Source organism: Natrix helvetica (assembly GCF_964273705.1).
Source record: "Natrix helvetica genome assembly, chromosome: 5".
In the NCBI taxonomy this organism is placed as follows: domain Eukaryota; kingdom Metazoa; phylum Chordata; class Lepidosauria; order Squamata; family Natricidae; genus Natrix; species Natrix helvetica.
Window position 1 is genome coordinate 98,873,072 of NC_138551.1, and position 576,716 is coordinate 99,449,787.

The window sequence follows — 576,716 nt, forward strand, 5'->3', positions numbered from 1 at the left end:
TAAAAGAAATGCAAGCCTACAAAAATGTCAAAAGAGAATACATTGTATTATTTATTTAACATCCTAGATTTTTGTAACATATTTTGCATAAATTATTTGCTATTCAAAATACTTTATTTGTCATTTTTAAGACTCATCCTAACTTCATTTCTTCGGTTTCTAATTTCTCCAGACATTGTCACGTACAATCCTTGGAATTCTTTCTGGCCACTACTAGAAATTGGGGAAAGAGTTCAGGGGTGGTATTCACTTACTTTCCCTACCTGTTCACAAATGTGATCATGTGTGCATGTGCTCGGCCTTCTGTGCATGCACTTTTATTGTGCACATGGCCTGCATGCATGTGCATGGCTTTAAACCATGCCTAAATAGGACAGCATAGAGGCGGGGCGGGTGGGTGGACCCACCTGCGATTTCCACTACAGGTTCGGGCAAACTAGTTCAAACCAGCTGAATACCACCTCTGGCATAGTACCTATCAACTAATGTCAGGAAGCTTAGGAAAACAAGGAAGTGTTTTCTAGGAGAAGTGTGGAAGATTGTTGAAATCAAAGAAGCCAGCTGCTGCGAAAAAGAAAATCTCCTCACTTTTCTTCATTGAGAACTCCAAGAGAAAATCTATGTGATCAGCAGAGGTGGTATTCAGCCAGTTTGGACCGGTTCTGGCGTACCGGTAGTAGAAATTGTGAGTAGTTTGGAGAACCAGCAAATACTATCTCTGGCTGGCCCTGCCCTCCCACCCCCACCGTTCCCTGTCCTATATTCCCTTGTTTTCTAGCTCAGCTAATCTGCGCGGCAGAGCAGATTGCTGTGCCTCAGCTGAGCTAAAAAACAGCTCAGCTCACCAGCGCTGACATCCAGGGCGGTCTTTGAGTGCTGCACACGCACAAAATGCTCTCTCATGGAACCAGTAGGAAAAGATTTGAAATCCCACCACTGGTGATCAATAACAATCAACAACTTGATGGCCCATAATTAATCACAAGGAGAATATTGTTCCACATAAAATAATGGCCATATGAAGAAGCAAGGTTTTCAACATCTATTCATCCATCCATCATTGTAAGGTTTTAAGAAGAAACTGGACAGCTGTTTGTCCTGAATGATACACGGTAGAGTCTCCTGCTTGAGCAGGGGTTGGATGACCATGTGGCAGCCGTGGCGAGGGGGGCGTTCCACCAGGTTCGCCTGGTGCGCCAATTGCACCCCCTATTGGACCGGGATGCCTTACGCACAGTCACTCATGCGCTGGTGACGTCTCGTCTGGACTACTGCAATGCTCTCTACATGGGGCTCCCCTTGAGATGTACCCGAAGACTACAGCTAGTTCAGAATGCGGCCGCGCGGGCCATCATGGGGAGTACTAGGTACTCCCACATAACACCTTTCCTGCGCGAGCTGCACTGGCTGCCTGTGGTTTTTCGGGTGCGTTTCAAGGTGTTGATTACCATCTTCAAAGCGCTCCATGGCACAGGGCCTAGTTACCTGCGGGATCGCATTCTACCACATACATCCCTGCGACCAATTCGCTCACACAGGGAGAGCCTCCTCCGGGTGCCGTCCACCAAGCAATGCCAACGGGCGGCGCCTAGGAGTAGAGCCTTCTCTGTGATGGGCCCAACCCTCTGGAATGACCTCCCCCCCGATATTAGAACTACTACCGACTTCCGCTCCTTCCGACAAAAACTTAAGACTCACCTGTTCCGACTAGCCGGCCTGGCCCACTTATAGTTCTACTCTTACCTCCTGGCAGATATTTTATTTGGGATAGCTTTTAAGGTTAATGTTTTTAACTTTTTTAAATTTTCTAAAATTTTTAATCTAACTTAACTAAATTGTACAGGGAATTTCTACTACCTCCTCCAGTCCTATGTTTAATTTATTTATTGTATACCTATAACATGTATATTTATTGTCTAACTATTTTAATATGACTGTACACCGCCCCGAGTCTCTTTTGAGAGAGGGGCGGTCTAGAAATCCAATAAAGTTAAGTTAAGTTAAGGATAGAAGACCTCCAAGTTGCCTTCCAACTTTGTTATTCTACTATTTCTGTCTATAAGTACATAATTTTTCAATGTTTATCAACTTTTTTGGCCACAGCTTATAGATATCACTACTTATATTAGCACTTTTAGCATTTAGACTTATATACTGCTTCATAGTGCTGTTACAGCCCTCTCTATGTGGTTTATAGAGTCAGCATATTGCCCCCAACAGTCTGGGTCCTCAGAATTGAACAGACCAAACACTGCAAATGTTACCGCGTGGATTTCTGCACACACATAGCATGGCAAGATAACCAAGGCCCTTGCAAGAACACAGCAGGAAACAAAAGCCAATGCATCACAATTGCACTTAGAAAAATAGAACCCTAAATCTATCTGGTCTTTGATCAAATAAATGTATGGCTTGCATGTAAGAAGCAGCAGTGAAGAGCAGGTGGTTATTGCCCTTTCAGATTTGCTCTCATGTTTTGTTTTGTTTTTCATTTTCAACCTAGCATGCAAAAAGGGAGCCTGAGCATCTACTCTATAGTTATGGTGCTTCTCATTCATAATGTAACATCTGTTTTCATTGAATGCTGCACCACAGGCATAGAAATAGAAGCACAGATCACTGCACTCCATTCCAATACACGTTTGTGTGTGTGTGTGTGTGTGTGTGTGTGTGTGTGTGTATACTTAAGAATGCTTAATGCTTCATTCATCAAACATATGCTTTAATTACATTTGTTTTTCCAAGGCATTAAGTTGGCTGCATAAAATTTTCAAAAACTGTAGAGCAGTGTCTTTCAAACTGGGCAACTCAGGGTTGCTTAAGACTTTAAGATTTCAATTCCCAGAATTTCCCAAACAGCAAACTTGCCTAAAATACGGATGTCAAGAAAATATTATTTTATTGCTCAAAATCAAGGAGGAAAAATTTGTCCTCTTTTTCAACTGTACTTATATGGAATATAAATTAAGAAAGAGTGTAAAGTAAATATATATATATATATATATATATATATATATATATATATATATATATATATATATATATATATATATATATATATATATATATATATATATATATATATATATATATATATATATATATATATATATATATATATATATATATATATATATATATATATATATATATATATATATATAATTGAATTTATTTACATATAAAACATACTTATTTTTATTATACAACTTTCCATATAGGGTGGGATAGCTAAGACCCTAAGGCAGTGTTTGACAACTTTAGCAACATTAAGGTGTGTGGACTCCAACAAGTCGAAGTTCCCAAATCTTAGGATTGAGAAACACTGCTGTAGAAGTCAGAATTAAAATTCTAAACTATCTAGATAAATTGGATAAATGGGCAGAAAGTAATAGATTGAAATTTAACAGCCAAGTTCTTCCATTAGAACAAAATGATACACAAGAATAGGATGGATATAGGATAAGGTGACCAGATGTCCCGCTTTTGGGGGACAGTCCCAATTTTTAATAATTTGTCCCACGGCATTTTTTAAAAGTCCTGATTTTTGGTATGGTGCGCGGCCACGCACGTGGGAAGAAAACACCGCACAGCAGTTTGCAACTGCCACGCAGTGATTTCTACTGTCACAGGCTCCGGAAGCAGGGGAGGTCCTTTGCAGGCGGCTAGAATTGGCCGCCCGCAAAGGACCTCCCGGGATTTGTTTTGATGAGCGCGAGGCAACTGAGGTAGTTTGCACCGGCTGTGCCTGCTCAAACTATTGTCAGTCGCCTTTTATAATACCTCCTATTAGAAATGAATCCTATTAGAAAATGAAGAAGGGGCCCTGCTCCATCCAGGATGAAGACCCTGAGAAGAGGGAGTGGGAAGAAGCAGAGCCCCAGCCTCTGCTGCCTCTGGTGTCCCAGGACATGGTTGCCCCCCGCATGGCCCAGGAGAAGGCCCTGAAGTGGCAGTTGGAGGAGGAGCAAAAACTCAAGCAGCAGCAGCAACAGGCTCGCCCGCTGCCCCCCTCCCCATGCTGAGGAATTGGTGGACCTCCCGGAAGACATGCCTGAAGCTGAGACCTCCACCATCTTCATCAGCATCCAGGAGGAAGAGGAGAGTTTTTTGGGGGGAGAGCTCCCTGCTGGATTCCAGCTTAGAAGGACTGTGGCCAGGGGTGGGTTCTGGATTATTTTACTTCCAGTTCGCTCAGGCATGCACTTCAGGAGCGTTTGATGCATGCTACATGCACATGCGCTGGAGCAAAAAACAAGATGGTGCCATCTATGGCGCCGCCAATAGAACTGGGCCAAACCGGGAGGAACCGGGCCAAACTGGGAGGAACTCACTTCTGACCCTGGCCCACCAAGGAGCTGATTAGCAAGGAAGGGGCAGTGGCAGTTGCTCAAATGAGGGGTCCTCCAGCAAGACCCCTGCCACAGCCCAGCCCAGCCCCAGAAGAGCCAGCCAAGGACAGCCAAGCAGCAGAGGCTGGCTCAGCCAGCCCTTCAGAGGAGCCTTCGGCAGCACTGGCAGTGCCATCCAAGTCTGGCACTGAGAAAGAGGAGAAGATGGAGAGCTGATGGGGGGGCAATGGCTGGTGGGAGTGGGAAAACAGGAAGTAGGGGTCTCTCCCTTCTCAATAAAGTATCTCAGCTATCAAAAAGAAAGAAAGAGAGGGAGGGAGGGAGGGAGGGAAGGAAGGAAGGAAGGAAGGAAGGAAGGAAGGAAGGAAGGAAGGAAGGAAGGAATTCGTGTGGGGAAGAACCGGTGGTCGTTTCCGGATCCTGTTCCAACCGGTACGGTTGGAACGGACCCGGCAGCATCCACATGGATGCGTGCAGCGCGAGCATGTGTCTTAGCACCTCCGCGAGCCTCCGTGATGCTCCAGCTGCTCAGCAGAGCATTGCGCAGGTGCTGTATGCGCCATGCATGTATGCGGAAACCCCAAAGATTTAAAAGACCGGTAAGGAGCTCAGGCAGGCAGGTGGGCCCTCCGGAGCACCGTACCACAATGGTATCCGGTGCTCCGGGCAGGCTCCGGTACGCCTGTACCGGGGCGGACCACCTGCAACCCACCACTGGGATGAACACATTTGGGTCATTTTACTGCATGTCAGTGTTTCCTAACCTCAGCAACTTAACCTCTGAAGTTCAACTCTCAGCATGTGGCTGGGAGTTGGGCATCCTAAAGTTGCTGAAGCTGAGCAAGTTGGTTGCAAATGAACGCTGTACCTGAGAAATGTTTTGTAGCTATGGAATGAATACCATAATCATCACCCTTGTGGGTGAAGACTTTTAGGCCACAGTGAAATTTAAGGCTCAAGATATAACAAATCAGGGGGTTGAAACAAGCTGTTTCAGTGTCGAGTGGAAGATCAGACCATTGCTAGTAAGGTTATTCCAACATAAGGACACTTCCAGACCGGTCAGAAAAGAGCAGGACATTTTGGGGTCAGGGTTTTTCAAGTACAAAATAATTGGCACATTTCCACCTACAAAACCACTAATGTTGGGCTTTGTAAATTGCTCCCTTGGACCTCTTTGCAATCCAAATCAAGGACTTAATCACATAGAGGAATTTTATGAACTATGGAGGAGCATGCAAACTGCTTATTTTTTAAACACCAAAATACTATAGAAATCTCGAGAACCGTAAAGCCTACAAACGTTAAATTTGGCACGTATGTTCCTCCTGGCTTCTAGGTGCTCGCTAAGAAAGGATTTTTCGAAATAAGCATCAGATCATTAGTATTTCTTATACAGTAATTAACACACTCTGATGCTAAGGGGTTCTATTCCCCCTCCCCACCTGAAAAGAAATCTGTTCCAACTGCCATTTGCCTCACATTCCATTCAGTTCAAACTGGCAGATGTTCCACCCCTTCACTCAGGAGCAGTCTGGGGCTCATTACAGTAATAAACATCAATACGTCACCAAAATATCTACACCTTCCACCTATGGAACTGCTTCCGGACTCAAGGCAGCAGGAGCATTATTTCCTTATGTGTTTCAATCACCAACCAGCACTGAGCCAATGGATTGAACCGGAGTGAACCAGATTTCTCTTGCATAGCCCAATCACATAGTTTTGTCGTGAAGCAAGGGGATCCAGCATATATATAAATATATACATATACTCACATACATACATACACACATACATACATACACATACACACATCCTGAAAGATAGATGTATGTATGTATGTATGTATGTATGTATGTATGTATGTATGTATGTATGTATATATCAGGATAAAACTCTCTATTGAGAAAAATATCTTTTTAAATATTTATTATTGTTATATGTGCACAATACGATTTCTAGTACATCTCTGCTTATATATTTTCCATATGTTAATTCCTTGGCTGCAGTAATCAACTTGCTACAAATCACTGCCACACCTTAATATTTGTAAATAGAATTTATGAGCAGCAGAAAACACAAGAACAAAGAAAACTTCCTTTCTTTTTTAGATCAAAGCATCTGATATAGTCTCAAAGTTGCCTATTTTTGTTGGTTGTAGTTCTTTTGTTATTAAATTCCTCCCACACACTATTTCTAAATTTAAATGCTGCATAATATAGAAAAAATAGGTCAATACATATATACTTTTTCTTCTGGCTAATTACAGGCATTTATTTTAATTAGATTTCATAACAAATAGTTAATCTTGATGAATTATACTGTCTTAATGTTGTTTTAATGAATATCAAAACAATTAGTATATTTTAGTGTTTGCCACTAGAACATTAGAGGATTTTGAGTAATCTGAAAATACAGTGAACTAAATGATGAAAATTTTCATGACAGGGAACTCGCAGTCTACTCTATCACCCTCTATCTTGCAATAAGAATTTCATTATAACTACTGTTTATTTCAAAGCTCTAATGTAGGCACAGTGGTGACTATTTCCAAGTGTCATCTAATTTTATGCTACCTCTGTGAGAGCGATAATCTACAAATAAGTATTAATTAAAAAGCCTTACTACTTAATTACTTTGGAGATATATTGCATCTTTATTACTGCCAAATGGTCTCTGAATGAAGTAAAGTAAGATCCCAGGGAGACAGGAAAAGCAGCTTTTCAGAACTTCCTAGAACTAAACAGTTGCTCCTAACAGTAATAGAAATATGATTATTGTGAAGCATTTGCCCTGATAGCAAGTTGCTGGCTCAAAAATGTGAATCAACATATTCTCCCAGGTAGTACAAGTACAAGACATTTCATGAGTACTCGTCCCTTCCACTCCCAGCCCATTGTAAATGCATTCTCCATCCATATTGTCCAGCTTCAGTTCAGAATATTTGTAGCTCAGGGTTGAAATGACGGGTCCTTGGTGCTCTCTGAGCTTGGTTGTTTTCTTGTTTTCACTGTTAGCACTGATGATGTTACCTAGTTTGGGTAATGAAATATCTGCAGTTTGGGTAATGAAATATCTGCAGTTTGGGTAATGAAATATCTGCAAGAAAACAACCAAGCTCGGAGAGCACCAAGAACCCATCAGCTTCAATTCAGAATTGCTGTTTTCTGAGAGGTTTTAAAGTACTGTTGGTCTTCAGGCCTTCACTGCAGCCCTAGTTCTGATTGGGCTCCAATGCTGGCATCTTCCCTTCCCTCAGTCACTGCTCACTATCCTGAGCAGCCATTTAATTCTGGGCTGCTGGTCTATTAAGTTCTCCACTGGTCAGCAGTTGAACTGTTTTCCTTTGGTGCTGGGTGTTTCTGTTGTTGTTGTTGTTGTTGTTGTTGTTGTTGTTGTTCTTTACAATCTTGCAGTTTGTCTGCAGCAGCTCTTAAATTAGAAGGAAACATTTCAAACCTGCTGCAGTGATCTATCTATTCTGAAGCTGTTTTCAAGGATTTTTAAGAAGAGTGTGGTAGTGGTCTAAATTTTAATAAACAAATAGTATGCAGATAATATTGTACTATTAATAAATAACAAGTGAGGTTTGCAGATTTAACTCAAACAACTATATGAATTGAATGCGTGAGATGTGCTCAGTAGGAATCAGGGGGAAAATGGTGAAACAAAATCCCAGAAATGTATATGGAATGAGATGTTCCTCTAAAGCACTGTTGGAAACAACTATAATCTTTCTGACAGTTGAAGGCCACATGGCTTAAAGTTGCCAAGTTTGAGAAGCACTACTCTAAAGAATAGACAAAGATATGGAAATGGATATTATCATCAATAAAAGAATAATTCAAAACACCTACTACAATTAACATACAAAGAATGATTCAAGGGGAATACAGTGTAGAGACAACATATCATCAGAAAATGTGTATATGTAGCCTAGAAAAATATCATGTTTTAAACAGTCATATCAAAAGAACAAAAAGAACTGAAGGATGCCAGCACCTCCACTAGAACTACAATGTAGATAGGAGAACAAAAATCAGTACAAGATCTGAAAATACAAAGAATAGAAGAAATTACTGAGCGAAAAATAGAACTCAAACCAGAAGCATTCTTATTAGGACTACTGGATCAAAAAATGGACAAACAATCTCAATACATAATCATACATATACTCACTGCAGCCAGGATTGCCTTTGCACAAAACTGGAAAAAAATCAATACACCCTCAGATGAAACTACAATCAGGAAAATACTCGAATGCGCAGAAATGGATAAAACGACAATAGAACTAAAAGAAAGAGAAGAATCAGACTTCTATAAAGTATGGAATAAAATGCACAAGTGGCTAAAAAACAGAAGCCAAGACAGAAAATAGAGAATACAAATAGATGGAGATATAAATAATGAATACTATTATAAGTGTTAATACTATGTTTGTTAAATTATAGGACAAGATTATAGTGAGAGGAAGGCAATGCAGAAGGGAGAATTATAAAAGCTAAGAAGGAAAGCCGATAGAGAAAGCTGTAAAATTACTGTATATTGTTATGTATGTTCTGTGTTTTGTATTGTCTTATTGTGTTTTTTTTTCTTTGCTGTGTCTTCCCTATTGTTTTTAAAACATTTAATAAAAATTATTTATTAAAAAAAATAGAACTACAATGTAGAGGTGACGGCAGTATGTGCAACTTACACATGGAAAGAATATGTTCTGGGTTAAGTGTTACTAGATTGGGTGTACTGATTCCTTACCGGATAGAAGGGATATTTTTCCTGCATGGATCTGGAAGTCTCCACTTTTTGTACAGGACTAAAATGTGCGTAAGGCTAAAATGCTTAACATTCAATTTCATTATAGCAACCAAATTAATGCATCTACGTCTCTAAAATTTGCAACCTCTCTTGTCCACCAATTTCCCAATGTTATAAATCATTTTCATATAAATTCAGAAAATAATATGATGAATTCTATAACAGTTACAGAGGTAATGTCTCTTCATTGCGTTTAATATATTAGGAGAAAAATCTGCAGGAACATTAGTGAAATAAAAAACCTTATTTCATCAGAAGAGGGGGAATGTAGAGTTCCTTGACTTACAACCATTTATTTAGTGACCGTTCAAAGTTACAACAGCACTGAAAAAAAGTGAATTATGACTGTTTTTCGCACTACCGTTATCCTCGTAGTCGCGTTGATCACAATTCGGATGCTTGGCAACTGGGTCATAATTATGATGGTTGTAATGTCCATGAGATCAAAGGTCATAAGATAACCTTTTGTGACTTCCTATCAAGCAAAATTAATGGGGAAGCCAGATTCACATAAGACCCATGTTACTAATTAAATAACCACAATGATTCACTTAACAACTGTGGCAAGAAAGATCGTAAAATGAGGCAAAACTCACTGAACAACACTCACTCAGCAACAGAAATTTTGGGCTCAGTTGTGGTCATAAATCAAGAACTATCTGTATCTCAAGAACATATAGATGTGATCTTGAAATCTAGATGGACACCTGGTGCTAAATTAATTTTCCTGAATTAAGTAATGAGAATGTAAGTTGGTTGCCCAACTTGTCTCCTATTTTTATTAAACTATTCTTGAGACTGATTTTTGGTCAGGGACACTAACAGTTCCAGTCCATAAAAGGGTGTAAAATTTATTTGTTCCAGCTACAGACTAATAAATCTGTTTTTTTTATTACTAAATTTGTGCAACGGGTTAAGATTAGGAAAAAATGTATTTTGAATAGACAGGAGAAGCTACTACATTGTAGATCACTGTCTTATATTTACCACAGCTAGCAGGAAGAAAAATCTGTACCTGCCAACGAGAAGCTATTTGTAGTCTCTGTAGCCCTTAAATCACCCTTGGATCTGATACCTACAATGTGGTTCTGCAATAAACTAAGACAACCAATAAAAGCTTGCTTTATCTAACAAAGTACTTCTATTCAGAGATGATCACGTAATTAAATTCATTAAGAAATTATATTATGGCTTTTGGTGTAGCAAAACTAGCAGAGAAAGTCTATAAAGTTTTGGCACCTAAGACAAGAAATGCAAATGATATCCCCAATTCTCCTTCAATTTGGACCAAAACTTTGAAAGATCTGTCCTCTTTCTGTTTCACTTTTCCCATAGTATTGGTCTGCTGTTGTTAGTTGTGAAGTCGTGTCCGACCCATCGCGACCCCATGAACAACGTTCCTCCAGGCCTTCCTGTTCTCTACCATCCCCCAGAGTCCATTTAAGGTCACACCTACTGCTTCCATGACTCCATCCAGCCACCTCATTCTCTGTCGTCCCCTTCTTCTTTGGCCATCAATCTTTCCCAGCATTAGGCTCTTCTCCAGTGAGTCCTTCCTTCTCATTAGGTGGCCTGCTACTTACCTCAGTAAAAGAACTGCTTAAAATGCCTTGTTTGAAATCTTAAATAATTTTCTAAACCTTAAACAGTCAATGTAACTTTTCTTGCATGCAAAATAATTGTTGCTACCTGAAAGTCCATAATCTGGGCCAGCTCGGATTCTAATAAAATAAGTGAAAGGATGACCAGTTCCTCCCATGTCCTTATGGAGATGTTTTTCATAAATTGGAGAAGGCATATCCTCGAGTGGCAATTGCTACAAAAAGAGTTAGAACTATAAAATTATTAAGGAAAGAAGGTACCGTATTTTTCGGAGTATAAGACACACCTTTTTTCCTCAAAAAAGAGGCTGAAAATCTGGGTGCATCTTATACACTGAATACAGAATTTTTTGCCTCCCAAAATCCTGCCCCCTTCATCAAAATGGCCATGCATAGCCTTTAGGAAACTTAAAGAGTTCTCCTGGGGGCTGGGGAAGGCAGAAATCAGTGAAAAATGGGCCTCTTTCGCCCCCCGGTCCCCAGGAGCACTCTATAGGCCCCCTAAAGGCTATGCATGCCCTTTTTTGACATAAAATGGGCCCGTTTTTGCAAACAACGACTGGTTTTTCTCATTTTTCCCCCGCCCCTCCCAAGAGCACTCTACAAGCCTCCTAAAGGCTATTCATGCCCTTTTTTTTGGAAAAATAATGGTCCCATTTTCATGAAAAACAGGCCGTTTTGGGGAGGTCTGCAGAGTGCAAAAACCTTTTTTTTTTTAAATTTTCCTCTTCAAAATCTTGGTGTGTCTTAAACTCCAGTGCATCTTATACTCTGAAAAATACGGTAGTCGTCATATACAGTGGGGCAAAAACGTATTTAGTCAGCCACCAATTATGCAAGTTCTCCCACATAAAAAGATGAGAGAGGCCTGTAATTGTCATCATAGGTAGACCTCAACTATGAGAGGCAAAATGAGAAAACAAATCCAGACAATCACATTGGATGATTTGGAAAGAATTTATTTGCAAATTATGGTGGAAAATAAGTATTTGGTCACCTACAAACAAGCAAGATTTCTGGCTCTCACAGACCTGTATCTTCTTCTTTAAGAGGCTCCTCTGTCCTGCACTCATTATCTGTATCAATAGCACCTGTTTGAACTTGTTATCAGTATAAAAGACACCTGTCCACAACCTCAAACAGTCACACTCCAAACTCCACTATGGTGAAAACCAAAGAGCTGTCGAAGGACACCAGAAACAAAATTGTAGACCTGCACCAGGTTGGGGAAGACTGAATCTGCACTAGGCAAGCAGCTTGGTGTGAACAAATCAACTGTGGGAGCAATTAGAAAATGGAAGACATACAAGACCACTGATAATCTCCATCGATCTGGGGCTCCACGCAAGATCTCATCCCGTGGGGTCAAAATGATCACAAGAACGATGAGCAAAAATCCCAGGACCACACGGGGGACCTAGTGAATGACCTGCAGAGAGCTGGGACCAACGTAACAAAGGCTACCATCAGTAACACACTACGCTGCCAGGGACTCAGATCCTGCAGTGCCAGATGTGTCCCCCTGCTTAAGCCAGTACGTGTCCTGGCCCATCTGAAGTTTGCTAGAGAGATGATCCAGAAGAGGATTGGGAGAATGTCATATGGTCAGATGAAACCAAAATAGAACTGTTTGGTAGAAACACAACTCGTCATGTTTGGAGGAGAGAGAATGCTGAATTGCATCCAAAGAACACCATACCTACTGTGAAGCATGGGGGTGGCAACATCATGCTTTGGGACTGTTTCTCTGCAAAGGGACCAGGACGACTGATCCGTGTACAGGACAGAATGAATGGGGCCATGTATCGTGAGATTTTGAGTGCAAACCTCCTTCCATCAGCAAGGGCTTTGAAGAGGAAACGTGGCTGGGTCTTTCAACATGACAATGATCCCAAACATACCGCCCGGGCAACAAAGGAGTGGCTTCGTAAGAAGCATTTCAAGGTCCTGGAGTGGCCTAGCCAGTCTCCAGATCTCAAACCCATAGAAAACCTTTGGAAGGAGTTGAAAGTCCGTGTTGCCCAGCGACAGCCCCAAAACATCACTGCTCTAGAGGAGATCTGCATGGAGGAATGGGCCAACATACCAGCAACAGTGTGTGCCAACCTTGTGAAGACTTACAGGAAACATTTGACCTCTGTCATTGCCAGCAAAGGATATATAACAAAGTATTGAGGTGAACGTTTGATATTGACCAAATACTTATTTTCCACCATAATTTGCAAATCAATTCTTTCCAAATCAGCCAATGTGATTGTCTAGATTTGTTTTCTCATTTTATCTCTCATAGTTGAGGTCTACTTATGATGCCAATTACAGGCCTCTCTCATCTTTTTAAGTGGGAGAACTTGCACAATTGGTGGCTGACTAAATACTTTTTTGCCCCACTGCATATGATGTAAAACTTCAGGTGAAAAGTTCTAGAACAGTGAATATGTATGCAGATTAGGCAGAGATTCAGTCCCACTGAAGGTCGAGGAGAGATTGCAAGAGAAGATGGTCTATTTTAGCCCAAAATTAGGAAGAGTCTGGTAACACCTCTCCAAACTAACAAATTTTATTAAAGGACATAATTTTTAATGCACTACATCTCGTGAGCCAATGTATAAGCTCACAAGCTAAGTTATAGCTCATGAACATTTATGCCTTTTTATTTCATTTGAAAACATGCTACCAGGGGGAGGATTAAAAAAACATTTCTTTGAATAGAACCCTTTAATATCTGTATGAAGCCACTAGGACAGGTCATCTGCCAGCACAGGGTGAGGTATTTTTAATAAGCCAATTATACTTAGCTATATATTTTTGCCATGGGCAAAAGGGAAATGCAATGAAAATCCTAAATGAATGCTTGGGGGTTGTCAGGACCTGGATGGAGAGAAAGAGGCTCAGACTCAACCCAAGCAAATTGAATTGTTTATTGCTTTAGAAGCCAACTGATGTTTGGATGATAGCAGATTTGGCTCTTGATGGGGCTGAACCTCTCCTGAAAGTGCAGAATTGCAATCAGGGAACCCTACTGGACTCATGGCTCCTGCAGGAGGATCTAGGACAGTGATGGCGAACCTTTTAGGCACAGAGAAACCAGAAGGCCTGTGCATGTGCATGTGTGTGCATGTGTGTGCTAGAGCACAGGAAAACCAACAACCAGCTGGCTGGCATGCATGCATGCCTCAGAAACTCAATGACCAGCTGGCCGGCCCACATGTGCATCTCAGAAATCCGATGACCAGCTGGCTGAGCTGGGGTGATGGCACACGTGCCCACAGAGAGGGCACCCGTCCTATAGGTTCGTCATCACAGGTCTAGGACAACCCGCCACAGTTAAACATTGTATTAATCGCTTTATTCCGTTACTTTTATTACTGGTGACCACATTTTCACTGAAATTATTGTAACTCTTGTATTTCTGGATTGACTTTATTTTACTATTATTGGACCCAATTCCATTGAAACTAATGTAACTTTTGTATTGTTGAATTATCCTGCAGCAAGTTGACAATGGTGCGTTGTCCCGCAGGGAGTTGCCCATGCCAAATTGGCTGTGGGGAGTTGGCCATGGTGATTTGTCCCATGCTGCCTGCAGGAAGAGCAGATGGAGTTGTATTTTGCTCATGAACCATGTGTGGCCTTATCTATATGCTCTAAATATGGTTTCTCAGGCATTTGCCATTGGATTAGTTCAATTTGCTCTACTTGGGGCTACCCCAAAGACTACCTGAAAACATCAACTGATACAGAAAGTAGCTGTCCATGTGTTTATTGGACAATTGAAAACTTGTCACTTAAAACTACTGCTGCAGAAACTGCACTGATTACCAGTCCTGTTTTGGAGAGCAAGTCAAGATTTGGTTATTATCTATAAAGCCCGATGTGACTTGTGCCCTGATTGTGGTATAAATTGCCTATTATAAATAAACTCTTGCCATCTGACTTGTGTGAACAGGCAGTGCTTGCTGAAGGTTCCCTCCTATCGGAAGGCATGACAGGAGGAGAGAGAAATGCTGGTATTCTGGGGGACTATTTCCATCTTTGGAGTAGCTCACTTCCTGAGACCAGGATAGTCACTGTATTTATGGCCTTCTGAAAAAAGAATTAAATCCTGTTAGTTTCCAGCTGGCCATAAGTGCAAATAGTTATTCTTCTGATTAGCTGCTAGAGGAAGAACCACAACTTGAAATATTCTTTAGCTAAAAGTGTCATATCATTTAGCACAGTGATGGCTAACCCTTTTGGCGCCTAGTGCCAAAAGCACGTACGCCTAAAAGCGTGTGCACACACACCCATAATGCAATGCGCATGCAGGCCCTCCATGTGCTCCACCCCCGTGAATGTGCACACGACCCCCGCATGCACCCCACCCCATGCACGTGCACAAATCCCCATGTGCACCCCGCCCCTGCACACGCAACCCTCCCCCCGCTCATGCACGTGCATCTCCCGCATGCACTCTCCCCCCACGCATGCACAGCAGAGACCCAAAAATCAGCTGGCCAGTGGGAGGTGCAAGCGCATGTGCGGCAGAACTGAGCTGGGGTGACGGCCCACATACCAGCAGAGAAGACGCTGCATGCAACCTGTGGCACACATGCCATAGGTTCACCATCACGGATTTAATACATAGTTTAATATTCATCTCTGAATTGTTCTTGTTTAGTTCTTATAATCAAAACTATCCTCTACCTTTAATGGCTCTTGTACTCTCGAATAAATGGAAAATAGCTTTAGAATGAAATTCGTCTGTCAACTTCTTTGATCTCCTTGGAATATTTTGAAATTCCTCATTTACATGGTAAGCCTGCAGATATGTATCTTGTCTATTCTCCATTTTTCCAGATATATCATGATCAATAGGTTGGACTCTCACATTAATGATATTCATGCTACCAGAGCCGCCCACACAGAGTTTTGAAATTATGCTTCCTTTCCCCTTTGTCATTATTCATTCATGAACAGTTCTTGTCAAAGTGTTATTCTCCATAGTGACAACTATGGCATCATCTATCTTCCCAATTGATCACTTCCTCTAAGTTTTCCCATTATGTGCACTCAGTGGTTGAGTATCGGTTATGAATATTTCCCAAATCTTGTTTCAAAACTTTCCATTGATGCAAAGAAAAACACATAATTTTCAGTTACATATTAAAATCACTTGACTACCAAATTCAATGTACAAGTGTTGGAAGAAATGCCCATCTGGGTTCAGCTCCAAGTGGGGAGAAAGACACTGGAAACATGGTGGCTGTTTGGAAAGATGGTTTTAATGGTGGACATGACCACATGGTTTGAGGTCCTGGGGAAAAAGGGGGATCACGTTCCTTGCAGATCTTGAAGTAAAAAAGGGGAGAGATGCTGAGAGTCCCTGGGTTTTATGCTCTCTCTGGGCTATTGAATTTGAGCTTGTATTCTGGTTGGTTGTCAGACTCCCATGGGGCCATGCAGGGGCAATCTCTGTGGGTTGTCTTTTAAGTCCCAAGACTGGTTGAGCTGTTACTGGGCGATGATGTAATGAAAGGGCTTTGGGATTCCTATTATGGTTCTGCCTGAAGGAGGTAGATCTTTGTTATGTAGAATAGACTGGCTCAGGCCTTAATGGCCCATTGATAAAGGTTGGGGGGGGGGACTGAGTTTCTGCCTCCCTTTTAGGGGAAATATTCTGTCCTTTTTAATATTTCCTAAAATATTTCATTTTCTAGGAGAGGGCTGGGTTTTAACTTCCTACGCAAGGATTACATGTGGTAAAGAAAGCTGGAGGGATTAAGCTTTATCTCTGCACTTTCCTTCTTTCGTGTTGACCCTGTTACTTTAGCCCTCATCTCTCATGACAATTGCTACAATTTTAAAAAGCAAATTTTCCACAGCAGTTCCTGAAAGTACGGTACGGCAGTCACCACTGCAAGGACGTTTTCACCAGGTTCTGAAAATGATGAAAAACACACTATTAAAACTATTTGTTCTGTATGGCTAATGCCATGTGTGAGGTTCTGACCCTTGCTGACAATTTTGTGTTTGATTTTTATTACCAGGCCTGTTTTCCAAGGTAGTGGTATAGGTCAGTTTCTTCCATCATGACATTTCTTAGAACGTAACAACGGACTCAGACATTAGTTCCACAACACGGAAGAAGTTTCTATTATTGGAACATACAGCTGATCGGAAAAGCCATCCTGTATTAGGTAGCAACCATTCCCATAATAGCAGTGAAAATTCTTCAGAATATTTACTGGTAAAGAAACATATGCAATTTGTCCATCCATATTCCTTCTAGGTACAGAATATTTTCTGGTGATTTGCTGTTCTTCTGAGGGCTTCCTACATTTCTAGCTGATTTTTTCCAGTTCTATAAATAGGTATAATATGATTGCAACTCAACCTGGAAGACATTGCAATAATGCAATATTGCAATATGGACATTTCTGAGTTTTTAAGAACAAAAACTTACAAAAACTTTCCACTTTTCAACTTTAATTTATATTATCTTCCTCCTGAAACATGGAGATTTTTGTTTGCAGTATTCTATACAGTATGAGTATATAATTGAAGTAGGTCTACAGTCCTGGATCATATGGACAAGTGATTTATGACCATGGCAACTTTAAGACCTGTTGACTTCCACTCCCAGAATGCCCCAGCCAGCATTCACACATTCTTTTATAAACTGTACCCAATTAGATCAACCTACTCAAAAGAGACACAATGGCATTGGACCCCAGACAGTTTTTTTGTCTCCCTATAAGTACTGGGGAGAGGTTTTCTTTTGATAAAAGCATGATTTAAAAGTGAAATGTGAAACATACAAATCTATACGTGAGTGCTTTCTATTGTCTCTAATCTATATTCTATTACTAGCCAATAACCTGGCATTGCCCGGGTATTTATTTATAGGGGTAAAATGTCCAGACCAAATGTAATCTCTAATGCTGGATTTTCCACCTTACCAGAGAGAGCCCCCTTATGGAGTACTATGAAGCCGTTACCATGGCAACTCCACTGAGTTGTACAGTGGAAGCCATTTTGCGGCAGTACAGTAGAAGCCATTTAAGGCACAACAGGCAGTATCTTAACGGAACACACACACACACACACACACACACACCAAGGGATGTTTAGGGGTATTTTACCCACACAGTATTTTTTTCCAGAGTAATCAGTAATCAGTGTACCAAGTTTGGTTGAAATTGCTTGAGACGTTCCAGAGTTATGCTGGAACATACACACACACACACACACACACACACACACACACACAGAGCCATTTATAGATAGATAGATGATAGATAGATAGATAGATAGATAGATAGATAGATAGATAGATAGATAGATAGACAGACAGACAGACAGACGAAGAAAGAATAGAATAGAATAGAATAGAATAGAATGAATAAATAGATAGATAAGTTATTGCTACTAATACTAGTTTACCATGCTAATTACTATTACTAGAACAATTACCATATTCAATTACAATATTCAATTGCTATTAGAATAGTAATAGAGACGACCAGTTTAGACAAGTGATTAAGGCACCAGGTGGAAATCAGGAGATGGTGAGTTATAGCCCTGCGGTTAGGCATGAAAATTCTGCTGGGAGACTTTGGGCCAGTCAGTCTCTCTCAGCCCAATCTGCCTCACAATGTTGTTCGCCTGGGGAAAATAGGAGCAGGAGGAAGAAGCATTAGGTGTGTTAACCCCTTGAGTTATTTATAAAAATCATAAAAGGCAGCATAAAAATAAGTATTTCTGCTATACTATCTTCTATAGTATAACTATTCTGTTATTATAACATCATTTCCTCTTTACTGTTTTCCTACACTCTACAGCAGGGGTGTCAAACTCATGTCGTCATGGTAGCGTCACGCGATGTGTATCAGGACTTTTTCCCCCTTTGCTCAACCGGGTGTGGGCATGACCAGCACATGATGCATCCACCCCTTGTTTTACTTTTCCTTCAGACCATCCATCTCTTTGAAAGAAAAACAACCTTCTTTTATTCACCTGCTTTTCAGTCTGCTGGTGGCCACAGAGCATTCAAGCACACCTCTCCTCTCACAGCACACCCTTGATTGGCAAGTGTGTCTGGTGACACTGGGGAAAAAACTCAGATGGGAAGAGATGGTCCTTGCAATTTTTCTAAGTAGCCTGTGTCAGGTCTGGAAGCCATCTTTTGCATTGGGCCTTCCGCCCTGCCACATATAATGCTGTGGGAAATTGGGAGAGGGGATTATATGGAGTATGGGAGACATATAGTCAAAATAACATTCCTTTCTCAGAGAGTCAAGGATGCCTTGCCCTGCACCTTGAGGGGTGTGACTAAGAGGCATCTCCAGTTGGGCCAGGCTTGCCCCACAGAAACCTCTCCTGTCCTAGCTCCTTCTCTCCCTCAGACATGCCACACAGAGGCCTCTCCCATCTTATCCCCTTCTCTCCCTCAGGCTCCTCTCCAAAATGGGAGGGGGGATTGTATAGAGTATGGGTAATATATAGTCAAAATAATATTCTTTTCTCAGAGAGTGGCCTGGTTGGACCATGTGATGGACATGTGGGTGCTGGGCAGGGACTTGAACTTTCTTTTGGGTGACGAAAACCTGGAAACTTTCAGGTTCGGGTTTTCCCAGATGTGCCAATATGACATCTCTAATAAAGTGTAACTTTGAGGAACTTCAAGTCTCGGAGTCTTCTTTCATTGAGGCTGTTACTTAGAACCCTGCAAGCTTGTTCTCTTCTACACTTGGTTTGTACATAGTGGCAAGAAACAGTAGTGGCAAGAAACTGACAAGGCCAGTTGGGAAGTTCTGGGTGTTGAAGTCCACAGTTCTTAAAGTTCTTAAAGTTGCCAAGGTTGGTCATCCCTGGATTATAATATTCTAGTTTCAAATAGTTTACATGAGAGCAGCCATTTCGTGTAATTAATGTTGAAAACATCCTTGAAACCAAGTGGTTTCATAATAAAGGAATATGGGAAGAAAGCTCTTAATGATGACATGGATAGGGAGGTAAATATGAACTATTTTAATACATCACATATTAAAAATAATGAAAAATACAATTATCGTTAACAGCCCTGCCGATTAGACTCCCCACAGATATGATTACAGTGCAGTTGCTATCTCTTGAAATGAATAAATCACCATGATTCTTTTCTTTCTTGCATAGAGAGTATGAAAATAATATTGAAAAGATTCTGCTACACTTTCAATAGTTGCAGCTATATTGACTTTTCATAAACTATTTTTTACCACCTAATTGGGGAAAACACTCAGACATATTAGACAGGGTTCATAAAACTGATTTTTAATCCTGAAAACAGAGAACTCATCACCATGTAGGCTTAAAATAAAAGGGTTGATTTATGAGCCATACAATGAGGATTGATTTCAAAGATAAATTCTTACTTTGTATGCAAATCTCTAGTTTAATCAACTCTTTTAACACTCCTTGGAGAAGCAAAAGGATGTGGAAAACGTGCCTAAATAAATGACATACATGTGCCTTGAATATGCAATGGGGCAGAATCATCCGACCTCCAGAAATGCCTTCTCTGCTTCAACTGCATTGTTCCAACTCCCTGTAATATTACAAAATAAAGAAACTGATACTATACAATGAATAAAAATACAACCCCTTAATCTGTAGCCACTTCATTAAAAGGCAATAATTTAATTTTTAAAAGTGTTAAAAGTAGATTGATAGGATGCCCTCTCTAGACCAAGGGTGTCAAACTTGCATCGTTATGGTGACGTTATGTGACGTATTGTGACTTCCCCCCCCCCAAACCACGCGTGGGTGTGGCCAGCGCATGATGCATCCGGTCTGCAGGCCACGAGTTTACTATTGCTATTCGTTTGATTTTTTTTATTTGGAATAACAGAGTTGGAAGGTACCTTGAAGGTCTTCTATTCCAACCCCCTGCTCAGATAGGAAACTCTGCACCACTTCAGACAAATAGTTATCCAACATCTTAAAAACTTCCAGTGTGGGAGCATCCACAACTTCTGGAGGCAAGTTGTTCCACTGATTATTTGTTCTAACTGTCAGGAAATTTCTCCTTAGTTCTAAGTTGCTTCTCTGCTTGATTAGTTTCAATCCATTGCTTCTTGTCCTGCCTTCAGGTGCTTTGGAGAATAGCTTGACTTCCTCTTCTTTGTGTCAGCCCCTGAGATATTGGAACACTGCTATCATGTCTCCCCTAGTCCTTCCTTTCATTAAGCTAGTTTGACGAGTTTGACAGCCCTGCTCTAGAAGAATCTTAACACTGAAGGGAATGGGCAGTCCCCTCTCAAACCCAGACAATCATGAAGGATTTGTGCCTGGATTATTATTCATAGTTGATTGGATACTTTACTAATCTATAATTTCCTAACTCTTTTCTTCAGATAATTATTATTTCTAGCATGTCTTCATTTCCATGGAGCCTAGCACAACACTGTTTCCCAGAACAAGTTAAAAGACTTAAGGATGATTTCATAAATGGGCTGTATTTTCAGATTAAATAAGAAAAATTTTTAGCCACCTTGGAAAAAGTGAATTGTGGTTAGAGCCATGTTGTAGGAAACACATCAAGTATCTACTAATCTCAACAAAAATTTAAAAATAATGGCCACATTGTATCTCCAGGAAAAATATTTTTATATTTATATGTTACAAAAACACAATCTTTTCAAGAAACAGCTGTAAAAAATGTATGGTAATCAGAGGTGATATTTAGCCGGTTCTCTCCAGTTCGGGCAAACTAGTAGCAGTGGCTGCAGGAGGCTCTGTCCACCCGCCCCAATGCAATGCGCAAGCACTGCGTGCGTAGAAGGGTGTGCGCATGCACAGATGCAGCCTGTGCGAGTGAGGTGTGCGAGCAAGCGCACTCACATTTGCTAACCAGTAGGGAAGGTAAGTAAATCCCACCGCTGATGGTAATATATTTTAGTTGCAAGGACTTACAAGGACTTTCCTGATAAATTCAGGCTGAACATTTGATAGGATGAGAGGATGAAAGTTTCAAATGTGATAATTTGAAATCTACAAGACACTATTTTTATTGCCAGGATTGCCTGGAAAGAGATTTTGTCAGGGGTGATTAATAGTAGTAGTATTAATTGTCCGTCCTTCAGAACATATATTGGATGACTCAGATTTTATATCCATGGAATCTGTCTCTTTATTCACTGCCACAGCAGCTTTGATGAGACAGACTGCTATCTCAATCAATCTCGGATAAATTATGACATAAGATGATTGTGCGTCATCAAACTGGGGTTGATTTTTAGCAACCACACAGATTGATTTTCTCCAGGACAACCTGTCCCTAACTTGTTCCTTCAGATCTTCTAACAGCACATTGTCACTGTAACTGAGTGCATTCACCTTGCTGCTGGTCCTTTTCTTCTTCTTTTTCCTTTCACTTTTCCCAGAATGAGCACCTTCTCCAAAGAGCTACGACTTTATATATGTCCTAAGTTCTCACTAGAGGGACAAAGCCTCAAATGTTCCTGCTTCAGGGAATACCACTAAGGGCCTGGATACAAAAACATATGAAGAACTGTTGCAGGAATTGGGTATGGCCAATCTAGAGAAAAGAAGGACTAGGAGGGGGACATGATAGCAATATCCCAGTATTTGAGGGACTGCCACAAAGAAGAAGGGGGTCAACTTATTTTCCAAAGCACCAGAAAGCAAGACAAGAGACAATGGATGGAAACTAATCAAGGGGAGAAGCAACCTGAAATTAAGCAGAAACATCCTAACAGTGAGAACAATTAACCAGTGGAACAGCTTGCCTTCAGAAGTTGTAGGTGCTTCACCATTGGAGGTTTTTAAGAAAAGACTGGACAGCCACCTATCTGAAATAGTATAGTATCTCCTGCTTGAGCTAGAAAATATCCAAAGTCCCTTCCAGTTCTATTCTGATTGATTGATTGATTTGACTGATTGCTCACCCTATTCTGATTTTTGTAGCTATAGACACATCATGGCATTTGAATGGCTCTTCCAAGGCCTTCGTAGTTGCTCTACAAAGTACAAGTCTCAGGCATATTTCTAGACTGCTTGTTCCTTTAGTGTTGATGATTAATCCCAAAAGACAGATGGCATCTACTTCATTGTCATTTCTAAACCTGGTTTGCCATTAGTTTGACCTTCTCTATATTCTCTATTTTTTTCATCATTTTCCATATGTTTATTACTAGAGAACGATAGTAAAATTATTTTCTGCAAAACCTAATGCCAGAAACATACACTAAAAGTGGATTCTTTAAATCATTTACTGGACTCTCAGTACATAACCTATTATCTTATGTAGATAACATAGATCTGTGATAGCAAACCTATGGCACACGTGCCCAAAGTGGCACACAAAGCCATGTCAGCTGGCACATGCGGCATCATCCATTCCTCTTCCGGGTTATGCGGGCATGCGGGCACAATGATCAGCTGGCCTTTGTGCGTGCGGCAGTGCTAGAAACCGGAAGACCTGGTCTTGTTTTTTGACATGAGCATGTGTACTGGTCAGCTGATCATCGCATGCACATGCATGCCAGTTACCAAAAGGCTAGCTGGCCAGTGCGCATACATGCGCCGGAATCCAGAAGTTCATTCTCTGGCACGTGCATGCGCCCTGGGCAACTCCTCTTCCGGGTAGCAACCCTGATGAGCATGGGTAGGCACGCTCCCTTTTCGGCATCCATAGACATAGGTTGTGCATTACATCCAGCACATTAAATAAGCAAAACTGTAAGTATTTTCCCATAATAGATTGATATGGTTCTCTCTCTGGAGAGAGTGGTAAGGCTCTTAGTAAGACATGGGAAACACGTTTTACTATTTAATTTATGCACAAGCCATTGATCTAATCTGCAGCAAACAACCTAAGGTGCGTGTGCTTAATGATAAGGAGTAGGGACAATTTTGTGTCTGTGTAAGTAACACCCACTCTTCTTTGGACAGATAGCTTATCAAGAATCATTAATCATGCACAGCCATCCAATCAATGTCTGCTACAGCTTCAGGAAGTCAAGCTACCTTTTAGGAGCCACTAGAAGCCTTGAATTACAAGGTACAGAGACAGACATCGATTTTGACTTCTGCTTATTTATTTCCTAGAGCTATACAGTGACAAACTACCATTAATTTTATTCCATAAATCTTTAATATTTCTATTTACAGTGTGCTTGCTAAACTATAATTTTAAAGCTTAATGGTGCTTCACTTACAGCATTTCAGCTAAGCATGGATGTGTGTCTCCCCCCCCCCCCCCAAGTGTAGTGAATTTTGTGTTTTGTTTGGGGTAAATAACAGCCGCTGCTGGAAGCTCAGTCAAACGTACAGGTCAATACAAGTAAAATGGGAAATCCGCCTATGAAGATTATTTTTTTCATAGACTGCCAAAATGCATTTTAGTATAATCAGCATCTGACCTGAAACGGTACACTATATTTTGCATATGATTTTCTTTTCCTAGTACAGCCTCTCATCTCTGAGGAACTAAATGGTTTATTGGCCCAATATTGATAATATGACTGGGGTTATTAAATGTGTTTTCTGCCCACCCAAAGCCATATTCCTAAAGGTATTCTGTTGGAAGTAAATGCATTTATATAGTACTGAACACATATGCCAAACACAAGCTGTAAATATGTTTAATAATAATCATGTATATTATATTTCTGCAGAGCTGAGAGCAGTGGCTTTAAACCAAAATTCTACTACTAACCAGCATCTACCCCAAGTGAACTTGGTCTTCTGGAAGATCTGCAATTGGTGAAGGCTACCCTGTGGTGCGCCAGAACCCGTGAGAGAAAAGCTGTATGGTGCGCATGTGCACAGTGGCCAGCCACTCTTCTGGGTTCCATTAAGTGCATGCACACCAGACAGCTGACTCAGCATGCATGCACACCAGACAGCTGGTCAGAACCAGGGGTGGGTTGCTACCGGCATTACTGCCAGTTCAGCGTGCAAAAAATGTGTGTGTGCGCATTTGCAGCTAGAAAGGTCTGCACATGCATAGAACATTAGAAAAGGGAAAAAAACCTTAAATGTTTGCAATAAAGATTGTTCTGCGCATGTGCAGAACCAAAAATAAAGATAGCGGCGCCAACAATAGAACTGGTTCGGGGGCGCGGCAGGCCAAATTACTACCTTCTCATCCGAACCGGTCCGAACGGGTAAGAACCCACCTCTGGTCAGAACTCAAAAGAGAGCAGCTGGCCGGTGCACATGTGAGTGACAGAACTCGGAAGAGCAGCTGGTGATGGCGCCTGTGCCCAGAGAGAGAGGTCTATGTGTTACCTCTGCCATGCGTACCATACGTTCGCCATCACGGGTATAAGATCTAGATAAGACTAGAAGACCTCCAAGGTCCCTTCCAATCCTATTATTCTATGTTCTCTGATTAGAAAAAGGATTCGGTTTTCAGCTTCATGATTGGATAATCAAATGCCTAAAAAGAGCAGGAATCAGTAGAAAAATCAGAAGCTTTGTGCAAAGTTTAATGGCAGAATAGAACACAGTTGCTGGTCAGTGATGATAGACTGAGAGAGGTTAATATCAAAAGAGCAATCTTTCAGGGAGACTCACTATCATTACTAGTAATTATCATTGCACTGATTACTGTCAACAATACAAGCAATTGGGATCATCATCAAAAGGCAGCTTTACTTGGAAGGGTTTTCATCCTGTGATAATACCTTTTACACCCTCAAGCAACAATATCTCCCTATCCCAGGTCCTTGGGAAGGACTCAATAGGTAGACAAAAATGCCTATCAGTGCAAAAGGATCCGATAGGTGAACAAAGATGCTAAATCCCATCTAAACGTCTGGTTCACTGTACACCCAACCATAACAACAATGCAATATATTTTTAAATGTTCAGTTGACTGAGTTTCATGCTTAATGAATAAAAGATAATTTTATGTAATTAATTAATTAATTTTGTCAAGCATTTATAAGATAACAAATATAAGTATAATCATGATTATGAATACAGGAAATGGATACGAATAAGTGGGGATATACCCCTTACAGACCTCTTAAGAATGGGGTGAGGTCAACAGTAGACAGTCTAAGGTAGTGGTTCCCAATGTGGGGCCTATGCCCCATAGGGGGGCAATTTGATTTTTAATGGGGGTAATTTGAACCTTGTTTAAACCAAGTTAATGGCCTTTTCGGCTTACTCAGCCAGTAGTAGTGTTCACTTTTTGAGTAAAGTGAGAATTATAGGGGGGGGGGCGGGCATCAGGATTTTAAAGATGCTTAGGTGGGGCATGGCCAAAAAAAGTTGGGGAACCACTGGTCTAAGGTTAAAGTTTTGAGGGTTTGGGGATGAAACCACAGAGTTGGGTAGAACATTCCAGGCATTGATCACGTTGTTGCTGAAGTCTTATTTTCTGCAATTGAGTTTGTTGTGGTTTACATTAAGTTTATATCTATTGTGAGCACATGTGTGATAATAATGGTAATAATAATTGGAGTAAATGTAATTGCCCCAGCTGGGAGAAAGGGAAGGAAACACGGATAGGAAGGAATTGATAAGAAAGGTGGATGGGTGGAAAGCAACAATGAAGCAGATATTTAAAACTAATATTTTAATAAGCGGAGCCATTAAGGGGGGGGAGTAGCGATATTCCAGAAGTCTTTTCATTCCAACGGTCGTGGGGAGGGGCAGGTGCGAGGGTAGACAGAGATCGCATCACCGGTTGGGAGATGGGTTCGGCCGGTCATATGTCCCAACCCCCGCAATCTAGGTGGTCAGGACCTACAGAGCCAGGGCCTGAGGCTGATGCTATGCAATGACAGGTCCGTTGTCAACAAAGCTCCCCTCATTAACGACCTGGTGTCGGAAGGGGAGCCGGACCTGGCAGGAATTACGGAGACCTGGCTGGGCCACGAGGGAGGCCTCCCTCTCGTGGAAATGTGCCCACCAGGTTACCGCGCATTTCATCAGCCACGGGCACTAGGCAGGGGTAGTGGGGTAGCAGTCATTGTGAGGGAAGGTCTTGAGCCGAGACAGACCACTGTGCCACAGATAACCGGTTGTGAGTCCCTGTGTGTGAAGTGGGGCCCAGGGAAGCAGTTGGGCTTGCTAATTGTATACCTGGCTCCTTGCTATGCATTAGCAGCCCTGCCCGAGGTCCTTGGGGTGATCGCCGAGATGGCAGTTGAAACGCCTAGACTGTTGGTCATGGGTGACTTCAACTTGCCATCGGTAGGGGAGGCATCCGAAGCAGCTCGGGAGTTCATGGCTTCCATGACAGCCATGGACCTGACCCAAATAATTCAGGGCCCCACACATGAGGGAGGACACACACTGGATTTTATTTTTGTCTCTGGCCAATGGAGGAGTGATCTGGGAGTAGGGGATTTAGCTATCACTCCCCTGTCATGGTCTGATCACTCACTGCTCCAGCTCGACTTTCCAGCCGCTACTCCCCACCGCGGGGAGGTGGAACCAGATTGCCCAAGATGGTTCCGCCCCAGGCGCCTGATGGAACCTGACAGGTTCCAGACGGAGCTCGGGCCATTTCCTGTAGCCCTGACCCACACCCAATCGGAGGACCTAGTGGCTGCATGGAATAGTGCGGCCGCGGGGGCCTTGGACCGGGTGGCGCCTTTGTGGCCTCTCTTGCGGCAGCGAACCACCCAGGCCCCTTGGTTCATCGAGGGGCTGAGGGTGATGAAGCGCCACAAGAGACGCCTAGAGAGCAGATTGAGATCATCACGCTCTGAATCTGACTGAACTCAGGCGAGAGCCCATTTACGGACTTACCTTGTGGCGTTAAGAGTGGCCAAGCATCAGTATTGTGCCACTCTTATTGCGTCCGCAGATAACCGCCCTGCCGCCTGTTTGGGGTGACCCACTCCCTCCTCCAACAGAGGCCGTGGGAAGCTCCTCTGCAGGGCAGAGCAGAGGAATTTGGGGAGTATCTGCAGGACAAAATCGCTCAGATTCGAAGCGAGTTGGTCCCTACTAGTGGTCTGGAAGGGACGTCGGAGGCGGGTCCTGAGGTCCCATTCTGGGAGGAGTTTGACTCTGTTGCTTCCGAAGATATGGACAGGTTGCGTAGGCGACTGCGAGCCACCACATGTTTATTGGACCCGTGTCCCCCCTGGCTTGTACTGGCATCCTGGGAGGTCACACAAGGCTGGCTCCAGGAGTTAGTCAACGCTTCCTTGAGTGAGGGGTTTCTGCCGGCCGCCCTGAAAGAGGCGGTGGTGAGGCCCCTCCTCAAGAAGCCTTCCCTGGACCCAGCTCTGTTAGCCAACTACCGTCCCGTCTCCAACCTTTGCTTTCTGGCGAAGGTTGTAGAGAGTGTGGTGGCACAACAGTTTCTGCGCCACTTGGAGGAAAATGATTATCTGGACCCGCGCCAGTCCGGTTTCCAGCCCGGCCACAGCACGGAGACGGCATTGGTCACGTTGGTGGATGATCTCTGGAGGGCCAGAGATGGGGGTTGTTCCTCCATCCTGGTCCTATTAGACCTCTCGGCGGCTTTCGATACCATCGACCATGGTATCCTATTGCATTGATTGGAGGGGTTGGGGGTGAGGGGCACCGTTTTGCGGTGGTTCTCCTCCTACCTCTCTGGCCGAGTGCAATTTGTATTGGCAGGGGGGCAGAGGTCGACATCGAGGCCGCTCTCTTGTGGGGTGCCACAAGGGTCGGTCCTCTCGCCTCTCCTGTTCAATACATATATGAAGCCGCTGGCCGAGATCATTCGTGGGTTTGGGGTAGATTACCATCTGTACGCGGATGATACCCAGCTGTACATCTCTACCCCAAACCACCCCAACGATGCTATCGAAGTGAGGTCCTGGTGTCTGGAAGCCGTACGGATCTGGATGGGAAGTAACAGACTCAAGCTCAACCCGTCCAAGACTGAGTGGCTGTGGCTACCGGTGCCCTGGTTCAACCAGCTTACTCCATCACTGGCCATTGGGGGCGAACGTCTGGCCCCCGTGGATCGGGTACGCAATTTGGGCGTCCTTCTGGATACCCGGCTGTCCATGGATGACCATGTGACAGCCGTGGCCAGGGGGGCGTTCCACCAGGTTCGCCTGGTGCGCCAATTGCATCCCCTATTGGACCAGAGCACCCTTCGCACAGTCACTCATGCACTTGTGACGTCCCGGCTAGACTACTGTAACGCTCTCTACATGGGGCTCCCCTTGAGATGCACCCGAAGGCTGCAGCTGGTTCAGAATGCGGCTGCGCGGGCAGTCTCGGGAGTCTCTGGCTACTCCCACGTAACACCTCTCCTGCGCGGGCTACACTGGCTGCCTGTGGCTTTTCGGGTGCGTTTCAAGGTGTTGACCATCATTTTTAAGGTGCTCCATGGCACAGGACCTAGTTATTTGCGGGATCGTATCCTGCCCCATACATCCCTTCAGCCGATTCGCTCACACAGAGAGGGACTCCTCCGGGTGACGTCCACTAGGCTGTGCCAGCGGGCGACGCCTAGGGGAAGGGCCTTCTCTGTGATGGGCCCGACCCTCTGGAATGACCTTCCCCCCGACATTAGAATGACTACTGATCTCCGCTCCTTCCGTCAGAAACTTAAAACCCACCTATTCCAGCTAGCCGGCTTGGCCTAATTCCATCTTTCCCACCTCAGTTTTATTTCTAAATTTTTTAGGATTGGTTTTAGGATCTGTTTTTAATGTTTTTAATTTTTATAAATTCATACAGGGGTTGTTTAATTTGATTTTTAGCTATGTATATGATTGTTTGTATGTTTTTAAATTTATTCCTGTACACCGCCCCGAGTCCCTCCGGGGAGAGGGGGCGGTCTAGAAATTTAATAAATTATTATTATAATTATTATTATTAATAATTTTAAGAATCAGGAATCAGCAATCTGCATAATTAAACAAGATCAGAGGAAATAATCAGAACCCTGTTGAACTTCATTAAACCCAAACTGGCTGTATGGAGAGAAAGGCAGAGGTTCCTTTCATTTCATCTGTTTGAATGAGGATGGCTGGAAATAGTAGGGCTAATTCTTGATGTTCCTTGACAACCAGACAAGAGTTAAGAAATCCAGCCTCCAAAGAAAAAAATCCCACAGTTACAGACTTTTTAAATTTAAAATAGGAGAAAAAACTGCAAACAAAAATAGAAAAGCTACAGAAAATAAAAGAGAAGCTTGTTAAAAGGCTTTTTTAAAAAACATTCACTGGTATCTATGCATTCATCAGCTTTTCTGTGGAAAGCTTACAGAAGCAAGCTGTTCTGACATTAAGAAAAAGTGCAAGGTGTAGATAACAGTGGGAAGGAAATTGCAGGTATATTTCTGCATATGTCTCCAAACGTATGCACCTATGCTTGCAATTTTACCCTAATTAATATACACACTTTCATTTGGCACAGTATAATTCTTTTTGTGCACTGTTTTATGGTTGCTGAACTCCATGGGACAAAAAGTAGTACTGAACTTCAAAATACAGCAACCAAGATTTTTATAGGATGACTGACTTACATTGGTTACTAATTCACTTCCAAGCCAGATTCAAAATGTCAATTTTTATTTGTAATGCTTTACCTTTAGGACTTCTCTCATATTAATCCAGCTGAACATTAAAATCTGAATGAATGCTAAGTTTTCCAGGTAGGTCTTTTCAATGTTCCATTATTGGCAAGATTTTTTTTTAAATACTTTCTTTCTGGTGATGTCCTGCTTATAAAGCTCACCTAATACCCTTTGTGTATCTTTCAACTTTTAAGTTAAATACTTTCATTTTGTCAGGCATGTAATAGTCTTTATGTATTATATTGGAAGGATGTTGTAAATCATTTTTATAGATCATTGTAAATCCTGGAAATGTTTAATATTGAATAGCTTATTGATTTAAGTAGTTTTATTGAATTTTACATTGTTCTGTTGCCATATGCACTGTGTATCATCTCAGAATAAACATTACAAATGACACATATGGATAAATCTTTTCTAATCAAAGGGATTCATAACCAATTGTTTAATATGTGTTTCCAACAATAGTCTATGTTTTAATTAGCATCTGACCTCAAACAGATAGCGACTCGACTCAAAGTCTAATCAGCAAAGACACAAGGACATGAACTAGTTTTATTACAAAACCTAGAGTAATCATAAGCAAAAGAGAAAAACAATTGCTAACTATGTTCAAGTGGACAGATAGGTGTGTCCCCAGTTCCAAATCCTAATGGATTGAGTACGGAATCTCACAGGAAGGATTGGTACCTCCGCATTAGTCTCAGTGCTTGTAACTCTCACATTTAGTCTATTAATATATGCACCTAAAGTCTGCATGAGCATAAAACTGCCTATCTTTGGATCAGAGACTTCAGATTCTCAACAAGCAGTTATTTTTACTATATTTTTTATATTTTTTGGGACCACTAAGGGATGTTATGGCTCAATAGCTAAGATGCTGAGCTTATCGCTCAGAAAGATTGGCAGTTCAGAGGTTCGAATCCCAAGCACCGTGTAATGGAGTGAGCTCCCGTTACTTGTCCTAGCTTCTGCTAACCTAACAGTTCAAAAGCATGTAAAAATGCAAGTTGAAAAATAGGAACCACCTTTGGTGGGAAGGTAACAGCGTTTCATGTGCCTTCAGCATTTAGAGCAGCTCTGCTTGAATCACTGTAGACCACGGACGTGCGGTCAGGGGAGGCAGGGGAGGCAGAGCCTCACCGCTCTCATCATGAAAATAAAAAAAAGGGAAAAGGGAAAAGGCGTTGAGGAGCCTTCTGCACATGTGGTCCAGGAATGGGACCACGTGTGCAGGATGCTCCTCTAGCCTCAGCCTCCCTCCTGCACACATGGTCCCATTCCCCGCCTTCCTGAGTCAACATGAAGGGGACCGCGGAGCGTGAGCTGCGGTCCCGCGGAACGCGCTCCGTGGTCCCCTTCATGTTGACTCAGGAGTCAGGAAGGCGGGGAATGGGACCACGTGTGCAGGAGGCTGAGGCAGCTTCAGCCTCCTGCACATGTAGTTCCATTCCCCGCCTTCCCCTTCATGTTGACTCAGGAAGGCGGGGAATGGGACCACGTGTGCAGGAGGCTGAAGCTGCCTCAGCCTCCTGCACATGTGGTCCCATTCCCCGCCTTCCTGAGTCATCATGAAGAGGACCGCGTCTCGCGCTGATGACATCACCAGCCTCACCAGCCATAAACCTCACCGCACATCACTGCTGTAGACTGAACTGAAGCAGCCACAGCCTGCTTCCCCCGGGCGCCCAACGTTTATGCTGCTTGCACCCTCCCACATCCTATTCCCCATCAAAGGGGAGGTGGAAACACTTTCCTGGGGAAGGAAAAAGAAGAGAATAAGGGACTCAGTCAGGAGCAGGAGGGGATGGTAAGAAATAAAGCTAGCTATTATTTCCCACTTGGCTGATGAGGCTGGTAACCAACAATTTTTTCTGTGGAAAGGGAAAAGAACAAGACTCATAGTGTACTCATATGACTTCAATATATAGTCAGAGAGAGTAAAAAAATCAATTTAAAGATTAAATGTGAACCATTGGTAAGGATCATGATAATAATACAGCTGTGGCAAGAGGTAATCCTCAATTTACAACCACAATTGAGCCTAAAGTTTCTGTTGCTAAGCAAGGCAGTTATTAAGTGAATTTGGCACCATTTAACAACCTGTCTTGCCCCAGCTGTTAAACGAAGTTAAGTTAATAACATGGTTGTTAAATGAATCTGGTTTCCCCATTGACTTTGCTTGTCAGAAAGTCGTAAAAAGGGATCACATGACTCCGGGACAGTGCAACCGTCATAAATATGAATCAGTGGCCCAGCATCTGGATTTGGATCATGTGACCATAGGGATGCTGCAATGGTTGTAAGTGTGAAAAACGGTCATGTCACTTTATTCAGTAATTTTGGTCTACCTGTGTTAATTAATGCTGTTACTGTGACTTTTAGTATCACTTTTGAAGACATTTTATTTACAAGATGGCATGGCCTCAGGAAGTTGCTTTTCTGCAAACTTCATTAACTTTCAAACCATTCAGACATAATCCCAATCTTTGCAAAAAAATAATAATAATCCTGCAATGATAACAGCACAGTCATGAAAGAGAAATCTCCTTCATTGAGGATTCAAGGATTGAAGGATACCTAGAAGTCATTCAAACATTTTAGGTCTTAGTTACTACTATAAAGAGAGAGGCGGTGCAAAAAAAAACCCCCACCAAAAACCCACCCTCAACACAGCTGATAATAGCAATCAATGCAAGTCATCGCGCCAAGTGTTGGCATTTAGCTGCAAGAGGATTAAAAACTCCCCACGGGTCTCCTGGAGTGTTATATCCCAGCAACAATCTGGCAAGCTTGATTTGGAGAGGAGAATTTACAAAATTGTGATAATGATTTAGGGCAAGGATGGGCAACTCTGGCAACTTTACCACCTGCGGATTTCAACTATCAAACTTGCTGTGCCAGCCATGCATGGCTGGCTCAGTAATTCTGGGAGTTGAAGTGCACAGGTGGTAAAGTTACCAGAGTTGCCTAGCCTGATTTAGGGGAACAACCTCTGCTGAAGTGACCGCCAATGTCAGATGCTGAAGTATATTAACTAATCAGGCAATTAAACCCCAGAAAAATGCTGCACTGGGACTCAGCCATAATTGCCCCACATCCTATCTTATCCCCTTCTCTCTCTCAGGCTTGCCCCACAGAGGCCTCTCCTATCTTATCCCCTTCTCTCCCTCAGTCTAACTCGATGCAGGCTGGATGAATCATGCACTGGCCACACCCATGCCCAAGTGGCAGTTGGAACAGATTTCTTTTCAGGTGGGGAGGGAGAGTAGAATGTCTAACTCCTTAGCATCAGATCGTGCTAATAATAATATAAGAAATACTAATAATCTAATGGTCATTTTGAAAAATCCTTTCTTAGCGAGCACCTAGAAGCCAAGAGGAACATACATGCCAAATTTCAAGTTTGTAGGCTTTACGGTTCTGGAGATTTTGTGATATTGCATGAGTGGCATTTTGCTTTTATATATATAGATTAGGCAATTAAAACCCAGAAAAATGCTTTACTGGGGCTCAGCCATAATTATCTGGAAGAAGGGAAAGATAGTCCACCAGCCAATAAGCACCCAATGAGCCTGCTTATCACAATTAATTGGAATAATTAATGCGATCTATGCTAAATACCTTTATTGGAAACTTTTGGACTGGCTAAAAACACAGAACCTGTTGGCGGAGGAACAGTGAAGACTTTTGGGCAGGCTGCTCTGTGTCATATCCAAGATGATCTGATTGAAAAATATATTCAACCACCTCAATCAGCCCTTTCTGATCCATTTGTAGAGCTCAAGCAGATTTTTGACTCCATCTGTAGAAAAATCCCTTGGAACACACTCAAGGTATCTATAATTGATACTTTCCCTTTAGCACTTGCACATCACAAGAACGCTAATTTGGGAATGGGAAGCACTAAAGCCAGGCACCTCTTATACGCCGTGCCAACCCACAAACGAAATTGTAGTTTGGCCCCACGGTTTTTTAAATTACTATATTAATGAAACGGCAAATGCCTTAAGGAAGAATTTCATCTGCCAAAAGTGGCTAACAGACCTAGCCTGCTTTATGGAAATGATGCTGCCAGACACCACGCAGGCATTGGTATGCTTCAGAAGAGCCGTGAGTCCTCTTCTCCCTATCTGGAGGGAAAACCCATCGCAGATTAACTACAAGAACACAAAGGTCCTGCGTTTTGCAAAGGACTTTTTTTTAATCTGCTGAATCCTCAAAGGACACATAACTGAGTAGGTCTCTTTTTTGGTCTTTTTACAGTCCCCCAGTTTTTGTGCTATGTAATTCAGAGAAATGATACGCTAACAACTCCCACGCTGTTTTGAATGGTCAGCTTTTCAGTAGCAAAATGTGTGACTATAATGCTGCTGTTACATTTGGAGCAGAGGTGTTATTCAGCAGGTTCTGACCACTTCTGGAAAACCGGTAGCGAATATTTTGAGTAGTTCGGAGAACCGGTAAATACCACCTCTGACTGGCCCTGCCCCCATCTATTCTCTGCCTCCCGAGTCCCAGTTGATCGGGAGGAAATGGGGATTTTGCAGTAACCTTCAGCCAAACCGGTCCAAACTGATAGGAACCCACCTCTGGTCAAAATTGAAAAGAGAGCAGCTGGCCAGTGCACATGCGTGTGACAGAACCCGGAAGTGCAAATGGCGATGGCGCACGTGCCCACAGGGAGGGGTCTATATGCTACCTCTGCCATGCGTGCCATAGGTTCGCCATCACGGGTATGAGATCTCCTGCCATGGGCAGGAGATTGGACTAGAAGACCTCCAAGGTCCCTTCCAATCCATTCTATGTTCTATGATTAGAAAAAGGGTTCAATTCTCAGCCTCATGATTGGATAATCAAATGCCTAAAAATAGCAGGAATCGGTAGAAAAATCAGAAGCTTTGTGCAAAGTTTAATGGCAGAATAGAACACAGAGTTGCTGGTCAGTGATGATAGACTGAGAGAGGTTAATATCAAAAGAGAAATCTTTCAGAGAGACTCACTATCATTACTACTAATTATCATTGCACTGATTACTGTCAACAATACAAGCCATTGGGATCATCATCAAAAGGCAGCTTTACTTGGAAGGGTTTTCATTCTGTGATAATACCTTTAACACCCTCAAGCAACAATATCTCCCTATCCCAGGTCCTTGGGAAGGACTTAATAGTTAGACAAAAATGCTAAATCCAGTCTAAACATCCAACTGATTGTGTGACCATCCATAATAAAAAACATCTGGAGCATCATTTCAACACCATTGGCATTGACAAAATCACTGTCAGTCAATTGCAAAAGGACAATAGGTGAACAAAAATGCTAAATCCCATCTAAACACCTGGCTCACTGTGCACCCAACCATAACAATACTGATTTGGAGGGAGGGTTTATGAAAAAAAGTGAAGCACGGACGGTTATGGCTATGTGCATTCCGATATTTGCATATCCCCAAGGTATGGTACATCTTATCTTGTGTGGTAAACTTTACTCCTTTTAGAAATGCCAAATAAGTGGCCAACTACAGGTAGTTCTTGTTTAGTGACTGCTTCATTTAGCGACCATATGCAGTTACTATGGTTATGAAAAGCAACTTTGCAACCAGTTCTCACATTTAAAACCTTCAAAGGTCTGTAAACCAAATGAAAGCTGAAATAAGGTCATTAGCACAGATTTCATTTAGTATCAACTGCACCAACCCCAATTGTGATTGCTAAACAAGAACTACCTATGCATAAATTGGAATTATCAGGTGAGATGCTTGTGTTCCTGGGACAAGGACATGCAATGCTAGCTCTTAAACAAGGAATCCCTAACACAGAATTACAAACAGAGTATACCAAAGTGTAACTTGTTATTTATTAGTATCCCTCTTCTTAGCTCCTTTCAGGTTGAGCAGAAGAATCCTATGTGCAGCTTCCTTGGACAAATAAAGACCTCAAGATAATTCCTGGTGTTGCAAGGTTTGCATTTGTAACCTGTTGTTGGCAGCAAAGTAGATTATGCACAACTACAGGCCTTCTTTACTGTGAATGTCTCAGTGCCTATTGCACAGTTTGGTTTGCTCTTTAATGAAATTTGGGTCAGTGACCCAAAATAAACCTGGACTAACATTTTTACTCTTCATCTATACTTGAAAAGTATTGGTGGGACGTGGTGGCTCAGTGGCTAAGGCGCTGAGCTTGTTGATCAGAAAGGTCAGCAGTTCAGTGGTTCGAATCCCTAGCACCGCATAACGGAGTGAGCTCCGGTTACTTGTCCCAGCTTCTGCCAACCTAGCAGTTCGAAAGCATGTAAAAATGTAAGTAGAAAAATAGGAACCACCTTTGGTGTAAAAGTAACAGCGTTCCGTGCGCCTTCAGCATTTAGTCATGCTAGCCACATGACCATGGAGACATCTTTGGACAGCACTGGTTCTTCGGCTTTGAAACGGAGATGAGCACCGCCCTCTAAAATCGGGAACGACTAGCACATATGTGCGAGGGGAATGTTTCTAATTATTTCTAAAAATTACTGTGACTATTTTATATTTGCCTCCACTGTCAATAATCTATTAATTATTTATCTATTTATAAATAACATTACTTTTATGCCAGTAAATAAACATCATTAAAACCAACATACAGAATTCAAAATCAGAAAGCACATTTCCCACTGGATATTGTACAAAAATATACAATGCTTTTAGGAAGCATAGAGGTATTCATTGAATACAAAAAAAGATATTTAACTAATACTATAAAATGTATTACCTCATTTCAAATTCATTTTTATTCATTAACAGCCATGTTACATATTTCATATATTCAACATATGCTTATCTATTATAAAAATAATTTATAATCTTCCGTTTGTGGAATAATTTATTTGCATAATTTTCTAAAATGTATACCATACCATACTCCACTGGTTTTTTACAAATAAATCTTTATTTGTTTGCAAAATATAAGCAGAATACTAAGATATGTGGAAATAACAAAATTAAATGAAACAATCCTTAATAACAATCCGTGAACTAAGTGTCACGATGTTAAAAGGTTTGCTAGGCATGAACTGACTAAACTGACATTCAAGAGTTAAACTAAGAAAGCTTTATTGCGCAGGTCATAAAACAAAATGTTATCTGAAAGTGATTTATTGCGCATGCTTCACACATTCCAGAACTCATTCCTTTGTTCTTTGTCCGATTGCCAGGGAGCTGGCAACCGGAGCTTTTATTATCAAAATGTAACCAATTAGTTAGTTCTGTTTTATTTACTTTTATTATTTTATTATTAAAGTTTGTTTATTAATTAGAATATACTTCTCAAAGACTCTTATTTTATTTTCTTAATATCTCAAAAGATATGCTGAAGGGAATCAGCCCGGTCCATTGATCTCATATTTTCTCCAGGGTGTTTTTTCCCCTGACAACTTGGTATGCAGAGGTTGGTCGATGATACAAGCTGAGATGGCTACATTTTATGGCTGTATTTTCCCTTCGTGCTATCTTAAGATAACCGACTAAAGCTAATTAGCCATGTCGAAGAAGAGAAAGAAAAGAAAAAAACGCGGACATGGAAAGCGCTTGAAAGAATCTATTTCCTCAGACACAGAGAAACAAGAACCTTCAAACGTATTCCAGGAGCAACAAAGTGCCGAGCCAGATGTGGGGGAAGGAGCTACAGAAGGCAAGATCTACGGACTGAGGTCAGTAAATCTTCCTCATTATCAAGATACAATTAATGAACGGCAAAAGTCTAAACGGCAACTGCCGGCAGAGAAAAAACACTCCCACGCAGAAAGCAAACTTTATGAATCCTTCCCAGATACTGAGGAAGAAATGCAAAGCTATCTTGATAAATTAAAGCGTTTTGAAAAATATGCTAGGGAGGCGAGAGAATGCTTTAACGAAATGAAGAGAAGTAGGAGGAGCTCCCCCACTCCCAAAATGTCTGAGGACGCCATCTTTTCTTCAAAACAACAGCCTAAGACACACCCCACAGAGTTCATTGGTCAATCAGAACAAAGAGATATGTACACGTCACCGAGGTCACGTGATCCCTTTGAGTCCACTGAACTTCCGCACATGTATAGAAAGGTGAGGCAGCCAAAAAGTGAGGCTGCACTGCCATCTGCTGGCGGAGAAAAATTATTAGAGCAAAAGATGAAACAGCTACAAGAAAGTTTTAAAGATTTAGCTATGAGTCCTTTTGAAGCCAAAACTTTGCCTCCAAAGGTTAAGTCTTCAACACCCCCTGGTGGTGCTGAATCCTCCCTAGATGGAAAAAGGCAAAGCCAAAGGCGAATTCGAGGAAGCCAATTTGATGTTGCCACGCAAAGGCCAATGATGCAACCCCAGCATCCCCTGGTTCAACAACCAGCTTTGCAACCTGCACAACAAATTGTTCCAATGCACATTCCTCAGCAGGTATTCACAGTCACCCCCTTGACTGGTGAGTCCAAATTAAAGGAGTCAGGAGAGAATTATAAAGCCTGGGTCAGTGAAATTGCGCTCTTGCTTCGAAGAGAAGGCACACATTGCATGATTTTTAACCCTCCTCCTCAGCCATGGACACCTGCGATGAGAGACCTGGAAAACAGAGCAATCACGACTTTGCTCATGTCAATGGAAATTGAGATCCAGGGTATCTTTCCACCTGATGCAACTGCTCAACAAATTTGGGCTATTTTGGAAGATTGCTACAGGCCCGTTTCAATTGAATCTTCATGTTTGCTCATGTCTGAGTTCCATGGTTCGAAGTTGAAACCTGGTGAACGAATTGGTGGACATTTGACCAAACTGAAAAGAATGAGAAGTGAATTGAGACAAAATGGCCATGTAATCGATGATATCCAAATGATTAGCATCATCATTAACTCATTGAATTATGAATGGAAAGATGCTGTTGCAAAGATTAACTACGTGCCTATTGCTCAACGCACAGTTAACCAAGTTTGCAGAATTTTAGTGGAAGAGGAAGCTATCAAGTTAGCTACACCACATCTGCAACGACCCCCAGCATCGAAGGCTCCAGCCAGACGTCCCTTCCGAGGAAGAGGCTACGCTCCAAGGATGCCAAAATGCTACACCTGCAACCGTGTGGGACATGACACCCGGGATTGTCCCCAACGAGTTCCAGCTCCCGCCACGTACCAGCCCAGAGGAACAGACTCCAGAGGCAGAGGTAGAGGCGGAAGACAAGGTCGTCGTGGTCCAAGGCGTGATCCACAAGCTCCACTTGTAACACTGGCCATAACCAATGTTCCACAACCTGATCCAAAGTTCGACAGACGTCTTTTGTGGACTTTAGACAGTGGAGCAGCTGTGCACGTTACCCACAGAAGGGAACTTTTCACAGAGATGGGCGAACCAGAGCTCGAGTATCGAGAACTGTATTCCTTCACCAACCACACTTGCAAGGTTATGGGAAAAGGAACTATTTACATTGAAGAGCTTGATACACACATCCCTGATGTTTATTACATACCTTCAGCAACCAGTAATTTGCTTAGCCAAAGTCACTTGTCTAGAGAGTTAAAGTTCCAGGTTCACCACCTCGAAAAAGCAAGTTACTTAGTTAAAGATGGAGATATTGTTGCTGAAACCATGCTGATTGGTGGTGTTTATTACTTAAAGCCAAAGCCTAAAGGGCAAGCACAGGCAAGTATGTAAACTCCAAAAAGGCACAACGCAGACCCAGAGAGAGTTGCCCCAGAGAGAGAAAACGTTACTGTGCCAAAGGCTCCTAAAGCCAACAAACAGAGAAAACAAAAACAGATTGCTCAGAGCAAGCCTGAGGGTCCTCGTGAAACTGTTAATGTTGAGAATTCACTAACTGGTAAACCTTTGCATTCCAGGTGTATTCACAAGTGGCACAGACGATTGGGACATGCCAGTTTCCGTGTTCTTAGAAAGATGCCGGAGTTCGCAAAAGGTTTGGATCTAAAGGGGTGTAAGGTGTTTTTGGATTGTGCGGTTTGCAAAAAGGCTAAATCTACAGCACCCACTTGATGAACTTGGCCCTGTCCAATTATGTTATACACGAGGCTAGACCTGCTACAGCTACGAGAGTCCCCCCTCTCGCAGTTATGGCCTCCAGCCCTTTCGAGGGCCCACCTTGAGGACGGGTTCATTAACCCAGAGAGGTGGAGGAAGCGCTCGTTGAGGGGTTTTTTAATTAATTGTTTTTTAAAAATTGTAAGGGGTTACAGGGATGGGGGGGGGAACAAGACAGGAGGGATGGGAGAGCCAGGCACCTTGGTGTGGTCGAAGGAGGAGGGAGCGGAGTGGGGGAGGAGAGGGAAGATAGCATTTCTGTGCAGGGCTCTTTGATACCAACGGTCGTGGGGAGGGGCAGGTGCGAGGACAGATTAAGAGCTCGTAGTCGGTTGGGAGACCGGGGTTTTTGGTCATTCCCGGTCGTTTGTACCAACCCCTGCATACTAGGTGGTCAGGATCTACAGACCCAAGGCCTGAGACTGCTGTTATGCAACGCGAGGTCCGTTGTTAATAAGGCCCCCCTCATTCACGATCTAATTTTGGAGGGGGAGCCGGACCTCGCAGGAATAACCGAGACCTGGTTGGGCCACGAGGGAGGTTTACCCCTCGTGGAAATGTGCCCGCCAGGTTATCGAGCATTTCACCAGCCTCGGGCCCAGGGAAGGGGCGGCGGGGTAGCAGTGATTATCCGGGAAGACTTAGAGCCGAGAGAGTTCACCGTGCCACAGACATCCGGGTGTGAGTCCCTTGTCGTGAGATGGGGCCCAGGGAGGCAGTTGGGCCTGCTGATAGTATACCTGGCTCCTCGCTATACGTCAGCGGCCCTGCCTGAACTCCTTGAGCTGATCTCATCGGTGGCGGTTGAGACCCCCAAACTTTTAGTGATGGGGGATTTTAATCTGCCGTCGATGGGAGAAGCGTCTGAGGGGGTTCGGGAGTTCATGGCTTCCATGACAGCCATGGACCTGACCCAGTTAATTCAGGGCCCTACTCACGAGGGAGGCCACACGCTGGACCTTGTCTTTGTCTCTGGCCAGTGGATGAGTGATCTGGGAATAGGGGATCCAGCCATTATTCCCCTGTCATGGTCGGATCACTCACTTCTCCGGCTTGACTTCCCTGGTGCTACCCCCCGCCGCGAGGAGGCGGAACCGGAAGGTATTAGATGGTTCCGCCCCAAGCGCCTGATGGAACCAGATAGGTTCCAGACGGAGCTTGGGCCACCTCCTGTGGACCTGACCCGCCCCCAAGTGGAGGACCTGGTAGACGCATGGAATAGTGCGACTACCGGGGCCCTAGACCGGGTGGCGCCTTTGCGGCCTCTCCTGCGGCGACGAACCACCCTGGCCCCTTGGTTTACCGAGGAGCTAAGGGTGATGAAACGCCACAAGAGATGCCTAGAGAGTCGTTGGAGATCCTCCCGTTCCGAATTTGACCGAGCACAGGCACGAGCCTATTTGAGGACGTACCTTGTGGCATTAAGAGCGGCCAAACGTCAACATTGCGCCGCTCTTATTGCATCCGCAGATAACCGCCCTGCCGCCCTGTTTCGGGTGACTTGCTCCCTCTTGTTTGAGAGACCGCGGGAAGCCCCTTTACAGGGCAGAGCAGAGGAGTTTGGGAAATATCTACAGGACAAAGTCGCTCAAATCCGGATGGGATGGGCCCCTTTCAGTGGTCCAGTAGAGACGCCCGTGGCAAGTCTTGAGGGACCGCTTTGGGAGGAGTTTGACTCGGTTGCCATTGAGTATTTGGACAGGTTGCATGGACGTCTGCGACCCACCACATGTTTATTGGACCCGTGTCCCTCCTGGCTTGTACTGGCATCCTGGGAGGTTACGCGCGACTGGCTCCTGGGCCTAGTGAACGCCTCGTTGGGTGAGGGGTCTCTACCGGCCGCCTTGAAAGAGGCGGTGGTGAGGCCCCTGCTCAAGAAGCCTTCCCTGGACCCAAAGGACTTAGTCAATTATCGTCCAGTCTCCAACCTTCCTTTTTTAGCGAAGGTTGTAGAGAGTGTGGTGGCACAGCAGTTCCCACGTCACCTGGAGGAAAATGATTATCTAGACCCGCGCCAGTCCGGCTTCCGACCCAGGCACAGCACGGAGACGGCCTTGGTCGCATTGGTTGATGATCTCTGGAGGGCCAGAGATAGGGGTTGCTCTTCTATCCTGGTCCTATTAGATCTCTCGGCGGCGTTCAATACCATCGACCATGGTATCCTGTTGCACCGGCTAGAGGGGCTGGGAGTCAGGGGCACCGTTTTACGGTGGTTTGGCTCCTACCTCTCTGACCGGACGCAACGTGTGTTGGCAGGGGAGCAGAGATCGACCCGGAGGCCACTCACATGTGGAGTGCCACAGGGATCGGTGCTCTCGCCTCTCCTGTTCAACACATACATGAAACCGCTGGGAGAGATCATCTGTGGTTTTGGGGTGGGATATCATCTGTATGCTGATGATACTCAGCTATACATTTCCACCCCGAACCACCCCAATGAGGCCGTCGAAATGATGTCCCGGTGTTTGGAGGCCGTACGGGTCTGGATGGATGGCAACCGACTAAAACTCAACCCTTCCAAGACGGAGTGGCTGTGGCTTCCGGCCTCCCGGTTCAACCAGGTGCTTCCATCTCTGGCCATCGGGGGCGTGCAACTAGCCCCCATGGAACAGGTGCGCAATTTGGGCGTCCTCCTAGATGCCCGGCTGTCCATGGATGACCATGTAACAGCCGTGGCAAGGGGGGCGTTCCATCAGGTTCGCCTGATGCACCAATTGAGCCCCTTATTGGACCGGGATGCCCTACGCACAGTCACCCATGCGCTAGTGACGTCTCGCCTGGACTACTGCAATGCTCTCTACATGGGGCTTCCCTTGAGATGCACTCGGAGACTACAGTTGGTCCAGAACGCGGCCGCGCGGGTGATTATGGGGAGGACTAGATACTCCCCTGTAACACCTCTCCTGCGCGAGCTGCACTGGCTTCCTGTGGTCTACCGAGTGCGTTTCAAGGTTTTGATTATGATCTTTAAAGCGCTTCATGGCACAGGACCTAGTTACATGCAGGATCGCATCCTGCCCCACACATCCCTACGACCAATTCGCTCACACAGAGAGGGACTTCTCCGGGTGCCATCCGCCAAACAGTGTCGGGGGGCGACACCCAGGAGCAGAGCCTTCTCTGTGATGGGCCCAGCCCTGTGGAATGACCTCCCCCGTGACATCAGGATTACTTCCGATCTCCGCTCCTTCTGTGTACAGCTGAAGACCCACCTCTTTCAATTATCTGGCCTAGCTCAATCGTAATTTTTCTTACTCCTCCTGACTGTCTTTTTAAATTTTAAATTTTAATTGTACATTGGGTTTCTTACAATTGGGGTATTTTAATGGTGATTTTTAACTGTCTAAATGTTGTAATTTGTTACCTCCTCCGTGCATGTGTGTCTTTGTATATATGTATGTTTATGTGTTTGTACACATGTTTTATGTTCTATATGCTCCATTGTACGCCGCCTCGAGTCCTGTCTGGAAAGGGAGCGGCTAATAAATTCAAATTATTAAATTATTATTATTAAGGCGGCTTCAATTCCAAAACACGCTACACGCCGGTCAACACGCATTTTTGATTTGGTACACACTGACATAGTGGGTCCTTTCCCACCAACACTTGGTGGCAGAAAGTATTTTTTAACAATTGTAGATAATCATTCTAGATATGGATTTGTATATCCTATGAGAGAGAAATCTGAGACCTTTCAGATCTTTAAAGACTTTGCAGCTTTTGTTTCTACACAATACCAAGTTCGCATCGCCAGAATCCAGAGTGACCGTGGTGCAGAATTCATGTCTCAGCGTTTCCAGGACTGGATGCGTAAGAATGGAATTCTTCATCAGACATCTGCTCCATATACACCGGCTCATAACGGAGTCGTAGAAAGAAGACAAGGGGTTCTACAAACCATGATGCGTTGTCTTCTAGAAGATGCCAATCTCAGTAACACATACTGGGGTGAAGCAATCAAATATGCAAATTACATTGTCAACCGTACTTGGAGCAGTGTAATCAATCAAACTCCTTTCTACATGCTGTATGGCTACAAGCCTGATCTCAAGAACCTCCACATTTTTGGTTCATAAGCTATGGTGAACACTCCCTTAAGCCAAAGAAGAAAGGGAGGTACAGTAGCAAAGAGACTGAGATTTATGGGTATTGATGATAACTCAAAATGGTTCAAATTCATTGATACTAAACATGTGATTGTCATTTCACAATCTGCTAATTTTGAGGAAGACATTGACTGGTCCAGGATTCATTCCAATGATCCTGAAGTTTATTTTCTTAGAGATGGTGTTCCAGATGCCAAGCAGCCTGATGACAATTCGCAGGCAGATGTTCCTTCTACCAGTTCTTCACAACCTGATGTTCCATCTTCGCAAGCCGCGGATGCTGATGCTAGCGACGAACGTGAGGACGAGGATGATGATGATGAAGAAGAAGAAGACTGGACTGATGCTCCTAGACGTTCCAAGAGAGCCACAAAAGGAATCCCTCCACAACGTTATTCATGGCAACTGACAAAGTCACCATTACCTTTGATTTGCAATGTTACTCTTCCTCCAGAGACATTCACACAAATCAAACAGCTTCCTGATTCAGAACAAGATAAATGGTATGATGCAATGCAGGATGAAATGGACAGTTTAAAGAAACTTAATGTATTCACACCTGCAAAACCTCCAGCAAACAAGAAAGTCATTGGCACTCGATGGGTCTACAGAATCAAGAAGAAACCAAATGGTGAGTCTTTATACAAAGCCAGACTTGTAGCTCAGGGTTTCGCTCAACGTTATCCTGAGGACTACACAAACACTTACTCACCAACAGTCAGAACTGAAAGTGTAAAAATTGCTTTAACCACTGCAACTATTCTTGGTTTAGAAGTTTTCCAATTTGATGTGGACACAGCTTATCTACATGCAGACCTAGATGAAGAGATCTACGTGAGAAGCCCTCCAGGATTCCGAAAGCAAGAAGGGGATACCTGGTTCCTGAACAAAAGTCTTTATGGTCTGAAACAGTCAGGTTTAATGTGGTATTTATGTCTTACTGACAAACTAAATTCAATGGGCTTTATTAAGTCCGAAACTGATGAATGCGTGTTCACAAAAAGATCTAACAATGCATATGAGATAATTCTTGTTTATGTTGATGATATTGTTTATATTGGTCCAAATAAGAAAATGAGTGAGATTTTTGCCAAAAGTTTGCAGAGATACTTCACACTGAAATCTTTAGGACACATTAGCACTTATTTAGGTGTTCAAATTGAAAAGACACAGAAGGGGTTTAGTCTTTCACAAGAGGAGAAAATTGACCACATTCTACATCATTGCAACATGAAAGATGCTAGCACAACAAAGACACCCATGCAAACAGATTTTCACAACTTAACACATGAACCAAGTCCTGAGTTCGAGGACCAAACACTTTATCGTTCAGTCATTGGTTCACTATTATACATTAGTAGTTGGACCAGACCTGACATCGCACTTAGTGTTAATCTTTTATCACGACACGTAGGTAAGGCAACACAATTTCATTGGTCATGCATTAAGAAGTTGTTGAAATACCTGAAACACACTAAACACATGAAGTTATTGCTAGAACCAACACACACTGATCATCCACAGTTGATTTGTTATTCTGATTCTGACTGGGCGAGTGACAAGAAGTCATGCAAAAGCACTTCTGGTTACATGATGTTCCTGAATGGATGTCCTGTTTACTGGCAAGTGAGAAAACAGAGTTTTGTTTCATGTTAATCTACTGAAGCTGAATATGCTTGTGTTTCAGATGCTTGTAATTCTCTAACGTGGTTTGATGCTTTGATCACAGATATCTGGACACGTCCGATTCGACCAATCACCATGATGGAAGATAATGTACCTGTTGTTTATATTTCTGAGTCACATTTCACAGGTTCTAGGTCCAGACACATTGACATTCGTTATCAAAACACAAAGCAATTAGTTAAGCAAGGTTTTGTTAAATTGCAATATGTTTCTACACATGATCAGATTGCAGACATGCTTAACAAACCACTCGCCGCAAATCAACACGAGTATCTGCGAAAGAAGATGTGCCTTAATTGATGATTTGATGACGTCAGCCCAGACTAGCAAAAGAAGGGGTGTCACGATGTTAAAAGGTTTGCTAGGCATGAACTGACTAAACTGACATTCAAGAGTTAAACTAAGAAAGCTTTATTGCGCAGGTCATAAAACAAAATGTTATCTGAAAGTGATTTATTGCGCATGCTTCACACATTCCAGAACTCATTCCTTTGTTCTTTGTCCGATTGCCAGGGAGCTGGCAACCGGAGCTTTTATTATCAAAATGTAACCAATTAGTTAGTTCTGTTTTATTTACTTTTATTATTTTATTATTAAAGTTTGTTTATTAATTAGAATATACTTCTCAAAGACTCTTATTTTATTTTCTTAATATCTCAAAAGATATGCTGAAGGGAATCAGCCCGGTCCATTGATCTCATATTTTCTCCAGGGTGTTTTTTCCCCTGACACTAAGAAAGATAGAAGCCAAAAAAGAAAGAAAAACAGACAACAAAGAAATCCACCTAAGGGTTTTTACTACATGATCAGAAGTGGTATTCAGCAGATTCTGACCAATTCTGGAGAACCAGTAGTGGAAATTTTGAGTAGTCCAGAGAACCGGTAAATACCACCTCTGTCTGACCCCGCCCCCATCTAGTCTCTGCCTCCCAAGTCCCAACTGATCAGGAGGGAAGAGGGGGTTTGCAGTAACCTTCCTCTGGAGTGGGGAGGGAATGGAGATTTAATAGTATCCTTCCCCTGTCATGCCCACCAAGCCATGCCCACAGAACCGATACTAAAATGTTTTGAAGCCCACCATTGTACATGATGTTAAAAGTTGGATCACTAGAGGATAGCCTACCATCCATTTTCCCTCCTTTTTCCAAGGTTTTTTTTTAAAGAACACTGTTGTTTTGTGCTTAGCACACTGGGTCTTCATTTTACCGACAGATACCGACACTAACAGATAGATAATATTGCTTTCTTTTCAGTCCCTTCAGCGCTGTTTAAGCTTAATAATGGGTTGGGTGAAGCTGAAACAAAATCTTAACACGATGGAGTGCTTTTTCAGGAAGCGAAAACTGGACTTGAGGGTCAGGTTGCAGCCTGCAGTGGACGGGATGGCTGTTGTGCAATTTGAGAGGGCAGCTTGATTTCCAGCTGTCAGAATGAAAGTTGCAGTTATGGCAAAGAGTACAATCACACAATTACTTTAAATGTGCCAGCTGCAATCGTTCCTGAACTGGTCAGATTTAGGAAAGAGTTATCACATCTTGATTAAATCTCAAACTGACTAATGCCACATGCTCTAAAGGGACCTACTACAGTTTCCAGAAGCTGTTACAAAACAAAGCCGCCAAACCTTTGTTGCCCAATATTTTCCAGGCTCTATTTAAGTATTTAGTTTTTATACCAGTAAATTAAAGGCTGATTATCTCAGGGAGTCCCTCTGTTGCTACAAATCCATCTGGCCTTTAAGATCTGCCGGAGAGATTTCATTGGCACCACTTGCAAATTATAACATCCGGTCCCAAAGAAATCATGTTTAATCACTGCTCTCTCTCTGCCTTTACAACAGTATAAAAATGTATCGTTCATCAGACCTTCAATTTTAATTGTTATTAACATTATTTTTAGTTTTTGTTGTTATATTTTAGCTGCTGATAGGCACTTTTGGTGCTCAAGAGGAGAGAACGAAGGATATAAATAAAATTAAAAAATGAAATGGGTTTATCATTGCAAGGCATTTTATTTAGAGTTTAGCTTCAGCGATGATATTATCTGCAGTGCAGTAACTCAACTGTAGTTCAAACTATTTTGTTGGAACAAATTCTGCTAAGCAAGCTCTAGTTAACTGAGGGGAACAGAAGAAATATTCCTAAATGAATCATTAAGGTATATCTTGTGATTATGTAGCTAAATGTTCTCCTTTGTAATGTTCAGAATTGTATCTTAGGAATTTCTAACGGGCGATTTCTTCAGCTTCTATATAACCCCAGAAATGAATTCACAAGATTTTCACTATTTAGATATTAAATTCCCATATCTGTAGAAAGCTTTTCAGGAAGAATGATGGTCTTCTTGGATATAACAGGAGATGTCATTCCATATTTATTTATAACTAACTGATTACCCGGTGTTGTCTGGGTATTTATTTATAGGGGGAAAATGTCCAGACCAAACGTAATTTCTAATGTTGGATTTTCCCCCTTAACAGAGGGAACCCCTTGTGGAGTACCATGAAGCAGTTACCATGGCAACTCCACTGCGCTGTACAGTAGAAGTCATTTTAAGGCACAACAGGCTGTATGTTAACACAACACACAACTCAAGGGGTGTTAGAGGTGTCTTACCCCCACAATATTTGTTTCCAGAGAGTAAGTAATCTGTGTACCAAGTTTGGTTGAAATTGCTGGAGGCGTTCCAGAGTTTTGCTGGAACACACACACACACACACACACACACACACAGCCATTTTTGTATATATAGATATATAGCTTTTTTTAAATTTGCTTGTTGTATAGAGAGTGCTAAGAGGGGCAAAAGGAACACATTTTCTTGTTTTAAATAAAAATAGATAACAGAAACAAAAAAATGGAACATGGTTGAGGTATTAAATCATGAAAAGCTAAGTCTCTGTCCTAGTGACATCCAATGAACGTAATTGTTATCATTTTGTATGGGGATGTCTAATATTATTTCTAAAAATGCAAAAGTAGATTGAATATTTTCAACACTATTTATTTATTCAATGTATACAGCTGCCCATCTCACAATTAAGTTTCTCTGGGTGGCATAAAACACAACTAAAACAATAAATGGATTGAAAAGTATAAAAAACCAAATTAAAACAAAGATAATAGACAAAGGTTTATTAAAAATAATAGTGCCACCTTACTAGTTCACTCATCCCCCGGGGTCCACAGGTTTGCCAGTATAACCTGGTCTAAGGAGACCTCCGGAAGCTCAACAGTGTTGAAGCCAACCCCAATCCAAGGGAGAGAAGATTCCTTAGAGTAGAGACCACAGCAGAAAAGCCCACTGCTATATTGCCCTTTGTTAGGAAATGTGTTATGTGAGCCCACATGAAAATAGAAATTAGATCAACCATGAAATGTTGCAGGGAGATAACCCTAAAATAACTGTATGATGTCTTCTTAGTATTTACCTAGCTATGTCCATTTATGATTCTGTCACTTTTTGTACAAATAGTATCTAAATATACATTTGTTGTTAACCATTTAGTCATGTCCAGCTCTTGGCAACTTTATAGGCAAGTGCTCTCTGTGCTTCCCTGTCAAGTACACTTCTTTCAACTCTTGTATGTTCAACTTTGCATCAGATTTGATGTTATCAACCAAGTGTGTTCTTCGCATCTTCTTTGTCCACTAACCATATCTAGCATCATTGCCTTTTCCAATGAAATGTATGTTAGTTATAATTTAAAGCAGATCACTTGTATGCTGTCAGACAATCCATAACCATGGAACCATTATACTAATTCAGAAGAACATTTTAGGGCTAATGCACTTGAATTTTGGGTGTGCATCAATATAATCCAAAGTACAATGCAATTTTTCACCTGGGTTGCATAAAACTTGATTTGTGTAGCTTTTACTCTGTGATGAGCTCATTGCTCATTGCTATAAATAAATATCATTGAATAAATGAATAACACATTTAATACTTTAAATAAAGTAAATGGCATTAGACTAGGTTGCATTAAGTAGCATGGGAATATGAGAGATGAATTTTGTAGTATCTGAAAACAACATTACAGGAATTTCTATAACTACATCAGATACACTAAACCCACAATGTCATATTTTTAACCTACCAAATCTCTGTTTTGATAAGAATTTGCCTATGTGAAGAAACAAACCAAATAGATTGTTAATTCTTACTTAATTTTCCATCTACCATTTCTCATAAGTAAACATTTGAGTAAAATTTTAGGAAATACAAAGTATTTGTACACTATTAAAGTAAACAATCAGTGCCTATGAAATTCACTTGTGTTAATAAATCCCATCATCTCTGAATACAAAGAGCAGCACATGGGAGTACATAGTGAATATGATTTTTAACAAGAAATATATTTCATTAATGTGCACAAACATAGTGGGTAAGTAGAGCACTATACCCTGAAACTGACAAAAAGGTCCTATGATGAGAGAATCCTACTATAGTCACCAATAAAACCAAGAAGAGTCATATCCCACTTTGGCAAAGGTTGCTTACTGAAAATCAATTACAAAAAAACCTCTTTAATTCCCAGAATTCCTAACCAGCATGCTAGAAGTACCGAATACATCTCAGTTTTCTTCAATGTTTTAAGGGCAAACTGTTGGCCCAGCTTCCAAATGTACAAATTAATTTCTTACAAAATAAATTCTTCCAAATAGCAAAATACATGCCTAACATAGCTTTATGTTATACTGAGTGTTGAGAAAAAGGCCTGGCTAGATATTTTCAAAGACTGGCTAAAAATTAATATTCAGCACCATGGCTGGTTCTCGCTTATATTTTGCTAGACAAATTCCTCTCCACCCAGAAACAGCAAATGGGAGACCAAGTTCAGCATGTTAGTTTTGCATCGGAAGCTTTTCTGACACAAGTTCAAGTTATGACAGTTCTTAGACAAAAGATCCTTAATATACAACTGCAAATCAAATATACCAAACTACCAGCTAGAATACATCAGGGACCTAGTTAAAAATCTGTTTCAAACCAACCCAGGATCTCAATCAGCTCGCAATAAATAAATTCCACGGAGCCTTGACATTGTTCTACCATTAGTGTTTTGGAGAACAAGTTTCAGAATCCACTGTATATGCATGGAGAACTTGCCCCTATCAATTTGACAACAGTGAATCATTGGACCCTGTGTTGCTTATATTGTCACTTCTAAGAAGACAGGTGCTATAAACTTCTAATCAATTCTTAGGCCATTTTCTGGGTGACCAGATTTTTTTTTACGGAAAACTCCTGGCAAATAACAACCTGAAAGCAAAACCTGCTGTTACTAAGTTGGCATTTGAAGCCTGCAGAATTTCATACTTTTCAAGTAGAAAATCAATTTGGATTCTGGTTGTATTGTGTAGACTAGACTATTGCACAAAGCATTAGAATGCTGCATTATTCTTACCTTGTTTTACTCTAAATGAAAAATGTTGCCTAGAACACTACAGGGACATATCCATATACTTGCCAGGAGTCAAGACTGACTCGAAGGAAAAAAAATAAAAATAATGTCAGAGACCTTCATTATATCTTTTAATAAAACTGGAAGGCTAAAATAAAAATGATTTGTGTTCAGTTCTGCTGGCTAATTGTCGTAAAGTGATTGTCAAGGGATTACAGAAATTATTTCAAACTAAAGAGACTTCGGGCATTTTCAGATCTGAAGGACTACACAGAGAATAAGTAACCAGGAAGGATAGCATTAAAGTGACTAATCTGCTCCAATGGTCATCTGTCCTTTGGACTGTCAAAACAGCGCCCCAAACCTATAGCTCTACACGTAGGGCACCTATGGATAATGGATGAATTCTGCCACTGTCCTCTTATACAAGCTCTCTAAGCACAAATTCCTATCTAACTAATAACTCCTCCATTAGATGGTGGGAATAGAAATGTTTCCTGTTCTGCATCACCTTCCTTGAAATGTATTTGGATCCATATTCCAATAATAATCTGGATGAAAGGTAAAAATGGGAAAAAATGATCCCTATCATGGTTTTTTGCACCTACATATGTTACTGTACTTTGTATTATACCAGATTCAAAACATTTTCTTCTCCCATTTATAAAAGTTGCATAATCGAAATAAAAGAAAGATAGCATAACAGGACCTTTCAAATCATTTGCCAACTTTCCATGTGTACAAAATGACAAGAATTGTTTGAAAACCAGTACAAAATAAAGGATGCCAATAACTATTGGGTTAACTTTACTTTGGAGACAAAGTAGAAAATACACAGATTATAAAACAACAACAATGGAACAACAACTGACTTACATTATTCATGTACTCTGAAAGAAGGTCTTGAAGAGCTTGGCGGATGGCATTACACTCAGTGATGATGCGTTCACGGTGAAGATCACGAGTGCAGGAGGAATCTGCTAATAAAGCAGCCCCACTGATAATTCCCTCCAAACGTTTTTCAAGGGATGGCCTTATTTGCTCTTCACTTACAGTGATAGAATCCAAGGCAACCAAACTCTAGGAAAAGAATTAAAAAAAATATCAGGGAAGCTTAGATTAAACTCTAGGAAGACATTGAAAATGTCCATCCATAAACATCTGGGCTATCTAGAAGCATCAATTTTAATGAATAGAATAGAATAGAATAGAATAGAACTGAACTGAACTGAACTGAATTCTTTATTGGCCAAGTGTGATTGGACACACAAGCAATTTGTCTTTGGTAAATATGCTCTCGGTGTATATTAAAAAATACATTCATCAAGAATCATAAGATACATCATTTAGTGATAGTCATAGGATATTAAATAAGCAATCAAATCATACTAGGAAACTAAATAAAACAATATAAATCGTAAAGATACAAGCAACAAGGTTATAGTCATAAGTGGGAGGAGATAAGTAATAGGAAGGATGAGAATAGTAATACAGTCTTAGTAAATAGTTTGACAGTGTTATACGCTAGCTTCATATAACACTGAGCTTCTTTAACAGAAGCAAGACAGTTACTTCAGGGTCCTTTTGAATTGATGTTTCTTGCTGGAACAGCAGGTAGAACCTTTGCCCAGCTTAGATTAGTGCCCAGGTTCAGCTGAACCTTGGTGTGGAGTCCTGGTTATGGTGACTCATGCCCTTATCGTTTTGCAGATTGACTACTACAACATACTCTCTATGGGGTGCCCTTGAAGATGCCCTGAAATCTACAATGGGTACAAAGTATAGTAGCCAGGGTGCTCATAGCACAGTATAGCACTGATTCAGTTGTTTCACTAGCTACTCATAGGCTTCCAAATCCAATTTAAAGTACGGTTATTACATTCAAGTCCATTTCTATTAGTGTTTGGGGGTGTACTGTCTTCTCCAGAATTATTCTGAACATTTTGTTAGGTCCTCTGCTGTTTTGTTATGGCCCATCAAATCAACCAGATTCCTAGTCACTGTATGAACAAGTCCATGCAGTTTTCTCGGGCAACATTTTTAGACCTAAGTTGTCAGGACTTTATTCCTAGGACTGAGAGAGAGTGACAAACCAAAGGCTAGCTAATGTGCTTAAGGCAGGACTAGAACTCAAATAATCTCCCAGTTTCAATCCAATGCTTTTAACCACTACATCAAATTGACTCTGTTAGATCATCTTTTTTTTAAAGCCTTCCCAGCGTTTTGCCTTTACAGAAGAAGAGGTGATTATAGACCGTAAGACAGGCCTTCTCTAATGTAGCCTTAACTTTTGGGAACAACGTAACCTCTTCCTCTCACTTTTAAGGTGCAGCTGGCATCCTTTTTACTGACATTTCATAATGTTGTGAAAAAAACTCAGCTTTCAAAGATTGACTATGACTGGGCAGCTTCTGTTCCTTGCTTTACATATGTTTGAGATTTATCCTCCATATGGTTGCAATATTATATTTTGACTGTGGGCACCTTTTATTACTTTTAGTTGTTTTCTTTTTTAAAAATATAACTTTTTCTATTTATGTACGTCATTTAGGATATGGTGGTATGGACCGTTAAAAATACTATTAATAAGGAATAAAACCATAGTTTGATTTTTTTCATACAAACAGCTGAGCCTTTTCTGCAATCTAACAATGGAAATGCTGCTTTCTTACGTAGATCATTCTAGCTGCATATTTATTATAACTGAGATCATATACTATAATTTATATATTTACCACTATGTGGAGTTCACATTTTTAACTTTGTCTAATCATTTATGAATGAGCCAGTTTTTTGTTTATATCTTTGCTATTTATTCATAATGTTACTATGCTTTCTTGCTACTTTTATTTTAATATTTAATTTCACTTCAAATAATAAAAGGAGAAAGTACAAAATTCACATAAAGATATTCATGCCAACAAATTCATGCCAGCCTTACTCATGTTTGTATGTTTCCCCTGCTTTTGGATCTCTTTAGCCTTCATTTTAAAAAAAATCAGTAACAACAAAAATCAAGTAAAATTGAACATTCTTATTCAGATGGCATTAAATTAGTCATTTCAGACCAACAGAAAAACATAATTTTGCACAAAATAAAAAAGATGAATCAGTTTCAGGAATATCTACTTCATGTTAATGGCATTATGCAGTGACAACTAGAATAGAAGTTTGGATTTCATCTGAAGTCTTTTACATCTACGTCACAAGTGCCCACATGAACTCCAGAGCCTCACACGTTCCCCTTTCAAACCAAACTGGATATTTTAAATCCAACTGAAGCTTAAGGAATCCATTTTGCTTCTTAAATTTACACAAATCAGACCAACTTTATTTCTGTTCCTGAATTGTAGCCCTCAATATGCTTGGCAAGCCTTCATGTCTACCAAGTTGCATACAGTACTTTGCTCTAATTTATCCTAGACTACAATACCCTTTATTCTTAATAATAATAAACTTTTTTACGGTCACAGACCAGCAATAGACAGAATTATCTGTTTACAACAGTGTTAAAAGACATTACTACTAATAATAAGTAACACGTCCGCAATAATAAAGTGCATGGTATCAAACACTATGGCTCTTGCCCTCGGTTACATGATGGGGGAGTGGATAAGTATGTATGTAAATATAGATTCTCCAAAAATTGTTAGAGATATTTACAAGACGTTGGTGCAGTAAACATCTTTAATTCTGTAACTGACTCTTCCTTGTGGTCATTGCAGCTGCACAGAATTTTGCTACTGCACGTGTGATAGCCGAATTTGAGTGCTGGAGGAGATAGTCTTCATAAAAATTGTCTGCCCTCCCTGGCAATCTCTCTAATAAGGGGAGAATATGCCTTGACCTAAAATATCTGTATAACTCAGTGCAATAAAACATGTGTGATATCTTCAACTTCTCCTTTACCACATATACATACTCGTTCCACTAATGGGATCTTGTTATATCTGCCTTGGTGAAGTGCTGAGGGGAGGATGTTAAATCTGGCTCTGATGAATGCTATTCTGTGTTTCGGGAAGATCAGGTCCTCTAAATATCTTGATGGTTCCCACACCCCTCTGTTCCTACTATGGAGAGGCAACCTACTTATTTCTGAACAGAACTCCATGTCCTTCATTCTATTAATGACTACTTGCTTAGCTTGGCCAAACCCTAGGGATATTAAAAATGCCAGGGACAGCCCATAAGTGGCCAGCTTGTAGTCTTAACGCCTGTTTTCAGGGGGAGGGGAAGTTATCTGTCAACACTAAAGGAGTTGGTTCCTCTTGGAAGAAATGATTGTTTAGCAAATAAATAATCATAAGGTTCCAGGCTCTTACCTGAATCTGAGGCATACCTGTCTCGCATACCTAACCCTAACCCTTTATTCTTGATCTTTGGCCGTTCTATCTCGAGCTATTGGGCACTGAAGTTCAAAACACTGTAAAGGAATCAAGGTTGGGAGATGGTAGTCTAAATGGAAATAATAGAACATAATAGGCTTTCCTCAGCTATTTTCATAATCTTATTTCACTACTGGTTATCACTATCATCCACCAACGTCAACATAGTTGGAGGCAGGAGTGGGGGATTGCAAGTATTGAGAGTGGTTATTCCAACACCAAGCTAAGTAAAGTTAATTTATTCTAACATTCAAGGTAAGAAATTTTCAAGTTATTGATAGGAAGCAGAAACAATGTTAAGCAAGGCTCTTTCATTCTCTTTGTATATTAAAAGAAAGTCTGAAAATCGTTTTGGACAATGTATGGGTAAATAACTTCACATTAAAGTTCTCCTCTGCTGTCAATAATTTTGCACTGTACACTCATAGGAACAAAGTTATACCGGTGCTATATTGCATGCTTTCAATGTCAAGTGATAATTCTTTATTCAGACTTTTAAAATATTCAAATAATATTTAAATCTATTGGATTGCAATTATATTGGATGAGATCACTTAATTCCTGTTTTTGGGTTTAACTTGATAGGCTTAGACAGAAAACAGGAAAAAAAATAGATGGTAACGTACTACCATTCCTCTCTCCAGAAAAATCTAGTGCTTATAAATTATCCCAGGAATGTTATTTTTGAAAGTAGCATCACATATATCCCTAAAATAATAAAAAACAAGTCTCATGGAAGTTCCTGAATCAATGGATCTTTGATGGGAAATGATTTTGTAAGTTTAAGAATCATGCTGCATCGAATAATCTTAGGTGTACTTTTTCCAGAGGAATAGTTCATTTCAATTTCTACAAACATCAGCTCTTTTCTAATTTTCTTTCATGTGATTGCGTTCTTGTTATTAAAAATGCAGCCTCTTATCTTTCAAACTATAACTTAATGTAAATTTTAGACACCTTTGTCCATACATTCTCCCATTTATCTAGCATTATGTTATGCACAACTTTTTTTTGGCGCATTTTACCATACACTCTTTAACATATTCCTCTACGTGGTGATGGCTGCGAGGATTGTTACTTGCCAAGCACTGGAAAGATATGCCGACTGTTGAAGAGTGGATTTTGAAATTGACTGAATTAGCAGAGATGGTGAAATTAACTGCTTTGATTAGAGATAATGGGCTAAAAAGCTATATAAGAGACTGGAAACCATTTGTGGACTTTCTAAGTGCTAAATATAATAAATACAATGTATATATGTATCTATGTAAAAGAGGAGGAGAATTTATTGCTTTTTCTTTTCTTTCAGCACCCAGCCAGGGTGGATCCTACATGTTAAACGTTAGATTGAATTGACCACTTTTTCCTCCTTGTTTGTAAACTATTTTTTTCTGTTTTGTTGTTGTTGTTAGGGTTGAATGTAAGTTTATGTTTTCTTTCATTTTGTTTGTTTGTTTTACTGCTTTGTACTTAATTTTCTATGATAAAACAATAAATATAAAGAAAAAATGCAGCCTCTTATAATAGGGATTCACAAATTCAGAACTATGACTGCCTGCGTAGCAGAATTATTAGAATATGGCAGGATATATGAATACACAGATAAATAGCAGGACTGTACAGTTCAGTTACTTCCAAATGCCCAGGGCCACTAATCAAATTCCCATCTAAACTCTTTAAGGCAACTGTATCTTTTCCAAGGATCACACAGCTGAGAAAAGCAACCAGGGAAAAGACGCAGCTGCTTTAAACAGATGCAGACAGGTGCTACAGTTACACTGCTACAACCCTTTTTGAAACTAAATCCAAAGCATCACACAGTTCTGACATTTTGTCATTTTGTGAGTTTCATTAATTCAGCTAGCATTTTAGCTACTGGAATATTTTGTTCAACAACATGTTTTATTATTTCGATATTTCTCTTTGTTGTTCACTCTTGTGTATCTGTATGTATGTATCAGTGGTGGGATTCAAATAATTTAACAACCGGTTCTCTGCCCTAATGACCAGCTGTGTAGGCATGGCTCGGTGGTCATGTGACTGTGTGGGCGTGGCCAACTCAACATCATTCAAGTCGATGGACGCCTCACCTTAGCTGTTACAATGTAATAAGGGTTAAGCGGAGAGGCGGTTTCTGTAAGCAGGGCAATAAAGATTAATCTGGAAACAACACCAGAATGTTTCCTTTCTACTTTCCTTACAGGATTAGCCCTGTAAAGTGGAGAAAAACCAAAGGAGATTTCTTCCCGCTACCGGTTCTCCAAACTACTTAGAAAGTTAACAACCGGTTCTCCCGAATAGGTGCGAACTGGCTGAATCCCACCACTGGTACGTATGTGTGTGTTAAATTTGCTAAATTCTGTTTCTTCCAAAATGAAACAAGATAGCTTTTTTAACAAAGCAAAACAAAAAAACAATATGAACCATATAATGTGCAAATTAAAGAGAGCAGCTCCTAATTCATGAAAATTGCAAGAGGCATTATAAATTCATAAAGTTATTAACATTCCTTCATCGTGTTTTTTTTTCTCTTGGAACTTCTCACAGCAGGGTGAGTATGGTTGATTGCAAGGGGGAACTTTAGCATTAGAAAGCAAGACTCTATTGGGAGTCTTTTCCAATTACAATGGAAATGCTTGAGAATTAGTAATATTTAGTTAAAGAAGAAATATCTTTTGCTGCTGATTCTTTCACAAAAGATGATCAAACCCTAGTACAACAGTTTAAACTTAATATAGGACAGGGAAATAATTTTGAAAATTAAGCCAGTGTTTCTCAAGCTTGACAACTTTAAGGCATGTGGACTTCAATCAGGGGTGGTATTCACTTACACTATATTGCCAAAAGTATTCGCTCACCTGCTTTTACTCGCATATGAACTTACTGTAAGTGACATTCCATTCCTAATCCATAGGGTTCAATATGACTTTGTTCCATGCTTTGCAGCTATAACAACTTCAACTCTTCTGGGAAGGCTGTCCACAAGGTTTAGGAGTGTGTTTATGGGAATTTTTGACCATTCTTCCAGAAGCGCATTTGTGAGGTCACACACTGATGTTGGACGAGTTTACGTGGCCTACCACTTCGTGGCTGAGTTGCTGTCGTTCCCAAACACTTCCACATTTGTATAATGCAGCTGACAGTTGACTGTGGAACATTTAGGAGCGAGGAAATTTCACGACTGGATTTGTTGCACAGGTGGCATCCTATCACAGTTCCACGCTGGAATTCACTGAGCTCCTGAGAGCGACCCATTCTTTCACAAATGTCTGTAAAAACAGTCTGCATGCCTAGGTACTTGATTTTATACACCTGTGGCCATGGAAGTGATTGGAACACCTGATTCTGATTATTTGGATGGGTGAGCGAATATTTTTGGCAATATAGTGTACCTTCCCTACTGGTTTGTAAATGTGAGCGTACGCGCCCCATCTGAACATGCGCTCAGCCTGGCTTGAAAACATACCTAAATGGGATGGCATAGAGCCTGGGAGGATGGGCCCATGATTTTCACTACCGGTTCGGGGAACTAGTCCGAACCAGCAGAATACCACCTCTGACTTCAATGCCCAGAATTCTGGAAGTTGAAATCCGTAAGTCTTAAAAGTTGTCAAGCTTGAGAAATACTGAATTAGACTGCACAGTTGTGCTATAATATCAGAACAAATAAATTCAATTCCAAATGTCTCACTGCTGGGGGATTTACTCTGGCCCAAGCACAGGATTGTCACACACACTTTCAAGCTAAATCATGTGGTCAAACTCAAGGCCCAGGGCCCGGATGCGGCCTGCAGGTTGCTTAGATCTGGCCTGCTAGCCCGCCCTGGAAACAGCGAAATATTGGCCCACAGTGTCTCTGCCAGGGAAAACAGAGCTCGGGAGGGCTACATGTGGCCCTCTCAAGCTCCGTTTTCACTGGCAGAGGATTGCAGAAGGCTGTTGCAGCCGAAAACAGAGCTCAGGAGCCTGTTTTCACTGGCAGAGCACTCAGTCCACCACAGGCACCTCTGACACAGTGGTGGGCTGCTGCCGATTTGGATTGGTTCGGGCGAACCGGTAGTTTTGACAATCAGCTGGCCCTGCCCATCCACCCTGCCCCATCCTGTCCTGTATTTCCTTCTTTCTGGCTCAGCTGATTCACACAGCACAGATGATTTACACGCCTCTGCTGTTCTACTTACCGGGGCTGTCTTAGAAGGTAAGCAGCTGAGCTTCAAATTGCTGAATTTTGAATGCTGCGTGCAAGCGAGTTAGACGCATGTGCAAAGTGCATGCACAGCACGCAATCACCAAATTGGTTTTTAAACCCGTTGCAGCCCACCCCTGCCCCGAGTGATGTCGAGCTGGCCACACCCACCCTGGCCACGTCTACTTCAGTACCACAAGTTCAAACACAACCCTGATGCAGCTCTCAATGAAATCTAGTTTGACAACCCTGAGCTCAATGATCTGAGCAGAGAGAGTTTCTAGGGAGGAAAAGTCCCATCCTGATCCAGAGACTCACTCACATTTCACCTCTAAATTGAAACTCAGGGCTGCTTCCACAGTATAGGACAGGTCAGAAAGACACTGCAAAGGTCTATTCTAAACCTGAACTCTGTCATCAATTTTATTTTAGCATGTCTAGAAGCCAATGGGTACTTGAAGGTAAGTGGCTCACAGAGGGAGAGCCAGTTACTAGGTTGATAAATATTCAGGTGACATACACTACCTACGTTAATATTTCTAAAACCTCTCAACCAGTCCATAACATTTCAAAGCTTGTCATGTTTAGGAACTGACACTGCAGTTTAATTTAATGCAAGTACCACTTTACAGTTAAAAACTCTTGGTGACATTTGTTAAGCTTACTCAGGCAGTGCTATCACTGATGTCCCAAGTCTCCTTAATTTTCTTTATAGTTTATTTGTGTGCTGGAAAAGAAAAGATAAATCCTATGGAGAAAGACAATGAAAACCTCAGACAAGATCACAGAGATAGGGTCATTTCAATGCCTGAAATCCAAAATGTTAAAAGCTATCGTTTTTTTCTGTTGGTAAAAGCACAGATGTGAAAGCTGAACACTGAGAAAAAGCAAGAGTAAGCAAATAGATTTATTTCATTTTTTTTTATTAAAAACATCACAGACTGCAAGAAAAATAATCAAGGACTAAATATAGGTGATAAACAGAATCCAATAGTCCTCCACTTACAAGACTTCATATAGTGACCATTCAAAGTTAAAATGGCACTGAAAAATGTGACCTGTGAATGTTTTTCAAAGTTACAACTGGTTCATACTTATGACCACTGCTGTGTCCCAAGGTCATGTAATCCCCTTTTGCCATCTTCTGATGAGCAAAGTCAATGGGGAAGCCAGATTCACTTAACAACTGTTTTACTACCTTATCAGCTGCAGCGATTCACTTAACAACTGTGTGGCAAGAAAGTTCATAAAATGGAGCAAAAATAACTTAACACATGTCTCACTTAACAACATTAATTTTGGGCTCAATTGGGGTCATAAGTCAAAGACTACCCGTAATTTGGGCAAGTAATATAAATGGGTGAAGGACTAGAAAACAATAATGTGTGGCAAGCAAAATTAGAAGATAATGCATAAAATAGATGAAAAGAATATATGTCAATAATGTCCTTGGAAGAGGTATACATTTTTATTAGGATAAATCCAAAATGCAAACATTTATCCCTGCAATAGCCTGACTTGATAGTATTTATCCTTTATGCCAAAGGAAGTACAATAAATAATAGCAAGAAAGACCATGATAATTGATCTGCTTAGAACTATGTGGGTAGAACTGGTTAATTACAGGACTGGATAATACACAGAGTGAAAAACAAAAGAAATTTTAATGAGAAATGAAAGCATGTACTCAAATATATTTTTATGTCCTTTATGGAACTTATCTTGTATTCTAAATAGTTACTTCTAACTATAGATTGCATTTTCAAGGAGAATGTTCCAGAGGTGCTCTTCCAGTCTGTTAAGGAGTGACCCAGATCCCAGTTTTCTCAATAAGTAGCTAAGGCATATGATGAATATGTTCATGCCAGTAGTGGGATACTGCCAATTTAAAAACTGGTTTGGTGATTGCGTGCACAGTTTTAATAAAACTTACCTTCCAGGTTACCTCTGTGGAGTAACACAGCTGAGGCGCAGCAATACGCTCTACCATGAGAATCAGCTGAGTGGATATAGGTAAGTAAAGCATAGGGGCAGGCGGATGGGCTCATCTGATCGTCGGAGCTACCTATTTGCCAGAACCAGTCCAAACCGGCTGAATCCCTTAACTTATAAGGGACTCAAAAGACCACTGTCTTGCAATCCCTCAGATAATTACAATCTCTCTATTTCTTTGCCACCTTAAAAAGAATGGTGGTGAGGAACTTGCTTAAGAAGCTATTTTTGCAGCTGATTGATTTTAACAACTATTGGCAGATGTCCAGTACTCCATATTAAGCAAGCTGGATAGAGACACTGGCACTGCAGCTCTAGAAACTCTTAGATGAAAAAGACTATTTTTCCAGGATTTGGAAGAATAAACAGAAGCTGAACTCGGACACAATGGTATTAGTACTGTATTGATTCTGGGGTCTCCTCATCCGGATTTAGCAAATATATCAGATCTGAATGAGAATTGCCCTCCACTAACGAAAGAATTAGAATCCAGGAATCCTCTGGAACAGTTGCCACTAGGAGAGCCTTTTATCAAGTCTGAATTAATGCAACATGTCCTTCATGGAACAACTCATGAAGATGCCCTATGGACTTCTCCATAGGCTTCCCATTATTTTAATGTTAAAATAGCTTCACTGATTACCAGTAGTATTCTGAAGTGTCATTTTTTTAAAAATCATTTAAGGTACTTAAATGACTGCCCATCTTATGTGCCATAGTTCTGAGTAGCGTATGCCAACAATGATAAAACATAAAAGAGTAGAAAAGAGTATCCAAAAAAGCCAACTCCACTGCTCTAAAACAACTGCCCATAATAATAAGTTATTTTTAAGGTCTTCTGGAAAGTTAGAAATGGGGTGTGTGTATGTGTTTCTGAATCACTGGGAGAAGGGCAGAGGCCACTATTGACAAGACATATTTTCTGGGTCCTGCTAGATGACAACATGTAAGATAACGGTCTAGAATAAGGGTGTCAAACTCAATATCATTGAGGGTCACATCAGGGTTGTGTTTGACCTGGGGGGGGGGGCAGAGTGGGTCTGGCCAGGGTGGGTCTGGCCATTTTGACATCATTCATGTCGGGGCTGCCTATGGTGACCCAAATGCTCTGCCAACTAAAACAGGCTCCTGAGCTTCATTTTCGGCTGCAATGGCCTCCTGCAGCCATCTGTCAGCGAAAACAAGAGTCGGGGCAGACCATGTGTGGACCCCAAGCTCCATTTTCACTGGCAGAGGCACCACGGGCCAGTCCTTCACTGTTTCCAGGGAAGCCCTGTGGGCCAGATCTAATCACCCCCTAGGTCAGATCCGCCCCTCCACCCGGGCCTTGAGTATGAAAACTCTGGCCTAGAATGTGCTCACCTATCTGACTTGGTGAAGCAGACAAAGAATCCCAGGGAAGGGCAGTTCTGCAGATACAGTAACTTGGCCCTGTGCCATGCAGGGCTTTAGTGATAACCAACACCTTAAATTGCCTCCAGAAAAAAAAAAACGGAATTCACTGCAGCTCATTCATCAGTATAACACAGTCTAAGCAAACAAAGGAGTGCATGAATGTGTGTGCATGCCACTGTCGTCTGGTTCAGTTGTAATTTCAGGATGGTATGGAAAACCCAAAGCCATTCTGTCTTGCTAGAGTCAAATTGGAGGTGGTTCCTCTCTATCCAGACTCTCACACCTTCCCGGCCCTCGTTCAGCATTTGGATGGCATCACCTGCCCAGCCAGGGTTGAAGATCTATGCTGAAGATAGTTTCCCCATGCCACCAAATAACCTCACCAAACAAATTATACCTGGATGTTAAAGAAGCAACTCATCCAAGAGGAATCTAAGGCTGGGTCTCTCCACCACCCCTCGTGTCACCTGCAGCCAGTCATAGAGGAAGCAGCAGAATCTCCACAAAAATAACATACACACACACACACACACACACACACACACACACGTTTATTCAATCCCCTCCCCCCCTTTAAATATTGGAAAGGACTACATCAAAATATTCAGAAAATCCTAAAAATAAAATGTGTACTGAAATTCCAAATATTCTCATTAGATATAATTCCAGAAAATGTAAATGAAAAACACTACAATTTACTAATATTAACAGCCATGGGGACAAAGAACTTTGCTGACTATCAGATTGGGAGACCAAAATTGGAAAAGATGCCTCAATGGCAAAATTGACAGTACAATATATATCCATAACACACATTCAATCAAATTTAAGCAAGAATGGCTCTTATACATTACACAGCAGGGCAAATGTAGAGGCATTTGGAAAGTGGTTTTGAGGGACAAAGTTATGGGCTAATGAAAAATAATACATGAAAGGATTCAAAAAGATACTAGCAATAATATTTAGTGTTTAAGGTAAAGCACACAGTACATATCTAAGTTGTGGCTGGCAATTGGAGAAATAAACAAAAGGGAAAGAAAAATACGTAACTAGAAAGTTTTCACATTATGTTTTATGTTTTATTCATGCTTAGATGTTCTTGATTTGTTATTCAGCTGTTACTATGCAATGTAGACTGTTTTCCTTTGAATTATTTTTATTATATTATCTGTATATTGCTTTTTACTATTTTTATTATTAAAATAAATATATATATATTAAAAACCCAAACACAACTCTGTTCTTTTCCAGCCATGTACTTGTATTATGCACACTACTCATGCTATTGCTGACTATTCATTTTTCCTGCTAGAAGCCAACCACCTGGCTGAGACCGCATCCAACATCTACACACCATCTCTCAGAGCCTTAATGGGACACCTGTATGTTTGACAATGGCAATCAATTCTACTTCTCCATAGCAGACACTTAATATGGAATAAAGTGCCACTGGAATTAAAATCTGCTCACTCTTTGCTAGAGGCTCACACACACAGGCATTGTTTACCTAGGCCTTTAAATGCTGTTGCTTTGTTCATGGTTTTACTCATCATGTTTTAAATACTATTTTCATGTCTATTTTTACCGCATCTTTGTAAATAGCCAAAAACTGTTAGAGAAATAGGTAGCAGGTAGATTTCTATAGGAATTCTAAACATATCCTGTCTCTGATCTTCCTTACTGATAGAAAATCTGAAGAGAGCCAGAATTCCACATAGTGATTTATGAATTGGTGTGCACTCTCCAAGTGTTACATTTTGGAGTGGCAGTCTTGAGCTATTTCTTTTATAACACTAACACTGAATTAGAAATTCAGCCAGAGGTGGTATTCAGCCAGTTCTGACTGGTTCTGGTGAATCGGTAACGGAAATTTTGAGTAGTTCGGACAATCCCGGGAACCTGGAGAACCTGGAGAATGTTCCTATAATTTTTGAGAGCTTCACCCAAATTGCAATAATTACTGAGGCGCCGGATGGGGACCAAGATGAATGTGTTGGGGAACCAGAAGTGAGGAGAGGAACTAAAATAACGGCTGGGGATGGCCTAGAACTTCAGAGGCCACTGGAGGCGCGTTTCAGGGCTATGGATGGGCCTGACTGATTGCCTAGATCAAAAACAGCTGGGCTCAGAATGCCCCCCCCCCACCCACTAAGGTTCCCACATCTGAAATTATATCTATCCTCAACCACCTTAGACTGCTTCCCATTTTTATGACATCTCTGCCTTGCTCCACTTTGGGAATATTTGAACATTTCCCCCCTCCGCCCTCTTTCCAAGTACTATCTGGATACTAAAGCCTCCAGCTTTAGTATCCCATTAAGACCTTAGCCCTCTGGCTATTGACTTTTACTACCTGCACCCTTACCCAATTGGGCTTTTATATTCTATCAATTTATTCAAGGTTAGACCTGCTCCGCCTGCGGGAGGCCCCTCTCTCGCAGGTATGGCCCTTGGCTCTTACAAGGGCCTGCCTTGATGACGGGTTTGTGAACCCCGAGAGGTGGAAGAAACGGAAGCTGAGGGGATTTTTAGTCAAATGTTTTACATTGTTTTTAGGGGGTCCCAGGGAGGGGGGGTGGGTGGGTCAGACCAGGAGCGATGTGAGAGCCGGGCCTCCAGGTGTGGTCACGAGCAGAAGGGGCAGAAGGGAGGAGGAGGGGGAGGACACCATTCCTATACAGGGCTCTTTAATTCCAACGGTCGCAGGGAGGGGCAGATACGAGGACAGCTTAAGAACTTATAGTCGGTTGGGAGACCGTGGTTGCTGGTTACACCCGGTCGCTTGTACCAACCCCCGCGTTCTAGGTGGTCAAGAGTTACAGACCCAAGGCCTGAGGCTGTTGTTATGCAATGCGAGGTCCGTTGTTAACAAGGCCCCCCTCATTCACGATCTAATTTTAGAGGGGGAGCCGGACCTCGCAGGAATAACAGAGACCTGGTTGGGCCACGAGGGAGGTCTTCCCCTCGTCGAAATGTGCCCACCAGGCTACCGAGCATTTCACCAGCCCCGGGCCCAGGGAAGGGGCGGTGGGGTGGCAGTAATTATTCGGGAGGACTTAGAGCCGAGGGAGTCTACTGTGCCACAGACGTCCGGATGTGAATCCCTTGTTGTGAAATGGGGGCCTGGGGGACAGTCGGGCCTGCTGATAGTATACCTGGCTCCTCGCTATACATCAGCGGCCCTGCCCGAACTCCTCGAGCTGATCGCATCGGTGGCGGTTGAGACCCCCAAACTTTTAGTGATGGGGGATTTTAACCTGCCTTCGATGGGAGAAGCATCAGAGGGGGTTCGGGAGTTCATGGCTTCCATGACAGCCATGGACCTGACTCAAATGATCCAGGGCCCGACACACGAGGGAGGACACACTCTGGACCTTGTTTTTGTCTCTGGCCAGTGGTTGAGTGATCTGGGAGGAGGGGACTTAACCATCACTCCCCTGTCATGGTCAGATCACTCACTCCTTCGTCTTGACTTCCCTGGTGCTACCTCCCGCTGCGGGGAGGCGGAACCGGAAAGCTCCAGATGGTTCCGCCCCAGGCGCCTGATGGAACCTGATAGGTTCCAGACAGAGCTTGGGCCACCTCCTGTAACCTTGACCCGCCCCCGGGTAGAGGACCTGGTAGTTGCGTGGAATAATGCAACTACCGGGGCCTTGAACCGGGTGGCGCCTTTGCGGCCTCTCTGGCGGCAACGATCCACCCTAGCCCCTTGGTTTACCGAGGAGCTAAGGGTGATGAAGTGCCGCAAGAGACGTCTAGAGAGTCGTTGGAGATCCTCTCGCTCCGAATTTGATCGAGCACAGGCACGAGCCCATTTAAGGACGTACCTTGTGGCATTGAGAGTGGCCAAACGCCAATATTGTGCCACTCTCATTGCATCCGCGGAGAACCGCCCTGCCACCCTGTTTCGGGTGTCCCGCTCCCTCTTGTTTCAGAGGCCGCGGGAGGCCCCCCTACAGGGCAGGGCAGAGGAATTTGGTAAATATCTGCAGGATAAAATTGCTCAAATCCGGAAAGATTGGGTTCCTGTCAGTGATCCAATGGAGACGTCCATGGCGAGTCTTGAGGTATCGATCTGGGAGGAGTTTGACTTGGTTGCCATCGAGGATTTGGACAGATTGCGTGGACGACTGCGACCCACCACATGTTTATTGGACCCGTGCCCCTCCTGGCTTGTACTGGCATCCTGGGAGGTCACACGAGACTGGCTCCTGGGCCTAGTGAATGCTTCGCTGAGCGAGGGGTCTCTCCCGGCCGCCTTGAAAGAGGCGGTGGTGAGACCCTTGCTCAAGAAGCCTTCCCTGGACCCTTTGGAGCTGGCCAATTATCGTCCCGTCTCCAACCTTCCCTTTTTGGCGAAGGTTGTAGAGAGTGTGGTGGCCTACCAGTTTCCACGACATCTGGAGGAAAATGATTATCTAGACCCGCGCCAGTCCGGCTTCCGCCCCGGTCACAGCACGGAGACGGCCTTGGTCGCGTTGGTGGATGATCTCTGGAAGGCCAGAGACAGAGGTTGTTCCTCTATCCTGGTCCTATTAGACCTCTCGGCGGCTTTTGATACCATCGACCATGGTATCCTGCTGCGCCGGCTGGAGGGGTTGGGGGTCCGGGGCACCGTTTTGCGGTGGTTCGGCTCCTACCTTTCTGACCGGACGCAGCGTGTGTTGGCAGGAGAAGAGAGGTCGACCCTACGCCCCCTTACTTGTGGGGTGCCACAGGGGTCGGTCCTCTCTCCACTCCTGTTCAACGCATATATGAAGCCGCTGGGTGAGATCATCCGTGGTTTCGGGGTGGGATACCATCTGTACGCTGATGATACTCAGCTGTACTTTTCCACCCCGAACCACCCCAACGAGGCCATCGAAGTGATGTCCCGGTGTGTGGAAGCCGTACGGATCTGGATGGATGACAACCGACTCAAGCTCAACCCCTCCAAGACGGAGTGGCTGTGGGTACCAGCTCCCCGGTTCAGCCAATTAATTCCATCATTGGCCATTGGGGGCATTCAACTTGCCCCCGTGGAGCGGGCGCGCAATTTGGGCGTCCTCCTGGATGCCCGGCTGTCCATGGATGACCATGTGACAGCCATGGCAAGGGGGGCGTTCCACCAGGTTCGCCTGGTGCGCCAATTGCACCCCCTACTGGACCGGGACGCCTTACGGACAGTCACTCATGCGCTGGTGACGTCCCGCTTGGACTACTGTAACGCTCTCTACATGGGGCTTCCCTTGAAATGCACCCGGAGGCTACAGTTGGTCCAGAACGCAGCCGCGCGGGTAATTATGGGGAGTACTAGGTACTCCCATGTGACACCGTTCCTGCGCGAGCTGCACTGGCTTTCTGTGGTCTATCGGGTGCGTTTCAAGGTTTTGATAATAATCTTTAAAGCGCTCCATGGCTCAGGACCTAGTTACTTGCGGGATCGTATTCTGCCCCATACATCCCTGCGACCAATCCGCTCGCACAGAGAGGGCCTCCTCCAGGTGCCGTCCATTAGACAGTGTCGGGGGGCGGCGCCTAGGAGTAGAGCCTTCTCTGTGGCGGGCCCAGCCCTGTGGAATGACCTCCCTCCGGATATTAGGAATACCTCTGACCTCCGCTCCGTTCGTATTAAGCTTAAGACCCACCTATTCCAAGCAGCTGGCCTGGCTTAACTTTGATTTAACCATATCGCTCCTGACGGGTTTTTATTGGGTATTTTAATTATATTTAATTATCTAGGGGTTTTTAAATACTGTATTTTAATTGTTTTATTTGTCAGCCGACCTCCTCCTTGTGTATGTCTCGGTATATGTCTCTGTTATATGTTTGTTTTGTCCACATATTTATTTCATATGTTTCGTTGTACGCCGCCCCGAGTCCTTCGGGAGAGGGTGCGGCTAAGAAATAAATATTTATTATTATTATAATCAGCAAATACCACCTCTGGCTGGCTCCGCCCCCATCTATTCGCTGTCTCCCGAATCCCAGCTGATCGGTGTCCCAGTTGATCGGCTGGGTCTTCCCATGTTCCCATGCACAGGAGAACGGAGCTGGAAAGCAAGTTAGTGGGATGGGGAGGGAATGGAGATTTAACAGTATCCTTGCCCTGGAGTGGGATGGAAATGGAGATTTTACAGTATTCTTCCCCCAGGAGTAGGGAGGGAATGGGGATTTTGCAGCATACTTCCCTTGCCACTCCCACCAAGTCATGCCCCACCCACAGAACAAGTAGTAAAAAAATTTGAATCCCACCACTGAACTCAGCCCATAGATGCTCACTACATACTATTATGTGTCAAGGTTCAAAACATTCACTTTCCAAAGGGATGGCTCCAATGGGGTCAGTGGTTCAAGTGAAATGTCTCCTAACATCCTATCCTTCAGATGTGTTGAAATACAACTCTCAGAATCTCCAATGAGCAAAACAATGCCGACTGGGAATCATGGGTGGTCTAGTTCATCACATCTAAAATGCATTAAACATGGCAAAATCCTGGGAAGATTTCCATGTTTTTTTTAAAATACCCAATAGCACCAAATGCTGCTATATTGTGTAAATTCTTTCAATTAAATATTCAATTCAGACAGGGAACTTGATAGCAATTTCTGTGAAAAGTTCATTCTTCCTTTCCTAAATGAATTAACAGTTTGAGGGAGATAGAAAATAAAGATCCATCTTAGCTTATCAATAGGAATCTGCGTTGTTTTGGGCACCTCGGCACTGATCAGCTCCAAGACGCCGCAAGGTAATCAATACCAATAAGTGAGCATTTCCCGCAGACAGATCTGATTAAACAGATTTTCTAATGTCCCTGCCTGAGTAATTCGTGCTTCTCACTCCAACAGAATTAATGTCTCCTAAGAGGCTTAGAACATTTAAACTGAATGTTTAGGTAAAACAAAAATTAAACTAATTTTCCAGGTTTATACAACAAGATAAATAAATGCAACTACAGTCTAATCTTCAATTCAGGATAAAGAAATGTCAATTAAGTTTTGGTGAACCAATATCCCAACAATATTCTGGGGACAGATTTTTAAAGCCCATTCCAACTATTTTAATCTGAAATTCTAAATGGAAGAGAGATACTGTTTTGCTCCCTGCAGATCCCTCCCGACCACCACTGCCTACATACTCATGTGGTTATTTTTCTTTATTTGCTTAAATGAGAGGAGGAAATATTACAGAAGCTGAACTGGATAGTAAGAAAGGCCAATAATAGTAAAAGGCTAAACAGGTAGGTTGTCAGGCCTGGAAGTCATTTTTTGTATTGCGCCTTCCAGCCTGCCACATTCAAGGCTGTGGGAAAATGGGAGGGGGGATTTTATGGAGTTTGGGAAATATATAGTCAAAACATTCCTTTTTCAAAGAGTCAAGGACATTTTGCCCTGCACTTGGAGGGATGAGACTTGAAAACAATCTCCAGTTGGGATGGTGCCTGATTGGGCCATGTGATGGACATGTAGGTGCTGGGTAGGGACTTGGACTTTCACTTGGGTGGGGAAAACCTGCGAGCTTTCAGATTTGGGTTTTCCCAGATGTGCCAAATGGCCTCTCCAATAAAATGGACCTTTAAGGAACTTCAGGCCTCGGAGTCTTCTTTCACTGGGGGTGTTACTTGGAACCCTGACATAGGCCTCGATGAAGCAGTTAACACAGTCAAGGTTTCAGGAGTGTCAATAGGACATGGTCAAAAAAAGTAGCTATGGGGGATCTCAACTTAAGCTCTGCCTTTTCTATCTGCAGACCTTCAATCAACGCTTTGACTTTTCTGATCATGCCATCGAAGCACCCTTGCAATGTTTCCTGTTTCATGGACCGAAACTGCAAAGGTATTTTCTCTCATCTCCATCAACTACAGAAAAAAGGTATCTGTTAGAGTTTGCAATGTGTGTAGGCTGATATGGGAAGAGGCCAATTCTAATATAGCTGAACTTTACCAAACTTTTAAAAGAAATAATGGCATTTCCACAAATAATATGTAAGTAAAAACAAAATGCAAAATAAAAGCACCATATAGACTGACTAACCTTTTGATCAAGGTATACCAACAGCGGGGGGAGTATGCACACATAACCAAACCCATAATGCAATGCCCTCCTCCCACGCATGCCTGCACAACCCCCCCCCTGCGCATGCGCACAGACCTCAATGAAGCCTCCGAACTTCCGGTGGGCCTTTTTTCCGCCATTTTTCACCCTACCCAGGCTTCAGGGAAGCTTCCTGAAGCCTGGGGAGTGCAAAAAACAGCCCAACACGCAAACCAGAAGTCCGTTCCTGAACGGTAGGATTTGCCCATTGGGCGGTTTTTCACCCTCCAGAAGCTTCAGGGAAGCCTCCGGGGAGCGGGGGGAGGAATCAAGGCTGAAAATCAGTGTGCATGCGGGCTGGAGCTGACAGGATGCCTCACATGCCCTCAGAAATGGCTCCATGTGCTACCTGTGGCAGGCGTGCCATAGGTTTGCCATCATGGGACTAGGCAGCTGAAGGCAGGCTTAGCAGCAATACCCTCCACTTAGGAAATGTTTCCCACAGTGATTATATAATCATACATACCGTATGGGATCCTAATTAGCCTGCACAGAGCAAGACTTGCTCAGAGACATATTTCTACTAGTTTCAAGATAGAGGTTTGGCATCAAAACTATTTGACTTCGTTCACTTTAAAGGAAATATGAATATACATGATGCTTAAATATAATAACATGCCGTGATCTCCATACCCTAGAAAGCAAATTTCAGAATACATTTCAATGATGTTTTTAACAATTCAATGCTTTCCATTGCTCTATCTCGTTCCTGATAAAATGATGACAACAATTTACTGTCATTAAAATATTCATTATACACCTGCAAACGTATAGGAGCCAACAGGCCTACAAATACCATTCTACCATTCCATTGAAGAGTAATTTGGGCCAGGAGCTTTTCCATTTTGCAACAAATGAATAGTAGAATCCTAACCTGAGTTCTAAACCCAACACCCCTATAATCTGAATAAAACTGCAGACTGCATCTGAAACTTTTGCTCAAACTTTAAAAATGAGAAATGTACGCAATGTCCAAACCATCAACAAAGATTTGTGATAAATTGAAGAGGCTGATTAAAATATATTGCAAGAATTTTAAAAGCATGCTGAAGGGCCTATGTGATATAATCCACACTACAATAACTTAACAAAGCTTTATAAATTGTTATTTACACTTGCAACATTATGATTTTTACTACTGACACAATGAAATGATTAAAATGTGCTGGGTTACATTTTTGGCAGTTTTCAGATTTACTTCTGATTTTGCCCAGCTATAAATTCTAGGTTAGTAGCATGAAATATATTAAGGGAGCTTTTAGATGGTGCACTTTATTTGCACTGCACAAACAACATAGAGCAAAGGTTATTTCAGGCTCTTACCTAATGCCATTTTTTCCATAAATAACGAAAAATGAAACACTTTTAAAGGATTAAATAGTTAATCAATTTTGCTTTATCTATTCAGCCTGCTTTAGGTATGATTTACATTATAGGGGGGGGGGGAACAAGATAGAAAAGGCTAGGAATAAAGGTGATTTAACAATATGGGCCAAGAAGGAACACATATAATTTATATTTGTACATATAAAAAATTGTTATTCTTCGGTCTGAAGTAGCAGCCCATCTGGCATATGCTGCTGGAACCGAATTGCCACATACGAGCAGCATGAGAGTTTTCACAAACTTTAGTATACACACACATACATCCATACAAACAAATCATACAACGGGTGAACCTACAGACCTACAGCTTCTATCATACCCAACAAGCCCATCCTATGATAAGGAATTTTTGGAACTGCAGTCCAACAAAAAGTAAAATGGAAATCTAAGCAACATCTGTACCACTACCGCTTAGAGGTTAATACATCTGCCTAATATGCAAGCAGCCCAGGTTCGAATCCCAGAAGGGTATGGCTAACTGATGAGAGCTAAATAGCTTGAAATAGATCTATACTTGTCTCCCTTTATTTCTTTGTCAGTAAAATATAAATTTAACACAAAATAGTTTGTCATGAAAGTGACTGCCTGCGCAGCTTCCTGGATTGGAGATGAAAGGTGAAAGGGAAGCAGTATGCTCCTTCCCATATTTGGATAGACCAGGTTGCCTTGATAGAAAAAGACCTTAATCTCTCCCCTGGTACAGCTGACAAAGCAAGGAGAACCTGTGGTTTAGAGATTAATACATCTACCTAATATGCAAACAGCCCAGGTTCAAATCCCAGAAGGGTATTGCTGGCTGATGATAGCAAGTTTGAAATAGATCTATACTTTATACTTTACTTTATTTCTTTGTCAGTAAAATATAAATTTTATACATCTGGTTTCTTATTTTTGTTTTAATATAGACATTTTTAGGCAAATAAAATAAAATAAAAAACAAAATAAATCTGAACATGTATGTCTTGCGCTAAATAAATGAATTAATGTGTGATATAGAGAAAGGAGACAAAAGAGAGAAGAGGAGAATATAAGTTATGAGCAGGACTATATAAATTTCCAGCTATGGATTGTTGATGTTTATTAATAAAATAAACAAATGTAAGATGTGCTATCAATATTTGAGTTAGCGTTGTTTGTGAACAAAAGAGCAAAAAGATGAATTCTTAGCAATATAAGTAACATTTTTGGAGATTTTCAATTTGTAACATAACTTCCTTCTCCCTCTCCTTTCCTTTTTGATTTTTTTTATTACTATGCTAATTTTAATGTTGTCTGTGTACACACATTAGTTACATAATAAAATAAAATATAAAAAGTAGAATTAAAAATGAGTTTCTGAAGAAAACAGGCTTGAGAAGAGGTTGATACTATTGCTCAATTTTCCCTTTTTACATTTTTTTGGTAGGACTGTGATTTTGTTACTTTGTCGATTGTTTATCGGTTTGATATGAGGCCCAGCAAAAGCATCTAGCTGTGCTAAGTCCAAATTCCAAAAGTAACTGAGTACAATATGTACAATAAAAACCATTGCGCTCAGGGGTGGGATCCTACCGGTTTAACAACCGGTTCGCTGAGCACACGCTTCACTCTGCCACACTAATCAGCTGGGCTAAAAAACAAGGAAATATAGATGAATATAATCCGGGGGTGGGTGGGCACAACTGAAGGTCGGAGCAAACAGGTTCGCTCTCAGCTGATCTTCAGAGCTACAGGTTTACCCAAACCGGTAGAATCACCCCTTTTAGTATCCATGCTCATCCCTAATTTTCAGGGGGCAAAGAAAACAAACCTTCCCACAAAAATGAGGAAAGCATGGATGCTATTCACCAAAAATAATAATCTAGGGGAGAAGAGAGTTTAAAAAAATATTACAGGGCAAAAAACCTCAACAAAATGGGATTTCTATACTAATAAACTCAAGTCTTTAAAATAAACTACGTTACTGAAAGATAATGTGATTGTCCTACCACAAGTTCGTCGAGAGCACTTCCAAGAGAGGCTGACTGTGGCACCTGTTGGACTTTTGGATGTTCAATTCCTTGGGAGGCCTTGGAGATGACATCAAGAGCATTTTGTATTTCCTGACAAACAGAGTCCTTGCTGGCTGTGAGAGAGGCAACATCAGAGTGTTCCAAGGAAGCAGAGCAAACTGAATGCAGAAGAGGTGAAGACTCCTTCAGAGAAGCCCGTGCTGCTGCAATCTCATCTCGGTGACTGTTAGATTTTAAGTCCTATCAGGAAAGACAAGATGATTATTTTTAATATTATTCACATAAAGCTTTCAAAAATTATTCAGGATAAGATATTCTAGAACAAGCATGAAAACTCTGCTGTCTTTTAAGCTCCTGCTCAAGCACGGAAGGAAGCATGGTTGCTTCAAGAGGTTGTCAGGATCCAGGTAACACCCCCAATGAAAGAAGACTTTGAGGTTTGAGCTTACTCAAAGTTCCAGTTTATTAGAGATGTCATATTGGCACATCTGGGAAAACCCGAACCTGAAAGTTTCCAGGTTTTCCCCACCCAAAAGAAAGTTCAAGTCCCTGCCCAACACCCACATGTTCATCACATGATCCAATCGGACACCATCCAAAACTGGAGTTGCCACCCAGTCACCTCATCATAACTGCAGGGCAAGGCATCCTTGACTCTCTGAGAAAAGAATGTTATTTTGACTATATATCTTCCATACTCCATATAACCCCCCCTCCCATTTTCCCACAGCCTTGAATGTGGCAGGCCTGAAGGCCCAATGTAAAAGATGGCTTCAAGGTCTGACAGAGGTTGACTTTTACAAGTTTCTCAGGGCTTAAAACAGACTCTTTCCATATAATTTTTGAAACATGCACAGTCGTGATCATTTTTTTCAAACATTTCAAAGCAGACAAGTAATTTGTAACAAATTATTTCAATTTGTTCAACCTTTTTTCACTAATAAATTAATTAAGAAGTGTTCATTTAACTAATTTGTTCCTTTCTAGAACATGGTACTCCTAGCTTGTAACAAGCCTTGGATGAAAAGAAAGAACTTTGCAAATGGCGTAGGAAGAGATTTGTCTTTCGTTTTTTGAAATGCCCATTGAAAGTGTCCATTCCTCAAGAAAACACCTCCCTGGATCAGCCAAATCAAGGCTTTCTCTAGCTAGATTCATCTGGAATCCCATAAACAGATTATGATAGAAATAGGAAAAATAGGAAAGCAGCTATTTAAAATAGGAACACGGTGGCTAAGTGGCTAAGACGCTGAGCTTGTCAATCAGAAAGGTCGGCAGTTTGGCAGTTCGAATCCCTAGCGACATGTAACGGAGTGAGCTCCTATTACTTATCCCAGCTTCTACCAGCCTAGCAGTTCGAAAGCATGCAAAAATGCAAGTAGAAAAATAGGAACCACCTTTGGTGGGAAGGTAAGAGCGTTCTGTGTGCCTTCGACATTTAGTCATGCCGGCCAATGACCATGCAGACGTCTTTGGACAGCCCTGGCTCTTCGGCTTTGAAACGGAGATGAGCACCGACCCCTAGAGTCGGAATGACTAGCACATATGTGCGAGGGGAACCTTTACCTTTAGCTATTTAAAATGTGTGATAATCCTCTTCTTTTCATAGGAATGAATCCCCATCCTTAAATCACATAGAAATTTATAGTTTCCTTACCCACTGAACTCTCTAACAATCCAGGCGCTGACGCTTCACTCTCAGAGTCAGACACATTCAATAAGAATTTAGTTCATGACACATAGATTAAAAAACAAAATTTCCACACACGTATAGATATTTACACACAAATACTTGCATAATCTTGCCCTTGCCAGATGAGATGTGGATAATGCATTTGGATTTTTTCCCCTCAGTTCTGAATTTTCTCATAGAAATGCAATTTAATTCTGCATAAACATTTAAAGCATCAGTGATGAGGAAAAAATCCCCAGAAATACATTAAATCTCCCTCCTCAATAGCTGATGCACAATATAGAAGGAGCAATCTTCAAAAAAAAAGTTAGTTTCAAAGTCACTAATAATATGACTTAGTGAAGGCACTAAATTACCCAGTGGAGCACCAGAAACTGTTTTCAAGAAATGCAGAAACCGGAATCCCTAAAGCCAATAAATATAACTGAGGAGAACTACGATACTGGATTGCCAGGAGGAAAAGAAAGAGAATTTCTCCCAAATCGTTTGACATATTGCTCTGCTAACCAGCCAATTTACATTAAGAAACATAAAACCTCTAAACTGCCCTCCTGCTTGTTCATAAACCAGATTCTGTGGCTGTGCAACTCAGTGCCTTAAAGTAAGTCAATATTTTTGCTCTGTATTGCAGAGAGGAGCACTTGTCTAATCCCCTTAACAAGTGCACAACTGAGGTGATTGTTAGAACATGAAGTAAAACAGTAGAATCATGGTAGCCAGGTGTCAAATTGGTATGAGGATTAGGGCAAAGAAGCAAGGGGGGAAATGGTTATCTACAGAACACATCTTGTTAGAGCAGAAACACAACTCAATATAAATTTTAAAAGATTTCCGGAGTTGTTAGAACAGAAACGCAACTCAATATAATTTTTAAAAGATTTCCAGAGAAACAAAGATCTCAAGGCAAGTATTTATGGTTCCATAATATATCCTGGGGTATATTGTATTAACTATAGCATGCTGGCATCTGCTTCATAGATAAAAAGCTGTAAAAATGCAGCATCTAATTTTTCCTAACCACACATGCATAAATGAATTCCCTCAGCTTATTCCTGCTTCGTACCTCCATATATTTTAGTCACTATGCAATATAACCAAAATTAAGAAAAGAATTGTCTTTCCCTTGTAAAAATATCATTTTCAAAATTACTATCTGGATTCTTAAATGTACCTTTCTATCTTCAGCTATGAAACCTCTGCAGTTTAATTACTGTCTAAAAATACTATTAAATTTAATGATACTTGCACATGCCCAAAGATTTGTTTCTCTCTCCCCCCCTCCCCTTCCTCCCCCTCTCCTTTTTCCCCCTTTTCATAAAACTGCTTAACTCACACTTCAATGCAATTTGTTTTAGGGAGTATATAAATACAAACTAAGGCAATTAGCACCTCCATCAGGCTTCTAGTGCTGGTTTTCCTCTGGGAAACTCATAATTTTCTTTCCCCAAATACCTATCTATTAATGCATAATATCCTAATTGTTCTGAGTTTCTGCTCCTTTACAAACTGCTTTTTCAGACCACTTTCTTTATTTGATTCCCCATTAGGAATCATTTTTCCTCCATCCTAGCTAAGATCTTTTCCTGTTTTGTCCACATCTAATCCAAGAACATTTACTACACCTTCAACATATGTGTCAGTGTTCCAAGTAATGTACCCATTGAAAACAGAACTCCGAGGCAGGTAAATTCCTCAAAGAACAGGTTTATTGGATACATCATATTGGCACCAATATTGGTGAAAACCAACTCTGAAAGTTAGTTGGTTTTAATTAGTTTTCACCTAATTAAAAAGTGAACATTCTTCCTTCCCCCCATGTCATCAGTCACAATGTCCAACAGAGGTGCTGGCAGGTTGTGTGGTTACTCCACTCCTCCTCTCTCAGCCACCTATTGGAATGACCTTGGTTCCCACAGGAAAACTTAGTTTTGGCAGCAAAGCTGAGCTATCTATTTCCCCTTCCCCTCCTCTGCCTAGTGGCAAGCCGCAAAGATGGTTTCAGCCAGGTTTGCTTCAGAGTTGACAATATGACTGGAAAAATCTTCCATACTGAAAATAAGATAAGGGAAAAGACAGCTGGAGGAAATAGTAGGATAGAGAGCAGCTCCAATAGTTGATACCAGATCAAATCATGAAAAGTAGTCTCAAGGTTGCATGGACTGAACCCTACTAAGAAATATGGGGGGCAAAGGAGTTTCAAAGAGGATTTATGCATTAGCAAAGCTCGAAATCTTTTGTCCCATAAATTCTTTGCCAAAATGGGGAGAAAAATGACCCAAATGTTTAGCCCCATCTATTTTGAGTGACTCTGAAGGCCACAAAGTTAATGTTTTAGGACTGCATGCAAATCCAGTACATACTTTCTGCACCTTTCAGAAATTACTAGTAATTTGACTTATAACATTCCATAGGATTGATCATGTTTCTAAAACAGGTTGGGAGAAAAAAAATCTTTACAGAGCATCATCAGGTTGCTACTGACATATGTCTGTCTCATTTCCACTCAATCCACTCCATAGAGATAGTATATAGTATAGCCTTTATTGTCATTGTACATCATGTATACAACAAAATTGGTTTTAGCCTCACTGGTGCAATCCAGTGGTGTGATTCAAATTTTTTTTACTACTGGTTCTGTGGCCGTGGCTTGGTGAGCATGGCAGGGGAAGGATACTGTAAAATCTCCATTCCCTCCCCACTCCAGGGGAAGGTTACTGCAAAATCCACATTTCCTCCCAATCAGCTGGGACTCGGGAGGCAGAGAATAGATGGGGGTGGGGCCAGTCAGAGATTATATTTACCGGTTCTCTGAACTACTCCAAATTTTCGCGACTGGTCAGAACCTGCTGAATATCACTCTGGTGCAATCCATGACAAAAAATACAAACAACATAAATAGTGTAAAGAATAATCCCTATGCAAGTAATTAGGAAAAAGAAAGACAAAGAAAAACTAGTCATACGTTTCTGCTTGTGCATGGAGTGATTGTGGTTGTGTTTAAGAGTCCGACAGCCCAAGGACAGAAACTATTTTTAAACCTATTTGTTCGGCTGGCTATGCTTCAATGTCTTCTGCCTGATGGTAGAAGTGCAAAGAGACACTGACCAGGGTGTGAATCATCTCCAAGTATCTTCCTCACTCTGCTAAAGCAGTGAGACCTGGCGATGTCATCCTGTGGAGTTAGAGGGCACCTAATGGTTTAGTCTACTAAATCACTAATGAACTAATCACTCTCTGTAGTGCCTTCTTGTCCACAGCAGTTAAACCAGCGTACCATACTGTAATGGAGTGTGTGAGGATTCTTTCTATGGTCGTCAGCCATTGTTCCACCTGATTTTTTCGCAGGATTCTAAAGAAATGAAGTCTCTGTTGGGCCTTGCCAATCACCAGGGACATGTTGTATTTCCAGGTAAGATCTTGACCAATAAGCACTCCCAAGAATTTAAAAGAGAAAACTCTCTCCACACAGCCCACTTCGATATACAGTGGGGCAGGTTCCTTTCTGTGCTTCCAGAAATCTAGCACCATCCCCTAGTATTTAGATGTAAGTTGTTTTTCGAGCACCATGCAGATACCTTCTGGACTTCTTCACTGTATGCTGATTCATCCCCTCCAGTTATGAGACCCAGCACCATTGTGTCATCACAACAACAAGATGGCAGAAGTCCTGAAGTTATAAAAAGATTGCACGAGCTAGCAAAATAAAATCATGACAAAATGAAAGCTAGAGTCAATGAAGAGATCTGTTCCAGGATTAAGCATATAACCTGCAGGCGCCTTTCCTTAAGGGAGAGCGTTCACTGGTGAATTTTTGAGTCATCGGTATTTGCCTTATATTGATATTGGGTACAGTGTTCCCAATGAAGTTAATATTCTTCACATAGATCAGCTTTGAATAATTTTTGGAGTCTACAACAGTACCAAATAGAAATGTCAGAGTGTGATCAATCCTCAGAATATCTCTCTCTTCTATAATAAACTACCTATCTACTCCAATCCCAGGATGAGAATGCCAGGATTAATATTTTAAAAGCTTGCAAGTCTTAAGGACCAAACTCCTGATTTATTTACTTTCTGATGTAAGACACTTATGTGCCAGCTTTCAGCTTGAATGATTCACAGAACGTCTTACAAAATCATAAAACAAGATCGTACCTGCTCTCTGGTTAACAAATGTAAAAGTCATGAGATAAGAAGTGAGAGGAGGAAAACAAAACAACCCCCCTCCCAATCCAGCATTGTAACTAGGTTGATGGAAATCTATTTCTGATGACCCAGAGACTCCTAAGGCAGATGGTTCTGTTGCTTGTCCTTGTGGAGGATATTCAACCCAATGACTTTTTAAGGAGAGAGAATAGACCAAGACTGTTCAATCTTGATATCAGAAATAAAACTCTGAAATTGCTACAGAGGCACATATTGGCTAGCTTGGTCACTCAACAGTGAGACATTGATGAAGCGGACTCGGCAGTATCTACATTTTCTGCGTCGCATGAGAAAAGTTCATCTTCTTTCCCCAGTCCTTACCACTTTCCATAGAGAGACAATCAAGAGCATCGTGTCATATTGCATTATTGTCTGGTTTGGAAGCATTACTGCTTCAGACAGGAAGACGGTGCAGAGAGTGGTGAGGATGGCAGAAAAGATCATTGGCCATTCACTTCCTTCTATCTACGACATAGCAGAGAAGCGATGCTTGAGCAGGCTCCGCAGGACTGTCTGTGATGCTGCACATCCTCTTCACAACCTGTTTTCCTTGTTACCTTTTGGGAGGAGGCTTCATGGTATCCAAGTTATGAAGGTTGCAAATGGCGATCATGTGACTGCAGAATGCTGCAACTATTGTAAGAGTGGGATAGCTGCCAAGCACCAGAATCATGATCACATCACTGTGGGGAAACTGCTATGGTCATAAGCACGGGTCATTTTTTAAAAGAGACATTGTTACTTTGAACCGTCGCTGAACAAATGGTAATTAAGCAAGGACTACCTGCACTGCAACGAGAGAAATAGGATTTTTTTTTTTAAAAAATCATAGCAATGCAGAAAACACAAAAGAGCCCCTTTAAATATGTCCTTACTAAATTATAGTATAGATATGCTTTGTGTAGGCAGCAAGTATTTACAGGCTAGGAGACCATGAAATAAAATAAAAAAACCGAGCCCTGTACAGTACTGAATGTTAATACATTTGTACGTGATGGATTTAATACAGAAACCAAGGAGAAATGACTTTCAGCAGCTGCACACTCTACCTATAAATTGCTCTTGCTACTGCAAAATCCATACTAAGAACAGCTGTATAATTTACAACATCAGCATTTGTCAAGAAAAGCAACAAATGGGTTCTTTTTCAGCTAAGAAGGGGGCCCTGCTTTAGAAAATTAGAAACCATCTTTGTGAAAGCTTTCAGATATAAAACATTCCGTTTTCAGATGTGCATTTCAAAAATGCAGCTTCTTCGTTAAATCTCAGAAGATTTAAGTAAAATTCAAAGAGCATAAACACCAGTTTTAAGGTACAATTAAAGAATGCATCAAATGAATTACTATTGGCAGGATTGTGCCCTAATAAAATAAGAAAGCTTTGTAAATTCACAAGCCTTAAAACAAGGACCTAACAGGCAGGGGTGGGTTCCAGCAGTCACTACTGCTGGTTCGCTTGTGGGCATGCCGTGCATGCACGCTTGATACGCAGTGTGCGTGCATGCACAGTACAATAAAAATTGTTCTGCGCATGCACAGCAGCAAAAAACAAGATAGCGGTGCCTACAGCACCCACAAGAGAACCAGTTCGGGGGCATGGGAGGCCTGGGTCACTGTCAGTTCCAGCAACCCAGGCCGCCAAACCACTATCGGTTCAGCCAAACCGGTCCGAACCGATAGAAACCCACCAGTGCTAACAGGTAAGCATGGAAGTTTTCTTGCAACCTATTGCCTATGTATGACTTCAGGGTGAAAGCAAATCTGGCCCCAGGATCTGCCTCCGTTTACCTTCCCAATATGCAACTGAGTCAGAAGATCATTTAAAAAGAGTTTATTCGGGTACCCTGATAAAGTGGGATCTCTCTGTGAAAAAGGAGAGAGAGCCCTGAGCTCCACGTTTCACTCTTTTTTAGAGTTAACATAACAAAGAAAATGCAAGAGGAAAGTTGATTGGACAGAATAAAAGTAACTGCTCCTTTACATAGGAAATCAGTTGCATGTAGTCAAATATACTATATATTTGCATCTCATAATATCAAACATGTTAGTTAAAATGAGGTGTGACATGAGAAAGGGGTGGAATTGTAAGGAACAGGGGTGTTTGGAGTTCACAAAAGAGATGAACCAGACCTCAATTTGTACTAACAAACGTTTTCTTATCTCCAGTTTATCAGATTAGGAATGTTAAAAGCTAATATACCTGAACATCATTTTAAAAGAGAGAAAATAAAATTAAAATACAAAGTAACTATGTTACTTAACAAATTACAAAACCCATGGCATTTGCCTCTCAAGAGTCAGGACTATATCAAGGTCATGTCCGACCCATGGACAACGTTCCTCCAGGCCTTCCTGTTCTCTACAATCCTCTGGAGTCCATTTAAGCTCACACCAACTGCTTCGGTGACTCCATCCAGCCACCTCATTCTCTGTTGTCCCCTTCTTCTTTTGCCCTCAATCTTTCCCAGCATTAGGCTCTTCTCCAGGGAGTCCTTCTTTCTCATTAGGTGGCCAAAGTATTTGAGTTTCCTCTTCAGGATCTTGCCTTCTAAAGAGCAGTCAAGGTGGATCTCCTCTAGGACTGACCGTTTTGATCATCTTCCAGTCCAAGGGACTTGCAGGAGTCTTCTCCAGCACCATAATTCAAAGGCCTCAATTCTTTGGTGCTCAGCCTTCTTCAGTTCCGTCCAACTTTCACAGCTATACATTGCAACTAGGAAAACCATAGCCTTGACTAAATGCACTTTTGTTGGCAGGGTGATGTTTCTGCTTTTTAGTATGCTCTCTAGTATGCTGCTTTTTAGTATGCTCTTTAAATTGTCATAGGTTTCCTTCCCAGGAGCAAGCGCCTTTTAATTTCTTTATATATATATATATATTATTTTTGAATAAACACAAACAAACAAGACACAACAAACACCATAAAAACATATTCCATTACAAATTATAAAAAGTGTGCCAATTGGTTACAAAGAACCTTCGTGCATCCCTTCCACAGTCATCACCTATAATCCATATCAAATTATATATTTTACATCAAATATATTCATATATATTACTATCATCATACCTCATCCTTCATATGACTATAGTTGTTTTAACATCCCTTTATAACAAATATTCCAAAATTCAAAGCAAAACCACATAATGGCATTCCATTGTCTATTTTCAATATCATCCAATAACATTCTACCTTTGCGAAACGTTCTAAATAAAAATTAATTATGTTTGATAACAAAGTTTCTAAACCTCCTTTCTTAATCATTGTTCACAATTTATATCCAATTTCAATACTATAGGCTTTCATACATAACTGCGGTGGGGGATAGTGTTGTGACCCAGCAGGAGCCGTTGGAGCTGTAACCAGACTCTGACGATGGGGGGTCTGATGAGTCGGCTCTGGAAGATGTGGAGGACCCTAGACAGGGTTCTGACTCCGAGCAGGGATCAGAGAGGCTGGTTGGCCACCAGGAGGCACCTGAGGCATGGAGCAGTGGTGAAAGCCAAAGGGAGTATCATGCCTTGGAGCAGTGGGGAGGAGACAAGGGAGTTGGTTTTGGATGCTGGGCAATGGAGGGCTGATAGACATAGAGAACAACTACGCAGATACAGAAGATAATTGGACCCAGGTGGTTGTAACTAGGCTCCTCTCAAGATACTATTTAAGCAGGGACTTTCCTGGAGGCTGGTTGCAGAGTTTAACTTATCTACCAACACTGGACAATCGTTCTCATGCCTGTGTCTTATCTTGGAAGTCTGGATTGCTGCCAAGGTCTAGTCAGTGTGTTAATTTACTGTGAATAAATTGTCTAGCAGTATTCTTGTCTTGGAGTGCTTTGGTCTGTCCTTTCATGGTCACCATTTAAAATTTATACCAAATTTCCTCTTGTCAAACCAATATATATGTATACATTATATCATTATCAATTATTTATCTAACTATATCCATGATCAATCCAATTTCAATATTATAGGCTTTCATACATAACAAAATTTCTAAACTTCCTTTCATGGTCACCATTTAAAAATGTATACCAATTTTTTCTCTTGTCAAACCAATACCTATGTATATGTTATATCATTATCAATTATCTATCTAGCTATATCCATTATCACTTCATTTTTAACATAATGCTCTAATTTTAACTATTTAATTAGTATTTTGTTAATAGTTTTCATATCTCAACCTGTGTCTTTCCAGTAGTAGTACAGTCTTATTTCTTTTGGCTTATGTGGGATTAATCTTCTGGTTATTTCCTTAATCAACTTTGTGTGGACTTCTCTTCGCACCTTGTTGCTTGTTGCATGTCTTATAAATTCTCGAAACCCTCCATCAGCTTCTTTAACCAGCTTATCTGGTTATCAGTAGTGCTTTTATCAAAGTTCCTCTCCTTAAATCCATCAATTCTTCTCTTTTTTTCTCCTTCTATACCTTGAAATCTGGGATAGAGCTCCTTTCCATCTCTCTTCCCTTTCCATGTTCCATTCTTTCCATTTCCAACCATACTCAGATCACTATCAATATCCACAGTTATCTTGCCTCTTTGTTCATTTTTCCCTTGGGTTTTTGAGACTCTAACCTCCACTTTTTCCATTAGCTGACACACTTTCTCTTTCCGCTTTCCTCTGGTTGCGGAGCTGTCCCGACTTCAGCAGCTTGGGGCTGTGTTCTATTGCCGGCTAGAAGAGATTATTTTGGATCAAACAGAGACTATGCGATGTCCCTGAGATCAGCAAGACGTACTCTTCCCTGTCACCGTCTCTTCGGGATGGTTTAGGTCCAGATGGACCACCCAGCGGAAAAAGTATCGGCTGTGATCTCGGAGCTCCGAGATCGCATGTCCGTATCGTCGCAATGTCAGCTCCTTCTCGCGCCTTTTAATTTCTTGACTGCAGTCTCCCATCTGTGGTGATCTTGGAGCCCAATACAATAAAATACATTGCAACTGGAAAAAGAAATATGTATAGCCTTGACTATACATACTTTTATTGGCAGGGCGATGTCTCAACGTTTAACAATCCCAAATAACAACAGATTATTATATATAAAATATATAACTGTTGTACCAGACACTTAAAACAATAATGCCTCCATTTACAGCATTTTCTGCTCTGCTGATTGTATTATCTGCCCTGCCTGCCCTTTTTTTCTACTAACCATTTTGGATGCAGAAATTCAATAGAGGAATGGTTCATACACACAGGTGTGAATTTATTGTTTGATTTGTCATTGTTACGCATTGTTACTATTATCTATGCACTCTCATATCATCATTTATAAAAAGATCATCAAGAACTATTTGCATTTAAAATATGTAGAAAATATAAAAATTACAGGGCTTTGCACACAAACACACATCCAGGAGCAGCTTATGAGGAAACCCCATCAATCTGGAAAAAAATGATATTGTAAATCAATTCACTACAAAGCTTCATTCTTACTCCTGTTCACAATTCCAATTGTACATTGATCCTCACTTTCAGTAGTCCTCACTCTGTTTATGCACAAAGACCTCTGTCATAAATACTTATCTCTTTATGCACATACACACACACACACAAATATAAACACCTCCAAGTACAGAGAATATGACTTGTTCTGCTCTTGCAGTAATGATAATTAAAGAGTCTCAGAGTCTGGACAATAATTACAGACAGGGGTAGTCTTCAAAAATTTTAGCTAGGGGTTCTCTGCCTTGGGCATGGCCTAGGCAACCTCCTGCACCACAGAGAGGGGGGAGTTTTCCCTCCCCGGGCTGGGAAGGTTTTTCTTGAGCCTCCGGGATGGTGAAAACAGCCTCCCCAAGCTCTGGAGGCCCAAAATGGGCCCGTTTCCAGCCTTCCCAAACTTCCAGTAGGCCTGTTTTTCACCCTCCCTGAGCCTCCACACGGGCCCTGCACTAACCTGCATCCAAAACGGGCCACACGGGCACTCCTGGGAAGGGAGAGGTGGGCAGGGCCAGCCAGGAGTGGGATTTGGGGGTTCTCCGAACTGCACAGAATCTTAGCTAGAGATTCTCCCAAACTCCTGAGAACCACCAGCAGCCCATCCCTGGCTTGATTCTTCTGCAACAGCCACAGTTTATTTCTATTTCTTTTCCTTGATACAGAACTTTAACCCACCCTTGTCCCTAGAGCTTGAAAAGAAGTTACTACACCAATTTTGTGGTGATTTGTTGGCTGAGCTGTAGTGTTCACTGGGATTGTGCAGTGGAGCATGTTGAAGAAGGCGAGTTGATTGAAGAAAAGGTTTAGTGTTTGGGTTGGAGGTGCTTAGTGGCTTGGTATAAATAGCAGATCTGTTCATAGTAGAAGGCCCTCTAGGGTAATGTTTAGTCTGTATAGTTTAATGGCTTTTGATATAGTGTTGTTGCTATTTATGGATAGAGTGTCTGCTGAGTGTACCTAAGAACATGAATCTGAGAGCTCAGCACAAAATGGTTTTGGTGAGGGTTTTTGTTACTTGATGAGCGTTTTTTGTTTTGCACATGGGAAGTTCATCATTGCGAAGTGAATAATTCATAGAATAAACATGGTGGAAAGCATTGTTGTCATTGGTGTTATTATTAAGGCCTATGGACTGATATGGGAGTTGATGATGGTATCTCTGGAAATAAAATCCAGAGAAGCAAAACATACCTTGCTTTTTCAAGTCTTGTTCGTTTCCTATGTTGGGAATAAATAAACTTGTCTGTAGGAATAAAAGCGTTTGGAAAAAAAGAATGGGTGGCTGTACCGAAAAGATTAATGTTGGTTCACTTAGTCCTATTGTTGTTATTATCAGTCTGAGCTGACCTGTTGATGGTGCAATGATTTTTTAAATATGTTGTCGGGTAATGGCTGAAGTGGCTACAAATATTGTTGTGTCCCCCCAAGAAGAGACACACTGCCATTATGGTTTTATTATTTTGAATAATGGAGTGTAGGTGGATTACTAGGAAGATGCCTGTACTAGTATTGTACTTGATTGTAGTAGAGCTGATATTGGTATGGGACCCTCTAATAGCTGCAGCTATTAGGCCAATTAGTATTATATGAAACACTGTATATGTGGATGATGAATTACTCTGTGGTGGTTATAATGAGGTTGATATCGCTGATTCAACTGTAGATAATGGCTGGTAAGGCTGCAATGTTGCCATTGGGTTGGCTATATCAACTTCCAGTTAATACGAAAGACATAATGCCTAATAAATAGTCGAAGTATGTTGTTTGCTGTGATAATCATGACTATGGTGACGAGGAAGGTGAAGAGGGGTTTGATAATAGCTCTTAATATTGGGGTCAGTTTATATGTATAATATTGAGAACTTTATGATTTTTCTATTTTAATAATGACCTTTTTTTTTGTAAACCTTTTACTATATCACGTGGAACTCTTAATGTACAGTACATTGATTTTGTATTAGCATTCTTCCATTGTACATTCAGCTATATAAAAACTTGCTAAATATTACCCTTCTATAATCTCTCTAACCTAATATTTACTAAATAATTCATGTCTCCTATTTGACAGACAGTTATGAGCAAATAATCTGTATCAACACCATTTTCTCCCATGGTGTAAAATATGATTGTGTCAAACATCTTTATCAATGTACACATTTTTGAAGCAAAATTTATAAAGGTTAATCACAGTCTGGAGACCCTGCGTTGCCTCTTCTTTGAAAGCTTCCTGTTACTTTCTGGAGGTCTGACTGATACCTAAGTAATTTATGACTTCAATACCCTACATTTCTGTTCTGGCTAGCTCTGAGTTCCACAGATACACTATCACTACATGGCAGCCTAATCACAACTCTTACAGTATGTAGAGCTCCAAACACCTGATGTAATTCATGGAAAAAATGATTTATCTGAAAATTCACCAACTATTATCAATCTTCATCTGTATTTCTAATCTCCAAGCTTCACTTTTTTGTTCCTAGTCTGCTGATTTCAAGCAAAGGTTTTGCTCCTGTGCAGGAATAGAACAATTCAGAAAAGGCCATAACAACTGGCCCAAGAAAGATTCTAAAACATTTTCAATTTATTTTCTGCCAAATAAATGGATGGCTGCACAATATATTATGCTGTTGCACTGTCCTCCACACAGGTGATTCTTCTACAATATAAAATGACAGGATTTTAACGATAAAGCAGTAAAAGTTTTACATTGAGCTACAGTAGACACAGCTGGGTTTAGGAACTTGTAGGACTTGTTCTATTTTACCCCTTGAAATTATAAATGCAGCTTTACAAAATTATAAAGAGACAGTGTTTCATTATTTTAAAGTGACAACTATTATCCATATTCTTGATTTCATTCCCTGATAATGGAATTTCATCAGTGAGTTTGCTTATGAATGGATGTACTTTATGTCCTCAGATGCCCTTGTAGCCTATTCATCCATGGGCAGACAAACATTTTATAGTTACAGTCTGTAACAAAATGTAGAACCTTACTGGTGTGAGAATAATCCATTTATAGATGTAAAACTCAGTTTCTGGGTAGCAAATGCAAGACACCAATGGATAGAAAATGTTTCCATGGTTTTCTGACTTGTGAAACGAATTGAATTATCACAAGTACTGTTTGTTTGTTTGTTTGCTTGCTTGCTTGCTTGTTTGCTTGTTTGTACATTTATATAGCTGCCCATCTTCAGATCCCCTCTGGACTGCCCTCAATCAAAAGTTAAAATAATATATAAAATCATATTAAAACTATAAAACTAAGATTAAACATTAAAAACAAGGAAGAACAGGCAACAAGTCAATCTTTTAATGTGCAATTATCCAATCTTATTCCAGAACTGGGGGGGGGGGTGAGGGGGGCAAGTCTTCAAAGCTTTATGGAAGGCTAAGGGAGCCAAGACAAACTGATCTTTAGGGGCCAGAGGGTTGCATAGGGCAGGGGCTGGCATGGAAAAAGCATACTTCCTACCTTCCATCAGACGGCAATATGTAGGGGAAGGGACTGGGAGAGTGCCAACCTGATAGGATGAGTAGATGTCCTTTGGGGAAAGTGGTCATGCAAATAACTTGACACTGTGCCATATGGGGCTTTAAAGGTGATGACCAGCATGATGAATTGCACCTAGAAAGAAACTGGAAACAGGTGCACCTTGCACTACAAAGGTGTTACAATGGGCAAACCTAGAGCCCCCCCCCCAATTACTATGTGCACTGCTGCACTCTGGACCAGTGTAAGTTTCTGGGTGGCCTTCATGGACAGCCTCAAATAGTCCACCTAAAATGTATTTAAATTGTACATTTCAACTTCCACTGTAAGGATTGCCAATTCTCTCATCAACAAATCCAATTTCATTTGAATTTGAATATATAATATTAAGACTATATATAAGCTCTCAGATACCCGGGTGTGAGTCCCTTGGTGTGAACTGGGGCCCAGGGAGGCAGTGGGGCTTGCTGATTGTATACTTGGCTCCTCGCTATGCATCAGCAGCCCTGCCCGAGCTCCTCGAGCTAATCTCAACGACGGCAGTTGAGACTCCCAGACTTTTGGTCATGGGGGACTTCAACTTGCCGTCAACGGGAGCGGCTTCCGAGGTGGCTCGGGAGTTCATGGCTTCCATGACGGCCATGGACCTGACCCAATTAGTGCAGGGCCCCACTCACGAAGGGGGCCACACACTGGACCTCATTTTTGTATCTGAACAGTGGACGAGTAATCTGGGAATAGGGGATTTAGTCATCACGCCCCTGTCATGGTCAGACCACTCATCCCTCCAGCTGGACTTCCCTGGCGCTATCCCCCACCGCGAGGAGGTGGAACCAGACTCTATAAACTGGTACCGCCCCAGGCACCTGATGGAATCTGATAGATTCCAGACGGAGCTTGGGCCAATACCTGTAGCCTTGTCCCGCTCCCGCTCCGAGGACCTAGTGACTGCCTGGAATAGGGCGACGACTGGGGCCTTGGACCGGGTTGCGCCTTTGCGACCTCTCCTGCGGCATCGACCCACCCGGGCTCCTTGGTTTACTGAGGAGCTTAGGGTGATGAAGCGCCACAGGAGACGTCTAGAGAGCAGGTGGAGGTCCTCACGCTCCGAATCTGACCGAACACAGGTAAGAGCCTATTTGCGGACTTACCTTGTGGCAATAAGAGCGGCCAAACGTAGACATTGTGCTGCTCTTATTGCGTCCGCGGATAACCGCCCTGCTGCCCTGTTTAGGGTGACCCGCTCCCTTTTATCGCAGGGGACGCGGGAGACACCCTTACAGGGTAGAGCAGAGGAGTTTGGGGAATATCTTCAGGACAAAATCGATCAGATCCGGAGCGGGTGGACCTCCGTCAGTGGACCAGACGAGCCGCCAACAGCAAGTCTTGAGAGACCATTCTGGGAGGAGTTTGATTCTGTTGCCCCCGAGGATTTGGACAGGTTGCGTGGACGGCTGCGACCCACCACATGTTTAACGGACCCGTGCCCCTCCTGGCTGGTACTGGCAGCCTGGGAGGTGACACGAGGCTGGCTCCTGGGCCTGGTGAACGCCTCATTGGGTGAGGGATACTTACCAACCACCTTGAAAGAGGCGGTGGTGAGACCCTTGCTCAAGAGACCTTCGCTCGACCCAATGGAGCTAGCTAATTATCGTCCAGTCTCCAACCTCCCCTTCTTGGCGAAGGTTGTTGAGAATGTGGTGGCGCAGCAATTTCCACGACACCTAGACGAATCCGACTATCTAGACCCACGCCAGTCCGGCTTCCGACCCGGGCACAGCACTGAGACAGCCTTGGTCGCGTTGGTTGATGATCTCTGGAGGGCCAGAGATAGGGGTTGTTCCTCTATCCTGGTCCTATTAGACCTCTCGGCGGCTTTTGATACCATCGACCATGGTATCCTATTGCGCCGGTTGGAGGGGATGGGAGTCGGAGGCACCGTTTTGCGGTGGTTCGGCTCCTACCTCTCCGACCGGAAGCAATGTGTGTTGACAGGGGGGCAGAGGTCGTCCCTGAGGCCACTCACTTGTGGGGTGCCACAGGGGTCGGTCCTCTCACCTCTCCTGTTCAACGCATATGTGAAGCCGCTGGGTGAGATCATCCGTGGTTTTGGGGTTGAGTACCACCTGTACGCTGATGATACTCAGCTGTACATTTCAACCCCAAACCACCCCAACGAGGCTGTCGAAGTGATGTCCCGGTGTTTGGAAGCCGTCGGGGTCTGGATGGGGGACAACAGACTCAAACTCAACCCCTCCAAGACCGAGTGGCTGTGGGTACCGGCACCTCGGTTCAGCCAGCTGACCCCATCGCTGGCCATAGGGGGCGAACAACTGTCCCCCGTGGAGCGGGCGCGCAATTTGGGCGTCCTCCTCGATGCCCGGCTGTCAATGGAGGACCATGTGGCAGCCGTGGCAAGGGGGGCGTTCCACCAGGTCCGCCTGGTGCACCAATTGCGCCCCCTACTGGACCGGAGTGCCCTGTGCACGGTCACTCATGCGCTGGTGACGTCTCGCCTGGACTACTGCAATGCCCTCTACATGGGGCTTCCCTTGGGACACATCCGGAGACTGCAGCTAGTTCAGAACGCAGCCGCGCGGGTTATTATGGGAAGTACACATTACTCCCACGTAACACCTCTCCTGCGCGAGCTGCACTGGCTACCTGTGGCCTTTCGGGTGCTTTTCAAGGTATTGATCACCATCTTTAAAGCGCTCCATGGCATAGGACCTAGTTATCTGCAGGATCGCATCCTACCACACACGTCCCTGCGACCTATCCGCTCACACAGGGAGGGGCTCCTCCTGGTGCCGTCTGCTAGGCAATGCCAGCGGGCGACACCTAGGAGTAGATCCTTCTCTGTGATGGGCCCAACCCTCTGGAATGACCTCCCCCCAGACATTCTAACTACCACCGACCTCCGTTCCTTCCGGCAAAAGTTAAAGACTCACCTATTTCAATCAGCTGGCCTGGCACTTTCTTAGTTTTACCTCCCGGGGATTTATTTTATTTTAATTCGGTTTGGGGTTTTAATTGGGATGTTTTTAGGATTAGAATATATTTATTTCTTAGTACAGCCTATCTCCCCCTCCAAATGTATCTTAAATGTATTTTATTATTATGACTGATTTTATTTGTATTGACTGTACACCGCCCCGAGTCCCTTTCTGGGAGAGGGGCGGTCTAAAAATCTAAGAAATAAATAAATAAATAAATAAATAAATCTCCATTAAAGTTTTTAAAATATATGATGTTCACTCAAAGATAATATGCATTTAGTATTCTGCTAGCAAATATTGTCCACAAATGATTAAAATCGACAGAAATCAAATGAATTCTTTATTTAGGGCAGGTCTATTAGGCAAACAATAACATCATGATTTATTCTGATAGAAAACTCACTACTGTTAAAACAGCAGTAAAAATATACATACTGTATACTTATAGCAATTACTGACATTAATTGCTAGATACTCTGTTTTAAAAAGAATACACATACGGTAGAGATATATATTTCAATTGGTATGAATCAAGGTAATAAAGAAGGAACAGATCCTGATTACTATCCAACATTCTTTTTGAAACATTACTAGAAATAATAACCAACAACATGCCTGAAAAATCACTGGCATTACATATAACACAAATATAATTCTTGGAACTTATTTAAAAGATATGGATTAGCTTTTTTAAAAGTTCAATTTTCTTTTATAGTTCTAAAATCAGTAAATAATGAAAATTACATTTATCTTGAGTTCTATATCCAATGAAGATTGTATCATTTAATTTCCTTTCTTTCTAACACTAATGTACAATTGATATTAATGAAGCTTCACTGATTCAACAGAAGTTCTTCATAAATACTTAAGACAATGTGTCTCTGAAATTCATTAACAAACAAAAGATCATTCTTTTGTATTTTATATTGGCTAAAAGAGTTTCAGTAGACATTTTTTCAAGTAATAAAATATTGGCATATCTGATCTGTTGTCAATATGGTCAAATTAAGAGAGAAAGAGATTTGTCTTCAGCTTTTTGCTTTTTGTGGAAAAGCAATTAAATGTTGCTAGAGAGGGGCAGCACCTAACCCATTTTCACCAATTTTTAGAAGCAAAGCAGCATTAGGAATGGTGAAGAATTGGATTGAGAAATGGAGGGGAAATAATTCAAAAGACAGCAATAGCAAATCTTTGATGAAATCCCCAAGAGTGGTGCTCGACTCAAGGGAGATATTTAATTGTTTCCAATTATTTGCACCTTTCCTGCCCCCCAAAAAGAGGCTGAAAATTTGGGTGTGTCTTATACACCGAATGTAGCCCCACCCACGCCCACCAGAGGCCAAAAAAGCAGGCATGGATAGTGTGGCAATCCCTGCAGCCTGGAACAGCTGATTGGGGGTATTCCAGCAGTCCAATCCACCTGCCTATCAGACTGCAATAAATGCTGAAGCTGACCTGGCTGGTCAGAGTTTGCAGCAGCAATCACATTCAGAAAGCACAGTAACTGATTCAGCAGGATTCAAAATAATAATAATATACAAAATGCAGTAAATATAAGCAGAACACAAACAGTTTCACTTTCAGTTCTCAGCTAAGCCAGGCTCCTTCCTGTCTCCTTGTTGCTCACACAGCAAATTTCAGAGTCCAAATAGCCCTCATTGGCTGACTTGGTTGTTATGTCTATTCATTGGCTGACCTTGTTACCATGTCTCAGCTGAATACCATGGATGCTGGTAGGCAGAGGCAGATTTTTTCTTATTATTATTTTCTTCCCCCAAAACTAAGGTGCGTCTTATACTCCAGAGCATCTTATACTCCAAAAATATGGTACATGTTGGGGAAAATATTTTATAGCTCATAGAATCGTAGACATCTTTTTTAACATAGAAAGCAAACTGACAATTTTCCTATAATATCATTGAGGCGCAATGGCTCAGTGGCTTAATGATGCTGGAGAAGGTCGGTACTCTGATGGTTCAAGTCCTCTCATCACTTGCCTCTGCTTCTGCCAGCCTAGCAGTTCGAAAACATATTACATGCCAGTAGATAAATAGGTATCATTTTGGTGGGGAAAAATGGTGCAACAGCAGCAGTATGAATTCAACTGGTGCCGGATCTGCCCGAATGCAATGCCCAAATTGCATTGGTGATGGGAAAAGCCCCAGATGCTGCTGCAAAATGCCTTTGGCCATTTTGAGTGCAGAGCTAGCTTCCCCCTTGTAGTGCATTCTGGGTAGCTACAAGCAATCAAACAACTACTTTGAATTAGTACTGTAGTCTCCTGACTAATATGATATTGCCACATGCTAAATAATAATAATCCTAAGTACAGTGGCAAACCTTTTCGGCACCGAGTGCCGAAAAGGGAGCATGCACACACTCATCTGGGAGGCAACCTGGAAAAGGAGCTGTCCAGAGGGCCTGTGCACACTGGAAAATGAATTTCCAGTTTCCGGCACACTAGTCTTCCAGTTACTGGCACACATGCGTGAGCGACAATCAGCCAGCATGCATGCTCGTACCGGAAAATGGAAGACCAGCTCTTCCAGTTTCTGGCACTGCCGCACAAACGAAGACCAGCTGATTGTCGCATGTGCATGCCGGCCAGAAACCCGTAAGAGGAACGGGTGACATCATGCGTGCCAGATGACATGGCTCCGTGTGCCACTTCAGGCACATGTGCCACAGGTTCACCATCACGGCTATAGTACTTTCTCAATTCCATTCCACCGTACTTTACTTCAGAAAACATAACCCTGAATCATTTAGCAATTTTTAAAAAGAATGATGGGAATATTTTTTTGCAAGGGCGGGAAGCAATAAATGGTAGAGAGTTACTCAGCCTTTGTTCCTTCTGACCACTGCAAAGTGCCTCTTCCTTTGTAATGGATTGCATACTGTCAATCTATGATTATTGCTGCAAGATAACTGACAAAGTGTCTCAAGAGGGACATGATAATTACTTTATAAATATTTACCACAAAATCTGCCCCAAATGCCTCACACATCAACAAAGGCAAGTGATGAAGTAAAGCATATGAAAGTTAAGGAACCAAAACCAGCAGTCTCAAAATAATAGAAAGCCCCAACATAGCAGTTAAATTAAGCAAGAGTGGTACTTCTGCTTGATTGAAGAGGGCCATTTTCCTTGCCATCACCTTTCTATCCCTTTGTTTAATTTTACAATAGAAGAATTCTGTGTCTGCATGCTTGATTCTCCATATGAGACCAGCAGGCAAATTACAAGCATCACACTAATGCGTCCTAGGGGCTGTGGCAAGGTTTCACGGCTCTGCTATTTGCTTCCTTGTAAACCAATGACAAACGCTGTTTACCTACAGCTTTTATTGGCCCTGTACCTCTGCGGTGCAGTGGAGTAGTCCAAGGGATGTAATTGCCCGGAAATATCCTCCTATTCATGATACTTAAGGAATATTAATGGCAAATGTTTATTTATTCAATCATCTTCACTACAATGAGCTCACATTTCTCTGGGCTTTCTCTCCTAAAGCAGGCCTGCGGAAGGAGAGAATAAATAAAGAGCAATGCACCAGTCATCTTTCTTCAAATAACAGCCCACTCCTGTGCTTATGTGCTGAAAAGTGGCTTATTCTTTGCCGTTTTCAAAATACTCCTCCAAAAAAGCTGCCATAAATCCCTGGCAGAGCTGAGGTGTCTCATTGCTGAACTGATGTTGGATTGTCTTATAACATCATTAAGCACAGGATAGAGAGAGTAACCGGAAAACATGATGTTCCTCCCTGGCCAAACACAACAAAAGTAAAACGGTTTCTATATCAAAGGTTGATAACCTGTGAACAGCCTGTTGAGACTTTGAAGTCTCCTCTGGCCACAATTACATAGAACTGGGCAGAGTTTCTCATTATTTACATATGGGAAACCCATGAAAATGTTAGCTTTTTTAGATCCAAGTATCTGTGAGCTGAAGAAGTTACTTCACCTTTGCTGATAAAACTAGAAGCAGCTATTGAAAGAAGAAGGTACTGAGGGAGCAGTGAATGTGGGCACCTTTGCAGCAAAGCCTGGGGAATTTAGTCTGAGGGGAATCTGCTTCCCTAATCAAGGTTTTTTTTTTTTTTGCCTTTGCCTTCTTTTTATTTTTTATTTATTTATTTAGTTTGACAAACATGCACAAGACAACAGGTATAAATATAAACAATGATATGAACAAAGGAAATGAGTACAAATAAATGGGGACAGTAAGACAGGAACAGTAGGCATGCTGGTGCGCTTATGCAAGCCCCATTTACGGACCTCTTAAGAATGGGGTGAGGTCCATGGTGCACAGTTTGAGATTGAAGCTGTGGGGGTTAGAGGATATAACAACAGATCAGGTAGAGCGCTCCAGGCATTGACCACTTTGTTGCCGAAGTCGTATTTTCTGCAATCAAGTTTGGAGCAGTTTACCTTGAGTTTGTATCTATTGTTTGCCTATGTATTATTGAGGTTGAAGCTGAAGTAGATGTTGACAGGTAGGACATTTTAGCAGACAATTTTGTGTACTATGCTTAAGTCAGACCGTAGGCGGCGTACTTCTAGGTTGTCCAAGCCCAAAATTTCGAGCCTGGTGGCATAAAGGATTCTATTGTGAGCAGAGGCGTGGAGGACTCTTCTGGTGAAATATGTCTGGACCCACTCAATTGTATCAATGTCTGATAAACAGTGTGGATTCCAGGCAGATGAGCTGTATTCGAGAATTGGTCTGGCAAAGGTTTTGTATGCCCTAGTTAGCAGTACAATGTTACAGGAGAAGAAGCTTCGCAAAATTAGGTTAACAACTCTTAATGCCTTTTTGGCAATGCTGTTACAGTGACCTCTGGGTCTTAGATCATTTGAGATGAGTACTCCTAGGTCCTTGACAGAGTGAGTGTGGTCTAACCCTTTCAAATAAATGGTTAACCCTAAGTTTAACCCTTTCTTTGAGATGCAAACAGGATTTTTCTTCTTTTTCTTTCTGTGTACAGTTACTTGGTACCTCTCAACACATCTCCATCTAAATTTGTTTGCCCATCCCTCCTATCCTTCTCATATAATTTCCCAGGGGCAAATAGCTTCTGCACAGCAGCCACAAGTTCTGGTGACTATTTTTTAATGAGTCACACAAAGGCTGTATTTATCTCCTTATGAATTTCAAAGCATCTCTTCCCAAACAAGGCGGTGTATTGCACAACCCTAATATATAAATCCATACCTATACACACACAACAAAGGGCCATGCACACCTGTGTTGTGGACAGGAACTCCCCAGATGGGCATCAGCTGAAGTTGCCCACTTAGGTTGACAAGGTGGGAAGGCAACTATGGAGTTTGCTTTAATGATGAAAGCATCTGGCTAGAAACTGGAGGATGGTAAGTTTTCATCCTGCATTAGATGTGAAAACCAGTTGGATGACTTTGGGCCAGTCCCTCTCTCTCTACCCAACCTACCTCATGGCATGATTTTTGTGGGGAAAATAGGAGGAGGAAGGGATATTTGGTATGTTTGCCACTTTGAGCGATTTATAAAAAAATAATAAAGGTGGAATACCAATAAATAAATAGACAGACAGCACCGGATTCCTTCTACATTTTTACCTGCCTAGTCTTCCCTTGGAGGGGAAGAAGTTTCCTTCCATTCGGGGCCTTCCCCTCCATGGAAGTCAGACTGACTCCATCTTTGATAACCTTTCCAAAGCTCTTGAAGACCACACTGTTTCAGTAGTTTTTGTCCACATGTGACTATGGTCCAGAAGTGGTATTCTACTGGATCGGACCAGTTCGCCCAAACCAATAGTGGAAATTGCGGGCCCCCATCCACCCCTCCTGGATCAATTTTGTCCTATTTAGGGACGTTTTTTGTGCAAAGAGCATGCACGGAAGGCCAGGTGCATGCGTAGATGTGGCAGTGTGAGTGAAGCAAGCACACATGCATGCACATACACATTTGCAAACCAGTAGGGAAGGTAAGTGAAAACCACCCCCTGCTACTATTTGCTCAATTGTTGTTGATCTTCTCCGGAGCATATATCTTATGTGTTTGTTTTTGTATTTTTTTAGTAGTTCTTTTATTCTTACTGCAGAAGAATTACCTTGTATTTCTGTTACGTAAGCTACTGAACCTTCATTAATTGTGGTGGCATAGAAAAGGGTGTAGTAAATACATACATTTGAGTCAAATGCAACTTCTATATGCCAGCAGCCTTATTCTTTTTGCTACCATCTGTAAAGTCTCACAAACTATTTAAACATGTAAGTAGATACATGTGTTCATGCCAAAAAGATTGCACCATGAACTAAGATTTGTCACTTGTAATCAATCCTGCGTGAGGAGACAGACTGGGAGAATGGTGGATGCTGTTAGGTTCTCACCCTTACTTACAAATTTAATCCTTGTAAGCTACTGTATAGTAATGTTATGTGGGAACGACTTTGGAAAACAAGGAAAGGCATGCTGCCTCGCGAACTATGAGATAAAAGGGGAAGGAGCCCCAGCTGAATAATGGATAAAGAAAGAAACTTAGACAAGTTCCACTTTAAAAGAGGAGCAATAGCACTTAGACTTATATACTGCTTCACAGTGCTTTACAGCCCTCTCTAAGTGGTTTACAGAGTCAGCCTATTGCCCCCCACAATTTGGATCCTCATTTTACTCATCTCAGAAGGATAGAAGTCTGAGTCAACCTTGAGCCTGGTGAGATTTGAACTGCCAAATTGCAGACAGCTGGCAGTCAGCCTAAGTAGCCTGCAGTACTGCACTCTAACCACTGCGCCACCATGGCTCATAAAAAGTAAAAAGAGTAAAAAGAGAAGGGAGGAGATTTGTATTTTCAGACTTGAAAGATTTTGTTAATGTAGTCTTACAATAAAGTAGAATTCGTTCATCTTGTCATTAACCTAATCCCATAAAGTCAGTGGTAGGATTCAGCCAGTTCGCACCTATATTCAGGAGAACCAGTGTTAACTTTCTAAGCAGTATAGAGAACCGGTTGTTGAAATAAATTTTTACAGAGTCACTATGTGTGTGTTGGACAGCTATATAAATTTGTTTAATAAAAAATAAATTAAATAAATATTAGCGACTATTGTGCCAAAATATTAGTGGTACAGTACCATTCTTTTGATCCCTTTGTTTCACTCTGGCAACAAAGAGCCCTTACTCAAAATAGGCCTAAAAACTACAAGAATTATCCTAATTTATATTACTGTCCACTTTCCCTAGATTAAAAATAAAGTAGAAAATTGGCTAAACTAGCAGAGTTTATTAGCTGTTTAACTTCATAATCAAGAGGTCTATGCATAAAATATTATTGTTAATGTTCTGAAAAAAAGGGAACAGCATAAAATGACCCCTCCCAAAGGTATTTTTAAATGGTCTTGCCTTGTATTGCATATTTTATACACTTTTCTCAAATTATTGCATTGCATGTATTTATTTATGTTACTGCAATTGTATACACTTTTCTCCAAGGACCTAAAAAACTAGAGAACACTCTCTCCCCTCCTTTTTATCACCATAAGCAAGACATGTTGGATTAATGGGGGCAGGGATGAAAATCTCCTTTTGTTAGAGATAAAATGAAATCAACAGCTGTTAATTATTTAGTACATTATATTTATGTTATTGTGTTTGAATCCTGATGTTTCTATTCTGCTCCCCTCATTTTATCCCCACAACTGCAACAACAATGGAAAATGAGTGGACTAAGAGTCATATAAATGAGCTTTATACAGGGAATTTAGTACTGAGAAAGCGAGAGAGAAATAAAATACTTCTATGCTTAACTCACATTGTGATAATAAATACCAACATATTCTGTAAAAAACTGAAAGTCCAAGTCACATATGGAAATTAAAAACATGTATTTTACAAAACTGCTTGTGTTGACCTAGTGAAGACCATGCTTTTCAGTGGCTACTTGCTCATCATATATCACTGCCACTGAGACAGATATTTTTATAAATAATTGGGGCCATAACAAAAAGAAAACTCTGTCTGTTGGATAGTGCACAAACCATGACTATCCATGTGGAGGCTAACAAAACTGTATGTATGTATGTATGTATGTATGTATGTATGTATGTATGTATGTATACCCACACACACAACGTGTGCCATTTCTAGGGATTACAAACACCATTATTTTAAAAAATGTTGAAAGATGTACTGGTGTACTGGGTGTATTCGGGAGCAGTGCCTCAGAGGTGCATTCAGTCGGTTCTTTCTGGTTTGGGGGAACCGGTGGAGGTGGCTGAGGGTGGCTCCGCCCACCCGTCCTGACATAATGTGTGAGCACTGCGCATACACAGAAGGGGGTGCACATGCACAGACGAGAAGGCGGTGCACATGTGCAGACACAGAATGTGGTGCACATGCGCGCACACTCACATTTGAGAACCGGTAGAGGAGGTAAGTGAATCCCAACTCTGCAATGCCTGTGTATGTAGCCTCAACTCCAACATTTTCCTTATTTGGGCAAATGCAAGCTATTATTTACGGGCAAGTGGTTGCATAGACATTGAAAAAAGAGAGCCAGGCCAGACTTCAAGCATCCATTTTATACTGTGTGTTGTGTAAATTGGGAAGTATCAGATGCTCCCCAGCAACCATTCAATGGCAGAAGAGTAATTTATTTTCATAGAGTTTCCAGGGCATCCCATAGGGTCTTCTGGCTATTGTAATAAAGGGCTGTGACACAGTTTGCTGCTCTGAAATGAGTGCCAGGAAGGAAAGCATGCATTTTCATGCTGTTCTTCATAATGGGAAAGAAAGGAGCTATTTACCACCCATGCCTGATAGAGGGACAACTGGCAGTGGACTCCACTCCATCAGTAGCAGACATCAAATGCGGAGAAAAACTGACTTCTATTTCAAGGTACTTGCATAACTCCTTTTTGTTCTTTCTTTGAAGGGCCACAAACTATCAAAATCAAGTGTGTGACAAGTGCTTGCCCATGCTTCTCTAGATTTCGGGGCTAGGTGGGTAAGTTGCATTGCTTTTTGTTGCTTTGTTTTTTCATATAATCTTGACTCAAAAGGACCAACCCATCTAAATTCCTCAACAGAGATTAAGATGTTTAATTATTTATATATCACCCTCACATTTTATAGAATGTTGTGACTCATGGCAGTTTACAATGCCAAACATAAAAGCCAAACTGCAATTAGAATGATAAATAAAATACTAGAGCAAAAATAATTAAGATAAAAACACTGAGCCAGACTACAATTAGAATGATAAATAATGTAGCATAGCAAAAATAATTAAGATATCTAAATAGCCACATAATAACACAGCGTTTGATGACATCAATGTTCAAATGCTTGTGGAACAACAAATTTACAAAAGATGCCTACGTTGCTGCCAATCTAGCCTCTTCTGGACAATATTCCATGGGGTCAACGATAAATGCCCCTCCAAGTCCCCATGAATCTCATACAAGGAGAGAGATTGGCCAGAACTGTTGCCAGCTTCCCCTATTCTTGTCGGTATGGCGCTACAACTGTACACCAGCCAAAGTGTTCTTCCTCACATCTAGAACTAGCTGTAAAATAAGGCATCCATATCATGGATCTGCTCGACAGGTGTACAACTGGAACCGGAAAAATGATGCTTTTGGACAGATAGTTAATTTATCTTATCAGGTTCAATTTCAGCTTGTTTCATCCCATCTATGCCCCCACAGATTCCAAGAATTGGGCCAGGCCATCTTTGGCATCTCCAGCCTAACCTCAGAAGTCTCATGGAATCTGGAATCTGTCTGGATAGATAGATAGATAGATAGATAGATAGATAGATAGATAGATAGATAGATAGATAGATAGATAGATAGATAGATAGATAGATAGATGATAGATAGATAGATGATAGATAGATAGATAGATAGATAGATAGATAGATAGATAGATAGATGATAGATAGATAGATGATAGATAGATAGATGATAGATAGATAGGTGGCTGTGTGTGTGCGTATGTTCCAGCATAACTCTGGATCACCTGGAGTAATTTCAACCAAACTTGGTACACAGATGACTTACTCTCTGGAGACAAATACTGTGGGGGTAAGACACACCAACACCCCTCGATGTGTGTGTGTTTTGTTAAGATGCAGACTGTTGTGTCTTTAAATGGCTTCTACTGTACGGTGCAGTGGAGTTGCCATAGTAATGGCTTCACAATACTCCACAAGGGGACTCCCTCTGGTAAGGAGGAAAATCCAACATTAGAAATTACCTTTGATCCGGACATTTTCCCCTATAAATAAATACCCCGGCAACACCAGGTTATCGGCCAGTTATTGAATATAATAAGGGAGCAAACCATTCCATATGGTATTCCATAAGAGAGTGCCACCTGGCTAACCTCTTGTCTCCACCCACCCTTACTGGAATAATGCAATGCCATAGGGAAGGAGGGAGGGAGGGAGGGAAGGAGGAAGGAAGGAAGGAAGGAAGGAAGGAAGGAAGGAAGGAAGGAAGGAAGGAAGGAAGGAAGGAAGGAAGGAAGGAAGTTAGTTATGATTAAGAACAGGAAAGAAGGAAGCTAGGAGTTGGAAATAAGAGAGTGGGATTATTACAGTAAATTGCAACCAATAAATCCACTGCACTGTGGGGAAGAAATTAGCAGGTTTAGAAACTACCGTCTATGAATGTTTGAGAAAAATCTCTGCCTCAAACAATCACAGAAACCTGGCATTTTAATATTTTAACCAGAATACTAACATGGCTGAAGCAAATTCTATTTGCCATTGTTTGGAGGAATCAAAGAAATTCGCTTTGGGAGATGAATTACAGTTCCAATGGATTACATTTAATTAACGGGATTAGACCGTAGAATAAGACTGCTTTGCAGTCCAACATGTGAGGAAACATTAAACTGTTACAAATATTGCTGACTTTCAGCTGAAAAGCTCTGGATGAAAGCATTCATTTTTTCTTTATCTCTCATCTCTTGCTCTAACAGTAACTCATCCAAACATTTTCAAGAGTATCTCCATTATCTGCTGAGAGTTCCATCTTGAGAATGGTGCTTCGTACATGACACTTCCAATCTACAAATCTTTATAAAGCCTCTTCAGCTATGTCAGTCAAGAAGCTCATGAAAGCCATTCTTCCTGCAATGGCATAACTCCACAGACAAAAACCCATAGAGCAGGAAAATGTACTCAATAATTAGGTGATTTAAATGCATTTTTATAACTGTGCTTTTTTTTAGCCACAATTTTATGTAGCATTTTTGTTAATGAAGCTTATAAACAACAAATACAATAAGTACAGTAAAATGTAGAATAAAATGGTAAAATAATAAAAACACTAAAACCAACCATTTAAATAATAAACGAACAATAATTAGCTTATGGCTAAACGCCAAAGGTGCACGGAATACTGTTACCTTCCCACCAAAGTGGTCCCTATTTTTCTACTTGCATTTTTACATGATTTCGAACTGCTAGATTGGCAGAAGCTAGGTTGGGACAAATTGCGGGAGCTCACTCCATTACGCAGTACTAGAGATTTGAACTGCCAAACTGCCGATCTTTCTGATTGACAAGCTCAGCATCTTAGCCACTGAGCCACTGCGTCCCTTATAGCAAAACTCTACACTGGGGCTAATTTAATCTAAACTTTCCATACAAGATAAATCCATTATAGAGAATAGAATTAATATTACTATTAGCAAGGTAACAGAAGACATCCTTTCCCTAGTCCAGGAGTCAGCAACTTGTGGCTCTGGAGCCGCATGTGGCTCTTCCATCCCTCTGCTGCGGCTCCCTGTTGCCAGTCGGCTCCACAATTGATAGGGCTTTTGGTTAGACAAGTAAAGGGGAAAAAATACCACGCTAGGAGAAGACTTTATGGTAGGAGAACTGGACTTCTGGTTGGCTCTAGAATTGAACAGGGGCTTTCCGGTTAGGACCTTTGTGGCTCTTTGAGTGTTTAGGGTTGCTGACCCCTGCCCTAGTCAAAGGCCTCTATAGAAGATAATTTCTTTCAAGACATCTATATCGCTCATTGATCAACAAGAAATGAAATATTTATAATTAAAATGCTTTACTCCTTTATGATTAATACAAAGTGAAGCCACAATACAGTGTTTCCATGTACATCAGTCCAAGTTTCCATAACAATTTATACCATGTAAGTAGTACCATATTTACACAAATATACTATTCTAAATTGTATTATTTTCTGTCAATGTACACCTGTTAAGGCAAATATTTGTGTTATCTGTGTCATGATATGATGCAAAAGATCTAAATCACTGCAAAGATATATTTTTGCAGTCAAGAATAACAAAATTGCTTCAATTAGTTCATTAAAATTAGGTTTCTCTTTGTTTATTGCTAGGAAATAGGTAGTGACAATGATGTAATAGAATTCTTTATTGGCCAAGTGTGTTTGGACACACATGGAATTTGTCTTTGGTGCATAAGCTCTCATTGTACATAAAAGCTATAAGTGATAAATTGTAAGTGATAATAACAATACATCTTACAATTTACTCATTGTTTCCATTTTATATTTCCAGGATAAACTAGTAAATAGTTTACTGGCAATAGTTTCAGCTAGAGTCTGCCCAAAACTTCCTTTGTTTTTGTATCATTTTACTTTATTTATTTTTTTATTTTTGCTTTATTTTTTTAAAATACTGGGGTTTATTATAGATCTCAGAGAGATTTAGCTTGGAATTCACATATATTGATTTATATCGAAACCACTGTTAGTCTGCCATGGGATACAAATTCAGCACATCATGTATCAAGTTTAAGGAACCATGTGAGACCACCAAATGTCAGGGTTTTTTCACACTCTTGAAGCATTTCCTAAAACTAAAAGGCTTCATTTCTTATATGTCTCTACCTAATAACATCTGGGGACACTCATGAATAGGAGTCTGCACATGTAAGAATGTATAGATATCGTAGTTAATATATGATTCCAACCAGAGGTGGTATTCAGCATGTTCTGATAGGTTCTGGAGAACCTGTAGTGGAAATTTTAAGTAATTCAGAGAACCTGCAAATAGGCCTGCCCCACCCCTGCTGCCTCCCACCCTCCCTGCTGATCTTCTTTTGTTGCCCTGAACAGGAGAAAGGAGCTGGAAAGCAGGTTAGTGGGGTGGGGAGGGAATGGGGATTTTGCAGTATTCTTCCCCTGCCATGTCCACAAAGCCATGCCCACAAAGCCACGCAATGCCCACAACGCCACACCCACAGAACCGGCAGTAAAAAAAATTGAATCCCACTACTGATTCCAACCTTGCTGGCAGCATTGATTTTACATTCTGACTAATGTTCCTTCTAAAAGAAGATATGTAAATTTCTTTCACTTTTATAAGTCTTGCAGTCTATAATGAGATGAAGAAGAGATAACCAATAATTTCCTTCTTTTACCATCATTCAATTATAGTCTTCCGAACAAGTCTTGGTTTTTTCCCCCCCACTACTGAATAATTCACTCTTATACAGTATGTCATCATTCTGCTACAATACATTACTAAATTTCACCTCCGCTTTCTTCTTTCAAACCGATATTTCCCCCCTTTTTCAGCTCACTTGTTTGAAACATAATTGTAATATCCAAATAATGAACTGGTGTTGTTTGATTTCTTATTTCCAAGTGCAATAAACTGCAAACGAAATCATTTTACAGTAAACCTGTTGTATATGGTTCCTGTCAACTGGGAAGAAAACATAGTGTTTCTAATCAGTCACCAACAAAATTACATTCTATCTAGTTTAAGATCAACTACAGATACAGAGATGCAACGCGGTGGCACAGTGGCTAAGATGCTGAGCTTGTCGATCAGAATGGTTGGCAGTTCGGCAGCTCAAATCCCTATGCTGCATAACAGTGAGTTCCCGTTACTTGTCCCAGCTTCTGCCAACCTAGCAGTTCAAAAGCACATAAAATGCAAGTAGAAACTTCCCATTTTGGTGGGAAAGTAATAGTGTTCCATGCTCCTTTGGCATTTAGTCATGCCAGCCACATGACCAGGGAGACGTCTTTGGACTGGCTCTTTGGCTTTGAAACGGAGATGATCACCGCCCCCTAGAGTCGGTAATGACTTGCACATATGTGCGAGGGGAACCTTTACCTTTACCTTACAGATACAGACACAAGGACGAAATACTAAGAAATGATTAATGCTACTACAGATAGTCCTCAACTTACAACCACAACTAAGCACAAAATTTCCACTGCTAAGCAAGACAGTTGTTAAGTTGGTAACACAATTGTTCAAGGAATCTGCTTTTCCATTGACTTTGCTTGTCAAGAAGATCACAAAAGGTGATCACATGACCCCAGGACACTGCAACCATAAAAGTCATAAATATGAGTCAATTGCCAAGCATCTGAATCTTGATCACGTGGCCACGAAGATGTTGTAACAGTCACAAACAGTCATAAATCACTTTTTTCAGTGCTGTTGTAATTTTGAATGGTTCATAAACAAATTATTGTAAGTCAAGAACTATCTGAATTTAGCAACAGGATTCTTTTCATTCAGAAATTCAATATGAGCATTTTTTGCAGCATATTAGACAGCACCATAGGTAAAGGTTCCCCTCGCACATATATGCTAGTTGTTCCCGACTCTAGGGGGCACTGCTCATCTCCATTTCAAAGCTGAAATGGACAGAGCTGTCCGAAGATGTCTCCATGGTGATGTGGCCAGCACGACTAAATTCCAAAGGTGCACGGAACATTATTACCTTCCCACCAAAGTGGTCCCTATTTTTCTACTTGTATTTTTACGTGCTTTCAAACTGCTAGGCCGGCAGAATCTGGGACAAGTAGCGGAAGCTCACCCGGTTACACAGAACTAGGGATTCAAATCGCCAAACTGCTGATCTTTCTGATCGACAAGCTCAGTGCCTTAGCCACTGACCCACCGCATTCCAGACAGCACCATAAGGAATTATAAAAATTTCAAATGCCTACATATGCCTTCTATGAATACATATACCTACAATATATTCACATTTTCCCTGTTCAAATCACATCTGTAGGCTTAGGAACAAAACTGACATGGAAATGAAGTAATATAATCATCAGATTTTTCCAATAGGTTGCTCAAATAAGGTATGTCTTTACACACAAAGAGAGGAACAAAAGAACATATGCAGCAATTAATATTTGAGAATATTAGGTTTGATGTTATTGCTTTAGGAGAAATGTAAGAATGATTGCATTCTAATCAGAATTAAAACTTAATTTTAAGACTTAATTTTCATTAATGTTTAGAGGTGGCAATCCCATATGCATTAATTGCATAATCCTATCCATACCTATTACCTATCCAAAAGGAAGCTTCATTTATTAAAATAAGATTTCCAAAACCCTACAGAAACTCCATCTGGCAGACCCTTCCCATGAGAAACTTCCCATGAGAAGTTCTACTGACATGGGACAAGGGAAGCAAAAGACCCACCTCTTGTTCCTCAGTCACTGCCAAGCCATATGGAATATCCCTTGGAATTCCCTCTTAATGCCCTCAATTGTTTTTTAAAGATGAAATTTTGCAAAGCTTGTGGGATTTAGTTAATTGTCATTTTAAAAAAAAATCAGTTGAACTCTGTCATTCTATTTTTCTTTTGTACATAGTGGTATTGTTTATTTTCCCCTTATGATTGTTCTATATTGCTTACACTCTTGATTTTAATTAAGACTTACATAGATGTTTTCATAGGTTCACCGGATTGCTGTAAATGATGTGATATATTTTCTTAAAGAAGTGAATTAAAGTATATAGTAATCTATAACAACTTAGACAATAAATAATAATTTAATTGTGCACATAAAATATGTCAACCTTTATTCTCAATCCTTAGAGAAAACAAGTCATAAAGGTGGAAAATAGGACTGCTTCACAATATGTTTATTATATGTTATTATGGCATATAATTTGTTATATATAGGATCAAAATTCTCTCTTTTCATTTAATATTAATTTAAAGTTCTAAAGCAGGGGTGTCAAACTCGATTTCATTGAGGGCTGAATCAGGGTTGTGTTTGACCTCAGGGGGCTGGAGTGGGCATGGCCAGGGTAGGCGTGGCCAGCTCAACGTCTCTCGTGTCAGGGGTGCCTGTGGTGGCCCAAGCGCTCTGTCAGAGAAAATGGGCTCCCATTTATTTATTTTATTTATTTTATTAGACTTGTTAGCCGCTTCCTCCCAAGCTCTGTTTTCAGCTGCGACAGTCTCCTGCAACCCTCTTCCAACAAAAACGGAGCTCCACTTGAAAGCACCCTTAGCTCATAAAAGATGGGAGTACTTTAAATGCTGTAGACTTCTTTCCCTGCTTTTAAAGTCATTCAGTGGAAATACCTATTTTAACATGAATAACTGAAAAAGCAAACAAAAGCAAAACTCAAAAAACCCACAACTTCAAAACTATTCGTTGTATAATTTATGCAGAACTGCTGATCCTCTATATGGCGAACCTATGGCATGCGTGCCACAGGTGGCATGCAGAGCCATTTTTGGGGCATGCAAGTTGTTGCCCTGTCAGCTGCATTACGCATGCATGCACTGGTCAGCTAACTTTGGCCTTCTTTTAAGGCCGTTTTTCACCCTCCAGAGGCTCCCCTGAAGCCTCTGGAGGGCGAAAAATAACCCAATGTGCAATCTGGAAGTTCGAGAATGGACTTCCAGTTTGCACGTTGGGCTGTTTTTCGTGCTCAGGAGCCTTCAGGAGTGCGAAAAATGGCCTTACAGGCAAACCGGAAATCACTTCTGGTTTGGACATAGGGCCGTTTTTCACGCTCCAGAGGCTTCAAGGAAGCTTTCTGAGGGCCTCCCAGGCGGGCTGTTTTTGCTCTCCCCAAGCTCCTAGAAAGCCTCTGGAGCCTGGGGAGGGCAAAAAACGGGTCCATTGCGTGCCAAAAGCAGGGGGGAGGGTGGGGGCCACACACGCATGCACATGGGGATCACACACATAGCATTATGGCTGTGGGCATGCCAACGCATGACCCCCCTGCACTCCCCCCGCTTTTGCCATGTGTTAGGAAAAAGATTAGCCATCACTGCTATATATCACATTGTAATATTTAGATTAAATTGTGATATACAGTATATTTTTTACTGCATTTTATTTCCTTTATAGTTTCCTGGCCAGATTCTTGAAGTGTTAACTATTCTGACATAGCCCCAAGCTTTTTGGCTCATTTAATCTGGACAAACACACTTAAAAAATTCGGGAGAGAAAGAGAAGTTCCCCAAGGATGGGCTCTAGCATGAATCCAAAAGCTTAGAAGACTAAAACACAGGTCCAGGTGACCGACCCAGATTGGAACCTGTACAGTTCAAAAACTATTCAAATGTGTAAAACAGTCAACCAAACTTTGAAAATTAAAAAAAATTAAGAACAAATAGGGCAACTTAGAATGAAAGCACATTTAAAGAATACTTGTTTGCTGCTATATAAACTGTTTAGCCAAATTTGCCGTGTTATACTTCGAAGGACCATAAACCCAGGATGAACCAAAATATTGGCTTGCACTATCCAAAAGCTTTAGGGTGGTGTCCATCTACAAATCTTGAATAATATAAAAATTACTTAATAAAGACTGTTTATCTATCATACATTGGGGGGGGGGAGTCACACATCTTATTTTGTTTGTTCTTTGGTTACCTAATTAAATTGGGGATATTTCTCCAAATTGCGATTCTGCTCACTTTCGAACTCTCCAATAAACTTCAATTCTTTTTCTATCCTATTCTTGTTCTATTCTCCACAGTCCAAAGTTAATTAAGATATGAAACATAGATGAAGCAGTTAAGATTTTAGCATCTTACCTGCAACAAAACCTGCACAGGACTTAAAGAAGTAGCTTTATTCTATTTTTACAAGTTATCTTTATTCTGCACATAAAGCATCTTTATTTTTTCTTCTGACAGCAGCATATGGAACCAAAGGATTATAAAAGGAATTTCAATCTGTTGAAAATGAAGTATAGACTCATATTTGTTCTTGTTCTTTTTCCAGAATTATTAGTAGTGCCACTTAGGAAAAAGTACTGGTTGTACCAAAAGAGCTAAGAAAATATAATTATTATTCTTCATTTGTTGTGCTCCATTTGCTTCACTGTTTATAGCCAGGACTTGGCACAATCACTTCCATTAAATTAGACTCACAATGTACAGTTAATCACAAGGCTCATTATATTGCATCTTGCCATCACCATAGATTTTAATATATGTGGGAATCAATATCTAAGATTTGATTTTTCTGCTAAATGCCATTAAATTTTGTTCCTATCATATCAAACTCTCTTCCAATCCATTCTAGAAATATCTTTTTTTTACGCAAGCATAAGGCTCTAACTGTCAGTAACATATGTCAAATAGAAACTACTTTAGCTAAATCTGAAAAACATTATAGAGTGGGAGAGGACCTTGGAGGTGTTCTTGTCCAACCTCCTTCTCAAGCAGGAAACCCTATGCCATTTCACGCAAGTGGCTGTCCAATCTCTTCTTAAAACCCTCCTGTGGTGGAACACCCACAACTTCTGAAGGCAAGCTGTTTAATTTTTCTCACTGTTAGAAAATTTCTCATTTGTTCTAAGTTGCTTCTCTCCTTGATTAGTTTCCATCCATTGTTTCTTGTCTTGCCTTCTGATGCTTTGAAAAATAGGTTGACACCCACCCCCTTATTTGTGGCAGCCCTCAGATATTGGAACACTACTATCACAAATATGACTAGGGGGCTGGAGGCTAAAATGTGTGAAGACTGGTTGCAGTTAAGAGTTAAGGAAAATGAATATAAAGTAATATGGAGATGGTAACTAACACCATGTAAATTAAATCAAATAGATGATACATATACAAATATTTGTTGTAGGTGCAAGAAAGAGGCTGGAACCAGTGGTGGGTTCCTAACTGGTTTTTCTCCTGGTTTGCTGAAAGAGGGCATTTTGTGCATGCTCAAAATTTTGGTGGGGGTGGTGTGGCTTGGTGGGCATGGCTTGGTGGGCATGGCAGGGAAAGGATACTATAAAATCTCCATTCCCTCCTCACTCCAGGGGAAGGTTACTGCAAAATCCCCATTTCCTCCCAATCAGCTGGGACTCGGGAGGCAGAGAATAGATGGGGGCGGGGCCAGTCAGAGGTGGCATTTACCGGTTGTACGAACCACACAAAATTTCCACTACCGGTTCTCCAGAATTGGTCAGAACCTGCTGAATACCACCTCAGGAACATGTCAGGAGGGCATCATCACTTTTATTTCTGCACAGAAACCAAAGATAAATCAAACAAAAATATTGCTGTTGGGATAAAGACACCAGATTATCTTAGTAAGCATTCTCTTCATTGTCCTTTAAGCTGTTTTTCTAAAAGCAGGCATATCAATTTCAAAAGCATTTGTTTTACCAGATTTAGGGATCTTCAGAGACCAAATCTGCCTTTTATACCTTTTATACTTACAATTTATGTAGCATAGAGATGAGATTCACCATTGTAAATATTGTGTCCTAGCAAAACATTGGCCAGGCATTAATGTTTTTTATTCCAACGACTATAAAAGATTTTAGAAATAAAGACGTCATCAAATGAAAACCAATCAGTGTTTTTGACTGATGGCCAAAATTGTATTTCTTTACAGACTTCGTTATTTCAGTTTCTGTGGTAAGGCTCTAAAAAACTTTTGATGTGCATGTGTGAGTGAGTGAGTGAGTGAGTGTGTGTGTGTGTGTGTGTGTGTGTGTGTCAACAGCTTCTATCAATCTTACAAATTCAATTGTAAAGACACATCAGTTTGATAGACATTTTTGTGATAGAAAACAATTGAGGAATTATCTAATGCTTTCAGTTGAGAAAGCAATCCAATAACATTGTGCATATCTATGTAAAATTAACTGAATTAAAATACAGAGTTATATTAATCTATGGTGCACATTTTGTAAGATTAAAACACATTGGTATAAAACGCGTGCATTTCTTGTTAAAGATTCTAAGAGATTCATGAACAGTGTCGTGAATATTACAGGGCGTATAAAGTCGTCGTTTTGCATAATCTTTCTTTGCCATTATTAAGTTCAATTTTTGTTCTTTACAATTTGCATCTTCAAAACTCAGGGTATGCAAGAAAAAATAGCAAATAATATTGTTTTCTCATCCATGATTGTTGTATTCTGGGGAGGGGGGGGAGTCCATCCACTGACTTTCCCTCATCTTGGAGAAAAGTGGGTAAATCTTCTGTTTCTAAATGAAATCCTTCTAGCCCTCTTAAGGGTCCCTAAACTAATCAGGTTGCTGTCAGTATATTTTGTGGATGTAATATCCTAATTTCTATTTCCTTTCAGATGTCAACAAGGCACATCTTATTTACATAGCAGCAATAGTCATATGAATGAGATTGTCAGGTTTAAAAGAGTCTTTGCGGTTGATTTCATACTTCCAATTCCAGAAATACACAGTGTTAAAAATGTCAAGCAATAGCAGAGTGTAGTAAAGGAACATACATACACAGAGTACATAAGAAAGACTTAATTGTATAGTAATTACACAATTTTATATGGAGGAGACTATTCCATAAAGCAGTCCCATGACAGAAGAGGAACATATCTGTCCCGCAGGCAATTTGGCTTCACTGAGAAGACCTGGAATATGGGCATTCAACTGGGTTTGGTGGGGTGGGCAGTTACCACCAGGAGTGGGATTCAGCTGGTTTGGACCGGTTCAGGTGAATCTGATGCTAATGTTACATCTGGTTTGCCGAACCAGTAGTTGCAAGGATTGGCTGGCTCCGCCTGCCCCTCCCAGGAGTCTTCACATAGCCCATTTTGGATGCCAGGTACGTGCAGGGCCCGCACAGAGGCTCTGGGAGGGTAAAATATGGGCCTTGCGGAAGTTCCATGGAAGTGAGCCCTTTCCAGCCTCCAGAGGGCCTCCAGAGATAGCCGGAGGCCCTTTTCATCTTTCCAGAGGCTCAAGAAAAGCCTCCAAAGCCTGGGAAGGGAGAAAAATGTGCCTCCTTGAAGTCCGGAAACCGGCCCGTTTCTGGCCTCTGGAGCCCAGGGGAGGACATTTTTGCCCTCCGGGAGGCTCAAAGAAAGCCTTGTAGCCTAGGGAGGGTGAAAATTCCCGCCCCCGTGATGCGGGAGGCCAGGTAGGCCACACCCACCATGGTCATGCCTACCCAGCAACCAGGCAGAGAACCCATTGCTGTAATTTTTGAAGCCCACCCCCGGTTACCACTGGGGATAAATGATTTCTATTTGAAACAAACCATGCTTAATAGTTACCAGCAGCCCTTTTTCTGCATCCTTGGTAGAACTCTTCTGCTTAAAGAATGCTATAGAATAAATTTGTTGGTAGGATTCCATATCTTACTTAAGTATAGAACTTTCACGTATGTCTTACATGTACCCAGAAAAGGGGGTTCTCTCTTGGAGTCCTATAAACAAGATCTTTGAATAGAAGAAAATCTTTATTCAAGCAGAGTTTGAAGTGCACAATTGGGATATCATCTGTGATTAGGCTTGCAACCAACTTGAACCAAACTCCCTAGCTCGATTTTTGTACATGTTTTTAAGCTGCATGGCTTGAGTGAAGAGCTATTTTTCTCCACTGATCCACTATAAGCGGCTGTACCAGCTCCAGCTCCACCTTGGGAACCACAAGGTTCTTTCAAGCATTGACAATGCCATTAAATTACCATGTGATTAATGTTATATTTCAAGAACTGAGTATGCTATCAATAGCTGGGAAATTTCATTCTTCCTCTCCTCACATATTTTGGTATTACTTGATACAAAAAAATATATTATAGTAAATCAATGAATTTTAAGCTTTCGTTTCATAATTTTATTAAAAGTTTTAATTACAACGATAAAAGATAAATATAAACTAAAAAGGAAAAGAAAAATAGAGAGAATAAAAGCAGCAAGAAAACAAATCAGAAAAAAAAGGGAGGGAGGGACACAGTGGTGGGAGTCAACCAGTGCAACAACCTGTTTGTTGAGTGTGTACTTTGTGCATGAGCAGTTCATTTCAAAACAGCTCTAAAACTTACCTTCTTCTGCAGCCCTGGTGAGTAAAACAACCGAGGAGTGGCAATCCGCTCTGCCACACTTATCAGCTGGGCTTCAAACAAAGGAAATAATGCAGGGGCGGATGGGCGGGGCCAACTGATCACCGAAAGTACTTGGTTCACGTGAACCAGTCCGAACCGGCTGAATCCTACCCCTGGAGGGAAACCCTAAGAAAGCAACTTCTCACTCTCATCATGGCAAGTACAGGCAGTCTTTTGACTTATGATCACAGCTGGGACCAGAATTTCTATGGCAAAGCAAAGCAGCTGCCAAATGAGTCGCAATCAATTTTACAACCTTTTTTTGTCGCAGTTGTTAGCTGAATCACTGTAGTTGTTAAGTGAATCACATGGCTGTTAAGCAAATCTGCCTTCCCCTGCTGAATTTCCTTGTTAGCATCTGGCTGGGAAGTTCACAAGTGACGATCAAGTGACCCCAGGACTCTGCAACCATCATGATTACAGGCCAGTTAGTCAAGCACTCAAATTTGGATCATGTGACCCTGGGGATGCTACAACATCATAAATGCAAAGACTAGTAGTAAGTCACTCTTTTCAGTGCCATTGTAACTTTGAATGGTTGTAAGTTGACTACCTGTACAAATAATTTCACTATCTTTTCATCTCCCATTAATGAACAAATATAAAACTCTTCATTCCATAACTCAACTCTTTTAACTGCATGCAAATGCAAAAAGTAAAGTCTTCTCCAAACCAGATGTCAGCAAAAAGTCTCAACAGAGCCCTAAAACAATAATATTAGCAAATACAAAACTCATCATTCCATATCTCAACTCTTAACTGTAAAACAAATCCACAATCCCATAAAGTGGTCCCAGTACTATAATGTGAACAGACTTAACTTTAACATGATAAAGAGGGACAATTTCTCCTTTAAAAAGAACAAGCTCACAAAAATCCCTTACTTTAAGTGAAAAGACAGTTAGATAGCAAGCCAGAATAGTTAGATATCAGATTAGGATACAGAAAGAAACTGTAGAGAAAAAAACTAAAATGTAAATGTTAACATGTTGACTGTAAGCAAATCCAATGCACAATATTTTTCCAGTCTAGATGTAAGCAAATCCAAAGAACACAATCCAAAACAACATGTCCCATTTTAACTCTTTTAACAAACCAAGTTTGTTTTCTGTCTTTTGGGTTAAACAATCACACTCTTTAATCCATTCAGATGATTATTGATCCTTGTTTCAAATTTCTTCCAAGCTTTAAAAAGTCTTTTTGGTAAGTCCAGCAAAAAGAAATCATTCCAATTGCTCTCTGTAATTGACGTTTTTATTTCCTTCCTAATTTTTGAAGCCTCATCCAATATTGGTTTTTATGCCTAATAACAAATTCTTGTTCACATTCTCAGTTGGAATTTGTTGTATATCTTTTTCTGTAACAGTTTCTTCTGGGAACAGGCTGTTCTTAAGAAGACACAACATAGTTGACATTACTGATTCAAAGTCCCAGTGCAATTCCTCACAAATCTTTGCATACGCCGTGTTAAGTTGTTTGTCTTGTTATGTCTCCAATATCAAAAATATGTCTTCTTTCCCATAAAATTGTACTTATTCTTCCAAATTAATTTCAGTCTTGATATTCAAAATCAACTATTCCAATATTTTCTGAGCCCTTAATCAATTTTAAAATGTATGTAGCCAAAACTTTTGTTTTTTGCTGTTTACTTTAAATCCTCAAAAGTTATAAGATATAGCTTTATATTAAGGATGGCACCAGAGGTGGGCTTCACAAATTTTAGCGAGGGGTTCTCTGGCCGGTTTCCGCAAGCCTCCAGGAGGGCAAAAATGGCCTCCCCAGGCTCCAGAGGCCCTCTGGAGGCCGAAAACGGGCTCGTTTCCTGCCCTCCCTGAGCCTCCGCACATGCCCTGCACTTACCTGCACCCAAAATGGGCCGCGTGGGGACTCTTGGGAGTGGCGGGGTGGCCAGGACCAACCAGGAGTGGGATTTGAGGGTTCTCCGAACTGCACAGAATCTTAACTAGAGGTTCTCCCAAACCCCTGTGTACCCCTAGCACAGTGATGGCGAACCTATGGCACGCATGCCACAGGTGGCACGTGGAGCCATTTGTCAGGGCACGTGAGGCGCTGCCCTGTTAGCTGGCCAGCGTGCATACGCGCGCTGGCCAACTGAGTTCACCGTTTTTAAAAGCCATTTTTTTCGCCCTCCCCAGGCTCCAGAGGCTTTATGGGAGCCTGGGGAGGGCAAAAAGAGCCTCCCCGCCCCCCGGAGGTCCTCCGGAGGCTTCAGAGAAGCCTCCGGAACGCTTAAAATGACCCTCCGAGCAAACCGGAAATGACTTCCGGTTTGCTCGGAGGGTCGTTTTAAGTGTTCCGAAGGCGTCAGGGAAGCCTCCGGACCATCCCTGAAGCCTTCGGAATGCTTAAAACGACTCTCCAAGCAAACCGGAAGTGACTTCTGGTTTTCTCAGAGGGTCATTTTAAATGCTCCGAAGGTGTCAGGGAAGCCTCTGGACCATCCCTGAAGCCTTTGGAGCGCTCAAAATGACCCTCCGAGCAAACCGGAAGTGACTTCCGGTTTGCTCGGAGGGTCATTTTGAGCACTCCGAAGGCATCAGGGAAGCCTCCGGACAGTCCCTGAAGCCTTCGGAACGCTTAAAACAACCCTCCGAGCAAACCGGAAGTCACTTCTGGTTTGCTCGCAGGGTCATTTTAAGCATTCCGAAGGCTTCAGGGAAGCCTCCGGATGGTCCCTGAAGCCTCCGGAGGGCCTCCGGGGGGGGCTCTTTTTGCCCTCCCCAGGCTCCTATAAAGACTCTGGAGCCTGGGGAGGGTGAAAAAACATGTAAAAATGGGGGGTCGCACCTGTTGTGTACGCATGCGAACTGGGGGGTCATGCATTGCATTATGGGTGCGGCACGCCCGCACATGACCCCCCTGCACTCCCCCCACTTGTGGCACACGAGCCAAAAAAGGTTCGCCATCACTGCCCTAGCAGCACACCCTGGATGGCACTCAACTGCCATTTTGAAGGTGTCTTGAAAGCAATTTTTAGCAATTTCCAAAAGGAAAGGAAGTGTGAACTGAATGTCCTTTGGAAGGTTCCAATTGCAGCTGGAGCAACATGGCAAATTCCCTTAGCTCCTGGTTCTTTCACCACTGCTTTGCAGTCCTTATGAGAAGCAGACAGAACACAGCTTGGGTGATCTTATGTCTTCACTTGGTCCAGAGAGAGAAAAAAGGGCCTTCCAGTTTTTAGACACATTCATTGGTCTCCCACAATAACAATTCTGGTTACCCATCCCAGAAGAAATGAATAGTGTTGGCAACGCCACAAAATATTATTCCAAGATATTGAGAAATATTTATTACTGGACATAGAAGTACAATATTAATCAAGAATTGAGTAGTATACATTCATGTTATTGAAAGATTTATAAATTCACCATATACAAATGTTACTATGCTGTTCTTTGTTTATTCATGATTTTGATTCTATTTTGTAACACTCGTGCAAGAGATAATTAGATATAAACAATCTTTTAAGTAAGAGATTTTTTTATTTTATTTCCGTCCCTCCTCTCTTGTCATGCTGTCAGCTGACTTGCCTCTTTATAGAAATAATCATATGTAATTTGCATCAACTTTAATGAGCACTTACGTCGCAGAAGAGCTTTTCTTACAGAGTAATTCATACCTTTAAAAAATTCTGCATACAAAAATGAGCAAATTTAGGAGAATGCATTGCAGCAGATTAGAACGACTCCAATGTATATTTTAAGGCTTGATTTGCTCCTTTATGACTCAACCCTGACTTAAAAACCCAACAAAAAATTTGAAGGCAAATTTGTATCCTTGATTTCAACAGCCCTTATTGTAGGTAGTTTTATTATTAAAATCCATACTTCTAAAAATGTTCAAATTAAAAAGATATGCCATACAAGAATGAGAGACTCACCAAAATCTAAAGAACATTTTAGAAAAGTTCCTGCTTTTATAATACCTGTGCTCAGGCACTGAGCTTTCTTTCAAAAGGATCTCAATATCTAAAATCAATCTAAAAATTCAACATGTATATTATAGTATGTATTGTTTGTACCCAACTAGTAGTGAATTTGGCAATATCCATAATTTTGTGTTGAAGTTTTATTGAACGTTCTGACTGAATAGACCAGTGATGGTAAACCTTTTCGGCATCAAATGGCTAAACTGGAAGGTGCATGCATGTGTGCGCAGCAGAGCACCGAAAACCCAAAGGTCAGCTGGACGGTGCACATACATGTGCTGGCCAGGTTGTGTTTGGCTTTATGGCATGTGCATGTGCGGTAGACAGCTGGTCATTGCATGCGTCGGAGCACCGAAAACCTGAAGACCAGCTGGCTGGAGCACAAATGTCTGTTTTTGGGTCATTTTCAAGCTGTTTTGGGGGCCATTTTTATGCTGTTTTTCAGGCTGTTTTCAGGGCATTTTTCAGGGCTTATTCGGGCCATTTTCAGGCCAATTTTTGGGCTGCTTTCACGTCATTTTTTGGGCTTTTTTGGGGCTGTTTTTAGGCCTTTTTCTGGCGCTCTGGCTCCCACAAAGACCAGCTGGCACATCGGAAAACAAAAGAGTAACTGGCAACGGTGCGTGTGCCCACAGAGAGGGATCAGCATGCTACCTCTGGCACACGTGCCATAGGTTCGCCATCATGGGAATAGACAATTGCAAATTTCAGTTTTCTTTACCTAATAGAAAATAGAAACAGAATCATCTCAAAACCTGACAGTCTGCACTGCCCTGTCTCAGCCAATCACACTCATTCGTCATCTCTCTCTTTCCGATTGTCTGTTTCTCCCTCAATTCTCTGCCCAAATTCTTTACCTGCCAATGTTCAATCTACACTGCAGTGCCAGGGGGGGGGGGGGGAATTTGTGATTAGTTCTTTGCCTAAAGTTGCTTGAGTTTTTGTTCTCTCTCTCTCTCTCTCTCTCTCTCTCTCTCTCTCTCTCTTCTTTTTTTTTTACTGACAGATACTGTCATGTTGACAACATGAGAATGAGCATTGAGTGAATTGAACTTGTTATATTTAGTACTCAAAATGTACTCCTTTTAAGTACCTAGCAACCATATTTAAATTATATTCAAACCTCCAATTCTAGGAGATGCCATTATTTACCTAAAAAAAATATATTCCATTAATTCAGACTAGCAAACATGGTTCCCAAAGGTGGCATTCAGCTGGTTCGGACCAGTTCACCCGAACTGTTAGCAGAAATCACAGGTGGACCAGCCTACCCACCCCTGGCATAGAGCAGGGACAGGCCCATTTTTCACATATGCCATCCCATTTAAGCACATTTTTTAGGCCGGTCACATGTGCAAAAGGCATGTGTGTAAGCAAAGCACATGTGAAGAAGACCGGGCACATGAACAGAAGGGGCATGTGCGGGAAGTGAGCGCATGGCGAACTGGTGGTAACAAAATGTAAAACCCATCACTGATGGTTCCCGGGCATGCAGCAAAGCTAATGAAGGAGCTGAAGGCTTCACCCCGATTTAGCCAGAGCAATCTATTTTCTGAGGTTGTTTCCTCTGAGAGATTGCAAAGAACATGTTAAGTATTTAAGTACTTTGAATATGTTAAGTACTTGAATGCATGTAGTTTCCACCAAGGTCCTCTGCTACCAGCAGGAACTCATTTAAACCTGATTGGCTGAAGGCCCTGCCGGAGCCCTATAAAAGGGCTGCTGCCGGACAGGACCTTCACTGGACTGTAGAGAGCAGTCACTGAATAAAGAGCTGTTGTTACTGAGCCTGAGTCTGCCTCCTCCGTTCATCTGATCTAACACTGGCAACGAGGATGGGATTGAAGGTAACTAGGCACCGAAGAGCAGAAACAATCCAGCAAGTAATCCATCCCAGAGAGAAGTGGGGCAGCGAGCAGCCATCTCAAGCAGCAAATTTGAATCAACTTCAACCTAGACAAGATGACTACCCAAGCCCCACCAGCTCCATATGACCCAGCCGCCAAACACTGGGAATCCTACATGATGAGGTTTGACTGCTTCCTTGAAGCCAATGATCTCCTGGGCCTGTCCAAAGGCCAAAAAAAGGCGATGTTTCTAAGCTACTGCGGACCAGAGGTGTTTGAAACGGTGAAGAATTTATCTGAGCCAACTCCACTCCAATTGGTCGCTTGGTCAGTGCTACAACAGACGCTTCAAACACACTACGCTTCCAGACTGTCTAAATACGTGCAGAGGCACGAATTCAACCTCCGAAACCAGAAGGAAGGTGAAACAATCAACCAATATGTTGCTGCCCTTCGAAAGGCTGCTGCATACTACGAGTTCAGAGACCTGGACAAGCTCCTCCTAGACCGCATTATATGTGGTGTTTGGGACGTTAACTTACAGAGGAGGCTGCTGGCCAAAACCAACCTTACTCTCCAGATCGCCCTAGACAAAGCCAGGTCTACCAAGTCCTTGACCAAATCGATGGAAACATTGCCGAGACAAAGCAGCCTGAAGAGCGTGCGAAAAACCACAGGCATGCATCATGAAACCACGGAGCCAGAAGTGTCAGATAGCGATGACAACGTCTGCCGCATGCGCACTGACCACAAGGAATCGGCACGGAAATTCAAATCGCATTCTCCGCCCTGCGCCAGCTGTGGAGGAAACCACCAGAGGTCGGCTTGCTGTTTCCGGGATGCCATCTGCCAGTGTTGTGAGGGAAAGTGACACATCCCTAGAGCCTGCAGGAGCAAGTTTCCCATAGCGACCAGACAGCCAAGAAGCCAACCGGCATACCCAAAACCACCAAGAAGAGGAACATGGCAACTGCGACCAAGACAGCTGGAGGGAGCCACCGGAGCAATGTTCCAGACAACCATCAGCCAAACCTGCATAACGAGCTGAAAAGCTGAGAGTCACAGTCCTCCTTGAGGGATCCCCATGTTCCACGGAGATAGACACGGGGTCATCATTGACCATCATGTCCTAGACTATGCTTAAGAAGATCATCCCCAACTTGAAGAGGCACAAGCTGCGGATTCCAGACATCCGCCTAAGCGACTACCAGGGGAACCAATTCCCGGTTCTCGGACAAGGCAATTTTTGAGTGCAATACAAACCTTTCAACAGGCTGCTTCCTGTGACAGTAGTAAGTGGCACCCTGCAAAGCCTCCTAGGGCTGCACTGGATCAAACCCCTGGGCCTTGAGGTGACCGGAATCAACGCCATCCGTGACAACAGCACTGAAGAACTCCTTAAGGAGTTCAAGGACATCTTTGGCATCGGCCTTGGTAAGTATGTGGGGACCCCCATATCTTTTAACTTGGACCCCAGCTTAGCCCTGATTAGGATGAAACCCAGGAGAGTGCCTTTCGCTCTCCAACCAAAAATTGAACTGGAATTGGACAAGCTAATTGGCCAGGGAATCCTAGAGCCGGTTGATCATGCACGCTCGGAGACCCCCATAGTGACTCCAGTCAAGCCGAACAGGTCAGTCCGCATATGCATGGACTATAAGTGTACAATAAATAAAGCCTTACAACAAAGTGCTTACCCTGTACCCATTGTACAGCACTTACTGCATTCACTAGGCCCTGGAAAAGTTTTCGCTAAATTGGACATGGCGCAGGCATACCAGCAGTTGCCTGTAGATGGCGCTATGGCAGAGGCCCAAACCATTGTGATGCATAGGGGTGCCTTTAAATGCACCCAGCTACAATTCGGCGTTAGTATTGCCCCTGGACTGTTCCAAAGCATCATGGAATGACTTTTGAAGGGGATACCGGGAGTTGTCCCCTATTTTGACGACATCTTGATATCAGCTGCAAACAAGGATCAACTTTCTAAACAACTTAGGGCTGTTTTGACCAGAATTAGTGACAAGGGTCTCCGCCTTAAAAAAGAGAAATGCCAAATCAATGTGCGAAGGGTCAAATTCCTAGGGTACCTCATTGACGGCTCAGGGATTCCTCCACAAACAAAAAAATTAAAGCCATCCAGGACGCTTTAACACCTCGCAACCAGACCAAGCTCCAGGCGTTCCTCGGATTCCTTAACTTCTACAGCGTCTTTCTTAAACAAAAGGACACAGTTGCTGAACCTTTGCAACGGCTCCTCGGCAAGAAGGCAACATGGACTTGGGGCAGAGCTGAGGCTCTTTGCTGTGGTGAAAAAACTACTGTCAACGGACACGTTCCTGGTCCTGGTCCAGTACAACCAGACTCTGCCACTTTTGCTGACTTGTGACGCCTCACTTTTCGGCATCGGAGCCATCCTCAGCCACTGCATGCCCAATGGAACTGAGGCACCCATTGCATATTACTCAAGGACTCTGTCAGCGGCCAAGAGGAACTACAGCCAACTGGACCATGAGGCTCTGGCTGCGGTAGCTGGTGTCAAACGGTTCTATGAATACATATATGACCGTGATTTAGAAATCATCATGGACCATAAACCACTTCTGGGACTACTGGCTGGGGACCGATCTACACCTGTTTCACTGTCACTGCAGATGACCCGTTGGACTATTTTCCTTGCAGCATACAGTTACCACCTTATTCACAGACCAGGCACCATGTTGTGGCATGCTGACGCCCTCAGCCTGTGCCCCCTACCAGAACTGCTTGCTGATCTGACTCCCAAGACAACAGTTCTACTCATAGACTGCCTGGAGGCTGGTACTGTCTCCTCCAGCGAAGTCGCCAACCACTCAGCTAAAGACCGGACTCTGAAACAGATTTTGAACTGGATGTGGAGGGGGTGGCCAGAGTTTAAAATGTTTTTTGTTAAAAGGGATGAACTGTCCATTGTTAATGGTTGTTAACTGTGGGAGGACTGGGTCGTTATTCCAGCCAAGCTGCGAGTTGCAGTATTAGAGGCATTGCACATAGGGCATCCGTGAATTGTCAGGATGAAATCTTTGGCCAAGAGTTATGTATGGTGGTCTAACATGGACAAGGAGATTGAGGAATGGGTAGCTACCTGCACACCATGCCAGGAGTCCAGACCAGCCCCCCCAGAGGCACCCGCTAAAGAGTGGGAGCAATCTCAAGCACCATGGTCTAGGGTGCACATTGATTTTGCCGGACCAGTTTATGGTCAAACATTCATGGTAGTTGTGGATGCATACTTGAAATGGCTAGAGGTAGTCCTTATGACCTCCACCACAGCAGAAGCAGTCATCAAGGCACTACAGAGACTTTTCTCCACTCACGGCCTACCCAATGTCTTGGTCTCTGACAATGGGCCCCAATTTGCAGCCATGCAATTCGAGACCTTCCTAGCAGCACAGGGAATCAGGCATGCCCTGGTCCCCCCATTCCATCCAGCAGTAATGGACAGGCAGAGAGAATGGTGCAATCCGCTAAAGAAGCCCTATCCAGGATGGGGCCAGAGGATTGGCAAACATGGGTTATCAATTTCTATTAATTCAACACATCACACCGAGTGCTACCACCAGGAGAAGCCCTTCCAAGCTTCTAATGGGTCATCGGCTAAGGTCGCACCTAGACCAGTTACACCCAAACTACTCTGCCGTAATGCCACCTGATTCAAACAGCAAGGTTACACATTTTAGCGTAGGGGATCGAGTTTATGCCCACAACTACTCTGGGGGGTTGTTCTGGGTTCCTGCCATGGTCACAGGTATTACCAGACCTCGTTCATACCAAGTGGAGCTCGAGGACGGTCGAACTTGGACGAGGCACACTGACCAACTCCGTAGCTGCCTCTCCGAATCCAAGCTCAGGAAGTCAGAGGTAATTCCTGCACAAGTTAGCCAAAGCCCTACCCAAATGGAGCACGACTTTACTCCATCCACAGACATCTCAAACCTGAAGGTACCGGGGGACTTATCTGTTGAGGGTGCAGGGTCGCAGTGAGTTCCGAGCGACTTGACTCTAGAAACTCCAGCCATGCCCTATGAAAAGTTCCAGGAGTTTCCACCTGGCGAAGTAACAGAAGCAACAAGTCCATCTGATCTGAATGAAAATCCAGCACCAACTGAACTGCGCAGGTCTGGGCAAAGAACCAAAAAATCTGCCTACCTGCGTGACTACATCACAAGCTGGACAAACCCAACCAAGAGGGGAGGGGAGTTAAATACTTAAGTACTTTGAATATGTTAAGTACCTTGAATGCATGTAGTTTCCACGAAGGTCCTCTGCTACCAGCTCATTTAAATCTAATTGGCCAAAGGCTCTGCCGGAGCCCTATAAAAAGGCTGTTGCCAGACAGGACCTTCGTTGGATTGTAGAGAGCAGTCACTGAGCTGTTGTTACTGAGCCTGAGTCTGCCTCCTCCATTCACCCGATCTAACAGAACAGTTTTCCATTTGTAAATAAACTCTGTTGGAAAAACTGTCCAGTCCACCCAGTTTAATCCATGATACAAAAGGAGAATAAAGCTCTCAAACTTCCCTCACAGCTGGTAGTGTCAACAGAGGATGTCCAAAAAAACCACGAGTTCTTTGCAAATTTGTTCTCCTTGGGTCCTCATGATGATGTGGAAATCTAGATTGCATTTCAAGAAAACTAATACTGCTTATTATCTTCTCCCTGAACTCTGCAGAGTTAGTCCCAGAATCTTGCTGGATAGGAACCAGGAGCAGGGAGCAGGGAGATGGTGGGTTCTAGTCCTCCTTGAGACATCCTGAGTGATTCTGAGACAATAATTCTCTCTCAACCCAACCTACCTTGCAGAGTTGTTTTGGGGAAAACTGGAAGTGAGAAGATTATGAATGAAGCCTTGAGTCGTAGAAAATAAAGGTGATGGATGGATAGATGGATGGATAGATGGATGGATGGATACTGCAGATGATGGATAGATAGATGATAGATGGATGGATGGATACTGTAGATGATGGATAGATAGATAGATAAACTTTCCATCATTTTTACTTTTGTTGTAACACGGTAGCTGCCTTCAATCATAATCAGATCAAAGATGATGAAAACTTCAGTCCTAAAAAAATGTGGAGGGCTACAGACATGCACACAAAAGGAGTGGAACATGCATTGCAACACGCAATACTCATTTTATCACTTGACATTGCTGCAGAGACCACTAACAGTAATCTTAGGAGGGGCTGGGCCAGGAAAGCTTTCCTGCATTTTCAACAGAATCTGGACTGTCAATCATACAGAACACAGATAAAAGTGTGTTTGTGTGTGTGTGTGTGTATACGTGTGCGTTCATGCATGCATGCATGCATGTATGCATGCAGGGGTGGGCTGCTATAGGTTCATCTGAGTTCAGGAGAACCCGTAGTTACTGTTATGGCCGGTTCGGAGAACCTCGCCATGGTACAGCTCCCCGCTATGGTGCAGGCTGACTAGACCACACCCACCATGGCCACGCCCACCCAGCAACTGGGCAGAGAACCCATTGCTGAAATTTTTGAAGCCTACCCCTGTATGTATGTACCGTATTTTTCGCACCAGAGTATAAGACGCACCAAGTATAAGACGCACCAAGATTTCGAAGAGGTAAGTAAGAAAAAAAGGGTTTTGCCCTCCCCAGCCCCCAGGAGCACTCTTCAGGCTTCAGCAGAGTTCAGGGAAGACAAAAACAGGGGCATTTGCCTTCTCCCAGCCCTGCTGAAGCCTGCAGAGTGCTCCTGGGGGCTGGGGGAAGGCAAAAATGCCTCTGTTTTTGTGAAAAAGGCCCGTTTTTCGCCCATTTTTTGCAAAAATGGGATGTGTGGGTGGGGCTTCAGGAGGCCAAAAATGTCTGTATTTGGTGTATAAGGTGCACCAACATTTCCATGCTCTTTTAGGGGAGAAAAGGTGCATCTTATACTCCAAAAATACAGTATGTATATGCATACTATATACCCGTGATGGCGAACCTATGGCACGCGTGCCACAAGTGGCACGCGGAGTCATTTGTCAGGGCACGCGAGGCGCTGCCCTGTCAGCTGGCCAGCGCGCATGCGTGCACTGGCCAGCTGAGTTCACCTTTTTAAAAGCTATTTTTCGCCTTCCCCAGCCTCCAGAGGCTTTATTAGGAGCCTGGGGAGGGCGAAAAAGAGCCTCCCCCGCCCCCCCGGAGGCTTCAGGGACCTTCAGGGAAGTCACTTCTGGTTTGCTCGGAGGGTGGTTTTAAGCGTTCCGAAGGCTTCATGGACCGTCCGAGGCTTCCTTGATGCCTTCGGAGCGCTTAAAACGACCCTCCAAGCAACCCGGAAGTCACTTCCGGTTTGCTCGGAGGGTGGTTTTAAGCACTCCGAAGGCTTCAGGGAAGCCTCTGGACAGTCCCTGAAGCCTTCGGAGGGTCTCCGGGGGGTCGGGGGAGGCTCTTTTCGCCCTCCCCAGGCTCCTATAAAGCCCCTGGAGCATGGGGAGGGCAAAAAAACCATGTAAAAATGGGGGTGTCGCGTGTTTTGCGCGCATGCGCACTGGGGGTGTCGCGCGTTGCATTATGGGTGCGGCACGCCCGCACTCGACCCCCCTGCGCTCCCCCCACTTGTGGCACGCGAGCCAAAAAAGGTTCGCCATCACTGCTATATACTAAGAATTTATATATTCTTCCTTTGATAAGCAGAGTATTTCTTAAACTTGGTAAATTAAGTCTCCCTGGCTGGAGACTTTGGGAAGTTGAAGTGTACACATCCTAAAGTTGCCAAGATTAAGAAACTCTGCTTTGGATCAATGTCTAATTATCAGACATACATGGCCCCTTATGATGCTAGAAGTGCCTCTTTTTTCTTTCTGCATTTAACACATTAAAGGAGCATTAAAGGAGCTTTTAAGTCATCTATGCAGACAGAATGAGGTGATAGAATTTTGATCAAGTGATCAAGAGTGCCTGAGAATAGATCTTTCTGCAAATGGAGACGGCTACTACTTTTAATTAGATTTCCCTCCAGAAAGAAGAAATAAAAACCTAATGCATCATGTTAAGGATTAGCTGGGATAAAATGCTACTCTCACAAATCATTCGCAGTCATGCTTGTTTTCTGATCACAGACAAGCATTGTTACAGGAGAACACTTAAAAAACTGGGGTCTATTCAACAGCTCACAATAGAGAATACTGTTCTGTAATCATTCACTCTCTTTGACCCCAGCTAATCTTACAGTATCTAGCCACACAGACACATCACTATGTCTACACAGAAATACGTTTGCAATGCCACCATCAAATACAAGATGTACTGTAAAATGTGTTAATTTGTTCTTCTTCATGGTAAAGGCCTTGCCAAGGGACCATGCTAATCTTCTCTATATCATTCTCGTCTTAGCATATTTGCTGCCACCCAACCATGTAATGGATGTAACGCTTGACTGAACTGAATCTGCCTTCATTACTGGAGTACAAGCCTCCGCTCTGCCCTTTGGAGTGGGCTCACCTCTGTGTTGATCTTCAACAGGATCCATGACTAAGCAATGTTTTGGCTACAGGGCCCTGGACCACCCTGGAAAGCACCTATCATTTTTGCTGTTTTATTTAAATCCCTCAGAACAGTTAACAGCAATCTGTCGGGTCACAACAATAACAACAACAACCTACAGTATTTTTCTGTCCCATTCAGTATGACAAATGCTGGTGATATAAGCTGTCACATGCCCCCCCCCCAAAAAATTAGATTTTCAGACATCTTACAGATTTTACTGACAACATCCTGCATTTCAAAGACAGATGCACAGACAGAATTTTCAATATGCAAACATTTATCAAAGGAAAGGTAATTCCCTTTGCTGTGAGTACTAGAAACCTAGGAAAAAGCAAAGCACTGTGTAATAGAATTAATATTCATGAAGAAATTTCTGAAGTAGCGCGCCAGGATATTTTAGTGAATTCTGCATTCTAAGACGATACAAGGTGAAATGTTAAAGAAATTACAGTGGAAATGAATGACGAAAATTCATTCTTTAGGCAACTGCTTTAAAGCAGCAGGGTGAAAATTAAGGCTAAATGAGTAAAAATTCAACTTTGCTTATGGTTTACATTGTTGGGAAGGCACACGTTTGCTGTGTATTTTATATAAAAAGTGGTATTCTAATTCAAATATTGAACAAAAGCTAGAAACCAGCAGCATACTTATTCTTTCTCTGTCTTTTGGTATGCAGAAATCATTGAACACCATTAGTAATTTCCAAAGTAACACAGCAGCTGAAAATACCAAGTTTCTAACATCTGGTCATTGGCTTCATTATGAGAATATACTGGGAATTTTCCCAATATGTTGTTACACAATTATACCAAGAGCCTAGTCAAACTGTACAATAGAGATTGACTGGAGGGCATAATGAGAGATTAGATTAGATCAGATTAGATTAACAGAGTTGGAAGGTACCTTGTAGGTCATCTAGTCCAGCCTTGCCCAAGCAGGAGATCCTACATCAGGGGTTTCAAACTCAACACCCAGGGGCTGGATTTGGACCGCAGGGTGCTTAGATCTGGCCCACAGGGCCACCTGAAAACAGTGAAGGACCGGTTGGCCACTTCTGCCAGCAAAAATATAGCTTGGAGGCAATGTTCCCTCTAAGCTGCGCAGCTGCGCGGCCGCTCACGTGACAAGAAAACGCCACGCAGCAGTTTCCAACTGCCGCGCAGTGATTTTTAATGTTACAGGCACCGTGTGATGTACATTTGATGGAAACGGCTTCCATTCCCATGTTTTCTTATTAGCCCGTGCAAGAAAGGCTGTGATTCAGCAACCCAAATATTAAGGAGCAGAAGTGCCACACCTTAAAAAATGATTCCTTCTTCTCCCCCTTTTGCAAAATGGGGGAGCGGGAATGCAGCGAGCCTGATTTCTTTCCATGCCCCAAGGGAGCTGCGTGTCCCAGGCTTGGGCTGGGCCGGCCGGGTGCTGGCAGGGAAGGAGCGGCTTGTCATGCGGCCCTTTGTCTGGGGCAACCACCTCTGCAGCCCCGGAAATGAGGGCAGCCCCAGGGCACCTGTGTGGCTTCAGGAGCGTGTGCTGCTGACCCAGCGCGAGCTCAGCTTGGCCTTTGGGGAGGTCCTTGCTGGAGCCTTGGCGGGTTCAGGGCCAGCCGGCCTGCAGCTTCTTTTCCAGCACCAGCCCCAGTAGTCTGGAGAGTAGCTGGGCTGGGGAAGGCCAGCGCAAATACAGGAAATGGGGGAACCGATGGATGCTCTCTTATGGCCCCCTCCTTCCATCCCTTCTCAGGCTCTCCATTACCTTTGTTTCCCCAAACACAAGGTTTTCCCTCTGGGGAGGAGGTTGTGGGGAAGCCCTTCCCTCCGAAAATGTGCCACTCAACACTATACTTTTCCACACACACTGAAAAAAATTAGAAGGAACATTGCTTGGGGGGACTGCACACGGCCTTTCCAAGCTCTGTTTTCGCTGGCAGAGAGATGCAGGAGGATCGCCCACAAAGGTGCCCCCAACATGATTGATATTGAGTTGGCCACACCCACTCTGGCCATCCTAACCGTCAACCCCAAGATCAAACACAATCCTGATGAAATCGAGTTTGACACCCCTGCCTTACACCATTTCTGACAAATGGCAGTCCAATCTCTTCTTGAAATCCTCCTGTGATGAAACTTCCACAACTTTCAAAGGAAAGCTGTTCCATTGGTTGATTGTTCTCACTGTCAGAAATGTTCTCCTTATTTCTAGGTTGAATCTCTCCTTGTTCAGTTTCCATCCATTATTCCTTCACTGGCCTTCAGGTGCTTTGGAAAATAGCATGACCCCCTCCTCTCTGTGGCAGCCCCTCAAATACTGGAAGACTGCTATCATGTCTCCCCTGATCCTTCTCTTCAGTAGACTAGCCATGCCCAGTTCCTGCAACCATATATTGTATGTTTTAGCCTCCAGTCCCTTAATCATCCTGATTGCTCTTCTCTACACTTTTTCTTTGACACCCCTGTCATAGACTGGGCAAATCCCTGCAGTTTTCTTGGCTAGATTTTTCAGAAGTGGTTCACCATTTCCTCCTTCGTAGGGCTGAAAGAAATCATACACCTGGCTTCATGCCTACAGCAGGACTAGAACTCACAATGATCTCCTGGTTTCTAGCCTGATGCCTTAACTACTACTACACCAAAATGGCTCTCGTGGGAAATCTTAATGCCATGTAAATACAGCATGAGATATTGGGGGGCATTTCAAATAGATGTGATCCTGTGAAAAAGTAGGAGGGTGGGTTTCTTTTTTTGGCTGGTCTCCACATTTATTTCGTGGGGTATGTGACTGCAAAAGCTTCAGAAACAATGAGAGTGAAAGCTTATTAGATTTCTTAAAGTCCCCCAGCAAACTCTTGTTAGCTCCCTTTGTTCAGTCAGTGAGCTCTGACTTCAAAGCCTACCTGTCTTTTATTCCTCATATAGTCTTTTGCTTCCTCAGCAGGATGTGACTAATCAATCACCTACAATGAGCAATCACCAGCTCTCCAGACACACCAACTGCAATCAAGAATTCTTGAGGAAAGAGCCTTTCCACCCCTCCTAATTCACCCCACGTTCCCTCAGATCAGTCAGCCTCCTTGGTCATTTCCCTTTCTTCCTGGGGAATTCCAATGGGAACCTGCCCCTTTCGATAAGCCAATGTTTAGGGCATGGGTCGGCAACCTTAAACACTCAAAGAGTCACAAAGGTCCTAACCAGAAGCCCCCCATTCAATTCTGGAGCCAATCAGAAGTCGAGTTCCCCCACCATACAGTCTCCTCCTGGTGCACCATGCTTCTCCCCCCCAACCAGAAGCTCCTCTCAAAACTGTAGCGCCGACTGGTGACAAGAAGCCATAGGAGAGAGATGAAAGAGCCACATGTTGCTCCACAGCCGTGGGTTGCCGACCCCGGGTTTAGGGGTACCTTTCAGCCATTTTAATACTTCATGTGACTTTTGCCTACCCTTTGAGAAAATTTCACACAGTAATATGCACGATTCTCATTGCATATAACTGCAAACTGTCTACCCACCCAAAGTGATAAATGTAGAAATAAAACCACTATGTTGCTCTGGCGTCTAAGTAAGCCCGCCTTGACTGTCTGTGGGACAGGAAAGCTGGTACAAGAAGATGATAACAAGCAGGGGTGAAAAACAACAGACTTGACTGATTTAAGCTTGCTTTTTTTGCTGGCCACATGGTACTTATCAGATCTGAGAAATGCTTAATAGGGAGACATCTGCTTGTTTTGTTAACCTCTAAGAGCATATGATGCTTGCTTGAGACCATAAATATAAAGCTGTTGGGACTTGATGGGGGCGGGGGGCATAGATCCTGGACATGGGCTTCAAATGTATTCCTCTTGTCAAGCCACTCCCGAACAACAAACAACATCAGAAGTGTCTTACCTGGGCTAAAGAAAAACAGACCTGGTCTGTTGCTCAGTGGTCCAAAGTCCTCTTTTCTGATGAGAGCAACTTTTGCATCTCATTTAGAAACCAAGGACCCAGAGTATGGAGGAAGAATGGAGAGGCACACACTGCAAGATGCTTGAAGTCCAATGTGAAGTTTCCACAGTCAATGTTGATTTGGGGAGCCATGTCATCTGCTGGTGTTAGTCCACTGTGCTTCATTAAGTCCAGGGTCAATGCAGCCGTCTACTAGGAGATTTTGGAGCACTTCATGCTTCCTTCCGCAGACGAGCTTTATGGGGATGCTGACTTCATTTTCCATCAGGACTTTGGCACCTGCCCACACTGCTAAAAGCACCAAAACCTGGTTCAATGACAGTGGGATTATTGTGCTTGATTGGCCAGCAAATTCGCCTTACCTGAACCTCATGGAGAATCTATGGGGCATTGCCAAGAGAAAGATGAGAGACATGAGACCGAACAATGCAGAAGAGCTGAAGGCTGCTATTGAAGCATCCTGGTCTTCCATAACACCTCAGCAGTGCCACAGGCTGATAGCTTCCATGCCACGCCGCATTGAGGCAGTAATTGCTGCAAAAGGGGCCCAAACCAAGTACTGAGTACATATGCATGCTTATACTTTTCAGAGATCCAATATTGTTGTATGTACAATCCTTGTTTTATTGATTGCATGTAATATTCTAATTTTCTGAGATTGTGGATTTGAGGTTTTCATGAGCTGTAAGCCATAATCATCACAATTATGACAAATCACGGCTTGAACTATCTTGCTTTGCATGTAATGAGTCTATCTCATATATTAGTTTCACTTTTTAAGTTGCATTACTGAAATAAATGAACTTTTGCACAATATTCTAATTTTTCGAGTTTCACCTGTACTCTCCAAAATGCTGGCTCTGTATGCTCTTTGGTTGTTCCACCCTGAAAAATTCCATCTCCATTATTACTGAAGAAAGACCCAAAGTTCTACCTGGCCTCTGTCAGGTCTTCCATCACTTCTACTCATCTTAATACACATTAAGGAAGTTCTTCTTGCTTACTCCCTAAATAGATAAGTTATATAACTAAGGTCTATAAGCATGTGTGCATTTATTGAAGCTAGTGTTCAAGTATCCATCTATGTTCCAAGGTCTCTATTATTAATCCTATCTATAAAGTAATGCCAAGCAGTAATCAATATAGAAGGCTCAACAGTACCTCTAAACAGTGGAGTACAAAGGCATAAATATTCTGTCTATTACAATAGTCCTATCTCAAAGGTGAGTTCTGCATTTGGAAAGGTAACAAGCCATTTAGGACACAGAATAATAGACTTGGAAGGGACCTTGGAGGTCTTTTAGTCCAATCCCGTGCCCATGCCAGGAGATCCTATATCATTCTGGACAAAACTCAGATGGTATGACAAACATGCCTTTCTGGTTTTCCTACTTCCACTCAAGTTGGGCTGTGGATTTGACCACAATGAACATGAAGGCAGTTAAAACATAGAGTTATTTGCGATATTTCCTTGTACCTTCTGAATTGCATAAAGAAGCAAGTTTCACAATTCCCAATGAATGTAAATGAAATAAAAATCATCCAAAGATAGCAAAAACAGGTCATCTGCTCAAACATCTACCCTTTAATAATCCAATTCAGATTTTTAGATATTTTTGAAAAAAAACATAATATTTGTTTTATTTCAGTTGAATTGCAGTTGCTGTACCTTATGGAGGAAGACCAAGGAGCTTCTAAGGCCTGTGATAGAATCATTCCAATAGATAGATGATAGGGGAGGGGGGGAGGGGGGAGGAAAAGGAGGAGGAGGAGGAGGAGGAGGAGGAGGAGGAGGAGGAGGAGGAGGAGGAAGAAGAAGAAGAAGAAGAAGAAGAAGAAGAAGAAGAAGAAGAAGAAGAAGAAGAAGAAGAAGAAGAAGAAGAAGAAGAAGAAGAAACAACTACTAACCTGCCTAGACTATTCAGTGGGTGAAATTATCTTTGTCAGATCGACCATGCCATTTAGAAAGAAAGTGATTAATAGCGGGGCAATAATGTAGCCTTGTTTAATTCCTCTTAACAGAGACCAAATCAGAAAACTGCCTGGCAGTTTCCATCTTACAATATGATTAGTGCTTTCGTACATCTTGGAGATAAGATTAAGCAGCTATTAATCAAGTATCTCTCTGAACCTCTCTCATAATATATTTCTAGAGATATTATCAAGGACCTCCTTAAAACGAATGCATTGAATGAATAACAGAATGAGAAGGAACCTTGGAGGTCTTCTAGTCCTAAAACTATATCATTTCAGGCAAATGGTTGTCCAATTTCTTCTTAAAAACTCCAGTGTTGGAGCACCCAACAATTTCTGGAGGCAAGTTCTCCCATTTACTAACTGCCAGGGTGCTTCTCTTTAGTTCTAGGTTGGTTCTCTCCTTGATTAGTTTCCATCCATTGCTTCTTGTCCTACCTTCAGGTGTTTTGGAGAATAGGGGGTCCACCTATTTTCACCACTGAATTTCATTTTGTTAGATAGGGCCCGGTGCTCAATACTGTCAATATCCTTCTATATCTTGAGCCTATCTTCTGGAGTGTTGACTATTCCTGCTAACTTGGTGTTGTATGCAAGTTCCCCTTCTGTCCCATCATCTAAATCATTGATATTGAAGAGTACTGGGGAAACTGGGAGAGGGAATATCAAGGAGTCAGTGGAGAATTAGCCTTTCTCCCAGGACACTCAGCCTGCACCTGGATGGGACGGACTGGGGGTTGTGTCCAGTTCGGACAATGAGATGATTGGGCCATGTGATAAACTTGTGGGTACAGGGGAATGGATCTTTGACTTTCTTTTGGGTGGGGGAAAACCTGGAACTCTCAGATTCGGGTTTTCTCAGATGTGCTAATGTAACTTCTCTAATAAAATGGAACTAGGAATTACCAGCCTCGGAGTCTTCTTTTGTTGGGGATGTTACTTGGAATGCTGACATTTGGAATTCCCCATTGCATACTTCCCCCCATGTAGATGCAATTCCATGAAGGATTCTACATTGAGTACAGTTGGTCAGCCAGTTACAAATATATCTGATAGTGATAATGTCCAACTCACATTTTTCTATTAAGAAATTGTGGTCTACTTTTTCAAATGTCTTACTGAAGACCAAGTAAATTATATCTGCAGCATTTCTCTGGTCCAGTAATTTTGTCACTTTATCAAAGAATGCAATAAGCTTTGTCTGGCATGATCTGTTTTTGACCCATATCAAACCTATGTCAAACCCATGTTGGCTTCTGATTATGACTTGATTAGCCTCTAGGTGTTCTCAGATTCATTGTGTGATTATCTTTTCCAGAATCATCTGAGGTATTGATGTTAGGCTGATATGTCTGTAGTTTCCTAGCTCCTGTTTTTTCCTTTTTTGAATACGGGAACTATGTTAGCCGTCTTCCAGTCATCTGATAGTTGCCTGGTGCTCCACAATCTTTGAACAATATTCAGTGGTTCTGAGATCATGTCTGCCAGTTCTTTCAGAACCTTGGGATGTAATACATCTGGTCCTGGTGATTTGAACTTATCTAGAGTAAATAGATGTTCTCTTATCATTTTCTTGCTTATTTTGACTTGTACTATTAATCTGCATTTTACAATGGTGTTCGTTTTTTAAAAAAAATAAATTAGACTATTTTTCCTTTTGTGTAAAGACAGGTGCAAAAAATGAAGCATTTCTACTTTCTCTTTACGGCATTTTTTTCCCATTAATGGACCAAACACTTCCTTGACTTTTTCCTTTTATACATGTTGAAAGAAACATTTTTTGTTATCTTTTACTTTTTGTCGACCCTGAAGCTGAGATATACGTAGCCATGTTTTATTGTAGTCATTTCCTATTCTTTTTCTAAACTTTCTCTAGGTATTCTTTTGTTGCAATCCTTAGTTTATTTTCAGCCTTAGTTTTCCTGACTACATCTGCGCAGATTTGGGCTATTTGCTGATATTCTGCTTTATTTATGTGCCCTCTTTCCACTTTTTATATTTATCTTTTTTGGCTTTCAGTTTATCAGACAGTTCTTTCTGCAGACATGCACCTGGTTTCTTTTGAGATCTCTTATTTTTCTTTTTCATTGGAATTGTGCTAGACTGGGCTTTTACAATCTCACTCTTGAAAGTTTCCCAAGTTTCTGGGGTTGTTTTTCCCTTGATGATTCTCATCCATGGAATCCTTCTCAAGGTTCCTCTATGTTTATTGAAATCAGCTCTCTTGAAATCCAAAATTCTAGTTTGACTTTGTTCTATTGCTTGTGCTTGCATAATGTTGAATTCCAATATTGCATGGTCATCCCACTTCACCCCCAAGGTTTCTGTAACTTCAACGCCTTTTATTATTTCATCTGTGTTGATGAGAATTAAATCCAGTATAGCTGACTGTCCTGCTGCAGCTCACATGGACACACCCATGGAGAATTCAAGGCATTTATTGAAACTTTCCAAGCCTTCCAAGTGTCTTCCCTAGAAAATCCCCAGTTCAGTGATAAGGCAACTCCACCCCCAAACAAGTTCCCAATTCTGGAATGACTCCAGCACAAATCCACGAAGCTGGAGCAATCCACAAGATAAGACAAAATAGAATCAAGGCAAGGTACAAAGTCCAAGGTCCACCATCCAGGGCCTTGAGAACAGGGTTCAAGACAAAGGCAAGTCCAAGAGTCAAGTCGAAGAGTCAAGGCAGGATCCAGGGTCTAAAATCCACAGTCAGTGTCAGGAAGCTCAACTTTGAGACTGACAAATGTTAGGCACCAAAACGGAGACATTGTTCCCAGCAGCAACCACTGTGCTAAAGAGCCAGCGCCCACTGCAGCCCATCACGAGGGGTGAAGCTGTGAAACATGTCTTCTGCTAAACCACATTTTATGCTTCTTATGAAATATGTAAGTTAGAACATTGACATTTACACTTTCAACAACTTGAACTTCCTAAAGATCTCCACCTCCATGACAAGTATTTCCAAGACCCAAGACACATTCACTCATGGATTCTCCAACTCAGCAACATTCATACTCCATTTCATAATCCCCAACCAGCCCATCATTGTATTTCAATATGAATGAAAAACTTGCCTCATTTCTCGTTTCATATATCATAGAAAAAGAGAGCTAGGTCTTTCTCATTCTGACAACCTATAGCAGTTTTATAACAATAGAGAACAATACTGGACAACAGGTGCTACTGTAGACACTTGTGATACTCTAGACACAACTGTCATAATGTTCAAACATACTTACCCAGTGTCACCTGTTGTGATTGACAGCTGGCCTAAATTAAACTATCTCAGAGCATAGATGGATGACTGTTGATCACCAAATACATTAAGTGCATGCCCTAAAGGGAACATATTGCAGTCTAGAAAACACCCTTGAGTAGTATTAAAGGCTGCCTGAAGTACAATTTGATCATATAAGTGGTTTGATGGGAATTCACAGCAGGTAAATAAGCTGTGTATGAAGGAAAATCAGAGTAGCAAGCTTTTCATCAGAATAAGGGAGAGGAAATAGTAGCACAAGCATTTAAAGAAGCTTCACAGACTAAAATAAGTTTGGCAAATAATGGTAATTATCACAGGAACTAGTACAGATGGAATGCAGCTGTGGAATGCAGCGCACACAAAAGATAAACAATCCTGCAGGTATCTCAATCAAGATACATTATAGCAAATGAAAAACTATAGTTTTAAAAGGGGGTGGGTAAATTTAATTCAATGTGTGCACTTTTTATCCCATTCAATTGTTATTTTATGAAGAGCCCTGTTTAGTGCACCACCAAACACAACAAATGAGTGAATTCAGATAGTCCTTATCTATTCAAAATACATGTTATTCTAATATTAACCCATTGCACAAATTTGGTAATAATAAAAACAGATTTATTGGTGTATAGCTGGAAAAAATAAATTTTATACTTTAATAAGAGTAGGAGGCAAATCAGGCAACCAACTAATATTCTCATGACTTAATTCAGGAAAACTAGTTTAGCACCAGGTGTTGATCTAGATTTCAAGATCAGATCTTGATAGTCCTTGACTTATGACCACAATTGACCCCAAAATTTCTGTTGCTTAGTGATTCAGTTGTTAAGTGAGTTTTGTCCCATTTTATGTCCTTTCTTGCCATAGTTGTTAAGTGAATTGTTTCAGTTGTTAAACTAGTATCATGGTTGTTAAGTGGATCTGGCTTCCCCATTGACTTTGCTTGTCAGAAGGTCACAAAAGGTGATCACATGACCCCAGGATGCTGCAACCATTATAAATACGAGTCAGTTGCCAAATGTCAGAATGTAGGTCATGTGACCGTGGGGATGCTACAATGGTCATGTGAAAAATGGTCATAAGTCACTTTTTTAACTTTGAACAGTTACTAAACCAATAGTTGTAAGTCAGTTGTAAGTCACTATCTGTATAGTGTAGTATAAAAATATACAAATTGATTAAAATACTAATTACAGTTGGAATTCTTGGAAGTAGTCACCAATTCTTTAGAAATGTTAGACTTGATACACTTAATTTTTACAGCATTTATTTTATGTTGACATTCCAAGACATTTATGTCCTTGGCCAGAAGCAAATATCTGGAGTAAACCCCCAACTGATTACATTGTGCTCCTTCTTTCAACATATGTCTGGTACACCATACCCAGAACATGTCTGCTCTTTGCATGGACCACTAACTTCCTGTACTGCTAAGTGAAGTTTTATTTCAATACTCAAAAGATCTGCACACCGTGGAATGTTAATCCAATTCAAAACCACATTGTGTGGTCTACACAGGAATGCTGAGATAAGAACGTACAACTTCAAAAGACACGTTCAGGTAAGGACCAACATTTTTTCACACGTTAGCAGTGACATAAACATGAATGAGTGGGTGTATATCAACCATGTCCAACGAGCTTTAGCCAGATGAGAAAGAACATCAATGAGTACAGAATGTCATTCACTACTTGTTGATTATGCCCCTGACTCAGTAGCAGAACAAGAATCTATCTTTTAAAGTGGTACCACTATTTTTTTTAAATGAACCCATATATTTCAGATGCTATTGGAAGTATGGAAGTGTGCTGTTGGTATAGGGAGATTTTGTGAAAATTCATTTATACAATGCTATTTACTGTGGAAGTCACTGGTTCTCTATAATTATGTTTTGAGCTGCAGAGAACATTTCCTTCAAACTACCCTATAGGATTAGCCTCTCTTGTCAGTAAATAGTCTTTCTTGAAAGCTGGAGGGCAGTGAGCCTAACCTATTTGATAACTGAATCAATTCTGAAACAAAGAAGAAAGCTATAGACCAGATATTTTAACATTGGCCTCAGGGAAAACTGAGGAACTATCAATAGGGAGCACATGGAAAGCAGTTTGATTGAAGACAAAAAACATGATTGAAGACAGGAAGATCATTGTTAGCTGACCTAAGAGTTATCTAATAATATGAATGCTGTAATACAGTGTTTCTTAATCTTTACAATTGGAAGACGTGGTCTTCAACACACCAAAAATTTTTTTGCTGGTTGCAATGCTGGCGGGAGATTTCTGGGAATTGAAGCCTCCACCTCTTAAAATTGCCAAAGTTGAGAAAGACTGCTGTAATATATCAGAAAACAATAGGTGATTATCAGATTACTAATCATCAATGAAGCTTGTCAGAGTTTGTTGCAGAAATCACATTCAGAAAGCACACTCAGATAACTGATTCAGCAGGATTCATTAACTTCTCTTTATATATAAAATAATACATGAAGTAAATATACAATACCAACAGCTGGTTCACAGGTAGAGGAAAGAACAGTTTTGTTTCAGTTCAGAGTTGCAGACAGACTAATTTTGTTTCCTTTCAGATATGAGCACAGAGCTAAGCCACGCCCAGATTCCTTGCTTAAGTTTCTGTTTTCCAAACAAGCCCCATTGGCTGATCTGTTACCATGCGTATTCATTGACTGACCTTGTTACCATGTCTCTACCAGTTCATGAATATTCTGACAAAGCTATCACATATCTTTGACATAAGTTTAACGCTTAGAAGAAAACAAGTATTGCAGTGCTAAATCAGGCAAATTCCTATCAATGCCAGAGTTCCTTTCTGACAGCAGCCATCCCAGATGTCTACAAGAAACCCATGAGCCAGCATTCTCTCACTGGAGGACAGCTTTATCCTCCCCCAGGGATTCCAGAACTTGAACACTCACCACATCAAATGATGTCACTTAAGCAAATGGCACATATTCATTGCAACTGTTGACTATCAGACAGCTTTGAACACTTATAGGATTATATTGCAGAGATATCCATACTAAGCATGAACGTATCTGCTGAAAATGACTCCATTAGAGCAACTTCAAGCATCATATCTGGATGCTCTGGATAATATACTGCAGCAGCTGAGCAGGGAGACTGAAGGAGATGATCTTAAAATCTTGAGCAAGCAGAATTAAGAAGTTTCTCATAGAAGTGACAATACATGTCACCACTGTCCAAGATGGGCAATGTTTTTCAACCTGGGCATTGCTCAGCTCATTTCTGTCTTGCCCAAGGACACCAAAGAGGGCCCAGCATTGAGATATTTTGCTAACATTTATTTATTTGTGATGGTTTGTTCAGTTTAAGAAATCAAATTGGATTTTTAAGAACCCAATTTTACCTTTTTATACTGTATTTCCTGTCCATGGAAACATCCTTAAGATTAACTGAGTTTAAGAGATAGGCTGAGTGCATTAAGCTCCTGCAAGCTCATTGGATGTTATCATCTATGTAAAACTCATCCCCAATTTAAAAAAAATTCAAAATGGGTCAACAGTGTGGCTCTGTCCACTCTGATGGGTTCTCAGTGCCATCTATGGATACAGAGGATTGTTGTGGGTAGCCATAAGATAAAGGTTCCCCTCGCACATATGTGCTTGTTATTCCTGACTCTAGGGGGTGGTGCTCACCTCCGTTTCAAACCCGAAGAGCCAGCACTGTCTGAAGACGTCTCCGTGGTCATGTGGCTGGTGTGACTAAACGCCAAAGGCGCATGGAACACTGTTACCTTTCCACCAAATGTTGCCCCTATTTTTACATGCTTTCAAACTCCAAGGTTGGCAGAAGCTGGGACAAGTAACGGGAGCTCAATCCGTTACACGTCACTAGGGATTCAAACCTGATCAAGCTCAGCATCTTAGCCACTGAGTTACTGAGTCCCTGTGGGTAGCCATACAAATCTTATAAATACATAAAAAGGTCCACCTGTTAGCCACACAGTCTTATATAGAGCTTTATGGCTAATGAGGGAACCCAGAACCCAGAAAAAGCAGACTAGATACTATGAGGTCCTATAAGTCTACATTGCTTTAAAAAGATTGCTGATGTTGATACTAGTCAAAGGAATCTGGAGTATGTGTATGTTTATTAAATGTTTCATAATAGTTTCAATCTCTTTTACATCTTTTCTAGCTATTATTAGCATAACTCTGAACACAGTTATATAAACATAATTTGACTTCCATTAATTGACTTTTACAAAATGAAACGTTTCACCTGTTCCTCTTCTGGAGGAGAAAGTGCTCTACGTTGACATTGTGTTTGTGTGTCTCTGGGGACATAGATGTGTAAAGATCTAGACCTGTAACAATATCGATATTACCATGACACACATCTCCAGTATAGCACATTTATTTCCAGTTGAACTATTATTTGAGGGCTTCCAAGAGAGTCTCCAAATCAAAGCTCCTAGCTTGTCTAGATCAGCATGAATATACTTGGGGTAAAATTTGTTTTGTTGTGCCTAGCCAAAATGCACTCTGACTGAAGATCAATATATGATCTGGCCCCACTGGTTTATCATTATTTTTATTCATTTACTAGCTGTACCCGGCCATGCGTTGTTGTGGCCCAGTCTGTTTAAATGGAAAAGAAAGAAAAGAGAAAGTGCAGGTCTCCTGGCAGAGGTGGCCCCCGCATGGAAGTGAGCCACGGTGGCCCCTGCAAGAGCCGCCATGGAGGATGCTCCCACAGCCCAGGCCTGGCCGAGCTGAGGAGGAGAGGAGGAGGACGCTGCCCCCAACCCGGCTTTCCTCAGCGGTGGTGGCGAGAGGGGGCATCCTGCTCCTCAGGAGGAGGAGGAGGAGGAGGGAGGAGTGGCCCCTGGCGACATGGACGCAAGGCAGCCCCTGCTGGCCATGGCCCCATCCAAAGATGCCATCGCCGCTGCAGTCGCCGCCTCATGGGGCACCCAGCGGCTGCCCCAGCCCCGCTGCGCCTCAGGCTGACACCACTGCCGCCCTCTCAGAGCTGCCTTGGCGAGGCTGTAGCTGGCTCCCTGTGACGGGGGTGGAGAGCACGCGCAGCCGGCTGGGCTGAGGAGACGCCCCACGTCCACCTTCTTTGGAACTCCACTGGGCTGGGCAGGGGGTGGCCGCCTTAAGGGTGGGAGGAGGAGGCTGAGGATGGGGCAGGCGCTGCCCCGCCGCAGACAGCAAAGGCTTGGTGGGAGGGGAGGAGAGAGAGGGGAAGGGAAGGCCAAAAGCCTTCGGCTCCCTTTGGTGGAAATGGAGAAGCTGGTCGGAGGAGGGGCGGAAAGGGGAAAGGGTGCAGCCGCAGCCCAATCACACATATAAAGGGACCGTCGGGACGAAGCTGGAGAGAGGCCAAACTATTCCGAATATACTATACTCAAGAAATGCACGCTATGCTATAGCGTGTGTTGCTTTTATGTCCAGCAGATGGTGCTGGTTTTCAAAAAAGCATGTTTTTACAAAAAAGCATGTTTTTGCCTGTCACAGGTGTGACATCTATATAATAAACATATATAAAAACATGCGCGTAGTCGAATGCAACGTTGTGTCAAAATTTCAAAGCAATTCGTGAAGAATTTTTGGAGATTTGAGATTTTGAACAAACAAACATTACATTTTTATTTATATAGATTCATTGGTTAGGGTTTATTCACCAGGATGATTAGGGGACTGGAGGCTAAAACATAAAAGAGCAGTTACAGGAACTTGGTATGGCTAGTCTAGTGAAGAGATGGACCAGGGGAGACATGATAGCAGTGTTCCAATATTTGAGGGGCTGCCACAGAGAGGAGGGGGTCAAGCTATTTTCCAAGGCACCTGAAGGCCAGACGAGGAATAATGGATGGAATCTGATCAAGGAGATATTCAACCTTGAAATAAGGAGCAACTTTCTGACAATGAGAACAATCAACCAATGGGACAGCTTCCCTTCAGAAGTTGTGGGAGCTTCATCACTGATGCTTTCAAGAAGAGACTGGTCTAACACCTGTCAGAAATGGTGTAGGGTCTCCTGCTTGGGGAGGGAGGGGAGTTGGACCAGATGACCTACAAAGTCCCTTCTAACTCTGTGAATCTGTATCTGCTGCCCTAATTCATGGAGATGCACAAAACCCTCTTCTTCAAAAGGATTAAAAATACATCACCTGTACGTACATGCAGAACTACTAATTACCATTGCAATAAACCTTGCACCAAAGTAATAAACATCAGCACATATACAGCAGGGGATTCCCACTTCGCAACAGTTCCAACCCCTTGAGAATAGCCAATGCTTAAAAGCTTTCCAGGATGGTAATGGAGAGGGAGCTACTCTCTCCTTGGGGTGCTATTTGTCAGACAGAGGGGAATGCTGCTTCTCAAATCAAATGAAATAACTTTATTAACCAGCAGAAGGCTATTTCAAGAAGGATGTGTATTTATTCAGTGTATCGCAAAAATGTTAAAAAGCACATCGCAACTACTTTCTTTTTTTTAATAAAAAGTTTTTTTTAATTTTCAAAACAAACACATCCTCCTTTACATACTGTAGAAAGTGTATCAGTTGGTTACAAAAAGGCTTACATGCATCTCTTCCACAGCGAACAAACATAATTCATATTACTCAAGTATTTTAACTCAGATATTTATACATGTTACCATCATCGTACCTCCATTTTCATTTGACTATAAATGTTTAAATGTCCATCATAAAATATACCAAGATTTAATACATAACCACATACTGGCATTTCATTTACTATTTCTAAAATCCTCCAATAACACTGAATCCTTATACCCTATTCTAGCTAAACATCCATAATATTTAATAACAAAGTTTTCTAATCCTTCTTTCCAAATCATTGTTTACAATTTACATCCAAATTCCTTAAGTTGTACCCATACCTATATATACGTTGTTATCATTATACCTCCTTTATGTAACTGTATCCTGTATCATAACATTTTCCCCCTAATATTCAAAACTTAACTTTATCTAACTTAGTTCTTTTTTATTAACCTTTATATATAATCCAAAAGAATTTCTAATCTTCCTTTCATGGGTACAATTCAATATTCATATCCCATTATTGCTTATCATAACACTACACATTGTATACATTATTATCATTATCAATTATTTATTTAACTATATCTATTATCACTAAATTTCACTAAGTTTAATTAGCTTTAAATTATACTCTTCCATCTATCAACCTGTATCTTTCCAATAGCAAAACAGTCTCATATCTTCTGCCATTTGTGGTGTCAGTCCTCTAATCATCTCCTTAATCAACTTTGTATGGACTCCTCTTAGCAACTCTTTGCTTATAAAATCTCTCATGTAATTTCGATGCCCTTCTTCTGTTTCCTTAATCAGCTTATCTTTGATTGTTGGTGGTGTTATCAAAAAAATTGCTAATAAGATTTCTCTCTTTAAATCCATAAATTCTTTTATTTTTTTCTTCTTCTGTATCTTGCCATCTGGGGTAGGTTTCCCCTCCATTTAATTCCTCTTTCAGTATTCCACTCTTTCCATTTTTAGAAACAAACCAATCACCATAAATATCAGCAATTTTAATTTCTTTGTATTCATTTTCCTCTTCGATTTTTTGGATTATAGCCTCCATTTTTTCCATTTGATGAACATCTTCAACTTCAATGTCATATTTTGCTGTTAAATGCACTAAGTCATCAAACTTCTTCTCTATCCTCTCACATGTATTTGATAATTTCTGTATTTCTGAGAATATCTTTTGCAGACTTAAAACTTCTTTCTGCTGTTGAAATTGTGCCATTATCTCCAGCTAACAAACACTGCTGTTCTAGCTTAGAAGGTTTTAACAAAGATTAAGCATCAATTCACAGTAATCATTTCATTTTCACCTTTCTCTGGTTAAAAATATACTTCAAAGGAACATCTGTGTGCTTTTCTTCTTATCACTCTCTATAAACAAACAGTAAGACCTTGAAGTGCCAAGCCAGGATAATCAGTGAGAGAAAATAAAAGTGTTTCGCTTCCAATACACAAACTTCTAGCCTCCAAGCAGCAGTGTTATTATTACAATGTTGCAATTTTCTTTTTGTATCTTTTCTGTATTTCAAGTTTTAAAAAATCCAATTCTTAAATGAGTTAGAAAAACACTCACAGTAATGAAAGAGGAGAATTTTAGTCCATAGATTACAGAAAATAGTAAAAGAAGAAAAAAAAATAGAAGGAAACTTAATCCATTCGTTTTAAAAAGCTTGCATAAATTCCATCCATGAAGATAACATTTAAAAAGTAAGATAACACACTGTCCAAAACCAGTCCAAATTTAATTCCGCTGCTTATTTCTTCTGTTCTCCAGTTTAAATTAAATTTAAGCATTTTTTTTCAGGCAGTCACTTTTAAAACAATAAAAATTCCTCACAGCTGGAAACACTTTCTCTTTCCATATCCTTCCATTTTGGAGCCACCCCGATTTCATCAGCCAAATGGCTGGATTTTTTGTCACCGGCTTGAAGAACTTCTCTTGGATCAATCAGGGACTTTACGATGTCCCTGAGATCAGCAAGATGCATTTTTCCTGTTCACTGTCTCTTTGGGACGGTTTAGTCCATTTGGACCACCCAGTGGCAAAAGTGTCAACTGCGATCTCAGAGCATTGACATCACACGTCGTATGGTCGTGATTTCGGCTCCTCCCCCTTGCAACTACATTCTTGATGAACTAATATGAAAGTGTTTACTCTGTTTACAAATTCAAAGGTAAACTATTTATATAATCAATACATGATGGAGTTGAGCATAGAAGGTCTCTGGGGTTTCCGTGATATGCACTCAAGAGTCCACTGTTTCTAAGAAGGGTGTTCTCACCTAAGCTTCACCAAATCAGGAAGCAGACTCTTTATCTGGACAAAACCCCTTTTCATTAAGCTAATGTGAATTTCTCTCATTTACATCCAGCAAAGTCCCGGCAAACAGTCTTTCAAGGGTGAATTTAAAAACCACAGACCTTATCAGGCTTGGAGAGCTGCCAGGTCAATATCTTCCAAACGTAACGCTTTGCAAGAAAATACTTGGCAAGGAGACTCTGAGAGTCACGAACAAATCTTCAAACTAATTAAGCAAACTAATTGTCTCCTGCAAACTCCACTCCCCTTTGGCTCCTCTTTATTCCCTATGGGAGTGGCCATTCACCGTCCACCTGTGCCTTTACTCCCAAGTTGGTCCTTGTTCCCTTCTCTTGGCAGCTCTGCACATGTGTACATCGGGAACAGATTCCAACTGTTCTTCTGCTCCACTGATCTCCAACTCCAAAGGCAGCTGATAACTGTCGGATGGCCCTGGCCCCATCTCTGCCTCTGACGCAGAGCCCTCTTCAGAGCCTTCCCCAGATTCCAGGACTGGCCCATGTTTCTCCCCAACCTCCTCACTGTCTGAGTCTGACACAAGTTCTGCTGGTTGCTGGTGGGCTACAACAGAAGAGTGTTTTTGACTAAGAAAGCTCACTCCCAGAATTCGTGAAGTTGAGATTATCCTAAAGAGTAAATTATGCAATATTATTTTAATTTGGAATATAAAAGAAGGAAATGGTAAAGAGCGTAAATAAACCAGAGATACTTTAATTGTAATTGGGAAAATTTCTTTTGCTAAGCAAAATGATTGTAAAGCATAAAGTCACAAAACATTTAGGCACTTTTGATCACCTTCATTAAGCAAATCCTGCTATGTCAATAAGCACAATGTTACGTAGTTGCCACACAAGACCTCCTGCTGGCTTCCCCATTGATTTTGCTTGTCAGAAGCAGGCAGTGAAGATCACAAATGGTGATCATATGACTGCAGGATGTATGACTGGTGTAAGTACAAGTTTGGTAATAAGAACCACTTGTTCAGTGCTATAGTTAGTCTGAACTATCCCTTAACAAATGGTCCTTAAGCAAGAACCACCTGTGTAATGTTGTGAATCTGTGAACAAAGAAAGGGGGAGGATGTAATAGATGCATGAAAGAAACTGAACAGCTAAAATGCATGTCAGAAAGGATAACTAGGTATCAACTAGACTGTTATCGGTGACATATCATACTAGCAATCTGTAGACATGGTGACAGCTAGAAGAACCAGGAATGACCCTTGGGAACAGTTGCACACATTTGAAATTAATGTAATTGAAGGGTAAAATGGTGACAAGGTGAAAGGTACAGAAAAAGTGATTGGACTATTGAGAAACTCAAGAATGAATGAGTATGGTGATTCATATGTAGAGGTGTACACCTCTACATTTGAGGTAGAGGTGTACCTGCTCTGTTTGAGGTAGAGGTGTACCTGCTCTGCCTGCTCTGTAGCTCTTTTAAGAGCTTTTTCAAAACTTGTACAGAGACAACAAAATGTGCAATTTAAGTTGAAGAGGTGATTGACAAGTGCTGTTCTTTAACAATATGAGAGGCCCATATCATATCAGAAGCATTCTTTGCCCATTTACAATGTGAACACACCACACCTCATTTTAAAGGTAAAAAGGACTGAATTATAAGATAACTAAACCAGTCAATTGGTATGGAATCTAATATTGATTATTTATAATCCTAATAATCAATTTATTCTAAGATCAGAAATCCCAGTGTGGGTGCCCAGAGTCTTTCCCATTATTATAATAGACAGGTGCCAGTCTAATTCTATGCATAGGTATTCATGGATTGGTTAAATTAATGTTTAAATTAAATGAATTTAGAGGGAATGTGCCCAAGTAAACCAATTTAGTGGGGAGGAGTTATGCCAGGTAAATGTGCAAGTACTGCAGTCAAGATGTGCCACAATCCATTAGTCACGTATGTAACCTTATTTCAAAGCAAGATACAGCATTACTTTATGTACATTGAGTTTTTGCTCTTAATGCATCTACAGTATCTGTATACTTCTTTATGCCCATTGTACTAGAATGCATTAAGAAGGGAGACAAATTATAAGTCACTCTGCAAGGTAAATGTAGTCATCTTATTCTGCATTCACTTCTTAGAATAGAGGATAGGAAAAGGAAATATCTTAAACTGAAAAGGAAAATGTACTGCAAAGGAAAACTAGATACTTTATTGTATTTATATTATTATACCTACCGTGCATTGCTTGACATAATAGTCAATTATGCAGGAAGTGTACTCAAACAAATGCACCACAGATCAAATAATATAATGGAAATTCAGGGAACATTACAGTACCTTCTAGAGAATTACTGTTTCCACCTGTACAACTTTCAAGAAAAGAAAATACTTTGAATCAAGCCTTCCAAGACTGTTTCATTCTGTAATCTTAATTATTTTTTCTCTGTCTCAGCACCTTACCTATATACGAAGGCTGCAGCTCTAAGCCCACTGACTCAGATAGTGAAACCCTACAAAGAAGCTGCAATAGATTCCTGTAGGTGTCCCCACCGAAATAAGGTCGAATGATTTGTTCCAAGAGAGCTTGCTCCCAGGAAGAAGAGAGTGGACCTGGGATAGAGGTGACGCCTTAGAACAGGGGTGTCAGACTCAATTTCATTGGAGACCACAGCAGGGTTGTGTTTGAACACTTGGGGGCCAGGTTGGGCGTGGCTAACTCAATGTCACTCGTGTTGGGGGTGTCTGGTCTTTCAAGGGAGGATTTACAGTCACAGCCCTTATCTGGCTTGGAGAGCTGACAGGCCAATATCTGCAAAACTAGGCAAGGAGTCTCGGAGAGTCACGAACCAAGTAAGCGAATTAATGGTCTCCTGCAAATTCCACTACCCTTTCGCTCCTTTTTATTTCCTCTGGGAGGGGCCATTCTTCATCCACATGTGGCCTTACTCCCAAGTCAATCCCTGTTCTTCAGCTGTTCCCTTCATCTGGCAACTCTACGTGTGCGCACACTGGGAACAGGTTCCAGCTGTTCGTCTGCCTCACTGATGTCTGATTCTGAAGGCAGCTGATAATTGGTATATGGTTCTGCCCACTCTCTGCCTCCAACACAGAGCTCTTGTCAGAGCCTTCCCCAGACTCCTGGACTGGCCCATGTTCCTCCCCAACCATCTCACTGTCCGAATCTGCTGCCAACTCCGCTGGCCGCTGGCGGGACACAACAACAGACCAGATATGGCCCACGGGTCTTTGACACCCCTGCCTTAGAATGTTTACTGAACAATAAACCTCCCTGGTATCCTTTGGAGTGTTATCAATTGCACTGTCGGTTGTTTTTAATTCTCTTATGTGAATGCTTTTCTTGCTATTATTATGAGTAACAATCAGATAGACTAGAGGGAAGAAAGTAGAGGAAGAAGAAATGTAATTTACTTAGTATTCAACTTACATTTGGGACTGCTTTCAAAGGGTTAGCCTCGTGGATTTGCAATTTAAAATACCAGCAAATGACTTCTTATGAAGATAAGCAAGCCACCTCAGCTATCTCAGTGTGCCAACAGCCAACAAGCAGCAGCTTGACTTAAATGATTATTTTTGGCTGGCAAAGCTAGAATCAGCATCATTGTTGCCTGAATTTTCACAAATTATATCCAAATGATTCTTAAACAAAAATCAATCTGTGTGGCACATGAGTAAAAAATGGAATATCAGCAGAAGTAAACAAACAAAAGTTTGATACTGGAAATAAGATGGCTGAGCATACTGTTCAATCAAATAATAATAATAATATTCATGTGGTAGCATTGAAGTTGAGCAGAAGGGGGAATTCCACGAGTGACATTTCTCTCAACAATATAATGCTCTGGTTAAAACAGCAGCAGCAGCGTAATTGTATTCCCTTTTATGAAACCCTCCCAGGATCCTTTCAAAATACAGGTTTTGTTTGCTTATTTAAAATATTTATATCTCCCATTTCAAAACGCAACTCCTCTGAAAGCCGCCAAAGTCCTCTTCATGGCTGCAAAAATAATAATGTGTTTGGGGTCTATTCATTAAACAATGCCATCAATTGGGATCTCAGATATATGACTTGTCTGCTGTTGCACCTGCCCCCAGAATAATATCCGCTCAAAGATCTATAGATGCTTCTCACCCGGATGATGGCACCAGCCTTTGAACACTTGGCTATTTGCCCAGGCCTTTCCATTGTTCTGGTTTTTATTATGTACAGTGCCCAAAGTCATCTGGAGGCAGGTGTTTTTAAATCTATGCAAATAATTAATTGACATGAGAAGACCTGGGATTGTTTTCACATGACAATTGATTAAAATGGATGGTTAATGGGAGGAAGAGGGCCAGTAAGAGCAGCTTTTTATAAAAACTTTAAGCTGCCTTCTTCCCTTCTCTTTTCAGGAATAACAAATGCATTCTGTGCCATATGTGCAAAAACCATCACTAAATTAGTCTTCCACAGCAAGATATTCACTGATCTTATAGCATATGGTGGGGCAGTATTACAGTAACGTGCTCTGTACTTTTTTCTGCAATAATAATGCCAGGATACAGAATTAAAATAGGAATCTTTTATTTGATCTGTCATGTTTTTGAAAGGCTTGAGGAACGGAAAACAAAATCAGAGCACCAAATATTGTGGGAGGGGAAGGGAAAACATTCATGTAGGACAACAGCACAATAATTGTTAAATAAGATTAAAGCTTGCTTTACGGTAATGCATAACAATGACAATCTAATCACTGCCTCACTAACTGGTTGGATTTTGTCAATTTTTTCCTGCAAATTATAATGAATGTAAGGATTGTTCCCGGCTGTTAGAATGATGCATCCATATATAAAAGAAGTACTGAATACATTTTCTCCCTGTTCCATCACACCTACACTGATGAGAAAATAAGGTTCATTTTATCCAAAGATTTATTGGCAAGGTAACCAAAATGTTTAGCTATATAAGCAAATATATTTTGTTTGAATGCTTGATTTCTCTTGAAGTACTGAAATGGTATTACAAAATTTTCCTACACTGTAAAAAGGTTGTATCTGAAATGTTCTTCACATAATAGTAACAGTGATTTCGGTGCTGTAACAATATGAATTGAGTCCGATCAGTACACCGAAAATATATTAGGTAAAGGTAAAGGTTCCCTTCGCACATATGTGCTAGCCGTTCCCGACCCTAGGGGTCGGTGCTCATCTCCGTTTCAAAGCTGAAGAGCCAGCGCTGTCCAAAGACATTTTCGTGGTCATGTGGCCGGCATGACTAAACGCTGAAGGGGCACAGAATGGAACACTGTTATCTTCCCACCAAAGATGGTTCCTATTTTTCTACTTGCATTTTTACATGCTTTCGAATTGCTAGGTTGGCGGAAGCTGGGACAAGTTAACAGGAAGTCACTCAGTTGCTAGGGATTCGAACTGCTGAACTACTGATCTTCTGATCGACAAGCTCAGCATCATTTTGAGAAAGGCAGACTTATTTGCAGCAAATGCAGAAGTCATAGGACATGTGAAAAGTTTAACTTATTCATTATGTCCAACATAGAATACATTCAGATGCTTGAAATTTTGCCTTCAACCCAACAAGTGTACATGCACATAGAGAGGTAAGAATTATAAGCATGAAGATCTTTAAAAAGTAAAATATATTCCTGGGATAATTCAATTACAGCTCTAGGCATTGTAAAATGAGTACCATCATCCTGACCTTGATTTGCAACACTGATTTTATCTATTTTAAGATAACCCACATCTTCAGAGATAAGAAAGTTGAAATGAGGTTAGTTGATCTGAGCAAGAATTCCCCATGTCTCAAAATATATAAATTCATCATACAAAACTGCATCCTTAATGGACAAAAAAGTCATCCCCTCCCCCCCTCCCCCCCATTTAGGAACCAAAATCTTTCCTTTTCAGCCAGGCATTTTCAGTCCCAACTATTTTAAAATGATTTTAACTATTTGATGAGACTTCTTTTTTTATTGTGAGCTCCTTTAATTGCCTTATGGGCAAAAGTTCAAGTTATTAACTGAACAAGCTACTACGACTACTACAATGATATAAATTTATTCAATGTTCTAACTGAATTTCTGCAAGCATAAATGAATAACATATACACTTCTGACTCCATTTAGACATAATTATCCTGGTCAACAAGCAGCGTGTTCTATCAGATTATTTTCGATATTTTTGAACCAGATGTTCAGATTGAGATAGGATGTGAACAAAAAATCTCCAATATTTGTAGCTCAGGAATTAACTGATCTTGAGTATTTGCTTGCAGATGTTTCATGACCTGACTGGTAATATTATCAGTGCTGGTGAGTATGAGATTTGCTCCCTGATTAAGTATAGTAGCTTGCCCTCCCAGTGTTGTGGGGAGATGGGGTGTCTGATTTTCTCTGTGGTAGGTCCTTAATAAGATTATAGTTTTCTGCTCAGGATTGTTTGTCTGGTGATAATCCCTGCTTATCCAGGTGTTACTTGCTGGAGAGACAGTTATTCTAATCTTTTTGTTTCATGCTTTTAAAAAACAAAGTCTTGTTTGAATCATATGTAAATGTCTAGTGATGGATGATTTGTCTGAATTCCACGAATTTCCTAGCATTTTTGGATTTGACTTGATGTCTTTCTTCTTTAACATATCAATATTTTCTTCTTTGATTTTTTAAAGCAAAGCAATAGCAGTACCATACCAAAAAATTAATATTCATTCTGGTCACATCACACTGCATTACTATTCTCTCAAAGGATGACCTAACAGGTCACAAAGTTATCTAGTTAAAGCATTAAAAAGCCCACAAGTGATAGGTAGAGGTTCATGTTGTGGTGATACGATGACTTTTCCGGGCTCTCTGGATAGCTGTCGAATTCGCATCATCTGGACAGTCCAATCAGGACCTAAACCGTCCTGAAGAGACGCTGAAAGGTAGGGGGAGATCCTGCGGTCCCAGAGACATCCGCAAAGTCTCTGGTGACCCGGAAAAAGCCCCCTTTGCCAGCGATCATGAGTCAGCCCCTAGGCTGCTGAAACTACTGACAGCTCCTACACACAAGCACAGGAGAAAAGCATGTCGTACTGGTGAGAGTTTTTAAATCTTCTTTTCTATTGGAGAGAGAACACCCTAAATTTGGAAATGTAAGTTAAAATAAAGGCTGACTAGAGAGAAAGCGGCGGATTTAAGATGGCCAATTTAAGTTTTTCTTTTTTCCCTTTTTATTTTTGGAAGCCAGGCTGGACTTTCAATCGCAATTCAATGTGGATTAGCTTATTGCACTTTTTTATATTTTTATTTCTGGACTTTGTGGGGACACTAAATTTAAATTTTAACTGCTTTGAAGATTTTTTTTTTCTGTTGGCTTTTCTTTTTGTATTTCCGAATTTCTGTTTTTTGAAGTTAAAAAAGTTAAAAATGGAACCAGGAAAAAAATAAGCATTGAGAGTGGATACAATTAACACTGCCACCTAGTGGACTTGAATCATTGTTACTAAGTGTTACTATCTGAACTGTTTAGAGAGAAGCTGTTCTCTTGAAGGCTATCTGCTTAAGAACTGATAGGAGCAGGACAGTTGTTTACACAGCTGTTTCCTCTGGAAACCTATTTTGGACTAAACAGAAGCTCTAAGGGAAAGCTCAGAGTGACCTTGGAAAGACTTTCATCTAAAAAAAAAGAAGAGACTTTGAATCTTTTTTTCTTAGCTTTGTGGCAGTACATATATTATTTATTTATTTATTACTTGAACTTATTAGTCGCCCCCTCTCCCCACAGGGACTCGGGGCGACGTACAAAAGTATTACATAGCGTACAGAGGAGGTAAGAATAAATAAATAAGTTACAATACCTAAAAAAGTTAAAACCCCAGTGAAATTAACCCTTAAAAACTAAAATTACCAATTAAAAATGCCCTGGGCTGGAGAGGTTGTAGTATTATGCCAGGTCAGCTAGTCGAAACAGGTAGGTTTTCAGCTTCATACGGAAGGAGCGAAGGTCGGTTGTTGTCCTGATGTCTGGGGGGAGGTCATTCCAAAGGGTGGGGCCCACTACAGAGAAGGCCCTACTCCTGGGCGTCGCCCTCTGGCACTCTCTGGAGGACGGCACCTGGAGTAGTCCCTCTCTGTGTGAGCGGACGGGTCGCAGGGATGTATGGGGCAGGACGCGATCCCGCAGGTAACTAGGCCCTGTGCCATGGAGCGCTTTGAAGGTGGTAACCAGCACCTTGAAGCGCACCCGGTAGGCCACAGGAAGCCAGTGCAGCTCGCGCAGGATAGGTGTTATATGGGAGAACCTCGATCTCCCCATAATTACCCGCGCGGCTGCATTCTGGACCAACTGCAGTCTCCGGGTGCACCTCAAGGGGAGCCCCATGTAGAGAGCGTTACAGTAGTCCAGGCGAGACGTCACCAGCGCATGAGTGACTGTGCGCAAGGCCTCCCGGTCCAAAAGGGGCCGCAATTGGCGCACCAGGCGAACCTGGTGGAACGCCCCCCTCGCCACGGCTGCCATATGATCTTCCATAGACAGCCGGGCATCAAGGAGGACGCCCAAATTGTGCGCCCCTTCCACCGGGGCTAATTGATCATCCCCGATGGCCAGTGATGGCATATGCTGGTTGAACCGGGAAGCCGGAAGCCACAGCCACTCTGTCTTGGAGGGGTTGAGCCTGAGCCTGTTGTCATCCATCCAGACCCGTACGGCTTCCAGACACCGGGACATCACTTCAACAGCCTCGTTGGGGTGGTTTGGGGTGGAAATGTACAGCTGAGTGTCATCAGCGTACAGATGGTATCCCACCCCAAAACCACGGATGATCTCGCCCAGCAGCTTCATATATATGTTGAACAGGAGAGGCGAGAGGATCGACCCCTGTGGGACCCCACAGATAAGGGGCCTCGCGGTCGACCTCTCCTCTCCTGCCAACACACATTGCGTCCGGCCAGAGAGGTAGGAGCGGAACCATCGTAGTACGGTGCCCCCGACCCCCAACCCCTCCAGACGGCGCAATAGGATACCATGGTCGATGGTATCGAAGGCCGCCGAGAGGTCTAATAGGACAAGGATGGAGGAACAACCCCCATCCTTTGCCCTCCAGAGATCATCCACCAATGCGACCAAGGCTGTCTCCGTGCTGTGACCGGGTCGGAAGCCGGACTGGCGCAGGTCTAGATAATCAGCTTCCTCCAGGTGGCACGGAAACTGCTGAGCCACCACACTCTCAACAACCTTCGCTAAGAAAGGAAGGTTGGAGACAGGACGGTAATTTGCTAGCTCCGTTGGGTCCAGAGAAGGCTTCTTGAGCAGGGGCCTCACCACCGCCTCTTTCAAGGTGGTTGGCAAAAGGCCCTCACCCAGCGAAGCGTTTACCAGCCCCAGTAGCCAGCCTCGTGAGCCCTCCCAGGAGGCCAGTACCAACCAGGAGGGACACGGGTCCAATAAACATGTGGTGGCTCGCAGTCGCCCGCGCAACCTGTCCAAATCTTCGGTGACAACAGGGTCAAACTCCTCCCAGCATGGTCTCTCAAGACTAGCCTCGGACGTCCCCACTGGAGCACTGAGGTGGGTCCATCCCCTTCGGATCCGATCGATTTTATCCTGCAGGAACTCTCCAAATTCCTCTGCCCGGCCCAGCAATGGGGGGTCCCGCTGCCCCTGTGACAAAAGGGAGCGGGTCACCCGAAACAGGGCGGCAGGGCGGTTCTCTGCGGACGCTATAAGGGTGGCACAATACTGCCATTTGGCCACTCTTATTGCCACAAGGTAAGTCCTTACGTAGGCTCTTACCTGTGCTCGGTCGGATTCGGAGCGGGAGGACCTCCACTTGCTCTCTAGGTGTCTCCTAAGGCGTTTCATCGCCCTTAGCTCCCCGTTAAACCAGGGGGCCCGGGTCGATCGTGGCCGTCGGAGAGGCCGCAAAGGCGCCACCCGGTCTAAGGCACCGGCGGCCGCATTATTCCACGCGGCTACCAGGTCCTCTGCCCGGGGGCGGGGCAGGTCTGCAGGAGGTGGCCCAAGCTCTGCCTGGAACCTATCTGGTTCCATCAGACGCCTGGGGCGGAACCATCTGGGATAGTCTGGTTCCGCCTCCCCGCGGTGGGGAGCAGCGCCAGGGAAGTCCAGCTGGAGAAGTGAGTGATCTGACCATGACAGGGGCGTGATGACTAAATTCCCTCTTCCCAGATCACTCGTCCACTGGTCGGAGACAAACACAAGATCCAGTATGTGGCCTCCCTCGTGCGTGGGGTCCTGAACTACTTGAGTCAGATCCATGGCTGTCATGGAAGCCATGAATTCCCGGGCTGCCCCGGATGCCTCTCCCGTCGATGGCAGGTTGAAATCCCCCATCACTAATAGCTTGGGGGTTTCAACCGCCATCTCCGCGATCCGCTCGAGGAGCCCGGGCAGGGCCGTTGATGTATGGCGGGGAGCCAGGTATACTATCAACAGGCCCAGCTGACTCCCTGGGCCCCATTTCACGCCCAGAGACTCACAACCAGATATCTGCGACACAGTGAATTCTCTCGGTGCCAAATCTTCCCGGATGATTATCGCAACCCCACCACCCCTACCTTGGGCCCGTGGCTGGTGGAATACATGGTAACCTGGAGGGCACATTTCCCTGAGGGGCAACCCCCCCTCTGGGCCCAGCCAGGTTTCCGTTATTCCTGCGAGGTCCGGCTCCCCCTCTGTGATCAAGTCACTGATGAGGGGGGCCTTATTAATCACGGACCTCGCATTACATAACATCAGCCTAAGGCCCATTATCTTGCTGGGGAGGTGGTGATTTTTTTCTTCCTTGGCTCCTTGACTTCTTTTTTTTTTAAAGCTTTTGGAGTATTGACTCTTGATTTTTCTTTGCTCCCTTTTCCCTTTGAAGATATTGGAGATAAATAGATGGCTTGTTCTAAAATTTGAGTAATTTGGACTGAAGTTTTTTTTCTTTTCTCTCTCTTTCTTTTCTCTCTTTCACTTTTCCTTTTAAGTAAGAGATCTTTATTTTTTTCTCTTTCTTCTCTCTTTTTTTCTCCTTTCATTCTATCTATAACTTTGTACTTTTATAAACTAATGCTTAAATCTTTGTGATACTAATTATACTAATTGAACTAAAATACAAAAGAAAAAACTTAGAAGATGAGTAGAAAGATAACACCTGTTAGTTCTACAACAACAACCCCTGCCTCCTCACCTGCAGGAGGACAAAGATTAATACAGTCAATGCTTCAACAAGAAAAAGAGAAGGGAGTAACTTTAGAGGAAATTATACAAGCAATACAGAAAGGAGATGATTGCAAGAATGAAAAGTTAGATACCATTGTAAAGAGAGAGTATAGAAAGAAGAATTGAGACAATAGAGCAACGAACTGAAAGCATAGAACAAAAAACAGCTAAAACAGAAGGAAAAATAGAAGATATGCAAAATTGGATGATGAAGTACGAAGACAGAATCCAAAAATTGAAGAAAAAGTTCAACAAAAAGAGAAGAAGGTTGAGGAGTTTGACAGCAGATTGAGCGACGTGGAAAGGGAGAGTAGTGGAATATTAGGATGGGAGATGGATAGGTCTCAATTTTTCTTATAGTTTCAAAACATAGAAGAAGAAAGAGAAGAGAACCTAGTACAAATAATATCTGAAATTTTGATAAATGTATTAGAGATATTCCAAGAGAAGATGATGGACAGCATAGATGAAGCGTTCCGAGTATATACAAGATATGCAATGAGAAATGCTCTTCCAAGGGAAGTCCATGTAAGATTTACTATGAAAGCAACTAAATTACAAATATTACAGAAAATGAGAGATAGAAAATTAGAATATAAAGGTAAAGAGATTGTAGTTCTGAAACAAATTCCAAGAAGAGTGAGAGAGAAGAGAATATCAATTTTTAATCAAGGCTCTGATTAAAAAGGGTGTTAATTATAGATGGCTCATACCGGAAGATCTATTATTTGTATGGCAAGGACAAAGATACAGAATAGACACAATTGATAAGGCAGAAGCATTCTATGCAGAACATTTTAGAGAAACGGCTGAGAAAACTGGAAAAGAAGAACTATTGGTACAACTACTGGAGCCACCCATAATTGAGATTGAAAAAATAGAAGGTGCTGTAGGCGGAATTGATAAAGAAGAAGGCACGGTGGGTGGAGTAAATCTCAGAGAACAACGAGAACCCAGATCAACTAGAGTATAAACATGGAGGAAAGAAAAATGGACACAATCAATATAAACAGACTTAACTCAGCAATTAAAAGAAGGAAAATATTTAGAAAAGCTAAAATTTGACATAATTTGCTTACAAGAAGTGCATATTCAAGAGAGATATGAATATTTATTAGCACAACCAAAGCTTGGAAAAATGTTTACTACACTGGCGAACTGTAAGAAAAGAGGAGTGATCTTCTATATTAAAGATAATATTCCAGCGAAATTAATTTATGCAGATGAAGAGGGAAGAATCTTGATGGTGGAAATTATGGATAATATTTAAAAAATACTTTTAATTGCAATTTATGCTCCTAATGAAAAACAAGATGAATTTTACAAAAAACTCCCCAAAAAATTTCTGATTTGGACTATACTGATATTTGTATGATGGGAGACTTCAATGGCATTGTAAACCAGAACATGGACTACAAAACACACAAAACAACAAAGTTAAATAGAAAATTGCTTCCAAAATCCTTTTTCAGGATGATAGATGAAACAAATTTGAAAGATATTTGGAGAGAAAGAAATCCTACAGAAGAACAATATACTTTTTATTCAAATAGACATTCATCATCTTCCAGAATTGATATGATATGGGCTTCAATGGAACTGATTTGTAATGTACAAGAAATTGAGATTGAAACAAGCACCTGGGCAGATCATAATCCAATTATAAAAAAATGGAAGGGCCAAAGGACAAGATCTAGATGGACATTAAATAATACCATATTGAAAGAGAAAGACTTTGTATAGAAAAAGAACTGGCCTTTTTCTTTAAAGAAAATAGAAAAGAAGATACATCAATGCAGAATCTTTGGGATATAATGAAGGCTGTTATTAGAGGTCTATTAATAGATTTACATAAGGAAAAGAAATTTAAAGAAAAGACAAACACATAAAGCTGTAGAGAACGATTATAAAATACTTGAAAAAGAGTTACAGAGATCTCTACAAAAAAAGATGTTAAAATAAAAATGAATACAATTAAACATAAAATAGATCTATTGGAAAAAGAAGAATTGGCACAAAAAATTAGAGGCACGAAACAGAACTACTTTGAAAATGCAAATAAGCCAGGCAGATGGTTGGCATATAAACTGAAAAAAGAGAGAGAAGCAAAGAAAATATTGCAGCTAAGAGATGACCAAGGACAAATTCAGTATGGAAATGCTGAGAAGAAGAAAATTATACAAGACTATTATGCTAAGCTGTGTGAACAAGAGAAAATAGAAGAGGGGGGAATCAAAAATATTTACAGGATGCTAATCTTCCCCAGATACCAGATGAAACCAGAACAATGTTGGAAGATAAAATAACGATGATGGAGCTAACGGAAGCACTTAAGAAACAAAATAATGGAAAGGCCCCAGGACCAGATGGATTACCAATGGAATTCTACAAAACATTTGAAGAATCCTTGTCTCTCCCACTCTTAAAAGTTATGAATGAAGTGATGTCTGAAAGTAGAATACCTAAATCATGGTCAGAAGCATACATTACATTGCTACCCAAAGAGGAGACGATTTAACACAAACCAAGAATTATAGACCAATCTCTTTATTAAATTCAGACTATAAATTATTTGCATTTATATTACCAAAGAGACTTAAAAAGTACCTAAATAGTTTTATCCACTCTGATCAAAATGGCTTTTTACCAAAGAGACAAATTAAAGACAATATGAGAATGATTTTGAATACTTTGGAATACTATGAGGCCCATCACAAAAAACAAATGGCTTTGATGTTTCTTGATTATTTATTTTATTTATTTGATTTCTAGACCACCCCCTCTCCCCGAAGGGACTCAGGATGCACAGAAGGCTTTTGATAACATGAATTGGCAATTTATGTTCTTACAATTAGAACAGATGAATTTTGGTAAGAAATTTATTCAAACTATATAAATGGTATATCATAAACAAACAGCAAAGATAATGGTAAATGGAGAACTGACAGACTCTATTGAAATAAAGAGAGGTACGAGACAAAATTGCCCACTATCACTGTTACTATTTGTCTTAACATTAGAAGTCTTAAACAGAAAGATTAGAAAAGAAGAAGAAATAAAAGGAATGAAAATTTAAAAAGAAGAATATAAGCTACAAGCGTTTGCAGATGATTTAGTTTTTATCCTTAAAGATCCACTAGAGACAGCACCCAAATTATTAGAAAGAATAGAGGAGTACAGAGCAGGCTTGAAAATAAACAAAGACAAAACAAAGATTTTGACAAAGAACATACCATTACGACAAAAGGAACACTTGGCGGGAGTTTTGCAGATTCAAGTCACAAACAAGGTTAAATACTTGGGGATATATCTATCAGCTAGATGCAGTACTCTTAAGGAGGACAATTATACTAGACTAAAGCAACAAATTGCGACTGACTTGATGAAATGGGAAAATCGACAACTATCAATGATAGGAAGAATTTCTACAATTAAAATGAACATTTTACCCAGAATCTTATACCGGTATGAGACAATTCCAATCAGATTGGGCAAGGACTTTTTTGAAGATCTAAATAAAATAGTTTTGAAGTTTATTTGGCAAGAGAAAAAAGCAAGAATAAAACTCAAGTTGCTACAAGATGCTAGAACAAGAGGAGGATTGGCCTTACCTGACTGGGAGTTATATTATCAAGCAACAAACGTGATGTGGATTAAGGAGTGGATAACACTAAAAAATTCTAGATTATTGAATGTAGAGGGTCATGATTTATTGTTGGGATGGCATGCTTTTTTATGGTATAAAGGAACTAAAGCACATGGTTATTTTAGAAGACATTATATAAGGGAGGCTTTGCTATTAAATTGGGAAAAGGTTAAAAGATTACATTACTTAAAAACTCCAGTATGGATATCAACCATTGAAGCATTTTCATATCCAATAATATATAAAAAGGAACGAACAGTTAGATATGTTGAAATATTGAATGCGGAGGGTGAACTCAATCTATCCAAGAGTTGAAACAAGAAGGAATAGAAATGAATTGGTATTCATATGTGCAGATGCACTCTAGATATAATGAAGATAGAAGATCAAAAGGTCTTTATAACAAAATGACTGAATTAGACAACATTTTAACAGGTACTGATGAAAAAGTAATTTAAAAACTATATGAATATTTATTAGAGGTCAAACTACAAGAAGAACAAGTTAAAGAAACTATGATAGCTGGGGGGGGGGGGGGATTTTGGACATGGGATTGATTTAGAGAAATAGCAGAAATTGTGGTCCCAAAATTATAAAATGACAATGTCAACTGCATATAGAGAAAATTTGTATAAGATGTTTTACAGGTGGCATCTACCCCCAACGAGAATTGCAAGAATGTCCAAGAATAAATTGGAAAAGTGTTGGGAATGTCATCAGATACCAGGTTCTTATTACCACATGTGGTGGACTTATATTGAAGCTAAAATATACTAGACTAAGATTCACATGTGGTTGGAGAAAGTGATACACAAACACATAGACCTTAAACCAGAGATTTTTTTTATTGGGAATCATACCAGAAATTTACAATAAAGATTTGAAATATTTGATTATAAATGTTTTAACAGCAGCTAGAATCGTATTTGCAAAAAAAATGGAAAAATGAAACAATACCAAAACAGGAGGAAGTTATTCAAAAGATAATGGAGTGTGCTGAAATGAGTAAATTGACATTTGAAATCAGAGAACAAGAAGATGAGCAATTTTATAAGATATGGGATTTGTTTTATCAGTGGTTGGACAAAAAAATCTGGAAATGAAAAATGTTTTATTTATGTTTTAATTGAAGGAGATAAATGATAATGCAATTATGTTGTTAAATAGATTAATAACGATACAATGAAAGACTGAAATACATATGAATTGAATAATTTAGAATACTTTGTTTTAAAATGAAGGATAAGGATAATAATGAATCTGTGTACATTTAATAGATGATTGGTGATATTATGCATAATTCTAGGTAGTGATGTATATTATAAAGATACCTTCACCAGTACTAGCAGGAGGCTATGGGGGAGATTAGTTCTGACAGAATTGGGGGTGGATGGAAGGATTCTATTTCTTTGCAGTGTTCTAGTCGGATGGTTGGAATCAGAGATGGGTTCTTATTGTTCAGACTGGTTTGGCCGAATAGGTAGTAATTTGGCTGGCCGTGCCCCCAAACCGGTTCTGTCGGTGGCGCCATAGGTGCCTGCATCTCGTTTTTTGCTTTTGTGCATGCACAGAAGCATTATTTTACTACTGCGCATGCTCACATGTGCATTACTACAGGGATGTGCTTTGTGCACATTATTTTACTACTGCGCATGCTCACATGTGCATTACTACAATGTGCACAAAGCACATCCCTGAGCGAACTGGCAGTAGAAGAAGCTGGAACCCATCCCTGGTTGGAGTTTGTCTCAAAGCACCTTTGAGACAACCATAATAATAATAATAATAAATTTGGATTTATTAGCCGCTCCCTTTCCAAGTAGGACTCGGGGCGGCGTACAATGGAGCATATAACATGAAACATATATAACAACACCAAACGTACATACATATACAACACACATACATACACGGAGGAGGAAGCACGTTACATCAATAGACAGTTAAAAATCTGCTTTAAAATACCCCAATTGTAAAAACCCAATAAAATTAATATTTAAGAACAATTTAAAAAACAGTTTGGAGGAATGGGAAAATTACGATTGCGATTGAGCCAGGCCGGATAATTGAAAGAGGTGGGTCTTCAGCTGTACACGGAAGGAGCGGAGATCGGAAATCATCCTGATGTCACGGGGGAGGTCATTCCATAGGGCTGGGCCCATCACAGAGAAGGCTCTGCTCCTGGGTGTCGCCCCCCGGCACTGTTTGGCGGACGGCACCCGGAGAAGTCCCTCTCTGTGTGAGCGAATTGGTCGTAGGGATGTGTGGGGCAGGATGCGATCCTGCATATAACTAGGCCCTGTGCCATGGAGCGCTTTAAAGATCATAATCAAAACCTTGAAACGCACTCGGTAGACCACAGGCAGCCAGTGCAGCTCGCGCAGGAGAGGTGTTACAGGGGAGTATCTAGTCCTCCCCATAATCACCCGCGCGGCCGCGTTCTGGACCAATTGTAGTCTCCGAGTGCATCTCAAGGGAAGCCCCATGTAGAGAGCATTGCAGTAATCCAGGCGAGACGTCACTAGCGCATGGGTGACTGTGCGTAGGGCATCCCGGTCCAATAAGGGGCGCAATTGGCGCATCAGGCGAACCTGATGGAACGCCCCCCTTGCCACGGCTGTTACATGGTTATCCATGGACAGCCGGGTATCCAGGAGGACGCCCAAATTGCGCACCTGTTCCATGGGGGCTAGTTGGACGCCCCCGATGGCCAGAGATGGAAGCACCTGGTTGAACCGGGAGGCCGGAAGCCACAGCCACTCCGTCTTGGAAGGGTTGAGTTTTAGTCGGTTGCCATCCATCCAGACCCGTACGGCCTCCAGACACCGGGACATCATTTCGACGGCCTCATTGGGGTGGTTCGGAGTGGAAATGTATAGCTGAGTATCATCAGCATACAGATGATATCCCACTCCAAAACCACGGATGATCTCGCCCAGCGGTTTCATATATGTGTTGAACAGGAGAGGCGAGAGCACCGATCCCTGTGGCACTCCACATGTGAGTGGCCTCCGGGTCGAACTCTGCTCCCCTGTCAACACACGTTGCGTCCGACCAGAGAGGTAGGAGCCAAACCACCGTAAAACGGTGCCTCTGACTCCCAGCCCCTCTAGCCGGTGCAACAGGATACCATGGTCGATGGTATCGAACGCCGCCGAGAGATCTAATAGGACCAGGATAGAGGAACAACCCCTATCTCTGGCCCTCCAGAGATCATCAACCAATGCGACCAAGGCCGTCTCCGTGCTGTGCCCGGGTCGGAAGCCGGACTGGCGCGGGTCTAGATAATCATTTTCCTCCAGGTGACATGGGAACTGCTGTGCTACCACACTCTCTACAACCTTCGCTAAAAAAGGAAGGTTGGAGACTGGACGATAATTGACTAGGTCCGTTGGGTCCAGGGAAGGCTTCTTGAGCAGGGGCCTCACCACCGCCTCTTTCAAGGCGGCCGGTAGAGACCCCTCACCCAACGAGGCGTTCACCAGGCCCAGGAGCCAGTCACGCGTGACCTCCCAGGATGCCAGTACAAGCCAGGAGGGACACGGGTCCAATAAACATGTGGTGGGTCGCAGACGTCCACGCAACCTGTCCAAATCCTCGATGGCAACCGAGTCAAACTCCTCCCAAAGCGGTCCCTCAAGACTCGCAACGGGCGTCTCTACTGAACCACTGAAAGGGGTCCATCCCATCCGGATTTGAGCGACTTTGTCCTGTAGATAATTCCCAAACTCCTCTGCTCTGCCCTGTAAAGGGGCTTCCCGTGGTCTCTCAAACAAGAGGGAACGGGTCACCCGAAACAGGGCGGCAGGGCGGTTATCTGCAGACGCAATAAGAGCAGCGCAATGTTGACGTTTGGCCGCTCTTAGTGCCACAAGGTACGTCTTCAAATAGGCTCGTGCCTGTGCTCGGTCAAATTCGGAACGGGAGGATCTCCAACGACTCTCTAGGCGTCTCTTGTGGCGTTTCATCACCCTTAGCTCCTCGGTAAACCAAGGTGCCAGGGTGGTTCTTCGCCGCAGGAGAGGCCGCAAAGGCGCCACCCGGTCTAGGGCCCCGGTAGCCGCACTATTCCATGCGACTACCAGGTCCTCTACTCGGGGGCGGGTCAGGTCCACAGGAGGTGGCCCAAGTTCCGTCTGGAACCTATCCGGTTCCATCAGGCGCTTGGGGCGGAACCATCTAATACCTTCCAGTTCCGCCTCCTCGCGGCGGGGGGTAGCACCAGGGAAGTCCAGCCGGAGAAGTGAGTGATCCGACCATGACAGGGGAATAGTGTCTAGATCCCCTATTCCCAGATCACTCGTCATGACCTGGACGATTGAGAATCTCAAATAATTCTATGTTAGCACAGACAAACCAGAGCCACTGGAAGGAGCTGAAAGCCAATTGAACTATTCTGCAAGGTCTCTGGTTTCCCACCATGGTTTACAGACCACTTCACCCATCAAACTGATTTCTTATTAGCTGCTTTCAAAACATTCATTGGGGTAGAAAGGTGAGAGATCAATCACAGTCAGTGCAGTCAGATCAGGCCCAAATTAATTAAAACTTTAAAAAAAAATCCAAAGAAACCATTTTAGGGTTTAACACACGACCATTGAGGAACATCTTCAGTGATTGGAATAGAGCAAGTGGCATAGAAACACTCTAAAGAGCCTACTACAATTCAATTTATTTATTTTTTAAAAATGCTATAAATCCCTGGCATTCCCCTGAAAAACAGCTTCATGTTATCAGTTAAACCAGGGATCATCAAACTTTTAAAAGAGGGGGCCAATTCACGGTCCCTCAGACTGTTGGGGGACAGACCGGCTGGATGGGCCTGGTTAGATCATGTGACAAGGTGGGCGCGGCCAATTTAACAGTCCATTGAACAATGCACACAAATTAAATTTTAATTTGTTTTGTTCCTGGGGATGTTTTATTTACTTTTGTTTGCATGTTGCTCTTTTGGTTGCCTTTTCTCTTCACTAGATCAGTTTTTCAGTTGTTTAGGAGACTAGTGGTCCACTGCAGGAAATTCAGTTTTGCAGCAATTCTTCTCAGCCCCAAGGAGCTTGAGAAATCTCTCTCTCTCTCTCTCTCTTTCTGTCTCTCTCTCTATTTCTCTTTATCTATCTTCTCGAGGTTGGGGAGGTGAAAAATGGGCCATTTTCACCAATTTCTTGGCCTCCTGGAGTGTCTGTGCACCCATTTTTCACACGCACCCCACCTCCAAAATCATTATGCAGGCCAAAAATAGTAAAAAATGGCTCATTTTTTGGCCAAAAACGGCCCATTTTGCCCAATTTCTTTTACCTCCTGGAGCATCTGTGTATCCCGTTTCCCTTCCCCCGCCTCCAGAATGTCTCTGCAGCCCAAATTGTTGGCCTTTCCTTTCAATTCCAGCCTGTGGGGCTAGCGAAAGTAAGTCCTGCGCTCAGCCAAAGGGTGGGTGGGGTGATGTGGGTGGGGTAGCCTCATGGTCCTGCATGGGCTGGATTAATGGCTTCAGCAGGCCGCATGCGGCTCATGGGCTGTAGTTTGAGGACCCATAAGTTAGGCTTTCATTCTGCAATTACTACTGTTAGTCTTCAACTTACAACCATTGGTTTAGTTACCATTCCAAGTTACAATGCAACTGAAAAGTGACTTACAACTGGTCCTTGCACTTACAACTGTGGCAGCCTCCTGAAAGTCACATGATCAATATCTGACCGCTTTGTTTGTTTGTTTGTTTGTACACCACGCATCTTGCAGTTCAAGATGACTGAGCAGTTGGCAACCAGCATGTACAATAGTTACAGCATTGCAAACTTCCCATTTGCAGCCTTCCTGGGAGCAAAGTCAAAGGGGAAAATAGGATTCATTTAACAACTACATGATTCACTTAACAACTGCAGTGATTCGTAGCAAAAAAAAAGGGGGGGTGAAAAATTGGCCACGACTCACTTAACAACTGTCTTGCTTAGCAATGAAAATTCTGATCCCAGTTGTGGCCGTTAAGCTGAGGACTATTTGTACAGGCATCTCAAATAAGGCAGCAATTCTTTTACCTGAGGTCAAGGTGAAAAGACTTTTCTTTATAAGTCTGCTTGATCCTGCTGGCAAAAATCCTGTCAACAACCGCTCTAGTTTTATTGTTGTGCCTCCAGCATCCTGACTAGATGCTCAGCAGTTTACAGCTATCCTGCTGTGTTAATTGATAGAGTAACAAGAGTAACCTGTCAGTAGATGCAGAGGCTTCTTGAACACCCACTGGGCCTGGTAGGTACCAGATAAAGAAGGTTTAAAGGTAGCCACAGAGAAAGGGTAGCGCATCCTTTGGTACCCTGAATGTTTGCTACAGCATATTACAACATGTCCAATAATAATAAATATGATAAGTGGCATTCAAGCAGCCTGCAAGGAGTTTGTTGCTATTCGTTAACATCCAGATTACATTTGAGAATTTTGAACTTAACTCCAGGAAATAAATATACTCGCAGTTGCAGGAGTTTAAAAAAGAAAGAAAAATAACTTTGGGTTTTCATTAGATTATATCTAGCAATCTCAATTAATAATAATAATAATAATAATAATTTAAATTTATTAGCCGCTCCCTTTCCGAAAAGGACTCGGGGCGGCGTACAATGGAGTAAAAAAACATATAACATTTACATAAATCCATGACATACATAAGTACAAAGACACACATGTTCGGAGGAGGTTAACAGATACAATACATAGACAATTAAAAACCATTAAAATACCCTAATTACAAAACCCCATGTACAATCCAAATTCAAAATGTTAAAAAACAGACAGTTAGGAGGAGTACGAGAAAATTACGGTTGAGCCAGGCCAGATAGTTGGAAGAGGTGGGTTTTCAGTTGTACACGGAAGGAGCGGAGATCGGAAGTAATCCTGATGTCCCGGGGGAGGTCATTCCACAGGGCTGGGCCCATCACAGAGAAGGCTCTGCTCCTGGGTGTCGCCCCCCGACACTGTTTGGCGGTCGGCACCCGGAGAAGTCCCTCTCTGTGAGAGCGGATTGGTCGTAGGGATGTGTGGGGCAGGATGCGATCCTGCATGTAACTAGGCCCTGTGCCATGGAGCGCTTTAAAGATCATAATCAAGACCTTGAAACGCACTCGGAAGACCACAGGAAGCCAGTGCAGCTCGCGCAGGAGAGGTGTTACAGGGGAGAATCTAGTCCTCCCCATGATCACCCGCGCGGCCGCGTTCTGGACCAACTGTAGTCTCCGAGTGCATCTCAAAGGAAGCCCCATGTAGAGAGCATTGCAGTAGTCCAGGCGAGACGTCACCAGCGCATGGGTGACTGTGCGTAGGGCATCCCGGTCCAATAAGGGGCGCAATTGGCGCATCAGGCGAACCTGATGGAACGCCCCCCTTGCCACGGCTGTTACATGGTCATCCATGGACAGCCGGGCATCCAGGAGGACGCCCAAATTGCGCACCTGTTCCATAGGGGCTAGTTGCACGCCCCCAATGGCCAGAGATGGAAACACCTGGTTGAACCGGGGCGCCGGAAGCCACAGCCACTCCGTCTTGGAAGGGTTGAGTTTCAGTCGGTTGCCATCCATCCAGATCCGTACGGCCTCCAAACACCGGGACATCACTTCGATGGCCTCATTGGGGTGGTTTGGGGTGGAGATGTATAGCTGAGTGTCATCAGCATACAGATGATATCCCACCCCAAAACCACGGATGATCTCGCCCAGCGGTTTCATGTATGTGTTGAACAGGAGAGGCGAGAGTACCGAACCCTGTGGCACTCCACATGTGAGAGGCCTCCGGGTCGATCTCTGCTCCCCTGCCAACACACGTTGCGTCCGGTCAGTGAGGTAGGAGCCAAACCACCGTAACACGGTGCCCCTGACTCCCAACCCCTCCAGCCGGTGCAACAGGATACCATGGTCGATGGTATCGAAAGCCGCCGAGAGGTCTAATAGGACCAGGATAGAGGAACAACCCCTATCTCTGGCCCGCCAGAGATCATCCACCAATGCGACCAAGGCCGTCTCCGTGCTGTGCCCGGGTCGGAAGCCGGACTGGCGCGGGTCTAGATAATCATTTTCCTCCAGGTGGCGTGGGAACTGCTGTGCCACCACACTCTCTACAACCTTCGCTAAAAAAGGAAGGTTGGAGACTGGACGGTAATTGACTAGGTCCGTCGGGTCCAGGGAAGACTTCTTGAGCAGGGGTCTCACCACCGCCTCTTTCAAGGCGGCTGGTAGAGACCCCTCACCCAACGAAGTGTTCACTAGGACCAGGAGCCAGTCACGTGTAACCTCCCAGGATGCCAGTACAAGCCAGGAGGGACACGGGTCCAATAAACATGTGGTGGGTCGCAGACGTCCACGCAACCTGTCCAAATCCTCGATGGCAACCGAATCAAACTCCTCCCAAAGTGGACCCTCAAGACTCGCCACGGGCGTCTCTACTGAACCACTGAAGGGGGTCCATCCCATCCGGATTTGAGCGACTTTGTCATGTAGATATTTCCCAAACTCCTCTGCTCTACCCTGTAAAGGGGCTTCCCGCGGCCTCTCAAACAAGAGGGAACGAGTCACCCGAAACAAGGCGGCAGGGCGGTTATCTGCAGACGCAATAAGGGCGGCGCAATGTTGACGTTTGGCCGCTCTTAATGCCACAAGGTACGTCCTCAAGTAGGCTCGTGCCTGTGCTCGGTCAAATTCGGAACGAGAGGATCTCCAACGACTCTCTAGGCGTCTCCTTTGGCGTTTCATCACCCTTAGCTCCTCGGTAAACCAGGGAGCCAGGGTGGTTCGTCGCCGCAGGAGAGGCCGCAAAGGCGCCACCCGGTCCAGGGCCCCGGTAGTCGCACTATTCCATGCGTCTACCAGGTCCTCCACTCGGGGGCGGGTCAAATCCACAGGAGGTGGCCCAAGCTCCGTCTGGAACCTATCTGGTTCCAACAGGCGCTTGGGGCGGAACCATCTAATACCTTCCGGTTCCGCCTCCTCGCGGTGTGGGGTAGCACCAGGGAAGTCCAGCCGGAGAAGATAGTGATCCGACCATGACAGGGGAGTAATGGCTAAGTCCCCTATTCCCTGATCACTCATCCACCGGCCTGAGACAAAAACAAGGTCCAGCGTGTGGCCTCCCTCGTGAGTAGGGCCCTGAATTAACTGGGTCAGGTCCATGGCTGTCATGGAAGCCATGAACTCCCGAACCCCCTCAGACGCTTCTCCCATCGACGGCAGATTGAAATCCCCCATCACTATAAGGTTGGGGGTCTCAATCGCCACCGATGAGATCAGCTCAAGGAGTTCAGGCAGGGCCGCTGATGTATAGCGAGGAGCCAGGTATACTATCAGCAGGCCCAACTGCCTCCCTGGGCCCCATCTCACAACAAGGGACTCACACCCGGATGTCTGTGGCACGGTGAACTCTCTCGGCTCAAGGTCTTCCCGAATAATCACAGCTACCCCGCCGCCCCTCCCCTGGGCCCGAGGCTGATGAAATGCTCGATAACCTGGTGGGCACAATTCAACGAGGGGTAAACCTCCCTCGGAGCCCAACCAGGTCTTAAGTAGTATTGTTTAGAAATACTGGAAGAAATTAGTGATAAGAAATAGTGAAATGAAGACATACACAGTTAAGGAACTTATATTTTTGTTTCTGGCAACTAAATTAATAACTGCTCAACAGCAGAGATTTCTCAGTAATTGAAAAATGGCATGGTCTTCATGGGGAAAAAATGATATAATTCAGATATTAAGTTTCAAAAAGATTGAACAGCATTTTTATTGAATCTGGGAAAATGTCCTTGGCTCACCTTTCCTTGTCAGGTTCATATCTTTCTTAAGGGGACAAATTAATCCTATGTAGCTTTCCTATTCCAACAATATCCACCTTTGGCTTTGATAAAAACCTGAGCTAGAATTAAGCAGAAGATTTGGATTATATTAACAGAGTTGAAGGGGATCTTGTAGGTCATCTAGTCCACCACCACCCCGCCCAAGCAGGAGACCTTACTCCATTTCTGACAAATGGCAGTCCAATCTCTTCTTGAAAGACTCCAGTGATTAAAATCACACAACTTCCAAAGGCAACTTCTGTTCCATGGATTAATTGTTCTCCCTATCAGAAAATTTCTCCTTATTTCCAGGCTGAATCTCTCCTTGATCAGTTTCCATCCATTATTCCTTGCCTGGCCTTCAGGTGCCTTGGAAAAAGCTTGACCCCTTTCTCTCTGTGGCAGCCCATCAAATATTGGAACACTGCTATCATGTCTCCCCTGGTCCTTCTCTTCACTAGACTAGCCATGCCCAGTTCTTGAAACCGTTCTTCATATATTTTAGTCTCCAGTTCCCTAATCATCCTGGTTGCTCTGCACTTTTTCTAGAGTCTCAACAACTTTTTATAGTGTGGTGATCAAAAGTAGATGCAGTACTCTAGGTGTGGTCTTACTAAGACTTTATAGAGTGGTATTAGTACCTCACCTGATCTTGATTGTATGCCTCTATTAATGCAACTTAAGATTGTGTTAGCTTTTTTGATTGCTGCTGCACACTGCTGGCTCATATTTAGCTGGTTGTCCACTAAGACTCCAAGTTCCCTCTCACAGTTACTGCTATTAAGCCTGGTTTCACCCAGTCTATATGTGTACTTTGGTTTTTTCTTGCCTAAGTGTAAGACTTTCCTTTTCCCTACATTGAATTTCATTTTGTTATTTGTCATTTGGAACCAAGACATTTAAATTGAGAAAGCCAGAATGTATTGCATGTTATAGTACAATTCCCATTCTCATGCCTACCTCCAAGGATTTTGCAAGGGACCTTGTTCAGGGAGCCATGCAGTCTCACACTTACGATGGACGCAAGTCTGACAGGATGGGGGGCATACATGCAGGGCCTAGTGGCTCAGGGTCAGTGGTCCCTCGAAGAGAGCCAAAACAGCATAAATTGGCTAGAATTGCGGGCGGTTCACAATTCCCAAGGCACTTTTTTCATGTCTTATATGTCTCACAGATGAATCTTTTCTCCTTGAGCCAAATTAATGGGTTACCTATTAGGCTGACAATGCAGAAACAGACGGCAGCAATCTACACATATATATTGATATTGATTGTTTCCTGGTTACTTATTTGTACCTTATGACTATCATTAAGTGTTGTACTTTATGGTTCTTGATGAACGTATCTTGTCTTTTTATGTACACTGAGAGCATCTGCACCAAAGATAAATTCCTTGTGTGTCCAATCACACTTGGCCAATAAAGAATTCAATTCTATTCTATTCAATTCTATTCTATTCTATTCTATATATGCTCTGTCATGGAGGTAGAATCAGTACAGGTAATCCTCCATTTATGATCATTCATTTAACAACCATTCAACGTTACAACCACAGTGAAAAAATGTGATTTATGTTCAGTCCTTGCACTTGCAACCATTGCCACATCCCGTTAGTCACATAATCAAAATTTGGGTGCTCAGCAACTAGCATGAATTTACCATTAAATATAGTTGTCAAAAGGGCTGAAAAAAGAGGAGGGATTTAGTGAAAGCATAAAAATACCAACATATGCCATTGTCATCACTTTGTTTACATCTAATGTAAATAAAGGAAACCCAAAGATAATTTATTAAATTTGGAATCAAAGAATTATATACAATATTCCAGGACATTTTCTCATAGATCTGTTAGCTTTAGAATATGATTATTTCAGTTATATATGCAGAAACAGCATATCTTAACAAGTTCCAATGTTGCTCCTTCTGAGTAAACATTTAAACCAGTGGTTCCCAAACTTTTTCAGTCCACCGCCCCCTTGGTGCTACAAACTGATCCTCAGTGCCCCCCACCCAGTGGTGGAATTCATTTTTTTTTTACAATGGGTTCTGTGGGCGTGGCTTGGTGGGCGTGGCTGGGGGAGTCATGTAACTGGGCGGTTTGCACGACGGAAGGAAGATAGCAACAGAAAAATTCAAAACTGCAACAATTAATTGTACAGTTATTCAAAATCCAATTTAAAAACCTTTGTAGTTAATGTTAATTCAACAAAATTGTTGAACATGATCCAGTCATGCCAGGTTATCAAAGTCTGATAGTCATTTATCAAGAACCTTAATAACTAGTAACATAGTAAACTTAGTAAAATTTAGTAACTACTTCACTGTTCAGTAAATTCTTAATGTGATGGATGGGCTGGATAAAGTGATACCAATTTCCCAATGTCTGGTTTTAAGTCATTTAGCAGGAGTCTTAAATCAGTACGTTCAGTAATCTGGAGTCGATTTCTTTGCTTGGAGAGAAGTTGGATGACCACACTGAAGCCATGTTCCACCAAATATGATGTTGGAAATGCAACAAGGAGCTTCTTAACCACTGTCCATAGTGCAGGATAGCGATCAGAAATTTCTTTCTGTAACCAAAACCCTTGGTACGATTTCTTGAACTTTGGCTTCAGCTCAATGTCACCAACATTTGCTTGAATTATATGATGAGATTATTGCATGGTACCTAGGGATTCCCAATATGGAAAGTGAAAATGGGAACATATTAACAGATCTATATGTTCTTGGGTTATAATTTTCACTAAAGAACCATGGGGATGGAAAGGGAAATATAGACAATGGAGTCCAATCCCTTTCCTCAACAGTTTGGAAGGAAAGAATAACTCTAGCAAAATGTAGCCTTTTACCTCTTTGGGAAATCATATTATTATTATTATTATTATTATTATTATTATTATTATTATTATTATTATTATTATTATTATTGCGTGGTTAATCTTTGGTGAGATTCACAGCCTTTGGGGCTGGTTGGTAGCTCAACAGCTCGAGTCCTAACCAAGGACCTAGGAACTGTTAAGGTAACGTCGAAGGATATAAGCTGTTCCAAGTAGGGCGGTTTTTTGTAGAATCAGAATGTTCAAATCTGATAAATTTAAAATTTCCAAATAGCAAGGTAGTCCTTTAGGTATTGCTCCAAGGGCTCCAATTACAATCGGGACAACACACGATTTCTTTTTCCACAGTCACTCAACTTTAATTTGCAAGTCCCGGAACTTTGTGATTTTTTCTTGCTGCTTATCTTCAATTCGTGCATCTCCAGGTATTGCAATGTCAATGAACCATACTTTTTTCTTTTCAACTATTGTTATGTCAGGTGTGTTGTGGGCCAAGTGCCTGTCAGTCTGGATTCTGAAGTCCCACAAGATCTTGACTTTCTCATTCTCTAAAACCTTCTCAACCTGATGGTCCCAGTGGTTTTTGCTGTACTCAAATCCAAACTTTTGGCACAATAAGTATAAAAACTAGGGGTGAAAGGGAATCGCCCTGGAAAGTGCCTCGTTTAATTTCAACTTCACCCAGTTCTTCATTAGCTATAAGCTTTGTTTTCCAGAGGTTCATTGAAGTTTCCATGAATTTTTGTATGTTGCTGCTGATGCCAAAGATTTTCAGGCTTTTCTTGATCCAGCTATGGTGAACTGAATCAAATGCTTTCTTATAGTCTATCCAAGCCATGAACAGGTTGGTTCGTATTTTCTTTGAATTCTTTAGGATTAGCTTGTCAATCAGCAGTTGGTCCTTTGTTCCTCTTGAATTTTTGCAGCATCCTTTCTGTTCTACAGGAAGCAAGTTATTTCTTTCCAAGTATCCATAAATTTGGTTTGCAATGATACCAGTAAGGAGCTTGTATGTTGTTGGCAAACAGGTGATTGGCCTATAGTTTCCAAGGTCCTTTCCTTTTTCTTTATCTTTTTGGATCAAAAATGTTCTTCCAGTTGTCATCCATTCATCATTTTCAGGTGTTTTTAAGATCTGGTTCATTTGGGCTGCCAATCGTTTGTGCACACTTGTAAGTGCCTTTAACCAGAAGCCATGTAACTCATCTGGCCCAGGTGCACTCCAGTTCTTCACTTTTCTTGACTGTCTTTGCACCATTTCTTTTGTTATTTTCACATCTTCCATTTTAGGCACTTTAACAGAATCCTCAATTTCTTTGATCCATTTTGCATTTCTGTTGTGGTTCTTGTTGTTTTCCCACAAATTCTTCCAGAATTTCAGAGCTTTCTCTTTATCGGGCTTTTCATTTGTAGTTACTCCATCTCCACTTTTTAATCTTTTATAAAACTGGTGCTGATTTGCTCTGAACTGTGAGTTTTCCTTGAACTGAGTTACTCGGTTTTCATACCTTTTAATCTTTTCAGCAATGGCAACAACCCTCTGCTTCAGCTCTTCAATTACTACTGCAATCTCCTTATTCTCCAAATCGTATCTTGCTTCCAGGCTGCTTTTGACCTGCTTGTTCTTTAGCTGTCCTTGCCTTAGGTTCTTCAAGTTGCTCAAGTCTCTACGAAAATGTTTGATCTTCAATTCCAACCGAATTTTCCACTTAGGCTTCCCCTTCTTGCCTCTTTGGTTCTTTTGTATTTTCAAACCCAATTCTTTGGTGGTTATGAAGGCTGCTGCATACATCAGCTGGTTTGTTTCAGCTAATGTAGTGGTTTGGATGGTTTGCACAGCCTCATTGACTTTTTTTAGTACCTTTCTCAATTCTTTCCGGTTCACTTGGTTCAGCTTTGGCAAACATGTTCTTTCAGCATCTTCCATTTGATGCTTTATTTTCTCAGCTAATTGAGCACTATCTGTTGGTGCTTGCTCTTCAGTGCTTCCTTGTTCTTTATCTTCATCCATTTCAGCAGCCTCTTCCTCCCTTTCTTCCCCAGTTTGCTTTTGAGTCTGCAAATCATTCTTGATGTTACTCTTCTTTGTTTGTATACTCAGACCATTAATTGCTTTCTCTTCAACTCCTATTAATTCTGCTGTAGTGAAAAATTTGTGGCTTAGAATTGCACATCGTTGGTCCATTAGCCTTTGTTCACTGATATCACAATCCGTGTAGTTCATCTTCCAAATCTGATACATTCGTTTTTGAAATCCACGTTTTGCTGGCTCAAACTGATAGTAAACTTTGATAATAGAGATGTTTTCTTCCCTAGTCCAGATTTTTTGCTTTTTCACTTTTTTTTCCAGTAGCTTGTCAGCTCCATGCCCTGGTTGCCTAGCAGAGGGAGCTGAGCCCTGTAGCTCATTTAGCGCAGAATGCCTAGGAGCCATAGCATCCAACAGAACCCTTGTTAATCTGGGCGACGGTTCAGCCGGCATAAATTTCATTTTTTTTTTTTTTTGTATTCACCATATTTGAATGGGTTGTGGAGCAAATTTTGTCTGGCCCTTCACCTGAGACCTTTCTGATATGGTTGCACCTGTTCAGCATAGCCCTTAGGATCATAAGAGCGCAGAAGCCCCTCCACCACGACAAGGTAAAGCTCCTCGGCATTATTATTATTATTATTATTATTATTATTATTATTATTATTATTATTATTATTATTATTATTATTATTATTATTATTATTATTATTATTTTCCCAATACAACTCATGCAAAGGGTCATCCACAATTACAGTACATTTTCCACACTCATATTTGTGATTCCTTATAACTTCTTTAAGCTAAACATTTTAGTGCAAATCAACGCATTGACATATATATCACTAATGCAGTTTCTTATCTCTTCCATTGACATAATTAACACCTTATGTATTGAATACAAGTATATCAAGTATATGTTAAACATGAATTGAAAAACATCCAATTCAAATGTATAAGCTGTGAATTTATTATATAATCACAGGCAAACATTGCACTTATGCCTAAGTCCTCTACCCATGCACATTATAAGACAGATAAAACTATCTTAGCTGGCTGTTGTAAATATTACTCTGCTAATTCAACAAGAAATGCTACTGCATGAATCCTTAATGCAGCTAAAAGTGATTTTAGCAATTTTCTTCCCAAGTTAATTCAAAATGTATATCCAAATGTTCCTCTATTTTTCCCCAAGCACTAGGGAGGATTGTATTCAAAACCAGACACTTTTGCTCTGTGTGTGTATTTTTGTGTTTGTGTGTTTGCTTCTGGTCTCCAGAAAGAATTTCACTTGTTTTTCAAGTTTTGGTCCCATTCGCATCTCCCTTAGGATTCAGCAGCCTTGCAAGGATCTCTGGCTTGCTTATAGAGCTGGGCTGCATGGCCCCCTGCAAGCACTGGCGCGGGGGTGGGGACACTGGCGGGAGCTTACCTTCTAGGCTCTGGCCGCACCGCACAAACTACCACCCATCGCTCCAGGGAGGGGAGGTCTGGCTGCCAGCAAAGGGCTTCTGCCGAGGGCCCCGTGCAGGCAAAATAGCGAGCGAGCGAAGGAGGATCAGGCAAGGCGCCGAGGTCCCTTCACCTCCCTTTGCTCCCACTTTGCCTTGATGAGGTTGCTGCAGCTGCCGGGTGCGGAGGGAGGGAGGGAGGTAGCCAGAGCGGCCCAGGCGGGCGAGCCGGTGAGCGATGGAGGATCAGGCAGCTCGCTCGCTCCCCTGCCTGCCCAGGCTCCCCCGCCGCTCTGGCTACCTCCGTCGGTCCGCACCCGGCAGCTGCAGCGACCTCATCAAGACAAAGTGGGAGCAAAGGGAGGCGAAGGGGCCTCCCTTTGATCGCTCACTCCCCCCGCCCATCCACGCTATGCTAGCCCTGCCCACCGCTCACTGATTGGCTGGCTCACCAATTGCCTCCCCGCCTCTAAGGCCCTATCTATAGAAAGCCAAGCGGGAAAAAAGGTAACTGGGTTTAGTTAGGGCTCTTAGAGGTGGGCAGGACGATTGGTGAGCCAGCCAATCAGTGAGCAGTGGGCAGGGCTAGCATAGTGCAGACAGGCAGGGAGAGCGAGCGATCGAGCAGCTTCCAGATGGGCTGGGGTGAGTGAGCGAACTGGTTCTAAATGGCTCACTAGAGGGAGCCACCTCCAGCACTCCTCTGCCGCCCTCCTTGCCTCTTAGCGCCCTCTCCCACCCCTCCTTGCCTCTTAGTGTCCCCCTAAGCCATCCCACCGCCCCCAAGTTGGCAGTACTGCCCACTTTGGGAACCTCTGATTTAAACAGACAGTTTAGAAGATAATTTATTTCCTGGTTTAGGATTATAAATAAAATGAATGAAAGAAAAGTATGATAATTACTTAATTCAGCAGGCCAAGATTTCTGAGTTCTATATCTATTGCCATGTTCTGTCTGCTTTTCCAAGCACAACTAACATTGTTACCGATCACTTTCACCACTACCCTGTTTCTATGAAAATAAGACCTCCCCGGATAATAAGCCCAATCAGGCTTTTGAGTGCGCGCGCTAAAATAAGCCCTCCCCCCAAAATAAGCCCTCCCTGAAAATATTGCAACACCGCAGCAGCCATGAGGTGACCACGCTCGCCGCCTCCTGCACCTCAAAAATAATAAGACCTCCCCAAAAATAAGGCCAAGCGCTTTTTTGGGGGGTCAAAAGAAAATAAGACCCTGTCTTTTTTCCAGGGAAACACGGTACCTCCAGAAATGCTGTGCTGGGCAGCCTACTAAGAGCCACAAACCATGCAATGTTTAGCAATGCTTTAAAAGCAGAAAATCATTATGGAAGTTGGCTTGATCAATGCCGTTTTGGAGGCACATGACCAATATCAGTGGACCATTGAAACAAAATACACCCCCTCTTTTAGTTGTGTATTCATCAAAAAACATTTAATTAAACCGGGTCATTATGAGATTTAAAATAATAATAAATGTTCTTATTGACCAGAACAACAAGAACAGGAGCAGTTTTAAGGTCTTCTGCACACTGGGATCCTGAACAATCTATCTCATGATGTGGTCCTCCTTCTGGATCAACCAAAAAATCTAGAAGCATATTAGTTAGCTACCTGTCTGTATAAATTTGTCATCTCCTAGACCTCCATCACTGTGTGCAGCACACAAATCAAATGTTCATACTGTCACATATCATTGATATTCACAATAAAATATAAGAATCAAAATAGCTTGCAAATGGCAGGCAAATTAAAACCGGACCAAATATTTATCAGTTGAAAATGAAGCTACATTTTAGTGAAAGTTTTTTCGATCTCACTGAAGTCAACAGCAGCTAACTGACTCATCTTTCTATCCTTCTGAGATCAATAAAATGAGGACCCAGATTGTTGGGGGCAACATGCTGACTTTGTTAAGGGAGGGCTGTAAAGCAGTATGAAGCAGTGTATAAGACTAAGTATTATTACTAATAGTAGATAGGTTTTCTGCCTGCAATAGTAATATAGAAAAAGTAAAATAAAGTTCTTTTTGTATATATGTTTGTCTTGTGTGTATTTTTATTTGTTTTGATTGTACGCCGCCCCGAGTCCTTCGGGAGAGGGTTGCGGCTAATCAAATAAAAATTATTATTATTATTATTATTATTATTATTATTATTATTATTATTATTATTATTATTATTATTATTATTATTATTATTATTATTATTATTATTATTATCTATCGGTATGACCTGACCTGCACTAATGTAATTAACATGCAAATATTTTTAAAATAGCAGGCTGGAAACTATGCAAGGCAAATTTATTTCCTTATTTCCTTATTACTGTGTTAAGGGGGAGAAAACATCCTATTCTGAAGGTATTTCTTTTTAAACTTGTAATGGAAGCTCTCATTGACTGCAGAAAATGTTCAATGGCTATTCTCTGTATAGCAAAAAGCTTTTGGGTCAATTGAATTCATAGAGTTAATGCCGCATGTAACTTACATTTGCACAATTCTCTCTGGGGTTAAGAGAAAATGCTTATCTGTAAGAGAGGACCAGAGGTGGGTTCCTGCCAGTTCTAACCTCTTCTATAGAAGAGGTTCCACAAATCTACCGTGCCGCTTAGAACTGGTTCCAGCTCCTTCCCCGCCCCTCTGCACCATGCTTGCCCGCCTGCCGCTCACTTATTGGCTGGCTCACCAATTGCCCTGCCCGCCTCTAAGAGTCCTATCTAAACCTTAAAGTCTTAAAGCTGTCTAGTTTGAACACCCCTGGGTTTTTTTTCTAAAGGGTTAGGAGTGCAAGGGGCTTGTAACTTGACAGCTTTAAGACTTGCGTGCTTCAAATGCCAGTTTCTGAACCAACATTTTGGTTGCTAATCAAGAGCATTGTTAAGTGAGCTTCACCATATTTTACAAGTTGGCCACGCCCACCCAGTCACATGATTGCCAAGCCACTCCCACTTGGTCACATGGCTGGCAAGCCACTCCCACCCAGTCACATGGCTGGCAAGCCACTCCCACAAAGCAGGCCACACGTACAGAAGAGGTTCTAAAAAATTTGAAACCCACCATTGGAGGGGACATAGATATTGATATTGATGTGTGCGTTGTGTTGTGTGCATGTGTGTGTGTGTTACAGATAAGGATTTACAGTGTGTGTGTGTGTGTATCCTGAAAGAATCTATGCTTGACAGAGTAGCGTGGAGAGCATTTGCCTATAAAGTCACCAATAGTCAAACATGACTAAATGGTTAAAACTAACTAGTATGTATGTATGTATGTATGTATGTATGTATGTATGTATGTATGTATGTATGTGTATATATATATATATATATATATATATATATATATATATATATATATATATATATATATATATATATATATATATATATATATATATATATATATATATATATATATATATATATATATATATATATATATATAGTCAATTTTCAGAGGCCCTAACCCTGGATTAACCTTGCTTCTTGGCAAGGTTTTTCAGAAGTAGTTTGTCATTGCCTCCTTCCTAGGGCTGAGGGAAAGTGACTGGCCCAAATCACCTAGCTGGCTTCGTGCCTAAGGTGGGACTAGAACTCTCCCTGGTTTCTAGTCCGATACCTTAAGCCCATGATGGTGAACCTATGGCACGGATGCCACAGGTGGCACACGGAGCCGTATCTGCTGGCATGTGAGCCATCAGCTCCAGCACACATGGGCACACCAGCCCCCTGATCTTCGGCCTTCCAGAGGGCCGAGGGAGACCCTTTTTGCCCTCCCCAGGTTTCAGGAAAGCCTCCAGAGCCTGGGGAGGGCAAAAAATGGCCCCAACATGCCAATGAAACTTCTGGTCAGCCCATTGGGCCCATTTCCCCCCCCCCCAGGCTCCAGAGACTTTCCTAGAGCGTGGGGAGTGCAAAAACGACCTCCCCCAGCTCCCCGAAGAAAAAACCAAGCTCAGCTTGGAGGCGAGTAGTGCGACGTGCGTGAGGGGGGGGATTGTGCATGCATGCACATGTGGGGGGGTGAGTTGCATTATGGGTGCTGGCACGCGCATGTGCTACTGTGTGCACGCCCTCGAAATTTTGACACCCAACAACAAAAAGGTTAGCCATCACTGCCTTAAGCACTACACCAGACCGGCTCTATTATATGATTATATTTTTAAAAAGCAATTGAAGAAGATAAGAGCCAGGAATAAAATGAAAGTAAAAGAACTGCCTTGCCAGCTCAGAACAAGAATCCATCAAAACCACCCAGGTTCTCCAACAAGGCCAATCAGAAACTTCTGGAAGGCCCACAAGCAGTGCACAAAGCTAAAGAATATGGTTTCATTCAGCTACCTTTGAGATCCAGTCTCCATTGTTTGTCTGTTATATGCACACTGGTAGCATTTTTATTTGTATGTTACTCCATGTGTCGTAGCCATAAAAACCAACTAGGTGACTTTGGGCTAGTCAATCTCTCTTAGTACAACCCATCTCATTGGGTTGCTATTGTGGGGAAATAGGAAAATATATCACCACACTCTATATAATCCCCCCTCCCATTTTCCCACAGCAGGAAATGTGGCAGGCCTGAAGGCCCAAATGTAAAAGATGGCTTCCAGGTCTGACAAGGTAGGTGTTTGGGATATGTTCACTGCCTTGAGTTATTTGTAAAAAATAATAAAGGCGGGATACAAATAAACAAATAAAATAAACAAACGGTTGTTTGTACTGGAGGAGAAATTCTGTGGTCACCACTTAAAAACTTTAGCAAGGAAGTAGGCTAGTTAAACTAAATGTATATGCATTTAATATGCATTTTTTTAATAGGGGACATGGTAACTCAGTGGCTAAGATGCCAAGCTTGTCGATCAGAAAGGTCGGCAGTTTGGCGGTTCGAATCCCTAATGCCACATAATGGAGTGAGCTCCCGTTACTTGTCCCAGCTTCTGCCAACCTAGTAGTTTGAAAGCATGTAAAAATGCAAGTAGAAAAATACGGACCACTTTGATGGGAAGGTAACAGTGTTCCGAACACCTTTTGTGGTCTTCTTGACAAACAAAGTCAATGGAAAAGCAGATTCATTGAACAATTGCGTTACCAACTTAACAACTGTCTCGCTTAGCAATGGAAATGTTGGACTTAGTTGTGGTTGTAAGTTGAGGACTATCTGTAGTAGCATTAATCATTTCTTAGTATTTTGTCCTTATGTCTGTATATGTAAGATAAAAGTAAAGGTTCCTCTTGCACATACAGTATGTGAAGAAAGGGTTCAAATCCCTAGCTCCAGTAGGAGTGAACTCCTGTTACTTGTCCCAGCTTCTGCCAACCTAGCAGTTCGAAAGCATGTAAAAATGCAAGTAGAAAAATAGAAACCACCTTTGGTGGGAAGGCAACAGCATTCCGTGTTTAGTCATGCTGGCCACATGACCACGGAGACGTCTTCAGACAGCACTGGCTCTTTGGCTTTGAAACGGAAATGAGCACCACCCCCTAGATTTGGGAACGACTAGCACACATGTGTGAGGGGAACCTTTACCTTTTCCTTAAGCTTTTTTTTTAAATAGTTCTGATTTCCCCATGATAAAAGATAATATGCATCTCTAACCCAGGCTGGAGAATTCAGTAATGCAGCAGATTAATATGTATGTTAAAAATTGGCTGGGACATAGGTACAGAATTACAATGTGAATGAAAGCAAAAGCAGGTGGTTAGAAGTTGATAAAAATGTAAGAAATATGAGAGATTTCCTGCTATTATACATTTACAGTGGAGAAATAATGAGAAATTCTCATTAGATAAATACAGTGTTTTCTATTGATAGTTGCAGGTTTATTTCTGCCAGGGTAAAAAGAAAAGGCTACCCTAACACATCTAATTTCAAAAAGTAACATTTTAAAAGCAGTGTGTGGTATAGCACTGCAGTCTTCCCAATCGATCAAGTATGAAAACTGCGCGTCGGTCCCACAATCACATTATGCAACTTATTTTCTACATTGGCAGTCACAAATAAATGGTGGTGTGCACATTTGGGGAGAATTAATTGAACAATGACTAAGAAATAATCTAACTGGAACTTAAATTCTGTTTTTTTTTAATGCCTCTAAATGTTAAGGTTATTTTTAAGATACTTGGCCATCCCCCCTTTTTCCCATATAAAGGGTACAAGTGAGTCATCATCATATTAAATTGCTGATGAAATGATACAAGTGAATCACAGCTATATTGTAGATGACATTTTAAAGCCAAGATTGAGATGTCCATTGCAGGCCGACAGCAGTGTCTCAATAAACCTCATGCTGTAATGGTGGGTGGAAATGACCTTGGGAAATTGAAGGAAGAGCAAAGGCAATAGTCAGATTAGGGACAATTTAGCCCACAGAAGAAAAAATATTTTTTTAAAAAAGAAAAAAGAAAAAGCCCACAGAAGAAATTGATGTGGCAAATGTCTCACAAGGGATCTTTCCCAGTTCCTTGGGCTGCAAAGACAATGGGAAGACTTGTAAGATTCTGTTGATTCAAGAAAGTAGTGGAAGGACTTATGGAATGTGCTCCTTGTCTGAACTACCTTGTAAAGCTAATACATGCATAGTTCTTTCTGCACCTGCTCCTCTGGATGCTTCTTGCAGAAACAAAAATGCGGAAACAGCATTTGCTCAGGCCTTAAACCAGAAGGAAACAAACCATGGACTACCAGTTACTTGTAGCTTACAGAAATCCCATTTGAGAACTCCAAGTCCTGCAACCAAATTTCAGGGCCATTGAGGAATTGCTGCTGATACAACTGCATGTTTCCCTCTCTTATCTTGTCCTGCTACAGTCATCCTTGTCCAACCCCAACCCCAAGACTTGCTGCTGCTTTGTCTTCCTTCTTCTAATTCAAACCCCGGTCCCCCTATTTGATCCAAACCACATCTTCTCCTCATCTATTTCTACTTCCTCCAACCCTTCTCGCCTTTCCCTTATTTCTAGAGGCGAAACACTGAGACTCCAAATTTGAAATGTAGTCGTTATAAAAAGGGATCGGCAACATACATGTTGCCCATGTATACAATAAATATTATTTAACTATGTCGTGTAATTCTCCAAACGTTCATGTTTATATGTATGGTAAACACTTGATTTTTGCTTTGCTTTAATTTTGCAGAAGTTCACAAGATCGCTTTTTGCTTACTCTTTGCATTATAGAATCAGGGGGCTGGAAGTCTTCTGTTCCAGCCCCCTGAGGCTGGGCGCATGCATGCGAGCAGGCATGCAGCGAACAAGTGGTAACAAAATGTGAAACCCACCGCTGCCAGAGAGGGATTTCAACATCAATGGATATATTCCAGCATGGGATCCACAAAAAATTATTTAAGTGGTAAATCTATGCATGCACACCAAAAGCACAAATGGCCACAACAAAGCTGGGATGGTGAAATTTTGGGAGAATGTAGAGTCATTATGGAAAACATACATACAGAATACAGAATAACAGAGTTGGAAGATTTGGAGATTTTTCTAACCCAACCTCCCTGCTCAAGCAGGAGACCTTACCATTCCAGACAATTGGAGGCAAACCATTCCAATGAGTTTGGGGAAAGTGAAAAATGTGAGAAAGGAACTGAAAACAATCTGCCTTGATTGTCCTTTAATCTGATTGGATACATATGTCAGGAACATCTATAAAGGATGTAAATTTCATTGTGGGAGTAAGGAAGGAAGTTGATAGCTGATACAGCAACCACTAAATATGCATCTAGAATGTTCACACACAGAGACACATATTACAAATTATATATTTGTATATTTATATTACATCTATTACAAAATGAAATGAAAAAGCAAGATTTCATTATGTGACTAGTTATTTAATAGCTAAACCTTAGCAATATTAAGAATGAATAATAAAAGTAGCTTCCATCTGTATATACTAGAATATACTAGAAACAGCAAGACCATATTTTTTAAAAAGTGCAACTATTAACATTTCTGAAAAAATACCCTGTGGCATGTTAAATATTATTTTAATTCGAAAAGAAAGTTACTAATAGCTTTAGTATTCTTGTATCTTCCTATTACAATGTAACAAGGAAGCCAGATCATATACAAGAAATTAGAAATCTTACATTGCCTTTTCTTTCAGAGCAATTCATCTTAGAGATTGATTTCTGCATATCCCTCTGCCTGTATCAATCAAAAGCCTTCATTATGTAAGTAAAGCAACAGCTACATTGACAAACAAGCAGATTTTGTTCAGAGCTCTTTAGTTTGATCAGATTCTCAGTCCCTCTGGTTTTGTCTCTCAGACTGAAAACTCCAATCTCAGCAACAACAAATCCTAATCCACTTTCAATTTCCTGCCATTTATATCCTCTCATTTTCCAAATAAAGTGTTCTCTCTCTTCAGCCATCTCCTATCTGTATTAGAAATTGCCCACCCTACGTCCATGCTCTTCCCTCAGTGCATGGTATTAAAAGTTCAGAGCAGAAGTGGTCCACCTGCAGGCCCACCTGCAGTGGCGGATTAAGGCTCACTGGTGCCCTAAACACTGTCAAATCCTGGTTTTCCCCCCCTCCCTCCTTTGAACATACTGTACAAATCTTCATTGGTTTGTTTGTTTGTTTTCCTCAACTTTGTGGTGCCTCCTTTGGACCTAGTGCCCTAAGCACGTGCTTAGTCTGTTTAAAGGTTAATACACCACTGCCTACCTGTCACTCCAATCAGATACAATACAATACAATACAATACAATAGTAGAGTTGGAAGGGACCTTGGAGGTCTTCTAGTCCAACCCCCTGCCTAGGCAGGAAACCCTATACCATTTCAGGCAAATGGCTATCCAACATCTTCTTAAAGACTTCCAGTGTTGGGGCATTCACAACTTCTGGAGGCAAGCTATTCCACTGATTAATTGTTCTAACTGTCAGGAAATTTCTCCTCAGTTCTAAGTTGCTTCTCTCCTTGATTAGTTTCCACCCATTGCTTCTTGTTCTACCCTCAGGTGCCTTGGAAAATAGTTTGACTCCCTCTTCTTTTTGGCAACCCCTGAGATATTGGAATACTGCTATCATGTCTCCCCTAGTCCTTCTTTCTCTTAAGCTAAACATACCCAGTTCCTGCAACCGTTCTTCATATGTTTTAGTCTCCAGTCCCCTAATCATCTTTGTTGCTCTTCTCTGCACTCTTTCTAGAGTCTCCACATCTTTTTTATATCGTGGCGACCAGAACTGAATGCAGTATTCCAAGTGTGGCCTCACCAAGGCATTATAAAGCCACACTTGGAATACTGCATTCAGTTCTGGTCGCCACGATATAAAAAAGATGTGGAGACTCTAGAAAGAGTGCAGAGAAGAGCAACAAAGATGATTAGGGGACTGGAGACTAAAACATATGAAGAACGGTTGCAGGAACTGGGTATGTTTAGCTTAATCTAAACTAATCTTAAAATCAATCAGAATAGAGCTGGAAGGGACCTTGGAGAACTTCTAGCCCAATCCCCCTGCTCAAGCAGCAGACCTTATACCATTCCAGACAAATGGCTGTCCAATCGCTTCTTAAAAACCTCCAGTGATGAAGCATCCACAACTTCTAAATGCAAACTATACCACTGGTTAATTGTTCTCACTGTTAGGATGTTTCTCCTTAATTCCAGGTTGCTTCTCTCCTTGATTAATTTCCACCCATTGTTTCTTGTTTTGCCCCTTGGTGCTTTGGAAAATAAGTTGACCCCTTCTTCTTTGCGGCAGCCTCACAAATACTAGGATACTGCTATCATATCATCCCTAGTCCTTCTTTTCTCTAAAATAGTTATACCCAAATCCTGCAACTGCTCATGTTTTTTGTCTCCAGGCCTTTTAATCGTCTTAATTGCTCTTTTTTTCCCAAAGTCTCAACATCTTTTTCATAATGTGGTGATCAAAACTGGATGCATTGTTACAGGTGCAACCAAGATTGTATTAGCTTTTTTTGCTGCTGCCTCACACTGCTGGGTCATGTTTAAATAATCGTCCACTAAGACTTCAAGGACTCTCTTACAGTGACTGTTTTTGGGTGAGATTTTGCCTAACCTTACTTTTCTCCACATTAAATTTCATTTTGTTGGATACGGCCCATTATTTAAGTCTGTCAAGATCTTTTTGGATCACGGACTTGTCTGTTGGGATGTTGGCTATTCCTGCCAGCTTAGTGTCATCTGCAAATTTGATGAGTTCCCCTTCTAGTCCCTCATCTAAATCATTTATGAAGATATTGAAGAGTACTGCACCTGAGACAAAACCTTGTGGTACCTTACTGCTTACTTACTTCCATGTAGATGTAGCACCATTAAGGACTACACATTGAGTATAATTTGTCAGCCAGTGATTCATTTCTAAAATTCTTTCCTCTGCCATTGGTTGGCCTTTTGTTGAAAGTATAGATGAAAACACCACTTGTGCCTCTGTTTCTTTAAATTTCTTCCCTAGCTGTTCGCAATCTCTTGTTATTGTTTCAGATTCATTGGTGTGTCATTGGTCTCCACGTGTAGGAAAAGTCCATGGAGTTGATTATTTTAATAAAGTACTCAATTACATCTTTGATTTTTGCTCCAGGGAGATGCTGGGTTGTGCCTCTTTTTTAGAAACTGCTAGCTGATAACCCGGCGTTTATCCCGACCTAACACACACACACACACACACACACACACACTGGTTTTGTTGTATTTGGGTCTTTTCCTATGTAAGATTGAGATTGTCTTGGCAACGTTATGCTGGAACACACACACACACACACACAGCCAATTTATATATAAAGTAATATAAAGTAAATAAAAAAACAAGAAGGACCTTACATAGAACCTTTGTCAAAATGATAGAACACATGTGCAGAAGCGCCGTGCGATCGTGCGTGCGTGTGTGCACAAACAAACCAGTAGTAAAATAAATTGCAACCCACCACTGTTCCAGATGCTTTATTAGCAGAAATCTATAAAAACCTGCAAGATGCATTGAGCTTGTCAATGTTAGAGCTGTATATTGAGGTCCTACTAGAAGCCAAGATACCAGATACATGGACAGAAGCCTACATCACTTTGATTCCAAAAGAAGATTCAGATGTAACACAAATAAAGAACTACAGGCAATATCTCTATTAAATACAGATTATAAAACATTTGCCTCAATAATCACTGAAAGATTAAAAAGATTTCTGATTTGAGTTCATACATTCTGATCAAAATGGGTTCCTACCCAAGGGGCAAATTAGAAACAATGTTAGAGTAATATTGGATACATTGGACTACTATGAAATACATAATAAAAAATACTTCGCATATATTGGCAATAGAATCTTGCATGTCTGAATGCACTTTCTCTCTTTTTTACCTTTAGCTTTGCGAAATGTTTTCTGAAATTACATACAAACTCAGATTTCTTTTACCTGATCATTATTTTGGTTTGCCGCTCTTCCTCTTATTCCTCAAAGTTATTGCTTCTGCCCATTACAGTTCCGGAAATGTTGAAAAGATGATGCTTTTCTTAAATGACTTGCTGAGCTATACTAAGATACATAATAAGCAGCTGCCATTCAGAAAATGGTACATAAAAGAGACTCCCAACAAACATTCAGCCACATATTTGGAGAGAGTTCTAAGCACAATGCTCTGATCTTTGAGCTCTAGGGGCTCCAAAAAACAACAACAACCAGGAAGCCTGATAATCTGAAAAGAAAATACAGTAAAAGCATTTGGTTAACTGTTTAAAATCACTAGCTGGCTTACCAAGTCTTCTCAGAGAAATAGTGTACATTTTCTCCAGGCATACAACAATACCATCACCAGAGCAATGTTCTCTGAGATAAATTGCTAGCCATGATAGCACCGATCCCTGGTTTCTTCTCATCATTTTTTTTCTTGAGTATTTGCCAATAGCAAATAACATTAAGAAATAATAAGTCTCATACTCACAGTTTGCTTCTGAGCCTTTTATGACCCCAATCGTTCTAAAACAAAGAAATATTGTATTCTGCTTTTAAGGCTGGAGTCAATTTCATCAAGACTACAGGCCACACTTCACAAAGTCCCCTATTTATCCACCAAGCAGCTGGGTGCCAGCCGGGGACCCAGGGGCTGGACTGCATTTTGCCCAAGGGAGCTTGCAGCTGATCTATTCTCCCTCTCTGAATTTAATGGAAATTGCTACAGAAGGTTTGAGGTGATATAGAGTGTTTCTTAGAAGGAAAAAAATATAAAGAATAGCTTGATATTTCATTGAATGTTTTCGTGTCTAGGGTAGGTGAATGTTTTAAAAGTTTTTTTTTATTGGTTCTGGGGGTTTCATAAGAAGTGGAATTGCTCAAAACTGTATAGACAAATAAAAGACTGTTTTTTAAAAATTATCTTTAAGGGGGCAGGCCATGTACAAAGATACCAAGATAATAAATCAGCATACATGCCAAGCTATTCTAGGCTGGGGAAATAATCAATTGGCCTTTAAAAAACAGTGCAGAGAAGAAACTACCTTTGCAGTACAAAACATGCATTATGAAATATGAAATTTAACTATATAAGGCAAAACCATATATTAGACACATGAGAAATATTGTGCTAAGCAGGCTTTTCAGTTCTACGTCCCAATTTACTTCCCAGTGTTGGTATGTAAAGCAAGAAACTCAAAACAAGAGTTGGACTGGACAAGAAATAGCACTGATGTTTCTTAGATCTTGAACCAGACTACACTGGACTGGATCCTCCTCCTTTTTGTGTGGCTTTTTAATAGTAACAGTAAGATTGTTACTGGTTTGCTTTGCGGCGCTAAGAAGCTTTTTCTGAGTCTGCAAAAGTATCATATTTTTCAGAGCATAACACACACTTTCCCCCCCTAAAAGAGGGTGCAAATTTGTGTGCGTCTTATACACTGAATGTAGCCAAAAACGTGAGGCATGGAGGAGGCAATGGTCTGTGGCAATCCCTGCAGTCTAGAACAGCTGATTGGCCGATCCACCCACCAATCAGCTGCTCATGCTGAATCAGGCTGCAGTAATGTACTGAATCTGACTTGGCTGTTCGCTATTTACTGCAAGGACGTGTCAGAGTTTGCAGCAGCAATCACATTCAGAAAGCACACACAAGTAACTGATTCAGCAGGATTCAATAACTTCTCTTTATATATAATATAACACATTAAGTAAATATACAATGCCAAAAGCAGGTTTTCCAACATGGTAGTTCAGCAGAGGAGAGAAGTTTCACTTTCAGATATCAGCAGAGCATGCAGCTTTAGTACAGAAGTAGCAACGCCCAGGCTCCTTGCTGTCTCCTTCCTTGTTGCTCACACAGAAAATACTGTTTGTTTTCAAACAGTTCTCAGCTCTCTCATGCACTGACAGGATGCTAGCCAGGTGAATACCATGGATGCTGATAGGCAGAATTTTTTTTCTTATTTTTCTCCACAAAAACTAAGGTGTGTCTTATACTCCGGAGTGTCTTATACACCAAAAAATACAGTAAGTAGAACAGCAAGGGGGGAGGGGAAACAGCTGTGCAGCACAATTTAGATTGACTAGAAAGCAGGATTTCCTGCTTTCTAGCAAATAGGTATAAATCATGCGGCACAGCTGATTGTCACACAGCTGATTGTCAGAACTTTTTTAAAACTTTTTTTTAGCATTTTTTACTACAGGTTCGGACGAACTGGCCTGAACCGGTAGTATTTCACCCCTGATTGGTTCCTATAAATTTCTCACATTAACGCCCATACTTTGGGGAAGGGATAGGATCTCAGCTGACACACCTTCTTTGTGCAATTCTATTTATCAAACCAGGATTGGAGAAAGAATCAACAAGACCAATAGAAGGAGGATGAAAGCAAAAGCATTCATGGCCCCAATTCAAGTTCCACATTTACTTAGCTTTTAATCCTATAGATAACACCAAATTGTTGCAATTAGATACCCAGTAAACCTAGGAGGCCAACAGGAAGTTTACTGATAGAGGAGAATATCTGCAGCTCAGGGTTGAAATGAGAAGAAAACAACCAAGCTCAGAGAGCCCTAAGGCTCAGGAAGTGTATTCAACAGCAATCATTGCTTTTACCCGTTGCATTTTATTAATTAAGATTGTTTGTGTTTGTTGATGATATTCAAATGTATACATATCACTATTTATTGGGACTGTATTCATTGATTTATCTATTGCAGTTGAGTATTTAAGAAATTCAAAATCATCTGTTATACAGCAGCCTTTTATCTCCCGCCCACCCCTCTCTCTGCAGGACAAAATGTGCAACATAAGAAATGTATTCAGTTTTTGTTGTTAGTTGCCAGATATAGCACAGCAAACTATTGGAAAACTGAAGTACACTTCTCGAAGCAGAAATTGGATTTTGAAGTATGGGTAATAGCATTGTCTGAAATCTTAAGAGCAAACACTCTGGAAGAATTCTTTGATTAAACATATCTTAATCCACATTGGAACGTTGTTGTTTTTTTAAATTGTATCAACACGTTAATTTTTAACAGATTAATTCCATCAGTAATTTATCTAAAAATGTCTTTTTAGAAATATAAGTATAAAATTATAAAAACAGAATGCATTATTAAAATGGGCTGGTTACTTTAAACGGTAAATAAAATTCCCAATGAAACCAGTACAACTATTTAGCAATTTTTTAAAAAAATCTGAATTCGAATAGATAAAAGGAAGTATATATATAATGTTATATGTGAACTGCCTGGTACTTTCATTGAAACAGTGCAATAGCAATCATTTTAGAAGCGACAGCTCAAATGTAAGTGTCCCACTCACTCCACTTTTTCATTACATGTGAAAAGAGTTCAAGTCAATAGCCATCATCCTGTCTTTTTGTTACCTCTCCCCGTCCCCCACATTAGACTGTTGGACAGTACATGTAGTCTTCACTTAAGTCAGGGGTGTCCAAACTTGGCAACTTTAAGACTTGTGGACTTCAACTCCCAGAATTCCCCAGCCAGCTCTGCTGGGGAATTCTGGGAGTTGAAGTCCACAAGTCTTAAAGTTGCCAAGTTTGGACACCCCTGACTTAACTACCCTAACTGAGTCTAGAAATTCCATTGTTAAGCACCATGATTGTAAGTTTTAAAAAAAAACAGCTCTGGAAGTCCTCACAGGACTACAATTTGCGACTTCCTGCTGGCTTCCCCACTGCCTTTGTCTGATGAGCTGGCAGGGAAGGTTGCAAGCCACAATCACATGGTCACGGAGATACCGCAATGGTTGTAAATGTGAGGATTACTCATAACTGCTGCTTGTTCAAAAGTCATTAAACAAAGGACCACATGTCTATAAACCTACTTCTCTTTCTTCTGTTATAAATTCTTAAAGATACATGTTAGGGGTGAAGCAGGTTCTGACCAGTTCCGGAGAACTGGAAGTGGATGTTTTGAGTAGTTCAGAGAACCAGTAAATACCACCTCTGCCTGGCCCCGCCCCATCTATTCTCTTCCTCCCCAGTCCCAGCTGATCGGGAGGAAATGGGGATTTTGCAGTAAGCTTCCCCTGGAGTGCGGAGGGAATAGAGATTTTACAGTATCCTTCCACTGCTATGCCCACCAAACCATGCTCACAAGCCATTCCATGCCCACCAAGCCATGCACACAGAACCGGTAGTAAATGTTTTTTGAATACCACGACTGTTAAAACCTGTCCTGAACCATTTCTCTTAAAGTAAATGGACATCAACCTCAGATGCCTTGGAAATCCAACAGTCAGCAAACCCCAAAAAAAAAGGTGGTGGTGGGGGAGTGTTAAATCCCAAGTCCAAAACAAAATTACTTAGTTGGAAGTTTAACATTTTATAGCTCTCGGCTGTGAGCTGTCCAGAATTAATTTAAGATCAGTCAATGACTAAGTCAAATCATTTATTTTTTAAAATGAAAATGTACTATGTACCTCCAGCAGTTTCTGTTTTTTTGGACATTTTATCTTTTTTTTTTTTTTGCTTTAATTTTTTTCTCCATTTTCAATGTGTTGTTGTTCACTGTATACTTAAATCTTTTTAAATCTAGAATTCCCACAGAAGTGACAAATTTTGTCTGAGAAAAGCTTTTTCATCTGCACAAAGAAGTGACCCTATCATTGTAGACATAAAATAGCATTATTTAAATAGTTCATTATCAATTAAAGACCTTCCTCTGTACACAAATTATAAGCTCTTTTATTCCATATTGTAAGCCTGAGGCTATGAAGTCAAAATCAAAGCTTTTCTCAACAGTCAAATGAAGGGGAGTAATGCTTTACATGTTCTGATGTCAGCTTTCAGGCCAAAATGCTACCATTTTGCAGAAGCAAATTTATATTTTCAATGTGTACTGAAAGTACCATGGTTGTCCCAAAGGTGCTTGTATTTCAAAGACATTCTGATTTTTCTTTAAGATAATTTGCTTCTCATCTGAAAAAGTGATCTGAAGAAATAAACTGAAGAAGTTTCTTGGATGAGAAGTGTTGAATAGGCTTTCCTGGTTCAATCAAATATCAAAGTCAAAATTCATAGTTTACCAGTCACCCTAGTTGTGGTCATACAACAAATTGGAATAAAACCAAACAAATCATAGTACAGCGATGGCGAACCTTTTTTGGCTCGCGTGCCATAAGTGGGGGTAGCGCAGGGGAGTCGTGTGCAGGCGTGCCGCACCCATAATGCGATGCGGGACTCCCCAGTGCATATGCGTGCACTCAGTGACGTGCGGTGAGGTTTATGGCTGGTGAGGCTGGTGATGTCATCAGGAAGGCGGGGAATGGGACATGTGCAGGAGGCTGAGGCAGCCTCAGCCTCCTGCACACGTGGTCCCATTCCCCACCTTCCTGAGTCAACATGAAGGGGACTGTGGAGCGTGAGCCGCGGGATCGCGGAGTGTGAGCCGCGGTCCCCTTCATGTTGACTCAGGAAGGCGGGGAATGGGACCACGTGTGCAGGAGGCTGAGGCAGCCTCAACCTCCTGCACACATGGTCCCATTCCCCGCCTTCCTGAGTCAACATGAAGGGGACTGCGGAGCGCGAGCCACGGGACCGTGGAGCGCGCTCCTCCTGCACACCTGGTCCCATTCCCCGCCTTCCTGAGTCAACATGAAGGGGACCGTGGAGCGCAAGCCGGCAGAGCGCGCTCCGCAGTCTCCTTCATGTTGACTTAGGAAGGCGGGGAATGGGACCACGTGTGCCTTTTCCCTTTTCCCTTTTTTTTCTTTTCATGATGAGAGCGGTGAGGCTCTGCCTCCCCTGACCGCACATCCCTGCGTGCACTACAGGCGTGACCCCCCCCCCCATTTTTTCATGCTTTTTTCGCCCTCCCCAGGCTCCAGAGGCTTTATAGGAGCCTGGGGAGGGCGAAAACAGCCTCCCCCCACCCGGAAGCCCTCCGGAGGCTTTAGGAGGCTTCCCTGAAGCCTCCGAAGCAGTCAAAACGACCCACCGAGCAAACTGGAAGTGACTTCCGGTTTGCTCAGAGGGTCGTTTTAAGTGCTCCGAAGGCTTCAGGGACCTTCAAAAGGCTTCCCTGAAGCCCTCGGAGTGTTCAAAACGACCCTCCGAGCAAACCAGAAGTCACTTCCGGTTTGCTCGGAGGGTCGTTTTAAGCGCTCCGGAGGCTTCAGGGACCATCAAGAGGCTTCCCTGAAGCCTCTGGAGCAGTCAAAATGACCCTCCGAGCAAACAGGAAGTCCGTTCCTGAACTTCTGGTTTGCCCATAGGGATGGGTTTTTGTGCTCCGGAGGCTTCAGGGAAGCTCATGAAGCCTCCGGAGGGCCTCTGGGGGAGGGGGGAGGCTCTTTTCACCTTCCCCAGGCTCCTATAAAGCCTCTGGAGCCTGGGGAGGGCGAAAAATGGGTTTTAAAAAGGGTGAACTCCCGCTGGCCAGCGCGCAGATGCGCGCTTGCCATCTGACAGGGCAGCACCTCGCGTGACCTGACAAATGGCTCCACGTTCCACCTGTGGCATGCGTGCCATAGGTTTGCCATCCCTGTCATAGTATATTCATCAACCTATATGTGGCTTGTGACTCAATTCCCCATGAGGAGTTCTCATGTGGCTGACTGGCCGGTCCCATGGTTATGTGGGCTTCTGTGGCCCCCATGTAAAACTGCATGGCCAAGTTTTGACCCCTTAACAATTGCCACCTCCTTTGGTTGATAGTGGTGTCCCCTCTGCACATTAAATTCAGATATAATGGGAATCTAGCAGGCTTTACTGCCACCACAAAGCAGGGCTGCATTCTGCTCCCTTACTATTTAATTCATGCATCATTGATCTGTCTTTGCCAAACAGAAGTTCTACCCTGGGCAGGAGGCAATGCTTATTCTTTTACATTCAAAGGACATGGTCATCTTCCTCTGATCCCAATTTGTCTTGCCATGATGCCTTTATGCCTTAGTATCATATTGTCATGATGAAATGCCAGAAATAAATTATTCCAAGTGCTGTAATAGCCATCAACATAATTGGAAAATTAACTAGGCATCTTTTTCTACTCTTCCACTTCATAGAAATATTAAATCAGCAACTTCTCAATCTGGGCACAATGCTCCACTAATGTAATAATTAAACGTGCAAAGCTACAAAATGATATCCTGGTAGTATTCAAACCATTCAAAACAAAAATGCTAAGATTCCCTTTTTAATGGTGCTCTGTTTTGAAAAATGTTGTCTAAATTCTTGAGAATCAGGAAGAAAGAAAGAGTTGTTGGTTTGGTATATGGTGGGCACTCCCTCGGTGCTCTCTTTATGAACGGGATAAAGGTAAACATTCCCCTTGCACATATCTCACATATGTGCTAGTTGTTCCCAACTCTAGGGGGCCATGCTCATCTCCGTTTCAAAGCTGAAGAGCTAGCACTCTCCAAAGACGTCTCTGTGGTCATGTGGCTGACATGATTAAACACCGAAGGTATACAGAACGCTGTTACCGTTTCACCAAAGATGGTTCCTATTTTTCTACTTGCATTTTTACATGCTTTCAAACTGCTAGGTTGGCAGAAGCTGGGAAAAGTAATGGGAGCTCACTCCGTTACACAGCGCTTGGGATTCGAACCACTGAATTGCGACCTTTCTGCTCAACAAGCTCAGCGTCTTAGCCACTGAGCCACCGCCTCCCACTATGATTGGGTTATATAAAGCCATACCTGAAGTGAAGCAAAATATTTGACACAAATCTAGAAAACGACAAAGACAAATCCTTTCTACCTCACACAGAAGATGGGTTCACTGTGCCAATATGAGACAACTTGCTTTCCTAGGTAATGGAGAGGAGATTGAACAATATCCTGTTTCAGGAACATCTCAAGACGCAGACATTGAGACTATTGTACATATCAGTGTTTCCCAACCTTGGCAACGTTAAAATGGATGGACTTCAACTCCCAGAATTCTCCAGCTTGATTGGCTGGGGAATTCTGGGAGTTGAAGTCTATCTATCTTAATGTTGCCAAGGTTGAGAAACACTGTTATATGTTTTTCTGAGCTTCCCTATTCCCTAACCCAAACAATATATGTATGATTGTAAACATGATGGGGGGGACGGGATGTCACATAGTTCTGGCCACTATTATTTTTGAAAAATAGGCAGGGGGTTGGACTAGAAGACCTCCAAGGTCCCTTCCAACTCTGCTCTTGTATTGCATTGTATTTTTGATCAAACTCTTGCAAATATCCCTAATCCAACACAACCACATATGTTCAAAAATCACATATTTTCCCTTTTGAAGCTAGACTGATGCATAAATTGTACAATACAAATTTTAATTATCTTGAAATAGCTTTCCACATGTGCAAAATGTTTAACCAACTTTAAAAGATTGCACAAATGAGCTTCTTAGATTAATCCAAGGTTTGTTAGCTTGGTTGGTTTTCAGTCAAAATTCCAAATGCTGCCAATTGGATAATGGCTGCTCCTAGTTACTAAAACTGTTTGGCTGACACCAAACGTTTGTCATCTGCAGTTTTAATGCGTAAAAATGAAAACTCTTTCAAGCCACATTCAACGCTTGGTGAAAACACGGTGAGATGTATATATGTGAGGGTGAAGGTGTATGTGCATATATGTATGCACATATAATTTTGGAGAGAGAGAAAGAGAGAGCTCAGTGAAATATTTTCTTGCAATTTGCTCTATTGTTTTAATATTTACAGTAATCCAGCATTTTATCACAGATGAAAGCCAAAAGAATCCTTCCACAGCCTTTATTTTCTTGTAAAGACTTTTAGCAATTCCTTTTTTTTTTTTAAAGATGCCAGCAGCGTAAGAATATTTCCATGCAATGTCTTCAACTAAATTAGCATTCTTGTTCTACACGGTGTTTTCTGCTTCATGCTGAAATAAATGCAGGTTATCACACCAGAGTTCAAAGAGATGTGTGCAAGTTTGTTATTAGTTACAAGGGCATTTCGCCACAGCTCTGCATCTGGGTACCCCAGAAATACTAAGCCTCACTTCAGGTTCTTATATTGAATTCAGCAGTTCCTTATCAACAAATCCTTTTAGTCGAGCAAGGCAAGCGACAAAATGCATTTAATTTACTCCAATTATGAATGCATCTAACCTGTTTTCTAATATCGTCTGAGCCCAACAGAGAGATTCCAGAAGCCCAGAATCACTTTGCAGAGTAAGGTGGGCAGCGTAACAATTTAAGAAATAAATAAATAGATTTCATCATCCCAGTGACTATCTAGTCACATCACTTTGGGATAGCCCCGGTGAACAGAGCTACCAAACCATTTTTTGACCATGAGTGAATCTTGTAATGTTGAAAGGAGAAATTGTTCGGAAAACTCATTTGAACTGTAGGGCTACAATTACACAAATAAATTCCCTGTGCTAAACTGATTGTATGTTACACTAATGGTACTTCAGAGTAATGGCCAAAGCAATGGGTTCTCTGCCCAGTTGCTGAATGGGCACAGCCATGGTGGGCGTGGCCTAGTTAGCCACTTGCACCACGGCAAGGGGAGGGATTTTTGTGCTCGCCAGGCTCCAGTGGCATTCTTTGAGCCTCCGGGAGGATGAAAACGGCCTCCCCGGGCTCGGGAGGCCCTCCAGAGGCAAGAAACGGGCCCTGGAACTTCTGGGTGGCCCGTTTTTGACCTTTCCAGAGCCCTGTACTTACCTGGCATCCCAAACAGTCCATGTGGAGACTCCTGGGAGGGGAGAGGGCATGAGGGAGGGGTGGAGTGGGAGAGGCCAGCCAAGGGTGGGATTTGTGGGTTTGCTGAACTGGGCAGATCTTTAGCTAGAGGATCGCCTGAAGCTGTGCGAACTCACAGCAGCCCACCCCGGTTTGTACACTATTAGACATTGGAAATGTATGAAAATCTGGGGTGTTTGTCAAGCAACACAATATTATCAGAAATTAATTTGCTGGTGAAATGTTCTCTGTCCTCAAGAATTATTATGTTTAGTAGCTGGCTGTTGATCAAAATATCATAATGTAGTTAGCATGACTAACAATCCATTTCTGTGAAATGAATACAAAATGTTGGCCTGGCAGACACACCAAATACCTATCTTTGTTTTAAAATTGCAATATTGTCTTTTTTTCAGAACCTATCCACTCTTCATCCAAAGCATAAGCCATGAATTACAGATGCGAGGTCATTCAATGTATTCACCCGTTTAGTAATCTGCTTTACTATTGATTCATTATTGGATTAAATAAAAGTTCATATTAGGGCGGCTCCATATAAATGCTTTTTTTTTTCCATGATGAAGGTAATCAGTAGCCCTAGCCATTACAAGTAGATATAAACTTTTTTTTCCTTTTTCATTCTCTGTTATATTAATAGTTGAGGAATCACATTTTTAACAATAAAATATGTTCTTAATATTGGACTTCACAGTTATACTTTAGCTTTGTAGTAGAAAGGAGAGATAACTTTGAAAACATTGCCACCTACTGGCCATTTTTAAATTAATGAAAAGAAAAATATACCATATATCCGGTGGTATACCCTCAAATTAAATGCAGCTCAAAATAAACCTGTAACCTGTTCTGACACTCTGATCAGCAATATAATGAACATGTTCTAATTGACAACCACACTTGTTACATATTGTGTTACATAAATCCAATGGATTTATATAATTGAGGGCACGGATGTAGATTCTGCAACATATATACAGCAGAGAATCAAACATCTTAGAAATGCCTTTTTCCAATCAAATTAATTGGGAAATATAATTCTTCCTATATTTCTTTGCAGGAGTAACAGAGAATCTTGTTTAATTCTTGAAGATTCAAATAATATCCTTGCAAAAGCTTATTTTTAAAGCACTGGCTTTAACAATCCTTGCCTTATTATCTCCTACGGTATGAATAAATGGCCATTTTTCTTCAGTGTTGCCTGCAATGATATCAAGTCATATTTCCAACCTCTAATTATAGATTGTGACCAAACAGCAGCTTCACAAAATGCTCCTTTGTTCTAGTAGTAAGCACAATTTAAAGTCTATCCCAGCAACCATATGCCATTAATTTATTATGTGCTTGTAAAAAACCCTTTTTCCCTCTTTTTTCTTTGTACTGTTATTAATCACCTTCTGAGTTTTTACATAAACACTAACATTTTCATAAAATGTGATGAAAAACCATGCAGCATTGAAAACATGCACTTTATATAAACTGTGAAATGGATTAGACGAGAACAGCAAAATGAATTTCTAGAGCAGCATCATATTATAAATATATATTTGTAACTATTCTTCGAAAATAGCCTTCCCAAATTGCTATCTTTCAGAGATATTAAACAATAGCTCCCATCATTGTTTATGATTACATTGTTTGAGTTAGTGACCTTACAATTCTAGCTAATATTTTTTTTTAATGGACTGAAACATTGATGTGGTGCCCTTTGTAATATTTGTAGCATTATTCTTCTCATAATCTTTTTATAACAGGCATATTGTGCCTCCTATACAATAGTACGCTTCTTTACTCCATATTCTAGATCTGCAATAATTTCCTAGAATATGAATGCAGTTTAGGCAACACTAGAGTATAATTCATTTATTGCAAAACTGAATGAGTTCCTTCATCCTTTTTCCATTTCTCTTCTCATCAGCCTTTTCAGCCATGGAACCAACTATCTATCACAATTTGCAAGGTGAAGTTTTTAAATAGATATGTCCATATTTCTGTTCATCTCATCTTTAACTTGCTCTACACCACCACCACCCTCTGTGTGTGTGTGTGTGTGTGTGTGTGTATGCACATCCACATGCACCTTTAAGTCAATGTTGATTCCTGGTGAGTGCCTGGACAAATCCTTGCAGTTTTCTGGTCAATATTTCAGAAAATGTTTGCCATTGCCTGCTTCCTAGAGCTGAGAAACATTGACCTACCCAAGGTCATACCTCTGGCTTTGGGCCTAAGGCAGGACTAGACCTCACAGTCTCCTCCCGCTCTCACAGGGAGGGACTCCTCCAGGTGCCATCCGCCAAGCAGTGCCAGTGGGCGGCGCCTAGGAGTAGAGCCTTCTCTGTGATGGGCCCAACCCTCTGGAATGACCTCCCCCCCGATATTAGAACTACTAACGACCTCCGCTCCTTCCGACAGAAGCTTAAGACCCACCTGTTCCAATTAGCTGGCTTGACTGATATATAGTCCCATCTTTAACCTCCTGGCAAACATCTTACTGAGTAATTTTTAAGGGAAATTTTAATTATATTTGTATTTTAATTTAAATTTGGTACAGCACAATCTACCTCCTCCGTTTATATGTTTATATGTTTATATATTTATGCACATTTATATTTGTATCTATATGGTTTTTAATATGTCTGTACACCGCCCCGAGTCCTGTTTAGGAAAGGGTGCGGTTTATAAATAAAAGTTTACTTACTTACTTACTTACTTACTTACTTACTTACTTACTTACTAATTTCTCGCCTGGGATCCTAACCACTAGACAATCTGGCTCTCACTTAGACCTTCAGATCTCCATATGGGACTGGAAATCTAGTTTGAAAAACACTGAACAAAATGGAGTCACTAAAATTCCATAGAAATAAAACAATCCCCAGAAAAAGTACTGGAATGGAGAGTGAACACAAAGCAAACACTTTATGGATAACTTATTTAAAATTTATATCAGAAACAATGCTGAACATTTAATCAGGAAACTCTTTAAAGGACATGCTTTAACATAAAAATGGGGTGTAGCTACTACATGGACATATGTTTAAGTAAAATTAGTTAAAATTACTGAATGTTTAAAATGCTTCTTTTGTTTCTTATTATAAAAAAGGTTACTAATCAAAACGATGTAGAAATTAGCTGGCTACTCATATCAAAATAAGATTTATAGCAATAGCACTTAATTTATAAACTGCTTTATAGTGCTTTATAGCCCTCTCTAAGCGGTTTACAGAGTCAGCATATGGCCCCCAACAATCTGGGTCCTCATTTTACCCACCTCGGAAGGATGGAAGGCTCAGTCAACATTGAGCCTGGTGAGATTTGAGCTGCCAAATTGCATGGCAGCTGACAGTCAGCAGAAATAGCCTGCGGTACTGCACTCTAACCACTGCGCCACCATGGCTCATCCATTTATTTTGCATAACCTTACCTTAAAATCTTAAATTAGCTAAGATATTTGGACACAATCCGGCAGGTTTGTTGAAAAACAGTTGTGTACAGTAGCTGTTTCCAAACTGAGCCTTAAACATGACCTTCCACTCATTTTTATTTTTTTTTGGACTGCTGCCTTTTGCACATTATTTCAAAGAAGACCCACTTCAAAAAGAAACCTAGATGGGTAATCTTACTAATATATTTTTTAATTTCTTACCTGTTGTCGCTTAAACGCCAAATGGTCCAGCTTCTTCAGTTCTTTCTGAAGATGTTGATATGTTTTCTGCAGTTCTGATTTGCTAGATACATTTCGAAGAGACATAAGCATTCTCTGTACCTGCAGCCATATAAGAAGTGGGGAAAGAAAACATCTGAATTTGTCTAGGAACAAATCCCCTAAAATCAGTTCTTTTGCACTGCATTTGAATTAGTGTCTTGTTACCACTGAGTTATATTATTGGGAGGAAAATACCCTTCCCGAAGCCTTCCTCTTTTGTCATCAGAGTTGTCTGCCCCACCATTAGATTGCTAGATGGCATTACAAGACTCAAAAGCTGTCTTGAGGGATTAGGGCAGAATTTGGAGAATTTGCATATCAAGAGCCACACGTGCAAGTCACAGACAGCCAAAATTCTGCCCTAACATGAAGGACCATGTAGACATCACCCAACCATTCCACTTCGGCTCCTTCTACCAGCAAATGCAGCTGAAGAAACAATGGAAACTGCTTCCACATTTGTCTTGCGTGATGTGAAGCTGGTAATGCCAGATTCACTATCATCCCAGCATGTCGGAGTCCAAAGCCAGGAGCTGGCAGTCAAGAGGAAAACCATGGAGAATACATGAATGCGGTCAGGGAGGATAAGAATGATTGCTTTGCCTTCAGTTATAGGTGGGCTGCAATACTTTTCTGGAAATCAAAATCATGGAGAAGTGATTTCTAAATTCTCCTTATTTCAAAAAAGGAAAGCAACTACTGCAAGCGAGAGACTGGAACCATATCAAAGTTCACCCTATTCTTTTTCAGATGGCCTCTGAGATTTCCGCCGGGGTTTTAAAAAATCAATATGGTGACAGTGCCCAGGCAAATGAAGTCATGTCCCTTTTTTTAAATATAAACTAGGCATTTCATCTATGTGGTTGCAGCCACCATCTTGACTTTTTTGACCTGCCTGTGAGTGTTCCTGATCGGGCTCATACTCAGTTGAACAGGTTGACACTAATTTTCCATTCAAGCGCCAGCAGCCATGCAATGCACTTGGATCATTATCTCATGTGTATTACCTGTGAGAGCAAAAGTGTACCTGCATTCAATTTTATTGATGCTGAGGTAAATAATGTCATGCAAATCTTCAACCACATGACAGGTAACACCGTGGATACGGCCCAAAGCAACATTAGCAATGAACACCTACTTTAATGGAGGACCTATTTTATTGAAATGTTTACATGTGGATATCTCCTCTCTGAATAACTTTAAAATCCCTTTCATTAAAGCACAACATTATGTCAGAACTGACTATCAATAACAATGAAAGGTTGTTTTTCAGCTTAGTCTTAGTTCAGTGCTTTTCTTTGCTACAGCTTTCTTTTTATTTTCATCCACCTGTTGGATTGGCAACATTCAAAACACAAATTCCAGAATTTCTCCGCATGATATAATACCTGCTGGCAGAACATAAATTGTTACCTCTCAGATGTTTCAAATGCAGCAGATGGTTATAGGCAGCCAATGGGGTTTTTTTAAATAATAATTTTAATAAATTTTAAAGAAGAAAGATTAAAAACTAACAAGAATTACTAATCAAAAAGTGAATAGAAAAGAAAAGAGAGAGAAATAAGAGAAATGCAGCAAAATAAAAAATAGATAGAAGTAGCAGTATATAAAAAGGAATAACTTCCAACTGAAAGCACATATAAATAAAATTTACTTTCAACACGTGCTCCATGGTTACAACATAACATCCATTTTCAAAACATAATCTACTGATATCTATATATCATAATTTCACTTTTTTCTCTGTTTCACAAAAAATCCAAAAGGGGCTTCCAACTAGCATTAGAGTTAGTCAATATCTTTTCTTTAATCAAAGTCATCAGTCATCACCCCCCACATGCACATGTGACCCCTCTCCATGCGCGGCAGAGACCTGAAAACCAGCTGGCAGCTGGGAGCTGAGCTGGGGCAATGGCTCATGTGCCCGCAGAGAGGGCTCTGCGTGCCACCTATGGTATGCGTGCCATAGGTTCACCATCATGGCTTTAGAGCATGAGTATCAAACTGAAAGCCTGCGGGCTCCACAGGGTGCTTAAATCTGTCCCGTGAGGCCAACCTAGAAATAGCAAAGGACCGGCATGTGGTACCTCTGGCAGGGGGTGCACAAAGTTTTCTTGTACCACATTTTTGGGCTGGACAGCCTTCTGCAGCACTCTGCCAGCCAAATTGGGGCATGGGGTTTTGGCCTGCAAAGTGCTACAGGAGATCGTCCAGTCCAAAAATGGCCCTGTGTTGACTGGCCAGGTGTTTCAGGAGGGCCCCCCAGCTGGCCAACAGAGGAGAACTGCATTGCTGATCCAGCCCTCAAAGAAATCCAGTTTGACACCCATGCCTTAGAATTTGTGTGTAGTCCAACATTTCAGGTTAAGGGGGGAGTAAATCTTCATGTTGTAGTTGGGTCCAGCCTATTTTGAGAATGCAAACATTATGTGATTCAGGACATCAATTCCCAGAATTCCCCAGTCAGCCATGCTGGCTGGGAAATTCTGGGAGTTGAAGTCCACAAGACAAGTTACCAGGATAGAGATGCCTGATGTAGTTCAAAAGCTAAGCCAGGGTTCTGGAGACTAATTTCAAAATTCACATGAATGAATTTGGGCCATTTAATACAGTATTTCTTACCCCAATCAACTTCACAAGACTCCTTTGTAAATACAAAAATGACCAAACACCTCCATATAAACCAGCTGAGAAACAGTAGGCTTAAAATGCTGGGGTGGGACTACAGAGTGAAAAATAATGGGGGTTGAGGTCCAAAGATCACGCAAGCCTCCACAGTGGGAAGGCTACTGTAAAGATGACTTATATAAGCTGGAAAACAGGATTCAACTTTAATCATCATCCTCTAACAAAAAAAAATAAGCTTCAGAATAAATGTTTGATTTTATGGCACAGTACTTCTTAAATTTATTTGTCCCTCCCAACTTTTAAAAATTATGGAGGACCCCAAAAGAGCTTTCGTTTATATTAGGGTTATATTTATTGATATCTACTGCATTAAAAAATAAAATGGATGTATTCGCTGCTACTACCCCTTCTCACAATTGTTTGATGGGATATTAATATTGCATTATTTTTCAACATAGGCTGGCAAATAAATTTGATTTTTATAAGCAGCTGAGAGGGTCTTGGGGGATTCCCAGAACTCTTCAAATCACACCTTCAGAAATATTGGTTTAGCAAAATATTGCTCCACTTTTAGTACATACTATTCTAGCCACATCTGCATAAGCACAGTACTGTGTCCTCATTCAAGAGACAGCCAGGTCTCAGGTAATCTGCTCTTCTTTCTGCCAATACTCCGATGAACAGTCAAAACCAGCATATTAATTCATGCAATTTTATTATTTATTTATTTATTTATTACATTTTTATCCTGCCTTTGTTACTTTATAAGTAACTGGAAGTGGCGAATATACCTAATATTCCTTCTTCCTCCCATTTTCCCCACAACAACAGCCCTGTGAGGTGGGTTGGACTGAGAGAGAATGACTGGCCCAAAGTCATCCAATCTGCTTTCATGCCTAAAATGAAACTACAACTCAGTCTTCTGGTTACTAAGCCAGTTAAGTATGATCTTTATTGTCATTGTATTTAAATACTTTTAAAAATACCTTAATCACTATACTAAACTGACTTTCAAAATATGACCATCCCAGATGGGATAATCCCACAATGCCTGTTTTACAATTGCTATACAAGGATTAACATGCTGCCATCTTTTTAAAAAGATGGCAGCTCTGTCAATGCAATCAGAGTTTTGCCAGAAGGATCACCTGGTGGCATACTTTCCACCGCCATTCTCCTGCCATTGTGTACATCAAAGGGTAAAGGCTAGGATTATCACGGAGGTAGGCTTTGATTGCATTGTTGTAGCTGCCATCTTGACATTTTGATCAGCCCTGCTGTCCATGCTGGATTTGCTATGTGCTACTTTAGGAGAGGCATCACTTGAAGACACAGCAAAGGAATATCTCTTATCTCACCTGAGCCTGTCCTGTATTTGAAAGAAATACCATCCCGGCAAGAGTGTTCCCCTATCAAAGAGAGCATTAATTATCTGACTTAAACTTTCCTCTCCCTTGTATAAGTAGCAGCCTAGCCAAATCTGGGGAGGGGGTGAGGTGTGAGGTGAAGTAAAGCAGTGGTCAGCTTGAGAGGAGCTTTTTCACAACCAACGTCAAAGGATGATCTGGAACCCTAACTATTGTCTGGTGCAGCATTTCTAACAAACAAGTGGTGTATAAAAGCCAGAACACAGTGTTTCTCAATCTTGGCAGCTTTAAGAGGGGCGGCAGCGCATGCTGGCTAGGGAATTCTGGGAGTTGAAGTCCGCCCCTCGCCAGAGTTGAAAAATACTGCCAGAATGTAATGGGATGCTAGAAACAATGGGATGTAATAGAGATTCATGAAGATTTTTAACAATTGTAATTCTTTTTTTATTAAACCTCCAGGGTTAGCAGAACAGCCTGGAAGAGTAACTTCCAAATGAATAAAACCAACCAAATCAATCAACTGCTGGCACATAACTTATTGCCTTGATGCAATAAGACAGCAATATTTCATGGGAAGAGTATTCTGCCATTAATTCCAAATCCTTATTTCAGAAAATTGCCTGAATGCCAGTTACAAAGTGAAGGAAAACAGTCAAATACACCACTCCCAAAAACGTCAAGAATCAAGCACCCCATCTAGTAAAAAATCATTTTGTAAAACTTACAAAGTAATTTCTTTGATCAGGATAGGGGGAACAATAGGAATCTTCTATCAAGAAGTATCCATATTGTACAATTTTTTTTAGAACTAATGCTTCTATTTGGAATAATAAATATGTATTGTTTCCATGCTTTTTACAGTAATAATCACCAATCTTAAGTAACTGTGCAGGCTCTCACTGTTTCTAAAATGCTTTCAGTCCTTTATTATTTAGATTGTTAGAAACTATGAAAATTATTGAAAACATTCAACATATTACCATTGTAAAGACTGTAAAATCTTTCAGAAATCTGTACCGTATATTCTGCCATATAAGGCGACTGGGCGTATAAGACACCACTACTTTCAGGCGCCCACAAGCCAGCTGAAGGCCTCTGTGCTGCTGGGCTTTTGTAGTTTGAGCTCAGCGCCTTCCTCCTCCAGACCGCCAGCCAGACCTTACTAAGCCATCCTAGCGCTCATCCATCCACGTGCTCAGGCGAGGAGCACCAAGGTTATTGATTGAAAGGCCGGCATCTGTGCTGGTGGCGGCGTGGCTTTTTGCTTGGCGGCATTGCCTTTTCTTTTCTTTTTCTTTTTTTGTGGGTGGTGGTGGTATGGCCTTTCTTATACATAGCGTATAAGACAACCCCTGATTTTTGAAATAATTTTTGGGGGTTAAAAAGTCATTTTATATGCCGGAAAATACAGTATGTACTGAACAACACCACGATCTTTTTTTTCATTTTCTAAAAATATACTATTGGCGGGGAGGGTGGGACCCTCTATTTTATGTATGTTATTATATGGGTATCCTTCTAGAGTATGTTACACAGCTATGTAATCTTCTCCTCAGTGACGTGCGGTGAGGTTTATGGCTGGTGAGGCTGGTGATGTCATCAGTGCGAGCCGCGGTCCCCTTCATGTTGACTCAGGAAGGAGGGGAATGGGACCACGTGTGCAGGAGGCTAGCGCTGAGGAGCTTCCTGCAGAGGTGGTCCCATTCTCCTCCTTCCTGAGTGATTGATTTTTTTTTAAAGGCCATCCTAAATCCTGTAAAGGATTAGTCATATAACCTGAATGCCAAGTTGACTTAAGCACTCTATAATAAACACCCCAATGACCTCATACTGGAGATACACCAGGCAACCCCGGTTCCGACATTAATTTAACAATTTGAATATATAGAGAAGGCTGGCTCCTGACCTCTCTGAAACTGGATTACCACGGAATAAAAAAAACGTTTTCCTCCCAAAAACCCCTTCTGCGCCAGCCGACATTAAAAACAGCGGAAGGTTTCTCTTTCCCGGATTCGATTGCACAATGAAAGCCCCATGGAGGACTTGGGTGTCTCTTCGTCCCTCCTGCGGACACGCCCAGAGCAGGCGTGCAAGCCCGGGGTCCATTTGCCGAGTCAGAGCTCTCTTTCCGAGCTGTACAAGGCGATTGGGGAAGGAAACGGGGCCAAGAACTTCGCCACCCCAAAGTCCCACAAAGTGGAGACCTTCCTCCGATCCCAAAACTGTGGCACTTCCCTCCCGCAAAGCCAGGGGCCTCCACCCTCCTCTTCAGCTTCGCTTTCTCCCTCCTCCGCAAGGCATCACCTGCTTGCATTGGCCGTCATCTCCCCCAGCGCCGCTCGCTGCCTTCAGGGGCTCCTCCCCTCCCCCTGACTCAGGAAGGCGGGGAATGGGACCATGTCAGCCTCCCTCCTGCGCACGTCCCATTCCCCGCCTTCCTAAGTCAACATGAAGGGGACCGCGGAGCGTGAGCCGCGGTCCCGCAGCTCGTGCTCCACGGTCCCCTTCATGTTGACTCAGGAAGGCAGGGAATGGGACCACGTGTGCGGGAGACTGAGGCTGCCTCAGCCTCCTGCACACGTGGTCCCATTCCCCTCCTTCCTGACTCCTGAGTCAACATGAAGGGGACCACGGAGCGTGCTCCGCAGGACTGCGGCTCACGCTCCGCGGTCCCCTTTATGTTGACTTAGGAAGGCGGGGAATGGGACGTGCGCAGGAGGGAGGCTGAGGCTAGAGGGGCCTCCTGCACACGTGGTCCCATTCCCCTCCTTCCTGACTCCTCAGTCAACATGAAGGGGACCACGGAGCGGTCCCATTCCCGACCACGTGTGCAGAAGGTTCCTCAGCGCCTTTTCCCTTTTTTTTTATTTTCATGATGAGAGCGGTGAGGCTCTGCCTCCCCTGCCTCCCCTGACCGCACGTCCCTGCTTCTCCTACAGACCCCAGCATATTTCTGAGCTGTGTTTAAAGAAATGTGTCACTGGTGGGATTCAATTTTTTTTACTACCAGTTCTGTGGACGTGACTAAGTGGGATGGGGGGAAATCATGTGAATGAGTGGGCATGGCCAACTTGACATCACTCACACCCATACCCACTCAGACACATGACCCCCCACAAAGCCACGCCCACAGAACCCGGTATGAAAAAAAATTGAATTTCCACCTATCTACCTATTTTCTGCCCAGGCCTGGCCTAATCTGTCAAAGGTCTCCTCCTGCTTGCTGCCCCGCTCTCCCTTCGCCAGTCCCATTTCTGTTCCTTCAGAGGCCTGCTGCGTCACTCCGCTCGGACTTGCCCAGGCAAGTCCCTCTGGTGCAGCAGCAATGGGATGCATGTGCGTGGCTGGTGCAGAGAACAGGGCGGTGACAGCAGCAGCTTTTTCAGTGACCTCCGGTAGTTTTCAGCAGCCTCCAGCCAGCTGCCACTGCCCGAGGTAAAATCCAGCAGGTTCTGACAGGTTCTGGAGAACTGGTAGTGGAAATTTTGAGTAGTTCAGAGAACCAGTAGCAGAAATTTTGAGTAATTCGGAGAACTGGTAGCGAAAATTTTGAGTAGTTTAGAGAACCAGCAAATGCCACCTCTGGCTGGCCCCAGAGTGGGGTGGGAATGGAGATTTTGCAGTATCCTTCTTCTGCCGTGGCCACCAAGCCACAGCCACCAAGTCACACCACGCTCACCACGTCATGCCCACAGAACTTATAGTAAAAAAAAATTGAATTTCATCACTGGCCGCTGCCCAATATTTTTGTCTCTGGGTGGATGTTTCCTAGTTCTCAAGCATTCTTATTTTATCTCCCAACAGCACTTTTTATATTACCGTACTTAATAAAAAATAGCTAAGGCTTCCAGAGTAACTCTAGCATGTAGTGTTGAATCACCACCAAGCTCTAATGGCATCTTAGTTAGTGCCTTCCAAGGCCAAACAGTAATATAATTGAAATCTCTAATGAGTTCCAATTTAGCTTTTTTCTGGGTCTCCCTCCAGGGTCTTTAACTTTCATGATTATATTTTAGAGCTTCCTGCAGCAAGTGAAATATTCTTAACTGCTGTCCTGATTCCACCCACCCACCCGCCTGCCCACCCACCCAAAAAACAACTACAAGCATTTGATTTTCAGCAGTGTTTCAGAAACCCTGAATACCAACACCCATTTTTGTAGCATCTCTCTCAGAATGCTTGCTAGCGCTCATCAATTAAAAAGACAATATATCTTATACGTGCCTGTAAACCTTTCCCTGAAGTGTGTTCTAATACAATAGTAGCACCAATATATTATAGCAATAGCACTTCTTCACAAAGATCTTAGCTGGAAGACCTGTCATTAATCATCGGAGAAGAAATGAGGAGCCTCTGTGCTTCCCAGCTCCACGGCTCAGGGGTTTTGCAATTTTCATAGGATAAAATGGAAGGTTTGATCACTGAACCAAAATTAATTTTAAAGGTTAGGTTGTTCAGTGCAAAATGAAACTGCTGATCAAGGAAGAGATTTGGTAAATGTCTAAAATGTGCGGACAAAAGAACCAAACCCTTAAATGGGTTTTAGCAAACTATTTATCTTCTTTGATATCTAACACATATCCAATCTGGACTGAAAGATGCAGTGCATGAAATTATAGTCTATGGGCTATCTATGTGATTTGAAAGATTATTTTAAAAATTATACCACACTATTTTTGCAAATAAGTTAATTTGTCAGGAAATTTAAGGGGGTGGGGGGAATGGTAGTCAAACACTTGGATAATTTAGCCTCTCTACCAAATTGAGATTTTAAAACCCAAGCAATGTTCCTCTCCAATTGATTGTCTGGAAAGTGACATGAGTGTCTAAATTTTATTTGTTTCCAACTTTGCATGGTATAAAACTAAATTTTATCAAAACCAAACTAAATAGTAATCATTCTGTCAACTAAGCCTGGTATTAAACTGGAGTAAGGAAAGATGTAGGTACTTTACCCTTGGATCTCTTAACTATGGTTTATTGAAGAAACCACAATTAGTTGGATTTACCCAACACAGAAAGCCATAAAGAACAATTTCTATATTATCTATGTGTGCCTGAGTTTACACAAAACCCCAAATTACCTTATAATGTAGTGCAATGTATAAATTTCAAACTGTCTTGGGGTCAATGGGAGGAATTATGTCATATACAATATTGAGTGATTGATGATTATGTGCCATTAAGTTGCTATCAACTCCTAGTAACCATAAAGATAAATTTTCTCCCTGATGAACCATATCTAACCTGGTCTTCAAATTACCATTATAGTTCATTCATCTCTTTCCTTCCATCTTTCCTAACATTAAATCTTCTCCAGTCAGTTAGGTATTTGCATACTATGTTCAAAAAAAGGATAATTTGAACTTGGTCATTTGATCCAATGATTTGTTTTCTTGTCTGTCCATGGCAGTGGTGGGCAACCTTTTTTTTCAACTGAGCCAAATCTCGCCAAAACCACGATTGAAATTTATTTTGAGAGCCACATTTTTAAAACCGAAAATACATAGGATGGTACACTGTTTTTAGTTTCAATAAGTTTTTATTGAGAATATTCTGCATGCAAGTATCCACATAGGTCGGGAGGATACAAATAACACAACTAATAAAACAAAAACTTTAGAACGATATTATTTATCGATAACGTTAAATTCCGTAAAATTTGCCTTACAACGTAGAGAAAATTACATCCGGACAATGACTGACAAAGTCACAACCACTAATGTGAACATTGGCCTTGCATTTCCTTGGATAGTTTGAGTAAGTCAGGTTTGTATGTTGTTGTTTTTAATTTCATCTCTCTCTCCCACTTTCTTTCTTTTTTTCTTTTTCTTTCTCTCTCTCTCTCTGGCTCTTTGTCTCTCTCTCCCTCCCTCCCTCTCTGTCTCCCTCTGTCATTTTCTCTGGGTGTCTATCTGTCTCTCTCTCTCTCTGTATCTCTGTCTCTCTCTCCTCCTTCCCCCATCTCTGTCACTCTGTGTGTGTGTGTCTGTCTGTCTCTCACTCACTCTGTGCGTGTGTCTGTCTGTCTCTGTCTCTCCCTCTGTCTCTCTCCCCTCCCTTCCTCTCTCTCTGTCACTCTGTGTATGTGGGTGTGTCTGTCTCTCACTCATTCACTTAATCACTCACTCTGTGTGTGTCTCTCTCTCTGTCTGTCTATCTTTCTCTCCCACCCTCCCTCTCTCTGTCTGTGTGTGTGTGTGTGTGTGTGTGTGTCTGTCTGTCTGTCAGTCTCTCTCTGATTCCCTCCCTCACTCCCTCTCTCTGTCTGTCTGTCTCACTCACACACACACACACACACTGTGGTCACCTTGTTGAGTGTTCCAATCACATTTGAAACACTCAACAACTGGCCTGCATTTATGGTATTTTGCAGCATTCTGCAGTCATAGGACCAAAATTTCTTCATTGATTTTTCATTTCCTTGAGCTAACAAAAAAATTGTGGCACTTTTCGCATTCTTTGGATGATATAGGTGAACTCTGCCCACCAATGTATGGGACTAGCGCTCTCACTAATTCGAAGTAGAGTATAGTGAGACTAGGGTTACCAGGTATGTGAGGAGGGAAAGGAGGACACAAAACATTGAAAAGGAGAAGAAATGGGGTGGAAAAGAAGACACACTAACGGTATAACTTTCTTGGCATCTGCCAAACCTGCCAAAAATGTCAATTTATGCCTACAATTATATGAATTTTTTTTACAGCATCAGAAAGACTGTTGTTGCAGCTGAAACATTTTTTTCAACACATTGTTTATTTTCAAGAACATTTGCTAGTGATAATACAGAATTGATGAGGTGCTTTTCAGATTTCACCATAGAAACATATTGATGGATCATGTGATCTATAGACTCCAGTGATCAAAGATTTGAAGGGCCTGCATTGAAGCTGATTGATGGAATCAGAAAATAAATTAAATAACATAAATCTAGACTATCTAATCTATCAGCAGAGGAGGGAAAGAAAGAAATAGATAATTTACAAGTTCCCAAGTTGGAATGACTGAAGACAGAGCAATTAAAAAAAAAGATATTCAAAAAGCCAAGAAATATTTGATTTTAAAACTATGCTTGTAAGATGGAGAATGTGAAGATAAAAAGGAAGATATGGCCTCATTTTGCCTACTATCTCACAACTGTGGTTGAGACTTAAGTAGATTTTATCTGGTAGTTGCACAGAAATGCTAATTTTCTAAAAGAACCATCTAAAAAGCAATCTGGAGGGGGAAATATAGAACACTTAGGGGAAACATATCAGGAGGATGTGTTGGTGAGTACCTCATATGCTTTGTGAATGAATAGGATGCCACAGAAATCAGATAAAATGTTTATGTTGGTTACAGTGGTGGGTTCCTCCCGGATCGCACCGGATCGCGCGCGCTCCCTTTCAGCGCTCCACCTGGCTTGCGCGCTCCCTTTCAGCGCTCCACCTGGCTTGCGCGCTCCCTTTCAGCGCTCCACCTGGCTTGCGCGCTCCCTTTCAGCGCTCCACCTGGCTCTCGCGCTCCCTTCCGGCGCTGAAACCGGAAGTACAGTTTTGTCCGGCCCTGGCGAAGCAACGACGCCTGTCTGCGCTCCACCAGCTCGGCTGGGAACGGAGATGTTTCCTCAGCGGAGCGGAGCGCCTGAAAAGTCTTTTCAGGCGCTCCGCTCTGCTGAGGAGACATCTCCGTTCCCAGCCGAGCTGGTGGAGCGCAGGCAGGCGTCGTTGCTTCGCCAGGGGCGGGGCAAGACTGTACTTCCGGTTTCAGCGCTGGAAGGGAGCGCGAGAGCCAGGTGGAGCGCTGAAAGGGAGCGCGCAAGCCAGGTGGAGCGCTGAAAGGGAGCGCGCAAGCCAGGTGGAGCGCTGAAAGGGAGCGCGCGCGATCCGGTGCGATCCAGCAGGAACCCACCACTGGTTGGTTAGCTTTTTGGGACTATTACAAAAACAGGAGCTGAATAGGTGATTATGCTATGCTGAGGTCCCCTTATGAGCTGCGTCTACAGGTACAACAATTGGTTGACTCAGAGGGCGCCTAAAAGTAGGGAAAACAAAGTTCTACTCTTGAAAAGGCTGCTGAGGAACAATCAACTCACTCAGGACTGTTATCATTTGCAACCAATACTGCCAGTCTGATATGCAGACCCAGCACAAAGGACTTTATATACTTGGTTATTTAATTTATACACAAACTCTCCAATTGCAGGGACTCTGGGTGGTTTAAAGAACAAAACCATAAACAAACAAAACAACTGTGTCACTAATCAAGCCCAATAAAATATAAATGTCAAAACAAAATCATTCTCAGGGCAAAAACAGCAAGATGGATTTTCAGGGTGCAAGCTCTGGCCCTTTTGAACATGAATATTGTATTCAAAAGGAGTGAGGATTGCACTGCGATGCTCCAGTCACCATCTTTTGTTTCTGACAGGCACACACAGCACAAATACCACTGTTATAAAATTAGATGATAAAATCAAAATCAAATGCAGCCAACATGTATATTGGAACAGTTTGGTCTTAAACCAGTGGTGAAATTAAAAAAAAAAACAACTACTGGTTCTGTGGGTGTGGCTTGGTGGGCGTGGTGTGGCTTGGTGGGCATGGCAGGGGAAGGATATTGCAAAATCTCCATTCTCACCCCCCATTCTGGGGCCAGCCAGAGGTGGTATTTGCCGGTTCTCCGGACTACTCAAAATTTCCACTACCGGTTCTCCAGAACCTGTCAGAACCTGCTGGATTTCACCCCTGTCTTAAACCTTAAAGACTAGCAGGATGCCTCTAATGGAATTGAGATCTTAGATGCAGTTCTTCTTCCTGATAAAGGCCACCAAAACACTATAATCTTTGGTCCAGGTGTTTCATCTTTTATCACTTGATTTCAATCATCAGGGGGAAAATGGAAAGAGTGGTAGAAAGACAGGGGGATTCTAAATTATTATCTGGATACCCCACACCATCTTGAAAATGGGGTGAGATGATTATACAGTAAGTGCCTCACCTGGATACCCATTGTTATCCTGGCCTTGCCTTTGTGGGAAACTGAACAATATGCTATATAAAGGCAAGCATGAAGAAAACATCTCAGGGAAGGAGATATTTATAAACAGCATTCAGATCTTGTCTTCTGTACTGACCATCTCAACTTTTATTTCCACCATAGATACTACCAAGGACACATATTAACAAGTTACAATATCGGCTCAAATATTAAAGAAAGGAAAACCTCCTATGTATTATAGAAACAAACTTGATCTACGAGCTATAGGATACTAAATCTGCCTTTATATTACTCCACTTGCTCCACAGATCAGATATCGGTAAATTCTAGAAAACCTTCTTCAACTTTTTTCCAGTCTGTAAAATCAAAAGTAGCAGGATAAGTACAATAAGTACAATAACAAGGCTATACAGGAATCAGTCTCCTATGCTGAATTCTGATGGGATGTAAGCACTAGACCAGAGGTGGTATTCAGCCAGTTCTGACTGGTTCTAGCGAATCAGTAGCGGAAATTTTGAGTAGTTCGAAGAACCGGCAAATACCACCTCTGGCTGCCTCCACCCCCATCAATTCGTTGCCTATTGAGTCCCGGCTGATCAGCTGGGTCTTCTTCTATTGCCCTGCCCCGGAAAATAGAGCTGGAAAGCAGGTTAATGGGGTGAGGAGGGAATGGGGATTTTACAGTATTCCTCCCCTGGAATGGGGTGGAAATGGAGATTTTACAGTATCCTTCCACTGCCATGGCCACCAAGCCATGCCCACCTAGCCATGCCCACCTAGCCACACCATGCCCACAGAACCGGTAGTAAAAAAATTGAATCCCACCACTGTGATTAGTCCAAGAATTACTTATTTTCTTTGTGAGCCATGAAGGGGTAAGGCAGCATATATATTTCTAAATAACTTAAATCAATAAAAAGAGTACAGGTGAAATGACAGACTCTTAGTGGGGCATCTGATTGATGGGCTACCTAGTCCATCCATAGATAGAGGACTTTAATTCAACAGTTAGATTACCAAACTAGAAAGTAAGAAACATGTGGAATGTATTATCCATTTGCTGATCATGGTTGCTACTCACTGTGGTCAGATGTTGCAACAGGTATGAAACATCAATCATATCTGCCAGAATAAGAAGTCTGGTAACAGCAGAGAGAAGAGCACGTGCGATTTGAACAACAGCCTCTCTTTTAGATAAACTACAAGGATCATCAGTGAATTTTTTTGCTGTTATCTTCAAAGCTTCACCTGCAAAATAAAAATATAAGTGAAGTCATTCAAATGCCCATAATAAATTGTCAAAGCTTGACCATCCATTCAGAATTATACCAGTCGATTTACAACCTACCATTACAGATAAATCCCTGTAATTTAGAGCCAATTTGGTTATCATTTTACTTTTCTCACGATCCTGCAAAAAAAATGTATCTTAGCTTGCAAGGTAGTCCTTAGATTGCAGTTCCTAGCTTGATTAAAATAACATGTTTATTTATTTTATTTATTTATTTATTTATTAAATTTGTTAGCCGCTCCCTCTCCACAAAGGAACTCGGGGCGGCGTACAATAAATAAAAATACATATTATAAAATTACACATTGTACGGAGGAGGTATAAAAACAAATACAATCATTATAATAACATAGAAATATTAAAATAAGTTAAAATTAAATACCCCAATGGAGATTACAAGTTTAAAAATTGCCAGGAGGAGTAAAATGGAACTGTGGTTGAGCCAGGCCTGCTAATTGAAAAAGGTGGGTCTTGAGTTTTGAACGGAAGGAGCGGAGGTCGGTGGTAATCCTAATATCCGGGGGAAGGTCATTCCAGAGGGCTGGGCCCATCACAGAGAAGGCCCTACTCCTGGGTGCCGCCCTTTGGCACTGCTTAGTGGACGGCACCCGGAGAAGTCCCTCTCTGTGAGAGCGAATTGGTCGTAGGGATGTATGGGGCAGGATGCGATCCCGCAGGTAACTAGGTCCTGTGCCAAGGAGCGCTTTGAAGATGGTAATCAACACCTTGAAACGCACCCGATAGACCACAGGGAGCCAGTGCAGCTCGCGCAGGAGAGGTATTATATGGGAGTATAATATCACCCGCGCGGCCGCGTTCTGGACGAGCTGCAGTCTTCGAGTGCATCTCAAGGGAAGCCCCATGTAGAGAGCCTTACAGTAGTCTAGGCGGGATGTCACCAGCGCATGAGTGACTGTGCGGAGGGCATCCCGGTCCAATAGGGGGCGCAATTGGTGCACCAGGCAAACCTGGTGGAACGCCCCCCTCGCCATGGCTGCCACATGGTCATCCATGGACAGCCGGGCATCCAGGAGGACGCCCAAATTGCACGCCCGCTCCATGGGGGCCAGTTGCTCGCCCCCAATGGCCAGTGTTGGAATTAGCTGGTTGAACCGGGGGGGCCGGAAGCCACAGCCACTCCGTCTTGGAGGGGTTGAGTTTGAGTCGGTTGTCACCCATCCAGACCCGTACGGCTTCCAAACACCGGGACATCATTTCAACGGCCTCGTTGGGGTGGTTCGGGGTGGAGATGTACAGCTGTGTATCATCAGCGTACAGATGATATCCCACCCCAAAACCACGGATGATCTCACCCAGCGGTTTCATACATGTGTTGAACAGGAGAGGCGAGAGGACTGACCCCTGCGGCACCCCACAAGTGAGAGGCCTCAGGGACGACCTCTGCTCTCCTGTCAACCCACGCTGCGTCCGGTCGGAGAGGTAGGAGCAGAACCACCATAGAACGGTGCCCCTTACCCCCAGCCCCTCTAACCGGTGCAGGAGGATACCATGGTCGATGGTATCAAAAGCCGCTGAGAGATCTAATAGGACCAGGATAGAGGAACAACCCCTATCCCTGGCCCTCCAGAGATCATCTACCAACGCGACCAAGGCCGTCTCTGTGCTTTGCCCGGGTCGGAAGCCGGACTGGCGCGGGTCTAGATAATCATTCTCCTCCAGATGGACCCCCAACGAAAGAAGACTCCGAGACTTGAGTTTCCTCAAAGTTCCATTTTATTAGAGATGTCATATTGGCACATCTGGGAAAACCCGACTCTGAAAGTTTCCAGGTCTTCCCCACCCAAATGAACATTCAAGTCCCTGCCCAGCACCCACATGTCCATTACATGGTCCAATCAGGCACTGTCCAAAACTGGAGATGCCTCCCAGTCACACCATCGCAGCTGCAGGGCAAGATGTCCTTGAGTCTCTGAGAAAGGAATGTTATTTAGATTATATATCTCCCATGCTCCATATAATTCCCCCCTCCCATTTTCCCACAGTAGAAAATGTGGCAGGCCTGAAGGCCCAATGTAAAAGATGGCAAACACATATAAGGATTGAAGTATCCCACAGACGTCATTTGCAACCTTCCCTGTGTAGGAAGTTAGCACCCACCCTCTCCTAGAGAAATGAAATATCCTGGGAAATATTGAAAAGGCAAAATACTATATTTCCCTGGATCAGAAATGGAGAAACATTTTTTAAGACAGGAAACAGACTCACTCATAATAGCCCCCATTTTTCTTAATGGACCATTAAAATGCCCAAGCCAGTCTATTATTCTACATAATAAAGAGTTTCTCCCCTTCAGCTCCAGGGTGATGGGATTAAGGCATTAGGTATTAGCCCTTTACCCATCTCACCACAGGGCACCTGGGAAGAAGCAATGCTCAACCAAACCTGGACTCAAAGCACAACCTAAAGAGTTGCCCCTGCATGTCCCCATGGGAGTCTGACAACCAATCAGAATACATTTCTTATGCAGGAACAGGAAACAGAGAGGTGGGGCCAAACAGAGTATAAAGCCAGGAACTTTCAGCCATTCTTTCTCTTTACTTCTTCACCCAACATCTGGAAGCATGTGATCCCCCTTTTCTGTTCAGGAGCTCAAGCCATGTGATCCTGTCCACCATTAAACCATCTTTCTAAGCAGCCTCCATGTTTCCAGTGTCTTTTTCCCCCAATTGGAGCTGAACCCAGAAGGACATTTTCTCCAACACCTGCCTGCATCTCACAAGCAAAGCCATTGGGCAAACTGCCAGAGAACCTTTCAAGGCACTGCTATAAGTCATCCCTGCTATTTTTCTCCTGAGGAGTCCTGCTATGGAGTACAAGATCCCTTCCACTCTGTAGCATACACCTGTCCACCACACCGCCTCCCCCATCCCCCCCCACTGGCTCACGCATGCTCCCTAGCACCTACCTATGCACCCCCCAACAGTTCCCATGCACCCCCAGCCTGGGACTCCTTCCTCTTAGTTAATAACCTGTGTGGTCTTGGGACTACAAGGATTGCCATCACTAAGTCACATGACATCAGGTTTTATAATGGCATTGCTTAGCAACAGCAATCCCAGTCCCAATTTCCATCATAACCCAAGAGCTACCTGGATTGAATATGTATACATATATATATACATACACACAGAGAGAGTTTTATTGCTTCTAACCTTGTAAGCCACCCAGAATGACCTTGTAGTGAAATGAAGAAATCAGAGAGAGAAGCAAGCAAGCAAGCTATAGCAACAGAATCTTGAAGGCCTGACTGCATTTTCCCTTCCCTCTCTCATATATTCTACAGAATGAAGATGGATGCAGTCTGAGCTCTTTTCTTAGGCTTTCTCTCCGTTTCCTGGGCTTAAAGTTTGTTTTTACAGCTGTTGGCTCTGCCCAAAACATAATGAAGAACCGTTGCAGGAACTGGATGTCTAGTTTAATGAAAAGAAGGACTAGGGGAGACATGATAGCAGTGTTCCGATATCTCAGAGGCTGCCACAAAGAAGAGGGAGTCAAGCTATTCTCCAAAGCACCTGAGGGTAGGACAAGAAGCAATGGGTGGAAACTAATCAAGGAGAGAAGCAACTTAGAACTGAGGAGAAATTTCCTCACAGTTAGAACAATTAATCAGTGGAACAGCTTGCCTCCATAAGTTATGAATGCTCCAACACTGGAAGTTTTTAAGAAGATGTTGGATAGCCATTTGTCTGAAGTGATGTAGGATTTCCTGCCTAAACAGGGGGTTGGACTAGAAGACCTCCAAGGTCCCTTCCAACTCTGTTATTCTATTCTGTTCTATTTTCTCAATGGCTCCCTAAGCTAATAGGGCCTTCAGAAAAACTAACAGGTATTGCATGTAGAGTATTGCATTAGATGTGAAAAAAATACTACAAGACTCTTCTGGGAAAAGAGGAGGGGAAGTAGGAACTTTGTATGGTCAACTGAGGAAGATAGCTCAAGCGGTGGAAAACACACAGGTAATCCTTGGTTTGCAACTGCCTTAAATGTTCAGCAACTGTTTGTAGTTACCACAGTGATGGAAAAAAATGACTTTGTGATCAATCCTCAAATTTATGACCTTCCCAAAAGGAAGGTGAAATAACATTGTAAGTACAGTTGCGCTTCCACTTTGCTTCACTTAACAACAAGGCTGCCCATCCCAATTGAAGTCACTAAACAAGGCCCACCATTCAATTATTTGGAATTCGGGGGCTTATATGTTCCTTTTTGAACAGGTTATCCTTCAGAAATAAAAATGGAATAAGCATTCCCGCCAAGGACCCAACCCTTCTGCACTTTTGCAAAGCTGCAAAATTGAGGTAGATTGAGGTAATTGTGCATTTAAGTCTTTGATTATGACTGTGTTTCTTCCCCCTGGTGCACTTGACTGATTACTGCTGTTTGGTTACCATTGTTTTTGTCATGCCTGCAAGCCATCTTTTCTTTTGAGACTTCAGGCCTGCCACACTTTCTATTGTGAGAAACTGGGAGGGAGGGTTATGTGGAGTTGGGTAATATGTAGCCATAATAACTTTCTTCTTAGAAAGTCAAAGTCAATTTTGCACCTGGCCCGATTTGGATGGGAAGAATCTGTCTTTGTGGCAGTGGAAGATTGGACCATGTGATGGACTTGTGGGTGTGAGGGCAAGATCTTGAACTTTCAACTGGGTGGGAAAACCAGGAAGCTTTCAGATTCGGGTTTCCTTAGATGTGCCAACATGGCTCTCTTAATAAACTGGGACTTTGAGGAATCCTTTGCCTCGGACTCTGATTTTATTTTGGATGCTATTTGGAACCCTGACAGTTTTATTAGTGTAGTACTATTACTTTAATCCTAATATGCAAAATACTTAAAGTGACTTTTGTAATTGATCAATAAACATATTCTTGCCCCAAGATGAGAGCCCAATTTCAATCAGAGGCATAGATGGAACCAGTGACGTGCGGTGACGTTTATGACTGGTGAGGCTGGTGACATCATCAAACCACGTGGTTGCTCCGATCGCAGGGGCGCAGCCCAAACGGAGAAGTTTCTTCAGCTCCAGCCTCAATCAGCGCAGCCGCGGTCCCCTTCATCTTGCCTCAGGAAGGAGGGGAATGGGACCATGTGTGCAGGGGAAGGGGATCGCGGCTCTGCTAATCTGAGGCTGTGCGCTGAGGAGCCGCCTGCACACATAGTCCCATTCCCCTTGCAAGGATCCCGGGCTCGCCCGATGTAAAAAATGCCTAGGTACCGTGTTTCCCCGAAAATACAACCTGGCCCGCGCTCACTGACCTAGCGTTATCCTGAAAGCGCCAAGTTACAGGAGCCGGGGGTGGGGGGAGCGCTCATGTTGCTTGCCGCCTTCGGTATACCGCTAGGTTGGGGAGTGCCTGCTGCCGCCGCGCGCCGCCGCCGCCCGCTGCCGCCACGCGCCGCCGCCGCCCACTGCCGCCCTGCGCCGCCGCCGCCCCGCGCCGCCACCGCCCCGCGGCGGCGCCGCTGCCCCGCTCCGCTCCGTGCATAACATCCAAACTCCAAAACTTCCAGCATTGGCCACTCTAGGAGTGCTCTCTCTGGTGGGCCGGCTGCCGGACAGTGAGTTTTCCGGACAGAGTCTTCCAGCAGCCGGCCCACCATAGAGAGCACTCCTAGGGCGGCCGATGCTGGAAGTTTTGGAGTTTGGAAGTTATGCGCGGAGCGGGGCAGCAGCGGCGGCACGGAGTGGGGCGGCGGCGTCGCGGAGCAGGGCGGCGGCGTCGCGGAGCAGGGCGGCGGCGGCGCGGAGCAGGGCGGCGGCGGCGCGGAGCAGGGCGGCGGCGGCGCGGAGCAGGGCGGCGGCGGCGCGGGGCGGCGGCGCGGGGTGGTAGCGGGCGGCGGCAGCAGGCACTCCCCAACCTAGCGGTATACCGAAGGCGGCAAGCAACGTGAGCGCTCCCCCCACCCCTGGCTCCTGTAACTTGGCGCTTTCAGGATAACGCTAGGTCAGTGAGTGCGGGACAGGTTGTATTTTTGGGGAAACACGGTACCTAGGCATTTTTTGCATCGGGCGAGCCCGGGATCCTTGCAAGGGGAATGGGACCACGTGTGCAGGAGGCTCCTCAGCGCACAGCCTCAGATTAGCAGAGCCGCGATCCCCTTCCCCTGCACACGTGGTCCCATTCCCCTCCTTCCTGAGGCAAGATGAAGGGGACCACGGCTGCGCTGATTGAGGCTGGAGCTGAGGAGCCTCCTGCACACGTCCCATTCCCCTTGCAAGGATCCTGGGCTCGCCCGATGTAAAAAATGGTGAGATCGGCACACTTGGGGCTGCTGCTGAGATGTCCAGGGAGGCTAAACCAAGCCGCGCGCCTCTCCCAGCCACTTTCACAGCTTCCTGGAGTAATTCTTTTTTATTTTCATGATGAGAGTGGTGAGGCTCCGCCTCCCCTGCCTCCACTGACTGCACGTCACTGGATGGAACATTGTAGGGCAGGGGTGTCCAACCTTCGAAACTTTAAGCATGGCTGGCTGGGGAATTCTGGGAATTGAAGTCCACAACCCTAAAGTTCCCAAGGTTTGACACCCCTGCTAAAGGACCTTATTTGGGTGTCTGTCTATGATCTGAGGCACAGGTGTGCCACTCTTGGAGGGTTTCCAATCAAAAAGATATTAGCTATGAATGTATGTTTACTTCCTGGTTATCAAATTAAATATTAAATAATTAATATTACTGCTTTATTAAGTCCATAGTCATTTCATCACATAAACACTGTAGAAAAAAATGTCCTTGGCAAGTAAAAGCACGTCCTTCATTTTATGTGCTGACCATACATTTATTTTATCTCCTAATTGATAGGCCTAATGTGAATTTTCCAAGTGCTAGCAGCACATTGCAGCTAAGAATCTGCAGTGACAAAAATGTTAATTTTGTTACAATTAAAATCATTGTATTTACTGAGAAATGTAGTAAATGCAAACATAATTGAAAATTGGATATTATGAGCACAGAACAAATAAAGGATTTGGAAGAGTCTTCCTTTTTTTCCCCTTACTATGGAACCAACAAAAGCTTTAATTGGTTGCACCCCAAAGACACCCAACACAACTATTCAATTTGCTAGCTTGAAGCGGCAATAATTTTGTCCCTGAAGCAGTAAACATCTTAAGGACAAGATATTGAGCTTTTTGCTTTACAGTGAAAATTATTGTGTGTACAACGTATTGGCCCTTGAAGGAATCCAGTCTAAATTTATAACAACCATATTTCATGTTCCCTGCTGTGTATTTCATCTTCTTGTGTCTTTTCTCTTTTGAGAATTCCCACTTAAGTTGCAAGTTAAAATTAAACTGGATTAGGGGGTCTTTTGTCTCCCCTAATTCTTGCTAACTAGTTTCTTCAAGAATAACATAGACATTGACTATTAATAAAGGAGGATATTTTTAGCTTAGGGTTTAAATGAGTTGCTCTCTGGTGCTTGTTTGTTGTTTTTCTTGCAGAGCTTTCATTACCCAAACTAGGTAACATCATCAGTGCTAATATTGCTATAGAGCTGTGAGGGCGAATCTAGGGCAGACGTAACCCAGGTGGCATGCAGAGCCCGTTCTGCAGGCACACGAGTCATCACCCCAGGTCAGTTCTACCACGCATATGCATGTGTGCCTCCCGCCGGCCAGCTGGTTTTTGGGTCTCTGCCGCGCATGTGTGTGTGGGTGCATGTGGGAGACACATACGCATATGCAGGGGGGTCACATTCGTATGTGCGGGGGGGTGGGGGAGCGCAGGGGGTGCAGTGTTCCCTCCCAGCCTGTTTTTGTTCCCAGGAGGCTGCAAAGCAGCCTACTAGGCCCAAAATCAGGTGCGGGGGTGGGGTGGGGGTGCGGTGCGCCCCCCCTCCCCCGTGGCTCGTTTCTGCTCCTAGGAGGCTGCAGGGAGGCCTACTAGGCCCCAAATATGTCACGAGGGTGTCGCGTGCATATGTGGGAGTGGGACGGGGTTATTGGGGTGCACATGGGGAGGAGCATGCAGAGCCGTGTCGCACGCCCATTGCATTATGGATGCGGGGGGCGTGCTTTTGGCACGAGATGACAAAAAGGTTAGCCATTACTGATTTGAGCGGCAGAGCAGATTGCCACACCTCAGCTTTGTTACTCCCCAGTAGTAACGCAGAAAGTACGTTTTTTTTTTTTTAATGTGCACGCGCACAAAGCATGCGATCACCAAACCGGTTGTTAAGTTGGCAAGATCCCACCACTACTTGAAAGCGTGCGTGCACGTGAACACACACACACACACACACACACACACACTGGTCTGAATAGGTACATACAGAAAAAACAGACCTTGGGTCTGGAAACCTAATTTGGTATCTAGTGAAGAATTGGCATATGTTCATCATCCGTTCTCACTGAGCTGTCCAGCCACTCTATTTTGAACTAAGGTCCAGGACTCTTTTCAAAGACAGCCCACATAGAACACATTTCAGCAATTGAAGCAGGAACTTCTTAATGTGCAAATAACTGTTGCATGGTTACCCAGGTAAGGTCATTGAATCAATTGAAAAAGCACCGGGGCCTCTAGTGATAGTGATGCATCTAAGAGCATCCCTAAACTGAGAAGTGTACTCTTTTCTTAAGAGTGTGGACTTCTCCAGAACAGGCCAAGCATCACTCTGCTGAAGAGATGCATAATCCACAAACTGTACTGTATTTTCCGGCGTATAAGATGACTTTTTAACTCCCCAAAATTATTTTTAAAATCGGGGGTCATCTTATACACCGGTTATAAGAAAGGCCACACCAAAAACCAAAACAGAAAAAAAGCAACGCCGGCAAGCAAAAAGCCGCGGAGGAGGAAGGCGCTGAGTTCAAACTACGAAAGCCCGGCAGCACGGAGGCCTTCAGCTGGCTTGCGGGTGCCTGAAAATAGGGGGTTGTCTTATACGCCCAGTCGCCTTATACGGTGGAATATACGGTAACTTTATCTTTCCTGGATTAAGACTCCGTTTATTGGATCTCATTCATCCCTATTTGGTTGAATCAAGTTAAGTCAGCTTCTCATGTTTTGCTAAATTGCCCCACGTCTTAGCATCATTGACTGTGAGGACCAGTTAGAGGAAGAAAACCCATGCTTTCTTATTCAGCAGACATTTCTCCTGAAACAACCAAAATAAGCATTGGAAGGGACCTTGAAGGTCTTCTAGTCTAACCCCTTGCTCAAGCAGGAGGCCCTATACCATTCTGAAAAAAATAGTCGTCCAATCTTAAAAACCTCTAATGATGGAGCACCCACAACTTCTGAAGGCAAGGCATTCCATTGGTTAATTGTTCTCTCACTGTCAGGAAATTTCTCCTTAGTTGTAGGTTCTTTTGGATTAGTTTCCATCAATCACTGGTTGTCCTGCTTTCTGGTGCTTTGGAAAATAGATTGACCCCCCCCCTCTTCTTTGTGGCAGCCCCTCATATATCATGTGCATCTAGTCCATCTTTTCACTACACTAGACTAGACATACCCAGTTCCTTCTTCATATTTTTTTTAGCCTCCATCTCCTAATCATCTTTGTTGCTCTCCTCTGCACTCTTTTCAGAGTCTTGACATCTTCTTTATATTGTGGTGACCAAAACTGGTTGCAATATTCCAAGTGTGGTCTTATTAAGGCATTATAAAGCAGTACTAACGGAGCTTCCGGTGACACCGTCGGCGTTGGAAGACGCTCCCTAGGGAACGCCAGCCCCGTATTGAGTAATAAACTGCTAGAACAGCATAAATCAGCTGTCTAGCGGTTTGAAAACTCCCTCCTCGGGAAAAGAGGGGGGGTGAGCAGACGGGCGAGGACACAGCTCCCCGGGACCCCCAGGAGTGAACCTGGGGTACGAAGGGTCAGAGCTCCCTAGAAGCCCGACATAGCTCCTCATCCGGGACGCTTCTGCTTTTGCCCGACCACCCTTGCTGCCAATGTTTAGATTTATATTTGAAAGATATGCAGGCAGAGCAAAACAGGAGCGAAGATAATTGTAAGTACAAACCTTAATTCCGGAGTAATATACTTCCCTCTGTGAAGACAAAATGCAGCAAACCCAGACAATAATACAAGAAATTACAAACACAAATTCAGAAGATGTGGGCGGGGGGGGGGGGGGGCAAGACCGAAGGTGAAATGGGACTTAAAGATGGCGATTGAATAATAAAGGGTGTGTCGAAAGTGAAACTTAAAAGGGGCAACATTTGTTAACTGCCTGTTAATGATGTTAAAAGACTCAGGAGTTTAAGATCAAAGAAAACAATTTTGGCTAACAAACGTGGGGGAATAGGTGGACTTTTTGGACTTAATAAACTGGCCGCTGAAAAGTTTGTTTGAATATTTCAAAATGGCTTCAAAGCAAACAAAACCAAGCACTTCTATTAGTTGAGGAGGCACAAAGTAAAATTGATAAATCAGAGGCAGAAGTTACAATGATACAATATAGAACAATGGAATTTGCTTTAAGAATAAGGGGTTTGAAAGAACAGAACCAGGAAGATTTGAGAGATATTTTTGCTGAAACTTTCGCTCAATTAACTGGTGAACCAAAGGTGGAGTGTGCCTGGCAGATCGATAAAATTTACCATGTTAATTCATGGATTGCCAGACAGGGACAACTACCAAGAGATCTTGTAATTTATTTTGTCACCAGGAAAACCAAGAATGAAATACTGCAAGCAACTTATAAAAATAAGTTACAAGTGGCAGGACAAGATATAGTAGTATTGAAGGAAATCCCCCCAAAAATGTTGAGATCCAGAAAGGATTATACATTCTTAGTGGATGAACTTAAAAGTCGCCAGATTCAATTTAGATGGGAGGCCCCAGTCGGATTGGTGGTGAATTATCAAGGACAAAGGTATCGTCTTAACACAGTTTGGAAAGCAAGAGATTTTTATAGCAATGTATTAAAGGCTGGATGCCCCCCATCCCCAGGACCTAAAGGAAGAAAAGAAATAGGCGAGACCGGACAACAAGATATTCAGGTACAAGGGGGAGCTGCTCAAGCTCTGGATTTACCTGAGGAGACAGAAGAAATTATGGAACAAAGACAAACTCGAGCAGCCACTAAATGTAAAGAGCAAGAATTGAAAATGCAGCAAACCCAGACAATAATACAAGAAATTACAAACACGAATTCAGTAGCTGGGGGGGGAGGGGGGGAACCGAAGGTGAAATCTGAACAAGATTTCCAGGCAGCTCTTAGAAAGCTTCAGGGAGCTGAAGATGACAATTAAATTTCTAACCTGGAACGTTAATGGTTTAAATTCACCATAAAAAAAGGAAAAAAATATTTCACTACTTGAAACAATTCCAAAACGATATAATTTGCTTGCAAGAAATTCATATTAGAATACAGGATCAGAAATACTTGATGAATGAAAGATTGGGATCATACTTTGTGGCATCTGCTCCAGAGAAGAAAAATGGTATAGTTATATACTTAAGAAAAGACTTAAAGGCTGAATTAATCAAAGCAGACCCTCAAGGAAGATATATTGCAACTGAATTATTAATAGAAGGAAAGAAAATATTCTTAACAGGAGTATATGCTCCCAACCAACAACAAGAAAATTTTTATAAATTGCTTCATACTAAATTAACACAATGGGATTATAGATCGTGCATACTATTGGGTGATTGGAACGGAGTAATGGACACTACCAAAGATAAGAAGAGACTACTGCAAAATACTCAAACACGAACAATACTACCTAAATCTTTTTTTAAGTTGATGGATGATATGGAACTGAGAGACATTTGGAGAGAACGGAATGTTAAAGAATGGGACTTCACATTCTTCTCCGATAGGCATCAATCCTTTTCCAGAATTGATTTTATACTAATTACAAATGATTTACTTTCTAGGGTGAAGAAGACGAAGATATGCTCGAGAACTCTAACAGATCATAATCCGGTTTGGATGGAATTGGAATATAGAGAGGGATCTAGGAGATCTTGGAGGTTAAATGAGAATTTATTTACCGTATTTTTTGCCCTATAAGACGCTCCGGAATAAAAGACGCACCCAATTTTAAAGGAGGAAAATCTAGAAAAAAAAGATTCTGAACCAAATACTATAGTAAAATATTTTATATCAACTGTATAAAGTTAACAGCAGTTTAAGAACAATTTTATGTCAACCATGTAACACAGGGGTGTCCAAACTTTTTTCAAAGAGGGCCAGATTGGATGAAGTGAACATGCTGGAGGGCCGAACATTTTTCCGAACGTTCTTTGAACAATAACAATTAAATGCAAATGAATTATTTTATGCCAAGTTAATTGCAAATGGCATACTTTTCATTTCATAACATTAAGATCAACTGACAGCTGAGTTTTCACAATGTATCAATCTTTTCCCTGAAGACTTGTGTTTAGTACATTCAGATGCTTTCTTTCCTCTTTCCCTCTTACTTGTCTATCCTTCCTTCCACCCTCCCTTCCTCCTTCCCTTCCTTCCTGCCTCCCTTCCAGTTCCCTCCTTCCTCTTTCCTCCTGCCTGCCTGCCTTCTTTCCCTCCTGCTTATCTGTGCTTCCTTCCTTCTGCCTCCTTCCTGCCTGCTTGCCTTCTTTCCTCTTTCCCTCCAGCGTGTCTGCTTTTCTTTCCTTCCTTCCACCTCCCTTCTGAGGATCTCTTTGCTGCATGACAGATCCGGGCGGATTGGGGGTGGGTGGGTGGAGAACGCTAGATTGAAAAGTTAAAAGTTTTAGATGAGCCACCGGCTGGAGGGCTGGGGCTATGCAAGAAGCCCGCTCAGGCAGGGAAGGAGGGAAGGCGGGGAGGAGGGAATGAGGATAGGAGGAGGAGGGAGTGAGGGAGTTGGGGGTGGAGAACGCTAGATGGGACACAATCAAACTTGATTCAAAGGCTTTGCCTACTGAGATCGGTGCGCTGCCATCCAAAATGCTGGTACCACGATCGCTGCAGCGCCCGCTTTACCTGCCGCTTCCCGGGCGGTTCCAGGCGGCAGAGATCGTAGTAATAGCATTTTGGATGGCAGCGCACCGATCTCAATAGGCAAAGCCTTTGAATCAAGTTTGATTGTGTCCCATCTAGCGTTCTCCACCCCCAACTCCCTCACTCCCTCCTCCTCCTATCCTCACTCCCTCCTCCCCGCCTTCCCTCCTTCCCTGCCTGAGCGGGCTTCTTGCATGGCCCCAGCCCTCCAGCCGGTGGCTCATCTAAAACTTTTAACTTTCCAATCTAGCGTTCTCCACCCACCCACCCCCAATCAGCCCGGATCTGTCATGCAGCAAAGAGATACAGTAGCTGGGCGCAATAGCAATAGCAATAAGCAGATCCGGAGAGATTTGGGGTTGGGGGTGGAGAACGCTAGATGGGCGGCGCCTCCCCCTCTGTTCGGAGCATCTGAGCTGAGCCCCGTTGCCCCCTGCCCCCTCCTCCTCTGCTGTGCTTTTGAGGAGCCATGAGGCTGCAGGAGACAGTAGGAAGGCGGCGGAGGGCAGCAGGGGGAAAAAAAGCCTCATGGCTTCTCAAAAGCACGGCGGAGGAGGAGGGGGCAGCAGGGTAATGCGCTGCCCAGCTCAGATGCTCCAAGTGGAGGGAGACACGTGAGAAGTGAGAAGTGAAGCTGCCAAAGCTCCCATGGCAGCGGCGGCGGCGCGTCCCCCATGAGGCTTTTTTCCCCCTGCTGCCCTCCTCCGCCTTCCTACTGGCTCCCTCCCGTGGCAGCGGTGGTGGTGCCTCCCCCTCTGTTCAGAGCATCTGAGCTGAGCCCCGTTACCCCTGCCCCCTCCTCCTCTGCTGTGCTTTTGAGGAGCCATGAGCCGCGGGAGCCAGTAGGAAGGCGGCGGAGGGCAGCAGGGGGAAAAAAAGCCTCATGGCTTCTCAAAGGCACGGCAGAGGAGGAGGGGGCAGCAGGGTAACCCGGTGCCCAGCTCAGATGCTCCGAGTGGAGGGGGACGCGCCGCCGCTGCTGCCATGAACGGGGGCGCCAGCGGGAGCTTTGGCGGCTTCACTCCAAATGTGCCACCGCTGCCATGGGCTGAAGCTTTGGCGGGAGCTTTGGCGGCTTCACTTCTCACTGTCAGGAAATCTGCCGCAGCGTCGGGCAGCAAATGTGGTGCTGTTAGAGGAGGAGGAGGCGGCAGCAGATATTCCAGTAGCGGCAGGGGCTTTGAGGGTTTATTTTAGCCGCAGTGCTGGGCGCAAGCAGCTAGGATTGGCCGCCCACAAAGGACCTCCCCGGGCTTGCTTTGCTGAACTAGAGTCAGTCACCCCGCACTCACCAAAACAAGTCCGGGGAGGTCCTTTGCGGGCGGCCAGTTCTAGCCTGTGACAGTACAAAACACCGCGCGGCAGCTGGAAACTGCCGTGCAGTGTTTTGTTGCCACGCACCTTACAGGGAACAGTGGACCCAGGTGGCTACATTCGGCTTATAAGATGCACTCAGATTTTTACCCTCTTTTTTGGAGTAAAAAAGTGCGTCTTATAGGGCGAAAAATACGGTAGATATGAGAGAAACGTTAAAGAATGTAAAAAACTATTGAAAGAATATTTTGCTTTTAACATGCATAAGGTGACATCGATGGAAATGGTTTGGGATGCAAGCAAAGCTTACATGAGAGGTGTCTTAATAAATCTGAATAACTTATATAGGTGTAGACAGGGGGGAAATGAAGGGAATTAGAAGAAGAAATAAAAAAGAAGGAGCAGGTGTTAATATCTAATCCAGACGACAAGAAGATAAGAGAAGCAATTACTTTACTGCGAGAACAGTTCAATATGTTGATGTCAGACCAAGTAGCCACAAATCTGATATACGCTAAACATAATACTTTTTGTAATGCAAATAAACCAGGTAGATGGCTAGCATACATGTTAAGGAAAAAACAAAAGTCTCGTACTATAGAGAAAGTAGAATACAAAGGTAAAGAAGTTTATCAACAGGATATGAATAAAAAGGCCTTCTCAGAATATTATACTAGATTGTACACTGGTGATAAAATACAAGGTTTAGATGTAGATAGATATCTGGAGAAAGAGAAAATACCTACAGTTACAGATGAACAAAGGGAAAGGCTGAATCAACTTGTAACCACAGAGGAAATTCTCCAGGTAATTAAGCAATTAAAAATTGGGGAGGCCCCAGGTACAGATGGATTGACAGCAGTTTATTATAAAAAAATTACAATTAGAAATGCTAGATCCACTTAAGGAAGTATTTAATAAAATTCAAATGGAAGGAAGGGTACCGCCATCTTGGAGAACAGCCTTTATCTCCCTGAACCCAAAAGAAGATCAGGACCATACTCAGCCAAAAAACTATAGGCCAATTTCATTACTTAATACCGATTATAAAATCTTTGCTAAAATATTAGCAAATAGGTTGATGTCAATTCATAATGATCAATCCGGTTTTATACAGAGGAGACAAATGAAAAGTAATGTTAGACAAATTGTTAATATATTGGAATATTTGGGGAAGAACAACCAAGTCCCCGCAGCACTTTTATTTTTAGACACGGAGAAAGCATTTGATCGAGTGAATTGGCAATTTTTAATAAAAATAATACAAAAGATGCATTTTGGAGAGTACTTCACACAATCTATCAAGGCAATATACCAGAAACAGACAGTACAAATTATAGTTAATGGTAATTTAACAGAACCTTTCAAAATTGAAAAAGGAACAAGACAAGGATGTCCCCTGTCTCCATTATTGTTTATCTTAACCTTGGAGTTATTGTTGAATAGAATACATGGATCAGATGATCTACAGGGAATTAAGATCAGGCATTATGAATATAGAGTACGAGCATTTGCGGATGACTTGGTTGTAACTTTAACCCAACCGGGGAAATCAGCTATAGGTCTAATGAACATAATTAATCAATATGGTCAAGTATCTGAGTTCAAAATAAATCTAGGAAAAACAAAGATGATAGTTAAAAATATGACCACAAATAAAAAAGAACTAGAAAGAGTAACAGGATATGAGATAATAGAAAAGGTTAAATATTTAGGAGTTTACATTACAACCTCAAATGGGAAATTATATAAGTATAATTATGAACCATTATGGCATAAAATACAGTTAGAGATGAATAAATGAAAAAAATTACAATTGTCATTGTTGGGAAGGATAGCAGCAGTAAAAATGAATGTTTTGCCTAAGTTTCTATTTCTCTTTCAAAGAATACCAATACTTTAAAAAGATGCAAATTTGGAAGAATGGCAGAAAGGTATTAATAACTTTGTCTGGGCAGAGAAGAAACCAAGAGTAAAACTTAAAATAATGCAAGACATACGGGAAAGAGGAGGTTTGGAAATGCCCAATTTAAAATTATACTATGAAGCAGTAGTTTTAACAACAATTAGTGATTGGATTAATTTAACAGAGGATAGAATTCTGAATATTAAGGGATATGATTTGGTATATGGTTGGCACGCCTATTTAATATATGATAAGAAGGTGGATAAGACTTTTAAAAGCCATATATTAAGGAATGCTCTATTGCGTGTCTGGAAAAAATACCAATATAGGTTAAATGATAAGATACCTACCTACCCAGACACGCGATAGAGAATATAAGTATAGAACAAAAACAGGGTGTAATTACATACAGAGAACTTCTTAATATAGAGAGAGGTGTACTACAGTTAAAGCCTCTGAATGTACTAAGAGAGGAAGGGGTAACTCAAACCTGGTTCCAGTATGGACAGTTACAAGCTAAATGGAAAAAAGACCAGACAATTGGTATCACGCAAAATGAGGATAGTCTGGTAAAACAAATTAGGGACCAGAGTCAAATGCACATAAAAAGATTGTATAATATACTGATAGAAATAGATTCTGAAACAGAGATAGTTAAAGACTGTATGATAAAATGGGCACAAAATTTCGAAGAGCCAATAATGATGGAAACATGGGAAAAGATTTGGGTAACAAATTTAAAATTTACGCAAGCTCAGAATTTGAGAGAGAATTTTTATAAGATGATGTATAGATGGCATTTAGATCCCAAAAAATTATCTTGTATGTATCTGAATTTACAACCTAAATGTTGGAGATGTGATCGTGCTGATGCTACATATTACCATATATCGTGGACTTGCAAAAAAGTCAAAGCATTTTGGATAAAAATATGGTGGGTTATTCAAAATATACTTAAAAAAAAGGATAAAGTTCACACCCCCAGTTGTTTTTGTTAGGTATAATTACAGACTGTTCAGTTATAGAGACTAATTTGATTTTGAACTTAACGACGGCAGCAAGATTGTTGGTGGCGCAGTACAGGAAGAGGGAAGAATTGCCTACTATTCAAGAATGGACGCTAAAAGTAATAAATCTAGCAGAGATGGCCAAAATTACAGCATACTTGAAGGACCACTCAGATGAGAAATACAAGTTCGAATGGAAAAGATGGATTGACTATATTCAAAATAAATATCGGACTAAAAAATTTCAATTAGCTTATGAGCTTATGAGTGAAGGAATAAGGAATGTTACAACTTACCTAAAGTTAGCATAACAAAAGGGGAATTAAGGCACAAGAGGAGGTAGGATGTCAAATTCAGTTAGCTTATGTTAGCATATGATTGTTAAATGTTTATACCCTGTATTTTGCTCTGGGAGGTTGTGGGGAGGGAGGGGGGAGGGAGGGAAGGTGAGGGGGCAATATTTGTAAAATTTATTAAAACTTTTAATAAAAAAAACAGTACTAACATTTCATTCAGTCTTGATTCTGTCCCTCTTGTTAATGCAGTTTAGGATTTCATTGGCTTTTTTGGCAGTTGCAGCACACTGCTGGCTTATATTTAAGTGGTTGTCTACTAGCACTTCTAGATCCCTCTTACAGTTGCTGCTATTGAGCCAGGTTCTATCTATTCTATACCTATACATTTGGTTTTCTTGCCTAAGGGTAAAACTTTACTTTTCTCACCAATGAATTTCATGTCTGTCAAGATCTTCTGGATCTTGAGCCTATTTTCCAGGGTGCTGGCAAGTCCAACCAGCCTGGTGTGATCTGCAAATGGGATGAGTTCCCCTTCTATTCCCTCACTAAATCATTTATGAAGATATTGAAGAGTACCGGGGTTAAGGCAGAACCTTGAGGTACCTCACTGCATACTTCCCTCCATGTAGATGTAGTTCCAGTAAGGACTACATGTTGATTGCGGTTGGTCAGCCAGTTACAAATCCATCTGGTGATGATGCTGTCTATCCCACATTTTTCTAACTTCCAAAGAAGTAGGTTGTGTCTACTTTGTCAAATGCCTTGCTGAGATCCAAGTATACCATGTAGGTCTACTTTGTCCAATGATGAGATAAGATTTGTTTGGCATGATCTGTTTTTGACAATCCCATGTTGGCTTTTGGTTATAACTTGCTTTTGAGTTTTTGTAGATCTGTTGTTTGATTATCTTTTACATGATCTTCCCGGGTATTGATGTCAGGCTGATTGGTCTGTATTTTCTGGAAACAATGTCAGCTCTTTTCCAGTTCCCTGGTAGTTCCCCTGTGCTCCACAATCTTTGAAAAATATAGTTCAATGGTTCCGAGATCAGATCTGCCAGCTCCTTCAAAACTCTGGGATTTGATCTATCTTGTCTTGGTGATTTGAACTTGTCTAATCTGTCTTTTCTGATTCTGTTTTGGTAGTTAGGCTATTTTTCCTTTTGCATGAAGACAGATGCAAAGAATGAATTAAGCAGCTCTCCTTTCTCCCTGCTGCCCATCACTTCCTTGCCATCTTCTCCCATTAGTAGACTGGTTGTTTCCATAAGGTTTTTTTGTTTTTCACATGTTGGAAGAAACATTTTTAGTATTATTTTTGACATTTATTGCAAGTTCATTCTGAGCTTTAGCTTTCCTGACTTCATCTTTGCAGATTTGGGCTACATGCTGGTATTCTGCCTTAGTTATGTGTCCCTCTTTCCATTCTTTTATACATCCTTTTGTCTTCAGTTTACCAGAGTTCTTTGAGCAACTTACAGGTTTCTTCTCGGATTTCTTATTTTTCTTTTTCAGTCCAGTGGTGGGCTGGGGTTTTATAATCACATTTTTCAGAATTTCCCAACTTCTTGAGTTATTTTCCCCTTACAATATTTTCATCTTTCCCAAGCTCTCTCTAAGCTTGTTGAGGTCAGCTCTTTTAAAGTCTAACACATGTTTGATTTTTTTCTATTGCTTGTGTCTGCATTATATAGAATTTGAATATGACATAGTCACTCTCCCCCAAAGTTCTGCAACATTATTAAGAACTAAGTCTAGTATAACTGACCCTCTAGTTCCCTTCTCTACTTTTTAGATGATAGAATTGTCAGCTAGATTCACAAGGAACTTGTTCAATTTCCCAGTTGGTGTGGATTTGTCTCTCAGTTGTTGTGAGGGTAGTTAAAAGTTCTCCATTACTACTGAAGTGTGTTTCCTACTGTAGTTACATTAGTTAACCAAGAAAGTTGCTAAATTCTATTCAGAACCAATTGTACGAAGAGGGACTTATTTTAAAACTGCAATATCTAAGAAAATATATTACTGCCTGGTGAAGTATTGCTGCGGATTTTATTAATCTCTTGAGCATAGAGCCCAATGGTTTTATATCACATGAACTTCAAGCTACTCCTTCGCAAACAAAGGCAGATCTGGGGGGATGGAAACATCTATCTTCACAAAATTATCGACCTCCCTTATTAGTCTTGACCCTTGCATTCAACCAGACATTACCACTGATTAAGTTTAAAACCTGAAATTATTTGATTGTTAATATGGATTTTCCCCTGCAGTAATTGCAGGAAAGAATCAAAGAGAGCAAATTAGAAGTATGTATTACTAATTATGTGATCTCTTATACTGATGTTTCTCTCAGCCTATCTGGGAATTTTAATGTTTGTAGCACTGCAAACAATCCAATTTCATATTACTGTTTTTCTGATAATTGCCCCACTGAAAAGGATAGATTTACATTTATTCAGAGGCATCAACAAGTGTATTAATCTTGCACAGCTGTGTTGTCCGAATAGCTAATACTGTATAGAGGCTCTTTTTTATTTTGAACAGTGCTAAGAATGAAGCTAATGAAGGGCTGAACCTTTTGGCCCACAAGGAAGTCAATATACAAGATTGTTCTGAATTTGGGGTTATTATTTCAGTTGTTCAATTGTTGTTGTTCAAAAGTTGTTCAAAACAGTGACCATCCAGACAATAACTATTTCTCTTTTTCTCTAAAATTGAGTGAACAAAAAAGCAATTATCTCTGCCCACTTATTTAGGCCAATTTCAGCTGTAACCAAATTAGATAGCTCATGAATAATATCACTTTAAAGCCTCTTAGAGAATCTACCTTAAATCTGTTCTTCTCTAGTTTTTGCAGATGCATCAGAGTTGGTCCTGGAGCTATTTCAGAATTTAATTCAGGAATTGCAAATATCTTTAAATTTATTTGCATAATAAAACTTTATTGTTAAATAATTGGGGCATGGACTACATTTTTTTAAAGATGACACAAAGGAAGTAGTAAAGTTGTAGATGAGAGTAGTAGAAGTTAGCAGAATTAGAGCGAGAAAGAGGAAGATTAACACAAGTGGTGGGAAGATGTTGTTGTTAGTTGCAAAGTCATGTCCGACCCATCGTGACCCCATGGACAAAACTCCTCCAGGGCTTCCTGTCCTCTACCATCCTCTGGAGTCCATTTAAGCTCACACCGACAGCTTCAGTGACTCCATCCAGCAACCTCATTCTCTGTTGTCCCCTTCTTCTTTTGCCCTCAATCTTTCCCAGCATTAGTCCCTTCTCCAGTGAGTCCTTCCTTCTCATTAGGTGGCCAAAGTATTTGAGTTTCATCTGCAGGATCTGGCCTTCTAAAGAGTAGTCAGGGTTGATCTCCTCTAAGGCTGACCAGTTTGATAGCCTTGCAGTCCAAGGGACTTGCAGGAGTCTTCTCCAACACCATAGTTCCCATAGGTGGAAAGATACAAATAGGAAAAACCATAGTGAATGAAAGGAAAGTAGAAACTGCCTTCTGAAGAAGGAGACAGCAAGACCCTCTACCTTCTAGTAAAGCCTGGGCCTGGTGTGCTGGTAGAAACCGTGAGAGAAGAGGTAGAGCAGACAGGAGAATACAGAGACTGGAGAAGGTTGACCAGCTTCATCTCGTGGATCAGATACAACATTTCCTGGAGCAGAAGGCCATCATTCATGTTTCAGTTCTCCTTCATTTGGACTATTACAACACACACTAAATGGGAGTTTGAATCTGAGAGGGAAGATGACTGGAACAAGAGCCAACAGAGATCAAGAGGGTGGCTCCGTTGACTTTGGAGGAAACTGGGGAAGGGGAAGGCTTTTCAGGATTAGAAAGGCTTGCAGACAGGCAGGGGCAGGAGAGACAGAGCTCCCCCTCCTGATCCTAGAGCATGGAGAGAAGAGAGAAGGCGAGAACAATGCAGACTGAGCCGGCTACCAGGGAGGAGAGTGCCCCGCCCCCCCTTCACAAGGCACACCTGGGGAGGTGGGAGGGGCATTTGTCGGGAACAAGCATGGAATCTGTGGAGCCTCGTGTGCACTTACCGATGCCTGGAGATTAGTAGTTGTTCATTTGTTTTATAACTGATTGGGGGCATCAAAGCTAAGCACAAAAATAAAATTATTGCCATTTTTTCTTCAGTATATTCCTTCTTTCTCAAAAGAATTAACCTCGTATTCAAGATGTTTCATGGCTGAGAAATAAGTAAGGAGGGCGATGCTGCAACTTTGAAAAACATTTCAGGAGAAGTAATAGATTTGTTGGGCACAGGGTAAAAAAGACACCCTGTGTCTTTTCAGAATTCAGAGAAGAGAAGAAAAAAAAAATGAGACAACGGATAACTGATTAAGTTGGCAAAGCAAACGTATTACTACAGGGCAGACAGGAAAAAAACTGAGGAAGTTGCAAAAGAAAGTGGGGGAAATGATTGATTAGTTCTGCATGCAAAATAGCAAAGCTTTGATGATCTCAAAATGAATGAAAAGCACCAACTGAGAGACTTTTGAGATTAAAATAGGATTGAGTTTGTCATGTAATATGGAAGATTTGGAAGATGAGATGAAACTATGCATGTAAGCTGCAATGTCCAAGTTATGCAAAAGGAGAAAAACAACTGTCAACAAACATTAACAGGTACCCAGTTCACTAAAAGTCAAAGAGTAGGTTCTTCCAGAAAGTCACTGCGTAAAATATTAGCCATGGATGGCTAATCTTAGAATGGAATCATGGGACTGAAAGAACCCTCAGAGGTCTTCTAGTCCAAACCCCTGCTCAAGGCAGGAAACATGCATCATCCCAATCAAATGGTTGTCCAATCTATTTTTGAAAACTTCCACAGATGGAGCACCTGCAACATATTCCATTGTTCCCACTGTCAGAATATTTCTCCTTCTAGGTTGGATCTCTCTTTAACAAGCTTCCACCCATTGCTTCTTGTTCTGCCCACAGATTAAGGCATCTAATAAGTCAATCCCCTTTTGACAATCCCTCAGTTACTGAAAGATTGTTATCTGTCACCCCTAGTCCTTTACTTTGATATACTAAGCATACCTAGTTCTCTCAATTATTCATCATACGGTGTAGCCACCAGATTCCTTATCATCTCTGTTGCTCTTTTCGCCACTCTTTCTAGGTTTTCAACATCTTTTTTGTATCATAGTGACCAGGGGTGGGATCCTACCGGTTTAACAACCGGTTCGCTGAGCATGCGCCTTCGCAGTTTAGAGAAGACTTACCTTCCGGATTGCTGCTTGGAAAGGAAAACAGCTGAGGCGCAGCTCTGCCACACGACTCAGCTGAGAAGATAAAGGTAGGTGGGAGCCAACCAGTTCACTCCCAGCTGATCTTTGGAGCTACAGGTTCGCCCGAACCAGTCCGAACTGGTAGAATCCCATCCCTGATGGTGACCAGAACTGGATATAGCATTCCAAGTTTGGTTTCACTAGTGCGGTATAAAGTGATATTATCACTTCTTCTGATCTTGATTCTATTCCTCTATTGATGCAGCCCACGACTGCATCAGCTTTTGGGCAGCTGCAGTATACTGCTGGCTCTTATTTAAATGGAGGTCCACTAGGACACTTAGGTCTCTCTCACAGTGACTAGTGTTGAACCAGGTATTACCTGTTCTATACCTATGCATTTGGTTTTGCCTCCCTAAGTGTAGGACCTTTCTTTTCTCACCACTGAACTGCATCTTGTTGGATAGGGCCAACAATTTGTAATATTTTTACTCTTTCATATTCCTTGGTTGTCTCATATTACACTAAAACCATCTTTTCCTAGCCAGAGGGAGCTCTTTAGAACTTCAGCTATCATTGAAGATTCATTTTCATGGTCAGAAATCAATGAAAACATCTTCAATTTATAACCATGTTGGACAGTTTAGATAAACAGTAAGAGTAATTTGCCATAATAGTCTGACTTTTGCTATCAAAAAGAAAACCTTCTTGAGAAGTTCCTACTGAAATCTACCTCTGAAAATAATTTGTTTTACACACACACACACACACACACACACACAAACACACTATATATATATATAGTTCATTCCTTGAAATAAGGGGATTAAAAAAACTTGAATAAGGCTGAAAGAGCACCATCAATTGCATCATGGAAATATTTTATTATCAAACCCACTCTCATACATACAGTAATTAAAGTGTGGATGCTTATTGCTACAAGAAACATAAAACAGTTAGGTCAAAAATAATTGAAAATAAGACTATTTTCTAGTAAATTCCATTTGTAGGAACTGCATATCAATATTTGGGCAGCTGCTCCAAAGATAAATCAAACATTGATATTAAAATTCAACCACCAAACCGCTAAGCAAGACCACACAGTGCTTGCCTGTGTAGTTAAAACAGCTGAGTGGTTCAAAGCACAGATGTTTTCCTCATTTTGGGACCCCCGTATCCAAAGAGTTGCCTACTTTGGGGGCATGAAACTTATTTTCCAGCTGTGAACTGCATTATTTACAAAATGCATGTTTTGCTTGATGTTTTGCCCACACACAAATGAAAGAAAACCACACCACTCCCTGTTGGAGCTTTGCTGCCAACTTTCAGTATTGCTATTGAGGTGAGGGGGAAAGTGGGGAGAGCCAGTAGTGGTGCCCCCTCCCAGAATAGTATGCTATTTATAGGAAACCTACTCATATCCTTGAGTATCAAAATACATTTTATTCATCCAGACCCTTCAAACTATTGCTTAATGTTTTTAGTGCTGCTTTTTAACTGCTGCTGTTCCAGATTTGAATTTTTATGGGAATTAAATGCTTCGATATGTAGACTGCCTTAAAATATTAAAATTGAGATTGCCACACATATATGGGGCTTGAGTGGGTTTGCAGCATATTTTAACAGCAATGTTTCATTCCATCCTCATAAAAAATATTGTAAAAATCTCCAGTGCCAACCTCAAATACACTAGTCAATAGCTAAATATCCCTCTGCCTTAGAAATGAAGGGCGTGCGATGGCTCAGCAGTTAAAAATGCTGAACTTGTCAGCTGGAAAGCTGACAGCCCGGGTTTGAGACCCAAGCTGAGCTTCCTTTACTTGCCCCAGCTCCTGCCCACCTAGCAGTTCAAAAGTATGCAAATGTGAGTAGATAAATAGGTACCACTCCCAGTCAAAAGGCTGCAAATAAAGTTCTGGCAAGGCAGTCTTTGTTGCACGAAACACAATGAGCAAAATCTCTAGAAATACAAACAGGGAGGAGCCATTCAGCATCCACATTTGATTTGCTTCCCAAGTCGACTCGTTGTCCTCCGTTGTTCACCTCTCCTAGCTGCTCTGCACATACGTGCATCTGGAACTGGCCCCAGCTGTTCTTCCTCCCCATTCATCTCCAACTCCAATGGCAGCTGCCTCTTTGGGGGCTGGGAAATGCTAGACGGCCCTGGCTCTATCTCTGTGTCCGATGCTGAGCATCCACCAGAGCCTTCCCCAAGCTCCAGAACTGGCCCAAGTTCTTCCCCAATCTCCTCATCATCCAAGTCTGCCACCAGCTCCGCTGGTAGCTGCCGGACCACAACACACACACCCAAAATCAGACATGACTCAACAGGGGAAACCTTTACCTTTACTTTAGAAATGTTCAAATTAAGTTCTTAAAGCAATACTCCACATCCCTGGCTCATTTTCAAATTCCCATATCAGAACTTAGCGGCATTTCTTTCAAGGCCCACCAGAGACTTTGCAAATTCAGATTTTGCCTGCAATTGTTTAAAAACTGAAGTTCAAGTCCCTGGTCCACCTCACCTTACTGGATAGGTTTTCCTTATCCCCAGGGAAGCAAATGGCCTCTGATTTAACAAGCTGTGTCTTCTCGCACTAGGCAATATTGTTACTCAGCCTAGTCTTAATGGAACAGAGGATTTAGAATTTCATTTTTATTTTATTTATTTACCCAATTCAGAGACGCCCCATCTCACTTTCGGAGCAACACTGAGAACACTTTTCCAAATGTGGTAACTTTAAGAGGTGTAGACTTAAAACTCTCAGAATTCCCTAGCAAGTATGCTGATTTAGACCTATAAAATATTTTAGATCTATAAAATTCATCCATTCATACTTATTTATGTTATAATTGCAAGGTTTTTTTTTACAAAAAACTCTATAAAACCTTTCACATACCTTGGCTTGACTTGACACACCTATTATGGAGACTAATGGGTAAATATACCAGCCTCCTGTTCAAGAGCCGTAAGATTATATGCTGAAATACAGCACCTCAGTCATTTACCTAATGTATGTTTACACTATCCAATGTACCACCCAAGCAAATGACACTTGTAACCTGATTGTAAGAAATTGTTATTGTCTTTCTGATCAAACAATTACAAGGGAAATAAGCAGAGGGTACCCCAAGGATTTGTCTTTGGCCAGTACTCTTCAATATCTTAATAAATGATAGAGATGAGGGAATAAAAGGGAAACTCGTTAAATTTGTAGACAACACCAAATTGGCAGAAATAGCCAACACTCGAGAAGATAGGCTAAAGATTCAAAAAGACTTGACAGATTTGAACACTGGGCCCTATCTAACAAAATGAAATTCAATGTAGATGTAGAAAAAAGTAAGGTTTTACACCTAGGCAAGAAAAACCACAGGTATAGAATAGGTGAAACCTGGCTCAATGGCAGTAATTATGAGAGGAATCTTGGAATCCTAGTGGACAATCACTTAAATATTAGCCAGAAATATGCTGCAGCTGCCAAAAAAGCCAATGCAATCCTAGGCTGCATTAACAGAGGGATAAAATCATGATGACATGAAGTGTTAGTACCAATCTATAAAGCCTTAATAAGAACACACTTGGAATATTGCATCCAGTTTTGGTCTCCATAATATAAAAAAGAATACAGAGACGAGCAACAAAGACAATTTGGGGCCTGGAGGCTAAAACATACGAAAACCAGTTACTTGAATTGGGTAGATCTAGTCTAGTGAAAAGGAGGACTAGGGGTGACATGATAGCAATGTTCCAATATTTGAGGGGCTGCCACAAAGAAGAGGGGGGGGAATCAATCTATTTTCCAAAGCACCAGCAGGCAAGACAAGAAGCAATGGATGGAAACTAATCAAAGAGAGATGCAACCTACAACTAAGGAGAAATTTCCTGATAGTGAGAACAATTAACCAGTGGAGCAGGTTGCCTTCAGAAGTTGTGAATACTCCATCACTGGAGGTTTTTAAGAAGAGATTGGACAACCATTTGTCCAGAATAATATAGGGCAGCGATGGCGAACCTTTTTTGGCTCGCGTGCCACAAGTGGGGGGAGCGCAGGGGGGTGGTGTGCGGGCGTGCCGCACCCATAATACAACGTATGACCCCCCAGTGCGCATGCGCGCACAACGCGCGACCCCCCCCCCCCATTTTTACATGCTTTTTTTGCCCTCCCCAGGCTCCAGAGGCTTTATAGGAGCCTGGGGAGGGCAAAAAGAGCCTCCCCCCCCCCCCCGGAGGCCCTCCGGAGGCTTCAGGGACTGTCCGGAGGCTTCCCTGAAGCCTTCAGAACGCTAAAAACCACCCTCCGAGCAAACCGGAAGTGACTTCCGGTTTGCTCGGAGGGTCATTTTAAGCGCTCCGAAGGCGTCAGGGAAGCCTCCGGATGGTCCCTGAAGCCTCCGGAGGGCCTCCGGGGGGGGGGGAGGCTCTTTTTGCCCTCCCCAGGCTCCTATAAAGCCTCTGGAGCCTGGGGAGGGCGAAAATGGCTTTTAAAAAGGTGAACTCAGCTGGCCAGCGCACGCATGCGCGCTGGCCAGCTGACAGGGCAGTGCCTCGCGTGCCCTGACAAATGGCTCCACGTGCCACTTGTGGCACGCGTGCCATAGGTTCGCCATCACGGATATAGGGTCTCCTGCTTGTGCAGGAGATTGGTCTAGAAGACCTCCAAGGTCCCTTCCGACTGTTATTCTGTTAAATTCTTTCTGCAGGACATAACTTTGGTTGTCACAGAGAAGATTGGATTGACTTATTCTCCAAAGCACTAGAGGACAAGACAAGAAGTAATGGGTGAAAGCCTTTTAAAGAGAGATTCAACATAGAGAAAAAGAATTTTTCTTACAATGAGAACAATTAATCAGTGGAATAGCTTGCCTCCAGGAATTGTGGGTGCTTTGTTACTGGAGGTTTTCAAAAGTAGACTGAACAACCATTTGGCCAGGATGGTATAAGGCCTCCTGCCCCTCCAGTCCTATGAGTATGTTCTTGGCAACCATCATAAAGCTAGTCAAGGTCCTAGCAAAATAGATGGAACTATAATGACTATAATATGGCTTGCAGAAGTTAGTTGACACCCATTTTCATTATTGTTCAGATCTGGTTTTTCTGTATTTCAAATTCTGAGCCTACATTTTGTTGATCTGAGACAGACAGAAGACAAACTTTAAAATAAAGACTGAGAAGCTAGAAAAAAATACTAATTTCTACCTTGCATTCCACTGTGAGGTTTTTGTTTCTACAGTAATATATTTGTTGACCCATTTCAAAAAGCTAAGCAGGAATGGAGCTGGTTGGAATTTGGAAGAGAGACCTCTACAACCATCTAGAGCTGCAGTGTAGGCTTGGTGGTCAGGGAATCCTAGAGCAGTGTTTCTCAATCTTGATGGCATGAAGATGTGTGGACTTCAACTCTCAGAATTAGCAGGCTGGAAAATTCTGGGAGTTCAAATCCACACACCTTCAAGCTGTCAAGATTGAGAAACACTGTCTAGAGGAAATGCATAAGGTTACCAGGGGTCAGACTTGATCTGAAGGAGATTTTTATGTCACTTTTTCTCATCTTCCTTACATACCTATTTTGAGCTGCCCCTGTGAGTGAGAAAGGTGAACCCAAAGCTATAGGGTTGTTTCCCCCAGGAGTGGGCTGCTGGGGGTTCGCACGGGTTCCAGTGATCCTCTAGCTAGGATTCTGCCCAGTTCAGTGAATCCCCAAATGCCCCCCCTGGCTGGCCATGCCCACCATGCCCCCCTCCTGTCTCCCCCTCAGGAGTCTCCACTCGGCCCGTTCATCATGTCAGGTAAGTGCAGGGCCCGTGTGGAGGCTTGAGGAGGAGGGAAAACGGGCCTACTGGAGGTTACAGAAATCCAGAAACGGGCCTGTTTCCAGTCTCCGGAAGGTCTCCAGGGGCAGGGAGAAGCAGTTTTTGCCTTCCAGCAGCTCGAGAAAAGCCTCCGGAGCCTGGGGAGGGCAAACACACACACACCGGTCCATGGTGCAGGAGGCCAACTAGGCCACGCCCACCATGGCCACACTCACCCAGCAATGGGGCAGCGAACTCATTCTTGCAATATTTTATAGTTAAAGTTTTTATTTTTTAAACAAATATAAACAAACACAACACATAACATAAAAACCATCTTCCATTCCATAGTGTGTCGATTGGTTACAAGATTTTTGTACATCCTTTCCATAGTCATCCCTTAAATTTTATATAAAGTCACATATTATCAATCAAGTATATTTGTATACTTTATTATTATATTATAATAGTTCCTCTAATACCATATCATCTTACGCATTTCAGCACATTCCATTGCTCATATCATCAATCTAATATATATGTATACAATTATTAAGATTATTAAACATTCATTGAATATAGCTATTATTACATAATAAATTTAAAGTAAATTTATATTATGGCATTTCAGTACATCATCCTGGACTCATCCAATGGTAATACATCTTTATATTCTATTCTATATAGAATTGTTTATCTTTTTAAGAAAAAAAGCTTTTCCACATCATCTCCATGGTCTTCACTTACAACTTATATAAAATTCGATATTGTCAATCTAGTGTATATAAATGAATTATTATCATTATTAATCATTTGTTTAACTATAACTATTATTACTTTGTCTTAACATAATACTCAAAATTTAACTAAGTTTAGCTTAGTTTTATTGTGACATTTCATTTCATCATCCTGTATCCTTCCAGTAGTAGTGCAGTCCAATATCTCTTACTATTTGTAGAATCTGTGTTCTAAATATTTTCTTGATAAGTCTTATGTGAACTTCTCTTGACACCTTGTTGTTCATTGCACATTTTGTAAAGACTCGAGACTCTCCATCTGTTCCTTTCATCAGCTGGGCTTTGGTTATCACTGGTGCTTCTGCCAAAAATACTCATTGTTTCTGCCAAGTTTTCTCCCCTTTCTTCATCTATGTTTTGAAGCATGAGATTGAACTGAGTTCCAGTTCGTCTACCTCTCCTTTTAGTGTTCCACACATATCATTTCCCTCCTCTCTCATTTTACTGTCAGCATCAGCAATTATCTCGTCACTATGTTCATGTTTTTCTGCAATTTTTTAAATTCTGTCTTCAACTTTCATCATTGTATCATCAATATTCTCAGCTCTTCCCTCCATTCCTTCTGTTCTTTGTTCTATAAACTCCATATTTTTTTCAATTCTTTCTGTGCTTATTAGGATTTTTTGAATTTGTAACATAATTCTTTGCAATGTTAATTCCTTTTCTTCTTCGTGTTGCGCCATCTTTCCAAGTTGTAACCACTGCCACTAGGACATTTTAGGTGTTCTCTTCTCTAACAATAAAATTTATCTCACCAATTTTGGCACACTCTCTCCTGCACTGTTTCCGTTGCAGGGGACTGTCCCAACGTTGTGCAGCATCATTAGCTGCTTCTCTTGTAGCTGAAAAAAAAGCTTCTCCTGGATCGATTAGGAGCTTTGTGATGCCCCTGAGATCAGCAGGATGTACTCCTCTCTATCACCATCTCTACAGGATGGTTTTGGTCCAAAAAGGACGTCCAGCTACAGAGATTTCAACAGCAATCCTAGAGCTCCAAGATTGCATGTTGTGTTGTAGTGACATCAGCCCCGGAAGCCCCCATTGCTGCAATTTTTGAAGCCCACCCCTCCCCCCTAGGAGTTATAAAACTTTTGTTCTTTCTGTCAGGAAAACTGCAGCCCACTCTGAGACATTCAGCTTAGCATCTGTAAAGTTTCTGAATAATATTAGCAACAACTCAAATGCCATCGTTTTCTAGCTAAATAATTTCATGGCATGAATATACCAAGACTTCATATGCAGTTGTACCCCTCATTAAAAGTACCCTCAGGCTGATTTAATTTTTCACATTGGTTCCCTGGCACATTGTCTGCTACTATTAAGTTTTATCTGGCACTGCCATTTTATTTTACGCTTGCCCTGTCATCATACAGGAGGAGAGGGCAAGAGAATGTTCTTTTTTGATGAAGAATATGTCTGCCCATCTGTTGACCATCATCTCGTTGCAGAATTATTGATGTCCTCCTGATCTGGCAAGCTCTCTTCTTTCTAAGGGCCCAATTAAATACCCTGTTATAAAAATAACATAATCTTGGGATTTAGAGTGTGTGGAGGGAAATTGAACTCTCATCCTCCCATGGTGAAGAAATATACTTCCTGAAGGTGGTTATTGTATTTCTAGAGAAACCTTTATTGGTACTAATACGCAACCTTTTTTTCTAAGACGAAGTTGGAAAAGCTATTTACAACAGAAACATAAGGCAAGGGCAGAATTAAAATTGAAGGTGGACAAAACCGCGACTTGTCTATTTTTTTCCCCAGCTCATATTTTCTCTCTCTCACACACACATACTGGTCACATATAAAAGCTATAAATATTATTGCCAGTATTATTTGGTTTGAACTTTAGATTTAAAGTTATAAATACATTCAAGTCTTTGCAAATTAGATCTAGAAGAATTAAAAGGATAAAAATACCAATTTATCTTAGGAGAAAACAAATGGATGTTGGGTGAAAACAAATGTATTTGCCCAAAGATTAAAATCACCATACCTTGGTTCCAGCTATGATTAACTGTATCTAGCATTTCTGTGAGATGCATATGTATAAATCTATTTTTATAGATTTCCACTGCAGTATTCCCATTTTTAAAAAAATCTGAAATACAACCTTTCAGTATTATTTTTTAGTTTTAGACATATGAAAGCCTTGTTATTTTGTAGGACTGGCACCATGTGCAAAAGGAAGCTGGGAAGACACATGGTAACATCTTGATCCTTATATCCTAGTATACTCATATTATTGCTAACTAGTAATTTACAGCATCTTTTAGCCTTACAATGATTGTTAAAGCAGCACAAAATCCATTTCATTTCTATTAGCTAACAATACAGTAGTTGGATAACTTCTAAAAGATATTACATGCTATGAATAGGTGTCTTGTCCTACTCTTGCAATCAAAAGACATTTGCAACTACACTGTCTTTCCTTATTTACTATTTTGTTTTTTTACAAAAAAAACCCTTTTTAACTAGACCTTAAAAATATTTAAGTAGTTTGGAAAGAAAAATGGTTACATGTAACATATAACATTTCCTTAAAATATTTGTGAAAAAGTCACAACAATAAACCCATAATCTTTTCTGGAAACACTCCTATAGTTTTCATTTTGGACAACATAGTCCACTTTTTGTACACATTTTACAAACCCATTACAACACTATTCTCTAATGGGGTATATACAAGGTGCAGAAAAAAAGCACAAAGAAAGAAGAAAAAGAAACTGGAGCTAGGTTATCCATAGGAAAAATGAAAGTCAATATGGTGACCCCAGCCCTGTAATCAAAGTCCCACACCTTTTTTTACATCCATTAGAGAGGAGTAGGGCTTCAATTGCATCATTGCACTTGCAATCTTGATTTGTTTGACATCTCCTGAAAAAGCCCCTGAATTGGAGACGGTGGACAACGTAAAAGGACAGGGCATGTGTATGTTATAAATTAAAGGTTCCCCTCACACATATGTGCTAGTCGTTCCCGACTCTAGGCTGTGCTCATCTCCTTTTCAAAGCCAAAGAGCCAGGGCTTTCCAAAGATGTCTCCGTGGTCATGTGGCCAGCATAACTAAATGCCGAAGGCCCACGGAATGCTTCCCAACAAAGGTGGTCCCTATTTTTCTACTTGCATTTTAACATGCTTTCGAACTGCTAGGTTGGCAGAAACTGGGACAAGTAACGGGAGCTCAGTCAGTTACACAGTGCAGGGACTCGAACCGCCAAACTGCCAATCTTTCCGATCGACAAGCTCAGCGTCTTAACCACTGAGACACTGCCTCTCTTATGTGTATGTGTATGTTATGGACCTCAGATGGACCCTAGATTCTGACCTTCACCACCCATCATGGATTTAGCCAACCAAAGCATTGTACAGAACTGCAGACCAAGGTGATCAACCTTAGGTCTCCTTGTGCCACACACAGCATTCCATACTACTGTTAAGGACAGTCCTGGTCATTTTGGAGACATTTGAACAAATAAGTCACTGCAATCAAAGCAGAGTTTTACCCCAAGCATGTTCATTATTCTATGCAAGCCAGAATCTCTGAGCTAGAGACTCTTTACAAACTGACATACTGTGCCCTCATCCCACCATTTAGGAGCCATATGTTGTAGAATGACAATGCTCAAGAAATGCAAGAAAGTGAAAAGCACATCTCACTTTAAAATAAAATCAAATCTCTTACGCTACTCTTTAAATTTTACCCTCTTCTGCAATATGGCTTCGTTGACTGAAGAACTGATTTAAATGCCATTCAATTGCAGATAATGAGGGATGAAGTAAAACTCTGCATAACACAAAATTGCTTAACTCCAACAGGTATAGTAGGTGCATTCTTTCATCTTCATTCTATCCGCATTTTCAATTTTTCATGCTCAGTTCTTATAGCTGGCTGTGCCTCCAGGAGCCTGGCTTGTCGTCTCCTTTCCTATTATTAGTGCTACATGTAGACGACTTACGTTGTTTTGGGGAAAGAAATAAATTGAACCGATCCCCCGTTCCATTTTTGAATCAAATATAAAATCAGATATAAAAGGAGATTGCAGAAAGAAAATGGTACCTCCTCTATAATCTTCTGCCCAGAGTAGCTATTTCACTTGCTTCATGTTAAAACTAGTCCTGTCTCATGTAACTCTCCTGTACATTTCTTTCATATAAGTATCATCACTAATCCACAACAGAGAAGGTCATCTAAAATATGGTACATTTCACAGAATGGCCACCTATTATTATTATTATTATTATTATTATTATTATTATTATTATTATTATTATTATTATTATTATTATTATTATTATTATTATTATTAATAATAATAATAATAATAATAATAATAATAATAATTCCTGCAGGAAGATCAAATAAATCAAGATGTGGCCACAACAATGCAATTGAATCTCTATTTTATTTGTGTCATGATGAGGGTCAAAAAAACCCATGGCAACCGATGGGATATTTAGATTGAAAGAAAACTATCAAAAGTCCTTCAGTATCAGCTGCACTGCAGCTGATCTTGGACCCTCAACCCTGAGTGCCTTCCAAATAAGCAGAGATGGAAACAGAGCAGGCAAGTTTATGCTCTGCAGACATGCTAAGGTCACTGCTGGGACCGTAGTATCTTTTCTTCAACCATACCCAATTGTTGCTGGACAGGCACATACATATACATGATTCCCACCCACCCACCCAATCAATGAAGATACCAGAAACAATTACCATATTTTTCAGAGTATAAGACATTCTGAAGTATAAGACACACCTAGCTTTTGGGGAGGAAAACAAGAGAAAAAAAATCTGCCTCTGCCTCCCGGCAATTTGCCTCCTTGCTCCAAACAGCAAACAGTACAGACGATATACACTGTTTGTGGTGTTACATTTCAGACTATACTTGTACAAATGCTGTTAAAATTGATCTGGCTTTCTGGAAGTATACGTTATTCTCTGCTATTTAAAAGAAGATACAATAGCACTGGGCCTCTTCAGATCAAGCATTTATTTTAAAAAGCTTCTTTATTTTGTTAAGTTGTCTAGAACAATAATAAAGCAGTTTTTAAAAAATAAGTAATAATTTGAACATTCTATAGGCATTTATAGTTATTGACTTACCTCCTTGCAGCAGACTGTTTCAGTTTAGCCTGATTAGAAGAAAAAAAATCTGCCTCTGCCTCCCAGCAAGTTTTACTTTCAATTTCAGTTTAAGCACGGCTCCCGATGATCAGCTGTTTCAGGCTACAGGGATTGCCATAGTCTATTGCCGCCTCAGCAAGTCCCATTTTTTCCATTTGCGGCAAGGTGATACATTGCTAGGAGGCAGAGGCCAAAGGGTGGGGGCCGGTGGGTGAGTGGGGCTACATTCGATGTATAAGACGCACCACCCAAATTTTCACCCTCTTTTAGTGGGGGGGAAAGGTGCGTCTTATACTCCGAAAAATACAGGTATACAAAATGTCCTAGGTCTATGTCTCTCAGCAGGCCAATCCTCCAAACCCAAAAAGAATAGGACCAAGTGCCATGGGTGAGAAGCTATAGAAAGGAAGACCCAGTTTCAAAGTGGACTGGATTGAATTGTGACAGGAAAAAAAATCCAGAAAACAATTGCCCCAACCCAACCCCACGGGAGAGGCATTCGGGCAGTAGCTCACAATGTTGTTGGCTGCTCCATTCTAATCCCGCCCACCGAGACCTAGGATCCGGAGCAAAGCATATGGAAACCTGTCTCATACTTCCCAGTGAACTCACAGAGACATAACACATGGGCATAGCAGAAACACAAAGGGCAAATGATATCTATTCCCAGGGGTAGGTTCCTACCGGTTTAACACTGAGAACCTACCGGTTCACTGAGAATGTGCTTTGCGCACAAGCGCTTTGCTTACGCACGCACAAAGACACGTGCTGCGCGTGCGTGCACATTTTACAGAATACTTACATTTTGGATTGCTGCTTGGGAAGGAAAACAGCGCGACTCAGCTGAGAAGTTAAACATAGGTAAAGCGCAGGGGTGGGCCCACTTGTTCGTGGGAGCAAACCAGTTCACTCCCAGTTGATCTTCAGAGCTACAGGTTCGTCCGAATCGGTCCGAACCGGTAGAATCCCACTCCTGTCTATTCCCCTGATTAGAGGCTTAGAGGCAAACAGATACACAGAGAGATGCAAATTATTACTTCCTTACACAAAAGAAAATACAGACTCTTCTTTTGACCATAAACAGTGACGTGCGGTGAGATTTATAGCTGGTGAGGCAGCACTTTTTTTAGACTTGTGGACTTCAACTCCCAGAATTCCACAGTCAGGCATGCTCAGTTGCGACCTGCCGCCCTCCGCCCTGGGATTCGGCCATGGAACCGCCTGCCAGAGCTGCGCGGAATCCGGGGCGTGCTTGTTGGGCGAGGGCAGCGCAAGTGAGGAGCGGATGGAGCGGAGGAAGCCTCTCCCTCCCCCGCTTCCCGTGCCCGAAAGAACAAAGGGAACCTGGCCGGCCTCTCTCGCGGCGGCTCTCTGGTGCCGAGCTTGGGAGTCCCAGGAGGAGTTAGCGGGGGCTGCAAACACTGCAGGCTGGACTGGAGCCTTGAGTCTAGGGCAGCGAGTCATTCGATAGGAAACTTGCCTCTTGGAAGGAATGACTCGGCTTGGCTCCTGCTTTGTCTCTCCTGCCTCTTCGCTTCTCCGTTCGGTCGTTGGGCGGCAGATCGAAAGTGGGAGCCAAGCTGGGTCATTCCTCCCAAAAGGCAAGTTTCCCATCGAATGACTCGCTGCCCTGATGATGAGAGGTTAGGCTGTGCCTCACCTGACTGCACGTCACTGCTGATAAAGGACTGAAGAGAATTCCCTAAACTCTTATCTTTTTTACTTTGAGGAAAGAATTATTTTCTATAACAAAACAACCATTTACTCTCCTATGCCCAAGATTATATGCTATGCATCTAAGAAGTAAAAAAAAAAAAGTGTTTTTATTCCTAAATTCAAAAGAAGGTCACAGCATTTCCTTCTTATATTATTCTTATATTATTTCCTTCTTATATTGGTTTCTCTTCCTTTTCCTTTTTTCTGCTTTAATATAACAGAATGAAAACATAGAACAGTGGTAAACTGGAGAGATATAAAGTTTTAGTATTGTGTTTTACACTTGAAATAATACACATAGCTGGGCGAAGGAGTCATGTATCTAAAGTTAACCTTGCTGCACCATCACTGTTTTTGAATATATCCTAGGGAATGATCTGGAGAGCTGTTTGAACGAGGCCACTGTCTTGCTTGCCCTAGCCTGCTCCTTCTATTCATAATTTACAATGCATTCCTCCTTTGGCTTATTCAACTGCAGGCATCCTTGTAAAAACACACAAATCATCTGTACAGAATGCCAATAAGCCATGCATCATGGCTGTAAACACAAGCTAGCCTAATATCAGCCACAGATCCCAATCACTGGGTGGAGGATGGGTTGTTAGCCACGTCTTGAGAACCACAGCTGGACTGCCTTGAAGAAGAAAAATCAAGGTAGAGTTATAGCTTGTGCTTCAAAAAAGTGATTTTCTCATACCTGTCTATAATTGCCAAGTCTTGTAAGCAATTTTGAAATTTACAAGGCACACGGAGTACTGCTAGCAGAGCGGCATCTTAAACATTTAACTTCCAGCTTAAGCCTTCCTCAAGAATAGAGAGAATATAAAGAAGCCCGCGCAGATGTCTACAAAGATTGGTCAAAAACATCAAGATAGTAGCTCCACCTGTTTTTTTATGTGTATGGCACATAAACACAGGGCGAACTGGTATTTTTGAAGATCAGCTGTAACACACGATTTATATTAGCTAGAATCGTCGGATTTCCTGCTTTCTAGCTAATCTAAATCGCCTGGCACAGCAGATTCCCCCCCTCCCCTTGCTGTTCTACTTACCTTTGCAGGCACGCTCGGTAGCAGGCTTGTGCCATTTTGACGCTCTGTGCATGCGCGGAACGTTCTACGCATGCTCACATTTGCGAACCAGTAGCAAAAGTAAGTTGATTTCACCACTGCTTCAAGCCTTCTCTTCCCTATGTCATGGATTGTCTGAACAGGACATCTTTCATTTTCCCACAAAAACTACCCTATTTTTCTGAGTATAAGACGCACCAAGATTTTGAAGAGGCAAATTTTTTAAAAAAGTTTTTGCACTCTGCAAACCTCCCAAAAACGGCCTGTTTTTTGCAAAAACAGGCCCATTTTTTGTCAAACAAAAGGGCACGCATAACCTTTAGGAGGCTTCCAGAGTGCTCCTGGAGGCTGGGGAGGCAAATCGAGCAAAAAAACACCCTGTTTTTCGCTCATTTTTGCCCTCCCCAGCCCCCAGCAGCACTCTGGAAGCCTCCTAAAGGCTATGCACAGCCATTTTTGCAAAGTGAGCTGGGTTTTGGGAGGCCAGAAATGCTGTATTCAGTGTATAAGACGCACCCAGATTTTCACCCTCTTTTTTGAGGGAAAAGGTGCATCTTATACTCCAAATATATGGTATTTTCATATCAGAATACCTTGGGCCAGAATCAGTCTGTCAGAAAAGTAGACTGCTTTTGACATGCCCACGTGGGAAGCATGACATCTTCAAGGTGTAGTAAGAAGCTGGGAGCGAGCCCATAAGAAACTGAGGCTTTGTTATCAATTAGGTTATTTCCTAAACAAAACTTTTTTTTTTCCAGGCAAGCATGAGCTTTCAGAATTTTCCTTTTGTGGAGAAAAAAGATCAGATCCTTTCCACTGAACAAACTACACCATTTTGTCTTTTCATCAGTCATGTCGCACAGTTTTATTTCATTCTGCTTGTGATCAGCTACTACTCCATCTTAACATTCTAAGTATGTTATTTGGTAGACTGAGACCAGCAGAGTTTCCATGTTCTTTAAACAGAATCATCCTTTCATTCCTGTTGTGGTTTCCATTATGTGTGGGTGAAATGAGCACTGTGGAGCAAGAAAGCTAAGTACAATGATAGCAGCCTGAGAGCCCTGGATGAGGGAAGAGGGAATCAGCTGTACTGAAACACAGCAACCCCACTCCCATTTTTTCAGATCAATACAGGAGAACCTCAACCTATGACCACAATTAAGCCCAAATTACCATTGCTAGGCAAGACAGTTGTTAAGTGAGTTTTGCCCTATTTTACAACCTTTATTGCCACGTTAAATAAGCCACTGCAGGTTTTTTAGTTAGCAAATGGTTAAGTGAATTTGAATTTCCCATCAAAAGAAAGTCGCAAAAGCAGATCCCATGACCCTGGGTTATAAGTGCATGCCAGTTGTCAAGCATTTCAATTTTGATCATGTGACCATAGGGATGCCGCAATAGTCACAAGGGTGAAAAATGGTCATAATCACTTTTTTTTCCGGTGCTGTTGTAACTTTGAATGGCCAGTAAATGAATGGTCATAAATCAGTGGTGGGTTGCAGGCAGTACGCCCTGGTACAGGGGTACCGGAGCCTGCCCGGAGCACCGGGTACTGTTCCAGTATGGTGCTCCGGAGGGCCCAACCGCCCACCCACATTCCTTACCTGTCTTTAAAGCCTTCAGCGCTTCTGCATATGCGCATAGCGCTTACAGCACCTGCGTGACACTCCGCCGGAACAACCACTGTCGTAAATTGAAGACTACCTCTCATGCCAATCTTAGAGAGAAGCCCATGTGTTTCTACCAAACTAGAGAGATTGTTTGGTAGGAGCCCCAGGTATGCATGTTTCAAATACAGGTACATCAGAGTTAATCAGGTTTTACCTGTATTTTCCATTAAAGCATCCAATCCCTGTGCTCTGATTTCTCTGTGGATCAAGAACAATACAGCAGTCAAAGTCTCCTAGATTTGTTCCTAAGTCGATGGCATTTGTGAGTTAAAGTTTATCTAAGAGTTCTCTTGAGATATGATAGCAACGAACTACATGCAAACTTGGCAAGGCAAGAAGTGGAACCCAAGCCACAGCTGCCATCTCCAAGCCCATATATAGGCATTTATTTATGGAAATAAATGCCAAGTATCCCAGCTATGCTTGAACAGTCCCAGCTAAGAAATGCACTAGTGATTATCCTGGGAATATGTTCCCAATCCTCTTCTGGCTGTATGGTAATTAAACATCTACTTCAACAACAATTGAACACTGGTTTGAGAATCCAAATGGAAAACTTACATCTAGCAATATTGTCATCTTTACATCGGAGTTGTCTATCTTTGGATCACACCAAGATGTTGTGAGTCCCTCAATCTTGCCATAAAGAATCGTTTCACTAGTAGAGGATAAATATTTCACTTTCAAATTTAGCAGCTTTAAGTACTATAACAAATATGACTCCAGAGATTCTATAAATAAGCCTCATAACTGTAGTGACCATATTTTCTTGGGGGGAAAATAAAAGGCAAACCAGAAAAAGGGACTAATCTGAAAGAAGTTTATAAAGATAAAAACATGTTTGTAGACATACAGTAAAATCAGAGGGCTAGAAGGGACTTCGGAGGTCAGATTTGAGAAAATATTATGAAGAACTTACTTCTCTGGACTGGAGTATAACCAAGAATTTATGCTTTGAAATAAGATTAGCAAATAGTAAGGGTAGTAAATCATAATGCATTTTAAAAACAACATGAAAAAGATTGTACATGATATATTATAAAAGGAGGATGATCTTGGATTGCACAACTGCTGCAGTGATCTTGACTTTTTCACACACACACACACACACACACACACACACACACGCACACACACACACACACACACACACGGTTGCCCTGACATTGGGCAAATGCTAGGATGAATGCCCTTATTATTTCTTTTCCCATTCCCTGTTCTTAATCTGCTCTGTACCACAGCCCATAAATTAAGCACACTGGTGTATATAGGCAATATTTTTTTATGACCATAACTGAGCCTGCCAATTACAGTTTAAATCATCATGGCCTGAAAAAGGGCTCAATCATGTGACCAACTCAATTGTACACACTTTTTTGCAACAATTGATAAATGAACACTGTGGCTGTTAAACAAGTGTCATTGAGTGGCTGGAGTTTGTTTATGACCGCAGGGGAGGGGGCAACCATTGGAATGTTGAATCCAGGCCATAACTAGCCCCAAAGTAGGTCCACTTTGAATGGTCGCTAAGAGACCAGTCATATGTTGAGGACTACCTATATTGTAAAATTAAGTACTGATTCCTTACATAGTAAAAGTATATTAGGAAGTGGTTTTGATTTCACGTAGATATGTTAGATTGATGTATAGCACATCCCTTTATTTCATAACATTCAGGGGTAGGCTTCAAAAATTTCAGCAATGGGTTCTCTGCCCGGTTGCTGTGTGGGTGTGGCCATGGTGGGCGTGGTACCACGGCAGGGGGTAGGGTGCCTTCCCTAGGCTCCGGAGGCTTTCCTCAAGCCTCTGGGAGGGTGAAAACTGTTTCCGCCAGGCTCCGGAGGCCCTCCAGAGGCCAGAAACAGGCCCATTTCCAGCCTTCCAGAACTTCCCATTTCCCCTCTCTCCCCGAGCCTCCGTGCGGGCCCTGCACGTACCTCACATCCAAAACGGGCCGTGTGAAGACTCCTGGGAGGGATGGGGCCACCCAGGGGTAGAATTTGGAGGTTCTCTAAACCAGCCATAACATTAGCTATGGGTTCTCCTGAACCTGGGCAAACTCGTAGCAGCCCACCCCTGATAACTTTGGTCCAAAAATTCCTTGCGACTGATCCCATATTTGCACTCGAGATCTAGAAAAAGGGATCTAAATGCATCTCCTGGGTTAGCTGGTGATCTTCCCTTTTTTAGGGCAAATCTGATCTGCTAACAAGTTTGGCTAAGCACAGAAGAGCATAATATCAAACAGACAGGCAGAGGTCTCTATTATTTGGGGACGTGGATTTTTTTTAAAAAAATCATCCTTGGGGAACCAAACGGAGGTCATAAAATACATTATTGGAAGAGGTAAAGAAAAGATGCAGCTGTTGAAGCAGTGATATTATTGTCTGAGCACCAGCAGGCTTACTTTCTTTGCGAACCTCGTGGAGAGCAGCATTCAGTTCTTCCATAAGGACGGGAGCCTCTTTGGCAATTTTCTCTCCTTTATCCAGCAAGTTCCAAGTAGCTTCTTCCACAGAAGCAAGAATTACACGAGCTCTTTTGGAACATCCTTTTCTCTTGCCAGAAGGATTCTGGGGGCAATTCATTAATGTGGTCACCTAAAACATAAAGGGAAGGCCCACATTTTTATTTCTGCAGTTAAACATGTTGCTCTGGGTTTGTATTAAATAAAGAGGTGCCTAGGCATCAGCAGTGAGTAAGCTCCAACTTGAGGACCATGGCATGTGATGTCAGCATATAACGGTGACATATTCACATAGAACAGGGGTGTCAAACTCAAGGCCCACAGGCCAAATCCAGCCTGGGGGGTGCTTAAATTTGGCCCACGGGGCCAGCATGGAAATAGCAAAGGACCAGTCCGCAGTGCCTCTGGCAGCCAAAACAGGGCATGGGGGGGACACATGCAGGCCCCTGCACCCCATTTTGGCCAGCAGGATGCTGCAAGAAGCGTTCGTCCCCCACCACCCAAGCCAGCCCACAGTGGATAATGAACAGGGAGTTATTTCAGAAATCAACATATCTTGTGCTAAGCCATGCTTTGCTTAACCATGTTCCTGGAGATTTCAAAATAAATCTTAACAGAATAATAACAGAGTAGGAAGGGACTTTGGAGATCGTCTTGTCCAACACCCTGCTCATGCAAGAGACCTTATTCCATTCCAGATAAGTGGCTGTCCAGTCTCTTCTTTGAAACCTCCAGTGATGGAGCACCCATAACTTCTAAAGCCGTTCCAATGGTTAGTTGTTCCCACTGTTAGGAAGTTTCTCCTTAGTTCTAAGTTGCTTCTCTCCTTGATTAGTTTCCATTCATTGTTTCTTGTCCTGCTTTCTGATGTTTTGGAAAATTAGTTGATTCTCTCTTCTTTGTGACATCTCCTGAGATACTGGAACATTGCTGCCATGTCACCTCTAATCCTTCTTTTCCCTAGACTAGACATACCCAATTCCTGCAACCATTCTTTATATGCTTTAGCCTCCAGTCCCCTAATCATCTCTCTTGCTCTCCTTGCACTCCTTCCAGAGTCTCTATATCTTTTTTATAATATGGTGACCAAAAATTGGATGCAATATTCTACGTATGGTCTTACCAAGGCTTTGAATCAGAATAGAGCTGGAAAATCTCCAGTGATGGAGCCAGTGGTGAAATTCAAAAATTTTTACTACCCGTTCTATGGGCATGGCTGGGTGGGCGTGGCAGGGGAAGAATGCTGCAAAATCTCCATTTCCACCCCTGGGGCCAGCCAGAGGTGGCATTTGCCAGTTCTCCAAACTACTCAAAATGTCCAGAACCTGCTGAATTTCACCCCTGGATGGAGCGCCCACAATATCTGAAGGCAAGCTGTTCCATTGGTTACTTGTCCTCACTGTTAGGAAGTTTCTCCTCAATTCTAGGTTGCTTCTCTCCCAGATTAGTTTCCATCCATTGTTTTATAAAGTGCTTTATAAAGTGATACTAATACTTCACGTGATCTTGATTCTATCCCTGTGCTAATGCAACCTAGGATTCTGTTGGCTTTTTTGGCTCTGCCACACACTGCTGGCTCATATTTTATTCTCCATTGGGACTCCAAGATCCCTCTCACCATTACTGCTATTGAGTCAGGTTTCACCTAATCTGTGCCTGTACATTTGATTTTTCTTTCCTAAATGTAGAATTTTACTTTTCTCTACACTGAATTTCATTTTGTTAGATAGGGCCCAGTGTTCAAGTCTATCCAGATCCATCTGGATCTTGAGTCTATTTTCTGGAGTGTTGGCTATTCCTGCCAGTTTGGTGTCATCTGCAAATTTGATGAAATCCTCCTCTATTCTTTCATCTAAATAATTTATGAAAATGTTGATCCACATGGAAGTCTAGGACTTAAACCAGGGTTTCCCAAACATTTACATCCTTTTCCCCAAATTACTTATCAGAAAGTCTTTTTATCTAATGCAGTAGAACATTTAAGTCAATTTAAATGTCCCTGTTGTAATTGGGTAAAGAGTAATTGTGTTTATCCAAAGGGAAAAAAATATTTTTACCAGATTTGGGGTAATTTACACAGTGTGGGGAAGCACTCTCTCAAACCATGGTTTCCAAACTCCAAACAGGCCAGCCAAATACCAAGGAGCCACTTTATAGCTTTGTGTGATGTCCGAATGCAGCCAGGATACAGGAAGAGAGAATTGGCCATAAATTACTCCACTGAATTAATGATGAAAGAGGTGGTGGCATCTGTGAGCAACAAGATCTATTTAAAGTTTAATTTTGATTCCCAAGACAACTTTAAAGTTATCCACTGATTATTAAAACCTTTTTCTTCTGCTATGCTAAGTTAAAGGGAAATATGGTTTTTCATTTTAAGAGTCTCTTTTAATGAAACTACATTTCTAATATCTGAGGTGTGAGAACTGTTGGAGAGAAGTGAAATAGTATTTTAATAAACTCGCAAATTCATGAAACTGTCCTGAAATACAGAACAGGGAGTTATGGACATTTTCCTCCATAACCCTCATTATGTTTCACTTTTTTAAAACTCTGCTGCTTTATTTCAATGTAACTGCTTTTTAAAATTATGGGAAGTGTAGTTATCAAACATCAATATGTAACTTATCATTGCATTATTTTATCTTAGGATTCCCCTTTTCACTTGGAACATGTGAAATTATATAATTAAAATATGTTGGAGGATAAACATCCATGCAAACTAGTTTTGCAATTCATCAGCATGTCAGAATTAAAAATAAATTGAGGTTGCAAATAAATCAAGCTTTTAAATACACACTGAGGACTGTATAAGAAGATTGAAATGCTTTGGAAAGAAATGCATTTATAACAGGCAGAGGCATAATAAACACAGGAGTTCCTGCAAGGATTAAACTATCTTTTGAAAAATTATCTTGTGGGAAAGGAATGCTGAATGCTCTATATTGGGAAGTTGCTGGCAAACAGATTAAAACAGCAGTTTTTGTACTGGGTCAGGTGGTCTACTTCTGCAGATATACACTAATGACTTTTAAAATTGCCTTATCTAAAGAACAAAGAAGCCGATTTCTTGGCAATATGGATGGAAGACAGAAGGAGTTAAACACAATAAAAGTAACTATCCAGGGTAAACCCATTATATTTCAGTGAAACATGAAATTATTCATGATTATTCATACATTTGTGGGAAGTAATTTTAATAGAAATAACACAAGATATAATAGGATTTCTTTTATAGATCAGCTCTGTTTACAGCCAGGTACTCCAAAGTGATCAATATCAACCCCAAAGATGAAAGTCACCAGCTATTGTTGTTGCCATTATTGTTGTTGTTCATGCTACGATTAGTTAAAGTAGTATTTCTTAAATTATTTTTGTATAATAAATTGGGGGGGGGGGGGGATTGATGAACAATCTGAAACTTCATAAGGAATTTGTGAGCTGAAGTGTTTGAGGACTCCAGAGTTTAACTGATTAACTGATTTAACTTAACTGAGCAACCTATGAACAGCAAACCAAAATTACTCTTCCAGTCCTTGCTTAGGCCATAAAATGAAAACTAGTCATTTATTAATATAATGTCCAGGAAAGCTTGTTGGATTCCAAACATACAGAAAAGTCTGCCCAGTACCCACCATCTGCAGGGAGCAGGTCAAAAAAGTCCATATGGTAGTCACATACATGCACTGAAGCCTATCAATTTTTTTATATCCATCTAATGTTTCCCAACTTTAGCAACCATTTAACATATATTGACTTCAACTCCCAGGATTCCCCACCCAGCCATGGTCTAATGCAGGGGTGTCAAACTTGATTTCATTGAGGGCCACAACAGGGTTGTGTTTGACCTCAGCGGGGTGGGGGTGGTGGCCAGTGTGGGCGTGACCAGCTCGATGTCACTCATCAAGGCTCGGTTTTCGGCCATGATAGGCCTCCTGCAGCGCTCTGCCAGCGAAAAGGGAGCTCAGGAGAGCCGCACGCAGTCTCTCCGAGCTCTGTTTTCGGTGGCAGAAGATTGCAGGAGACTGTTGGGGCCTAAAATGGAGCCCGGGAGGGCCACACTCAGTCCTCCTGAGCTCCCTTTTCGTTGGCAGAGGCACTGCAAGCCTGCAGGCTAGATTTAAGCACTCCACAGACCCCTGGGCCTTGAGTTTGACACCCCTGGTCAAATGGTTGTAACATTAGATCAAACAAGCTCAAATTTAGTAACTTTGCACGTGAACCATTGTAGTTTGTAAATGATGGTTAAATTAGTTTCATATTATTGTCATTATCACATTTCATATAGTTTTTGATGCCACTTTATTACCTAGACCAGTGTTTCTCAATCTCAGAAACTTTGAGACTTGTGGACTTTAACTCCCAGAAAACATAGATTGTTCTTTTTGGATTTTACTCACGGATTCTAGTCAGGTTGTTTTATAGAGGTAGTTTAATTTTGCTTTTCTTTTACTGCCTCTTAAGATAGATTTATAAGTATTCACAGAGCACTCCTGGACACATTGCTTGTATCAATCTAAAACTGTAATAAATTGATATTATTGTCAAGCATGAGTTCACATATCATCATTGGGAACTGGTACATGCCTAAAGATTCCTTTAACCAAAGTTCTGTGTATGTTTTCTAAATTGTGCCAGATATCAAATGAACAATACAATGAAAAATGTTCCATGTTTCATTTCTCATCCCACAACCCACTTTCGTCTTGATGTGGTCTACCTGAATTATGAGGGGTTCCAGCAACTTCTCCACGGTATGCGTCTGAATCTGTAGATTCTGAGGATCAATTTTAATTTTCATGTAAGGATCTGCTGCTGCCATTTTACCTGTAAGCTAAAGATAGTTTATTTTATAGTACTGCAAGACAACTCATTGTTTCAGACGTATTTCCTTACCAGATTCCTCAATGCTTTCAACACAAACACAACTTCTAATGAACTTCACTGAAAAAGTTCTTAAAGCCTCAGGGAGATATTTCAGAGATATATCTGCCTTGAATTGTATAGCACAGTCAAGCAGCAGCAGTTGACCACAGGATATGCTTTATGACATTTTGTATTAGGTCAGAAAATGCTTTATGATCATTTTAGGGGGATGTGCAATTTTTTTACATTGCCAAATTTATTAGCATCCCCTGAAATTTGAAGAAGGCAATAACCATAAAAAATTAACCACCGCTGATGTTTGTGGGCCATCAATGCATATGCCTTCTCATAGGAAGATAAAAGACCAATTACAACCCAATTCAAATGGGAACTTTAAAAAATAATCTATTTTAGGACTGCTGTATTAACACAAACAATACAAAATAATAAATATGAAGCCACTCTGTATAGATCAGTGTTTTTCAAGCTTGGTAACTTTAAGAGATGTGGACTCCCAGAATTCCCCTGCCAATATTCCCCAGAATATAGTGTTGGCGAAACTTTTTGGCACGAGTGCCAAAATGGGGGTGTGTGCGCATGTGCCAAAAACCAGAAGTACTGCTGCCTGGTGCAGTGTGCATGTGCCAGGAAGATGATCTTCTGTTTTCCGGTGCAATCATGTGCCCCAGGTGGCTGCTCTTCCAGTTTACGGCATTCCTGTGTGCATGAAGATCAGCTGGCTGGTGTGCAGGTACCCGGAAGAGCAATGGCCAACGGCTCCCGTGCCCAGAGAGATGGCTCTATGTGCCACTTCCAGCATGCTTGTTTGTTTGCTTGATTGTTCCCAGGCTTTTTTTTAAAAAAAAGCTGTCAAAGTATAACATTCGTGCAAAAGTAGAATCAAAACTAGCTTTGCTGGCTGAGGAACTCTGGGAGTTGAAGTCCTCGAGTCTTAAAGTTGCCAAGGGTGGAGACCCCTGCACTAGAAGTCATCCATGAGTGCAATTAATGCCATCTCAATCCCAAACCCTGGCCTGAATCCTCTGAAAGATAATCCACCTCATTCAGTGTCCTCTGAGGTTATAATGCAACTCTGCACAACTTTCCCTATAAAGGGAAACTGGTTGAAAGATATCCAGCTCAGATGGATTGAGGTCTTTTGAGGAGGGGGCAAATCACTGCCTCTTTAAAAGCCAGTGGAACACTCTCTTGTTCGAGGAATTCATTACTGCCCAGACCCATCCTATGCAGCCTTAAAAAGCCAGGAGGGGCACCAGATCTAACACACAAGTGGCCAAACTAGCAGTTGAGAAGATCCTGGTCCTCTTTCTCAGGTTCCATGGTCTCAAAGTCTTCCCACATCACTTTGCAAGATGTAGCCCCCACAAGGTCACTGGGTGAGTATCGATGGACACCATAATAATATTTCGCCACCTTTACCACTACAAGGTAGACCCCAATAGTGGCTCTCGCTTATGTCCAACCATTTCACTTTTGGTTTTCCACCAGTAATAGATCCACCATTTTGACTTTTTGACCATATTTGATGGGTACCACTGGTCATTGGAGTACCATCTAATGCCTTAAAATGATTGAGACATATTTTTATATTGAATAAAGAAGTGAAGTTTTCATTATGACTTTGCATCAGATTTAATACAGACTAATAAAATCCTAAAAGATGGCACAGTGGTTAGAATGCAGTACTCCAGGCTACTTCTGCTGACTGCCAGCTGCCTGCAATTTGGCAGATCGAATCTCACCAGGCTCAAGGTTGACTCAGCCTTCCATCCTTCCGAGGTGGGTAAAATAAGAGCCCAAATTGTTGGGGGCAAGAGACTGACTCTGTAAACCGCTTAGAGAGGGCTGTAAAAACCCTGTGAAGCGGTATATAAGTTTCTATTGCTAACACCTTAATAAAAAGATCAATGTTAATCAACTTTATATCAGGCCCAAGAAGATGGATCTATCAGACTACTCATTGAGTCATAGATGGTGGCTCTCATTTCATACCTTTCCATGTTTTACAAGTTATAACTACAGATATGTGTATGATTTGTCAGCATGAACATAGTCCAGTCTATATATTTACAAGCAATTACACATAGAATTGCAACTTTTGGCCAGCAATTTCACATTATTGTTAGCATTATCTCCTGCTTCTTACAAACAAGTTATGTAGAAAGGACTCAGAAGCAATACAAGTGGCACAAAAAAAAGACACTTTTTGCAAGTGCCCTATTTAGTTCTTTATTTCTTTTGATTACACAAAATTGTCCTAGCACAGAAATACAAATAAACATGAATCTAAGAACACGTTTCTGTACTCCGTTTTTTAAAAAGACAATTATTATTTGGGTTCATTGCTAATAAGTCTCTCAACAGAATTAGAATAATTTTTCACACAGTTTAACACAAAACAATGTACAAAACTACTTCATTTTCCGCTCTGAATAATGAATAAGCCAATAAAAAAGAGCATTTCAGTAGTTAAAGCTTTTTTATAAATTTTAAAAAACTTAAACAGGTGTATCTTTCTCAAAGCTATTACAATGGCCCGTTGCCTAAATACCAATTAAAACAACAAAAAAGTAGCTTGTTGCAATCACAAAATTCAATACATTGTCATTTGGGCTGCTTAGTTTTTTGTTTATTCATTTATTTTGCTCAAAGATGCTATCAGCCGATCACTCACCTGTCTCAGGACGCAAGCCGATTCAATATTCAAATACCCAGCCGATGCCAAGATAGTTCTTCCACACTTTGGAAGTTGCGCAAACTTATTATAGCTGACTTCTTGGCTTATCATATATCTGCAGACAGAAAGCAGGAGCAAAGACTCCAGAGTATTTCAGGACATAGTGGCTGCTGGAGGGGGGGGGATGCGGGGGAGGATGGGCAATCCTTAAAGTTACACAAGCTAATATAAACTTAGGCACAGGAATAACTCTGCAGTAATCGTGCAAAACTTTCTTCTTTGTTTACATGAAATAGAGGAAATCTATCCAGATGAAAGAGGCTTTGCCAGGCCAGAAAAAGATCTTTGTTTTATGCTTTCTTCCCTCCTACAAGATGGCCCTGTGCCAGTCTCAGAAGGACAGTGCATAGACTTATGGAGTTTCCACCCACTGCCTTGGGAATAAAATGTTCACCCATCCCACTGCGGGCTCATAAGGGATATTTTGTTGTTCCACCAATTATAAACAGGAGCATGAATGTATCAAACAATATCCAATTGTGTGTGTGTGTGGTGTGATGTGGTGTGTGGTGTGTGTGTGTGTGTGTGTGTTATTGAAGACGTTTTTCATTATCCCACTCTGTGAGATGCCTAGAACATTTTCACCCCCTTGTTGGTAGAAGGACTGGAAAAATATAGTCACTGTCACTGGAATAGGCTGAAGCCATAGACAGATTCCTGGCCAATAGATAGGGAAGAAATGGAGGTAGTGACAGATTTTATTTCCCTGGGCTCCAAGATCATTGCAGATGGGGACTGAAGCCAAGAAATTAAAAAACACTTGCTCCTGGGGAGGAAAGCTATGGCAAATCTAGACAGCATGCTAAAAAGCAGAGACATCACCCTGCCAATAAAAGTGCGTAGAGTCAAGGCTATGGTTTTCTCAGTTGCAAAGTATGGCTGTGAAAGTTGGTCCATAAGGAAGACTGAGCGTCAAAGAATGGAGGCCTTTGAACTGTGGTGCTGGAGAAGACTCCTGCGAATCCCTTGGACTGCAAGGTGATCAAACCAGTCAGTCCTAGAACCCTGACTGCTCTTTAGAAGGCCAGAGCCTGAAGATAAAACTCAAATACTTTGGCCACCTAATGAGAAGGAAGGATTCACTGAAGAAGATCCTAAAAGAAGAAGGGGACGACAGAGAATGAGGTGGCTGTATGGAGTCACTGAAGCAGTAGGCATGAGCTTAAATTGACCAGAGGATGGTAGAGGACAGGAAGGCCTGGAGGAACATTGTCCATGGGGTCGCTATGGGTTGGACACGACTTCACAACTAACAACAACAATAGACAGAGGAAAGAGGGGTGGATTGGGGGGGGGGGGGGTTTGACATGCAGGCCCTAGAATTCTTCCCACATGTGCATTAAATCTATTTTATTACACCTCTGAATTAATCAGTGAAATGGCTTGCCTCGTGAAGCTGTGGGAGCTCCATCTCTGGAGGTTTTTAAGAAAAGATTGGACAGCCATTTGTCCGGCATAGTATATCTCCTGCTTGAGCAGAAGGTTGGAGTAGAAGACCTTCAAGGTCTCTTCCAACTCTGTTATCTATTCTATTTTTCAGGGTAGAGATGGAAAACGGCTTCAGCTCTAGGCAAGACAAAGGGATGCCAGGGCATTCCTGGCAGATAAGTAAAGTATTATTGTTGTTAGCCTTTACTCAGCTAAGCTGGCAGTCCCCAGCCAACAATGACTGGTCTCCAATGCTAAACCTGGTCTGATTTGATAAGCACTTGAACAGGACACCACCAGGAAATTCCAGGGCTGAAGGCTAGTCGGTGAAGTTAAAAAGAAAAGAAAATCTGGAAGAAAGTTATTACAAATCACTTCCACTGTCTCCCACACACACCCCGAAAAAAACTATCCTAACTCAAGAAAAACTACATTTATTCATGTATTGTCATATATCAATTAATCTCAATAAATCTCTGGAAATAATATTTGTTATTCTCTTAACCTGCTACTGAGATATTATATAAGTCATACAAGTAATCCTCAGTTAATGACAGCAATGGGGATTGGAATTGCTGTTGCTAAGTGACAGTCATAAAGTATGATGCTAGGTAACTGCACCACTTGGTAACAGCAATTCTGCCATTTCTGGTTGCTGTCATTAAGTGAAATCTGTGTTGTTATTAAGCGAGGGCCTCACACAATCACCAAACTCCCCATTGACTTGTTTGTGGGAAGCTGTCATGGAAAGTTGCAAATGGTGATTGCATGACTGCAAAGAGGTTGCAGTGGCCACAATTTTGAGGACGGTTCATAAATACTACTTGTTCAACATTGTTTCAGATTTAAACAGTCACTGAATGAGTGGTCGTTAACCAAGGACCATGTATTTTTAATCTAATATTCCATCATATGTGAACAAGTAGTCCTGAACTTACAACTGGTTGCATTTACCTCTGGTTTTCAACAAAAAATGCCCATTGCAGACAAATGGAATTGCTTAATGACTTCTGTGTTTTCTTAACATCCACAACATTTGCTTAACACCCACAGGGATTCACTTAATAACCACCGCCAAATAGGTCACACATTGGATCAGTCATGTGACAATCTGCTAAACACCTGGTGCAACCTATGACCATAATTGTGGGCTCAATTACACGTACAAGTCAAGAACTACCTATAGAGCCATTTAGATTGCAGAAGCCTGGTTCAGCCGTAGAATTTTTACTGAACTAGATCTTCAATGGTTAGTATAAGCATCACCATTCTACTGAACCTGAAATCCAATTATTTTAAAGTAACTGCAGATTTGTTCAATTAGAGCTACAGGCTCAATGTAAACCTGATCTCTGGCCTTTTAAGAAAAGTTTCTTAAAATATGCTTTCTTTTGACGTCCCTTACAAAGTTCACCAAAAAGTATTCCGTTAACTGTAAAAAAAAGTTCTTTTGAGTCCTAGCTTTTTTTCTGTGTTTTTAAGGCATACGTGCATCCATAATCCATTTTCAGCAACATGAACACAGTGAATTATGGGGTTTGCCTGGAAGGTAGGAAAATATAACTTGACTTTCCTTGTTTTGCTTGAAGATGTTTCACTTCTCATCAAGCAAAACATCTACAAGGAAAACAAAGACAGTCCAGTTGCCTTTTGAAAAAGCACCTTTGGGACAAACATGATCTCAATGACTGAGAATCTCCATAGACAAGTAAGAAAATATAATCTATAGAAAATGCAGTGTGAATTTATTCCTTTTTTTCTAAAACATTGCAGGGCCAGCGCACTGTGCAACATGTTTATACCGGAGTAAAATAATGTTATGTACATATATGTAGATGGTAATTTGTGTTGGTTATTACCTATTTGGGTTTAGGGATTCTTTTTCTTTTATTTATTGAGTTATTGAGATGTATTCTATGTTTGAGGGGGGGGGGCTGCACCAAGGGAGGGTCCTTCAATTTCATTGTACACATGTTGTGCATTGACAATAAAGGTTTGATTTGATTTGATTTAAAACAGACTTGTGAGGAAAATTGTCCTCCATTTTACCAGCTACATCAATTTGAGAACTACTGTTGTGCTGTCCTTAATCTCCCTAATTTGAGAAAGAGATTTTGGTTCCTTCCATTCTCTTTTCCTCATCTGTTCTATGTTTTTAACATTTGAATCATTTCACTTCCTTATAAAATGATAATATATTTTGCTGGGTGTTCTGAAAAATGGAATAAATGCAACAACTGAAGTATAGGGCATTTATCATGTACCAATACCCCAAATAATAAATTATTGTATTTATCTTGGCCAAAAAAGTGAAATAAAAAATTAATCAAGAAATATGATACAGTAGAAAAAACGGACGGCTCAGTTTTAATCACATAAAAACAGTTCTCAGACAAAAGACCTCCAAGGTCCCTTCCAAATCTATTATTGTATGTTCTATGTTCATTGGATAACCCCTGATCTTGGAGGTAAAAGTAAAGGTTCCCCTCGCACGTATGTGCCAGTCATTCCTGACTCTAGGGGACGGTGCTCATTTCCGTTTCAAAGCTGAAAAGCCAGCGCTGTCTGAAGACATCTCCATGGTCATGTGGCTGGATGATTAAACGGTGAAGGCACACGGAACTCTGTTACCTTCCCACCAAAGGTTGTTTCTATTTTTCTACTTTTTTACATGCTTTCGAACTATTTTTCTACTTGCATTTTTATATGCTTTCGAACTGCTGGGTGGACAGAAGCTGGGACAAGTGACGGAAGCTCACCCCGTTACGCGGTGCTAGGGATTCGAACCACCGAACTGCCGACCTTTCTAATCGACAAGCTCAGCGTCTTATATCATGTTGACTTTGTCTTCAGTGTAAATGATTATTTGGTTTTCTTAGAAGAATACTTACAAGGCTTCTATTTCCTTCTCCAGTGGTTCATATTTAGTCTGATCCTTCATCTGTGATCGATCTACGTCTGTCTGTCTATCTGTCTCTGTCTTTCTATCAACATGAGAGATCATTCTCAGAGATTAGGGGCTTCCTAAACAAGCCATTTTACAACACCTAGGTAACACACTCCATGAACTGGGTAATTTTTTAATGCTATAATTCAGTAGGTTCAATGCTTTGATAAATATATATCACATGTATCAAAAAATATGTGTCATTTGCTAACATTACATACTGAGGATACTGTGGTGGTAGCAGTGGTCAGCTACCAGTATTTGCCAGAAATACTTTGCAAAGATTTGCCCTGGCTTAACTTTTTTCCACATAAGGATCTGCCATTAGGGATGGTAGTAATTCTTTTGAGGATTAAGAAGGATTTAAGATAGGGTGAGGGAGGGGGGGAACACAAGGAAACATTCAACCAATCATAAGCACCTGTTGAAATTAAAGTATTGCGTGACAATATTTATTGTGTATCCAAATTAGGCTTGACATAAGGTTAGTTCTCTGCTGTGATGTCAACTTCCAAGAGTATTAAACTTAATTATATTTTAGTCCCTTTGCTATTCAATTTTATAACAACAAATTGCTGGGAGAACTCACAAAACCAGAACATCACCTGCTAAGCCTTTTGAAATTTGGGGTTGGAATAGACTCCTGACAATATCACAGGTAGGTGAAGAAACAAATGTGTCACTGAACAAATCTAACCAGAATTCTCACTAGAGGCACAAATGGTCAGATTTGAATTACTGTACTTTGGATTCGTTATGTGAAAACCTGGCTTTCTGAAGAAAGCTGTAATGCTGGCAAAGTGGAAGGAAAGAGAAAGTTGACCAGCAGCAAGGCAGATGAATTCAATTAAAGCAGCAATGGGAGTGCCATTAGAGGACATGAAGAGTCATGCTGGGCACAGATCATCCTGGAGAAGGTTTATCTCTGTGATTACTAAGAGTTGGCACTGGAAATAGGTAGATTTACTGCTTCCTTTTATACACAGATGATACAGCCATTATCTCAAATTCACTTTTTTGACTTGAAGGCAGATCAACCACAGGGAAGTCCTTGACTTATAACCACAACTGAGCCCAAAACTTCTGTTGCTAAGCAAGACAATTGTTAAGTGAATCACTGATGCTATTAAATTAGTAATATGATTGTTAAGTGAATCTGGATTCCCAGAATTTGGATTTGCTTGTCAGAAGGTCGCAAAAGATGATCACATGCCCCTTGAACACTGCAACTGTCACAAATATGAGTTGCCAAGCATCTGAATTTTGATCACATGACCTCGGGGATGCTGCAATGGTCATAAGTGTGAAAAACAGTCATAAGTCACTTTTTTTCAGTACTGTTGTAACTTCGAATGGTCACTAAACAAACGGTCATAAGTCGAGTGTTTATTATACAGATAGTGACCTGGTCATGAACCACCCCAAAACAAAAATGTATGTTTCTTATCAAGACATAAATCTGGATGGCAATTTAATAGAAATGTTATTGAACAGATTAGGGCCTTCAAATATCAGAACTGTTTCCTATGCTACAGTAACATTGGTTAATTATTGGCCATCAACTCTGGGTTCACACTTAATGACCACATAGATCAGGGGTGTGAAATTCGCGTTGTCACGACGTCGTCACGTGACATAGCGGGACTTTTTTTTCACTTCGCCAAACTGGGCGTGGCTAGCGCATGATGCAACTGGCCCGAAGGCTGCGAGTTTGACAGCCCTGACATAGATGGACCTTTTCTTTTTATGAGACGGCCAATTTTTAGTTTTTTCAATCTACCCAATGAGGAAAGAACAGTGGTACCTTTAAAATCCAGGCTGCAGTACATTTATCAGGGAAGGGGGCTACTCTTTTTGGTTGCACTGATGTGGATGCCATCAAGAGTCAGAGTTCATGAGAATGTGACTATTCGCAATGGTCTCATTGGCTGCTGGTAGCATTCCAATTCAACGTCTCTTCCTGTTGTAACTGCCACTTTGAACAGTTACTGGCCAATGTGAAAAAATATCTTTCCGGACTTTGGAGTTAGGCCAAAGCAATGTTGGGACAGTTGGAACAGGATTAGCTTGGGATCGAGGAACATGAACAGGACTGAAGCCAAAATGCAGGTTAGAACTGTACAATTCACATTCAACTGTACTATTTTTGCTCCACTAGCCAAAATATTTTTGCAAAGCAGACTAACCACCAGTGGTTTTTATTATTCGGACATGTGGAATAATTTCTATACTGTGAAAACATTAAGTGCCCTCCATCACGTTCTTCCTCTGTCTTACGGGGCCTATTTTCCTTTCGAACCAAGATTGTTTAACATATTTAACATTTCTTCATTCCCAGCCTCTAGCTAAATTTATTCCAATATCTGGCCTCCCCTTTTCAAAATGCCAGTGTGTGTGTGTGTGTGTGTGTGTGTGTGTGTGTGTGTGTGTATAGAAGTATAATATTGCGCTTAAACTCAGGCAACTTGCGAGGCATGGAATTTAAGGAACTTGTTCCCTGAATGTGAGTGACAAAACACTTTTATCCTTAAAGAAGGTTTGATTTGCCCCAAAATATGAATCACCACATTTCAGGCAAAGCAAAAAAACATTTATTAATGGGAGGCCACATCCAGGGTAAATAAACAAATAATACACATATTTGATATATGTGATGCATCCAAAGGTAACAAATCAAATGAGACACAATATCAATTAGATGTGAGAATTAAACAATAGAAAATATTGATCCCATATATAACATTCCACAAGTGGCAAATTTATGGGTGGTGTCACCTTCTTTCCCAGTCAAGTCTGCATTTTTCTTAATATACTTGCAAGTGTGTTCAAGGACCTCCAGAATATATTCTCTATTGTTTAATAACTAAAAAAGGCTACTTTTGCACATAAAAAATAAAACAAAAAGAAATGGCTTTGACTAAAACATGATCCCCTGACCTTCAGGAGACATGGATGACATGCTAAAATATTAGTATCACCTTTATTTAAAAGCTAATAACAAAACCTAAAAGTCTAGGTAACAGTGACATTTTTCCCCCACTTTAAATTAGATTGCTCTTTAAAAAAAAAAAGAGGCCTTTGAATCTCAAACAATCACATGACACTCAGGTGTATATAAGTGAGAATGATTATTTCCAGGTCAAAACATTTCAGTTTTTAGTTCCTACACATCATATTACTATAAAGCCATGTAAGTGTTCTAGATGTTCGCTCCTCTTCTTGCTTTCTAGTTTAAACACTTGCTTTTTTAAGGATTAATCAAGGATCACTGGCTATTTTTTCCCCTTAACTGCAGACCATAATTAGACAGACATTGGAGGGAATTCTTTGGCTGTGGTATCTAAGCTCCTTGAATTTTAAAGTGATAATACAAAATGTGTGTATTATTTTCTCAACACTCATGGTTGTTAAGATATGTAGGTTTGTATTAGCAGAAATGGAGCCATTTTTCTATAGAAAAAATGCAGGAAATGTTTAAAATGTGAATACAAATGAAAATGTTGTTGTAACTACCGGTATATAGCTTGAGATTATTTTTTCATGTAAAGATTTTGAGATGTACCGTATGATAGCCAAATTTTTAAAAATCCATACATTTCTCCCTCACCAATAAAAATTAAGTAACAGAACATAAATAGCTATTGGTTGCCTTTTCACAATAACTAAATTTTATCACTTTGCTATTCTTTTAACCAAATAAAGATGGTGTTGATATGCTGAGCCTGAGCAATTTCTAACTGCTGGGAAATGTAATTCAGCAACCTTAAGAGGACAACAGGACCTGCATCTTAGAGATGAATTTTGGAGAAGGCAACGATTCTCTCTGGACTGTAGGCCTACAATAGGCTGATCCATAAACTAACTAAACATAGTTTAGCCTAGCAAATTATGCAAGCTAGCCCATGTAATTAATTTAAGTAAACTGTGCAAACTCAACATTTATGAGACAGATATACCTACAGGTAATAAATGGGAAAGAGAAATTAATCCTAATCATCAAAATAAAACAGCTACGGTAGATCTAATTAATGATTCTTAATGGTACTACTATCTAATAGAACAGCCATTACCTAATTTGGGAATGAACAACGGAAGCAATTGCTCCTATTATAGAACTCCACAAAAGAAGTATCTGGTTTTTCTTAATAGACATGGAAAGTTTAGATAATTCCTACTACCACTTTAAGTTGCCCCACCCCCACCCCTTAAGAGAAAGCTCTTAATTAATGGTTTGGTCCATATTACTACAAGGGTATGCTAATTTATCTGAAATTAATTTAATTTGTAGAAGTTAATTTCTCTCCTATTTTTCCTTTGTTACTGTTCTGATTTTCCTGCTTTCCCTTCAAGAGGTTTTCTTTCTGCTTTCCCTTGAAAATGCTACAACTTTGAGATGAAAGTGCCCTCTACTGCCTGAAGTTCCCTGTTCAGGTAGGCCAATGATCGAATTATCTATAGTTAAAGCATTGTCATATTTTTTCTTCCAAGTTGTGTTTATAGAAATATAGTGAATGACAATTTTCATAAAACAAAGTTATGACAATATTCATGGAGTATGCTAGTCAGAAGGGGGTTATTTGTTGCTTAGTACTTAGGAGATTGTGATTGTAAACTGTAGTTTCCCATAGTGTAAATCCAGCCAATTGGGGTTTATTCAGTAAACCATGGAGCAATAAATCATCCCTCACTGTGTTACTGGAATGCAGTTAATTAACATCTCAATAGTCTTCATGTTTCTTGGTACTTTTTAATCCAAGTCTGTTATGGAGCCACACTTCGAAGTTCCTTTACTGAAGAATAGTAGCTCTGAGACCAGTAATGAAATGTGTTGTGACTTCCTCTGGATTTAATTTTGATGCTTAGCTAATATGAAAGTATGCAAGAGGTTGAATGTTTGTACAACTTGAACAGGCCCCTTTTCTGCATGCAATCAACCATGTGTGTGGGGACTAACTTGAGTGAGGTTAATACTGTATCTTCCATACGATGAAACCCAATTTTCCTCATCTGTGTGTTCACAGGAACTGAGAGTCATCTTCAAGAGGTTAAAACCCACTCATGCCACAAATAGGTTAATCAGCTGAAATAGTGTATGCAACTGACATAGTAATAACAGCATACAGTGGTACCTCGGTACTCGGTCCTATGTTTGGTCTTATTGGTCCAATTGCTAAAAGCACATTTGGGTTGCAGGTTTATATGTAAGACAGATTTCTGTTTATTTTTGTACACATGGGAAGTGATGTTGTAATAGTGCAGTTGTATACCTATCAACACAGGTGTAAATCCTACTGATCTCAGCAAGACGTATTCCTAAGTAGAATTGTGTCACATTACGTCCCACCAAATGAAGTTGGAACGATTTCAAGTTAAACTACACAAAATCAAACATCCTAGCTAGATATATATAGGGGGAATAAAGTATAGAGTGAAACCCACCTATTCGGTGATATCATAATACCACCAGATAGCCTCCTATAGCTCTTCAGAATGTGTGGACCCTGACTGCCAAAATTGTCTGTCTATTATGGTTAATTTATTTTATTGTACTTTCCTAGTATAAATAGAATGTGGATAAAGGATCTGGGAGGAGTGAATTTAACCATCACTCCTCTGTCATGGTCAGATCACTCACTCCTCCGTCTTGACTTCCCTGGTGCTACTCCTCGCTGCGGGGAGGCGGAACCGGAGAACACTAGATGGTTCCGCCCCAGGCGCTTGATGGAACCAGACAGGTTCCAGACGGAGCTTGGGCCACCTCCTGCAGCCCTGACCCGCCCTCGGGTAGAGGACCTGGTGGCCGCGTGGAATAATGCGACTACCGGGGCCTTGAACCGGGTGGCGCCTTTGCGGCCTCTCCGGCGGCAACGATCCACCCTGGCCCCTTGGTTTACCGAGGAGCTAAGGGTGATGAAGCGCCGCAAGAGATGCCTAGAGAGTCGTTGGAGATCCTCCCGAACCGAACTTGACCGAGCACAGGTACGAGCCCATTTAAGGACGTACCTAGTGGCATTGAGAATGGCCAAACGTCAATATTGTGCCGCTCTCATTGCATCCGCAGAGAACCGCCCTGCCGCCCTGTTTCGGGTGTCCCGCTCTCTTCTGTTTCAGAGGCCACGGGAGGCCCCTTTACAGGGCAGGGCAGAGGAGTTTGGGAAATACCTGCAGGATAAAGTCGCTCAAATCCGGAAGGATTGGATCCCCTTCAGTGGCCCAGTCGAGACGCCAGTGGCGAGTCTTGAGAAACCTTTTTGGGAGGAGTTTGACTTGGTTGTCATCGAGGATTTGGACAGATTGCGTGGGCGACTGCGACCTACCACATGTTTGTTGGACCCGTGTCCCTCCTGGCTTGTACTGGCATCCTGGGAGGTTACACGCGACTGGCTCCTGGACCTAGTGAACGCTTCGTTGGGTGAGGGGTCTCTCCCGGCCGCCTTGAAAGAGGCGGTGGTGAGACCCTTGCTCAAGAAGCCTTCCCTGGACCCTATGGAGCTGGTCAATTATCGTCCTGTCTCCAACCTTCCCTTTTTGGCGAAGGTTGTGGAGAGTGTGGTGGCTTCTCAGTTTCCATGACATCTGGAGGAGAATGATTATCTAGACCCGCGCCAGTCCGGCTTTCGCCCTGGGCACAGCACTGAGACGGCCTTGGTCGCGTTGGTAGATGATCTCTGGAGGGCCAGAGATAGGGGCTGTTCCTCTATCCTGGTCCTATTAGACCTCTCGGCGGCTTTTGATACCATCGACCATGGTATCCTGTTGCACCGACTGGAGGGGTTGGGGATCCGGGGCACCGTCTTGCAGTGGTTCGGCTCCTACCTCTCCGGCAGGACGCAACGTGTGTTGGCAGGAGAGCAGAGGTCGACCCTAAGCCCCCTCATCTGTGGGGTGCCACAGGGGTCGGTCCTCTCGCCACTCCTGTTCAACACATACATGAAGCCGCTGGGTGAGATCATCCGTGGTTTTGGGGTGGGATACCACCTGTACGCTGATGATACTCAGCTGTACATTTCCACCCCGAACCACCCCAACGAGGCCGTCGAAGTGATGTCCCGGTGTGTGGAAGCCGTACGGGTCTGGATGGATGACAACCGACTCAGGCTCAACCCTTCCAAGACGGAGTGGCTGTGGGTTCCGGCTCCCCGGTTCAACCAGATAATTCCATCTCTGGCCATTGGGGGCATTCAACTCGCCCCCGTGGAGCGGGCGCGCAATTTGGGCGTCCTCCTGGATGCCAAGCTGTCCATGGATGAACATGTGACAGCCGTGGCCAGGGGGGCGTTCCATCAGGTTCGCCTGGTGCGCCAATTGCGCCCCCTATTGGACCGGGACGCTCTACGCACAGTCACCCATGCGCTGGTGACGTCTCGCCTGGACTACTGTAACGCTCTCTACATGGGGCTTCCCTTGAAATGCACTCGGAGACTACAGTTGGTCCAGAATGCGGCCGCGCGGGTGATTATGGGGAGCACCAGGTACTCCCATGTGACACCACACCTGCGCGAGCTGCACTGGCTTCCTGTGGTCTATCGAGTGCGTTTCAAGGTTTTGATTACGATCTTTAAAGCGCTCCATGGCTCAGGACCTAGTTACCTGCGGGACCGTATTCTGCCCCATACATCCCTACGACCTATTCGCTCGCACAGAGAGGGACTTCTCCAGGTGCCGTCCACTAGACAATGCCATGGGGCGGCGCCTAGGAGCAGAGCCTTCTCTGTGGCGGGCCCAGCCCTGTGGAATGACCTCCCCCCGGATATTAGGACCACTACAGACCTCCGCTCCTTCCGTGTTAAGCTCAAGACCCACCTTTTTCAAATATCTGGCCTGGCCCAACCATAACTTCGTTACGCTCCTGAGGGGTTTTTAATTTAGCAATTTTATTTAGGGGATTTTAAACTGTGTTTTAACTGTGTTTTTAGCTGTGTTTATTGTCTTTCACTTACAAGTCTACTCTCCTCCATGCACAAATGTAATTGTCCTTGTTTTTTCGTATGTATGTGTGTCCTATGTGTATTTTATCCTTTTGATTGTACGCCGCCCCGAGTCCTTCGGGAGAGGGTTGCGGCTAATCAAATAAAATTTGATTTGATTTGATTTGATCCAGAGGTGGGTTGCTGCCATTTCAGCCCAGTTTGGCCGAACCAGTAGTGGCAGCGGCGGGAGGCTCTGCCCACCCTCCTGGATGCTTCTGCGCATGCACAGAAGCATTGTATGTGTGCATGAGCGCGCACACGAGCGAACTGGTAGTAAACCTACCACTGGTCTCTTCCCTCCCTCTTCTCCAGGACCCAGTGCATTTTTTTTTTCAAATTAAAATAGAATGAGAAATCCCCAAGCACAATTTTACAACATGCCATGGTCTTTGAGTCTCAAGTACAAATATAGATGCTTTTCCACCTTGTTAGTTACAATTGTACCAGTAAAAATTACTTCAATGTTCAGAAAAAAATTATCATGTTGCTCTGATTTTTTTTAAAATACTTTCCTCTATAAATACTGGTAGTGCTTTTACATAAATGCAAGGAATGTGTTTCCAAGCTTCAAGTTATAAATGCTATTAACTTTCTCTGTGTTACCCTTGTACATTTCAGGAAGGCACAGTGATGGTGACCCCAGCCCGCAATACATCAGCTGACTTCAATATCACCACCTCAGAGCTGAAAAGTCTGATGCAATTTCGAAAGAAAGAAGCTGTGAACAAAATAAGAGAATTATATGGCGATATTTTTGAAGTCTGTAATCGTCTGAAAACATCTCCTATAAATGGAATATCTTCATCAGAAGTAGAGCTTAGGAAATCTGTGTTTGGAAAGAACTTTATACCCCCTAAAGAGCCCCTAACATTCCTTGAACTGATATGGGAAGCACTGCAGGATATGACATTATGTATCTTGGAAGTTGCAGCCCTGGTATCATTGGGACTATCGTTTTATCATCCTTCAGGGGTAAATCTTGCAGTATGTCGTTTGGAAGAATTTGAAGGAGGAGACGAAGAAGATGGGAACACCGAATGGATTGAAGGAGCTGCTATTCTTCTGTCAGTCGTTTGTGTGGTGATGGTAACAGCTTTCAATGATTGGAGCAAGGAAAAACAGTTCAGGGGGCTGCAGCGTCGCATTGAAAAGGAGCAAAAAGTTACTGTCGTCAGGAGTGGGGACGTAACGGAGGTCCCAGTCATTGACTTAGTGGTTGGGGATATCATGCAAATCAAATACGGGGATCTACTACCAGCTGATGGCCTGTTGCTCCAAGGCTACGATTTGAAACTCGATGAAAGCTCCCTTACTGGGGAATCTGATCAAGTCAAGAAGAATTTAAGACAGGATCCTATGTTGCTGTCAGGTACCCATGTGATGGAGGGCTCTGGAAAAATGGTTGTTACAGCTGTTGGTATTCACTCACAAACTGGCATTATCCTCACTTTACTTGGAGTTGGAGCAGATGAGAAACCAAAAGAGACCACCAAGGATGCTTCCTCTAAGAGCAAAGAAGGGAAAAAAGTTGAAGAGAAGGAAACGGAGGAAACGGAGGAGAGCCCAAAACCCACTGGGCACAAAAAAGAAAAATCTGTCCTCCAGGGAAAACTTACCAGATTAGCCGTGCAAATTGGCAAAGCTGGGCTGGCAATGTCTATAATCACCGTCGCTGTTCTTATATCCTCTTTTCTCATTCGAACATTTGTGATAGAGAAGCGCATTTGGGCTATTGAGTGTACGCCTGTGTATATACAATATATGGTAAAATTCTTTATCATTGGCGTGACGATTTTGGTTGTAGCCGTGCCTGAGGGCCTCCCACTTGCGGTAACCATCTCCCTTGCCTATTCTGTGAAGCAAATGATGAGAGATAATAATTTGGTCCGGCATCTGGATGCCTGCGAAACTATGGGCAATGCAACAGCCATTTGCTCAGATAAAACCGGGACCCTAACAATGAACAGAATGACAGTGGTTCAGATTTTTATTGGGGGTAAACATTATAAAATTGTTCCTGCCCCTGTTTTAATTCATCCAACTTTGTTGGCTCATCTGCTGAAGGGTATTTCTGTTAACTGTTCTTATACATCCAAGATCCTGAACCCTGAAGTCGAAGGAGGCCTGCCCCGTCATATTGGCAATAAAACTGAATGTTCTTTACTGGGCTTGCTTTTAGAATTAAATCTGGATTATGAGGCCATGAGGACTAAGATCCCAGAAGAAGCATTGTATAAAGTGTATACCTTCAATTCTGACAGGAAATCTATGAGCACAGTTTTGAAAAATGCTGCTGGTGGTTATCAGCTCTTCAGCAAAGGTGCGTCTGAAATACTTCTTCAAAAATGCACCAAACTATTGAACTCTAATGCAGAGCGTGAACCTTTTTCCAGAAAGGATAGGGAAAATGTGATTAAAAATGTGATTGCCCCAATGGCTTCTGAGGGACTCCGAACCATCTGTATTGCTTTCAGAGATTTTCCAGGTGGCCCTGATTCAGCCGAACCAGTATGGGATGATGAGAGCACTATTATTAAGGATTTAACCTGCATTGCAATTGTGGGCATTGAAGATCCAGTAAGACCCGAAGTTCCAGATGCAATCAGGAAGTGTCAGAATGCTGGCATCGTTGTCCGTATGGTCACTGGGGACAATCTTAACACAGCGCGGGCAATTGCAGCCAAATGTGGGATTCTGCGACCCGGGGAGACCTTTCTGTGTTTAGAGGGGGGTGAGTTTAATAGATTAATTCGTAATCAGAATGGGGAGATCAGACAAGAGTTGATAGACAGGATCTGGCCTACCCTAGCCGTGCTTGCAAGATCCTCTCCAGCCGATAAGTATAACTTGGTGGAAGGGATCATCAACAGCAACATCACAGAACAAAGACAAGTGGTAGCAGTCACTGGGGATGGTACTAATGACGGGCCAGCATTAAAAAAGGCCGATGTTGGCTTTGCCATGGGAATTGCTGGAACAGATGTAGCTAAGGAAGCTTCTGATATTATTCTTACTGATGACAATTTTTCGAGTATTGTCAAAGCAGTGATGTGGGGTAGAAATGTGTATGATAGCATTTCCAAATTTCTTCAGTTTCAACTGACAGTCAATGTAGTAGCTGTGATCATTGCTTTTTCGGGGGCTTGCATCACCCAGAATTCCCCTCTGAAGGCAGTTCAGATGTTGTGGGTAAATCTCATTATGGATACCTTTGCTTCTCTGGCTTTAGCCACAGAAAAGCCAACCGAAGCGTTGCTGAAACGGAAGCCTTACGGTAGAAATAAGCCACTCATCTCCCGTATAATGATGAAAAATATTTTCTTACATGCCGTTTATCAGCTTGTAGTGGTCTTTTCACTACTGTTTGTAGGAGAACGATTTTTTGATATTGACAATGGACGAGCCTCATCACTGCAGTCCGCACCCAACCAACATTACACTATTATATTTAACACATTTGTAATGATGCAAATATGTAATGAAATCAATGCACGAAAGATTCACGGAGAACGGAATGTTTTTTCAGGAATATTCAGAAATAGCATTTTTTGCGGTGTCACTCTAGGAACCTTGATTATACAAATTCTAATTGTTCAGTTTGGAGGGAAGCCATTTAGTTGCACAACACTTACCCTAGAGCAATGGCTGTGGTCCCTCTTTTTTGGCCTGGGGTCCTTGGTATGGGGACAAGTCATCATTAGTATTCCGACCAGATATATGTGGTTCCTGAAAGAAGTTGGAGAGAAGCCACTCAAAGAGGAGGAGGTAATAGGAGAAGAAGTAACTGAAGTGATAGACTTTGGCGAACAGGAACTGCGTCACAGCCAAATTTTGTGGTGCAGGGGCTTAAGCAGAATACAGGCTCAGTGCAGAGTAGTGAATGCCTTTCGTTATCCTCCATATAAAAGTCCACACTCGGCAATGAGCAGTAAAACTATCTGACCAGACACTAAAACAGATTCTGAAATGGTGGTTTGATTCTTGGTGAATGTTGATTTCAAGAGTAACGTGCACATTAGCTCCCGTAAGAAATGGATGGGGAATGGGGCTTCACAGCAGTCGGTGAAGGAGACACGCTTTTGAAGCTATCTAGCAAAATAGAAGTTTCTGGTCTGAACTTAATTCCAAGTAGATGGGAGAAAGCATAAGAAATCAATACAGCAATACAATTAATACTCCCTTTATGTAGGGGTCTAATCATTATGTTAGCAGACTTGTCCTGGATTTTGAGACATTAATTTCTTTTTGCAGAAAAGATGCCTTCAGAGAAAAGAGGCGTGATGAAGCCAAAAAGCCATGTCTTTAATTTTTTATATTTATATATTTATTAATTGAAAGGTGATATTCTTATAAATGATAGATGTTAAACAGTGCATATAACAGCATTGATCTTTGCTCCTGTTTATGCCTATAATTTGTGTCAATTGACAGAGTCGCCCGAGGCCCTTAATCTAGGCCACCTTCCCAAGTACTTTTCTTCTTTCCTAAGGCTGCAGGCTGTGAATCTAAGGAAGCAGGGTAGATGTGGCTGCAAGCAGGCTGAATGTACTTTTATTTTGTTGTTGGCAGTTCCTTATGAGCAAAAAGTATATGAGCAATAATAAAAATGCTTCAAACTATTTTTGCATTGGTTGGTTAATTAACAGAATCAGAAAAACCAAAGTAGTCATTTTTTACAAAAAGAGGACAGGCCTCTTACTACTAGTGATGTAATCATCTTTTCGAACCTATGTATTAATGCAGTGTTTTTCAACCTTGGCAACTTGAAGATGTCTGGACTTCAACTCCCAGAATTCCCCAACCAGCGAAGTTGAAGTCCAGACATCTTCAAGTTGCCAAGGTTGAAAAACACTGTATTAATGGATAATTTTTCCTCTAATAATATCTTCCAGAAATATATAGATCAGGAGTGTCAAACTCAAGGCCTGCGGGCCGGATCTTGCTCACATGTTTAGCTTTGGCTTGCGGGGCTGCCCTGGAAACACCAAATATGTGGCCTGCGGTACCTCGGCCAGCAAAAACAGAGCTTGGGAGGGACACGTGCAGGGAGCCCCAAGCTCGGTTTTCACTGGCAGATGTGCGTACCATTGCGGCCAAAAACGGGGCTGGGAGGAGGGCGCACACAGTGTTGCATACCAATGAACAAACCCACAGTTCACTGCCTTTTCTCAATACTGCTTACTGTATTTTTCAGAGTATAAGACACACTTTTTTCCCTCAAAAAAGAGGCTGAAAATCTGGGTGCGTCTTATACACTGAATATAGCATTTTGTGCCTCCTGAAACCCCTCTCCTTTCACCAAAATGGCTGTGCATAGCCTTTAGGAGACTTGCAGAATGCTCCTGGGGACTGGGGAGGGCAGAAATGAACGAAAAATGGGTCGGTTTTTTGCTCATTTGGCTCCCCCCCCCCAGCCCCCAGGAGCACTCTATAAGCCTCCTAAAGGTTATGCATGCCCTTTTTTAGACAAAAAACGGACCCATTTTTGCAATAAATGGGCCATTTTTTGCTTGTTTTCGGGGCTCCCACCCCCCAGGAGCATTCTACAAGCCGCCTAAAGGCTATTCATGCCCCCCCCCTTTTTAAAAAAATAAAGGGCCCGTTTTCGCAAAAAAATGGGCTGGTTTTGGGAGGTCTGCAGAGTGCAAAAACTTTTTTTTTTAATTTGCCTCTTCAAAGCCTTGGTGCATATTATACTCCGAAAAATACTATAAATGCTATTTCCTAAACCATGTCCTGTTTTAAACTACCCTACTGTCTCCATAACCCCCATTTTGTCTATAGTAAATCAAGAAAGCAGTTATCAAAATTGGAACAGTTTGCAATCTAAAGGAAAAGAGTGTAATTATCTCAGAAAATTTTCAATTAAGGCATCTTGGGAAGCAGGAGGGAGAGAGGTAGAGATGGTTTAAAGATGCTTTCAAAGTTGGCAACAATCAGTATATGGCTTCATCTCCCTCGTAAAATGACATGGTTAAAAAAGCATCTACATGGTAGTCATGATGCATTTTGATGCCTGGATGTCAAATATGGAAGCCAAGAACTGGCTAGGGAATTCTGGGAATTGAAGTCCACACACCTTAAAGTCACCAACTTTGAAAACTCCACTGTAATACAGACATCAGCATCATCGTTATTTCCAAGTATAAAATAGGTGTTTGCTTTGATGTGGGTACATCCATTCCACAAAGGAATCAAGAAAAGCTGGAATTTAGTGGGGATCATTCCCGTCGATCAGAACAAAATAAAGTTGTGTGAACAGTCAGGCATTTTATAGTAGTAACTTTGTTTATATATACCAAGGGTGTCCAAACGTTTTGCAAGGAGGGCCAGATTTGATGAGGTGAAAATGTGTGGGGCCGACCATTCAGCCTGACATTCTTTGAACCATTAATATTAATGTGTGGTGAAGGAAAAAATGCCTGCCAGTGGGGGATGAGCCTGCCAGTGGGGGCTGAGCTGGTGGGGAGAAAAGATGCTGCGGGCCACTTGAAATTTGAAAGTGGGCCACAATTGGCCTCCGGGCCGGACTTTGGACATGCCTGATATATACAGATAAGTTTTATTAAACTTTATCAAAATATAACACACAAGTGAAAATAAGGATAGTGAGAAAGTGGGAGAGGGGAAGAGGGAAAAAGAGAAGTGTAAAGAGAAGGGAACGCGGTGGCTCAGTGGCTAAGACGCTGCAGTTGTCAATCAGAAGGTTGGCAGTTCAGCGGTTCGAATCCCTAACGCTGCATAACGGGGTGAGCTGTTACTTGTCTCAGCTTCTGCCAACCTAGCAGTTTGAAAGCATGTAAAAAATGCAAGTGGAAAAATAAGGGACCACTTTGTTGGAAGGTAACAGCGCTCTGTGCGCCTTCGGCATTGAGTCATGCTGACCACATTACCACGGAGAACGTCTTCGGATAGCACTGGCTCTTCGGCTTAGAAACAGAGATGAGCCCTGCCCCTAGAGCCAGAAATGATTAGCACGCATGTGCGGGTAAAGGGAAAAAAGAAAAAAAGCATTAGCTTCCAACTCTTTTCTGCATGGTAACATAACATTACAGCCTCAATTTTTAAATTTTGCATAACATATACTAGCCATGTCTATAACGATTTGTCTAATTAGCGAATCCCAAAATCAGAAATTCATTTTTTTAAATGTTTCAAGTACAAAATCTGGAAGTAGTTTGCAAGAAGAAACTAAATTTGATGTTTCTTTGATTAAAGCCATCAATTTAACCATTTATGTTAGTGCCGCCAATTTCTCTCCACATTCTTCCAATGTGGAATTAATGTAGAGCAATAATTTTGGGAATGGACAGAAGCCATCGCATTTCCCCTAGGCAGCCACTTCAAAGAATGACCATTCCCCAAGATGGGAACCACCAGGAAAACATCATTTTTTTTATCCAGGTAGCCCTCGACTTATGATCACAACTGAGCCCAAAATTTATGTTGCTAAACAAGACAGTTGTTGAGTTTTACCCCATTTTATCACCTTATCATAGTTGTTAAGTGAATCACTACAATTAGTAAGTTAATATTATGGTTGTTAAGTGAATATGGCTTCCCCATTGACTTCGCTTGTAAAAGATCGCAAAAGGGAATCTACAACTGTCATAAGTATGAACCCATTGCCAAGCATCAGAATTTTAATCACATGACCATGGGGGTTACTGCAATGGTCATTAAGTGTGAAAAACAGTCCTATATAACTTTTGTAATGCTATTGTAATGCTATTGTAATTTTGAACAGTGACTAAATGAGTGGTTGTAAATTGAAATTACTTGCGCAGGTATTCGTCAACTTATGAACACAATTGAGCCCAAAATTTATGTTGCTAAGTGAGAAATTTGTAAAGTTCGGCCCATTTTGTGACTTTTCTTGCCACATTTGTTAAGTGAATTACTGCAGTTGTTAAATGAGTAACACGGTTGTTAAGTAAATCTGGTTTCTCCATTGACTTTGCTTGTCAGAAGGTCACAAAAGGGGATGTTGCAACTGTCATAAATGTGAATCAGTTGTCAAAAGCATCCATATATAAATTATGTGACCATGGGAATGCTGCAACATTCTTAAGTGTGAAAAATTGTTGTTACTGTTGTAACTCCCAGCAGTCACTATGAATTGTTGTAATTCAAGGACTACCTATTTAGCTACATTTCCAGCATTGCAAGCTTTCGAGAAATTTGTCTGCACTATTGACAAAGACCTCTTGATGGCACTGTGACACTGAATAATAATGGACTTTTAAAAGCCAACTCATTTCTGTCATACATTACTGAAAGAACACAACATGATCTTAATTATCATTTTATATCAAGTCCTTAAATATCTTTAAACAGCATACAATCTTTAAAATTAATAGAATTACATGTTGGTATACAAGAAAGAAATGATAAAAACCTATGGGGACATTTTTAGTTGTCTCCAAGCTCAGCAGGGAGTTATGTGTGTTGTATAATGGTCACAAAATGTATTTTAGAACTTGTATTTGCCTGATGTCGTCCAAATTCGGAAGCTCAGCAATATCAGATGTGGTTACCTCTAACATTCTAAGTCAGGGGTGGGTAACTATGGCAACTTTACGACCTGTGGACTTCAACTCCCAGAATTCCTGAACCAGAATTCTGGGAGTTGAAGTCCACTGGTCGTAAAGTTATCCAGAGTTGCCCACTTCTCTTCTAAATGGTGCAGGCTAGATGAGAAGCCAAAAAGAAGGCGGGGAGGTGATAATAAACTTTCTCTGGGAAGTTCACATGTGTCCAAAGTAGGATAGTTTGAGCTGGTCAAATGACAACTCTGGATTGATTTGTTTGATGATCCATAAGTTTGTTTTCTTGGCTGTCCACAGTATTTTTAGAAGTCTTTCCCAACATAAAATGTTCAAAAATATCAATATTCTTTCTATCTTCATAATCCAACTTTCATTTCATAGATGTCACGGGTAATACCATGGTTTACAAGATTCTCATCTTTGTAGGTGTAGACACATCATGCCATCTGAATATTTTTCCAATGTTTTCATGGCAACTGTAGCAAATGTTAATATTGTGACATTACATTGAGATAATATTGAGATACAGTTTGATCTAGTGTTTAAGACAGTAGGCTAGATACTGTTGGAAAAAATGTCCTTTTGGATTCAGTTCCAAGTGGGGAAAAGACCCTTGAAACACGGAGGCTGCTTGGAAAGATGGTTTTAATGGTGGACAGGATCACATGCCTTGAAGATGATGGTTAGAAAAAAAAACAGGACAGAGATGCTGAGAGTGCCCTTTATGCACCCTCTGGGCCTTTGAATTTTGTATTCTGATTGGTTGTCAGACTCCCATGGGGCCATGCAGGGACAACTCTATAGGCAGTCCTGAGTCCCAAGCTTGGTTGAGCCTTGCTGGGTGATGTAATCTTCCCAGGAGCCATGTGGTGAGTTCTGTTGCTAGATGGGTAGAGGGCTATTCCTACCTTTGTTGGATCTTGGGTGAGGGCATTTGTCTATGAATAGACCTAGCTACCTCCTTATCTCTTAAGTGGGGACATCTGTTATGGGCTATTGAGGATGGTGGAGGCCATTAAGAGTGAGTCTGCTTCCTGTCTGCTTCCATTTATCATCCAGGGAAATATAATATTCTGCCTTTTTAATATTTCTAGAATATTTCATTCTTCTAGGAGAGGAGTGGGTGCTAACTTCCTACAATACCAGGAGACTGTGTGTCTTGTCTTAGCCAAGAAAACCAGCTGAGGGATTTTGAGTTGTTTATAAAAAATAATGAAGGCAGTAAATAAATAAATGCTTCTTTACTGACAATAGTTCAACTTAAAAGGTGGAGTATTACTTCAGTATCTTCAGTGTCCGTTCCTATACCTGTTGTCATTAGTTATACCTGTTTATCAGTGGTGGGTTCCGGATCCCGTTGCAACCAGTACGCTGCAACGGGGCCCGGCATCTACCACGTGAACGCCCACATGCGTACTTACCGCCTGCAACGCTCCAGCTGCTTGGTGGAGCGTCGAGCAGGCACTGTACACTCTGTGCACATGCGTGAAACCCCCGAATCAGCTCAAATAGCAGTAGGGAGAGCAGGTGGCCGGATGGGCCCTCCGGAGCACCCTACTGGAACGGTACCTGGTGCTCCCAGCAAGCACCCAGCACTGCTGTTTATATTGAATCCTAGTCTTATTTTTTCCTTGTCTTGACTTTTATCACTTGCAGATCCTTAACATTTTGGCTATGAGAGTAATCATCAGCACAGATTATTGATGTTTCTTCTTCTAATTTTAAAACCAGGGTTATCTACTTCCAATCCAGCTTTCTTTAATATATATTCAGATGTTAGGAGAAATGACCATCTGGGTTCAGTTCAAAGTGGGAAAAAGACACTGGAAACATGGAGACTGCTTGGAAATATGGTTTAATGGTGGGCAGGACTATATGGTTTGTGATGCTGGGAAAAAGGGGAAGAGAGTGCCCTGGTTTTATGCCCTCTCTGGGTCCCACCCCCGAGCTTCCCGTTCCTGTACAAGAAATGCACTCTGATTGGTGATCAGACTCAAGGAGGGGGTGTCTTAGGTAACTGTAGGCTGTCTGTCTTTCAAGTCCCAAGTTTGGTTGAGCTGTTGCTGGGTGATGATGTAATGAAAGGGCTTTGGGATTTCTATTATGGCTCTGCCTGAAGTAGGTAGATCTTATGCAGAATACACTGGCTCAGGCCTTAATGGCCCATTGACAAAGGGCAGGGAGCTGCAGGGAAATTTTCTGGGATTCCCATTTTTCTAGGCACCTTCCACTGCTCAACAAGATTAACACAATCAAAGGTCTCTCTGTAATCAAGCCCTCATTGGGCACTTTGGGATATTCTTTTACTTTTTCAATTATCCAGCATACATCAGCAGTAACATTTTATGTTCATCAAAGATCAAGTTTGGCAGTTTCACAAGAACAGATGCTTCCAAACATCTGTGTTTACTTTTCTGTTTCTAATGGTCTGTAAATCTATCAGCCCCAGTAATTTCAGCTAACCATTCTTGTTTCTTTGAGAAATACAGTATCTGCATTAGGCCACCCAATATTTTAGGAGAGTTACAAACTTACAGTAAATGCTTGGGATTATTCAATTGTTACATGCAAACTAAAGGTACTGCTTCTGTAGATTGTTTTATTTGCATGGACAATGCAGCATTAGTAATTTGAGTTAACCCTTCTTACAATACTCTCTAACAGTTTCTAAAGCATGACTTAGCTTGAACTGACTTCAGAAAAATCAAACTGTGTTTTCAAATATAATACTAAATCTGGATTTTAAGCCATGGTTTGTTGAATAAACCATGTTCATTAAGCGTAATGGACCACATTTGCAAACCAGGTCTGTGGTTCCTACTTCAATACAGCAGGACAAGTTTGAGCATTCCCTCTTATCACTTTGATAACAACAAATGAGAATTATGATCTAGATATGTAGCATCTCCAGGTCTTAGCCTAGCTGTAGTAACAGCCACCCAACAGAATAATACCGATAATGGAAGTCAAAAGCTATAAAGAGGTCCAGCATAAAGATGCAATTTTGGTGGTCTGCGAAAAAAAATTATATTGCACTAAATCAGGGGTCCTCAAACCACGGCCCCTGGGCCGGAAATGTGCAATGAATGTTTATGTTGCTGCAGAGAGTTTCCCCCGGGGTATTTTTGTGTGGGTTGGAGTGGGGGAGACTTTCCGATTTTGGGTCTGCTTCAGCCTCCTGGTGTGGGAGTTTGGGTGAAGGCTGGAGGGAAGTGCCGCTGGTGGCAAAGAGCCAGAAGGCCAGTAGGACTGCATCATGGCCTGGAACTGGCTGACCATCTCAGCCGGCTGAGCTTCCAGGGGCTGGTACCTGGCCTTGCACTCCCGCAGGTCTTCCCTCTGCTTGGAAAGCCTATGATCATAGTCCTCAGTGAGATGCTTCTGCTGAGCCTCCTTCTTGGTCAGATCCAATTTGAACTGAGCTGTTTTGCCAACTCTTTCTCATGGTGGCTGCTTAGCTCCAACAACCCGCTTCCTGTTGGGGCCCTAAGGAACCAGGGCGGGCAGGCAGGCAAGGAGTGGCTGGGAGGGGGGAGTAGACACTGGTGAGGTCCCCCTTGACATGACATCAAGTTGGCCATGCCCAGTCAGTCACATGACCACTTAGCCACGCCCACCCAGCTGGTTATTAGGCAGATCATATCAGTGGTCCACGGGACTTAAAATTATGAATTTAGTGGTTCCTGAGGTCCGAAAGTTGATGACTCCTGATTCATACTGTCCTCAGTTTTCTGTGGATAAATAACTTGTTCTGAATTCACAAAATTTATCCATATTAATATGCTACTTTAAAATCAAGTCTGAGTATCTGTTTACCAAGAAAATGTGCTATGAGCTTCTACTGCAAGCAAAGTGACTCCCTAGATCAGTCACTCATTGGTCAGTTTGTTCATTGGTCCATAACTCATAATGGGCTAGCGCTTTTGCAATGTACAGCATGTACTGATCTCATAAACTTTCAAAATGCTTTTCTATTTCAACAGTTTTTAAAACCTTCTACAATCAACAACTATTACCTTTTTTCCAGATTTTTTTTCTATAATCACCTGTTTGGATGCTTTTCCCCTGAACTGTCAAAAAAAGAAATTGGATTGAATGCATAGTTGGTCTCACACTGAAAGCTAGCATTAATGTTTCTAGTTAGAAAGTTAAAATCTGGCAAGGAATAACAGGATAATTGCAAAATAAGTATGGCGTTAGAAAGAGTGGAAAAATATCTTTTCATCCCTAAAACATTAGAAACCCTTTGAGTGGTAAAGTTTATAATAAAGGAGTTATACAAATGCGTCAATATTTTCCCACAAGAAGATGCCCATGCTAGGAAATGGGCTTTATTTCCAGAAACTGAAAATGGTGAATCAAGCATGCATATAATTTTCTAATATAAAGTCCTTTGAAACATGTGCATTTTAACAGGAATAATTCAGTTTCCTCAGATTGTAAACAACATTGTCCTCATTTTTTCCAAGTAACTACATTTAATTTTAAAAAATTTTCAGGCAGTGAAATCCTACAAAAGCATTTGTCCACTTAAATTATTCCCATGATTAGTATGTGAGTTAATAGATTTTATATTTCCCATCAGAGGTCCTACCATGTACTACCATGAAGCTTCACTTTCTAAATCTAAACAATGTAATTGTGACTATAGTATCCATACCTGCCTAAGAGTGATGTAAACATGGAGAAATAATTTCATATTATCTCTGGATTGAGAGAGATAATTAATACACATGGAGACCATTTATTTGTGAAGAGAATTTAAGGATGTTTAAGAAATGTGAAATAATTTTAACAAACAAAAATGAGCTTGACTATGGCATTTGATTCAATGAAGTCATTTTCCCAGTCTGAGTGGGGAAATAGCCTATCACTTAAGTGAGAAAAAAGGATACAAACTCAGATTATCAATATGAGATGCCACTAGTTATGGATTTATTCGTACAAGAAGCTTAATTAAGAATGAACTGTTTTTAAAAATCTGCACAATGTACTGCATTGTAAACTATATGGGTTTCCCGGGTATGCTAGAACTGCATCAAGTTTAGCATGATAGTGCATGTAGAACAGGAGTCTCAAACTGAAGGCCCAGGGGGCCAGTTCTGGCCTGTGGGGTGCTTAGAAGCATCAGGTCTGCAACTGATCTGGGATAGTGTGTTACAGAGCAGGGGTCTCCAACCTTGGCAACTTTAAGCCTAGTGGACTTCAACTCCCAGAATTCCCCAAGTATTACAGAGTCCTCAATTTACAAGCATTCATGTAGGGACTGTAGGAAGTTAGCACCCATCCCTCTCCTAGAAGAATGAAATATTCTGGGAAATATTGAAAAGGCAGAATATTATATTTCCCTGGATACAAAATGGAGAAACATGTTTTTAGGCAGGAAACAGACTCACTCTTAATAGCCCTCACCTTTTTTGACGGGCCACTAAAAAGCCTGAGCTAGTCTACTCTACATAACAAAGGTAAGATTAGCCTGCAACAGAAACTCACCACATGGCATCTGGGAACTCAACCAAGCTTAGGACTCAAAAGACACACAACTTACAGACGCCCCCCCCCCTGCCCCTTGTAATCTGACAACCAATCAGAATACATTTCTTACACAGGAACAAGAAACAGAGATGTTGGGCGGAACAGAGAGTATAAAAAACTCAGGAACGCTCAGCACACCCCCTTTCCCCCCTCTTTTCGTCTTCACCCAACAACTTAAAGCATGTGATCCCCTTTTCTGTTCAGGAGCTCAAGCCATGTGGTCCTGTCCACCATTAAGCCATCATTCCAAGCAGCTTCCATGCCTCCATTGTCTTTTTCCCCACTTGGAACTGAATCCAGAAGGGCATTTCTTCCAACGGGATCCTTCCAAGTTTAAACAGCACTGAAAAAAACCTGACTCATCCAAGCCCAGCATTGCCACAGTCCTGTGATCAAAATTCAGGCAACTGACATGTATTCACGCTAGTTGCAGCACCCATGCGATTACAACCTTCTCAGGGGGCTTCTAACCAGCAAAGCCAATGGAGAAAACAAGATTCACTTAATTGCGGTGATTTGTTTAAGGACCATGGCAAAAAAAGGGTTGTAAAATCGAGCACAACTCAACTGAACAACAGGCTTGTTTAGCAACAGAAATCCTGGTTCCAATTATGGTCATAAGTCTGAAAGCAACTGATCCCCACCTCCTCCACGTGTTGGGGCAGGGGTCTCCTTGGCAACTTTTAACCCTGACGGACTTCAACTCCCAGAATTCCCCAGCCAGCTCCAAGCTTAAAGTTGCCAAGATTGGAGATCCCTGTGTTGGGGGGGGGGGGGCGCTACCTGATCCCTAATTTGAGCCTATGAACAAGATTGATGATGATGATGATGATGATGATGATGATGATGATGATGATGATGGGCACAGACTGAACTGGGTATTCAAATGTGCCACTTGGAAGCCATGCTTTGCATTAGGCTTTGTAGCAACATGCTCATGCCATCACGGTCAAGGCCTCCAACACAAAAAAGGACTCCCCTAAAAAAAACACCTCTTTCATTGCATTTCGGAAACCTAAGATTGCTTTGGAAAAGGGCACTTTAGGCCAGGGGTCTCCAACCGTGGCAACTTTAAGACTTGTGGACTTCAACTCCCAGAATTCTGGGAGTTGAAGTCCACCTTAGGCCACTGGAGAGGGGGCTGCATTCACAGGCACGCAGGCCGAGATCCCGGACTTGCTTGCTGAACCAATGCATTTTTCAGGAAATGGAGGAAACCGCAAACAACCGCGGCGATGTAACAAGGAGCGGCTCCGGAGAGCCCTTTATACAAAAGCAGAGTTTCCTCCCCGAGGTTCAGCCCGCCTCGGATCTCAATTGGACCAAGCGGAGACTTCCTGTTTTCTGATTGGTCAGCTCTGGTGTGACTGACAGTAGGCGAAAACGTGAGGTACGGTTTCCGGTCTCGCTAAATGCTCTTGCTAGGAAGGTACTCCCGTGCAGCAGCGATGGCCGAGTGGTTAAGGCGTTGGACTTGAAATCCAATGGGGTCTCCCCGCGCAGGTTCGAACCCTGCTCGCTGCGGTATGCGGGCTTCATTTTTTTTTCTAAGCGTAAATTCAAATATATGATTAGACTCAAACGCTTCGCTCGGCTCAGTCTCCAAAGGGTTCCTTACGTGCCCTTGTACGCCGGCGGTTAAAGTTTAAAAAGTAGAGGGCCGTACGTGCACCTACGCGGTATGCTATAAACCTGCGCCTATGGACTTTGCCTTTTTTTCTGCAGAATCGCTCCGTCTTCGGTGGACGAAGTCGCCTCTTGCAGGGCAAGGCTCTGTGTGGTGGGCATTACACGAGGGCAGCAATAGATAGGGGCATTTTTCAATATTCACTTCTCTTGAGAAAAGAACTCATCGCCTTTGGCACTCAGAGCGTGCGTGCGGGGGTGTGTGTGTGTGTGTATGTGAGCGTGTATGTGTGTATATATGTATATATGTGTGTGTATATATGTATGTGTGTATATGTGTGCGCATGTGTGTCTGTATATGTGCGTGTTTGTCTACACACACACACAGGCCCCTACCCCATCTGGCCACCCCAAGACAGCCCTGCTCCAGTTAGATTATATTCGAAGTATGGGAAGTTTGGTCCACTATAACTGGATAGCACCAGGTTGCAGAGAGCAGCATGATTGCAAGCAAAATGTCCATCTAGCTGAACATTTTTTAAAAAGAATTTTATTGGTTTTTAAACATTTTTGGGAAAAGGTAAGAGGGTACATAGAAAATTTTGGCAGCTTCCACGCTAGTGGTAGAAATCCCTCCAAATCTCACAGTTTTTACAATATTAAAAACAACGTGTAAAAGATAAACAAAAAACAATCATATTCTACATTGTATCAAATCATGTGTTCAATCATCATCTAGCTGAACATTTTGTGGAAAGTATGGACACCTTCAAAATCTTTACAGGGAAGAGCAGCAAAATATTTTTTTTTCCTCTCTGTTCAAGCAGATCATGTGGTCCTGCCAGTGTAGTTATCGAAACTGCCTTTGAGTTCCTTCTGAGATAGTTGGCTTTCAATGTATGCTTTCTTCTCGGTTGTACTTCTAATCATCTTTCTTCAGAAGAATGATGGAAAAACTGTACCAGAAGAGCCCAAAGCCAGCTAAGTGCTTTCCAGCTGTATCCCCCAATTCTGCTTCATGACAATTACATGTGTTACATCGACATATCTGGAAACATTTCATTGCCTAAGATTGGTTTCTTTAGTCCAAGATTTTGTTCCCACAATGACCAAGCAGCAGCCTGTAATATCTGTCATCTATACATGCAGAAGCCCCCTTCCATTTGCTTTCTTTTTCTGTTAATTTACTACAACACATGTTTTATTTGTTTGAATTAATTAAGTTGGTGTCCTTCTTTCTGCTTCCTCAGTTACCAAGGTGACTTTCAGCAATAAAAGAAAATCTATCTATCTATCTATCTATCTATCTATCTATCTATCTATCTATCTATCATCTATCTATCTATCTATCTATCTATGTTGCAGCATAACTCTGGAACGCCTCAAGCAATTTCAACCAAACTTGGTACATAGATTCCTTACTCTCTGAGAAAAAAATACTGTGCGGGATAAGACATCCCTAACAACCCTCAGGGTATGGGTTCTGTTAAGATACAGCCTGTTGTGCCTTAAAATGGCTTCTACCGCACTGCCTTAAAATGGCTTCAATTGTACAGTGCTGTGGAATTGCCATGGTAACAGCTTCATAGTAATTCCACAAGGGCAGTGGTGGGCAACCTTTTTTTTCAACTGAGCCAAATCTCGCCAAAACCACGATTGAAATTTATTTTGAGAGCCACATTTTTAAAACCGAAAATACATAGGATGGTACACTGTTTTTAGTTTCAATAAGTTTTTATTGAGTATATTCTGCATGCAAGTATCCACATAGGTCGGGAGGATACAAATAACACAACTAATAAAACAAAAACTTTAGAACGATACTATTTATCGATAACGTTAAATTCCGTAAAATTTGCCTTACAATGTAGAGAAAATTACATCCTGACAATGACTGACAAAGTCACAACCACTAATGTGAACATTGGCCTTGCATTTCCTTGGATAGTTTGAGTAAGTCAGGTTTGTATGTTGTTTTTAATTTCATCTCTCTCTCCCACTTTCTTTTTTTCTTTTTCTTTCTCTCTCTCTCTCTGGCCCTTGTCTCTCTCTCCCTCCCTCTCTGTCTCCCTCTGTCATTTTCTCTGGGTGTCTGTCTGTCTCTCTGTCTCTCTGTATCTCTGTCTCTCTCTCCTCCTTCCCCCATCTCTGTCACTCTGTGTGTGTGTGTCTGTCTGTCTGTCTCTCACTCACTCTGTGTGTGTGTGTGTCTGTCTCTGTCTCTCCCTCTGTCTCTCTCCCCTCCCTTCCTCTCTCTCTGTCACTCTGTGTATGTGGGTGTCTGTCTCTCACTCATTCACTTAATCACTCACTCTGTGTCTCTCTCTTTCTCTGTCTGTCTATCTTTCTCTCCCTCCCTCCCCCTCTCTGTCTGTGTGTGTGTCTGTCAGTCTCTTTCTGATTCCCTCCCTCACTCCCTCTCTCTGTTCCTCTCTCTGTCTGTCTGTCACACACACACACACACTGTGGTCACCTTGTTGAGTGTTCCAATCACATTTGAAACACTCAACAACTGGCCTGCATTTATGGTATTTTGCAGCATTCTGCAGTCATAGGACCAAAATTCCTGCTTATTGGGAATTAATTGCAGTGTATATGACTTCATCGTTCCTATTACGGAGGTTTAAAAAGCCATGAGATTCTACAGAGTAGCTTGCTTTTGTTGGAAGAAATGTCCTTCTGGGTTCAGTTCCAAGTGGGGAGAAAGACACTGGAAATATGGTGGCTGTTTGGAAAGATGGTTTAATGGTGGTCAGGACCACATGGCTTGAACATGTTGGGTGAAGAAAAAAGGAGGAGAGATGCTGAAGGTGCCTGAGTTTTATACCCTCTCTGGGCTTTTGAATTTGAGCTTGTATTCTAATTGGTTGTCAGACTCCCATGGGGCCATGCAGGGGCAACTCTGTAGGCTATCCTGAGTCCCAGGCTTGGTTGACTCTTACTGGGTGATGATGTAATGAAAGGGCTTTTGGCAATTCCTATTATGTTCTGCCTGAAGGAGGTAGATCTTTGTTATGTAGAATAGACTGACCCAGGCCTTAAAGGTCCATTAACAAAGGGGGGGGGGTTGAGTTTCTGCCTCCTTTTAGGGGAAATATTCCGCCCCTTTAATATTTCCTAAAATATTTCATTTTTCTAGGAGAGGGGTGCGTGCTAGGTAACTGTAGGTCCTACAGTTTCTTAAGGAAAAATATATTTATTTTTCCCAAAAGTTTTTGATCAGTTGAAGTACAGTTGTCTTCATCTGCGTTGCTCTGTGCACGCTCCCTGATACACATCAAGTATATGAAGCTTTAATGCATTTTCTTTTCTAGATAATGTACAAAGCAGATATTTTAGTTAAGTGATCCTTAAATTGAAACCAATTGCTCCCTATTGACAGCAATAACAAAATTGCATAAGTTTGATGACATGGGTTCATTAAATGCTTACGTGCAGTACAGACCTATTTGTAAAAATTAAGCAATATTTAATATGGCACCATGGTTTAATTAAAAAGGCTTCCACATCATCGAAGCATGTGCTATTGATTTTAATGTTCCAAAACTGACATTTATTAAAACAAGTACAACAGGTCATTATAACTTAATTTTTAAAAAACCACAACAATATTCCATAGTTTTGCTGCATTCAGTACTTTGTTTTGGAATTTTTACCAGCATTTAATATTTATGCAAGGAAATAATCCCCCGGTTTTTTTATTGTTTAAACTTTGGATAGTTCAGTAAAACTTGTACACCACACAATGTCTTTATAGCAATTGCACAGCATATTCAATTGCATTATTCCTACAGTATCACCCTATTTTTCATCTTCATGTACAGGATTCCTTTGCTTTATGAAAGGATTATATTCCCCTCAAAACCCCACATAAAGTCAATTTACATAAAGTAAGACAATGAATCAGTAAAAAAAAATGTGTGGGTTACAACATTTGACACCATGATGAACATGGTGTCAAATTTTTCAACCCATAAAATTTAGAGGCTTATTCTTAAGTACGACACTATTCAAACTTGTTTTATCCTAGCCTTGTGTACTCTGTATGGTGAAAGCATTTTTGCCATCTTTATACAGCTAGATTGCTAACGTGTGTGGTTATTATTGTGACAGACAGAGGTAGACTGCATCGCTGTATTTCAAAAGTTACTAGCAGTCTTTGTGATGCCCTGCACAGTAGATACAGCCAAGTTAAAAGCACTTCCTCAAATACATTAAACTTTGTTAGATAGTTAGTTTGGTGTAGTACAGGGGTATAAAACTTAAGACCCGCAGGCCACATCCAGCTGGTGGGGTGCTTAGATCTGACCCGCAGGGAAACAGCTGGGAACAGTGAAGGACTGGTTCGCGGTGCCTCCGTCAGCAAAAATGGAGCATGGGTCCTCCTGAGCGCCATTTTCACTGGCAGAGAATTGCAGTAGGCCGTCGCAGCAAAAATGGAGCTCGCGAGCCTGATTTTGTGAATTTGTGGAACAAAATGATCAATGGCAAAGTAGTAAGTTTCCATAAATCAAATTTATATAAAAACAGGAAAATCTCTGTATACGTGTGCTCATGAATCCCTTTTTCTGGGTGTCTTTATGGGACATTCACATGATGTGATTTATGATGTTTTGCCAGCAAAAATACACTCATAGGAATGCATTGACTCACTTTATGACCATGGTGTTCGCTTAGTGACCGCTGCGAAAAAATAATAAAATTGGGTTGGTCACGTGGGTGCCTCAACTTACGACCTTCATAACTTATGAAAGAAATCCCAGCTCCATTACAGTCATAAGTCAAGGACTACTTGTACGTAGAATAGATGGGTGAATCAGTTCATGATTTCTTCCAGGTCTTCGTTGCACTGAAGATCTGGTCGCTTCTGAGCAAGTGTATGGCCTAAGGCAGCGTTTCTCAGCCTTAGCAACATTAAGATGAGTAGACTTCAACTCCTGAAATGGAAGGGCTTGGGAATTCTGGAGGTTAACTCAACATTGTTAAGGCTAAGAAGCAAGGCTGGCCTAAGGATAGAAACACAAATGCACTTTGGAGCATTAAGCAGCAATCCAATTTTGCAGGAAAAGAACAATTCAACTGTTTTTACAGGTGTAGAAAGTTAGCAACCACTCCTCTCCTAGAAAAATGAAATATTCTCGAAAATATTAAAAAGGCAGAAAATTTCCCCTAAAAAAGAAATAACAATCTTAAAGGAAACAGAAATTCAGCCCCAGCTCCCTGCCCCCAGGGAGAGATTTTGGTGCCAGCTTATCTACAAGACAAAAAATGTGACCCTCCGCGACATAATAGGATTATCTAGCTCAACACATGGTACAACCAAGCCCCTTAATAACATCACCCAGCAAGGTTCAACCAAACACGAGACAAGCATGACTTCACATGGGAGTCTGCAACAAATAGGATACATGGCCTTGCTACAGGAACAGGAAGCTCAAGGTCAAAGCCCAAGAAAGGGTACAAATAAGGCTCAATCAGTTACCCAGGACTTCAAACCCATGTATTCCTGTTCACCATTAAACCATCCTTCCAAGCAGCCTCCATGTTTCCAGTGTCTTTCTCTGAACCCAGATGGACGAAATGTGTTGGAAGAAAAATTCAACACAGGGGCAGGAGTTTTTTGGAGTTCAGTTGCAAATAATATGCACGGCTACTCTTTAATTCCATATATCAGCCCTTGAAGCATGACAAATATGTATAACAAGATGCTGTTTTTGCTTATCTTTTATTTCTTGTTTTTCTTTCTGTAAAAGTTGTGAGATTTGGAGAGACTTCTACTTTCAGCACGATGTAGCTGCCAAAATCTTTTGTATATCCACCTACCCTTCCCTATAAATGTTTAAAAACCAATAAAATTCTTTTTAAAAAAAGCATGACAAATATACAGGCAACTGCTGAGGTAGCTGGAAGTGAAGGAAATTGAAGAAGAGCACAAAGTGACTACCCAAACATCAATAACCCCCACCCCTTGATGTGCCGCCTCAGCAGCCTGTCTGATAGCAATAGATCAAGCAGATGCCAAGAAACTAATAACGCCAGCTGATGGATATCAGAGGATCCGAATCTGAAAATATAAAATGCCTGCTCTCGTGAAGACAGATTTATTACTTGCTTTGCAATTACATCCGTTTATTACGTTGCTTTCACTGGCAAGCACGTCGGACCACACTCTGCTGCCACTCATTTCTTATGAATTTAGCCAAGGATGGAGACTGCCTCAGGAAATTAAAAAAAGAAACCAATAATGTTATTCATCAACTTGCTGAATGCAGATTCTATTGTCCCATGTCTGGGAATAAAAGACAGCAACACTGTGTAGTCATAAGAGTAAGGTAAGCGTTTTGAATGATAGCTTGATTGCCCGGCAAAAAATATTTCCACTTAGGACAGATGGATTATAGTTGGGATACCATATTGGGTTGCCAAAATCTGGAAGGCTTCAAATCCTTGAGAGGTTTGTAGCCCAGATATAACCTTGGGTCATTCTTAATTCGTAATGTGGAATTGCAATCTCTTCTTCAACTCAGATGAATTATAAATTCATCTGGAGAAAGAATCAATCAGAAAAATGGCTTTCCAGAATTCCAGTGACATGGTCCAATGACTGATTAGTTCTGTTACATCCTCAAGAACTGGCAAGAGACGAAGGATAGATTATGATGTTTGTTAAGTAAGTAAGCTCCCTGTTAGGAGAGCGAGTGTGCAGAGAAGCGTAATGAGAGTGGTATGAACAAACACGCACAAACCAGCATACAGGGACACTGAATATTATAAAATATAGTAGTTTACTATGTGGAAATAGAGAGTTATTCAGAGTTCGGTATACAGTCCAAGTCATACATGGTACAGTCAGGCATTTATCAATATTCTCAGTTTAACACACAAAGTAGCTAACAGTAGCAAGATTCAGTAACTCACAATACAATATCCGATCAGCGTCTAATAAACAGAGAGCTAACAGTCATTCTGGCTCCCTCTTATGGCTGCTTGAGGTAACAAGCCAATTACATCTCTCTAGCATTTAAAATAACAGCTACATTTGTTACAATCATAGCTTATATACATTGCCAAGCCAAGCCTAGGGTTACATCCCTAACAATGATGATGATGATGAAGATGATGATTATTTTAATGGTTGTTTTGGTTTGCTTTTGTTTCTCCCTCTCTTTCTCTTAAAGCATAGCAATTAAAAGTATTGAAGCGGGCAAGAGATGATGGGTGGATGATTTCTTTTCTTTTATGTTGTTGCTCTGACTTGCTTCTCCCTTTCTTTCTTTCTTTCTTTCTTTCTTTCTTTCTTTCTTTCTTTCTTTCTTTCTCTCTCTCTCTCTCTCTCTCTCTTCTTTTCTTTTCTTTTTAGGTAAATGACATGATTAGAAGTTAGAAAGGAAAGAAAGAAAAAGGATGATATGATTAAAAGCTAGAATAGGCGATAGAAATAAGAGAAGCGGGAATATCAATGTATACATTTTTATATTATAAAATGAAAGCAATAACAAGAAAATGTGAATGCATATTATTTACTAGAAATATATGTTGATTGAATGTAATAATTATGATTAACTTTGTTAGTTTTATTTGTATTAGAATGTATGACACCCAGAGGTCACACTATTCACACATTGATTTGATGCATTTATAAAAAAAATAAAAAAAAATCTTGAAAAAAAAGAAGAACTAGGTTGGTTCCAGCTCAGTTCCATAGGAACTGCCAGGAAGTGAGCTATGAAGCAGATTGTTTGCACCCCTGAAGATATCAGGGGTGCAATATCAGGATGCCAGAAAATTAGACCATAATCCTATGGTAATAGTAATGGTATTCTATTCACTACTGGTTTGGTAGCAGGAGCGTGTCTGGACATCCGTGTATATCTGGACATCCGTGATGATATCTGGGTGGGTGGGTGGGTGGAGCCTCACACCACCGCCATTAACAGTTCACCCGAACCAGTGCGAATTGGCAGCATACCACCACTGTATGGTAACATCCATAGAATTGCAGGCCTGAAACAGATTCAAAACCTGTTAAGGATCAGAGCACCGAATAGAATAATTAACATCTGAAAACATAAGGTTCTCCATAGCGCTGCTTGGAGAGTCCAAGGATGGGTTAACACAGCCTGTTTGCCCATGGACTGAGTAGATTTTTCCCCCTCTGGCCACGCCTCCTTTGCCTCTTCTGGCTCAGTTTTAAAAACTCAGTCCGCCCGATAGGACGAGTTTTGGGGAACACTCAGCTTTGAGCAAATAGGCTGGGTTCTCCAATAGTAATTTTAGAGTATTTTATGTGTTGATATTTAGTTGTTATTAGGATTTTTCCCCAGGTTTTATTATTTTGACTTTTTATTTTCCTTTTTTCTAATTTTACCAAGAAGAGGATTTACTAAAGTAAGGCTGAGGCAGCGATCGGTTCCACAGCTGCTTAGTCGCAGCTGGGGGAACAAGCGAGGCCGCTCGTCCGGCGTCTGCTGGCGAGCGCAGGGAAGGACGGCAATCCCCGTGTTTCCCTGGTCGTTTGGGAGGAGAGGCTTTTAAAAAAGCCCTGGCTTCTCCAAACGGCGTCTTTTGCCGATCGGGAGAGCGGCGGCCATTTTGAAAAGCGCTGCTTTGGCGCGCTTTTCGGCTGCAGCCAATGGGAAGCGCCTGGCCCTTAAGTGAGGCTTTTGGCGCGCAGAAGAACTGGCGGCCATTTTTTTGAGACTTTTTTACCTTCCGGAAAGCAGCAGCAAGCAGCAGAGCCTCTCCGCCTCAACAGACAGCCGCAGAGGATTGCGAGGGCTTGCCTGGGTCTCCAGCAAGCCTGAAGTTCCCCAGCCAATTAAGGGGAAGCGGCAAGGAGTGTCCTGGTGCCTGATCCAGCCTCCCACCTGAGTCTCCAGACGCTTCTGGAGCCGTCGGGCCAGCGTCCACTGCCCTTCCCTCAGCAGCGACCTCTTTGACTCAAGATCAACCAAGGATGGCTGATGAAGGTTTGGAGCGAAGGGAGGAGCTGGCAGGGCCATCTGCAAAGCGCAGTAGGCCAGATCCCTCAGGCCAAGGGAGAAAGGGAAACAAGGGCGCTGGGGGGAAAGCTTCCCACTCTTCAGCTGGGAGCAAGGCCCCCAAAATTCAAGGGGACAAGGGGCAGGACTCCCTAAAGGACAAGTCTGCTAGGCCCCAGGTTCCCTCTGCACCCTTACCAAGTGAGGCTGGGCCAGTTCCTTCCCCACCCATTCAGAGGGAGATAGAGCAGGGGGAGGAAATGGGGGATAGATCTCCATCCTTCTGGGATAGGGATTCCATGTCAGGATCCCCTGCAGCCTCTCTGGGTTACCCAGGTTCTCCTAGCTCTTCAGTCAGGGAGGATATCCCCTCCTTTCAATGCTGTTTTCATGCAGAGGATCAGAGAGATCCTCCTAGGGGTGCCAGGGGACAGGCCTATGACCAATCCAGGCCTGTAGAGGACAAGGGCCCAGCTATGTCAGCAGAAATGAGGGATCTCATCACGCAGGCTATTTCCCAGGGTGTGGTAGAAGCCATGAGGCTACAGGAAGGCAGGGGTGGCAAGGCCTCTAGGCCTGTTCGCCCCCTGGGGGAAAAGAGGACCAGAGTACTTGATTCCCCGGGCACTTCTATCACCACAGAGGTGTCTACGTGGGAGGAGGAGACTGCTGAGGAATTTGCTCTCTCGGAGGATGAGGATATGCCTCCAGACAAGCCCTCCTTCACTGGTCTCTTTAAGCCATCCTTATTCAAGTCCATCTTACGCAAGGCCAGAGCCTCTACTGAGCTTGGTGCCAAACCTAAGGACAAGGAAGTCCCCTCTACTTCCCAGGACCCCATGGCAGGGCTGTTCAGCGAAACAACCCCTGACCCAGAACTGATACCAGTCCCTGACATGTTCATGGAAGTTATCCAGCGCCAATGGGCACAGCCAGGTACCCTGGCCAACCCCAGTGGCGCAGACAAATCACTGTATCCCTTAGAACCTAGGCTGGAGGATGTATTGAAACCTCCAGAAGTGGATGCCCCTGTGGTCTCTCTGACCTCTAATTCTAATCTCCCGGCCGAGTTATTAGAAGGGTTAAAGGCAGAGGATAAGAGGGCAGAAAAGGCTTGTCTCAAAACGCACCAGGCGGCTGCCTGGGCGATCAAAACCTCCACTTCGGCCTCGTTCTTTACGAGGGCATCCCTATTATGGCTGCGCCAACTCAGATCTCAGCCCCCATCTGAAGCATCTCGGCGACATGATCTTAACAAGATCATTACGGCTGTGGAATATGCCTCTGATGCATCCCTGCATGCTGCGAAATTCGCCTCCAGGGCACTAGCGTCCAACATCACTTCTCGCCACCTGCTTTGGCTTCGGCACTGGCAGGCGGACATGAAGGCAAAGTGGAAGCTGGCTTCAGCTCCATTCAAGGGAGAGAACCTCTTTGGGGATTCCCTAGAGAAATTCCTAATTGAGACAAAGGATAAGAGGAAGGTCCTGCCTTCCACCTTCAGGAAGCATGACAGGAAAGGTCAGGGCTCGTTCAGGAAACAGGCCTTTCGGGCACAGGAAGGTGCCCAGGCCTCCTCCTCTTCATATTCCTCCCAAAGACAGTTTAACCAGTCCTCTGACAGGTCCCAGGAACGAAACAACTTTTCTTCCAGGGGCAGACAATCCAATCAGGGGTCCTTTCGGAAGCCCTTTCGTGGGGGATCCCACAACCGTCAGTTTAGACGTGGGAAGTGACTGTCTGGGGTCTCCTCCCATCGGGGGCCGCCTGCAATTCTATGCAGACCGTTGGGAGGAAACAACCTCGGACAAGTGGGTCTTAAATACCATCAGGAGGGGTCTAACCTTGGAGTTTCTATCCTCTCCTCCGCGGACCTTTGTTCGCTGCCCACTATCCAAGAACCCTGTAAAGAGGGCTCTCATGCAGGCAGAGATAGATCATCTTCTGCAGATCAACGCAATAGAGGCAGTTCCTCCAGAACAGGAAGGGAGGGGGTTCTATTCCATTCTCTTCCTGGTCCCCAAGAATTCAGGGGGGTGGAGGGCCATTTTAGATCTGAAGCGCCTGAACAGACATCTGGCCTACAAGCGCTTCAAAATGCAGTCCCTTCAGTCGATCCTAAGCTGCATGCGACAAGGGGATCTGCTCACCTCCATCGATCTCAAGGAGGCGTATCTGCATGTGCCCATCCATCCCGCACACAGGAAGTTCCTGCGCTGGTGTTACAACGGAAAGCACTTCCAATACAGGGCGCTTCCATTCGGACTTTCTTCTGCACCCAGAACGTTCACGAAGCTTCTTGCAGCTGTGGCGGCCCACCTGCGCAAGCTTCCAGTCCGCCTGGAGTGCTATCTGGACGACATCATCATCCACTCAAGGACTCATCAGCAAGCGGTGAGAGATGTAAACGTCACAGTTCACACCTTACAGGACCACGGTTTTTCCGTAAACATGGAAAAAAGCAACTTGACTCCTGCCACACGCATACAACACCTGGGCGCCATAATAGACTCAGTATCTTGCCAGGTGTCCCTGTCTCCGGAAAGAATCCGCAATCTCAGGAGCAGAATCCGGTTGTGTCGCAGGAACAGGTCCTGGCAGGTAGTGCAGCTATCCCAACTGTTAGGGATCATGATTTCTTGCCTCAACATAGTTCCCTGGGCACGTCTTCATGCAAGGGAATTGCAATGGTTCTTACTTCCAATGCAAAGAGCAAAGATCAGCAACTCCACCAGGAAAGTTCGCATCCCACCAAGAGTGACTCAGTCTCTGAGTTGGTGGCAGTCTCGAGCAGTGGAGAGGGGTTGCCTATTCAGAGAACCCGACAGGATCGTGGTAACGACCGACGCCAGTCTCTACGGTTGGGGGGCGCATTGCCAAGGTCAGCTGGCGCAAGGCAGGTGGTCCAGCGCGGAGGCAGCCCGGAGCATCAATTGGCTAGAACTCAGGGCAGCCCGGCTTGCGCTGAGGAGATTTGCAGAACAGCTGAAGGGGCACCACGTTCTGCTACTGACCGACAATGTGGCCACAAAGGCTCACGTGAACCGACAAGGAGGGACCCACTCCAAAAGACTCATGTCAGAGGCGGAGGCCATAGGACGATGGGCAGAGATCCACTTAGCGTCGCTGAGGGCGGATCACATCTCCGGAACCAGCAACGTAAGTGCGGATTGGTTGAGCCGTCAGACCATCGACAACTCGGAGTGGCAACTTCATCCGGACCTGTTCGCACAGGTGGTAAGGAGGTTTGGTCTCCCACAGGTCGACCTGTTTGCCTCGGCGGCAAACACACAGCTCCAGCGGTTCTTCTCCCGCTACAAGTCAGCACAAGCGGAGGGGACGGATGCCCTGAGGTCCAGCTGGCCTCCAGGTCTTCTTTACGCGTTTCCGCCCCTCCCTCTGATCCCGCAGGTGATCTACAAGCTGCTGAAGGAGGGGGCGGAGCTCATTCTGGTGGCTCCACATTGGCCCAGGAGATCCTGGTTCGCGGACCTGGTCGATCTGTCTGTGGAACAACCGTGGAAAATTCCTCCAGACCAGGTATCCTTGCGTCAGGGGGCCATCAACCATCCAGAGCCCCAATGGTTGCAGTTAGCCGTCTGGCACTTGAGGGGCAGCTTCTGAAGGACCAGAGCCTCTCAGACAACGTCATTAAAACCATCCAAGCTTCCAGACGTCCGGCCACTACTCGCATTTATGATGCGACTTGGGCTGCCTTTTCTTCCTGGTGCAGCAAACGGGACATTGACAGTGTGGAAGCGTCCATCCCTCAGTTATTGGACTTCCTACAAGAGGGCTTGGACAAAGGACTGGCACCAGCCACTCTCAGGCGCCAGGTTGCTGCATTATCCACCATCTTAGCCAGACACCAACTCCAATCCCTGAGTCACCATCCTCAGGTCAAGAGCTTCTTGAAGGGGGCCTACAACATTCGACCCCAGGTGGTGCACAGGTACCCGACCTGGAACCTACCCTTTGTCCTGCAGGCATTGACAGCGGCTCCCTTCGAACCTTTGAGGAAGGTATCTCTTCGACATCTGACTCTTAAGACTGCCTTCCTCATAGCCATTACTTCAGCCAGAAGGGTATCTGAGATTGCGGCCTTCTCGGCCAAGGAAGAACTGTGCATCATCCACCCAGACAGGGTCATCCTACGGTTAGACCCCTCCTTCATGCCGAAGGTGAATTCTCATTTTCACAGGTCTCAGGAGGTTATCCTCCCGAATTTCTGTCCCAGCCCTCAACACTCCAAGGAGCGCAGGTGGCACAAATTGGACGTGCGAAGGGCAGTCCGCATTTACCTGAAACGAACTAAGGACATCAGGCACTCCGAGGCCTTCTTTGTGTCTTTTCAACCAGGCTCGCTGGGTCGCAAGGTGTCATCTTCAACCATAGGTCAGTGGCTGCGAGCTTGCATTAAGATGACATATGACCTTCAGGGCAAGCCGGTTCCACCTCGTGTAACGGCACATTCCACCAGAAGCGCGGCCACGACCGCGGCCTGGGCGACTCAAGCATCTATTCTGGACATTTGCAGAGCGGCCACGTGGGCGTCTCCCACGGCTTTCATTAGAAACTACAAGATCGATTCCTTTGCCTCTGCCGAAGCCTCCTTTGGCCATAGAGTATTACAGAAGGTTATTGAGGCTCCGGACAATGTCACTTCTTCCCGCCCTGGGACACAATAGCTTGGGCATGTCCCATCCTTGGACTCTCCAAGCAGTGCTATGGAGAATGACCGTTGTCTTACCTGAACGGTCGTTCTCATGGCGCTGCGGAGAGTACAAGACCCACCCAGGGTGATTGTTTAGCTCCGAGATTGTATCTTTACACAGGTGTGAGCTGAGGACGTCTTCGTCGGACAAGACCTCGTTTTTAAAACTGAGCCAGAAGAGGCAAAGGAGGCGTGGCCAGAGGGGGAAAAATCTACTCAGTCCATGGGCAAACAGGCTGTGTTAACCCATCCTTGTACTCTCCGCAGCGCCATGAGAACGACCGTTCAGGTAAGACAACGGTCATTTTGCATTGTGTCAGGTTAAAGAACTGGTGTTGCCACGGCTCCCAAAAGATGAATACAAATGCATTTTCTGCTCCACTACCTGATCTTTTGAAAGAGTGGTATCCATTAAATCTGGGACCTGCTATTTGTAGATGACTGCTGTCTGTCCTAAAGTTTTATAAGGCCTGAACTAACAATGATGATGCAGTATGTTGCTGCTCTCTACAACTTCCCATGTATATATGGACCCGGTGAACAAAATTGCAGAATTAGGAATTTCATCCACAGGAATTGGATGGGAGAGCCTTGATTTGCCATAACTCAAGGCAAATTATCCCCATCAAGTGCATCGGGAGACGGTGGGCATCACAAAAGGTTTCCTCTAAATGTTTCCTCTAAATATCTAGAATATTTCCTCTAAAAGGGAGACAGAAACTCACCCTCCCACCTTTGTCAATGGGCCATTAAGATCTGGGCCACTCTCTTCTACATAACAAAGATCTACCTCCTTCAGGCAGAGCCCTAATATGAATCCCAAAGCCCTTTCAGTACATCATCATCAACAAGAGTCAACCAAGCTTGGGACTCAGTACAGCCTACAGAGTTGCCCCTGCATGGGAGTCTGACAACCAATCAGAATATAAGTTCAAATTCAAAAGCCCAGAGAGGACATAAAACCCAGGCACTCTCAGCATCTCTGCTCTTTTTGCCCAGGATCTCAAACCATGTGGTCCTGCCCACCACCATTAAAACCATCTTTTCAAGCAGTCTCCATGTTTCCAATGTCTTTCTCCCCACTTGGAACTGAACCCAGATGGACATTTCTTCCAAAACCATGTAGCAAAGCCCCGATTAGCACTGGAGAACCTCAAGCTTGTAGCTATTTTTACGTGTAGTAAAAATACATGTAACTCTAACATGGTGTGTATTTTGACCCTGAATATTAAGAACAGCAAGATAAGTATACGATTTTGCTGGGGTGAAGGATGTAAAGAATTAGATAAAATGTTTCTTAGAAAAGATGGACTTTGAAGAGTGATATGGAGATAGTATTACCAATATAATTTGGAAGGTTTCGCAAGCAACAGGATATAGCAAGGGGGAAAAAAGGAGACATTATAAGTAGGCTTTTAGGAGATGGGAATGACAGAGTTGAAGGGTTAAAATCTGAATTCATTTCCATGGGATGGAATATAGCTGGAAATAGAAGTTAGAAATAAAGAATGTTAAGGTGACTGTCACTGCAGATAATTTTCTTAATGGTTCTACAGTTATAGGAAACAGGTTTTGTTAAGGATACAGTTTTGGAAAAAGGACTAAATACACCAACATATTATCCATGCAATGAATGAATTTAGTTCAGAAACAACAATGTTTTACACTATAATTTATATAAGAATAATATTACAAAATTTAAAATACTATACATAACTGCACAAGTTATACATATTTCTGAAGCCACACAAATTTCAAAAATTGTTCAGAAGTGATGCTTCAAACTCTGCATAAACACAGCACCTCTCTGCTATTCATTACAGCAGCCTGCTTTTTTCCCCTCCGTTCAGGCATAAATCCGAGCTTGAGAAATGTTGCTGCTGTTGCTTTAAGGATCCAATTCTAAATGCAAGTTTTCAAAGAGCTACATCATTTCTCTAGTTCACCTGAAAAAAAAAAAAACCGGACAGCTGCATGGTTTCCTTGCATACGTTCTGAATCACTTCGGAAGCAGTAGGCACATCCCTAACATAAAGTATATACACATGCAAGCAGCCACTCTGTAATAAACATATACAAAAATATTGAAACAGCAAAAACCACGTTCAACACGTTTCATCCTCCATACATATTTCATGTTCTGCTTCATATTTCATAATTTCTAAACTTCCGCAGAAGTTCAGATGGAGTGTCACCCGACCAACGGAAGCGCAAGTGCCAGCAATTTGGATCTGAAAAATCATGTAATGAAAAGAAAATGAATTATTTATAAGACTAGAAATAGTGTGACGGTTAAGAGGATTTGTGCATACAATTACATGTTGTTAAGTGGGTTTGTGATGGTGGTGGTTTTTCTATATTGTAGAATGTGCTATAATCAGGTTTACCTGGCGAATCTGGGCTTTTTGGTGACATTGGTTTCCCATCAAAGATTTGGAAATCCTCCATTTCCTTTCTATCACTGAATACATCATCCCTGTTGATTTCTGTCTTCAGTGAAAAATTATCAGCCATCTTGTCATTACGATTTGAATCAGGAGCATCCAACATTGGCTCTTTTTTATCTCTGACAGCCCAATGCATTGACTAGAACAAGAAAAAATATATATAATTTGATTGCCAAAATAAAGATCTAGTACAAAACAAGCATATTCACGGACAGTGAATGAGCAAAAAAGTTTCAGGATGATATTGTAGATTAACAATGGTATTGTATGGATTAATATCTCTGCCAACCCCTTAAATTTTAGTTATTCTTGTGGCAGTGTATTTAGATTTAACAATTGACATAATGGGATAGTTTTAATTTTGTTAAGTCAATGACTAAAATAAATGATGTTGGTGTTATTGGTAATTACCAGTGGTACTTTGAGGAATGAATGTTGCATGTGTGTGTGTTTGTGTATGTTTGTAGATAAAGAACTCAAGGGACTCATTAATAAATTATTTTGTTTACTTGACCAAATCGATTGATTGTGGTAGTGATAATGGTAGTGATAGTGGTTGTAGCAATTTTCAAACAGAGCTTAATTTTAAAAAAAGTTATTCTTAGTTTTCATGTAGAGCAGTGCTGGCGAACATGGGAGTGCACGAGCATGCTGGAAACTGGAAGAGCAACCATCCAGTGCGCATGCGCCCGCCGGGAAGATGATTTTCTGGTTTCCGGGGCACAATGCGCATTGGCCAGCTGGTCTTTGTGTGCGCTGCTGTGCCAGGAACTGGAAAACTAAGTGGCTGGTGCACATGCGCAAGCTGCAAACCATGCACATCGGCCAGCTGCTCTTCCAGTTTCTGGCTCCCGCACGTGTGAAGACCAGCTGGCCAGCACGCTGGAACCTGGAAGAGCAACGGGCTATGGCTCGCGTGCCCAGGGAGATGGCTCCATGCCATAGGTTCACCATCATAGAGGGAAGGAGTATTGTTACTATCACAGGCCAGTTTTGCCTCATAGGTTTGCCTCAAAGTCGGTGACCCCTTTTGCGCATAGAATTGTTCTTCTATTGTGAAAGAACAGTTGTATATTCATGGTGGAGTCTATGCCTTCATGCAAGCAGAAGATTCCATCCATCTGGCCTCACAGGAAGGCTGAAAAGGACATCACATAAGTCCTGAAGAATTCCTGCCACCTGATTTTTTCAATTACAGTTCCCATAAGTCTCAGACATCATGGTCAATAGATTATTGAAGTTGTCGTGCAAAATGCCTGTTAGGGTCCTTGGGTGCTCTCTGAGCTGGTTATTTTCTTGCAGATGTTTCATTACCAAACCAGGCAACATAATCGCTGCATTGATGCTACCTGGTTTACTAATGAAAGATCTGCAAGAAAACCTCAAAGCTCAGAGAACACCAAGGACCCCACAGTTCAATCCAGAGCTACAGGTATTCTCCACTATCAAAGTGCCGGTTTATTATATAGGACTGTGATGGCGAGCCTTTTTTGGCTTGCATGCTAAAAGCGCAGGGAGCACAGGGGGGTTGTGCGTGGGCGTGCCACACCCATAATGCTATGCGCACAACCCCAGCACGCATGCGCGCATGACCAGCGCTCCCCCCCCCATTTTTGGCGTGCTTTTTTCGCCCACCCCAGGCTCCAGATGCTTTATAGGAGCATGGGAAGGGCGAAAACAGCCCCCCTCCCCCCGGAGGCCCTCTGGAGACTTTGGGAGATTCCCTGAAGCCTCCAGAGCGTGACAAACCGGCCCAATGGGCAAACCGGAAGTTCGGGAATGGACTTCCGGTTTGCTCATAGGGCCGGGTTTGGCCCTCCTGAGCCTTCAGGGGGCTTTTCTGCAGGCTCCGAAGAGCTGAAACCGGCCCTATGAGCAAACTGGAAGTCACTCTGGTTTGCTCATAGGGTCGTTTGTTGCCCTCCGGAGGCTTCAGGGAAGCCTCCTGAAGGCTTCTGAACGCTCCGGAGGGCAGGCGGCCCTACGAGTAAACCGGAAGTAAGCCATAGGGCCGGTTTTTCGCACTCCAGAGGCTTCAAGCCTCCTGAAGGCGAAAAATGGCCTCAAAAGAAGGTTGAAGTGAGCTGAATTCCACGCTGCTGGAAATTCATTTTCCTTTTAAATTAGATCAGTTTTTTTCTGTGTCCTCAGCATGTTTTGCACTTCTGTCATCAGAATTTGTATATTTACCATCATAATTTATATATTTATTCAAAACATTTATATGGCTGCCCAATTCAAAATAATGTCATTCTGGGAAAAAGAAAGAAAGAAAGAGAGAGAATCAAACCAACCAATACAGAAACATCACACAGCGTTAAAACCTTCTTTAAAAAATAAAATAAAATGGTGACCAGAGTGAGATACTCTCTAACTCATTGGGAATATATCATGACCCAAAAGCCTGTAGAAAAAGACTTGGTCAGACCGCCCTTCTAAACATCTGCAGGATCAGGGCCAATTGCAGACAGAGGGAAGTTCCAAAAGGCGCCACCACCGAGAAGGCAGGGCATTATTTCAAGGAGGGGACACAGACAGGGATGGGCTTCAAAATTTTTAGCAAGGGGTTCTCTGCCCGGTTGCTGGGTGGGCGTGACCACGGTGGGCGTGCCCTAGTCAGACTCCTGCACCACAGCGGGGAAGGGGAGGGGAGATTTCACCTTCCCTAGGCTCTGGAGGCTTTCCTCAAGCTTCTGGGACAGCAAAAACTGTCCCCCTGGTATCTGGAGTCCCTATGGAGACTGGAAACTAGGCCGTTTCCAGCCTTCCAGAACTTCTGGGTGGCCCATTTTCCCCCCTCCCTGAGCCTCCATGTCGGCCCTGCACTTACCTCACATCCAAAATGGGCCACGTGGAGACTCCTGGGAGGGGTGGAGAGGGGTGGGTGGGGCCAGCCAGGGATAGGATTTGGAGGTTCTCCGAACCGGCCATAACATTAGCTATGGGTTCTCCCGAACCCTGGTGAAGCCGTAGCAGCCCACGCCTGGACACAGCATGCTCTCCTTGTTGGGGCATATGGGACAGGCAGATACCCTTAGAAGCAAGTGGTTCCACAAATAACCTGATCCTATGCCAGGTAAGATATTTGAAGTGATCATCAGCTTCTTGAGTTGTACCAGGAAGATTAAGGGGACCAAGTGCAGTTCGCAGAATAGTGAACAAAAAAAACCCATAACTCTGCCACCCAGCTTTCCCACCCACAAATTGGTATAATGGTTCATTTCTCTGAGATATGTGGCTGCACAAGACAAAACTAACTGTTTTCATTGAGTTGCTCAGGGCTTCCCACTTCTGGAATGGGATAGCAATTTTGCTCCTTCGCCAGTAATCATAACGGGCTCGGCTGTCTTCATTAGAAAGAATCTCTTTTGCATGTTGTAACTTCTGAAAATTCTCCACTATAAAAGAGAAACAGAAGAACATTTTACGGAGGACAGCAGTCACACATTTTTCTAGCATATGATTAGATTCATTTTTTGAAGGAGTCTGATCCAGGGGTATCCAACCTTGGCAACTTTAAGACTTGTGGACTTGAATTCCCAGAATACCCCAGCCAGCATGGGAATTCTGGAAATTGAAGTCCACAAGTCTTAAAAGTTGCCAAGGTTGGACATCTCTGGTCTGATCAGTGGCATGCTGCTTTTGACTTGTTACATTATGCACACCTACATGCACAAAACAACAACAAAATGCCTTAGGGGAGGGGCAGGGCCGAAGTCGAGACGACATGATGTGCAGTCTCAATACTCTGAGATCGCACACTTTTGCCACCGGGGGGGTCCAAACGGATCTAAACTGTCCCTTAGAGACAGTGAACAGGAAGAATACGTCTTGCTGAACTCGGGGATATCGCAAAATCCCCGAAAGAAGCAAGAGAAATTTCTTCAAGCCGGTGACAAAAAATCCAGCCAAGGCTGAAGAAGTCGGGACGGCCCCAAAACGGAAGGAATGGAAAGTGAAAGTGTTTCCAGCTGGTGAGGAATTTTCATTGTTTTAAAAAGAGACTGCCTATAAAAACTTAAAAATTGATTTAAATTGATGAATAGAAGAATCAAGCGGCAAAATTAATCTTGCAACGGTTCTGGACAGTGGCTATCCCATTTTTTAATATGCTATCTTCATGGATGAAACCTTTATGAGCTTTTTAAAATGGACGGATTAAGTCTTCTGTTTCTATCTTTTTTTTCTGTGACTCTCGGTGATTTATAAACCAAAGCTTTCCTCTTTCATCGCTGTGAGTATTATTATTATTTAATTCATTTAAAGACTGGACCTCTTTTTCTAATTTGAAATATAAAAGAGATATAAAAAAAAGAAATATTTTAAAAGTGCTACGTGCTGGGAGGTTTTGTTGATTGGAGCTTTGTGTATTCAAGCGGAATTTTCCCTTTCTTTGTGGTTTGTTTTGACGGCTCATTACAGAGCAATAGGGGTAAGCCAAATGTCCCTTTGAAGCGTGTTTTCAACCAGAGAAGAGGGGGGGGAATGGCTTTTGTGAATCCATGTTTTAACTTAAAAAAAACCTTCCAAGCGGACTTCCGGTTCCGGCGGCTACGGCGACGGGCAAGTTTCTTGCCCGCTCCCGCTCCCTGGTGGGCTTCCCCGTCTCTGGGGGGGCACAGGACACCCTGGAGAGGCGTCCTGCCGAAGGAGCGGCTCGCGGAGGACCCTGGCATCGGCGGCGGCTGGTGGGGGTTTCTCCGCTTTGCTCCAGGCATCGAGGAGCAGTCTTGGAGGGCGCGCGTGCATCTCGCTCCAGGCTGATCGGACAATGCAAAATTGAACGAAGCAGCGGCGGTGTGGTGAGGTGCTTCCTCTCTTCATTCCCTTTCTTTTGATTTGATGGACTTTTCAGCAATTTTAAAGTTAAACTCTCGGATTTTCTTGGAGGTGCGGCTGGAGGGAGGGGGATTTCCCCCCCCTTGGACAAGCGGCTTGAGAAAATTTTGCTTTCGCCCCCAGGGGAAGGAGGAGGGGGGAGAGCCAACCAATGATGCCTCACCCCTGTAAAAGTGATTTTCACTGGATTTAGCTCCAGGACTTATTGATGACCTGAGAACTTTGTGAACTTTTAAAACTTTACTATGCCTCTGAGCCCAAAGCTGGCAGGGCAAGATGGCACACTTCCGTTGTCTTCATGAACTGTGAAACCTGACTCCACCTTTAAAATTTAGGCTTCCGGTCTTTGTCTCCGTGTCACCCAGAAGACTCTCTTGTGGATTGTTATTTCTTGAACTTCCTGGGGGGGAAATTCCTCTCTATTTCTAGACTGACTAAAGAAACTCCCATCTGCTTGGATCTTCTGCCTCCTGGACTCGCCTGTCTGCTCTACTTCTCCAGCTGTCCATTCTCTATACTGACTGATCTCTCTACTTTATAAACTATGTCTCCAAAAAGACCACCCCCTGGAAAACCTGGCTTTGCTACTTCTGCACCGACATCTGCAACATCCAGTCCTGCCACACAGTCAAAGATTACAGAATTGATGCAACCTAAGAGTACAGAGATGGATTTGCAACAAATGCTCCAGCAACTTATACAGGGCCAGGAAGAAATTAAGAAACAATTAAAGGAAATGAAGGAAGAAATTAAAGAGAATCAAGTCCAAATTTATAAGAATTCACAGAGACTGGACCTTGTGGAGGGTGGGGTGGCGGAGGCGAGGGGGGGGGGGTAGAAGCATTGCAGAAGGGAAACAAAGAACTTGATATCCAACAAATGAAAACAGAGTTTGAGAGAATGTCCTTTTATCTTAGATTTCAAAATGTTATAGAAGCGGATGGGGAAAATATAAGGGACATTATGACTAATATTTTAGCTGAATACATACATAAAGATAAACAACAGATGGAATGGGAGATAGATCTGGTTTATAGAGTGAATTCAGCATATGCCAGAACACACAATGTACCCAGGGAGGTCCATATTAAATTCCTTAGGAAAAGCATAAGAGACGAAATTCTGGGTGTACAAAGGGGGCAAGCATTGACATATCACGACAGGGAGATAACCATCTTGAAGCAGATCCCAAAAAAAATTAGGGAGAAAAGGAAAAATTATTCGCAATTGGCGAATAAATTATACCAGAAGGGGGTGTGGTTTAGATGGTTGATGCCTGAAGGTATGCTGATATTCTGGGAGGAGACAAGAATTAGAATCAATACACCCATAGAGGCACAGGCCTTTATGGAAAAAAACAAAGCGAACCTAGAAAAAACAGAAGACTCTACAACGGTTATACAGGACACGGGAGGGGCCGGAGCTCTGCCAGCGGGGGGAGAAGGGGCAATACCAAGAAAGCTCAGATCACAAAAATGAATAAGAAAAACACATTGTTATAAACAGACCGAAAGTAATAATGAAATTATATATAGACTTTATATTATAATATATAAATTGATTGAAAATTTTTCTAGAATTAATATGCTGATTTTATATGATCATGTATTAATGTTTTATACTTAGATGTACTTAATGAGTTTGGAGGGAGGGGGCGTCTGCCACACTTGCAACTGCCAAAATTTGTACACCATTCCACCTACCTTTTTCCCTATAAATGTTTAAAAAAAACAATAAAATTCTTTGAAAAAAAAAAAAACCTTCCAAGCGAGAGCTCTTTGTTTATCCTGCCACATACATCCCTGCGACCAATTCGCTCGCACAGAGAGGGACTCCTCCAGGTGCCGTCCACCAGACAGTGCCGAGGGGCGGCGCCTAGGAGTAGAGCCTTCTCTGTGGCGGGCCCAGCCCTGTGGAATGACCTCCCCCCGGATATTAGGACTACCTCTGACCTCCGCTCCTTCCATGTAAAGCTCAAGACCCACCTATTTCAAGTAGCTGGCCTGGCTCAACCATAGTCTGAACATATCGCTCCTGACGGGTTTTTATTTTTGTAATTTATTTAATTTATTTAGGGGATTTTAATATTGTGATTTTAATTGTCTCCATCCATTTGTCCACCTCCTCTTTGTATACGTCTTTGTATATGTCTATATTATATGTATGTCTGTCCATATTTGTATTTTTATGTTTTTTATTGTACGCCGCCCCGAGTCCTTCGGGAGAGGGTGCGGCTAAGAAATAAATATTATTATTATTATTATTATTATTATTATTATTATTATTATTATTATTATTATTATTATTATTATTATTATTATTATTATTATTATTATTATTAAGATGGCGGAGTGTCAGGAAAATGGAGAGATTGTAAGCCTGCAGGCAATATTTTCAGAATTACTAAAATTAACAAATACATATGAGAGGATTGAACAAAAACTGGAACTTTTGGAACAGTTAACAGAAAGATGTGATCGAAAATTTGATAATGTTCACCAAATGCAAAATGGGAAGATTAAAATTCAAAGAATTGAAGTGGAAAATGAATATAAAGCGATTAAACTTGCTGACATTTATAGTAATTGGTTTGTTTTTGAAAATGCAAAGAATGGAATACTGAAAGAGGAAATAAATGGAGAGGAAACCTATTTCAAAGGGGAAGACATAGAAGAAGAAGAAAAAAGTAAAGATTTTATGGACTATGAAAATTTATTAACGAAAACATGGATAATACTGCTGACAGCTAAAGATGAGAGGAATAAAGAAGCAAAAAGAGGGCATCAGGATTATATGAGAGAGCTTACAAGCAAGGAGTTGCTAGGACTAGTCCATACAAAGCTGACTAAGAAGAAGCATAGAAGATTGATACCACAAATGGCAGAGGACATAAGATTGTTTTGTTATTGGAAAGATACAGGTTGATAGATGGAACAGTATAATTTAAAACTGCTAGCTAAACCTAGTGAAACTTAGTGGTAATAGGTATAGTCAAATAAAAAATTGATAATGATAATACTGTATACAATGTGTAGTGTTATGATAAGCAATAATTGGATATGAATATTGAATGATACCTGAGATTATATATAAAGGTTAATAATAATAATAATAATAACAATAAAAAAGAGAATTAAATTAGACACAGTTAAGTTTTGATTATTAGGGGGGAAATGTTGTGACATAGAATATAGCCAAATAAAGAAAGGATAATAATTATAATTATAATTATAATTATATATGTATATGTATATGATGTATATGTATATGTGTGATATAAGGAAATTGGATGTAAATTGTAAACAGCGATTTGGAAAGGAGGATTAGAAAACTCTGTTGTTAAATATTATGCATGTTAGCTAGAATAGAATATATGGATTTAATGTTAATGGAGGATTTTATAAATAAGTAAATGAAATGCCAGTATGTGGTTAGGTATTAAATTTTGCTATATTTCATGATGAAGGACGTTTAAACAATTATAGTCAAATAAAAGTGGAGGTATGATGATGCTAATATGAATAAACACATGAGTTAAGATATTAGAGTTAATATGAATTATACTTGATGACGGTAGAAGAGATGCACAAAAACCGTTTGTAACCAACTGATACACTTTCTACAAGATGTAAAGAAGGAGGATTTTTATGTTTGTTTTGAAAATTAAAAATAAATTTAAAAGTTTTTGGCAAAAAACAACAAAAAAAACAAAATGCCTTAGGTATGAAACCAGCTGGTGTGTCTTTGGGCCAGTCACTTTCTCTCAGCCCAACCCACCTCACAGGGTCGTTGTCGTGGGGAAAATAGGAGGAGGAAGCGTGTATTCACCGCCGTGAATTATTTATAAAAATAATAAAAGTGCGATACAAATAAATAAATATAAATAGATAAAATTGCTCAATCTTCAATGTCTCTGCAACAGACAGAGTCAGGCTGGTGTTTCTCAACCTTGACCTCTTGAAGATGGGTGGACTTCAATTCCCAGAATTCCCCAGCCAACTTTGAAGCCCACCCATCTTCTAGAGGTCAAGGTCGAGAAACAGATTACCAATCTGCTGGTTTGCATTATGGTGGTGGGCTCTTTGTATTTTCTCTCTAGGGGATTTAAATCTTTCTACTCCTCCTCCTGGTAACAGAAATAGCATCTCTAAAGATGATGAAAATATATATTTAACTATGAGTCACCTTTCTGTTCTGTGGCAACAACAATGATCCTTCATTTATGCAGGTTTACTAAAACGGATATTTGTTTGGAAATACATGAAATTCAAATGCTAACAAGGGCTGACAAATACAAACATCGTCAATATTGCTTTTCTGATTAAATTGCTTCTTTCCATTTTGCAGTCTGAAAGTGCTTGTCCAGGAAGCGATGAAGACAAGAGGAAGGTAGCTTTTCTTTTTAGTGACGCAAATTTTGTGACACACACACACAGGAATCATAAATTATTTAATGGGTTTTTTTTTGAGGAAGTACACACACCATTCATTTTAATTAATATGCAGTATTTTCTCTAGCTCTTATTTATCTACCCATCCTCCACAGTCGTTAACTTTTGAAGAAAAAAGCACCTTTGAGACTGAGACAGTCTTTGTGCATCTGTACTGATTTGTGTTAATAAAGGGTGTTTTTTTTTTTAATAAAGAGGAATAGCTTTGAAAGAAATTGAGATTAATGGGCAGGATGATAGGCTTGTATAGTGTTGCAGTGGGTTTCCCCTGGAGGCTCAAGATGTGTGATTCACTTGGGATCAATTTACTGCAGGCATGTAATAGTTTCAGTGGCTTTCTACTGCTGAAAATAGCCCCCTTCCCAAGCTTTTATGTTAATAAACAAGCAGGAAGAGGAACCCTTTTGCACATATCACAAATTTTTAATACACTATATTTTTAATACACTATATACTATATTTAATATTTATTATTCTAGGTACAGTCTTGCAACCTCCTCCACCTACGTATTTAATTATTTAACTGTTTTGTATGTTTTGTATGTATTTTATAACGTTTTGTATGTATTTTATAACGTATTTTAGTGACTGTACACTGTACACGTTTTGTATGTATTTTATAAAATACATACAAAACTGTACACGTTTTGTATGTATTTTATAACGTTTTGTATGTATTTTATAACGTATTTTAGTGACTGTACACCGCCCCGAGTCCCTTTCGGGAGAGGGGGCGGTCTATAAATATGAATAATAAATAATAATAATAAATAATAAATAATAAATTAGGCACTAGGTGATGCCAATAAAATCACACCAGTAGATCTCAAGTGCTCTCCAGCCAGCCTTGAATCAGCTGAAAACTATATTAACAGGAAATGTGCTTTCTTCCTCGCTAATCTTGCCTCTGTTGGCTTCGTTTCTAACCATGGTAGTCCCCTAACTTCTCTCCAATGAAATGGGTGCATATGGCTGGAGACTGGTTTTTTTTTTTAAAGGTGTTTATATAATTACGGAGGACTTAAACCCCTCACAGTCACAGTCTGAGGATTAGATGAAAGCCACAACATGAAAACTAAGCTGCATTTGTGCTGTGGTTAAGTACAAGCGGGGAAGGGCCCAGGGGTGAAATCCAGCAGGTTCTGGAGAACTGGTAGTGGAAATTTTGAGTAACTGTTAGCAGACATTTTGAGTAGTTCGGAGAACTGGCAAATGCCACCTCTGGCTGGCCCCAGAGTGGGGAGGGAATGGAGATTTTGCAGCATCCTTCCCCTGGAGTGGGGTGGGAATGGAGATTTTGCAGTACCCTTCCCCTGCCAGGCCCACCAACCCATGCCCACCAAGCCAAACCACACCCACCAAGCCACGCCCACAGAACCAGTAATAAAATAATTTGCATTTCACCACTGGAAGGGCCCCTTCGCCTAATATTGGTAGCCCAGCATTAATCCAGATCCAAACAGAGTCATGTCCCTAGTCATCATGATTAGATATTCTATCCAGAGCCTCAAGTAAGGGGATTAGATAAATAAATAGATTAGGTCACAGCCTAGCAGGATATAGGAGCTGAACACTTGCAATTAAACAGCTAACCAAAAAGGTGACTAACTTTATTTTAGACAGGATACCCAAATTTTCATGACGAGGGAATTACACATTTGAATATCACTCCCTTTTTCTAGTTCACTGGGTGCTACTGAGGATGCTTGCTTTGCCCAAGAGCATCCATTTCCACCTCATGGTGGTTTACAGAAAGAAAAACAGAAAGACATACCAGCTTGAGGGTTTCCGGGATGCTTGTCCGGATGACATTCAAGAGCTCTAACTTTAAACTCTGCAACAATTTGTTCGACCTAAGCAAAAACAGCCAAGACAATTCATAAAAGCTGAGTCCAACTTCTTTTCAATGTTTTTCTTTTTCTGAGCATCTTTTAAGAATTGCTCACATCCTCACTGTATGCAAGGGAAGGTCGAGAAAGTAAAATATTAGCACACCATTACATATGTGAAATTATGGACTTCTATGACCACAGAAATTTATCTATTTAAGATTATGAAATTATTTACAGGTAGTCCTCAATTTACAACCAATTGTTTAGTGACTGTTTGACGTTACAACAGCACTGAAAAAGGATTGGTCCTCGTAGTTATGAAAGTCTTAGCATCCCCATAGTCCCCCGATCAAAATTCAGTTTACTTTAGCCTTCATTTGAACCTTCCCAGCCAGTTTTCAGCAAGCAAAATCACAACTGTGTGATTCATTTAACAACCGCAGTGATTCATTTAACAGCCATGTATGGAATTTACAAGTCTCAAAACCTCACTCCCAACAGACTAGAGAGCATTAACTTGAGGACTAAAAGAGTTATTTCTATGCTAAAAACTGAAGCTAAAATCCTTACTACCTAGTAAAATATGGAACTTAGCTTAGACCCAAAGGTGTTTTCTTAAGAGGCAACTGGACCTTCTTGTTTTTTCTTTGAGGATGTTTTGCTTTTCATCCAAGAAGCTTCTTCAACTCAGGATAGTGGGGATAGTAGCATATTGTCAGAGCTGAAGAAACTTCTTGGATGAGAAACTAAATGTCCTCAAAGAAAAAACAAGAAAGTCCAGTTGCCTCCTAAAAAAACACTTTGGGACAACCATGACCTGGATGACTGAGAATTGCTACAGAAACTTAGTTTAGAGTTGACATTATCTTCATTTTAACTCAAAGGTTTGAATGAAGATCAGAATTCCCAGTAAAAATTGTGCTGGCCAAAATAGGATATACAGTAGCAGATCACCACTTAAATGTAATATTAAAAATGTGAATCCATACGTTACATGTTATAGTAGTTGGTTAGTTTCAATATGAATTTTAAATTATCATACTGAAAATAACAAAAGTATATATATTGTATTATTCTGTTTTCAGAAAATTTCCACATTTTCTTATCTTATAAAACCTTGTACTCATGTGCAAATTAATCTAATTAAAATTAAATATTTTGATTAGCATCTGGCATTTTATATACTTGTATTTGTGGAAAGTAAGGTAGTTTCAGTTTAACATTCTTTGTGGCCAAATCAACTATTATTTATATTTTCCCTTAAAAATAAATGAATTTATCAAACATTTGAAATATTTTTCTATACATTTCTATAAATTGATACCTTGTCAATTACTGACTCTTGGTGCAAATTAGAAATAACCAGGTGAAAGCCAATAAAAGAAGCTACTTTTTGGCTATACCCCATTATCATAACAGGAAATCTAGAAACCTTAATTCAAAATGCCTAGTTGAGATCACACATTTTTAAGAATCAAAATATTTCATAACACCTGGTTGCTGTTTAAGTCAAGTGAAAAATATTTTTAGTTGAGGAGCTAAAATTACATTCTTCCTTAACCACTTCCATCAACAATATTGACTAAAGCTTCAGTGTTTACAGGATCATAAAATGAATAATGGACAAAGTACAAGCAACACGAAATTTCACAACGAAAGCATTACTACCGTACGTCCTACTCCACTCCAAAAATCACATACTTTAACTACAAGAGATTGCAACATTCATTCAAGTAAACAGGTATTTCCATTTCCAGTAAGTTGCAACCTCAAAAAAGGGTCATTGCTCAGTAGTAGAACAGCTGATAAATATTTTCGGTTCAATTTTTGGCCTCTACAGACTGAAATTCAGTCATGGCTAGTCATAGAGGAGCGATTGATATAAATAAGTACTCTAGAGTTGCATCATAAAAGGGAACCTTTTTGAAAAAAACATGCTACAGGACCTGATTATTACTATTTCATTGGAAAAACCATTGCCAACTAATTGTACCATTGCTGTCAAATTTTGTGAACATCAGCCTTTAGGACAGCACATCCCTGTTAGCTGATAATTAAAGGGTGTTTGTCACATATAATCGACTGAACGTTTTGTAATGTGTCCAAGATTTTAGACATTCTTAAATGTCTAAAAGATTTGTTAATATTCCAGAATTCGTCTCCTATGAATGATTCACAATAGCAGGGAATTACTCTCTTTCCCCCTTACTTGAAATAAATCTTATTAAGCATCATAGGAGCTATTTTCTAAGCAACACCCCTTTAGCTGTGTTGCCTTATGAATAGCTTTCTAGAAAGCCACAAGTTTTCTTTGAAGACGACTTCACATTTACATGACACAATGGCTCGGCTATATAAATAAACAATGCAGAATTCAAGGGAAACTTTTCCAGCAGTATTACAGAAGATGGCTAAAGAAAAAGACTAAACAGATTGATTACTATAGTAGGGACAGGTTTGAGAACATTATAGAAAAATGAAAAAAAATCAGCACTCTTGTTATACACAAAGTTCAAAGGAATTGGCAAAGGTGGAAAGCGAATATAAAAAATTTAAAAGTTATCTTACTGTAGATAATTCATCACATCCCAGCAAGCTGTAATAATCTTCCATATCCTCCAGCCTGCAGCTGAATATTGCATCCATTTTTTTAACACTCTCTGCTTTCTCAGAAACAGGAAGTCTAAAGAGCCAAGGTTTATTTAAAATATTTACACCAGAATCCACAGATGTAACAGTGATGCTAAAGCTCAACCTCAGTTGGCTTTATACACAGAACAAATGTCACCCGAGACGCTGAAGTTACACCCCTGAATAAGCCTGCTTTTATTGGTGAAAACAAAGGAGAAACGGCAGCTGCAAAGCTTCATGGGAGAGGTAGTTTTCCATGTCATGTTAAAAGTAATCCAGCTATTTTCAAGAACTTGCAATGAGTGGAGGTGGTGTTCTTCAGAGTTGGTTTTTATATATATATATACAGTATGTGAATAATTATGTTTTATGTGGCATATCTGTAACTGAATAAAGAACTCCCTTTAATGATGCATTGCAAACTAAAGTTACTAAAAATAAATATACAGGACCTTTACTACCGTGTTTCCCCGAAAATACAACCTGTCCTGAAACTAAAGCCTTGCCACATTTTTCGCATGGGCAAAAATATAAGCCCACCCCCGAAAATAAGCCCTCTGGACAATCCTCCCCCTCTGGCCAGGCAGAGCACCGCTCGCCGACCTAGCGGTATCCCAAAGGCGCCAAGCCACGGGAATGAGGTGGGGGCAAAGGTGCTTGCGTTGCTTGGTGCTTTCGGGGTACCGCTAGGTCGGTCAGTGGCGCTGTGCCCAGCTGAAGAGGGTGGGTTGCTGGGCAGCTGCTCCCTTGCGAGCGGGCTCCCGAAGAGCCGGGCACAGCTTCAGGGTCGAATGGCTGTGTTGCGATGTCGCAGCAGCAACGCAGCAGCCATGAGGTGACCAAGCTTACGAGCAGCTGCCCGGCAATCCCCCTTTCCAGCCGGGTACAGCGCCGCTGACCGACCTAGCAGTACCCGGAAGGCACCAAGCAACGCGAGCGCCTGTTCACCGCCCTCCGCCTCCCGCGGCTCAGTGCCTTCAGAATGCTCCTAGGTGAGTGAATGGGGCTCTGCATGGCTGGAGAGGGGAGTTGCGCAGCAGCTTTTCCGCTCCCTGCTTGCGCGAAGGGCATCTCCGCTGCTGGCGCTGTCCACTGCTTGGGTTTTTTTTTCAAAGCACGGAGGATGGATGCTGCTCTGGAAGTACGCTCTATGGTTGTACGATCTGCAGCCCTTATTGAACTTGTCCTTGATTTTCTTCAATAATTCTAGTTTCACACTTGTTGTCAGACCTGGAAGCCATCTTTTACATAGGGCCTTCAATTGGGACATTTTCTGCTGTGGGAAAATGGGAGGGTGGATTATATGGTGTATGGGTGATACATAGTCTAAGTAACATTCCTTTCTCAGAGAGTCAAGGACACCTTGCCCTGCAGCTGCGATGGTGTGACTGGGAGGCATCTCCAGTTTGGATGGTGCCTGATTGGATCGTGTGATGGACATGTGGGTGCTGGGCAGGGACTTGGACTTTCATTTGGTTGGGGAAAACATGGAAACTTTCAGATTCGGGTTTTCCCAGATATGCCAATGTGAGAGCTCTAATAAAATATAACTTTGAGGAACTTCAAGCCTTTTTTCATTGGGGCTATTACTGGGAACCCTGACACTTGGTTGCAAAGTTTCTGTAATTTAATATTTCTTATTTTCCAGGTAGACTCTCTCTACTTTGACGTGTTTATGACTGCACTATTAAATTGAATATACAAGAATTGTTCCAAGAGATAATGACTTGGTTCACCAAAGCAAAAGTTTGTGAACTGTAACCTATCATTTAAGACACTGTATGTGGCATGCATCAAGCCTGTGGCGATTTATTCAATAAACTACAAATAAAGAAACCATAACTCAGTATGAACCCCATTACTTGCTTCCCATTGATGTAGCCTTTATAATAAATTCACCTAACATAAAAGTGGGAGCTTGAGGCAGTCCGATTTAATTACCGCTAAGTCAATGAAAAAATGGAATTAACTAATTGTCTAGTAGTTAAATGGGTATAAATAATTCAGATAATGAAAGGAGGAAGCTAAGACTGACTATAAGTTGGGCAATCAATACATTTGATTATAAACCAGCAAGAGAGCATAAACCTTGCACAGATATTTTGCTACAAACGCTCATATGGAACCAAAGTGGTCCATTAACACAATAATTGCTTGACATGCATAACGTTCAGTGATCTGGTTTATGTAATTGCATTATTGTCACATTTTTTATCCTCTATGGTCACATATTTACAATTAATGCATTTTTTTATAAATACTGTATTGTTTATGTATATGTATATACCATACATATTTACATAGCATTTATATGTATATGCATGTATGGGTATGGAGATGATAGATAGATAGATAGATAGATAGATAGATAGATAGATAGATAGATAGATAGATAGATAGATAGATAGATGATAGATAGATGATAGATAGATAGATAGATAGATAGATAGATAGATAGATAGATAGATAGAGATAGAGAGATCAATCTACGGTGACGCACTGGTTAGAGTGCAGTACTGCAGGCTACTTCTGCTAATCATTGGCTGCCAGCAGTTTGGCAGATCAAATCTCATTAGGCTCAAGGTTGACTCAGCCTTCCATCCTTCCGAGGTGGGTAAAATGAGGACCCAGATCTGTAAACCCCTTAGAGATGGCTGAAAAAGACCTATGAAGCAATATATAAATCTAAGTGATACACACACACACACAGATAGGTAGGTAGATATTATCTATCTATGTATCTTTCTATCCATCCATCATCTATCTATCATCTATCTATCATCTATCTATCTATCTATCTATCTATCTATCATCTATCTATCTATCTATCTATCTATCTATCTATCTATCTATCTATCATCCATCATCCATCATCTATCTATCTATCTATCTATCTATCTATCTATCTATCTATCTATCTATCTATCTATCTATCTATCTATCTATCTATCTATCTATCTATCTAGAGGATGTGTAGCATCCCAGACAATACTGTGGACCCTGGCCCAGCATTGCTTATATGCTATGTCCTGGATAGAAGGAATTTCCAATAATTTTCAATCTTTTCTATTATCCAGGTTTTAACCACAAATCATATGTACATTTTTTTTCCATTTTACAGTATATAAAAAAAATCTATCAGAAGTTTCCAGGCAATCATCAATATATTGGGTATTTTTCTCTAAACCAAGAAAATAATTTAACCATCTTCGCAGATTCCATCATGTTCACCAATCATTCCTCCATTGTGGGTATTGCTGAACCTTTCTGCTTTTAGTAGCATCACTGAAGTTATCATTTGTAAAAAGAAAGTTCCTTGAATTCTTGTCTAGCTGTTTTAATCCCCAAATCTCTCGTTTCAATTATATTTAATCTTTAAAATCTTTTGAATTAATGTATGCATATGTATGACAGAATCTTAATCTCCCCCCCCCCTAAACTGACCCCTAAACTGTTTATTCTATTGCTGGTTTCAGATTCTAAACCAAACTGCATAAGCAAACAATGTTTTTTGCAAAATTATATAAAATTCTGATGTTACCTCTGAATGTGAAACATTATTACAGTTTATATAATGGATTTCACTGTAACAGAGCATAGGAAAATACCTACATGAGTATTTATTCTATCGATTGTTCACATAGTTACAAATAATTACTTACAATTCTGTTTGCCCAGCTGTTTTTACAACTTTAGGGTACTGGTCTTACGTGAGTGATGATGAAATCTGTTCCACTTAGACATGGACAACATGTTTTGCACCATGCTTGTTACAAAAAAAAAGAGATCACCTATGGTTAAAATTTATGCTCACAGGGCAGTATTTGTAAACTAAGTAATACCAAGCAGACTAATTTAATAGAAGTCAGAATGGACATATGTAGTAGTATCTGTAAACAATCTTTTCGTATTCTTAAATTAGAATAAGAAACTAAAGCTTTGCTGGGTGTAACAGAATGCAATTTACTTCTGTCCCAACATAATAGAACCAGTTCAGCTGTCTCGCTGAGGTAATACAGTGTGTAACCACAGTAGCTGTGTAGTTGTATACTGATGGGAGCAGAGTGGAAATGTAAATATTTGCACTGAAAACTGGAGAGCCAGCTTGCTTAAGGTTCTGGCCTAGGAATCAAGAGACTCTGCGTTCTTGTCCTGCTTCAGACAGGAAAACTGGATGGGTGACTTTGGAGCAGTCACTCTCTCAGCCGAATCCACCTCACAGGGTTGTTGTTGTGGAGAAAATAGGAGGAGGAAGGAGCATTAGATATGTTTGCTGTCTTGAGTTACTTATAAAATAATGAAGGTGGGATAAAAATCTAATACATTAAAATAAATAAATAAATAAATAAATAAATAAATAAATAAATAAATAAATAAATAAATAAATAAATAAGACAGGACACAGAAATCTCTCATTGCTGTGGTTTAGTTAGAGTTACTCAACACCATATCAGAACTGGCTGAAATGCTTGTGGAACCCCATGGGGTGACCACTACCTGGTTGCTTTTAATTCTGAGAAATCCCAAAGATCCTTTTCCAAAAGGAAACTGGACTTTGGGTTTTTTTCCCCTTGAAAACATTTTGTTTCCCATCCAAGAAGTTTCTCATCAGAACTTTTGGAAAAGTACCTTTGGGATAACCATGACCTAGATGATTTGAGAATCTCCATAGAAATTCTGAGAAATGTTTATCTGAAAAATCAGTGCACGACCTGATGGCTGGAGCAAATGAGGACTCAATGAGACCAAAGGGTTGGGAGGGGAAATGGAAGAGGGCAGGTGGTCATCTTACCAAGGCAAGTATGGTGGAATTGAGAGAGTATACAGGTAGTTCTCAACATATACAATGGAGCCTGGGATCTTGATCATAAATTGTTGTCATAAATCAAAGCACCACATGATCCGATTCAATTTTACAACTGTTTTTATGATGGTTGTAAAGCAAGTCACTACAATCATTAGACAAACCACAAGGTCAATAAGCGAACCCCCTCAACATTAAGCAAATCCAGAAAAGCACCCTGGAAACTGACAAAAAAAGTCACAAATCATGGTCATGTAACCGAGGAATGCTGTAACGGGTCATAGTTGTCAGCTGGTTGCCAAGTGACCAAAATGTAATCACATGATTATGGAGACAGGGTGGCAGCTGTGACTTTTGAGGACAGGTCATAAGTAGTTTTTTAAAAGTCCACTGTAATTTTGAACCGGCATTAAATGACTAGTCACAGGTAAGGAAATACCTGCAAATTCCTCTAGCATCCCATTGTCAGAATAGCTTTTCTCAATTATCAGACCAGATAGGTTTATGAGTGCCTCTAGAACTGACTGAAATATTCCAAAGAAGGAGAAAATGAATCTCCAGAACTCGTTTTTTTCACAAAATGTATTCAAGTTTATTATCAAATAAAATACAAATAGAAACAATAGTCAAGAAAAAGAAAAGATACAAAGAATGAAGGAAAAAATAACAATTTCTGATTTTTTTCAGTGCAGTAAAGTGCAAATAAAATTAAAACTTCAATCTTTTGCTTTACATTTCTAATTGATTCAAACATTTCTATACTAACAAAGTTGATTTAGTCAATAAAACCTAAAATCAAAATTTAACACCCCTCCCACCCATTTTGAGCATAAATCTAGCTTGTTTCCAAGTGAAAACAAAAGTAGACACATCCTGTCTTTATTTAAAATAGTCAATTTTGCCATCTTCACTACCTTCACCATCCATTCTTATTCCCTTGTGGGAATTGATTTGACTTCTCACCTTCCGCCAGTTCTTTTTCTGACTCAGTCTCATTTCTCTATTTAGTCTTTAGGGCAGGGGTGTAACGTGATGTGACACCCAGAAAAATACAGCATATTGCACTTAATCCTCTAAGGAAAGATTGAAGGCAAACAAGGACCAGGCAGAAGAACATCATGGCTTCAAAAAAGGACTGGTTTTGATAAAACTCAGCAGCACTTTTTCATGTGTCTATTGATAAAAATAGGATTGCCAACAGGATCGCCAACATCCAATGACGGATATGGCACAAGAAGGGCAGGGATAGGCGACTATGGCCCCTTTACGACCTGTGGATTTCAACTCCCAGAATTCCTGAGCCAGCATGACTTGTAGTTACAGGTAGTCCTCTTTCAGCAACCACAACTGGGATGGCAACTCAGTCCTTCAGCGAAGTGGTCACTAAGTAAAACCTCAACTGTGTTTACTATCTTATTCAGTTTTCTTCCCCAGAATCACAAAGGTGGCAAATGTTGGTCGCAAAGTTACGTTTTCATCGCTTTGGTCGCTGTCCAAGGAAGTTTATAAAAGGAAGACTATTAAGTTCCTATACTATAGCGATGTATTGTGCCTCTATGGCAGGAGTCGCCAACCTAGGCAACTTGTGGACTTCAACTCCCAGAATTCCTCAGTCATCCTTTAAGACTTGTGGACTTCAACTCCCAGAATTCCTCAGCCAGTTTTAAGACTTGTGAACTTCAACAAGTCTTAAAAAGCTTTGCTGGCTGAGGAATTCTGGGAGTTGAAGTCCACAAGTCTTAAAGTTGCCAAGGTGGGAGGCCCCTGCTCTATGGCATTTCAGATCCCCTCAGCCCTAAAATTTCTTCCAAACGCAACGAAGCGTCGTGTGGGGCTGACTTCCAAGGGCGTGTAAAATGTACTTTTCCCCTCCGTCATACAATGCTTGGTTTACCCCACGTCCTTCTTTCCCCCCTCGCTCCTTGAACAGCCCCGCTGGTGGACCCGAACCAGGAAAGGCCACCTAAAGAAGGCTTTCAGGGGCAAAAAAGAAGAATGAAAGGGATTCAGCTACAAGCGTAAGAGGGATCCACGCACGAAGCAGCCCCGAATCCTCCAGGATCAGCGCCGAACTAGAAAAAGGGGAGCCTCGGCAAACGATCGACGAGGGCGGCGTCACGTGACCGACGCCTCCGCAGCGAAAGCCGCTTCCACTTCTTCCTCCTGCGCCACTGCTGGCTTTTTTTTTAAATTTGAAACCTCGCTTCGTCATGTGACCCGTTTGTTGTTGTTGCGGTGCTACGCAGGGTTTCGGCCCGCGTGGGCGTCGGCCGGGTCACGTGCTGCGTTTAAATCTCTTCTTTCTCTGAGGTGGGGGTGGAAGCCACTGCTTCTCTCTGCGGCGCCACTATGAGCGGCCGCCGCGACTGACTGACTGACGGCGGGGGCGGGAGGGGGGAAAACAGGAGGAGGCGGAGGGAGCAGTTGCTCCTGCTCCAAGATGGCCGACGAGGAGATGCCACTCCTCCATTCCCGGAGCGGCGGCCGCCGCGGCAACAACAACAGCAACTATGGTGCCGCGGCGGCCGCTGAGGCCGAGAGCCCCGAGCCCGCTCTCAAGCGTCCGCGCCAGGCTTCGGCTGAGCGGAGCTGCGCGGCCGCGGCGGGAACCGGCGGAGAGGCAGACGCGGCGCCTCCGCCAGGAAGGGCTGTCGAAGAGGCCCTGAAGGGGGACAGGGCGGTCCCCGCCGCCTGTGTCAGCGGCCAGCCGGGCGAGCCGGCCGCGCCGGAGGCGGCGGCAGGAGAAGGCTGGAGCTGTGCGGAAAGCGGGGCCCGGTGGTGGGGCCTGGTCCGAGAGGAGACGCCGCCGCACCAACGGCAGCTGCCGCGGGGGCAGAGCCAAGGGGAGGGCGCGGAGGCGGCGCCCGTCGGAGAAGCAGCGGAGACGGCCATTGGCTGCGGAACGGCGCAGTCTTCGAACGGCGCGGTTGAAGCGGAGAGGGCGCCGCAAACCGGTGAGAAGCCGCCGGGGACTGAGGGAGCAGCGCCGGACAGGCGGTCCGTCGGCCTTGACAGCGAGACCGCTTGGCGCCAGGAGCCCGGTAGGGGCTGCCCCCTCTTTAAAACGGGGGATCGGGAGCATAGAATAGAATAGTGTAGGATTATGGAATGGAATAGAATAATAGAATTGGAAATAGAATAAAATAAAATAGAATAATAGAATTGGAAATAGAATAGAATAATAGAATTGGGAATAGAATAGAATAAAATAGAATAATAGAATTGGAAATAGAATAGAATAAAATAGAATAATAGAATTGGAAATAGAATAGAATAAAACAAAATAGAATAATAGAATTGGAAATAGAATAGAATAAAATAGAATAATAGAATTGGAAATAGAATAGAATAAAATAGAATAATAGAATTGGAAATAGAATAAAATAGAATAATAGAATTGGAAATAGAATAGAATAGAATTATTTATTGGCCAAGTGTGATTGGACGCACAAGGAATTTGGTGCATATGTTCTCATGGCACATAAGGAGAAGAAAATACATTTATCGAGAATCAAAAGATACAACACTTAGTGATAGTCAAGGTTACTAATAAGCTATCAAATTGTACTAGGAAACAAAAACAATATAAATTGAAAGATACAAGCGACATGGTTATAGTCATAAGTGGGAATAGATAGGTAATAGGAAGGATGAGAAGAATAATAATACAGTTTTATTAAATAATTTGACAGTGTTGTGGGAATTAGTTGCTAAGCAGAGTGATGGTATTTGGAGGGGGGGCTGTCCTCGTGTCTAGTTGTATGCAGTACCCTGCAGCATGGTTTTGAGGGTTAGGGTTAGGAGAGTCTCCCTCCCAGCCCTTGAGAAGTTTACTCAAAAACTAATTCGGTTCAAAAGGGCACCTCTCCTGCTTGTCAGGGCTTTCTGGTTGCTCTATCGGTAGAGCCCCCTGCAATCCCAGGGTCTTTGTTCTTTTTTTAACTCACGTTTATTTCTTGTTTATGGTACACCTGGTTGAAGAGTGAGTTTATTCTCATTCTTGCAACTGAACAGTTTGTTCAAAATTTGCATCCTGTCCTTATGGCAATGCAATAATCTTCACTGGATTCATGAGGATTTACCCTAAGGATGGATAAGGATTTGAAGATTGCCAAAGAAAATGTTAGCTCTTTTTAGGGAGGCATGAAAGAAAATGCTAATTGTTATAAAACTGTTAGCGCTGAATGTGTGAAGTCCCTTTTGCAAGTGTATTTCTTTATTAAAATTGGCTTAACTGCAGTTCAGTATCGCTTCTCTGTGTGTGTGTGTATGCACATACTTGCGCACACATGCATATAGGATGTGTGCTTCAGTATCTTAAATGTTTGCTTGAAAGCCATTGTATTATATAATTGGAATATACTTTTAAGCAAATACAAGATTGCAACTTTAGTGAGTTTAAACGTATGAATACATTTTGAATAGGGATGGAAGTTGGATGCAACTGATAAAGCTGCTTTTGCAATTAAGGGGAAATGTTTTTTTCCGAAAGCAAGAATTGCTGGGGTAGTTTAAAAGCCTGAAAATATATTGACACCTTAAGATCATTTTTGACAACACATTGTATAGAAATTATACACAGTAGTATAAAGCAGGAAAAACAACATTCTAAATGAGTCTCATGATTTATTTTTAACACTTGCAGTTTATATTGCATATATTAATAATTGCATATGTGTATGTATTGGAAATTTGTTTCTCCTTGTCTCCTTGTACATCTAATTGTAGAAATGTAAGCATAAATGTAAGCTGCACTTACATTCTAAAGGTGTACAAAATTTTAAGAGGGCTCATAAAAATATTTTTAAAAACATGTTTTTTTTCAGCCACACGTTTTCCATTAATTGAAGATGCCAAAATTAAAACTAAATTTATCATAGATTTATTTCTATACATAATAAAATTTACATTTACTGATTTTTATCTACCCAGTACTATTACTTAAACCATATTACAAGAATATTTTTGCTTCCTTATAGGTGTGCAAAACAATATAGTATATTAGAAATATGTGCAATAACTTTATCATTGTTTTACAGATGTATTTTTTAGTGATGAAATTATTGCAAATGGCTTCCATTCTTGTGACAGTGATGAAGATGATAGAACCTCTCATGCAAGTTCCAGTGATTGGACTCCAAGGCCACGGATAGGTAAAATTTAGTTGTTAATCTAAGGCAGTAGTTCTCAATTGTGACAACTTTAAGATGTGTGGAGTTCAATTCTCAAAATTCCCTAGCCAGCATCTTCTGGACTAAAATCACCTCAGTTCTTCATTTATTTTCCTATTAACGTTGAGGGCATTGGGATACTTTATTCATTTTATACAGTCTGCCACTTGCTGCTTGTGAAATGTGTGTAATCTCCATTCCCCTGAGTTTAATAGCATTTGGTCTTCAGTTAACAGCTGAAGAGAAGAATGCCACCTTCACAGAAGCATGGAACTATAGGGTTCTCAGTGATTCTTTCTATGGCACTTTAAATGCATGATTAAGAGTTTTTGGGCAGAAATGTATAACGTACTTCGATCTTTGATTCTTTTTATAAAAGAAGAAGCTTCTCAAATTGTTTTCCTCATCTGCTTTTTTACATACTTATCTCCATGTATACATATGAAAAGATGTCATACAGGTAGTCCTCACCTTATGACTGGTCGCTTAGCAACCATTCAGTGTTACGACCTACCTGAGGCAAGCAAGTTGACCTGGTTCTGAAGTTCTGACAGTAACATTTTCGGTGCTCAGCAACACAGCTGCATATGGTCACATGATGCCTTTTGCAGCAATTTACTAAAAAAATCATAATTTATTGTTGGTTGTTGGCAAGAATAATTATAGCAAACAATGCTTTGCCTGATAACTGTGGTACTCACTGAATGACTGCTGCATTAAAAGATTGTAAAATAGTGTCGCTCACATGACCAACCTGATTTATGATTCTCATAGGATAACAACTATAATAGGCAGGCTCCATTATGGTTATATTTCAAGGACTATCTATAAATGGTCCCATCTTTGTAAAACACACTTCTTTTATTAGGGCAGTTTTATAGTATTTTATTAGGGCAATTTTTTTAATCTTGTGGAAGTAATGAAGGGATGTTATAGATAAATTTGAGGAGATAAACAATATCAAAAGGACAACTGGGTGGGAGAAAATTTCCAGAGCAAGAAAGACAGGGCTTTGAATAAGGTGATTCTGGGTGTTGGGTGTTCCTAACTATACCGATAAGATGTTAGTAGGTGAAGAAGCCTTAGGGTTGCTGAAGTGGAAGTTACTCATAATATCACTGCCTCTGCTTTTTGTGGCATGAAGTGCAATGCGTTTTCCTATTCCAAATACAGCAGATGAAATTGCACAATTTTCTCATTTGTTTATTCTGTCAGAAACTTCACAATTAAAATAAGTCATACTATATGGCATAAAATTTAAAATATAAAATGCAAGATTAAAATATGTAGAAGTTAAAAGCTTCCCTGAAAAATGTGTGCTGTAAATACATTCGGGCGTCTCCTGGGCAATAGCTTATAGCTGGTTAATCCTTTCAATCCAGAAGCACCCGAAAAGTAGTGAGGGGCTCATATTTTCATTTAATCTGTCTATATTATCTTGTACTCATAATTATTTTATTTTATTTTCCATAATAGGTCCATACACTTTTGTCCAACAACATCTCATGATAGGCACAGATCCACGTGCAATTCTGAAAGACCTATTGCCAGAAACAATTCCTCCTCCTGAATTGGATAATATGACATTATGGCAAATTGTCGTTAATATTCTCTCAGAACCACCTAAAAGAAAAAAGAGAAAAGATATTAATACTATAGAGGATGCAGTGAAACTCCTGCAAGAATGCAAAAAAATAATTGTATTGACTGGAGCTGGGGTACGTATTCACAAATAGAATACATATTTGATGTTTTAATATGCTCATTGAGTATAAATGCTATGTGAATAATTGCTCTGTGCCATGTAATCCCTTTGCTACCCCTGAGCAAGTAGTTGTGATTCCACATATGAAACAGTGCAGCTTATGGTGCAGTTCTCATTTTGTCATTTTGATAAATGCGTCAAACCCAGCAAATACTTAAGGTACATATTTTACTTGCACAAACAATTTTATAAATTAAATATTTTTCCTCTTCTGAAAAAAATAAAAGCTGTAATCGTTTTAGACAGGAAGAGGCAACTTTGGGCCCTTCAGATTTTTTAAATTTCTTGTTGGTTATGCTGATTTCTGAAAAGCACCAAATTGGTAATAGTTTCTGTAACTTTTTGAAATAGCAGCAACCCTTAGTGTTGTAGTTCAATTTATTTGCTGGTGACTCGTAAATAAGAAAAAGTGTACCACTATGATCTGAAAATAGTACTGCATATATTCTCATATAAACCCATCTGTGGATATGCTTACCCTCAAATTTTTAATGAAAATACCATGAAAAATGTGTCATTTGTAGATGTCAAAAATTGATGGTCGGATTATCAGCAGATGGGCTTATTCACAAGTATATTGAGAAATACGGTACTTTAAAAGTGCGTACAATATATACTAAGATAAGTCCATGAACAGTTTGGGGGTGTATGTTGGCACTTGATATTCTCTGCTTATATGACTATATACGCTAGTATTACTAGTCTGAGTTTCAGGAAACATGACAGAGCATCATGCTACTACTGCTAATAGAGTCAGGCTGCCTGTTTTCGTTTTTGTGGAATGGTAATTACATCAATAAAATAAAGCAAGTATTATTAATTTACAAGTCTAAAATGCTTGATTCTCTTGGGTGCTCTGGCTACAGTTATATTGGCATTTCCTCGCATGGTAATTTTTTTCATGTAGATGTAAAGAAATACACTGTTTCTTTTGCAGTTAGACTTTCCTCACATGTAGGGTTTTTTTAAGAATACCAGTGAGTATTTCACAGGTCATTCTTGATAAAAGAATCTTTGTTAATTGCAACAATATTGCCAATTGTCTGCTATATATTCTATATTTTGCCATCCATTTCAGGTATCAGTTTCTTGTGGTATTCCTGACTTCCGATCAAGAGATGGTATATATGCCCGCCTAGCAGTTGATTTCCCAGATCTTCCTGATCCTCAAGCAATGTTTGACATAGAATACTTCCGAAAAGATCCAAGGCCATTTTTCAAATTTGCCAAGGTGCTAATTGTCTCTTTGATTTTTTTTAATCTTTGGAAGATAACCATTTAAAAACTTCCAACAGATTTCGTACATCTAAATCTTTTTATTTGAACACCCCGTTTAGGTCACATTGGAAAAGATCCAGTGAAGTTGTCTTGGTGAAATACTGTAGATCCATCAGCAAAATCATTTTTCCCCTTATATATCTGCTTGCATCATAAATCTGCCCTGGATGAGGAGGGGATTTGGAACAAACTTGAGACATAGAGAGGAGACAAAGGAGAGATGTAGTAATCTGATACTGCATCTATTTATGGAGTGTATCTTACTATTTTCACAAACCCACTTATACCCAGTCAACCTCAACTTGAGGTTCAGTCTGAATAAGGACAGTAATAGACTAAATTCCTTAGATTTGGGAAACTAGGTTTTCTCCCCAGCATAATGCATGACTTAGAGGTCATTGAAGTTAGATGATAGATGATTTAGGATATAATTGTAGTAGCAAGCTATTTATTTCATTAAATTTATTATTGCCGCCACCTCAGGCGGACACTGAACTGCTTACAAAATATATTTTAAAAAAGACACAAAACAAATGACCAGATGAAAAACAGTCATTAAAACGAAGCATGACAGTTTCCATCTTCAACGTAATATTCCCTGGCTTGATAACAAAGCTAGATTTCAAGGGCTTTTTGAAACACTAGATGAGAGGCTGCAGTCTGAATCTGTAGGGATGCTGTAATGGTGATGGGAGGGGGTGCTATGACAGTAAAGACACATTTTCAAGATCCAATATGACATTTTGATGTAGATATTGCATTAGCATATTTAGTGCTAATATAGATTGTGCTCTGGACTATTTTGCCTTTAGCAAAGTAGATTCAGCAATTTTCTATCCTTCCCAATCAGCATTTATGCAATTTGCAATGTCAAGGGCATGCTTTTTTATAATTAAATTGTATTGTTTAGTATATTCACAGGTCAGTAATATTTGTGGGGAGAATTCTGTTGTCTTTCAGTAATATTTCAAGTTTGTGAAATTACTTAAATATTAATTGAAATTCTGAGATTTGGATTATATATGTGGTATCCTATTTATATCTACTCCAAAGTGAACTCTATTAAATGTGCAGGTTTGCTCTTTTAGTATTCTGTTCCCAATAACTATGGGAAGCTGCAGCAAGACATGATTTCTAAACTATCCTATCCATTTCCCTTACCAAGTAGTAGATATGTAACAGCAAGCATTTGCTGCATTTTTCATTAGTAGTGTTTGTTGTATGTTGAAATTGTATATGTGGTACTATGTAACAATTGCAGACATTATTGACAAGATCTTGTTTGCTTTCTTTTTCAGGAAATATATCCTGGACAGTTTCAGCCATCTCTTTGTCATAAATTTATTGATTTAATGGATAAAGAAAGAAAACTCCTTCGCAATTATACTCAGAACATAGATACACTGGAACAAGTTGCAGGAATTCAAAGGATAATTCAGTGCCATGGCAAGTGAAATATACATTCTTTTCTATCCTTGATACATAGTTATAGTAAAGATGAGGAGAAAATGATAGCAACTAATCAAAGCCACACAGTCTAAAAATCCTTCCTTGTTTTGGCATTCTATAACAAACTGTTTGCATAACAACTTTACACAATTTCATTATTGCATCTACTCAAGTACACTATTTCCAAGCCTTTTGTGGTCTGCATGCTAATACCTTTAGCATGTATGATGGATATACCATTATCTTCACCATCACAGTGGCCCCCAGTCACATGCAAAGAAGTCAGAACTCGCATTAACTAGAATAAGTGTGATAAAGTCCATGGCAGTGACTGTATTTCCTATCACCTCCCTCTGGCTAATTAAATCAATTTCATATTGGCAGGTCCCTGTATTAGCCTCATTAATCACACAGCCAAGATCCCAGAGGAGTGGAAAGAAGCTATAATCGTCCTCTTATATAAAAAGGGTGATAGTAATTTAATTATTAATTAAATAATTTATAGCTACCTATCCGCTTATTGCATCACTACAGGTAGTTCTCAACTTACAATAGATTACTTAGTGACTGTTTGAACTTAGTATTGACCCCCTCTCCCAAAAAAGGTTTACTTATGTTTCTGGCAAAAAACTGCCCATTGTGAACAATGCATTCACTTAATGACACGGCAATTGCTTAATAACCATAGATTTAATGCCATAGTGATGTGCTAAGTAAAATGTCATAAAATTGGGTCTACTATGTTGATGAAGCATTTAATGACCAGCATAATTTACATCCATAACCTCAGGCACAATTACGGTCCTAGGTCGAGTACTATAGTAAACTATAAGCCAGGTACCTATTTAGCAAACTCCAAATGTGGGTAATAAAAAGGGAATAATTAATTCTGAGCAAGCAGAGTTTCAACTGGGACAATCTACTACAGACTAGTGCTTCAACATCTGTCAACAATATACCAACCACTCTTGACTTGAATCTATATGCAGCCCTTTTATTGATTTTAAGACAGTTTTTGATAATATTTCAAGGGTAAGATTTTGAGACAGTCTAAGCAGATTCCTCTAGAGACAAAAAAGTCCTCCTTTATCAGGCACAGACATTTTCCAACATGTTCCTATTCAATAAACTATGCAATAAAATCCAGCCTTACATGCAATCAGATCTTTCCAACTTTATTCAAACTGTCAAAAGGGTGAAATAATGTATCCTAGCACCATTTTTAAAACATATATATCAACTCTTAATTAAAACCTTTAAGATGTGCTCTCTCTCTAATCCTCAAATTTGAGGACCATATTCCTCCGTCAAAGGCAACACTCTAACCATTACAATATCCAGCCACTTGCTCGGCTTTATATACTGCAAACAATGAATATATTGAAAGTACATGTATTACTGATAAAATCTCTGAGTGGGGGGGAAAAAAACCTTGACAACTGGTATGTTCCTTTATTTGCTGGTATATGTATTTCAGGTTCCTTTGCAACGGCTTCTTGCCTCATCTGTAAATACAAGGTTGATTGTGAAGTTGTACGAGGAGATATTTTTAATCAGGTAATTATTAGTTTAGAATTGACTGGTTAAAAAGAACTATATATCCTGTTTCCCCGAAAATAAGACCTCCCCAGATAATATGCCCAATCGGGCTTTTGAGCGCATGCGCTAAAATAAGCCCTCCCAGAAAATATTCCAAAACAGCAGCAGCCATGAGGTGACCACGCTTGCCACCTCCTGCACCTCAAAAATAATAAGACCTCCCTGAAAATAAAAAGTGAAAAAAATATTTGGGGGGGGGGGTATCAAAAGAAAATAAGACCCTGTCTTATTTTTAGGGAAACATGGTATTAGGAATGCTACATTGAAAATATAACTGTAAGCATGCAAAACCTTTTTGTTAAAACTGATCCAGTACTACTTAAAATATAGCATTCTCTGAAACTAAATATGTGAATCGTAGCTACATACACAGTAATTATAGTGATTACTTTTCTTTATAAAGAACCTGTTGGAGGCTCCACAGTTGCATTATATATAATTATTTATGTAATTATATTTGCATCTTATCAGTTCTCCATTTGAAAAAGAAAATGGAAATTAAATGCAAAGAATAGTTCATTGCTTAATACTGAGTAATGCTTAATACTGAGTAATGCCATCTAGTACAAAGTACTGCATTTTTAAAAAAGGATCAATGAAATAATTTTGCAATTGCCCCCTTAGAGTTCATGTTCCAGTCAAACATACATTTAAGAAGGATTGAAGAAAGTGTGTATGCTTGACCAGGACATGATAGCATTCTTTAAAAACCTAAAGCACTGTCACCAATCCTTTAAATGACAAGAGGACTACACTTAAGTTGAACATTACTTTTTAATAAAGTCAATGAAAGCTAAAGGCAATCTCTCCATTAATAAAGCTTTTCAGTTCTGGCTTTACACCACTGTATTTCACATGGCTTCTAGTAAACTATACCTTTCTCCACCCGATAGTGTTAAGGATTGTTCTTACTTAGAAGCTCAAGCTGAGGCAGCAGGTCTGACACCAAATTTATAATAGCTCTGGGAAATATTATGGTAGCTGTGCTAGAGTTCATTTTGATTTTCAGTAATATTTCAATGACAGGGAAATGAAAGAAGTTTGGATCTGTCCTTTTCCTATGGAAATTTTCACTTAGGCTAGAATAAAAAGTCTCAACCTCTCAGTAGAACCATTGTAATGATAGACTAATTGAACAAAGCATTGGAGTGCTGATGATTCTTACCTAGTTCGGTAATAAAATGTCTCCAAGCAAAAAACCAAGTTCAAGGAGCACCAAAGAAAATAACAATCTTTTACAAGGACATAATTAATCCGGGGGATGGGGGGGGAGGTATGTGATAACGTGACAAAATGAAATAAACTCACATATAGTATCCAAGCAAATAACAAAGCTAAAATAAGAGAAGAATCTTGCAAAAGAAAGTTTAGAAGGTTGAAGGTTCATGGCTGGCTGCCTTATAATCTGACATAATTGCTGTAATTTAAAAAGGTTTATAGGCAATTTCAGATCTGGCAGATTCTTATGATATGATTTCATTAGTCAGTTCCTTAGCTGCAAACATATATCTTTTCTCTTTATAGCCCTTGGCAGAAATTCACACCAATATGCAACCTACCAAGTATGACGCAGCAAAGTTTTGAAGAGATTTTTTTTTAAAAAAAGTTTTTGCACTGTGAAAACCTCCCAAAAATGGCCTGTTTTTTTTGCAAAAGGCATGAATAGTCCTTAGTAGCTTGTAGAGTGTTCCTTGGGGGGTGAGTGTGGGGCAAAAATGAGCAAAAACGGGCCTGTTTTTTTTGTCAAAAGGTATGGATAGCCTTTAGGAAGCTTATAGAGTGCTGGTGGGGGTGGGGATGGGGCAAAAAAGGGCCGGTTTTTGCTCATTTCTGCCCTCCCCAGCCCCCAGGAGCTCTCTGAAAGCCTTCTAAAAGCTATGCACGGCCATTTTTGTGAAAGGGGCAGAGTTTTGGGAGGTAAAAATTGCTGTATTCAGTGTATAAGACGCACTTAGATTTTCAGCCTCTTTTTTGAGGGAAAAAGGTGCGTCTTATACTCTGAAAAATACGGTAGGTTGTGCTTCATTCTTTTATTAAAAGTTTGTCAGTTATGAGTGCTACTTGTGTAAAATGAACACTGCTAATGCAAATTCTTTAATCAGGTTGTTCCTAGATGTCCCAGATGTTCACCTGATGAACCCCTTGCTATCATGAAGCCAGAAATAGTATTCTTTGGTGAAAATCTACCGGAGCAGTTTCACAGGGCCATGAAATATGACAAAGATGAAGTTGATCTTCTGATTGTTATTGGGTCTTCACTTAAAGTAAGACCAGTAGCATTGATTCCAAGTGAGTATTGATTATGTATTTATTGAGAACAACAGAGAGTACATTGTTTCAGTTTAAATTTAGTGATCATGATGAATGGTGCTAAAAACCATACAAAGTAGAAAACTTCATAGATGTGGAAGCATGGTAGGAAAAAAATAAATATTATATATATATAATATATATGAGCCTCCGTGGCTCAGTGGTTAGAGTGCAGTGCTGCAGGCTACTTCTGCTGGCTGTCAGCTGCCTGCAATTTGGCAGTTCAAATCTCACCAGGCTCAAGGTTGACTCAGGCTTTCATCCTTCCAAGGTGGGTAAAAATGAGGACCCAGATTATTGAGGGGAATAGGCTGATTCTGTAAGCCGTTTAGAGAGGGCTATCAAGCACTATATAAGTCTAATATACTAGGGGTGTGTGTGTGTGTGTGTGTGTATAAATGTGTCTGTCTATCTAAATACCATAGAATTAGGCAGGATTCAGACATTTATATAGTTACATATATTCCATAAAATTATCCAGTTGTTAATAGCCCACTTTATTTTTTTCTTAAATATGTAGGTTCCATCCCACATGAAGTGCCTCAGATTCTAATTAATAGGGAACCATTGCCTCATCTACACTTTGATGTCGAGCTTCTTGGTGACTGTGATGTTATTATCAATGAATTATGTCATAGATTGGGTGGAGAATATTCAAAACTTTGTAATAGTTCCATTCAGCTTTCAGAAATAACAGAGAAACCTCCACGGCCTCACAGAGAGTTTGAAAAACATTTAACAGAGTTACCACCCACTCCTTTAAACATTTCTGAATCTTCTAGTTCGTCTGTCAGAATTCCATCACAAGATTCTCAAGTGATACATTCAGAGCATTCTGGTCAATATAAAGCAGGAAATTCTGATGTTGCTTTGGAATCTAAGGAAAACTCTATAGAAGAAAAACCACTAGAAGTCCATAACTCTTTAGAAAATTCAGAAAGTACTCATGGTCAGTTAAAAACTACAGAATATGTGAAGGAACCTGGATCTAATCAAGAAGAAAACAAAGAAACAAGTGAAAAAATCTCTGTTGAAACAGTGAGAAAATATTGCTTGAATAGATGTGCAAAAGAGCAAATTAGCAAGCGGCTTGATGGTAAGTGCTAAGTCTACTGTAAAAGCACTGCTTTGAATGTTTTCTTTAAGTATAATCTTTATTGTCATTGTATTTAAATTCAACGAATTGGTTATTATTTCATATTATGTTTTAACTTTGGAGTATTCAAATATAATTCTTCCTTGAATGCTTCAATGTAATGTTGTAACATTCAGTCAGGCATTGGTCAAAAAAACAAAGCCGAGACTAGCCTGCTACCATGTAATTGTGTTCCTCTCCCTTCCCAATTTTAAAAATTATGTCTCCCCCCCCCCATTTTGTAGGGGTTATATTTATCAATATTTACCATGCTAAAATTAATATTGATTAATTTGCTGCCAGTACTGTTTCTCATAATGGTTTGATAGGGTTCTAATATTATTGTTCAACACAGGTTGGCAAATAATTTAATTTTACAGATCCTCGAGAGGTTTTTTTTTTTTTTTGGGTGGTGGTGGTGGCAGAAATCCTTGGACCAATTACACTTTGAGAAACGCTGATACAGGACAGAAAATCTAAAATAAACGGATTATAGCCAAAGAGCTAATCTATTAGAAATGTTCATTTTTAAACTATTGTTAGATAATATTAAAAACCGGGAACGAATTAACTATCTATATTGTATATAACGTATTCTGGATAGTATTCCAAATTAATGGGTTTTATTTTTAATCAGTGTTGGTTTAGAGGCGCAGGAATCCCGGTAGTCATTTCTTTGAGGCTTTGGTTCTATATAGTTTGTTAAGTATGGCTGAAGTAATCAGATTTCAGGTTTGCAAGGTCTACTTCACTTCATTCATATTCATCAACAGGTGCAGTAATATTTTTTATGATCATGGGATATTAGAATTAAGGCCCAAGATTCCTTTAAAAGCAGGGGTCTGCAACCTTGGCAACTTTAAGACTTGTGGACTTCAACTCCCAGAAATCCACAAGTCTTAAAAGTTGCCAAGGTTGAAGGCCCCTGTCTCAAGGCATCTTCAGAACTCCAGAAAAATCTATTCCTTCAAACTTTCTTCTATCCTTGTAGCCCAATTTAGAAAGTGGGGAGGAGAAATAAATATTTTGCAGAATATTGAGAGATAAACATGCTGCTTAGTTTTCACTATTAGATCATCTAGTTCAAGAGATCCCATTCTGTTTTCTACCAGCACTTCTAGAAAGCTAGGAATAGAAAAGTCATTACTATGTTTGGTCTGGATAAATGTCCATTTCATTGCAACACCTCCCCAAAGAAAAATACCATTTTCTCACTTTTATAGAAGGGTTTGAAATTGAGGCAATGAAAGTTTTAGCTCATGTTACCCTAATATATATACTTAAAACTTTGCTGTAGTGTATTTATTTATCAAAATGATTTGCTGCCCACCTCAAGGTTCAAGGTAACTCTGAGTGAATGAAATCCAAAAATTCAATAGTAATAAATATAAAAACTGATTTACAAAAATAACAAACTAAAAAACAAGGATTAGGAGGAGGGGAGAGGTGGGGGTGCCTTATTTTTTAATGCACCAAGCACCTCCACTTAGCAGCTTCTCCTTCAGGAACCCATGCCAGCTGGCACAGCCAAGTTTTAAGACTTTTCCTGAAGGTTAAAAGAGAGGGAGCGGATCTTATCTCCTGTGGCAAGATGTTCCAATGGGCAGGAGCTGTGTCAGAAACTTTAAGTTAAAAAAAAGAACCTCAGACCAATATACATTCAATAAATATAACCGTGCCAACAGACTTACAATCTAAACCAGGAGTGTCAAACTCGCGTTGTCATGGCAACATCACGTGAAGTATTGGGACTTTTTTCCATTTTGCTAAACCAGGTGGGGGCGGGGCCAGCATGTGACACATCTGGGCTGCGAGTTTGACACCCCTGGTCTAAATGAATGAAAAACGTTACCATCTTTAGAACAACTCTTGTAAGATAAATAGAAAAAGAATTTGGAAGTAATCTTTTCTTTAGGCTGTAAATATGTGTATATTAGTTTATGTGAAAAAGTGAATTGTATAGTTTTTCTTCATAATTTTTTCTACAGCATTAGGTAGAAGCCAGTATGGTATTTGTATTTAGTGCTGAATAGTATTGCTGCAGGCATACTATTCACAAGCTTTTGTTTTTGCCTACAAGTTGGAATGTGGGAATGTGTTTTGTATTTCTTACATTACCCATTTTGTTAATATTTCTGTTTGCTTTGTTTTTTTTTCTTCCATTTCAGAATGTCAGTTATACTAAAGATAAAATCCTGGTTTTTTTTAAAAAAAATGTTTTTTTGTCATATCCCTTGCTTAGTTTGTGAGAGAATATTTGTAGCACAAACCCTTTGTGGTAATCTTAGTCCTTATTGCAGTCCTGGTGTACAGTCTATGATGCTGGTTTTGAATAGATTTTTTTGATGGTGAGATCTGAAGCTTAGGGCCATATTTATTTACGTCATTAGACTGGATTGACATAATTCCTGATTTAGGTGAGTTTTTTTTAGAGAAGAAGCTGATTTTAATAAATAAAAAAATAATTGGACTTAATCTGGATTTAAAACACATCTTGGCAATTAGATAATTGCATTCATATTACATAAGAATTACATAAATTACATATGATCCACTTTCAAGTGCAGTTCAGGAAGTTGCTTGTGACCTTTAAAGCCATTAGCATAGGTCCAGGCTATCTGAGGAACCAGTTTGTACCACTAGGCTAGGGCAAGGCTGTCCTTTTCATGCTGGTAGAAAGGGCTTAATTCAGATCCTGTTGGTCAAAGAATTCCGACTGTCGGGATCCAGAAGAAGAGCCCTTCTCTGCTGCAGTGCCCACCCTGTGGAACATCTTACCCTCTACAGTAAGATCCGCCTCCCAACCTCCTATCCTTCCACAACAACTTGAAGAAGACCTGGCTCTAGAGATTGGCCTGGGGACCAGATGGGGGAATTCCACGCTGGGGGTGGCTGCTAGATTGATGGCAGACTCCACTTCTCGTCCTCCATGCTCTCTGCTCTTCTTCACCCATCCACCTTTTTGGTTATCATACTGAGGTACGATACATCAGTGTACGGAGATGGGCAGCAAATAAATTTAACAAATAAATAACTCTTTATATTTGCCTTGCTTTAAAAGTCTTAGAAACTGGTCTCCCGTGAACAGAATACGTCAGAGCCATTTTAAAGGGACGTAATGTACATGTTAATGTATAGTGAAAAGTTTGGACTGTTCTAATTAAAGTTAATTCAGAAAGGCTATGAATCATTAAAATGGGACAGGGTGTGTTTTTGAAGCATTTGAAACCAAATGGCAATAAACATACTATTAAGTATCTATAAAACGGAAGAAGGAAAGCAGAGAGAGAGAAAAGCAAGTTGCCGTATTTTTCGGAGTACAAGACACACTTTTTCCCTCAAAAAAGAGGCTGAAAATATGGGTGTGTCTTATACACTGAATACATCATTTTGTGCCTCCTGAAACCCCGCCCCCTTCATCAAAAAGGCCCTGCAGAGCCTTTAGGCTTTCAGAGTGCTCCTGGGGACTGAGGAGGGCAGAAATGAGCAAAAAACGGGCCATTTTTTGCTCAATTTTGCCTCCCCCCCCCAACTCTATAAGCCTCCTAAAGGCTATCCATGCCCTTTTTTTTGACAAAAAATGGGCCTGTTTTTGCAAAAAAATTGGCTGTTTTTGCTTGTTTTTGCCCCCTCCCCCAGGAGCACTACAAGCCTCCTAAAAACTACTCATGCCTTTTTTTTTTGGAAAACAAACAAACCTGGGGCTGTTTTCACAAAAAAACGGGCCGTTTTTGGGAGGTCTGCAGAGTGCAAACACTTTTTTTTAATTTGCCTCTTCAAAATCTTGGACTGTCTTATACTCTCGTGCGTCTTATACTCTGTAAAATATGGTAATTTAGTGCTGCATTGTAATAGTTTTCGCTTGGTCTTACTGACACAAATAAATGTTTCCTTATAAAAAATATAAGATATGGAGAGCTCAGAACCATAAGTGTCATGCATTTATGTATGATTGTATTCTTAATGATGATGCCTTCTTTTTTTTCCTTTGTTGTTGTTCAAACCTATTTCAGGTACTCAATATTTGTTTTCACCACCAAATCGCTATATTTTCCATGGCGCTGAAGTTTATTCAGACTCTGAAGATGATGTCATCTCCTCCAGCTCTTGTGGAAGTAGCAGCGGTAGTGGATCATGTCGGAGCCCAAGCTTAGATGTAGAAGAGGAGAGTGAACTGGAAGACTATTACAATGGCATAGAAGAAGAGGAGGAGGAGGAGGAAGAGGCAGACACTCCTGACAGAGAAGAGGAGAATGGATTTGAGGAAGATGCAACTGATCTTCCAGAATCTGTTGACAAATCAATTTCTATAAATCAGACAGTAGAATTTGACAGTTCATCAGACAAGTTGTAGGATAATTACTGATTTATTTCAGGAACTTTTCCACCAGCATTAGCAATTTCGGCATGTTGGAATGAATGTGTACTGAATTCAGAACAAGGCAAACAACGATGTTTATAAACATTAGATTAGATTTTCATGCATAGTTTTCTAACTTTTCCAATTGAATTCTATAAAGACACACTCAACGCTAATCTTCATTGCATTTTGAGTTTTGTGGAGGATACTAAGTATCTTTTACTGTCACTACATTCATTGTTATTAATATGTGTTGTGTGTATGTATTTGCACATATACAATATTTTTGGCTTTATAAATTTCACCCTGTGTTATTTCTGAACCATTTAAAAAGCCATCATAATATTAATATAATATAAAGGGAACAGCTAATCTAGACCAAAGAATGGTATTTTTCATACCTCTCTTGCTTTGCAACATTTCATTTTATTTATGTCTCTCCTTAGTCTGCTGCTGCAAGAATATGTTGTTAAATATGAAGATTTTCCCCAAATACCTATGGCAGCTATGTTTTCTGAACTCTTCATGTTGGATATATTTGCATGCAATCATATTAGATGTTAATTAGACATCAGTGAGCATCTGAAAATTCCTTAGATTACCAGAAAATAGCATTTTAAAAACCTATTTAAATAAATGAAAATGCTATTTTAAAAATAAAGGCTAAAATAAAGCAATTTTCTGTAGATACATAATAATGCTTATTGGCTTACAAAATTACAGGAAGAAAGTATTAGATAAGAAATCATTAACCCTGTTAACATGAGTATTTAGTGCAGGAAGTTGGTATATAAAACAATGTATAAAATCTTTGTGTACACTGCCAAGATGTGAATATTTAAGTGTTGGAAGGTGTATATATAATGTTCAAGATATAGATGGAATTTTTGCCCAAGAACAAAAGTGTTTCTATACTTTTCAGTACTTTTATACAAACATTTAATGAGAGCTATTCACGCATCCAGTAAAACACAAAATTCAATTTTACCTTAACTTTAAAGTATGCTGCTTAAAGGCTTCTCTGTTTAGAGAACCTCATACCACTCCTTGATAGATTGATGTAGAAAAAGCAGCAACCGAGTTCCAATGCTGCTTCAAAACTGCCTCTTGAAATAGATGTGTCAAATGTTTCAGCTGTAGATTGTCTCAATCCTTTGTGCTTCGTTTGATCGTAGGTTTTTAATTTCTTCTTGAAACCACTTTTCAGCTGAACCCCATAGTTAAAACCAGTTGCCAATAATTCTTTCGCATTTCTTTAATATTCCATTTTGAAACATGTATAGAGCTGTTCTTTTCAAACACAGTACATCCAATTTGTAACACGGCATAATGAAGTGTTAAAATGGCATTTTGTGTTCATTTGAAATGTTGGCATGTTTTCTTGTTGTCCAAGTTATAAATAGAACTTGAACAATTACACTTAAAAAGAATGCAATATGTTTAGCTTGGCATGCATGTCAAACTGTATTAGTGATATAGGAGATATTTTAAATGGAAATATTTTGTTTTAAATTATTTTTACAGTGTGGATTATTTTCTGCTTTTATATTGTATATAGTGTCTTTTATGTAACCAACTGGCAGATGTTTTGTAGAAGATTGTTTAAATTGACCTAGCTCTCTTCCTGCAACTTTTGAAATACAAAACCAGTGTTTTATACTCAGTCTGATTTAAATCTATTAAATTGTTAACTTTTGGATGCTGTTACAATGTGTGCACATCTTGCATGCAATGTTATTAAGTATGGAAATTGATATAGTTGGTGAGAAGTAATAGAAGTAATTGCTTCTCCCATATTGCTCCGGTCACTTTTTAAACTTTTTTAAAATAATCTTTCTAAAACCAGGACCTCTGATGCAATAACAGCTAGGCCAAAAGCTTTGACCCCTCAGGATTAGGAGACATCTGGCAAGCCATTTCTGCTGAGGCTGGCAGGTCTATCTAGTCAAATTACCATAACAACGTGGAGGAAATTTGTAGTGAGCTATTTTTTTTTACATTGAATACTCCTCTAGGGACATTTGTGTGAATTTTTTGAAATAATTATTGGGAATTTAACAGTGCTATGCTACTTTCCTCACTGAACGGTCAGATTCTGGTTCTAAGACACTTGAGCCTGCTGTGTATTACACACGTTTACCAGTGGTGGATATGGGCTTTCTATACCTCCAGTGGTTTGCTCCTATCTGATAACATCATGCACTTACTTTCAATGGGTATATATGGTCTTGATACTAGCGAAACAGGAAGTACTAGGTACGATGAGAGTAGCAGACCTCCAAATTCTGGGTCCTATTGAAGTGAGCTACCTCACTCACTGATGGTTAGATGGTGCGGGTAAGGCTATGATGGTTTCTTGTAGTGGGGGAAGAGACAGGTTGAACACTCTATGCTTGAGGTGAACTAGTCTGCCACTGATTTGCAAATATTTGCAGGCTGCAGATTATCTTACTTAGATAACTTAACAGTACCATTTCCTCCCTTTTTCTACTTTCCTATAGTTACTACTCTTAGGCTTTTTCCAAATGCTCTCTACATCCCCAGAAAAAACCTCAGAATACATATGCTTTGATCCCAACACAGATGAAACTAATATATGGACATAAAAGATCAGTACCAGTCCACGGCTAGTTAGAAACTGGGCCATACAAGTGAGCGAAGCTTCATCTGTACATGCATGGGCTCTAGGTAGCACATAACCCATCCATCCACTATGACTCTGGAATTTCCCCCCACACAGAACTGGTCCATGGTGCCCAAAAGATTGGGGACCGCTGCTCTGAAGTCAGAACTGTTATGATCCTCTACAAAGATAAAACAATTTTATACTACCTGTTGAGTTATTGTTAAAACGCTTGGGTCTTCTAACAGCAACATTTTAAAAAACAAGAAATTTAGCTAGTCAAATAAACCTACTTATGTCACATACCAGACTATTTTGTTTGGGGTTCTTCTGTTGTAAAGCAGGAAGGCAAAGAATAAAACACAAACATGCATATTTATCGGTTGAAGAACTGTTTATGTCTAGTTATGAAAAGGACTAGGGGAGACATGATAGTGTTCCAGTATCTCAAGGGCTGCCACAAAGAAGTGGGAGTCAAGCTATTTTCCAAAGCACCTGAGGGCAGGACAAACAATGGAAACTAATCAAGGAGAGAAGCAACTTAGAACTAAGGAGAAACTTCCTGCAGAACAATTGATCAGTGGAATGAGTTGCCTCCAGAAGTTGTGGGTGCTCTGGAAGTTTTTAAGAAGAGACTGGGCAACCAGTTGTCTGAAATGGTAATTTGTTTGATCAGGACGTTGGAGTAGAAGACCACCAAGGTCCTTTTTAACTTATTCCTTCCAGGCACTTCAAGATACTATACCTTTACACATTACTTCAGCAGACCTGAATGTACAATTGAGTATGTCTGACAGGATTCAAATGTTTGAACACATGTCCCTCTTAAAATAATTTAGACACATGACTTAAGCAAATTTTCTCCATGTTGTTTTAAAAAATGAGACTTTTACGGGTATACATTATCCAACATTTCATTCAAATATTTATTTTATGCTTGAATTGTTTCACTGCAGTTTATAAATCTAAAAAAAATAAATATTTATTTCACAGCTGAAAGTCACGTACTATTAATAACATGTAAACATTCAGGAACTTGACACCCCCCCCCCCCTCATAACTCTTATCTGCTTGGTTCAAAGTATCACTTCCAATGACCAAAGTCCTTAAAAAACTGTGAATAAAAGTAAATAATTTAACCAAAATTTTAAAACTACTCCAATAATTGAGAGTAAGAAAGGTAAAATCTTAGTTCTGCCCAAGAGAAAAAAGAATTTGCTGATAATTCTGCACTCATGCCAAACATCCGAGTTTTATTTGGATTACCATGAATGAAATCTCAAAATTTAAGAAAGGGATTTTTCTTTCATAGTTTTAATTAGCAAATGACAACTCCATGGACACCTGAAGGAACTGCAAATGAAAACAGCATTGACATTCTCAATTGCTTTCATTGTAAAAAGATGAACTAGTTGCAAGATGAAATGGTTGCTATATAAATTTTCCTTGTTATCATGGTAAATTACTCTCCCTTCAAACCCATCTCCAAACGTGGCTAAATATGTTGTACTTGCTTTTTCTTTCTATTTATTGTAACTTTGTTTATTTTAACAAAACAGCCCCAATTCCATAAAGCAATAGATACTCTACTGCTGCTGGAGCATATATTAAAAAAAGAAACTTTTAATAAAATGAAAATCTAATTTGACTTTCAGTGATTTGAAAAGAAAAGCACATCTTTCACACACACAGCAACATTTTTGCAATATGTGAAATGCTAAAATTTAGTTATGAAACTTGTGTTTATTCCAACATTGCATTTTTATTAAGATGGCAAAATGCAATTCCACAGTTCGCATCAAGACAATCATTAATATAAGGATTTTTGGCTCCTGTGAAAGAATCAGATCACTGAACATAGTTTATGAACAAGCTTCTTATAATCACCACCACTTGGGTATCACCCATTTTACATTGCAAAGCAGATCTAAGCATTGGTTTAATGTTCCCAATTAAATGATTGGATGGTGCTGAGTTTTTACATTATACTAAATTGAAGCCTTCACAGTGATCAATTGCTTGGATCAACTTCGATCTCAGTATTTCCTTGTTGGTATATTTTGGAAGATCGAGGAGATTAAAACATGTATGAGATACAGGAAGATATCCGTCTCCACCTCCAGTTGGTTGGATAATAAGACTAAGGCTCTTCATTCCAAGTATAGGAATACGATCGCTCCCTGTCAAAAACACTTAAAAAGGAAGAAAATGGAATAAACTAAGTCAGATATCAAAAGTTTATCACAGAGTACCAGTATATGATACACAGGATAGAAAGTTTTTTTGTTAACATACTGTGTTGAAGTACTTTTGGCTAAACAAAGAATTATTTACTTTTGTGGAATCAATATTAATCTGGAAATGGGCAGACCAAGAATTTAGTGTTCAGGGAGTGAATCGGGTTAACCAAGGGAAGATTTTATTATCATGGTGCTGCCACCCATCACCCCAACACTTACACACCAGATATTCAAAACTCAGTGTTAGATCTAAAGTAAGATAAAGAAATGCACCCCTCCGTTTGGGAGGAAAAATGTTTTGACTTTTCCTAAGAGTAAAAAAGCATGTTGCATTGTTTTTCAATTAAAAGGAATGTTTAGCAAAGTTATGTTTAATAAAATGAGAGAATACTAAGGATTCCTAGAAAACTTAAAATAATAGTCTATAGCCGTGATGGCGAAACTATGGCAGGTGTGCCACAGGTGGCACGCGGAGCCATATTTGCTGGCACGCCAGCAATCAGCGCGCATACCAGCCAGCTGATTTTCACCCTTCTGGTTAGCTCGTTGGGGCTGTTTTTCGCCCTTCCCAAGGTTCAGGAAAGCCTCCGGAGCCTGGGTAGGGGTTTTGCGTGCATGCGCGGGGGGGTGGGGGGGTGGGTGTTGCACGCACATACGCAGGTGGGTGGGGAGGATTGGGCACGTGTGGGTGCACGATAGCACGTGCGCACACAATTGTGGCATGCCATAAGAAAAAGGTTCACCATCACTGGTCTATAGTATTTGTTTGAAATATTCACCTTGTATTTTACCCCTTCTCAGCTTTTTAAAAATATATTTACTTATGCTTCCCACAATACATTCTATATTTTATAGGAAACATTTGCTCAAATTGTAAGGCAGATCCATATGTACTACCACCTCAATATTTGCTGTAAGCTTCAGGCTGGTATGTTCTCTTCTCTAGTGTGAAGGGGTGACAAAAACTCCTTTCTACAAGATTCCTAGAGTTCTGCTTTATTTGGACTATAGTTTCATAATAAACTCTGATCACTGACCCAGGCTTCTTTGAATAAAACATAAGACAGACTTCAAAAATACATAACCAGACATCCAATTCTACAGTAAGATTACCCCACTCTTTACTTCTGCATATCTTGTACCAGGGACTGCTGAGGGGAAAAGAGACTCTCGCATTTAAGAGCAGGAATGGTATTCATTAAAAAAAAAAAACCAACTCCATTCATTCCATTTATACAGCTGCCCATCTCACTGGCATGTAATTTTGCACAGGGTAGGGTACTCAAGACAAAAACAAAAAAATCAAGCATTAATTAAAAACCGTTAAAAAGCAAAGTAAGTAAGTCGCCTGCCTTCTGGATAGTTAAAAGTAGAATTGAATAGTAGAACTGGGTGGCTTTTGCTTATGTTGGAAAGAAGAAAGATAGACTTAGCATTATAGATTTAGCATTACATGCAAAATAGGATCCCAATCAGATGTGGTATTCTGCCAGTTCAGACAGGTTCGCCTGAACCAGAAGCAGAAATTGCGGGTGGCCACGCCTACCCTCCCCAGCTCTATGGCATCCCATTTAGGCCCCTTTTTTTAGCCAAAGTGCATGTGCAGGCGCTGAGCACATGCGCGGATATGCACACATTCACATTTGCGAAGCAGTAGGGAAGGTAAATGAATACCATCCCTGATCCCCATGGTCAAGATGTATTGATTTTATGAAGATACTTACACAAAAACTGTTTCTTCTTTTCCAGTGATAAATCATGAAAAACTTCCCAGAACAATTTAATTGTTGGATGTTCTGCCCAATATTCTCCTTTGTATTGAGTATTCTAAGGAGAAAAAAAAAATCAAAATCACACTATTAAAGAACATTGTCTCTGATTCTTTCTTCCTTCTCCCCTGCAAATGGTAGACTATGTTGACCACCAAACAAGCACTGAAGCACAGGCAAGGACACTGTATTGGACACTGTGCAATATGCATGCTTAAATAAGCTATTTAAAAACTTCAGCTGTAATCTTCTATTAACTTAAGTGATATTTATCACGGGGTGTTTGGGAAAACATGCAAAGGACTGCAGCATGCATACATTTTCATTTTCTAACTCACTATTTGAACATTTACCACCAACCATAAAGGTTCAATGTCTATAGTGAGTTAATTTTCTTTGCTTTTTGTAACCACATTCTCTGTTATCAGGGAAGGACAAGAAATCTTGGAAAATAATCTTGGCAAACAGAAGGCTTAATTCCTGAACAGCAGCTAATTTCTGGCACAGCCACCCACCTTCTCTAGTTCTCTCCAGTCGTAGTTGGTGTTCCCAATCACCATTGCTTGCAGTTCATTAGGCTCAAACAGCTGAAGAACTTTACCGCCACACACTTTGTGAAAACCTTCATGGAATGCATCATAGAGAGAAGCCACTGATTTATTGAAGATATAGTCCACGTAGGCATCCACAAACTCTTGCCTAGAACCGGATTAAAAGAAAAACCCTTTAGAAAGACTCAGGACACAATCCATTTAGCAACAGCAATTTTTCTTTTCTTATGAACATTTTGTCTTCCTTCAATGGAATATTCTACAAAATATTCAGTCAAGCAAAGGCTGAATTCAGCTAAATCATGGACAGATATAGTTTTGGAAGTGCTGTTTCTCCTCCTGAATTTGAAACTTCATTTATAGCATACGTTAAAAGCCCAAACATCCTGTTTATGTCTGATTTAAAGTAGGTTAACTAAACATAACACTCGCTGCTTTATTGGTTTCATGCACATCACAGGATGGAGCACAAAAATTAAGAACAGAAGGCAAACGTAGGCCCGTGCTCCTTCCCAACTTCATAAGCCACAATTGATGAAATCGGAGGGGACTATTTGATCATCATTAGTGTGTTGATGCCTTGGTTCCTTTTAGTTAATTTTGAATTAAAAGTAGAAAGATAAAATGCTAAATGAAATATACTATTACAACCTACCTATTCTGTTTGACAACAGAGATATCGGCACCGTTTGGAATTAGCTCTTTAACTTCTGTGGCACCAAAGTTTTCAACCGTGATCTGTTCAGGAGAGAAGAAGCATCTCATTGTTTGCTTGCAGAAGATTTCGACATTGCTTTATAGGGAGCATCATGTCTAATTTTCACTCAAGACAGAAACATACATACTCATGTAGTATGGCCCTATTACTTTTATCCTTCTCATCCGTTCCACTACCGCCTTCTCTATAGGTAGCATTATTATGATTATCCTTTGCAATTATATATTGTTCTGTTATTATGAATATTATTACTTTGCTGTTTTGGGAAAATAGCACCAAACTTATGCACCAAAGACAAATTCCTTGAGTTTAATCACACTTGATCAATAAAGTGTTCTATTTGTAGATTAATATGAATTCCACTTTGAAATGAACTGACACATGTGCTAACAGATAATGCTTACTGTAAAGTTGAGGCAGAAGGTATCTTCCACGTCATCTTCTGGATAATCTAGCAATTGTTGCATACTCCTGGAAAATCAAATATGCTAATCTTTCATTTCAGCAACAGCAGAATTTAGTTAGACTCTGCAAACTTGAAAGGTTTTGCTATCTTTTTACCAAAAACTGAGAACAAGGAAAGTACATCCACAAAACATTGCAATGCAGCATGGAAGCACCCTCAGTTCAGTTATCCAGCATTTGTTCTTCCTTGAGGAATTTCAGCTCTAACGGTACCTTTTCTAGTCTCCTTCCAACCCTTCATGCTTCCCCCCATCTTCCCAAAATATTTTCTCCTTTTGCCAACTTACATAGTTCCCCACAAGTGCATGCTGTTTTGCCAATTAGATTGAAACCACTCCATGTGCAAATATTTCATTTACGGTACTACAACAGTACCAATTCTAATTCCAGGCACCATTATATAGCATGTGCCGGCATTTTTTTCTAACATTCCAGCATATGGCATAATGCTCCTCAACTACGCAAAAATTCATCTTGATGGCACTATCTTAAGGCAAATCCTCTTACAGTGCCTATTTTTAATTTTGATAACCTTCATCCCAAAGTTTTAAAGGATGTATTTTTAAATATGCACAAATCAAATTCCTTGTTTTTAACATGCTTTAATTTTAATTGAGTTGTACTGTAATTCCAAACTAGGGAAAAGCAATGAAAATGCCAGGCAGATTTTGTATGTTCATTCAGCACCGTATTCTGTCTTACAAAGTCTCCCCTTGACAACAGAGGAGAAAGTCTTTGCTCTTTCTCCTACAAGTGCCATCCTTTTCTTCTACCCAAATTTCAGAAAAAATATGAAGCCAGAAAACAGGCTGGTCCGATGGGAAGAAATTATCTCAAATCAAAAATATGATAGCACTGACTTCTTAGAACAGCTACCAAATCAGAGGTGGTATTCAGCAGGTTCTGACCAGTTCTGGAGAACTGGTAGCGGAAATTTTGAGAAGTCCGAAGAACTGGTAAATACCACCTCTGACTGGCCCCACCCCCATCTATTCTCTGCCTCCCAAGTCCCAGCTGATCAGGAGGAAATGGAGATTGTGCAGTATCCTTCCCCTGCCACGCCTACCAAACCATGCCACGCCCAAAGAACTGGTAGTAAAATTGTTTGAATTCCACCACTGCACCAATCCTTCTCATTATCATCAGATTTGTGTTTTTAATCAAGAACATTAAATCAAAGTTAATTAAACCACAAATGTATGTATATTAGTCCAAGTAGTGCAAAATAAGCAGCATTTATATGTCATCTTCTGATTAACAATACAGAACTTAATTCTTTTCTCTGATGAAACAAGCCAAAGCATAGATAATGTAATTTCTAATATCAACTAAATTGTGTTCACCTGCCAACATCAGGCATTAACTCTTTGAGGTCTTCCAGGGAAGGTTTCTTGTTCAGAAGCTTCTTATATAAAGCCAATGGAAAGTGAAGTTCTACAATAGTAAAATTGTATATTGCTAGTCCGCAAACAACACCGATCAGATGAAACAAGTCACTGTCTTCAAAGGTCTGTGAATACAAAGGAAAAGTAATTCAACAGAAAGCAAAGCAAATAAGGTTAAACTACATTGTTCCATGAAGAACTGCACATTATCTGTGTTCTACAAGTAATGTGTGTTCAATAAGTGTTAAACCTCAAGTAAGATTTGAACCTTTTTGAAAAACAAAACACTGTAAATTATCTGTTTCAGACCGGAATCTACATTATTAAAGATTCTTCTAACCCAGGGGTGTCAAACTCGATTTCATTGAAGGCCACATCAGTGTTGTGTTTGACTTTGGGAGGTGGTGGTGGTGGCGGGGGGGGGGGGGGGCATGTACATTTTGACATCTCTCATGCCAGGGGTGCCTGTGACAGCCCAAGTACTCTGCCAGGGAAAATGGGCTCTCGAGCTCCATTTTCGGCTACCATGGCCTCCTGCAACCTTCTGTCAACAAAAATGGAGCTCGGGAGGGCCACATGCAGCCCTCGCGGGCACTGTTTTCAGCTGTGACGGGTTCCTGCAACCCTCTGCCAGTGAAAATGAAACTCAGGAAGGCCATGTGCAGCCGCCCCCCCCCCCCCCAGCTCGGTTTTTGCTGGCAAAGGCACCGCGGGCCGGTCCTTCACTGTTTCCAGGGTGGCCCTGCAGGCCACATCTAAGCACCTGGCAGGCAGGATCCGGCCCCTGGGCCTTGAGTTTGACACCCCTGTTCTAACCAGCTTTCTCTCAGAAAAAAAGAACAATTGTCTACTTTAACAATCCTCCCATATTATATAAATTGAACTGATATTGGCCACTACATGGGTAGGAGTCAAATGTCACCTGACACAACGTGAGGTTTGGTCAAAGGAAGAAGATGGAGAGTGCACTCTAATACCCCAGATCAGAGGGTAACTTCAAAGAATAGGATCCCCTTTTTGCGAAGTATCAAATTAGCAAGTTAAGGCTCCCATTGGCATCCTTAGAAGTCAATACAACTCTGTGTACAATTCATCAGTTATATTGATTGACTCTTGCAACTTCTTCTCTGCTAAAATACTTTGGCCATTATCCCTAGGCTCCAGCAACCTTCTGCCAGTGTTACTGTAATACAGAGCTGAGGAACCCACTTGGGCTCTGAAATTGCTGCTCAGGTTTGAAGAGTCACTCCTGTACATAGATCATGCACATACACAAGGGCCTGCACACATATGCTTATTAACACATGCACTCTCTTTCTCTCTCTTTCTGAGAGAGGTGGGTAGGGGAAAGAGGGAGAAAGTGCTAAGTACTACACAGTTCTTAATTTAGGGACACAGTGAATTTCAGTCCTTTTTTCCTACATGATGGTCCCTTGCAGCCTACCTGGGAGTAGGAGAAGGGGAGACTAGGCAAGACTTGTATGGATTACCATGTTTCCCTGAAAATAAGACCTCCTCGGATAGTAAGCCCAATTGGGCTTTTGAGCGCATGCGCTAAAATAAGCCTCTCCCAAAAATAAGTCCTCCCTGAAAATATTGCAATGCAGCAGCAGCCATGAAGTGAAATCGCTCGCTGCCTCCTGCACCTCATCCCCGAAAATAAGGCCTAGTGCTGTCTTATTTTTGGGGAAACACAGTATGTAAATGGCTTTCAAAGGTTATATACAACCCACTGGTGTAGTGGGTTAGTACTGGAAAGACTCAAGTTCATAGTCAGCCACAAAATCTCACTGGGTGACTATGAGGCAGCTGTTCTTTCAGCTCAATGTGTCCCAGAGAACTGTTGATTTGCAAAAGAAAATTGGAGGAAAGAAATGCTGCATATGACACTAGTCCACCATAACTTCATTTGTGCACTTTTGAGCACAAATTGAGATATTTCAATCTTTAAAGCTGCTTAAAGCAAATGTTTATATGCCCTTTTACACTCAATCTGGCTGAAGGGACAACATAATACTCTCAGACACTTCTTCAACTCTAAACATTTTCTGAAACAGGACAGATCATGATTGGGGAAATTGCCCTTTTCCACATTGCCCTTCCATTGCAAAAATTATCTTTCTAGATGCTCATCTGGTGCCAGTTTTGATGCAACTATTTGCTTTTTTTGAAAGGTCTAGTTGTTCCACAATTGTTTTTGCTTATCCTATTGATTTTCATATAATGCTGTTAACTATATGTTAATTTTAATGTTGCAAATGGAAAAGCAGCACGTTTTCCTAAAATAAAACAAACCACAGCTCAGATGTCCCGTATCTAAGACCTGCCTTGCACCTCATTGCAAATGTTCTTCTCCCCAACAAGTGACAAATACCAGACCTCTGCCAGAAAGCCCATAACCAGATATACCTGCCAGATATATAGAAAGGTGGGAAGGTAACCCATCCAAGCTGAAGCACAAGGCCAGATGCAGAAATCCCATCATGAACCACAAGAGAACAGTTGATGTAAACTGGTATAATTAGAATAAACTTTTTAAAGCACACTTAGGGTCAGTTTGCAAGGCAAACCAAGATCTATTCACTGCCATCCCACTAGCAAAAACACCAACCTATAGATTACGTACCTTATCTGAGAACCAGATCAATCTCGAAACGTCATTATATCTAAACATTCCATACTTGGGATCGAGCAGTTCTCTCATAATAAGCAAGAAAAATTCTTTGCGGACTCCACCTGCATCAACAGCTTCTTCGCCTACAAAAATAACCTAACATTGGCAATGAAGTTAGCATACTGTTATAATTGTTATATTCAAGTACAGATTTGGTGCACGGATAACAGAATATATGTATTTTTAAAGAAACAATTTGTCATGGATCTCACATTGCTCCTAATTTTGATATTCAAATAATTAATGAAATTCCAGTTTTTTAAAAAATAAATGAATAACAGCGATAGCATTTTTGAATGGCTGGGACTACTAGAATCCTTTATGGGCCAGCTGTTTTTCTGCTCAAAATGTTGGCTTCCCAAAATGGGCATTCCCAAGATGGACCTTTAAAGGGAATGAGCAGAGGAGGGAGAATCACAATTGTTAAGTTGATGTGTATCAAGAATTTAAAATATGCCAACATGACCTACCTTGAGAGGCTTCTTGTAATCTAGATTTTTTGTTTTCCGCAGCACTTCCATGGCATCCCCCACAATATTTTCTCTGCGCACAATTAAGATCAGACATGGATTGACAGATTCAAATACTGGGAGAAAAATAGATGAGAAATTCTGTCTGTGAGCCTGGTCAACAGCCATCTGGGAAAAACCAAGTAAAAGCCTTAGGAGTAGCAGTTATAGTCGTGAACATGGGACGAAGACAGAGTTTACATTCAAGAAAATGCATCAGTTGTTAGTAAAATTAGATTAATGGTGATTTCCAGCATTTGCCCCTTAGAGCAAAGTTTTTCTCCATCTTCTTCCCCCCCAGATGAACAAGCCCATTGTTCCCAACCAAGAAATTTCTTGCTGCCTAAAGCTTGCTCTGACCTCATCAATGCTCAACAATAATGATGATGATGTTCTAGGGGTTGTTTGGCAACTGCAGGAACACAGGATGTCAGAAACTCAGCCAGAAGCCCAAAGGCTCAAGTCTCCATCAGTGTGATAGCCACATTTTTTTCCCATGAAACTGCAATGTTCAGTGTGACTAAAGGAACACTCTGAGAAAAACCCATACTGGCCGTATTTCATTAACCTATGTTTTATAAATTTAAACTGCATGATATTGAATGTGTTTCAGTACACTGTGTGCTTCTCTGAGCTGGTAGCATTAAGCCAACTGTCAGACCTGGAAGCCATCTTTTATGTTGGGCCTTCAGGCCTGCCACATTTTCTGCTGTGGGAAAACGGGAGGGTGGATTATATGGAGTATGGGTGATATATAGTCTAAATAACGTTCCTTTCTTTGCGAATCAAGGACACCTTGCCTGCAGCTGTGACTGGGAGGCATCTCCAGTTTTGGACGGTGCCTGATTGGACCATGTGATGGACATGTGGGTGCTGGGCAGGGACTTGAATGTTCATTTGGGTGGGGAAGACCTGGAAACTTCCAGATTCAGGTTTTCCCAGATGTGCCAATATGACATCTCTAATAAAATGCAACTTTCAGGAAACTTAAGTCTCGGAGTCTTCTTTTGTTGGGGGTGTTACTTGAACCCTGACATCAAAAACATTGACTTACAAAATACTCTGTTGTTGAAGACCCTGATTGCACAGAACAGCTTGTGAATGTTTGGAGTTATCCTGGTGCCCTTATGTACACCTTTTCTATCTTTACTAAAAAAAAAAAAAGTACATGGAAACTCAAGTGATTCAAGCCATGATGGGCAATGGAGCTCAGTCTTATGGGCCTATCTATTGGCAATTTACAAGATATGGGATATTATGATTGGAATGTAAAATGGTAAAGGGCATAAATAATGAAGGAAGGAAGGAAGGAAGGAAGGAAGGAAGGAAGGAAGGAAGGAAGGAAGGAAGGAAGGAAGGAAGGAAACTGAATTAAAATGAAGAAATGAATAAAATACCTATGTATTTGTGAAACTAAGATAAACAAGCAAAGTAAAACTAAGAGAAAGGAGAAGAATATAAAAGTTTGCAATGAAGATGGGACTGTTCTTGTGGAATTCATCTGATAAACCCATATAGAATGTAAATGAATGAGTGTAATTGTGAATGAAATGTTTAAAATGTAAAACAGAAAGTATAAACTGGTGTCATTTAAGCTCCTCTGGATGCATACAAATCTAGGAATTTATATGTGAGTGGATGGTGAATGGTGATAATGGAAGAGCAAGATCAGATGACTCTGGGGGAGGGTATTAGCCAGATTTGGGTCCAGGTGATGCTGATTGGGGTGGGGGTGGGGGAGAGATCAAGCCCAAAGTCCCTTCTCTACCGTGTCCCTTAGGGTTGAACACTCTCCCCATTCTATTTAACCAGCATTGATACCTAGCTTTACATTTCCATGCCAGACTGACCAAGTGATGTTTTGAAGATACTGTCTCAGTGTCTGGATGCCATTCAGGGCTCAATGGGGAAGAACAGGTATCAGTTCAACCCTGGCAAAACCGAGTGGCTGTAGATTTTAGGACTCCCTGGGTCTAAGAATTTTTCATCCAACGAATGGAATTAATGTGCAACTTGTGGTCCTCCTGGACTCAAACAGCCAGTGGTAGTCCTAACCAGGATGTCACCCCCAACTAAAGAAGACTCCAAGGCTTGAAGTTTCTCAAAGTTCCATTTTATTAGAGATATCATATTGGCACATGTGCGAAAACCCGAATCTGAGAGTTTCCAGATTTTCCCCCACCCAACTTAAAGTCCAGATTCCTGCCCAGCACCCACATGTCCATCACATGATCCACCCAGGCACTGTCCAAAACTGGAGATGCCTCCTAGTCATGCCGTTCCAGATGCAGAGCAAGATGTCCTTGATTCTCTGAGAAAGGAATGTTATTATGACTATATATTTCCCATACTCCATATAATCTCCCCTCCCAATTTCCCACAGCATTGAATGTGGCAGGCCGGAAGGCCTAATGCAAAAGATGGCTTCCACGCCTGATACAGGAGGGCTTTTGCACAACTTTGTGCACCAGCTGTGTCCCTTTATGGACTGGGACGCACTGCTTTCAGTTCACTCATACATTAGTCATCTCCTGAATGCATTACTTCAACATACTCTACGTGCTCACAGTGATATTAGGAAGTGTTGTTGGGAATCTGAACAAGCTATACTTTTAATGTGGCTGATCCATGTGGGAAACTAAGAATCTTAATGATTTAAAGAATATAAGATGGTACATAGCAATTAGTGATTTAAATTGAAAATTAATGTATAAAAGATAGAGATAGTTGAGTTGGACAGGAAAATGAATTGAACAGCTGAAAGTTACACATAAATGGCAAACTAGAACATATGAATGCTGATTAAAAAAAAGTAGTGAATCAGAATCAGAATAGAGGTGAAAGGAACCTTGGAAGTCTTCTAGTCCAGCCCCCTTCTCAAGCAGGACGCCCTATACCATTTCAGAAAATAGTGGATAGTATCTAATCTGCTATAAGGAAGAGAATGACTGTCAAACATTAAATAGCATTGTTATACAAAACAGAATATTGAGGGAAATATAAAAGTAAGTGGAATGCAGCAGAAATTAATTTTTTAAGGAACAAAGAGAGATGGGATCAAGAATGAATGAGTGATGAATTAATGTGGACTTGAGATGGTTTGGCCAGATAAGAGGGAATCCATAAGGCCTGAACTGCAAAGAAATACATGAAGGAGGAATGAATGTGCTAAGAAGAAGCCCCAAAAATCATGACCGCAGTTAATGAGATCCTCAGAAAGAGTGGTGGAAAGTTTATACAAAAAGGGAGTGAAAAAGCTGTTTACAGACTTTGTAGAAAGAAAGATGTTGCAAGGATGGAAAGACATGGATGGATATAGTGCCAGTATAACCTAGAGTTATTAATATTTCTCCCCCCACCCCCAAATCTCTTGCCTTATAATTTTTTACTTTGTTTTAGTATGTTCCTTATCCCAGAAAGGGAACAGTTTGATTGGTGTGCATGTACTTATGTCAATTGAATTAAATACTATTTAGCTTTGATTCTGACTACACTAATATCTCTTCCCATTCTGAAAAGTGAAAAGCCACAGCAAGCTACTCAAGGCCAAAGGCGATTCTTAGCCAAAACCAGTGCCCAGAGTTTCCCTTTTATAAGAAATGGGATTATAAAGCATATTTCAAATAATGAAGAAGCAGGAAAAGTTACTTATTCTGAAAAGGCAAAGCACACACTTTTTAGTCAAATTAATCAAGGAATAATCATACTTGCTCTGCACATTATTTTAAAAATAGTAAAGTCGTATTAATTTACCTGCATCTGCAGGACAGCATCTGTTTGCAAGAGTGTTGTCTTTGCTTGGGCATCAAATACAAAGGGATAGGTGCAAATTGTAACCGGTCCCTCTGACACCTTTAAAAAAAAAAAAAAAAAAGGGGGGGGGAGAATTACTTGAAAAAAAATGAAAAAAACATTGTTTACTTTGTGAACTAAAGGTTGACTACAACAAGAAGCTAAGTTTAAGCGTACAAGTCAACAGATGCAGTTGAGCAATCTTTATTGTTTATACATTAATTATATGCAGTTTCTTCTTTGATAATCCAGATCTGAACAAAATAGTTTCCAAATGGATATTATCGGTGTAAACTCAAGGTCTATGAATAAACCCAAGAAATTAATTTTGTTCTGTCTCGTTCCTAAACTGTTATTCTGATAATTAATCACTTACCTCATTTAATCCGTGGCTGATATCCTATTCACAAAGCACAAAGGGCAGCAGTAATTAAGAGGAAAAAGTACAGTTAATTTGGGCATGTGAATTTCCATTTTCTTACAGTGCCAAACCTCAAGAATAAATTAGTTCCTCTAAAATACCCACACTGTTTTATGCTTACAGGGAATGGAGCTGATGAGCCAACAATGAGCGAAGACTAAGATAAGGATATCGCCTCCATGCCAGCCCACCCACCCCTACCCAGAGTATATCACTATGTCACCTCCAAAGGTCAATGGGGGTGCTAAGTGTCCTTTTTTTGTGCCTTATTTATGGTTCTTTGGACACTCCAGGCTCTTAATATTAAAGTTCTAGTGTTTTTACCTCTGAAAGTGCTGAGCCTGCAGTAAATCATTAAGTGAAAGGATGAGGCAGAAACAGAAAGGCAAGTTCTAACAAGACCACGTCAACCAATAAATCAGTTTGCTGTGGAAGAATAGGGATCTCCAGTATCAGCCACTTAAAACAATTATTCCCAGTATTCTCTTCAATCATCCTTAGAGGCTTTGACAAAATAACACTCTAAATGGGCAAACAAAACAGAGCTTTCCATTTCTTGAGTTATTAACAGCAGAAGCAGATTTCTCAATCAATATTTCTATTCCATTTATTCTAAATTGCCCCTCGGCTACCTTCCAAAACAATTCCAAAAATATTTCAGACCTAAGATACAAAAAAAGAGAAAGGGCATTTTCAATCTAAAAATACAATCATATATAGCAAGATCACAGTGGTGATTTTAGAGCCAGCTTTTGCTGAACTGAAGCAGTGGAGAAACAACAGATGTCGTGCCTCACTGAGATGTGTGAAGTCAAACAAGGATACCCTACACAGTGCAACATATCTGGGTAAGATCATGGATATACTTGAAGGCCGAAAGGCTTTTTAACAAGGTCCCAACATTTTGATTAGTGTCGTTTAGTGATGCAAAAGTTTTGCAGTTCCAAAACATTGACTTTGAAGCTCAGATTTAGTACAACTTTCAGTATAAACTAAGAGACCATGTTCTGACCTTGGCTATTATCTGAATTAGTGCTTGACAATTAATCAAAACAAGAAACACACCAGAAGCTTGAGATAAACAATTCTGAACAAGAGACACTCACAACCCAGGTAATCTGTCACATTTCCAACACAGATATATCATTTTGTCCCCATATTATAAACAGTATGAAAAGTACCTTCATATTCAGGTTTGTACTTGGCATTTTAATGCAATATGCATGTAACACTAATTAATACCTGTCAAGGTTTCTAAGGGACCAACCAGCAAGATAGATTTTCTTAATACAGAAAACATAGTTAGATATGAATTGTGAAGATAAGGAAGTGTCTCAACAAAATTAGTCTGACATTAGGGCAGCTGTTCTTTTTTAAAAAGCTACATATTTTTCTCTCTCCCCCCCCCCCTTCTCTGTTCAGAAAGCTGTGTCAACAAAATCAAAATTTCACTAGTAATCAAATGGAAAATTGTCATGGAATTCTAGGACAGCAGAAATTGTAAGAACATCCTAGAAGAATGTAAACTATTTTTGTGCTGCTGTTGCTGCTAATTTCCTAATTATAGCTTAATTCAAGGACATCTTTAACTTTTTAAACCCAGAATAAATGGGCTTTTAAAATTTTAATTGGGTATTATTGTCTGACACTTTAAGGGGTTCACTGGATACAATCTTACTTTGCAATTACAAGTGACCAAACAAGTTCAAGTTTTGCATCTTATTTTTCTCTTCTAACTGCAGTTTATGTCACTTCCTCTACTGTTCTGCCTAAACTCAGCACCACATACTTGATAAAGACAGTTCCCATTTAATGACCACTTATTCACAGACTACTTGAAATTAGGATGGTGTTGAACAGAGGAGACTTCCAACCTGTCTCAGAGTTGTGGCTGTTGCAACATCCCCATAATCAAGATTGTGGATTCGGGCGCTTGGCAACCAGCTCCCAATTACAACACTGCAGTGTCCCGTGATTGCCGCTTGTCACCTTGATTGATGGCTTCCAACAAGGAAAACCAATGAGAAAGCCAGCACAAGATTGCAAATGGTGATCACGGGACATTGTGATTGTGTGCGGTTTGTTTAACAATGGCAACGGAGACTGCTAAAACTCCTCTCTGAAGTTGGCAGAGTAACAGGACAATGTGCTTTACCACCATGCTGCAAAGTGGACCCGTAACTACTTTAAAAGCATATATCAGCTTCTCTAATGCTGATAAAGACATACGGACATATGAATAGAATAGAATTCTTCATTGGCCAAGTGTGATTGAACGCACAAGGAATTTGTCTTTGGCGCATATGTTCTCAGTGTACATAAAAGAAAAATAAAATAGAATACATTCATCAAGAATCATAAGATACAACACTTAGTGATAGTCATAGGTTATTAATAAGCAATCAAATTATACTAGGAAACAAATGAAACAATATACATTTTAAAGATACAAGCAACATGGTTATAGTCATAAGAGGAAAGAGATTGGTACTAGGAAGGAAGGGAAGAATAATAGTAATACAGCTTTATCCCAACATAAATCTGTCTTAGACATATTTTACCACAGGACAAAAAATCCCTACAAGAAAACACAGCCAAAAAATGACCCATGTTTCTCACCAGAGCCAAATTTTATATGGCCAAAATGGTTGGAAGTAATAAAAATGAAGAACTGCACTATCTACATGGTCATGTACCTATATGGTCATGTATCAAAGATACAGTGGGAGCAAAAATTAAGACATTTACCATTCCATATGCCTGCTGCTGGATCCAGTTGAAATAGTCATTTCTTATATCAATCAAATCCTGTATTTCATGTATGTAGAATCTATCATACTGTATTATCTGTCCACCTCTTTCATTCACCTAAGTTTAAAAAAACACAAGAGAATCTGTCACTAAAAGTATTTCATATTTCACTTCTAAACTATCTGAAATGTTTGTTTCTAGATGAAATGTCAGCTATCTTTATAAGAACAGAAAAGCTAGAAAATATTCATTTTCAGATATAAACCATGTCCCTTTTTGATGGTATAACAATGTAAAACTACTTTTGACTAATAAAATGATTAAACAATTTGTGAGAAGAATTTAATGCTTGAGAAGATGCTAATTTTTTATATGCAGCTATAGCAAAATATCACAATTTTTAGGACTTATTACCGTGTTTCCCCAAAAATACAACATGTCCTGAAACAAAAGCTTTGCCACATTTTTTGGGTGGGCAAAAATATAAGCCCCCGCCCTGAAAATAAGCCCCCTGGACAACCCCCCCCCTCCGGCGAGGCAGAGCACCGCTCACCAACCTAGCGGTATCCCGAAGGCACCAAGCCGCGGGAGCTGGGGCAGGGGGGAAGAAAGGCACTCATGTTGCTTGGCACCTTCGGGATACCTCTAGGTTGGGGAGTGGAGTTCTGCCTGGCTGGAGGGGGGAGTCGCTGGGCGGCTGCTCCCTTGCAAGCGGGTTCCTGAAGAGCCGGGCACAGCCTCAGAGATGAAGCAGCCATGAAGTGACCATGCGCACGAGCAGCCACCTGGCAAACTCCCTCTCCAGCCGGGCAGAGCACCATTCACTGACTTAGGGAGTATTCCTAAGGCGCCAAGCTATGTGGCGCTCTGCCCGCCCCCTCAGCTCCCGCGGCTTGGCACATTCGGGATACCCCCTAGGTCATTGCATGGAGCTCTAACCGGCTGGAGAGGGGGGGTTGCGCGAGCGCCTGCTCCACCCCCAGCTCTCATGCCTCCCAGCCTCACCATGCCCTGGGCCAGCTGTCTTTGCAGCCGCTGCCAAGCTCCAAACAAAGCTTTTTGTCCGGCTTCCAAACTCCAGCCGTTGCTGGAAGAATCGGAAGTCGTGTTCCGGAGTTTGGAAGCCGGACAAGAAGTTTGCTCAGAGCTCGGCGGCAGCTGCAAGGACAGCTGGCCCAGGGCATGGTGAGGCTGGGAAGCATGAGAGCTGGGGGTGGAGCAGGCACTCGAGCAACCCCCCTCTCCAGCTGGGCAGAGTTCCATGCACTGACCTAGGGGGTATCCCGAATGTGCCAAGCCACAGGAGCTGGGGGCGGGCAGAGTGCCACATGGCTTGGCGCCTTAGGGATACTCCCTAGGTCAGTGAATGGTGCTCTGCCCAGCTGGAGAGGAGGTTTGCCAGGTGGTTGCTCGTGAGCATGGTCACCTCATGGCTGCTTTGCCCCTGAGGCTGTGCCTAGCTCTTTGGGAGCCCGCTCACAAGGGAGCAACCACCCGGCAACCCCAAAACAATAAGCCCTCCCACTCTAATAAGCCCAAGGCCATATTTCGTGGGTCAAAAAAAAAAAAAGACCCTGTTGTATTTTCGGGGAAACACGGTATAATGAGAAGCAGAAGTATAATGATTGCTGTACAGCAGCAATCAAACTCAATTTCATTGAATACTTTTTTAGTACTCATTGTGCCTCTTGGAACCAATTAATGATGAGCACTGAAGTACCACTGTAATTGGGATATAAACATTTTTTGTTTAATCACAGAAAACTAGTTATAGAATGCAACTGTGGTAAAATTACCGTACTTTTCAGAGTATAAGACACACCTTTTTCCCTCAAAAAAGAGACTGAAAAACTGGGTGCGTCTTATACACTGAACACAGCATTTTGTGCCTCCTGAAACCCCACCAACTTCACCAAAATGGCTGTGCAGAACCTGTAAAAGGCTTTCAGAGAGCTCCTGGGGGCTGGGGAGGGCAGAAATTAGTGAAAAATGGGCCATTTTTTTGCTCAATTTTGCCTCCCTCCACAGCCCCCAGGAGTACTCTATAAGGCTCCTAAAGGCTATGCATGCAATTTTTTTTTTTGCAAAAAATGGGCCATTTTTTGCTCGTTTTGGGCTCCCCACTCCCCACAGGAGCACTCCCTAAAGGCTATTCATGCCTTTTTTTTGGGGGGGAAGGGCCCGTTTTCCCCCCAAAATGGGCCATTTTGGGAGGTTAGCAGAGTGCAAAAACGGTTTTTTTTAATTTGCCTCTTCAAAACCTTGGTGCGTCTTATACTCTGAAAAATATGGTATGCTTGAATTTTTGTAATAGTAGTGGCATTGCTGTGGATTTAAAAAGTAATATTCATTAATATAAATTAATATCAAAATTGAATGTCTGTGTGATTTGAACTGAACCCTGATGACCTCAACTTTGGTTTGGCATATTGTAGCAAAATTATATATATGTATGTATATATGTACGTGTGCACACACAAAACAATAACATATTTCTTATATCCATATATAGATATATACATATCAAAACTACATATATATATATATATATATATATATATATATATACATACACATACATACATACACACACACACACACATATATATATAAATTAAAAATTCATTTTATCTCTCTCTATATCTATCTATCTATCTATCTATCTATCTATCTATCTATCTATCTATCTATCTATCTATCTATCATCTATAAATTGATTTAAATATTAATTCTATTGTGAAACTGAAATTTGTGAAATTGATATTAGTTCATTTGATTAGATTTACAGTTCAGATGCTTTATTAAATTAAAGCATTTCTCTTCACTAGAAGATAAATGTTCCCTCCAATGACAACTACAGTTGCCAAATAAATCCCAAATTGTCTACAAAATAAGAAGGCACTCTAAAAGAACCCAGACCTATAAATTAATACTTGTATCCATTACACTGAAGATAGATATAATCTGAATCTTAACTTGCAAATAAGAATACAGATTTCCAAGACATACCCTATGTAATATTTCCAAAACTTTGAGCGAAGCATGTAGGCAGCTTGCAAAGATTCTTTGCTCTGAAGCAGGGATACCCAACTTGTACAGTTTCAGAAGGTGGACTACAACATCTTTGTAAAGTTCCACTATTCTGAGGAACAATGGAGGTTCCAATATAGACCACCAGTTTTCTACAGACAGGCAAGAAGGTGAGAGTTACTGACGCATTCTACAGCTGGTTGAATTAGTTTTTATTTAACATTCTCTATGACCTCATTTCACCAACGGTTTAACTCTACATCAAAAAAACCCCATCCATTTACTCATATTATATGTTTTAACTAAAAACTTTTTAGTTGCTTCTGAATCATGAAATGTTTATATGATATAATGAGATATAAAGCAAGCAAACATATTGAACCAATTAAAACAAGAGACAACTCATGTTTAAAAACAGTGAGCAGAAATAACAGAATTTATAAAATGCAGGTAGAAACTGACAGCTTCAAAAACTAAAGAATCAATAGAAGTTCCCTAGAAATTTCTCAGTTGGGTTTCTTAGAAAAAACTGCCTGCCAAGGTTTCAGGCCAGCAAAGCATTATCATATAGAACAGCGGTCGCCAACCTTTCAGTGACAGAAAAGTTTGGATCTTCCAAAAGCAATAATAAATCCTGAAAGTGCTCTCAAAATGTGATCTTAGCCCTTTGGTCAAAGCACAATGTCATCTGAAACAAATTGTACTTCCACTGCCAGATTGGAATCTTATTAAATTCCTACAATTTTATCTTATCTAAAAGTTGTTAGACTACATGACTGTAGTAGCCCGCCAGTGGCCAGCGGATCTGGCAGCAGATTCGGACAGTGAAGAGGTTGGGGAGGAACATGGACCAGTACTGGAGTCTGGGGAAGGCTCTGATGAGGGCTCTGTATCGGAGGCAGAGAAGGGGCCAGGGCCGTATGCCAGTTATTAGCTGCCTTTAGTTAGACATCAGTGAGGCAGATGAACACCTGGAGCCTGTTCCCAGTGTGTGCATGCACAGAGTGCCAGCTAAAGAACAGGGGTCAACTTGGGAGTAAGGCCACAGGTGGACGATGAATGCCCCCTCCCAGAAGAAATAAAAGAGGAGTGAAAGGGGAGTGGAATTTGCAGGAGACAATTAGTTTGCTTAATTGGTTTGTGACTCTCCAAGATTCATTGCCAAGTTTTGCAGATATCCCGCCTGTCAGCTCTCCAAGCCAGATAAGGTCTCTGACTGTAAATCCTCCCTTGAAAGATTTTGCTGGATGTGAATGAGCAGAATTCACAGTAAATTAGTAAAAGGGTTTTTTGTCGGGACAAGGAGTTTGCTTCATGCTCTTGGGAAGCTAATGTCTGAATAATGACATCTATTATTATATCTAATCATTGCGTAGAGAACTAGCTGAAAAACAGAAAGCTGGAAATTGTCCGCATCATCCTTAAAAATAAATGGGATAAAACTGATCCTTAGGAATTCAAAGGCTAATAAAATCCCCCTGCCTTAATTCTTGAGAGTACTCAACCAACCAAACTAGCACCAATGCAAAAGCGTGCTCAAAATCTTGTAATAGACAAAAAGAATGTTGTAGTGGTCCAAGGGATATAAACTGTCATTGACAAAATGCATTAGTATCTTCTTCTGAATCTACGTAGTTCTTAACATATGTCCTTCACTAACAATTATCTTTAACAATGTGGTCCATATGGGAAATCCAAAAATAAATTCTATTTTATATAGGTTTATTACCAATAACCACCACAGCTTTGCTACTCAGACATATGAAAGTGAACTTACAACAATACAGTGGAACCTCGGGTCACGACCGTTATCTGTTCCAGGACTTAGGTCAGCACCCAATTTGGTCATGACTGGAAGCAAGACTGACTGCGCATGTGTGCACAAAAAAAAAAAAGGCGCAGAAGGGGAAATTGCTACAGCAGGTAAAATCGCTGCAGCTGTGATTGATCGCTACCTGAGGATGTGTTCATGAACACAGAGAAACATTTAGTGGTTTTTTTTTGGCCGGCACCCGATTTGGTCGTGGTCAGACTTGAGGTTCCACTATACTTCTCTTCAATAGTTTAAGAATTGAAAAAAGCCTCAGGTACTGCAGAACATACACACCTACTTAAGTTTTGCAATGTACTCATTCATTGCAGCAGAGTAACACCTACATGTTTATAATTGACATTAAGCAAACCAACCTTACCAAGTACTTTCAGTGGAGCTTTTTCTAGATTCACGATAGCAGTTGCAAATGGAATAGCCAAAGTCATGTAGTTGTTTGCTTCATTCATTAAGGGGCATTCTGGCAGTGTTAGAAATAGTCTTAATGCTTCCACATCAGGCAAGGAGCTGGTCAGTTTAGGAATAAGGTTTTTCTCCAAGCTGGCTGCCACCTGGGGATGTTGTGTAAGACAAGAATCTAGTTTTAAATTAAAAACATGTTCTGGGAGAATAAGCCAATAAGAATAATACAAAGAGACGCATATTATTATTCTTGCAATTTAAAAAAATCATTTTTAAAAGCAAAGTACATATTTTTAAATAAAGCTAGCATAATTGCGCCATTTATTTCTGTTCCAAACATGACTAAATGGGGTTAGAAATCAGGAGGTTTTAGTCTCACTTTAGGCATGAAAAAGAAACGATGGGCCAGTCACTCTCTGTTATGGCCCGCCAGCGGAGCTGACAGCAGATTCGGACAGTGAGGAGGTTGGGGAAGAACAAGGACCAGTCCTGAAGTCTTGGGAAGGCTCTGGCAAGTGCTCTGCATCAAAGGCAGAGATGGGGCCAGGACCATCTGACAGTTATTAGCTGCCTTTGGAGTCAGACATCAATGAGGAAGACTAACTGTTCCCAGTGTGCACATGTGCAGTCACCAGACGAAGGGAACAGTTAAGGAACAAAGGTTAGGAGTAAGGCCACAGGTGGACAGTGAATGGCTCCTCCCATAGGGAATAAAAGAGGAGCAAAAGGGGTATTTGTAGGAGACAATTAGTTCATTCCTGCATTCTTGCCAAGTATTGCGGCGTCTGAAAGATATCGGTCTGGCCATTCTCCAAGCCTGATAAAGGTCGGTAATTGTGAACTATCTTAAAAAACTGTGGGCCAGCACTTTGCTGGAGAGGAATTCACTGTAAATTAAATAAAAGGGGTTTATCGGGACGAGGATTTGGCTTCGGGCTGCTGGGGAAGCCTAGGTCAGAACACTTCCTCTCAGCCCAAGTCACCTCACAGGATTGTTGTTGTGGAGAAAATAGGAGGAGGAAGCAGTATTAGATATTTTCACTGCCTTATTTTAAAAATAATAAAGGCGGGATAGATAAAAAATAAAAAAGGCAAGATGGCATCATCAGAGCAATCAAAGCTCTGTCTGTTTTTGCGTCTTGCTTTGTTGAGGCTACCCTGTTGCTTTTTAAAATCATACCCTTTGTTACATCTAAATATAAAATTAAAAACTACATATCTGAAGAAAGTTGCATTTTGCTTCACCTTTATTTGTTTGCTGCTCTCTATCCAGCCACCTTGCTTTGCAAATTCTTTACTGTTACCCCCAAGGACTTTTGCAAAGCAAATAATACTAGCAAATAAGTCTTCACTTGGTTAAAATGAGACAAAGAACACTCGTCATAGTTTCTTACACAAGCCTAAATAAAAAGTATAAACAAACCATATTTCTAATACATTATTTATCATTCCATCTTGCTGTGTAAAGCACGTTAATGAAATTCATACTTTTTGACAATTCAGAAATAAAATATTAAATTCAAATATATTCACAATTCACATTTCCCCATGCATGGCGGAACAAAAAGAATATGGTACAGACGTTAACACAGAATAGCATGCAATGGAATCAAAATGAACTTGGAAGAGATTTTTAAGGCCAACCTGCTGAGATATGTGTGGGTGTTCGGGCTGTATAAGTTTGTGAAATAAAAGCCTGGCAGCAGTCATATCCACTCCTGAGAATCTGGCACTCGTTCTGTAGTGATCATCATTGCTACAGAAAGAAGAAAGATAAATGTTACTTTGTACACATTTTTCTATATTTTAAACTAAACGATAACCCGGCATTGCCCGGGTATTTATTTATAGGGGAAAAATGTCCGGACCAAACATAATTTCTAATGTTGGATTTTCCCCTTACTAGAGGGAGCCTCCTTTTGAAGTACTGTGAAGCCATTACCATGGCAACTCCACTGTGCTGGACAGTAGAAGCCATTTTACAGCAGTACAGTAGAAGCCATTTTAAGGCACAATAGGCTGTATCTTAACAGAACACACACACTGAGAGGTTTCAGGGGTATCTTACCCCCGCAGTATTTGTTTCCAGAGAGTAAGTCATCTGTGTTCCAAGTTTGGTTGAAATTGCTCAAGGCGTTCCACAGTTATGCACCCATTTTTTATATATAGAAACATATGTTAAAATTTTCATTCAGTTACATATTCATTATCCACTGACCTGACAGCTAAAAAGCTTCCATTTAGGCAGCCAGCAGAAGAAAACATTCCATCTATTTCACTATTACAAAAACAGGAAAAAGAAAAAGACATGTCCATTAGTGAGTATGACTGGCACACGTTTCTCCTTCTTTTTTGTGTGCTCTCATCTAGGTTTGTTGTATCTGACATTTTAATTCCTTTTTGTTTTGTTTTTAAATGTGTTTTTTAACAATTTGTAAAAAGCATTTAACATTATCTACATTTAATAAAGAGACACAGTGGCTCAGTGGCTAAGACGCTGAGCTTGTCGATCAGAAAGGTTGGTAGTTTGGCGGTTCAAATCCCTAGTGCTGTGTAATGGAGTGAGCTCCTGTTACTTGTCCCAGCTTCTGCCAACATAGCAGGTTGAAAACATGTAAAAATGCAAGTAGAAAAGTGGGGACCACCTTTGGTGCGAAGGTAACAGTGTCCAGTGCACCTTTGGCATTTAGTCATGATGGCCATATGACCACAGAGACATCTTCGGACAGCGCTGGCTCTTGGGCTTTGAAATGGAGATGAGCATCACCCCCTAGGGTCGGGAACGATTACCACATAGTATGTGCGAGGGGAACCTACATTTAATAAATTATCATGGGTAGTCCTTGACTTATGTCCGATTACTTAGCAACCATTCAAAGTTCTGAGGGATCGACGTAGGGGGGTGCTTATGACTCATATTCAGTGTTCAGATGGTCCTCCCTTCCCCTCAGTCACATAATTTGTGGCATTAATACCTTCGTTTTCTCTCTAAACAATGAAATCACCAATAATATTTTTGCATCTCCTGGGTTGGCGACACTCAAACAAACTGCACTGATGAGTAGATTGACCATTGGTTTACCTGAAGGGTCGTTCTCGGTGCACTGCAGGAGTGTCCAAGCAAGGGTTAAATTCTGTCCCACTGCCCAAGGACTGGATTGAAAATCTTTGGCCACGCCCTATGGCTCCTTCCATCCTCAGTTTTTCAATGAAGGCATGGTCCATCTGAGACAGATGTCCGCCTGGCAATAAATCTTCACACAGCAAAGCAGGACATCCTGGAAATAATACCCCAGGGTGGGGTTGGACACTCCTGCAGTGCACCGAGAATGACCCTTTAGGTAAGCCTATGGTATTTCTCCAGTGCACTGCTTGGGAGTGTCCAAGTAAGGGACATGCCCAAGCAAAATGTCACTAGGGTGGGTGGCCTCAATTAGGTCCACAATCCACGTTACTTTTCGGCAGAAACCACGCTCTGCAAGACACGTCATCTGAAGACAGCATCTGCAGAGCCGTATTTGTCCAGTTTATAGTGCCTGACAAATAAAGATGGCGTCACCTAGGTCGCGTCTTTGCAGATCTCCTCAATCGAGGCCTGGGTAGCCCAGGCTGTGGTAGTCACTGCGCTTCAGGTTGAGTGCACTGTCAGTCTGGGAGGTGCAAACGTACCCTGCTGCTCGTAGGCAAAGGAAATGCAAGCCTTGAGCCAACGGCCAATGGTTGAAGATGATACCTTTCGGCCCATGGTCGCCGTTTGAAACGATACAAATAAGGCATCCGAGCGTCGGAAGGAGGATGTATGCTTGATGTACCTCTTCAATGCTCTCTGCATGTCGAGGGTATGCCAATGGCGCTCTCTAGGGTGCATGGGTCTTGGGCAAAAGTTTGGGAGAATGAGCTCCTGGGCCCTGTGAAAGTAGGAATTGATCTTTGGGATAAACAATGGGTCCAGCCGGAGAACGACCCGGTCACTATGGATGAGACACAAATCCTCCCTTACTGAGAGAGCCGCTAGCTCTGACACCCTCCTCACCGATGTAATGGCAATGAGGAAGCCTGTCTTGAAGGAAAAGTGCCTGATGGAAGATCGGAGAGGTTCAAAGGGTGGCTCTGAGAGAGCCCTGAGTACAACAGCGAGGTCCCAGGATGGGTAACGATGGATCTCCTGCGGCCGCAGATTCGATGCTCTCTTAAGGAAGGCCCGTACGCTGGGGTGACAGCTGAGCAATACGGAGGAGTCAATAGATATTACAGTGGCCAGTGCAGCAACTTGGCGCCGTAAGGTGTTTGGGGCTAGTCCTTTATCGAATCCCTCTTGGAGGAAGTCCAGTATTTGAGGAAGAGATGCGGAAAGTGGCTCAAGGGAGCCACACCAGGTTGAGAAGGCAGACATGTGGTCCCGTAGATGGTGGTGGAAGGCTGCCTGGATCATATGAATGACATGCCTCGAGAAATTAGGTTGAGGTAGGAGGTCCCCCTCAAGTGCCAGGTGGTCAGATTGAGCCACTGGGGCTCTGGGTGTTGTATGACCCCCCCCCTGGTTGTATGGCCCCCCTGGCTGAGGGAGACCAAATCCTGTGGAATTCTCCAAGGCTGGCTGACCGAGAGGTTGGCGAGGTTGGCAAACCAAGTTCTTCGCGGCCAGTAAGGAGCCACCAGCAACACTTCCACTTGTTCCAGCAGAATCTTCCTAATGACTCGAGGAAGTAGAGGCAATGGCAGGAAAGCGGGCCTGTGGGCCAAGGGCAGTTGAGTTGCATCTACCACTGAGGCGAGCTGTACCTGGTGAAAAAGTGGGGAAGTTGGGCGTTCTCCGGAGTGGTGAAAAGGTCGACTAGTGGGGTGCTGAACTTGAGACACAGCTAACGGAACAGATTTGGATGGAGGCGCCACTCTGACTGGTCCAGAGTGGCCCTGCTTAACCAATCCGCCCGAACCTTGTTTATCCCTGATATATGTTCTGCTCTTATGGAACTCACATGATGCTTTGCCCACCGTCCGAGAGCATCTGCCTCCGTCATCAGCGCGCTGGACCTGGTGCCACCTTGCCGACTGATGTGCGCCCTCGCCGCCACATTGTCCGTCCGGACAAGCACATGGTGCCCCTGCAGGTCTGACTGGAACTTGCGCAAGCAAGGCGGACCGCCCTCAACTCCAGCCAATTGATGTTGTGGGCGAGCTCGTTGGCGGACCACCTGCCCTGCACTACCTTGTTGCGGAGGTGAACTTCCCAGCCAAAGAGGCTGGCATCCGACGTGAGGTTCATGAGGTCAGGTTCTTGGAACAACGAGCCCTTCATCAACGCTGATGTCCGCCACCACTGAGGGAGCATAGTACTTTTGGCGATGGGCGAACTCGAGTCCTGGAGTTGCTGGCATTGGCTCTCTGCAATGGAAGGAGGAACGATTGCAACTCTCTTGTGTGCAGCCTTGCCCAGGGAACGATTGCCAGACAGGAAATCATCTTGCCCAGCAATTGCAACAGCAGGACCACGGGTATGGTGGGAGGCCGTTGAACCTGCTGTACCAACTCTTGGGAGGCTGTGAATCTGATCTGGAGACAGGAACACAAGACATGATGATGTGTCGATCACCGCTCCCAGGTGTAGCACTCTCGTAGAGGGAGAGAGCTGACTCTTTTTGTGGTTGATGGAAAAACTGTAATACTGTAGGGAGTCCATGGTAATTTTCAGGTCCCGCCTGGGATAATAAAATCGCAGGAACCGCCTGTGGGCCAGTCTTATTGGAATGTGGAGGTAGGCCTCCTTCAAATTGATGGAAGTCATCAGATCCTCTGGCCGAAGGCTGCCCAGGATTGACTGGTGGGACTGCATCTTGAACTTCTTGTAGGTAAGATGATAGTTTAGCTTCTTCAAGTCCAAAATGGCCCTCTACTTTCCTGAACTTTTTGGAACCAGGAAGAGGATGGAGTAGAACCCCCTCCTCTCCTGCCCCAGGGGAACCGGTTGTATGGCCCTTATTTCTGTCAGATGGCGGATCTCTGCCTCCATGAGCCCCCTCTTGATGGCACACCTGGGGGTGGGTCAACAAATGGGGTGTATGACTGGTGGTCATTTGTTGCAGTGGAATGGTTTGGCCTCCGCCATGAAATGGTCGCCTAGAGAAGGACTGATGACAGCCCCTGTCCCGAAACGACTGCCTATCCTGGTTTCGTTTGGAACCCTGAGCATAGGGGCATTGGAAGGAAGTAGAGTTGGAGTAGGAATTAGATTGCGACTCAGCGGCTTGAAAGGACTGCTTCTGAAAGGAAGAAGTCCTGCAGTCCGGTTTACGGGAAATGGAAGGCATAACCTTCCGTTTGTCATTATTCTCAATAAGGACAGAGTCTAAGGCATCTCCAAACAACTTGCCCCCCTTGAAGGGGGCAGATGCGAGCTTCCATTTAGATCTCATGTCCGCATTCCAATGGTGGAGCCATAAGAGCCGGCAGGAGGCGATGTTAGAGGCCATGGCTCTGGAAGCAAACTTTGTTGTGTTAAGAGATGCATCTGCATGTATATTCAGCTACCGCCATCAGTTTGTTAACATCCTGGCAGAGCCTGGTATCACTCTGGGGAATACGGGTGAGCAGTTGATGCAACCAGGCAATGGAGGCCCTGCTAAAGAAAGGCCGAGGTGGAGGCCCTAATGGCCCAGGCTGCAGCCTGGTGGGTCTTATGACAAGCCCTTTCCGTTCTCTTATCTTCCACCTTGAGACCTTCCAACAGATCTGGGGGAAGGATGGAATTAGAGGTCAGGGCCATCACCGGAGCCTCGATGTCCGGTAGCTTGAGCAGATCTTCCATGTCAGATTCTACAGCTTAAAGCCGCTTGTCATTGCCCCCCGGGGTCGCCCGGGTCCCTGGCTGCACCCACTGGCATTGCACGACGTCCTTAAATAACTTGGCGTGGGCACCAGATCCTGAATGGTTTCATCAAACAATCCCCCACTGGGGTCAGCAGACTCTTGAGTAACATTGGGGGTCGCCTCCAAATGAGTAATGACCTTCGCCTTGTATAATATAGACTTAAATAACGAAGGCTTGAACAGCTCGGTAAAGGCGGGCTTATCAGTTATCAAACCCTTGTCCTCAGATCTGGTTCCACCAGATCCTCCCCCTCCGAGACTGATTCAGCACTAACAACAGAGGGGGGAGGCGAGGATGGTCTGGGAGTCTTAGACTTGCTCTTGTGCCCCTGGCCCAATTTCTCAGCACGTTCTTTAAGGCCCTGGCCAATGCCCTGGGATATTGCTGAATCAATCACCTCCCGGCTGAGAAAGATGATCCCTGGTCCTCTACCGGGCGGGTCCCCTGGAAGTAAAACGTGAGACTGGCCTACTGGGCACAGAGAGAGGGGGAGAACCCTCTTCCTCCGCTACTCCACAGTCAAACAGATCTGCACCCCAACCAATAGAAGGGGAAGGTGACCTGGACCGTGCATATGATTGGTCCGAGGAAAACTCCTGTGGGTCTCCCTCGAAGGATGGGGGAGGGGCTGGTTGGGAAGGGCCCTGGCTCCCCAGGGACTCAGGTGGGTCCACACGATGGACCTGAGCCACTGTGATGGTTTACCTCTGTGCCTTTTCAAATTGCCTTTCTAGGGCTTTTTGGCGCCTGGCATCCACCTTATCCTGTCCTGCAGACTGCTTTCTAGAGTGGCATCTGCCAATCCCCCTTATAACTTCCCTGGCCACCCTGGCTGCCCTTCTGCTATAGGGCCTATCCACCCCAGTGGAGGGCCTTTGCTCAGAAGCTTCCATAATGGAATCGATGTCCATGCTGCCCGAGAGACCAACAGCTGAGATAAGGAACTGTAGGCCTTGTTGAGAAGAGGAATGAATTCCGGCCCACTCACAACTTCGATCAGGCAGAGGTGCTGTGGTCAGGGAGAGGGGCGAAACTCCTCGTTGGGACCGCAGGTGTTACTTGCTACTGAGAGGGAGATTGGCCTCTGGAGGATGATAGCCGCCAAGGCCTCCGAACACCCAAGCACTTGCCCGAAGCTTGCCGTAGGATAATCAATCTGCTGGGTCCTGGAGCTCTGGCAGCAATGAGCGGCAAATTGGCTGTTTTCTCCTTCAAAATGGCCACTGCCATCCTCACAAGATGGCTGCACCCAGCATGAGACATGTGGCGCGGCTCCAGCAGGTACATGGTAAAATCGTTAGTCGTGCCTTCCGAATGCTGGACAGGCCGCCGAAGCTTCCGACAGTCCCACCCGTGAAGAGCAGTTGGGCAGCAATGCTGCATCTGCAGATGGTGACGGGCTGCCCGGGAGGCTGAGAAGTGCGCCGCTCCATCCAGAGCAAAAATTGGCTCCTCAGGGAAAGGCAATCAAGGGAGCTAGGAAAGGAAGGCTAACTAACTAAAGGAAGGTAAAACAACAAAAAATACTATGCTAAGGGAATTAGTACTTGCAATTCTTTCAGCTAAGGCTGTAAATACATCCAATGGGCTTTGGACTGAATTTAAAAAGTGAGGATGGAAGGAGCCAGAGGGCGTGGCCAAAGATTTTCAATCCAGTCCTTGGGCAGTGGAAGAGAATTTAATCCTTGCTTGGACACTCCCAAGCAGTGCACCGGAGAATTAGCAATTCATTTCCAGAGTTTTTATGTTATGGCTCCAGATGATGAGGAAAGATAGTTTTATTCCAACATAAGAACTGATTATGTAATATCAGATAAAGCACAAAGCTTTATTATTGGCTGGGTAATTCTGGAAGTTATTCCACACATCTTAAAGTTCCCAAGGTTGGGAAAGACTGGTTTATAAGATTTATCAAAAAGTAGGAATAATTCTTACTTTGCTATCTCCACAGGGAGCCTCCCTGCACCTGAAGAATAGTTTGTTAATTTCTGAATGAAAGCTTCGTTCACAGTCCATATTTGTTTTGAAGTATTTGGATATCTGAAGTCATCTGCTGGTACCAAATCCTGCATTTAAGTGGTAAATGATGTACACAAGAAATTGTTTCAAATGCCTAGGCTGACAGCTGAAAAAAAATTATTCATTCTCTTATACCTGCATTAAAGCCAGCCATGTTTTATAACACAATACTAAATAATAAAAACATTAATACTATGAAAACAATTTACAGTAATGAACAGCAACCAAAACCATGCACAACCCCTTTTTAAGTTGTCCTATTATAATCTTTATAATAGGTTTTAATAACTTGTCCTATTTTTATTTTTAAGTCACTTCATTCAGCTATTTTTTATATGTTTACATATTTGATAAAATCTGCTGAATTATTTTTTGAAATAGTTTTAAAAGTAAAATATAGACTATTATCTGCTTCTGTTCAATTCAGGCAGGGAGACTTGTTCAAACATGAAACTGGTAGTGTCAGATTAATCTACCAAGTTTGAAAGCAAAAAGTTATGTAATAGTTACACAACAATAATTCAAGTTCAAATTATCTTACATTGGAAACATTATGGCACCTTTCTCTAGAGAAAGCTCTAATGCTGGAAAAGATGGAAGGAAAGAGAAGAGGAGGGTGACCAGCAGCAACATGGGTGGAATCAATAAGAATGGCAATGTTGCAGCTGAAGGGCCAGACTGGAAAGAAAATCTATCTTTATGAGTCATCAGGAATCAAAAACAGATTGATGGCACATAATCAAAAATTATACAGATACTAGGCAACAAATTATACACTTATCTAATAATTTAAATTCTAGGAAAATCATTTTGGAAAAAAAGATTAAGCAAGCTAATATACAACAGGTACACCGATTATGCTCCTGAAATGGAAAAAAACCCCACTAGCATCTGTTTCTATTATCAAATTTAGTCATTATTTTAGTCAAACAGAAGCAAGCTCATCAATCAAAATAAATAACGTACCTGTGGAGTAACATAATGTGAAAAGCTTTGGTCTCCACCAGAAAAAATCCTCTTTACACAATAATAATCTTCATCATCTATAATTAAAATAAGTATATCTTCAATGAATTAGCTACTTTAGTTATAAGTGAAATTAATTTAAGAAATGTAACTACTGTAATTCTGACACATTTGCTAATTTAACAGGTACTTCAGTTAACATGTTTTATTCCAGGGTTTAACAACAAGAACAATTTCTATACTGTACTATATATGCAATTTTAAAAATAATCTTATACAGGTAAAACTCAAAAAATTAGAATATGGTGCAAAAGTTCATTTATTTCAGTAATGCAACTTAAAAGGTGAAACTAATATATGAGATAGACTCATTACATGCAAAGCAGGATAGTCCAAGCTGTGATTTGTCATAATTGTGATGATTATGGCTTACAGCTCATGAAAACCCCAAATCCACAATCTCAGAATATTAGAATATTACATTCAATCAATAAAACAAGGATTGTACATAGGACAATATCAGACCTCTGAAAAGTATAAGCATGCATATGTACTCAGTACTTGGTTTGGGCCCCTTTTGCAGCAATTACTGCCTCAATGCGGCGTGGCATGGAAGCTATCAGCCTGTGGCACTGCTGAGGTGTTATGGAAGACCAGGATGCTTCAATAGTGGCCTTCAGCTCTTCTGCATTGTTCGGTCTCATGTCTCTCATCTTTCTCTTGGCAATGCCCCATAGATTCTCCATGGGGTTCAGGTCAGGCGAGTTTGCTGGCCAATCAAGCACAGTAATCCCACGGTCATTGAACCAGGTTTTGGTGCTTTTGGCAGTGTGGGCAGGTACCAAGTCCTGCTGGAAAATGAAGTCAGCATCCCCATAAAGCTCGTCTGCGGAAGGAAGCATGAAGTGCTCCAAAATCTCCTGGTAGACGGCTGTGTTGACCTTGGTCTTAATGAAGCACAGTGGACCAACACCAGTAGATGACATGGCTCCCCAAATCAACACAGACTGTGGAAACTTCACACTGGACTTCAAGCATCTTACAGTATGTGCCTCTCCATTCTTCCTCCATACTCTGGGTCCTTGGTTTCCAAATGAGATGCAAAAGTTGCTCTCATCAGAAAAGAGGACTTTGGACCACTGAGCAACAGACCAGGTCTGTTTTTCTTTAGCCCAGGTAAGACGCTTCTGATGTTGTTTGTTGTTCAGGAGTGGCTTGACAAGAGGAATACAACATTTGAAGCCCATGTCCAGGATCCGTCTGTGTGTGGTGGCTCTTGATGCACTGAGTCCAGCCTCAGTCCACTCGTGAAAGTCCCTAATACTTCTGAATGGCCCTTTCCTGACAATCCTCTCCAAGCTGGCATCATCCCTGCTGCTTGTGCACCTTTTTCTTCCACACTTTTCCCTTCCACATAACTTTCTATTAAGGTGCTTTGATACAGCACTTTGGGAACATCCAACTTCTTTTGCAATTACCTTTTGAGACTTTCCCTCCTTATGGAGGGTGTCAATGATGGTTTTCTGCACAACTGTCAGTTCAGCAGTCTTTCCCATGATTGTGATTCCTACTGAACCAGCCTGAGAGACCATTTAAAGGCTCAGGAACCCTTTGCAGGTGTTATGGCTTAATTAGCTGATTAGAGTGGGACACTTTGAGCCTAGAATATTGCACCTTTTCACAATATTCTAATTTTCTGAGATTGTGGATTTGGGGTTTTCATGAGCTGTACGCCATAATCATCACAATTATGACAAATCATCATTGAACTATCTTGCTTTGCATGTAATGAGTCTATCTCATATATTAGTTTCACCCTTTAAGTTGCATTACTGAAATAAATGAACTTTTGCACAATATTCTAATTTTTCGAGTTTCACCTGTAGAATAAATTGGTGCTGGCAGTTTCCTAAAGATTGGATTTTCCTTGCATAGAAATGATTTAACATTTGTGTTGCAATGTATTGCTACTAATATAGGCTTAATACATTTTTTTTCATGAGACATAAGTTACATTACAAAGAACTAAATTTATCACAATGGCACACCTTGAATATACCACCAAGTCATGGTCTAATCAAAGTTTGTTCACTAAACTGCAACTGGCTGAGTGTGCACAACACACAAGGCATAAACCATTGCTTATAGTAAATGCAAAAGATTAAACCAAGAAATCAATCAATCATATGATACTGTAGAATAATGCGTGAACCCAGCTCCAATAGTACTTCAGTCCAATAACACTTCAGGCAAGCAAAGAATAGATATAATCACCTAAATTCAGTGGAATTTGGCCACTGTATGGAAGCCAATTTCCTTTTACTGGAAAGGGACTTTTCCTATTACTGGTTGTTCCCATGCCTAACTGTCCATTTCCTCCAAGACCAAAAGAGTAAATTCTTCCAGTTGAGGGAACAAATGCAGATGTGTGTTGCCTGTAACAAAGAGGAAAGAAACGTCAGGGAAGTGGGAAAGGAGGAAATTCCAGACTCTTTTTGAAAATGACACTCAAAATATAAAATAATTTATTTATTGCAGTTTAGCTAACCCAAGCGTCCCCAGTTTCAGGTACTACAGGTAGTCCTCAATTTACAAGCACAACTGAGCCCAAAATTTCTGTTGCTAAGTGAGACATTTGTTAAGTGAGTACGACTTTTCTTGCCACAGTTGTTAAGTGAATCATTGCAGTTGTTAAGTCGGTAACATGGTTGTTAAGTGAATCTGATTTCCCCAATGACTTTGCTTGTCAGGTTACAAAAGATGATCATATTTACAAATGTCAGAAAGTTGCAAAAGATATTCCCCTGGGACAGTGCAACCATCATAAATGTGAGTCAGTTGCCAAGCATCTGAATTTTTATCACATGACCTTGGGAATGCTGCAATGGTCAAAAGTGTGAAAAACGGTCATAAATTACTTTTTTCAATGCCGAACGGTCACTAAACAAACTATTGTAAATTAAGAACTATCTGTAATATATACTAGAAGACTAAATATTTGGATTCAGCTGCTCCACTCGGCTAGGAAAATAAAGATGCCCAAAAAAGGACAAAGCTTGCAAACCAGTGAACAGAAGTTTATTATGCCTATGGAACAATATTGTGCCAAGGCAATTAACTCATCCCTTGGGTCTTATGAATTATTGTATTGTCTAAATCATAGCACCCTTTTCTCTGTAACAGCACATCGCTGGAACCCCCAACCAGATTTCACATTTAAGAGCAAGTGGTTATTAATTTATTATGCCTGTTAGAAGAGTGCTACAAAAAGCATATCTGAATCCTTTAGAAGTCAGCTTAATCTGACATAATTTAATTTACTTCAAACAAAAGTTGTAACCATCCCTCTTAAAATATCATTCGGGGGCTATAATTTGGAGATATTACACTGTATTTCCCGCTAAGTCATTTTGAAGCCATCTAAATAGTTCCAACAATCCTGCATCTTCGTTTTGTAATCTCCCAGTGCTTGATGGACACCACCGTATAAAGGCAGAGAGAGATGAGAACCAACACTGAACCAACACTGTAGAGTAGGAAGTCCTGGGCAGAGCATTCTTGCCTAATATAGTCTAATCTCTGTAGCTATAGTCACTTCATGGCTGTCAATCGAAAACAGATGCAATTACCAAAGGACCATAATTCTGAATTATGATCAGAATTGCAGTACACACTGAATAAACAACTGCACATTCTAATTAAAATGTTTAAAGTAAACTTAAACCAGTTGCAAATGACTATCAAATAAAGCCTATATTAAACAAAAAAGGAAAAATTAGTAATCTCTTTCTTTATGGACTTTAATTTGGAACAGGATGCTTACTTCACATCTGACTGCTTTTCAAGAACAATGTTGAATATTAAAGCTTTTAAAAAAGCTCCTGGAGTAATTAATACTTCAGCTAGGCTAGAAAAGCTCACTTTGGGGGGAAAAAGTTAAAAAACAGTTGCTTTCTAACAACACACTTACCTTCCACAGGCAATTTGTGCGACAATGTTTCCCATAAGTTCAAAAACTTTTCTGGGGTTTATCTCATGCGCAGTAGAGTTATGACCTAATTGTCCATAGCCTCCAGCTCCAAAGGTAAACACTCCACCTTCCTAAAAAATATTTCAAATTGGAATGTAATCTGTCAATGTCTTCACTATTTTTTATATATACAACTACCTGCCCAAGATGTATAAAGGAACAATAAAATTGCCTATTCTAAATCATTGAGGCATATAATATAAATTAAAAAGGAATAAAATGGTTGCATTGCTTTAAACCAGGGCTGTCAAACTCCTGGACCATGAATCGGATGTCTCACACACTGGTCACGCACACACCCGGTTTAGCAAAGGGCGGCGGCGGGGGAGAGTCCTAATATGTCACGTGACACCGCTATGCGACATGAGTTTGACACCCCTGTTTTAAACTTTAAAGAGTCTGAGTAATTTGCAAATCAAACACTTCTGAACAGATATAAATCAAAGGCGTAAACTGCAAAAATGCAGTTTAGGCAGAGTTCTTCACTATCAATTCCCAACATAGAGACTGGATTGTCCCCAAAGCTAATGATATAGGTAGTCTTTGCTTAATGACCCTAATTGGGATAGGTAAATCCACCACTAAGCTGTCACCAAGTAGGAAATCATGTGATCAAGGCTGTGCTTTCCAGCTTGAAAGAGATGAAAGAGATGACTATTGTATTCAATTTTGCACCTTCTGCATTTGTTTGCCTAATAATCACTCCCCCACCCTTTGGAATTCTGAAGTGCCCACCTACTGTCTTGTACACATCAAAAGCAATGTGATTGTACTGCAGCCCTGGAGATGGGAGACATAGGCACACAATGCAAACATTGGATGTTCTCTTGGAATTCCTTTGTCTTCAATCTCTCTGCTCTGCAAAGGGGTTGGGAGGAGGAAATGATTTCTCTAATCAAGCTCTCCTTTGCTTGGTCCTTTCCCACTGCCAGTGTGTTCACACTGATTTCAATGTGTAGAAGAACAATCAGCTTATTCTCTTGAAATCTCTTCCCCTCCAATTTCTCTACTGGGTGGGGCAGGCCAAGGAGAGCTTGTCTACAAAAATTGCCTTCTTCCTCCTGGTCAAATATGGCTCTTTTTAGGCTCGTGCCTCGACATGTATATTTTCCAATGAGACAAACTGAGACAGGAAGATCATTTTATTACAATTTATCAGAATATTCAGACAAAAGGGACCCAACCTCAGAGCAGAAAGATTGGAGAGAAAAAGATTGCAAGATGGTAAGCTATTTGCCTTTTTTCACATCAAGAGCTGTGTGATCATGCCAGCAGTCCAGGCCTGAAGTTGCAAGTGCACTATACTAATAGCTTACACACTAGTCTTTTGAAATCTTTTCCTCTCCAATCTCTGCTCTGAATGGGGTAGGGGAGAAAGAAAGGAAGCAAATTATGTATTCACTCTCTTCTTTGGCTGCCCCTTTCCTGCTGTCTATGCAATTGACTCCTTCTCAATTTATAGAAGGACAAACTGCTTACTCTCTGGAAATCCCTCTCCATACTCTTTGCTCTGCAAGGGGGGAGGGGGGAATAGTCAGGCAAAGGAAAAGATTGCCTACAGAAAGCACTTGCTTTCTCTCTTTCTCTCTCCCAGATCCCTATGCAGAGTGGAGGGACTGAGAGGAGATTTCAAGAGGGTGCTGTAAGCTGTTTGCATTGGATACCTGTGGTTCCCATCCTGCTGCTGGTGCAATCACATTGTTTTCAATGTGCAAAAGAGCTAACAGATTACTCTCTTGCAAATCCTCTCCCCAATCTCTGCTTTGCAAAGGGAGGCAAAGGAAAAAGAAAAAAAAGGTCAAGAAAAGAACAACACATACTGATTGTAAGGGCAATCACGTGACTGGGGGACATTGCAAAGATCATAAATATAAAGTTGTTTTTCAGATCTGTCATAATTTTCAACAGTCACTAAACAAATGGTCAGTAAGTGTGGACTATCTGTATATCAAATTCTGCTTTGCAGCAAGTTAAACTAATAATAAACAGTCAAGCTAGATTTTAAATCGTACCTTGGAATTTATGTACATTGCCCAAGTTGGTGAGTTTATCTCATATATATATATATAAGGGTATGGCTAGCTGATGAGAGCTAAATAGCTTGAAATAGATCTATACTAGTCTCCCTTTATTTATTTATCAGCACAAATACAACACACACACACACACACACACACACACACACACACACACACACACACGGTTCAAAAAGAGTAATACAACTTTAGTATATGAATGGACCCTATGATCAGGGCAGAAATGTGGAGAAAGGAGAGAAAGAAGGGGTGCCCATGACTCTATCCTTTCCCCTGGCTATGGAATTAAAAAATGCAGAACAACTCTGGGGGCGCAGTGCCTTAAATATAGTTCCCATGGTAATTAAAAGGTAACCATTTTCTAGCATCAGAGTACCAGGAATAGGCTTAATAGATTTCACAGGCAGACATGGTATTTCTGGCTAAGTTATTGATGCAATCCAATTGTATGGGTTAAGGCCACCAAGAACTATTAAGTCTTTTGCATCACATCCCAATTCAAACCTGAAATCAAAGACAGATTGAACGCACCTTTGTAAGAGCTGCAGTATGATCTTCTCCACAGGAGATATAAACAATTTTTTGGGATCTTAGTGACTTCAGAAGATTGGGGACGTATCTATCTAAAAATTGTAATAATTTGGTAAATTATAAATTGTGGCAAATTACACACGCACACAAATACAAGAAATGATCTCATTTGACAAATCACTGCCTCCGGTAGGAAGTTTGACACAACTTAAAAGTTCATAATTTCACAGAAATGTATTGCCATCAAACATTGTAGGGCATCAGGAAGCAACATTTCAAAATGATATTTAACACAATTCACCCATTATTTTGAAAGTGCTATTGTTCTAACAATTAAGGAATGCAGAACATTGCGGAGTCATGTAGTTTAATAAGAGCCACAACCAATTTCAGCAAGGTTTTGCAATTCAGAGAGCTCCAGCCTATAACATAAACAATTTGAGCATTGAGCAAACGGAACATTTTTATCATAAAAGTTCATTTGAAAATCTGCATTTTAGAACTTACCATTTTCATCATTAAGACCAAGTTGTCCAAATTTGTTCCGGCCCCATCCAAAGACTGCTCCAGAAAGAGTAAGTACAAAGCTATGGGCACCGCCAGCTGCTATTTGGGCAAAAGGGATGCCTAATAAAGATTTGATTACTTGTGGAGATGTTTGTTTTTTATATTCATAACCTAATCCTAATTGTCCATACTTGTTCTGACCCCAGGAAAAAACTTCACTTCCTGTTGAAAAGAAACGAAGATAAATAGTGGTTAAAAATCACTGTAAGAATCAAATTAAAGAATCAGATTATGTCTTTCAGGGCAAAACTCAAACAAAACAGAGAGGATTCAGTAGAGAGAGAAGCTCGTTCAAAATTACATTAAAAAGAAGACTGAAATCAAAACAGATTGGGCCACTTCCACAAGCCCCTTCTCAAACAGATCATATTCAAAGAACTTATTTTTAAATCTGGAATATGGAATATTGCACTGGCCAATAAAATGTGGACTGGAAGTGATACTTTAGGGGGGAAAAGAGGCATGGAAGACAGTAAGTGCAGTTGAGCATAGTAAATAAATGCTCTTAAATATATTTCTTTTCCCTAACCCAGTATTTCTCAGCCCCAGCAACCTTAAGCTATATGGACTCCAACTCCCAGTATTCCCATTAAAGTTTAAGTTGCTGAGGTCGAGAAGCCCTTCCCTAGCAAATGATCAGATCTTATTATACAAAAAACTTTTCTAAGATCCTAGTGGCTGTGAAAGTATTTTGAAATTAAACAGACAGATATAAATGCAGCTAAGAGCAGGGTTTACCTTTAGAAAGTGCAAGGGAATGGCAGTAGCCACAGGCCACTTGTACAATTTGAATGTCTGATAAGCTTTTAATATTCCTTTGAGAAAATAAGAAAATATTAAATGAATAGCATTTAAAAAACACAGAAAAGTTAAAAATACTTTAAGAAATTTTTTAAAATATATTAAATACTCAAAAAGGGCAACCACAGAACATGATTTCTCAATATATAAATAAGAGGTATGACAAATTTCCAGTTCTGAAGCTACTGTAAATTCCTATTCCTACAATACCCAATTTGAACAGCCAAAGTTTGTTCAGGTTAGAGAAGAAACTAGAGCAGGGGTGTCAAACTCAATTTCATTGAGGGCCACATCAGGGTTGTGTTTGACCTCGGAGGGCCGGGGTTGGGGGGTTGGGGCGTGGCTAGAGGGGTGGGTGGGACCATGGTAGGCATTTGACACAGGCTCAAGATGCAATTTTTTCCCCTTTACATTCAAAACAGCCAGACAAAGGGAGATTTACTTTCTGGGATAAATAGTCTCGATTCCATAATGTAGAGATTAAAGACACGTAGAGTCCCCAGCTGCTATGGGCCTTGACTCTTTTGTATAGGAGCAGAGCATAAATGAACTGACAAGTTCTCCAGTTGTCTCTAAAAACTGTCTATCAATCTTTGTTAGTACCTCTGACACAGCCCTAGATGAGGACTTAATACCGTATTAGTAATAATTTACAAAATTGATATACCACCCAATTCTCAATGACCCTGGGTTGCTCACAATAAGCAAAAAAATTACAATTAAATCAATCACAAGTAAGAGATTAATATAAAAGATGGCAAACTCAGTGATATGAGGGGGCTCACTCTAATCAAAGACCTGCCTGAAGAGATAGATGTTTTTGGCTCTTCTGAACAGCCATCTAGATCTTGAAGAGTACCCAGTTGTAGTTGGCAGATGCTGCCAAAGAGAAGATGAAGAAGGTGCTACCTCCTATAACACTCTGCCAGCCAAAATGGGGCGGGATTTTGGCTGGCAGAGTGCTACAGAAGCCCATGGAGGCCAAAAACGGGCTGTGTGCAGGGGCCCTGGGGCCCGTTTTGGCCAACAGAAGCACTGCAGGGCAATCTTTTTACATTTCCAGGCTAGCTCGGGGGGCCAGATCTAAGCACCCCACGGGCTGGATACGGCCCATGGGCATTGAATTTGACACCCCTGAACTAGAGTATGAAAACACACTTTAACTCCATTTTATTTTAAATAACTAGAATTTAAATAAATCCCATCAGAGTACATTTGGACAGAGCATGAAATTTAAAATTGTGAAGACTGATCCCTTTCTATTAAATGTAAAAGAACAGGGAGGGACAGATTCTATATTTAGAACATACAGAAATCTAAATACAGAACTTAAAATTTACCACACGCTTACATATCTATATGGTTAAAACCAGTTTAAATATGGAAGAAAACACTTTATTTTTAGATTAAAGTAGTACTACTATTATAGCTTTTCAAACTGTGGGTTAAGATATTCACATCATCCAAAATCAAAATCAAAATATTTTGATTCATGCAGTACAAATTACACTGGTCTTCCCTATTTTTGCAGCCCCAGCATAGCTTTGTAGTCCAGTTATATGTGAAGTTTTGAACCTGCTCTAAGTTTAACACACAGGACATAATGCAGTGATGCTATTAAACTAAGGCAACCTAAAGCTCTATTAACTACTGGAAATTACCTATTATTCTAGAAAGCAGTTACCAACTGCAATACCAAAATCTTTGTGCTCTGGATACTAGATACCAGCCAACCTTTTATGCTCCTGCAGGTCCAAACTGTAAATCCTTACACTATTTTTTAATTGACCCTAATTCTTAGAAGAAGAGGGAACTTTTGAGAAGAAAGCATGATGGATATTAACGCAAATACATATACTTTTTCTAAGCAGGCAGCTCTTACGTTGGGGCTTCAAATTATTCAATTAAAAATATTTTTTTATATCAATAATGGCATATAAATATTTTTAAATAAATGAAATGTTAACTTCCATAGCAAATCTACTATATTCAGAATTAAAATGCTGCATGAGTGTTAAGGCTATGTGTTGAAAAATATGCTACTTATACAGTTTAAGGATGGCACCTTAATAAATCAAAATAAATTTCCAAATGTTCTACAAAATCATTAAAACTGCAAAAATACCCACTTGCTTTATTTTGCAACTGCTAAAATGAAATTGACTTCATAATATTATCCCATTCTCATCCTTAAAAGTGCATCTACCAATAATGAAAACAAGCCAGTTTTAGCAAAAGTACAATATTTCTTGGATGTGACTTATAGAAACCTCCCAAAAGCCATGGATAAATCTGAATGTGACCAAGGAGGGAAATCTTTAAATCAACAAAGTATTATCAGCATTTTATTTCATTTTAATTAAATCAAATATACATTGCATTTTGGTCCTGTCCACATATACGAATAAATTATCATGCTACTTAACTTACATTAAATTCCCAATTAGAATCTCATAAAGAATACCAGTATTATAAATATCGTATTTACTTATTACAAAAAAATTGTATGCCGTGTACCCTTGAATATATAGCTAAGGAAATAGTGAAACGGAAATGTTCAGGGAATTCTAGTGGTTGCTTCAATACAGTACAGCGGCTTTCAAGAGTATATTGATGCAAATTATTTTATAGAAAACTGAATCTGAAAAATTCTAAATGTATATAAAGTTAAATGTAAAGGCTTCCCTTGTCCAGTCATTTCCAACTCCAGGGGGCAGTGCTAACTTCGTTTCTTAAGGGAGAGAGAGAGCATGGTCTGAAGACACTTCCATGGTCATTTATCTACTCACATATACCATGCTTTTGAACTGCTAGGTGCGCAGGAGCTGGGGCAAGTAATAAGTAATGAGTTCCCTCCCGTTACAGGGCACTCTGGTCTTGAAGCTCAGTGTCTTTAATTGCTGAGCCACCATGCCCCAAATGTACATAGATGAAGCAATTAAAATAATCCAAAAGCAAGCACTTTCCTAAGGAATTTTTGAAGCATTGTTTGATTATTTTGTTTTACCTGGGAACTCTGGTATATTCCTCAGTGCCAGGTAAGCCCAGTTGCCCTTCCGCAGCAAAACCCCAGGCATAGACTTGACCCTTGTCATTTAATGCTAACGTGTGGGCTTCTCCACAAGAAACGGTGACAATGTTTTGAGCATCCAAGGCACCAACTTGCTCTGTAATTACACAAAAAAGTGGCTTTTATTAAGCAGCAGAAATAGCAAAAAAATGTGTCTTTATAAACAAATCTAGTCAATTTTATACTACCGTATTTTTCAGGCCTGTTTTTTTCCAAAAAAAGAGGCATGAGTAGCCTTTAGGAGGCTTGCAGAATGCTCCTTGGGAGTGCCCCCCAAATGAGCAAAAAACTGCCTGTTTTTCGTGAAAAGTGGCCCGTTTTTTGTCAAAATAATTGCATGCATAGCCTTTAGGAGGCTTATAGCTCCTTGGGGCTGGAGGGGGGGGGAAGAAACTGATTTAAAAACGGCCCATTTTTCACTTATTTCTGCCCTCCCCAGCTCCCAGGAGCTCTGAAAGCCTTCTACAAGCTATGCACGGCCATTCTGGTGAAAGGGCGGGGCTTCGGGAGGCAAAAAATGCTGTATTCAGTGTATAAGGCACACCCAGATTTTCAGCCTCTTTTTTAGGCAAAAAAGGTGCGTTTTATACTCCAAAAAATACGATATTTTGGCCTAAGATGTCACAGTCTGAGAACTCTACTTATTGATAATTGCACCCAGCAAGGTCTGAATTTTTATCCCCAAGGGACAAGTTTCAGAACCCTAAATATTTTCACTTATGCTAGAAACAGCAATTTGGTTTAATCAGGAGAGCACTGAAGCTATTACTAATTTAAAAAACAGACAACCTAAGCACGGATTTTCCTGAATTTATCTAGTGTCCTGTTTCAGTCCACAAGCATGACACACACAAAGGTGTTGAAGAGCTTTACTGAAAGTTCAAGCTCCTAATATGAATCCCCAGGACCCACTTTTCGATCCACTATAAAGTCCTAGGAAGTCCAACACTGCTCTATCAAGGTAAAAGGCTATCAAATCCAAGGGCAAAGGCAAATTCAAAATCCACAGAGTTCACAGTCCAGTTTGAAATCCAAGGCAAAGATGCAAAATCCACAAACAAATCAAGGGCCAAACACACGGTCAATCACAATACAACCCAGAGCTGAGAAAACCAACAGGATGAGTGTGAAGCATGCACACAGTAAGAGATGGCCAGTTGTTTCCAACAACCCCCACCTCCATTCATCCAATTAAAGAGGTGCTTGCCTGTGTAGCTCATCAGGAGAGATGAGGCTGCTGCCTCAAGTAGTCCTGCCAACCTCCATTCTGCCTCCTTCTCTCAGCCCTATGCATCTGTGAATCAGGTGGAGGAGGCAATTCTACCTTATCCTCACTAGCCAGCTGCACCTGCACCCCTCCTTTTCCTTCTTCAGCTGACGATTCATCCGGTCACTCCTCCAGCAACCTCTCCGATGTGCCTGGCCTCTCCACTCCTGGTTGGAGCCCTCAGCATTTTCCTGGCACTCTTCCACAACCTCCTCCACAGTCCCCAGAACTCATCCACATCCCCCTCTGAAGTACCTAAAGCCAGCTCTCCTTCATCGTTAAGCTAGCATCTGGGGAAGCCATCACTTCTAACTATATCTGGAACTGATTTTCATACAGTTAAAAGTCAAGGTCTGAGTTGTTTCTAGAGACTATAATTTCTGAATTTCTGCATTAAAACCTTGGACATAAATAGCTAATATAATCACAAAATGTAACCCTGAATATCACACTACCATTGCCCACAGTTGGGACTGGCATCTCAATTGTTGTGTGAAATGGTAATTAAACAAGACACTCGTGTAACTGCTTTGCCCAATGAGTGCAATCCCGGCACTCCTAGTGGCGGTCATTAAGCAATCTCCTTGCATGTTAAGCAGATGGAATCCCAGGTAAGAAGCCCAAGATGTCTAGAGGAGGACGAGGACATGGGAGGGTCCATGGGTGTGTGTGTGTAGAATCCTTCACTGAGCTGCAGGAACAAAGTTCAAATCTTGAAGATTTTAGTTCCATTCCTGTAGCCCAACAAAAGACTTCCTCTCCCATTTCCCGTCACTAGTCTACAGGAGCAGTGTTAAAATCCTGGAGATTTTAGCTCTGGTCCTGCAGCGTCGTGAAGGATTTCCCTTCCCTTTCATCCACTGGGCAGGGGGGGCGGTTTATCATTCATTGGGCTGCAAAACTGGATGGCATGGCCCTGTCGGAGCATGGTCCGGGGAGGACAAGATGGAGCAGGGGCTGATGAAGGATGGTACAGCCTCTCTGACTCCGGAGGAGCAACTGTGGGAGCAGGAAAAGGCAGTCCCGGGTCCCTCAGGCTTTGGAGGGGTGGTCAGTGATGGAGAGAGGGCAACCGAGCGAGAAAGGAGGAGAGGGAAAGAATAGGCAGCAGAGCCTATTTTGGTAACAAAATTTAGAATCAAAACTGCGCAGGATCCAACCAACATTATTTGTTATCTTACCTGGTCGTTTTCTAGATTTTTCATGGCCTAACTGTCCTAAATCATTACATCCACAAGTATACACAGTCCCATCATCCAATACAAACACAGTATGCCTCAGTCCACAGCCGACATCTTGAACTTTTTTGTTTACAAAGAAGCTGCATCTTCTGGGTTCCAGAACAATCTCTTCGTCAATGCCGCCCAATCCAAGTTGTCCAAAAGATGCATTTCCCCAACATAACATGTTGCAAGTCCTTTCAATAGTCTGCCAATTTCAATCTGCAAAAGCGTTCCACCAGCATTACTGTCACAGAAGAAAAGGTTAGACAATAAGGTTAGCATTTTTATCAAAGTACACTATTTTTACCCCTCAATTTTTACGACTGACCCCCAAAAAACCTGAGAATTTTTGAATTTATTTCTTCAGAATGATAGAAAAACGTGTAACTTTAAATATAATTGTTGTATGTACCGATATCTAATAGAGATCCAGTTTGGTGTTGTAGTTAAAGTATCTGCCTAGAAGATAGAATGAGAGTTCTACTCTCACCTTAAGTACAAAGCCAGGTGGGTGTTGTGGCCCGCTGGCGGCCAGCAGAGCTGGTAGCAGATCAGACAATGAGGAGGTTGGGGAGGAACATGGCCAAGTCCTGGAGGCTGAGGAAAGCTCAGACGAGGGCTCTGTGTTGGAGGCAGAGAGGGAGCTAGACAGCAGTGAGGTAGAGGAACAGTGGGAGCCTGTTCCCAGTGTGCGCATGTGCAGAGAGGCCAGAAGACAAGAACAACTAAGAAAGCAGGATCAACTTGGGAGGTGATTGGCCCCTCCCATAAGAAACAAAAGAGGAGCAAACGGGGAGTGGGCTTTTGCAGGAAGCAATTCATTCCTTTGGGCGTTTCAAGAGTGGAAAGTTCTGTTTGTGACTATAAGAGACTCTGTGCCAAGTGTTGCCTTGCCCTGCATTTGGAAATTAGTTATCTAGCAGCTCGCCAAGCGAGATAAGGTTCTTGTTGATAAATAATCCTCTGAAAGACTGTTTGCCAAACCTTGCTGACTGCGAATGAAAGGAATTCACAGTCTTGTAAATAAAAGAAGTTTTGTCGGGACCAAGACTCCACTTCATGCTTGTTAAGGAAGCCTAGGTCAGAACAGTGGGTGTCTTGGACCAATCACTATAAGGACAGTGGCCAGGAGTCAACAATGACTTGAAGGACCCCCCCAAAAAAGTATTTAACTATTTCAAATAATTATGTGATTTGAAAATTTTTGCTCTCACAACTATCCTAAGTGTGTGGCTGCTATGTTATTGCTACAGTAAATTGATTTTTTAGAGGATATGTCAGAAAACCTAGGCATGATTAAGCCAAAGGTAATTTGTTTAACTGCCTTTTACCTTTCACAAACTGAATGTGTTTAGTGTGCCTGCTCCTCACATATATAATGATTTATTTTTGTACTGCATTAAAAAGTAAAAACAACTTTAGAAGTTCCAAAGACCACAACTTGTCCTTTAAGAAAGATGAAGTAAGTCTCTGGAGTTGCATCTTTGTGGTAAAGGGTAATTCCTGCTTTCAAATAATTGCTATTTGGAAGTGATACAATATTTTTCTAAAGGCCTTTTTCAAAGCAGTTTCCAAAAATGTTATGCATGCACTAAATATCATTCTAGAACAGTGATGGCGAACCTATGGCACGCGTGCCACAGATGGCACGCGGAGCCATTTGTCATGGCACGCAAGGTGCTGCCCTGTCAGCTGGCCAGCGCGCATGTGCGCACTGGCCAGCTGAGTTCACCCCTTTTTAAAGCCATTTTTTGCCCTCCCCAGGCTCCAGAGCCTTTATAGAGCCTCCCCTGCCCCCCGGAGGCCCTCCGGAGACTTCATGAGCTTCCCTAAAGCCTCTGCAGTGCAAAAAACCGGCCCTACGGGCAAACCGGAACTTTGGGAACTGACTTCCGGTTTGTTCGGAGGGTCATTTTGACTGCTCCGGAGGTTCAGGGAAGCATCCTGAAGGTCCCTCAAGCCTTCGGAGTGCTCAAAACGACCCTCCGGGCAAACCGGAAGTCACTTCCGGTTTGCTCGGAGGTTCGTTTTGAATGCTCTGGAGGCTTCAGGGAAGCATCCTGAAGGTCCCTCAAGCCTTCGGAGCGCTCAAAACGACCCTCCAAGCAAACTGGAAGCCTCTGGAGCCTGGGGAGGGCAAAAAAAGCATGCAAAAAATGGGGGGTCGTGTCTGTAGTGTGCGCATGCACACTGGGGGGGCGCACATTGCATTATGGGTGCGGCACGCCCGCACACTACCCTCCTGCACTCCCCCCACTTATGGCACGCGAGCCAAAAACGGTTCACTATCGCTGTTCTAGAACAATATAGCATCAATTGTTCTGCTTCCCACCCCTCCTCAAAACCCCCAGAGAATTCAAAAGTATTATAGGAAACCACAAAAGAACACTAATTATTTAACAGTGAGTCTAAACCAGTTTAATAACTCATGAAGTTAGATTTTACAACTTCTAATTATATATGTATATTAACTATTAAAATATCTAAGCAAACTTTTGGAACACAAAAAGAATGTAACATAAAAATATAGGGCAGTCAACACATTAAGTTAAAACAAAGCTTGAATAATGGTGTTCAAGGATTTTCAAATTATGTAATCCAATTTGAGGGGGATGACTAGTGTTAAAGCTCTGTAAATAATTGCATAGGGAAATGCCTATACTGGAAGATTGTTCCAAATAGCCAAATGTTTTCCATTATTAACTTTTAAAGCCATAAACAGCTTAGGATTGATTATAAGAGGGATCACCTCTGCCATAATCAAACCGCTTGGACACTAATCTCCAGGTGTAGCCTTCTAAAGTTCCTCTACTCCAAACCTTATTTATCTAGCATGGTCAAGAAAGCCTTTTTTCCCATTGATCCCAATCTGGGAAATGTACTTTCTCAGAAGCTATGTTTGACATTCAATCTTCTTTAGGAACAGCTGGTCTTTAAACACAATTGTTTATGACTTAATCTATGTTTATGCATGAGTATGTGATTACACATATCACACATACACATGGATGCATTCGTTTGCGTTGTTTTAACTACAAGTTGCCTTGAATGTTCTTTCAGACAAAAAGGAAAAATACAAATCAAATACGTTTATAATATTAAACATTCAAAGATTATTTCCCCCCTAATGTATTAATTATATACACAACTGAGCATTCACAAAGGAGTCCACCTAACTGCTAAGCAGTATTTGGGAAAACAGTACAACTTTTGAAGTGTTCCTGAATGTACTCTGGGCACAGTGGTGCTATGGACTAGTTTTCCTAAATTTAAAACTGCTTATAAAAGAAATTCTGCTGCAGTGATTGTTTAGGCACGTTCAAAATTAAAAATAAAGCCTGAATCAAAAGGTTATAGCATCTATGGTGTAACTGTAGTGCATGGGATAGTCTCACCTAAAAATCTTCCAAGAGTTTCTCATCTCTCAAATGGATTATAATTCAAAAAAAATATCATTTTTTAAAACATTTTAAATCTGAAATGCTACATATTGCACAGGCTAATAGAAAATGGACTAGAGTTAACAATTTAGAATCAGAAATGAGTATGGGAACATGCCAGAAATAACAAGGTGTTTTGGAGACATGGAAATATTATCCTATCCTACAACATGTATTTCTCCTTTCTGAGCCAATTCCAAATAAGACTTTCAGCTCAAACCTAGAATCTTATATATTTATTCCTAGTTAAACATGATTCAAATATTGCTTCAGACTGAAACACAGAAAGTATTTAATGCAATTCTACCACATTTAGGAGACATTTAAGATGATGTTGCCTTGAGGAGTGCATAGCAGTATTTATGCATTCAAGTCAACAACTTCACGTGCAATTTTAATCTCCTGCAAGAAAATAAACAGATACACATTAATCAAATCCAAATTTGTCCAACCCTAAGTAAATAATCCAGAAATTAACTTTTGGATTAACAGAGAATTTTTTTAAAAAAACATTTTCTCAATGAAAAGAAATGTTAAATTTAAAACTTCCATTTAATTAGCAGGAAACTTATTAGAAAAGATAAAATACTAATTTAAAAAACCAAGATGTATTCTGTACTGCAATGGACAAAGTTTTTCCCTCCCTGTGCCACAGCTCCAGGAATAATCCAATATAGTAAAAAAATCCATTTTGCAACTCATAGTATGTGAATTATTTTAAAAAACTCATCACTCTCAAACTACTTAGTAAGGGGTAAGTTTGCAATATGACGACTACATACAGTGCAAAGTTCATTTAAGAAGCAATAGCAAACACATGTAAAAACAAGAAAAGTGACAAGATATAGTCCTGTTGAAAAACAATATATGGATTCTTGAAAAAGAGAAGTTTTAGGTAAATTGGGATTTACATAAAATTATTTAAAATTCTATATGTCATAATGCCTATAAAAATATATTCCAATATTTTTAAATATTTTACAGTTTCTAAAAATTTCTATCAATATCACTGGTCCCTTACAGATTATGAAAGGGTTATAATATAGCGTAGTGTAGAACATTATTTCTCAACATTATTTAGCAATTTTAAGATTTGTACATATTAACTCCCAGGATTCTGGGAATTGAAGGGAACACACCTTAAAACTGCTACAGTTGAGAAACACTGGTGTAGAAAATAGTCGCTTAAAAAAAAACATATCTATGTACCAGAGAGAATATGCCCTCTTAAGAAGTTTTGAACAGTTAAACTCCCTTAGGATACGCAGTTTAAAATGCTGAAAACAAGGCCCCTTCCTGAATTAACCTCTATAAATGCATTGTAAATATTTGTTTGCTTTTGCTAAACATTTACAAAAATCTCTTACCAAAAAGAATAATAGGTAGAATAAATCTGATAACAGTTCTATTCCATTTCCAGGGACTACAGATTTATTTTGTTCATGCACCTAAGAATTCTGAAAAGATCTTCTGCATAAATCTAGAGCTTTCCAAAAGCATACTGTGTATGATGAATCATTATTGCAACATCACTTTATTCAAGATGAATAATATAATCTCCATTTATTATGCAAGATCAAAATTAAAATGAAAACACCTTCATTCTATCACCTTTTAAAAAGATACACATTGATAGTTTAAGTGTATTATTACATTAAAAAATTACACATTTTCTTTCTTTTTCAAAGCATTAATATAATCTTGGTAACTAGAGGCAAAAGTGTTGGTAAGAGAGTCAAAAATTACTGCTCCTTGTTCAAAAACCTTTCCCTCATATCTACTTTAAATATCCCTCAGCTTTAGTTCAACAGATAAGTTCTGCATATTTCATCAATTAACACTGCCCTTATATGAGTAATAGTTCTCATTACTTATGTAAATGTGTCATTGTGCTATATAACCGACCCTCCATATAAATATGGGGGATATCATATATTAGTGTTCTTGACACAGAAAAATTGGAGTATCTACTTAAGAAAACAGATCTCTGGGATTGTTGATATGACTATTAGGTGCAACTGCAGACAAGGATTTAATAGTAGCAGCTTTGGGTTTCATTTTCACAGAATCAGAAAAATATTATAGTCAGCATTTTCTGATGACTATGCAACCAACATGCATATGTTTTAATGTTCGTAACATAGGCACATACATAAAAGATATGTTCTCACATTACTTTTGCAAGGACTATATCATTTCTGCAATTTCTTTTGAATTATCTACATTCTAATCAAACAGAGAATACCAAGAACGAGCACACTTAATCTTCCTATCTCAATTTAAAAGTCCTAACCCTATACCAAACTTATTTCTGTTTTAACTTAATGTTGGTAGCTGAGAATTACAAAGCCACTCTGAACAATATATTAATATTTAGTATATTAAACACCTGTCTAGAAAGAAAAAGGAGAAATACTTTGATGGGATATTTCTATGGTTTCAATTATTACATGTTAATGGAAAGCTCTATGATAGATAAAAAGAGCATTAGATTAGTGAGGTCTGAAATTATACAACTATACACGCTTTTGTGCAAGTATGTTTTCAAGCATAACGGGATTTAGGAATGGGACATCTGAGTAATATGATATACAAAACAGTTTTGCATACTTTGGAAGAATGCCAGTGTAAGAAGAAATATTAGACTGCACCTTTAATATCTTTCACAACAACCCAGATCCCAAGCAAAAGTTTCAGGTGAGACTGATGAAATATAAGAGAAGCAAAGATTGAACTGCAATCCAATGTTCCCTTTCTTAAAAGCAAGCTTTGCTAAAAGCAACAGGACCTACTTCTCAATAAAAAAAAAGCTGGGCTACCAGATTGATCAAACAACAGGCTTTCACATCATTATGAGATACTGCCCCCTCAATGAAATTTTACACTTTTTCTTCAGCTTTCACTTTTCACCCTCCCTCCAAAACAACCCTTTGCAGCCATTTTATGTGTGGAAGGAAAGCAAAACCAAAAAACCCAAAACATGCAGGGGTTTGCCCATAAGCCAGGCAGCCTGGATTTTTGGCTCCTTGGGAGGAAGACAATCACAAGCAGGACAGTTTTCAATGAAAGGAAAGGCCCATCCATCCCAAGTCCTTTGTTTCTCCCAGTAGCCAAACTGGGAGACCTGTGGGGGGAAACATGTCCAAGAAGGTAAACCCATGAGCATACAACCCCCCCCCCACTTCCTCTACTCACTGGAGGCTGCTATTTTGAATTTGGGGCGACCTTACAACATGGCTAGGAGCAAACCCCCAAAACTTTAACCTTATGACTGTCTACCACACCCCATTCCTAAGAGGTCTGTAAAGGGCGTGCATCGTCCATGCCCCATTTGTTTCTTTTTATTCCTAGCCATTCCATGTATCCAAAATCATGTTTATACCTATATATGTTATTTAATACATGCTTGACAAAATAGATAAATAAAATAAACATAAATAATTTTAATTGGAGGGGAGAGCCAAGTTTTAAGCTTTCCTGGCTCCCTTCTTCGCCCACAGTCCTGCCGTCCAACGGGGCCTGCAACATTTTTAGGAAAGGGGCTCTTTCCTTTCCCCTCTGAAATCAAAAAGTGGGGGAAGGAGTGGAATTGCCTGAAATCCTGGGCTGGACCTGCCCTATGGCCAGAAGGCCTTCCCGCCGGGGCAGAAAGAAGGGGAGCATCCGGCGTTGAGCTCTCCCCGAACTGCCCCTCCGAACCCCCTAGAAGGAGGAGAGACGCCCCGCCGAGCGGTCCTCCCAAACCGCCTCTCCGGCTCCACCCGCGCCTCCTTCCCTCGCAGTCCGCGGGCTCCTTTCCTCTCCGTGCTGGGAAGCACCCCGCCGGGCTGGACTCACCGTGGCCGCTCCGCGTCCCTCCCTTTTCTCGGGAGTGACCGCGGCGAGGTTGCTTTCCGGGCCGGGCTTAGAAATGCGGCAGGGCGGGCGGGAAATAGGCCCCAGAAGCGCCGGCTCGGCGCGTGTAACGCGCAAGCGCCCTTGCCCGTTCGCGGAGGGCCCCGATAGGACGGGAGGCACTGCGCGGGGCAGGCCGGCCTTCCTAGCTCGCCAGAGGGAGAGGAGGCGGCATGGGGCACCACTTCTGCCGGGGCAATCCTCGGTGATTCTGGCCGCGGGGCTCGCTCGGCGAGGATCTCGGGCGCCGCCTGGGTTCCGCTGAGGGCCGGGCAGCCCCAGCGAGCCCCCAAGCCGGCCTGGCTCTGCTGCGGGAAGCCAGTTTTTGCCCAAACGGACTGCCCTGCGAATCGCCCGGTGCCAGTCCAGAGAAGCAGCCAGCTGGCTCTTCGCTGCCCTCTAGGGTTTATCCGGTTCGTGGCCATGCGCCGGATTTTACCGGATTATTCCAGTGGGGGGACGAACTGATACGAACTGATATGCGGTCCGTTGGTCTCGGCCCACCCGCTACGGAGGTTGCTTGTGTGTGTCTTGGGCCTCTGTCTGCCTGGAATCCGTATTGTATATCGGATATTTATACAATTGAGAGAGTCCAGAGGTATTTCACCAGAAGAGTCCTCCGCTCCTCTACTCACAATAGAATCCCTTATGCCACCAGGCTAGAAATTTTGGGCTTGGAGAACCTAGAACCTGATGGCGAACCTATGGCACGCGTACCAGAGGTGGCGCCTGAGCCCTCTCTGTGGGCGCACTGCTCTTCTGGTTTCCAGCATGTACACCAGCTGGTCTTTGTGGGTGCTGCAGCGCTGGAAAACAGCTTGAAATCCAGGCTGTTTTTCAGGCCGAAAATGGCCCTGAAAAGAGCCCGGAAACGGCCTAAAAATGGCCTAAAACGGTCTGAAAATGGCGCTGAAAAGAGCCCAAACAACCTACCTGAAAATGTCCTTAAAAACGGGCAAAAACGAGGCACGCGCACGTTGGCCAACTGGTCTTCGGTTTTCCGGTGCTGCGGCGCACACACATGCAGGCATGTTCCAGTTTGGGCACTCGGTCCTGAAAAGGTTCGCCATCACTGACCTAGAACTATGCTGCCTTCGTTCTGACCTAAGTGTAGTACACAAATTGTCTGCTACAATGTCCTACCTGTCAATGACTACTTCAGCTTCAAGCTCAATAATACACGGGCAAACAATAGGTACAAACTCAATATAAACCGCTCCAAACTCAATTGCAGAAAATACGACTTCAGCAACAGAGTGGTCAATGCCTGGAATGCTCTACCTGACTCCGTTATTACAGTCTCACACCCCCATAACTTTCACCTTAAACTGTCTACTGTTGACCTCACCACATTCCTAAGAGGTCTGTAAGGGGGTTGCATAAGCGAACCAGCGTGCCTACCTTCACTGTCCTACTGTCTCTATTCGTACCCATTTACTGTGCTCATATTTATGTCTATACTTATACCTGTTATCTTTTACATTTTTGACAAACTAAATAAAATAAAAATAAATAAATGTAGCCCCGGATGAGACAGACTGCTGAGCAAAGTTGGTTTCCCACTGGAGTTTCCCACTGGAGTTGAACATGGAGAATTCTCCAGGAGAATATTGTCACCCAAAACTCAACCATTGATGGTGGTGTTCCATTTAGGTTTCATTTATTTATTTAAATTTATTTATTTATTTATTCCATTCTTCTGGGAGGGGCAGGCACTGACTTTCTACATAGGATTAAAAAATTCATTTGGAAGTCAACCTCATTTTGAAGGAGATATGATTGATTCCAGCGTGATTGCAAGCAAGCGATACACATCTCTACATAACAATTTGTTAAAAGTGTTTCTCAAACTTGGCCATAAAAAGCTATGTGTGAACTTCAACTCCCAGAATTCTCCAGCCAGCCAACTTAAGGTGGCCAAATTTGAGAAAGGTTTGCATTAGATGGAAACGGTATCTTGCAAGCATAAGTTGTAAGCTAGAAGCATGATTTTGAAGAGATGTTCCCTTCCAATGATCAACCTATCTATTGTAATCCTACTCTTGTGTATTGGATATGGGGACTCATCGGAGGGCATCATAATAGCAAGAACAATTCTGCTTCTAACTGAAGTATGACCCTAATCTTCAGATCTCTTAAACTGGGTGGGAATCATTTGGACCATCATAAAGCACCCTAAAGCAGGGGTCTCCAATCTTGGCAACTTTAAGACTTGTGGACTTCAACTTTCAGAATTCCTCTAAGGAATTCTACAAGTTGAAGTCCACAAGTCTTAAAGTTACCAAGATTGGAGACCCCTGCCCTAATGGCTCCTCTTTCTTGTGTGCATGGGGAAACATATTTGGGTAACAGTCAATGCACTTAATACCTTTTGCCAATTGAGTTCTTTCCCTGACTTAACATAGACTAAGAGAGATCTGCTTACACCCTAGGCACGATAATGTGTTGATAGTCAGTTGTAGAGGTAATCCTTGATTTAACAACTACAATTGAGCCCAAAATTTCTGTTGCTAAGTGAGACAGTTGTTGAGTGAATTTTGCTCCATTTTACAACTTTTCTCGACACAGTTGTTAAGTGAATCACTGCAGTTCTTAAGTTAGTAACATGGTTGTTAAGTGAATGTGACTTCCCCATTGACTTTACTCATCAGAAGGTTGCAAAAAATGATCACATGGCTCAAGGACACTGCAACTGTCATAAATGCGAGTCAGTTGCCAAGCGTCAGAATTTTGTTCATGTGATTATAGGGATGCTACAACGATTGCAGCAGCTGTCAAAAAAGCCAATGCAATCCTAGGCTGCATTAACAGGGATAGAATCAAAATCATGTGAAGTGTTAATACTGCTTTATGAGGCACTGGTAAGACCATGCTTGGAATACTGCATCCAATTTTGATCACCACAATATAAAAAAGACATTGAGAGTCTGGAAACTGCAGAGAAGAGCAACAAAGATGATTAGGGGAGTGGAGGCTAAAAACATAAAGAACAGTTGCAGGAATTGGATATGACTAGTCTAGTGAAAAGAAGGGCTAGGGATGACAGGAGAGCAGTGTTTCAATATTTGAGGGGCTATCACAAAGAAGAGGGGGTCAACTTATTTTCCAAAGCACCAGAGGGCAAGACAAAAAGTAATGGATGGAAACTAATCAAAGAGAGAAGTAGCCTAGAGCTAAGACATTTTTTGACCCTGAGAATAATACACCAGCGGAACAGCTTATCTTCAGAAGTTGTGGGTGCTTCATCCCTGAAGGCTTTTAAGAAGAGACTGGACAGCCACTTGTCCAGTATTGTAATGGATCTCCTGCTTGAGAAGATGATTGGACTAGAAGACCTCCAAGGTCCCTTCCAACTCTGTTATTCTGATAGCAGATTCCTTTCCTTTTTGTATTGTGGTTCTAATATGATCAATTGATCTATGCAGCATGTGTTCTGTTAGAAGAATGATCTAACCTGCCTTCCACCTATGTTTTTGTAAAGGTTTTTTTTAATACTCACTTGGTGTTATTGTTTTTAATTCTGTAACTGATGAAACATATTTAAGGGTTGGTTTTATTCCGCTATCACCTCAAGAACGCTTTTCGTAGCCATGTCAAACCTCTTTGGCAACCTCTGTGACCCTTGCTGAAAATATTCCTTAATCAAGGGTTGCAACATATTCACATAAGGAAGTATCTACAGTATTATTCTGTTTATCATGGTTTCTTACACCAAGAAGCCAAAGTTTCAGCCCCAGCCTTATTTTTTTAGGCATTAGAATGTGGCGTATTTCAATTATTTAATTACTTAATATAAGTCAAAATATAATACGTGTACATTTCTTTCCAGAGGTTCATGGCAGTGAACATAGCTTTCCTTCCTCTATTTTTAGCAATAGCAACACTGTGAAAATAGGTAGGGCTACAAGGAAGCAACTTACTAAGTCATCCAGTGAGATTCCATCACAAAGAGTAGATGTGAACACAATTTATTTTTCATGTTTAAGGACCAATACATTGTGATAACATTCTTTGTCACTGACAAAATTGCTTGCCATTTCCTTTCAAATTTTATTTTCAGATTTAATGCTCAAAACCATATTTCAGAAACAATATAAACTCTTGAGTTTTAACGTTGTGAAAATTGGTATACAGAAGTATACTGGTAATCCTCGACTTACAATAGTTCATTCAGTGATTGTTTGAAGTTACAACCGTACTGAAAAAAAAAAGTAATTTATGACTGTTTTTCACACTTACGACCATTAAACTTTTTCTGACCCATTTTCTGACATGGAAGATGTAGATAAATGTCTATGATAAATGTCTATGACTGAGAATCTCCATAGACATTTATTTATTTCCTCCACGTCAGAAAAACCTTGATTTGAGTTTGGTTCCTGGGAACTATAGGGACACAAGGAGCAGTACACAAAAAGCGATTTATTTCTGATTTCTTCAGGAATATTTTTCACCTTCCCAGTCTGGTCCACAGTCTCTAGGAATTCCCTAGAGCAGGGCTGTCAAACTCGCGGCCCACAGGCTGGATGCGTCATGCGCTGGCCACGCCCACATCCGGTTTAGCAAAGGGGGGGACATCTCAATACGTCATGTGATGATGCCATGACCATACGAGTTTGACTCCCCTGCCCTAGAGCAGTGTCCCTCAACCTTGTCAACTATAAGATGCGGGAACTCCAATTCCCAGAATTCCATGGCTGACTGGGGGGATTCTGGGACTTGAAGACCACACATCTTAAAAGTTGTTAAAGTTGAGAAACACCGCCCTAGAGGTCTGTCATCCAAATACTAATCCCAGTCCAACTCTGCTTAACTTTGAAAGCCAGGTGAGGTTGCCTATTGCTGCCACTTGCTGCAAAAACTATAATTATTATAAAAATAACTATATTTTTGAATGTAAGATGCTAAACATGATTTTAGCAAATGTATATGCAATACATGCATTTCAAAATAAACCATTTTGGAGCTGTAAAAATTGTATATGGATTTTCAGCCATGCCTGATGTATATGCATATGTTGCTGCTGTTTGTTTATTTTGGTCATAGAGGTGTTACTGTTACTACACTAGTTCCTGGATCCAGATTCTTCCCCTGCCCTCTTGCCTACCTTCAAAAAGTTTGTTCTCTCCCCAGGATTTAGCTGAGGTTGTTTGGGCATGTCCCTTTTAGATGGAGTGATGCAATGATAGGTTCTGTCATTTTTTTGTTTTGTTACCTTCCTATCCTTGTTGTACTTTTATATAATATTTTGTTTTATTCATAATGTTTTCTTTTAATATTGTGAAACCACCCAACCTGATTTGGAAATTTCACGAATAAGTACACATCATTAAACACAAATAAATATAAACACAGAGATATACGAAGGACAGGCATGGTAGTCCTCGACTTACAGCTACAATTGAGCCCAAAATTTATGTTGTTAAGCAAGACAGTTGATAAGTTAGTTTTGCCCCATTTTATGGACTTTCCTGCCACAGTCATTAAGTGAATCACAATAGTTGTTAAGTTAGTAACATGATTGTTAAGTGAATCTGGCTTCCTTATTCACATTGCTTATCAGAAGGTCACAAAAGGTCATCATATGACCCTGGGATACTGCAACTGCCATAAATTGACCCAGTTGCCAAGTGTCCTAATTTTGATCACATGACCACAGGAATGCTGCAAGTGTGAAAAACTGAGCAAAGTCATTTTTTTCAGTGCCATTGTAACTTTGAACGGTCACTAAACAAATGGTTGTAAGTCAAGGACTTCCTGTAATGCATAAGAGCATATCAGAACCATCTGGGTGTGTGTGTGTGTGATCAAATGAGACAATATGGTGGTCACAATCCCACCATCATGGTCCCCATCTTGAATGTTTGATCATACCGTGAGGACATCCCTGAAGGAGGATCAAACTATGGCCATCTAGTTATGAAAGTAAGCATACTGAAACTGGGCATGAAGTCTCTATAAGGACCAAAGTAAGTTCCCTTATTTCCTGACCATTTTCCTCTAAGGCAGATGACAAGTACTGTATGCTTAGGCATATTTCTATGAATTATCAATGGAATGGAATAGAATAGAATAGAATGTAGAATTGGAATGGAATGGCATATAATAAAGAATGGAATGGAATAGAATAGAATATAGAACTAGAATGAAATGGAATGGAATAGAATAGAATTCTTTATTGGCCAAGTGTAACTGGACACACAAGGAATTTGTCTTAGGTGCATATGCTCTCAGTGCACAGTAAAGAAAAGATACATTCATCGCGAATCATAAGGTACAACACTTAATGATAGTCATAGGGTACAAATAAACAATCAAATCATACTAGGAAACAGTATAAATCGTAAGGATACAAGCAACAAGGTTATAGTCATACACTCATAAGTGGAAGGAGATGAGTGATAGGAACGATGAGAAGACTAATAGTAATAGTAACACAGTAAATAGTTTGACAGTGTTGAGGGAATTATTTGTTTAGCAGAGTGATGGTGTTCAGGGGAAAAAAAATCAAGCGCCGCCCAATGGCAGAGCAAGGTGGGGCCCCAGGTCTTCTGAAAAACAGCAGTGCCAACACCACTGGTTTGGAAAGGACACCTTATCTTTTCACGGCCCTGTGATGAAGTAACCTAAAATTAGCCTCCTTACTAGTTTGTCAAGACTGCATGCCAGGAAGTGTGCAGTTTGCTGAGAGGAATTGCAAAGAGGTAGCGTGGAGGAAAGATCTGGGACAGGCTCACACGCAAGCAGATCCTGCCACTTCACGGTGAGCTCAGCTGGCTAAATTTTACCATTTAGGTGTAAGGCACTGTGCTGCAGTGATCTGGGAAGGAGTTAAAGGAAGCAGAAATGTGGGGAGAGGGTCTTTTGAGGTGGGAATCCACAGGGAAGGCTGTGGATAGACAACTAGGCATCCCAGAGAAAGGGGAGGTGGACGTTTCAGATTTGCTATAATGGGCGGACAAGCGAGAGTGGTCCAAATGCAACAGTGTTGTGCCCATGGTGGGCAAGAACACGTGATACAAAAAGAAGGAAATAATTTCATCTAAAAACAGAGGCAGAAAAATGAAATTGGTTTAGGCAGCCAATCAATTAAGGCTACGCTAATTTGATAGACCGTTTAATTGTTAATTGAGTATCCTCAACTCCAACTTCACATTTCTTTTCTTACTTTTAATCCTGCTTCCGTTGACCTGGTCCCCTTCAAATGAATTGGGTTGGGCTGCAATATGAGTCAATTATTCTCAGGCAATGCTGTCATTGTTTGGAGATGACCCACATAGAAATTCTGCATATCAAGTGGGAATCAGGCTGGGAATCTAATCCCCCGCCCCCCCCCCATGGTCTTTTAACAGCGACGATAGAAACATGAAATGAATGGTTCTAATTGGTGTTGCTTTTGTTTGATAAATTTAGATGTATGCCATGCTTCTTCCCTGTCTCAAGTATGTTGTCTATGCAGAATTTCAGATAATTTGGAAAACTTTTTGCATGTTTTCTTTAAAGACAAGTAATTTTCCAAGAATCACTGTTTGAACAGATGCTTGGTTATGTAAAACCTAGAACTTGCCCTTTGTTTTCTACATATAACTTTTTTATATGGTCCCCCCCCCCCCAATCTTCCTTTCTGAAAATTTCTTGAGAGTCAAATATAGGATGGGAGGACTGTTTGGATGACAGTGAAGATAGATTGTAGAATAATAGGGTTGGAAGGAACCTTGGAAGTCTTGCCATCCAACCCTTTGCTCAAGCAAGAGATTATACCCTTGATGGCAAACCTATGGCACGCATGCCAGAGGTGACACACAGAGCCCTCTCTGTGGGCATGTGCACCATCACCAGCTGCTCTTCCGGGTTCCATTGCATGCATGTGTGCTGGCCAGCTGCTCTCTTCTGGGTTCCAGCAAGCTGGAAGAGAGCAGCTGGCCAGTGCTCATGTGCATTGGATAAGGTGGCCGGTGCACATACATGTGCTGGAACCTGGAAGAGCAGCTGGCTGCCACATGCATGCTTTCTTCCAGGTTCTGGTGCTCCAGTGTGCACGCTCTCCAGTTTTGGCACTCAGTGATGAAAAAGTTAACCATCACTGCTCTATACCATTCTGGACAATCGGCTTTCCAGTAGATGATTAGGTTAGGAAATCCCTGATAGAAGGAAGAAATACTTTTATATGGAGTGGAAGGCAAAATCAGATGACTATTGATTCATAAAAAGACGAGAGGATTCATGTAGGTATACCATCCCTCATTTTACACCTCCAGGGTTATTAGACTACATCTCCCATCATCAGTGTGCTGTTGTAGGAGACACCAGTGTCAGGAATGTTGGAACAGGACAACAGCTGAACAGCTAGATAATGAAGCAGAGTCTAGCTACCTACATTATTTACTTTTTAAAGCTATATAGCTATAATGGAAGAAAGGACATCCTTTAACTTTAAGATCATCCTTTAATCTCTTCCTACAAACACATTATTTGAGTTCTGTATCATACTATTCTGAGGTTCACCGAGAAATCAACATTTCCCTGTTTGGTTTCTAAATGCTGATTGTATAGAAAATTGTGCTTTTTTCATCATGTGAATATAACTAATAGTCTAGGAAGCTCATTTATATGTTGAAATAATAAAGTCATAACCATTATCAAAATAAACAGGATTCACGTTTTTGTATGTATTTGTGTCCTCAAATCCAGGATGGAGTGGTAACCAATCCAACATCTTATTTCACAGTTGACCAACAGTGGAAAAGCGGTGAGTGCTTATAAATTATTCTACCTCTTTGGAAGGAAGTAGCAGAATAGCAAGTGTCCTTTGAATGTGCAACAGTACAAAATGCCACATTTTCTCAGGGGTTGTGTTAATGGTATTTGAATTGCAAAATAACAGAGGAAGATTGTTGGGACAGGGAGTGAATGATTGGCCAAATCACCAAGTGGTTTTTTTGGGTGACTAATCCTAAATACCATATTTGAATTCTCAAGAGGATTCTAATATAAAGGCAATCCTCAATGGCCCATAGGGTTGCTTAGCAACCCTTTGAAATTATGGCAGACCCCACTCAAAAATACTTACCACCAGTGGTGGGATTCAAATAACTTAAAAACCAGTTCTCTGCCCTAATGACCAGCTGGGTAGGCGTGGCTTGGTGGTCATGTGACTGGGTGGGCGTAGCCAACTCAACATCACTCACATTGATGGGCGCTTTGCCTTAGCTGTTACAAGGTAATAAGGGTTAACCGGAGAGGCAGTTTCTCTAAGCAGGGGCAATCAAGATTAGGCTAGAAACAACACCAGAATGTTTCCTTCCTGCCTTCCTTACAGGATTAGCTCTATAAGTGAAAAAAAAAAGCAAAATGAGATTTCTTCCAACAATCGGTTCTCCGAACTGCTTAGAAAGTTAACAATGGGTTCTCCTGAATAGGTGCGAACTGGCTGAATCCCACCACTGCTTACAACCTGGTTACAAAGTTCCAACAGCTGCCCCAAATGACTGCATTTTGGGTGCCTGTCTATTGGCCCACATTTATGGCAGTTTGCACTGTCCTGCAGTCACGTAACCATGATTTAAATGCTTTTGCTGAAAACTAGAATTTATTTCCAGTTTTTTTTGCGGGGGGGGATGTTCCAAAGAGAACAATGAGTTCACTTAATAACTGCAGCATTCACTTAATAATTGCAGCAAAAAAAGATCATAAAATTGGATTGGCTACATGGGTGACCCACTTTGAGACTGTCACAACTTACAACCATTTTAAGCAAGCTCCATTATGGTCATACGTGAAGGACACCTGCACCTGAACTTGGAATTGAGACAATCTCTATGACTCATTTAGCCAGATTTCAGTTATGAGATTTTATTGACTTTTGTGATGGTGTTTTACTTCTGCTACTAGCAGCTTTGAATAGATTTAATAGAAAAGAAAATAGATGTAAGTAGATATTTTGAACGTTTCAAAAATATTGAAAAGGAAGAAATATACTTATTTGATAGGATGAATGCCATGCTTATAATGTGGCAGTTATAATTGTGGATTGATGCAGTATAGAGACATAGAGCACACTTCTGGAACTCTTCTAGACTTTGTCCTGGACTCTGAGCATGCATAAGAATTCTTTTCTCGGGGCCCAGATCTAACCCCATAGTCTTCGCTGCAACCCTTAAGCACCTCAAAATTGACTTATTGACTTGATAGAAAGAAACAGTCTATATCTTTAACAGTCTATAACCCAAAGTTTGGAGACCAGCATGCCTGCCTGGTTTTTCTTCATTCTCATCAGAGAAATGGGATTTCTGTTGTATTTCAGTCCCAAGTTACCTATGTGCAGTATATGTAATAGGAATAGGATTTCTGCCTTAGCTTACTTAAGTGCAAGAACAGATATTCATTTTCTTTGACTATACCTTGCCTAAAAACAAAATCTCAAATCTTTGGCTGGCTATTGTTTCTAAACAAATGAACAGAAGATAAGAAAGCACATGTACAGTAGGTCCATTCTCCACTTTTATGTTTTCAGAATTCCATTTGCCCAAATCTTCCAATTATATTCTGAAATATGCACCATTGTTTTGATGGGCTTTTGGGAGCCCAGTTATGTTGGGGGAACAGATTCTTATGCATCCTTCGTTGATTCACCCACACTTCAAATAGCCTATCAAATAATGATGTGGTAGCCCATCAAGAGTGTGAGCCTATTAGTGAAGAAAGATGCAGGATCAGGATAATTTGGAAGGGGAGGATGATCTATATGTACAGTATATAAATGGCTGTGTGTGCGTATATTCCAGCATAACTCTGGAACGCCTTGAGCAATTTCAACCAAACTTGGTACACAGATGACTTACTCTCTGGAAACAAATACTGTGGGGGTAAGACATCCCTCGGTGTGTGTGTTGTTAAGATACAGACTGTTGTGCCTTAAAATGGCTTCTACTGCACTGCCGTAAAATGGCTTCTACTGTACAGGGGAGTTGCCATGGTAACAGCTTTACAGTACTCCACAAGTGGGCTCCCTCTGGTAAGGGGGAAAATCCAACATTAGAATTGTGTTTGGTCCAGACATTTTCCCCCTATAAAGAAATAACCGGGCAATGCTGGCATTCATTGCATTTTTGATCTGCATACTTTTGAAAGCATGGAAGGGATACCTAATCTGAATCTGTTTCCTGAAATGGGTTTGGATCTTCTCTCATATTTTAAAGCACAGGTCTGTCTTCATGTAATACAAAAATGTGTCAGATGATCTGGCCTGGACACTTCATAGGTATTTATATTCTATGCACAAAGAAATATGTCTGAGTTATTGTACATTATCAATAAAAAGGTATCATATGTGCACAAAAGTGGTAGGCATCTAAATAGAAGATGTTCCTAAGGTATAAGTATGTTCTGAATAACATAAAAATTTCTGTATCACAAATGAACAACGCTATCAAATGGATAGCCTGAGCTGACCATGAAAATTGTGTGGGAACTTAGAAAAAGAAGATACTTTTGGCAACTATCAAAACATTATCAGTTATAGCATCTACATCTTAAAATGCATTGACATTTTAGAACAGAACAGAATAACAGAGTTGGAAGGGACCTTGTAGGTCATCAAGTCCAACCCCCAGACCAAGCAGGAGACCCTACACCATTTCTAACAGATGACAGTCCAATCTCTTCTTAAAAGCCTCCAGTGATGAAGCTCCCACAATCTCTGAAGGCAACTGCTGTTCCATGGGTTGATTGCTCTCACTGTCAGAAAATGTCTCTTATTTCTAGGTTTAATCTCTCCTTGATCAGTTTCCACCCATTATTCCTTGTCTGGTCTTCAGGTGCCTTGAAAAATAACTTGACCCTCTCCTCTCTGTGGCCACCTCTCAAATATTGGAACATTTCTATCATGATTCCCCTGGTCCTTGGCTATACTAGCCACGCCCAGTTCCTGTAACAATTCTTCATAGACTCCAGTCCCCTAACCATCCTGGTTGCTCTCCTCTGCACTCTTTCTAGAGTGTCAACATCTTTTTGATAGTGTGATGACCAAAACTGGATGCAGTATTCTAGGTATGGTCTTACTAAGGTTTTATAGAGTGGCATTAGTGTCTCATGTGATCTTGATTGAATCTTTCTGTTAATGCAATTTAGGATTGCATTGGCTTTTTTGGCTGCCATTGCACACTGTTGGCTCATACTTAATTGGTTGTCCACTAAGACTCCAAGATCCCTCTCACTCCTATTAAGCCTGGTTTCTCCCAATCTCTGTGTACTTTTCGTTTTTCTTGCCTTAGTGTAAGACTTTACTTTTCTCTACATTGAATTTCATTTTGTAGTTAGGGCCCAGTGTTCAAGTCTGTCAAGATCCATCTGGATATTGAGCTTAACATCTGGAGTGTTGGCTATTCCTGCCAGCTTAGTATCATCTGCAAATTTTATACGTTCCCCTTCTATTCCCCCATCTAAGTTGTTTATGAAGATATTGAAGAGTACTGGGCCTAAGACGAAACCTTGTGGTACCACACTGCTTCCTTCCTTCCATGTAGATGTAGTATCGTTAAGGACTACTCATTGAGTACGGTTTGTCAGCCATACTGTCACTGATTACTTCTCTCCATACAGACGTAGTACTGTTAAGGACTACTCATTGAGTACAGTTTGTCAGCCATATATTAATAAGAAAGGCTATTTCACGCTAACCTTCCTTATTAATATTCCTGATAGCAAGGCAATTTCATGCTTTCTTCTCGAAAGCATATTATTTCATAAGGAATTAAACTAGAAGTGGTATGGGGCCCTAAGGCAAAGATCCAGGCGCAAGAAGAATATATTTAATTGGGGTATCAGTGTTGAAAAAGATGCTACGCTGTTTCTTAGGCCATAATGTTCGGCAGAAAGCAGAGATTTAACAACTAAGACTACTGCTAAGTGAATCATAAACAATTTCATAATTTTTCCTAGAATCAAGTCTTCATTTTTGGTGGTTTTTAAAAATAGAATAGAATAGAATAACAGGGGCTGGAAGGGACCTTGGAGGTCTTCTAGTCCAACTCTCTGCTTAGGCAGGAAACCCTACCACACTTCAGGTAAACAGCTTCTTCTTCTTCTTTTTTTAAAAGAATTTTATTGGTTTTTAAACATTTATGGGAAAAGGTAAAGGGGTGCATAGAAAATTTTGGCAGCTCCCATGCTAGTGGTAGAAATCCCTCCAAATCTCACAATTTTTACAATATTAAAAAAAAGATATAAAAGATAAGCAAAAAATACAGAATCTATCCAACATCTTCTTAAAGACTTCCAGTGTTGGGGCATTCACAATTTCTGGAGGCAAGTGGTTCCACTGATTAATTGTTCTAACTGTCAGGAAATTTCTCCTTAGTTCTAAGTTGTTTCTCTCTGTTAGATCAGGGCAATGAGAGGACAGACTCAGGTTCAAGGCAACAACAGCTCTTTATTCACAGACAAGTATGTACAATCCAGTAACCGTTAGGTCTGACAGCTCTCCTTTTATAGGGAGCTGTCAGATCTCTCAACCAATCAGGTTAAACCTCTGTTCCCGCCTAAACAGAGGACTGGAATGGAAACCATGGTAGCTTGTGTGGATATCTAACACCCCTCCCCTCTTAGTTGGAGTGTTCCAGTTAGTGACGTAGTCTTTTAGGTAGGCGGGTCTTTGCCTAACTCTGGCAGACCTGCGCAGTTCATTTTGAACCGGTTCTTGGAGCAGGTTGGAGGGACCTGTGTGCTCCTCAACTCCTCTCGATGGAAGCTGCTGGAACTTACCCCAGGCCGCGGCTGGTGTCCTTTGAGCTTGTTCACTCGGGGCTTGCTGTGGGCTTGCAACAAACTCAGGTAAGTCTGCCGGTTCTTTCGGGATTGAGAAGTCTGTGGAAGGAGTGACTGTTTGCTCCTTTTGGGTAGGGCCTTGGCCGGTTGGCATCAGAGTTTTGTCTGGTGCTCTAAGATTGGAGTGGGTTAGGCGACTGCGGAGTTGGTCAATGTGCCTCCTCCAATTTCTACCATCCTTGAGCTCTAACAGGTAAGAGCGAGGCCCGGTGATGCCAATCACCGTGGCAGGAATCCACAGAGTTCCCCCTGCATAGTTGTGGGCGTATACTGAATCCCCTATGTTAAAGTTCCGAATCTTGCTAGTGGAGTCTGGGGGCGATGTGGCAGAGTAGTTTGGGTGTAGCCGGTCTAGGTGGGACCTTAGCCGGTGACCCATTAGAAGCTCGGTGGTGCTTCTCCTGGTGGTGGCACTAGGAGTAATATGTTGTATTAGTAGATAGTGATCAACCCATGTTTGCCAATCACCCGGGCCCATCCTGGCGAGGGCCTCTTTTGCTGAGCGCACCATTCGTTCCGCCTGTCCATTCAAGGCCGGATGGAATGGCACGACTAGGGCATGCTGAATTTCCTGGCTAGCTAGATAGGTCTCGAAGTGCATGGCCGTAAATTGGGGCCCGTTGTCGGAGACCAAGATGTCAGGCAGGCCGTGCGTGGAGAAAAGTCTCTGTAGCACCTTGATGACCGCCTCTGCCATGGTAGAGGTCATCAGGGCTACCTCTAACCATTTTGAATATGCGTCCACAACTATTAGGAACGTTTGGCCATGAACGGGGCCTGCAAAATCTATGTGCACCCTAGACCAGGGTGCCTGAGGGCACTCCCACTCCTCAGCGGGCGCCTCTGGGGGAGCTGGTCTGGATTCCTGACAAGGAGTGCAAGTGGCCACCCACTCTTCAATTTCCCTGTCCATGTTAGGCCACCAGACGTAGCTCCTAGCCAATGCCTTCATCCTGACGATGCCAGGATGCCCCACATGCAATGCATCTAATATTGCTTGTCGCAGTCTGTTTGGAACAACCACCCGGTCCCCCCACAGTAAACATCCCTTAAGAACCGACAGTTCATCACGCTTTGCATTTAAAACATTTTAAATTCAGCCCCAACAGCCCCTTGGGCCACCCCCTCCATACCCAGTTAAGCCCTTGCTTGATTACATTGTTCTTCGTGGAAAAGCGGGCAACATCAGCAGAGGAGACAGGTCCAGAGTCCAAACAGTCAATCAAAAGGACCGGAGTCTCAGGAGTGGGGTCGGCCAACAGTTCGGGTAGGGGACAGCGCAGTGGTGGGTTTCAAAATTTTTTGGAACCTACTCTGTGGGTGTGGCCTCCTTTGTGGGAGTGGCTTGCCAGCCATGTGACCTGGTGGGAGTGGCTTGCCAGCCATGTGACCGGGTGGGAGTGGCTTGCCGGCCATGTGACAGGGTGGGAGTGGCTTGGCAGTCATGTGACCGGATGGGAGTGGCCAAGACAATGTCACTGAATTTTTTGCCCCAATGAATGATCTTCAAAAAGAAGATATAAAAAAGGAAATTTATTATTTTGTGCACTTACTACTTAAATAAGATTAAAATAAGTACACAAAACAATAAAAGAGCTACTTACAGAAGGTAAGTAGCTTACTACTTACTACTTGTATTTCAAAGGGAATAAATACATATTTAATTTTACACATGTTAACAGCTGTTGGAATTGTGTTTGCACAACAGTGGAAAAAACAAAGATATGAAAATGAATAAATATTAGAATGTGCAAGAATGAATAAATTGACAATTAAAACCAAGAAGGCTTTGAATACTTTTTCACGTGGAATTTGTTTTATCAATTGCTAACTAACAAAAACAGCAATTAGAAATCTAAAAGTATGAAAGAAAACACCAATTATGAAAGGAAAGGTCACTAAAATGTATAAGGAAATATTATTAGCACTTGATCATTATTAATGTGTAGATAACTGCGGGACATTACATACCCACAAACACAAACTATGACAGTGCCAGGAAAACACACACACACACACACACACACAAACAATTTCCCCCCAAAAGACTGCAGATGAAACCAGTTTTTTCCCTAACCCTAAGAACAGGAAAGACAAAGCCACTGGAATCAAAACCATCAAGGCATTGTGGGAAATTATAAAGGACAGTGCCAGGAAGCTCACAGAACCAGCAACCACATCACAATTACATAAACAACCAGGTATCACACAGAAACACACAAAATCTGGCAAAGCTGCCTTGCACCAACCTGGCCTGCCCATAGAAAAGAAGCCACCTTGAGACACATACCATCAGGGACGTGCGGTCAGGGGAGGCAGGGGAGGCAGAGCCTCACCACTCCATCATGAAAAGAAAAAAAAGGAAAAGGGAAAAGGCACTGAGGAGTCTCGGGCAATGGGACCACGTGTGCAGGACAGAGGGAGGTGCAGGAGGCTCCTCTAGCCTCAGCCTCCTTCCTGCACACGTGGTCCCTTTCCCTGCCCTATGTCGGGTTCTGACGCCGGAGCTCATGGTTCCAGGGCGAATGCGTATGCGCGAGTGGCTCCCTTCTTTGCACTGAGCAACGGCAGGTTTACGGGAAGTTGCTCGCAAAAGAGGAAAGTGCGACAGACTTTTCGGACTGGCGGCTACCGTTTCCCTGCCAGCTCGCTCGCGAAAGGACCCTGGAAACCGAGTCGTGGCCGGCGCCTTGTTAAGAATTGCGCTGCTGAAAGAGACAGAGAGAAAAAGCAGATGTATTTTTTTTACAATTATTATTTTGTGATACGATATTGAACGTAGCACTTAGAAGGCCATGGCTGATTCCAAGAAAACTAAGCGGGGTCAGATTTGATTAATCTTCGGTTAGGATGGGGACCCAGGAAATCCTAGGCGGGGAATGGGACCACGTGTGCAGGAGGGAGGCTGAGGCAGCCTCAGCCTCCTGCACATGTAGTCCCATTCCCCACCTTCCTAATGACATCACCAGCCTCACCAGCCATAAACCTCACCGCACGTCACTGCATACCATACACCAACCTGTACACTTAAAAGCAACATATTGCATCACAAATAAAACATTTGCAAGAAGGAATAACATTTCTTGTAATAAACTTTCTATAAACAATAAATAAATAAAATTTCCCTAAAAATAATTAAAAACCACCAAGTTCAGAGAACACCAAAGGACCCCACAGTCCTCTCCCTCCTTATCTTTTTCCTTTTTGTCCTTCGACTTCTCCTCCTCCTCCTTTCCCCACAACCCCATCTAGCACTGATGATGTTACCTAGTTTGGTAGTGAAATGTCTGTAAAAAAACCACCAAGCTCAGAAAGCAGCAAGGATCCCACTTTCCCCCACCTCCTCCCTCTTTCTCCTTTTTGTCCCACCCCCCAAAGACTGCAAATGAAACCAGTGTTTTTTCCCCCCTAACCCTAAGGACAGGAAAGACAAAGCCACTGGAATCAAAACCATCAAGGCATTGTGGGAAATTATAAAGGACAGTGCCAGGATGCTCACAGAACCAGCAACCACATCACAATTACATAAACAACCAGGTATCACACAGAAACACACAAAATCTGGCAAAGCTGCCTTGCACCAACCTGGCCTGCCCATAGAAAAGAAGCCACCTTGAGACACATACCATACACCAACCTGTACACTTAAAAGCAACATATTGCATCACAAATAAAACATTTGCAAAAAGGAATAACATTTCTTGTAGTAAATATATTTTATAAACAATTAAAACATAAAAATTCCCAAACAATAATTTAAAAAAGATATTCTATAAATAAAAAAAATCCTTAAAAACCATTGTTAAGTATTCCACCAGCAATAATTTATACTATAACTATTTTAAGGTATTGTACCAACTGTAACCATTATTCCACCAGCAATAATTTATACTGTAACATTTCAAACTATTCCACACACAATAATTTAAAATGAAACCATTAAAAATATTCCATACTACAATTAAACAATTTAAAACAATTATATGCACAATACATTTTAAAGTATTGAGTATAGAATATTTTAAAATGGTTTATTTTAATTTATTTTGGATAGAATCTTTTTTTAAATAGTCTAAGACAATTTTTAAAAAAGAATCCACACACAATAAATTGAAGTAAACCATTTTAAAATATTCTACACTCAATACTTTTAAGTAAAATTATTTTAAAAAATTCTATGCACAATAAATAAAATATTATTTTAAAATACATTTAAAAAATAAAAGAAAAAAAGCCAGGTTACTTACCAGCAGGCAGAATCAGCAGCTCTCCGATGCGATGGATGGATGCAACAGGCAGCAGACAGGCAGAGAGGCAGCAGGACAGGTAAGAATGTTTAAGACTGCTTAGGGCTGGAGAGGGGTGGGGGGGGCTTTTGGCCTAGCCTCGCGGAGGCTTGCCACCCACGCCAGCCCGGTGCTTCGTATCGGAAAGGCCCGAACGCCTTTCCGAGACGATGCAAAGCTCCGGGCGGCCGCGCCGCCCGCGCGAGCACGGCGCTTCGTCTCGGAAAGGCCCGAAGGCCTTTCCGAGACGATGCAAAGCTCCGGGCGGCTGCGCCGCCCACGCGAGCACGGCGCTTCGTCTCGGAAAGGCCCGAAGGCCTTTCCGAGACGATGCAAAGCTCCGGGCGGCTGCGCCGCCCACGCGAGCACGGCGCTTCGTCTCGGAAAGGCCCGAAGGCCTTTCCGAGACGATGCAAAGCTCCGGGCGGCTGTGCCGCCCACGCGAGCACGGCGCTTCATCTCGGAAAGGCCCAGAGGCCTTTCCTCGGCGAAGCAAGCCTCCCGCCGGCCGCGTCGCCCACGCGAGCACGGCGCTTCGTCTCGGAAAGGCCCAGAGGCGTTTCCTCGGCGAAGCAAGCCTCCCGCCGCCCCCCCTCGTGCTTAGTTGCTTACCTGAGGGAAGCAGCAAGCTCTCAGCGAAGAGAAGGGAGTTTTGAAATGGAGGACGACCCGCTTTTAAACGGGTCGCCTCCAGCCCGCTCACTGATTGGCTGAACTCCAGCCAATCAATGAGCGGCTAGCTGGGCTAGCTAGCTTAGTGCGGATGGGCGGGGGAGCGAGCGAGCTCCGTTGGGATGGCAAGGGGGATAAAGTGACAGGACCGGTGCCGGTTTCCGGTTACTTCCGGGTCCGGTTACTTCCGGGTTCGGTCTTCAACCGGTTCGCGCGATCCGGTGCGAACCGGTAGGAACCCACCACTGGGACAGCGGCTCAAAGCGTTGGCGTGTCCCAGCATGGAGCCTGGTTGGTGTACCAGTTTGTAGGTGTAGGCAGCCAGAAAAACAGTCCACCTGGTCATGCATGGGGACAGGGATACCGGAGTGGGTCAGTCCCCAGCCAGCAGCCCCAGCAACGGTTTGTGGTCCGTCACAAGTTCAAAGTCACGACCGTAGAGGTACTCATGGAAACGCTTGATTCCCACTACAGCAGCCAAGGCTTCTCTGTCCAGTTGGCTATAGTTCCGTTCAGCGGGAGACAAGGTTCTCGAGTAGAAGGCGATGGGGGCTTCAGCGCCGTTGGGCATACGGTGGCTGAGGACTGCGCCGATGCCAAAAGGGGAAGCGTCGCACGTCAAAACTAGTGGTAGTGTTTGGCTGTACTGGACCAGCAGGGAGTCGGCTCTGAGTAGGCGCTTTACACTGGCGAACGCAGTGGCCTCGGCTCTTCCCCAGGTCCATTTAGTGTTTTTGGCTAGAAGTCGATGCAATCGCTCAGCGACAGTTCCTTTCTGCCTGAGAAAGACACTGTAGAAGTTAAGGAGCCCGAGGAGAACTTGCAACTCGGTCTGATTGCGAGGTGTAGGGGCGTCCTGGATTGTTTTAACTTTTTGGGATCCCAGAACCGTCAATCATGTACCATAGGAATTCTACCTTGGGCACATTAATTTTACGCTTTTCTTTTTTGAGGCGGAGGCCTTTTTCCCGAATTCTAGTCAAAACGGCCCTGACACGTTTTAAAAGTTGCGCCTCATTTGCAGACGATACCAAGATGTCCTCGAAATAGGGGACGACTCCTGGTATCCCCTGCAAAATCCGTTCCATGACGCTTTGGAACAGTCCAGGGGCGATACTAACTCCAAATTGTAGGCGGTTGCATTTGAATGCACCCCTATGCGTCACAATGGTTTGGGCCTCCGCTGTGGCGCCATCTACAGGCAACTGCTGGTATGCCTGTGCCATATCTAATTTAGCAAAAAATTTTCCTGGCCCTAGCGAATGTAGTGGGTGCTGTACAATGGGCACAGGGTAGGCACTTTGTTGTAGCGGTTGTTTATTGTACATTTATAATCTGCTCAGATGCAGACTGACCCGTCCGGCTTGACCGGGGTCACTATTGGGGTTTCCCAGCGAGCATGGGCGACTGGTTCTAGGATCCCCTGGCTCACCAGCTTGTCAATGTCCCTATCAATTTTAGGGCGGAGGGCAAAAGGCACTCTCCTGGGTTTGAGCCTGATCGGCACGACGTTGGGGTCCAAATTAAATGATATTGGTGTCCCCACATACTTACCAAGGCCGGAGCTAAAGACGTCCTCAAACTTCTTAAATATTGCCTCGGTGCCGCTGTTCACGATGGCGTTGATGCCGGTGACTTCCAAGCCCAGGGCTTCGAACCAGTCAAGTGCCAGGAGGCTTTGCAGCGGTGCGCTGGCCACAGTCACGAGAAGCTGGGTGGTGATGCCCTTGAATTGGACTCGGAAGGTGCCCTGGCCCACGATGGGAACTCGGTTCCCCTGGTAGTCGTGCAGCATGATGTCTGGCGTGCGAAGCTGCCGTTTTTTGAGGCTTGGGATAGCCTGTTTTAGGGTCGACCAGGATATGATTGTGAGTGACGATCCAGTGTCGACTTCAAGCTCGCAGGGAGCATCCTCAATGAGGACCGTGAGCTTCAGCTTTTTTGGCCACCATGTGCGGACTTGACCTATCGTTGTTTGATAGGTTTTCAGCAGTTCTCTCTGAGCGTACTCTCTCTGGGTGTACTCTCTCTGGGCTGTCTCCCTTGGTTCTCTCTCTGGGCGCCCTTGGTTCTTCCGCCAGGCCCCTGGGATGGGCCTCTGTTGGCGGTATGTTTGAGGCTGCCAAGTGGTGGCAGGGATTTCGCTCCGGCGCACTTTTGCGATGTGCCCCTTCTTATCGCAATGCTGGCAGGTTGCGTCCCGAAATTTGCAGGTAGACCAGGGATGGTTCCCTCCGCAGCTTGCGCAGGGTGGCAAATGGGAGTTGAATTTACGCGCCGGCTTCGTGCGGCTACCGCGCTTGTGGTAGCTGTCATCGCACTCTCTGTCATCTGTCTCCTGGTCTGTGGCCTCGTGGTGGACGCACACCTGCTTAAGGACGGACTGGGGCGCGTTGTACTGGCGCTGTAGGGCTTCCGTGGACCTGTCGGCTGACTCTGATGCCCTGGCCTTGTCGAGTGTGATCTGCAAAGACATGTTGGATTTTGCCAGCAGGCATTTCCGCAGATGAATGTCCCGCACTCTGCAGATCAAACGATCCGGGATCTGGCCGTCCAGGTCACGGAAGTCACAATACGTGGCCGCTTTTCGTAGGGCTGCGACGTATTGGTTGATGGTTTCTTCTGCCTTCTGGTTCCGCATGTAGAATTCGTGTTGGCGGACATGTCGGGAAGGCTTGGGCGCGTAGTGTGTCCATAGCGTCTGCTGCAAGGCCGTCCATGTTACTGCCTGGATCGGAGTTGGCTCCGACAGGTCTTTGGCCATCTCGAAGACCTCCCAGCCGCAGTAACCCAGGAACAGCTTCTTTTTTCGGGAGTCTGGAACTCCCATGAGGTCGTTTGCCTCGAGGAAGCATTTGAACCTCAACATGTAGGATTCCCAATTTTCAGCCATTGGGTCGTACGGAGTTGGCGGAGCGTGCATGGCCATTTTGTTTTGTGCGGTTTGAATTTGCCGCTTTTAAAATGGCTGCTCAAAAGCCGCGCCAATGCTCCGGACTGGATTCACTTGCTGGATTGTCTGGTTGTTCGTTCTTTGCCTTATCTGCCTCTCGATCCCACCTTCGTCGTCAGTGTTAGATCAGGGCAATGAGAGGACAGACTCAGGTTCAAGGTAACAACAGCTCTTTATTCACAGACAAGTATGTACAATCCAGCAACTGTTAGGTCTGACAGCTCTCCTTTTATAGGGAGCTGTCAGATCTCTCAACCAATCAGGTTAAACCTCTGTTCCCGCCTAAACAGAGGACTAGAGTGGAAACCACAGTAGCTTGTGTGGATATCTAACACTCTCCTTGATTAGTTTCCATCCATTGCTTCTTGTCCTACCCTTAGGTGCTTTGGAGAATAGCTTGACTCTCTCCTTCTTTGTGGCAGCCTCTGAGATATTGGAACACTGCTATCATGTCTCCCCTAGTCCTTCTTTTCATTAAGCCAGACATACCCAGTTCCTGCAACCGTTCTTCATATGTTTTGGCCTCCAGTCTACTAATGATCCTTGTTGCCCTTCTCTGCACTCTTTCTAGAGTCTCAACATCTTTTTTACATCGTAGTGACCAAAACTGGATGCAGTATTCGAAGTGTGACCTTACTAAGGCATTATAAAGTGGTATTAACACTTCAATGATTTTGATTCAATCCCCCTGGGAGAGAATTTTAGAAAATATGGATTAGGGATGGGAAAGTGGAATCTTTTTCCACGATCCTTTGGTTTCCTTCAATAACTAACCATACAGATACAGGTTCGGCGGTTTTATCTCCATTATAGTTTTAAATGCAAATTGCCCTTTTTTCTTTTCTTGTGGGCATCAGTTTCTATGCCATAAAGCTTAGATGATTCCAAACCATCAGCTGGTGGTCTATTCTTGAAATGAATAAAAAGCCTTTCTTTAAGGTAACTATTTAGCACCATATATTCCAATTAGTCTCAAATTATTATTCTCCAGTATCCTGGGATTTGTAGTCCCCATGACTGGAGAGCCCAAGATTGGAGAAGGCATATCCTTTGTAAGGATGCATCCCTGTTTGAGTTAGCTAACAATCTCAGGTTTTAGTAATGCACAAGAGCAGAAGACAATAGCAATGAAGAAAAATTGGAGATTTTCCTTATTAAGTTCATTAGTGCTGCATTCCCCCCCCCCCCCAACAAAGCATACAAAGGAAAACTTCTGCTGTATCTTTCACATGCAGTGCCTTTTCTCTATAAACTCCTCCCAACAAATTTTAGTGTAAGAATAAGTAATTTGAACAAAAGAACTATTGGCCACCAACTGGTGCTTTTATAAAAAGAAATCAAAAGAAGTATTCAGCCACAGGAAAGATGTGAATGCATGCAACTGTCACTATGGATATCTAACAATAGAAAGACATCATATGAGCACAAAACCGGCAGTCTAACAAAGTAAAATACTTCCCATTTTTTCTTCTAATACAAATACTACAATGGAAATAGTTAAACATCTTCCAGTTTAAAATAACAAACTCGACCATTTCTCCACCACTCCAAAGAGGAGTATATAAATGTTATGCTAAATATTTAAAAATAATTTCTCAGAATAGCTTACATTCAAAAAATAATGCCCATAATCAACACAGAATGATGAATTTGAACCAAATGCATATACATTTGTTCAACTAAAAATGACAATTAAGGCTATCTATCTCTATCTATCTATCTATCTATCTATCTATCTATCTATCTATCTATCTATCTATCTATCTATCTATCTATCATCTCTTCCAAGCTAGTTTTTTTTTAACTTTCCTTCACACAATCTTAGTATCTTCTCTTTCCTTTTGCACTATTCCCAAATTATTACTACTTTTCATGCTCACACACAAAAAAAAAACGCTTGATCAAACAGCGGACTACATTTTCCAAGAAATATTTTTTCTATTAATGGTAAATGGTAAATAATGTTAAATATGGTAATCTGTATTTACAAAAAAAAAAAAAGAATTCTGACAGCATCATAAAAATTGCAAAGACTTACCCAAATATCTCTTTGTTTGTTTCCTTGATTCATTCTGGAGCCCAGTTCACTCTAATGTTCTTCCTTGTTGGATGAAAGAAATTAGGCAAGCCTTAGTGGGAGGAAAGGAACTTTCATCGCTTCACACTTAGTCTTTTTTTCCTAGAGAACTAATGAGCTAACTAGTCTTAAAATGTTTGCATTAACACACACTTTATCACAGGATTTTAAATGCTGTGACTTACCTTGTTTTGCTCAATGCCTGTGAGTCAGCACAGACATTTAGACATTAGGAAATCAATTTGACTCATGAAGCTAATTAAAAGGCACAAACAGGAGTCTTTCTTAACTTTACAAGCTTGTACATGTACTTTCCATTCTTACCCCATGAAAGAAGTATGCATCTTTTAAAGGGTTAATATTGCTATGGAGCAAGATTCTGCCACAACAGAATCATTTCTTCAAATAACTTCTGGGAAAAGAAGAGGAAGAAAAGAAAAACAAGGAAAGGAAAGATACATGCAGATCTGATTTGGGGGACCACTTTGCAGGGCACTTTCAGGCTGAGGAGCCTTGGACCACCATCTGGTGGTCAACCCTAGCAAAACCATCAGTTCAAGCTTGAAGATATTGCTGTGCTGAAAGAGTTTTTCTTCGTTCTGAATTAGTTTTGCTTACCCTCAGTAACACCAACCAGGAGTGTCTATCGTGGTGTGTGTGCCAAAAAAAGCTAAGATTGAGTCCACAACCATGCCTCGTTTTAACATGCATGCCGCACATAAAAAGGGACTGGATTTTGAGCACACAATTATAGATCCAATCTGGACATGTAGACTCAATCAAGGACCTTATCTGGCAATCTTAGTACATTATGAAGAAAGAGTAGAAGCAACAGCAACAACCAGAACCAGAACAATAGATTTGGGGTGGGGGTGGGGGGGTGGCATCAACACAAGAATTGATATAGGTTGTGGTATTCATTACAAAGTAAAATGTGGGTAGATTTTGGGGAAATATATTAGGATTCTCAAGAATACAACTTGCAGGCAATGATTTTGCCCGGATACTCTACAGAAATATAAATTGGACTTTGGAGAGGCAGGATAAAAAGAGTACTGGTGGGTTTGAATGTTGATGCTGGAGAAGATGGGTAAGCGTTCCATGGATAGCCAAGGAAACAAAGAAATTTGTTGATAAACAAATCAACCCAAAGTTTTCACGTGAGGCACAAATGACAGAAATTATATTTTGCTTATTTAGGTCTAAGCTCTCATCTAAGATGAAAGGAAAACCAAGAGTATGATGGATGGACTTGATTACAGCAGCAATGGGTGAACTATTCAGGAAGAGCTAAAGGGTCAAATTGTGGACAGACTTCTTGAAGAAAGTCTGTTCATGTGGTTATTAACAGTCAGCACCAATTTGATGGCACATAATCACTCACTCAGTCCTGGAAACCCTGATTTTAAGTCACCAATATTTCAATTCTCAGTCTTTTTCTAATACTTATTATATCATATTAATAATATATAATGTTCCATTCTCATTATCTATCTATCTCTCTCTCTCTCTCTCTCTCTCTCTCTCTCTCTCTCTCTCTCTCTCTCTCTCTCTCTCTCTCTCTCTCTGTTTATAATTTCCTTTTGGCATCCCTTCTTAAAACTTATCTTTTCAAGGGCAGCTTTGGTGAGGCTAGGCATTGAAAAGAAATGTATGCATAAGGTAACAATTATGCTTAACAATTTTAATATATTAACTATTTTAACCCATGTGGAGGTCTAAAGAACAAAATATGATTGTAAACATGTTCATCGAATCCATTGGAAACATCTCCTTCTAGGTTTGTCAGGCCTTGAAGCCCCTCTAAGATGCTCTTGTTATGCTATATAAAGGTAAAGGTTCCTCTTGCACATATGTGCTAGTCGTTCCTGACTCTAGGGGGCAGTGCTCATCTCCGTTTCAAAGCCGAAGAGCCAGCGCTGTCCGAAGATGTCTCTGTGGTCATGTGGCAGGCATGAGTAAACGCTGAAGGGGCATGGAGCACTGTTACCTTCCCACCAAAGGTGGTCCCTATTTTTCTACTTGCATTTTTACATGCTTTCAAACTGCTAGGTTGGCAGAAGCTGGGACAAATAACAGTAACAGGAGCTCACTCCGTTATGCTGCGCTAGGGATTCGAACTGCCAAACTGCTGAACTTTCTGATCGACCAGCTCAGTGTCTTAGCCACTGAGCCGCCATGTCCCTACAAGATGCTATACACCTGCCTACATTTCCCTAAATTTCATTTTACCAAATCTGTGCACAGGTCTAATTTTAACTGGCTTTCATGATACTGTATGATTGTTTCAAACATTTCATAGATCTGCCTTGCTTTTGCTGGGACTGCTATCTGATTTTTGTCATGACACATATGTACATATCAGTGATGAGACAGATGTAATTTAGATATCAGTGCTGGAAAAAAAACAAGGCAGGCATTTGGAGGAGCACGTCCCTCTAGCAATAACTTTGTCTTGTCTGAATTGGGACTGACGGCCATAAACCAGCTTTATTGTTCATTTACCAGTCGTGATGAAACCAACAACTCATGCAGACTTGAGGAAAGGGGAATTCAAAAACTTTATTTCTGCGCAGAAGGGCTCCTCAGTTGACAGTTACGGTAAACTTCAGCAAAAAAGGCAAAGAAATAGGCACGCTAAATTGCGTTTGCCTCAAGCTTTTTTTACTTGTTTTTACAAAGAAGCCCAACATTACAATCTCACTCATTGGTTATTTACCACTTCCTGAGTGTAGGATGCGTGCACATACTCACATATTCTCCTGAACATTCTTAGCATGATCAGCAAAAACTCTGACTTGCTTATTTTAATACTTAGGGTTTGTGTTTTAGTGTACTAATGACCTCCAGACGCTGCCCAGATTTGTTCACCTCCTGATCCTGCCTGGATTTATGCCCATAGCTGTAAGCTATATGTCACCTTACTCTTAATAATGCACCCCTTGCAACACTAAAAAAATGTTTTCAGATGACATCTTTCCATTAAAGCAATGCCTCCTCTCTGCCTTCACTAGCTTCTAGCAAGCACCAAAGGTGATTCTTAACTGTGGTTTAGCTTCTGCTGGCAAGCTTCCATTTATCTAATCTAAGTTATTGCCTTACTGAATCTTTGCAAAAAGCTTCTGTTTAAGCCGGGGTTGTCCAAGTTTGGTAACTTTAAGACTTGCAGACATCAACTCCCAGAATTCCCCAGCCAGCCAGTCAGCCAGCCAGCCAGCCAGCCAGCCAGCCAGCCAGCCAGCCATTGTCCACAAGTGTTAAAGTTGCCAAAGTTGAATATCCCAGTTTAAGCTTTTATGAAGCAATTTAAAGCATAATTCAAACTAAGAGTCTTTGTTAAATAAATAAATATTACAATTCACTAACCAGGCCTTTTATTGGATCAAAGTTAACACACCAGGGCCTTCAGTACTAGATTAACCAGGAAGTCAATAGTATAACCAATAAGCTTTAGCTATATAACATTATAAAATTTTGCTAGTCTGATGAGACACCAAGCTGGCAGGAATAGCCAACACTCCAGAAGATAGGTTTAAGATATAGAAGGATCTTGACAAACTTGAACATTGGGCACTATCTAATAAAATGAAATTCAATGGTGAAAAGAGTAAGGTTCTACATTTAGGCAACAAAAACGGAATGCACAGGTACAGTATAGGTGATACCTTGCTCAGTAGTAGTAACTGTGAAAGGGATCTTGGAGTCCTAGTGGACAACCATCTAAATATGAGCCAGCAGTGTGCAGCAGCTGCCAAAAAAGCCAACACAGTCCTAGGCTGCATCAACAGAGGGATAGAATCAAGACCACGTGAAGTGTTAATACCACTTTACAATGCCTTGGTAAGGCCACATTTGGAATACTGCATTCAGCTCTGGTCGCCACGATGTAAAAAAGATGTGGAGACTCTAGAAAGAGTGCAGAGAAGAGCAACAAAGATGATTAGGGGACTGGAGACTAAAACATATGAAGAACGGTTGCAGGAACTGGGTATGTTCAGCTTAAGAGAAAGAAGGACTAGGGGAGACATGATAGCAGTGTTCCAATATCTCAGGGGTTTCCACAAAGAAGAGGGAGTCAAACTATTCTCCAAGGCATCTGAGGGTAGAACAAGAAGCAATGGGTGGAAACTAATCAAGGAGAGAAGCAACTTAGAACTGAGGAGAAATTTCCTGACAGTTAGAACAATTAATCAGTGGAACAGCTTGCCTCCAGAAGTTGTGAATGCCCCAACACTAGAAGTCTTTAAGAAGATGTTGGATAGCTATTTGTCTGAAACGGTATAGGGTTTCCTGCCTAGGCAGGGGGTTGGACTAGAAGACCTCCAAGGTCCCTTCCAACTCTACTATTGTAGTGTATTGTTATATTTCCTCTGCCTTCTTATAATTATGGAGTTAGGGGGGCATCTGCCTCAGGTGCTTCCCAAAGTTATCTTGTCATTCTGGGCATCAAGAATGCTTTAGCCCCTTCCTCTTTATGTATTTCTGTCAAGGTCACCTATCTAACTCTTGACAGTGGCAATCCTCTTCTATTTTCCTGCCAAGAAAACCTCATGGTCAAATCCATGATGTCGCCAGGAGTCAGGGGAGACCTCACTGATTTTCCTTATCAACAGAAGGAAAGATACCATTCACACTCTTGGCAAGAGACCCAGTAAAGCAACAGAATGTAACATTTTCCAGTATGACAATTATGCTTGGCTTCAGGGTAATATGTCCGTGGACATTCTTTAAAAAGTAGAGAAGGTCAGGACCAAGTGGGAGGGCTGAGCAGGACAAAAGGAAATGCTCTGCTCGTATTCAACAATTTTATTCTTATATCACATTAGAAGTTACAATTTGGTTGTGACTTCTGGAGGGAGTTGAGGGAGGGGATTAAGATTTTTCTGTGGCCCTGAGACTCAGATTGTGCACTTTAGTTATAGAGTGCTAGATCAGGAGGGATCAACTTGGATTCAAAGTTTTACCAGGCTATGGTGCTAAGTGACCTGGGCCAGCACTTCTTCACAAGTCAATCTAAAGCAGTAGTATCAAACTCGATTTCATTGAAGGCCACATCAGGGTTGTGTTTGACCTGGGGGGGGGGGCAGGATAGTGGCCAGGGTAGGCATAGCCAGGTTGATGTCACTCATCAAGTCTCCATTTTCAGCCCCGATGGCCTCCTGCAGCCTTCTGCCAGTAAAAACGAGACTCTGGGAGGCTGCGCATGGCTCACCCAGGTTCCGTTTTTGGCCACAATTGCTTCCTGCAGCCCTCTGCCAGCGAAAACAGAGCTTGCGGCTTCCCTGGGCTCTATTTTTGCTGGCAGAGGGCTGCAGGAGGCTGTTGCAGCCAAAACCAGTGCCTGGCCGCTGTTTTCGCTGGCAGAGGCACCTCAGGCCGGTCCTTCGCTGTTTCCAGGGTGGGCCCGTGGGCCAAATCTAAGCACCCCGTGGGCTGGATCCAGCGTATGGGCCTTGAGTTTGACACCCCTGCTCTAAGGGAAAAAAGAGATTGGATAAATATTTATCTCTATCCAAGTATCCATTATCTTCTTTCCTGGCTTCTGGTACCATGGATTACAAAAATAATATGAAACGTACAAATACCTGCCTTGATAAGTCTATGAATTGATATAGATGAGAAGCAACATGTCCCAGGAGATATATGAAACTTGGTTTGATTTCTTATTAGTTGATCTGGGCAACTCCTCAAAGAACAACCTGCAACCACCAATTAGCAAAGGAGCTTTTCTTTAGTAAGCTGATCAAATATTTCTATAGCATACTTTTTCATAGAGGTCACTTTGCATATAAAGGATTGCAACGTCAGCTCAGAGCAAAGAAATGATTCACTGACTTGGCAGAAGGATGTGAGAATTCCAGATGGATGAGTGGAGAAAGTTGAATTGCTGAGGTCATAGAACTTTGAATCGATGAGTTTGAGAAATTCTTAGCAAAATTTCTGGAAGCAGCACCTAAGTTGGTCAAAGTTATTTAAATGAAAATACTGTAAATATAATATGAGAGGATATATATTAAGTACAAATAGTATGAATAGTTTGAATTAGGTATATACCGTACGCGCCTAGGAGTAGAGCCTTCTCTGTGGCGGGCCCAGCCCTGTGGAATGACCTCCCCCTGGATATTAGGAATACCTCTGACCTCCGCTCCTTTCGTGTAAAGCTCAAGACCCACCTATTTCAAGTAGCTGGCCTGGCTCAACTTTGATCCAACTATATCGCTCCTGACGGGTTTTTTATTTGGGGTATTTTAATTGTATTAAATTATTTAGGGGTTTTTAAACATTGTGTTTTTAATTGTTTTTTATTCATCAGCTCACCTCCTCCTTGTATATGTATATGTCTTGGTATACGTTTTTGTTATATGTATGTTTGTTTATATATTTATTTCCTATGTTTTATTGTACGCCGCCCCGAGTCCTTCGGGAGAGGGTGCGGCTAAGAAATAAATATTTATTATTATTATTATTTCTAAGCTATATTTTTCTATTCCTTGTTCTCCTTTTTTTCTTAACCCCCACCCCCCGCCCCCAAGGGAAAAAATCTGCTAAGGAAGTAAACTGGAAAAAATTGCACTATGCAGGCACATCAATAAGGAGAAGGGGCAAAAAAGTCAGTGACTATTGCCGATGTCCCAGCATGGCAACCTTTTAAAGTAATAGCTCTGTTAGAATTATATATAGAAGTATCTTGAAGAAAGAATGATATGAGATTTATGATAGGTAAAGCTAAATTTTATAACCTCATCTCTCCTAACTTCATACAACTATCAATGAAGGCAATGCAGTGATATTAACTAGCTCTGATGACGTTACCTAATTTGTGGAATAAAACATCTGCAAGGAAACAACCAAGCTCAGAGAGTACCAAGGACCCCTCATTTCAACCCTAAGCTATAAATATCCTCCTTTCTTGAAACTACTATCAATTTTATAACATCCATCAAGAATGAGTTTCTTAAACAATTGATAAATTGATCACATTATATCTTAAACTTAGATGTATATTAGCATGTTATCTAGCAACACATATTATCTTTTAAACTTTTCTGTCATATACAGTACATAATTGAGAAAGCTCCACACTGAAACGGGGAAACTAAATTTTAGTGAACACTAATTGATAACCCAGCATTGTATGGGTATTTTTTTATAGGAGGAAAATGTCCAGACCAAACGTAATTTCTAATGTTGGATTTTCCTCCTTACCAGAGGGAGCCCCCTTGTGGAGTATTGTGAAGCCATTACCATGACAACTCCACTGCGCTGCACAGTAGAATCCATTTTAAGGCACAACAGGCTGTATTTTAACAGAACACACACCCCGAGGGGTGTTAGCGGTGTCTTACCACCACAGTATTTTTCCCCAGAGAGTAAATTATCTGTGTACCAAGTTTGGTTGAAAATGCCAGAAGCGTTCCAGAGTTATGCTGGAACATACACATGAATTTGATCAACCTGGAGTAAATATCTGGAAGGTAAAAATAATTAGTCTGAAGTTATTTTCTGTGGTAAGATAATTATACTAGGATATTTTTGTATGTTGCAGTACATGATTGGGAACAATAGAGGGAGCATAACAAGCAATAAGAATTTTTTTCAAATGTGTTAGAGCAGGGGTGTCAAACTTGCGGCCCATGGGCCAGATGTGTCACGTGCTGGCTCTGCCCCGCCCGGTTTAGCAAAGAGGGAAAAAATTCTGATACTTCACATGATGCCGCTGTGATGACACAAGTTTGACACCCCTGTGTTAAAATGACAAAAGAGCCATTGCATTTTAATTTCAAAGAAAATAGCAGTAATTAATTACACAACTACTAGCTTCTTCAGCCAAACATTAGCAATCTCAGAAGGCCAGAAAGATTTCATTCAAAGCAACAGCAAAGAAATATAAATAATGTATAATAATACAACTATCTGTGTGGCTATTCTGTTTTTCCCATTCTCTCTTTTTATCATAAAGCTAACATTCTGTTGGCTGAGGAATTCTGGGGGTTGAAGTCCACATATCTCAAAGTGACTAAGGTTGAGAAACACTGGTCTATTCTAGAGCATTACATGTTGCCAGAGGATTGAATCAGAATGTTTCTGGGAGAAAAAAGGGACATTCAGGGAACCTAAAATATTTTAGTGAGGAATTTTCTATACCGTGTGTGTGTGTGTTTCTGTGTTTCTGTGTGTGGGTGTGCAATTTCAACCAAACTTGGTACACAAATGACTTACTCTCTGGAAACAAATACTGTGGGGGTAAGACACCCTTAAAGCTCCTCGGGGTTTGTGTTCTGTTAAGATGCAGCCTGGTGTGCCTTAAAATGGCTTCTACTGTACAGCGCAGTGGAGTTGCCATGGTAATGGCTTCACAGTATTCCATAAGGGGGCTCCCTCTGGTATGGGGAAAATCCAACATTAGAAATTAGGTTTGGTCCTGACATTTTCCTCCTATAAACAAATAAATACCTGGGCAATGCCAGTTTATTGGCTAGTTCTTAATAAATATGCTAGAGCTTTTGCTCCAAAATATGGGAATCCAGATTTTCACTTTTAGAGACCGTTTGGCTCATTTGACTAAGTAGTGTCCCAAATTCCTGCCATTATGTCCCCACTAAATACATGTTCTTATTCAGGCATATGGAGACCCCAAATAAAATTCACAGGTACTGTCTAAAGATGTTGAAAATGGAAGTGACTTCATTTATCATTACTGGAAAGAATGTTCCACCTAGTTCCAGGAATGGCATATGAGTCAAATGGTATAATTAATAAAATAGAAATTGAAGGCCTCTTCTCTTCCTAAGAAGAATGCAAACGTGAAGCCTGCTTTCTCCTTTTCAGAGAAATACAAATCATAGGTTATCATGTTAGCCAGTTACATAAAATGAAATGCATTTCACAGCATCACAATTTCATTATGCCATCAGCTTCCATGTAACATGTGTCTGCTTCATTAGATAAGGAGGTGTCAGTTACATTTCTCAAGAGCCCAAAAGACAGATCTGTATTTACATACAGCTCAAAATATCCATCAGCTTTGTTTTAGCAATCTAGAATCTCAGCCTTTAATATAAGGATAGGTGTTCTGAACCCCCTTCCTCCTTCGCCCACAAAGAACACGCTCCGAAACAATACAAATGAACAGGGTTTATTTTACAGACAGACAGAAAGTTCCGTGGCAGTAAACCACCAAGACAAAGATCACAAATACAAGACACGAAAGCAGCTATCCAGCCTGCTACGTTTCAAGACCAAAACTTCTTGCAGGAGTTCTTTGTTGACTGCTGCAAAGGGCGTATGCACAGTCAACCCTTTTATAACCTGAAGAGGAGTCTCCTGATCAGCAGCTGAGAGCCCTTACCGCCGGTAATTGTGCCCTCGCTCCTTGCGTCTATGGGCGCGGCGATAACGAGCATCCAGGAATTCCCTGTTAATCTCTGACTCACTGTCTCGTGACTCCTCCCCACTGCTCCAAGGCATGGCATCAGGAGCCCCCCTTCTCTGGCTCTCATCACTGCTCCATGCCTCAGGCGCCTCCTGGTGGCCGACCAGACTCTCCGATCCCTGCTCAGAGTCAGAACCCTGTCCAGGGTCCTCCACATCCTCCTGAGCCGACTCATAGGGACCCTCACTCTTGGAGTCTGGTGGCAGCTGCAATGGCTCCTGCTGGGCCACAACAGATAGGTATAAATATTTTTTTGGATAAAGGGAAAACAAGCTTAAAAGGGACCACATTATTCAAAACAAAAAACCTGCATGAACTTAAGGCACATTTGTATGATCCAGATCCTCTAAAGGATCTAGCTACTGAAAATTGCTTTGGATTTCAGGTTAAGTTTGATTAGTGGGCATGTTGACATCAGAATGTTAAGATGTTTAATTTAGAAGCCGGTTTGGTAAAATGTACAATGGGCCAGAGCTCACAGTTATAGTGATTGGTTGGAGAGAGCTGGCTCACGCATGAGGCAATCTACACTATGATTGGTTGCTGTGGGTATAAAGGGGGAGTTTCCCGCCTTTGTTTTCCTGTGTGCTTTGTATGCTGTTAGATTTACCTCATGATGTTCACGGGTTCCTAACTAACTTGTCTGCTGTCAATATAAATGTAAAATATGTTTATTTATATAAAGCTACAAGTTTGTGGACACTTGCTACGCAATTCCCTGATTCAGAATCATCCTGGTTCTTGTTTGAACATGCAAATTATGTGTTTGGTTTACAAAGCATTTGACTTATAATATCAGGAACTATCACTATTAGATGAGAGCACAGCAGAGGTGATATTCTGCTAGTTCGCCCCAGTTCTGGCGAACCGGTAGTGGCGGCGGTGGGAGGCTCCACCCACCTGCCCAGACATCATCATGGATGCTCTGCACATGGGCAGAAGTGCCCTGTGCGTGCTCCTGGTTCTGAACCAGTAGCAAAGATAAGAGGATTTCGTGGCTGGAGCACAGCCATGCTTTTCCAACTAAATTGTAGACATAGGCTTGGCACAGTCATTTGAAGGAGGGTAGCAGTTTTTCAAAAGTCAAAATGGTAAGTGTACCACACAACAGAATAATCCAACAAGAAAGAAGGTTAAAAAATTCATACGTCTTGCTTTGAGTCCATTTTGACTCCTGGGGACTACCTGGACTCATCCCTGCAGTTTTCTTGGCAAGCTTTTTTTGGAAATGGGTTGGCATTGTTGCCTCCATCCTAGGGCTGAGAGAGACTGATTGGCCAACCACTAGGCTAGCTCTGTGCCTAAGCGGTCTCCCATCTGATGCCTTAACCACTATACCAAATTGGCTCTCCACATCATAATAACTTTGAATTCAATGTCAATCCCTCTCTAACAAAGCCTTCACTCCAAGTTGTAACCTATGTTCTAAAAAGTAACACCTAAAAAGATCATCTGTGGATTTTTGATGTATTTTTGGATTGTGTCAGTAGAAAATTATTTTCCTGCAATGTTTGAGGGTGATGTGCTTCTGTCTGTTCACCAGGACACGTCTGGCAAGACACTGCTATGTTAAATCCATAATCTCCCAAATGGTAGGACATAGTCCAAGCATATGTCCTGACTTGTCTTCTCCTCTTGACATTGTTTTGATCTGGTCAAATTGGTCCAGATGTGGTGCCTATCATATTAAATGATGTAGCTTCATTACATTTCTTGCACAGGATAAACAAATTCACCCTCTGAGCTTTTGAAGTAAACGGTTCAGTATCAAACGTACATTCATAAAGGATAAGTGTTAAACAGTCCATGGCGTTTATAGGGCCATTGATTAATAGGGCAATCAGAATCTTCCTCTTTAAGGTCAGCATGTTTAAACATGCAAATTCAGAAGAAGCCAAGGAATGAAATTGAAAAATGGCTGCTCACTTTTACTTTTACATCGAAAATGCCAACAAACCAGGGACATGGTTAACCTATAAACTAAAAAAAGAAAAAGAAAAGAAATTAATACAGCAACTAGAGGATGAAGAAGGGGTGATATACTACCAAAAGGAAGGAAAAAAAATATAGCAGTAAGATACTTTCAAACACTGTATAGCTGAGAGAAAATAGAAGAGGAGGATATTAAAAGATACCTACAGAAGAGGAATCTTCCAACCTTACGGGAAACAACAAAGGAAACACTAAATGAGAGAATAACGAGGCTAGAATTAAAAAGGGCAATCCAAAAACAAAAAAATAATAAAACCCCGGGCCCGTATGGAATTCCAGCAGAATTTTATAAAGAATTGCAAAAACCATTAGAGAACATATTATTAGAAATGTATAATGAAGTACTAGAACAAGCTAAGACAGCAAAATTCTGGCTGGAGGTACTAATAACATTAATTTCCAAAGACAACACTGAAAAACAAAAGATCCAAAATTATAGGCCAATCTCACTGCTAAATGCTGATTATAAAATATTTATGACAATAATGGCAGAAAGAATTAAAAATATACTAAACGGAACCATACACCCAGACCAAAATGGATTTCTACCAAACAGACACATAAAAAACAATATACGAACGATAATGGACTTATTAGAATACTATGAGATACACTCAGGAAAACAAGCAGCATTGATATTCATTGATACACAAAAAGCATTTGATAACCTGAATTGGGATTTTCTTATAAATCAACTAACAGTAATGAACTTTGGAGAGAAATTTATCAGGATGATCAGAGCAATATAGTCTAGTCAGAGGGCAAAAATAATACTAAATGGGGAAGCAACAGAAAGTTTCAGCATAACCAAAGGGGTAAAACAGGGATTCCCTCTTTCCCCCCTGTTATTTATCCTATCAATAGAGACATTGATATTACAAATTAGACAGAATAAGGACATAAAGGGATTGAAAATTAGAACACAGGAATACAAAGTGCAGGCATTTGCGGACTACCTAGCATTTATCATAGAGGAACCCCTAGAAACTGGATTAATGTTATTGCAAGACATAAACCAATTCGGTAAAGTGGCAAGACTTAAAAAAAATAAAGAGAAAACTAAAATATTAACTTAAGAATTTAACCAAAAGACAAAATGAAGAACTGGAGGAGAAACTGGGAATTTTGAGGGCCAAGAAAATTAAATATTTGGGAATAAGGTTATCAGCAAAATGTATTACAATAAAAGAAGATAACTACAATAAATTACTACGACAAATACAAAAAGATTTGGATAATTGGACTAAACTACAGATATCACTAATTGGCAGAATCTCAACAATTAAAATGAATGTATTACCCAAACTACTTTATTTTTTTCTAAACAATACCAATTAAATTAGAGAATTTTTTCCCCGAACAACTAAATAAAATGGTATCCACATTTATCTGGTCAGGGGAAAAAACGTGTATTAAATACAAACTTCTACAAGATAGTAAAAACAAAGGGGGCTTTGGCCTCCCAGACTGGGAACTTTACTATCAGGCGGCAGCCCTGACATGGCTCAAAGACTGGATTCAACTAAAACATAAAAGAATTCTTATGCTAGAAGGCCATGACCTCCAACTAGGCTGGCATGGCTTCCTCTGGGAGGGAAAGAATAAATTTCATTCCTACTTCCAGAGGCACATAGTAAGGGATGCCCTGTTTAAAGTCTGGGAAAAAATAAAAATAAAAACCATTATGTGAAAATTCCAATCTGGCTATCAACAATGGAGGCAATGACATATCTATAGACCTTAGCAAAATGGTAAGTTATGCAGATGAAAAAGGAAAACTAAAATCAGTACAAGATCTGAAAATACAAGGAATAAATATGGAATGGTGGCCCTATTTACAAATTAAAAAAAGATTCAAAGAAGATCGGGAACAATATGGAATACACGAGAAACAAATAGAATTAGTTAAAATATTATTAGGAACGGGAGGAAAAACGATTACTAGATTATATAATTTTATTTTAAGATATAAAATGGAGGAAGAGATGGTAAAGGAGACAATGATTAGCTGGGGAAGAAATTTTGGTCATAATATAGAGTTAGAAAAATGAGATAAATTATGGGAAAGAAATTATAAATTTACATCAACAGTAACTTACAAAGAAAACCTCTATAAAATGTTTTATAGATGACATTTGCCTCCAGCAAGATTGGCCAAAATGTACCCAAATTTATCCCCCAAATGTTAGAGATGTAGCCACAAGTCTGGAACATTTTACCATATATGGTGGATGTGCCCCATCACAAGGAAATACTGGTGCAAAATTTGGAAATGGTTGGAAGAAATTACAGAGCGAAAAATAGAACTGAAACCAGAAGCATTGTCATTAGGACTACTAGACCAAAAAATGGATAAACAATTTCAATACTGTGCATAATCATACACATACTCACTGCAGCCAGGATTGCTTTTGCACAAAATTGGAAAAAAAATCAATACACCCGCAGATGAAACAATAATTAGAAAAATACTCGAATGTGCAGAGATGGACAAAATGACAATAGAACTAAAAGAAAGAGAAGAATTTGATTTTTATAAAATATGGAATAAAATTTATAAGTGACTAGAAAACAGAAGCCAAAACAGAAAATAGAGAATGCAAATATATGGTGATATAAATAAGCAATATTATTATAAATGTTAGCACTACTGTTGTTATATTATAGGACAGCGATGGCGAACCTTTTTGGCTCACGTGCCACAAGTGGGGGGAGTGCAGGGGGGTCGTGTGTGGGCGTGCCGCACCCATAATGCAACGTGCGACCCTCCCCAGTGCGCATGCGCACACAACGTGCGACCCCCCCATTTTTACATGCTTTTTTCGCCCTCTCCAGGCTCCAGAGGCTTTATAGGAGCCTGGGGAGGGTGAAAAGAGCCTCCCCGCCCCCCCCGGAGGCTTCAGGGACCGTCCGGAGGCTTCCCTGAAGCCTTCGGGAATGCTTAAAACGACCCTCTGAGCAAACCCGAAGTGACTTCCGGTTTGCTCGGAGGGTGGTTTTAAGCGCTCCGAAGACGTCAGGGAAGCCTCCGGACGGTCCCTGAAGCCTTCAGAACGCTTAAAACGACCCTCCGAGCAACCTGGAAGTCACTTCCGGTTTGCTCGGAGGGTGGTTTTAAGCGTTCCGAAGGCTTCAGGGACGGTCCCTGAAGCCTCCGGGGGGGGGGGGAGGCTCTTTTCTCCCTCCCCAGGCTCCTATAAAGCCTCTGGAGCCTGGGGAAGGCGAAAAATAGCTTTTAAAAAGGTGAACTCAGCTGGATAGCGCGCGCATGTGCGTTGGCCAGCTGACAGGACAGCGCCTCGCGTGCCCTGACAAATGGCTCTGCGTGCCACTTGTGGCACACGTGCCATAGGTTCGCCATCACTGTTATAGGACAAGGTTAAAGCAATAGGAAGGCAAGGCAGAATGGAGAATTATAAAAACAAAACAGGAAAGCTGATACAGAAGGCTGTATAATTACTTTATATTGTTATGTATGTTTTGTGTTTTGTTCATTCTTGTAGTGTTTTTCTTTCTGTTTTTAAAGATTAAAACATTCAATAAAAATTATTAGAAAAAGAAAAATGGCTGCTCAATGTTGAATCACACCCCGAGATGTCCTGAATAGGAAAGAAAAATAATGAAGGCTGTAATGAGAGGTATAACGTTGAATGAGAAATAGGTATTGTTTTTCTGCCTTGGTAACAGAACAAGCCAAACAGATTGTCAGATTTTCAAGGGATATATAAGCAGCCAAGCCTTCCTCTGAAGATGTGCATCCTTTGGAGCACACAAGAAAGAAACTTAGAAGCTTTTCTTGCTTGTCTATAACCAATACGCCAAGGATTTATGTTGGTGTTTTTCCTCCCTCTTCTTGAGACAAGTTGTGCCACATATGCAATTTGTCACAATTCACTAATCATTCTGGGCCTAGAACCAGCCAGCACCTACTGGCCATGTTAGTTTGGTGTTGACATATCTTTTCCTAGTACAGTCTGCTTTGAGAGGGTCCAAGCCTTTCAGATCAAGGTCCTCTTGGAGCAATAGCATTTATATACCGCTTCACAGTGCTTTACGGCATTCTCTAAGCAGTTTTACAGAGTCAGCATATTGCCCCCAACAATCTGGGTCCTCATTTTACCCACCTTGGAAGGATGGAAGGCTAAGTCAATTTTGAGCCTGGTGAGATTCGATCTGCCAAATTGCAAGCAGCGGGTGATCAGCAGAAGTAGCCTGCTGTACTGCACTCTAGCCACTGCAGTACTGCACTCTAACCACAGCGTCAAGGTCTCTCTCTCATAACAATAGCAATAGCATTTATATACTGCTTCACAGTGCTTTACGGCATTCTCTAAGCAGTTTTACAGAGTCAACATATTGACCCCAATGATCTGGGTCCCTATTTTATCAACCTCAGAAGGATGGAAGGCAGTGTCAACCTTGAGCTGGTGAGGATCAAACTCCTGGCAGTGAGCTGAATTAGCCTGCCATACTGCATTCTAATCACTGCGCCACCACAGTGCCTATGTACCAGCCAATTTCTGAGTTGCTCTCCAGGTTAGAGACTAAATGGACCTAAAGTGCCAAGGGCAGCAGGGAAAGGAGCAGTACACTGAAAGAGGAGAAAGAATGCCAGTTCCTTATATACTACTTCCAGTTCTTTATGTATCCAGTGCAACCCACACCATGCTTGCTGGTTGTTGCTTGGGCTGATTATGGACACAGCTTTACCGTTCTTGGAGGTTAGTGCTTAATCATCTTTTTAAACTTTTTCAGTATGAACTCGTACCTAAATGCATAGTAGACTCATCCTCCATTCCATGTTAGGAAGAGTGATTCGTGGATGTTTTACTCATGGCTTGTGATATTTAGTAGGAGGGGAGAAAGAGAAGGCTAAGGAAATCCACAAATCCCAGCCCTACATGTTGTAAAGAAGGACAGTATCTATGGTCAATATTATTCTTGTGGCAGGTTTGGAATCTTTGAGGAAGCCAGTATATATTATGGCAATAAAGTTTTCTGCCAGATGAATGACTCGTATTTTAACTGGTCTATGTGGATGAACCTTTGATATTTCAAAATGTTGTGAGCAGCCCAGTGTTGTGTAATTTTGGGTTATGAAGCCTTAAAATCCTAAATTCCTTCAAACTCCACTGTTTGTCTTCCAGATGTTTCAGCATCTAAAATGCCAAGATTCCAACCAATATGGTGGTTGTGCTTAAGAGAAGTGCTGGGTTGGAAAAGGCTAACTGAAACAAACAAGCCTTGAAAATACTCTTAGAAAGTAATCTGATAATAAGGTTAGGTGTCACATATAATTTGAGCAAACTAGTGTTACAAGAAATGTCCTTCTGGGTTCAGTTCCAAGTGGGGAAAAAGACACTGGATTCATGGAAGTTGCTTGGAAAGAAGATTTATTGATGGTGAACAGGATGGTTTGAGGTCCTGGGGAAAAAGGGGGTCATATGTCTTGACCTTGAAGAAAGAAAAAGGGCAGAGATGCTGAGAGTCCCTGGGTTTTATTACCTCTTTTGGGCCCCACCTTAGAGTTTCCTGTTCCTGTACAAGAAATGTATCTCATTGGCTGTCAGACTCCCAGGGGGTGGGGGTCTTAGCTAACTTTGTAGACTTTCTGTGTCCCAGACTTGGGTGGTGCAATCTCCCCAGGTCAGGTGCCATGTGGTGAGATGAGTAGAGAGCTAATCCTATCATGTCCTGGAGTTGAAGGGGGTAGACCTTTGTTATGTAGAATAGACTGGCTGAGGCCTTAATGGCCCATTGACAAAGACGGGGGGCTGAGTTTCTGCCTCACTTTTAGGAGAAATATTCTGCCCTTTTAATATTTCCTAAAATATTTCATTTTTCTAGGAGAGGGGTGGGTGCTAATTTCCTACACTAGAAAGGAGGAGGAGGAGGAGGAGGAGGAGGAGGAGGAGGAGGAGGAGGAGGAGGAGGAGGAGGAGGAGGAGGAAGAGAAGGAGAAGGAAAAGAGAAGAGCTGAAACCCTATTACTGTATTGTCTACTTTTCAAATAAAACCACTTGATTTGACATGACTCTGTATTAGACTATACCAAACTCATTTTGTATTTTCTCATGAATGAATCCTGCCAAGTATGCTGAAGCATCAAGGGAAAATATTCCAGGTTGGGGTTGGGGTTGGGGGATGGGGAGAAAGAGAAAATTTTCAAATCCCCCACCGCCACAGCAGTGAAATCCCTTTGCTCGATATTACCCTGTCCAATGAAGAGAAATGTTTCACAGGCACATGGTTTGTACGTCTCAAAATAACTTGGGACCTGCAAAGTGACAAATGCTATTGCTTCAGTCGTGACAGGTTGTCCAGCTTCTTACAGCTATCTTCCCTCAAAACATAAAGTTAACTTTTATTTTTTGACTGATGGAGTCAGTTATTTGAAGTTATTTCCGTGCCAAAGAAGCTGAAGAAGCACCATCACTTTGGTTACTATAATCTTTTACTTAGGAATCATTGTCACTGTGCCAGAGTACCAGAGTTGGATGTCAACATCTGGAGGAATTAGAAAAGGTAACCTATTTGATTTTCAAAAGTGGACGGTGTTTTGATGAAATGTGCCCAGAGGGTTGGTGGGATCCATAATATGTCAGATTGCTAATAATTGTAGATATATTACCCAGAGTCAAACTAGATTAAAATAGAAACAAGAATCTTCAGAATATGAAGAACTTGTTTCTTCCTATGTGTTGAGAGGAGTTGTTCCAAATTCTCCCCCTCAAATTCCCATGTATGCTTGTTTAGTTATTTTGAGCAGAATGCTGATTTGTAGAAATGGCACAGATGTTAATTCCGTTCCTCCGCCTGTGGTTTTTAACATAGTTGAAATTGTTCTTTCATCCTCCCTAATTAAGAACCCTCACAGATCATTTATTTCCACTAAATCCTGATTAATATGACTTGTTATTTAAAATCTAATGTGTGTGAGTTTACATGAGAGTGAAATAGGGAAAGAGAGAGAGAGAGAGAGAGAGAAAGAAAGAATGTGTCATGTAAAATGATACGGCTGGCTATATTTAGTGCTTGGAGATCTGCTCTGTGGATTAATGTACACAACAGCTGCAGGAATAGTCTTGCTTGAAGAACATTACTCTCTCTCAACCCTCACCATCCCCTCTCTCTTTCTCTCTCTGGAAAAAAATGTTTTTGACTGTCAGTGGCAAATGTTTGGCATGCAATTTTAAACAGCAGAGTAGAGCAGCGTCATGAATTGAGAGAAGATCATATAGGAACTTAATTAGATTAGGTTTCCAGATCTCTCACTGGACACTTAACATAAAAATTCTTCTATGTGAAGTTCTTCTTATTTTTAGATAAAAATCGATTTAATTTTTTTAAAACCCTAGATTTGTAAAGCAAAGCTGAGGAAACAAAATATGTAGATTATGTGTAAGGCTTCTACATTCTACAAGGAAAATTAGAGTGTAGACCAGGAATGTCCAACCTTGGCAACTTTAAGACTTGTGGACTTCAACTTTCAGAATTCCACAGCTGGTTATGATGTAGATTATGAATGTAACCCTCGACAAAGTGTTCATATCGGAAAAGTTCTAAACTGTGATTGTTAAATTGTTGAACATGCATTTCTGAAATCATGTTCTGGTATGTCTTCTTGAAAGATGATGCTGGAATAACTAGAGAATTGCAGTTCAGTTTTTTGAGGCATCTATTTTCTATAATAAGTAACATGCCTTTGAAATATTATTCACGGTTTATTTCATCCAAAGCATTATACTTAGGCTTCAAACCAATAATACCATGGAAATTAGTAGCAATGACAGTTTAAATTATAGCATTTCACTATAGATATATTTGTCACTGTGATTATTATTATACGATTGTATCACAGCGGCCAGTTGATTCGCCGGATTTGGCATTGATTACTAGTCGGGCCCCACCCAGGGGCCTAGGACGTCGTAACGTATTTTCGTAATATACGTGCAGATCCAAGCAGTGCAGCTTTTTGCATTTGACTGATGGTGATTTTGTCAAGTTTTAACTGTTTTAAATGTAATTCCAGTGCTTTTGGAATAGCACCCAGTGTGCCGATTATCACTGGAATTACCACTGCTGGTTTGTGCCATAATCGTTGGATTTCAATTTTTAAGTCCTGGTATTTCGCGACTTTTTCATGTTCTATTATTTTAATCTTCAATTCGATTCACAATCTGGGACTAGTAAAAACTTAACAGTTCAAGTCCTAACCAAGGATCTAAGCACTATTAAGGCAGTAGGGTGGTTTTTTGCGAAGTCAGGATATTCAGGTCTAATAAGTTCAAAATTTCCATGTATCTAGGTATCCCTTTGGATATTGCTCCAAGGCCTCCTATTACTATTGGTACACCATTGATTTCTTCCTCCACAGTTGCTCAACTTCAATTTGCAAATCCCGATAATTTGTTATTTTGCTAGCGGTTTCCCTTCAATTCGTACATCACCTAGTATTGTAATATCAATGAACCAGACTTTTTTTCTTTTCCACAATAGTGATGTCAGGTGTGTTATGGGCCAGATGTCTGTCTGTTTGGATTCGAAAGTCTCGCAGGATCTTGACTTGCTAATTTTTAAGAACTTTGTCAATTTGGTGTTCCTAATCATTTTTGCTGCATTCGAACCCAAAGTTCTGGCAAAGCTTCCCATGATACGGGTTACTGCCAGTGTCCTAGGTATCAACCAAGTACCTTCTTAAGATGTATGATGATGATGATGATTTCCACTTGTGAATATCCAAACAGAAGAGATTATGTTCTTAATGCTCCCCACCAACTAGGCTATCAATATTTTGAGACATTTAAGCCAGAGATAGTATATTATAAACTATCTATAGTTTATAGTTTATGATAGTATTACAAAGCATTGTACTTCAAGTAATTATTCAACATATCAAAGTGGTTAATGATTCAATACCAGTAATCTCAGAATTAGTATGAACAGAAGTCACTTTTGCTTCATTTTGGAGAACAACTGAAATTCTAGAAATCATCTATTCCCAAATAATGATATTAAGTCAGTAAATTGCTTCTTTTATTGTAAAAAAAAACATAGAACAGAAAGTTTCTATGCTTAGAAGATATTCAAAACTGTAGCTGGGCTATCAGGGAAAGTCCAATATTTCTTTCAATTACTCAAGCATTTTTGATATCTTCTCATTTCTGGCCAGGGCTTCTTTTTGATTTAAGAATGTCTTTACCAACACGTAAGACAGGAAGGCCACCCGACATATTAAATATTGCTTGATATTGCTAGATTCTCTTTTCCACTACCCGGACATTGGAGTAAATTGTGCCTTAGATCTGTTCCACCATTAATCCTACCTGATATATGTGCTGCTACGTGCATGGTTACAGCAGAACATCCTGTAGCAGACAGTTTAATAATGCAAAATATGATACAGAAACTGTCCAGCACTGGATGTAGTAGATCCAACTGTGCAGAACTTCCTGAAGCTTCTAAGAAATGTAGCTGCAATGGAATACCCCCATGGCCTCCATCTGAGGTCAGTGAGAAACTGATTTCAAACCCAGAAGCCACACATTTTTTTAGAATTGGTGGCATTATTTAGTCTGGATAGTTTGAGCTTCATTCCATACCTGACTTCCAGGACAGATTTTTATAGTATCCATAGGGTATGATTATAAATGGTCAAGATAACAGCACTGCACCCTTTAAAAACTGGCAGAACTTCAATTGCACCATTGCAGCCACCATCTTGAGTTTATTTTTACTAAAATCCTGTGGACATTCTTGTACATTCAGCAGTCCATTAACTCATTCTCTTTAATTGTTTGCAAATAAAAACATTTGTCTATCTGCCACGTCAAAGTCCCTTTTCCCACACTTGTGATTTTAATATATGTCAGCCTCTTCTTATTCTAATGGCAAACTCAGATCCCAATTTAATTGTTTTAAACCACAAGATCAGCTTTACATATATTTCAATGTACAGATCCATATCATATCGTAGTCATTGATTGAGCTTCATGTTTAATGTTAGATAGGAATGCACAGTGCCCAATCCCCATTTTTTTTCTAGAAACCAGCAAAGTCTGAAACTTAACTCTTTACATGCATGTCAACTGGAGGAAAGAGTAACACTCACCATGGGCAGAATGCCATTCTGTTCCATCCCTATGGTGAGCCATTATACCTTTGCAGAATTGGATGAAGAACTTCATTCTTTCTCTTTTAATCTGCCTTCCAAAATTTAGGGCACATCCTCCCATCCTTCCCACCACGTTGTTCTCATCTCTTTCCTATGCCAGAACAAAATGTCTTAAAAACATCTTTAGTTGTTTCAATCATGGTATTTTCTATCTCCCCCAGTGGTGGGATTCAAATAGTTTAACAACCGGTTCTCTACTAATGACAAGCTGGGTAGGTGGGGCTCAGTGGTCATGTGACCAGGTGGGTGTGGCCAACTCAACATCACTCAGGTCGATGGGCACTTCGCCTTAGCTATGACAATGAAATAAGGGTTAACCGGAGAGGGAGTTTCTGTAATCGGGGCAATAAAGATTAGGCTAGAAAGCACACCAGAATGTTTCCTTTCTGCCTTCCTTACAGGATTAGCTTTGTAAATGGAAAAAAAAACACAAAAGGAGATTTCTTCCAACAACCGGTTCTCCGAACTGCTTAGAAAGTTAACAACCGGTTCTCCCGAATAGGTGCGAACTGGCTGAATCCCACCACTGATCTCCCCCTGTTGCAATTTCTGTCATAGCATCCTTTACTCATGATGTAGTTGCTGAACAGGTCAGAGCTTGGAGCCGCCTGGCTTTGCTCTAGGATAAAGAGGATCTACTTGCTCAATAAACATTTCAGCTTCAGCTGAAGAAGAGATGAGACACCTGCATTCATTTGTCCACATAATGCAAGATCAGTCTAATCCAAACTGTTTTCTCAAGCTTTACATAGGTTCTAGATGCTTCTTTGAAGATGTGCTGGACTTTTTCTTAAAAAAAAAAAACATGACTAATCTTCTCTTGAGAAAGTGCTAGTCCCAGGCTATGCAGGTGGTCAATTTAAAATGGGAAAGAGAGACAACTTCTGTCAGCCATGTCAGCCAATGAGTATATTAGAGGCGTTCTAGTTCTTCTGACCACAAGGAGTTTTACGTAGCTATAGTTTTATTCCTTTGTCGGGACAGGCAGCATTTTGCCCACTTCAAGAACTACTTCCATCAGCTGCAGCCATTCATTGCTAGCTCCCTTGTAGCACTAGCTGAGGATGGAGTTTGCTCATTATCTCATTATTCTCTCCTATTTTGCCCTGTTCTTCTCCTGTTCCTCTCACTCCCATCACAGGCTTAGAGGAGGGTGTAGGAATGAAATAGAAGAGCGCTCTGTGCCACTTTTCCCCCTGCTTTTCTCTTCATCCTTCTGTGCCGTTGAACTTTCAGCTCACCATTTGTCAACACCCAGTTTTCCAAAAGACCATTGGGCCAGGATTCAGAAGCAGCACAACTAACGGATCCAAGGCAGGAAGCATCCCTATACCTGTGACTTGTTAGTTAGACAAGTTGATGGGTGTCTCTAAACCCACCATCCCAAGGACCCACCTGCGCTCACCCATCCCAGCCCCACCCCACATTAGAATGATGGGTGTTTTCTGGACAGCAGGCGAGGGATGGTAGGAGAGAAAATGAAACTTAAGAATCCACTGACTTCTTCTAACGTGCTCCATCTTAAAACTGAAAGGATGGTATCACTTACCAGCCTCACTGCTGGGGGCAGAATAGGTCTTGGCCAACAAGACAGCAAATGTTACGCCAACATTCATTTTATTTATTTATTAAATTTACATGCTGCCCATATCACTATCAAGAGTGACTCTGGTAAACATATTTTTCTGCTGGGACAAGAACTGGGAAATTGTGCTTCAACATATCTGTCTTTCTTTCTGTGCTTATTCACCTCTGATCCTGTCCCGGTAGAGAAATTTCACATTGTCGCAACTATAGCTCAAAGCAGGACATACATTAACTGTGAATGATCACATAGTGAATGAAACAATGAGGGACATTGGCATCTCATACCTAAATTGTTTGTAGCCATTTTTAAAGAGAGGATCCATATTGTTCATTGTGCAGGCTGAAAAATACATGTATCTTCCTATACTGTATGTTGCTGTGCAGTATCTTATTGCAATGCCAGTAAGTTTTGTAACTTTTTTTTAAGAGATAGACATATTTCCATATCTGTGTAGCACATGGGTATTTTTTAAAATAAGAGCAATAAGAGATCTTTTATAATTACATCAGTATTCTGAAAAATATTGAAATCTTATTTTGTTCTCAATGGAAGAGGAAAAATATCTAATAGTTTTAGAGTATCACCTAACAAACAATGTTTTCAAAATTATAGAAAGTCTTAACTAGCATATTTTACTCAGTTGAGCAATATAAATAATAATGAAAGCATATAGATAGAAAGGATTTAAACTGTTAGTATGCAATATGATATGGTCTGCTGAAACTACAACTAAAATTGCAATTTTGTACTAGTAGAATTATTTCTGTTCCATTAAAGGGAGTATTAAGCCTGTCCTTAATACTAGGTCAGTGAATTTTTTAAAATCACAAGTAGTTTGGAAATAAATAGCGAGTCAGTAAGATTTAAGAATAAATCATATCAAGCCAATGCATTGTAATTTAATATGCAGACTATTTAGTGATTATATCTAAGAAACAGATTGACACCAAACATCTAGGCAACTAAAATGGATTCCATGTCAAATTCTTTTCAACATGCCAAAATCCATATTACAATTTATTGGTAGAGCAATGCAATGCAATTAAGCAATGCAATTGTCAAGTGAGATATCAAGTGACCATGACAGACATACTATCTCTTGTCTACTGCAGTCATTAAGCAGGATATCACATGACCGCAACTTATGACTTTACTGCTGGCTTCTGTATTGAATCTGCTTCTTGGAAGCTGGGTTTGAAGCTGTGTCATGGGATTGTAGGGTGCTTCAATCACTGTAAAAGCCTTCCAGTTGCAAAACATCTGAATGATCACTAAACAAGGCAGTTGTTAAGCAAGGACTACTTGTAATGGATAAACCACAGAATCTGCAGTTACATATAGTGCGGTAATCAATAATGTGTGATCTAAAATTATTACTGTGGAGAAACAAATTTTGCATTTTTCAAAATTGTGCTTCGTAAGCAAAAAGAACAAGATTGTTGGTATGGGAAAAGGAGAGCAAACTAGACACTGCATGTTTACATTTACAAGGTAGAAATACTTTGAGATAATGTTCAAAGTTAAATAAAATCTAAGAGTTGGGAAATCATGTGGCTTTACTTAAGAGCTGGAGATGTGCCCTTAAACAGTGGGACCGCATTTTAAGTCAATATATGCCAATCATGCTTCATATTGTATTCTCCAAAGCAAGTAACAAAGGATAGGTAGCTGTTGTGGCCCAGCAGTGGCTGGCTGAGCTGTTGGTGGGCTCTGACAGCTCAGACCATTATGGGACTGCTCTGGTGGATGAGGAAGACTCTGGAGAGTGTTTGGAGTCAGAGCAGGAACTAGAGAGGCCTGTTGGCCACCAGGTGGCATCTTAGTCAGGGAGCAGTGAAGAGGAACAGAGGGAGGTTGTCCCTGATGTGCATATGTGTAGAGCTGAGAAAGGAAAGGAACAGCTGTGGAGAAGACATCATAGAAGGAAGTAGGGACAGCTGGCTAAGGTTGTGGCCCCTCTTAAAGAGTTTATAGGTGGAGCGATGGGAGGGGAATCTTTGCAGGAAACAACAGTCCATTTTACTAGCCATTGAGAAAGCATTCCGTAAGTCTAACCTTGGTTTCTTGAAGATAGCTTTCTAGGCTCCTAGCCAAGGGGTGGCTTTATCTATGTAATTAGTCGTGGCAGACAGCCAAGCCTTTGTCTGCAAATTCATTGGAATCACGGGACAGAACAGGAAGCCATATCTAGAAATTCAAAATATGGCTACCTAGGTCTATCACCTATCCAGATTTATGTATAGATTTAAATGGAGTATAGATTTGAATGGAGAAATTACCTATTATCTGTTATTTTGTCAGGCATGAAAGATCAGGTCCACATATAAAGATGCAATTAAATTGATTTATTGCTGTTCATGTCTATACATAGGAATAATATCAACAAAAAGAATAGAATAGAATAAAAGGGCTGGAAGGGACCTTGGAGGTCTTCTAGTCCAACCCTCTGCTTAGGCAGGAAACCCTATACCACTTCAGACAAATGGTTATCCAACATCTTCTTAAAAACTTCTAGTGTTGGGGCATTCACAACTTCTGGAGGCAAGTTGTTTCACTGATTAATTGTTCTAACTGTCAGGAAATTTCTCCTTAGTTCTAGGTTGCTTCTCTCCTTAATTAGTTTCCACCCATTGCTTCTTGTCCTACCCTCAGGTGAGTTAGATAAGGACCCATAGAATTCAAGAGGGGTGGGACTTAGTCCACTTGTGGTTATGTAGAAATGCTATTCAGTTTCCCCCCTTTAACTCCTACCCCAGGTTCTGCCACTCCTTCCTCTAGTATTTTAGGGTATTCTTTAACCAGCCTTTTATAAATTGGGAGTATAACTCCCAAAATTCCTAGCTAAAATGGGCAGCATATCTTGAAAACCCTGTGCTGAGAAAAATGCTTTACTTAAAGGACGAATAAGCATTTAATACAAATAAAGAATTTGTAATCTTTGAAGTTCAGTTTGGGCTCTTGTTTCTCTTTTTGTCATCCAGTCAAATTGAGCACCCATAATAATCAATATAATAATCAAGTAGTCTTAAAAGCACAGTTGAATACAGTTATTTGTTTGTACAGTAGAGTACCGTAATGGAGGTTTCTGGAAAACCTCCAGGGGAAGTCTTTCTCATACACGTGCAAAACACTTGAGCTTTGGAACATACTTTAGATGTTTGTGCTGGAACAACAGATTCAGTCATGGCAATTTATTGTAATCTTGTATAATCTAATGAAAGCTAAGAATATTTGATTGATGGGGGAGAGTTAAGAAAATTATTTCTTTTATAGTAAAAAGGAGGAATTGAATGTCTTAAGTTGCATGTTTGTTCTTCATCCTTTATTTTTAAAAATATAATTGGTTAAGAACTGCATAAAATATTAGCATTCAATTATAAATTGGTCTAGGGCAGAGATGGCAAGCCTTTTCCGCACTGAGTGCCCAAACTGGAACATGAGTGTGTGTGTGTGTGTGTGTGTGTGTGTGTGTGTGTGAGCTCCGGAAACTCAAAGACCAGCTGGCTGGTGCATATGCACATGCTGGCCAGCTGGTCTTCGCGCACACCTGAGCATGGGAAACCCGAAGACCATGTGGCCCATGCATGCATGCACACTGGCTAGCTGGTTTTCAGGTTTCTTGGATTCCGGCACTCATGAAGATCAGCTGGCTGGCGCACATGCATGTACCATAAACATCAGAGTGCTTAGTTAGAGGATCAGAGGGCTGTTAAGTAGAACGTTGACTAAAGAGTCAACAAAATATTGATAAAATTAACAAAATCAAATGTATACTGTTAGAAAAGGATTCATGCCTGGAGTGTAATTCTGAGTAAAGAGATTTAGATTTCTAATTGTTCGCAAATGAGCCAGAAATGTTTTGGTCTCAGTGAGAGACTTAGTTTGGGATGATTAGCAAGTCTATCACAAGTAGAAGGTGATACCAGCTAATAATGCCTTAGTTTGAAAGGACAGTGTTGCTCATTCTATTGCTAATTTGAGACAGAGAATTTATATTGAAGCTCATCTCACTAAAATCCTTTAAATAAAAGCATGGCTTCAAAGAAAGTCCGGTAACTTTTCTACCTAGCATCTTCCAGATGCCTTTGATTGCAGTATCATTACTCCATTATGGGAGATAAAAACTATAGCCCATCTATGGCTGAAGGTCATTGACTTGGCAAAGGCAGGCAGAAGAATATTCCACAACAATTCTCAGTATATTCTTCCACTCCCGTGAGATATTGGCAAGTGCTCCTTAGTATTTTGCATGAATTAAATTTCATGCAAATTTAAGAGAGCACAGTCTCCATGCCTACCTTCCAACTGTTCTGGCTGGCCTAGAAGTACAGTAAAAGAAAACATAGCACAGGTCAAAATTTATTCTGGGATACTAGCTTGTCTCTCCTACCTAAAAATACTTCCAATCAATTTTTCATTTATTTAGTAATGTAGTTATTAAAATATATGCAGCCCACCTCCCCTGCAAGGTGATTCTTTAAAGTATAAATCTATCATTGCAAAATTTGACATTTTGAGAAGATTCTCAATGAGGATATAACATGCTTGTGGGATCATCCCAACAAGTGAATTAGATGATACTTGTGGATTTTCTAGTTCAAATTTCTCCTTCCATAGTTGTCGAATAGATATGTCTATGAAGCCCACAAGTGAACATAATTAAAATAGCTCAGTTCTACCTCAGACACCTCCTTTTGAGTAGAAATGATTGATTCATTATGCAGCGTCAAGTTATTTTTGACTCCAAACTACCACTTTGATAATTCTTTTCCGTAACAATCATTCTTTTACCTCATCTTCCAAAGGAGCACTCACTGCCACTGTAACAGAGTCCATCCACCTTTCTGCTGGTCTTCTTTATTTCTTTCCTTCCACCTTTTACTACATTGGAGTCTTTTCCAGAAAACTGGGTCTTCACGTAATAGTTGATATTAGGTATCTTCCTACAATTGCACCATTGTTATCCTGCGTTGATTCTGATGTTTCAATGCAGCCTCAGCGCCACAACCAAAAGAGTCACGTTTTATTATCTGACTGCTAACCAAATATTTTTTAACTAAATACACAACAAAATATTACTTTCAGCGTCATTTGAAAATAGCAAAGAAATACTTGATAATGTGGGTATATATGATATACCTGAATGGTCCCTATGAAGCTGATAGATTCAGCGCTAGAATAGAACAAAATGCAGTGACTTCTTTTTAACATAATTTTTTTTTCTATTAAATTTCTATTAAAGGAATGTATCACGTGAAACCACTCCAGTTTCTGGATATGCTTTAGTAGTGAAAAGAATAGCTAAAACATCACCCTTTATAGCCTTACTTCTCAAATATAGGCATTGACTTTGATTCAGATTGATGGTATGACCCACGATCCCAGACAGATCATAGTAGAATAGCTCAACTGATTTACAATCTGGCGCACTGCCAGCTCTGATGCACAGAGCTTGGGGGGTGGGGTTCCCGTTCCTAGGAATTCCCCTTGCTATGTTCCCTGGCTCCTGGGCTTTTTCTCTCTGCAGGTGCTAAGCCATGATGACTGCAGAATGTTTTCCTACCTAAATAGAGGAGAGAACTGGCTTTTACGATTGTGGTATCCTAGTCTTCTGTTTTCCATCACAAATGCTCATGCACCGGGGGGGGGGGGGAATGCAGAAGTAAGCTCAGTATTTGTCAACTTTGGCAACATTAAGATGTGTGGACTTCAAGAATTCCCCAGCCAGCCATGCTTGCTGGTCATCTTAAAAGGAGACTTTTTCTAAATCCTCATCCACAGTTCGCAGGCAGGGTCAAGTCAAGTAAGGGCTTAGAGAAACGGGTGAAAAGGATTTGTAATAATGGGCTGGCTCTATATTACTCTATAGCAGTGGCGCTACTCAGCCGGTTCTATCTGGTTCATGCGAACTGGTAGTGGTGGTGGCGGGAGGCTCCTCCCACCCACCTGGATGTCATCATGTCCAGTTTTTGATACTCTACGCATGCACAGAAGGTCCTGCTTGCACGCACTGGTATTTGTGAACTGATAGCGAAGGTAAGTTGATTTCACCCCTGCTCTACAGTAATATAGAAAAGTCCTTGGAAGATTGGCAGATCTATGGAAGCCCTTATGATTGAATGACTTAAAGGTTCTTGAGATATTTACATTTATCTATCTAGTCAAACTCTCATTTTTAATAACCCAAGCTTTGATTAGTGAGAATGGTTGATGTTTATTTATTACTCAAAGGTAATTGTAATTATTATTATTCTCTGTTCTACTGTATGTAGTCAAATTTTACTCAGTATTGGATACATCTATTTAATGTGAAGGATCAATTTAATTTAGTGATTAAGCACTGATTAAAGCTATATCAAACACAAATTCATTTACAGTTTTTACATTTTCCAAACTGTTACTGTATAAATACTAGAAGGCATAAATGTATTCATAATGATCAGTTTCATCATTAGAATAGATGGTGGTTAATTAACTAGTTTTTTTTTTTTTAAAAAATAGTGAACAATCCTACTGGTAGTACTATTTGTCGTAGACTGGTGTTGAATTTTTTGTTTGTTTTTTTAAAGTCTTTTAACTTAAACCAAAAAATACTCTAGAGCCAGTGTTCAATAGAATTCAAGCGCCAGAGTTATTGAAGCTACTTAGTTCAAGAAGATATGAATGGGATATAGAAGCTAATTTAAAGCACTGAAATAGAAGCAGAAAGATTCAGATTTTAGCCATTCACAGATAAAATTCATTGGTTGAGTTTGGGACAATTATTTCATTATCCAACCACCCTCATAGGATTTTAAAAAGGATAATGCTGGAGGAGAGTGCAACCTCAGAAAAGTGATGAATATACATGCGTAGAGTTATCAAAGTTTATTGCATAAGTTTTACAAAAATAAATAGATGAATAATATCAGTAGCTTAGAAGAAAAACAGATTTAGTTCATGTACTTACTTTTTAAAATTTCAGTGTGAAATTAGCATTCAGGATGTCTGTAGAGGATCTCAAAAGAGCTTTTTCAGGAGGCAACTGGACTTTCTGTTTTTTCTTTGAAGAGGTTTCGCTTCTTATCCAAGAAACTTCTTCAGATCCGACTGGATGATGGGGAATGGAAGAATTTATACTCCTTTCAGACAGCTGGTCATTTGCATTCTTTTTGAATGCAATTCTTGGATGTTTCCTGGATTCTGCTTTTGAATGCAATTCTTGGATGCTTCTCATCCAGGAAGCTTCTTTTGAGAAGCAAAACGTCTTCAAAGAAAGTCCAGTTGCCTCTTCAAAAAGCACCTTTGGGACAACCATGACTTGGGTGACTGAGAATCTCCGTAGACATTTGTAGAGGATCATAAAAAGTCAAGCTGACACCCAGCACCACCTGATCAAAGCCCCGCCCACGTAAAATGCCACCTTTACTTTTTCAACCATCTCCAGTGATCATTCCTGCATTCATTCTTAACTTTCACTGCACTGCAGGTGTTAGATATTAGCATATATCGCTGTAAGTCTCCACTCAGGTCCGCCGCTAGGGCAGGAACTAGGGATTACTCTAATTGGTCGAGAGGCGTACCCGATCCCTATAAAAGGGGAATCCTCAGACCACACAGCAAGCTGGATCACTACTACTATTAATAAAGAGCTGTTAAGTCACTACTTGTCCGGAGTCTGTTCTCTCGTTGCCCGAATCTAACACTGGCGACGAAGGTGGGATCGAGAGACAGATAGGACGAAGAAAGCTACCTCCAGAATCCAGGATTCGATCCAGCCTAGGAATTCAGCAGAAATTCCGGCAGCCATCTCAGCGCGGCAAATTCAGACGCAGACAAGATGGCGATGCACACTCCCCCAGCTCCGTTCGACCCAACGAACGACCATTGGGAGTCCTACATGATCAGGTTCGAGTGTTTTCTCGAAGCAAACGAATACACGGGAGTACCTGACTCTCGTAAGAAGAATATATTCTTGAGCTACTGTGGGCGAGAAGTCTTCGAGATGGCCAGAGATCTCTCTGAACCAACGCCGATACAAGCGGTATCATGGGCGGCGCTACAACAGACTTTACAAACACACTACGCGCCAAAACCTTCCCGCCACGTTCGCCGCCAGGAATTCAACACGAGGAACCAGAAGGCGGGAGAATCAATCAACCAATATGTTGCAGCACTACGGAAAGCGGCAACGCACTGCGAGTTCAGGGATCTGGACGAGCAAATCCTGGCAAGACTCATATGTGGTTTGAGAGACATCTCCTTACAGAAACGGTTGTTGGCCAATTCAAACTTAACCTTACAGATTGCACTCAATGAAGCAAGGGCGTCCGAATCGGCAGACAGATCTTCCGAGACCATACAACGCGGATTCAGCACAAGCCAGTCCGGATCCAGACACGCCAGAGTTCACTATGAGGACACCGACCTAGAAGCCGAGGATTCTGAGTTCGAGGACAGTCACCGTATGCGGAGCAGTCACATGAGACCGGTGGGTAAACCCAAATTCCATTTGCCACCCTGTGCAAGCTGCGGAGGGAACCACTCCCGGTCTACTTGTCGGTTCAGAAACGTTGTTTGCTCGCATTGCGACAAACTGGGGCACATCGCAAGAGTGTGCCGGAGCGAAGGCCTTGCCTCACAACGGCAGCCTCCTATGTACCGCCAACAGAAGCCCAACCCAGGGGCTTGGCGAAAGCACAAAGGGCGCCCAGAGAGAACCCCTAGAGAGTTTGCCGAGAGAGATTACACACAAAGAGCTGAAAGGGCATATTCCCAGAGAGAGCACACACAAAGAGCTGAGAGAGCGTATTACCAGAGCGCGGAGAGAGAGTATCTCCAGGATACCGATGCCGAGATAGAGTTGACCCAGAGAGAACAATTGTGAACCTATCTCACAACGATAGGTCAGGTCCGCACCAAGCGGCCTAAAAGGCTGAAAGTCACGGTCCTCCTGGAGGACTCCCCTTGCGAGCTGGAAGTTGACACAGGATCGTCCCTGACGATCATTTCATGGTCCACCATGAAAAAGGCAATCCCGAGCCTAAAAAAGCGGCAACTGCGCACACCAGACATCCTGCTACGAGACTACCAGGGGAACAGGGTCCCCATCGTGGGTCAAGGCACGTTCCGGGTGCAGTTTAAGGACATCGTAGCCCAGCTGCCTGTGACCGTCGCCAGCGCGCCATTACAGAGCCTCCTGGGACTGGATTGGTTTGAAGCCCTGGGGTTAGAAGTCACCGGAATCAACGCCGTGGAGAACAGCAGCGCTGAACAGATTTTTAAGGAGTTCGAGGATGTGTTCAGCCCCGGTCTTGGTAAGTATGTGGGTAAACCTATATCTTTCAATTTAGACCCCAACGTGGCGCCAATCCGACTCAAACCAAGAAGAGTGCCTTTTGCGCTCCGTCCCAAAATTGATAAGGAAATAGATAAGCTCGTAGAGCAAAGGATCCTTGAACCGGTGGATCACGCGCGCTGGGAAACCCCCATTGTGACCCCAGTTAAGCCAGATGGGTCAGTCCATATCTGTGCAGACTATAAATGCACAATTAATGTCGCTCTACAACAAAGCGCGTACCCTGTGCCAGTAGTCCAACACCTATTGCACTCGTTGGGGCCAGGGAAAATATTTGCTAAACTAGACATGGCACAAGCATACCAGCAACTGCCAGTGGATAGCGCCACGGCGGAGGCCCAGACTATAGTGACGCATAGGGGAGCATTCAAATGTAACCGGTTACAATTCGGCGTAAGCATCGCTCCTGGCCTGTTCCAGAGCGTCATGGAATGACTTTTGCAGGGAATCCCTGGTGTCGTCCCATATTTTGACGACATCTTGGTATCAGCTGCAAACGAGGAGCAACTATTAAAAAGAGTCAGAACTGTTTTGGCCAGAATTAGAGAAAAGGGTCTCCGCCTCAAAAAGGAAAAATGCCAAATTAATGTACCTAGCGTAGAGTTCCTGTTATAGAATCGATGGTTTGGGCATACACCCAACATCAAAGAAAATTAAGGCGATCCAGGACGCCCCCACACCACGAAACCAGACCGAGTTGCAGTCATTCCTCGGACTACTTAACTTCTACAGCGTTTTTCTGAGACAGAAAGCGACCGTTGCTGAGCCACTACACCGACTCCTCGCCAAGAACGCAAAATGGACATGGGGACGCGACGAGGCAGCAGCTTTCGCCGCAGTCAAGCGCCTGCTCACCACCGATTCGCTGCTCGTGCAATACAGCCAGACGCTACCATTGGTACTGACCTGCGACGCTTCACCTTTTGGCGTCGGCGCAGTCCTCAGCCACAGGATGCCGAACGGGAACGAAGCGCCCATAGCATTCTATTCAAGGACTCTTTCATCGGCCGAAAGGAACTACAGCCAGATGGACAGGGAAGCATTAGCCGCTGTGGCTGGAGTCAAACGTTTCCACGAGTACCTCTATGGCCGCGATTTCGAACTTATCACGGACCACAAACCACTGCTGGGACTTTTGGCGGGAAACCGCCCCACACCAGTCTCACTTTCCCCGCGCATGACCAGGTGGACTGTTTTCCTGGCTGTGTATTCCTACAAGCTGATACATTGTCCGGGCTCGACTCTGGGGCATGCTGACGCACTCAGCCGTTGCCCACTTCCAGAACTATTAACGGACCCCACCCCCGAGGTACCAGTTTTATTACTTGACTGTTTGGACTCAGGACCTGTTTCTTCTTTTGACGTTGCGAGATTCTCTTCTAAGGACAATGTAATAAAACAAGTTCAAACTTGGGTTTGGAGGGAGTGGCCAAAGGGAAACGTGGGACCCGAATTCAAACTGTTTTGGTCGAAACGCGATGAACTATCAGTGTTACAAGGTTGTTTGTTGTGGGGGGATCGAGTTGTTATTCCTTACGTTTTGCGGAGAAATGTTTTAGAAGCATTACATGTTGGGCATCCAGGGATCGTTAGAATGAAGGCGTTAGCTAGGAGTTACGTTTGGTGGCCAAACATGGACAAAGAGATAGAGGAATGGGTGGCCACTTGTGAACCGTGCCAAGAGTCTAGACCAACACCCCCTGAAGCGCCCGCCACAGAATGGGACAAACCTAAAGCACCCTGGTCGCGAATAGACATTGATTTCGCAGGGCCAGTCCAGGGACAAACATTCCTTATAGTTGTGGATGCATACTCCAAATGGTTGGAAGTAGTCCTAATGACTTCAATCACGGGAGAGGCAGTCATTAAGGTACTACGGTGACTTTTCGCCACTCATGGCCTGCCCAACCTCCTGGTTTCCGATAACGGGCCCCAATTCACGGCCATGCAATTCAAAGCATATCTAGCAAGTCAGGGAATTCGGCATGCCCTCGTCGCGCCATTCCATCCAGCCTCGAACGGACAGGCGGAGAGAATGGTGCGATCTGCAAAAGAGGCCCTCGCTAGGATGGGTCCAGGTGATTGGCAAACACGCATTGATCATTACCTACTAATCCAGCACATCACCCCCAGCGCCACGACGGGTAGGAGCCCCGCTGAACTTCTCATGGGCCGCCGCCTACGGTCTCACCTGGACCGACTTCACCCAAATTACTCTGCCACATCGCCCCCAGACTCTACAAGCAAAATTCGGAACTTTAGCATAGGGGACTCAGTATACGCCCACAACTATGCAGGGGGAACGCTGTGGATGCCGGCAAAGGTAATTGGTATCACGGGTCCACGATCGTATTTGCTGGAACTAGAAGATGGTAGGAATTGGAAAAGGCACATAGACCAACTCCGGGGTCGCCTAACACACTCAGACCTGCGATCAGCTAACGAGGACTATATTCCATTGGAAAGTCTGCAACCTGAACGCCCAAACACAGAGGGTCACAACACCCGGGAGCCCAGAGTGGAACCAGAAATCAACGACGGTGCGGAACAGCATCCGAGCGAGGAAAGCCTTCCACTCCTCAACTGCGGAACGGAACTAGAGAAACAAGCCGATCACGCACCCTCTCCAGCTCAACCTGAACTCAGACGATCCACCCGCGTAAGACAGAAACCAACATACTTAAAGGACTTTATTACCAACAGGAACACTCCGTCTAAGAAGGGAGGGGTGTTAGATATTAGCATATATCGCTGTAAGTCTCCACTCAGGTCCGCCGCTAGGGCGGGAACTAGGGATTACTCTAATTGGTCGAGAGGCATACCCGATCCCTATAAAAGGGGAACCCTCAGACCACACAGCAAGCTGGATCACTACTACTATTAATAAAGAGCTGTTAAGTCACTACTTGTCCGGAGTCTGTTCTCTCATTGCCCGAATCTAACAGCAGGTTTAAATACTAGTCAAAGATTCATTTCCAGTCTCAAGGGCTGGCACAATAATATGTCCTAGAAACTCCAAATTTATAGAAAGCAAGAGTGTTTTTTTCAAAGCCCATGGGACAACATCATGAAATGATGGCGCTTACAGAATACAATAAACTCTCATCAAGGGTACAATTGGACTGTAGCAGTGCATAGATCTAGATCAACTTACAACAATAAATGCTGACAGCCACATTATTTTGTAAAATTGTGGACAATTCCATATGCATTAAGGCTCTGCTCTTATACAGGTAATCCTCAACTTACAACCACTTCTTTAGTGACCGCTCAAAGCTACAGAAACACTGAAAAATATGACCTACAACTAGTCCTCACTCTTGAAATCATCACAGTATTTGGTCACATGATCAAAATTGATCTTGGCAACCAGTCCTCACACAGCCATTGAAGCAACCATGGCAGCATTCCCATGGTCATGTGATCAAAATTTGATCACTTGGCAAACAGCATATATTTTACAGTGGTTGCAGCATCCCAGGGTCATGTGATCCTTCCCAGTCAGCTTCCAAAAAGCAAAGTCACTGGTGGAAGCCTTCATTTAACAACTATATCAGCAGTCACCAACTGGTGGTCCGTGGACGACTGGTGGTCCACGAGAAAATTTTGGAGGTCCGCAGAAAAAATATTTGCATGTTTTATATTACATTAAATACTATTTATCTTTTTTGAAAATTCATATTAGTGGTCCTCGGGATTTAAATTATGAATTCAATGGTCCCTGAGGTCCGAAAGATTGGTGACCCCTGGACTATATAATTCACTTAATAACTTCAGTGATTTGTTTAACTGTGGCAAAAAAAAGGTTGTAAAATTAGTCACAAATCACTTAACAATCACCTTGCTTAGCAACAGAAATTCTGGCCTCAGTTGTATTTGTAAGTCAAGACTACCTATAGTAATGTTGAAAAAGAGACTATATTCTGTAGCACTGTAACCTCTATCAAGATATACAGTATGCAAAGAGCACTAATGCCTCTTCTAGTCTCACTTTTATTTTTCTGTTCAGTTTTTATTAATGCATAAAGACCACAAGGTGACTCTTGCAAATTTTATTTTCATAGCTTGAATATTTCTGATAACAAGATAGGGGAAGCATGACTGTAGAATACATTTTTCATCCTGTATGCCTTGTTTTGTTTTTTATGTTCTATTTTATAATTCTATTCTGTAAGTTTGTTTAATACGCCTTATTTACCCTGGATCATGGATCTGTAAGGAATTATTTGATTTGGTTTGAATTTTAACCTTTAAAACAGAGCAGATCTTCACCTCTAACTTTTATTGTTTGCTTTTTTTTAACAAATATCATTATGCTTGCTGTTACTTATGAAAATTTTGCCCATCGCACTTGTGACCTCCCCCCCCCCCAATTTTCCAAGCTTGGCTGATGTAGCACCTGGCCAATGACCTGGACTAGGTTTGCAAGCTAAGCAGGGAGAGACAAGTTACAGATATGACCACGAGAGAATTGCAGGGCTGGAGCATAGACTGAGAAATTGAAAAATATGCTTCTGAAAAAGAGTCCATCACTATCAGGGCTGCTATTCACTTATTTTCCCAATCGGTTTGCAAATGTGAGCTCTCTTCGTTCACACATGCCCCGTCGACAAATATGCACAGCTTTGCTCGCACACATGGCTTGCACACATGCACATTTCTTGAAGAAGTGCCTAAATAGGACAGCATAGAGTTTGGAGAGGAGGGGGGGAGGGGATGGAGGGCCCACCCATGATTTCCACTACCGATTTGGGTGAACCGGTCTGAACCGGCTGAATACCACCATACATGATGATGTCCATGCATTCGTTTCTAGTTTCACCTGAGGGAACTTTTTGTCTTAAATCCCATGTGTCCGAACTGTTTTTTGCTTTCCATAAAAATAGCTGGCTCATCATCCCAGGCCAAAAGTGTCTAGTAAATGAGGTCAGGTTCTGATAAGTGTGGACATGATTTTGCTTGAAGAAATAGCCTTTTTTCAAAAAATTTGAAGGAAAATTTAGGAAACTTTCCAGATTTTGACAAGAAATTGACACTTTAATGGTGTTTTTTTGGGGGGGGGGGATGTCAAGGAGTAGCATCAGAGAAAGGGTTAAAAAAGGCAAGATGGTGGCTACCATCATGTGATCAAAGTCTTGTCCTTTTTTACATGTTTTTTCTAATCATATGAGTATGTCTTGCCTTTTTTCCACCCCTCTCCATAGATACCCTTGAAAGCATCATAGTCTCTGTTCTGTACACATTTGGGCCTCTGTGTACATATTTTGGCTATGCTACATCAGTTTCACCAAAGTATAAGGTCATGAGAGATAGAAAGTAAACATTTCTAAAAATGCAGAAAATTCTATTTAAGACAAATATATATAATAGTTACATCTCCAGCTGCAAATTAGGACAAAAACTCAAGTGACACCTGGCCTCAACTCTGTTTTAAACAGAGGTATAACTGTTTGCCCAAAATCAGTAACTAATTTAACTGACTTCCGTGACTAAGTTAAGCAGTGTCCTTAAATGTCAGTGCTGAGTGTAGAGTCATCCACTGTTCACCCTAAGATTAGATACAATGAAGAGGTCAACAGAAACAGCCTGTGTTGGTGAGCAGGAGTGAACTGAGCTGTGTGTGCTTCACAGTCTTTCTAGGATCTGTTAAGTAGCATAAGATATTATCTCATTTCAATTTTGGAAATAAGACTCAGTGCTAAAATGGTATGTTGTTCCCCAAGATTCATCCAATCTTGACTGGATCAGGTTTATTAAAAATCAGATCTTCCTGACATTTTCTACCTCAACTTCTGTATCAAATATATACAATTTTGAGATATAGTGAGAGCCAAAATACTGAAAAATGAACTACTCACATAGAAATCAATGAAAGAGGTGATAGGGTACAATTCAACCGAGAAAATTTATTCAGACAAAGAACAGGGATTATCTACCGTGTTTCCCCGAAAATAAGCCACGCCCTGCTAATAAGCCCAATCGGGCTTTTCAGAGCATGCGCCACAATACGCCCTCCCCTGAAAATAAACCCGCCCCCAGTCCCCGCCATTAACACTGTACCACCTGCCGGTACAGCTTCCGGGGCAAAAAGAGGGCTCGCCGCAAAAACAGCGGCAGGCCAGCAATGTGATCACCCCCTCCTGCCTGTTCCTTCTCGTGCAAAAAAACACCGGTAACCCCAATGGCAAAGGCAGCCTGCCTGGTTCCCTTCCTCGCGTTCCTCGCCATTGTGCTCAGGGAAGCGGCTGGTGAAAAAAAACTTCTCACGAGTTCAATCAAACATCTTGAAATCGCGAGAAGGTTTTTTTTTTTTAACCAGGGGCTTCCCTGAATATAATGTCGAGGAATGCAACAAAGCTAGAAAGGTAGGAGGCACGCCCCGCGGCCCAACACCGCCCACTTTGCCCCAATGGTAAAGGCAGCCTGCCTGGTTCCTTTCCCCGCCGTCCCTTTAACGAGGGGCGGCAGGTGGGGTGGGGGGAGAAGCGAGGCACGCCTCCTACCTTTCCAGCTCCGCCGTGTTCCTCGCCCTTTCGCCGATTGAATCCCCTTGTAAAAAAATCTCATTAGTTCAACTCGCGAGATCTTTTTTTACAAGGGGATTCAATGAGCGAAAGGGCGAGGAACGCAACAGAGCTGTCAGTCTCTGGTAGCGCTAGGACACGCGTCTCGCTTCTCCCCCCCCCACCTCTCCCCCCTCACTAAAGGGACGGCAGGAGAGGGAACCAGCCAGGCTGCCTTTATCATTGGGGCGAGGTGGGCGGTGTTGGGCTGCGATGCGCACCTCTTTCCAGCTTCATCGCGTTCCTCGCCCTTTCGCCCATTGAATCCCCTTGTAAAAAAAATCTCATTAGTTCAACTTGCGAGGTTTTCCTACAAGGGGATTCAATGGGTGAAAGGGCGAGGAACATGACGAAGCTGGAAAGATAAGAGGTGTACCTCACAGCCCAACACCGCCCACCTCGCCCCAATGATAAAGGCAGCCTGGCTGGTTCCCTCTCCTGCCGTCCCTTTAGTGAGGGGGGAGAGGCGAGACGCGTGTCCTAGCGCTACCAGAGACTGACAGCTCTGTTGCGTTCCTCGCCTTTTCGCTCATTGAATCCCCTTGTAAAAATAATCTTGCGAGTTGAACTCATGAGGCTTTTTTTACAAGGGGATTCAATCGGCGAAAGGGCGAGGAACGAAACGGAGCTGGAAAGTTAAGAGGCATGCTTCGCTTCTCCCCCCCCACCTGCCACCCCTCGTTAAAGGGATGGCGGGGAAGGGAACCAGGCAGGCTGCCTTTACCATTGGGGCGAGGTGGGTGGTGTTGGGCCGCGAGGCGTGCCTTTTACCTTTCCAGCTCCGTCGCGTTCCTCGCCATTGTATTCAGGGAAGCCCCTGGTAAAAAAAAACCTCGCAATTTCAAGATGTTTGATTGAACTCGCGAGAAGTTTTTTTTTTTTACCAGCCACTTCCCTGAGCACAATGGCGAGGAACGCGACGCAGCTGGAAAGGTAAAAGGCGCGCCTTGCTTCTCACCTGCCCCAGAAATAATAAGCCTTCCCCTATAATAAGCCCAAGGCCATATTTCGTGGGGCAAAAGAAAATAAGCCCCTGTCTTATTTTCGGGGAAACACGGTATCTTCTTATAAAATGATCAGGGATGATCAATTCCTGGCTAATTTTACTATAATTTCTCATCCCCATCAAACTATCATCAAGGCATGGCAAAATACGGAATTCTAGCAACATCATTTTGATTATGAGCATCTGTTTATAAAAAGATATTTGTATGACATATATGCATTCAAGTATGACCACCTGCTGTTAGGAATGGTCATATGGTTACTGCAGAATCTTAATTTGGGAGGGCATAATAGTATTATTATACATATAGTAAATCAAGCCCAGCTCTCAAGTTTAAAAGAATATCAGATGTAGGGCAAATAAATGCCTCTTTCTGAGGTATAGCAACTCCAAGCAAAGAATACAGGACTAAATGGATGAAAGATGAATCTGGATAAGGTAAATGAATCAGTAAATGGATCAAATTTTAATAGAGAATGGTTGAGAATACCCCCTTTGTGTAGCAAAAATTACTTTAAACTTTTAATAAAGAGATGCTAGCCTTATCAGATCACAATTAAATCTGGAGCAAAAGAGGAGTTATATACAGTATCTGTTGATCAATTCCAGTAGAACAATTTCCTTAGCCTGATAGCTCCAGATTGTTGGATATAGAGTAACTTAATTCTCGGGGGGGGGGGGGATTGATAAAACGTTTTTGGTTGGGGAAAGTACAGTACACTTCTGTAAGGTTCTAGGTTGGGGAAGTCAACAGTAAAAACACCTGTGTCCATTTCTTTAACTCAGTATTAGAAAATATATATATATTATGAGGTTATGGTCCTATTTGTACTCTTTGTTAACAGCATGCAAGACAATACTTCTGACTCTTCAACTTCAATAACTCAACTTCTGAGAGAGAGCTATTTAGCTGAAAACAGCCATCAAGGTAATAGTGAAAGGAGTAGGTCAGAATCTTCTCTGCATTCTGTCCATTCTGGGTGTGCCTCCAGGGCTTCTGATGAGGTAACTGGCCAGGATGAACTTCCAGATCTTTCTGCCTTTTTGAGCCAAGAAGAGCTAGATGAGAGTGTGAATTTGGCCAGACAAGCTATCAATCAAGAGCCACCTGAGAACAGCCAAGAAGAAGAACAGCAGATCCACGTGTTTTTACCCTCTGAGTTGAAAAACTCTGAAAATATTATTTCAAAGAAGCAGCAGTGCCAATCTACGGCTTCTCCAACTTCAGGCAACCACCCAAAGAAGCAGCCATTTGGGTCAGAGACAGAATCAAAGAAAGAGTTGCTCAACAAGGCTGCCGATTTTATTGAGGAGCTTTCTTCCCTTTTCAAAGCACACAGTTCAAAAAGAATCAGGCCCAGGACATGCAAAAACTACAGGAGCAAACTTGAACCTAAGCACAAGGCCAACCAAGACAATTTATCTGAAAACAGGGAAAGGCCTTGTGTTCCAATATCTCAAGAGTCAGAACAAATTCAGCCTTCACTGGAAAACCCAGCTTATCCTCAACAGGCAGATGTGGAAGTGGTCCACACCTTAGAAACTCCAGCATTAACCACAGAGACATCGGCTGCACCTTTTTATTCCGAGGAGCCCATAGGTCATCCGCCACATTTTACTCAGAAACTGAAAAGCAGAGAGGTCTCTGAAGGAACCAAAGTGCAGTTGGACTGCATTGTAGTAGGAATACCAACACCTGAAATCAGGTAAACATGTCCCTATTTTACTTATGTACTGAAAATAAGTCTGGAATGGGTGACCATAGTTAAGTACCCTCACTATTTGGTCAATTCTCTACTAAGACCCCACCATTGCTCATAGACAATTCTGTTTCAGTACTTACTCCTTTGGGGATTATTAGAAAGGAAGAGCTACATTTCTCTTAGTGCTGTCTCCATGCTCTGCAGACCTTCAGACAAAACACTTTCAAAGCGGAAGCAGTATGCCCCGTCCTATATTTGGGTAGACCAGGTTGCCCTGATAAAAAAACACTTTCATGCACCTTTGTTTTTAAGGGGATGGCGGGGAGACCCCAGACTTACATGACTTATATTTCCCCAACATTCTGAGAACATTCACTGAAAATTCGATGGCAAAATGGATATATGTCAGCTTTGCGATGTTCTTTTTCAACCAAAACAGTAGAAAAGAGTGTGGAAGGCAAATATTAAGCCCTCTCCAGATCCCCTGAATCTGAAATTATACAGTAGAAATTCACCCATTTTGCGTCCAAATTTTCTTGGCATATGTAACCCACTTTGAAATCATTTGGAGCTCACAATAGATACAAACTTATGGTAAACCACTCCAAACTTGATTTCAGAAAATACAACTTCAGCAACAGAGTGGTCAATGCCTGGAATGCACTACCTGGCTCTGTGGTTTCTTCCCCAAACCCCCAAAACTTTAACCTTATGCTGTCTACTGTCGACCTCACCCTATTCCTAAGAGGTCTTTAAGGGGCGTGCATAAGCGCACCAGCATGCCTACCAGCCCTGTCCTAATATTTCCTTGTATTTGTATTCATTTCATGTATTCATGATCATGTCTATAGTTATATCTGTTATCTAATTCATGCTTGATGAAACAAACAAACAAACAAACAAACAAACAAATAAATACAGTTTTCTTTGCAACAACTTCCCTTTCTCCATTCCAATTTAAAAAAACCTTCTAGTAAAAAGGAAAATGCTTGCAAGTGTTCTCCCCTCCTTCCAGGGGCTCCCATAAGACAGTTTTTAAAAATCAAGATGTTTATTGTGACCACTGTACTTGATCATCAACCCCTTTGTTGGTCATTGCAGATGCAATATATGTAAAGGGGAAATGGGGCTTTAATTGTGTGGCTGCTATCCTGACTTTTAATACACACACACACACACTTACACGCACACACACACACTGTAGGAACCCATGAAAACCCGGCCCAAAATAGATGCATCTTGTCCATGTCACTGCTGGTCACTTCTTTGCTATCATCTTTGGGGCCCAATCAGCAAAAAAGACTCAGATCAGCTTAATGATGTATCCCAAGCACAAATTGTTGTAGACTATTTACAATTCTCCCATTTTTTGACATTGCTTCTTCTATTCTTAAGAGGTAAATGCCAGATTTATGCTTTTTAGTAAAGCACCAGAAACACTGCAATTCTTGGAAAGGGATCATGCACAGGGGTGGGATTCAGCTGGTTCGGACCAGTTCAGGCGAACCAGGTGGTCTGACGATCAGTTGGGGAGCGAACCAGTTTGCTCCAACCATCAAGTGGACCCACCTGCTCACCCCTGCACGTTACTTATCTATATCCTTGCAGCTGATTCGCGCGGCAAGTGGATTGCCGCGCCTCAGCTGTGTTACTCCCCAGAAGTAACATGGAAGGTAAATGTTGCTAAACTGTGCATGCACACGAAGCATGCGATCACTGAATCGATTGTTAAACCGGCAGGCTCGTGTGATGTTATTATTGGATTTTCACAAATTAAATTCTAAAAAAAATCCATACACCATGAAGCCTCAAAAGTCATGGTTTTCCTTTTGCATATCTGCAACATACACCCAGTTGCTAACATTTAATAGAAAATATGCACCCTGTTAATTAGGTCCATTTTACTAATTTAGTAAAAAGATTAATCCTCTTTTGATGCCTCCTCAAACAAGTTGATGGAGTGACATTCAAGAAAAAAATGACTGTGGTGTTTGACAACAGGTATATTCAGTGAAGTAAAACAATGGGTGATAGAACTTCCGTTTCAAAAATGGACAATATAGGTCTTCAGCTAAATCAAATGCCTTTCTAAAAACTATGCTTCTTTTCTGTGGCAAGGCTGCATTCTTGCAATGTGTAATGTAATTAGAAACCAAAAAGATGCTTTCTAACTAAACATGAAAGATTATATACTTCAGACATTAGCACTCTTAGTCATTGCATCATCTTACTGATCTGGCATGCTGGGGAAGGTGTAGACTCAATGGTGGAAAGAGTTTGAAATCTTTGCATTGTATATATAGCCTCCCAGTTGTAATACTTGTGATACAATGTCATGTTTGAAAACAACTTCTTGACATGTTGGACAGTTGCCATAGGCTTTTCCAGCATGGCATTTTCCAGATATTTTGATTCCCAATAGCAGTGTTGGTTGAGAATTCTGGTAAAATTAGCATTCCATCTGGAAGATACCAGATTGTGGGCAATGCTATAATAAAGTTTGTGGACCAAAATTTTGGTTATGCATAAGCTAAATTTATCCATTGATGAAACCTATTATTAACAGAGTTATTAGATGCCACAAGCATTTTTTTTGTAAGCACAAATTACCCCAGATACCTAATTACATTGACTTAATTATTCTCCGAGTCCGACACACGGCATCAGTAAGATAAAAGACTAACAGAAACTTTAGCTGCATTTACTCAAGGGAGGATACACAGATTAATGCACACTGTCAAAGTGGCATATTATCATCCCTGATTCATTACTTATATGACTATGGGGATTTTGTTTCATGTGACAAATGCTGGTGTATACATCAAAAACAAGCACAGCATTCCGATCATAGCAAGTTTCCCACTTCTTGTGAATGGAGCTAATTATGAATGAGCAAAAAACCTTGCCCACTGCAGATAAGAATATGGGGTAGAGATCCAGGATCCTCTCACCAAGAAAGTCCCCAGAAGAAAATGGGGGAAAGGAGTTAACAAAAAAATAAAAAAAATTGCAGAAATTTTACAGGTGGAGATCCCAAGAAAGTCTGTTGAAAAGAAGATTAAGGGTAAGACAACAACTTCATGCTAAATGTTAGATATTAACATATATCGGAGGAAGTCTCCTCTCCGGTCCGCTGCTACAGCGGGAAACAGGTATTACTCTGATTGGTCGAGAGGCGTACCCGAGTACTATAAAAGGGGAACCCTCCGACCACAGAGCAAGCTGGATCACTATTACTACTAATAAAGAGCTGTTAAGTCACTTCGTGTCCGCAGTCTGTTCTCTCGTTGCCCAGATCTAACATTGGCGACGAGGGTGGGATCGAGAGACAGATAGGACGAAGAACGCTACCTCCAGAATCTCCGGATTTGATCCAGCCCAGGAATTCGGCAGAAATTCCGGCAGCCATCTCAAGCCACCGCAGTGCGGCAAATTCAAACGAGAGAAGATGGCGATGCATGCTCCCCCCGCTCCATTCGACCCAGAGAATGACGAATGGGAAGCCTTCATGATTCGTTTCGAGTGTTTTCTCGAAGCGAATGAATACACGGGAATCACCGACGCCCGGAAGAAAAACATTTTCCTCGGCTACTGCGGAAAAGAAGTATTCAACACGGCCAGAGACCTCACCGCGCCTACTCCAATACAGGCAGTATCATGGGCGGCGTTGCAACAGGCTCTACAGACTCATTACGCGCCAAAACCTTCCCGCCACGTTTGCCGCCAAGCGTTCAACACGAGGAACCAGAAGGCGGGAGAATCTATCAACCAGTACGTTGCAGCACTACGAAAAGCAGCCACACATTGTGGATTCAGAGACCTGGATGAGCAGATTATGGATCGACTCGTTAGCGGGCTGAGAGACATTTCCCTACAAAAGCGGCTGTTAGCCAAAACCAATTTAAGCCTACAGATTGTACTCGAGGAGGCAAGAGCTTCAGAAGCAGCAGACAGATCAGCGGAGACAATTCAACGCGGGTTCAACACTGGCCAGCCAGCGCCAAGACACACCAAAGTGCACTATGAGGACACAAGCCCCGACTACGAGGATCCCGAGTTCGAGGACAGTCACCTGATGCGGAGCAGTCACGTGAGGCCTGGGGGGAGACCCGGATTCCGTTTGCCGCCCTGCGCAAGCTGCGGAGGGAATCACCCCAGGTCTACTTGTAGGTTCAGGAACGTTGTTTGTTCGCACTGCAACAAACTTGGGCACATCGCACGAGTGTGCCGGAGCGAAGTCCCTGCCTCACGGCAGCCACCCATGTATAGCCAACAGAAGCCCAACCCAGGGGCTTGGCGAAACCAAAAAGGGCGCCCAGAGAGAAATACACAAGTGTTTACCCAGAGAGAAAATTCCCAAAGAGCTGAGCGAGCGTATCCCCAGAGAGATTACACACAAGGAGCTGAAAGAGCGTTCTATCAAGACGCTCAACGAGAGTATTTTCAGGATACAGATACTGAGATAGAGTTGACCCAGAGAGAGGAGTTGCGAACGTATCTCACCACGATGAGTCAGGTCCGCCCCAAGCGGCCCAAAAGGCTGAGAGTCACAGTCCTCTTGGAGAGCTCACCTTGCGAGCTAGAAGTTGACACAGGATCGACCCTGACAATCATTTCATGGGCATCCATGAAACAGGCTATCCCTAGCCTCAGAAAGAGCCAACTACGCGTTCCAGACGTCCTGCTACGAGACTACCAGGGGAACCAAGTCCCCATCGTGGGCCAAGGCACATTCCAAATCCGTTTCAAGGACATCGTAGCCCAGCTGCCCGTGACCATCGCCAGCGCGCCATTACAGAACCTTCTGGGGCTTGATTGGTTTGAAGCCCTGGGGTTAGAAGTCACCGGAATCAACGCCGTAGAAAACAGCAGCGCTGAACAGATTTTTAAGGAGTTCGAGGATGTGTTCAGCCCCGGTCTTGGTAAGTATGTGGGCAAACCAATATCATTTAATTTAGACCCCAAAGTGGCGCCAATCCGACTTAAGCCGAGACGAGTGCCTTTTGCACTCCGCCCAAAAATAGACAAGGAAATAGATAAATTAGTAGAGCAAGGAGTCCTTGAGCCGGTGGATCACGCACGTTGGGAAACTCCCATTGTGACTCCAGTCAAACCAGACGGATCAGTCCGCATCTGCGCGGACTATAAATGCACAATTAATGTCGCGCTACAACAAAGCGCGTATCCTGTGCCTGTAGTACAGCACTTATTGCACTCGTTGGGGCCAGGAAAGGTATTTGCTAAATTAGACATGGCACAAGCTTACCAGCAGCTGCCCGTAGATAGCGCCACAGCGGAGGCCCAAACTATAGTGACGCATAGAGGGGCATTCAAATGCAACCGGCTGCAATTCGGTGTGAGCGTTGCTCCAGGTTTGTTCCAGAGCATCATGGAACGGCTTTTGCAAGGGATACCGGGAGTCGTCCCCTATTTCGACGACATCTTGGTGTCCGCTGCAAACAAGGAGCAATTAAATAAAAGAGTCAGAACTGTTTTGGCCAGAATCAGAGAGAAGGGTCTCCGCCTTAAAAAGGAAAAATGCCAAATTAACGTGCCTAGCGTAGAATTCCTGGGATATAGAATCGATGGTCAGGGAATACACCCCACTTCAAAGAAAATTAAGGCGATCCAGGACGCCCCCACACCACGTAACCAGACCGAACTGCAGGCCTTCCTCGGACTACTTAACTTCTACAGCGTTTTTCTGAGACAGAAGGCGACCGTTGCTGAGCCACTACATCGACTACTCCAGCGAAACGCACCATGGAGATGGGGACGATCCGAAGCAGCAGCTTTTGCCGGGGTAAAGCGCCTGCTCACCACTGACTCGCTGTTAGTCCAATACAGCCAAACACTACCGCTAGTATTGACCTGCAACGCATCACCCTTTGGAGTCGGCGCAGTCCTTAGCCACAGGATGCCAGACGGAAAAGAAGCACCCATCGCGTTCTACTCTAGAACTCTTTCATCGGCCGAGAGGAACTACAGCCAGATGGACAGGGAAGCGTTAGCTGCGGTAGCTGGAGTAAAACGTTTCCATGAATACCTCTACGGCCGCGATTTTGAACTAATTACTGATCACAAACCGCTGTTGGGACTTTTGGCGGTAAACTGCCCCACCCCTGTCTCCCTTTCTCCACGCATGACCAGGTGGACTGTTTTCCTCGCTGCGTACTCCTACAAGTTAATTCATCGACCGGGCTCCACTCTAGGACACGCAGACGCACTCAGCTGTTGCCCACTACCGGACCTTTTGCCAGACCCCACTCCCGAAGTACCGGTGTTGCTCATTGACTGTTTGGACTCAGGACCAGTTTCTTCCTGCGACGTTGCAAGGTTCTCCTCTAAAGACAGTTTAATAAAACAAGTTCAAACTTGGGTTTGGAGGGGGTGGCCGAAGGGAAACGTGGGCCCAGAATTCAAAGCGTTTTGGTCAAAACGGGACGAACTCTCAGTGTTACAAGGTTGTTTATTGTGGGGGGATCGAGTTGTTATTCCTTATGCTTTACGAAAAAATGTGTTAGATGCATTACATGTCGGGCATCCGGGGATCGTTAGAATGTAGGCTTTGGCGAGAAGTTACGTTTGGTGGCCAAACATGGACAAAGAGATAGAGGAGTGGGTGGCCACTTGCGATCCATGCCAAGAATCGAGACCAGCACCCCCGGAAGCACCCGCCACGGAATGGGAAAAGCCGAAAGCACCCTGGTCGAGAATACACATCGACTTCGCAGGGCCAGTTCAAGGTCAGACTTTCCTTATAGTTGTGGATGCATATTCCAAATGGTTAGAGGTAATCCTAATGACTTCAACAACGGCAGAGGCAGTCATCAAGGTTCTACGGTGACTTTTCGCCACTCATGGCCTGCCCGACCTCCTAGTCTCCGATAACGGGCCCCAATTCACGGCCATGCATTTCAAAACGTTTTTAGCAGGTCAGGGAGTTCGGCATGCCCTCGTCGCGCCATTCCATCCGGCATCAAACGGACAGGCGGAGAGAATGGTGCGATTCGCAAAAGAGGCCCTCGCTAGGATGGGTCCAGGTGATTGGCAAACACGCATTGACCATTACCTCTTAATTCAGCATATTACCCCAAGCACAACGACAGGTAGGAGCCCCGCTGAACTACTCATGGGCCGCCGTCTACGGTCTCACCTGGACCGTCTTCACCCAAATTACTCTGCCACAGCTCCCCCAGACTCCACAAGCAAAATTCGGTCTTTCAGCATAGGGGATTCAGTATACGCCCACAACTATGCAGGGGGAACATTGTGGATGCCGGCCAAGGTCATTGACATCACGGGTCCACGATCGTATCTGCTGGAGCTGGAAGATGGGCGGAATTGGAAAAGGCACATCGATCAACTTCGGGGTCGCCTAGCACATTCAGACCTTCGAACCGAAGACGAGAGTTTCCAGCCAACGGAAAGTCAGCCACTCGAGAGCCCCATCATAGAGAACTACGACACCTGCGAACCCAGGTCGGAACAAGAGATCGAGCACGAAGCAGAGCAAACCCCAGACAACGCAACCGAGCAGACTCCGGAACGCCCTAGCAACGAAGGCACAAAACCTCCCGAACGTGAAACAGGAAAAGCACCCGATCCTGCAACCACTTCTAACCAACCCGAACTACGACGCTCCTCCCGAGCAAGACAAACACCAACGTATCTAAAGGACTATGTTACTAACCGCAACGTTCCGTCTAGGAGGGGAGGGTGTTAGATATTAACATATATCGGAGGAAGTCTCCTCTCCGGTCCGCTGCTACAGCGGGAAACAGGTATTACTCTGATTGGTCGAGAGGCGTACCCGAGTACTATAAAAGGGGAACCCTCCGACCACAGAGCAAGCTGGATCACTATTACTACTAATAAAGAGCTGTTAAGTCACTTCGTGTCTGCAGTCTGTTCTCTCGTTGCCCAGATCTAACACTAAAGTAGAGGGATATCTGGGAGGGTCAAAAACACCAAAATGGTTGCTGTGATTTTATGATCAAAACTCTACATCAGGGGTCCCCAAACTTGGGAATTTTAAGACTTATGGACTTCAACTCCCAGAATTCTCCGGGCAGCAGAGCAGAGCTGCCTGGAGAATTCTGGGAGTTGAAGTCCACAAGTCTTAAAGTTGCCAAGTTTGAAGACCTCTGCTCTACAGCTTTTTGTGTTGTTACAGTTGCCGCACTTTGATCAGGGAGTTTTCTTGGGTTGTTTATTTGAATCTGTAAGCTGCCCATTTCGAATGGATTTGGGATACCATTCTGATTTTTTTGACTCCCCTTGAAGACCCTTCCAATATTTTCTGTGGTCCCCCCCCCCCCCCCCGGCCAAAGCATGGCTCCATGATTGCCAGCTAATGAGAGAAGAAGAAATGAGGCAGAAGAGAGAACAGAAAGAAGGAAGGAAGGGAACAAGACCATAAACAAATAACCCCCTCCCCTGATCAGTATGCCAGAGGAAGGAAGGAAGGAAGGAAGGAAGGAAGGAAGGAAGGAAGGAAGGAAGGAAGGAAGGAAGGAAGGAAGGGCAATTCATTTCTTTTGTTCCCCTGTCTACCGTTATAGGAAACAGGAAAAATAGGTGAAGATGGGAAAGCTTAAAAGAGCATTTTTCCCAGTCTCTCCTAACCCTAACATACTCTATGCTACTCTGCCAAACTGCAAGATTTATTTTTAAATATATTAAATAGTTGGACAATCAGATTTTGTTGTGCAGGGTTATAGACTGAAATCTATTCTAATATAAAGAAGTTCCAGTTTGCTCATTAAAATCTATAGTTTATGGGTTTATTCTTAAATATGCATACGGCATATTTCCTACAGCATTTATCTATCTGTATTATGGAGAGGGAACTTTGTCTTTAACTTTTATTAAATTTATTTTATCTGAAATTATCTTAAGACAATATCTAAGCTGAACAGAGAGGATAAAGAGGGAAATCTAATGCTTAAAAAGCAGGCAATACATGGGTATTTATTTTATCAGTTACATATCTGAAAACTCCCATATGTTATGCATTCTTGAATAGATGCTTGAGATTCCCTTGCATGAGTGCCTCCAAGTGAATACAGATTTTCCTTGTTTCATTGTCCACATGAATTGCATAAAAAACCTGAAGATGGGGGAGCCATGTGACTTTCCCTTAATTTTACTTGGAGCTACTCTACTGGCATTGTCCAGTTCACTTACAATAGAAATGTATGCACAGTCCAGAGCACAAAATAATATAGAAATTGCCTTACCTGTTCAAGTACTCCTCTTATAAAGTATCTTAGTTCCAAAAGGGATTAACTAGATACTTCCAACATGCCCATAATCAGGGAGTGAAAAGTACCTTTATTGCATTTTCAACAACTTGTATTTCCTGTCATACAGTACTGCTTCTAAATTCAAAAGTCCCACTGAAGTTGAATAACTGTTGATAAATCGTCCACCATTGCTTTCACCTTAAAGTAGGAACTTAGAACCTTCCAGGATGCACTTGTTTTGATTAGCTGAAGTGGCTGATAGCACTAGGAGTTGAAGTTAAAAATATCTAGATGACATTGTTATGTTTGCATATGGTCCAAGAGTTATTAACTTCTCTGAGCTTACTTTCTGGTTTGGAGCCTTCTTAGGGAAAAAAATGTATTTCTAAATTATTCAGAGCAATAAACAATAGTATAACAACAATATATGAGCACCATAGGCAAAACAATAAAAAAAATCCCTAAGATCAAAAGATCTCATCCTCTCATAAAGCTTGGGTTTGTGATAGCGAACCTATGGCACACGTGCCAGAAGTGGCATGCAGAGTGATCTCTCTGGGCATGCAAGCCATTATCTGTTGCTCTTCTGGGTTCCGGCATGCTGGTCTTCACGTGCACGGGAGCGCCGGAAATCGGAAAAGCATGCGTGCCGGGAAAAGAATCTTCTGGTTTCCAGCACGCACATGCACACCAGCCACCTGGTCTTCCAGTTTCTGGTACGCAGGTGCGTATGAAGACCAGCTGGCCAGTGCACATGCACATGCTGCAAACCGGAAGATCATCTTCCTGGCATGCACATGCGTAGCAGGGGGCAGCTCTTCTAGTTTCCGGCATGTTCCCGCGTGCTCCTGTTTCGGCACTCAGTGCTGAAAAGGTTCGCCAACACTGGCTTAGGTATTCCCCAGAAATCAGGGATGTTTGTTTCTTTGTTTTATTTGGAAGTGCTTTTAATCTGTTAAGGCTATACTAAATGCCTAAATTCATTCATTGCATTAGGTCATGACCTTTTGGTGTCTTTCATAAAAATCATTAAGATAAAAACCATGGTTAAACATGTCATAAAGGCAAGGTTCACAGATCACGATAATCTAAAAGCAAATGTGTTTTTGTATGTTTTCACACCTGAGGATAAAAGGATAGAGAAGAGCATTGTGTTCCTCCACAATGACTGTTAACAAGCCATTCTTGACCCACACATGTATGACCATTTAGATTTAATAGATACTGGATTCAAATATTTCCGCTCCCGTAGAGCCAATGAAGGAACAGTAATACCACTATTTGTTCGACTTCCTAAACATGCAAATTAATTGGAAATAATGTTTGCACGTTATATCATCCACTTTTAGCATTTATTGGTTGTTTTATCTTGAAGTGGACATTTAATGGAGGAATGTACAATTATACTCAAAAAACTAATAATTTAGTTTCATCTAAGATGTGCAGCAGAGGAATCAAAATCAGTGTCAAATTGGAAAAAAAATGTTTTCCCCAGGTTTTAAACTTCAGTGTAGATAGAGTTTTTAAAAATTGCATGGATGAATCCAGATTTCATGCATAAGATATCTCAAATGTCATATTATTTTGAACATTGTTTTCATAAGCAAAAAAATTCAGTAAACAGTAAATATGCACCAAAGACAAATTCCTTTTGTGTCCAATCACACTTGGCCAATAAAGAATTCTATTCTATTCTATTCTATTCTGTTCTGTTCTGTTCTATTCTGTTCTGTTCTGTTCTGTTCTAAACAGTGCTGAAATACTTATATTCTACCTAGTGTTCTTATATATTATTCCAGCATGTGAACTATAGTTGAATTTCTCTAATATATTTTACATATAGGTAATCATAATGATCACATGCAAAATACAATTGTAGAATATGTATCTGTGTATGTGTGTGTTCTATTATCATATATACACATATTCTATAGGTATATATGGTCAATATAAATGTATCTTTGTTTAAGGTTAAAGTTTGACTCCATCTTTCTTGGAAGGCTACCTAAATGTTTCCCAATCGATCTGCTAAATACTAGAACTGTTACTGAGAAATAGTAATGGATCTACAGTATGATTATTCTCTGAATTTCATGCCATTTTGCATATGTAAATTTGAATCTGTAGTTCCAACAAACTAACTACTATCTGATCCTGGTTCCACCTTACATTGTTCAACAAGTACATCTATACTTGGAACATAATGCAGCTCAGTTTTTAACTACAGCTAAATACAACTGGTTATTTACCCTTATGTTTTAGTTTCATTTAAGTGGAAAGTCTGTGTTAGATACTTGTTCTAACTACAGTGGTTTCCACCAAGGTCCTCTGTTCCGGTGGGAACAGAGGTTTAATCCTATTGGTTGAAGGGTCTGACAGCTCCCTATAAAAGGGCTGCTGTCAGACTCAACCTTCGCTGGATTGTTCTCACTTGTTGTACTTAATAAAGAGCTGTTGTTACCGTTAAGCCTGTGTGTGCCTATCCATTACCCAATCTAACACTGGCGATGAGGGTGGGATTGGAAGGCAACTAGGCGAACCAAAAGAGTGTAGCAATCCAGCAAGTACATCCAGCCTGGAGCTCAGCGCAGCAAACTCAAAACGCCTTCTGAACACAAAATGGCCATGCACGCCCCACCGACTCCGTATGACCCAGTCACTGAGCACTGGGACTCATACATGCTACGATTTGACTGCTTCCTTGAGGCAAATAACCTCATGGGCCTTTCTGAAGGCCGCAAGAAGAACATGTTCCTCGGCCACTATGGCCGGGAAGTGTTTGAGACGGCGAAAGACCTCTCTGAGCCGACACCACTGCAATCAGTCGCCTGGTCCATGCTCCAGCAAACATTGAGGACCCATTATGCCCCCAAGCCATCCAAGCACGTTTGCCAGCATGAGTTTAACATCAGGAACCAGAAAGAGGGTGAGTTGATTAATGAGTACGTTGCGGTGCTTCGCAAGGGTGCAGCATACTGCGAATTCCGAGACCTGGCGAGCTGATTCTGGACCGCATAATTTGCGGTGTGCAGGACATTAACCTACAGAGGAGGTTACTCACTAAATCTAACCTCACTCTGCAGATCGCATTGAACGAGGCCAGGTCTGAATCAGCCGTCAAATCTACTGAGACTCTGCAGTGCCAAAGAGCTCCACAAGATGCGCGAAAGAGTACATGCGTACATCACGAGGCTGCAGAGCCCGGGAGCTCAGAGGGTGAGGAAGATGACAGCTGCCGCATGCGCAGTAGCCACACCCAGCCGGCGTGCAAATTCAAACAGCAACTCCTGCCTTGCGTTAGCTGCGGAGAAGACCATGCCAGATCAGTTTGCCATTTCCGCGACGCACCCTGCCAGCACTGCGAGCGATAGGGGCACATCCCCAAGGTGTGCCACAGCGAATTTCCTGCCACTGCCTGGCAGCCTAGAAGTGCACCAAACCGCCAACAGAGGCCCAACCAAGGGGCCTGGCAGAAGCCACCACGGCGCTCAGAGGGTGACAATAGAGTCACCTACCACATGTCAATTGGCCAAGTCTGCACCAGGCGGCCAAAAAAGCTGAAGGTCACAGTCCTCATCAAGGACTCTCCATGTGAGATGGAGATTGACACCAGGTCATCACTGACCATCATGCCGTGGTCTACCCTAAAGCAGGCTATCCCTAGCCTAAAGAAGCAGCATCTTAACACCCCTGACATCTGCCTACACGATTACCAGGGAAACCGGGTCCCCATTGTGGGCCAAGGCACCTTCCAGGTGAAGTTCAAGCAGTTCAGCGGGAAACTCCCAGTGACAGTGGTCAGCGGCAACCTGCAGAGCCTCCTAGGGCTAGATTGTTTCCAAGCCCTGGGCCTAGAGGTGACCGGTATCAACGCCTTGAAAGATGACGGCGCTGAAGCCATCTTTAAGGAGTTCGAGGAAGTCTTCGGCACCGGTCTGGGTAAGTGTTCTGACCCCCCCTCCCATCCGGTAATGAACGGCAACACAGGCTTAGCTGTCTGCAACACTTTATTGACAATACTATAATCTTGTTGGCTGAAAGCCCAAACACAACTCACAGACAAGATGCTGGCAGCAGCCCAGACTCCAACAGATACAGAAAAGAGCTTCTCCAGCTTGTTACAAACAGAAACACAAGGCAGATCAGACAAAGAGTTCTCCAGATTAATATGAACGGTTGTGTCCTGCAAACAGCCTCCTCCCAAAGTCCCTTCTTATATACGCTCTTGGGAGGGGCCAGACCACAACCACCTGAGCTTGATTATCTCTTAGGAGCTTGTCTCCGGAGCAGCTGTTGCCTTCGTTTCTCCGCCCTTCTTAATCTTGTGTCAGGGACAAACTCCCTCCAATCCTCCCCACTGCTCCATGCCTCAGGTGCCTCCTGGTGGCCAACCAGCCTCTCTGGTCCCTGCTCTGCATCTGAACCCTGCCCAGGGTCCTCCACCTCCTCCATAGCCGACTCATAGGGTTCGTCGCTATCTGAGTTGCTCAGCAGCTGCAACAGATCCTGCTGGGTCACAACAGGTAAGTATGTGGGGACTCCAATTTCCTTTAGTTTGGACCCCAACATAGCCCCAATAAGGCTAAAACCCAGGAGAGTACCTTTTGCTCTCCACCCCAAAATTGACAGGGAAATTGACTAGCTCGTAGGCCAGGGAATCCTAGAGCCGGTCGATCACGCATGCTGGGAGACCCCTATAGTGACACCTATCAAATCTGACAGGTCTGTCCGCATCTGAGCGGACTACAAGTGCACAATAAATAAAGTGCTACAACAAAGTGCCTACCCTGTACCCATTGTACAGCACCTCCTTCATTCATTAGGCCCCGGAAATTTTTTCGCAAAATTGGACATGGCGCAGGCATACCAACAATTGCCTGTAGATAACGCTATGGTGGAGGCCCAAACAATTGTGACGCACAGGGGTGTATTCAAATGTCACCACCTGCAATTCGGCATTAGTATTGTCCCTGGACTGTTCCAAAGCGTCATGGAACAGCTTTTGCAGGGGATTCCAGGAGTCATCCCCTATTTTGATGACATCTTGGTATCAGCTGCAAATGAGGCGCAACTTTTCAAACGTGTACGTACAGTTTTGGCTCTAATTAGAGACAAAGGCCTCCATCTCAAAAAAAGAGAAATGCCAAATTAACATGCCAAGGGTTGAATTCTTAGGGTACCTAATTGATGGCTCTGGGATTCACCCGACCACACAAAAAATTAAAGCAATTCAGGATGCCCCACACCTCGCAATCAAACCGAGCAGCAGGCGTTCCTCGGGCTCCTTAATTTCTACATCATCTTTCTTAAACAGAAAGCCACCATTGCTGAGCCCCTACACAGTCTCCTGACTAAGAACGTGAAGTGGTCCTGGGGCAAGTCCAAGGCTGCCGCATTTGCCGCAGTAAAATGACTCCTGTCGGTGGACTCCTTCCTGGTACAATACAGCCAGATCCTGCCGTTAGTGCTGACCTGCAACGCTTCCCCATTTGGCGTTGGTGCTGTCCTCAGCCACTGCATGCCCAATGGAACCGAAACCCCTATTGCATTTTACTCCAGGACCTTGTCTGCTGCAGAGCGGAACTACAGCCAACTGGACCGAGAGGCTTTGGCTGCAGTGGCCAGTGTAAAGAGGTTCCATGAGTATCTATATGGCCGGGACTTCGAACTGGTTACGGACCACAAGCATTGTTGGGCTTACTGGCTGGGCACTGACTTACCCCACTGTCATTATCACCCCACATGACCAGATGGACCATCTTCTTAGCTGCCTACTCCTACCATCTCATCCACCGACCAGGCTCTACTTTGGGGCACGCTGATGCTCTAAGCCGCTGCCTGCTCCCTGAACTTCTCGCTGACCCTACCCCTGAGACACCAGTCTTCCTCATTGACTGCCTGGAGACTGGGCCTGTCTCATCCAGTGACGTTGCCCATCACTCTGCAAAGGACTCCACCATCAAACAAATTTTGAACTGGGTGTGGAGGGGGTGGCCCAAGGGGCCTGTTGGGGCTGATTTCAAAATGTATTTTGCCAAACGCAATGAGTTATCGGTTGTAAATGGCTATTTACTGTGGGGGGACCGGGTTGTTGTTCCACTCAAACTGCGCATTGCAGTATTAGAGGCTTTACACATAGGGCATCCTGGAATTGTCAGGATGAAGTCTTTGGCTAGGAGTTACGTGTGGTGGCCTAACGTGGACAGGGAGATCGAAGAATGGGTGGCTACCTGCACACCATGCCAGGAGTCCAGACCAGCTCCCCCAGAGGCATCCGCTAAGGAGTGGGAGCGACCTCAAGAGCCATGGTCTAGGGTGCACATTGACTTTGCTGGCCCAGTTCACAGCCAGACATTTCTCTTAGTTGTGGATGCCTACTCGAAATGGTTAGAGGTAGTCCTGATGACCTCCACTATGGCAGAAGCAGTCATCAAGGTGCTACGGAGACTTTTCTCCACGTATGGCCTGCCCGACATCTTGGTCTCTGACAACAGGCCCCAATTCATGGTCATGCAATTTGAGACCTTCCTAGCAGCTCAGGAAATCAGGCATGCCCTGGTCGCGCCATTCCATCTGGCCTCCAATGGTCAGGCAGAGAGAATAGTGAGATCTGCAAAAGGGGCCCTCTCTAGAATGGGCCCGGGAGATTGCCAAACACTGGTTGGCCACTATTTGCTAATTCAGCACATCACACCCAGTGCCACTACAGGGACCACCCCCTCCGAGCTTCTCATGGTCGCTGACTAAGGTCCCACTTAGACCGGCTACACCCCAATTATTCTGCCTCATTGCCCCCAGACTCCACAAGCAAGATTCGGACTTTTAGAGTAGGGGATTCGGTATATGCCCACAACTATGCCAGGGGAACTCTGTGGATTCCTGCCACACTGATAGGCATCACCGGCCCTCACTCTTACCTCCTAGAGCTCGGTAGGAATTGGAGAAGGCATATTGACCAACTCCGTGGCCGTCTCTCATACTCCACTCTTAGACAACCAGAGGCAACTCCTGCATGAGTTAGCCAAAGCCCTACCCAAATGGAGCAAACAGCCTTCCACAACCAGCTGAAGCCCGAGGGTACCGGGAAACGTAGCTGGTTATGTTGCAGGCCCGCAGTGAGCTCCGAACGAACTGGCTTAGAAGCTCCAGCCGTGGCCCGTGAAAGGTTCCACGAGCTTACACTAAGCGGAGCTGTGGAGCAAACAGGTCCGTCTGACCTGTCCAAGGAAACCCCTCCTACTGAACTGCGCAGGTCAGGCAGAGCTACCCAAAAGCCCGCCTACCTGCGTGACTACGTAACAAGTAGAATTGCCCCATCAAAAAGGGGAGTGGTGTTAGATACTTGTTCTAACTACAGGGTTTCCACCAAGGTCCTCTGTTCTGGTGGGAACAGACGTTTAATCCTATTGGTCGAAGGGTCTGACAGCTCCCTATAAAAGGGCTGTCAGACTCAACCTTTGCTGGATTGTTCTCACTTGTTGTACTTAATAAAGAGCTGTTGTTACTGTTAAGCCTGTGTGTGTCTATCCATTACCCAATCTAACAGTCTGCTTAGGGTTGATTAGTAAGTTGTTGCTATTGTTGTACTATGTCTTCCCATTCATCTGTCAAGGGTAATAATACTTGCCTTGTTTTGCAGATGGTATTGTGAAGGGAAAGAGCTTGAAAATTCACCATATATTCAGATCATCCAATCAGGAGAGCTGCATTCTCTAATTATTGTTGAAGCTTTTGAAGAAGACACTGGGCGCTACTCCTGCTTTGCGTCTAACATCTATGGGACAGACTCAACGTCCGCAGAGATTTATGTAGAAGGTAATTGTGGAAGCTTGAAACTGAACTAGGGAAAGCAGCATATAGAACTTGTGTTACCGATATACATACATACATACATACATACATACATACATACATACATACATACATACATACATACAATACATACACACACACATACACACACACAAACACACACACACATATTTGCTGCTTTTTTCATTCAAATGAAGTCCTGAGATATGGAAACAGGTTTTCCAAGATGTAAGAAGTAATGCTACTCTTATTTATAATGTGCATGAAACCACTAATTTGAAAGGATAATGATAGCTGTCATCTGTTCTTGAAGAAATCAAAATGTCTTCCCACTGTCTCTTCCCATTGCCAATGGCCATATCTCTGTATATAAATGAAGCAACAATCATATTACAGATATCAACAGATCTGAAGTTGGTCCTTCAACCCTTAAAATCTTTTTGTCAGGGGCTATAATAAGATTAATACTATGAATTTCGCAAAAAAAAAAAAAAAAGGAAATGGAAAGAAAAACAGAATGGGCAGAATTTGGATGAGTAACATGTTTCAGTATCTGGGGACTATATGCGTATGTATGTATGTAAATGTATGTATGTATGTATGTATGTATGTATGTATATATGTATGTATACATACACACACACACACACATACACACATACATACTGTCAGCCAGCTTTGCAGAGTTCTTTGCAGTGTTTTGGGTAGTATTTGGAAGAAATTAAAACTAATTGCCATCACTTGTATGATACTACAATCTCTTTATGGCATTGTGCTTTTCATTCATGCCAGAAGCAAACAGACATTCTATACGTGTATGTGTGTGTGTGTGTGTGTGTGTTTGTGTATACACATTTATTTGTAAAGCATATACCTATTACCTAATTTACCTATTTAACCATGGAATATCCAATTTTGAGGATATTGCCTGACCTTTTTAAAGCTGTTTTAAGCAACAAACATCATATCCGAATCTATTCCCAAACAAGTTTTAAACTATTTCTCTTAGGAGTCTGAATATCATGGAAGATGTAATGTCTTATGCATTATGATATAATCATAAAATTTTATAATTTATATGAGTTGCAACATAATCAATGCATTTGTATAATGACTATACAATGAACATGATGTTATGTGGCTTCCACGGTACTTAACATCTACACCAAGGAGTGAAATTTTCTATTGCAACACAAATGATGGTCAGTTTTAAACCAGTTTATTGGTAGATTTTTCCAGCAGTGACTGAAAATAGTAGTTGTATTTTTCAGTGGAATAAAAAGTGTAAGGGTGCCAATTGTCATCTGTCCAACAATACTATAGCAGAACCAGCAGCACAGGGCTTTGTATGTCCTTATAAGAAATATGTCTCCAAAAGGGGACACATTTCTTATAGGGACATAATTGCTAAGGAAAGTTTCCAAAGATATTAGGATCCAGTCCATAAATCAAATTAGTTGCACCAAATCATTGTGATATCAACAACAAACATCAAAGAGGCAGTCTACATTGCACTCAGATAAGTAAATTAATAAATATGTTGCCCAATGGAAGTAATCTTTGCTTTCCCACAGGGGCCTCGTCTTCAGAATCAGAAAGTGACAGTGGCAAAGAAGAAATGGATCGGTAAGTATGGTGTGAATTTGGGACATTCGTGGACACTTCTATTCTTGGGTTAGATTTCCCAACTTGTTACTTTGCTTTTAAAAAAAATTGCAGGGAATTGGGGTGATAGGGAATTGAATCAGAAGAGTGGGAATAAACTTCTCTCCCATCTCATTTTCCCAACCTAGTTATCTGCGGGATCGCATCCTACCCCACACATCCCTACGGCCAATCCGCTCTCACAGAGAGGGACTCCTCCGGGTACCTTCCGCTAAGCAATGCGGGCGGGCGGTGCCCAAGAGTAGGGCCTTCTCTGTGATGGGCCCAACCCTCTGGAACGACCTCCCCCCCGATATTAGAACTACTGTTGATCTCCGCTCCTTCCGTAAGAAACTCAAGACCCACTTGTTCAAATTAGCTGGCCTGGCTCAATTGTAATTGAAAGCAAAATATAGTATAATTGAATCCTGACCTTCCTGGATGGCATTTTTAAATTTTTAAATTTTGGGGTTTTAAATTGGTTTTAATGGTACTATTTTAATTTTTGTAAAATAGTTTGGTTTTGTACGGACTGTGTGTTTAAGTTGGTTTGTCTGGTTTTGTGTGTTGCTTTATTCTTTTTGTATATTGTCTGTACACCGCCCCGAGTCCCTTCGGGGAGAGGGGGCGGTTTATAAATTAAATAAACTAAACTAAACTAAACTAATTATGGCAACTGTTTCAAAATGCTCCTTATATGAATTGGTATGTGTTATTGATCAGCCAAAAAACAAGTAGTGGATCAATTTTATTTGGAAAATGATGCAGCAAGTTCTTTGGAAATCTCCCTAATGATTTAATATATGTTTTTATGTAGGTGTTGTAGAAAACAATACCAAAGAGGTTAGCCATTGTCTTCTTCTGAGATCTCTTTTTAACTTTCCTACCTAACCAGAAGCCCTGTAAACTTAGCTTCCAAATAGAGAAAAGTTGACTAGATGTCATCACTAGTTTAAGGTTTAAGGTTTAAAGTTTATTTAATTTATAGACCGCCCCCTCTCCCCGTAGGGACTCGGGGCGGTGTACAGACCGTTCATGATCAAAACAACAGAACATAACATAAGACATAGAACAAAAACAACACACACATACTGTCTGTATATAAAACCCCAAAACCAATTTAAATAATTAAAAACAATTTTAAAACCCGTTTAAAACCCCAATATAAAATTTAAAAAGCCATCCAGGAAAGTTAGTAATAGATGTTAAATGCAATTACGATTATAATTATAATTAGGCCAGACCAGCTGCTCGAAACAGGTGGGTCTTGAGTTTCTTGCAGAAGGAGCGGAGATCAGAGGTGGTTCTAATATCGGGGGGGAGGTCGTTCCAGAGGGTTGGGCCCATCACAGAGAAGGCCCTACTCCTAGGCACCGCCCGCCCGCACTGTTTAGCGGAAGGTACCCGGAGGAGACCCTCTCTGTGAGAGCGGATTGGTCGCAGTGAAACAACAAAATCAAAGCCTGTATAGTAATAATTCCCATCTTCCTCACCTCCCTTTGAAACTAATGTGGAAAACTAAGGCTATAAAGTTGTTCAGAGGTAGATGATATGCAAGTTTAATAGATGCTGCTGCTGCTGCTGCTGCTGCTGCTGATGATGATGATGATTAATCAAAAATTATATGTACCCCAAGGCTCTGTCTTAGGCCCAGTAATCTTCAATATCTTCATCAATGACTTAGACAAGGGGATAGAAGGGGAACTCATCAAATTTGCAGATGACACCAAGGTGGCAGGAATAGCCAATATTCTAGAAGATGGACTCAGGATACAGAAGGATCTTGATAGACTTGAACATTGGGACCTGTCTAACAAAATGAAATTCAATGTAGAGAAAAGCAGGGATTTACATGTAGGCAAGAAAAACCAAATGCATAGCACAGGTGGTACCTGCCTCAACAGTAGTAACTGCAAGAAGAACTTTGAGTCAGTGGTGGGTTTCAAAATTTTTTAAGAACCTCTTCTGTAGGTGTGGCCTGCTTTGTGGGAGTGGCTTGCTGGCCATGTGACTGGGTGGGAGTGGCTTGCTAGCCATGTGACTGGGTGGGCGTGGCCAACTTGTAAAATGTGGTGAAACTCACTTAACAACGCTCTTGCTTAGCAACCAAAATGTTGGCTCAGTAACTCTAGCATTTGAAGCATGCAAGTCTTAAAGCTGTCAAGTTACAAGACCCTTGCACCCTTAACCCTTTAGGAAAAAAAACCCCAGGGGTGTTCAAACTTGACAGCTTTAAGACTTGTGGACTTCAACTCCCAGAATTCCTCCTCTCGCTCTTCACCTTGATGATGTGCGGACGGGCGGGGAGAGGGAGCTGGAACCAGTTCTAAATGGCACTGTAGATTTGTGGAACCTCTTCTATAGAAAAGGTTAGAACTGGCAGGAACCCACCCCTGCTTTGAGTTCTAGTAGACAACCACTTAAATACGAGCCAGAAATGTGCTCCAGCTGCCAAAAAAGCCAACCCAATCCTAGAGTACATTAATAGAGTGATAGAATCAAGAACATGTGAAACGTTAATACCATTTTATAATGCCTTGGTAAGACCACACTTGGAATATTGCATCCAGTTTTGGTTGCCATGATATAATAAAGATGTTGAGACTCTAGAAAGAGTACAGAGAAGAGCAATAAAGATGGTTAGGGGATTGAAGATTTACTTTACTTTACTTACTTTATTTCAAATTTATAAACCGCTCCCTCTCCCCAAAGGGACTCGGGGCGGTGTACAGTCGAAATAAAAAACACCATACATACATATAGATAGAGGACGCAATATACAAACTGTACAGTAAAGTAAGATTAAGAACAACATTAAAAACAACCCCTAAAAACTACCCCAAAATTAAATTAAATAATTAAAAATAACTGCCAGGAGGATAAGAATAGAACTATAGATGGGCTAGGCCAGCTAATTGGAACAGGTGGGTCTTGAGTTTCTTAGGGAAGGAGCGGAGGTCAGTAGTGGTTCTAATATCGGGGGGAGGTCATTCCAGAGGGTTGGGCCCATCACAGAAAAGGCCCTACTCCTGGGCGCTGCCCGTTGGCATTGCTTGGTGGACGGCACCCGGAGAAGTCCCTCCCTGTGAAAGCGAATTGGTCGCAGGGATGTATGGGGTAGGATGCGATCCCGCAGGTAACTAGGTCCTGTGCCATGGAGCGCTTTAAAGATGGTAATCAACACCTTGAAACGCACCCGAAAAACCACAGGTAGCCAGTGCAGCTCGCGCAGGAGAGGTGTTATGTGGGAGTATCTAGTACTCCCCATGATAGCCCGCGCGGCCGCATTCTGGACCAGCTGCAGTCCTCGGGTGCATCTCAAGGGGAGCCCCATGTAGAGAGCGTTGCAGTAGTCCAGACGAGACGTCACCAGCGCATGAGTGACTGTGTGAAGGGCGTCCCGGTCCAATAAGGGGCGCAATTGGCGCACCAGGCGGACCTGGTGGAACGCCCCCCTCGCCACGGCTGCCACATGGTCATCCATCGACAGCCGGGCATCTAGGAGGATGCCCAAATTGCGTGCCCGTTCCACGGGGGCCAGTTGCTCGCCCCCAATGGCCAGCGATGGAGTCCACTGGTTGAATCGGGGCGCCGGTAGCCACAGCCACTCCGTCTTGGAGGGGTTGAGCTTGAATCTGTTGTCCCCCATCCAGACCCGAACGGCTTCCAGACACCGGGACATCATTTCGACGGCCTCGTTGGGGTGGTTCGGGGTGGAGATGTACAGCTGCGTATCATCAGCGTACAGATGGTATCCAACCCCAAGACCATGAATGATCTTGCCCAGTGGCTTCATATATGTGTTGAACAGGAGGGGCGAGAGGACCGACCCCTGCGGCACCCCACAAGTGAGCGGCTTCAGGGTCGACCTCTGCTCCTCTGCCAACACGCATTGCGTCCGGTCGGTGAGGTAGGAGCAGAACCACCGCAAAACGGTGTCCCCCACCCCCACCCCCTCCAGCCGGCGCAATAGGATACCATGGTCGATGGTATCAAAAGCCGCTGAGAGGTCTAATAGGACCAGGATAGAGGAGCACCCCCTATCTCTGGCCCTCCAGAGATCATCCACCAACGTGACCAAGGCCGTCTCCGTGCTGTGACCGGGCCGGAAACCAGACTGGCGCAGGTCTAGATAATCGATTTCCTCCAGGTGACGTGGGAACTGTTGTGCCACCACACTCTCTACAACCTTCGCTAAAAAGGGAAGGTTGGAGACGGGACTATAATTAGCTAGCTCCGCCGGGTCCAGAGAAGGCTTCTTGAGTAAGGGCCTCACCACCGCCTCTTTCAAGGCGGCCGGCAAGGACCCCCCACCCAATGAAGCATTCACTAGCCCCAGGAGCCAGCCTCGTGTGACCTCCCAGGATGCCAGTACAAGCCAGGAGGGACACGGGTCCAATAAACATGTAGTGGCTCGCAGTCGCCCATGCAACCTGTCCATATCATCGGCGGCAACAGAGTCAAACTCCTCCCAGAGTGGTCCCTCAAGACTCGCTTCTGCCGTCCCCCCTGGTCCACTGAAGGGGACCCATTCACTCCGGATCTGAGCGATTTTGTCCTGCAGATATCCCCCAAATTCCTCCGCTCTACCCTGCAAGGGGGCTTCCCGCGGCCTCTGTGATAGGAGGGAGCGGGTCACCCGAAACAGGGCGACAGGGCGGTTATCTGCGGACGCAATAAGAGCGGCACAATGTTGACGTTTGGCCGCTCTTAATGCCACAAGGTAGGTCCGTAAATAGGCTCTTACCTGTGTTCGGTCAGATTTGGAGCGTGAGGACCTCCATCTGCTCTCTAGGCGTCTCTTGTGGCATTTCATCACCCTTAGCTCCTCGGTAAACCAAGGGGCCAGGGTGGTTCGTTGCCGCAGGAGAGGCCGCAAAGGCGCAACCCGGTCCAAGGCCCCGGCAGCCACAATATTCCATGCGGTCACCAGGTCCTCCATCCGGGAGCGGGTCAGGGTTACAGGAAGTGGCCCAAGCTCCTTCTGGAACCTATTCGGTTCCATCAGGCGCCTGGGGTGGAACCATCTAGGACAATCTGGTTCTGCCTCCCCACGGTGAGGGGTAGCGCCAGGGAAGTCAAGCCGGAGAGATGAGTGATCTGACCATGACAGGGGTGTAATAACCAAATCCCCTATTCCCAGATCACTCGTCCACTGTCCAGAGACAAAAATAAGGTCCAGCGTGCGGCCTCCCTTGTGTGTGGGGCCCTGAATTAGTTGGGTCAGGTCCATGGCTGTCATGGAAGCCATGAACTCCCGAGCCACCTCAGATGCTTCACCCGTTGACGGCAGGTTGAAATCCCCCATAACCAGAAGTTTGTGGGTCTCAACCACCGTCTCTGCGATCAGCTCGAGGAGCTCAGGCAGGGCCGCTGATGCATAGCGAGGAGCCAAGTATACAATCAGCAAGCCCAACTGCCTCCCTGGGCCCCATTTCACACCAAGGGACTCACAACCGGATATCTGTGGCACAGTGAATTCCTTCAGTTCCAGACTCTCCTGTATAACTACCGCCACCTCACCACCCTTACCCAGGGCCCGGGGCTGATGAAATGCACGGTAGCCCGGTGGGCACATTTCCATGAGGGGTAAACCACCCTCGTGGCCCAACCAGGTCTCCGTTATCCCTGCAAGGTCCAGCTCCCCCTCCGAGATCAAATCATTAATGAGGGGGGCCTTATTGACAACAGACCTTGCATTGCATAACATCAGCCTCAGGCCCTGGCTCTGTAGGTCCTGACCACCTAGAGTGCGGGGGTTGGTACAAGTGACCGGGCGTGTCCAGCAGCCATGGTCTCCCAACCGGCTACAAGATTTTCGTCCATCCTCGCACCCACCCCTCCCTACGACCGTTGGAATAGGACAACCGTCCACTGGAATATCATTCTCCCTCCCCTCCCCCACTCCGCTCACTCCTCTCCCGACCACACCTGTTCGCCTGGCACTAATCCCCCTCCTGGCCTGATTAACCCTCCCCCCCACCCTGGAACCCCCTAAAACAGATAAAAAACATTTTGTTAAAAAACCCCTGAGTCTCCGCTTCCTCCACCTCTCTGGGTTAATGAACCCGTCATCAAGGTGGGCCCTTGAGAGGGCAAAGGGCCATACCTGCGAGAGGGGGGACTCACAGTAGGAGCAGGTCTGTCCTCAAATAAATAATGGTAAGATAAACATATGAAGAATGGTTGCAGAATTAGTTATGTCTAATCTAATAACAAAAACAACTGGGGTGATATGATAGGAGTGTTCCAATATTTAAAGTCACAAAGGCTTTAGGATGCCACAAAAAAAAAGGGGGGGTTAATCTATTCTTCAAAGCACCTGAAGGCAGAACAAGAAGCAATGGATGGAAACTAATCAAGGAGAGAAGCAATCTAGAACTAAGGAGAAATTTCCTGACAGTGAGAACAATTAATCAGTGGAATGGCTTGTGGGTGCTCCTATACTGGAGGTTTTAAAGAAGAGATTGGACAATCAGGGGGTTGGACTAGAAGATCTCCAAGGTCCCTTCCAATTCTGTTATTCTGTTATTTATACAAACGGCAAACTATAATTTCATAGGCAATTCAGTTCATATTGGTATGCAATTGATAGTTGTCTTCTACAGACACTAATTATGCCTTCTCCAATTGCAGTAGCTTGAAAATATAAGCAATCATTACATTATTATTTTCAGGTTTATGGAGACAAGATTTTCCTGGCCCTTCTGTTCAACATTTGAAACAGTTTTTTTCTTCATTCCAGCAAATCCATAAGATATAAGCCTTCAAAAGGCTGGCCAAGTAGAAATGTGTCTTTCTCAAACTTCACTGAAGTGTCAAGAAGAAACTGAGGTCTCTTGCTTTCCACTAAAGCGAATGTTTTGTTCTCAAACTTTTCTTCTTAAAGAACAGGATTAGAAAGGATTAGGTCTCAATTAACTAGAGTTTCCCTTTCTTGCTGCTAAAGATCCACCTGTCACTAGATAAACTTCAATATTTTTCATATAATGAAAATGAGTATTATGTTTGCCAAAAATGTGACAAGTCTTGCCAATGAGAAAAACTGATCTCTGCAGCTGTCTGTTCAGTCACTGCTATGTGATATTTCCCCATTCCTATTTCCAGACGGTAAGAATGACTTAGCCAGTGAAGGTCCATTCTCACCCTAATCCCCAACTATAAGCTCCCTCTTTTAATGGGTCTCCTTTTTAATTCTCAATGCCTCAACATAGCCGTCTCTTCACTCACATATATTCTGATCATTGCAAAGAACTACTCATGCAGATTAACAATAATGGAAAATATGAAGGACTTGTATTAGTTTGTGGACCACAAGGATGCCTAGCACTTTGAAGAAATCTGCTAGTAATTTCTGAGCATTTGAAGCAGCACTCAAAATATTTGGCTTTCTAAAATTATTGACGTTCTGTTGTTTAGATTAGTACAGTGAGGGGAATGCCTCAAAATCTCAGGGCTGGACTGGAAAGTTGAGGAAAAAAAATCCCAGGAAAAAGCAACAGCAAACCATTACCATAATGCTTCTGAGGAGAGCTGAGTCCAGTTCAGGGGCATCCTTAGTTTTAACTCCCTCAGGAGCAGCTGGAATATTCCATCTTTCACCTCTCAACTAGAGGAAAAAATTGTTCACCATTCCTGTTTCCAGAGGTGGTATTCAGCTGGTTCGTATTGGTTCGGGTGAACCGGTAGTGGAAATTTTGAGTAGTTCAGAGAACCGGCAAATACCACCCCTGGTTGCCCCCCCCCCCGCCCCCCATCATTCCCTGTCCTATATTCCCTTGTTTTTTTAACTCAGCTGATTCATGCAGCAGAGCGAATTGCCGCACCTCAGCTGAGCTAAAAAAAATATAGCTCAGCTCCCCAGTGCTGACACCGAGGGCAGTCTTTGAGTGCTGCCCACATACGTGAAGCGTGCTCTCATACAACTGGTAGGAAAAGATTTAGAATCCCATCACTGCCTGTTTCCCACACAGAGCAAGGCATTAAACCACAGAACTTCCTTAGAATTCTTAGTGAAGACAAAGGGGAGGAGACACACTTTAGGGCAAGGATGCTTTGAGAAGCTTCAAAGTCAGTTGTATGACAAAACTTCCCTATCCATCAAGGTAGCCTTTTAAAATCACTCAAAATCAATGGATAAAGGTAGTTTCAGCCTTCACAAACTCATGTTGTTTCCTTTTTTTTGTCAATTAGCCTTTTCCGACTTTTCCCCAGGTACCAAAACCAGACTAAGACCTCATCCACTGCACCTCCTCCCGCTCCACTTCCTCCCACTCCTCTTCTTGCTAATTCTTCTGCAAGCCATCAAGAATGCATTCAACCACAACCTTTGATGAAACATCCTGTCTCAGTTCCTGTGTATCAGGTATGAAAAATAAATATGATGCTTTCCTCAAGGGGACAAAAACAAAAATGCCACTAGCTTTGTGTAGCTGTGGTGCTGTCATCCAGTCTGCCCCAAGGTGCTATTTTCTGAATGACATTCAGTCATTTGAGAATGGATTGCAAGATTCAGAATTCCAAACCAGCACATTCCATTAATGGTTTTGACCAAGAATTCTGGGATGGGCAGTCACTGGTACTTGGGGAGTATCCCATGGAAGAAACCAACTGTAGGCTAACATACATAAAAGACACCATGTTACAGAAGCAGCTGTTCTATAGACTAGGATTAATTTGCATGTTATCCTTAATCTTTGGTTTTCGGTTGAAGTGGTAAAGCAATTTTATTTTCATCCTGGTATGAAAAACAGGAGAATGCAAACCAGGCCAACATAAATTATTTATGAGTTGGGGAAACAAGAATATAATTTATTCTGAAAAGAAAGCTGGTTATTGCAAATACAATTCTACTTTATTCGGAAGGGTTAGAGAAGCAATTCCAGACCGTTTGCATTTTTATCTTACTAAAAGGCTAGGAACCCACAGCTGATGCAGCTTTATGTCACCCTTAACTATTCCAGTTATGAAGTAGCATTCTATTTCTTCTCCAACTGAGTCTTTGCACATTTCACTGACATCCTTCTCTGAGCTTTTAATGACCAAGATTTTCTAAAGCAGGGGTGTCAAACTCAAGAACCACGGGCCAAATCTGACCCATGGGGTGCTTAGATCTGGCCTGCAGGACCGCCTGGCAACAGCAAAGGACCGCTCTAGGGTGCCCCTGCCAGTGAAAATAGAGCTCAGGAGGGCCACAGGCAGCCCTCCCAGGCTCCGTTTTCAGAATAGATGACCTCCTGCAGCCTTCTGTCAGCAAAAACGGAGCTCAGGGGGCAGCGTGCTCCGTTTTCACTGGCAGAGGACTGCAGGAGGCCATTGTGGCCAAAAATGGAGCCTGGGGTGGTGGGCACACCCCTCCTGACCTCCATTTTGCTGGCAGAGGGCTATCAAACAAACTACTAGTATAGGTGGATGGAGGAAAGAAATAAGAATCCTAGGCGATAAATAAGCAGAATGTGGTAGCTCTTACAGATTGTTGTCGGTGTTAAAATGTTTATTCATTGGATAATATAAATATGAATGATTCTGGATAAAAGTATTTTCAAACAAATGCAGTTAAAGGAGAATGTTGGTATATTGACGGTATAAAGATCCTTGATTTAAAATGCACAATTCGATTTGAATGAAATATAAAGAATGATTGTAGTAATGCACGGAATTTAATTGTAACCAATCGACATGCTAGCTGGAAGATGTATTGAAGAGTGTTTTGTGTGTGTGTTATCTGTCTAATTAAAACAATAAAATTAAAAAAAAACTACTAGCAAAAGTGGCATTTGATCAGAAGGCAAGGAGGCATTGAGAAATTCATCTGCTGAGACAATGGATCACCCGAGCCTCGCCTGGGCCACCCAGGTGCCCCCAACACAAATGATGTCAAGCTGGCCATGCCCCCCCCAGCCCCCCCCTCCCAGCCCCCCAAAATCAAACACAACCCTGATGCAGCCCTAAATGAAATCAAGTTGGACACCCCTGTTCTAAATGACCTTTGGACAATGAACATGTATTTTTTAAATTAAAAGCTGCTATGAGTTCTGTTACTGCTTTGTGCTTTAATGTTTCTTTATTCTGTGAATGTCCTCACTTATTTTAGCATATTGTAAACAACCTGGGTCATGAACATTGAGCACCCTGCAAGGATGACAAGGAGTCTTCTCATATATTGGTGCTACTTTGACAATTTACTTCTGTCTCTTCACTGTCCATATTTTAGAATTCTTGCAATGGTTTACATTTTAAAACTTCTTTTAAAAAATAACAATAGCCGTAACTGTATTTTAAAGCTATTTTAGGAAACAGTGTTCCAGATTGGGATTGTTTTAATAATGAAAGAATTGGATAGAAATAACGATATAAACCAATTATTTTTGTGAATAATAAATGGTTCAACTTCAGCTTTTTTTGTTAAATTGTGGGGCAATGTGTGGCCAAGGGCTTGAGCCCGATGTTGCCAATATTTATCTAAGGCAGGGGTGTCCAAACTTGGGAACTTTAAGACTTGTGGACTTCAACTCCCAGAATTCCCCAGCCAGCCATGCTCCCAGAATGGCCAATGTTGCCAATGTTTATCTAAGGCAGGGGTGTCCAAACTTGGGAACATGCTGGCTGGGGAATTCTGGGAGTTGAAGTCCACAAGTCTTAAAGTTCCCAAGTTTGGACACCCCTGATCTAAGGAGAACCAATTTGGTCTAGTGGCTAAGGCACCAGATTAGAAACAGGAGGCTATGAGTTCAAGTTCCTCCTTAGCCATGAAAGCCAGCTGGGTGACTTTGGGCTAGTCACTCTCTCTCTTAGCCCCACCTGCCTCATAGGGTTGTTGTTGTGGGGAAAATAGGAAGAGAAATGGGTGTGGGATCTGTTCATTGCCTGGAGTTATTCATAAAAATAATAAAAGCAGGAAACCAGCAAGCAAACAAACAAACAAATACATGTTTCCTTCTAACCCTTATGTTCAGTGATGCTATGAAAATTGCCACAAGGTTAGGTTCCATGTCAGCTGGACTTTAATATCATGCTTAAAGATGTTCTCCTGCAAAGTCTACACAGTTTGGACAATATTTTTTTCGTATAGTTCTCTCTTTTTTAGAAGCAAAAATGTTATACTTATATTATAGCAGGGGTGGGCTGCTGCTTTTTTTGCAGGGGTATGGGAGAACCTCTAGCTAAGATTCTATGCGGTTCGGAGAACCCCCAAATCCCACTCCTGGCTGGCCCTGCCCACCTCACCCTGCCCCTCCCAGGAGTCCCCACGCATCCCGTTTTGGATGTAGGTAAGTGCAGGGCACGCAGGGGGCTTCCAGGGGGGCCCCAGAGCCTGAGAAGGCACTTTTCGCCCTTCTGGAGGCTCGAGGAAAGCCTCCGGACCCTGGGGAGAGCAAAAATGCCCCCCATGGTGCATGAGGCTGACTAGGCCATGCCCACCATGCCCACACCCACCTAGCAACCCGGCAGAGAACCCCTTGCTAAAATTTTTGAAGCCCATCCCTGATTATATGCCTTAACATTTGTTTCTTTGTTTCACTACTAGAATCAAAGCCCTACTAATTATTTACAAGGACTGGATGGAAGACCCCTAATAGCTGCTCCTGTGTTCACCAAGGTGATTTGCTTGAATGAGCTCTTCTCATAAGGGGAAACAAGTACTAGCCGGCTTGGCCTAATTCCAGCTCTCCCACCCCAGTCTGTATTTTTAAATTTTGGTCTTAGGCTTAGTTTTTAATTTTTATAAATTTGTACAGGGGTTTAAAGTTTAATTCGTTTTTAACTATATTTATGATTATTTGTAAGGTTTTTTAATTTGGTACCTGTACACCACCCCAAGTCCCTTCGGGGAGAGGGGGCGGTCTAGAAATCAAATCAAATCAAATAAATAAATAAATAAATAGTACTGTAGATGTGATGATCCAATCCTCAGGCCATCATTGTCCAATCCTAAAATAACTTTCAAAAGCTCAGTGATTATATCATCAGCCTGAGTGTCCTAAAATTGCTTCTTTTACATCAGTACATCTTCAGCACACCTATCTGAAAATATTGGAGACTTCTGTTATACAAATTAAGGAAGTTCTCCAGATGACGATCTCCAATCTTTTAAAAGCAACATCAGCAAAGATAAAATTGATAGTAGATTCCAATTCATTTAGAAAGCACCAGATTAGGTAGCATATATTGTAGTTTAAAACTTCTGTCCTGCTACTTTCCACTGACAGCTTTAACAGGTAAGTAGCACACTGCCAACCTGGATTAATGTAGAAAGATAAGCAGGGATTCCTCTGGTCAGTACTTGGATGGGACCATGTTTGAAATCTTGGGCTGTAAATTAAAGTAGGAAGCTGAGCAATGGGCCCCTATTCCTGCCAAAACCAATGGCAAATCATGACAAGAAAACTGCACAGATGTATCCATTCAGTGACCAGAAGCAAGTGCGCTCAATGCTGAACTTTGCTTTATTCACACCTGTGTAATAATCTTTAAAAATCTTAAAATATCATAATGTCTGTTTTTGTTTTAGATGCTACAAAATATATCAGCCTCTGAGGGTCAGCTGGTCGTGTTTGAATGTCGGGTGAAAGGAGCTCCTTCACCAAAAGTGGAGTGGTACAGAGAAGGGACATTGATAGAAGATTCTCCAGACTTTAGAATATTACAGAAAAGTACGCTTTTTAGGTAGTTCTCAACTACAGGTAGTCCTCAAGTCCTCACAACTGAGCCCAACATTTATGTCGTTAAGTGAGACATTTGTTAAGTAAACCTTGCCCCATTTTTCAACTTTTGTGATGACCCAGGGCACGACACAAAAGCAACACAGCTAGAGAACAGGTCTTGCTTCCCTTTATTGCTCCAACTTTGCCCCCAAACATCCCCATGTTTACTACCAAGTCCTGGAGCAAAGCTCTCACATGCACCTTCAGAAACCTCTGGCCGTGAGTACTTGGTAAGCCAGGTTAGCCAGATAGTAACCAGAGCAAGAAGTTCAGCGAAGCAAGCAAACCAGTCAAGCCCCATAAGACAGAGCACAATAATCTCCAGGCGTGGGCAAGTGCACATGAAGTTCCACAGATTCAATGCTTGTTCCTGACAAATGCCACTAGCACCTCCTTACATCTCAGTCCCCAGGCACTCTCCTTCCTCATAGCCAGCTCAGTCTGCGTTGTTCTTGCCTTCTCTCTTCTCTCCGTGATCTAGGATCAGGAGGGGGTGGTCCTTGCTCTTCACCTAAGCTCTGTCTCTCCTGCTCCTCCCTGTCTGCAAGCCTTTCTAATCCTGAAAAACCTTGCCTGGACTGACTCTGCCCTTCCCCAGTTTCCTCCAAGTCCAACGGAGCCACCCTTACAATCTCTGTTGGCTCTTGTTCCAGCTCATCTTCCTCCACAAATTCAGTCTCCAACAGGGGCACGACACCTTTCTGGAATCAGTTGTTAAGTGAATCACTGCAGTTGATAAGTTAGTAAAGCAGTTGTTAAGTGAATCCCCATTGGACACAGCAACGGTCATAAATATGAACTAGTTGCCAAGCATCTGAATTTTAATCACATGATCACGGGGATGCTGGTAAGGTCATAACTGTGAAAAATGGTCATACGTCACTTTTTTCAGTGCCGTTGTAACTTTGAATGGTCGCTAAATGAACGGTTGTATGTCGAGGACTACCTGTACTGTAGCATTAAAGAGGGGTTTTTTTTGCTGCATGTGACTGACAAGGAAATATTTGTAAATAAATTCTGTGAAAACTGCATTTTTAAAGTACTATTATCTCGTGCACTATAGAAATAGTTGTAATAATTGAGACTGCTATTGATCTCAAAGCACATGACACATTCATGTTAATATTGTCTCCATGTTACAGATCAAAGTGATAAAGCAGGGAGAATGATTTGAAGCAGCTTCAAACCATCATATCTGGTTTTACCATATGAACAATACAACTACTTGCATTGTATACAAAAACTGATGCAACTGAGAGAATTTAGTCTGGAAACTCAGTTCAGTTTTCCATAGCTATTCACAGTCCAGCATAGGACTGTAGAGAACAGCAAATAACCTTTTGATGAATTGGTAATTTTCTAGATTGTTACCCTTTTGCCCACCCAGGGTAAAACATTTAAACTCTGCCCCTAAAACTTGAAGCAAGTTCAGGTTTGGGTTTCACCAATAGAGAAATGAAATGAAATTAAAATATGGTGGATATAACTACCATATGTATATTCTGGCTTATCATAGTAAAGGTAGGGAAACAGGAGTTCATAGTTAACGATCAGCAATAAACAGCAGTGTATTGTAGAATATAATGCCTTATTGTGTAGGATACTGCACTATGCCGTGTTTCCCCGAAAATAAGACAGGGTCTTATTTTCTTTGGACCCCCAAAATGAGCACTTTGAACCCCCGAAATCAGCATTTTAGAGGTACAGGAGGCAGCGAGCATGGTCACCTCATGACAGCTGCTGTGTTGCAGTATTTTCAGGGAGGGCTTATTTTCAGGGAAACAGGGTAGTAGACAACAAGGCATAATCTTAAACCACTACAAATTCATACAAGCCAATGTTATTTCTAATAACCAACTTCTTCAAAGACCAGAGCATTCTTATGGGATGGATGGCTTGGAGTCTAGCGTGTGACGGAGGTCTTTGGGCAGAGTCAGGAGCAATAGGACCTGATCCTGGTTCTCCACTGTGATTGGATCTAGATTTTGATTCTGACTCTTCCTTTTTCTCCTCTTCCTCCTTCTCCTCTTCAAGATGAGTCAGAGATTAGGAACAGGACCAAAAATAACTGTATTACTCCAGCAGTTTAAAGATCCATCTATCTGGATTTAAAGAAGCTTAAGTATACAAATTGCCCCCCAAATATAGAGTTTTTCATGCAAAACTTTGAAAGAATACGATGTATGTTAAAATAAATACAGAGTTAAGTATTGTTTTTTTTTCTTTTTTATTAGAACCTCGCTCCATGGCTGAACCGGGTAAGTATATTTATCCCAGTGCACCTGCTTACTAAATTACTTCACTCTTACAGACTTGTTGCTGTGATTAAAAAACATGCAAGCAGATTCCCCCCCCCCCCCCAAAATGTATTATTGCAGTTCCTGCTTCCCACACACTGAGGTATTCTCGTCAGTATGTCCCATATGCATAAAGCAAAGAGATTATATTGTTCAGGCAAGCTATATTAGAAAAGCTGATTCTGTTCCAAACATATAAAAAGGGACAGGACTTCAGTCACACAATTGCAGTGGTCACCTTGAGTACTTTGACTCTACCTACAATTATCCATGGACATGAACTTCTTCTATAATATGAAGCTAAATTATTTATTAGTATATTGAAATGTGGAAGAATACTGCTACTCGTGTTTTCCATTAGATATAGGGGACAAGGCCACTGCTCTTTTCTTGACTACAAGAAGTATTTATTTTTATTATTATTTTTTTATTATTTGTCAAGCATGTATACGATAACAGATATATGTATAAACATGTTCATGAATACATGAAATGGATACAAATAAATGGAGATAATTAGGACAGGGATGGTAGGCACTTTGGTGCGCTTATGCATGCCCCTTACAGACCTCTTAGGAATGGGTGAGATCAACGGTAGACAGTCTAAGGTTCAAAGTTTTGGGGGTTTGGGGAAAAAACCAGAGAGTCAGGTAGTGCATTCCAGGCATTGACCACTCTGTTGCTGAAGTTGTATTTTCTGCAATCGAGTTTGGAGTGGTTTACCTTCTTTTTGTATCTATTGTTTGCTCATATATTGTTGTGGTTGAAGATGAAGTAGTAATTGACTGGCAGGACATTGTAGCAGATAATTTTATGTAGTATGCTTAAGTCAGACCGAAGGCAGCGTAGTTCTAAGTTGTCGAAGTCTAAAATTTCAATCCTGGTGGCTTAAGTTATTCTGTTGCAAGCAGAGGAGAGGAGGACTCTTCTCATGAAGTATCTCTGGACTTGCTCAATTGTATTAATGTCCGATATGCAATGCGGGTTCCAGACAGATGAGCTGTATTGGAGAATTGGTCTAGCAAATGTTTTGTATGCTCTAGTCAGCAGTACAATATTACCAGAGAAGACGCTACGCAAGATTAGGTTAACAACTCTTAATGCTATTTGGCAAAGTGTGCGCGTGGCGAACCAATACCAACCAGTTGAGGAACCCACCCCCGATTGTGAAATATTCCATTCAACTTCACCTGAATACAAAATACAAAATAACAAGGTTGGAAGGAAGTTGGAAGGGAACTTGGAGGTATTCTAGTCCAATCCAGAGTTACCCTGAGTCTACTCCACCCAGAGGTACCCTATGGTAAGATGGGTGGCTAATGAATGGGTTAAGATGGGTGATAAATAAATAAGCCTCATGCCCAAGCAGGAGGCCCTATTGTCCAATCTCTTCTAAAAACCACCAGTGATGGAGCCCTCACAAGTTCAGGACTCAAGTCATTCCACTGGATAATTGTTCTCACTGTCAGAAAACTTCTTAATTCTAGGTTGGATCTTCTTTTGATAAGCTTACATCCATTCCAATTTCCAGCATTCATTCTGGTCCTGTCCTCAGGTGCTTTAGAGAATAGGTTCACACACACACACACACACACACACACACACACACACACACACACACACACACACACAATCTGTGAAAAAAGCAAAAAGTGCACAAATAACAACAGAATCATCTACATACCTACTCTGAAAAAGTCCCACTGATTTTAATCGGACTTATTTCCAGGTCATTCTAAATAAAATTCTAAGTTAAGAATATAGCATGATGCTTTAATTTGCTAATGAGGCCCACTTAATTGAAAGGAGCCTATTCTCTGTGAGGTCAGAATATCATTAGCACTGAAATCTTGGAAAGATGACTAACACTGACCTTGAAGAGATTCAAGGGGTGGAATTATGCTTCCATTCTTCATCTTCACTAGATGGTCCTTATTTCAAAACTGGGACTTCCGCTCTTTTCCAGCCTTGATGTGAATGAAACAGACCTTATTATGTCCCTTACTTTCTTGGAAGTCAAATGTACACCAGATGATGTTGGATCGTACTATATTTATCCAACTTGCCAATGGAAGTGTATTGTCACACCTCAACCTGTGCCAATTTTTTTTTCACTTAACCCTCACTGCTCCACATTACTCTCAGTCATGAAATATGAGAGAATCGCTTCAGGCATTCCAGGTCCGAAATTGGAGAAGGCCACGTCAGGAATCCTCCCTCCAAGGGGGAACCCTGACTGTGACTATTTTTTGGATCTGAGTCAGTGCTAGATGAAAGTGCACAAGGAACCTCATCCAGGGACTGTGGAGTAGTGACTCCATGTTTAAGGCACATGAAGTGTGTCCTCCAAATGGCTTTGGAGGAACAAAAGCACATTTGTCTGTACCTTTTGTGGGAGAGTTTTTTGTGGCTGGGCATGAATAGCCAGCTCCTCACTAGCTGATAGTCTGCCCACTTGCTAGAATTCATCCTTAGGGTTTTCCCTTTCCTTCTAAAGTGCATGGGTTGCCCTTTCCCTGAACAGCTGAGCAGATTTGGTTCCTGTGGAACTCAAAACCCTTCGTGGTGGTGGTAGAGTCTATAGGACAGTGATGATTAACCTTTTTGACACTGAGTGCTGAAACTTGAGGATGTGCATGCTCCAAAGCACCAGGACCCGGAAGAGAGCAGCTGGCTGGTGCGCATAAGCACAGCAGCTAACTGCTCTTCTGGGTTCCGGCACATGCATGCATTCCAGCCAGTTGCTCTCTTCTGGGTTCCGCGTTCGTATGCACGCTGGCCAGCTGGTCTTCACATGAAGACCAGCTGTCCAGCATGCATGCGTGCTGGAACCCGGAAGAGGACTAGCTGTCCAGCATGCATGCGTGCAACGGAAGCTGGAAGAGCAACTGGTGATGGTGTGCGTGCCCATAGGTTCGCCATCATGGCTATAGGGTATGGTTTAAAAAGTCCAGATGATGGCCACACTTGTCCAATTAAAACTCTCATTTTTATGTGCATCATCAGGGCCACAATCTGAATCTTTTGACCTCACCCTATGACTGCCCCTATTTAGTGGGACACCCATGTAATGGTCATTGTCTTTAGCAACGGTGTAAAACTCAGGATGATTCTTTTCTATACAAAATTCTCACCATGTTAGTCAAATCTACCAAAGGGACGGGGTTACAAAAATTCCAGCAATTAAATTACATTCAGTTTGGAGCCAATATCTCCCAATAAACAGGAGAAGAACATAGTTAGGGGAACTTTTTTACTTTGTTTCTCACAGCTTCTCTATGAACTAGAGAAAACTTGTTAATGAAAAATGTCCCCTGTTGATATCCAGAATCTTAATCACTTGGGGAAATGACTCTTACAATAATTTTAAATATCTCTACTTGTGGTCACTGCTTGATAATAACAAGGAAACACCCAGAAATCCTTAATCTTTGTTGATACTTTGTTCATATATACACCCAGATATTGCTTTATGTAAACATATTTGTATATCAGTGATTGCATGACATCTGTAGATACTCTATACTAAATAAATGAATAAAAACCAAGTATTTGCTCCTCATATTATCATACTAAGAAAGAGAGGCTAGATGTGTTGTATAGGTCTTTAATCCCATATGTTTTTAAAACTTCAAACCCTAGTTTATCTTCAGATCAGTTAGGGAAGTTATGCAAGGAAAAAAAATAGGCTATTCTGTCGGTTTTTCCCAAAACTGTAACCCAGTGAAGGAGAGAAATCTTCCTTTTGTTTTCTCTATAATCACAAATGAGTTGTGCTGAGCAGGAGTGAACTGTCCTCCAAGTCATCCTGCTGATTTCATGCCTAAAACAGGACTTGAATTCACAATTTCTGATTTCTAATCCAGCACTAAACTGCATCTTTTTGTCTCAGTTGCTAACAAATGTTACCAGTTTTGGGTTCTATGCATTTTAGAGAATCATGCAATGTTTTGATGAAAGTGTACTTCCAAGTGACCCAAAATCACCCAATGTACTTCCATAGCTGAAGATGCACCAGAAGCTGGATGTCCCCACTCTATGTCTGAGTGGGGACATCCAAGTTCTGGTCACTCTCTCTCAACCCAACCTACCCCATGGTATTGGTATGGGCAGTGGTGGGATTCAACCGGTTAACCAACTGGTTCGCTGAGCGCTCTCTTAGCTCACACACGCACTAAACGGCTGCTACGTGCATGCAGTAGGTTTGAAAACAGCTCAAAAACTTACCTTCTACTGCCCCAGTGAGTAAAACAGCTGAGGCAAGGCAATCCGCTCTGCCATGCCTATCAGGTGGGCTTTGAACAAAGGAAATATAGGTCAGTGTAGTCCAGGGGCAGGCAGGCGGGCCCACCTGATCGCCAGAGAGAAGCAGTTCACTCTCAGCTGATTGTCAGAGCTATCGGTTTGCCCGAACCGGTCCGAACCACCTGGCTGCCACCCCTGGGTATGGGGGAAAATACAAGGAGAAAGCTTTTGGTAGGCTGTTTTGAGCTTCTGCGCAAAAGGTGAGACCTGTTGGAATGTAATTCCTATCATTTAAATACACTGTCTGGAAATTGTGACATGAACTATCTAGAGATCATGCTATGATATGGTTGACTGAAGGTTTATTTCATGCTTTATGAAAAACCGCTAACTTTCGTAACAATGGTTTTCAGAGGAGATCTGCACTTTGGTCATCGCTGAAGTCTTTTCAGAAGATTCAGGAAGTTTTACATGCACGGCGAGCAATAAATATGGGACCGTCTCCAGCTCAGCTCATCTAATTGTTAAAGGTAAGGCTTTAATGTAAGTAACTGAATCAGACGTTCAGTTTTATTAAGTTTTTTTTTTATTGTTGCACTATAGCAATAGCAATAGCACTTAGACTTACATACTACTTCATAGTCCTTATTTACAGCCCTCTCTAAGCGGTTTACAGAGTCAGCCTATGGCCCCCAACAATCTGGGTCCTCATTTTACCCACCTCGGAGCGATGGAAGGCTGAGTCAACCTTGAGCCTAGTGAGATTTGAACTGCCAAATTGCAGGCAGCCAGCAGTCAGCAGAAGTAAGCCTGCATTATTGCACTCTAACCACTGTGCCACCTCGACTCTTTATTATTTCATTTTAATGGTTTTAAAAGTAGCTTAGTCGAATCAGGCACAGATCCTGGTTATCCAAGAGATACACTTTTCCTTGTTTCCACACATCCTGAAACGCTGGGGACCCATTTAAGGACCCATCTCTTCAGCAATGCTATCTGATGGGCCCAGGAAGCAGGCCTTCTTTCTCATGGCATCTGTCCCCTGGAACAACATCCCCACGGATGTTCAACCATCCCCAATACCCTTTAAACAGGCCTTGAAGACCTGGCTTTTCCAGATCCTGGCCTGGGATGCATCTCATCCAGGACTCAGCTATTTTAGGTTTGTTTATGGTATAATATGCCTGTTCCCCCTGTTATAATTTTCAAAAATGTATTCTGGGTTTGTTTTTAAATTTGTACGGTAGTCACGGTTACCACTGATTTGGGCAGTTTCTCAAATATAAATAAACAAATCGATTTTAACAGCCTTGTTTAATTGTTTCCTTATATTTTAATCATTTTTTAATGTCTAGGAAGGAAAGGAGGGAGGAAGTTCTAGATTTCAGAAGAACTTTAGTCAGCCATATATGACTCACTGGTTATTTATTTTTGTCATTTTGGCGCTTTCTGATTAGAAGTTACTATTTAGTGGAAGTTTTATTACAAACTAGCTGATAACCCACCGTTGTCCGGATATTCATTTATAAGGAGAAAATAACTGGACCAAACATAATTTTTAATGTTGGAATTTCCCCCCTACCAAAGGCAGCCCCCTTGTAGAGTACTGTGAAGCTGTTACTATGGCAACTCTACTGTTTAGTAGAAGCCATTTTACAGCAGTACAGTAGAAGCCATTTTAAGGCACAACAGTCTGTATCTTAACAAAACACACATCCCGGGGTGTTAGGGGTGTCTTACCCCCACAGTATTTGTTTCTGGAGAGTAAGTCATCTGTGTATCAAGTTTGGTTGAAATTGCTCAAGGTGTTCCAGAGTTATGCTGGAACATACACACAGCCATTTAGATAAATAGATAGATAGATAGATAGATAGATAGATAGATAGATAGATAGATAGATAGATAGATAGATAGGTAGGTAGGTAGGTAGGTAGGTAGGTAGGTAGGTAGGTAGGTAGGTAGGTAGGTAAGTAGATAGGTAGGTAGGTAGGTAAGTAGATAGATAGATAGATAGATAGATAGATAGATAGATAGATAGATAGATAGATAGATAGATAGATAGATAGATAGACAGACAGGTAGGTAGGTAGGTAGGTAGGTAGGTAGGTAGGTAGGTAGGTAGGTAGGTAAGTAGATAGATAGATAGGTAGGTAGGTAAGTAGGTAGGTAGGTAGGTAGGTAGGTAAGTAGATAGATAGATAGATAGATAGATAGATAGATAGATAGATAGATAGATAGTTAGGTAGGTAGGTAAGTAGATAGATAGGTAGGTAGGTAGGTAGGTAGATAGGTAGGTAAGTAGGTAGGTAGGTAAGTAGATAGATAGATAGATAGATAGATAGATAGATAGATAGATAGATAGATAGATAGATAGATAGATAGGTAGGTAGGTAGGTAGGTAGGTAGGTAGGTAAGTAGATAGATAGATAGATAGATAGATAGATAGATAGATAGATAGATAGATAGATAGGTAGGTAGGTAAGTAGATAGATAGGTAGGTAGGTAGGTAGATAGGTAGGTAAGTAGGTAGGTAGGTAAGTAGATAGATAGATAGATAGATAGATAGATAGATAGATAGATAGATAGATAGATAGATAGATAGATAGATAGATAGATAGGCAGGCAGGCAGGCAGGCAGGCAGGCAGGTAGGTAGGTAGGTAGGTAAGTAGGTAAGTAGGTAGATAGGTAGGTAGGTAGGTAGGTAGGTAAGTAGGTAGGTAGGTAGGTAAGTAGATAGATAGATAGATAGATAGATAGATAGATAGATAGATAGATAGATAGATAGATAGATAACTGATTATAGTTCAACAAGAGCTAACCGATTATTAAAATAAAGGAAATAAACAGGCAAGAATATTTGTTTCAGTGAAAGTTCAGATTTTAGGCCAGGTGAAGTTTACAATTTAGACTCTGTCTAAAAATAAAGATTACAAACTGACTCTTGAGTTCTCCCTTCATACTAAGTCATTCTTTATTTATTACATGCTGTGCGAAGTTATAAAACCATTTTTTAAATAAATCATAAAGTCTGGAACTAAAATAAACCAAATCAACACCAAACACACCATCCTATGGTTTAGTGTGAATCGAGTTACTAAGTCATTAGTACGTGTTGCCAATATCAAATCATCCCTGACATTCTGGGATATAGAAACAGTGCCTCTCTGCCTTTCCTCCCATTTCAGAAAAGGTTAACCCTAACTCAGATATCAGTAAATGTTTCCAGAACTGTGGAAACTGTTTTGCAGAAAGAAGTTTGTGCAAATAGGGAAGAATGGTTGACCCCAAAATTACAGCAGCACGAAACAAAAGAAAATAGGTCAACACTAAACCGATTGATTAAAACATTTATCATTATCCATATTTCCATGGAATTCTTTTGTCTTTTTTGGTTGGAGAGAGAATAAGGGATCCACCTATTTTTCTGTCAATTAGGATAAACAACTTTGATTTATGTTTCGCTCTTTTCCCAGATAGCGTCAACAGGATTAGGGAGCTACTGAAAGATTAACTAACTATAGATGCTCTCAGTCTATTGTTTCCAACAACGATGCTACTTTCTAAGGAGTCAGAGTATTTCAGTTCTCGCTGATTATTCAATTTGTATCCATCTTCTGATCTAATTTATATATTTGGGTCACAGATGGCACCGGGAAAAAAAATGAGTGGAGGGGAAAAATGCTCCCCAACCACAATCTGTCAAAACAGTTGCTCCATCAGCAGCAATTAGAGGTACCTGCTAGACTGTTTTATCCAATTAAAAAAATGCAGAAGAAATCATGTATTTGTGAAAGAGCCATTAGGGGAAAAATGTGCATGGAAAATGCAAATAAACCATAGTTACTTTTAGAAAAAAACTTTTAGAAAATTGCATACAAATGCTTTAAATTTAGGAAAAGTTGCAATCAATCAATAAGGCATGATATAATGGATAACCTTTTAAAAAAATATTCAAATAAAAAGGTCAAATGAAAATTGACAAGATCAATAGGGGTTTCCTCTATATTGACCTAGGGGCAACAACACACGTAAAAAAAAAAAGATGGGACTTCAGTCACACCATCATAGATGTCATCTTGACTTTTTTTCTCCTCTGTGGATCCCTTGGATCAATTCAATATTTTTATCTGTGCCCAAAATGTACTTTTTTGTTTGCATAATCACCCAACAATATTTATTTTTGTCTATTGCTATTGATATATTTAAGCATGATAATATAAGGAGGCAGATCTTGGCCCCCCCCAGATGGCTGATGTTCAGTGATGAAATTCAATTTTTTTTACTACTGGTTCTGTGGGCGTGGCTTGGTGGGCGTGGCAGGGGAAGGATACTGCAAAATCTCCATTCCCACCCCATTCTCGGGCCAGCCAGAGATGGCATTTGCCAATTCTCCGAACTGCTCAAAATTTCTGCTACCGGTTCTCTGAACTACTCAAAACTTCCGCTACCGGTTGTCCAGAGCCTGTCAAAACCTGCTGGATTTCACCCCTGCCCATGTTACGTGCTGTTCTGTAAACTGCACCAGCTGCCATTCTGCTTCTGAGTCCAATTCAAGGTGTTGGTTATCACCTTTAAAGCCTCTCAGGACATAGGTCCAGGTTATGTGATAACCCCCCATGCAATTAGACTGCTCTACCTGTGCTGGCAGAAGGGGCATGCTTGCAAACCCTTTCAGCTGGGGAAATCCAGAAGAGGAGACTTTCCTGGCATGGGTCAAAAGGCCTTGAAAACATGACTGTTCTGACCTAGACTTCCCCAGCATCACAAAGCTGAGTCCTCATCCCGATAAATCCCTTTTATTTAATTTACAGTGACTTTCTCTCCAGCAAAGTCATTCCTCTCCCACAGTCTTTCAAGATAGTTCACAATTACCAACCTTTATCAGGCTTGGAGAGTGGCCAGGCCAATATTTTTCAGACGCTGCAATACTTGGCAAGAATGTAGGAATGAACTAATTGTCTCTTGCAAACTCCCTTCCCCTTTTGCCCCTCTTTTATTCCTTGTGGGAGGGGCCATTCATCATCCACCTATGGCCTTACGCCCGTCGACCCTTGTTCCTTAGCTGTTCCCTTCGTCTGGCAACTCTGCACATACGCACACTGGGAACAGGCTCCAGCTGTTCTTCTGCCCTACTGATGTCCGACTCTGAAGGCAGCTGGTAACTGCTAGATGGCCCTGGCCCCATATCTGCCTCCAACACAGAGCACTCATCAGAGCCTTCCCCAGACTCCAAGAGTGGCCAAGGTTCCTTCCCAACAACGTCCTCTTGTGGGCCAAAACAATGGCTGCCAACTAGCCTGGGTCCCTAATGGGGCTGTGGCATGTTGGAGGTTGCTAATGGAGTAGATTATACCTCACCTCCTCCATGTGTGCACTTTGCCCCTTCCTTCTCCATTGTGCTTACTTTTATCTTAATTTCTTTTTTTTTAATTTGAGATCTTTATTGTAGTTTTAATGTTTTATACTGCATGTTATTCAATGTCTGTAAGCTGTCTAGAATCACCTTTGGCAAGATGGACATTTTTGATAAATACATAAATAAGCAATGCTTCTGTTGTAGGGCCTGTGGACCAGACGAGTAATGCTGCTCTTCATACCATACCTTCTCTCAGTCTAGTGGCTTCTGAACACCAGCCTTTGGCGCCTACCCCTTCTCTTTCATTGGTAGATAACCCTCCAAAACCTAAATTGGAAAGCGTTCTGGTAAATCACAACGAGCCCCGGTCAAGTTCCAAAATTGGTCTTCGTGTGCACTTTAAACTCCCTGAAGATGAGAAGGGAAGTGAAACCTCATCAGAAGATGGAAGTGGACCTAAAAATCAAGCCAGACCAAACAGTTTTCCAAATAAAATCAATGGACAGGCTTTTAAACTTCAGGAGCCCTCTTCACCCTCCAAAGAGCCACCCCCCGTTCTGGCTAAACCTAAACTGTAAGTAAGAAAATACTGGTTGGTACATATTTAGTGCTGGAGGGACATCCCATTATAAGTTCAATTTATCTCTAGTTACTTCATACAATGAATACATCATTGGCATCTGGGGCGGGGGGGGGGGGGGAGGAGAGGGATAGATTATTACTCTTTGTTTCCTAATTTCTTCAATATCTTTGTACATTTGAAGTCAATCAGAAAAAAGAGTAATAGAGAAGTTACTTGTGAATAAATACGTAAGCATCAAGGTTGCAGCAAATGAAATGTATTGTCAATCTGGAAATATTATTTTGCTATAGAACAGGAATGTCCAACGTTGGCAACTTTAAGACCTGTGGACTTCAACTCTCAGAATTTGAGAATTGAGTTGAAGCTCATAGGTCTTAAAGTTCTCAAGGTTGCACATCCCCGGTGTAGAACAATATTAGGTCTCCAGATTCTTTGGTAATACCCAAAGAATAAAGGATACCTACAAAGGAAAAGCTAGGATGCTTCTGGTGAAGTTTTCTTATTTATTATTTATTATTTATTTCTTAGCGCTTATAGACCGCCCCCTCTCCCGAAAGGGACTCGGGGTGGTGTACAGTCCATATCAGAAAACATCATAAATAACTATAAAATTTAGACAATTAAAATTATTAAGTAAATAGATACATAAATAAGAGGAGGATAAAAGATATACAGAACTGTACTGCTAAGTAAATAATTTAAAATGTACAAAATTTAAAACCCCAATATCCTATAAAATTAAGTATAAAAGAACAATCCCTCTAAAAAACCAGTAAGAGATATGTATGCCAGGAGGTAGATGTAATAATTATGCCAGGCCAGCCAGTCGGAACAGGTGTGTCTTCAATTTCTGTCGGAAGGAGCGGAAGTCAGTGGTGGTTCTAATGTCGGGGGGGAGGTCATTCCAGAGGGTTGGGCCCATCACAGAGAAGGCCCTACTCCTTGGTGTCGCCCGTTGGCATTGCCTAGTGGACGGCACCAGGAGAAGCCCCTCCCTGTGAGAGCGAATTGGCCGCAGGGATGTGTGTGGGAGGATTCTTGTGACTGCCTCTAAAAAAATCAGTTGAGTGGTTGTGGCTGTGTGATCAAAGCCCCACCCTTTTATTGATGTGTCATTTACAACACACATAAACAAGGGGATGCTTTGATAACACAGTCATTGCTGCCATCTTGACTCTTTTAATACCACCACCCCCAGTAGAGGTCCCTGCTTATCTCACTCACAAAAAAAACATTGTGAGATTCAGATTATGTTGCAACCTCCCTATGTTCTTCCATTGGCTTTCCCACCTTTTTACATTCTTACTATTGAACTTCTATGAAGGGGCAGAAGAAAAGACGAAATAGGTGTACTGTATCTTTTGATTAATAGACATTTTGGCTGGAAAGAAAAAAAATGAAAAGTATTTTATTAGAAGGAATTGATAAGGTCCTTGTAGGTGGAGAAATAATCTGTTTGTTATACATGGGATTCGGATTTTGGATTGTTTGTTGTGCCAGTTCTTACTTACTCTAAAAAGGCTGTGAAATGTAAGGCAAAATGTATAATTTTGATTTGGTTTCAAAAGTAGAGCCTACACTACCCTGTATTATAAATTGTATCTATTTTGATTTTTTGGATACAGGGATGCCACCCAGTTAAAACAACTACACAGTCAGGTGTTGTTTGAGCAACAGCAAATCCATCAACCATCTCACCCAGATCCACCAGAGTCATTATTCAATACTGGCCCAGGAAAATCTGCTACTTTACCCATTCAGCATCAGCACCAGAAGCAACCTTCATCGGCTACATACAAGCAGAACAAGGTTCCTTCTACACAGATATTCACATACACCCGACCTAAACAGTTCCTGGCATCTCAAAACACCTCAGCAGGCAGTAGCCCTTCTAGCTCCTCTGTGTCTTCTTTCAGCAACGTACCTCTAGGAACCCAGAAAACAACGAAGAAGGAAAACCTCTTAGCATCTCCTCCACCAGCCCAATCAAAATCTCTGGGAGGGTTGACAAACCAAATGGAGCAGCCTCTTCCAAGTCCCAGAGAACATGTGTTGCCACCACTTCTGCTCTCTGTGTCTAACATGAACCAGTTCCAGCCCCAAAATGTGCTTCCTACACCTCTCTCTCCTACGGGTCGGATTCAGAATCCCGTAGCTTTCCTGAGTTCTGTTCTACCTGCGCTTCCTTCTACACCCCCAACAAATGCCATGGGGCTGCCTAAATGTGCACCTGCCATGTAAGTAATGCAAAATTTGAATGATCTGTCAGTAAAAATATACTGATCTCTGGCTATCTGTTCACCCAGCAAGTTAAAGCAGCCCTCTCCTCCTCCTCCTCCCTTCCATTCTTCTCCTTCTCTCAGATTACTGTTTTACTTATGTTTCTTCATATCTGAAGCTTACCTCTGGATCGTCTTTGCTTTTTTTTTATTCCCTAAAATTGGACTAAAGAGAGGATATTATATTCTAAAATGTGCTGTTGCAGTAGTGTGAATTCATTATTTGCAATTAAAGTCATAGGAGTTCTAGTCCCACAATATTTAGAGTGTTTAGTTTAGTTTGATGTATTGAAAAATTACTTTTAAAAACTGATCGCCATGATACAAAAAAGATGCTGAGACCTCAGAAAATGTGTATAGAAGAGAAACAAAGACAACAAGGGGTCTGGAAGCTAAATCGTATGATGAACTGTTGAGGGAGTTCAATATGCTTAGCCTTCTAGAAGACTGCTATCATATCCACCCAAGGGAAGGATTGGGTGGATATGATAGCAGTCTTCTAGTATTTGAGGTGCTGTTAGAGAGAAGAGGAGAGAGACTTATTCTCCAAAGCACCTGATGGCAGGACAAGATTTAATGGGTGGAAGCTTGTTAAAGAAAGATTAAACCTAGAAATAAGGATAAATTTACCGACAGTGAGAATAATTAATCAGTGGAAAAGCTTGCATTCCAGAGCTGAGGATGCTTCATTGTGGAGGTTTTCAAAAGTAGACTGGACATCCATTTGACTGGGATGGTATAAGGCCATGATGGCAAACCTATAGCACGTGAGGGCGATCTGGCTGTGACATCTGTCACCCCATTGATTGCCAGGGTTAATTCGGCTGATCTGGCTGGCTAGGCGGGTGTCCCCTCCCTCCCTCACTGCTCCATGTGCGTCTCTCCCGAAGCTGCGCACTCGGTGGAAGAGGACAACCATCCCAGATAGAAGCAGTGTACCAATCTTCGGTCAAGGGTATACGATAGCTGCGCTCCCCTGCTAGAACCTCCAAACAAGCTCAAGGTCTAATGGCACGCGTGCCAGAGGTGGCACACAGACCCCTCTTTGTATGCACGTGCACCATCACCAGCTGCTCTTTTGGTTTCTGCCCCAGGCATGTGCGTCAGCCAGCTGCTCTTCACATGTGCCGAAACACCGGATACCTGAAGACCAACTGACCGATGCGCATGCACATGCTGGAAACCTGAAGACCAGCTGGCTGGTGTGCATCACCGGCGCACATGTTCTGGTTTGGGCACTCGGTGCCGAAAAAGTTCGCCATCACTGGTATAAGGTCATCTGCCTTGAGCAGAAGGTTGAACTAGATGACCTCTGAGGTCCCTCCCAACTCTATGATTCTGTGTTCTATGTTTTAAAAGTCCATGCATCAAATCCAGGAGGAGGATTCCATGATATATCAAGACAACCTCTCTAATCAAAAAAAGCCATATGGCCTTTTTGTAGCCATAAAAAGCAATAAAAAATCAAGTCTGTGTAGCAATAATGCCAATAACAGGTCTTTGTTCTAGTATAATACTGTATTGTTCAAGGCATTTGTTGTAGCAGTGGCGTAGCGTGGGTTGTCAGCACCCGGGGCAAGGCAAGTAATTTGCGCCCCCTAAGATGTTGCGCCCGGTGCGGCCGCCCCCCCTGCACCCCCCACGCTACACCACTGCCCCCCTGCTGCACTGGGCAGGGTCATCCCAGGAGCTTCCGGAGCTGAGACGGGCCAGTCTGACGCCCCAACCACTGGGCCACACTGCCTGCCCTCTTCCCCTCGGCCGCTTCCTTGGCCTGACAAAGGGAGGGAGGGAGGGAAGGAGGAGACGCCCCGCCTGGAGCCTCCCGGGGCGAACCCCCTCCGCCCCTCGGCCTTTCCTCCCAAAGGGACCGGGGTGTATGTGTGTGGGGCTGGCCTGTGCGGAAGTGGGAGGCGGCGGAGGGAAGAGCATGGCGGAGCAAGAGCCCAAGCCTCTGCGCCTGAAGCGGCTGCACGGCGGCTTCTTCGCGGTGCCTCCCGCACACCGGGTGAGCGGACTCCGACTGCCAGGGTGCCCTTCACGCTCCCCCGGCGGCCGGGCGGGCTGGGTTGTGTAGTCCGTGCTCACCTGCCGGGCGCCGGTGCTGCATCCAGGCAGGAGCTGCTCCCCCAGCCCACCTGGACACACACACACCGGCTGCTTCCCCCCCGCGCCCCCAAGCCGCAGAAACGGCCTTCTCACCAGCTCTCCTTCCGGGAAGTTGCCGGAGCATCAAGGAGTTCGAGAAGCTGAAACAGATCGGAGAAGGGTCCTATGGCATCGTCAGAGCTGTGAGTGCGAGCGCGCCCCCCCAGATGTTGCGCCCGGTGCGGCTGGCCCCCCCTGCACCCCCCACGCTACGCCACTGTGTTGTAGTATAATACTGTATTGTTCTAGGCATTTGTTGTAGTATAATACTGTGTTGTTCAAGGCATCTGTTCTAGTATAATATTGTATTGCTTGGTTTTTCTAGCATGCCTAGATTTTGTTTCTATTCTAGATTTGTACTGTTGGTGTAAATTTATTCAGCATTTGTAAACTAGATTGTATATGAATTCCCAGCACCAAATAGTGGAAGCACTATAGATTTTTAACAAAGAGCAATATGGAAAAGGAGATCTATAAAGACTCAGAGGTATCACAGGATTCAAAGACCATCTGAGATAGTGAGTCAGCTTCCAGCACTTTCGAGTCTTCTTGTTTTTGTCCCTCAGAATAGCTGATGGATTAATTCAGTGCTTAAGCAGGTGTTAAACCGAGTCTCAATTTCACAGGGGAAGCCATGGAATGCTGAAGAAAAATCTCAACCCTTTGCAGTCATCAACAGAGGATGCCGCTGTTGTGAAAGGTTTAGAGAAACGGCTGCATTTATGGAGTGATGAATCTTTCCGCAGTCAACAGGTCAGTTTGCAGGCTACTGTTGAAATGTGTGTGGTGCTGAAATATCAAAACCTGGGGGTGTTACATCTGGAAGAAGGAAACCTCTCGGGTACTGTGTTTCCCTGAAAATAAGACAAGAAAATAAGCACTGGGCCTTATTTTTGGGGAGGTCTTATTATTTTTGAGGTGCAGGAGGCGGCGAGCGTAGTCACCTCATGGCTGCTGCTGCATTGCAATATTTTCAGGGAGGGCTTACTTTAGTGCAACCCAATTGGGCTTATTAACCAGAGAGGTCTTATTTTCAGGGAAACAGGGTAGTGTGACATTCAATGGGCAAATGGTGTTGGTTGCATCAAAAACATACCCTCCCACACCAGGGGTGGGCTGCTGGGGGTTCACACGTGTCCATGCGATGCTCTAACTAGGATTCTGCCCAGTTCAGTGAACCCCCAAATGCCACCCCACCCCTCCCCTTCCAGGAGTCTCCATGCAACCCGTTCATCATGCCAGGTAAGTGCAGGGCCCACATGGAGGCTCAGGGAAGGGGGTAACGGGCCTACTGGAGGTTCCAGAATTCCAGAAATGGGCGTGTTTCCAGCCTCCGGAGGGTCTCCCGAGCCCGCGGGAAGCAATTTTTGCCCTCCCAGAGGCTCGAGAAAAGCCTAGCCTGGGGAGGGTGAAAAATACCCCCCCTCGTGGTGCAGGAGGCTGACTAGGCCACACCCATCATGGCCACACCCACCCAGCAACGGGGTAGCGAAACTGTTGCTGCAATATTTGAAGCCTACCCTTTTCCCACACTCTGTTCCAAAGTCCCAAACATGGGGAGGATTTTATAGCGTGATCATACAAAGTATATGTGAATGTTTCTTGCTTACAATCACTACTTATAGGATACCACAATTTGTCTAAAGCAGGGATATTCTATGGACTAATAGACTTCAACTTCCAGAATTCCCCAGCCAGCATTCTTGGAGTTGAAGTCCACAGGTCTTAAAGTTGCCAAGGTTTGACATCCCTGGTCTAATTTGTCAATGATTAATAGTTGTTTATACCAGAGCTGTAAATAGCATGGTTTCAATTATCTTGGAATCAGCCATTTCTCCCTCCCGACAAGGGGACTTAGCTTGACTTGGAGGTGAATCTTTAATTTTGAATGATACTCAATCACTAACTACTCCAATGACGTCTAGTTGAGAAAATTCTCTCACATTGCAAAGGTGAAGGTCCCATCTCAGTGCCTGGAGGTTCTTAAATTCTGGATGGTGAGGAGGATCGGGTTTAATCCCGCCAAGATGGAATAATTATGGCATCCATTTTGGTTATCTTCTATCTTTGATTGGAGATTAGATTGCATCATCCTGCATGGGTTTAGTTTGTAACTTGCTGGCCCTCATGAGCTCATGGTTTCTTAGCTATGGCTAAGAGGCCCTTTGCACAATTGCATCTGGTGCGACAGTTATGACTTGCCTTTGTTGGGAGGACCTGTTCACAGTCACTCCTGTCTTAGTCACTGTTGAGTACTGAGGAGCCTGGCCAGCAGAGGGCGTTCGGAGGAAGCCCTCTGATTGGCCAAGGCGCGCGCTCCAGCCGGCGGGAGAATTCAAGGTTCCCTATTGGTTCTACCGGCTGACAGCTGTAAGTATAAATAGCTGTCAGCCGGCTCGCGTTTTGTCCGTTGTCAGTTAGCCTGTTCTTGAATAAATACGTTGAACTGACCTCTGCCTCAGTCTCCTCACTACGGATCTAACACTGGCGACGAGGACGGGCGACACGGACCCCTTCGTCGTGCCACAAATGGCTACCTCTGCCGCTTTTTCGCCTTTCAGGCCAGAGGCTGAGGCTTGGGAAGCGTTTTTAGAGAGATTCGATTGCTTCCTCATAGCCCATGACCTCATAAACCTCTCTCAGGAGAGAAAACGCGGCATATTCCTAAACTACTGTGGCGCGGAAATGTTCGCCACGGCTAGGGCTCTTGCTGCCCCAGAACCAGCAAATTCGCTACCATGGGAAGACCTGATGACTCGCCTCAAGCATCATTACGAGCCCGCGCCGTCCCGTTTCGCCCGCCGACAGTACTTTCGGCGTTGCATCCAGAAAGAGGGCCAAACCATTGCCCAGTACATCGCTGCTCTTCGGGCTGAGGCAAGTCTGTGCGAGTTCAGCGACCTAGAAGAGGCGCTGCTGGAGCAGTTTATCTACGGGCTCCGCGATGTAAAATTACATCGCCGCATTCTCGCACGACCAGAACTGACTCTAAAAATCGCGGTGGATGATGCCAGAGCCTATGAGATGGCTGACCAATCCACCCCAGATTTCAGCCACCTCAGCCAGCACCCTCACGCTGCCTATGTACCGCCTTCCCCATACGCGCCTTCAACCGCCTCATACGCGCATTCTACAGAATCTGCTTTCCGAAATGAGGTCGATCAGGCCGTCGACCGCCTCCAGTCGCTCACCACCAGAGACGGACGTCAATGCCTGAGTTGTGGCGGCCGCCACCAACGATCCCAATGCCGATTCCGTCAAGCTCTTTGCCACAATTGCGGCCGAAAGGGCCACCCGGCTGCCGTGTGCCGCTCCGCGCCTCCTGACAGAAGACCAGCTCAACAACCACCTCACACTCACCGCAATCCAGCCAATTTCCCTGGCCGTCGCCAAAACTCCCTCACCGTTGGCGACCCGGCCGCTGCTTTCCCTGAATGGCTGGTGGACTCGGCCTCTTCCTCTGCGGAGGGCCGAGGTAAGCTGCACATTCCAATTACCTTAGAGGGAGTGACAACATCCATGGAGGTGGACACGGGATCGGCTAGATCCATCATGTCATGGGACACATTTCACTCTTTGCTACCTAAAATCCAGCGGTCTAGCCTATCGCCCCCAGACTGTCGCTTACGTGACTACCAGGGGAACTCCATTGAATTGCTGGGCTGTGGCAGATTTAAAGTGGCCTACGGTTCCCGCCACGCCAGGCTTCCGCTCCTCATAGTGAAAAACCCTCTATCATCTTTACTGGGTTTAGATTGGTTTAGGGCACTAGGGCTCTCTATAGCGGGGGTGCATTCCTTACTTCCCTCTCCTCTTCCCTCTTCTAATTCTCTCTCTTCTCTCCTAACTGAATTCGCTGACGTTTTCAGCCCCTCCCTGGGTTGCTATACAGGTTCCCCCATTTCCCTGAACCTCGACCCTTCTGTAGCCCCCATACGCTTGAAGGCTCGCCGTCTGCCGCTGGCTCTTAAAGCCAAGGTGGACGCGGAACTAGATAAGCTTCTCCGCCAAGGCATATTGGAACCCGTGGATTTTTCTCCATGGGAAACTCCAATCGTAGTTCCCCTTAAGTCCGACGGATCCGTGAGGATCTGCACGGACTTTAAATCTACATTAAATAAAGCCCTGCAAGCGCATCCCTATCCTGTGCCCGTGGTGCAGCATGTTCTGCACACACTAGGCAACGGGCGCATTTTCGCAAAATTAGATCTCGCGCAGGCGTATCAGCAGCTGCCCGTTGACGAGCCCACCGCGCTTGCGCAAACCATAGTAACCCACCGCGGGGCTTTCAAATGTCGAAGGCTGCAATTCGGAGTCAGCGTGGCCCCGGGAATTTTCCAAGGATTAATGGAGCGCCTGCTCCATGCCATTCCCGGGGTCACCCCATACTTCGATGATGTCTTGATTGCAGCCCCCGACACTGCGAGCCTCGTTCAGACGCTGCGCGCTGTTCTACAGCGCTTCCGCGCTGCGGGCCTCCACTTAAAGCCCGGAAAATGCCAACTGGGGGTCTCTGCTGTAACCTTCCTAGGTTACCGCATCGATGCCGCGGGCATCCACCCCGATCCACATAAACTTAACGCCATCCTAGCTGCCCCCCCACCTCAGTCTAAAGCAGAGCTACAAGCTTTCTTGGGGCTCCTAAATTTTTATGCTTCTTTCATTCCCCACAAAGCTTCCCTGGCCGAGCCCCTTCACCGCCTCCTGGACACCAAAGTCCCTTGGAGCTGGAGCAGCCGCGAAGCGCAGGCGCTCGCGGCTGTCAAGCAATCCCTCACTACTCCTCCAGTCCTCGTCCAGTATGACGAGTCCCTTCCACTAACTTTAGTTTGTGACGCCTCTCCTTTTGGGGTGGGCGCTGTTCTTAGTCATTCCTTCCCTGATGGCTCGGAGCGTCCCATAGCGTTTTACTCCCGCACCTTATCAAGGCCTGAGCGCAATTACAGCCAGCTTGATAAGGAGGCGCTGGCTGCCGTTGCGGGAGTAAAGCGCTTCCACCACTACCTATACGGGCGTCACTTTTCCCTCATTACGGATCACAAGCCCCTTCTGGGTATCATTGCCGGGGATCGCCCCACTCCTCCCATCCTCTCCCCGTGCATGTTACGGTGGCTTGAATTCCTCTCTGCCTATTCCTATAATCTTGCCTATCGCCCTGGCGGCCATATATCCCACGCAGACGCTTTGAGCCGCTGCCCCTTGCCAGTGCCCATTCTTGACCCGGCTCCTACTGTTCAAGTATCCCTAATTGATGACTTGTCCCTTCCTATGTCCGTCTCGGACATAGCTGCGGCGTCTGCTACCGACCCTGTCATTATCCGAGTTATGGCCGCCGTAACTCGAGGATGGGCAGCTTACTCTACAGACCCCCTCCTCCTGCCGTTTTTCCGCCGCCGTTGCGAGCTTTCAGTGATGCAGGATTGCCTCCTTTGGGGCTCCCGCGTCGTAATTCCCTCGTCCATGCGTGCCTCTGTGCTGTCTCGCCTCCATGACGGCCACCCAGGCATTGTCCAAATGAAGGCCCTTGGCCGCGGATATGTCTGGTGGCCGTCTATGGATGCGGACATCACTTCCTACGTCCAAGGTTGTTCTGCCTGCCAACGAGTACAGGCTGCCCCCCCCACTGCACCTCCCCGCGAGTGGGAACAACCTTCAGGCCCATGGAGTCGATTGCACGTCGACTTCATGGGTCCCCTTGATGGCCATTCCTTCCTAGTTGTGGTAGATGCATGGTCAAAATGGGTTGAGTTATTCCCCATGACCTCTACCACCTCCGCGGCCACTATCCGCGTCCTAAATTCCCTGTTTACAACCCATGGGCTGCCCGATGTTATCGTTTCCGATAACGGGCCCCAATTCGCCTCCTCCGAATTCTTTTCTTTCCTCACCTCCCTGGGCATCCGCCATGCCCCAATATCACCATATCACCCGGCCAGCAATGGCCTGGCGGAACGTGCGGTCCGTTCTGCAAAAGATGCCTTTGCCCGTATGGCAGCACTACCCTGGCCGGACCGCATTCACACGTATCTCCGCACCCAACACACCACCCCTTGTGCCTCCACGGGTAAAGCCCCCTCCGAGCTACTCATGGGTCGCCGCCTCAGGTCTACTTTAGACCGCCTGCATCCCCTCTGTTCTTCCCCCCCCTTTCACCCTTCCACCTCCCCGAGATCCTTTCTAGTGGGGGAGGAAGTTTTCGCCCGGAATTATGCGGGGGAACCCAAATGGGTGCCTGGGAAGATCTCAGACGTAACAGGGCCCTGCTCTTACAGGGTCCTCCTCAACGATGGGAGATCTTGGAGGCGCCATGTAGACCTGTTGCGGCGACGACCGGCAGAAGTTCCCGGAATTGCAACCAGCGGACAGAAACAGCCAGGCCCTAACAACGCCGCCTGCCGGCCCAACAGCACAGGAAACTCTAGCTCCGAGTCGGCGCACGTTGCCCCCAGTGCGTTTGGTTCCTTACCTGTTCTGACGCATCCATCTCCTAGGGTTGGGCCTGTCGTGGCCGCTCCTCCAGGGCCTCGTCACACGGGCGGGGCCGACACTCCTTCCTCTTCGAACGCCACACCAACTATGCCAAGGCGTTCCCAGCGCGTGCGCAGACGACCAAGATATTTGGAAGATTACGCATGCGCAATCCGGGGGAAAGGGGTGTTGAGTACTGAGGAGCCTGGCCAGCAGAGGGCGTTCGGAGGAAGCCCTCTGATTGGCCAAGGCGCGCGCTCCAGCCGGCGGGAGAATTCAAGGTTCCCTATTGGTTCTACCGGCTGACAGCTGTAAGTATAAATAGCTGTCAGCCGGCTCGCGTTTTGTCCGTTGTCAGTTAGCCTGTTCTTGAATAAATACGTTGAACTGACCTCTGCCTCAGTCTCCTCACTACGGATCTAACAGTCACCTCTTGTCTGGGCATTTGCAATGCACAACCCCAAATGATCCACAATGCAGCAGCAAAAGTAAAGATGGGATCTCCAGGTTCTCCTATATAAGCTTTGAGAGTTGCATTAGTTACCGGTTTCCTTCTGAGTACCATTCAAGAGGTTGGTTGTCACCTTTAAAATCTTACATAGCTTACAATCTGGCTATTTTTTCTGTCTACCTTCTCTTGATGACTTCTCACCCTGTAAAATGAGGAATGGTGGGATCCCTCCAGGGATGGACTTCAAAATTTTTAGCAAGGGGTTCTCTGCCTGGTTGCTGGGTGGGCGTGCCCATGGTGGGCATGGCCTAGTCAGTTTCCTGCACCATGGTGGCGGGGAGGGGTTTGCCCTCTGCTGGCCTCAGAGGCTTTTCTCAAGCCTCCAGGAGGGCGAAAATGGCCTCCCCTGGCTTCGGAGGCCCTCTGGAGGCTGGAAACAGGCCTGTTTCCAGTCTTCCCGAACTTCTGATAGGCCCGTTTTTCACTCTCCCCAAGCCTCCTTGTGCACCCTGCACTTACCTGCATCCAAAACGGGCCATATGGGGACTCCTGGGAGGGGTGAGGTGGGCAGGGCAGGGCCAGCCAGGAGTGGGATTTGAGGGTTTTACGAACTGCACATAATCTTAGCTAGACGTTCTCCCGAACCCCTGCAAATCCCCAGCAGCCCACCCCTGGATCCCTCCAAGTTCCTCCTCTTCAGGAGTGTCATCTTCAGGGACTTTTCTCAGTAGAGCTATCACTTTCTCAGTAGAGCATCACCTGAATGGTTTTGCAGAAAACCATTAAAACTCAGCTATTTCAAGAAATATTGGGAAACAGATTTGCTGTGGCTTGTTATGATTTGTATTAAGAGGAATCCTACTGCTATGGATTTCTGTGTCCTATTGATGTTCCACCCATGCGAGGGCTGCTGCTGGTCCTTGTTGCATTGATTACTACTTCAGTTTTCTAATGGAAGAGTGTAAACATCTCAGAATCCTGTTTGGTGTGACATAAATTACAGAAAAGAAGAAAAACATGCTTAATATGGAATGCGTCAACAATATACATCAGCAAGAGATCATACTGTACATCATTAAGAGAAGATTATATTGATATTTAACTGCTGCTACCAGCCCAATCCATAGGCTGAGACTTATCTTGCTTTTGCAACATTGCTGAAGAGATCCCTGTTTCTCCCATTCGTTTTCTTTTTAATTAACAACAAGCAGTAGTGCTAAGCTTATTCTTTGGGGGGAAATAAACCACCAGTTTTTCCCAGAATCCCTCTAAATCAGGACCCACAGGCATTCTGGCAAAATGAAAGCAGCAGCCGGGATACCGGTCCTTAGCAGGGGTCTTCTCTTGGACGGAGGGCTGCCAGCTGTCCCTGCTGCAACTGCCAAAGAAGGACCTTCAATTATAATACAGCTGTCATTTTGATTCTTTTAATGCACACATGAATATACCAGAGAGCTGACTAGCAGACTGAGAAATAAATATATAAAAATCCAAATTGGAATCACCCCAACAGTATAGGTATTTCCCCTCTTCTCATCCCCTTTGTGACTTCAATTCAGTTGTGAAAAAGCCAAAAGGAAAAAAAGAAATGCGGAGGCTACAGTAGCCTCACTCTCCCACCTCTGGGAGTGAAACTGAAAGATTCTTCCAGGACTTCTCAGCATGAACAGGTAGTAATAAGGGACCTAGGTGCTAGGACAAGGCATGGGCAAAAACCTGTTAATTAGAATAGAATTAAATTATGGTTAATACCCCAATGGTATAATTCTACTTTAGCATGCTGGTTTAACCTAGCTGGTGGTGTGGCCCGCCAACGGAACTGAGATTTGGTCAGTGAGGAGGTTGGGGAGAAACATGGGCCAGTCCTGGAGTCTGGGGAAGGCACTGATGAGGGCTCTTTATCAGAGGCAGAGAGGCGGCCAGAGATGTATGCCAGTTATCAGCTGCCTTCTGAGTCAGACATCAGTGAGGCAGATGAACAGTTAGAGCTGTTCCTAGTGTGCACATGCACACAGTTGCCAGACAAAGGGAACAGCTAAAGAACACAAGTTGACTTGGGAGTAAGGCCACAGGTGGATGATGAATGGTCCCTCCCAGAGGAAATAAAAGAGGAGCGAAAGGGGAGTGGAGTTTGCAGGAGGCAATTAGTTCGCTTAATTGGTTCATGACTCTCTGAGACTCCTTGCAGAGTTTTGCGGATATCAGCCTGGCAGCTCTCCATGCCAGATAAGGTCTGTGACTGTAAATCCTCCCTTGAAAGACTTTGCTGGATATGAATGAGCAGAATTCAGTAAATTAATAAAAGGGGTTTTTGTTAGGACAAGGAGTTTGCTTCATGCTCTTGGGAAGCCTAGGTCACAACAGCTGGAGATTTAACTTTTTAATGTAATTATAGCTAAACCACTTTACTACTGACTAGTATTTTGGCAGAGATGAGACCTCAGACTTTTAGACTTACTATTTTATTGAATGCAGAACTGAGCTGTCTTCCTGCAAATAGATCCCAGGGCCAAGTGGTGTAAAACAAGCCAAATTAAACTGAATAAATACCACATGATATATTGTGAAATAGATCCATGAATACCTTTGGGATGATTAAAGAGATGTTTTTCACTTTACTTTATATGTGGAGTTCCACATACCAGTGTTGTCAACATTGTGATGCTTGTAGATCAGGGCTGTCAAACTCGTGGCCCATGGGCCAGATGTGTCATGTGCTGGCCACCCCCACCCCCGGTTTAGCGAATGGGGGGGAAAGGGGTACATCACGTGACAATGCCGTGACAATGCAGTTTGACACCCCTGTTGTAGATGGTCTCAACTCTCCATATCTACCTACTTACCAGAATAAAAGGAACCCTAAAGAAATGAAAATTAGCAACACCACAGCTAATAAATGTTTGAGTCTCTTCCTTTGGGTTGAGCTACTTAACAATTTCTAACAAATCACAGGTGCATGGCATATTTGAACAGATAGCAGAAACAAGGGTGCTAAAGTTCATACTTGCTGAAGGAAAGAGTATGATAAATTGCTGAAAAGATGGTGATAAAATATGGCCTGATTTTTGCATTTGTGACATGGCTCCTTTGGAAGCCTCCCTCATTCTGCAGTCACCAAATGAGCAGATGAGAGCACAAGCTATTTACATACAGTGTGACTGGTTGTATAAGTTCACAAGGGTGTATGCCTATGCACACTTACTTGGGATTCAGCTCAAGTAATTACATCCAATGGGTTTGTCTTTAGAGGACAAAAGCACCAGGTTACAACTTTATCACGATTGTCATGGACTCATTATTGTTCTCATTATAGTTTCAAGCAAACATTCAAAGGCAATTCCATGCTAGTAACTTACTCTACCATATGCAGGTAGTCCTCAACTTATGACTGCAATTAGGGCCACAATTCCACTGCTAAGCAAGGTGATTATTAAATTATTAAATGAATCATACCCAATTGTATGACTTTTTTTTGCCACAGTTATTAAATTATCGCAGCTAAGTGAATGATACAATTGTTAAGCAAATCTAAGTTCCCCGCATTAAACTTTGTTGAAGACCAGCTGGGAAAGTCACAAATGGCAATCACATTATCCCAGGATGCTGTAACCATCATAAATACATGCCAGTTGTTGAACACCTGACTTTTTATCATGTGACTGTGGGGATACTGCCGCAGTTATAAATGTGAGCACCAGTCATAAGTCACTTTTTTCAGTGCCAATTTAACTTTGAACAGTCACTAAATAGATGGTTTTAAGTTGAAGAGTCATCCAGCCATTATTGTGCAATATATCAACAATAAAACAGGTTGGTTTGTTCTTTAATTTCCATAGTTTAGTTTAGTTTAGTTTAGTTTATTGTCACTCCACTTTGTACAACGAAACTAAATGTGACCTTCAGTATACAATGACAGTTCAGGTTGTGGTTGTTAAGGAATCATGTGCACTCATTAAGCACATCAGGTGGTGGCTGGTTTCCTCATTGACTTTGACTTATTGGAAGCTGGCAGTGATGATCACAAGTGGTGATGATGTCGCTATGGGGACACTGCAACAGCCACAACTTCAAGGACCGTCCATAAGTCTTCTTTTTTTTATTAGAGAGTTTTAATAAATTTTACAAATATATGCCCTTCCCCCCTCTCTCCCCCCCCCGATCCCCCCCTCCAACCCTCCCTCCCCCCAACCTCCCAGAGCAAAATACAGGGTATAAACATTTAACAATCATACGCTAAGCTAACTAACTTTAACATCTTCCTCCTCTTGTACTTTAACTCTTCTTTTGTTAAGCTAACTTTAGATAAATTACACCAATCCTTGTTCTTTCACTCATAAGCTAATTGGAATTTCTTAGTCCGATATTTATTTTGAATATATTCAATCCATCTTCTCCATTCCAACTTGTATTTCTCATCTGAATGATCCTTAAGATATGCTGAGATTTTGGCCATCTCTGCTAAGTTTACTACTTTTAACGTCCATTCTTGAATAGTAGGCAACTCTTCCTTCTTCCAGTACTGTGCCACCAGCAATCTTGCTGCCGTTGTTAAATTCAGAATCAAATTAGTCTCTATAACTGTACAGTCTGTAATTATCCCTAATAAGAACAGCTGGGAAGTGAACTTTATCCTCTTTTAAAGAGTATTTTGAATAATCCACCATATTTTTATCCAAAATGCTTTAAATTTTTTGCAAGTCCACCATATATGGTAATACGTAGCGTCAGCACAGTCACATCTCCCACATTTAGGTTGTAAATTCGGATACATACAAGCAAACTTTTTAGGATCTAAATGCCATCTATAAAACATCTTATAAAAATTCTCTCTCAAGTTTTGAGCTTGTGTAAATTTTACATTCCTTACCCAAATCTTTTCCCATGTTTCCATCATTATTGGTTCTTCAAAGTTTTGTGCCCATTTTATCATACAAATTTTAACTAATTCTGTTTCAGAATCCATTTCTATCAGTATATTATACAACTTTTTTATATGCATTTGACCCTGGTCCCTAATTTGTTTTATCCTCATTTTGCATGATACCAATTTTCTGATCTTTTTTCCATCTGGCCTGTAACTGTCCAAACTGAAACCAGGTTTGAATTACCCTTTCCTCTCTTAGTACATTCAAAGGCTTTAACTGTAGTACACCTCTTTCTATGTTAAGAAGCTCTCTATATGTAATTACATCCTGTTTTTGTTCTATACTTATATTCTCTATTGTGTGTCTGGGCACTACCCACATAGGTATCTTATCATTTAACTTATATTGATATTTTTTCCAGACAGGCAGTAGAGCATTCCTTAAAATATGGCTTTTAAAAATCTTGTCCACCTTCTTATCATATATTAAGTAAGCATGCCAACCATATACCAAATCATATCCCTCAATATTCAGTATTCTATCCTCTGTTAAATTAATTCAATCGCTGATTGGTGATAAAACTACTGCTTCATAGTATAATTTTAAATTGGGCATTTTCAAACCTCCTCTTTCAGGTATATCTTGCATTATTTTAAGTTTTATTCTCAGTTTCTTCCCTGCCCAAACAAAATTATTAATACCTTTCTGCCATTCTTCCAAATTTGCATCTTTTTTGAGTATTGGTATCATTTGAAAAAGAAATAGAAACTTGGGCAAAACGTTCATTTTTACTGCTGCTATCCTTCCCAACAAAGACAGTTGTAGTTTTTTCCATTTAGTCATCTCTGTCTGTATTTTATGCCATAATGGTTCATAACTATACTTATATAGTTTCCCATTTGAGGTTGTAATATGAACTCCTAAATATTTAACCTTTTTTACTATCTCACATCCTGTTACTCTTTCTAATTCTTCTTTTTGATTTATGGTCATATTTTTAACTATCATCTTTGTTTTCCCTAGATTTATTTTAAATCCTGATACTTGACCACATTGATTAATTATATTCATTAAATCTATAGCTGATTTCCCCAGTTGGGTTAAAGTTACAACCAAGTCGTCCGCAAATGCTCGTACTCTATATTCATAATGCCTAATCTTAATTCCTTGTAGATCATCTGACCCACGTATTCTGTTCAACAATAACTCCAAGGTTAAGATGAACAATAATGGAGACAGGGGACACCCCTGTCTTGTTCCTTTTTCAATTTTAAAGGATTCTGTTATGCTACCATTAACTATAATTTGTGCTGTCTGTTTCTGGTATATTGCCTTGATAGATTGTATGAAATACTCTCCAAGCTGCATCTTTTGTATTATTTTCATTAGAAATTGCCAATTCACTCGATCAAATGCTTTCTTTGCATCTAAGAATATAAGCACTGCGGGGACTTGGTTATTCTTCCCCAAATATTCCAATATATTAACAATTTGTCTTACATTACTTTTCATTTGTCTCCCCTGTATAAAACCAGATTGATCATTGTGAATCGTTTGTTGTATAACTGACATCAGCCTATTTGCTAATATTTTAGCAAAATTTTTATAATCTGTATTAAGTAATGATATAGCCTGTAGTTTTTTGGCTGAGTGTGATCCTGATCTTCTTTCGGAATCAGGGAAATAAAGGCTGTTCTCCAAGATGGTGGTACCCTTCCTTCCAATTGAATTTTATTAAATAATTCCTTAAGAGATTCTACCATTTCTAATTGTAACTTTTTGTAATAAACCACTGTCAATCCATCTGTACCAGGGGCCTTGCCAATTTTTAACTGCTTAATAGCCAGGAGAGTTTCCTCTGTGGTTACCGGTTGATTCAGTTTTTCCCTTTGCTCATCTGTAACTATAGGGATTTTCCCTTTCTCCAAATATCTATGTATATCTAAACCTTGTATTTTATCACCAGCATACAGTCTAGTATAGAATTCTTAAAAAGCCTTTTTAATCGTGTCTTGTTGATAGACTTCTTTACCTTTGTATTCTATTTTCTCTATAGTACGAAACTTTTGTTTCTTCCCTAACATGTATGCTAACCACCTGCCTGGTTTATTTGCATTACAAAAAGTATTATGTTTAGTGTATAGCAGATTAGTGGCTACTTGATTGGACATCAACATGTTAAACTGCCCTCGCAGTAAAGTAATTGCTTCTTTTGTCTTCTTATCATCTGGGTTAGATATTAGCACCTGCTCTTTCTTTTTTATCTCTTCTTCCAATTCCCTTCGCTTTTCTCCCTGCCTACATCTATGTAGGTTATTTAAGTTTATTAAAACACCTCTCATATATGCTTTACTTGCGTCCCAAACCATTTCCATAGATGTCCCCCTATGCATATTAAAAACAAAATATTCTTTCAATTATTTTTTGCATTCTGTAACATTTCTCTCGTATCTAAATAGATTTTCATTTAACCTCCAAGACCTCCTAGATCCCTCTCCATATTCCAATTCCATCCAAACCGGATTATGATCTGTTAGAGTTCTCGAGCATATCTTCGTCTTCTTCACCCTGGAAAGGAAATCATTTGTAATTAGTATAAAATCAATTCTAGAAAAGGATTGATGTCTATCAGAAAAAAATGTAAAGTCCCGTTCTTTAAGATTCTGTTCTCTCCAGATATCTCTCAATTCCATATCATCTATCATGTCAAAAAAAGATTTAGGCAATCTTGCTCATGTTTGAGTATTTTGCAAGAGTCTCTTCTTGTCCTTCATAGTGTCCAATACTCTGTTCCAATCACCCAGTAATATACACGATCTGTAATCCCATTGTATTAATTTAGTATGAAGCAATTTGTAAAATTTTTCTTGTTGTTGATTGGGGGCATATACTCCTGTTAAAAGTATTTTCTTTCCTTCTATTAATAGTCCAATTGCAATATATCTTCCTTGAGGATCTGCTTCAATTAATTCAGCCTTTAAATCTTTTCTTAAGTATATAACTATACCATTTTTCTTCTCTGGAGCAGATGCCACAAAATGTAGTCCCAATCTTGAATTCATCAGATATTTCTGTTCCTGTGTTCTAATATGTGTTTCTTGCAGACAAATCACATCATTTTTAAATTGTTTCAGATAGTGGAATATTTTTTTCCTTTTTTGTGGTGAGTTTAAACCATTAACATTCCAGGTTAGAAATTTAATTGTCATCTTCAGCCCCCTGAAGCTTTTTAATCTTTTTTCAATTTTATTAACAAACATATAAAATACACACACACACAACTTAGATGTACAACACATTTACACAATGCAATACAAACAGGAGCTTCCTGTTCTTTCTAATAGCAGTTATCAATCGATAGCCCTCACCTTATATTATTTCCCATTCAATTGTATTTCATTTGAGTTTCACCTTTCTTAACTTTCTTATTTTACTCATAACTATTATTTTTGAGTTTTGTTACATTCCTTCATTGATTCTTGTTTCTTTCCTCCATCCACCTATACCATTTATCCCATATCTGGTTTAATTCTGATTCTTCTTTTCCCTGAATTTCTTTAGTTAGTTTGTCCATTTCAGCACAGTCCATAACCTTTCTTATTATTTCATCTTCACTTGGAGTTAGTTTGTTTTTCCATTTCTGGGCAAAAGCAATCTTTGCAGCCATAATTATATGTAGTATTAAATACTGGATTTCTTTTTTGTATTTCGCTGACATTATTCCTAATAAAAAAAATTCAGGTTTCCATTCTATTTTAACCCCCGTTATTGCCTCCAGCCAATTTTTGATCTTTTTCCAAAAAATTTTAGCCTCCTCACAGGTCCACCATAAATGGTAATACGTTCCGTGTATCGATTTGCATTTCCAACATTTTGGGGAGGTATTTGTTGATATTTTAGCTAACCCCCCTGAAGCTTTTTAAGAGCGTCCTGGAAATCCTGCTGGAATTTCATCTTCGGTCTGGCTCCCCCCACAGCTTCTGTATTTATGCTTATAGTTTCTTGGATTGTTGTCTGGGCCTGTTGTATCTTTAATTCTTGCTCTTTACGTTTGGTAACTGCTTGGGTTTGTCTTTGTTCCATGATTTCTTCTATCTCAAGTAAGTCCAGGGTTTGAGCAGCACCCGCTTGTGCCTGGATATCTTCCTGTTTATCTTCCCCTGCTTCTTTTCTTCCTCTAGATCCTAGAGATGGAGGGTGTCCAGCCTTTAATACATTGCTGTAAAAATCTCTTGCTTTCCAGACTGAACTAAGACGATATCTTTCTCCTAAGTAATTCACCAACCAATCCTTCTGGAACCTCCCATCTGTACTGTATCTGGCGAGTTCTGAGTCCATCCACTAGGAATGCATAATCCTTTCTAGATCTCAACATTTAGGGGGAATTTCCTTTAATACTGTCACCTCTTGACCTGAGACCTGCAATTTATTTTTATACATCGCTTGTAATATCCCATTCCTTATTTTCCTGGTAACAAAATGGATTACAATATCTCTTGGTAGTTGTCTCCATCTGGCAATCCATGAATTTAAATGGTAAATTTTGTCCATCTGCCAGTCATATTTGGTCTTGGATTCACCAGTTAATTGGACCAAAGCTTCTGCAAATATCTCCTTTAAATTTTCTTGGTTACTTTCTTTCAAGCCTCTTATTCTCAAAGCAAACTCCATAGCTCTATATTGTGTCATTGTGACTTCTGCCTCTGACTTATCAATCTTGCTTTGAATGTCTACAACCTTGTTCTTCAAATTCACATTGGACTGATTGATTTCTTCCACTCTATCCTCCAGTGATGTTATGTAACCAAGCAAACCCTTAAATGTATCCATTATATCTTCCCTTATTTGCTGGTTGCGAGTTTGGGTTAAGTCCTTAATTTCAGACATTTCGTTAGACACATCTTTAGGGGCTTTAGTAATTTTGCCTTCCAGAGCAGAAGCTTGTTCCTTTAAGGCATTTTGAAGGTTACTTTGAAGGGCTTCAAGTGTTAATGCTTCTGCTGGGGGTAATAAAGATTGCAATTTTTGTGTCTGGGCTGGAGAGCTTCCAGCGCTCTTAGAGGCAGTTAATTTAGTTTGTTTTGAAGCCATTTCCAAATACTCAAATCAAACTTTTCAGCGGCCAAATTGCTTATCCAAAAAGTCCACCTAACCCTGAGACTTGTTAATTTTTATAGCTTGTTAGCAAACCAACGCTGTTTTGTTTAGTCTCGAACTCTTGATTTTTTTTACAACTTTAGCAAGCACTTAACAGATACTTGCTTCTTAAGTTCACTTTCACCACGGCCTTTGATGTTCAGGTGCAATCTTCACTTTTATCCCCCTTAATCTTCACAGAAGGAAATTATAATAAATCTGAGTTAAGTTTTGTACTTGCGATTATAATCACTCCTGTCTGCGCTCCGCCTGCTTCTTATTCAAATGTAGATTAATGCGTTGATAGCAGGAGTGGTCATGGTGCTTTGTTCTGCTGATGCAGAGACACCCCGGGAGTGGAGCACTATTGGGCTGCAGGGTGGCTCTCACCTTTCAACCCCCAGAATTACTCCTGTGGATCTAAGGGAGCTCTACCCCTACCCTGTTGCTCACCTCCCCCTCTTTTCCCGAGGGGAGAGTTTTCAAACTGCCATAAAGCTGATTTACGCTGTTCTAGCAGCCTAACACGATCTCGGGGCTGGCGTTCCCAAACGAAAGTCCATCAGCACCTACGTTGCCACAGGAAGTGAGTCCATAAGTCTTCTTGTTGAGCACTGTTGTAACTTCAAATGGTTGCTGAACAAGAAGTTGGTAAATGAGGACTAACTGTGTAGTCAAAAGCCCTTTCATGTCTTTCATGGTTGACAAAGCATAATGATACTCTTGATGACAACAATCAGACCAACCACTTGGTGGGCTCCGTAGTACCCTGAGGTCTCTGGCCTGCTGGCAAAACCATATCTTCATGCTTTTTGAAAGAATGTCGGGGGGGGGGCAACCTTATTATTTCTGCAAGGATGATGTTCCACATATATCTTCAATTCCTCACAGCAGTGATGTTATAATATGTCATAAACCACTAATTTGAAAATGGTCTATGTTATCCTTCTTACTTCCTCTTTTATTAAAAGAAGCCCATCTAGGCTTGCATCAAAAAGTTAACCAGTTTCAGTCCTGGGAAATGAGAAACCATTAGAAAATTGCAGGATTGTAGGAAAGACTGGGAAACTTAAAATAATCCCAGAAAAGACATCCAGTCCTTCCATGTGGCTGCCAAGGAAACTACATGGATATTCCCAAATCATTATAAGGAGAGAGCCTGATTTAAGGGAAACTTAGTTTTACTTTTTCTTTGCTTTGTTGAGTAAGATAATGACCACTGAAGCAAATGCAATTCTGCCGGGGAAAACGATTCCTTTAGAATAGTAAATGCAAGAGGAAGATGAACGCCTCAGCATGCTGTACATCATAATAGGAATTGTTGACAAAGACATTAAATGAGCAGAAGACATTAATGATCTGGCACATCTGGATATGGAATCCTTGCTAGTCCAAAATTGTTCAGTTAAGAAAATTGAGTGATGTTATTTTTGTCCCTATCTGAAGCATTAGTCTATTGAAGGGAATGGATAGACCATAATGAAATTCTGCAATGGTTTAATGTGCTTAATATAAGGGAGCTGTTTTTAAAATACTAGTGGGAAAGAAGATTACTATCCAGACGCTAACTGAGATACCGTGTTTCCCTGAAAAGAAGACCGGGTCTTATATTATTTTTTTTTGCTCCAAAAGGTGCATTAGATCTTATTTTCTGGTTAGGTCTTATTTTTGGGGAAATACGGTACTAATTGTGTCTATCTGGCTGATGATCTTAAGTGGGGCTTATTTTGGGGGTAGGGCTTATATTATGAGCATCCTGAAAAATCATGCTAGGGCTTATTTTCTGGTTGAGTCTTATTTTGGGGGAAACAGGGTATTATCTGAGAAATACACAGGATATGAAAAACCAAACATTGCAAATCTCAAGCAAGGTGGAACAATGATGGTGGAGGGTCTTACTTTTGGCAAAAAGAGAAGGACAATTTGTGAAGGAAGGAGCATACAAAGAATGGGAAAATGGCAAGCACATATATAATATGCAACCTGTAAAATATTCTATGCTACCTCAGTTAACTTAAATAGATTATACTATCTGGTAGCAATTAAATCATAGGTTTGCTTTTACCTCTGAAACTTTCTGTTCTTCATTCTTTCAATAAAATAATGCCCATAAATGTCATCATAACTTTTTCCTCATGCAATTTTCCTCATTCCTCGTTCCCTCTGCCAGAAAACAGCCTATGATGAAAATCTGGCTCGTGGGCTACAGGGACCCAGCCCTCAATCCCCAACTTTCAACTTTACCGCTGAGGAAGTATCCCAGGTACAGCCTTCCTTTCCCACACATGTGTGCCTCATATGTACATATGTTCAGTAGAATACAAAACCTGAAATGTAACTTCTGCCATTGAAACGAGGTTGGGTATTTCTTACATTAAAATGAGCTGTGATCGTGATAAGTTTTTTAACAGTAGCCAAAGGTGTTAATTACAAGAAATCTGGGTTCAAAGCAAAAATATTCCATAAAGTACAAAAAACCCTATTGGAACATGGTTCAGTGTGTTTGCAGTCTGACCAGAGGGCTTTCAAAGCAGCTTATGAATTAACTGTTGTTAATTCAACTGTTAATGTTGTTAACTCACGATTCACAATCCATTACATTCTAAAGTTAATTATATCATTTCCATATTTTATTGTGATGCATTTTCAGTTTACATATTTTCAGTCTGCAGCCTTCACTGCAGTTAAGAATCCCCACCCTGGATCAGTTCTATAGACTGTGCTTTTGATGTTTCCTATAGAGCAAAAATGTTCTAGTACCTTGACATAAAATCTAAATACTACAGAAATCATTGTATGAGCATTATAACTGCCCAGGTTTCTCTTATTTTGCAAGGTGGCCTTCTGATGTGCTGCCATGTATATAATCTGCTTCAATTATTCTCAAGTCCTTACGGTGACGGTACTGAACCTAAATTATGTCAGAGTCTCTGAAACTAAAAATCAGGGGTGTCTAGAGGATGTGATAAAAAGTAAGGATAGTAGCCACAAAGATGTGATCGAAGTCTGCCTCTTTTTATGCGTATTTTATGTATGGTATGCATAAAAACAGGTAAAGCTTTGATTACATTGCTGTGCCTGCCATGTTGACTTTTTTGACTGTGCTCTACAGGCACCCCTGTGTAAAATTACTAGGACCAAAAGGTTGTGGAGACCAGATTTCTGAGAGATGCAAGATGACCCTGTTTTAGACTGGCATTAAATTTAAGGAGGTTTACCTCAGAAGGCAATAGTAATAATGTTTTCAACAGCTGTATTTACTGGTTTTGCTCAAAATTGTTACTATGGATAAATATATTTCATTGGCAGAGACCGGCAGTTTTACTTCCCTACTTTTAAAGACCTTTCATAACAACAAAGAGAAACAACTAACTGAGGTGAGAATTGGCTCATTTTGTAAAGCAAGCTGCTGAGGTATACTTTGTGAAAGGCAAAATTAAGCAAGGTGAAATCTTATAAGCCTGGAGTTTGTCTGCTAACTGGGGAGCAGCCATGGGGCAGAGCTAACCTAATAATTTTGAAAGTAATAGGACTCCCATCTAGCAGCTGGACCTCTGGCTGCATTTTTCACAATTGTATCATCTTATGGTTACAATTCCTTTTAAAGGGCTATTTAGCAGTCAGAATAGGTGCAACAAAGAAGATCTGAAAATAATCTTTTCTTCAGCAAAAGAATGTGTATTTTTTTATCCAGGACTCCATTTTTCTCCATTAGTTCTGCCTTAACTCCCATCACAAAGGGTCCTTCTAGATTGGTGAAGCATACAAGGATAGTCTGACTAACTTTACTAATGCCTCAGTGTTGGGTTCCGGATCCCGTTCCAACTGGTACAATTGGAACGGGCCTGGCGGTGTTCACATGGATGCGCACAGTGCATGCATGCATCTTACTGCCTCCATGAGCCTCCGTGAGCCTCCTCGAGCCTCCACGACGCTCCAGCTGCTCAGCGGAGTGTCACACAGGTGCTGTATGCGCCATGCACATGTACGGAAGCGCAGAAGCCTTAAAAGATAGGTAAGGAGCTCGGGCGGGCGGGTGGGCCCTCCGGAGCACCGTACCGGAACGGTATCTGGTGCTCTGGGCAGGCTCCAGTACACCCATACCGGGGCATACCACCTGCAAACCACCACTGTAATGCCCCTTCTTTGTTCTTGGGCTATTCTTTTCCTTGTCTGAAGAGCAACCAAAAGAGGAAGCAAAAAACGGAAGGCTAAGGATGACAAACTCATCCCATGTTGTCAGGATGGGTAGGTGAGAATAAATGTAGACTATGCCAAAATGATTTCAGAAAGGAGTGCTTTAGGGATGAAAATATGGTGGGGTGGAAGTGCCTTATGATTTCCCCATCAAGTGAACAGCTTTTTTGGAGTGAGGGATTTCAATTAAGAAAACTTCATGGAGATAGTTGAACATGATTCTCCTTGTTTTAGGACCCTGATTAAATTGAGAAGTGGGGATGGACAATTCTCATATATACAATGGGGAGATTTCCAATTAGGATCTACATTTTGAATACAAGTTCATCCTACTCTGAACTTCATCCTGCTGATGTTATTATTTGCTCAGTGGAAGAACAAGTAGACATCTACATTCACTATTCTTGGTCACAGGGACACCTACATTCATTTTTTCTTTTATATTAGTTCTTGTTAGTTTTTATTCTTCTTTTCAAAACTCTTTCAAAAAGTACAAAAATGTAAGAGCTATTGAGATCAGAGATCCGTTTGGTACAATTCCTCACCACCAGCTTTAAAAAAAAATTGTAATGAATCAGACATCTTCAGCTCATTCTCTTTTACTGGAATCAAAGGTAGACAGAGATTCAACTCCTTATCTCAACATTCAATACAGCAAAGATGAAGTCAATAGTAAGAAAAGTAAAAACAAGTCGGTAAAAGTAGATTTGAAAATATTTAATTTGCCATCTTAAGTGTCTTGAGCATACAAATTCTGGGAGTTGAAGTCTACATGTCTTGAAGTTGCTAAGGTTGAGAAACACTGAATTAATTACCGGTAAACAGGAAATTATAAAATACTTTATGTTCATGGTAAACATTCAAATTGCCTATTCTATTTTGAGCAGATTATTGCTTTATTTGTATATGTATTGTTCTTGTTATTATGATTGAGTGAAGTTGCTTGTTGATGTTATTTTCCACTTATAGGGTCTTTGTGACTTGGACAAAAAGCAACCCTTTTATATGCTTCCAAAAACATCAGTGTTTACTGTGAAATATGTGTAAATAGTGATAGAATTATTTCATTGTTGCTCAGAATTAAATATTCCTTTAAATATATCATCTATTGCTTTGAAATAAGGGAATTATTTTATGTCATTTAAGTTCCTTGAATTCCTCTTTTTTTGCAATATTGATGTCTTTTCAGCCTGATAATTCTACTGTGCTTTTTCCTTTATTGAAAAAAAAACAACTAAAATAATGATGTCTATTTTCTTTCAACCAGGACCCTGTTTTGAATTATTGTTATCAAGTAAACCGATTAAAGGGCAGAACATAATAAATTCACACTTTTTTTCACACTTCTGATATGAGTTTGTCCTGAAATAAGGAGAATTGCTTTTTGGTCTTGAAGGATATTCCAGAATGCTGGAGGCTCAAAAGCCACCAGTGAGGGGATCATGGGTTTTAAGAAATAAAACCATAATATAGCCATTTTAGAGTTTACATTCCACATTTTGTGAGCTTTCATTTTTAAAATGGTGAGAGACTATATTTCCAGCACTTAAATCAGTGGGTGTTGTTTGGATTGCAAAAAGTAGCCACATGTTGCCCCAATGGAGACCTCTTAAACCAGCGGTCACCAACTGGTGGTCCATGAGAAAATTTTGGTGGTCTGCAGAAAAAATATTTGCATTTTTAAATATTGCACTAAATCAGTCCATGAGAAAATTTTGGTGGTCTGCAGAAAAAATATTTGCATTTTTATTTATTGCACTAAATCAGGGGTCCCCAAACTATGGCCCCTAGGCTGGATACATGCAATGAACATTTGCTTTGCTGCAGAGGGTCTCCCCCTTTGGGGTCTTTTTGTGTGGGTCAGAGGGGGGAGAAATTCTGACTTATGGTCTGCTTCAGCCTCCTGGTGTGGTGCTTTGGGCAAAGGCTGGAGGGAAGTGCTGCTGGTGGCAAAAAAACAGAAGGCCTTGTTCCAGTGGGGACTGTATCATGGCCTGGAACTGGCTGACCGTCTTCCCTCTGCTTGGAAAGCCTATGCTTGTAGTCCTCAGTGAGGGGCTTCTGCTAAGCCTCCTTCTTGGTCAGATCCAGTTTGAACTGAGCCAGCTGTTTTGCCAACTCTTTCTCATGGTGGCTGTTTAGCTCCAACAACTGCTTCCTGTTGCGGCCCTAAGGAGCCTGGGTGGGGAGGCGAGGAGTGGCTGGGAGGGGAGGTGGGATTAGAGGCCAGCGAGGCACCCCTCGACATGAGTAACATCAAGTTGGCCATGCCTATCCAGTCACATGACCACCTAGCTACGCCCACCCAGCTGGTCATTAGGTAGATAATATTAGTGGTCCACGGGGTTTAAAATTATGAATTTAGTGTCCCTGAGGTCTGAAACCCCTGTCTTAAATAATGGTGGGTGAGACCCATAATCACCTCCAAATCTCTATCTAGGCTACTACTGAAGAAGTAGGGTTGCTTATTGGCAAGAGAAGAAGACACAATCTCTTGCGCATTCTGAAGTGGTCAGTTAATTGTTGGATCTTGCATCTAGAAGCATCCCTATTTAAAAGCCTAATCTGAAATTATCCCTAGACCAGAGGAAGTAGAGAAGCAGCAATGTCAAGGAACAGAATTCCCCCTCCTTCCCCTTTCTAATTGCACCCTTCATACTATAAGAGATGGAGAGCAGAGCCAAATGTAGTTTGGTTTATTTTCTGATGGAATCCTATGACAAACGTTTAGGGAGGCAAACCCTCCTATCGTTTGAAGCACAAATGAACAGAGTAAGAGATTTTCCCTCCTACTTAGCCCCACACTGTTTGTTCCTATGGTTTAAGTTTGTTGAATCTCTAATAATGTGAATCTTTTTATTATTGTTTTTGGCCATATAGGAGCCATTACTTTGGGCAGGGGGACTCTATACCAAGAAATATTTATTAGGCTCCAGTGAGATATGTAGACTTGATTCAACTATTGTTTTGCAGGAATATAAAATTTCCAACTTTGAGCAGAGATTAATGAACGAAATAGAGTTTCGGCTTGAACGTACCCCGGTGGATGAATCAGATGATGAGATCCAACATGATGAAATCCCTACCGGCAAATGCATTGCTCCAATTTTTGACAAGAGACTCAAGCATTTCCGTGTCCTGGAAGGATATCCAGCTACATTCACTTGCAAGATTGTTGGAATCCCCATACCCAAGGTAGGGCCTCCGAACAGCGGAACACAAATGCTTCTCGACAATTTCTCATGTCAGTTGCTTTGATCTACTCCTATATAAAGAACTTTGCCCCCATGACATTTCAGATTAGATCAGATTAGATTAGATTAACAGAGTTGGAAGGGACCTTGTAGGTCATCTAGTCCAAATTTGTATTTGCAGAAAGCAAGGAAAGGTTGCTGTGAATGCATCCCTCCAAAAAGATTCCTTATTTTGGAGAGTTGGGGGCCATGTAGATAAGCAGATGAAATGTAAGAAGACTTCAGAAGCAGAATGGAACGTGGTGGCTAAGATGCTAAGCTTGTCGATTAGAAAAGTCAGCAGTTTGGTGGTTAGAATCCCTAGTGCCGTGTAACGGAGTGAGCTCCTGTTGCTTGTCCCAATTTCTGCCAACCTAGCAGTTTGAAAGCATGTAAAAATGCAAGTAGGAAAGTAGGGACCACCTTTGATGGGAAGGTAACAGCGTTCCATGCGCCTTCGGTGTTTAATCATGCCAGCCACATGACCACAGAGACTTTTTTGGAACATCGCTGGCTCTTCAGTTTTGAAACGGACATGAGCACCATTCCCTAGAGTCAGAAACAACTAGCACATATGTGCGAGGGGAACCTTTACCTTTAAGAAGCAGAAACTATTGTTTATTGGTGGCTCAGAGTCATTTCTGTGAACAGAAACAGATTTTGTTTGTAGTAAGCCTATGATTCTAAATATTCAAAAAGAATAGAATGCTACAGAAGTCATGACAATTCCTATTAAATGGTAAGATCTTGCCTTTTAGGCGGAACCATTGTGTTTCAGGAGAGCTAATACAAATTGGCCTCTGTGTTTTACTTCCACTTTATTTTTGTGCTTCATAGAAGAGCTGGAGGCATGTTACCATGAGTAGATCCTTCTTAATTGCACACTAGAGAAAATATGGTGTTCATCAGCCATTGCTCAGATATGCAGTGGGAAACACTTCCCCAATTTAGTGGCCTTCTGACTCCCATTATCTCTCAATGGGCATGGGTTTTGTCTCTCATTTCTGCAAGTCATAGGATCTGAAATCAAACAAACTGAGAAGTCACCATGACGGCAAGAGGAACCTTAGGAATTTTTTCAATCAACAATTACAGTAAGAGGGAGTCTTCATTATTCAGCTGCCCAACCATCCAGAGAGATGCAAGACCCCATTCAGGGATTGGTGACATCACCAAGATGGGAAACCTTCTGGAAAACTGTGCTTTTTCCTGCTGGGATTTAGTAATGGGGATGGAAGAAGGTCTCTGGCTTGCTCCACTCCCACCCTTAAGATAAACATAAAGGTTCCCCTCGCACATATGTGCTAGTCATTTCCGACTCTAGGGGGCAGTGCTCATCTCCGTTTCAAAGCTGAAGAGCCAGCGCTGTCTGAAGATGTCTCCTTGGTCATGTGGCCAGCATGATGCCGAAAGCACATGGAACACTGTTATCTTCCCACCAAAGGTTGTTCCTATTTTTTCTACTTGCATTTTTACATGCTTTCGAACTGCTAGGTTGGCAGAAGCTGGGACAAGTAACAGGAGCTCATTCTGTTACGCGTCACTAAGGATTCGAACTGCTGAGCTGCTGACCTTTCTGATCGACAAGCTCAGTGTCTTAGCCACTGAGCCATCACATCTCTTAAAGCTACTCCCAAACATGAGACAAGCACATCAGCGAGCTCTGTGGGTGGCACAAATAAATGGTCATATATAGCTCTGATTTATGGACTGCATTGCCCCCTTGTTTCAGAGAATGGTGTCTGTCACGTTCTGAGCATGCTCACCACGTTCGTGTATTGGCGGGAGAAAGCCGACAGCTGATTGGCTAGCCATCTGACATCTCGGAGTATAAAAGGGAGCTGTCAGATGGAAGCTTCAGCTGTTGCCTGTCTCCGAGCTGGTTGTTCTGTTAGCTTTTTACCATTATAAGGAATAAACTTCTTAGCCTTTATTCTGTTTCCACCTCAATTATTCCAGCAACCACCCATCGTTCTCAGTACAGAACACTGGTGATGAAGGTGGGATTGTCGAACTGAGGTGTCAGAGATAGCTGGTCACTATTGAGCTGAATGCCGCTATCCGAAGTCACTAACTGAAACTGAGCTCTGTCACTCACGATGAGACGTCGCGACCGGCTCCTGACAGGAATGGCCACCTTAATGTTCGCGACTTTCAGCCAGGGTTCTGAGACCTGGGAATCATACATAATATGATTCGAATGCTTCCTGGTCGCTCATAATTTTACAAAGTTAACAGATGAGAGAAAATGTTCCTACTTCTTGTCAGTCTGTGGCCCAGAGATATTCGACACCGCGAGGGCCCTTATAGCACCAGCACCAATCAAATCAGTGCCATGGGAGCTATTGATGATCAAGCTCAAGAGCCATTATGCGGCATCGCCATCCAAAATAGCCCGCCGATATGCCTTCCACTGCAGGAGCCAAGCCGAAGGCGAGTCAATAAACCAGTACATGGCAGCCCTGAGAGCAGAGGAACTCCATTGTGAGTTTAAAGACTTAGACGACGCCTTACTTGACCGGCTGGTATGCGGCGTGAGTGATCTGCGGCTGCAGGGGTGGCTGTTGGCGAAGCCTGACCTTTCATTTCAATCCGCATTAGATGAAGTCTGCGCAGCGGAATTAGCAATGCAATCGCTGGCAACTATTCAGCAGAACCTGCCGTCACCAACCAACAACATGTTCCCGACCTCAAACATGGCCTCAGTCCATCAAGGGGATGTGAGTGAAGAGTCAGAGCCTGAGGAGACTGATGACATTAATCGCCTTAATGAGGCGAAGAAAAAGAGCTGGCCTAGTGGCAAGGGTTCATTTAAACCTGCCTGTATGGGTTGCGGAGGCAACCATGTAAGAGCTGGCTGCAGGTTTAGACAAGCGTCTTGCCAGCGTTGTGGCTGAAAAGGGCATATTGCCAGAGTATGCCGTGCTTCTCAGCCAATGACAGCTCCAACTGCTAAAACCCAGGGTCCACAATGGTCGCCTGCCAAATTGCCCAAACCGGGAGATGACTGCCACACGATTCTCCGCCAGGCTCCCAGCTCTGAATCAATCAATCAAGCAATCTTGCCATACCATCCAAAATAAGATCCAATTGACTGTCTCCATCGAAGGGGTGCCCTGTCAAATGGAATTGGACACTGGCTCAGCAACGTCCATTGTGTCCTGGAGCACCATTAAAAGGCTGATACCAACCATGGCAAAATGCCGCCTTCAAAAGTGCAATTTGACCTTACAGGACTATCAGGGAAACCTGATTCCCGTCATTGGCACTAGTAAGGTCATAGTGCAGTTCAAGGGATTCTCAGGGAGGTTGCCCCTAATTGTCGTAGAAGGGGTGTTGCCTAGCCTCCTGGGGTTTGATTGGTTCGAATCCCTTGGCCTTCAGTGAGCGGAATCAACAGCATCCAGCAAACTGACTTGGATATTCTTGTCAAAGAATTTCCCACTGTATTTGACGGCCAGCTGGGAATTTATAAAGGGACCCCTGTCTCTTTCAACATCGACCCAAAGGTGGCACCCATCCGCATGAAGCCACATCTAGTGCCATTTGCCCTTAAGCCAAAAGTAGGAGCTAGACAAGCTCATTGAGCAAGGGGTCCTTGAGCCAGTGGACCATGCGAAATGGGAGACCCCCATCGTAATACCCATGAAGCCAGATGGCAGCATCAGAATCTGCGCTGACTACAAGTACTCAATTAACCACGCCTTACCAGCCAATGCCTACCCTGTGCCAGTCGTCCATCACTTACTACACACCCTGGGTGAAAGATCTATCTTTGCAAAGCTGGACTTGGCCCAGGCATACCAGCAACTGCTGGTAGATGACGATGCAGCAGAGGCTCAGACCATCATAACGCACCATGGTGCCTTCAAATGCCGTCGTTTGCAGTATGGCGTCAGCATTGCCCCAGACTTGTTTCAAAGCTTGATGGAGCAGTTTCTCCATGGACTCAAGGGCATCGTCCCCTACTTTGACAACGTCCTCATCTCCATGACCAGCTGTTCCAAACTTATGTCCAGACTTCGTGCAGTCCTACACCGTTTGCAGCAAGCAGGTTTAAAAGTTAAATGTAAGAAGTGCAAAGTGGCTGTATCCCAGGTTGAGTTCCTGGGGTATCTCATCGATGCCACTGGTCTCCATCCAACTGCAGCCAAGACCAAAGAGATCCTAGAGGCCCTGACTCCAACAACAAAAGCCGAGCTCCAAGCCTTCCTTGCGTTGCTAAATTTCTATGCACTGTTCCTGCCCCACAAGGCTTCTGTGGCTGAACCACTTCATCGCCTTCTAGACCAGAAAGCCCCATGGGTCTGGGGCCAAAGAGAAGCCGCAGTGTTCAAAGCAGTTAAGCAATTGCTGACATCTAATGCTGTCCTCTCGCACTACAACAAAAACTTGCCTCTACTTCTGGCTTATGATGCTTCCCAATACAGAGTCGGCACTGTCCTATGACATCAGCTGTCAAATGGCACTGAGGTGCCAGTGGCAGTTTTGCCCTGGACACTTTCTCTGGCCGAAAGAAACTCTGTGCAGCTGGACAAGGAGGCTGGGGTTAAACGCTTTCATCATTATTTGTATGGTCACCGGTTCCAGATTGTCACCGACCACAAACCACTGCTTGGCCTAATTGCCGATGACAAGCGAATGCCACAAGTGCTCTCTCCCCACATGATCCGCTGGATTGTGTTCTTGGCCACCCATGATTACACTCTGCTGCACCACCTGGGCAAACAAACCGCCCATGCTGACGCCTTGAGCTGACGCCCCCTCCCCACGGTGCTTGATAATCTTGCGCCTGCTGCCTCTGATTGAGAACCTTAACATACCGGTTACCGCTGCTGACATCACCCGGCAGTCTGCAAGGGACAAGGTAATTTCCAGGGTCTTAGATTGGGTGCAGCGGGGTTGGCCACGGGATGTCATAGGGCCAGATTTCCTCCCATACAAAGCTCGCCAGCATGAACTATCTGTTCAGAGTGGCTGCCTTTTATGGGGTCACAGGGTGATTGTCCCCCCCCCTCTAATAGCTGCAGTTTTGACCAAACTCCACTGTGGCCACCCCGGAATCGTCCGCATGAAGGCATTAGGGCACAGTTACCTTTGGTGGCCGAAGTTAGATCAAGACATTGCAGCCTACATCTCTGGGTGTCCCCAATGCCAAAGCTCCCAAGCATTACCACCCAAAGCCACACCACACGAATGGGAACGCCCCAGCTCTCCGTGGTCCCGCATTCACGTTGCTTTTGCGGGGCCCATACAGGGACAGGTGTTTCTCGTGGTGGTGAATGCATTTTCTAAGTGGTTAGAATGCTATCCACCACATCAGAAGCACTTATTGGGACCCTCAGGAAGTTATTTGCAACCCACGGGCTTCCGGATGTGCTGGTGTCCGACAATGGACCCCAGCTTACGTCAGCTAAGTTCGAGGGATTCCTGGCGACCCTTGGGGTTCACCACACGTTAATTTCCCCATTCCACCCGGCCAGTAATGGCCTGGTGGAATGCATGGTGCGCTCCTCAAAAGAAGCACTCACTAAGATGAGCCCAGCCAATGGACAGGAACGAATAGATACCTTTTTGTTGGCCCATCACACCATGCCTTGCCCCACTACCAACATTAATCCCACTGAATTGTTAATGGGAAGATGGCTTAGGACTTGCCTGGATAAGCTTCACCCTAATTATACCACAGAGAAACCATTGGACTCAGTGGGAGGGGCCTGATCTTTTGTCCTTGGGGAGGCAGTCTATGTCAGAAATTATGTAGGCCATCCCCTGTGGCTGCCGGGCGTTGTGGCTGACCAGACCGGACCCTGTTCCTACAGGGTGAAGCTGGACGACGGCTGGGTGTGGAGGCGCCATTGTGATCAGATGTGGGCCAGAAGGGGCCAACCAATGCATCAACCTGACCTGTTCCAGCGAGAGCCCGGGGACGTGGCAGGGAGTGTGAGCACAGCACCACCAGACGAGCCTGCGGCCTACCCGGAGATGTTAGACGCTGACTTACCGTTGGAGCCGGGCCGACCCCTGTTGATTCTTGGTCTGCCGCCGCCACTGTGCTGCGAATCCAGGTCCTTGGAGAGTCATCCATCCACTCCTGCAGTCGAACCTGAGCTGCATCACTCAAGATGGGCTAGGCGGCGCCTGGCCTACTTACAGCACTACGCCTGCGCGAACGTGGTGGGAAGGAGTGCCATGTTCTGATCATGCTCACAATGTTCGTGTATTGGCGGGAGAAAGCCGACAGCTGATTGGCTAGCCATCTGACAGCTCGGAGTATAAAAGAGAGCTGTCAGATGGAAGTCTCAGCTGTTGCCTGTCTCCGAGTCGCTTGTTCTGTTAGCTTGTTACCGTTATAAGGAATAAACTTGTTAGCCTTTATTCTGCCTCCACCTCAGTTATTCCGCAATCACCCATCATTCTCAGTACAGAACAGTGTCTGTTTGTCATGCAGCTAGTTTATTCCAAAATTTAAATCTATTTACTGCATTGTTTCATGCAATCTTTTTACTATCAAATAAATAATCCCAATGAATTCAATGAGATTTCTTTTTAAGCCAATATACACAGAATTATAGTCATCAATACAAGGTTACTTACAATAGATCTCTCTTTAAAAATCCCCCAGGTATACTGGTTTAAGGATGGCAAACAGATTTCAAAGAAGAATGGACATTTCAAAATGATTCGAGAGGGGGATGGAACTTGTTCTTTACATATTGAAACTACTACAAATGATGATGATGGAAACTATACATTCATGGCTGCAAATCCTCAGGTACAAGGTCCTATTTACACACATACTTAAGAGCATGAAGACAGGTGCAGACATTTTGAAAGTTCATTTTAATGATTGATTGATCAATTGCTATCAGTTGATTTTGAATCTAGCAACAATGGCAATAACTGCAGTATAAGATTTATAGTTGTAGAAGTATAATAAGATTTTTGTCTTACTTCTATAAAAAAAAATCAGCCTTACATATCACAAATGAGATCTAGCAATGAAGAATGACCAATACGTGGTGAATGAACAAATAACATTTCTTCTCTCTTGCATGTTCTGGCAGGGAAGAATCAGCTGTTCTGGTCGTTTGATGGTTCAGACTCCTTCACTGCGGGGTAGATTATCAACAACTATCCAGTCTCACAGGTAAAAAAAAGTAAAATTAAAAAAGTGCCTGATGCTAAAATATAGACTATGCGGTTAGCATGAGTTTTACTTGGCAAATTCAAGTTGTGAGTTTGGAAATCCTTAATTTCTAAGCAGTGAAATTCAGGAGACCATGTTTTCTTATACCTAAAAGCTCTTCTTTATGCACACCTAGCCAATATTCTGATGTGTTTGAAATGCAGGGGAAGGTCCCGTGTATCAGAAAGAGATCGGGAACCTCTGCAGGAACGGTTTTTCCGGCCATATTTCCTGCAAGCACCTGGAGACATGGTAGCCCATGAAGGCCGGCTTTGCAGACTTGATTGCAAGGTATTGGAGTCGGGGGGGGGGGTATCTTTATTCACCAGCATATGGGGTGCAGGGGGCGTACTAGTAATAGTTCATTATTATTTGCATTACTATTTCCTCATACTGTCTCAGAACACAAGCACAACCAGATAGCTTTCATTTGAGACAAGTTAAGGAAAGCGATTGGTGGATTTACAACAAATGTCAGACGCTGCCATGAAAAACACCCATTTGGTGACTGTCATTAACACATGTTCCAGCTGTTAAATGATGCACGTGCTTATCTTTATTTTAAGGTTTAACATTTAACGTAGGCCTTGAATTGTGTTTTTCTTTGACATTCAGTTTGCACATCACAGGGAGCAGGCTTGAGGTTGGTTTGGTGCATTTGTATCCAAGCCGACTATTGTTTAATAAACCACGGTTAATTAAGGTTTATACAACCAATTATGATTTCCCCATGATGCAGGCCTATAACATGATTTCTTTTCTCTGGTTTTCATACATCATTTGTTCTACAAGAACAATGAATTTGGAATGGATGTCACTAATATGAAAAAAATATGTCACTTGCTTACGACTGTTTTCTCCTCTGTTAGGTAAGTGGCTTACCACCACCAGATCTGATGTGGCTTCGGAATGGCAAGCCTGTGTTACCAGATGCCACTCACAAAATGCTGATCAGAGAAAATGGAGTACATTCTTTACTTATCGATCCTCTCAGACAAAGTGATGCTGGAATCTACACCTGCATAGCCACCAACAAAACAGGGCAAAATTCCTTCAGCTTGGAACTGTCTGTTGTAGGCAAGTCTTTATTAGATGTTCTTCTTCACCCATCCTGAGCATTAGATCATTTGTGTACTTTGTTAACGAGAACCCCTGTGGCTGAAAATTTAATCATATGAAAATGTTCTGTCACAGTAATGATGATTTAAAGCTGACCGCCCAATGTAAGCCTGTAAATTAAGATGATGAAATGAGGATGAGTCAGCAGAGGTATTGCTGCTTTAAGAAGCCAGGTTATTGCCACTTTAAGAAGCTGTCTATATAAAGGAGGCTATGAGATGGTGTATCTCTCTCTCTTCATGTATCTCTCTCCTTGTGTCCGGTATCCGTTGCTAAGTTCTCTGTGTAGAGTTAATAAGAAGATTGATTGCTTGTCAGGTATTTACTACCACGTATATTTTTGTATATGTTGTATATAAATCTCTGTTAAATGTCTAAGTCTTTGTATGCTGTGTTTTGCTACTGGCTTGTCTTCTAATAATAGTCAAGCTGCAAATGCTCTGACATTTTCATTATCTTAATAAATTGTGTACCATGAATGGGGAGCTTGATTGAATTCAAGAGCCAGAGTTTCTTTGCAGTAGATTGGATGTCATTGGCCAAACCCCAAATCTTTATGTCATCCAGCTCTGGGGAGAACAGTTGTTAAGGTGGCTGAAACATCTGGAATATTGACATAGATATTTACTGTGCTCCATGTCTTTTCCAGTAGAAAAAGCACAGCCTCTGAATAATGTGAAATATAGAGGAATTTAACACTGGCCTTCAGAAGGAGGTCAAAGAAAAAAAGGGGTTGCTCAGACCTTGGAAAGAAGAAAGCATGAGAAAGAGATGCAGAGGAGACCTGCCTTGACATTATGGTCTTAAAAATTGGGCAATGAAGATTTTGGATAGGCTTTCAAAACTCTTACTAGCCGATAATTGTACGGGTATTTATTTATCCTAATTCTGTATTAGGTTGGAGCACCCTTGTGGAGTACCGTGAAGCTGTTACCATGGCAACTCCATTGTGCTGTACATCTTAAGGCACAACAGGCTGTATCCCAGCACTATCACACTAATGCACACTATCACTGTCAAAAGTACTGTGGTTCGACACTATAGCTATAATTCACTCCTTTTCGTTTCAGTGGCCCAGGCGTTCCAGAGTTATGCTGGAACATTCACGCACAAACACAGCCATTTATATATATATAAATAATAATAACAGTATTCCTATTGTCTGTTTCTTGACCTGGTCTTCCTTGAAGAGCTGGCAAGGAGGTAGGATTCCAGGAAGACCCTATGGAGTTTATAGGGTCAAGGTGCACCCTGAGTGGATGTCCTTATTCGAAATGTTGGGTTTGGCCAATCAGGGACAACATATGAAAAAATGGGTGGGGCCATCCTGGACTTTTAAAACACACACAGATACACAGCCTCATACTGCAGACACCCCTGCCACACGCATAAGTTTTTAGAATCTTCCAGAAACTGTTTTGAACAATTTCAATCAATCAAATAAATCAATAAATCCACCTTTCCTTCCTTCTTTTGCAGAAAAGGAAGTTAAAAAAGCCCCAGTGATACTAGAGAGACTACAGAACTGTGGTGTGCCAGAAGGACATCCTGTCCGATTAGAATGTAGGGTAATTGGGATGCCACCCCCAATATTTTTCTGGAAGAAGGACAATGAAACCATTCCTCCCCACAGGGAGAGGATGAGGTGAGCATGGGTTTTTGGGAAACTGCTTTTTGATTGTCTAAAAATGTGAGATGTGAGATTTTATTGCCGCAAACTTTTAATTTATTTGCATGGAACATGTAGCGCAGAGCTGTCAAACTCAAGGCCCGGAGGCTGGATCTGGCCCATGGGGTGCTTAGATCTGGCCCGTGGGGCCACCCTGGAAACAGCGAGGGTCTGGCTCACAGTGCCTCTGCCAGCAAAAATGGAGATGCAGCCCTCTTGAGCTCCATTTTTGCTGGCAGAGGCTTGCAGGAGGCTGTTGTAGGCAAAAATGGAGCTCGGGAGCCTGTTTTCTCTGGCTGAGTACTCGAGCCAATGCAGGTGCCTCCAATGCAAGTGATGTTGAGCTGGCCATGCCCACCATGGCCCCACAAGGTCAAACACAACCCTAATGCAGCCATCAATGAAAATGAGTTTGACACCCCTAATGTAGCATCTTTTAGCATGCATAATTCTTGAAACAGTTTGCAGCCAGCTTCTGAAACATTTAAATATGATTTCTCCCCATGTCTCTTCCTATAAAGCACAATTAAATGCTTTCAGGGTATGTACTGCATATAGTAATAAATATTCCTTTATCTGGAAAAAAAATTCACTCTACTGAAATGCAGAATCCCCAAGAGCAGGTAGAGCTTTTATGTATTACTACAGATCAACTGTAAAGTCCTACATTATAGGAGGATAAAAATCAAGTATGCAAGATTTTGTAAGCTACAGTGGATTGAAAAGATTTAAAATATATTGGTGTTACTTAAAATTACTGCTGTTATTGACTGTACACAATGAGCAAACTTGTTTGAAACGAGAACTTGGTCAAATAGTTCAAGAGTCCTTGAAATCTTCCATTGCAGAACTCCAAGGGGATTGATCACGAAGCAAGTCCTTCTCTGCATAAACACACACACACACACACACACACACACAAGTTAAGAGGGAGAAGGGGGGAGAGAGAGGGAGGAAGAGGGAGTGAGTATAAATATCATGCTTCTGTTGTTTCCTTGAATGATTTCGCTAAAATCCTCCAGTATGTCACAAATGACACTGAAATGATTTTATTTCTTCTTAGTATGCACCAAGATGCTACAGGATATGTTTGCCTTTTGATTCAGCCTGCCAAAAAAGTAGATGCTGGTTGGTACACTCTGTCTGCAAAAAATGAAGCCGGTATTGTCTCTTGCACTGCTAGACTGGACATATACGGTAAGGGCCAAAACTTTAGGTCTAAATGAACAAAATAGATGTTATATGTGTGATCAGACTTAATTTTGTGTTTGTCATCTCTTCTGTCTTCCCGTCATGACATGTTTTCTTTTCCTCTTGAACGCTCTTTTTATCGGATTTGACTTTTTTCTTGAATTAGAACACAGAACTTAGAATAATAGAGTTGGAAGGGACCTTGGAGGTGTTCTAGTCCAACCCCCTGCTCCAGCAGGAGACCCTATATCAGGGGTGTCCAAACCTGGGAACTTTAAGACTTGTGGACTTCAACTCCCAGAATTCCCCAGCCAGCCATGCTGGCTGGGGAATTCTGGGAGTTGAAGTCCACAAGTCTTAAAGTTCCCAAGTTTGGACACCCCTGCCCTATATCATTTCACACAAGTGGCTGTCCAGTCTCTTCTTAAAAGCCTCCAGCAATGGGGCACCTACAATTTCTAAAGGGAAGGCATTCTGTTAGTTAATTGTTCACACCATTAGGAAATTTCTCCTTAGTTCTAGGTTGCTTCTCTCCTTGACTAGTTTCCATCCATTGTTTCTTGTCTTGCCTTCTGGTGCTTTGGAAAATAGGTTGACCCCCCCCCCTCATCTTTGTGGTAGCCCTTCAAATATTAGAACACTGCTACCATATCTCCCCTAGTCCTTCTTTTCACTAGTCTAGACATACCAAATTTCTGCAACCGTTCTTGGTAAGTTTTAGCCCCCAGCCTCCTAATCATTCTTGTTGCTCTTCATTAGAATTGAATTAGATATTGTTAGATATTTAATCTAATTTTTTATAATTAGGTTAGATATTTTGATTAGATATTGTATAACTTACTTGAGTGGATTTGCTCAAGAGAGATGAATCCCAGTCTAACTGAATTGAGATCCTGAGCAATATCTCTGGAGATTTATAAGTGATCGTGGATAATAGAGTGTGGATTTTCAGGCAGCAGAGTCTTAAATAGCTCTAATAAAACTTGATACTCAGTTGAATCCTTATATTAACCGTTCCTTATTTGGAACTACATAGAACTTGCCTATTTTTTTAAACAATGATTGCTCAGTTTTATTGTATTTATTTCAATTTAGACAGCTTACTGATATGGTAATAACAAAGAAACCAATGCAATTCTACAGATGTATTCATAGGATTGGTGACATTTTGTAAAATGTACTAAAGTACAACTTTCAGAGTTTTGCCCACTAACTGCGATTGCAAACTCCTTCATTGAGGCTACATGCAAAATAGTGGCCTCTAAATTTCTTGAAATTGCTGAGGCAGCTGGGCCAGTCCTTAGAGAGGAGAGGCAAAAGCTAGTCATAATTCAAGATAGATCAATTTGATTCTGTAGGGAGTTATTTAAAAACAACAGCAAGGAGGGAAACTGCCAGGCCACAAACCAGATGAGATCCATTGCACTTTTGAGCCAGGTCTATCACCAGCCTTCCCTGTGCCTGCCTCAGGCTGGAGAAAGAATTTCATTTGCCAATGGGGGTTCTGCCCCTAAGTACACAACATTTATTCCAGAAATTCTCCTTAGCTAAATGTAGCACTTGACCTTTAAAAATGTTCCCCAGTTCCTGAAAAAGGTATATCTTTGACCTACAGTTAATGTTATTTCTTAGCAATAGCTATAGCACCAGAGGTGGGTTCCTACCGTTTGGACCAGTAGTATTTGGCGCAAAGCCTGCAGCAACCCAGGCCTGCCATGCCCCTGAACCAGTTCTCTTACAGGGCTGCCATCTTGATTTTAGGTTCTGCACATGCGCAGAACAATTGTAATTGCACAAATTTATTTCCCCCCCTTTTAAAAAACATTTTGCGCATGCACAGACCTATTTTTGTGCAAATGCACACACGCGCATTTTGTGTGTGCATCGAACTGGCAGAAATGCCAGGAGCAACCCACCCCTGTATAGCACTTAGACTTATATACCACCAGGTGGTTTACAGTGTCAACATATTGCCCCCAATAATCTGTATCCTCATTTTACCAATCTCCAAAGGATGGAAAACTGAGTCAGCAAATACTATGGAGGCATCATGCAGTGATTCTGTGTTTGCTTGATTACTACTTTTTGCTTACTGCCCATCATTCATGATAGCATCATAAAATCGTAGGGCTGCAAGAGACGTTGGGGGTCTTCTAATCCAGCCCCCTGTCCAAGGCAGAAGTCCTTATGCCAGGGGTGAAATTCCGCAGGTTCTGACAGGTTCTGGAGAACCGATAGCGGAAATATTGAGTAGTTCAGAGAACCAGCAAATACCACCTCTGGCTGGCCCCAGAGTGGGGTGGGAATGGCGATCTTGCAGTATCTTTCCCCTGCCACGTTCACCAAGCCACGCCCACAGAACGTGTATTTTTTTAAAAAATTGAATTTCACCACTGCCTATGCCATCCTGGACAAATGGCTGTCCAATTTTTTTCTTGAAAAGCACTACTGATGGAGCACCTATAACTCTGTGAGGCAAGCTGTCCCATTGATTTAATTGTTCTCACTCTCAGGAAATTCCACCTTCGTTCACTAAACACAAAATATGACAACAAAACCATTAAAAAATGCATACCATACAGTGAAATTCTTTGTAGCAGTCAGGAGCAAAGGTATTGGGGGGAACCAAAATTCTAGAAGAAGAAGTGCTCTTTAAGGGTTTATGAAATTGAACAGAGAAGAGGCATCGTTGAAGGTAAGAAGTTCCACACTATTAGGAACATCAATGGGGAGAGAAGCTTGCTTAGATAGTAGCCCTGAGGACTCAGCAGTCCATAGATTTCAAGAGGCCATCTAATGCATGCCAAGAGAGACACTGAAATAATTTTTAGGCTCAAAAACATTTAGGGTATTAGAGGTTGATAGCAATATATTAAAATAGTATTGGAAATTTCACATTATTCCAGCTACCTAAATTTCTTGGAGCAACCACAAGGGCATTTAGCACACAGTTCAATAATCTGCCTTAGGCTTCTCACATACAAACAAGGGATAACTCTTTTTACAGCCTTTATATATAACTTAAAAGAGATGCTTAATAGTCATATATCCTACACTCATGCCATTATTATTATTATTTTTGCTCCAGCTCAGTGGCATCAGCAGATACCTCAGCCAATCAAGTTTCGCTCAAGCAGCACCCGGTATGCACATCTCACAGGACAAGGACTCGACATTTTCTCCGCTTTCTCCGCTGTTGAGAATCCAGCACGCTTTCCCTCTCCCTCCAGGCCTGTGGTAGAAAGTGAAGAACTCTAAGAACAACAACAACAACAACAACAACAACAACAAAAGGGTTTAAATTCTTCCTGAAAATAGAAGAACTATTAGAGCTGTGAAAAGGAATGGAAGAGACATGCTGAAACACTTAAGGTTTACAGCTAGTATAATTGGTAAACAGTAAAGATAGTGAGAGCCAAGATTTCAGTGCAGTGTCCTACCATGCAGCTACTGTGGTATAGAATATACTGTGACAAATTTTGTGCTGTGTTACTTTTGTTCCATGGGTTAGGAAGAAAAGTGACCTAGTTTTCAGCTGTTAAGTTAAAAAAAAGATGTGCCCATTTTCCTGCTAAGATTTCAAGGTAGTTAAACAGGCACTTGGTTAAGATTTGGATAGCTGTCTGAAAGGTACCAAGGACATTTACAGTGATGGAAATCATTCTTGAGGAAGGAGAAACCAAATGCAGGGGCATCTAGAAGGGGAAAGACACTCAAAAAAGTCAACTGATGGTTTCCACCACTCTCCCATGGCACCATCTTACTTTTTGGATCCCCTACACACAGCCTAAGTCCCTGATTTTTGAATACAGCGTTTTAAGGGTGGCTGGTAGTCACAAAGCACAGATCCAATGCCAAAAATAAATAAATAAAACTGTGACTGATCAGTTTGCTAAGAATTCATACAAATGAAATAATTAGCCAACAGAAAACTAGTTAAGTGTAGCATTTCAGATAGAAACTGCTTCTAAAACAATAGAATTTTTAAAAAGTGCGACTCTTATACTCATGAATCTTGCACCCAAGAAGGGCACTTAATATTAAGGTGCCCTGTTGTTAGACTGCAGGCATACGCTTACCTTAAAGTAAGTCCACTCAACTAAAAGGGCCTTACTTCTGAGGAATATGTATAGGATCATACTGCAATTAGTTATAAAACAGCTTATGTACCACAAAGCCCATATTATAGTCATCCCACAGCTCCCAATGGTATATACATTTTGAAGCATGCTTATTTTGTTTCTTTTTCCATATTTAGAAATATTTGAACAAAAACAAAAATGCCTTCCATGTTGTTTTTGTTTCTTTGGCCTTTCGATAGGATTTTTTCCCCTATCTTCAGAATTCTATATAATTTGCATATATACATACCTATTATCAAATTAGGTTAGGATATTCCCTTTAAATTATAGCCGTCTTGTACCGAGAATAAAATTATTCCGTAGATGACACTAATTTAACAGATTAACAGAGTTAGAAGGGACCTTGCAGGTCATCTAGTCCAACCCCCTGCCCAAGCATGAGACCCTACATATGCTTCTAACTAGGATCAAACTCACAACCTCCTGATTGTGAGGTGAGAGCTCCATCTCTAATTAAACAAAAAGGAATGATCATTTAGTCCAAATTTAACAATCAAACTTCATTCATGTTGGATATTGATTGACCTCCCATATTTAAAACAAATAATTAAAAGCAGCCATAAAGCAAAGAGATTTTGTTAGCATATGATATAAATCAGTATATGCAATTAACCAGTTTTATTGCTTTTATTCAATATTATAAATGAGGACCCATTAATGTTCGAAATACGTATTAGCATTTTTATGCTTAAGCTATAACTCAGATATATTATGCTAATTTCACTGTGAATACATTTATTTCCATCAGATTTGCTAAAGACCTATGTAATACTGGGTATTATTAGCAGTGAATATTCTTTTAATATATTTTAAACAAAGTCTCAATCCTCTGAAAAAATTATAACCAAATCGAAATCCAACTCAGGATTAAAATATTTTGAACTTTGCACTAGTACTAGGCATTCACTGGCATTAATTATGGCTCTTTATCATCCAATCCTTCCACAATAGCCAAATCTATTTTCTTTTTGGGAGTGTTTCTGGGTGAGACAGAAAAAGAGATTTTTCTAGGAAGCTGTAGTCACCATACATCCAGAAAGGTTTAAGTAGTTTTTTCTCACTAGTATCTTCCATGTGTTTGGGGCTACAGCATGCTGAAAGTTATAATCCTCATGTAGCTGGGGAATTCCAAATTGGAGAAACCATCATAAGAGGTATGTGCCTTAGAAATAAATTTGAATGAAGAGCAGTCACTTCATAAAAATAATACAAGTAGACTTCAACAAATGACCACACATGGGACCAGAACATCTGTTGCTAAGCGATGCTGTCATTATATAAGTCACCCCTGATTTTATGACCTTTTTGCCACAGTTGTTAAGTGAATCATCATTGTCATTAAGCAAATATGGCTTTCCCCATTGACTTTGGTTGTTGGAAGCCATCTTCAAGGTCACAAAAGGCATTTACACACATCAAGATGCTGCAACTGGCATAAATACCATATTTTTCGGAGTATAAGATGCACCTTTTTCCCCTCAAAAAAAGGCTGAAAATCTGGGTGCATCTTATACACTGAATGCAGCATTTTTTGCCTCCCCAAATCCCACCCCTTCAACAAAATGGCCATGCAGAGCCTTTAGGAGGCTTAGAGTGTGTTCCTGGGGGCTGGGGAGGGCAGAAATGAGTGAAAACGGGCCATTTTTTGCTCAATTTTGCCCCGCCAGCCCCCAGGAGCACTATAAGCCTCCTAAAGGCTATTCATGCCCTTTTTTTGAAAAAAAACACGGGCCCGTTTTGGCAAAAAATGGGCCGTTTTGGGGAGATCTGCAGCATGCAAAAACTTTTTTAAAAAATTTGCCTCTTCAAAATCTTGGTGCGTTTTATACTCTGGTGCATCTTATACTCCGAAAAATGCAGTACTTGCCGGTTACCAAATGCCCAAACTTTCATTACATGTCCACAGGAACATTGTGACAATCATAAGTGCGAGGGCAGAGTAAGACAATTTTTTTCATCACCGTCATAATTTTGAATGCTCATTAAGCACGTGGTCATAGGTCAGGACTACCTGTATGAGATTTCCGATAACTGTTGACCCTGGGAATAATGTTTCTGTGACTTCTGTCATTTCTTCCTAGTTATCAGAGGTTAGTGTTGTTCTTAGGAAGTGCTCTGGAAAGCATCTTTTCTGCTTTGTTATAAATGAAGGCGGAATTTAAATCTGTAGTACTCACCCTTGGTAACTTGAAAATGTGTGGATGTCAACTCCTAGAATCTTCAATTTGCCAAGGTTGAGTAATACAGCTCTAAGTTAATGCGCGATTGCCATGAGATCAAGCTGTTTCATTAAAATCCCAAATGCTCTTATAAAGGGAATTGAATCTTTCCAAGTGAGCAGAACACGAGAAGGTTCTTCTAAACTTTTGATCAAGAGAACAGTACCTTGTTCCAAACAGGGTTGTAAAAATCAAGGATCACTTTGGACAGTATGTATAAAGAAAGATTGAAGACATCTCTTAAGTATTAAAAGAAATGTTATTCTTGTATCCAGGTAGCTTAAAACAGAAATATGATGGCTGAGAAAATAGAAGGCATTGTGTGACAACAATAATGTATCTCAGCAGCATAGGGATTCACTAAAGTCATGCAACTTCCCAAACCTTTGTAAAAAAAAAAAAGTCTACTTTCATATGGAAAATGTTCCAGGAGAAAAATTGTGTATGACTGAAAAATGAGATATAACTTAATGAATATCACTAATTAGGTAAATGTAATTGTCATGTATTGATGCACACTTGTGAAAACACAGACACACACATATCTCCTGTAGTACAGGTAATATGTATGTGTGTTTTCAAATTGAATGACTGAAAATATTCAGAAAAATATGGATATTTACACAATAGCAATTCCTTGCAATTTTATCAGTGTTGGACCCAGTGGAATTTAGCCAAGATGAACTTTTAATTCAGCTTATTTGGCATACAGAAAGTAGCTCTTCCTTGATATGTGTAATTGATATCAAATCAACTGAGTAGGTAGATTTATGTGAAAAAAAGGCCATTGTGGCTATTGATATTGCTGAAAGACAATATCTTTCAGAATTTCCAGAGTTTTCTTCTTGCAGAAGACTGTTTCATTTCTCTTTTTTATTTATTTCATAAACTAGAAGCTAAACTTTGCACTAGAAACAAGTTCTTTCATTGTATGCAGCCAAAGTCATTCCTACAAATTTCCACAAGGAAAGAAAGCTCACGGAAGCAAAACAAATCTATTTTCTTTTGAGATCCTTGCTGACTTAATAAGGATGCTGAGTAGATGCAATGGAGCCAAGTTCACTCTACCTTTGTCCTCTGTACTCCCTCTCAGTCTCCCCGACTCACAGCAGCAGCTCCTTCCACTAGCCTCTGGGAAATTAAATGCAATGGAGGCAAGTTCACTCTATCTTTGTCCTCTGTACTGATGTGTGCTTCCAAACCAGGAAATTTAGGATAAATGGGTATCGATCCCTGGAAGAATATTCACTATCATAATCAAATCATCTCTTTCATAAGCCAGTCAGTCTGCTTCAAAGAAGTGGAGCACTGTAGAACAGGATGAAGGAGAAAGAGGAGGTGAAAATGCATTCAGGATTGGATGGAGCTCAATGGCTTCTACAAAACAGTGGTTCTCAACCATGGTAACTTTAAGACAAATGGACTTCAACTCCCAGAATTCCTCAACCAGTCATGCTGGATGGGGAATTCTAGGAGTTGAAGTTCACACATCTTAAAGTTGTTAAAGCTGGGAAACACTGCTGAAGAGCATGTCCACATTCTTCTATTAATATATTTATTGGGATTCTGGTTCCTTTTCTGAACCTGCTAAATTCCAGTAAAAGATTAGAGAATTCAAAGGACTCTAAAAAACATTTTTTTGCTTAAGAGGATACTACAAAGCAAAGAAAATGCTTTTGTGCTTTCAGATTAGTTCACATGCCCCGAACTTTAGATATCCTTTTTCAGTGAAACCATGCAGCATCGCTGTGAAAGCACAACTTCAAAAATGTAACAAGGAGGATATTCTGTGGAAATATTAGTGAAAATTTGAAAAATGGATTCACCATGAATAATACTGGGAAGTCAGTTGGAATCTTCATGTTTCTCATGTCAGCAAAGCACAAATATAATAAACGACAGCACCATTGTCTTCTTATTTCTGATGTAAACATATTTTTTTTAAAAAAATAGATCAATTGATCCACAACTGCTGTAAACTCTTGATTTGATTTGCACAGTATAATATACAGTATATAAGGAACTGTTGTAAAATTCACAGCAAGAATTCTGTGTGAAATTCTGTGTGAAATTCCAAGAGCTCCATGGGAAAAAAATGACTTCACCTATCCAGTTTAATCAATACCTGTATTAATATAGGAGGAAAATCAAATGGAATTTCCTACCTGTTAAATGAAGTATGTATTGCACAACTCAATGGCCTTATATTCTACCAATATGAAGTTGTTATTTTTCCATTAAAATGGGTTTTTAATCCTAGTAATATATAAGGTACATATCTTTGATGGAAAGAGGGAGGGGAATGAATGGTATGTTCTAAAGTATATTTTAAATGCATATAAAGAAAAATGCCAAACTGTTCAGCAAATGTGTTTTTCCTCATCCATTGAATAAATGCTTCAGAGTGGCATTACACAAATATCTCTTTGCCTGTGTCCCTGGGGAACTGTTATCCAAAATATTACAGAGCCAAAGGCTTTTTCCAGGCTGTCTTTAGATAACGGATGACTTCTATTGAAGCTGGCATGGAACACCTGTGTTCTCCCTTAATGAGGGTGACTCACACTCCAAAAATGGTTTCCGTGTGCAGATCGGAAGACAACCCTGTTGTCCTCAAGGCCACATGCCTGGGATTTGCTACAGAAGGTACATTTGGAGACATTCTGCAAGGAGGGCTCATCATTGCCTCCTTAAAAAGAAGAGCTGCAGCCAAACACAAAAGCGTATACCGGTGTTGGCACCAAGTGTTGAAACAGGAGCGTGTGCCAGAAACCAGAAGAGCAGCTGCCCGGTGCACATGCACATGCGTGGTGGCTACTCTTCCAGTTTCCGGCACATGCATGTGCACTGGCCACTTGGTCTTCCGATTTCTGGCACGCATGTGTGCGTGAAGATCAACTGGCCAGTGCACATTCATGTGCCAGAAACTGGAAGAGCAGCCATCCAGTGTACATGCATGCACTGGGAAGGTGATCTTCCTGTTTCCGGTGCGCACATGCGCACCAGCCACCTGGTCTTCCAGTTTCTTGCATGCATGCACATGCAAAAACCAGCTGGTTGGTGCCCATGTGTGCGCTGGAACCCAGAAGATCATCTTCCTGCAGGGTTGATCTTCCAGGTTCCAGTGCTCCCTTGCGCATGAAGACCAGCTGACCAGCGCACCAGAACCTGGAAGAGCAACTGGCGATGGCTCACATGCCCAAAGAGATGGCTCTGTGTGCCACTTCCAGCACACGTGCCATAGGTTTGCCATCACGGATCTAGTCCATTTCCAGCTCAGAGTAAAATATTGTAATGTGAGATGCTGTTATGACTAGGGTGGTGGAATAGGTTACCACTCAAACACACAGCATTTGCTACCCATTCTATAGTATTTCCCATACATACAATCTGTGCAAACTGCCTAAAGTATCCTTATAATAGCAAGTTGATTGACCTGCGTGGTGACAAAGTAGAGATCAAATAGGAACCTGTTACCATGAAATCACACTGTTGTATATTGTGACCAGATCTCAAAGATATAGCAGGATGCTGACCTTGTAGGAAGAGATAACTGTAGGAAGAAGGTCACATAGATGGGTTTATAAAAAGCATTCCTCAGTGTAATTTACACTGTGCCTGCCTCTCTTTGTCTTGCCTTTGTAATGGGTATATAAGCTGTGGTTCTGCTTTTGTTCCAGGCGGATCAGCAAGCTGCTCATGTTATACTGGGGGACCAGTATGCACTGTAGTTATTTGATTGTTTATTCAATCTACGTTGTATCTTTAACCCATAACCACAGACCTGCGGTCATAGTGACCACAACAGTTTTCCAAAATGTTTGGAACACCCCTATTTTTAGAAATGGACCGTTCTGGTTGCGAATAACTTTTGTTTTCCCACAAATAAGAGTGTACACAGCATCACACTTGCGTCAGTTATTTGGTGTTTTCTGTAGCGGCATTCAAATTTGAATTTCGGTCATTTTGACCGCAGATCTTTGTTACTGTAAACTTCGAAGAAACTGTTCTAAAATGGTATGGAGAAGCAGAGAGCGATCTGAGTGAAGTGAAATCAGATTGTGAAGAAAATATTGTAATGGACGATGAGGAACCCAACCGCTGCCACCAATTCTGACATCAGTGATGATGACACTCCAGTGAAATTGGTGACCAGGTACAATCTATGTCATGCAATAATTTATATGGCAAGAACAAATTCAAATGGTCTTCTGCACTTTTTGGAAGCAATAGATTCAGAACCGCTAGTCACAATATTGTTGTGCAATTAGCTGCAGCTAGAAATCTTGGAAGTTCACCTGCTCCCTTAGAGATTTGGAAATTATTATTTTCCAAAGAAATTATTAGTGCCATCATTCAGTGGACCAATGTAAAAATTAGAGAAGAAAGATTGAAGTTCAAGGATGGAGAAACAACAAGTGACCTGCGAGATGTGGGTTTCATAGAGATCAAGACATTTTTTGGTTTATTGCTCTATACATCAATGTTTAGATCAGCGGTTCTCAACCTTCCCAATGCCACGACCCTTTAATACAGTTCCTCTTGTTGTGGTGACCCCCAACCATAGAGGAGCGGTGTCTCGGTTCCTAAGACCATCGAAAATATGTGTTTTCCGATGGTCTTAGGTGACCCCTGTGAAAGGATCATTCGACCCCCAAAGGGGTCCCAACCCACAGGTTGAGAACCCCTGGTTTAGATCCAACCATGAAAACATTGAATGTCTTTTTGCTACTGAGGTAATTATGACCTCGTGTCTGTAATAGCATAGCCGAAATAATACATCTGTGGTTAAGGTTTAAACTGATTTGGTTGGTTTAGGTGACCTAAACTGAAGTCTTTCATGACAGACTATTCAATAAAGCAGGGGTAGGGAACTATGGCAATTTTACGACCTGTGGACTTCAACTCCCAGAATTCCTGAGCCAGCATGGCTGGCTCAGGAATTCTGGGAATTGATGTCCACGGGTCTTAAAGGTGCCACAGTTGCCCACCCCTGCTATAAAGTGACATGTTGGACATAACCAGGGGTAGGAGGCCAAATATGACCATGTTTCAAGTGAAATAGATTCTCACCCTGGTTTTGAAATGTGTGTGCTCTATCACTTCACTAGCTTCTTCTCTTCCTTTTAAAATATTTAAATATTTTTTAGCCTTTTGGTTCATGTCTCTGGATGGCAAGAGAGAACTGTCTTTTCTTTTCTTTCTTCATATTACTTCAGGCAGAAATATACCCATCACACTGCACAAGCTAAAATCCATGAAATCAATTTCTTGCTGGCACAGATAGCCATGGAAATCAGCCAGTCATGTGGTTATTGGTTTTAAGGGGACGTGGGAAAAGAATCCCCAAGCTGAGCCTGTCTACTAGCAAAAATGCTTATTTTAATCAGCAACAAGATAGAAGTGACTTGTCTGGAAATCCTCAATGGCCCCTCCCAATGCTTGTCATTCACTTGACCTGATCATAGAGCTTCAGCCAACCAATATAGCAAAGGAATGATCCTCTCTGCAGATATCCCTGACAAGGATTAAATTCAGATTTAAATCTCTTTTCCACTGAGGATGCAGCAATTTCTACCCGAATATCTATCCACAACAACAGCCCTACCAGTTGGGTTAAGAGTGACTATTTAAAAATCACGTGGTTAGTTAAATGAGGATGGATTTCAGTTTGTATCACAGAAGTCTTCATCCACGGCTTTAATCATTTAGACCATAATGCCTCCCCAAAAATTAGTGCACTCCTTTTTTATGTATGTTATCCATCTAAAGGAATGGGCAGAAATTTTCCTCTGGTAGAGCTTTCCTAACTCCCAAAATAGGATGTCCATCAATTTTAATAAGAGACATTTTATATGTGGAAAATGTGTTTATTTATATTTTACAAAACTTTTTACACTGTAAAAGAAATGAAACAATGTTAAAAAAGAACCAGGCTTATTATGAATCACAAATTGTAAATTTTATTTTCATGCAAGCATCTGATATCATCATGTAACATTGTTGAAACTTCATAGCAGCATACAGAATATTTAAACACTCTAAAGACTATAACTGAAATTAGTTTCATTCTAGGTTTACACTCTGAGAAATTGCAAGTTATAAGGTACGTGAAACTTGCACAGTTTGGTTTAGAAGAACCTATAAGGACAAACTTACAAAGTTTAAGGAAGTTACTTCTTTGAGGACTAAAGAATATCATTTCTATTTTCTGTTGTATAATATACCATTAATGAGGAAACAAAATAAAACACACTGTCAATTTAAGAATTAATGGACATTTGAACATCTAATCATTCTGATTAAAAATTCAATTACATTTTCCAATAACCAAATTGCCCATGCCATATATAAAACTGGATTAATTTTGTTGTTGCTGTTATTGTTACTGCTTTGTTTTCTCCAACATATCATTGTGAAAACAGAAGGCATGGTAGATCAGACATGTATAGCTACCCCCCAAAAATTGCATAATGTCAAAATGATGCAACTTGAAGATATTGGACATATTTTACAGGTAACCACTAGGAGAGGGGGATTATCTCCCACAACAGGCACTAGATGAATTAGATCAATTTGTTCCAAAGATGAAATCAAATGAGATCAAGAGTACCACAACTGGTGATTACCTGATGAGGCTGTTCAAGTTCTTGTTGCCAGGTTTTACAAGAGTGAGTCTGTCCCAGATCCACAGCGATCTAGTTGATAAACTTAGAAGTGATCAGGCTGGAAGTGGAAAAGTCTGGGAGCATAGGGCTCGGTCTCCGCAGCTGCCTTCTGACCTGCGCAAGCATGGAAATGCTCCTCGTGAAAGTTAATCCAGCCTTTCTGTGTGCTGAACCTCTCGGCTTCAGCCAGGATCCTTGTCAGGGCCATGATGTAACTGAGAGCCATTTGAAGAGTCTCGTACTTGGAGAGCTTTTTATCTTGCCCCCACTGTGGGACCACTTTGCGGAGGTGGTCAAAGGCCATGTTGAGCCCCTGCATTCTTCTCCTTTCCCGGGCGTTGGCAGCCAGCCTGCGCTTGGCGGCGTTCTCCAGCCGTTCAGAGCTGCCTTTTGCTGCACAGGCTGACTCACTGCTGCAGGGGAAGCCAGCATCTGCACTGGGAGTCTCCTTAGGGTTTGGTTTGCAGGGTTTCATGGGGAAAGCTTTTGCTGAAGCGATCAGAAAAACCTGCTTGCAATAGGTCTTTAAGAGAAAATACTTTCCTCAACTTCAAGAGGATGGACTTTTGGTGAAAAGCACCATCTTCCCCCAATTACATAATTCAAGAGGTATGAAGTTGTCCCTGTTTTGGACAAACCAAGAACAAAACCTGGAGTTCTCCCCACATTTGCTTGGATCTTGGGTCTTCTTCATTTCCTCTCACTCTGAAAAGAAGCAAGCAGCATCTTCGCCTTCGAAGGTTCCAGCTTAAAATGGGGAAGAAAATGACAGTTCGGGCCAAGAACTCACTGTATCTCAAGGAGTTTTGGCACGTCTTGGTCCCAAAAGGACTGCTTAGGAAAGCAAGGCCAGGAAGATTTCTAACAGAAATCTTCTCTAGCAATCATCTCAGATCTCTGGTGACCTGAAGCGAAGAGCAGCAGAGGAGAGCTCTGTTGCCTCTTCCTCCTGGGCTCTGAGCCCAAGTCACAAGTCAGGGAAGTCTTTATAGAAGCAGCTGCAGGAGCTGAACAGGTTGCAGCAGGTGGGTGGGTGGCCCTCTACTTTTCTCCCAGCACCTTTCTGCCCTGGGAACGAGATGCACATGCGCGTGTCCAGGAAAACCCTGACATTGCAATCTGGGTCTCTTGAAAACTCTCCCAAAGCATGGCCTGTCTGACTTGACAACTTGCCATCTGGAGCAGCGTCTGGCCTGACCCCACAAGACTCACCACAACTAAGCAAAGGTCTAATTTTTTTTCTTCTCCCCATGAATCAGCTTCTGCAGCTCAGCAAAAAGCTTTCCTAACACATCGCTGGGTTGCTCACTTGCCATAAGGTGCTGGGGGAAGGGGTGTGTGTGAATGGATCGGAGACGGAGCTATTATGTGTGAACCCAAGAGGACATAAGAGAGGCAGAAAAGAAAAACAAACATTAGAATCTGGAGATTCTCACAACTCGCTTAATACAGCAGAGAGAAGATAAATTGGGTTTGTACTTACAAAAAAGAGCTGAGTTTTTTTTAAAGGAATATGTTTTTATGGTATTGCAAAAGCATAAAAAAAGAGATTTGTCAGCTTGCTTTCCAAATAGTAGACAAATACTATCTATTTGTCACAGATCGGTATTGACTGCACAAGGCATGTGGTTTTCTAAATAAGAAACAGAAAATATTATTTTGTTCTTTCACAGCCTATCATGGTCTTCTTAGTAAGGCATTTTTCCATCTTTTATCTTTCCCACTGGAAAATGTGATGTAAGTTTAAGGTGAAAGAATATAATTATCCAGACTAATTAAATTATTACTATTTGTTCGCAAGTCATGTTTTCATTCAGTTTTGCAACACGGCATTTTGATCTAAAACTGTGGGTCAATTGTTCCAGTTATGACTCCAAAACATCACGTGATTGCAAACAGTTGATTAAACCTTCACAATGACAATGAATGGAGTCGAATAATCTGAAAACAATAGGATTCAATTGAACATTAGTGATCGGCAGCATGACAGATGTTGAGCCCAGCCTGTTAGGCGCAGTTATTCCATTCTTTATATTCCGCTTCCTAAATGGGCTTGTTAATGGGAAGAGCATCTCTAAATTTCAGCAGCATTTTTCCCATTTATGAATGGCACTGCCTTTGTTCCCACAAGATAACTCACATGTTCCTGTTTATCTTTATTTGCCTTCCATCCGGTCAAAAAAACCTGCTTCTAGGTTCCATATTATTTTCTCAGTGAGATCTGTAGCTGTGCTGGGCATGTTGGTTATGTGTAAAAGGAAAGACATAAAGCTGTTGATTTTTGTGAAGCTTCAAACTGGTGTTTAAATGCCAGTCAATCTTCTCTGTTTCCATTTGAATCAGTATTGTGACTAATCAAACTAAAAATCTTACTGTACTTAACTCTTTACTTTGTCTGAATCAGTTTTCAAGCCATACTATTTCTGAAGAAATGCAGAATGCCAGAGTTAGAAGGGATCTTGGAGATCTTCTAGTCCAACCACTGATCAACAGGAGACCTTGGCTGTCCAGTATCTTCTTAAAAACCTCCAGTGAAGGAGCACCCACAATTTCCCCAGGCAAGCCATTCCATTGATAAATTGTTCTGTCAGGAAATTTCTCCTTATTTCTAGGTTGGACTTCTCTTTGATAAGCTTCCCTCTGCTATTTCTTATCCTGCCTTCAGGTGCTTTAGAGAATAGGTTCCCCTCTTCTTTGTGGGCACTCCTTAGATATTGGAAGACTGCTATCATGTCACTCTTAGCCCTTCTCTTAGTTTCACTAAACATACCCAATTCCTGCAACCGTTCATCATATGTTGATGATAATCTTTTTTGCTCTTCTCTGAACCAATTCCAGAGTCTTAACATATTTTTATATTGTGGCAACCAAAACTGGATGCAATATCCTTATAATATTTTCATGGAACCTGCACAGGATAAATTACTGGATCAAATCCTAGCTTATTGGCAATTGGAAGTGTTGAGAAGATAGGCTATGAACTTATCATTATGATTATTAATCACAAATAAATGGAACAATCTATTAATTAACATAGATTTTAATTATCATAGAAAGAGACTTAAGGAAGCTAAGAAAGAAGAGGATAATTTGTCCTTCAAGGACTGATCAGAATATTGAAATTGAAACACTAGTCCAATTAACACTAGCTATAAATGCTGGAATTTGAATTTCAGTATGTTTGGCAAGCTTCAGGTTGAAAAACATGGTGCCATGAGGTCCAATTGTCCATGTGCCTGGATAACAATCCCACAAAATGCATGTATTTAGTGCTAAGGAAGGTGTTAAGGTACAGGAAGGTTGTAGATCAAAACTCAGTGGGTACTTTGAACCAGTTACTTCAGACACATCTTGTTATTGTTGTAAAAACAAAATGAAGGGAAAGCTATCTTGATTTTATCTTAATCCCAACAGCGGGGGGCGGGGGGTGGGGGCGGAGGGGGCGAAGGATAGAATAAGAAGATACAGAAATTAATTAAATAAATAAGTACGTAAATAAATAAATTTACAATCCCCAAGTATTCTACTAATATACTATAATACGCATTTTAGAGGAGAGATTTACACGTGGGAAAATGAAGATCCTAGTGGTGGGATTCAAGTAATTTAACAACCGGTTCTCTGCCCTAATGACCAGCTCGATAGGCATGGCTTGGTGGTCAATGTGACTGGGTGGGCGTGGCCAACTCAACATCACTCACATCGATGGGCGCTTCGCCTTAGCTGTTACAATGTAACTGGAGAGGCAGTTTCTGTAAGCAGGGCAATAAAGATTAGGCTAGAAACAACACCAGAATGTTTCCTTCCTGCCTTCCTTACAGGATTAGCCCTATAAGTGAAGAAAAAACAAAAGAAGATTTCTTCCAACAATCGGTTCGCCAAATTGCTTAGAAAGTTAACAACCGGTTCTCCCAAATAGGTCCTAATCACAATTGCTGGTGAGAAATACAGAATTAAAACATGGTAAATGTAGAATTAATATGCAAGCAGATATATGAGAAAGCTTGGCTATTTTAAGTTCCTAAACAATTCCAAGACACACTTAAGTGCCTTAAGGGCCGGAAAATGATAGCATTCTACTATAATTAGAACCAAGTCTTCGCCAAGAATTCAAGGATTCTCCAGCTGAGCCTGTAACATTATTCATGTTCACTCCAACTCATTACAGGAGTTAACAAATTTTTATTTATTACAAGATTTATGCCCTACAACAGCACTCCCCAACCTTTCTGGCTCTGTGGACTGGCGGCAGCAGCGGCAGCAGTGGCAGAGGTGGGGGTGAGGGGATGGTATTGTGGCCCATCAGCTGTCGGCAGAGCTGGCTGCAGACTCAGACGATGAAGAGGTTGGAGAAGAACTTGGCCCAGTTCTGGAGCCTGGGGAAGGCTCTGATGGATGCTCAGTGTCAGACACAGAAATAGAGCCAGGGCCATCCCGCATTTTCCAGCCAGCTGCCTTTGGAATCAGAGATGAATGAGGAGGAAGAACAGCTGGGGCCTGTTCCAGATGCACGTATGCACAGAGTAGATAGGAGAAGTGAACAACGGAGGACAAGGAGTTGACTTGGAGAGCAAAAGAAACCTGGATGCTGAATGGCTCCTCCCTGGCTGGGGAATAAATAGGAGGAAAGGGGAGTGGTGGTCGTAGCAGACAACCATTCGCATTTCTGGAGATTTTGCTCATTGTGTTTCATGCAATAAGGACTGCCCTGCCAGAACAGAGGTTTGTCTATTTGAACTGATGTAATTTGCAGCCTTTCGGCTGGGATCTCACGGCCTTGCAATTATTGTAATAAGCTGATAAGCCCTATTGTTTCACTTAACTCTTTGGAGGACTCTTGCCTGGACTTTGTGGGTGAACCCAGTTAATTCACAAGGTGTAAATAAAGAGGGAGTTTTCTTTGGCGAGGAGTCTGTGTTAGATATTAACATATATCGGGATAAGTCTTCCCTCTGGTCCGCTCCTACAGCGGGAAACAGGTATCCCTCTGATTGGTCGAGGGGCGTGCCCACTCCCTATAAAAGGGGAACCCTCCGACTACCGAACAAGCTGGATCACTACTATTACTAATAAAGAGCTGTTAAGTCACTTCGTGTCTCGCAGTCTGTCTCGCGTTGCCCAGATCTAACATTGGCGACGAGGATGGGATTGAGAGACAGATAGGTCGAAGAACGCTACCCCAGAATCTCCGGATTTGATCCAGCCCAGGAATTCGGCAGCAATTCCGACAGCCATCTCAGATCACCGCAGCGCGGCAAATTCAAACTGAGAAGATGGCGATGCATGCTCCCCCCGCTCCTTTCGACCCAGAAAACGACGAATGGGAAGCTTTCATGATTCGTTTCGAGTGTTTCCTCGAAGCAAACGAATACACGGGGATCACCGATGCGAGGAAGAAAAACATCTTCCTCGGCTACTGCGGAAAGGAAGTCTTCAATACGGCCAGAGACCTCACTGCGCCTACTCCAATACAGGCAGTACCATGGACGACGTTGCAACAAACTCTGCAAACTCATTACGCGCCAAAACCTTCCCGCCATGTCTGCCGCAAGGAATTCAACATGAGGACCCAGAAGGTGGGAGAATCCATCAATCAATATGTTGCAGCCCTACGAAAAGCAGCAGCTCACTGCGAATACAGAGATTTGGAAGAGCACATTTTAGAGCGGCTCATCTGCGGGGTGAGAGACATTTCGTTGCAAAAGAAGCTGTTGGCAAACCCGAATTTAACCCTACAGACAGCGTTAAATGAAGCAAGAGCGTCAGAATCAGCGGAGAAATCATCGGTGACCATACAACGAGGGGCCAGCGCAAACCAGCCAGCACCGAGACAAACCAGAGTTCACTACGAGGACACAAGCCCCGACTACGAGAATCCCGAGTTCGAGGACAGTCACCTGATGCAGAGCAGTCACTTGAGGCCTGGGGGGAGACCCGGATCCCGTTTGCCGCCCTGCGCAAGCTGCGGAGGGAATCACCCCAGGTCTACTTGCAGGTTCAGGAACGTTGTTTGTTCGCACTGCAACAAACTTGGGCACATCGCACGAGTGTGCCGGAGCGGAGTCCCTGCCTCACGGCAGCCACCCATGTACCGCCAACAGAAGCCCAACCCAGGGGCTTGGCGAAACCAAAAAGGGCGCCCAGAGAGAAATCCACAAGTGTTTACCCAGAGAGAAAATTTCCAAAGAGCTGAACGAGCGTATTCCCAGAGAGATTACTCACAAGAAAGTGAGCGAGCGTATCCCCAGAGAGAATACACACAAAGAGCTGAAAGAGCGTTCTATCAAGACGCTCAACGAGAGTATTTTCAGGATGTTGACGATGAGATAGAGTTGACCCAGAGAGAGGAGTTGCGAACGTATCTCACCACAATACATCAGGTCCGCCCTAAGCGGCCAAAAAGGCTGAGAGTCACAGTCCTCTTTGAGGGCTCACCCTGCGAGCTAGAAGTTGACACAGGATCGACCCTGACGATCATTTCATGGGCATCCATGAAACAGGCTATCCCTAGCCTCAGAAAGAGCCAACTACACGCTCCAGACGTCCTTCTACGAGACTACCAGGGGAACCAAGTCCCCATCGTGGGCCAAGGCACATTCCACATCCGTTTCAAGGACATCGAAGCCCAGCTGCCCGTGACCATTGCCAGCGCGCCATTGCAGAACCTTCTGGGGCTTGATTGGTTTGAAGCCCTGGGGTTAGAAGTCACCGGGATCAACGCCGTGAGAAACAGCAGCGCTGAACAGATGTTTAAGGAGTTCGAGGATGTGTTCAGCCCCGGTCTTGGTAAGTATGTGGGTAAACCAATATCATTCAATTTAGACCCCAAAGTGGCGCCAATCCGACTTAAACCGAGACGAGTGCCTTTTGCACTCCGCCCAAAAATAGATAAAGAAATAGATAAGTTAGTGGAGCAAGGAATCCTTGAGCCGGTAGATCACGTGTGCTGGGAAACGCCCATCGTGACCCCAGTCAAACCAGACGGATCAGTCCGCATCTGCGCGGACTATAAATGCACAATTAATGTCGCGCTACAACAGAGCGCATATCCTGTGCCTGTAGTACAGCACTTATTGCACTCATTGGGGCCAGGAAAGGTATTTGCAAAGTTAGACATGGCACAAGCTTACCAGCAACTGCCAGTTGATAGCGCCACAGCGGAGGCCCAAACTATAGTGACGCATAGAGGAGCATTCAAATGCAACCGGCTACAATTTGGCGTAAGCATTGCCCCAGGATTGTTCCAGAGCATCATGGAACGGCTTTTGCAAGGGATACCAGGAGTCGTCCCCTATTTTGACGACATCTTGGTGTCCGCTGCAAATGAGGAGCAATTAAACAAAAGAGTCAGATCTGTTTTGGCCAGAATCAGAGAAAAGGGTCTCCGCCTTAAAAAAGAAAAATGCCAAATTAACGTGCCTAGCGTAGAATTCCTGGGTTATAGAATCGATGGTCAGGGAATACACCCCACTTCAAAGAAAATTAAGGCGATCCAGGACGCCCCCACACCACGAAATCAGACCGAGTTGCAGGCTTTCCTCGGATTACTTAACTTCTACAGCGTTTTTCTGAGGCAGAAAGCAACCGTTGCTGAGCCACTACACCGTCTACTCCAGAGGAACGCACCATGGAAATGGGGACGATCCGAAGCTGCAGCTTTCGCCGGGGTAAAGCGCCTGCTCACCACTGACTCACTGCTTGTTCAATACAGCCAGACCCTACCGCTGGTATTGACCTGCGACGCATCACCTTTCGGAGTTGGAGCAGTCCTCAGCCACAGGATGCCCGACGGAAAAGAAGCACCCATCGCGTTCTACTCCAGGACTCTTTCATCGGCCGAAAGGAATTACAGCCAAATGGACAGGGAAGCGCTGGCTGCCGTCGCGGGAGTAAAGCGTTTCCACGAATACCTCTATGGCCGCGATTTTGAACTGATCACAGATCACAAACCGCTGTTGGGACTTTTGGCGGGAAACCGCCCCACTCCGGTCTCCCTTTCTCCTCGCATGACCAGGTGGACTGTTTTCCTGGCTGCGTATTCATACAAATTGATACATCGACCGGGCTCCACTCTTGGACACGCAGACGCACTCAGCCGTTGCCCATTACCTGACATTCTGCCAGACCCCACTCCAGAAGTACCGGTATTGCTCATTGACTGTTTGGATTCAGGACCGGTTTCTTCCTACGATGTTGCAAGGTTCTCCTCTAAAGACAATTTAATAAAGCAAGTTCAAACTTGGGTTTGGAGGGGGTGGCCAAAGGGAAATGTGGGCCCGGAATTCAAAATGTTTTGGTCAAAACGGGACGAGCTCTCAGTATTACAAGGATGTTTGTTGTGGGGGGATCGAGTTGTTATTCCGTATGCTTTACGTAAAAATGTACTAGATGCTTTACATATGGGTCATCCGGGGATTGTTAGAATGAAGGCGTTAGCAAGAAGTTACGTGTGGTGGCCAAACATGGACAAAGAAATAGAGGAGTGGGTGGCCACTTGTGACCCATGCCAGGAATCGAGACCAGCACCCCCGGAAGCGCCCGCCACAGAATGGGAGAAACCCAAAGCACCCTGGTCGCGAATACACATCGATTTCGCAGGGCCATTCCAAGGTCAGACTTTCCTTATAGTTGTGGATGCATACTCAAAATGGCTAGATGTAGTCCTAATGACTTCAACCACGGCAGAGGCAGTCATAAAGGTTCTACGGCGACTCTTCGCCACCCATGGCCTGCCAGATCTCCTCGTATCCGATAACGGGCCACAATTCACGGCCATGCACTTTGAAACATTTTTAGCAGGGTTGGGAATCCGGCATGCCCTCATCGCGCCATTCCATCCAGCATCAAACGGACAGGCGGAGAGAATGGTGCGATTCGCAAAAGAGGCCCTCGCCAGGATGGGTCCAGGTGATTGGCAAACACGCATTGACCATTACCTCCTCATTCAACACATTACCCCGAGCGCAACGACGGGTAGGAGCCCCGCTGAACTACTCATGGGCCGTCGCCTACGGTCTCACCTAGACCGGCTCCACCCGAATTACTCCGCCACGGCTCCCCCAGACTCTACAAGTAAGATCCGGTCTTTCAGAGTAGGGGATGCAGTATACGCTCACAACTACACGGGGGGGACATTGTGGATGCCGGCAAAGGTCATTGGCATCACGGGTCCACGATCGTATTTGCTAGAGCTAGAAGATGGGCGAAATTGGAAAAGGCACATCGATCAACTGCGGGGTCGCCTAGCACACTCCAACCTTCGAAATGAAGACGAAAGTTTCCTGTCTACGGAAAGTCAGCCACAAGAAAACCCCATCATAGGAAACAGCGACGCCGGCGAGCCAAGCATAGAACAAGACTACACGCACGTAGCAGAGCAACCCCCAGACAACGCAGCCGAACAAACTCCTGAACGCCCGAGCAACGAAGGCACAAGACCTCCAGAACGGGAAATAGAAAAAGCACCCGATCCTGCAACTACTTCGAACCAACCCGCAACCAGTCCTGCAACCACTTCAAGCCAACCCGAACTACGACGTTCCTCCCGAACAAGACAAACACCCACCTACCTAAAAGATTATGTTACCTACCGCAACGTCCCATCTAGGAGGGGAGGGGTGTTAGATATTAACATATATCGGGATAAGTCTTCCCTCTGGTCCGCTCCTACAGCGGGAAACAGGTATCCCTCTGATTGGTCGAGGGGCGTGCCCACTCCCTATAAAAGGGGAACCCTCCGACTACCGAACAAGCTGGATCACGACTATTACTAATAAAGAGCTGTTAAGTCACTTCGTGTCTCGCAGTCTGTCTCGCGTTGCCCAGATCTAACAGTCTGTTTCTTGCTTCTGCAAAGGCTGGGTCAGAACAGATGGTTTTATGTGCATAGGCCCACCATTTGTGCAAACCTCGCGCATTGGTGCACTCACCCACAACTTGTGCGACCCTGTTTCCAGTGGTGGGATTCAACTGGTTCGCACCTATTTGCTAGAACCGGTTGTTAACTTTCTAAGCAGTCCGGAGAACCGATTGTTGGAAGAAATCATTGCATTTTAACCATTTAAATTCTTCAAGGTACTCTGGCACCTTGCCTGATTTGTAACTTTGTGTTGCAGGTATTTCTAATCCAATGATTGGTATTTAGGGCAGCCTTTTGCAAGCAAAGAAGCTCTTTGTACATTTGTACATGCAATCCTTGACTTGCAACAGTGACCATTCAAAGTTACAATGGCACTGAAAAATGACTTATGACCATTTTTCACAATTACGACCGTTGCAGCATTCCCACTGTCATGAGAGGCCAGGTGAGGAGAAGCGCCCCTTGACATGAGTGATGTCAAGTTGGCCACACCCACCCAGTCACATGACCACCCAGCCACGCCTACCCAACTGGTCATTAGGACAGAGAGCCGGTTGTTTAATTATTTGAATCCCACCACTGCCTGCTTCCAATGGGCTGCAGACCAATACCAGGCAGCAGACTGGAGGTTGGGTACCTCTGCCCTACAGTACATACTGTACAGTGAGAAGTGCCTACAATGGTAAGCCCATTGAGCAGCACCCCACACTATTGCCCACATCGCCTTCCACTTTAATATTAAAAGTGGCAAACCCCTGCATGGAAGGCTAACACAAAGGCAGCAGGATACAATAAATGCAGATATGACACATGCCCAGTTAGACCTCGATGGTTTGTTTGATCGCACCAATGTGCTTATTGATCCCAAAAACAGGCTCTGCACTTGAGGAAAAAAATGCATGATGATGATGACAACGGTTATATTTATGCCCTGTCTTTATTTTGTACAGCTCAAGGCAATGCATGCAATGCTCTCTTCTCGACTTTCTGCATAACATCCTTAAAAGGTGGGTTGAGATGAGAGAAAGTGGTCGATTTCCTTACAATTTCTGTAAATTGCATCCAGGGAATCTCTTACAGTGCAGTACATATTAATTTAATTTTGTTTCAAATGTTTCATATGAGAAAATGGTGCTTTATCAGATTTCCACTTCCAGTTCTCAATACACCTGCTTGACACACTTCAAAGAATATTTGGTGGTCAATGCATATATACAATTGCTCTTCCCTCCCTCCATTACCTTATTGGTGAAAAACTACATTTGATTTCTGCATAGTAGCAGCCATGAACTGAAATCCATCACAAGGACCTAGACCAGGCAGGTGTTTTTATCAGCCCCCAGCTTTACCTCCAGTTACTGGACCTCCTGATTCATGTAAAAACCAAAGTTAGCCTATAAATTAAGAGTTTAG

The 576,716-nt window shown here is 42.0% G+C and overlaps 7 protein-coding genes across 14 annotated transcripts; 3 read left to right on the forward strand and 4 right to left on the reverse strand.

The window, feature by feature from the left end:
- Window positions 1-20,084: 20,084 nt before the first annotated feature.
- Window positions 20,085-265,381, reverse strand: CTNNA3 (catenin alpha 3). Its single transcript, XM_081956211.1, has 8 exons — window positions 265,216-265,381; window positions 262,375-262,488; window positions 257,595-257,787; window positions 216,089-216,255; window positions 201,971-202,090; window positions 74,907-75,170; window positions 52,399-52,602; window positions 20,085-20,336 (listed from the first exon to the last, which is right to left on the reverse strand). The coding sequence occupies exons 1-8, from the start codon at window positions 265,327-265,329 to the stop codon at window positions 20,238-20,240; spliced, it is 1,275 nt and encodes a 424-aa protein (XP_081812337.1). The 5' UTR covers window positions 265,330-265,381; the 3' UTR covers window positions 20,085-20,237.
- Window positions 265,382-271,517: 6,136 nt separating this feature from the next.
- Window positions 271,518-282,242, forward strand: LOC309393313 (plasma membrane calcium-transporting ATPase 1-like). 3 transcript variants are annotated; one of them, XM_081955342.1, is made up of 3 exons: window positions 271,518-271,762; window positions 274,004-274,084; window positions 278,242-282,242. In XM_081955342.1, exon 3 carries the CDS (start codon window positions 278,254-278,256, stop codon window positions 281,563-281,565), a length of 3,312 nt encoding a protein of 1,103 aa, XP_081811468.1. In that variant the 5' UTR covers window positions 271,518-271,762; window positions 274,004-274,084; window positions 278,242-278,253; the 3' UTR covers window positions 281,566-282,242. The 3 variants fall into 3 exon arrangements, with proteins under 3 accessions (XP_081811468.1, XP_081811467.1, XP_081811469.1); XM_081955341.1 differs by lacking the exon at window positions 271,518-271,762 and adding an exon at window positions 272,774-272,843 and having other exon boundaries at window positions 274,006-274,084; XM_081955343.1 differs by lacking the exon at window positions 271,518-271,762 and adding an exon at window positions 272,896-273,029.
- Window positions 282,243-307,338: 25,096 nt separating this feature from the next.
- On the reverse strand, window positions 307,339-323,389 carry DNAJC12 (DnaJ heat shock protein family (Hsp40) member C12). Its single transcript, XM_081954512.1, has 5 exons — window positions 323,166-323,389; window positions 320,540-320,618; window positions 312,734-312,873; window positions 309,416-309,614; window positions 307,339-309,259 (listed from the first exon to the last, which is right to left on the reverse strand). The coding sequence occupies exons 1-5, from the start codon at window positions 323,241-323,243 to the stop codon at window positions 309,174-309,176; spliced, it is 582 nt and encodes a 193-aa protein (XP_081810638.1). The 5' UTR covers window positions 323,244-323,389; the 3' UTR covers window positions 307,339-309,173.
- Window positions 323,390-330,447: 7,058 nt separating this feature from the next.
- Window positions 330,448-348,796, forward strand: SIRT1 (sirtuin 1). 4 transcript variants are annotated; one of them, XM_081956208.1, is made up of 10 exons: window positions 330,448-331,073; window positions 333,072-333,185; window positions 334,680-334,921; window positions 336,047-336,199; window positions 337,545-337,692; window positions 339,173-339,252; window positions 341,397-341,583; window positions 342,125-342,700; window positions 345,527-345,718; window positions 346,753-346,892. In XM_081956208.1, exons 1-9 carry the CDS (start codon window positions 330,473-330,475, stop codon window positions 345,715-345,717), a joined length of 2,292 nt encoding a protein of 763 aa, XP_081812334.1. In that variant the 5' UTR covers window positions 330,448-330,472; the 3' UTR covers window position 345,718; window positions 346,753-346,892. The 4 variants fall into 4 exon arrangements, with proteins under 4 accessions (XP_081812334.1, XP_081812335.1, XP_081812332.1 ...); XM_081956209.1 differs by lacking the exons at window positions 345,527-345,718; window positions 346,753-346,892 and adding an exon at window positions 344,908-345,518 and having other exon boundaries at window positions 330,450-331,073; XM_081956206.1 differs by lacking the exon at window positions 345,527-345,718 and having other exon boundaries at window positions 330,454-331,073; window positions 346,753-348,796.
- Window positions 348,797-350,622: 1,826 nt separating this feature from the next.
- HERC4 (HECT and RLD domain containing E3 ubiquitin protein ligase 4) lies at window positions 350,623-403,070 on the reverse strand. 2 transcript variants are annotated; one of them, XM_081956205.1, is made up of 25 exons: window positions 402,916-403,070; window positions 399,389-399,480; window positions 395,597-395,882; window positions 393,086-393,245; window positions 390,016-390,092; window positions 389,218-389,439; window positions 388,711-388,802; window positions 386,084-386,214; window positions 384,388-384,548; window positions 382,114-382,190; window positions 381,064-381,194; window positions 374,479-374,538; window positions 373,905-374,016; window positions 372,220-372,409; window positions 370,007-370,179; window positions 366,995-367,114; window positions 363,787-363,885; window positions 359,995-360,162; window positions 359,477-359,620; window positions 356,809-356,975; window positions 355,405-355,471; window positions 354,938-355,020; window positions 354,247-354,430; window positions 353,687-353,789; window positions 350,623-351,914 (listed from the first exon to the last, which is right to left on the reverse strand). In XM_081956205.1, exons 3-25 carry the CDS (start codon window positions 395,820-395,822, stop codon window positions 351,706-351,708), a joined length of 3,156 nt encoding a protein of 1,051 aa, XP_081812331.1. In that variant the 5' UTR covers window positions 395,823-395,882; window positions 399,389-399,480; window positions 402,916-403,070; the 3' UTR covers window positions 350,623-351,705. The 2 variants fall into 2 exon arrangements, with proteins under 2 accessions (XP_081812331.1, XP_081812330.1); XM_081956204.1 differs by having other exon boundaries at window positions 399,386-399,480.
- Window positions 403,071-467,723: 64,653 nt separating this feature from the next.
- MYPN (myopalladin) lies at window positions 467,724-561,197 on the forward strand (the record flags this gene model as incomplete). Of its 2 annotated transcripts, XM_081956202.1 has the most annotated exons (20): window positions 467,724-468,583; window positions 485,468-485,643; window positions 487,215-487,266; window positions 495,499-495,649; window positions 498,812-498,883; window positions 499,796-499,937; window positions 502,223-502,246; window positions 506,944-507,060; window positions 512,092-512,461; window positions 514,096-514,707; window positions 517,524-517,650; window positions 535,988-536,080; window positions 540,988-541,209; window positions 547,873-548,022; window positions 548,315-548,397; window positions 548,601-548,727; window positions 549,306-549,513; window positions 551,035-551,200; window positions 552,288-552,421; window positions 555,504-561,197. In XM_081956202.1, 20 exons carry the CDS (start codon window positions 467,724-467,726, stop codon window positions 555,671-555,673), a joined length of 4,056 nt encoding a protein of 1,351 aa, XP_081812328.1. In that variant the 3' UTR covers window positions 555,674-561,197. The 2 variants fall into 2 exon arrangements, with proteins under 2 accessions (XP_081812328.1, XP_081812329.1); XM_081956203.1 differs by lacking the exon at window positions 535,988-536,080.
- Window positions 561,198-565,418: 4,221 nt separating this feature from the next.
- Window positions 565,419-565,919, reverse strand: ATOH7 (atonal bHLH transcription factor 7; the record flags this gene model as incomplete). Its single annotated transcript, XM_081953573.1, has 1 exon — window positions 565,419-565,919. The coding sequence occupies one exon, from the start codon at window positions 565,917-565,919 to the stop codon at window positions 565,488-565,490; it is 432 nt and encodes a 143-aa protein (XP_081809699.1). The 3' UTR covers window positions 565,419-565,487.
- Window positions 565,920-576,716: the final 10,797 nt, after the last annotated feature.

What these genes read in the sequence shown, in the direction of transcription:
- DNAJC12 (XM_081954512.1), bottom strand. Translation starts at nt 323,243, where the DNA reads ATGGATGCAATATTCAGCTGCAGGCTGGAGGATATGGAAGATTATTAC. An exon ending in GATGTGATGAATTATCTACA is followed by an intron (nt 320,619 to 323,165) that starts GTAAGATAACTT and finishes GTTTTTGCTTAG; the next exon opens with GTCGAACAAATTGTTGCAGA. An exon ending in TGAGCAACTCAATGAAAACA is followed by an intron (nt 309,615 to 312,733) that starts GTTAGTTTTGTC and finishes TTCTTGTTCTAG; the next exon opens with TCAATGCATTGGGCTGTCAG.
- LOC309393313 (XM_081955342.1), top strand. Translation starts at nt 278,254, where the DNA reads ATGGTGACCCCAGCCCGCAATACATCAGCTGACTTCAATATCACCACC.
- CTNNA3 (XM_081956211.1), bottom strand. Translation starts at nt 265,329, where the DNA reads ATGATAAGCCAAGAAGTCAGCTATAATAAGTTTGCGCAACTTCCAAAG. An exon ending in CCACGAGGTTCGCAAAGAAA is followed by an intron (nt 216,256 to 257,594) that starts GTAAGCCTGCTG and finishes TTTATTTTGCAG; the next exon opens with GTGAAGCTTTGAAGATAACA. An exon ending in GTGCTCTCGACGAACTTGTG is followed by an intron (nt 52,603 to 74,906) that starts GTAGGACAATCA and finishes TTCTTTTCCTAG; the next exon opens with AGTTTGGTTGCCTTGGATTC.
- SIRT1 (XM_081956206.1), top strand. Translation starts at nt 330,473, where the DNA reads ATGGCCGACGAGGAGATGCCACTCCTCCATTCCCGGAGCGGCGGCCGC. An exon ending in CGCTTGGCGCCAGGAGCCCG is followed by an intron (nt 331,074 to 333,071) that starts GTAGGGGCTGCC and finishes ATTGTTTTACAG; the next exon opens with ATGTATTTTTTAGTGATGAA. An exon ending in AAGGATAATTCAGTGCCATG is followed by an intron (nt 337,693 to 339,172) that starts GCAAGTGAAATA and finishes TATGTATTTCAG; the next exon opens with GTTCCTTTGCAACGGCTTCT.
- HERC4 (XM_081956205.1), bottom strand. Translation starts at nt 395,822, where the DNA reads ATGTTATGTTGGGGAAATGCATCTTTTGGACAACTTGGATTGGGCGGC. An exon ending in ATGCTGTCCTGCAGATGCAG is followed by an intron (nt 360,163 to 363,786) that starts GTAAATTAATAC and finishes GGTTTTTCCCAG; the next exon opens with ATGGCTGTTGACCAGGCTCA. An exon ending in TTAATGCCTGATGTTGGCAG is followed by an intron (nt 355,472 to 356,808) that starts GTGAACACAATT and finishes TTGATTTTCCAG; the next exon opens with GAGTATGCAACAATTGCTAG.